This window comes from Anolis sagrei, chromosome 1 (assembly GCF_037176765.1).
Source record: "Anolis sagrei isolate rAnoSag1 chromosome 1, rAnoSag1.mat, whole genome shotgun sequence".
Lineage (NCBI taxonomy): Eukaryota > Metazoa > Chordata > Lepidosauria > Squamata > Dactyloidae > Anolis > Anolis sagrei.
The window spans coordinates 253,944,376-254,521,091 of NC_090021.1; the positions used below are offsets into that span (position 1 = coordinate 253,944,376).

General features: G+C 39.4%; 5 protein-coding genes and 2 long non-coding RNA genes across 35 annotated transcripts in view; 4 read left to right on the plus strand and 3 right to left on the minus strand.

Annotated features, from left to right (window-relative positions):
• Positions 1-35,144: 35,144 nt before the first annotated feature.
• On the minus strand, positions 35,145-44,622 carry LOC137095808 (uncharacterized). The gene is made up of 2 exons (XR_010908930.1): positions 42,490-44,622; positions 35,145-35,292 (listed from the first exon to the last, which is right to left on the minus strand). It is a non-coding gene; the product is annotated as an uncharacterized lncRNA (long non-coding RNA).
• A 949-nt stretch (positions 44,623-45,571) lies between these two features.
• On the plus strand, positions 45,572-103,781 carry USP47 (ubiquitin specific peptidase 47). 3 transcript variants are annotated; one of them, XM_060766883.2, is made up of 29 exons: positions 45,572-45,932; positions 56,874-56,933; positions 64,050-64,253; positions 66,362-66,475; positions 68,185-68,323; positions 71,554-71,650; positions 72,722-72,867; positions 74,468-74,547; positions 76,730-76,879; positions 85,487-85,582; positions 85,682-85,834; positions 86,977-87,144; positions 88,014-88,145; positions 89,205-89,281; positions 89,564-89,619; positions 90,142-90,254; positions 92,217-92,321; positions 93,670-93,877; positions 94,340-94,455; positions 94,588-94,707; positions 95,397-96,177; positions 97,522-97,697; positions 98,590-98,670; positions 99,318-99,433; positions 99,582-99,700; positions 100,180-100,310; positions 100,744-100,791; positions 101,338-101,468; positions 102,283-103,781. In XM_060766883.2, exons 1-29 carry the CDS (start codon positions 45,894-45,896, stop codon positions 102,455-102,457), a joined length of 4,131 nt encoding a protein of 1,376 aa, XP_060622866.2. In that variant the 5' UTR covers positions 45,572-45,893; the 3' UTR covers positions 102,458-103,781. The 3 variants fall into 3 exon arrangements, with proteins under 3 accessions (XP_060622866.2, XP_060622872.2, XP_060622877.2); XM_060766889.2 differs by having other exon boundaries at positions 86,980-87,144; XM_060766894.2 differs by lacking the exon at positions 56,874-56,933.
• A 1,939-nt stretch (positions 103,782-105,720) lies between these two features.
• DKK3 (dickkopf WNT signaling pathway inhibitor 3) lies at positions 105,721-147,371 on the minus strand. Of its 3 annotated transcripts, none has more exons than XM_060766900.2 (8): positions 147,206-147,371; positions 142,701-142,929; positions 132,135-132,272; positions 130,326-130,409; positions 112,984-113,076; positions 110,856-111,000; positions 109,524-109,680; positions 105,721-106,776 (listed from the first exon to the last, which is right to left on the minus strand). In XM_060766900.2, the coding sequence occupies exons 2-8, from the start codon at positions 142,911-142,913 to the stop codon at positions 106,548-106,550; spliced, it is 1,059 nt and encodes a 352-aa protein (XP_060622883.2). In that variant the 5' UTR covers positions 142,914-142,929; positions 147,206-147,371; the 3' UTR covers positions 105,721-106,547. The 3 variants fall into 3 exon arrangements, with proteins under 3 accessions (XP_060622883.2, XP_060622889.2, XP_060622895.2); XM_060766906.2 differs by lacking the exon at positions 147,206-147,371 and adding an exon at positions 147,141-147,199; XM_060766912.2 differs by lacking the exon at positions 132,135-132,272.
• Positions 147,372-156,438: 9,067 nt separating this feature from the next.
• LOC132769969 (uncharacterized) lies at positions 156,439-213,712 on the minus strand. Its single transcript, XR_009630957.2, has 4 exons — positions 213,255-213,712; positions 181,149-181,271; positions 172,923-172,968; positions 156,439-156,546 (listed from the first exon to the last, which is right to left on the minus strand). It is a non-coding gene; the product is annotated as an uncharacterized lncRNA (long non-coding RNA).
• MICAL2 (microtubule associated monooxygenase, calponin and LIM domain containing 2) lies at positions 213,692-385,594 on the plus strand. Of its 15 annotated transcripts, XM_067462654.1 has the most exons (37): positions 213,692-213,904; positions 250,092-250,449; positions 270,368-270,575; positions 271,664-271,780; positions 276,271-276,372; positions 278,315-278,470; positions 281,067-281,167; positions 282,713-282,970; positions 283,922-284,037; positions 285,950-286,076; positions 286,738-286,828; positions 286,931-287,078; positions 289,935-290,134; positions 291,232-291,344; positions 297,464-297,520; positions 298,048-298,197; positions 300,437-300,580; positions 302,862-303,059; positions 304,031-304,132; positions 304,466-304,594; positions 309,337-309,444; positions 310,076-310,168; positions 313,419-313,605; positions 314,733-314,821; positions 315,689-315,787; positions 317,277-317,370; positions 346,265-346,454; positions 349,615-349,760; positions 354,186-354,263; positions 358,843-358,940; positions 360,965-362,309; positions 370,430-370,524; positions 371,128-371,220; positions 373,684-373,777; positions 378,028-378,127; positions 379,823-379,896; positions 383,266-385,594. In XM_067462654.1, exons 2-36 carry the CDS (start codon positions 250,150-250,152, stop codon positions 379,857-379,859), a joined length of 5,763 nt encoding a protein of 1,920 aa, XP_067318755.1. In that variant the 5' UTR covers positions 213,692-213,904; positions 250,092-250,149; the 3' UTR covers positions 379,860-379,896; positions 383,266-385,594. The 15 variants fall into 15 exon arrangements, 14 of the variants coding, with proteins under 14 accessions (XP_067318755.1, XP_060622839.2, XP_067318756.1 ...); XM_060766856.2 differs by lacking the exon at positions 315,689-315,787; XM_067462655.1 differs by lacking the exon at positions 310,076-310,168.
• Positions 385,595-388,383: 2,789 nt separating this feature from the next.
• On the plus strand, positions 388,384-464,142 carry PARVA (parvin alpha). 2 transcript variants are annotated; one of them, XM_067462666.1, is made up of 13 exons: positions 388,384-388,704; positions 439,493-439,582; positions 439,692-439,762; positions 441,319-441,421; positions 442,521-442,661; positions 445,045-445,160; positions 446,942-447,000; positions 447,941-447,960; positions 451,605-451,666; positions 453,661-453,729; positions 456,697-456,798; positions 457,060-457,132; positions 463,286-464,142. In XM_067462666.1, exons 1-13 carry the CDS (start codon positions 388,569-388,571, stop codon positions 463,360-463,362), a joined length of 1,119 nt encoding a protein of 372 aa, XP_067318767.1. In that variant the 5' UTR covers positions 388,384-388,568; the 3' UTR covers positions 463,363-464,142. The 2 variants fall into 2 exon arrangements, with proteins under 2 accessions (XP_067318767.1, XP_060622830.1); XM_060766847.2 differs by lacking the exon at positions 388,384-388,704 and adding an exon at positions 434,295-434,337.
• Positions 464,143-513,688: 49,546 nt separating this feature from the next.
• Positions 513,689-576,716, plus strand: part of TEAD1 (TEA domain transcription factor 1) — a 205,348-nt gene continuing 142,320 nt past the window's right edge. For 8 of the 10 annotated variants that reach the window (XM_067462668.1, XM_067462671.1, XM_067462670.1 and 5 more), the window contains exon 1: positions 513,690-514,099. The gene's annotated coding sequence lies outside the window, so the exon portion shown is untranslated. Of the gene's footprint in view, positions 514,100-576,716 lie in introns of all 10 variants that reach the window. The other 2 variants (XM_067462667.1, XM_067462672.1) reach the window with 2 other exon arrangements.

Genomic DNA, 576,716 nt, shown 5'->3' on the forward strand with positions numbered 1-576,716 from the left:
TGATCTTTTTCTATAAGTAATATGCTTTCTAGATTTTATTATATATTTCCTACTTTTCTGTTATTATGTAGCCTCAAATTGATTATTTGCCAGAAGGTATATACAATCAGCTTCCATACACATATTGCCATGAGTTATTTAGCTAATCTTTGTATAGAGAACTTACATTTGTCCATAAAAGATTAATATGAAATCAAACATAATGCATAATGTATAACAGATTGTCCACAAAATGGTTAGATTATACCTTTCACGGTGCATATTATTCAAGCTAATGAAAGTATAGATGGCATGTGCCTTCAAAATGCAGAGTATATTAAATAATAACGTTGAAGGAATAACAGCATAATTTTCTCTGCCAAAGATCAATTAAGAGAGAGACTGACTCTCAAAATGATGGCAACTTGTTACAAATGGGATTCATTGCCTGCAACCTGTACCAATTACCTTTCTACCGTTTACTAAATAATAATGATTTTACCCAATTCCAGTTTGACCTTGTGACACACAACTGACTACTCTGTGGTCAGTCCCCTCTGCTCTCTTGTGCTAATTATAAATGTGCGTATCTCTAAATCAAATAGCCTGCATGTATCTATTTATTGCTGAATAAAAGGGTCAGTACAAAGAAAAAATGCACATGGGATACCATGTAGTGTTTCTAGTGATAGACACAGAGGAAAATAACAATCTATTCAGAGTGGCATGTATGTAAAAAGAATTTAAAAACCGGGGTTTAAAATGTAAACATATGTGATAAAGCAGCACTTGAAACTGTTTCTCTTATACAAGATTATAGTTGGAATAAAACCATTATCCCTATGAGAGGTTGTATTTATCTCTTTTTCACTCTGATGAATCAAACTAAATGGGATAGGTGGGGGGGGGGGAAGCAATAGTTACTCTTTACTTCTTGCTGCTATAGTTGCAGCACATCATATAAAAAGATTCTTTACCCCTTAGCAGATTCAGTCTTTTTCATTGCTGGCTGCTACTTCCCGACAGATGTCAGATGGTGCAATACTGGCAAAACAGTATAATTTCTCCAGTGGTGTAGGGCACAGGCATCCTGTGATAATGCAGCATGTCTCAAGAAATAGCTTCCTCAGATCTAAAGATACTCACAGGAACACCTCACTCAGCAAGCAAATGTCCAAAAGTGGCAGAACCTCAATCAGTGGCTGATACTGGATGAGAAACTCCCCCCTGGGCACACAGAAGACTGGGCAACTTGGAAGCGGTTGAAGAGACTGCGCTCTGGCACCATGAGATGCAGAGCTAACTTTAAGAAATGGGGATACAAAATGGAGTTCACAATATGTTTGTGTGGGGAAGAGCAAACCCGAGACAATTTACTACAATGCAGTCAGAGGCCTGGCACGTGCACAATGGAGGACTTTCTTACAGCAACACCAGAAGTACTCCATGTGGCCAGCTTCTGGTCAAAGGAAATTTAGTACAACACCTAGTTTTTAACTTTATTTGTGGTTTTTTAAAATACATTATAACTGTATTCTCAATTTGCTTCTGACACAATAAATAAATATATTAATAAATAGCAGATTCAGAATATAAATTCCATTTTAAAGGAGGAAAATTTGCATGGAAATATATTATACTATTCCGATGTAGTTTAAAATATGGAAGTAACATGTCTCTCGAATCAGCTTAACCAACAAAGACTGAAATGTTAAGGGTATCCCTCAGTTTGGTCCTCAGAGATAATGATTTTTACATTTCAGGATTTAATAGTCAATTTCCTGCCTTTCTCTGAAAAGAAAGAAAGACAATTTTCCTAGGCAGTTTAAACATGACTGCCCTGCTTAAAGTGTGCATAATGCATCATCTTGTCCGAGGTATTGTCAAGCAGAGAGAATCTGAAGCAATAGCAAATAAAATTTCTTCAGCTTGCAGCTAATGATTTCACCATTCTTGCTGTGAAATTAGACACCCTGAGGAAAAGGTCCTTTTTCAAGATCTTTCTGCAATTTTTTTTATGCGTGGGGAAAAACTCTACTCTGTGCATGTCAAAATACTAAGCACTTTGTACTTCAGTTTTTAATTCCAGTCCAACTTTCACACCTTTATTTTTAACTCCAGTTTTCTTGTCTGAGAAGCGGGGGGGGGGGGGGGAGCAGAGTTAACTTTCTTACACCCCTTCTACACAGCCATATAAAATCCTGATTATCTCCTTTAAACTGAATTATATGGCAGTGTAAACTCATATAATCAATATAATCTGGATTATCTGCTTTGATAATCTTGATTATATGACAGGGCTGAAGGGGTCTTCGTAATCAATCATTCCTACATTTTGATCAGGTAAAGGAAATGTGGAAGTCCTCTAAAGAGATTTTTTTCTCCACCCGCCTCTTTTCTTGTGACCTTTTTGCCTGTTGAATCATTTTCTGCACATACTTCAGTTTGAAACCTGGCCTTGACAATGGATTCAGGAGACATTTATCAATTTCTATGGCTACACAGCACTCACTCTCTGGACACAGCTATAGACCTGTTTTCTTGCCTTTCTAAACTTCAAAATCAAATAAATATGCTGAGTTCATATTAACCGGGCTGTGGCACAGCTAGTTAGTAGCCTGCTGCATTAAATCACTACTGACCAAGAGGTCATGAGTTCAAAGCCAGCCCAGGTTAGAGTAAGCTCCCAACCATTAATAGTCGAGCTTGCTGTTGATCTATGCAGCCCGAAAGACAGTTGCATCTGTCAAGTAGGAAATTTAGGTACCACTTTATGTGGGGAGGCTAATTTAACTAATTTACAATACCATAAAACCTTCCAGCAGCATGCAGAAGAATGAGGAAGTACTCCATCAAAGACTCGGTGTCACAAGTGGATGGTGAAGTGGCAGCTTCCCCTGTGGCCAGAACCAAGCATATCTCATGAAGCTGGAAAAAGCTGGAATGTTAAATTGCCTCTGTGTCTGTCTATATATGTTGTATGTATAAATTGCATTGAATGTTTGCATTGAATATGTGCACTGTAATCCACCCTGAATCCCCTGCAGGGTGAGAAGGGTGGAATATAAATACTGTAAATAAAATTAATTGATTGATTGATTGATTGATTAAAGCATATGTAGAGGAGTGTTTATGGTAGGCATATTTGCAAAAGGAATGGCCTATAAAGTATGCTCCCTCCGTGTTGCCATGATTTCTCACTATGGCACCTGCCATCCCAATACAAAACAAAATGTCAGGCATTTCATACCACTAACCAGGCCTGTAGCCAGGATTTCGATTTGGGGGGGGGGGGGGCTGAGTCTGAGTGAAAGAGGGTCTACCCTAGCAAACCTTTTGTATTTTTACCCCAATACCCCCATGCATATGGGATATATTGAGTATGGTGATCAGATCATGATATGAATAAACATAACAGTTCAAATAATGCACCAGTAAGGCCTTCTCGTGAACCACCATGAGAATTGGGGGGGGGGGGGGGCTGAAGCCCCCCCTCCCCCCCCCCCCCCCCCGTCTACATGCCTGCCACTAACATACACACATTTTGAACACTTGCAATCGATTACTTCATTTGATGTTGATGTTATGCATCTTCAAGTCATATCCAACAGATATTGACCCTAATGGCCCATCTACATTACCATATAATGTAGATGTGTAGCCGTCACATTAGCTTGGGGTGTCCAACAACATTCCAGACCAATGTGGAGTAACCTGGGGAAAACAATTTAATCCGATTTACAGCTAGGTTGAAAAATACCTGCAAAGATCCAGATCTTCCTTGAAGTTCATTTCTACCCTAGGTTCATCTTTAATACTGGTTCATGTTCAGAAGAGCCATGAAGCAAATCTACCTTTTTTTTTTTTTTTTGTGGCTGATAGTATATAACTTACCCAAGTTCACTCAGGCCCCATCTACCCTGCAATATAAAATCCATCTTCTCTGCTTTGAACTGGATTATATTGCAGTGTAGACTCATATAATCTAGTTCAATGCAGATAATCTGGATTATCTGGTTTAATAATGGCAGTGTCCATTCAACCTCACTGGGTTTCTGTTATTACCCTCGTCTCCAGAGCTGTAGTCCAATACAGCAAATCACTACACCAAACTGGCTACCTCCGTGACTTCATTGGCTCTATAAAATAATATCTTCTTACCAGGAGAATAAGACATACATTTTCCAGTATTGCCTACAGTTCAGTTAGCTCTCACAACTGAGAGTTTTATGTTCTGGATTCCTGATGTCTTTTTTCATTTATAAAACATAGCTGCAGGAGCTGTAATGGATGCCATTTCAGTTTCCCAATGATTTCATTTTCATGACAGAAGACATAAAAATAACATTTTTATGCAATATATCTATCTGAATTTGTCAAAAGTCTCATTTTCCAGATAATATTCCAAATAAAATGAACACACCCTCAATTGAAACGAAAATCTCAGCATTTCTAATATACACAGTTCTATTGTGGGGCTATAAAACTGTGCGGATATATCAAAAGCCAGAATTTCGAACATTATTTGAGCCAATAAAAAAGTATCACCTCATTTTCTCTGTAGGACTGAATGAGTGCCTGGGTTTAATTTTTTTTTCTCAATAGCATTGGTGCCATCTAGTGGTTAAGAAATTATTTAACTTAGGTATGAGAAAAGATACGCCTCAGCTATGGTCGAAGTACCTTAAAGGTATCAGAACTCATATGATCTTGGAAGATAAATAGCTCCAGTTCTGGTTAGCAGTTGGATGGGAGACCATCAATAAATGCCATAGGCTATATTTCAGTGAAAGGAACTGGCAAAACCACCTGTGAATCTTCCTTGCCCAAGAAAATCCTATGAAATTCATCTAGAGTTGCTAAGCAACTTGAAGGCACACACACACTCTCTCTCTCTCTCTCTCTCTCTCACACACACACACACACACACACATATATATATAGATATATATATCAATTAATACTACTTTAACAGGAAATTTGGTATCAGAGGTTGAACTGACATGAGGCTTATCTACGCCTACCACAAAGTGTGGGGCTAGTCTGGAGTAGCAATACTCTGGACTGACCCTAAAGGTGGTCACACATTTTGTATCTGTCCTGCAGTAGTAGCAAGACAGAACCTGGTTTGGTTCTACTGGACTGTCATGTTGTTTTTCCTGACCTGTTCCCACTACCAGATCCTCCCTTCATCCCAGTGCTCTGATGTCTCCTAGAGCTCTGTGGCTGTCTGTCATCACAACATGGGACAACATGGTACAGTTCATATATAGCATGAGGCTAGGAGACCAGTTCGCATTAGAGCCCGTCATGCTCTGCACACTCTTGCCAAAGTGCAGGGCTGCTTCGGAGTTTCACCAAACTCCAGAGCATTTGCTAAGTTTACCTAATGCACAATTAAAGTGATCTAGCCCAGTTTACTCTGCATTAAAGAGCAAATGTCCATGTCAAGAACTGAGGGATAAAACTATGAGAAAAGATTTTTATCAAGCATGTTTTAGGCAAAACTAACCATATCCACATGTGAAATGAAAAAAAATTTAAATCCTATATAAACCTGGTGCAGGGAAACAAAAACATCACTAAACTATAAATTCTAGGATTCTATATGGCAGTTAAAGATCTATCAAGCTTTTATAATAGGTAATGTTTCTACATCCTATGGACAGAAAATTTGCAAGCATATGTCAGACTACAACAGAATGCAAGCCTCTCTCTCTTTGGGGTTTTGATATTTCATCCTTGCATGCTGCGGCCAGTCTATGTGTACAAACCCTCTTCTGGCATTGCCTGTGACCCACCCCTTTTGTATATGAATAAAGTGTGAACTATTGCTGTGTTTACAGAACAGGCCAGGAATCCTTCCTTGTTTATCACTGCATGACACTTGCACCCTGCAGCGCTTGACCATTTCACAGGCTATTGACTGTGAACAAGTAACAAAAACAGATGAAAATAGGCATGGCTGGAAGTAAAAAAGCACTGAGGAAGAAATCTCAATACCTGGTCCTGTCCACACTGTGATAGTGACATTCAGTGATTCTGTAAATTGATGCTGCTGTTCCACCTTTCTGGATTTCTCTGTTGGCAAGTTCTCAAGAGCAACCATGACTGAGATTCTTCTATTGCTTCCTTTCAAGCATCATCCACCCTCCCTTGATCATTAGCATTTGGTATGATTCTTGAGTGTCCTAGGTTGCGTCTACACTATAGAATTAATGCAGCTTGACACCACTTTAACTGCTATGACTCAGTGCTATGGAATCACGCTCTTGTTACATCCCGGATAGACTACTGCAACGCGCTCTACGTAGGGTTGCCCTTGAAGACTGTTCGGAAACTCCAACTAGTCCAGCGTGCGGCAGCCAGATTGCTCACCGGAGCGACATACAGGGAGCATACCACCCCCCTGTCGTGCCAGCTCCACTGGCTGCCGGTTCAATTCCAAGCACAATTCAAGGTGCTGGTCTTAACCTACAAAACCCTATACGGTTCTGGTCCAGTGTATCTGTCCGAACGTATCTCCCTCTACGTCCCACCTCGGAGTTTGAGATCATCTGGGGAGGCCCTGCTCTCGACCCCACCACTCTCACAAGTGAGGCTGGTGGGGACGAGAAGCAGAGCCTTCTCAGTGGTGGCCCCCCACCTGTGGAATTCACTCCCGGGGGAAATCAGAACAGCACCAACCCTCCTCTCCTTCAGGAGGAGGGTGAAGACATGGCTGTGGAACCAGGCCTTTGGGCAACCGGGCAATTAGACAATGACAACCAAATAAGACAATCAGATGTGTAAGATCGGCAGGATTGTCGAAATGGAACCAAAACAGATCTTTGAGTTAATTGTACACTGATGGGTAGGAGGAAGATCCAGGTTTGTATTGTTTTTACTGATTTTATCATTTTACTGATTTTATTGGATAATGTTGAATTGTGGGAATTTGTACTGTTATTTTTTTTTTGTGATGATTGTTTGTGTAGCAGGCGTCTAAGTGCGCCTTGCAGCTGTAAGCCGCCCTGGGTCCCCTTCGGGGTGAGAAGGGTGGGGTACAAGAAGCCCAAATAAATAAATAAATAAATCATGGCACTCATCATTTGTTGAGGCACCAGCACTATTTTTCAGAAAAGGCTAGAGACCTTCTGAAACTACAACTCCCATGATTTCATAGTTTTGAGTCATGGCAATTAGTGATATCAAACTGCATTCATTCTTACTGTGCAGATACATCCTTAGTCACTCATTGCAGCAAACCCCATATTTAATTGGCAAAAGGCAATTTCCTCCTTCATCCATGGTATCTGTAATTTGAGTCCCAAAATGTTGCTGGACTACAGCCCCCATAATCCCCCTTGGTCAAGTCTTCTGGGCCAACATATGGGAAGTACTTTTCTGACTTCCTTCCAGCTGTCACTCTCAGCCCTTCATAGTATGTTGTGCTCATGCAGGTTAATTTCAACCAATTCTGTGCTGCACTTAACCCATCTGCTTCCCATTCCAGTGACAGGCTTCATCGCCTCATTTTTCACTTTTGAGGAGTACCTCATTTTACTCCTTTAATTTTTTTAATTTAACAAAAAATAGTTCCTTCATTTTGCTCCTATAGCAATTAAAACAGTATGGTTCAAATACCTTTTTTAAAAATTCACATTTATTCTTTATTGTCTGGAACAAGATCAAAATAACACAGTTCAACTGTGATCCTATACACTTCATCACATGTGTCTTCGCACGCATCTTAGGGTGCTTGCAGCACAGTTGATCCATGGAGCCCTACGCCGCCCATCACACAATGCCCACTCGCTTCCGGTGGGGCTCTGTCAATTAGTTGTGGTGCAAGCATCCTGCAACACTTCATCCAGAACACGGGATGCTTTCCATAATTCTGCAGGGAACAACGAGGCCAGCGTGTAATGGAACAGGATCGTTGTGGGTGAGGCTGGGTGCAGGGTGGTGGGATTGCCCCAGTGCTTTCTGGATTTGTCACATAGGCTGAAGAATCATCCCACCGGCCCTCATCAATGTGATGAGGTCAATTACCTAAGTGCATTTAGTGGCATTTCAGTAGATGACCACAGGGTTGCTTGGAGTCTCTCAAGTGGGATTTCCTAGTTTTTCGAGTTACTTATAGCAGCCTTCCCCAACTTGCTGCCATGGATGTGTTGTAGTGCAGTTCCATCATTCCCTATCAACATGTCCAATCATCATGTTGGGGAATGTTGACTTACAGATATACGGTAATCAAAAAGCAATTGTCTCCTAATTGTAGTTCTTTTCCCCTGAACAAATGCCAGTTAATCTATTTTTGGCTGCTGCTACATAGCCTTCCATGATATTCTTAGATCCATAGCAGAATACTTCTGTCAGTGACATGTGATTCACAAGCAAGGATCATTTACATGCAGCTCTTAAACTGCTGGTCCTGTTTGACAAGCAAGACAGGGAAAAACCCTGTATGTTTGTTCTGAAGGATTGTTACCTCGTGAAACCTGCAGACTACTTTATTAAGGTGCATGTACACTAGGATTAATACAGTTTGACACGATGTTAACTGCCATGGCTCAGTGCTATGTAGTTTTGCAAGTTATTTAGCCTTCTCTGCCAAAAAAAAAAAAAAACCAATGCCTCAACAAACTACAAATACTAGGATTCCATAGCATTGAACCATGGCAGTTAAGGTGATGTCAAACTGTATTAATTGTACAATGTAGATTCACCTTTACTGTTAACTCTCATTTACACCCCTTTCTTTGGAATACAACTAATGTCAGGTTCTTTGTGCTAATAGGGGTTGAAAATTATTTAGGAAGTCAGACCAAGGAATGCAATTTAAAATGTAGAATTATGACCTTAATTATTTTTAACCTGTATTATGTTAGTTTGTCATTTCTAGCTGCCTTGAGGAGTACAAATGCAATTCAAGAAATAAATATATAAACATTGATTTGACTACAGTGAGCATCTTGTTTGAAGCCACTATAAGCCACAATTTAAGGGAGATGTTGACAAGCTGGAATGTGTCCAGAGGAGGGTGACTAAAATGATGAAGGGTATAGAGAACAAGCCCTATGAGGATTGGATTAAAGAGCTGTACATGTTTAGCCTGCAGAAGAGAAGGCTGAGAGAACACATGATACAGGCCATGTATAAATATGTGAAGTCATAGGAAGGAGGGAGCAAGCTTGTTTTCTGCTGCCCTGGAAACTAGGATGTAGAACAAAGGTTTCAAACTACAGGAAATGAGATTCCATCTCAACATTAGGAAGAACTTCCCAACTGTGAGAGCTGTTCAGCAGTGGAACTCTCTGCCCTGAAGTGTGGTGGAGGCTCCTTCTTTGGAAGCTTTTAAACAGAGGCTGGATGGCCATCTGTTGAGGGTGCTTTGAATGTGATTTCCCTGCTTCTTGGCAGGGGTTTGGACTGTATAGCCCACAAGGTCTCTTCCAACTCTATGGTTCTATGATTCTGTAATTCTATGATTCTATAATTCTGTGATTCTTTAATTCTATTATTCTATTATTCAACGTGCAAAACTGTTTTGTTAACAAGAGAAGATGATGAAAAAAATTGTTGGGAATATTTAAGTTAATTAATTAAGCCCTTTGGTTTTTAACCCATGGCGGAAAGGTTAAAGTACACCTCAATTAATGAAGTAGGTATGTTTCTGGGCATGACCTCTTCAACAGAAATAGCATTAAAGAATATGGATAGGTTCTTATATGAGGGGAAAAAGAAGAGCAGCTCAATGTGTTCCAGCCTTTTTTGTTTGCTTGCTTTCTTCAAAATTATCAGTATGCACATGTGAAATGAAACAACCAGGTCAGCAAAATCTTGCATTAAAAACATTCCTATCTTTCTTGAAACTACTTGTAGGCTTCTTGCCAGATTTCTTTCACAAATGTTGGCTTTCCCTCTGATTTTCATTTTGTTGCCCAGATCTACAGATCTCTTTTTCTTTCAACCTCCTGGAGGTAGTTGGTGAGACAGACGTATCTGCTCTCCCAGTTTCTCTCTGTGTTACTCTTCCTGCCTGTTCAGTAGGGAATTCTAGAGGCAGCTGCTTACCATCTTAATTGACAGCATCTCAAACAGCCTAACATCCTCACCATTTTTCTCCTGAAAGATTTTAAACAGCTTTAGCTGATGAGGAAACCAATGAAGTTTCAAAAGCTTGCATAATGTATTTTATACTTTGGAGCTAGCTTGATAAGAGCACAGCTGCTTGTGGATTTTGAATTATGTGTTTCGTAAACCAGTCCAAACTATGTTTTTAGGATAAACTGGCAACTATTGTTTGTTAACTTGCATTAAAGCAACTAATGACTGCATACAATATTTTAGGGCAAGTTCCAATGCAGTATCTTGCCTGTAGATAACAGATTCTCAAGGATTCCAATTTATTTATGCCAATAAAATTCTGACATAATTCTGATAGAGGGGATCGCCCTTGAACTGTTAGTAAACTTCAGCATCCCTGTGAAAAATATTTTTCAAAATATTCACTTTCCTTAATATCTTCACCTTCAAGTCAGATAGGAATTTCTAACTGAACTATTGACTTGCTTTAATATTCTCATTTGTTTAAAGGACGCAATTATCTTGGACTCTCTTAGCTCATTCCTTCCATCATTTTCTGTTATGAATTTTAAAAAATCATTCAGCATTTACTGAGCCAACACTTTGAGATATGAATTTTGGAGATTGCCTTGCCTTGCCTTCAACATGTTGAGAATATTCTGTTTCTTCCAAGGATAATATTTACCAAAGCCCACCCTCCACCTTATTTAGAAGACCATTTTCATTCAATACACAAATAAACACTGGAGGCCTCCCATCCAGTTATGTTTTGACTAGACTTTGTAAACATATCCTTTTGATAGGTGAGAACTTGCTGACCGAAAGGTTGGTGGTTCAAATCTGAGCTATATGGTGAGCTCCCGCTGTTAGGTCCAGCTTCTGCCAACCTAGCAGTTTGAAAACATGCAAATGTGAGTAGATCAATAGGTACTGCTCCGGTGGGAAGGTAATGGCACTCCATGCAGTCATGCTGGCCACATGACCTCAGAGGTGTCTATGGACGATGCCAGCTCTTTGGCTTAGAAATGGAGATGAGCACCACCCCACAGAGTCAGCCATGACTAGACTTAATGTCAAGGGGAAACCTTTATCTTTTATGTTGAAATATAAAGGTACTAAATTGTTATAAAATCTTATTATCTTAACTAGAAATGGATAATGTGAGGCTCAGCTTAATTTCATGGAAAAGGAGAAAAGTCCAAAATGAAAAAAGGAAAGTGCAAGGCAGAAGGAGGGGTACAAAATGGACAAATGGAAGCAGTGAGGAAGAAAGCTTCTTTAAGTTAAAGTTGAGACCTCTGGTAGGAGAAATCTGTCCTTCCATCAGTGAGCTGCTGAGAAGGGAGGAAAGGGCAGAGAATATCACATGGTAAGAAGTGGTAAAGGGTTTGAAAGAATGTAAAGAAAGAGTGTGACTCTGCCCATGTTTTTTCTCCAACCTCACTCACTGACATCTCCCCCACCATGAAAATCTAACAAATTAGTCCTGGGAGAAATTTTGCACCAAATGGAAAATGATTTTCTACTTCTGTACTGTATTCTGTGTACCATGCCAGGCCATTTCCTTTCAGGACAGCCCTACCTGTGTGGACTGTGAATTAACCAGCATAATGTTTTGGGATATATTACAAGTGAAATTTCATTGTTGTTAAGGTACACATGACAGGAAATCTCCAAGAACAAGATAAGTTCTGTAGGTTTGTTCTTAAGTTCATCTTGTTTGTAAGTTGGAACGGGTACATTTTTAAAGTGTAACTCTCTCTCTTCCTTTCTCTCTCTCTCTCTCTCTCTCTCTCTAAGGTTTGGATAGCATAAGAAAGGGTTAACACCCCTGTAGTGTTTGCTGTCTGTGCCCCCATTCAGAAGATTTCATGTCACTTTCTGTCCCTGTAAGAATTGGATTTTGAAAAATTTGGCTTGTTGTGGAAACAAGGATTGGTGAGAAAGCTTTAGTGGAGACATCTTTGTCCCATGATAATTCTTTCAGGAGTGAATTTCCCTTCCTAGAGGTAGATTTCTCTCACTTCCTGTTGGTTCACCCCCATTTGAAATTATGAATCATTTGTAAGTCAGATGTTTGTAATGCAAGGACTGCCTGTATTCTGCTGACTATTTTTTTTTCGTGCCAGGAACGACTTGAGAAACTGCAAGTCACTTCTGGGGTGAGAGAATTGGCCAACGGCAACGGCATTGCTCAAAGGATGCCCAGGTGTTTTGATGTTTTACCAACCTTGTGGGAGGCTGGAACTGACTGCTGGAACTGACAAAGGAGCTCATCCAACGCTCTCCCCAGATTTGAACCTTCGACCTGTTGGTCTTCCGTCCTGCCGGCACAAGGGTTTAACCCATTGCGTCACTTGGGGCTCCTACTGACTTTATAGGCTTGACTCAACAGTTATTACTATTAAAGGAAATATATATGTATATACTGTATATACATACACGAACACATATTTGTGTACACTGCTATGGACTTCAACAGAACACTGAAAAAACCTTTATCTGTCAGGTAATTTCTGTGGAAAGTGATTATAAGCAGAACATAATCAAGCACTGAAGGAGATAACTGCTTTTTATTTCAGGTTATCACCAGAGGAAGCCACACACTGAAGCATCATATTTCTTATTGTCTCTCTACACCAAGATTTTACGCTGTCAGCAGCACAAGAAAAATATTGCAAAGGGTGAAAGGATAGAGTTCTGCTCAAAGATTAATAGATTATGTTTGGAATGTTTTCTAATAATAGGAGCCAAGGCCAGGGATATAAACTAGGCCAAACCTTTTGGCTTACATCAGACAGGGAGGGGGGAAACATAATTTTACTACAGCCAAGACTGCGAGAAGTTAATTTATGGCATGATAGGCTAAGAATTTCAGACAAATCACTTCCATTCAAGTCAAAGTGCTTAACAAAATTCTACAATCATATGAAAACATATAAGGATATTTTCATCCCAGGCAATTTGAAGTCTACCACAAAGGGGGGGAGATCACTTGGCAGTGTCACCTTTAATTCATTGCAAACATTGCTTTTCTTTAGAGAAAAAACTAAGAATGCACCCTTAATGTTTGTTTTATTGATTAGCCCATTGGCTGTATCAAGACACTTGACAAACACACTTGACACATACTCATACAGCATACAACCACATCCTGAATGTGAAGAAGTGGTTGTTGTATAATGAAGTAAATCTTTATTTATGATATAATAATAATAAAACTTTATTTTTATACCCCACCACCATCTCCCCAAGGGGACTTAGGGCAGCTTACATGGGGATAAGCCCAAATCACAGATAAAAACAACAGCATTAAAATCAATCAGAACACAGACACAAACAACAACAACATAAAAACAGTAACATGGCTGAAAACAGAATCAGAGCTGGGTCCGGGCTCAAGTAAGTGTGATAAATTCCTAAGTATTTACCCATTCCGATAATGGTCCTGTTGTACCCAAAGCATGTCTCAAGGCCTGATAGACTACATAGTGAGCAGTTACACAAGGAGGACTGCCTTGGAATGTCTTCCATTGTGTCACAAAAACTTGCACTATAAGGAATGGGAAAATGAGAGATCTCAGTGGAACAGATTCGGAAAACCTTTGGTATTGATTTAATTCTTTAATCAATGAAATTGTAATGGCACATAGCTAGTTCAAGGATGGAAGAAAAGGAACCATGATTCACAAGTAAATGGGTCAGGGGCCTTCTTGTGACAGGAGTCATGCTATGTCTCATGCAACAGAGTGATAGGATCAGGTAACATCACTTTAATAGTGTATCTGGTTTATGAAAATACCTTCTGTTAGATAGTGCAATGTGCATGAAATAAGAAGTGTTGACATAAGGTCTGAAATTTAGAGAATTAATTCAATCCTTATGTTAAACATAGCTTAGTTCATGCATATAACACCATCTGATAAATGTCATTTTCAAGAATCATGTACACTATCAATTTGGTCACATAACACTTTGCTGTCATGAGTTTCCATAATCATTACATGTAAAAAAATGTTCCTCCACAGATGTCACATCCAAAAATAGAAACAGTGTGCGAAACACCAAGGGTCTGAATGTACAAATGAATGTTCTTTGAAAAGGGGAGGATGCATTTTTCAAGACCTAGATTCCCCTTAACCAACTGTTTTCAGCATACTGCCATTTTCAAAACAGTTTTCATGTTCAGGAGTCAAAGAATGCATTCTTCAGACTTGCTTCAAATGTATTTAACATGTTAAAATAATTTGTAATAATGTCCTGTTTCTTGTTAGTTAACAACACATTCAGCACTCAATCAGTCTGATAGCCAGAAAGGAGAAAAATCCACTGAATTCTAATAATTGATTTGCTTGTGTGCTTGAAGAAATTAAATCTAAATACATTAACCAACAGGAATGAAAACATGTGGAATTCAAATGCTAATGGTATTTATTTAGTTTCTTTACACAATTTTCCATTTCAAACTCTGTAAGTCAACTAAAATCAAACTGTATTGGTCTAACATGGTCCTATAGTACATATGGGATTAGTAGAACTGGTAGATTGAAATACGGATCTTCTTTATTGAAATGTGGAGTAGCAGTTCTGTGAAAAAAAGGGCAAAAGGAGGATGTGGGAGAGGACATGTTTTCTTCATAGGTTTTTTTTTTAAAAAAATCTGAATTATTCCTTTGTGCCTCTACTGTTCTTTTAGTTGGATTCCCTTCCAGAACCAGAGCCCAGTTGGAAGAAAAGCATTATGAAGATACTTAAGGAAGGGGGAAGCAAGTAGGGATGCCTGTTCATATTTTTGCCTCTTTACTCATTTCTGCCTCTCAAATGCACAGTACTAACCTACATTTGAAAATGTAGTTTTACTGCTATCAGCATACCATGCAAATGTCCACTAAGTAAATATTGCTATTTCCTTGTAATGAGGAATTCATGTGGAACATAAATAGGAGTTCCTTAATCAACTACCTCTGTGGCTTGCATCTGTTTATAAAACAGAGTTGCTGTTGGAGTTGGGTCTGAATGCCTTATAAGAGGACAGAATATTTATTTATTTATTTATTTATTTATTTGCTGTATTTCTGCCCTGCTTTATCATGCCCCAGAGGGAACTCAGAGTGGCTTCCAGTTTTAGCAAATATTCTATGCCACATTGAACATCAAAGCATATGGGAAATAACACATTGAACTTGAAAATCAAATAAAACATCCAAATACAATTAAAAACTGTTAAAACATTGCACCTAATCCTGCAATTGATTCCGTGGACATAGTACCATGGTTGTGCTATTTCCCGGACACCTGGTTCCACAGCCAGATTTTGACTTTCCTCCTAGAGAGAGAACCTAGGAACCCATCTATGGGCCACAAATGGCAATGCTCTGGAATCTGTTGTTTAATTCCACAGAAAACTGCTTTGATTACATTCCATTTGAACTACAGTAAGATATGCTATTTGGGGCTGGCCTTAGAAACTGCTCAGTGAGAATGTAGGGGCATATCTACATGGACTACAAATGGCAATGCTGAGCCAGAGCGGGGGGGGGGGGGCACTCCAGATCAGTATCACTGTGGTCTGTAAGTCCAACCACTGAGCCGGCTAATGGGCTGAATGGCAGCTGCATGGTCCAGTATCACCAGACCCATTCTGGGCACAATAGTAGCACTAGTCACTGCTTTGAAATTGTAAAGATGACTGACAAAGCAACATGGTGGGAAGGGGGGAAGTAGCCCCATCCTTTTGCCCCTTCCTTTTCCAGTTGCCTCATCTCTCTGACTAGCATCACTCCAGGAGCCAAGCAATGAACACTTCCATGCTCATGCCCTGTGGGCGCTACAAAGCTCAGGACAATGAGTCCATGCAGATGGGTCCTAGGAGAGAGCCTTCCTAGGCCACCCCTGCCCTATAGAACCCCCTTCCACAGGAGGTGAAGCTGGCCCCTTCCCTCCCTTACTTTGCTAACAGGCCACCTTTTTGTTTAAACGGGCTTTTAATGTGTAAGCAGGGAGGCTTCTTCCTGGAATGCTATATTTATCTTTTGAGCTGCTGTTTCCTTTTTAAATTATTTTTTATTATTTTATGTGGGGATTAGATTGTTCAAAAATTGTATTGTCAATGTCTTTTTTGATTGACTATCTCTGGGAGCAGCAAGAAAGGTGGCACAAAAATGTAAAGAAATAAAATAAATGAAAATAAATAATAATAACTCCACAAACTGTGGGATCTGGAAGCAACCCAAGAGACTGGGCTATCATTAATTGGTATGTCATTGCAAGTGTTCCATGACCGGTTCCTCTATAAAAATATCCTTGTACTAACTTTGGATTCCAATACATTCCCAATATCCTTTTTGCCACCCCTCACCTAGTGTTATTTTTTCATCCTTTTTACCACCAGTTTGATTGGTAGAGTTCCACATATCACAGCATCAGTTAAGAAGTAAGATGAAGTAAGGTACCTCAGGGCATGTTTTTGTCATCTAGTTTTTGGGACTGAGAGTGCACAGTTCTGTCTTTTGTTATTAGGAAAAATAATTACACACTCCGGGATGCTTCTGGAGGATATGTGAAGACCATCTGAGTCTGGAAGGCGAGTTGAGGTCTGTGGTTGCTCAAAGCAACCTGCAATCCTCCTTTTTCCTAGTGGAAAAAAGGAACTAACTACAAAAGAACTGAAGAAATCTGTCTGCATTGCACATTTTTGAGTCTCTGGACATCACCCTCTCTTCATATTGGGAATAAAACAGCATGGAATGAATTGGTACAGTTTCTCAATTGTCTGTCTCTTAGTAGATGCCTGAGGAGACACTAGCATACCAGAGGAGATGAAGCCATTGAAGAACTTCTTAGAAACAGTCCCTTTGGTGGATGAAGAGGCAATCTGCTTTGAAAATGCAGTGGAATGAGAGACTTCTGAGTTAGCAAGAGCAATCAAAGCTTGTTACTCATCCCATATGAGAAAGACTGCTCTCATGTAGGTCTCCTCTGTGGAAAGGCTCTTCAGAATCACAAGTTTTATTCTCTAGTGCCTTTGGCCTCAATGATAAAGGGAGCTCTGTATTGTGAGCACAGCTGTTTACTTCAGTGATGCTGTCTCTATCCAGGACTGCCTTATGCAATTTCCTGTCCTGTCTCAAGGCCCTTTTGGTAATTGCCAGTAACGTACTACAGCATCCAGCACCTTTCTTCCACAATGTCTGAAGCCAAGGATCTTCCCATTAACTTAATCCCTTCTGTTATCTTTCTCATTTACACAGAGACAAAGGCATGAGGGAAAGCAGAACTGTTCATCAGTGTCCCAGCTTGTTAGGGTCAGCTTAAGCAGTATGCATTGTTTGTCTTATGTCTCAAAATATTTCCTTACTGACACGAATACATTCCAAATCCTGGGGTGCCTTTGTTTCTCTGGATTTTTTTAACCAAGGCATTCCAGGAAAAAAAAACAGTCCAGTTTTTTTTGTTCATGTCTTATAATAGTTCAAGCATTTTGATTCCTTTGCATTAATTTTACTCTTTCAGACATTTGTTATTTCTGTCAGTTGTGCTATTTTGTTTTTGTTTTTGTTTTTTCACATTAAAGCTCACTTTCTTTTTCCGGGCAGATGGGCTTCTTCTTTGCAGTTTTCAATCCCTCTAATATATTTCACGTTCATTAAATTTCAGTTTCAAAAAATATTTCTAGTTATACATTAGACACAGAGGGCTAGCATCCTCCTTAAAGTCAAAGTGAGCTAGAGAATGAAAAGAAACACACACACACGCGCACACACACACACATGTATGCATCTTTTAGTTAGCAGTGATTTATTTAATCCGTAATAACACAGGTCCACGTTTCCACCTTCAAAGTGAAAACTATCTGTTTGTATTCAATGCTAATCAAGGTGGCCAGTTGCAATATTCAGACCTGCCTCAAACAGACAAGAGTTGTAGTTTTTCAGGCTATATGGCCATGTTCTAGAAGCATTCTCTCCTGACATCTCACCTGCATCTATGGCAAGCATAGAGACCTCACAACCTCTGAGGATACTTGCCATAGATGCAGGCAAAACGTCAGGACAGAATGCTTCTAGAACACAGCCATATAGTCCGAAAAACCTACAACAACCTCACTTGCCTAGTTTCCAACAGACCTCACAATCTCAGAGGATCCCTGCCATAGATGTGGGTGAAATGCCAGGAGGGAACGCTTCTGGAACATGGCCATACAGCCCAGAAACACACAGCAACTCCGGTTTGTAGCCTGTATTTCAGCTATTGCATAGGATAATTGAATAGAAAGATCTGACCAATAATGCCCTTAATTCTCATTGTCTGGAGGTTATTTACCCTGAAACCTGGTCCTGAGATCCCGAAAAGAATTTCTACGCAGCAAAGGCATTTGAAATTGACTGCCAAAATTATCCAACTGGTTGTTTTGACCAACTTAGTTCTATCCATATTCCCTTCCAGTTTCAAGAATTCTGGAAAGAAGAAAGTGCATTATTTAAACAAACATTGCTTTTGGGACTGAGCTGAAAAGATATTAAACTAATCTTACAAATGTTCAACATTTTTTTAAAATTCAAAACTTTCCTGATCTTCAGGATCACCAATGTGCCGGTAAATGGCAAACAAGAATAGCATTCCTTTTCCCACACTGAAGTCTTTGAACCCATTTTATTTGTTTATATATTACCTTTACGTCAAACATTTAAAGAATCACTTTTTCAGAAGCTCATGCAGTACAGTAAATATATACATCGACTGGGATTACATCTCGGTGAACTCTGTGGACTTTAATTCTGAGTCATCCTAGGGAGCATTTGCCTGAGGCATAAAAGAAAGGAGTGTCAGAACACACCCTGTGGGATCTGAGTAATCTAGCAGAGAGAGGTCAGACCATAAAGGGCTTGCACAGCCACATAAGACAGTCCTTCAACCTGAAGAAGCGAGGCCAAAAACAGGGAATGTGGACTATGCTTGGATCTATACTGCTACATAATACAGTTTAAAATTGTATTATGCAGTCAGTGTAGACTCATATAATGCAGTTCAATGCAGTTAAACTGTATTATATGGGTCATAGAAAATTGTCCCAGGCTCATGTGGGAGATACATGTGGGAGAATATGATCCTTTAGTCAAGGTCTCCTCAGAAGACTTCAAAACGCAGGCAGATGCACATAAGGAGATGCAATGTTTCAGACAGAAGATTTTGATTCTTCTGTGACTGTTTTGCCCTACCAGAGCCTCACTCTCCTGACACTTGGTGTTTTTAAACACAACTAGAAGTGTGTGCCAATCAAATAATTGTGCATTCATTTCTATTGTTCTCCAATCCTGCTTCCTGACTCAACCATTGTCCCTTCATAAAAGGATAAAATGCTGCTGTTATAAAGCAGAATGCCAAAAATTTTAAAGACTATTCAGTTATGAGACTACAAGTCAAATGGAGTTCAAAGGGACTCTGGAAGTGTTTGTGGCAGTCACTGCTCATATGAACAATTCAGCTACTTTGCAGTATCAAGTACAAAAGAAAATTAATAGAACCTGTGCATGCATGAATTTCCCACAATGCTTACATGTAGTTATTGAGCCAACACTCCACAAGGTTGTTAATGGTTTCATAAAGAGGATATTAATTTCTGGCCAAGATATGCTGTTTTCAGGGAAATCCAGAACTGTGATGTGTTCAGATAAGAGCTGGAGAATGTAACCTGTCAGTTTTTGATTATGATGATCTCCAAAACAAAGAAATTGGAAGGCCATACTAAATCTGTAAATCAGATCTCAGGACTTTCTCTTTGCAAAGAGGAGAGCTAGGCAAGCCTAAGTAGAGCCAGTCAATCACAAGTCATGGAGAAAGGATACAACGCAAACTGCTTTGTCTATAAACCTGATAAAGCTAGTTACGTATGGTGAAATAAAAGAGATTAAGAATAGATGGTGATAGAAAGTGAAAGAGGACATTTTGATTTGATGGAAGCTGAGATTCTGGAAAGAGTTCAGGGAGAAGTAAACAAAATCCACAAAATGATTATACCTTTTTTGGCCAATCAAAACACACAAAACACATTATGCAAACTTTGAAAGTTCCATTGGCTTCTTCATCAGGACAAAATAAAATTGTACAGGAAAAGAAAAATGATGGTGTTGGGAGTCAAAGACCAATATTTTGCATTATGTGTTGATTTTCAGTCTTGGACAAGTGGGGACCCAAACAAAGTACAGTAAATTTAAATTATTAGCATAAGTAAAATAACTCTGTATTGGTGTCCAGGTTTTCTTTTTCATTTGTGAAGCCACCAGTCCCTTTCTTAGGCAGAGAACATTGAATTTTTCAATAAGTCTCTGTACTGCTACATCTGGAAAACCATTTAGGTGTTGTTGGATTAAACGTAGCCAATTATAGTCCTTTCTTGGAAGTAGAAACTTAGAAGTAGAAATTAAGTCCCAGTTGTTAGTTTCCTCTAGGATTTGCCTGTTGCCACTGTCTGGTATCTTAAAATCTAGAAAATAAATTCAGGGACAGCCATGCTGACAATAAAGCAAAATAAACAAAATCCGCAAAACAGTGATATCTTGATTGGCCAAACAAAAATGCACAAAACTTTGTGACTTTAATATATATATATATATATATATATATATATATATATATATATAGCCTGATGAAATGTACATGCATCGTGTGTTTTGTACATTTTGGCTGGCCAATAAACATATAACTCTTTTGTGGATTTTGGTTTATTTTGCTCTATGGCTAGCTACCCCTAAATATATTTTCAGAGATCAATAAGCTCTGATGAGTTCTGTAAGATGTACTCTCAGATAAGCAATCACCAGTTACAATCTGCACATCAAAATGGATTATTACCTTTTTTAAAATGCCAACCATGCTGTTTTCTGCCTAGAATTGCAGTATTTTCCAGGGAGATGGACATGTGCCATGTCAACCTGTTATAAATAAAACAGCAAAGTGTCTTGTGAGTCTCTGGAAACATACACATTTCTTTGGACAGGAGGATATGGTGACACTTTCTTTAGCAAATTTGCAAGTGTGAATTGCCCTCCCTCAAACTACTCCCCCAATACTTTATGTAGACCAAATCTCCCTCCTCAAAACCACCTTCAAATTTTAAAAATTCCAGGGAGTTCCTGTTTATTGCTCCTATGTGAGCCCCCCTTCCAGCTTGCCATCAAAATATGAAGTGAGAGGAAGGATACGCAGTACAAGACGTAAATGAGAGAGCCTTGGGAAGGACACTCAGCTCAAAGGGTTGGCGGCTTCCAATCAAATTCCTTGGTGCATTTGGATTGTGATTTGGGGCCTTGATTAGGCCATTCCAAGATATCTGGATTATTGTTTTGAAACCATTCCAGGTTAATTTGGTTGAGCAATTAGGGTTATTGTCCTGATACAAGGTGAACCTCTGCCTCAATCTCAGATCCATAGTAGACCATTTCCCCATCAACACTACCATATAGTGCTGTTTGAAATTGCACTATATGACAGCGTAGATAGGTCCCCAAACAGTTTTTCCTCATACTTTGTTTTATATCAGAGAAAGGAAGTGGCAAGACCAACTGTGAGTCTTTTTTTTTTTTGTCTTAAACCTATGAAATTCATGGTTACCATAAGTTGATAGGTTATTTATTTATTTGTCGTGTCAGAGCAACCAGTCCATTATATTACATTTCTAACAGAACAAAGCAAACAAACAGAAAAATACACAACTTGTGAGTTTGGTAGTTGGTTAAATGTCCTTTGACCAGTATCTGGCCACTTGGAGTGCTTCCGGTGTTGCTGCAAAAAGGTCCTCCATTGTGCATGTGGCAGGGCTCAGGTTGCATTGCAGCAGGTGGTCAGTGGTTTGCTCTTCTCCACACTCGCATGTCGAGGATTCCACTTTGTAGCCACTTTGTAGATTCCACTTTGTAGCCCCTTTGGCCACTTTGTAGCCACTTTGTTGTTGAAGGTTGGCTCTGCATCTCGTGGTGCCAGAGCGCAGTCTGTTCAGTGCCTTCCAAGTCGCCCAGTCTTCTGTGTGCCCAGGAGGGAGTCTCTCATTTGGTATCAGCCATTGGTTGAGGTGCTGGGTTTGAGCCTGCCACTTTTGGACTCTCGCTTGCTGAGGTGTTCCAGCGAGTGTCTCTGTAGATCTTAGAAAACTATGTCTAGATTTAAGTCGTTGACGTGCTGGCTGATACCCAAACAGGGGATGAGCTGGAGATGTCTCTGCCTTGGTCCTTTCACTATTGGCTGCTACTTCCTGGCGGATGTCAGGTGGTGCAATACCGGCTAAGCAGTGTAATTTCTCCAGTGGTGTAGGGCGCAGACACCCTGTGATAATGCGGTATGTCTCATTAAGAGCCACATCCACTGTTTTAGTGTGGTGAGATGTGTTCCACACTGGGCATGCATACTCAGCAGCAGAGTAGCACAGTGCAAGGGCAAATGTCTTCACTGTATCTGGTTGTGATCCCCAGGTTGTGCCAGTCAGCTTTCGTATGATATTGTTTCTGGCACCCACTTTTTGCTTGATGTTCAGGCAGTGCTTCTTGTAGGTAAGAGCACGGTCCAGAGTGACTCCCAGGTATTTGGGTGTGCTGCAATGCTCCAGTGGGATTCCTTCCCAGGTGAGTTGATAGGTACCTTGATGACACATCTGGATATTTGGCATACCTTTTCTAATGAGTCATGTAATCTCATTCTGTTTTCATATATTCTGGTCCATGACTGAAATAAATCTATTCATTAATTCATATTCAGTCCTGACTGTGGCATGTTGCCCTGAATATAGTTTACACATTATGACAAACAAATGTTGTTGTTTTTCTAGAGTGACCTTAATTTTTCATGATTTACACAAATAAAGGCATTGCTGTAATCCATAATGCACAGATTGCTTTTCCTTCATGCATTACACTTGGGAAATGTAGGTGTGGTGGCTTTTTGTTAGGACAGTACCATTGTCCACAAATCTGAAAGTCAATGGATTCTAAAGAAGTGCTTCATAGGCTATCAGATGTGAAGGAACTGTCTGCATTAGTTAGAAGTTCCCCAGAGCCGTGCTACTGAAGCTGATGGTGGTGGACCAGTGCAGGTTCCAAAGCCAGTGGCTATTTGTCCCTGGAAAGTTTCCATGAAAGAAAGGATAAACTGTGGTCAATGGGTGCCAGGAATCAACTCTAAATTTGTACCCATTGGGCACAGTTTTTGTTCTTGCAGACTAAATGATAAAAGTTAGTGGGCTGTAAATGCCTCAAATAAAGAGCCATGTCTGTTTCACCAACAGACTGGCTCTCCCTTTTCCTACTGCCTTTTACCTTACCAAGCATTACATTATTTTCTTTTCCAACGAGTCATATCTTCATATGATGTGTCCAAAGTACAACAATCTCAGTTTAGTCATCTTGGCTTTTATACGCAGATAATAAGCATACCCACAAAAATATTAAAGTGTTATAGCAAACTTATTTTGCTTATGCCTTCTTCACCAGCTTTAAATAAAACATAGACGTGCACACATTGGAAAAGATGGTTCCATCAATGCAACAATGAGAGACTTAAGGAATGAATATATTATGGGGATCAACAACAGATATATGTGGCTCAACTTATGGGGGCACGCTCAGACAGAGGGCCCCTTGTGTTACCAGTAAAGAGACACTATGAGTTAATTTCCTATTTCCCTTCTTAGTGGATTTCCGGATTTTAAAAGGGATGGGAGAAGCAATGGGAAATTAAAGGGCAGGGGTAGATTTTAACAAACAGAAAATGGTCTCTGGACCCATTATAAAATCCAGTGTTGGATACAAGCTAAATGCAAGATAACTCTGGAAGCAACCACAGTTTCCATTTATATACAAAAGCAAGATGATAGTTTTCTTGTTCTTGTCAAATAGTTCTCACATCTGCCTCATTTTATTGAGTTAGGAGTCTTACCTAACTCAATAAAATGAAGTCTTACCTCCTTTTTAACACCCTGGCAACACAGATTCCCATGGGCAGCAACTGGAAGTGGCATGTGTGGTGGAATGGCCTGTACGGGAATCCATTTTGCCAGCATGTTAAAACAGAGAGAGAAGACGGAGAGTTGACTATGTGAGATGAAGTCAAAGGATACCATATTCTAATTGTGGTATATAGCTTTTAGCAGTTTTCATCTAAATTCCAAACATGGTGAAGAGATAGGTTTCAACAAACAGCACATTAAAAAGGAACTGGAGTAAGACATTTTTTCTTCTACCACAGATGTGGTACCTATTCTAGTCTCTTTCTGAATTACCACAGAAACATAATCAATTAGGTCGAAGTCATTGGAAAGAGGAAAGACAAACCAATGTTATAAAAGCATACTTATTTCAACAGATAAGTCTTTGTCAATTGCAAGCACATATTTTCAAGTTGTCTCTTTCAACCATGAAACACCTTTGAAAGAATAAACATAATAAATCAGCATTAACGCGTCTCCTTCACTCCCACTGATGATATCTGTCCAGATGTGTCTGGCTATATAACAGATGAAGGACTAAATACAACTGAAGACAAAAGTGTGTTTTTTCAGCCCTCCAAGGATTTCAGCCTAAACGACTCACTTCAAGAATCAGGTTTATATTTTCAGTGATATATTTATTAGTATGTAGATTATTTTTGTATCCTTCAAAATTCTGTAGTAAGTTTACACATTAATTTATCAATGCGTATGTGCTTTCAAGTTCTTTTATTGGTCAGTTTCCATTGGCAAATAAAAGAATTGCAATGCTGTTCTGTGACTGGCCTCTATAACAATTGCATACATATTTAAACTATAATATAATGATCAGTATACTGAAGTATAATGCAAAATGTTATTATTGGGTTTACAAAGGAGATAGTAAATAAGTCTTCAACAAGTGCAAAGAAAGCCCAGCATATCCTCAAAGTATTTATTTAAACATCCATGATCAATAAAAGCACTGCATGTTAAAGAACAAAGCAGAAACGATGGTGCAAATGGGCAAATCAGATTGACCGCCTCATCACACTTACAGTACTCCCTCCCCATTTTACAAGCAGCCACCATAAATTTCCTGGGAATCATGGCTGCCATCAGATGACCACCGATCATCACTCCTGCCCCTCCCCCAACCCATCACAGAACTACAGAGCAATTGTGAAATTGGGCAGATCTGTAATCACAGGAAGAAATCATGAATTTAGCCAAAATAGAACTAAGGCCCCATTATTTTGGTTTAAAACAACATGTGATGGGGTCCATGACAGTCTCCATTCTGTTTCAGTGCTTGCCATGGTGAAAAGGGGTGTTCCGATGGGCAGTTCTTAGCTACCAGCTGTCCTTAGCAGTGAGCTATCATCCCTCTTTACAGAAGTGCATAGTAACTCTTTTCCTAATCAAATTGCTTTTAAAAAAATATTAATGACAGCTATAGCGGAATAGAGGCATTGTAGAACAGAGAAAAGGCAGTTTTCCTTTGCTGGTTTGTTCCAATTATAATACTGTTCTTAGCAGAGAGTTGTCATCCCTGTTTATAGAAATGCATGGTTACCTCTTCCTGTGGAAAGAAGTGGTTTAAAACAGCATCCCTGTTTCAAGGGTCCAATGGGTTTAGATGCAGAACTATTGCATTCCATTGAAAGCAATGGTTTAAAACAGCATCCCTGTCTCAAGAGTCCAGTGGGTTTAGAGTGCAGAACAACTGCATCGCATGGAAAGAGATTCAGGCAGATTTGCATGAAGAAAAGAAAGCTGAGGGTGGAAACCTATTGCTTATGTGTGATGAGGATTGCAGGCACCTACGGGGAAGCACTAAAAGCCTGATGAGAGGAGAACAAATGAAAATGAGCAAGGGAGGACTGGAAGGTACATTCAGCTCAATTCCTCTCTTTACTTCACTTAACAATGCCTATCAGTACTGATATCTGATAAGGTTTTGAGAAGAACACACAGTTAATAAAGATATTCTGACCAGTAAATTTGTATATTGTCCCCACTACCTCACTTTTCTGCTTTAATTTCCTGGTAGTACACATGAGCAATGCATTGTAATTCTCTCAGCAAACTGAAATATAATATTAATGTTGTGACAGGTCAGATGGGCCACATCCCAGGCCAACATCAGAATTCCTGCTGTTCTGTGAGTGATATTAAAAAGCAATTGCAGAAAAGAAAGACAGCCGGCAATAGCTTATGAATTTTGGATGTGAATAGGTAATCATAATTCCCCTGCAAAATTAAATGGCTGAGAAATGCTTAAGCTTGTAAATATGAAGCAAATTGTAACTGGAAATTTTAAAATCATTTACTAAAAAGTACATTCTAGGGCATGATAGTAAAAAGGTATGAGAACAGAACATTTTTGCAGAAATGTTTGCCAAATTTTTTTAACACAGACAACAATTACACCCCTCCTTTTTTTCCTTTTCCTCTAAAAAATATATTAGTAATAAAATGTAATGGTGAGCTTATGATCATTTGCTTGGAAAGTTAAAGTCCAGTACCAATCTGAAAAATTGAAATATTTTCCAGATTTGGAAAATGGCATATTGTAAAAAGTGGGTGGAATTGTTATCTCCTTTCCTCATGTGCAGAATCTCTCAAATAATGTTATAGCATTATTTGCGCTTAAGCTAGAAGGCTGTGCTCTGTGACTAGACTACAAAGTGACTTTGGCTCTCCCTAGACTCTCTCTGTCTCTCTCTCAGAGAACTCTTTTAGCTTTTTTCTTTTGTTAAGGTTGGAAGGCAAATTCCAAGAATGGAGATGGCATGATCCCTTTCATCCCCTAATGTAATCAAACAACACTCATTACAACAAGATGCAGGTCTGTATTAAGAATTAACATATCCCCCTCAAACATAAATCCATCAGACAAATCTACAATTGTCTATTCTCTTTATCTCTATAACCCTGTGTATCATATTTCCACTGCCTCACAAGGCATTTCATAAATTCAAAGAAATCTGTACATACTGATACTATAAATACTATGGGCTTCGGGACGGGGTTAAAAGTAAACTTACAATTGCTTAAGTAAATATGTGTGTTTTTACCTTTACTTTGAAGGGATTTATATTCCACAAATAACCTTCGAAGAGTTACAAAGTAGACATGCGCTTGGGAACAGCTAAAAATACCAACCCGGTTGTGATCATAGGCTACTTTATAACCCTGACTTCACCATTTCCAATGAAGTTGTATTACACACCCTCTGATTTCACTAAGTGGAAAAAAGAGCACTGCAGCATGTGGCAAACAGTCCTACCACTGTCTCCACAAATGATGCCAAATGTAAATCCAGCAAAGCACTGCTAGCAATAAGGATAGAAGACAACTAGTGTCCTTATACTAACAGAATACTTGCATCTATAAAACTGAGGGGGAGTTTACCTCCATACATGTACTCTGGGGAGATAATTGCTGCCCCAAAATTTTCCCAGTGGGTTGGGTGCCATCTAGAACAGTGGTTTTCAACCTGTGGGTCGCCATGTGTTTTGGCCTACAACTTCCAGAAATCCCAACCAGTTTACCAGCTGTTAGGATTTCTGAGAGTTGAAGGCCAAAATATCTGGGGACCCACAGGTTGCGAACCACTGATCTAGGACACATTTGGGAGATTGAGGACAGAAGTGAGTGCAAGGAAATGACAGTATCCCATCTGTTTCAGTTCTGTGTACAGAGGGCTTCTTTAAAACCTGCAGACAAGGATGTGGACACTGCTACACTTTTTGAAGGCAGCCATTCCAAACTGTGACCATGAATACAGAACACCATCAAGGCACAGCATAATTAGGAAACCTGTTTCATTACTTCTTTGGATTATATTCCCCCAGTAATAAGAGGAAAGTAAGCAGACAGCTGATCCCTATCTGTTGAAATACTTGAGATATCCTTGCAAGATATTGACAAAGCAGCCTGTCTGTGTAATTGCTAATTACTGAGACATTTGAAATTAGGTGATTCATTGGCAAGAACAGCTGAGATACTGAGCACTTCCAGGTGAGAAAGAAGTCTCTGCAAGTCCCAGCTCCCTCTTTCAAAAAATGGAATATATTTTTGAGATCCACGTAATATTTTCCTTCGCCTAAACTGTTTGCTGAGAATTCTCAACATCATCAAGGACTTTTCATTCTTCCTTCTCAAGTCAGTTTAAATTCAACTAGTATTTTCAAAATGTATATTTACTTTGCCCTGTTTGTGTTATCCCAGATCTAGATGCTGCTACCAGAAAACACAGCTGTTATTTCTAGGATTTCATGAGACCAAATGAAGAAAAGAGAAATGTTTGTACCAAAACAAAATGCTCCTAATGTTTAACTGGTGTGATACTGCAAAAGCACATTAGCACTTTGACTCCTGAATAATAATAATAATAACAACAACAACAGCAGCAGCAGCAGCAGCTCAGTAGAAAATGGTGAAAAACAATTTTTGAAATCTTGTAAGATCAGTGAGAGGGAGAGAAGGGAGCACACACATTGGAAACAGGATATTTCAAGAAGGATATTTCAGGGCCTTTTCTGTGGTGGCCCCTCGGCTTTGGAATGCCCTCCCCATAGAGGTGAGATCAGCCCCTTCGCTGATGGTATTTCGAAAAAGGTTGAAGACATGGATGTTTAAACAAGCATTCGATTAATCTGGTGCAACGAAACTGATGAACAAGGATTGGTTAATCACAGACGACGAAATTAGATTGCGACTACAATTAAGAGATGCATTGGATTATTATTGGTGGCCCAATAATATTGTGTATTGTGTATGTGTTTTTATGCTTTTTAATGGAAAATTGCTGCTTGTCGTTGTGTTGTAAACCGCGTTGAGTCGCCGATTTAGGCTGAGAAACGGCGGTATATAAGCACAGTAATAAATAAATAAATAAATAAATAAAGGATTTTGAGTGCATTCCTGGGAATATGAAGGTAAAATATAGAAACATTTTTTTTCCTTTCTGGTTTAGCCTATCATTTAGAACCATCATTTTCTACACTGATTCATTTTCATAAGTAGCAATGATATACAGTCAATCTGTAAGCATTCTCTCTTTTTTGAATAAAAAAAACAGGAGAGAGAAAAGTGAGAAGTTTTGTTGGGATAGAATCTTACACATTGGTGTAGAAAACTTCGGGTTGGTTGATTAGATGTCAACCATGGGCCCTCCCTATTTGGCCCACTCACGACTCTGCTTCTTTTAGAATAAGTCTTACTGAATTTAGAAGGATTTACTGTTGAGTAAGGATATAAATATTGCTTAGCATTTGAAGTTTGTCATTTATAATGGATGATGGTAGGATGACAGACATATTATTTGTTCAATGCAGGCCAAAATAAAGGTAGGACAAAAGTAGCCTTTATGTCATCAGTAAATTTCACATCTCAGCAGTAAAATTTGACAGCAAGGCAGAATCTCAAGTAAGCTCAATATGCCATATATTGTTGGCTTTCCCCTCCAAGGGATTTTCCAAACTCAGACAGATATAATTTGTTCAGACTGCTTACCTTCTTCAGAAGCAAACACTTGTCACCTTTCTAGCCTACAATTCTGCCACTGACCTAAAGTCAAAGCCCTGTGCTGAGTTTCTGAAGAATAGATAGGTCAATGTTGCATCTTCATAAATGAGTGAATGTATTTGTTCACACTCGCATGGTCTTCAGGTAAGACTTTTCCTTACAGAATACTGCTATTTGTTTAATTACTAAAACAGAAAAGGCACTAAGAAAGAGGTCTAGAATTGCACATGAATGTAAACAACACCCTAAAACAGGCATGGGAAAACTTTATTGGCTGTTAGCCATTGTGGGAGTTGAAGTCCAAGACACCTGTAGGGCCAAAGTTTGCCCATGCCTGCCCTAGAAGAATCCATTGTTTGCAACAGTACTACTTTTACTACTTGGACTGCTAACCCTGGATGGGTAAACCTTTCAACCAAGGGACTAGGGTTGCATACTAGTTGTGGATGGAGTTAAAGCTATCATCAGTCTGCCCCCTGTTCTTCCAGACATCCACATCAACAAGTATGGAGAATTCATTTACACATTTAATCCAACTTTGTATCCAAGATATTCTTCTACCTCTCCCTCATTCCTGTCACCACCAAATGCAGTGCATTCTCCTTCAGCCAGAACTATCTATCCCCTTTCTTCGTGGCTTGTGACAATATTCTTCCCAGCTTTCATTTAAGAAAGCTAACAAATATTTGATTTGCCCACTTTTTGCACATGAGGGATATTTTCTGTCTATCTATCTGTCTTTCTCATTTAAATGCTATCATATACTGTAGTTTCACATATTGTCAGGAGATAGATTTCCACCTTCATGAGCAAAGCTTGATATTGTATTGTCTAAGTCAAAAATGTCGTTTATGAACAAGCACTTCAATTAATTTTTTCCTGGCTTTCATCGTGTTTATTTTTTAAAGAAATCTCCCTTATTTATTTCCATGGTGAATTAAAATATAATGAAGTTTTCAAGCTAATGTTGTGTCTGGTGCCATTAGTTATTTAATTTGAAACAGTTTGCTCACATAGTATCCTTGATCTTACAGCAACTGCTATAAAACAAAAAGTCTTTGTTTAAGGTTCATAAAATAGGTGCATTGCATCACTGCTCTCAAAGTCGTGTTCAATTTATCTAATAACATTTAATAATTTTTCACTGTACTTTGGTAACTTGATGCCCTTTCCCTGTTGCCGACACACATTTTTATTATTACATAAGACTTTTCCCCATTGATTCCATGGTTCGGAAAGAATGCATTGCAAGTAACAATAATGGCTGTAACACATTACTTTGAGGGCACAGGAGATATAGTAATGGTCATGTAGCAATAATACTTGGGGGCATTTTAAACTTTCAGTGCTAATACATTTCCATTGGTTTCCTTTCAAAAAAACTAAAAAGTAACAAAAAGAAATGAGCAATAAAATAAGCAATCTTACAAGTTACATTAAAATAATATGAAAGATAACCTGAGGGATACATTATTATTAATTATAAAATAAATTACTTTTTTTTAAAAACTTCCAAACTTCTATGATTTTGCCCATGTGTCTTCAATGAACATTCATTATATTTTGAGGGTTTTTCTCCATATCACCACCCGCACCTTGGGTACTTGGCTGCTTGTAGTACAGTTTTTAGGCCGCCAGGACATTTAATTCTAACTGCAGGATTACAGGGGAATTTGGCCCCAACAACAAAGCCTGTGGGGAGGAAAAACGCAGTATGGATCATAAAGACCTTCACCTTCTTTGCACCGCTGCGTATCCCCTTGTCTGTGGGATTATGCTCACTCCTCCCTCCACTAATTACTTGAGCTTTCTTGTTGTAAGGCTCAGCAAAGAGGGCCCTTCTTTGATGTTTATGAAAGGTAGGAAGGAATGTCATACTTTGCTCTGCGTCATTCAGCTGCGAGGAAAGAATGTTACAGCTTGCTGGATGCATTACTTGGAATCAATTATTGACTTGTCTTCTTGGCACAGGATGCCTGGTAAAGCTCAGTCTCTCAGGAGCCGTCATTTACTCTGGGAAATGTGCCTCTCTTGGAGATGAATGCTAGATGGGTTTGCAGCCGAGCTAAGCTACTCACGATGAGATGGTTTCGCTGGTTATTCCCGAAACACTACATGCATGGTCTTGTTGAAATGTACTTTTCAACCGGAAGCAAATCAGGTGGCTTACAGAATTAAAAGGACAAATAAAAGCAGATATGGTTAAAAAGATATAAAAAGAGTCATACTGGAAAACCTAGAGATTCCTAGAGAGAATATTAAACATCAAATGCATGATCTGTATTAGTCAAAACAGCCAATGTAAAGAGATGGCTGTAATATTACATTACTGACAGAGTTAAAACATTATTTTTTGAAGCATAGATTAAAAACAGAAGAGCAATCAACAGAAAAACAATTGCAGGAAAATTGAAAAGTGCCCACTTGACAACAGAAAGGCAGAAGAGGAAAGCCAGCATGGCTTCCTGAGGAAAGGAGTTCCAGAATGGAGGCACAGCCACATAGAAGGGCCCCTTGCAAGCCTATGAAAATAGGCTTGCAAGAAGTATATTCCCCACATTTTTTTAAAAAAATTAAGCAGGAATAATGGCAAGGTATGGTCTTTTACAATAATCAGGACTCCAGCTGAATAGCAGTTTATGGTTTATAACTGTGTCCAGAATCAGACCTGCAGCCATGGAACTGTTGTAACAAAGGAATTGCATGCTGCTTGTAACCAGCCCCTTTTAATAATCTGGTAAAGATATTTGGACCAAGTAACGTTTCCAACCCTTTCAAAAGCAATATCATATGTATGTTACAATAATCAAAACAAAGTGTAAGTAAGGCTTATGTTCAACATGAGCACGCCAGATATTCCCCCAAATGGGATTTCTTTTGATTATGCAAATGCACACCCAGCCACTGCAACAACTGAAGTATCCAGGTTCAAGGCTGAGTCCAAGGACACCCAAACAGCAAATCCAGCACAGTCTAAAGTCTTATTCCACGATCTACCTTTGAAATAGATAGAAAGTTGACATCTTTGTCTTATCTGGATTAAGCTTCTTTGCTGTCATCCAATCCATTCCATTCCATTCAACAGACACTGGTTTAGAACTGAAACATCTTTGAATTGAGGTGAAAAACAGAAATAGAACAGGATGTCATCAGCATACCCCAGAAATCCACTCCAAGCTGTTTCATGAAAATGTTGAACAAAATGAGGACAAAACATCAACCAGTAGTACCCCATAAACAAATCACCAAGATGAAGATCTGTCACTACTTTCTTGGTTTGTCTCTCTAAAGCAGTGGTTCTCAACCTGTGGGTCCCCAGATGTTTTGGCCTTCAACTCCCAGAAATCCTAACAGCTGGTTAACTGGCTGGGATTTCTGGGACTTGTAGGGCAAAACACCTTGGGACCCACAGGCTGAGAACCACTACTAACCAAGTAACTGAACATATTGGTGCAGGGGGGTTTGTGCTATACACCTATAATATCTTACTTTTCAAAATGAAATTGCTAGTACCTTTTATTACTTAACACAATTGGAATAATTTTGTACTCTTAGTAGACCCTTAAGAGGAGACTATACTCACCAAATATTGGGTGCATGTTTCTGCAGGAGCAGATTCTCTGAAAAGGCTACAGTATCCCTGTGTATTTCTGAGTATGAAGACAACAGTCAACACAGGACTTTATCATCAATCAACTATATAAATAAAAATGTAATGTTCGTTTGTGATACCATCAGAACTCAAAAACCACTGGGGGAATTGACACCAAATTTGGACACAAGACACCTAACAACCCAATGTATGTCCTCTACTCAAAAAAATTGATTTTGTCATTTGGGAATTGTCGTTGCTGGGATTTATAGTTTACCTACAATCAAAGAGCATTCTGAACTCCACCAATGATGGAATTGGGCCAAACTTAGCACACAGGGCTCCCGTGACCAACAGAAAAAACTGGAAGGGTTTGGTGGATATTGACCTTGAGTTTGTGAGTTGTAGTTCACCCACATCCAGAGAGCACTGTGGACTCAATGATGGATCTGGACCAAACTTCTCACAAATATTCCATATGCCCAAATATGAACACAGATGGAGTTTAAGGGAAATAGACCTTGACATTTGGGAGTTGTAGTTGCTGGGATTTATAGTTCACCTACAATCAAAGAGCATTCTGAACTCCACCAATGATGGAATTGAACCAAACATGGCATACAGGACTTCCATGACAAACAGAACACACTGGAAGGGTTTGGTGGGCATTGACCTTGAGTTTGGGAGATGTAGTTCACCTACATCCAGAGAGCACTGTGGACTCAAACAATGATGGATCTGGACCAAACTTGACACAAATATTCCATATGCCTAAATATGAACACAGATAGAGTTTGGAGGAAATAGACCTTGACATTTGGGATTTGTAGTTACTGGGATTTATAGTTCACTACAATTAAAGAGCATTCTGAAACCCACAAACGACAGAAATGGGGCAAACTTCTCACACAGAACCCCCATGACCAACAGAAAATACTTAAGGCCATCCAGTCCAACTCTCTTCACCAGGGCAAGAAAATGTAATCAGAGCCCTCCTGACAAAGAGCCATCCAGTCATAAATATAGATAGATCGATATGATTCTTACACACACACACACAGATATAGTATCATAGATTTGAAAGAGACCCTTAAAGAAGGACTATGATATGTTGCATATTCCAGAGTAGGCAAACCAGACACTCTCCACATCAACACTGACAAAGAAACAACAAGAAATACTGTTTACTCACAAGCATAAAGGAATTACATATATTAGAAACCAACACTTTCTCATTACTTTATTTTCCAGATCACCAGACTGGGCCACAGCAACGCGTGGCAGGGGACAGCTAGTATGTAATAAAATCGACGTTTCTACACATTTAAGAAACTGCAACAAACAGAGCCCATCACATGACTCTTGCCATGGATTCCAGGTATTTTAAAGTTTCTAAAGTGTGGGTTTTCCCAATGATTCCTAAGTTGATTTGCAAAATGGCCAGTTTTCCCATATGATGTTAATCCTTGTTGCCCACTTGTAAATAAAACGATGACGCCATGTGGGGGAGGAGCCAAAATACCAATTTCCCCAATGATTGCCAATGCAGAGGCTTGGGGAAAGATCAGAATTAATTTAAAACCATTTCCTAGCAATCGCAATGCAGAGGCTTGAGGAAAGACCAGGGTTGATTAAAACCACTTCCTACATTTTTTTAAAAAAAAGAGAAATAACTGAAATCCTGGAGGGACAATTGGATTAGATAAATCCTAAAGAAAGCGGAGAAAAGGAGAAGGTGTGATGGGGATAGGAAAATCATTCGTTTAACTTCCAAACGGGGCATTGCATAGCTTAAAGGAAAACCAATGATCCCAAACACTTTACATATCCCATGGGATGAAGTCCATGGAGACAGTGAGAAATATTTCAGGGAATCCACAAAATGCTTTGATTTGCATAATTCACCACTTCATTGGATATTTTGAAGGGGGGGGGGGGAGCAATGGAGAGGTGTTCTCAGATTAGAAATCTCAAAATATTCAGAAAGACATGTGGGAGGACTGTAGAACTGCAGTGTTTGAAATCTAGTTGGAACTTTATTCAAATATTGAACTATGGTGTTAGAAAAGATGAAATAATAGTTCTGTTGAACAAAAAATACACAAGCATACAAGTTGTTTTTAGAAAGGAGAACTGGATTTGTGACTTAATAAAAGAATTCTACCTTCATTCCTCTACATATAGACACACACTGTTTGCATAATAGGTTAACAGAACAAATTCCTTCCCTTCTTTCCTTTTCTTTCTCTTTCCCTCCTCCTCCTCCCTTCTTTCTCCCTTTCCCCTCTCTTTTCTTTCTTTTTTCCCTTTATGTCCTCTCTTTTTGCCCTGCGTTCTTATCCACAGTCCGGTCCTTTTATAGTCCTTGCCAAGTCAGATAATGGAGAGAGAGAAAAGAGAGAAAAAGAAAAAAAAAAAAAAAGGAAGTCCTTATCTTTATGTTCGCCCTCCGTCCTCCTCTCTTTCCATCTGCTATCCTACTGACGCTGCTCCGTCTCCTTTCCCGTTACCCTCTTCTCTGCTTCTCTTCTTCCCGTGTTTGCCTGGACTCTCAGTTTGTTGGTTGGTAGCGCCTTCACTTTGCGGTCTGGCACTTTGCGGCAGTTCCTTGCCTTACTTCCCCAGGCAGCTCTGCTGCGGCAGAGCTTGCTGGTGTGTCTAACAGTCTCTTTTTGCCCTCTCCTACTCGTCCTCTCGCGAGACCTCACTCTTCCCCTCCTTCCACCTTCCACTCTCCGTTTGTTGTCTGCTTCTTCTCCTCTCCTCTCCTCCACCGCACGACCTCGCCCGTTTCTCGCCTTCTGGATCGCCGCGGCCCGGCCTTCCTCGCGGGTAGACTTTCCCGGGATGTCTTCTCGGGAGTAACTTCTCGTGAGTAGGCTTTGAGAGTCTCTTTTATGGGTCTCCGCGGGGGAAGGGGGCACGGAGAGTATCTTGGGAAGTGTCTTTATAGGTCTCCTCGGGGGGAGGGGATACGGGGGTTAGTAATCTTTGCCTCTCTGTGTTAGGCCCTATCTTCTTTGTTGCAGCTTCACGACAGCTCAGGTTTTGACTGTTCTCCCCTGGGGTTCCGTGAGAACCATGGGATGGCAGTTGGGAGTATAATCAAGTAGTCAGATAGTAGGAGAGAAGGGTACTAGTAGTAGTAGTACCTGGTTGTTTTCCGCCCCTCCATATCTGTTTCGGGTAGGCTCCTTGCGCGCTGGTATGTTGTTTAGCGTTTGGTGTTTGGAGCTAATTCACTGCTCTTTGCCGGCTCAAATGGGTGTGTCTGACCTTATCCGTTCCAGTCCTGCCGGTTTACTATTGCTGTTTGCTCTTTCTTCTTTCTTGGGTCATCCCCTACTTCTTATGCCGTGGGAGAGTAGCCTGCATTTGGAGGGTTTGCACCTCACCCATGCTTCTGTTTTAGTCCTTTAGTCCTTTCTTTCTTGGCCTATACCTAAGCCACAACGTAGGCAGAGTTTGCGTTGGTCGGCAGTTAGTACAGGGCTTTCCGTCCCGTTTCTCTGTGGTCACTCGCGCCCCGAGATACCGAGCAGCTCCCGTTTGGGGTTCTTGGGGAGCAATGCCTCGGTTATCCGCCGGGATCCAGCGTACCCCTCTGTATCAGTCCACATGAGGGAGGGGAGCTCGGCTCACCCAGTGACTCACCCTGAGTTGCCGGTAGGTTACCGGAGCTCGCCTACTAGCGTCCTGCCGCCATTAACGCAAACCGGAAGTTTTATTAAAGATATGCTTTTACTGATATGAAACTGCCAAATTGTGAGAAATCTAGGAGAGAATTATAAATATCCCTCCAAACACTGCAAACCCCAGAAAGAAGGGAAGAGGAAGAAAAAGTACTAAGGGAGAAAATATAACGACAAACAAAGAAAGACAAAGTTAGGACGGGCTTTGTAGAGGAGAAAAACAAAGACTCAGCCTAATAGGAACCTGTAAAGAATATACTGAGACTCCCCCTCTGAACGTCACAGTTCAAGACAATTTACCTCCCCCCCCCCACTGTTTAAACCATGTGTGGGTAAGGAGGGCAAGTGTGAGCAGACGCGTGTGCGCGCGCGAGTAAACAGAAGTAGCCAATTCCAAATACACCCTAACCCCCTCCCCAAACAATTGACCCAAACCTCTCCACCCCACCTTTACACTGAAGGATGTCCGCTCAAAAAGCCAAGATGGAAAAGGAAATAAAGGATCCAAAGACTTTAGCAAGGAAAGGATCAGGACAGGAAGAAAACCTTATGGAAGGAACATTTGGAAGGAACTTCAGAAAATAACAGAAAAAATTACAGAAAACCAAGAAGCAAACCAAAAGGAACTAAAGACTATAACCGAAAGACAAATCACACACCAGGCACAACTAGAATTAATTAGGAGGGAACTTAAGGAAGACATAGGACAAATAAAAAAAGAACTGACTGAGACTAATAACGAGATAAAAATAATGAAAATGGAAAATAAGACTATAGCAACTGCACAAAAAAATATACAAAGCAATATGGAAGATATATCAAGCAAGAATGAAGCTTTAGAAAAAGAGTTGGAGAAAATACAATTGAGAGAGGCGGAATCCCTTCTAAGATTCAGAAACTTGAAAGAATTCCCACAAGAGAACTTAAGATCAAGAATAATTAATATAATAGCGACGCTTCTAAACAAACAGGAGGATGCTATCGAGAAAGAGGTGGACAAAACCTATCGGATCCAGTCATTCCATGCCAAACAAAACAATCTAACGAAAGACATATTAGTGGGCTTCACGAGAAAATGCTTCAGGGACGAAGTCCTTATTCAGTCCAGCAGAAACCCAATCACAAAAGATGGAGAAAAGATTATTGTGCTAAAAGAAATACCACAATCTGTATTAAAGAGAAGGAAAAAATACTTTTTCCTTACCCAAGAACTTAAAAGGACCAAAGTTAGATTCAAATGGGACATCTCAGAGGGCCTGATGATCACATACAAAGAAAGGAAACATTGGATAAAAAACGAAGAAAGGGCTAGAGAATTTTATAATTTGATAAAGAAAGATTACCCTATGGGAAGAGGGGAGAAGCAGACAAAATCTGGCAGACAACATAAAAGAGCAAGACCTCCATCATTAGACGAAGAAGAAACCAAATTAAAACAAATCTGCCCACCAACGGAAGAGAGAGAAGAGGGGGAATCAGTGCAGGATGAGACAGATGCTATTAAAAACCCTAATGATGAATGACCAGTATTTGAAACTATATTCTCTGAATGTAAATGGGATGAACTCCCCCAATAAAAGAAAAAGAATTTTCCACCATTTGAATAAAGATAAATTTCACATTATTGCTGTCCAAGAGTCTCATATTTCGCATAAACATGTTGCTCATCTGGTTCAAAAGAAATTAGGTAAGGAATACTACTCCTCCTTTGAAAAAAAAAAAAAGAGGAGTAGTCCTCTATATCAAAGAGGAACTACAGCCAGAGCTGGTATTTAAAGACCAAGAGGGGAGAGTTGTGGCAGTCAGGATTAACACACAAGGGGAAAAGACACTTATTTGCAATATTTACGCCCCAAATGGTCCCAAATCTAAGTTCATTGATTATCTGAAGGGAAACATCCAACAAAGTGATTTTGACAATTTAATAATCATGGGCGATTTCAATGGGGTTCTAGACAAAAACACTGATAAAAACCCTCCATTTAAAAACCACGCAAAAATAGATAAAACCCTTCTACCTAAAAAATTTCTAAACCTTAAAGAAGAATACGACCTCCAGGACGCCTGGAGACACTACTACCCAGAGAAAAGAGATTACACCTACTTCTCAGCTCGCCATAAATCCTGGACAAGAATAGACATGGTTTGGTTGTCCAACTCATTAGCCTCAAGAATCGACAAAATAAAAATCCTACCTAGGGATATTTCGGATCATTGCCCGTTAAGCCTAGAATTGAACAAGAAACAAGGGACACGAAAGTGGTACCTAAACGAGAATCTATTAAAGACGGAAGAAGACCTCAGCAAAAACAAAGAACTAATCAGAGAGTTCTTCGCCATAAACGACACACAAGACGTCTCAGCACAGACTGTTTGGGACACTCTCAAGGCAGTCATGAGAGGCAATCTAATGCTCCAGAATAACATCAGAAACAAAAAGAGAAATCAGGAAAAAAAGGAAATAGAGAAACAAATAGAAGATCACGAACAGGATCTGAAAAAAACACCGAAGAATGAAACAACATTGAGAAAGCTGAGCAGACTAAAGAAGAAGAAACACCACTTGGACCTAGAATACCTAGCTAAGAAATACAAATATATGAAACAGTACGAATTCGAGAACGCAGACAAACCGGGCAGGTGGCTTGCGAGGAAGATCAGGGAAAAAAATCAATCCCACTACATAACCAAGATTAAGAAAGGCGAGACCCACTTAACAACCAACAAAGAAATCCAGGAGGAATTTAAAAATTACTACGCCAATCTTTACAAAAAAGATGCCATAGAGGAAGAAAAAATAACACAATATATCGCAAACTTAAAAATGGAGAAACTGACCGAACAACAAAGGGAAGGACTAAACAAAGAAATTACATCTCAAGAAATAGAAGACGCGATCAGAGACTCCGACCCAAGCAAGGCACCCGGACCAGATGGGTACACGGCGACATTTTATAAAACAATGAAAGACGAACTAATTCCTCACATGAAAAAAATAATGAATTCAGCATTAGAAACTGGCATCATACCAAACACCTGGAAAGAAGCGGAGATAACACTAATAGCTAAAGACAATACACCCATACCAGAAACATCCAACTTTAGACCCATCTCGTTGCTGAATACAGATTATAAAATTTATGCCAATGTAATGGCAAAGAGGCTAAAAACCCTACTCAAAGACTGGATTGGGGCAGACCAAGCGGGCTTCCTCCCCAATAGAGGAGTCAAAGACAACATGCGAACAATCATAAACTCCATAGAATTTTATGATATTAACACCCAAAAAGAGGTAGGATGGCTTTCTCTCGACGCGGAGAAAGCCTTCGACAATCTAAGCTGGTCCTTTCTCAAACGACTCCTGGAGGAATTAGATGCAGGGTTTTACTTTATAAACGCAATTAATGCCATCTATTCAGAGCAATCAGCAAAAATAATAGTAAACAATCAGAGAACAGAAACAATACCCATTACCAAAGGAACCAGACAAGGCTGCCCCCTATCCCCTTTACTGTTCATCCTGGCGCTAGAAACACTCTTAAAATCAATAAGGGAGGACGACGAGATCAAAGGTTTAAGACTGGCGAGACAGAACTATAAAATCAAAGCATATGCAGACGACATCATTTGCATAGTAGAAGACCCCATTAAAAATATAAGGAAATGGCTACAAAAAATCGAAGAATATGGAGCAGTAGCAGGCCTCAAACTAAACAAAACCAAAACAACGCTTCTGACGAAAAACATGTCTAAGGAGAAACAAGAAGAACTGAACAAGATAACAGGTTTCAAGATCTGCACCAAAATCAAATACTTGGGGATCTCGCTCACGGCAAAAAACTCGCAATTATTTAAGAACAACTACGAGGCCACCTGGACAAAAATAAAGAAAGATTTAGTTAGTTGGAGATCCATGAAATTGTCGATCTTAGGAAGAATAGCCCTAATAAAAATGAGCGTACTCCCCAAATTACTTTATCTTTTCCAGAATATTCCGATAATAAGGAATAATAAAGTAATCGATCAATGGAACAAAGAGCTGGGTAAATTTATCTGGAACGGAAAGAGACCTAGAATCAAGCAAAAAATCATGATTGATAGAAGAACCAGAGGGGGATTCGGCCTACCTAGTCTGAGATCCTACTTTGAGGCATGTGCGTTGGAATGGATAAGGGAATGGGCGCTGATTAAAAATGAACAAACCTTAACGCTGGAAGGATTTAACCTCAGAGTAGGATGGCATGCGTATATGTGGCATGGAAGAATAGGAATCGAGAAGAACTTCGGAAATCATTTTCTAAGATCAGCCTTAATTAAGGTCTGGAACAAATATAAAAGATACTTTTACTCAAGAACCCCTTTATGGATCTCCCCACTCGAGGCCAGCCAAAGAAGACTCTTGGGCTGGCGCCGATGGCCGACGTATAAGGATCTCATAAGACTGGATCCTACCAACAACACCTGGCACTTGAAGCCCATGACAGAACTGACAGACACAATAGAAAATATCACGTGGCTACAATATTTCCAGATAAAGGACATCTTCAAGATAGACCAGAAACTAGGATTCGAGAGCAAAGAGACTCCGTGGGACAAATTCTTAAAATTGGAGAAAAAGACAATTTCAAAAATTTATAGCCAACTTTTAGATTGGGAGACCGAGACGGAAGAGATAAAAAATTGTATGACCCTGTGGGCCAAGAACATAGGGAGAGCAATAAAACTCCAGGAATGGCAAGCCGTTTGGAAAAAGAAGCTAAAATATACATACTCTACATCTTTAAAGGAAAACTGGCTAAAAACATTCCATAGGTGGTACATAACCCCGCAGAAATTGAGTTTAATGTATAAAAACCTTAGGAACACTTGTTGGAAGTGCAAATCATCAGTCGGGAGTTATTTCCACCTCTGGTGGTCCTGCCCAGTCGCAAGGGAATACTGGAAAGAGATAAAGGAAGAGATACAGAAAATCTTAGGAGGAAAGAACATCCCCTCTAAACCGGAGATCTTCCTACTTGGACTCACGGAAAGGCATTTGAATCTGGAAAGAAACGAAGACGTGTTACTAACCTACATGACAACAGCGGCAAGAATTGTATACGCCAAACTCTGGAAGCAAGAACAGAGACCCTCAATCGAAGAATGGTTAGACAAACTCTACGACATAAAAGATATGGACTCATTAACATATCATATGAAAAAAAGCTCGGGAAAACCGATACGAAAAACGGACTGGACCCCCATAACAGACTACGAGAAAAGAAACAATGAAGAAAGGAAATAAGGAAACTGCTCCAGGTCCAAAAGGGGTTGATTAGACAGATATGGGAAACAAAGTTAGGGTTAGAAATAGAACAGGGAAACCCCCATCCTCAAACAAAGAGGCAAGAGTGGGGTACCCGAAAACACAACAACTCAGGAAGACCGTTGGGAGATTTAGTCGGAAGTCAAATTTTAAAACTGTGGTCTTTATGTATTGTTAGTCGGTCTGTATTATACGTTCGTACGTCCCACAACACTGTGTTTGTATCGTATGTCATTTCGACCCTAGGTACGCACCACCCGGGGGACGAAACATGTTTTTGTCTGTTCTATATATGTTTTTCCTTTTTACTATTGAAAATCGAATAAAGATATTTAAAAAAAAAATAATAATAAAAGAATTCTACCCCGTGCATTGGAACTAAACACCAGCAAAGCTAAAGGTCTGGTGAATAAATATTACTTGTATGTCCGCACCATAAGAATTGATGAAAAAAGAGAACCACTAACAAAGCAAGGGCAATAGAGTAAACACTCCATAGTACCTAACATTAAATGGATAAATATTTATCACTCTGATAGAGCAAGATGTTACCTAAGAAGAGAAAGCTTCTGGATATTTTAATTAAGTTGCATCTTCTTATTCAAAGGATAGAACCTGGGAAAATTCTGCTTAAGGATTCAGAGGTGAACCTTTTAGGTCAAATCTACACTGCCATAAAATGCAGTTTTCAAATAGCATTATATAGCATTGTAGATTAGATTGGGCCTCAGTCACTCTGCTCCTGTAGCTCCTGGTGGTGCAGTGGGTTAAACCCTTGTGCTGGCAGGACTGAAGACAGGTCACAGGTTCAAATTTGGGGAGAGCACGGATGAGCTCCCTCTATCAGCTCCAGCTCCCCACACGGGGACATGAGAGAAGCCTCTCCCACAAGGATGGTAAAACATCCCAGCATCCCCTGAGCAAGGTCCTTGCAGACAGCCAATTCTCTCACACCAAAAATGACTTGCAGTTTCTCAAGTTGCTCCTGACACGGAAAAAAACAACAACTCTACTCCTATCCTTTCTTCTAAATGGAAAATATGCAGGCATTGTTGGTATCATACTAGAGCAGGAGAGTTCAGTTGAGTCAACCTATGGGTCACTGGGAAGAAGATCTCACTTTGCCTCATAAAGAATTCACAGCAATTTGAAAGTGCTTCCTTCAGCTCAATTCGGCCATATCTGATGGACTTCCTCAATGGAAGGCCTTTCTCTTGCTGTCTGAATTCACATACAAGCTTTTTAGTGTGTGTGATGGCAGTTGTGGGCTTGGTTATAGTAATGGTTAAGGGCAGTCTATGACTCTACTCCGTGAGCTGCAAAACTGTGTAACCTGCTTCTCATATATTTTCAGTGCAGGGCAAGAGTTAAGTGAAGGAGCCTATTAGTTCAGATCCTTCAACATAAATTAAAGGCAAATTATATGCTGTCGTCACAGAAAATAACCAAGGTTGGCACCTGTAATATTGGAAGCACTTGTAGGAATGCTGCTGGTGCATTTTGGTTACTAATGGGATGTTTTGGACAGTTTGTATTGACTGAGATTAAATAACAATTAACATCATAAACACTTTGAACAACTATGTTGTGTCACACCAAAGACATATCCCATGCTTAAGTGGCAACTCATGTATTTGTGCAAATTGTTTAGAACTACCAGTGTTTTGATTTTTCCTCTTTAAACAGAAAGAAATAGACCAAATGCCATGTGTACATATTTTTTTTCTTTGTTCATCCCTTTCCCCTCTTTCTTCCCTTAAACTTCTGGCACTTTGTCAGATCAAACAGAAACAACAGTACCTGGATGGGAGACTTCCAGAAACTCTCTGAACATGACCTTAAGTTCCAAGAAAGGCAGCCAAGAAAAAAATAAACACGCCACAGATTCTGCCTGCCAGAATTTATCAGCATGGTAGTCATAGAATAGTCTTAAAGCAAATATTAAAATATAGATAAAATCTGTAGTGTGTGTGTGTGTGTGGAGGCAGAGTTTTTAAAAGCCTACTGAATGCCTTTATATTCTGAAAGAGACTTCCTATGTATTACAGAATATAAAAATATTCTATGTTCACAGGAATATTTGTGGGTGCAAAATCAAGGGCATTCCAATATAACTGAACATCCAGAACCAGAAAACTTCTTTACATAAGATAGGACATTTAAGTGTGAGTTGCTCTTTAGCCACCTTTGCTTTGCAAAATAAACAACTTGGATAAACTTTATCCCAACTGCTTTTGTTTTTAGTTTTTGTCTGTAAATATCAAATATCATGTCAGGAGCGAACCAAAACAGTTGTATTGCATTAAAAATAAACAAACAAACAAACCACAAAGTTTGCAGACGAGGTATTCTATTGAATGTCCTTTGACCAGTAGCTGGCCTCTTGGAGTGCCTCTGGTGTTGCTGCAAGAAGGTCCTCCATTGTGCATGTGGCAAGGCTCAGGTTGCATTGCAGCAGGTGGTCAGTGGTTTGCTCTTCTCCACACTCGCATGTCGTGGATTCCACTTTGTAGCCCCATTTCTGAAGGTTGGCTCTGCATCTTGTGGTACCAGAGCACAGTCTGTTCAGCGCCTTCCAAGATGCCCAGTTTTCTATGTGCCCAAGGGGGAGTCTCTCATTTGGTATCAGCCATTGATTGAGGTTCTGGGTTTGAGCCTGCCACTTCTGGACTCTCGCTTGCTGGGGTGTTCCAGCAAGTGTCTCTGTAGATCTTAGAAAACTATTTCTTGATTTAAATCATTGGTGTGCTGGCTGATACCCAAACAGGGGGTGGATTGGAGATGTCACTGCCTTGGTCCTTTCACTATTGGTTGCTACTCCCCGGTGCAATACTGGCTAAACAGTGTAATTTCTGCAGTGGTGTAGGGCGCAGACACCCTGTGATAATGCGTCATGTCTCATTAAGAGCCACATCCACTCTTTTAGCGTGGTGAGATGTGTTCCACACTGGGCATGCAGACTCAGCAGCAATTCTCCAAGTGACAAACACACAATATCTACCTTTTAAAGCCTAAAAATTTCCCACCAGCTTAGATGACAGCAAGAGAGGCATATGGAAGCTGTAAGGAATGGTGGGAGTTGAAGTCCAAAACATCTGGATGGAGGGCCCAAGTCTGTAGAATTACTGAAGTTGGACACCACTTTGCTGTGGCGTCACGGGAATTGTAGTCTTGATAAGACCTTCTCTGCCAAACAGCGCTGGTGCCTCGCCAAACTACAACTCCCAGAACGCCACAGCCTTGAGCCATGGCAGTTCAAGTGGTGTCAAAGCTCATTAACTCACACACTCATATCCGAGGCGTGTGGCGCAGAGAGAGAGAGAGAGAAAGACAGAGAGAGAGAGAGAGAGGCGCTGCTTGCCTCAGAAGGACTGAAACGGGGTGGGAGGGGGAGCGGTGGGAGTCTTCGGAAGCCTCGCGAGAATGCCGTGGTCGGCCATTTTGCCATTGATTGGCGCTGGCGGAGGGAAGGAGGGCGGGCGCTGAGGCGTTGCTGTCGTCTCCTCTCGGAGTGGCTCGGAAGCCCTGAGGGGGGCTGAGTCGGGGAAGGGAGAGGAGGAGGAGGAGGAGGAGGAGGCCGCCGCCGCCGAGAACAAGGAAAGCATGTCGCCATCGACGGGCCCTCCGCGGCCGCCTTCTCGCCTCCCGTCCGCGCCTCCTTCCTGCTCCGACGAATCCTTGGACTGTTGCTGCTGACGACGACTCCAGCGAGCTCTCCCTCCCTCTCTCCCTCGGCCTCTCCCGGCCTGCCTGCCTGCGCCACGGGCCATGGTGCCCAGCGAGGAGAACCAGCTGGTCCCCAAAGAGGTGAGCGGGCGGGCCCGAGACCCAAAGGCGCTGGAGGCGGAGGGGACAGGATCGGGAGGGCGAGCGCCGCCTTGGGTAGGGGGGAAAGAAGGCCTCGGCCGGGCAGGCGCGCTCTTGCCCTCCCTCCCTCCCTGAGGGCCGGGCCTGGCCTTTCCTCAGCGGCCTCGCGTCAAGCCCCGTCAAAGGCCTTGGGGATTTATGGGCGCTTGATGGGCCTGCCCCGAGGAGTGCATCTTGAGGCGCGTCTACGCCAGTCATGAGCCAACTTCGGCCCTCCCTCCTCGTGTTTTGGACTTCAACTCTCGCAATTCCTAACAGTAGGCTGCTAGGGATTGTGGGAATTGAAGTCCAAAACACCAGAAAGGAGGGCCGAAGTTGGACCATGACTGGTGTAGACTCACCCTTGGACGACAAGACTGGTTGGAAACATTTTACAGGACTGGGTTGTTGTGAGTTTTCCGAGCTGTATGGCCATGTTCCAGAAGCATTCTCTCCTGGCGTTTCGCCCACATCTACAGCCCGGAAAACTCACAGCAACCCAGTGATTCCGGCCATTAAAGTATTGATTTCATAAGACGCTGCCCAGAGGGTTCAGGGATCTCTGGAGGAGGATGTGTCACTCTGGGGCAAAGGAGAGGGCCCTTGAGGGTGTTTTCCACACACAAGCAGAGATCTTGTCAACAAGAGCAACGTGGGGAAAGACTGCCTGGGCAAAGACTCGTCCATGGAGAAGGTTTTATGGATCTCTGGAAGGGATCTATGTGGGAATTTCCACACTCCCCCTCCCCCCCCCCAACAAAAATAACTTGGATCCTTACTTCCTTCCCTCTGGTGGGAATCCAAGGCTTATCTGACAGAGTGGATATTCCAATGTGCCTTTGAATAACGGTTTAGCTACTGATCAAGTCTGACTAGCCCCAATTTACTAGGCAGCACTTTACTTCCGGCCCCGGCCCCACAGTTTGCCCTTGCCTTGCCCTCTCATATCTGAACATGCCCCTTTTCTTTACTAGTTGTTAATGTCACTTGATGTATTTTATAATGTTTTTACTGATCTGGTTTTAATTATTTTATTATATTGTTATTGTTATATGTATTTAATTGTGTTGCCTTGTAATGCTTGTCTGTGCTGGACTTAGTCCCCACGTAAGCTGCTCCAAGTTCCTTTGGGGAGATGGTGGCAGAATATAAGAATAAAGTTGTTATTAGTGGAAGGCATGAGTTTAGGTTGGTGCCAGAGTTTGCAAGGGCCCTGAGGAAGGGTTGGGGCAGTGACAGGTGTGTATGAAAGTTCAAAGGGTGAAAGTTCCTCTGTGGAGGAGGATTTCCCCTCTAAGTACAGCAGGGATTTTTTAATGGGGCCCATCTACACTAATCATTTCATGAAGGGCTAGACAACAACTTCCCACTAAAGTGTAGGAAAGGTAGTCCTTAAAGCACACCAGTGCTTTGTGGTTTGTGTAATCTCCATCCTGGCCCTAAACTGATTCCAGGGTTTCCTATGTAATCATCTGCACAGTGAAACCACTTTCTTAATTACAGTTTTAAACCAGATTGAATGGTCACTGTAGATGAGGCCTTGATGAGGCCTTAGAAAACATCGCTGTCAGTACAAGAACTGTTAGCAAACTTTTTGCCTCTGCACATGCACTTGCCTGCCCTGACCCTGCAGTTTGTTGCAGAGGATTGAGGGGGACCTTATGTGGCTTATGTACATCTGACCCTTGTGGAAGTGCCATAGTGGCTTTGTGCAAATAAACAATCTTACACCACAACATGTGCAAGATTATTTATTTGCTTATAAGGGAAGTTCCTGATTTTGGACCCCAGATATCTTGGAGCTCTATTTTCAGAATCCTTGGCTAGTGCAGCCAGTGTTAGGGATTCTAACAATATTTCAGGAACTGAGTTTGAATATCATTCAGGGAATTCTGAAACAACACTTGGCATTTGCAATAAGGGTTGCATAAATATCTTTGAGATTAAGACTGGCATATATAGTTTTTTTCTTCATAATTTTGGGTTTGAAGATGTGGAATAGAAGTGTGTTGTAACTTTTTGTTGAGGTAGGAAAGAAATATATCTCATCTTTCTTCTTTACACTATTGTTTTGGTTGCTAGAATGCTCCCACCAATAGATACTGTGTCTTAATCTTTAACTTGGGTTTATCTTAATATATTCTACTACAAAAATGACATTGTTAGGTATAAGAAATTATTGGTAGATTCTTTCAGTGCTATATCATTTATGCACACATTGAAAAGTCCTCTGTAAATTTTTTCTACTTCTCAGGGTAATCATGCAGCTTACAATCACACAACAGATTACACAGAGAATACAGTACCTCTTCTAGGCAAATAAAACATTTTGTTTGTAATATGTTTATTACAATAATTATTCTGATACCAACTTCTTACTATTAAAAATGTTTAAATCCAAGCAATGTGATTACCATGGCAAGATAGTGACACAACATACGATAGCAGTAAACTGCTGTATAGTAGTAAACTGCTGAATACTTTTCTTTAATCACAGTTCATTCAGTAAATTATTTCTGTCAAGATCTCTTTAGATGCAGTCGTGCAAATATACACTTTCATAGGAGCTTATTTAGGAGATGCAGCTTCTTTGAAAACAGCACTTTAATCTTCGCCATTGTGGGATTTCCAAAATCCAGTTCATCATTATTGTGTATTGATTTTACCCCAACCTTCCTTGTATGGAAGAAAAAAAGAAAAAAAGATGCTGGAATGTACCATTTTTGTTAGTATCATTAGTTCTTGATTTATGGATTGTTCTGTATATAAAGTAGAAGGACTTCATTAATTACGTGAAATGATTTTCCAGGGTTAATGTAGGATGTTATATAGCTATCTACATAGATATCTCCTGAATTATAAGAAGGTGAACAAGAATAACACAATCTCACATGCCAAGTCAAGGTGCAAAGGAAACTAATAGCATAGACCTTTGAAAGTAATTGTAGATAACTACAGGCTGAAATGATTGATGACAAAAGCTGGCTGTCATCACTATGCCTGTAATGATTAGAATACATTTAGAACCATATATTTAACAGCTTGGGCTATGAAGAGTTTTAATTTTTTTGGCTTTTTAAAGATACATATAAAGGAATTATGGGAGAACAAGAAGATAAATTTGTTTTAGTCCATGTTTTGAAAACAAAAGCCCCGCTTCCCTGAATTTATGGATGGCACACAGTCCTTTTCATAGTATTATACAATAATTCTGTATTTTTATCGCATTATTTATTTATTTATATCCTGTTTTTCTCCCGAATCAGGAGAAAAGCTGCAAACAACATAAAAAGCAAAGGCATCACATATGATGAAAATAAGCAGTCCCATCACAAGCATACTCCTATCTAATAAAATGATTAAAAACCCACATCAAATATAGTTAGTATCTAAATAAAAAAACACAGTTAATACATCCAATAAATTAAAAACCCCTTCTAATATTAGTTCATTTAGGCCGTATTCAGATCCATTGCCAGAGGTCCAATTCAGTTCAGATATTGCACACGATAGGTCTAGCATTCATTCTTCGGGGAAAGCTTGATTCACATGAAAGTTTTGACTTGGTTCCTGAACGATAACAGGGAGAGAGCTATTCTAACTTCTTTAGGAAGGAAGTTCCAGAGCCATGGGGCCACCACCGAAAAGGCCCTCTCTCTCGTTCCCACCAATCGCACCTGAGACTATGGTGGAACTGAAAGTACGGCCTCCCCTGATGATCTCAGGGTTTGTGTAAGCTCATAGGAGGAGGTGCAGTCAGTTAAGTAGGCTGGACATAAACAGAGTCATGTTCGCTAAAATATATTGGTATCGACTTTTTAGTAAGTCTACAGAATTGCAATCATAGATCTGAGCCCACTTGCTAGATCCAATAGAGAGAACCATAGATCAATACATCCTTGGTAAGTCAACACGTGTACCTTCCATTGATTCAGCACATCTCTAATTGGGATTAGTGTTTAGATTTAGGCCTAATGTTATAAAATTCTATTTTGTCACAGAAATCTAATATTGTACTGTATTCACTTTTGTTTACTTATTTATATTGCCTTATATAAAATATATAAAGGAGAATGAGAATTCAGCATCCGTTTTTTCTGTGGATTCCTCTGAAAACCCTCCAACCTTGTGAATTCTGACAACTGTGCACAGTTTATATTCCTCTGTACTGTTTTTCTATTCGAATCGGAAAGGTTAGTATTTTAAAATAAATATGTACTAAATTAGAACTGCTATGAGAGAAAAGCAACTAGGTTTTAGAAAATGAAGTCAAATATGTCTAGAATAAAAGTGTGAGGTTAGGTCCATCTGTCTCTCTGTGTTAAATTAAGATTTGCTTCCCTTGGAAGTCAGAATCTTATTTTTATTAGTGTCAGTTTTCATGGTTTTCAGACATAATTTTTGAGGGATGCTGCTACCATGAGAGTATTGTGTTGGAAAATGAATAAAATTCAAATCTTATGGAAGTCCTGTCAAATATTTATGCGATGTTTGTGGAACTACAAAGTTAAGTAGCGATTTACAGAATTTATTTCATGTAAGCCTTTTAATATTTTATAATTCACTTCATATACCCCAGGTATATAGATTTAAAAATAGGTATAAAAACTAAACATTTACTAATAATAACCCAACATTTGAATAGATTGTTAAATAGGCTGATTTCCTTTTTTATGAAGTATAGCTGAAATTTTTTTCAAGATTCACCATTGAACTAAAGGGACCCATTAGGGTCAGGACTTAAGGTTTAAGAAGCAGTGGTTTAGAGCAGAACTTCTGAAGCTTTTTGAAGTCATTACCTCTTTAGACCTAAGAAATGTTTGCATGGCTCCTAGTTTATAAAGGATGGACGGATAGAGGGAGAGAGAATGAAAGGCAGGACAGTGAGACACACCCATGCATGTGTGAGAGAAGGAAAAGCAGATATACCTATGTGATAAGAGAAAGGGGAAAGCAGAAAGATGCATATGCAAGGAAGAAGGGAAAGTGAGAGAGGCACATGGAGATGCGCATGTGTGAGGGAGAGAGAGAAAGAAGAGAGAAGGAGGTGACCCCAACACATCTATGACATCTCTTTTGGGGTCTTGACCAATAGTTTACGAAGCTCTGGTTTACAGTGAATATATTGAAAGTTTGAAGAGCTACTTCTGCACATGGTGAATTAAAATGCATTGCTGATTCTTTAAAACATTTTGACATACCAGAAATACAGCATGGGGGATGAGAGGAACAATTGATGAGGATTCAGGTTGAGAAGTGTAAGGCTGTTTAGAATAGGAACATAAAAAATAAAGATACTACAAGACAGATATGATTACTAATAGAAGAAAAAACACATGACATGTTGTAGACTAATACATTTCTGATAACATAAACTCCTTTTTTATTCCAAATCTTCTGAAGTGTTCTCAAGTGGTAAGATTATACACATGGTTGAGCCGTGGGAATTATAAACAGATATCATAATTGGAATCAATTGATTGGAAAACAGTTCCTTATGAGGTTTATGATTATGGAAGCTTCTGCAAAACCATAATATTGGGTTTTAAGATGTTACATATGGGGAAAAAATCTGCTGTGAATCTCTCTGTAAGTCTGAGTTAGACAAACAAAAGTTTGCTTTTTAAAAAGTATGTATTGAGGAGTGCCTGTTGTATGAAGTGGTTGTTAGACCGAGAGGATTTGCTGCCTGAAATGGTCACTATTAAACATAATAGTCTTCCGGCAGGCCTATCCAGAGAGTTTTTTACTAGGATAGAGACCAATAACTGAATAGTTTGTAGATATCAGAGATAAAAATTAGTACAAAGTATAAAAAAGATGAGATGAAGCTGAGGATTGTTTGGCAGGGTATTGAAAATAGAAAAACTAGAAAATTGTGGTAGGCTTAAATCTAGGTCTACAAAAACAATATAGTAGATATATAAAAATTGCTTTGGTTGAGTAAGACTATTGTTCCATCTAGTTCAGTACATTTTGATCTGCATAACTGTGTCATTGTTTCATGCTTTCAGGCAGAAGGGTTTTCAGTCCTGCTGTGTGACACTCCAGGAAATTAACTTGAACCATCTGGATACAAAACATGTTCTCCTATTGATCTATAGTTGCTTCCTTGTTTAAAATACATACCTAATACAGAAGATATTTGATTATTTGTACAGACCAGGATGTGAAGTTATTTAACAAGATTGAGGCAAATAGTAATCCAGGGATTGGCATTCAATCATGGTTTCTGAATTGTGTCTTAAGAAAAGTATTATTTTCCAGCTCCGACCACAGACTATAAATATGAATAGAGTTATGTATGTGAATTGATTTCTTGTGTGTTAACTGCCAAGGAAATAATGGAATCTCAGATATTGTAACTCACTGCCACAGATTCCCTGACTGAGTACTCTTTTAAATATGGTCTAGGAAAACTTGTTGGCTACTCTGACCTGTCACAAAACTTTATGACTAATATCAAGAAGTAAGACTGAGCGTGAATTGACAAAGTAGTGCTTTATGGGCATATATTCCCATTCAAGGTTTAGGTTCCATATTGCATAGGAGGGAGGTCTGGATGCACCTGCTATATGACCTTAGGGTCAAAATGAGGATGACTTTTAGTGGAAAATTATACTATCTTTAGCTAGATCTTGCAGTGTCAGTTGATTTTTTCAAGTGGTAGAACCAGGATTTTAAAGAGACTTCTTGCTCTGTTTCTTTATGCTCCTAATCTGTTTTAACATGGAGCAGTGTAGACAAGTAGTTGATAGTGTTGCATCAAGTAGCCAAATTCAAAGTTTTCATCTCTTTATGTTCTCCCATGTAGAATTTTTCAGATAAAATTGACAATCAATTGAATTAAAGAGGCAGGTTTCTTCACTAGACAAATTTATTATACTACATCAGTTCTACCAGTACTTGTGAACCTTTAGGCATTTTCAGGGACAGAGATGACATAAACTTTCCCTAGAGAACTCAGTTGTGTATATTGAAACTTATCTTTGATGAAGTTCTTAGGTTTTCTCTCCTTTCTTCTACATTTCAGCTCTCACTTGGTAACTGCCAACCTCGTCAAGTGTCAGAAGGAAGTACTCTTGTTTTTTTTAGTGGAGAAGTTGTTTTAAAAAGAAATATTTCATTGTGCATATTTTTTTCTTTGTGACTATCTTTGAGGTTGGAAAGGTAGTGAAATTAAATAGACTTTCATATATATGGTGTTTTGGTGTGCTATTTGATGATGAGTGAGACTTGCTGCTCCATTGCTACCCCCCCCCCCCCCCCCCGGGATGTTCACATCTAGAATCCGATGATCTGGTTGTTTTCATTTTTTAATGCTGTTAATAAGATAGGCTATTTAAATCAGGTTGAGGATCACACAGCCCTCTAGATTTGTTCTGGGAACATGTGTATATGTTATGGATATTAACCTACAGCATAGCCATATTCGTTTGAAATACAGTAGAAACTTTACAGAAGAATATCCCAACATAAGTATTTTTTTAATATATAAATCCTCACTCTGCCTAGAGTGATGTTTTGACATCTGAACCTACGGACAGTACAAAAGAGGCCCCCAAACCAGTTTTAACAGCAAAGCAGAGAGAAACAGAACCTGGACTGGATTCCTTGCTGGAGCAGCTCTGGCTCTACCTGCAAGGCAGAAACTCCACCACTATGTGATTGCTTCCCCTGAATGTTCTGGGAGGGGTCCAATCCAGAGATTCCACTCCAGAGATTACAGTCCACTCTTTGCAACAGAGTCTCTGCCTAAACAGCTAGTAATGTATGTTTCCCTTATTTATTTATCGTGTCATCAGCAACCATTGTATTACAATTCCAACAGAGCAAAACAAACACAGAGATTAAAAAGAAAAAGAAAAAAAAAAGAAAGAAAAAAAACCACACAGATTTTGCAAATTTGGTATTTGGTTAAATGTCCTTTGACCAGTATCTGGCCACTTGGAGTGCCTCTGGGGTTGCCGCAAGAAGGTCCTCCATCGTGCATGTGGCAGGGCTCAGGGTGCATTGCAGCAGGTGGTCAGTGGTTTGTTCTTCTCCGCACTCGCATGCCGAGGATTCCACCCTGTAGCCCCATTTCTTAAGATTGGCTCTGCATCTCGTGGTGCCAGAGCGCAATCTGTTCAGCGCCTTCCAAGTCGCCCAGTCTTCTGAGTGCCCAGGGGGGAGTCTCTCATCTGGTATCACCCATGAATTGAGGTGCTGGGTTTGGGCCTGCCACTTTTGGACTCTCGCTTGCTGGGGTGTTCCAGCGAGTGTCTCTGTAGTTCTAAGAAAACTATGTCTTGATTTAAGTCGTTGACGTGCTGGCTGATACCCAAACAGGGGATGAGCTGGAGATGTCTCTGCCTTGGTCCTTTCACTATTGGCTGCTACTTCCCGGCGGATGTCAGGTGGTGCAATACCGGCTAAGCAGTGTAATTTCTCCAGTGGTGTGGGTCGCAGACACCCTGTGATAATGCGGCATGTCTCATTAAGAGCCACATCCACTGTTTCCCTTCAAGAAGAGAGAGAGAGAACAAGAGAGGGAGGCTGGAATTACAGTATGAAGAAAAGGATGCTGTTTTGCCTTGCTGTACACTGTTGCCTCACATGTATTTCCTTGTCACTGTGGCTGGGTGGAACCAAGGCAGGAGGAATTGCCTGTCTCTGAACATTTTATCCATTATTTTTTATTTATAAAGTACATTTTCTTATTTAAAAATACATAACAAAAAATCAGGGTGATTTTCGGGGGGGGGAGCACAGATTACTAGCATTTCAGTGGGAAAATTTGCTTTGAGATAAGGACGTTTTGACTTAACATGGTTATGGAATGAATTAAATTCTTCAATCAAGCTATTGCTTTATCAGTATGCAGACTTAATTGAGAGAACTGGTAGCATAAGCATTCCTAGACTTGCTTCTGAAGTAGTACACTACACACTTCATGATCTCAGATCTTATCTACACCGACTATTTACCATGGTTTCACTGTGCAGATGATTTGACAGGTAATCCTGGAGCCAGTTTGAGACCCAGATGGTGATTGCACAAACTACAGAGCACAGATGCAAATTAAGGACTTACCTTTGCAAACTTTTATAGGAGTTTGTTATCTGACCTCCATAGTTTGAAGCTAGTTGCATTAAATGGTCAATTTAGATGGAATCTCAGTCTCTATGATGCTAATGGATACTAATTCTAGAAATATACAATTGTCAAAATCATGTGCTTCTGTGAATGCCGCAAGTAGAGTGATGACTGAAAAATATGAGGCATAGATACATGGTGTGTTAACTGAATTGGGGTGGGTTTGGGAGCATAATGCTTTCAATATTGTGTAGATTTATCCAGCAACTAAGAATGTTTCTGTTCACTTCTTTATAAGAAGATGCTGAGACTCAAGCTACACACACCGATGCAGATTCATCTCTTAACCAGTTATGTCTAAAATTGAGGGATGGAGTTAGTTCTGCTGAAAGCCCTAAAGGTTAAATGATGCTGATCTGTCTTCCCATTTTTCAAGTGTTTTTCTTTTAATCAGGCTCTCCTCTGGTATCAGAGCCATGTCAGACGAAAGAAGGTTTTCTGAATTAGTGACAAGAACAACAGGCAAGGGAGACAATTTAGCATCCCCACCCTGTGCTTTTCTAGAACTTCAGATCCTGTATACTTATTTGAACATTGTTTGTCTGAGGTTTAGTTAAGTGAATTAACCTGTTATTGAACAGTTCACACAAACCTGTCTTTATGATAATGATCATATTTTGGGATTCCAGGTTTCTGAAAACTACAACCTTCATTAGAATGGGTGAAAGGAGGGGTCATGTTCAAAAGTTACTTACTTGATAATTTATTATATGTTTTAACAACCTCAAAATTGTCTCAGCATTCTAATATTATATTGTTAATATGTGTTCACATTAAGGATCTACCATAACACTGCTAATTATTGGGAACACACAATGAAAACCAGAGTTATGCAAACAGAAGGCAGCTTGTACAGTGGTTGCTTCCCTATTCCTATATCTCCCTGAAAGACCTCTCCATAGGGCTTGAAGGCACTGATTGAGCTTAGTGGATCATGTTTCATGGGGCAACAGTGGGAAAAGAAAATCACTGTTTCCTGCGTAAGAAAAGGCTTATGGTGAATCTGTATTTTAAAATATGGAGGTAGAGTTTCTTTTTCTGTGAAATGTATTTTACTGCTTTGGTAGGATATGAGTGGATCTACACATTTTTCTTTGCCATTGCTAATTTATATGAAGATTTTCCTGGTCTTTAGACTCTTTGCAAAGTCAGCTTTTTTATTTGACACAAAAGCATATGAAATCTTTTTAGTGGTAAACAGTTCCATATTCCTTAAGTTGTTTATTGAGTTTTAAATTACATAGTGAGATCCCCCTTTCTTGTGAAATTTTTATACTGTTCTAACTTCATATATCCAAGTATTTCTGGAGTATTTTTCTATTTGAGAAGAAACCCCATAGATATCCCCCAAAGTTGTATAATATTCGGCAAAATCATTTGAGAAAGTGAATGATATTAGGAAGGAAAAACAGACTTCTGGTATTGTACTGAAATGGTGTATTCTATAATAAAATCATTACTTTTTGGTATTAATCTTTTTATAAAAAAGCAAAGAATATGTCCAGATTTTGCTAGACCACGATAGCCATAATTTAAAAATAATTGCTTATGTTGGCTATGGGTCCTAAGAGCTGTAAATTACGTGAAAGGTTAAAAACCACAACATCTTCAACAAAATTACTGAACTAGGATTGCAAGTATCAATTATTTTAAAAGGATTTGAAAAACTTTGATGTGTGTGAATAACTTTGAAAGCTGTAGATCTTAATGAATAACAGTATCAGGATGACTTCTTCAAGACTGTCTTGTGTTTATATATCTTAGGATATGCTTTGGAGATGCAGACAAAGTATATTTGATGAAATGAAGAAGAAATTTTCACAGGTAGTTAGCCAAAGTAAATATTTTTTAAATGATGGCTCAGCTGCAGTAACAGCATGGCTCTTGTTAACATGCACTTGCCAAAGCCCTTGTTAACATGAACTTACCAAAGCATTTTGAGTTTCAATTTTTTGTATTCTAACAATGAAAGTGGATTTGGGTATCTCAGTTTGTTTTTAAAAAGAGGCTTAACTGGATTTTTGTGTTATGTAACATCCACAAATGTTAAAATCATAGTTGTGCTACAATTTTAACAATAATTTTGTTATTGCAATAATTTAGCCAGTGTTTTAAATAAAACTGCTTTACATTTGATTCATTTTTCTTTTGATATAGTCTAGGGCTGTACCTTATGAGCTGTTTTCTCCCAAAACAAAGTAGTTGTCATATCTGCTGGGCATCTTGCAGTTTCAGTGTTTATGCAGTTGACCTGTTTGTAGATTAAATATGTATATATGTCTGTCTGTTGATTGCACTTTTCCCCATAAAAACAAATAGCACTTTAACATGGTCTTTAAAATATTGTGTGTTACTGTGAATATTATTTTCAAGGATAACTCATGTGTTTGCTTATCTGGTCTGTTGCTTCCCCTCTATCCAATTTCTTTTGAATTAGATGTTTCTGATGGCCCAACTTTAATATTTGGACATGCATTTTTCGGCATGCATTGTTTAGTCTGATACCTTATAGGTAATTCTTACAAATATAGTGAAGCTGGCTTTAAAACTGGGTTAATGGTCAAATACAGTCTGATGGCCACTTACCATCTCACCTGGCTATATATATATTCTGAGGGGATAGTACTTTTAAAATGTTATTTAAGAATCTATAGTGCAAACTCAGTATTGAGTGATTCTGAACCCAAAGGGTTCTGGAAATGTACATGTTTGCTCCTTTAGAAGTGATGAACACCCACTCAAATAGTGTTGCATGTTTCAACCAAGGTAGATGTTTCCCCAGTAATGTGCATGTTGTTTACTTTCTTTGTAAATAAAATTTGTAATAATTTGTTCTACCCATTTTTAAATATTACTGTAGCTATTTGGGAAAGATGATTCCCCCCAAAATATACTTGACTTTCACCTGAATTCAGGTTATAACCCAAAAACTGTACATCTATACCAAGATTTTTTTGTAAGCAATCAATTATAGTAGTTGTCTATCAACAGTTAAGTATTTGTTTGTTTGTTTGTTTCATGTATATTCAGTAATTGGGATTTTGTATTTATTGTATCTATTCTTGCCCACTGTGGCACAGTTGGTTATACTGCTGAACTTCGGAACTTGCTGACTGAAACGTCACCTGTTCAAATTGGGGGAGTGGGGGGAGCTCCTGCTGTTAGTCCCAGCTTCTGCCAACGTAGCAGTTTGAAAACATACAAATGTGAGTAAATCAATAGATACCTCTCTGGCAGGAAGGTAATGGCACTCCATGCAGTCATGCCGGCCACATGACCTTGGAGGTGTCTACGGACATGAATCGGACACAACGGTACTTAGTGTCAGGAGAAAACCTTTACCTTTACCTTATTCTTGCTAAAGGTATGCTTTCTTGACTTAAAACTTAATTATATTCAAATAGATTGAATTATTAATTATTTTAAAATATAATTAAATATTTAAATTATTAAATACTTTAAATACCATGAAACATTCTTGTCTTTCATTCAAAGCCTATTTCTCTGCATTTTGTCAGAGATGTCAGTTTTCCTGGAAAAAGTAGAATTAGAAATTTTTCTGGAAAATGTTCCAGTGCTGTATTGCGTGTTACCTGATTTAAAGTATATTGGTTTAAAGTATATTCAAAAATGTAGGTGTAAATTATTAATTTTTTTGAAATATTTCTAATAATATAAAAGAACAGCAAATAGTTCTTTTTATCAAAATTACTACACTCAGTTCTATTTTTAGGGTGTATACCTAAAGAGAGGTGTACCTGATACTTTATTTTTTAATAGTGATACCCTCAGCTTCACACACTTTTGCAGCACTGTTCTCAGATCCATTTGAAAAAAATCTTAATATGCAACTAGTTTAACTTTATAGTTCACTGGGTTGTTGTAGGTTTTTCGGGCTAAGACTTGGCTGTTTGAGCCAAGACATAGGAATATGGAATGATTGGATGATGATTTTGGACAACTTTTTAAATTAAGAGACACATATGATTTATGATTTTAATTGATTTTGTTATGATTTTATTTTATATGTCAATGTTTTAAAATGTTTTATGCTGTTGTTGGGCATTGAATTGTCGCCTTTGTTAACCGCCCTGAGTTGCCTGCGGACTGAGATGGGCGGTATACAAATATAGTAAATAAATAAATAAATGGCCTACAACAACCCAGTGATTCCAGCCATGGAAGCTTTCGACAATACATTATATTTCACTAGTATTTTGATTGCAGTACATCCCAAACACCTATGGAAAACAGGTTTGTGTTGTGAAAAAAAAAAATTCCACTGGAAAATATAGGATCAGAAAACTTTCCATTTTAATTATACTTTTGTGTTTTATTGCCAGGAAGTAGGCAAATTGTTTTATGGTGTTTTCCATCAAGGTTACTTTTTGTTTTCTTTTGGTTGTTTTACAAGACATCCTAGCAATAGTTCTTCTAGTAGTATATTTCATCTTTGTTATAAATCCCCCGAAAATTATCATGCTTCAAACAAATGTACTTCCCTGTTTTTAACTGGGGCCATTTCTACACTATTTCCCAGAATCTGATCCCAGGTTATCTGCTTGAACTGGATTATATGAGTCTCCACTGCCATATAATCTGGGATGGAGCCCCCGGTGGCGCAGTGGGTTAAACCCCTGTGCCGGCAGGACTGAAGACCGACAGGTCGCAGGTTCGAATCCAGGGAGAGGAGGATGAGCTCCCTCTATCAGCTCCAGCTCCTCATGCGGGACATGAGAGAAGCCTCCCACAAGGATGATAAAAACATCAAATCATCCAGGCGTCCCCTGGGCAACGTCCTTGCAGACGGCCAATTCTCCCACACCAGAAGCGACTTGCAGTTTCTCAAGTTCCTGACACTACAAAAAAAAAAAAATCTGGGATAAGCAGATAATCTGGGATCAGATCCTAGGATATAAGGACAGTGTAGAAGGGATCTCACAAAACTTAACAGGGTAACAAAGGAGACCCATAACCAATGTTATCTTTTAGACCACTGTTGGGCAAAGTAAAGAAAAACAACATTCTCTTCTGGTGAGGAAAGACTTATTCTTAAAGCACAGAGAGTGATTTGACTTACGTGCGAACGGAAGAATCTACACAGAAAAGGAGGGGATACATAAGATTTAAGAATGGACTAGGTGGGCACACACATGCACACACTGACGGTATGTCCACAATATATTTGATTGAGGCAGACATGTTAAAATATATCTTCATGTGTGAATAAAATTGACTATCAAAAAGAAAATGGTGAATATTTGCATTCCCTGAAATGTGAAATCTCTTTCTGCCGTAGTAAGGCATTTTACCTGAGAATAGTCAGATTCTTCCTGCTTTAATAAAAAAGAGACTTATAAGACAGGAGCCATAGTTTGACCAGTCTGAGTTCCTGCATTTACATTTCAAAGATGTTTAACTGCCTTCACCTATGTTGGCAGGTCCACAATAAACAAACAATTATTGTCACAGTGAAACCCCAAACAGTTCTATTTTTCTACAGGGCCTGTTCAGCATTGTTCATCATTTTCCCCTCACAGGTAACAGCTCCTTTGTTTATTCATTTTCTCACAGTTTGAGGCAGCCTAAGGCAATATTATACCTTTGCCTTAGGCACCTTCATTTTTCTACAAATTCTGTCTCCTTGTAGAGTTTTTTTTTTTGCCTGAAGATTACGACAAAAAGCCAGTAAAATTAAATTCCAGGTTTTCCTTCTTTCCTTCAAGCAGTTTCATATGTATGTCTGCATTTGAGTTTGAGTTAGCCCCTGATCAGATCAGTGTAAAGACGTTGGGAGTGGGTTGTTACAAAGCTACTGTTCTTTCCTTTGGTCCCAACCTAAAGGTGAAGAAGGTAGAATTGGAGGCAGTTTGTTTTCTTCCATGGATGTATTCACCTTAGTGAGTAGTAGAGAAGCACATAGAGGTAAACACACATTGGAGTGGACAGCGGGGCTTAGCAGGATCAGTGACTAAGCATCAGAAGTTGTTGTCACAGCCTAGTTTAATAGTGAAAAGAACAATGCCCCCGTGGATTCCTCGACATGAAACTCTTCTGTGTTGTTTGGAATTTGCAAATTCATTCATCTGACAACACCCACTCTAGTGTTTTTTTCCTGACAGTCAGATTTTAGTGGCTGTAATCAATGCAGCTTCCTGTGGGGCAGCTGTCTTAGTCACCAAGATCAAAGATCATCTTGTCTTGGTGTTTTGGCCAGTGAATATTATTAGTATAACTCTTGCTTATTTATACAACCTTCAGTGAGAGTCAGGAGGAAATGATTAGTTGGTGAATAGCGTGTTTATAGACTTTTAGTGAACATAAGCCAATATAGACTGTAATGTTTTGTAGCAGGACTTATAATGCTGATTTAAACTTAGAAATAATTGTGAATAACTGTTGGAGAAATGCAATATATTTCTTAATAGTTAAGATATTTTAATGTTCTGAGTCTCCTGTGATCCTGATTTAGACTTCCAGGCTTCTTTAGAAGGCTGCGGCCCCTTCTGCATAACAATGTCATTTAGTAGTTTCCCTATGTGTGTTCTGAAATGTTATGCCTAAAATAAAATAATATTTATGGACCTTCTCCTTTGCCTTCGGTTCTGAGAAGAAAGCGGCAGGCGAGGCAGTTTTGGAGCCACTTCACCCGCCGCTTGCCTCTTTGCTCAGGCCAGGTTTCTCCCAGCATCAGGGAAGGGCCTTGCCTCGTCCAAATACTGGGAGAAGGGAGAGGCAGGCGAGGCGGCTTTGGAGGTGCTTCACCTGACGCCTGCCTCCTCCCCTGTGCTGGTCTTCTCCTGGCATTGGGTCAGGACCTCTCGCCCTGTCCTTATGCCGGAAGGAGGACCCAAGGAAGGCATGTGGTGAATGAGAGCACTCTAGAGGATTCCCAGCCACCACATGCATTCCCCCCTCATCCTTTCGGCATAAGGATGTGGTGAGCCGCTGCATCTTTATGCCCAAAGGACAGGGGAAATTTGAGGGCTGAACATAAGGGCCCAGAGGGCTGTGTCAGACCTCCGGGCCATAGTTTGCACATACAGGCTGTAGAGTCATAAGGAGAATATTTTTAATCAGATCCATGAATAACTAAATCTGCAAAAGGCAAAACTGCAAATGTGAGGGATGACTTATATTATTCTGAAAGTCTTAAGCTTTATAAAAAGTCACTGCAATATTAGCTGACCTTTGTGCATCTTTTTCTCAATCATTTTGTCATAAAAAACAAAAGGAAAGACTGGTTTTTTTCTAATAAATAGCATTACAAATTACCTAAGCTGATTCTGCTCCTCCTCCTCCTCCTGATGCTGCTGAGCCACTCTCAGTCCCACGTCACACAACTGCTTTTCCCTTTGCCTTGAAAGGTCTCGCTAGCGCCAGCCTCGTGTGCTGTCTCGCATCCACAAATGTGCACCACGGTGCCATGTGCCAAGCACGCCTGCTCTCCCCTCCTTTCTTGGGATCTCAGAAGCAGCCCTCCCTTGGACTGAGAGTCCAGGTGAGAAGCCGGCCAATTACAGCAGGAGGAGAGCTTTTGGTGGGAGGATTTGCCATCTGTTTCCAAAAAAGGAAGAGAAAGACAAGCAGAGAGATCTTCAACCTTCTCTGCCAAAGGGGTTCTAAGACCATCTGAAATATGTGTTTTCTGATGGTTTTTGATGACCCCTCTGAAACCCCGTCGTGACCCCCTATGGGTCCCAATCCCCAGGTTGAGAAACACTGCATTAGAGTCTTTGGCGACCCCTCTGAAACCCCCTCATGACACCTCCTCCCCAGGGTCCCAACCTCCAGGTTTAGAAATACTGCATTGAGCATAAACAGTATAATCACATTCTTTAAACATGTATGCTCTGGCCTGTGATCGAAATAAAATTATTCATTCATCATTCGGTCATGACAAAAAGCAGAGAGATATTTTTGGACACTGAGACTGAAGAGACAAACACTATCTCTTGAGACACCTGTAGAAGAGAGAGTCTAGTTTTACTAACATCTTTCTGTAGTGTGCAGTAATACAGGGTTAGTCAAAATGCATAGGCCAATAAGCAATTCAATTGAATGGCTTATTGGCCTATGCATTTTGACTAACCCTGTATAATGGAGAGGGTTTCTGATGACAATTTCAAGACGGGTAGGTTTGCGCAGGATTCCTGCAGATAACCTGATTCCAAATCATTTGAGGTTTTCTAGATCAAAACCAACATTTTGAGCTACAATAAGAAACAGTGGTAGTATTTGTGGCTAGTATAGAATTGGTCTAATCTGGTTTTAACACCCAGGACCAGTGAACACCTGACCAACTGTATTCAGTACTTACTTACTTAATTAATTAATTAATAATCCTCTTTATTTCTATCATAGTACTCAGTGTGATTTACAACAAAACCTAACAATTCCATATTAGCTAAAGTCAACTAGTTATAACGTTTCAAAAGCAGTTAAATGAACTATAAATTAAAACCAAATACTGAATATAAAACAGTTAAAATACACTTTAAAACATAACAAGAAAGGGAATGGGGTACATTTAAAGTACATCCCAATAGCCCAAATGTAGTCTCCATAAAAATTGTTTGCCTATGGTGGGATAGGAACAAGCTGGTGTTCACTAGAAGAGAATTACTCAACCATAGTTTAGTATGGATGTACATTATGCATGTTTCACTGCAATTTCATAACATTACATGGGAATGCAGAGCTGATGTATAGATTGGTTATAAGAAGTTAGGAAATTTGGATATTATGGCTTTAATGTGACTGTCAAAGAAATCCAGAATGCAATTTTACTTTGTGAAAAAGCTGTTTGTATATGTTGCTTCTCTGTATTTGCAAACCAGTTAAAATGTCCTTAGCTGTTAACCCTGTTTTATTTAGTCTAAATTCTAGAATCGAATAAATTATTGACAATGTTTTGTAATGTTTTCTTTTTGATTGCAGATTGAAAGTGCTGCTGATGAACCTAGAGTGCTTTGTATAATACAAGATACTACTAATTCTAAGACAGTGAATGAGCGCATCACATTGAACTTACCAGCTTCCACTCCAATAAAAAGACTATTTGAGGATGTGGCCACCAAAGTGGGCTATATTAATGGGACATTTGATTTAATTTGGGGAAATGGCATCAATGTTGCAAATACGGTAAAAACAACTGTTTTATTTAACAAAGGCATAAAAATGTTGTGTTCCTTTCTACCTTTTAAAATCATTCTCTGAAGTATAAGAACATTATTAGGCCCTTTTTGCTTGATATTGTTTGACATTTTATCTGTGTCTACTGATTGTATTCATACCCTTTTGTATTTTAGTTTTGTTTTTTTGGTGGAGAAAGAAATTTTGTTTAAAAATCCTTTCTGGCTTGAACCTAGTGTGCCCTGTAAAATTATTTTGACGTATATTTGTAGGTGGAACATAGCAGCCATTTTCAAAAGTCTTCCATTAGTAATCAGTCCAGACATCTCTCCTCCTCGCAGAGAGTGGCAGGGGAGATAAACCAAAAGTTTGCCAGGGTCTGAGCAAAGTGAAGAAAGAGGAGGAATAAGAGTTGGAACAGAGGCGGCCTTCCACAATGGATAGTTTGCCCAAAACCTATTATAGAGATAGGCTTAGTAGCCAGTTTGCCACCTAGTAGTTCATTGTACTTGGTTGACAATAGAAGCAGAATGGCAGCAGTAGCAATCCCACCATGTTTCAAACAAGAAAAATAGGAAATCCTGGTAAACCTGAGTTATATGTCAGTAACAAAATAAAGTTCCATGTTACTCTCTGAATTTCTGAAACTTAGTTGATCTTTAAAGAGGGGTTTTCGTTTGATGTGTATTTTACTTTCTCCCACAGCTGCAAACAGAGTTCACTCATAGCAAGATTAAAGCAGTTACAATTTTAAATGATAATAGCAAATATAGTTCAAACTTAAATTATAAGTTTTAACTATATAGTAAAAACAACTAATAATACTGAATTAAAAAATCCAACCCCCCCCCCCAAAAAAACCCCAATATTAGATTGCAGCAGCAAGCCATTAAAAAGCAACTAGTTTGTTGTCTAAATTATTTCAGAACTTGTAGATGGTTATAGAATAATCTGAGACTGAACATCTCATCTTGAATTGTTCATGCGTATATGAGGCAAGTTGAAAATATTTTGTCAGCTTTTTGAAAAGAATTTCTAATTATGTCAGATTTTAAAAGTTCAGTAGTTCCATACTAGGAATTCTGTATTGTACACAAGGTGGAAAGCCTATTGCAAACTTTTAAAGTGCTGACAGAATGGAATAGAGATCAGTGACATGCTTTGTATGTATGTCCGATTCAGAACACAGTGCAAGGCCTATTTTCAAGTCCCTTTTACCCCTTCCAACACCTTAGTTCCCTAATAGGTGCCAAGATCCACAAATTTATGGCTGTAGGAGAGATGGAAGCAGGAGGTGACTGAGCTTTAAGGACTGTCCCTCATATCCATGAGAGTTCTCCTTGAGGGAGACACAAAGGAATAAGGTTGTGGTTCCTCTGCTTCTCTCCCTTTAGTGAGCTGTAGCAGAAACAAAAGGTACCGTAGTTCCTGCAATTAGTTGCTCTCCCTCAATGGCTGCCTGAGAAGGAATCACAGAGAGGTAGTTGTGTTGTGCTGCTTGAAGGCCATGCAGGATCTTGACTTTTCTGTTTACTTGTTGCTTGTTGTAGCCTGAATTCCATATATGAAAATGAAATCATGTTTCAAATATAGAACACAGTAAGTGTTAGTAAATTAATAGTGTAAATACTTTGGTTTGCTTGTACTTCTACTTTTTTTTGTATGTTACAGATGGCAAACTGTAAATAGAGTGCTTCTGGGGCTTGTAAGTTAGTGCTGTTACATGACCAATAGATCATCTTACCCCTGGCCCTATGTCCTCTGGGTAGTGAAGTCCAGAGCTGAATGCTAGCCTTCAACTCAGGAGCATTTCCAATCACAGAGCTTGCTGAGTGAAAGTCCCAATTCCCTGATGGCACCAGGCAGGGGCAGTTTAAAGTAGATCTTTTCACTAGCTATTGTGGGCAGAGTGAGAGGCAAGCATATATTGTAATACTTGGGTGATATGCATACTGCAGAATCTTGAGAAGAAGCATTTTTTACTTCAGAGCTAACTAAACAAAGACGGTGAGCAGGTTGCAGTGAGATTTCGTATGAAGTCTAGGATACTGAAATAATTGTTTACATGTTCTCTGACAAATATTATCAGGTAAACAATTTTGTTTTGATTATTATAGGAACCATTGGATCAATCCAGTGATAAATCTGTGGTTAATGCTGGTTTTGAGTCTGGGAAGAAGAATTTTTTGCATCTGACAGATAAAGATGGAGAACAACCTCAAATAGCCTTGGTAAGATAGTTGTTAAATGTTTCCTATAATCGATGTTATGCATTTGCTTTTTCTGTGTGTAAAGGAAGGCATAACATTTGGGTTTACCAAGGTACCAGTACTTGGAATTACAGACAGCCCCCAAGTTACGCTCAAGATAGGTTATGTAGATCTGTTCTTAAGTTGAATTTGCTTGTAAGTTGGAACAGGTACATTTTTGAAGTGTAACTCCAGACAAAGATATATCTTTTTAAGCTTTGGATAGCATAGGGAAGGGTTAACATTCCTGTTAACCCTTCCCTGTGCAGAAGATTTTACCTCATTTTATTTTACCTCATTTTCTGTCCCTGTGATGATTGGATTTTGAAAAAAAAATGCTTATTGTGGAAACAAGTATTGGTGAGAAAGTTTTGGTGGAGACACCTTTTCCCCATGATAAGTCCTCCTGTAGTGAATTTCCCTTCTGGGGGATAGATTTCTCTCATCTCCTAATGTCTCACCCCCATTCTTAACTATGAGTCGTTTGTGAGTCAGATGTTTCTAACTTGGGGCCTGCCTGTATTACTGAATCTCTGGCTGAAATAATGAGATAACATAAATTATGTAAATATCTACTTTATGATGCTGATGGCTTATTTGCATCAAAAGTTTGTGCATGGTGATAATTTTAACACATCAAAACCATAATTATATATTACGAAACTGAAAGGAAGTAGCATTTCCCACAGGAACAGTGTGCTATTTAGTCTTAATACATGCTGAATTTCTGGTGTGCATGGGTTTTGTGTGGGTTTTTTTTTTGTTTTTTCTTGGATTTTGTTTTATTTGGGTAGCAATAGAACAAAAATTCCACAGTATATGTTCCTCTAGTTCTTGCAAGGTCCTTTCTGCACCATAAACGACCTGGAATGCCAACTAAAGTGAAATATATGATTATGATTATTGTTATGTGAGAAAACATGCATCTTGCTTTCTCCATTTGCCTTACGATGGAGTATGTTACTGGACAAGGGTGGGAAGAAAGCTTTGTTCCTCAGCATATGCATCACCTACATATTTTACAACCAAACTATCCCCATTTTGCTCTATGTCATGAAAGCTTATCCAGCCATATAAATGATTTTATATTTAAAGTCTGTGTAGGCTTGTAAGTAAAAACTAATTGTTTTGTTATACTCTGAAAGGATGTAAGGTACAACATGACTTTATCAAACACGATTATTTCAGTTCTTCTTTCCATTTATCCCATCTCTTTAAAAATCAAAGGCCCTTTAGCTTTCAAACACTCGTTTGCATGTTTTTATTTATACATGATAAAATTTATAAAGTGAAAAGATGTTCCTCATCTTTTCCCTCTACAAGAAAAAACCTCGATCCAACCAATGCCATTTATTTGCAGATAATGGGAGCATCAAAGGCAACAGTGTAAAACACACAGTAGGAATATCCACACTGAACTTCAGGGAGAAGGTGCATAATTACATAAGAAATGTTCTAACTGTTCATTTGAGTTGTGTTGATTTCTTAGGCTGGAAAAGGGTAGCCAAACCCAGTCTAGGTTCATAACCCTATTTTGCTCCCATAAGCAATTACCTTATGGATGAGGCTGGCACACCTCTTATGTGAACATGCAATCTGACCAATGGACTTTCTTAAATAAAATACTTTTTATTAATGGGTTTACATTTACTATGCCTCTTAAAACTCATGAATTAATCTGTCTAATTTAGGAGGAGTCTGGTGGAGCAGATGGTCATAATCCAGATAGGTTTATCGGTCCTCTTCCACGAGAAGGTTCAGTTGGTTGTTCCAGTGATTATGCCAGTCAGAACTACTCTTATTCATCAATTTTGAGTAAATCAGAAACAGGTATATTTTGTTTTATCCCCTTACATTTCATATAGAAATGCTAGAATAGCTTGTGTTAAAACAAACATGTATTGCTAAAATAGGATACAGTCTGAGCAGTCCATTCTGTGTAGGGTTCTGGATTAGGGAAAGGCTGGGTGGTGATAACAAGGGCAGTGTAAGTGAGCAGAAAGGGGCAGAAGACTAGCCACTAGGGAGGGTAGGTCATTTGTTTTATTTTAGAATTTGTTAGTACTGCTTGATACCTGGACTGCATGAGTACATTTCCTTGACCATATCCACAGACATTCATTTGCAATATGGAGCTGAGCATGGATTTATAAATTACTGGCAGACTTGGTAGTCACAAGTACTTATTCTTCTTATCATAGAGAGTTGTTATTTTATACAAACTGTATGAAATGCATGTCAGAGAACAGTCTAGCAGAAATCTGTGTTCAACATCAGAATAATTGTCTAGTAATGTTCCTCTCCACATAGGAAGCCCAGCCCAGCTTAGCTACTGTAATGTCAGTTCCCTCATGCCCCCACTCACACTGCCACTAGGCACTAGGCAATATTTAACCCCAAAGAATGCATTGATTTTAAGTATGCCTACTTCTTTGTGGTATCAGGCTTCTCAGAAGATTGCCATTTGATATGTCTACATCAAAGGTGCCCCCTAAAGTTTTTTTTTAAAATCCCCTATGGGTTTTTTATTGCCCCAAGTAGCCATAACCACTGCAAAACGGCAGTTTTGTTTTCTCAATCCCAATATTCCTTAAAAATCTGCCAGAAATACCCCTCCAAATCAGGCAAAAGCCAACTGAAATTGAAACTAGAACTGATGCTAGAGGAGTACATAGAACACTTCCTAAAATGCTCAGAAGGCAGCATTGCCCTAGTTTTCATCACAGTGGACAGTCTGTTTGAGATCAGATCCTAGTACAGCTCTAAGCCTTAGGTCTGAGAGTCCAGTCTGTTAATACAATCACTTAGAAGACAATTAGAAGACATTCTGGCTGCCGGTATGTAGGGATTTCTCACTCCCAATTTCAAGTTTGGTCAATTTTTGAGTGATGGATGGGGGTATTCTGGGAGATTTTAAGGTAGGAAGAGGCTGAGGAGACAAACTACTCGGTTTTGCAGTACTTTGGACTCGTGGGTGAAAACCTAACTAGAATTTTTTAAAAAAAATGTATGGTGTCAGGAGCTTTGATATACCAATGTAGTATGTGGGATGGGGAGCTCATGGGGGCAGAAATTGGTTCCCATCCCTCCTGTAATTGCCTTCCTTTGCACTAAGTACTTGCCTGCCAGGATAGAAATGTATCTCACCATTTGGCAGACAGGTTTGCTGAAGACTACCGTATATACTCGAGTATAAGCCAACGCGAATATAAGCCAAGGCACCTAATTTTACCACAAAGAACTGGAAAAACCTATTGACTGGAGTATAAGCCGAGGGTGGGAAATGCAGCAGCTACTGGTAAATTTCCAAATACAAATAGATACCAATAAAATTACATTAATTGAGGCATCAGAAGGTTAAATGTTTTTGAATATTTACCATATTTCAAAGAAAAACAGTAAACTAGCTCTGTAAGTGAAAACGTAGGATCAACAAAATCAATATGGTATCAACAATAATTTTATAATAATAATAATACTTAATTTGTATCCCACTCTACCCAGGGCGGCTTCCAACATAGTAACAGGAAAACATTCAATGCCTATATAAACAATGTACAGCTATATAATAGGCCTGGGTAACAACGGAAAAATTTGTTTCTAATATCGTTTCGTTTTTAGGGTGCCTCAGCGTTTTGTATTTAAAAATATATCCGAAATTTTCCATAAAAAAAAGTTTGGTATTTACGAAATTTCGTTAATATTTACAAAACGTTTTGTAAAGATGGCGCCCGCGGTTGCGCATGCGCAAAGCATCAATGAATTTTTTTTCAATATTTTTTTAATTTAATTATTATTATTTTTTAATAATAATAAAAAATATTTGGCAGAAAATGCTTGCCAAAAAGAGCCACAGGGCAAACAGACTGAGCCTCCCCGCTGCTCCCAGCTCCGTCCCACCCTCCTGAGTCCTGCGGGCTCTCTCTCTCTCTCTTTCTCTCCACCAAGAGGAGGGAAAGGAGAAGAAAGAAAAGAGGAAGGGAAAGGAGGGAAGGCAGGCACTCACTTTGGCGGGCCCTTAAGCACTGCCGCCAAGTCGGGCCCGGCTCCTCCGAAGCACACCCACCGCAAAGGTGCGGAAGGAGGGACGGGGCCGCCTTCCCGCTGAGGGTCGCTCGCCCTCTCGCTCGCTTGCTCAGCCGGCGCCTTCCCCGCCCTCTCCTCCTCCTCCTCCTCCTCCTCCTCCTCCTCCTCCTCCTCCTCCTCCTCCTCCTCCTCTTTCAGGCTCTGACTGGCTAAGGAGAGGAGAGAGAGGAGAGCTCCCAGCAAGCATCTAGCCATCTTACGTATTTCCGAAATGGACAGAAATACAAAAATATTTGGTGCATGCTGTTTCGATTTTGAAAATACACTTCCGGGTTTGGAAAAAAGTTTGATATCGTTTCGTATATGGGAAATTAACGGAAAAAAACGATATACAAAATTAACGAACGAAACCGCCCAGCCCTACTATATAAATCTATAATTATATATACTAATTTCACATACGCATTACCCCTGAAACATTTGCAAATTCCGCCTGCAGTATTTGAAAGACCTATATATCTATGTTTATCTAGACATCTCTCTGTGTATACATATGTGGGTGTGGGTATGTGGGTGTGTGCATTTTCCCTGCAATATTTCCAAGCCCTATATATCTATAGTCATATCTCTTTGTGCATTTTCCCCTGTAATATTTGCAAGCCCTATATATCTATATTCATATATATAGACATCTCTCTCTATATAGATAATTACATTTATATAGGATTTGCAAAGACTTGCAGACATGTGAGGGGAAAATTCCTATATACTATACGCACACACACATATGCACACACAGATATACAGATATAAAGGTACCAATATATTTATTGATATCTATATTTATATAGGATTTGCAAAGATCTGCAATCATTGTCAACAACTGCAGTATTGATTGGTAGTGGGTTTTTCTTTCCAGTATAAAGCAGCTGTGAGTGTTTCTAGTCCACACTGTTTATTGGGAGAACTGTTGCTAACTCCTGTTGAACTTAGCATGACTCTTAATATTGTTGCAAACTTATTATTTTGTTTAGGATACGTAGGTCTAGTAAATCAAGCAATGACCTGCTATTTGAACAGCCTTCTGCAAACCCTTTTCATGACTCCCGAATTTAGGAATGCATTATACAAGTAAGTACATTAGGTCATAAATGATGTAATGTTGCTATAAGGTTTTTTTCCTAAGGTAAACATTTCTGGGATAATTTTATATGTATGTTAAAACTGTATAGTCAAGTTTTACCAAATATTTCAAGTGACAAAAAGCTTCAGAGACTGGGAATATCCTGGCCTCTTAAGACCTTGAAGGATGGTATTCCCCTGCAGCAGCACCCCTGCCCTGCTTGCAAAAATGAAAAATCAAACTATTTCCTTCTAGCAATGCCTTTGGTGGGCCTTTTTTGCCACATTTTGATGCCTGACCATATTAACAAAGGCAATCATTGTTTGCCCCCCTAATGGTCCTGGAGGTCATGGAAATGGCTCTGTGGGGCTGAATGCTATTCACAGACCAAACTTTGTCCACCTCTGTCCCATTATGATATTCCAGCTATTATTCTAATAGCTGTTTTAGATTCCAGTTCACTGTTAATCATAGAACAGAGCGCTAGAAATTGATTGCTTCTAATACATGTGAGTTCTAGAGTCTTGTCCTTGATAATAAAGTTTATGTGTGCAAATACTGGCCCATGATTATTCATACTGTGACAGTGTTCCCAAGAATTTTTGGGAGAGTTTAACTTTGCTTGACCAGTTTCAGTTTCGTGCTTTACAAATTTCTGCTTTCTGTTACTTTATTAAAGTAGTGTTTCATATTACTTTCATCTAAAAAACATAGAAATAGACTGCAGGTTTGGCAACCACGTGTACAAATGTGGCTGGGTATGTTTTAATAAATATTGTGCTAGCATTATGATCAACGTATCTGTACCTTAGCCAAATAATCCACATAATTTGTTGTTCAAGGGACCATATCTAAATGCAAGTTTGCAGATCATTTATTTTTAAACTGTGTGTTATAATTTAAATGTTTTGTATCCATGCTTACTGCTTTGTTGTTTTACTGATGTGTTGTTGGGCTTGGCCTCATGTAAGCCGCCCAGAGTCCCCTTGGGGAGATGGTGGCGGGGTATAAAGTTTTATTGTTATTATTATTATTATTATTATTATTATTATTATTAAAATTTCTTATTTTGTTAATAGATGGGAATTTGAGGAATCGGAAGAAGATCCAGTGACAAGTATCCCTTATCAGCTTCAAAGGCTGTTTGTTTTACTACAGACCAGCAAGAAAAGAGCAATTGAAACAACAGATGTAACACGGAGCTTTGGATGGGATAGTAGTGAGGGTAATTAGAACAAAATGTTTGATTAAACTGCTTGCAAAGATTAGATATTAACTATTATTGACAATCCTTACTGAGTAAAGCGGGGTATATACAAGCTACCTCTGCATTTAGCTCCTCCTTTTTGCATGAATGATAGAATCATGGATTTATAGAGTTGGAGAAGACGATAAGGGCTATCCAGTGCACCCCCATTCTACCAAGCAAGAATACACAATCAAAGCACTCCTCTGAAAAATGGGCATTCAGTTTTAAAAACTTGACTTCCTTACCTTTTACCATTTTGACCACCTTTCTCTTGAATGTTCCAGTTTGTCAATATCATTTTTTAATTATGATGCCCAGAACTGGACATGGTATTCCAGGTGAGGTCTGACCAAAGCAGAATGTGGGGAGAAACAAAGAAGCCATAGTTAATCGTAGGTTCTGCCTGAGCTGGGAAACTATTTCTAATTGCTTTCAAACAAGCCAGGAAACTATGGGTTTATGTTGGCTTCTGAATTCTACTTTTTTTGAAAGTCCTTAACCGTAATTCCCAGTTCACATATAATAGAAAGTTAACTGCAAGTTTGCTCACATGCATGACAGAGAAAGCAGCAGAGTAGTTCTGTGTGTGGATGGAAGTTGTGCATGCATTAACTGGAGTACAATCTTTGTGCAAGTACATGTATATATTATCTATAAAGCACCTTTTTATTTAAAATGGTTGAACTTTGTTAAGAAATAGATTAAGCCCTGCAAGGTGAAAGCACTGCAAGCATATGTGTTGCTTTAAAATGTCTGCTGTTTTGAATATAAAAGATCCTACCCAGAATATCTAACCCAATAGTTTACAGTGGCCATCCAGTTGCTTTGAGGAACATATGAAAGAAATTCAAAATTGACAGGTCTGGTCTTTGGATGCTGATTTTAAATCTGGTTTGTAAAACACTCCTCATTTAGTAAACGGGGAGACCTCCCCGCCCCTGTGTGCGTGTGTGTGTGTGATATATATATATATATATATATATATATATATATATATATATTCTACATGTACAGGCAGTCGCTGAGTTATGAACAAGATAGGTTTTGTAGGTTTGTTCATAAGCTGAATTTGCAAGTTGGAAGAGGTACATTTTAAGTGTAACTCCAGCCAAATAGATAGATAGAATGAATAGGGGGATAGGATAATCGGATTTTGAAAAAAAATGACTTGTTAAGGAAACAAGGATAGGTGATAAGACTTCATTGGAGACACCTTTTCCCCATGATAACTCTTTCAGGAGTCATCTTCGCTTCTGAGGAATAGATTTCTCCCACTTCCTGTTGTCTCATCTCCGTTCCTAACTATGAGTTGTTTGTAAGTTAGATGTTTGTAACTTGGGGACTGCCTGTACCTTACTGCAGGGAGCACATAAAGAAAGACGAGGAATTCTTAAATACAAATTACTTGTTACTTGGATTTTTCTTCATTATTCAGTATTGTGTTCCAATTCACTTTCTTCAGTTGTTACAATGAATTCAAAAGTAAACTCCCTTTTGTCACTTCATGGAAAATGTGCCAGAAACAGAATATGCAGTTCCTTTGCTGACTAAATTAGACTATTTTATTTTACAACAGCATGGCAGCAGCACGACGTACAAGAACTCTGTAGAGTCATGTTCGATGCTTTGGAACAGAAATGGAAACAAACAGAGCAGGTATAATTCTTTAGATTTATTTTTGTTGCAATAAAATTAAGAGACATGAGTAATAATGCTTATACTAGAAATAATGATAGAATAGTAGGGGATGTTTATTGGATCTAAGTTTAAAAGGTAAGGTGGAATGGAGAACACCATATCACATTTAGTTGAAAATTGGGATATTAAAAAAATGCAACTACTGATCTGATCCACCAAAGTAATGTGTGGATCACAATGTTATTTGGAGGTTGTCCAGATTTTGTAATGTGGTTCACTTTCACTATGAAGGAGGCATCATGGATTGTGTCATTCTATGGCTCAGGAAAGGAAGGAATTGTGTGAATCAGATTTTGATACCATGCCTGATTACTGAATTCTGGTTTTTTTTCCTCCTGTTTTTACCTTCACCCAGGATAGGGTTGCATCCTTTTAGATTTTTCTCCAGGGTATCTTTTTGCTGCTTCAACCACCGGTGTTTTCTTTTCAACATTTTCCCCTTGACACCTTTCTCCATGGAGCCATTGTGTTTCCCCTTCATCATGTAGCACCTGCATCAATTCAGCACCCACTAGAGCAGGAAGACATTCACAAACTTCCATTTCAGCTGCTTCGAAGCCTCCAACTAGTGCTAAGGCCATCACAACTCTATGGGCAAGCTCTGCACAATCTCCCAAATTGATTCAGAGCAAATCCCAGTAAAAGTAGGCCCCAGTTTCAGGCCTGCCATCAGTAACCTCCTTTGTAGAGATTTGGAGTTTATTTTATTTAAAAAAACTAGCTAATTCCTTTTCTTTTTTCTTATTCTTTTTCCTTTTTTGCTTTTAAAATACGTTTTGCTTCTTAAAAGAGTTCATTGTTAAAATGTTGCTTCTAGTGTTTTTTTAAGTAAATTGAAAGGCAAAAGTAGCAATTCCTCTCCCTCGCCTCCCCCCCCCCCAATCCAATTGTTTCGAGTACTAAATAAGGGATAGTCTTGCAGTATATATTTGCAAGAATAACGGTGTTTATCCTCCCCAAAATAACAAGTAACAGTATTTCCAAGCTCTGCTCTTTTATGACAAAGCAAGATGTTGAACCAATGCCACTGCATTACTAAATTTGGCCACCAGATGGTAATATAGGCATCATAATATGGCTCTATTCTCTCCTTTTCCTTGAGCTGTGATCCAGGCCAACACTTTTCTTAATCAGTAGCCTCTTTCCACTTTTGAAGTTTGTTCATTGGGTAGCCTTCCGGGTTATACAAGGACATTTTCTGCAGAGGATTAGCAATAATTTACCTGTGATGTTGATGATCTGTTTATGGATCAAAGTAGGGCAGATACTAGCAATGAAGTAGAGATTAACCCCCCAAACCAAGAAGCAAGAGGTCAATAGCCCAAACATTTTAACAACAGAATGAAGTCTTTCCTTTATTTGCTGTTTTGGTAAATTTGATACTGAATTTTGATCCCCAACTCCTGCTAACTGACAATCTGTGGCCTTTTAAAAATTATGTGAGTCAAACTGTACAGTAGTTTTAAGAGTGGTGAGTAGATGTCTGGAATCTCTGCCAAGTGATATTGCTCCCAAGGAGGACCTTTACTTATCCTATTAGCTGAAGAAAAAGAGCAATGCAGTGTTCAGACGCAACATGATAAGCACCTCAATTTTAGTTTGCTTAATAATGAAGAATTTATTTCCTTGCTTAAAAGCCTTGTCATCACTATATTATTATTATTATTATTATTATTATTACTCTGAAAAAACCCGTCATTTCCATCCACCCTGAAGCCAGAGGTTCCTTTTCCAGCTCTATATAGCAATTTCCAACAATTTAATTGAATTTCTTGATTTCAATGTAAACTGGGGTGGAGCCTTCAGGAACCAGGCTTAGTATCAAAATTTCTGTCACATGACCATCACTCCCAGAAATCCCAGCCAGTTTACCAGGTGTTAAGATTTCTGAGAGTAGAAGGCCAAAACATCTGGGGACTCACAGGTTGAGAACCGCTGGTATAAAAGAACTCTACAGGCGAACCAAAAGAAAGCAATAAGCAGAATTCATGCATCTCGAACTACTCTCAATCCCTGTAAATTTTGCTTGTACAATTCAAAGTGATTAAATTAGCTGTATATTAAATGTGGGAACAAATATTGAATAAGTCAAAATATGTAATGCAACCTACTGAATATTAAAATCCTTTCTTATTTGCAGGCTGATCTCATAAATCAGCTCTATCAAGGCAAGCTGAAGGATTACGTAAGGTGCTTGGAATGCGGCTATGAGAGTTGGAGAATTGATACATACCTGGATATTCCTTTGGTCATTCGACCTTATGGCTCCAGTCAGGCTTTTGCAAGTGTGGTGTGTACTGTTAAAACTGACTGCTAGTAGATCTATGCACACATTACATACATAATGCAACCGTGGTTTCACTTTCTTGCAAGGCAAGTATCACCTTAGATACTCCATTTTGGGTTGTCCGTCTTTGTGCTGTAAACCAGCTAGCAAGTTCTGGAAGGTTTTGAACCCTTCAGTGAGTCCTACTGGTGCATGTCTAAGGGGAAGGGAGTTCAGTCAAGGAATGTCATGGTTATGATATACTTGTGTTTCTTTTCATCCTACTATATGAATTTAGAATTATTGAACTTGCTTTTCAAACTAATTATCCTGAAGCTAATGGGAACTGTTGTCTACACAACAAATGGGAATTCTAATTTTAGATTGTGCAGGTTGGGTCAGGAAGATTCAAGGCGAGAACAAAATATTAGAAAATGTTGATTCTACAGAATACTTACTTATAGTGCAGTGACATTCAGACTTTAACTTTATGTATTTCACCTAAGATGTTGTAAAGCAATGATTTTGGGTTGGAAAGATTAGCTGTTTACAAGAAACGTTGCCCAGGGGATGCCCAACTCTATTTACCCAGTCTTAATGATCAAGTGATAAATGAGCAATGAATATATTTTGCATATTCATTTGATTTTGTTCTTTTTATTGTCCATTGTTGCCATAGTGATTAAAATATCTTACTACTCTTTGCCGCAATTTAAAAAGATTTAAAATGTCATTTTTGATATGTATTACTTTTTTCACAGTGTAGTTTAAATTCTAATTTATTGTTTTTTAAACTAACAAAAGGAGTTTGTGTGTTGTGCTCCTTTTTTATTAAAAATGATTACTTGAAAAAATTAAAACAAAATTAGAATTTCCATGCTTTATTCTTCACAGTTAATGTAGAATTGTCCCTAAGGTTATGTGTTTGCTTATAATTTAAGCAACTTATAGAAATGGACCAAGGCCCATATAATCTAGTAGTTTATGCAAGAATCCAGCAGCATTTAGGAATTATGTGGCTAAATAGTGATTGGGATATGGGTAGTCAGCTACATTTTAACCACTTCAGTTTGTATCAGTACTTTTGCGTATTGTTCAGCTGCCTGCAGTTTAGGAAATTATAGTTTGTGAGCTTATAAAGGAAGATATTTCTGAGCAGGTAGAACTGCTTCCCTGTTTTGTGTAGTATTCAACTCACCATTAAAGTTGTATTCTAATTGATCCTTTTAGATAATGGGAAACAGTAATGGAATACATTGTTCGCTGCTATTGATTTTTTTTTCAGAAGGTACCATAATGTTGATTGTCATGAAAACCCTTGCTCTTAGATAGGATAGAGGAACAATTCAGTTAAATATCACAGGGTGTGTATTTTTTCATATATCTTTACTAGAAACCTGGATAGATATCAGACTTCTTATCCCTTCTGTTTGTTTATCAGTTTCTATTATGAATATCAGAACGGAATCAACTATACTGTTATCTTGGAGACTGTTGATTCTCCATTAGTCTTATTTTACCCTTTATCCTACTTTGGGCTGTAAAATTAATTCTCTTGTGGTAGAAGATGTTTTAGATGTTAGCTTTCAACAGTTGGGAACTATGGAGGATACTTGCTTTTGGAGAAGAGAAAAGCCACCCGTTTCTAAATGGATTCTCTGAAGGTAGTATCCTCCATTGATCCTTCATTGATAAGAATAGTTAAGGATTTGGCTGAGATATTATACCAGTGATACAGTGCAAACAGCACATGCGCTAATAGGGCTTGTGGAAGGGATTGTGAAACTTCTTTCGATCTTGCTAGTCAGTTCCTGAGGGCGGCACGACCCAAAATAGGGAATCTAAGGAGGATACTACCTTCAAAGAACTCTAGTTAGAGGTAAGTGGTTTCCCATTTCTTCAAAACCTTACAGAATGAATATTATCAACGATATCATTGCCTCACTTTTGAATTAATGTTGTAATAATATTTTAAAAATAAAACGTATATCTTGATCATACTGTTTATTCTTCAGATACAAACAAATGTTAGATTCCTTTAGCTGTAGTATTAGGGCTTCAACTTTGTATTGCCCTGTATGAAGTATTTTATATTGCTCTTCTGATTTCCTTATTTTCTTTCACTTTGCAGTATGGCTTTAGTGTTTGAAATTATGGCTTTGTTTGTATTCCATTCAAGGCCATACAGAAAAGCCTTTTGAAAAAAAATTACTCAATAAGAAAGTTATCTGCCAAATAAAGCAACATTTGATTACAAGGGTAATCTCAAGGATGGAGTATGTCATAATGCCTCTTATTCATAGCTAAGAAACAAGTGTATTTACCTAATTGTTAATGCCAGCTAAGTGCCCACTGAATCATTCACTGCATGTTACGTCAGCCTTTATGTAATCACCTTCCTTTAATAGGTCTAATGTAGTTGGGGCTACAATTGGATCTTGGCCATTGAATCAGTGGAATTCTGCTGTTGTCAAAAGCTCTGCGTCTTTTGCACTATGAACCAGATAGGATATTACTGCTTACCTTTAAAAAATAAAGTTGAATGTATGACAGCTCTTTTAGCAGAGTCTCTATCTAAACTTGCAGGCTGTGCATTACTTAATAACTGTGTTATGGAAACCTCTGCACTCGAATCTAATGCAGTCACACTTTCCAGGATGAAATGAGACTTGCCTTCAAATGTAGGAAGTCATAATCTAAGAATTTACCCTTGCAGTAACCTCTTTCTTGACTCTGAAATAATTCAGTCATTTTTAGTAGAATGTTCTCTGCTCTAAAGTTTTCTGAGCAAGCTTGATGGATTATTATTATTTGAAAACTTCCTTTAAGATTATTTTTTTCAAAAATTAAGTAGGGGACTTGAGGTTATATAAGTTTGAATCTTGCTGAGGTTTCGTAGATTTGAATCTGGTCAAATGGAAAAATGCCTGGAAAACCTTAACATATTCTATTGCACATAAAGTGAAATTAGTAGTAAAGTGCCTATGGTTTCAGTGTGAGCAGTTCTGCACAAATAAACTGATTGACTACTTTAGTCTCTGTCTCTAATACCAGGTTTATGTATCTCTTCCACCCTATCCCTGACTAAGGATTCAAATTGTGTTTTTCTGAAGATAATCAGGTTTTATAGCAACTTGTCATAGATTTAATCATATCTTCCTTTTGCTGACAGTTACCTCACCCAATCTCTGCAGTTGAAATCTTACAAAATGTTGTTCCATACATATAAATTCTGTGACTGTTCTGAATAAATAACCACTATCCCAAACAGTAAATATGAGAATGTCCTATTCTTAGAATTTAAAAGACAAAAAAACCCAGTAATTTTTGGAATTTTATTGCAAATCTATAAAAGCATACATCTGAAGAAGTTTTGCTTTGCTGTTTATAATCAGATATTACTATTCAAAACTTCTCAGTGCTTTTGTAAAAATGTTTTTAAATGTTACAGTTCAGTGGAAGTATAATAATTTTCTGCACATTGATATCAGTAATAATAATTTGTGAAAGGTACATTGTGACTGGTAGGTTAGAATCTGGCTAATAGGACAATTCTGGTTATGTTTCCTTATACATTGGTCTTGTTGAATTTAATGGTCCTTACTGCTAGATAAAAAGGAAGACTTCATTCAAATTAGTTAGACTTTGTACTATTGACTTTTAGTGTGTTTAAGAGAATTATGCTGCAGGTTTCTACATCTCGTCCCCTTGTAATGAACCATGATATCAGAAAGTAAACACCTATCAATGAAATATAAATATTATGAAGAGAAATATTTTAGAGGGAAATAGTATTCATTCTATTGGAAAATATTTGTACAAATGAATATAAACCTTTGCAACATTATATAAATTATAGAGCAAAGAAATAACAAACTCAAAATGAAAAAGTTAATAAAAATACTTGGACGTCAAATATGTGACACTTATAAAAACTGAGCTATCAAAATATCATATTATTTTAACCATCTTCTCTTCCTCAGTAAGCAAGAAGTCATTAAACAATGCATTACCATTCATGATTTTTCATTTAGTTTTTAAAGATCAGGAACATCACTTCTGTTTGTTTATCTCTGTATATAAATATAGAATAGAATGGTTCCTTGTTGACTTGCACATCACACAGAGTCTACATAAATTTTACATGATCACTTTTGTCAGTCATTCCCATGCCATTTATTTGTTAGTGAAAGAGATGTAACATTTTCTGTTGCATAACTTTCAACATGATGGACAAGAATTGATACACAGTGTTATACCTAAGGAATGTTTGGGTATAGGCTTTCTAACAAGTCTAGCCAGCAGTTGTTCCCTAGGAAGACACCCTAGCCATATTTGCCTAAAACTACAGTTTGTTTTGGAAGTGTGCTGGCTTGCCTCAGATAGTTCTTTATATACAGTAGAGAGTGAAACTGCAGAAATTCATCCGTGTAATAGTTTCCAGTAAATGCCCTTCTGATGATACAAATGTTACTTTTCAATTATTAAAGAGATTATTTTAATTCTTATAATATTAGCCAAAAAAATCACTTTCTTGATATTTTTTTAAAAGAGCAATAAAGAAGTGAAATAGAGGAGTATGAAACTTCATTTCACTCTGTCTGAATTTCCCCCCAGTCTTTGGTGAGCAATTGTGGTATGGTGAATGATCTTTTTTATAAAGAATTTTATTTCTTTTGTCAGTCACATAATTTTTCTTGATGTGGAAAAGCCAGGGCTGTAAAACTTTTGTTCTGTTTGTTCTTAGTGCTTCTCTGAGTTCTCAGAAATGGAAGGAGAAGGGATGAATTGGAGGCTTTTTGAAGACCTTCCCATATCCTTGATCTCCTTCCCAAGTGGGATGCATCAAACAACATGCATTAGATAGTAATCTTATAAGCTGTGTGCGAGTCATTTTGCAATTGGTGAGTTAACTGGCCAACTAAACCCCTGTTATTTATTTAGAGATCAGGGAACAGCTTTGTCCATGAGAGAAAATACTTTTTTTAAATGACCTTATCTGTCTTATAAATTAGTTATGAAACAACATGGCTATGTGTATCTATGGAGGTGCTTTATGAATTTATAGAACCTCATTTTATGTTAGTTTTTAAACTAACTGAGTCAAGTGTCTTAGTGGATTTTTTCCACACACAAAAAAACCTTTATGTAAAGGTCCCAAATGACTTTTAAAAGCCTAACAAGTCCCCATCAGATTTGCCACATGATTTAACATTACTATTTCAGCTTTTACATGATTGAAAATACTGTTTGTGAAGAAGAGAGAAATAGGATTAAACACTGAGAAGCAAATGGAAATCAGTTTTCACTTTTTGTTTCATAGGTTTCCAGGAAATGTACCATAGCTGCATTTCAGTGCTTATGAAATATTAATAATAACAATAATAACAACAACAAACTTTATTTATAATAACAATATTATTTATAATAACAATAATAACAACAACAAACTTTATTTATACCCCGCCACTATCTCCCCAGGGGGACTCGGGGCAGCTAACATGAGGCCAAGCCCCAAAATTACAATACAGCAAAGTAAAATATGACAACAAATAACATCAAAGTAAAATGCAACAATAAGAGTATATAATAAGCAAACACAAACTAAAATATAAGAAATTAAAACACAGTGGGTGGGCCAAATGTAAAGGATAAAATTTATAAAACCCTGGGTGAGATAAATAAATGGAATAATATGTGTCTGAGGGGTGGCCCAGAAGGGGCAAACAATGGGGTTGACCTTCACTAAGGGACGAGTCTCATGCCAAAGACAGTGTAGTTCAGTAAATTTTTTTGTACCATCCTGTCCCAAACATCTAGTTTGGGACAGAATACAAGGAAAGGCTTAAATCCAATGTCTTGTGAACAGGTGTCTGCACAGCCAGTGGATCTTCCTCAGCCTTTCAGGCTGCTTAAACCTGGTAGTTCTTTTCTGCAGCTGGTGTGTGGCCCTCCACTCCCCATGAGATATAAAATTACTGCAAATTTTATAATGGAAGATGGAGATACACACACACATACATCTAGAAAAGAATGGAATGGGAAAGATAGAAATATGTAATGCTTACTTTTTAACACTCCTTACATGGCACTAGTATGGCACAGAGAAAGCACAGATCTTCAAAAGACTTTTGGACTGGAACCCAAGGCAGTAAATACTTTTTCTTCATTAATCTCTAGATCTAAACAGTTTAAATTTCAGAATAATCCTGTATGTATGGACTTTTCTGTTTCTTCAGCTATTTCATTTTTATGATCATCTTGGGCATTTGAAAACGGAAGACAAGCTGCTTCTATCCTTTTGCATCTTAGGTTATTTTTTTGTACTGGTGTATTTCCAGAAATGTATTAGTTTCTTTCACATCCCTCAAAGGAATTTGAAACAGGCAAGCAAGGTAGGAGGCTATGTCATGATAGGCCTTCCCACTAAGTTGAAAGTGATGTGTGCTTGGCATATTACTACCCTACAGTCCTGGACCTGTTATGTGAAAATGATCTGTATTCTGCAACTTTTTAAAGCTTCTTTCAAAGTTCAAGTCCTAAGAGTACTTAGAACTCATTTGGGAACTGGGAACAGCAGTCAGGTAGCTATATGATGATCTTGCATCATTCTGAAACAAATACTAGTAACCTAATATTTTCAGGGTTTTTTTTTTAAAGGAAGTGGAAGTTTCCAGAACTTGAATAGCTGCAGCAATTCTATCCCTATCTAGATGTCTATCTAGATATCTATACCTGCATAAAGTAGTAATAGGTGCTCCAAATTATAAAGTAATTTGAACCTTTAGTAGCAAAGTTGGACCCAGGAATGCCTGCACACTTATCACATCCATTGGAAGGGATGCTGTCCCATCCAAAGTACTGTAGATTGTATCTAATCTCCCTAAGTAGTAGAACAGTCTACTTTTGACTGAACTTTATATGTTTTAACCCTCATCCAGCCTACTGCGGATTCCTGTAATCAGTTTACCACTTGTAGTGAATCAGATGTCAAAACAGAAATATTCCTAGGTGTAATCACGATATTAATGATGCTAATTCCAAATGAGCTTCTTGCATGTATTGAAAAATTCAGCAATAGAACTTTCTTAGTGCTGTAGGACAGAATAAACATTTCAGATTACATCATTTTGGAAGCATTGCTGCAGGTGAGAAAAACACTGCAGTTCTGCTCCTCTTGCCAAATCAAGACAGTGGGATCGGAGAAATTCAGCAGAGTCATATTTTCCTGTCTCTATTGGCAAAGTTTCCCCATCTGGATGTTGAAAGAAGTACCAGTCAGCTTTGAACAGAGTTCCCAAAGTTGCAGAGCCATCACCAGCTCATGGATGTTGTCTTGTGACCATACAGTGGTGGTTGCAATCCACAATATTTTACAACAATTTATGAAGAAGTGGACACATAATCCATTAGCAATACCTATGCCTTTAAGATGACTGGACATGTTCTCTTGATTTGCTCACTGTGATCTAGTGCCTGAATGGAAAAGCTCAAGCTCTAAGGGATTATTGTAATGAGGCAGAAACTATATTTCTGTCATAGCAAACTGCCAAAAGGTGTGCATTGTTTGTAGGTTATGATACAACTATAGCATGTTCTTACTATAATTTAACTAGTGATGGCTTGAAACAATTTTTTTCAGAATTTCAGACTTTAGACATAACTGAACCAAAAAGGACTTACAAATAGAATTTTTAACAGTAGGAATTCTCTGTCTGCACAAGATACTAGCCCTAATATTGTTCACGGTTTGGCCTTTAATTGGTGAGAAGCAAGCCACAGTGACTAGCTGTGTTATTCTCTTCTTTAGATTACTCATTCTGTTGACATCACTACTTAAAGAAAGATTGAGTTATAATTGTATCTGTCATGGACAAACTGCAAAACTAGCAGCCCTCCTTCTATTAACTAGGAGAGATATGCTGGAATAGGGCAGAAATCCAGTGGGCAGCCTCATGTGTGGTTATGTTCATGCCAATGAAATTAACTTCTGATATCTTTCATAGCAAATTGCCTATATACGTGTTCTTACATGGAACATATACATATATTTTTTAAAATGTGAAGCAATGCATACAGCCATGCTCTAGGCATTTTGTACATTGAAATGTGTATGTCATTTTTAATGGGACTTATGTGCACACATAACCCATGTGGAGAACTGAAAACATAAAATTTTCAGATTGCTATGGGATATGCTTCAGGAACCATAGGACAGAACTGTATCTTTTAAACTATATCCTGTATCTAAATATTGGATTTGTTCCTGAAGGAACAAAGCCATCTCTCTTTGAAAGAGTAAGGTTGTGAAACTGATTTACCTTTGTGACTGACAGTAGCTCATGACTTAATGTGATGTGCAAGATAACAGACTGATTTTGCTTGAGGTTGTTCACAAAATCTTAACCTTGATGGAACCATCAACCACATAGTAAAATCCAATGTGTTATTATTGATCATGATTTAACTGCATACCTAAGGCAAAAAGCCAACAAAATTAATTGGTATTTTTCCGTTGCACAATACATTTGTTGTGCATTTTTAGTCTTTTCTTCAGCTATAGAATTTAAGATACTTTGATTCCAAGCTGTTCATATAATCAGTATTAAACTCTCTTTTTTATTTAATTAGGAGGAAGCGCTACATGCTTTCATACAACCTGAAATCCTTGATGGCCCTAATCAGTATTTCTGTGAACGGTGTAAGAAGAAATGTGATGCTAGAAAGGTAAATAAACAAACTTTTGAGACCACTGTGGAATGATTGTGCATTTAGCACCTGTATGAACTTCATCATTGCCTATGGGATTGCTTTTGTGTTTTCCAGGGCTTACGATTCTTACATTTTCCATATCTACTAACCTTACAGCTAAAGAGATTTGACTTTGATTATACCACCATGCATAGGATAAAACTTAACGATCGCATGACATTTCCTGAAGAGCTAGATATGGGCTCATTCATTGATATTGAAGATGAGGTAATTATGAATATACTGCTGGGTTTTTGTGGGGTTTTTTTAAAAAAAGGACAATCTTTAATAGCTCTTTAAATGTAACTTTGTTGGCAAGGGTATCATGCATAAATCAGTTTGAATTTGTTTCTATGACTTTTTTGATTTCCTGTGATTTACATTCTCTTGTATTAAATGGTAGCTCAAATTTGGTGCTCTAATTTGTGAATTTTCTGGGCAGTGGCTTTCCAAATGCAGGTAGTGCAAACAATGGAATTTTTTCTAGATTTGCAAAATATTTGGTTACATGGTTACTTTGTGGGTTTTAAAATAGAGGCAAATGCATTTTTTACTTACAGAAAACCCATTACTTAAAAAAAATGTTAACATTTGAAACAAAGGGTGGCCAAGGCCTACTAAACCAGGAATGGGCCAACCCCGGGTTGTGAACTTCAATTTGTATTGTACTGGAATGATGAGATCTTCCAGGTAGAGAATCTGGTACAAAGTAGTGGCTTAGGTATGTAGACATACACTTAGAAGTGACGAAGAGGGTGCCCCCTTTCCCATGTTCAGAAAAAAGAATGAGTTTCATTACTCACACACAGATCCATTTCTGGCTTGCATTAGAAGTGGCTGTTTGTTGGTTTCGTAAAATCATTGGAACAAATAACCATTGCAGAATTATTCCCGATAATAATAGAAAATTTTAATCTGCTTTCTTCCTACTCCTGGGTTTCTTAGTCATTCTGTGTAGTATTGCTTATTTTAATTTTAAATACTCTTTGGCCAAGCAAATTGAAATATTAAATGTTAGCATTAGACAGTAGGTTCTAACTGGTCTCTGTATGGCACTCTTTCCCAGTATCCTATATGTGAACATGTATTGCCATGGGTGCAGTTAGGGCAGAGAGCCGTTGCAGTGAATGTGATGAAGATGCAAACTTGTCTATTCTCTGAAATGCCCATTTGCTGTCTTTCTGTGTATGTGCCTCATCATAGATGAAGGTAAATGTGGGGATTCTTCCAGGAGAATCAAGCAATACTTGAACTGGATTGGGAATTACTCATGTTGGAGTTGAACTGCATTTGTACACTAGTATACAAAGTTCACTGTGTGAACAGGTCATTGCTAATTCTGCAGACTAATTCTTTTGACTTGTTTTAAGAAGTCTCCTCAAACAGAGAGTTGCACTGACAGTGGAGCAGAGAATGAAGGCAGTTGTCACAGCGATCAGATGAGCAATGATTTTTCTAATGATGATGGAGTTGATGAAGGGATATGTCTTGAAAGCAATAGTACTGTTGAAAGAATCTCTAAAGCTGCCAATGAAAAGGTACATTTTCACAATGGTTATATGGCTGCCGTGCTTAAAAACATGATTGTGATATTTGTTCCATCAGTCTTTGAAATATTTTGAGATGTACATAAGTTGTATTGATGGAATTATGTTGTGCTATCAATAAAAAAGCACATTGCCAAAATAAGAAAATTCCAAGTCTGTGTAAACTTTTACAGTGTAAGGTAAGTCTAATTAAGTCTGAGAGAAATTAAGAAAACTAACAGTTATAAAGTGGTTTTACCCTGTGTTCACTGAATACACATCTTCAGGTCAAGGGTACAGTGATTGGGAAATAGACCAAGCTAATTTTACTGATACTCTAAAAGAAACATGAACTGTGTAGTGTGTGAATATTGAAGTCATTAACAATATGATCTGTAAGAAAGCTCTTTCCTAGCCACCAGTCATTTCACATAATGCAAGGGGGAAGATTGGATGTGAACATATTGCCTTAAGATATTCTAGCCTGTTATGGAAGAGGACATAATTCCTTCATAAAACTGGTTGTTGACCTGAAAATTGCATTGTAAATTCATAATAATGGTCCACAACTGACTGGATTGCTATCTGTGAAATTTTATAAATGAGTTGTCCACTCCTTTCAGACTGCGCAAATATCTATCCTGACTTAATATCTTATGAGTTGTAAGAGGAAATAGAATTGTGCAGGTATTCCTAAAAGGGACTGTGATAAATTTAAATGACAACTTTATGGTGCACTGTTGCTATGTAAGGTGAAAAACCTCCAGTCTTTCCCCTGAATATTATTATTAAAATGCTTTGTTACAGAATTGTGGAAAATGATACATATATGTATAACCATAAGCATTTCTAACCAATACATTTTTCTCTCAATTTCACAGAATTCATTATTATATGAATTGTTTTCTGTTATGGTTCATTCGGGAAGTGCAGCTGGCGGCCATTATTATGCATGCATTAAATCGTTTAGTGATGACCAGTGGTACAGTTTCAATGATCAACATGTTAGCAAGGTAAGTTACATTGCAATTAGTACAAGCTAACTCAGTTCTGATTGGTGTTGATTTTGCGGATGGCAGGAGGGAGCATAAGCTATGAACAAGAAAGAATAGGCTACTGGCATAGTGAAAGTTATTTAACATAAATGTATTTATTTATTTATTTTAGAGCATTTGTATCCCATTCTTCTCAACCCCCAAAGGGGGACTCAGGGCGGCTTACAATTGGCAGTCATTAAATGCCAACAAAGAAACAGTTAAAGCACAAAAAATAACATAAACAGGTCAACTGCAGTAAAATACATTAAAATGCCATAAAAATACATTTAAAATATTGGCCCTTAAAATAGTAACACAACCAAGTCTGAGTCCACAAATCCAAATCATAGTCCAGAGTTCCAGTCCAAGGTCTCTTAATTGACAATTCTCATGAGTCATTACAATTGTTGCTCAGCCAGCTGTAGCCAAGCCAGAAATGTAACCAATCTTTAAGGAAAAAATAAGACTTAAGGGTTAACAGCCCTATAGTGTTTGTTTTGCTGTCTGTGCTCCTGGTCAGAAGATTTCACCTCATTTTCTGTCCTTGTGATAGTTGGATTTTGGTTTATTGGGGAAACAAGGATTTGTAATAAAGCTTCAGTTGGGACACCTTTTCCTTATGATAATAACTTCCAGGAGTGAATTTCCCTTCTGAGGGATAGATTTCTCTCACTTCCTGTTGTCCCACCCCCATTCTTAACTATGAGTCATTTGCAAGTCAAATGTTTGTAACTTGGGGACTGTCTGTATACCCACATATGTCAAAATCAATATATTTTGCAGTATATTGGTTTTGATATATGTGGGTGTACTACAAAGCTAAATCCCAAATGGAGTATGGGAGTAGCTAGATCTAGCAACTTGTTCAGTTTTGCATGTGTTGTACAGGATGTAGAATTCTCACTTTATCCCTCATGTTGCTCTATAGTTAAAGGAAGACTTCACAAATAGAAACATAGTTTTGGTCTACAGCTTGTGTGTTTTCTGATACTTCTATAAGTAAAAGGTATGTGTTTTCTTAAATCATCAAACTAGATAACTCATGAAGACATAAAGAAAACATATGGTGGGACATCTGGAAGTAGAGGATACTATTCCAGTGCTTTTGCAAGGTAAGGAAACATTAATAGTTGTAGTATATATAGTCCAGATGATGAACACCTTTATTGGATGAATGTTATAATCTGAGTGATGGATAACTGGTTTTTCAGTATCTTCTGATAAATTACACATTTCTGTGCCTATTCAGTGCTGAGCTGCAATGAACTTTTAAGTAGTGTCATTACTAAGACATAATTAATATATACATGTTTAGTTTGGATATGTTGTGCAGATATATTGAAGTATATTTAATACAGATACTGACTCTTTTTCAAAAATATTTTCTTCAATAGCTCTACAAATGCATATATGCTTATATATAGAATGAAGGATACAATGAGAAATGCAAGTAAGTACCTATTTGCAAAGTACACAATTTAACCCTGCTTTTAAAATACAATAGAGTTATTTAAAAAATCCCAAGCTCCTTAATAAGACAAAAAGTCTTCTTTGGGAGAAAGAAATAGAATGGAAGAGTAATTTAATTTATATGGTAGTGAATTAATTTTGATTGGAAGTTAAAAGGAGCCAAAACATTGTTTTTCAATGTATTTTTATGTGCACAAGTACTTCAGCATGCACACCCACTTCTACAAATTCAACCTTTCATAGTTTCTTAACAATTTTAATGAATAATACAGCAAATCCAATTTACATACTAATTATTGATAGTAAATTTCAAGAAGAGGTCTAGGCACATAATACAAACCTGCTGCTAAAGTTTTGTGCCCGAGTACCATTAGATTGAGTAATTTCAGGAAAACCATATGTAAGTACTCAGAACTCTTTTTAGTGGAATAATTGATTATAAGTCAATGGGAATAGTGAATGTTCCAAAAAGAGAAACTTTTTTTCTTCCTTCTATTCAAAGAGTTCCTAGAAGTAAATGAATATCCAGAGCATATTAAGAAACTGGTAGAAAAAGAAAAAGAATTAGAAGAACAAGAAAAGAGGCAACGGGAAATAGAGCGTAATACCTGCAAGGTTTGTTTTGGCTTGTTTTATCATAACAGACTTTCCACTCATAATAAAATGAAGAGATGTTTCTGTGTATTCAGGCTGAATATTTTTTCCTTGAAAAGCTTGGAATCAGAAATGTTTTGGATTTCTAATTTTCTTAGATTTTGGAATTAAATGTATTTGCACATTTATACATAATTAATACCTTGGAGATGGGATTGGGTCTAAACACAGAATTTATGTTTTATAAATCCTTTATACATATAGTCAGATATTAATTTTATACACCATATTTTTAATAATTTTGGGCATGAAGCAATGTTTGTATACACTGAATCAGAAAGCAAAAATGTCACAATCTCATTCATCTATATGGACGATTTTGGAGTATTTTGGATTTCAGAATTCTGAATAATGGATGTTCAACCTATAATGCAGGATATCTGTATACTAAAATATATAATTTATTCAGAGCTGATGGCTATTTCAGTTGTCTGCCTGTTTTCACTTCATTATGCTAGCAAATTATTACTAATTGTGCTTCAGTAAAAAAAAACTTTCTCAATCTGAGAAAACGCTGTATGCCCATGTGCTCTTTGTTGTCCCTTCTGTCCTCCACGCACATAACTGGCTTTGTTAAGAGAACTGCAGGTGTGTAAACCAGGGAGCTGTGTTTCTTCATTATGATAATCTGTGACTCACATACTAAAGTACATGCGCATGCACTGTGCATTTTTGGAAACTTATAGAGCCAAGTAGTCTTTTTTGTGGTAAGCTCCCTCCCCTATCCTGCACATGTTGTTGCCCAGTTGCATTCAGTGCCTTTTCATCTGCTCTAATAGCTCCATCAAAGTCAACTTGTGTCCATGGACTTTAATTGTTTTCATTATGGTTTATTTCTTAGTATCTTTCTTTCTGTTTTCTTTTTCTTGATTTCCTCTTTTTTTTCATTTCATTCTGTCATTGGTGAAGCTTTCCCCCCCACTTGATCCATGCATTTATGGTCCCATGGCACCACAGACTATTTCTTGTAGGGCAATGGGATTCCTCAAACTGATGATCACATTAATTGCTTTTTGGGTCAAAGAGAATACAAGGTTAACTCTTGCAAACTCCAGAAGCTATTATCCCACCCTCTCTCCTACCAAGTTTGTTATAATAGGGCTTTAGGGCTTCCAGGCCAAAGTACTACAAATTCTCAAGGCTATTGCTCCAGACCATTGAAATTTCTCTAGCAGTTCTCGTTGATATTAGCAGTTTATATTACCTCAAAACAATCGTTCCTAACTTCTGCTAAGGCTTTGCTAAAGACCGAACTCCAAGCACCCCTTAAACTGGACATGTCTTTAGAGTTCTAAAAAATTTTTTTTAAGTTTCCTGAGGATTCTAGTCAGGATCAAAATTGTGTAGTAAACCCAGAATGGGGGGGGGGGGGGAGCAAAAGGGAACCACACTAAAGCATACTCATGTAAGAGAAAGCCTATCACCAAAATGACCACTCAGTTCTAGAGGATTTCAAAGTATACACTGCACAAATATTCATATATATGATTTTACAAATGACCACTCAGAGCACCACCGCTATTGGAAATCAAGTTGTCATTAAAGGAGTTTCTGTAATGAAAAACCTAGGTACCAGTTTATGTATGAAGAAAGGGGAAATCAGTTATGGGATAATATAATGTAGTTATCGTTTTTCTGATTGTCCGATTGTACTCTTTGTGAATTCTAGACCTTATCTTTCAAGTAGAACCACTGTTGACATAACAATGGTGTTGGTAGGTTGTGATATATAAGAAAGGTTCTTTGACATATATAAAGCATAAGGTGTGTTTAGCTATTCTTTTGTTTTTATTTTGTTTTTCTTGGGAACTATTAGATACTTGACTAGAATGTTTGCACAGGCTGTATTCAACATAATATTTGTGCCTTCTTGGTGTTTTAAAAAAATCTTTGACTTTCCCCCTTTTATCCATGGCTGCACAGATAAAACTGTTTTGTATGCATCCTGTAAAGCAAATAATGATGGAGAACAAACTAGAAGTTCACAAGGACAAGACACTGAAAGAAGCTGTGGAGATAGCTTATAAGGTAAAGTAATCAAGTAATACATGATAAATGAGATATTGGTTAGGATCACAAGGACCACAAAACTAGTCCCTGTGGTCAGGATTATGTCTGAGAGTTAACAGTATGTAAATCTCTACCAAATTCTAGCAGTCTCTGCTGTACTTCATAACTTCTAGTTGAATGATGTAGTTAGATGGCAATATGGTGCACATCCTCCCTCCATACCAGTCAGTGGACAGTATATGTTTGTACTCATGAAAATGATACTTTCATTTTCCAGGACCTCCAGCATACTTGATAGAAGTCCAGAAAAGCAATGGGTTTTCACTGTATCTCCCTGAACAGCTGGCATCACAGGATGCCTGGGATCCACCCATTCCCTGGTCAGTTATTGGCCATATAGTTCTGCCTTGCAACTGACTAACGGTGGTTGCAGGAGTTACACAAAGAGGCACTGGATATTCTTTCCAAAAGAAGTGAAAAAGTAGACATACTGGTCTAGCACATGTCGCAAGCAAGGTTCTGGTCTACAAGTCCATCAAGTGTGATTTAGTCTACCTTTTCTTTTTTTTTTTTGGTACCTCCTGAAAATCTAAGAAGTTGAATCTTCATAGCAAAATGCTATGTAGATAGGGGGAAGGAATTTGATTAAAAGACCCATTTGGTCATGGAAGTGTTTCTCACACATTTATTGGGCTCTTTTGATCTATGCTGTGATTTTTTTCAGTTCTCAGTTGTTTGAGATAAGCAATACATGAGTGTTATCTTCAGTAAAGGTAAAGGTTTTCCTGACATTAAGTTTAGTCGTGTCCAACTCTGGGGGTGGTGCTCATCTCCATTTCTAAGCCAAAGAGCCGACATTGCCCATAGATACCTCTAAGGGCATGTGGTCAGCATGACTGCATGGAGCACCATTACCTTCCCGTAGAAGCAGAACCTATTGATCTACTCAAATTTGCATGATTTCAAACTTCTAAGTTGGAAGAAGCTAGGGCTAACAGGGGGAGCTCACCCCGCTCCCTGGATTTGAACCAGCAATGTTTCGGACAGCAAGTTTAGCTGCTCGGCAGTTTAGCCCACTGCACCATCAGGGGGGCCCAATGCCTTCAGTAAACCACAGCAAATGTTATGATGAAGATGTCTGCAAAAATGAAGACATAATCTCAGCAGTCTTCATTATTAAATCAGCTATCTTTTGACACTTTTGTAAAAATGCATTCCATTTTATTGTCTTTAATAAACAAGATAGCTAGAACTATTTGTTCAATTGTAAAGCTGGAAATAATGGCAGCATTTGTTGTTTTGATCAGTAACTTAAGAAATAATAAGCATCTTGATAAATTATTTTTCATCTTTATATTGACTTTAGATAATAGATTTAGAAGAGGCAGTTCCTCTGAACTGTTGCCGTCTGGTTAAATATGATGAGTTCCATGATTATTTGGAACGATCGTATGAAGGAGAAGAGGAGACACCAATGGGAATCTTGCTTGGAGGTGTTAAGTCAACATATATGTTTGATCTTCTTCTGGAGACAAGGCGACCAGATCAAGCTTTCCAGTGTTACAAGCCTGGTGGTATGTATGGTGTTATAAAATTGCACAACTTATGTATAGGGAACAGAAATTTCTTGTTAAAGATCTCTAAATCACACGACTCCAATTACTTTTTCAATATTCACTAAGCATATCATTGTGAGAGCCAGAGTGGTATAGCAATTTCCGCGCTGGAGACGGAGCTTTAAATCCTAGCTCAGCCATGGAGCCGTATTGGGTGACCTTGAGCAGAGCACACTCTCTCAGCCTCAGAGGAAGGCAAAGGCAAACCCATCTGAAAAAACCTTGCCAAGAAAACCCCACAATAGGTTCATCTTAGGGACGCCAGAAATTGGAAACAACTTGAGTTTACACAACACATGTGCTTATCTGAAAAGGTATAAATTAGTTAATTATTAAATAGCTGAAGCAATTGTTGAAGATTATACACTTCTTTTCAATTAATGTAACTTCACATGTAATGTTTATTTTTTATTCTGGCAGAAGTAATGGTAAAAGTTCATGTTGTTGATCTGAGGCAAGAAACTGTAGCTCCTCCTATTAGTGTTCGTGCTTATTTGAACCAGACAGTCACAGAATTCAAGCATCTAATTTCAAAGGTAAGTTGGTCATGTCATTCTATAAGATACTATGGCTGATTTGGTCTCCCGTGCTATCCTTCCCTCCTCCCCAAGGAAACACGGACATGCAGTTCTCCGAAATAAAGGGTGGCTCTTTTCCTTCTGTTCTAGGCTATACATTTGCCTGCTGAAACAATGCGAGTAGTGTTGGAACGTTGCTACAATGACTTGCGTCTTCTCAGTGTGGCCAACAAAACACTTAAAGCTGAAGGCTTTTTTAGGAGCAATAAAGTAAGATATTTTTCAATCCTGTTTGTTCTAGAAAATGCATGTGCTAATACTGTTTTTTAAAAAAAGAAAGAATCCACTCTATGTTAAGATATTTAAAGTATAATTTATTTTATTGATATTATTGCAATAATAATAGGCAATGGTTTACAGCAGGGGTCCTCAAACTAAGGCCTGGGGGCCGGATGTGGCCCTCCAAGGTCATTTACCCGGCCCTCGCTCAGGGTCAACCTAAGTCTGTAACAACTCAAAAGCGCACAACAAAACAACAAAAATCCTATCTCATCAGCCAAAATCAGGCCCACACTTTCCATTGAAATAATAAATAAATTTATATTTGTTAAATTATTCTTCATTTTAATTATTGTATTGTTTTTAAATGGTTTTTGCACTACAAATAAAATATGTGCAGTGTGCATCATTCATGTTTTTCCAAATTATAATCTGGCCCTCCAACAGTTTGAGGGACTGTGACCTGGCCCTCTGTTTAAAAAGTTTGAGGACCCCTGGTTTACAGAGTGCAACGATTTTCTGAATTTTAGCAACAGTGGAGCCCAGATCCTAAATGTGTTCTCTAGGGAAATATAACTGACAAATCTATTTAATTTTGCATGTCTGGATACTCTTTAGGCAATTTTCATAGGAAATTAAAGAGGTTTTCTTGTGTATTGATGTTTGTGTTTATATTTTAGGTATTTATTGAAAGTTCAGAGTCACAGGATCGACAGCTGGCATTTCCAGATTCCCAGTTGTGGAAACTCCTGGATCGTCATGCAAATACAATTAGACTGTATGTTTCATTACCAGAGCAGTCTCCTGGAACACAGATCAGAAGGACAGTTTTTCAGAAAGCCAGTGGAGATTCTGGCAATTTGGATGAAATTTGTAAAAGAGTGAAAGGCTCTTTAGGTAATATGAAATCAGTTGAAGCTATTCTAGAAGAGAGCACTGAAAAACTGAAAACTTTGTCTCTGCAGCAGCAACAGCAAGAAGGGGATAATGGGGACAGCAGCAAGAGTACTGAGGCAAGTGACTTTGAGCACATTGAATCACCTTCAAATGAGATCGATTCATCAACGTCAACAGAAAATCGAGAACTTGAAAACCAAATTCAGGTTTCTGATCCAGATAATTTCCAGTCAGAGGAGAGATCAGATTCTGATCTGAACAATGATAGAAGTACTAGTTCAGTGGACAGTGATATCCTCAGTTCCAGCCACAGCAGTGACACATTGTGCAATGTAGACAATGCCCCAATGCCCTTGGCGAATGGACTTGACTCACACAGCATCACAAGCAGCAGAAGATCCAAAGCCAATGAAGGAAAAAAGGAGACTTGGGATACAGCTGAAGAGGATTCTGGAACTGACAGTGAATATGATGAAAGTGGGAAGAGCAGGGGAGAAACACAGTATATGTACTTCAAGGCAGAACCCTACATTGCAGAAGAAGGTGCAGGAGAAGGGCAGAAATGTATGTATGAAGAAAAGCAATGTGTATGACTTGAATCTAGAAGTATACATACTTTATTTATATTTGTATACATTTCAGCAGAATATCTAAATTTATAAACACAGGCAAACAAGTTACAGGACAAAAAGGCACTTATTGATATGTAAAGTGTGCTAGAGCATACAAGTTTCCTGTAGATAGGGTTGCCAGGTGAAATAACAGCTGGAGCTCTTGTCTTTTTAGTAGTGTTGCAGAAGAGGGAATTTCAGGGTGTGTTCAGTATGTGACAGACAACACCGTCTGAAATCCTCTCCTCTGCTCCACTGTTGAAAGGACAGAAGTCCTGTTCTGTACTTCAAAGGCCTATCTTTGGTTGGAATTCATTCACAGAAGGAGGTGATTTTTTTTCTTGTTGTTGGAAAGTCTCAGAAATACCCTACATACTTGGGTAACCCACCTTCTGAAAATGATACATGCTGATCCATAGATGATAAAACTATCAGCAGTGTCTTTTGTGAGAAATTGTTCTGGGAAGTAATATATATGGTAGACTATTGATATATTTTTGCTTGCTTGTTTCACTGTTGTAGTTTAACTTTCTTTATCCATACGTTATTGCAATTCACAGCAGACGACAAATGATGTCATGCTCACAAGTTCTTCATCTCTGATTGACTTAAGTAATTGGAAAAAGCTCACCTTGTAGTATTTCATGTCAGTTGAACCAATAATTTTTGTCAATATAAATAAATAAATAAATATTAGTATTAAAAAGTCAGAGCAGATGCTAATTTGAATATCTTTCCGTCTAATTGTATCCAAGTTCTGAGCTGTGACTGGGAGATGGCAAGTTTAGATCATCGGTAGTCTTAAGAAATTTTATTCTCAGATCTCTGTACCTTTGTTTGATGGCAAGAGAGAAGATACACAGACTTGAATGTTCATACTGTTGGGGTCTTAATTCCTTAGTTATATCAGCCTTGCCGAGCCTTGCCGCTTAGAACCTGTATTTATCAAAGTGGTGTACATGTTAGAAACAGCAATGATAGCACTGTTTGATGAGAGCACTGTAAAGTCAACTGTAAGGTCCATTATTTCATTGAAGCCGTTCATTGAAGCCGTTCATTACATACTGTGTCAACTGTGGAAGAGCTCTTCTTTCCCAGCAACAAAGTCTCCAGAGTAGCCTTCCTTGTAACCTTACAGTCAGGAATAAAATAATTGCCCCTTCAATTGGTATCAATGCAGCAGTTACATCCACATTTCATTTTGGTAATTTTGGGCTGCTTATAAAGGATGTTTACTTAACACAGATGACTACTATAAATGTTGGTATTTCTTTCCTCCTCCCCCCCCCCCTCCCAGGGTTGTTGATTCATGTTGATAAAAGAATTACACTTTCTGCCTTCAAACAACACCTGGAGCCATTTGTTGGAGTTCCTTCCTCTCAGTTTAAGGTGTTTCGAGTTTGTGCCAGCAATCAAGAATTTGAAAGTGTTCGACTAAATGAAACACTTTCTTCCTTTTCAGATGACAACAAGGTTAGCAAATATGCTACTGAGTATTGAAAAGCGTGTTCTATGACTCCAAATATTGCAAATGAGATAGATTTTTAACATAGGGGCTCAGTATCTGTATTAAAATTATATCTTACAAATGTAACATTACAAAATTGTGACTTGTCTTGCTTGGCTATGCTGCTTTCTAAGAGAGGTAGATGAATTATACAAATCAATTTTGTATAGAAAACATTGACCAAAAGATTGGCTAGCCTTCTTTGTTACTTGTAGTATCTTGGATGGCAAAGATGTCTTTGTGTGAAGGAAAATAGCACTTCTGCATGTGAAGACAACTCTCAATTTCATAGTTGTTCTGCCGTGATTGGTACCACATCAGATAGCATTCCAGAGTTTCCTTTGACCCAGAATGGGCAACTGTGGAAGACTAGGGGGCTTCATTAGTCCTCCAGAAGACCTTGGAGGGTCACATTCCCTGCACACACACACACACACACACACACACACACACCCCAAGTGCCTTCCAAGGTATCAGTAACTGGTTTGGCATATAGAGAGGGTTTTTCTGGAGATACGATTGATGTGAGGAGCCAAGAGACAATTGGTCACACAAGTAGAATCTCACCTTTTCTGGATCCTACTGTACTACTTCATAGAAGTTTAATCTCGACTTGAAATGCTCAGTTAGTCTCAAATTTGTAAAGGAATTGATGTGTCTAGAGTTCTTGGAATGATATATGTTCTATCACAATCATGAAATCACTGTTCCTTTCTCACTTAGTGATGTTTATTTAATTTTCCAGTTTAGCCATTTCCCATGGGTCAAAAATATATGGTCTCTGTGGTTGACATTCTGATTACATACTGTGTCAACTGTGAATTTCCCTCTAATTCTTTATTATTTTCCTTCCTCAAGATAACAATTAGGCTTGGGAGAGCACTGAAAAAGGGGGAATACAGAGTCAAAGTTTATCAGCTGTTGGTAAATGATCCTGAGGTAAGTAAGGTTTGGAAGTCCACAAATGCATTTGCTTTTTGCTTTTTGCCTGTTGGAGGATACATTGGATCTTAATTAACTGAGAGCACTCCCAAGATAAATTAATAATGTGGGAAATATCTGTTTAAGATAGAAAAAAGGAACTAATCTCTTCAGGAGCAAATGCTAGTAGTGGCTGCAAATAGCACAAGTTCAGTAGAACAAATTCTTGCCATCAACTCAGAAATTATAATGCATTTTCCCTGTGTCAGTTGTCCTTATGATTACTGTTTCTTTAGAAAATGTAAGGAAGATAAAAAAAAGCCAGGGTTAAACCCGATTATAATAATAAGATTATGGTTACCTACATGTGAGGATATCAAACCAAGGTTTGAAGGTCATGAAGTATTCTGGTTCATGGGTAAGCTCACCAATGAAAGCAGATTACTGTTGATCACACTACCCTGTTTCATGACATACTGTGCCTCTCCCGTCCCATGCCTCACTATATCATTGGTGTTAGGATTGGGCAGTTTTTGAGGCACGAAGGCACATGAGAAAACTAGTGAAGGCAGTAGTTCTTTTTTATAGTTGGGTCTGATGTATGAAAGAGGAAAATAGTTGATCTTTTTCTAGCAATTGTAATGGTTCTGAATTTGTTTTCACAGCCCTGCAAGTTCCTTTTAGATTCTGTTTTTGCTAAAGGAATGACTGTCCGGCAGTCAAAAGAAGAATTACTTCCTCAGCTCAGGGAGCAATGTGGGTTAGATTTGACTATTGACAGGTAAGGAACATTAGAACATCCATCACTTAGGTCCTTATGATGAACTCAAGAGATTTGATGATCAGACATTAATATTAATGAGTAGATATGATGACTAAATTTATTATTTGTGTTTACGTATTAACATTTTCTACATTTGTTCCTATAGATTCCGGTTACGAAAGAAAACGTGGAAAAATCCAGGAACTGTGTTTTTGGATTATCATGTTTATGAAGAAGATATTAATATTTCAAGTAACTGGGAGGTTTTCCTTGAAATACTTGATGGTAATTATGCTGCTCAGTTAATGATTTAGAATTCATTAACTATAGTTATTGTGTAGTAACTAGGTAACTACTTTATCTGAAGTGAAACAGTTTTTTAAAAGCCTGACTTTTTAGATAGATGGATGGATAGATGAGTATGGATATGGATATGGGTGTATGTATTAGAAAGTGAATACATACATCAAGTTCAAGAAAGTTTGCTCCTGACTAAATGTATCTAAAATTACAGCCTTGGTGGAACAATGTGCAGTTCTTAAATATTTGAAATATAATGGTAGTTCTGAAGAACAAATGTTTCCTTCAATCATCTGTCTGTAAGAACATAGTTTAGATCACCAGATTAGTTATGACAGATTTACTTTCAAGGCAGAGGTTCAAATTGGGAATTTAAGTTTAAAATTAATTACATTTGAGGGTTACCATTGAGCTGATGAGTATACATTCTGCAGGTGTTTATAGTACCTCTACAATTTTCATAGGGGCAGAAAAAATGAAATCTATGTCGCAGCTTGCTGTTCTGTCAAGAAGATGGAGGCCATCAGAGATGAAGTTGGATCCTTTTCAGGAAGTAGTTTTGGAGAGTAGTAGTGTTGATGAATTAAAAGAAAAGGTAATTAAAATTATGTTTACAACCTTATCTGTCCTGTTCTCGCGTGACACTTAATCCTGACAAGACAAATTCTAATAGTGGGCTGTTCTCTTGAACAAAATTTTAAATGTTTTTTTTAAAATTACATTTCAAAAACATCCGAGTTTTCAACCAAAAACTGTTCCCAGAGTACTTAAGAGTCAGCTTCCAAGTGTAAAATGTAAATGACACAAGGCATAAGGGGTGGGAAATGGTTTAGTGGATTAATTTCATTGGCCACCTGAATGGGCATCTGTCTCTGGCTTGTAATATATTCTCTTGTAGGATGGCATGTTCTTTGCTGGCCTTGTTATTTTTATCTTTCTACTCTATATTTGTTTCTTCTAGTTTGTTAATATGAAACTGCATTTATCTACATCAGATAAGTTGACTCTCGGATTGTTTATTTTAACAGCTGGGTGAAATTAGTGGAATCTCTTTAGAAAACATTGAGTTTGCAAAGGTGAGATATTAATTTTGTTACTGTACTGACTGCTATCCAGTGCTCCACTAAGAGAGTCAATTTCACACTCACAAAACACTCCCTGAAAGTGGGTGGGTGGGAGGAAGGGTCCTTTACAATTCTGAAAGCTTGTTTAACTGTCAATAAAAATTTTAATGGGTATGTAGGAGTGCTCATTAAGGTTTCCTCCTTCCTTCAGTGGAGTTGTCTGATAGTTCAGAATCTATCAATTGAACAGAAAGAACCCTTCCATTCATGTCTGCCCAATTCATGGTGTTAAATCTGTGACTGGCTAAAAATTTGACCCCATGTGCTTCCAGCTAAGCCAGAGATTTGTTTCTGAATAATACAGTAATGGATAGTAGGCTGATTTATGTGTTTAGAGGAAGGGCAGAGAATAAGTGGAAGCAAAGTGAGCTCTGACACTGATGTTCTCACCTTGCTTGTTTTTGAGCTGAATAGTAGGATTGGGCCATACTGTGTGTGTTTGCATGTGCATGAACATACAGACATCCTTGTTCGCTAATGTACATCTGTTCTTTTCAGGGCAGAGGAACATTTCCTTGTGAGATATCTGTTCTAGAAATCCATCAGGATTTGGACTGGAATCCTAAGGTTTCTACACTGAATGTATGGCCTCTCTATATTTGTGATGATGGAGCAGTGATATTTTATAGGTATATAATTTTTGTGATTGTTAAAAGTCATACAGTGCACTTGAAATATGAAAAACAATTTTCAGTGATATTTAGGGCAGTCAGGAATGGGCCATTCTGCTTAAGCTTGATGTTCCAAGTGGACTTGCTAACCCTGTTTACAAGAAGCCTAAGTTTGTTCCTAATCATCTTACTTTAATAATGTTAATATTTTAGTGCTGGCATAGTTGCACCTTTTAAAAAGTATCTTAGAATATGTGCTTCACGTAGTTGGATTTGTAGCTAAAAAGAGGCTTTAAGGAAAATGAAGAAACTAAAGATTTTAGTTAATTATATAATGTATTGCTTTTTGTATGTTTATTGTTGCATTGAATTTTGCCAGTTTGTAAGCTGCTCTGAGTCCCCCTTGTAGTGAGAGAGAGTGGGATAGAAGTATGATAAATAATAAATAAACAAGCAGGGCCACTCTTTGTGGACTATAGATCCAGCAGCTTTGATTTTCCCTATTGCACTAGCTCAGAAACTATCATTGTTCTCATTAAAATGTTGTGTACACCAATTGTTTCTGTTCCCTAAACTGCAAACTCTACAGTACCTGCTTGTTCCTGGATTTATCATGGGAACTGCTACTTCCCACTTGGAAAGCAGTCTATACATATTATCCAGCTCTGTCACAATCGTGTATCCAGAGTTATATAGAAGAAACATTTGTTTAAAACTCTTGACTCGGTTCTCATTACTAGGTTGGAAAAAATATTTAAGCCTCTAAGTGAGACAGGAGAATTGGTGGGTGGTACTATTTTATAACTTAAATTCTGTTTTGTTTGATTACTAGGGATAAAACTGAGGAAGTGGTGGAACTAACAGAAGAACAAAGAAATGAGTTAATGAAAAAAGAAAGCAGCCGACTTCAGAAAACTGGACACCGTGTGACCTACTCCCCTCGTAAAGAAAAAGCACTAAAAATATATCTGGACGGAGCGCCAAATAAAGATTTGACTCAAGACTGATATTTATTTCAGCATTTTCTCTTGGAAAGTATTTTTCTTAAGTGTGAGAGAGGTACACTACTACTGTGTAGTGCCATTGCGGCAGGACATTCGGTGTAAAGCGAAGACACCAGCACTGATTGGCAAAACTGCAGCCCAATCCAGCTCAGTGCCCAGTCAGGTCACTGTTTGACTCGGAATCATGTTGTGCACTATAGTCGATGTACTGTAAAGCGAAAAGGGATGTGCAAATAAAAAGAGAAATACAAAAATGGGGTGGGGAGGGTAGAATGCAAAAAACGAGGACAGTGTGCACATAGCAGTAGCTAGATAAGCTAGCCTCAAACAGGATATTCATAGCTTGATAATAAAAGCTGTGCAAAGGCCATGAATGAATTCTTTTGTTTGTTTCACTGATACACACATTACCTCATGGAAGATTTCTGAAGTAAATGTGACTGGCTTTTTAAAAAGCATAAGTGTGGACTGAAAAGGTGAGGAAATTGGCAGAACGCAACCCCTGAAAAGTTAAAAATTTTAACAGAATCTCATTGGATTTTTCTTCCACTGAACAAGACATCGGAAGAAGAAAAAAAGTATTTTTAGCAAAAAGTTATCATACCAGCAGGTGGCATTTCATTTTGCAGAAGTGTTGTAACTGAATTCTATTTAGGTTATGGGTGCAGGTAACTTCCCTGTTCCATTCAGTGTGTAAATACAACTCTGCCCTTCTGAGTTGGCAGAACTACAACTCATCAGATTACTATGTTGTTTGTTTTCACATATCAATATTCACTGTGTACATTTAAAAGTATAGCTGCCTATTTAAATTTGTATTCATTTTATGTTTGGCAATGCTGGGTACTTAGATTTGTAATTTCTCTTTGTTAATGAGTTTTTTGGGATTTTGTTTCTGTTTGGGTCAGCTACTTACTTTTGTACATTTTTGTCTTCGAGCTCTCGCAAGTTTGCATTTTTGAGTACCATTTCAAGTCATACATTGTTTTTTCTGGAGTTGGTTCATCATTTTATATGTAGATTTTTTAAGTTAGACATCTTTGAACACCTCCCAGTAAACTCTCCAGTAGTTCAAAATGTGGTACAGACTGATGCAGTAAACATGATTTCATTGCAAAACTTAGACAAGTAAGATTTTGCTTTGCTACATTATAAGATCAATTACAAATCATTCTATAGAGTGTTTTATCTCATTTTTGTTTCCATTCTAAAAATACCATCTAATTTATATCAATTAGTTAAAGGTTTTGGTAAACGTTTTCCATGCCAGATGCTGTTTACAACAATGAACATGCCAATAAAACATTTGTTCATTCTGTTGTTTTAACCATGCCTCTGGATTTGTTTTTTCACACTGAAAATAATGTTATTTCACAAAAAGATAGCTTTCAGTAGAAATTATTTTGCACTTGTGTGTGAATATAGGTGATTTCAAACACAGCACTTCTAGCAAGTTTGTTCTGGATCCCAGAAATGCAGTTAATAACTTAAAATGTATATTTTCACAAGTATGATTAATAAGCAGTTGATATATCAACTGGTAAAACATTTTTTCTTCTGTCTTCAAAGGTATCCAAAGTGACAGTTTAGAACAGTGTATTGTTACTATACATAATTTTATTTATGTGGTGTATGAGTTCAACCTAGAGGATACTCTAGGTCAGTGGTTCTCAACCTGTGGGTCCCTAGATATTTTGGCCTTCAGCTCCCAGAAATCCTAGCAGCTGGTAGGACCCACAGGTTGAGAACCACTGGTCTACGTTGAGACCATGCTGTGCTAAGGCCTTAGGTCTATGGATCCAGCAATGTTCTCGGTGCTTGAAAGAGATGACACTTCAGTTTGAAACAAAGACAAATCAGAGAGGCTGTTGTGGTCCAAGTTAAAAATTTTATCCACGGGTTTTTCAAACTTTTTGGTCCAGACTGCAGATTTCAGGTTGTTGAAATGTGCATAAAAGTTATAAATGGAGATGAAATTGAGGACGTGACTGAATATGTATCTCTTGGACAAGTAGAGTAGAATAATTTGGAAAATGGTAAATGGGCAAGAAGATGCAAGGCAGCTTGGACAGCTTTTAATAGAAACCAAACAATGCTAACATGATAAGCTGCCAATGAAGGTCAGAGCAGGTATCTTCAACAGTACAGCTTTACTGGCAATGTTACATAATCTGAAACAAGTTAGAGGAGGAAAAACAGGTGGTGACCCAGAGAGCAATGCAAAGAAGGCTGTGTGGAATGACAAGAGATAAAGTCAGCAATAGAGTTGTGTCAAAGAACCAGGGTATGTGACATGGTCAGTGAAATCTGTGGCAAAAAGAAGATGGGGAGGGCATATAGCATGAACAAAAGATGGACATATTGATTAATGAACTGGATACCAAGAGACCACATGAGATGAAACAATGGTTAAGCTATTCAACCAGAAATGGAAAAGAAAAGCACAGGATTGTATATTTTGGCAAATGGTAGATTTGCATGCAGCACAAAGGAGTGGATCGATGACAGATTGGATAGGGTAGACCCAGTCCTTCTGACAGACAAAAGCAAGGCAATAACATTTTGAAAATATCAGAAGTAGAAAGGAATGTTAATTCCTTTAGAAAATATGAATAGTTGCTTGCAGATGCAGCCAACCTATAACCGTGTGTGTGACAGACACAAGAATAAATTATTCAACATAATTTCCATTGCCCCTAAGTACCAGCAATTTTCCACTGGTTACTCCGCATTCCTACAAAGTAGGATAAATTCAAGTATTCTGTGCTGTTCCCAAAGGTGAGCAGTCTGAACTGTGCAGCCAACACCACATACTGAAAACACTTTAACCATCTATCTGGGTAGATTAGTATATCTCAATCTTGAAGATGTTCTCTGGAATGAGCAAAGGAGGGAAATTGGAATATGCTACTTGGCTCACACTGTCTTTGGTTACATGATGGTCTGTAGTATGACATGGAATTTCAAATTGTAATTTTTTGTGAGAATGAAGGCAAACTTCCACATTTAAGTATCTCCAGCAACTAGAGCTCCTAAGTTGTATAAAGACTCTCCCATATTTTGAGGAATCCAGATCCATATTGGGATAATATCAGATTCCAGGCCATTGTAAAATAAAAGGACCCAATACTGCTTGACCAGCCTTGTCAGGGGCACCATTACATTACCGCCATTTCTCAAAGGGAAGAAACTCCCAAGTCAATCAAGTTCACCTGAACGCCTTAAGTTCTATAGATGCTATTAAAAACTACAACACAACTATGGTATTTATTGCAAGTCCACATATTATATTTTAAAAGAAAAGAATACATAATTAGAACAGAAAATCAAGGTTCCTCCTGTGATTTTTGTTAGAAAAAGAACAATCAAAATATACAGAAAATGTTGAACTCAAACCATGACCAATAATCTTAAATAAATTTAATATCTTGATTGGCAAGTTTAATGCTCAAGAATTTGGCCAGAATCCTGCATCGCCTTGTATTTAACTACTGAAGGTAAATTATCCAGGCCCACTCCTAAAAAACATGACTAGAAGAAAAATGCCACCATGTTCCGATTGTTAGGGAGATGGCCCTGTTTCTCTTCATGCAGCTGATGCCCATTAAATAGGCTGGGAGGAGGGGGGTTACAACTATTTTGTCACAATTTTGACACTATAGTCACAATCTTAGTTTGCTCACCAACTTACTTTTCAGTCATCAGCTGCATGGGAAACAGAAGAGCCATTCTACAGATAACTTGTGAATAGTTGAATTATGTCTCTGTCAGGTTTTGGAGTGCTAAACCACATGTTACTTGGTTCAGTAATTGGTTAAGCATACAATGACACATAATTCCAGTCTTTTTCTGTTAAAAAAAACCCCAAAGCAAGTGCTTGATGCTTTGGTGCATAATTTGGTTTGGATTGGTAAGAAAAAGAAACATCTGATCATGCAGGACAGAGATGATAACTATGTAAAATATATTCTCAATTATTGCACTTCTATCCAACACAGAAAAATGGTGGTATGTGTGGCTTGTTTGAAGATATAAAACAATAAATCACCTTGGCTGAAAATGTGTAAACGACAAATTAATTTACTTCATTAATTTATATTTCATCTCCAAAAAGCAGGTCACTGGCAATATCCAATTCCTTTGAGTCAACTGCTTCTTCCTCCAAGCCTTCCTGCACTTCTTTGATCAGTCTTGCTCCATAGTCACCAGGAATGTCTTCAGATATAAAATCCAGAAGTGATGTTTCATCTTCTACCAAAGGCTTCTCATCCTCAGTTTGGGTCTTGTTAAAGGATCGTTCACAAAGAGAATCACTGCTAAGACTGGGGGAAAGCACACGCTCCAATGAATAGTTTCACCAACTCAGATTTTTAAAATATCACATCAGCTGTACCAGCATGGTGACAAAGACGCATCCTAGGAGTAAGACCTCATGTTGACTGATGAGAGCACAGCCCACCTCTAAATTTAAGTGAAGTTTGAGCAGGAAAAGAAGTTATAGTTGTAAGTACTGAAGAAGTCAGCACACAAACAGAAAAGGAATACTACATAAAATCCCTGGGAGAAGGTATCCAACATTTTGGCATTCAATGTCACAAGTATACTGCGGACAGCCTGCTCTATCTCTCCTTTCCATCTAAATCCAGAGAATCTGTTTTAGTGCTAGACCACTGCAATACACTGGCAAGTTAGATAGGAAATCAGGAAATAAAGTCTGGGCTGGATAAATTCCCCTGAAATCTCAGGTTCACTGCTTATACATATTTCTAGACCCAGGTTTTAGGAGTAACCAGGACTGTGTTTGTACAGCTAACTAGTGCACCAGCGGTGCCTGTTCCTGGGTTTGTCAGATCTGGTCATGGTGACACTCACTTTAATTACATCCCCGCTGGATTATTGTAACACACACTATGTGATTTTGCCTTTGTTAACTCTGACTCTTGATTCAAATGACAGTTGCTTTCAATAGCATGTGCTGTGCTTGCAATGTTTTATGACTTTTTTATTCCTAAAATAAAATTGTTTGTTTTCAAACTTTTGTACTAATAGTTTTAGTACAATTTTAATTGTTTGTAAGTGGACTTGAGTCCTGTACTAGGAGAAAGGGGGTTATGTATTATAATGAGAGAAGAATGTATGCTTATACATTTTGTTTGGTAAATTTATAAATAAAGATTAAAAATATATATTATAATAAGATTATATTACCTGTCCAAACGCATCTCCCTCTATGTACCATCGCGGAGATTAAGATCCTCCAGGGAGGCCCTGCTTTCCGTCCCGCCATTGTCACAGGCGCGTTTAGTGGGGACGAGAGACAGGGCCTTCTCGGTGATTGTTCCCCAGCTATGGAACTCCCTTCCTTGTGAGATCAGGTCGGCCCCCTCCCTCCTGTCCTTTAGAAGGATGGTAAAAACTTCGCTGTGGGACCAAGCTTTTGGGACAGGGCAATGAAGCAACAATGGGATAGATGACAGGGTCAATTGGATTTGATGCAGATGGCTAGGACCGTTTTAAATTGTGTTATTTTAAAATGGTGTATTTTAATATTTAGATAAATGTTTTTAATGTATTGTCGAAGGCTTTCATGGCTGGGATCACTGGGTTGTTGTAGTTTTTTCCGGGCTATATGGCCATGTTCTGGAGGCAATTTTTCTCCTGACATAGATGCAGGCGAAACATCAGGAGAAATATTGCCTCCAGAACATGGCCATATAGCCCGGAAAAACCTACAACAACCCAATGTTTTTAATGTTTATGTATTGTACCCAGGCATTGAATGTTCGCCATGTATATGTTGTGCTCCGCTCTGAGTCCCCTTTGGGGTGAGAAGGGCGGAATATAAGTGTTTTAAATAAATAATAAATAATAAATATATTAAGATCTTCTGGGGAAGACCTGCTCTCGGTCCTGCCTCCTTCGCAGGTGCGGTTGGTGGGGACAAGAGACGGGGTCTTCTCCGTGGTGAACCCTCAGCTATGGAACTCTCTCCCAAGTGAAATTAGATCAGCCTCTTCCTCCTGACCTTCAGGAAAAGGCTAAAAACTTAGATGTGGGACCAATAATTCAATTAGCAATCTACTAGTGCAATAAGAGAACATGGAATCAGTAAAAACATATCAAACATTATAAACCACTTATTTAAAATAATGCAATCCGATATCATAGTCTGTGATGGTTCCAGCTTGTCATTGCATTATGGAATAATGTTTTTAATGATTGTTTTAATATATATGTTTATTTTACTGATATATGTTATGTTTATTTGGCATTGAATCGCTGCCTATATATGTAAGCCGCCCTGAGTCCCCTGCAGGATGAGAAGGGCAGGGTATACATATGGTAAATAAATAAATATTTTTGTTATATGTGGAAACGAAATTGTGACTTCCTTATCAACTCACTTCTTTTAGCAGAGATAAGGATATGGGTTTTCTGCTTTACACTAACCTTAACACTAAGGTTATTTAAGGACTTTCTTCCATATTTTCCTAGCTCATGTATCTAGATAAAACAAATCTCATCTCCCTCATTAAAGCTTTCTGGCTTTAATGCTTGCAGGATGTACCACAAGTTCAACTTTTTAAAGGATTTGTTGTCCCCACCAGTATCATATACCGTATCTGTCCAAACATCTATCAAAACAAATGAAGAGATGTTCAAATGTAAAAAAAAAAAAAGGAAACAATTATAATAGAAGTAAGTTAAAAGAAGCAAGATAATTTTGTATTCAGAAGGAATAAAGAGTTCAAGAAGAAAAGAGAAGCTGTAGCAACTATAGTAAAATTAGCCCTTGTTCATATACAAGTCTTGGGGCACAGTTGTAGTACCATGATTGCCATCTTAACAGCTATGACAACATCCTATTGGTTTAGGAAGCAATATTTAGAATTCTCAGTCAGACTGCTCTCTTGACTCATCAAACTACAAATCCCAAATTTCCACTGGATGCTGTCATGCCAGTTAAAATGTAATCATAATGCTAAAATTGCACAATGTTAAAGGATCATTTAGACCTGCAGCTCTGGTAAGGCAATTTAGGCTTGTGGCACTTATTCCTAAGTCTTACCTCTGAACCTGACAGATGAATCCATGGGAACATGGACAACGATCAAGGGCTCCATCCGGCTCTAGCTCCCAGGTAATAAGGTTAAGAAGCATGTTTGAAGGGTCATAGCAAGGCTCTCTCTCTCCAGCTAGTGGAGTGCACACAGGGAACAGAAGATCTGTGGGCAAACATGAGATAGTTCAATTATCCCTTTGATCTTGTCCACTTAAGAGTTAGTACACATGGGGATGACATTTAGACATGCAATGCTTTAACTCTTTGAGCTAAAACTATTTTTTAAGCTAATGGCTGTCCTTTTCTGTACTAAGATCTAACTACAATGTGTTGTCGAAGCCTTTCATGGCTGGACTCACTGGGTGGTTGTAGGTTTTTCAGGCTGTATGGCCATGTTCTAAAAGTATTACTTCTAGAACATAGCCATACAGCCTGAAAAACCTCTAACTACAATGTTTAGTAAGTTCTTAATATTCACTTTGGCTGCAAAAATAGAATATATCACTAATGGCACATAGATTCAAACCCATACCAGAAATCATGACACAAATGTAATTTGTCTCATGTGTACTTCCCAGTGTCCTTCACTTTGCTTTGGATTTTGATGCTACCTTCCCTTCAAGAAGTCACCGAACTGGGAGGCACCCAGAGTATAAGCAGGGCAACAACAGGAGAAGATTTCTGGGGTTCAACATTTTACAAGTTCAACATTCTTACAGTATTTCCTGCTCAAGAAGGAGGATATAAGGTCTATAAGGATTTACAAAAAATGATGAGGGGTGAGCCCCTCGATTTCAACATAGTCATCAACTATTCTGTGCCAGGTATTTCTTTACACAATAATAGTTTTTTTCCCATTTTACAAAAGGCCAAGAGAGTAAGAGACAGTGGGAGTTCCTAACTCCTTCCCATCATGTTTTACTAGTTTGTATAGGAAATCACTTTCACTGGCAAGTTTGTTTCATTTCAAGGAATGTCTGAAACAATCTAATTCTTTCCAACACTGAGCTGCCCTCTGGACACAAGACATGGTGAACCATATCTTAGCATTTCTAGCAGCACATCTTCCAGACAAAATTTTAAAAGAATTACCAAGAGGTAAAATATGCTCTTTTTCGACAATATGATGCCCAGTCATTGAGGACAATGGTTTCTCATTTCATCCCATGTGTAAACCATCTATATCCAATAGGCACTTTAATATTCATTAGTAATATTAACACAGCTTAGCTGACACAGTTAAAATAGGAGCTGATACTTTGATATAGTGACTTAGGGGAAAACCTTTCATGCTTGGAAAAGAATAAGAACAACAGAAAGTATGATAATGTGACCAACCTTTTGAGAATGCACAACACATTCCAGGATTGCAGTCATGCTGGTTTTCACAAATGGTTCCATTTTCTCCTCTAGAAGCAGTTTTCATGCACTCTCCCCAGACACAGAGTTGGTGCCCACAACACTCCACATCTCGAGAACAACGCTTAGGGATAGATGTGGGGAGAAGGGAGAAAAAGGAATATACATGTCAATAACTAAAGATTAAACGTCAGTGAACAGTGATAAATAATCAAGACAATGGTGAGAAGCCAGTTGCAGATAAGTTATGATTACAGCAAGGAACTGCATTAAACAAACCTGTTTAATCAGTTTTCAACTATAAAAACACACCCCACCACTGTTTCAGTCATTATATAAAGCCCTAAATCCCATCATAACAATCTTCCCATCAAGCTCACCAACACAAAACATGAAAATACCGTTTGATTAGAGCAGGTAAAGCAAACAGAAGGAGATGATCAGTCTTTGTGTTGCAATGCACAAATAGCAGAAATCTTCAATCAGCACATGCCAGCATGTGTGCATGCATGCAGTCTCTCTCATACATACATGAATGGAAACATGCACACACAAACCACCCATGTTCAATATGCTTTAAAAATTCAATATTGAAAAGGATCCCTAGCTATGGATCTTTCAATCTAGAACAGCACTCCTAAATTACTGGACTGCAACTCCCATCAGCCTTGGTCAAACAACAGAAGACACCAAGAGAAATGGAAAGAAGTGTAGCTACTGAAAACATAAGTGGGTACATTGACTGAACGTAAGTTTGCAGAAGAGCATGGGGGCTAGGTAGCTCTATCAAAAATTTCAAGGAAAACAGAGATTTGTGGAGAAGGATTTCAGGTAAATAAAAAAGATGACACACAAAGCCAGGCCATGTCTACAGAAAGGAAAAATATTTTTTCCTATTATATTTTAGGTTTGATACCACATTCTTGTAAGTTTTCTTGCAGAACAGTTGTCTCTAGATCAGGCATGGGCAAACTTCGGCCCTCCAAGTATTTCGGACTTCAACTCCGACAATTCCTAACAGCCTACAGATGCATCCCTCCCAGGTAATTTACCCAGCCCCACCTTAAATTTTAGACTTAGGGTCACCCTAATTCTGAATGATTTGAAGGCACACAAAAATAACAACAATCCTAGTTAACTTGACTCTCTCATCAGCCAAAAGCAGGCCCATACTTCCCATTGAAAAACTGTTAAGTTTATGTTGGTTAAAATTGTTCTTCATTTTAAATATTGTATTGTTCTTTCATATATATTTTTTGCATTACAAATAAGATATGTGTAGTGTGCATAGGAATTTGTTCATCCCCCCCCCAAAAAAAAACTATAGTCCAACCCCCCAACAGACTGTGAACCAGCCCTCAGCTTTAAAAGTTTGAGGACCCCTTGCTCGTGACAAAAACTGCAGTATGCAGGGTGGCCAGGAGAGAGAAAAAAATATGGTAGATGCACGACACCATTGTATGTATGCCAGCACAGGTGGCAGTGGTAGCAGAAAAGGGCTGAGAAAGTAATCAGGCACTAGAGAAATAAACTGCTCAGAATTCTTGAAGGTATCCTTCTTAGCCTCTTGCAATAAGTACATCTTATGACATTTCTAAGATTGTAAGTGTGTGTATGTACAAGGTTTTGTGTACTATCTGTATGAGAAGAAGGAGAGAAAAAAACATGTAATACTATGAAACAAATTAGAATGGCCAGTTATCCGAAAAGATACCTTTATAAGAACCCTGATCTTGTTCCAGTTAGTTTTAATGACTTCACAGCAACCCAGAATAAATCTGAAAGATCAATGACTCTATCTAGGAAATATAAAGTATCATGTAGTTATAAAAAGAGTTTGGGTTCATGCCAGTGGATATTAATCCCTTTAATGTCACAAGCCATAGGTTCATTTAATAAATCAAATATTGAAGGGGAATAAAGGAAACACATCATTAGCATCTCATTCTCCTTGAAGTTTATGGAATGATACATAAGATTGATTGCATATGGACCCTGAAAATAGAAAACTGCTCCAAGCATCATGCAAGAAATATAATTCAGTGTTTAATCCACTAACTAATTTCAGCTCACCTCATTAACAACATGTGAAAAATGAAAAACTCACTTTGTGCTCAATTTTGCAGTCACGACATTTGTACTCTAAACCTGAGAATTCACAGTATTTTCCAGTTACACAGTCCTCGTCAATAATGCATTCCTAGAAGAAAAAAAGAAAATATATGACTGTTATGAGACTTTTTATACAACTAAATTCAGGTTTCTTTGGAACATTCTTTACTCAAATTTCTAATAACTTTGAAGCTTTTTTTATCAGCAAAGGCAATATCAGGGTGGTATATGAAAGTTAAAAGAACAATAGAACAGGAAAAAAGTAAGCAGGTAGTGATAATCTAAAATCAATTTATATTCTGCACTTAACCTGATTTTTAAAAAATCTACTTAATCTTTCTGCACAAATATGATATGATAGCAAAAAGAATGAAGAGTTGACACATATTGCTTTATAAACCAGTGTTATGAGATCAGACTTATCCTGGAAAAGGATTTTTTTTTTGCAGTGAGTCATATATAGCAGAGCTTCTTGAACCTTTTCCACCTCATACCTTTCCACCCAAGAAATGTTGACGTGACCAGAGGTATATAAAATAGGTATAAAAATCAAACATTTACTGATAATAAATCAGCATTTTCAGTACTTAAAGCAGGCTTATTTTCCTTTGTGTGGAGTACAGCTAAAGCATTTTTTGCACACAGTCCACTGTAAACACTGCATGTTGCTGCTAACAGATCTGTGTAAATAGGTGGCATTCAGAAACCTTTTACTTTTGCCAAATATTTCTGGACCCCAACATTGACCCCATTTGTGGCTGGGACCCTCAGTTTAAGAAGGAATTTTGAAAACTGCCTTATTATATACACTACTAGCCTGATACTGTTCAACCAGTCTGGCAATGTCTCTCTAGAGTTTCAAACAACATTCCTTCCTAATCCATCTGGAGAGCATTGATATTTCCTGGTGGCATCTTATCCAAACCTGGTTTAGCTTCTGAGATCTGGTAAGATCAGGTGTGCTGAGGGTTAAAATCCCATTCTACTCACTGGGGCAGCGAACAAGACCAGACATATTAGAAACCAATGGAGTGGCTACACTCAAGAGAGCAAACCTACATATCTTGATTTTATGAAGTGTATAACAGTTTTTCCATGAGAACTGTAAACTTATTGAGGTGAAATGGGTAAAATGAGCCATTATGGCACATTTCCCCCTATTTCTTCAGGGTGGAAAACCCCCATGCCAATAAGGTCTCCTAGCTGTGTGTGGGCCTGCAGCATACTCTTTGCAACTTTATTTCTTGTCCTTGGAGATATAGAAGGTTACTATTATTGAGGCATGCTTGCATTTCTGTGGTTTTTCTGGGTCTGCTAGAAAAACAGCAAGTATGAGCAATATCAATTTGGTTCCCAAGGGAGTTTGAGGCAGCCACTGTTTTAGCTGTATTCCATATGCTCTCATTCTATAGCCAAGTTTCACGCTGTCAGTCTTTCCAGCCATCGCTTTAGCACAGAAGTGGGACTGTCAGTTTGCAGTCATAAGCCTCCTGTTGCTGGCTTTCTACACTCATCTAACTTGACTTCTATGTATCAATCAATCAAAACTTTATTTATATCCTGCCCTATCTCCCCGTGGGGACTCAGAGTGGCTCATAGACATAAAATGGCAAATATTTAATGCCTTGTACTGTAATAAATAATAGTACAACTTAAATAAAATACAATTTAAATAGTATAAAACAAATCGTTATAATAGCAATAATAACCATCCTATAAAACACATTAAAACAATATCAGTAAAGGGGAAATTTAAAAGCCATTTCCATAAACCATGCCACATTTCATAAGGAATCACTGGCTGTTTCCTGCTCTTCATTGCTAAAAATCTTTCTCTCCTTTGTTTTCTTTTTAAGTCACTCTTCTTTGGAATTATGCTTTTTCTTCACATTGGAGTCAGGAGAACTATTATGTGAGACTTTGGCACTTCACAAATCTTCCTAGCCTGGGCTCTCTTGAGAAGGCACTCACATCAGAAAGGGTAACTGCTTGGAAGATGAGAGCCAATTCCTGTGAATTCCTCTCTATAGTCCCCAGCCACTAGAGAGCACACCAAGATAACTTCCTCTTTCATCCATATCCTAGTCATTGCGGATGAGATAAGGAGGAACAAATTATTTGTGGTAGTGGAGTTTGCCTGTTTGTTGTTAAAATACTTCTTTCTTTGTGCCTTCAAGCCATTTTCAGTTTATGGCAACAGAGATAATTTTATTCTATTTTTAAAAAGTGCACCTAGTACGAAATGCTATTTTTTTCTAGGGGGAAACTGTTGCATGTAAAAAAGATATTACTTGTGGCAGATGTCAGTTCTTTCTTAGGTAAAGGCAAAGGTTTTCTCCTGACATTAAGTCCAGTTATGTCCAACTCTGGGGGTTGGTGCTCATCTCCATTTCTAAGCCGAAGAGCCAACATTGTCCATAGACACCTTCAAGGTCATGTGGCCAGCATGACTGCATGGAGCACCGTTACCTTCCCGCTGGAGTGGTACCTACTGATCTACTCACATTTGCATGTTTTCAAACAGCTAGGTTGGCAGAAGCTGGGGCTAACAGTGGGAGCTCACCTTGTGACCTTTCAAACAGCAACTTCAGCACCTCAGCTGTTTAACCCACTGTGACCTTTCAGTCAGCAAGTTCAGTACCTCAGCAGTTTAACCCATTGTGCCGTCAGGGGCTCCTCATCTAACTTATGGAGGACAAATAAATTTAGAAACAGTTTTGCTGCCCGAAAGCAGCAATGACCATGTTTCTCGATGGCTGCTTCCAGGCTACGTCATTCCCTCTTATGAGAGGGTAGGTTGACCCTCTCCTCTGTATTCCTTGTGGTATTAGGCAAAGGCATTTCAATTAACTCAGGCCTTTGAGTACTAATTGGCCATAGATCTTTAGATTTAATTTTTATCATTGTTATGTTGCTGCAACTATCTTTTCAACTGTTTTAAATTAGTGTTTCAGTGTAACTGTTTATTCAATTGCTTTTTAAGTATGGTATTATCTATCTTGTAAGTGCATTTGATTTAATCCATATGTTAGTTTATCTTGTATGCTTCTGGGGGGGGGGGGAGATATAAACAAAAAATAAAATTGAAATAAAATGAGGTATTTTTCCCACCTGTGGACATAGTAGTGGTATATTCCACATTTGCAGTCACCCTTTTGCTATGCTTTTTTACTCTTGGGAATCCTGTGGCTAACTCACTGTAACTGTATTTATGAATTACACTCAATACCCTACATACCCTGCAATTTAAGGTTTTAAAATGGATCAATCGTATAAAATTTATTTAATCACCCAGTTTCTTGAAACTCAAGCAGTTATTAATGGGGGGGGGGGGGTAACAGGAGTGAATTAATCCAAAGGTGGACAACTTGCAGTCTTTCTTTAGTTCTAGTTACAACTGTCAAGGATGAGAAATGATAGAAGCTGCTGCTAAGTACACTGAGTTGGGATGTGGGCTGTCTACATGCCAAATCCCCCAAACCACTTGGCTCAATCTCTCTCACACACACCCTGACCTGCTTCACAGGGCTGATGTGAAGATAAAGGAGGAGCAGCAGCAGAGCACAAATGTTGCCTTGAATATATAAACTCAACTAATGAACAATGTATCTAGATGGCCGTATATTTCCCACCTTCACTTTAAATCAAGGTGAAAGAAGAAAGTGCAAAAGCTGGGTTGCAGTTAAACATAAAAAAACCAAGATTCTGGCAACTGGACTGATTGATAACTGGGAAATAGAGGGAGAAAGCATAGAGGCTGTGACAGACTTTGTATTTCTAGGTGCAAAGATTACTGCAGACGCAGACTGCAGCCAGGAAATCAGAAGACGTTTACTTCTTGGGAGGAGAGCAATCACCAATCTTGATAAAATAGTGAAGAGTAGAGACATCACCCTGGCAACGAAGATCCGCATAGTTAAAGCAATAGTATTCCCCATAGTAACCTATGGATGTGACAGCTGGACCACAGGGAAGGCTGAGCGAAGGAAAATAAACGCCTTTGAACTGTGGTGTTGGAGGAAAATTATGAGAGTGCCTTGGAGAAGATCCAACCAGTCCATACTTCAGGAAATAAAATATCCTTCCCTCCAATGACTGCTCATTGGAGGGAAGGATATTAGAGGCAAAGATGAAGTATTTTGGCCGCATAAGACAGGAAAGCTTAGAGAAGACAAGGATGCTGGGGAAAATGGAAGGAAAAAGGAAGAGGGGCTGACCAAGGGCAAGATGGATGGATGGTATCCTTGAAGTGACTGGCTTGACTCTGAAGGAGCTGGGGGTGGTGAAGGCCAACAGGGAGCTCTGGCGTGGGCTGGTCCATGAGGTCAAAAAGAGCCGGAAGTGACTAAACTAATAAACTACAACAAACATTTTAAATCATGAATTTGTTAATTTTCTTAAACTCTAGCAAACATAATCTGTCTCTACTCAGATATCCATGGGCCTAAAACCTCTCTCAGTGATTGTAGTGTTTTGCTTGACATCTGCTTAGTCTGGTATTTAGCACAGATGAATGAGTTCAGTTTCAGTAACAGCCAAATATGAGACACACAAAATAAGGATGGAAACACAAAACAGCTTGTAGTACAGAAGGTCACTGAGGTGATGGAAGAGAGAAGAGGAAGAGGGAGGTAGGAAGAGAGGGAGGGAAAGAAAGGAAGAGGGGGTAGTCCCCCCCCCCTTGATATTCTAGGATCAGTCCCAGCTCTGAATTCTTAGGATTGTTTTTTACTTTCTCTTCCCCTGCTAAAAATACAGCAGTTTCCACTTTCTTTTGGAAGGAAAAGTCTTGAGGGATGAGACTAAATAACCTTCTTAGCAAGGTTCCTTTTTGCAATAGAAGAGCTTAGATCATCTTCTTGGTCCTTTGTGGAGATTGCCTATCCCAAGTGCAGAAAGATAGGTGGGTTGCTGCTAGAGCGGAAGCACTTTTGACATGGTCCTCCTTCACCTCCTCATCTGTGAACTATCCCTTCTCAAAAGACATGCTTCATCACACTAGAGAATGAATCCACTTTATTCTGCATCCTGCAGAATTCTGGGGTTTGTAGTGAGGCTGTTAAAGGCTCCTCCCTAAACTACACACCCCATAATTCTGCAGGAGGCAGCAACCGGATTTAAAGTGGATTCATTCTCTAGCATGATGAGGTAGTTATGGAACCCACAAAAAGGATTTTTCAACAACAGTTGAAAACCTTTTCAGTCTTTCAAGAACAAACTGTTTCAATTGTGTATTTCAAACAGATCCTTACAATGTTGTTGCTTTTTGTTGTTCTTCATACTTTTTTTAAAAAAAAACTATGTTTTATTACATTTTATATTTTATGAATTCAATCTTTATCTCGGGAACCAGCCAGAGCATTTCAACTATTGTAGTGTGCAGAAATGAAGTTAACAAAAAAGCTGTTGTGCGTGCAACACTAATGACACCAACAGTGAACTGCATTCTCTTGAAGAAATGTTTGGCTAGCCATGTACAGTAATTTATTGTGCATTTGAAACTGACATCTGTCTCATGCCTAGGGCTTCAGGGAAAATTCAATTTCAAACATTTCAAAAAGTTTGAAGTCAGCACACTGAAGGATTAATGTCTTAGAAATATTACAAAGAACCTCATCAGGCACATTTTAGCTAAAATACTTTCCAAGTGCTTTTGCAGACAGTTAGAATTGCTGACTGAGCCAGAAAAAAGGTTTAAGAAACCCTTCATCCTGCTGTAATTATATAGATAGTAGTGTTATATCAAGAATATTACTGCAATGCTATAAAGTTCTCTTCATATTCAGTCATGTAGAAATGATAACCTACTGACAAAGAGCACAGTGTGTTGCATAATGAGGAATTTAATTAGTTAGACTTGAAAAACTCTACATTTCAGGAAATCATTCTATTACAGCAACATCACTCATTTCCAAATTGTCCATCATTTGAGGAAACTGATCCGCTTTGCATCGGCAGATTGCTTCAATGTCCTGCAAGGCACTGGTCTATTTTCAAGAACAAAGACACAACTCATGTAATCAAATATATTGGCTAAGATTGTGCTTACACTGGTAAATGACTTTGTGTGAGAAAAAAACCTGCTCCTTTCCTGGCTGTGCAAAAGAGGCCTAATGGCTCCCAATTCATCTAGTGTGTACACACATACTTCAGTTGGCTGCAGAGATGCACATGGATAGCATTCGACACATGGCATCTGGCAAGAGAGGGGTATGATCTTGCACCTGGACACTGTCAGTTACTATTGTGAGGTCAGGGTAAAGCATTATACAAGGAGGTATATTAGCATTGTGTGTGTGTGTGTCACACCAACCTATCATCAATAAGGTTCTGGTTAATAATGTTCCCATTTTTTTAAACAAAAAATGATTTCTCCTGTCTCAGACTTTTGGTGCCTAATAGGGTTAGACACATGGTATCTCCTCCCCGCTCCCCCCCCCCCCCCAAAATGTTATATTCAGAAAATCCTGAAATTTCCAAAATTCAGGTTTCTGACTACAGGTCAAAGTTGACTAAGTGCCATGTACATGTAAGTATCTAAGTATCTTAGGAATCCATTTACAATTCCTAAATTATTTTAAAAATAAGTGATGCAAGTTTTTTTTATGAACTTGCAACTGTTTGAATACATAGACCATAAATTCAAGAACGGAGACAGTTCCCTATAAAAAAAAGTTGGACCCCAGAATCAAGAATTGAAAAGATACCAGGCAGAGTGTACAATAGCATTTTCTTACTCTACAGAAACTCAGGGAAAAAAAATACTTTGATAAAAATCACTAAGAACTATTTGCCCACCCATCAATGAAATAATGAGACCAGACAACTGTGTTGGGATAAATATGGGCAATTGTTATTAAATTGTTACTTATTTAAACTTTCTTCATGAACTGCAACCAGTTAAAAGTGGGGGTTTGAACTTGATGTTGTGTAAGCCAAGGCAGTGGCCATCCCAGATCTTCTCCTCAGCTGACTTGGGTGAGACATTTGAGTTCCCCACACAAATGACCATGAGTCGTAACCAGGGCAACTGCTTAGGAAAGCTGCATAGAGTATCTAAACCCCAAGTTGAGAAACTTCAGAGATTTGAACTCCCCCACAGCTCCAAGGCATTTCTGTTCTATGTTGCACCCCGCCTCCAGAACTTAGTCTCATTCACTGAGATGGGCAAACAGCCCTCCCCATCCAGCATGGTCGGAAGGAGAAACCCAATTATTATACAGCAGGGTTGCTCATAGTAGTGATTGCTTGATGGGTGCCAGGCCCTGGCAAGTGTCCAGGAAAGAAAAAATGATCACACCTTTAGTTCTGATCCCTGGGACATTGGAAATATAGCTGCCTGTTCCACACACAGTACCTGAGTAGCACTGGTACAAAATATCAACAAAAGTACCATTGTGGGATATGAACACCCATTTCTGTACAGGTTCCTTGGGAAACGTTTTTAGCCCACCTACCTTTCAATGTTATGGTGACAGAATGAAATAAACCCTTGTATGTTGTCCTGAAGAGAACCAAAGTAGTATAATGGTTTGAACATTGGACTATGGCTCTGGAGACTAATTCCCCACACAGTTATGGAAACCCACTGGTTGATCTTGAGCAAATCATACACTTTCAGTCCCAGAAAACCCCATGGTAGGATTGCCTCAGGGTTGCTGTAGTTCAGAAATGACTTGAGAGTACAAATCATCCTTCTTCTCCAGGCTAGTAAACTGGAGTAAATAGATTGCTTCAGTGCAGGCCGAAAGAAGGAATCACACTGAAAAGAGAGAAAGACACTAAAGATTCTCTTAACTCATATTAAGAGAAGAAAATTACCCCTAATGGCACTCAGACTCCAGCCTTGCAAGGATGTCAAAGTCTAGGAACTACCCCCAACCAGCTGCATTAATTTTTACTGTCATTGCTAACAAATGACTTCAAACAATTCACTTAGAACGAAGCAATAGGTGAATATCCACACAATAAAATCATTGAAAGATGGTGAGTACTTGCTTTGGAGGAGTCTCTAGAGCAGAGGTTCCCAACCTGTGGGTCCCCAGGTATTTTGGCCTACAACTCCCAGAAATTCCAGATAGTTTACCAACTGATTTCTGGGAGTTGAAGGCCAAAACATCTGGGGACCCACAGGTTGAGAACCAGTGCTCAAGAGGTTCTAGTCCAAGATTCAAATCATTAGATGACACTGATTTTATTGCTCTTTTTGACACAATGAATTGAGAGTCATACTCGAACTTACGGAGACCGGGATTCAAATCCTTAATTGGTGAGGAACCATGGATCCTCATCTGGTGACCTTGAGCAAGTCCCACTTTCTCACTCAGAGGAAGGCAATGGCAAACCTCCTCTGAACAAATCTTGCCAAGACAACTATACAATGGAATCACTAAGAATCAGAGTTGACTTGAAGGCATATACCACCACAACAATGGTAACACCCTCAAAGCTTCCACAGAAAAATCTTGCCCTTGACCATTTAGCTCTTTCAAGTAATCCTTTCTTACCATACCCAGCAGTAACCCTTGTCAATGTGCACAGCCAGCCAAGTTACTTTGGTCCAAGATACAGAACATCACCCAAAGCATTCCTCCCCATCTAGCAGTAAAAGTACAACTAACACATATAACAATTTTCTGTCATTTCATACAATAGAATGGGGATTATGTGTACACTGCATATTTTAAAAATGTGAACCACAGTTGAAAGAAGAGAAATGAAAGTGCTGCAAGAGCAGCTTCAAACATGCAAATTTTATACTTTCTAATATTTGGTACAAAAACCTGTGACTTGCACTGCTATAATCTCTGCAAAACCTCCTCACACCATGGCTCTAATATGGAATGACTTTAAGGTCTGGTTTACATTTTTTTCTACTGTTACAAACTGCATCAGAACTTTCCATGATTCATCTCTGAAGGAAGATTAGGAAACTTTTGTTTTAAAAAAAGAAGTCTCTCTGTGTTACTGAGCATCAGTGGAAAGACTGCACAAAAAGGTCATTTAATTCAAACCACTTTTTTGAATTAAACAACCTGTGGATAAATTATTTATAGTTACAGAAATGCAGAAAATAAAAATGAATAAAACAATGTCATTTGGGGGAATCAGTATGCTGCTCTATTAAACTTTTAAAATTGAGACAATTATGGGGTGGAAAAGAGGAAAGTCTCAAACCACAGGGCTTAGGATGCCTTTCCTAGAAATGTCAGATTGGCACCCTTTCTGTTATTCTTCCAAAACTTCCTTCATTTTGTTTTGTTTTGTTATTTTGGGGTTGTTTTTTTGTTTGGTTTAGCGTGTTTTTGGTTCAGCAGGTCTTTTGAAGACTAACTGTTCAGGGCAGGAAGGTCTTTCTAAATTGATGCTTATATTTGCTGTTTTTCTTTTGAAGGGCCATGACTTTAACAATTGTAATAGTATGGATCATTTAATCATGTTTTAAAATTTCCATCAAGTGTATCAAATCAATCAATATATTATTTAAGGTTAGTGACCAGTATAGACCATTATGTGCACTTTTTGCTGTACTTTAATTCTTGTAAGCTACCTTATGCTCACATGGGGAGAATATGTATTATAAATCATTCCCTCCTTCTCCTCCTCCTCCTCCATCTTTGTTGCCCATTAGATGCTCATCAAAATTATAACAAGAGGAAAATATTTTCATATGCCTCCAGCTTCACCCTCATATTCCATAGAAGATAGTATTTTATCTCACCTCTGAGGAAGCTTGCCATAGATGCAGGCGAAATGTCGGGAGAAATGCCTCTAGAACATGGCCATATAGCCCGAAAAAACCCACAAGAACTGAGTATTTTATCTGTTTGAAATATATCACTGATGCATTATCCCCAACCTTGGCCACATAAATCACTGTTCACAGGACCAAGCCAGCCAAGATCTACTGGTTCCACAAGTTTGTCCAGAGATGGAAGGGTGAGGTTACGGGTGCATGCTGTGAAGCTTAAGTTGCATTTTGCAAATACAGGATGGAAGGCACAGAAATTACAGGGCTAAATGAAAAGAAGCCAAACTTGGATCACTGATCATTCCAGAGCTGGATTCTTGTATTAGGTTTTTAAACCCACATTTCTCCTATATGGCACTCCAAATGTTAAAACAATTAGAGCAGTCTGAGATATAAAAAGCATTAGACACACTCCTTTAACACGTTATTTTAGAATAGTTAAAAGCACATTTAGACTCCTGTACATTAAAAACCAGCATACCTGTTGTACTACACCAAGCAGTTAAAAACTGAAGGCCTAATTAAATAAAATGGTATTTGCCTACTGGTGAAGAAAAGGCAGAGAAGGGGCCAAACAAGCTTCCTTTGGAAGAGTTTCATAACCTGGGTGTGGCCACGGAGAAAACTCTCTCCTGACTCCTCACCAGCCTTAAATGTGATGGTGGTGGGACCAAGAGAAAGGCCTTCCTCAAAGGGAGAGATGGTCTTTAGGAAATAAGCTGTATAACCCTTTATAGGTAATAACCAATACTTTGAATTATACAGACCAGGAAAGCTGTTTCAGCAAGGGAGTTATATCTATAGTTACAGTTGACCCTGCCCACATTCACAGATTTCTCTTTTGCAGATTTGATTATTCAGAAGTTTGTAGTTGCTGTTTAATTAGTTTGACCTCTTTGTCTCTCAGTCCTTCTGTTGTCCCTCTGTCTGTTCTTCTATGTCTTCTCAACAGTACCAGTGCAATGTACAATTTTCCCTGGATAGTGCTTGGCTGGGAGATCACTAATGAACACTATGTACTCTAGGCTGTATTTCAGAGGAAGAAACTGGCAAAACCACCTCTGAGTATTTATTGCCTAAGAAAACCCTATGAAATTCATAGGGATGCCATAGATCTAGATGTGACTTCAAGGCACATATATGCATCATTTGTTATTCAAAGGCAGCTTCCTGCCATCTTTTGCATGCTCTGGCATATAAAACTTCCAAAATTAACTAGGTGTTAGTAACACAGGGAGAAATTCTAAACTAAAACACAAAGTATTGTCGAAGGCTTTCATGGCTGGAATCACTAGGTTCTTGTGGGGTTTTTTCGGGCTATATGGCCATGTTCTAGAGGCATTTCTCCTGACGTTTCGCCTGCATCTATGGCAAGCATCCTCAGAGGTGAGACCTCACCTCTGAGGATGCTTGCCATAGATGCAGGCAAAACGTCAGGAGAAATGCCTCTAGAACATGGCCATATAGCCCGAAAAAACCCACAAGAACCTAGTAAAACACAAAGCCCTAAAGTACATACCATATACACAGTCCTCACAATATGGAATGCATCACATGAGCAAAATATAGAAATAAATGGGGAAGTGAAACAGAAAAAAGAAAATACCAAGGTTGTGATCCTGTACATGTTTACAAGGGAACAAACCAAATCAAAAAAATTCAACTGTGTAAAAATGCGTAGAATTACTTTGTATAATGCTACAGAGACAAAACGTATTTGTCTGTGGTGAGATCATGCTGGACTAAAACCAATATGATGTTAGCGTTAGGACTTTATCCCACTCTTCTTCCCAGTGCAGACCTCTGTAGTGTCAAAAACATTATCTGGAATATTTCCCAGTCACCTGGAACAATTTTATTTTTAAGATTACATGCAGACTTTCAGCAGCAAGGAAGCTGCTACTGAAGACAACAGCTTCCATCACTAGACATGTGAAATTAGTCAACTGGCAATTGAAACACACAGAAATAGATTGGGATTTTATATCAATATTCTTACTCTGCTCTTTATTACATTAAAATACTATTGAAAGATAGAAAAGTAGGTGCCAGGAAAGGAAGTTCTACAAGTGGCATGGCACGGCCCAAACACTCATGTCCTTTCCTTCAGTTTGGATATTAGAGAATCCAGAGGAGAGCATATTTCCCTTCTATAGGCAGACTGGAATTTCTTTTAGAAAAGATAATAATAATGTTATTTGTTACCCACATCTTCTCATGGCTCAAGGCAGGTTACAAAACAATTAAAATACATAAACACAGCAAAAACACTACAAACACACACTAAAATGTACTTCCATAAAAGTACTTACAAAAATGTATCTCTTTGAAATACATATTAAAACAGACAAAACAGAGATTGAACAAAGATCATGCATAAAAAATTCATGTTTATGTTTGAAGACTGTCTGGGTAGGCCTGCCGGAAGAGACAGGTCTTCACTTGTGTCTTAAATTCTGACAGCTGGTTTATTTGTTGGAGCTCTTCAGGCATGTCATTCAACAGTCTTGGGGCAGATGATGAAAAGGTCCTCTGGGTGGTGGTTGCCAGTGTGTGGGGCACATGGTATGGGGGAAGGTGATCTTTTAGGTAACCTGGACCTAAACCATGTAGGGCTTTAAAGGCCAAAACCACCACCTTGTACTTTGCCTGGAAACTAACTGGCACTCAATGGAGTGACTTTAGGATAGGTGTAATACCTGGGCTGACATTTGGAAAGATGGATCCGGGAGTACTCCCAAGCTGCAAACACAGTCTTTCAGGGGGAGTGTCACCCACACAGAACTGACTGACAAACCTTCATCCCCAGATTAGGACCCTTGATGGCAAGCACCTCTGTTTTGTCTGGATTCAGCTTCCATTTGTTTTTCCTCATCTAGCCCACTCATCCTCCAGGCATTCATTCAGAGGAGACATGCTATTCTTAGCCATCTATTCTTTAAAAAAGTTTTGTTTTGCTTATTTAGCAAAAGCAAGCCATTTAATCCTTTTTACTCATGAACCTTGGGAGTGATGGAACTGTGTTTGTCGTAACAATTTTGGAACCACCAAACAGACTAAAAACTTAAACAGGGGGCTTATTTCATGCTTATGTAAGACGTCCTCTGTTAAATCAGCTTTTGGAGGTGAAGGAGCTCTTGCAGGGCACAAAATAGCTAACATTTTGTGGTGAAAACCTGAAGGTCTTGTTGGAAAAAGTAAATCTAGGAAGGGGCGCAGCTGGTGGATCAGCTGAAGCTGATAGTAACTCTTGCATATATAAGAGCTCAATTTACATGTCTGAGTTCTGTATCAAAGTTCAATTTGGATTGGATTGGATTAAATACTGGCAATTTTCAGACATGCCACACAGTATGCCCGGCCTCTGTGGCATTCTGGGACATGCTGCCTCATATGCAGCATAAATGATTGGGGATTGGGGGGTGGGGGAGAGGAACCACAAACTTCACTTGTGCATCCTTACAATGGCATCCTTACAATGGTGCTAGTACTTTTTTGTCAGGATTTTCTAACAACTTCACACAAAATTCCCCCCAAATCCCTTGTTTTAGCCGTCCTCTCTACATTAATTTATTGACTGGTGGAGGCATCACAAAAGTGTCTAGATATGTTCCAATAAAGAACAGTTACATTGTCCGCCAAGACCTGAAGTGATTGAGCAGAATGTACTATCGCCAATAAGCCAAGGTTTCTACAATTCCCTGACTGATACAAACCAAGTCACAAACTTGGGAAAATAAATTCCTCAAAGAAATGTCTCCAAATGCAGCAGACACTCTTGGGGATTTGCAGCTGAGGAACAGTAGAAATACAAGGAAAAGGCTCAGAGTGCTTTCCACTATACTTCTGCAGTAAGTACAGTTTGAGTTCATTGCAGTACTGTATATTCTTTTGGATCATATTCGTGACAATAGCCAGCACTGGCTCAAAGATTCAGAAATCTCAAAGGGCCATCTGCAAAATATGTTTGCAGCTATTTAGGAGAAAAGGGTCTCAAAGATCTTATCCAGATTTACATTAAAAAGCATAATTTTCCCCCAAAGGTTCCAACTGAATCCTACCATTCTGCAGTGCTTCTTTCCTATACAAATGCTGTGATACAGCTAGAGTGAGATAATCTACATACAGCCCAATTTGCCTCTATTCAGCACCAAGTGACCTCAATATAATTGCTTATGAAACTGCACATGTATGAAGAACTTAACTGAACACACCTGGAATCAACTGAGTTGCTGTAACATAAGATCAGATGAGAAGTGAAATAGTAGACCAGAATACACACTAATGCTCCTTATTGCCTAACTACTAATTGCAGACTCCATCCTTGTGTTCCTCCCAGCCTGAACAGATTCATATATACTTTTCAGGATTAATTATTAAAATAGTAATCATAACCAAAATTTAGGCTGAACAAGGTTCTTACCTATCCAAACATGGAAAATCAAGGTACAAGCCCAATACATGATGGTAAGGACTACAAACAACCATCATCCGCACCAATCTCACCCTATAGTTTAAGGCTGGAACAATAACAGAATAAAACACAACACATGATATCAATTAAAACAATGACCACAATTAAAACGCAACATCAATGTAAAAAGCACATAAAACCAATACATACTAAAACAATCAAGCCATACTCTAACATTCATTCTTTCAAATCCATAAATCAAAAATATCTGAATAGACTAGTATTCAGTGTTATTTTAAATTCAGACAGCATATTCAGTTGTCAAAACTCTTCTAGCAGTCATTCCATAAACTGGAGACAGGTGAAAGGAAAGTCCTTATACCATGAATTCTCTAGTCTCGAATGAGAAGTTGAAGTTACCCAAGAAGTCTCAGCGACCCCAGTACCAAGATCAACTCCAAGATCACTTCTATGAGTACAACCAGATACTCTGATAGGCAACAGGATGGACAGTACACTAACAGGATCCCCTTTCTATTCCTAATCTTCAGACTCAGGTATACATAATTCAATGTGATTTGATTCCCTAACAGGTAATCTGGTCAGATTAAGGTAGTCTTTATAGATCCCAGCTACACTGTCCCTCATTTCTTTGGGTAGTCTTAACGATAGTTATTACTAATAGTATTGCCAGAGATCTTTAGCAATAATCACAGAAGAGCTTGCTTGCACAATGAGAGTGTGGATTGGAGGTTGGGGCTAAGCTTAATCAAACTTTAGCCCGACATCTGTGCAGGCCAATGTTGCTAAGTAAAACATTTCATTTAGTATAGTTTTCTGAAAAGGTACCAGAATGATCAATGGTTAGTGTCACACATTCTATCTAGAGCTGAAGTGCATATTCGAAGACAAATTGTTAAAGCAAGTCTGGGGATTCTGACCCCCTCCAGATGTTGCTGGATTACTAGTCCCATCAAAACTCAGCTAGGGCTCCTGGGGACTGGTGTTCAAAAAGGAAACTCTGAACTAATTATTAAACTACTTCTCATCTCAGCAAATTCTCTGACTTTTGGTTTCCTCTCTCAAAGCTGCATGAAGTAATTATCCCTATCAAATGCACATCTTCTAAAATTTATTTTAATATATTAGTTTTAAGGTGCTTTTGTTTTGTTTCATTCCCTCTGTTTTACAATTTTTATTGTAAAATATTTTATTCTTGCCTAGGAGGATTTTTTGTGGCAGCATTTTCAGTGGGCTCCAGCAGCTTTGTTTACACTTGCTGTCATAATTTGGAATCAGCAGTAAGCTGGTGGTTGCCCCTCCTAGCACCCCTTGCCCCCTGCACAGCTGACCACAAGAGCCTCTTCAGGAGATCAGGGAACTGCCCCAAAATGCAGTTGGCACTGTTATGCTCCCAGACTTCCTAAAAAGAGCTCTGCAAGATGAAGGAAACGTTGCATGGGAAAATTTCCTTGTCATAGCAACCTTCTATGCCCATTTTTTAACAGAAGCAAAACTTCAATTGCTTGTACTATATTGACAATTAGAGGAACAAACTAAAATGTACATATTCAAAGAACACAGGAGACAGGGTAAGCCATAATGTATTTAGATAATTAAATATAATGAATGCAATAACTATATTGACCTATTATTTTATATAATAAAATAAGTACTATTTTAATGCAAGTAAAAAAGATGTAATACAAATATTTTCACATTAAATTATGTACTCTTTCTGGCACAGGTCAGACAAGGAGACTGAGATAAAGGAATGCCTGCTGAGCTGGGCATTCACTCCAGATCTCTCAGATGACAAGCTGTTTATAAAAGCTCTTGGATGACAGCCGAACATCTATGTTAGTGCCAATGAATCCCAGTTGAAATCTGAGTAAGGAATAGTCTGAGTACGTAAACGGCACCTCTCATCAAGACAGCACCTTCCAAGCGCTGGATTCTTGAGCCATTATTGGCAGAGTCCAGTTCTTGTTCTAGGGAACAGGAGCAGATATTTTCACTTGAGGATTAGAAGGACATCAGTTGAGCAGTTGCCAAAGTTACAATGTGAAGCATACTTCTTTGTGATGTAGAGCTAGAGCTGAGGCATTGCCTCTGTTTTCTTATAATGTTAAGAGATGGGGGTAAACTTTAATCCATCACCATTTTGCATTGGTAGCATCCATCAGTTTGCAGAGCAAATTAATTGCACTAAGACGCCACTGACATTGGATGCTACTGACATACAACGGATATCTATAGTCCTAACTAGCAAGAAGTGACATGCTGCAATGGTGGATTAAGGTGTTTCTCTCATTCCTCTCCACAGCTTTGACCATAAGCCACCATTGATAGCACTTTTGAAACATTGCTCCTCCAATTAAAAACAACAACAACAACAACAACAACAACAACAAAAACAGCAAAGGACCTCCACCTAGGAAAGTCTGTTCTACTGCCAAAAGGCTCTTTTTCTTCCTCACACACTCCATAGGATCCATTCCCTAAAAGGAATTTTCCTCCTGGTTTTGTTCCTCCATTCTCATCTCCACATAGGGAACAGGAAAGAAGGGACATAACCAGTACTCATTCAAAGAGCAGAGTCAAGTTCCTGGCTAGAAATGCAATGACATCAGGAAAAGACACCCTTATATCATCCAGCTCAAAGACACTTGTATGGGGGTCTGTCTCCCATCTTCTTTCATTATCTAAGCCCCCCCCCCCCACACACACACACACACACATATCTCTATAGGAATAATTAACCAATACACATATTGTGCCAGGCACACATGTTCTAAAGACTCATTGCTTGCTTCTCTGAATTGGACTTACATAGGCCATTCCATGAATGGATTGGGTTCTCTTCCCAGAAAGCACTGGTGTCCAACACAGCCTGCCCAGTGAACCAAGAAGGCAAGGTGACGATGATCACCAATTCTCCTTCATCAGTTCTCATCTACTTCATAGGGTCTGCCACCTTTCTAGGAGCTACTGCTGTCTGCAGAGAAATCACAAAAATGGTGCCCTTCCTACAGCCTAAGCAGTAGTCTGCCAACTTGACAGAACTCTCAAGATAACTGAGAAACATGAACCATAGGAAGGGCATAATAATGTTTATTCTGGAAATTATTTGTTCCTTGTTTGTCTTTGAGAAAGGAATTACAGTACTTACATGATTCTTCTTGTTATCTCCTTCTTGTATTGATGTAATAACTGTTTCTGAATAGCTCGTAGATCCTGTTTTATCATCAGTTGCCTAATATATTACAAAGAAACATAATACAGCAAGTTAGAGACTTTAATTATATCAGTCAAACAATGTCCTGTGTTTTTTTACTTCCATGCATAGTTATTTCACTTTGTAACAACTACCATACAATTGTACATTAAATCAATTACATACAAAGATTACCAAAAAGTCATTCTGTTTCAAAATGTAGCCACCAAAGGTGTTTTAAAAAACAGCAACACTCATCCATAAATAAATAAGCAACACAAGACAAATCATCCATTCAGCATTTGATGGGAGTGTTGGAAAGGCTATGGGAACTATGAAGTGTACGCTAGATCATCCTTGAACCAGTTTACACAGATCTCAACAGAAATTGAGAAGAGAACAGCAATGTAATCTTATTGGGTAGCAAGTGGAGAATAGGATTTTTCTTGTGAATTTCCGCTTGTTTGTTCCACAATAAGTTCTTGCATATTAAATTTGCAAATATTTTTCACTTCAAAACTTTTTTTGAAAATGCTGCACTATGAACCCATACTAACATAACAGCAGCTTGTTTTCAAATTCATTGAATCAATGAATCCCACACTAATCACACACACAAGGTGTATTCACCCACCACTTGAAACTGGGGTGTGAAAAATTCAGCCCATGGGCTGCATGTGGCCCCCAACACACATTTTCTGGCTCCAAGGGCCCTCCTTCTAAGATTCCTGGCCATTAAATTGGGGTGATGGAAAAAGCATCCAAAACACACTAAATCCATGTATAAATGTGGCCATTTGCATCCTTTCCCCTCAAGATCCACCCAAAGCTTTTTAAAATCACCTGGAAACTAGCAAAATAGAAGTGAAATCACACTATTTCCTATGTAGACATGCAAAAATCACTTCCACTGTAAAAAATATCTCCCCCGTCTAAAGCTACACAGATCGGTAGCAGTTTCCTTCCCCTAAACATGCTGGTTCAAGCTTTTAAAGCAGGCCAGGGTAAACTTGGACCCTCTAAGTGTTTGGACTTCAATTCCCACAATTCCTAACACCTAACAATTCCTAAATTCCTAAGCAGCCTTCAACACATGCCCATGTCTGCTTTAAAGCCTTATTGTGCAACAGACAGCCAAACCTAAGCAATAATGAGAGAAGACTGGCAAAAGATGATGTCTTTTATTGCCCTGTAAGTGACAGCAGCAGCTGCAGCCAGCTTTGCAGACAGTGTCAGAGTTGGGCCAAGCAAGTACTGTACATCCTCTATCACTGTTGTTTCAGCTCCTGGCCCTGCTAACTTTGTCAAACCACCCTTTTCTGGCAATCAATCAATACTGAGTTGCTTCACTTCAAAAGTGGTGATTCACCTTTTAAATAATTAAATAAAAATCACAAGTTCTGTAAAAAAAAGTCAACTTTTCAAAGCCAGAATTCATCTTCAGACACTTTTGGTTTTCGGACCATATAGCCCGAAAAAAACCCCACAAGAACTTAGTGATTCCAGCCATGAAAGCCTTCGACAATACTTTTGGTTTTGTTTTGATTTTACTGCTCCACCATGAGAAAACCCCCCTCCCCTGCAGGGAGGACCCTGAAGAAAACAACCCTGGTCTTCACACTTGCCAAAGTTGCCCAAAGTTGTGCTAACCCAAACTTTCAAACTAACTTGCAGGACAATGCAAAATAAAAGAAATCACAGCAACCTGAAGTGGACAATAATGGTAATGCATACAATAAACAAGCTGATAATGCTAGCTCTTACCTTATCAATTTTTTGGTGAGTATGTATAGTTTTATTTCCAATTTTTGTATCTCTGTGGGAGTCGTTGTGGTAGTTTGCAGGCAACTTCTCAAAATCAATTTCTGCTAGCCTTTTACTGCCTTCTTCCTCTGCCTCCATCTAGTGAAATCATGTTCAAAACATGATTCAATAAATAACACCTACTGTTTAAACCAATGGAATCACATTTGTTCATTACATAGATTACAAGAAATTGGTCTCACCACCCACTCAAAGCATCAAGGTCCATACACAGGCATGTTTACTACCTGTGATGTGACTTGCAAATTTGTATGTCTTATTTATTTATTTTTATTTATTTATGGTATTTCTGTCCTGCCTTTCTCAGCCTGAAGGTAACTCAAGGTGGCTTATTGTTCATGTTACCTGTCAACTTATGGCAACCCCATGAATTCCATAGGGTTTTATTAGGTAAGGAATACTTAATGCTTGTTTTACCAATTCCTTTCTCTAAATCATAGAATCATAAAATCAGAGAGTGGGAAGAGACCACAAGGTCGATGCACTCCCAACAGATCCAATTAAAAACTTTCAGAGAAGGATATTCCACTATGCTTTGAGACAGCATTTCCCATGGTCAAACAGCTCTTACCACTAGGAAGTTCTTCCCAATGATTAGATAGAATCTTTTTTTCCTACAATTTGAATCCATTGCTTTGTTTTTCTAGTCTCTAGAGCAGCAGAAAATAATCTTGTCCCCTCCTCAATATAACATCCTTTCAAATATTTAAACATGGCTATAATGTCCCCTCTCAGCCTTCTTTCCTCCAAGCTAGACATGCTCAGCCTTTTCTCATAGGGCTTGGTTTGATCATTTCAGTCACTCTTCTTAACTTACAGCACTTGGTATTCATTGGCAGTCTCACCTCCAAGAACTAACCAGGGTTGATCCTACTTAGCTTCCAAGATCAGATGGGAATCAGATGGGATGAGAATGCAATTCACAAGCCTAAGTCTAATTGTCACCTGAACTAGAAAAAGATGTGCTAAATCAATAGGACTTACATAAGTACTGACATAAGGAGTTCTATTCATCCATCGGGTCTGCTTTAATTAGACAACACTAGAAGCCACAGTCCACTATGTGGGGAATTGTGTCTAACTGACTACTGCACCAAAACACAAGGCTTTACCCAAAGAGTCCCTAAATTACACAAATTGGGGAAATGGCTTTAGGGTTACACACCCATTTAAATCAATAAAGTACACCAAATTTCATGTATTTGGAATGTTATGATTGTGAAGATGGAACAAAAAGACACAGTGACAGACTGCTGAAAGTATATTTGTTATGTGAGTGGAAACAGGCAACAACTGCAGGAAAACCTTTGTTGGTAAATATACCATAAACACACCACAATTGTCTTAAAAAGTTGTTCCAAATGGATCCTCAGACTTTTCAGTTATGGAAGGCTCTGCTGAGAATGAAGCAGCAGTAACAGTTCTGTACAGGCAGAAACCCAAAGCATACCAATTTATTAGCCATCATCACTAGATTTTTATGACAGGGATTCGCTTGTCAAATCCCAGTTAGGTGTACTGAAAGATGAGCAGGAAGTCAAATGTTGTATAGGAGCTACACTGTGTACCAGTGTGATATCAACACCAGTGTGATATCAATATTGTCACAGTGTGTCAACAGTGTAGCCCATGAGCAACATATGGAACTTTGTGGGATCCAGTATGGCTTTTTTGATGTAATGGATTTCCACAAAACCCCTATTCTCATTTTTTTAGCCACCCCTCCCCCCCCCCCATACACAAACTTAAAACCTATAAAGGGCAATTAAATGATATTTCCCCCTTCCACCTTACATACACACACCTGAAATAACAAAACAAAACTAGAAAGGCTGGAAAGGCAACTAGGAGTAATGCTACTTCACTTACAGTAACTGGAAGTGCCAGCCACAATAGTGCACGGCTGTTGTCCATACTTAGCAGCTAAATTTTAGCCTGATGCTCAGCATAGCACTAATATGCAAAGCAAAATAAAGGAAACATTTATCTATTCTGAGCTCACGGGTGCATTATAAATAAAATCAGATATATTATCTGCCTTACTGGTGTAACATGTACGACTTTTTCCTGATGGAGTGCTAATGGAGGGAGAGACTGGAAATGCTGCCTAGGGGCCTGTTTTCCACAGCAAGAGAACTCACACATTTTATGTGGGACCATCAAACCAGATGCCCATAGCACCATGACTGATTCAAATATACATAATGGGAATTCCCGTTGCACTGAAAGCACTTGTATATATGCAAAACCTTTGCACACAAAGTGGGCACCTGAATAGAGTACAGAGTGCTATATTTAGCAGTATTGTTTTTCACCCTGTACTTCAGATTCCATAATATTATTATTTTCAGCACTCGTGACATTATACTAACATTATTGCAAGGTGCTCTCACTAACTTAGTTCTTGCTACAATGCGAGCTAGTCACTCACCAATTCCTTGCCAACTTTTGGAATGAGGTGTTTGTCGATTACGTTTTTATTCCATTCTGCTATTCATCAATTCAACTTTGCTAAAATGTGTGGAGGAAAGGTTCTTAAACTCTGTGGAAAGAACTAGACATGCATCCATTCTCTACCACATTTCAGCTTTCTCCATGCACATGGGATTATGCTTTAACACCTTGCACAAATTAGCTACAACATTACACATAAGATGTACCTGAAAGTGTCCTCTCAAGTGGAGAAGTTGTGCCCACCTATCCTTCTTGGCTTTACTCTAATCTCATCAATCAATTTTTTCTAAAAAAAAAAAAAAAACTCTTTTGTAATCTGTGGGCTCTATCAAGCACAGCTATATTTTTCATATTGCAAAGAAAAACATGGAAATGGTACAGTTCCCTGCTCCTTTTCTACAATCTTACTTTTTATGTAGCATTTCAAAATAGTGGTCTACTAGAAACTGAGGCCATTCATATTGCTTCATTTTGCCTTGGAATATAAAGTCTGCCCCAAAACAGATAGCACAGACACCTGGTCAAATAAAATAACATGCGACTGGAGGTCTTCAACCCTTTATCCCCCACTATGATCCCAATGACACAGTTATGGCTATTGGTATGAACATTTTATAGATGCAAACCATGTGCCTTTGGGATGAACTGTATTAAAGCCACAGACAGTTTGACAGCACAGATTATAAAGTGGATATTTTAAAAATATATAGCCTTCTACATAAGAAATAACTTGTACTGATAGGATTTACTCAAACCTCATTACGACTGTCTGTGGGCTCTCTCCAATGCCGCTTCTATTTCTGTATGCGTGGGGTTTTTTTTCAAGCTATAAAGAAAAACCTGGAAGAAGTGACATCTTCCAAATTCACTGGATTTGTAATTAATTGATTTAAATTAAAATAATAATTATCCACAGGTCACTAAAGTGGGAGCATCATATAAGCTACATTTCTTCCTCAGTTTTAATATATTACATGGCCATATGTCCAGAAACCATCAGAAATTATGGTTGTGACCTATAAAGTTCTGAACTGCTTAGACCCAGGCTACATTAAGGATAGCCTCCTCCAGCACTAATCATGAGATCTTCTGGAGTAGTATTGGTCTTTCTTGGGCCTTTGAAGAATATTTGGCAGTGCCACAGAGGCTCCCATTCAGAGTCCTGATCAGACTTCATTTTGACACCCTTTTGCTATCAGGAAAGATTTATATTTAGACTGTCCTTCAACACCTATCAGGACCCTCTGGTGGCACCGTGGGTTGAACCACCGAACTGCTGAACTTGCTGACCAAAAGGTCGGTGGTTCGAATCTAGGGAGCGGGGTGAGCCCCCACTTTTAGCCCCAGCTTCTGCCAACCAAACAGTTCAAAAACATCCAAATGTGGGTAGATCAATGGGTACCGCTTCTGTGGGAAGGTAACAGCACTCCGTGCAGTCATGCTAGCCACAAGACCTAGGAGGTGTCTACAGATAACTCCAGCTCTCCAGCTTAGAAATGGAGATGAGTACCACCCTCCAGAGTTGGACACAACTAGACTTCATGACAAGGGGGAAACCTTTACCTTTTTTTTTTACCCATCAAATTGACCTGATCTATTGTTCATCTTAATGTGTTTCAAAATGTCTTCTACTAGTGCCCTTGCCTTTTCAGTTCATATCTGACTTTTTAAAAAACAGTCAGACTTCAGAGTTAGTAGCTTCTCTGCACACTATATGCAGTAAGGCAGCATGCAAATTAAAATAAATCCAAATTTGTATAATTCCACTTTACCACGATCATTTTCAATACAGCTTTGTTTCACATTTCATTTTAAATACAGGCAGTATGCACTCTGAATTTACAAACCCATTTGATGGCAGTCGTTTGAACATTTTCAGTATTCACTTCAAACCCAAAATGACAAATGTTGTATGGAAAGGCCCAACCTTCCCAGTGAACAGAACAAAGAAATTGAGCATATAAATAAGCCTGCATCAGAAATTCAGTTATAACACCGAACATTAATTCAGAGTGACCATCGCCGTTCTTAACCTGAACCCTTTTCAGCTGCTAAGATGAAAGAGGGAGAAAAACCTAAGGCTGTCAAATCAGATTATGCAAATAGGACATTATAAAGTCTAGAAACTAACAGCATTTTTTTCTTAAATAATAGACTGAACATGTTCAAGGGAGAATTTTAAATCAGGCTACCATTATTTGTATTACAGTTTAAATCAAAGTGATTTAATCTACCTCATGTTAACAAGAGTCCTCTTAACTATGAAATAGGGAGAGAGCATAAAATATGAGAGAATTGATGTTCTTGTTTACCATGGGCAATACTGCAGAGTGGGAGAAGAGGAAAATAGGGTGGGACTTTGTGCTTCAAGTATCAAAGGAAACTCATTGATGCCAGTGACAGCTTGACAGTAACTGAAAGGAGGGCAACAAAGATTTGTCACCACAATGTCAGTAAAGAATGCTTTAGGAAAGCCAAAAGCAGGAGTCACACAGATACAGTTTACAGGTACAGAGAACTGCTTGTGCTTCCGGCATGGATTCAGTGCTTGAAGTCTAAAAGAAGTTGTCAAGTGTTAACCCTGCCTGGACACCATGTGTACATCTATACTGTAGAATTAATAAAGTTTGACACCACTTTAACTGCCATGGCTCAATGCTATGGAATCCTGAGAGTTGTAATTTCACAAGGCATTTAGCCTTTTCTTCCAAAGAGTACTGGTGGCTCATGAAATGAAAACTCCCAGAATTCCATAACACTGAGCTATGGCAGCTAGAGTAGTGTCAAACTGCATTAATTCTACAGTGTAGATGCACCTATATCTATCAACACAGATGTGATTTTCCCAATTGCAGATATGACGCCTTGCTGTTCCATATGCAGCAACAGAGATGGTTCTGCCTTTTTTTCTTTTTCTTTTTTTGTCGTGTCAGGAGCGACCTGAGAAACTGCAAGTCACTTCTGGTGTGAGAGAATTGGCCGTCTGCAAGGACATTGCCCAGGGGAACGCCCGGATGATTTGATGTTTTATCATCCTTGTAGGAGGCTTCTCTCATGTCTCTGCATGAGGAGCTGGAGCTGATAGAGGGAGCTCATCCGCCTCTCCCCAGATTCAAACCTGTGACCTGTCGGTCTTCAGTCCTGCTGGCACAGGGGTTTAACCCACTGCGCCACTGGGGGCTCCTATGATTCTGCCTGACTTTGTAACATTCACTGTTTCACATATTCCAGATATACACTCATAACACTGGAGATGGATTCTAGTTTGAATGTGGCTTCAAATAAGAAATATGTGTGCTTAAAACTTAAGTGATTAGAGATGTGATCCATGGATGAACTACTTCTAATCCTGAGAAGCAAATGCAAGTATGAAAGTGTGAGTTACCAGAATTCAGTACAAAGAGCAACTATATTCCTTTCAGTCTCTCAGGAAAACAAATCTAAAACAGCTGGTTTACTTTCAGCTATACAAACAAAAGCCTTGTTCACTCCCTCCCCTGCCCTAATCAAATACTGAATGTCAACTACCGAGCTCCACAAGACATACTAACAGCTTTCCCCATCTCATATAGCATTTGTGCATCTCTCAAAATAACAAACAATTGTCATGATAAAGCAAAAATCTTTGTGCACCACACAGTAGAATCTCACCCTTCTTTTCTTACCCTCGTCCCTTAACACTTTTGAAATGCCTGGAAGTATTTTCCTTCTTTGCTTCCATGACTTGTGACCAACAGAGAAAATGAAGAATAGGATAAAACGGATATGGAATCTTCTTCTAATGGCTTTAGCTCTTGGGAAATTTTGGAACATGGTTTTGGAATTTTGCTTCTTCCAAAGAACATACAATTTTTCTCAGAGACTCATTTATAAACAATTGTAATAAAAAAAAATGCTGTGAAGCATCAGGAAAGAGGGAGTGGAACAATCCAAACCTGGAAAACAAATATTGTGAGACTCCCTCAAACATAAGAATTGTTTCAACTCAACATTGTACAGAGAGAGGAAGTTTCTCATACTCAGTGTCATGACCACTTTGCAATGTGCAGAGATTAATATCTTATGTATTCAGTCAGCTCGTTTCCAGTCAGCTTTTACAAAAGTCCAGTGGTTCTCAACCTGGGGTCCCCAGATGTTTTTGGCCTTCAACTCCCAGAAATCCTAACAGCTGGTAAACTGACTGGGATTTCTGGGAGTTGTAGGCCAAAAACATCTGGGGACCCCAGGTTGAGAACCACTGATCTAGTCATTTCCTAGAGGAGGTGGAGGTTAGGAGCAGCCTGGAGGGAAATGTGGAGAACCTTTATGATTGACTGGGAGAAAGTGGGTGGAGCTTAGTTGAAGTGCAGAAAAAAATTGCCTTTAGGGGGGTGTTTTAAAATCTGACAGTTTAGTCAGGGTCTGAGTTTTGAAAAAGAAAGTTAGGTTTTGAGAGAGTTAGGAGAGGAGAAGTTAGTGAAGCCAAAGTGGTTAGTTAGAGAATACAGATAGCTATTAGAGAAGAATAGCTGGTGAAGAGATTGTAAACAAATCCAAGGGAAAGGACTAGGTATTAGTATTAGGAATTCTAGTCAGATGGAATTAGGAATTCTAGTCAGAAGGAAGTCTGCTAGTTTCCTGAGGAAGTGAAGAGTTGTTATTGGAACCAAGTACTGAACTGTTTTAAAGTAACCATAAACTTCATCTCAACCTTGCAACCATTACACTTAAGTGCCTGTGTTTTTGAAAACCACACAAATAAACAACTTTGTTCTTTGTTAATCAACAACTGTCTCAGAGTGCCTCTGTGTAAAGAAGTTCTAAAGCAAGTTAGAGAAACAGAGTTTCCAGAATGGTGGCAGCAACAATTTAGAAGAATCTCCGTGTTATTCACCTCAGTGTTCTGAGCCCTGAGTGTGAATTCAGCACATTCCAGCTTACTTAAAAGCTCTGGTCAAACACAAACTGAAAACTCTTTTTAAATTGTGCGGTAGCCAGTTTCCATATTAAAGGTTCCTCAGAATATCGTGTGTTGGTAGCAAAGTCTCTGCAGCCTCCAAAGAATTAATAGAATTTTTTAAAAAATCTGTTACAGAGGCATTACATTTTTCCATAATTATGTTGGAAACCGCTTTGAGTCCCCTGCTGGGATGAGAAAAGCAGTATACAAGGGAGGGAGGGAGGGAGGGAGGGAGGGAGGGAGGGAGGGAGGACAGAAAAACAGAAAGAAAGAAAAAAAGGAAAGAAGGAAAGAAAGAAAGAAAGAAAGAAAGAAAGAAAGAAAGAGCAAGCTAATGATGAATAGCACTGGAAGCCAAAGCTCAAAAAGCTTTATGGGAGGATCTTATTTTATGGGATGCCACTTTAATCTTCACCTGCATCTTGCTCTCTAGCAATTTCATCATCTTCAAGTTGCTTTTGCCATGCAGGGGAAACACATAGGAACATATAGCATACATGTAGGTTTCCTCTCCTAGGACAAACAACAGCTTTGGGAAGGAGTCTATATAGTGGTGAGGATAACTCAGAACTCATAAAACAGGCTATGAAGAATTCTGGGAACTCAAACCAAACTTTCCCAAAATCTAGTATCAACACCTCTCCTCCTATCCCTATGGCTCCAATACATTTTGGGACCACCGCTGCAGCTTACATTAAAATCCTCACTGGAGACCTTATTTGTGGATCTGCATATGATGTTTTGTTTGGCCCTTTCCACTAGACAGGAAACAGTTCTGGACACATCCTACTGTGTCGACAGCAGTAAAAAATAACCTTGGGAGCAATTTCTTTTCATTGCAAGCCAGAGAAAAAGCCACTTTGTAATTTCCAAAGCTGAATGCCAATGTAAAATGCATACAAAATATAATTAGGCTGTGTAATAAGCCTGCTAACATAATTTAGGAAGCAGATTGACATCTTTCCACATTTACTAATGACATACAACATAAAATTAGCACTGAGGAGCACCAAATAAAGCCTGGCCAGGAATCAAGTTCTCCACGATCTGAAACTGCATTAAAGGGCAGCAGCAAATCCTTCATATTATCCAAATGTTTAATGAGTCTAGGAAGCCCATTTAAACTATACCCCACCCTAACAGTATTGGCCAGAAGACAGACACTCAGCTTCAGCTAGAAAACTGCAAGAGCTATAGCCGTTAAAGCACTTTCTTTTGCACAAAATGAAAGCCAGGATTTGAAGAATGAGCCAACATGGTGTAGTAGTTTAAGTGTTGGACTAGGACTATGGGAGATGAGGTTCAAATCCCACTCAGTCATAGAAAAAACTGGGTGACCGTCACCAGTCACATTCTCTCATCCTCAAAGGAAGGCAAAGGCAACCCCAGCCCAAAAATCTTTTAAATAATCCTCTTGATAGGGTTGCCTTAGGATCACCATAAGTTAGAAATGACTTGAAAGCACACAACCACAAACAACAATTAGTTTTAATGTTGCTTTCATGTTACTTGTCGCTCTTCACATTTCTTTAACATGCATGTGTCCAGCAACATATACCTCACCCATTTAGTTTGTTCTAATAGGTGTAAATGCAAGAAAAGTAAGGTAAGAATAAGCCTAAAACCTGCTCTTTTCAAGGTCTGTACCTGGATTAATGTGGGCAAAAGTGAGTATCTTATTTGTTAAAGATATTCCATATCTATAGCAATCTTTGTGTGTACTGGCAGGACTGAATCTGGGGAGAGGCGGATGAGCTCCCTCTATCAGCTCCAGCTCCTCATACGGGGACATGAGAGAAACTTCCCACAAAGATGATAAAAACATCAAATCATCCAGGAGCCCCCTGGGCAATGTCCTTGCAGACAGCCAATTCTCTCACACCAGAAGCAACTTGCAGTTTCTCAAGTAGCTCCTGACACGACAAAAAAAAAATTCATCCCCATTCTTTCCTCTCACCGCAATTGCTTCTGGCACCTACTACTACTGACAAATGTCACATTGGGATATTTATTGAAGTCACAGTGCAGAACTTTTGTAAAGTTACTGAGGAAAAAAATAAATGAAAGAAATTTCACTACAGTTCACAGAAGACTAAAATAAAATGCATAGAAGTGGAATAAATGAATACTGGTGGCATTTAGGTATGGAGAGGAAACAAAATCCATGTCATTATCCCAGGAGGTTCACATCCTGCTACAAATCCAGACAACTAATTCAGAAGAACCAACCTATCAGCTCAAGCAACAGGCATACCAGAGGCACTTCTACGCTCAACACATTAGCCCTGGTCTTGACAAAAGCCTTTTAAGGAGCTCTAATCCAATTACCCACCAAGTTCTGTCACACTCCGTTCACCTTGATCAACCCAAGCCTGCCATTTCTGCAACTATGTGATATAAAATATCAACATTTTAGTAACACTGTTATAGTTTGTAATTGTATCTTAAAAGTAATAACTGAAATGAGATGGGCACGTGGGGGTAAAAAGGAACATGCCTTCTTCAAGAATATCATGGAAGAGTGGGATTCTCTCTTCCACATAACTATTAGGGATATAGTAGTCTTATCATTCATTTTTCAAAGGGCCACTTATGATACATTCAAGAAGTCGAATACAGACAGTCCCTGAGTTATAAACATCCAACTTACAAATGACTCATAGTTACAAATGGGCATGAGACAACAGGAAATGAGAGAAATCTACCTCTTGGAAGGGACATTCAATCCTGAAAGAGTTAGCATGGGGAGAAAGGGTCTCCACTGAAGCTTTAGAACCAACATTTGTTTTCACAACAAGCCACATTTTTCAAAATCCAACTATCACAGAACAGAAAGTGAGAGGAGATCTTCTGAATAGGGGCACAGACAGAAAAACAAACACCACAGGGGTGTGAACCCTTCCCTATGCTTTCCAAAGTGCACTCTCCCCCCCCCACCTCTCTATATATGGAGTTACACTTAAAAAATGTACTTGTTCTGGCTTACATACAAATTTAAATTAGGAAAAAACCCACAGAACCAATCTGGTTAATAACTTGGGGACTGCCTGCACTTTATTCCAAGCCTACTCCGACCCAATGTTGTACAAGTAAGTTTGGAGGAAGAGTCACACCTCTTTGACGGCATTGCTCAGCTTATACTGAGTATCCTCCATCAGCTCCTCTACTTCACGGAACATTTCATTCAGACTGGCTTCATCCCTGGGAAAGGTTACGACAATCTCTTCATTTGGCTGCTCTTCTCCATCACCTTCCAAAGCAGGAGCAGCATTCACCACTCCAAGAAGGATGGGCAGGAACAGGAGTCTTGAGCCAAATTGGAACATCTTCAAAATTGAGTCCCTGAAAAACAAATAAAACTAAGAAGATCAAGCAGACTTTTAAGACAGAAGGAACTCATCTCTTCCAACAAGCTTAAAAGAACTACCAATGACTCTGTATGGAGAGCTCTATCAGGCACAAGAAGAGCTCTGAACACAGGCACAAAGGACACAGTCTGTGCAATATCTTCATGCTTATATCTATACATGGCCTCTTATTCATAGTCATCCATAGTTTAATTTACCCATGCTCCAAAGAACAGTATATTCCCCCAGGAAGTGTTTGTAGGCCTCTCTGGGTCCTCCACAACTATTATATGGTATGTTTTCGGCCCAAGTTTATAGGATTCACTGTTAACCACAATTTCAGGTATCCATGGGAGGGAGGAGGTCTTGGAAGATATCTCCAGGGGATATTTAGGTTATACTGCACAGGTATGTAAACTGAGAATAATTACCAGGAATTGCAATGGCAAGGGTAGTTTACAAATCAGCCATATCCCTGAAAAAAAATAGTAGGTAAAAATCTATTGCTAGTTTGTGATCTCTATCCCATCCTCCACTCCATTCATTCGTTCCTTTCAGCCGTATTCTGTCTCACACTGCTGCCTGCCATACTCTCCTGGAAGAAAACTGCCACTAACTTACAGAATTAAACTCAGGGAAAGTTTCCATTGTTGCCAATGAATTCCTTCCCTGCTTGCTCTTGAAATTTATTTGCCATGGAAGTAGAAGGCCGGGAAAGAGATAGAGCAGGTAGAGAGGGCCTTTCCAATTGGTATCCCCCTTCATGTGGCAACTGAGAATGGAAAAGACATCATCACTCACTGGCCTCCTTAGAATTTTAAACTGTGATTTCAGAGGGGAATGGGAGGATTTGGGATGTGTGCGAGGCTTAAACCTCTCCTTGAAAACCACCAATGAAACTCAAGCTCCCAAGGAATGTATCTGAGATTTTCAACAATAGATTTGGGACTGAGGGCTTATGCGATGAGGTCTAGCCATTCCCACAAACAACTTTTGTTGTTTTAGAAATGGAGCAACAGGAATTAAAGCACCACAGAATTTACTTTCAAAATATGGGTATTTTAGGAAGCAAGCAGTCTTAACAAGGTAACAATGGAGACAATTTTGAGGGGAGGTATTGTTTCCCTCAAGCTCCATATATTGAGGTTGAATGGGCATATTTTGAGAGCAGGCCCTCCTTGCTCTCAAAGGAGCAACATTTCCACCAAGTGCTCAAAAATCCAGGTATTTCATCTATGTTCACTTGCATACATGTATATATGGGCACACACAAAGTCTCTAGCAGTTTTTATCCTCACTAGGAGAAAGGCTTTTGTAAAGCTAATGAATGTGCATATGGACAATTTCAACAGAAAGGAGGAAACCATGAAAATGAACAAAATCTGGCTACCAGTATTTAAAAACTCTAAAATTAGGACAGTAAATAAAGAGGAAAACTCTGAAAACAAGGGAATTCCAGAAAAAATAAATAAATCAGGGCCAGCTAACACCCCCCAACAAAGGATTCCCCAGGCAGGAAGCAGCCAGACTTTGAAGCTGCAGGGTTATTCAATGCTAACCAAGGTCATCAATTGCAACATTCACACGTGCCTCAAACAGCCAAGGGTTCCTTCTCCCACAGATATATAAGCCTCACTTGCCTAGTTTCCAACAGACCTCACAACCTCTGAGGATGCCTGCCATAGATGTGGGTGAAACATCAGGAGAGAATGCTTCTGGAAAATGGCCTTACAGCCCAGAAAACTTGCAGCAACCCTAATGAACATGATCCATTCAAGACCAACTAACACCATCACATTGATAGCTCATCACATACATTGTGTCCAAAGGGGTCAATTTCCCTCCCAGCTACTACGGGGATTGCAGCTAAAATGGGAGGGAAAAGGGTGGGTGGAGAGATGGAGTCCCAGTCTCTGCTAATTCGGGAGTCCTGGGGCTTTGACCCTGCCAGTTGCGACTCTGCTGCATCACTACCTCTACTGAGAGAAAAAATTGTATTGAGGTTAATTCACTTAAAAGTGAATTAAAACCAGTAGCCCCCTGATGGTGCAGCAGGCTAAACTGTTGAGCTGCTGAACTTGCTAACCAGAAGGTTGGAGGTTTAAATCCAGGGAGCGGGGTGAGCTCCCACTGTTAGCCCCAGCTTCTGCCAACCTAGCAGTTTGAAAACATGCAAATGTGTGTAGATCAATAGGTACCACTTCTGCGGGAAGGTAGAATCATAGAATCATAGAATCATAGAGTTGGAAGAGACCTCATGGGCCATCCAGTCCAACCCCCTGCCAAGAAGCAGGAATATTGCATTCAAATCACCCCTGACAGATGGCCATCCAGCCTCTGTTTAAAAGCTTCCAAAGAAGGAGCCTCCACCACACTCCGGGGCAGAGAGTTCCACTACTGAACAGCTCTCAAAGTCAGGAAGTTCTTCCTCGTGTTCAGATGGAATCTCCTTTCCTGTAGTTTGAAGCCATTGTTCCGCGTCCTAGTCTCCAAGGAAGCAGAAAACAAGCTTGCTCCCTCCTCCCTGTGGCTTCCTCTCACATATTTATACATGGCTATCATATCTCCTCTCAGCCTTCTCTTCTTCAGGCTAAACATGCCCAGCTCCTTAAGCCGCTCCTCATAGGGCTTGTTCTCCAGACCCTTGATCATTTTAGTCGCTCTCCTCTGGACACATTCCAGCTTGTCAATATCTCTCTTGAATTGTGGTGCCCAGAACTGGACACAATATTCCAGGTGTGGTCTAACCAAAGCAGAATAGAGGGGTAGCATGACTTTCCTAGATCTAGACACTATGCTCCTATTGATGCAGGCCAAAATCCCACTGGCACTCTGTACAGGTAATGGCACTCTGTACAGTCATGCTAGTCAAATGACCTAGGAGGTGTCTATGGACAATGCTGGTTCTTCAGCTTAGAAACGGAGATGAGCACCACCCCCCAGAGTTGGACCCAGGTAGACTTAATGTTAGGGGAAACCTTTACCTTTACTTCACTTAAAAGTCACCTAACAGTGGGGCAGAAGTTATGAAAGGGAGGACGCCCCACACAGGAGCCCAGCAGGGAAGCATTTCATCATGCCAGGGAAGCAGGAGTGGGTTTGGGGGAGGCTGGGCAAGCATCCCATTTGAGTGTGCCTTCAAGTCTAGAATTCTGGCTACCAACTAAATGAGCCAAAATTCTCTTCAAGTGATCTGGGAGGCTAATCAGGGCCAGCCCGAGTTGGTACTTCGACAGGAGACTGCTGTTTTCTTTTTCAAAGAAAAGAACTGGTAAAGCCATCTCTGAGTGGTTTTGCCTGAGAAGGTAAAGTAAAGGTAAAGGTTTCCCCTCGACGTTAAGTCCAGTCACATCCAACTCTGGGGGTGGTGCTCATCTCCATTTCTAAGCCAAAGAGCTGGCACTGTCCGCAGACACCTCCTAGGTCATGTGGCCAGCATGACTGCATGGAACGCCCTGACCTGCTAGGTTGGCAGAAGCTGGGCCTAACAGTGGGAGCTCACCCTACCACCTGGATTCGAACAGCCAACTCTTCAGTCAGCAAGTTCAGCAGCTCTGCAGTTTAACCCACAGCATCCTCCACACAGCCCTATATCCCAGAATATCAAGGCAGAAAATCCCACAATATCTCATTTGAACTGGGTTATCTGAGTCCATACTCATATAATGTGGCCTTTTCTGCTTTGATATTCTGGGATATGTGGAAGGGCCCCTACTCACATTTGTACGTTTTCGAACTGCTAGGTTGGCAGGAGCTAGGGCTAACAGCGGGAGCTCACCTCGCTCCCCATATTCGAATCGCCGACCTTTCGGTGAACAAGTTCAGCAGCTCAGCAGTTTAACTCGCTGCGCCACCACGGAATCGCCTTAAGCTGACAGGGGACTGCCTGGAGCAGGGATTTCCCGGAGTCTCCCTTAGCCAATAGACAGCCCCTGGGAAGCCCCGACCCGGTCCTGCCAAAAGCCTGGTTGAGGAGCTCCTTCCCCTGTCCATCGGCCCCGGTCTAACTGAGCTGCTCGGCCCCTCGGGGCTTGGAGGTCTGCAGCGCTGGCAGTCCTTCCCCTCCCTTCCCCTCCCCTCCCCTCCCTTCCGCGGGCCTCTGGTTTGCCCAGGTAGCCGCTCTTCCTTCCTGAGCCCCTCAGCCCAAGCCTCCTCGCCTCGCGCGAACTTCTCCCCAGGACCCTCCCCTTCGCCTTCCTTTGGTACCCGCGGGGATGCTCCGCCGGCTCTTTCTTTCCTTCCTTCTCCGCCTTCCTGGTGGGGCGACTCACCTTCCAAACGCGTTTGAGGGGAGTGGAGGAGAGACACCTCTTCAGTCCTCGCTCGGCCCCCCCACGCAAAGCAGGGACTTCTTCCTGAGCTGAGCGGAGAAGACCAAGCACGGGCCACGACGGAGCACCGGACAGAGACAAGGATGGGGAGGAAGGGAGCAGGAGGAGGAGGAGGAGGGGGAGGGGGAGGAGGGGGCGGGGCCAGGTGGCGAGTGACGACGGAGAGCGCGGGCGGGAGGGGGCCAATTAGGACCCAGCCTCCTCTGGTCATCATTAGCCCAAGGAGGGAGGGGGAGGAGGGCGGGAGGGAGACCTCAGGGAACCACCGCCTCTGCGCCCCAGCAGGGTAGAATGAATGCCATTTGGCCACCCCTCCAATGGCCCAGGGCTATGGAATCCTGGGCTTTGTAGTTTCCGGAGGTCCCAGCACTCTTTGGCAGGGAAGGCTAAATAAAGGGTTTGTCAAAGACACCTCCCAGGATTCCATAGCTTTGAGGGCAATGGCATTCATTCCACAGCCCAGCTTTCCAAACAGTTCATGCTGGTGACACACTTTTTCAGACATGCATCCTTTTGCCACACAGTAATTCCATTTTATCAGCAAACCAGAGGTTAAACCAGGACAGCAAGCTTGGGCCCTCTGGGTGTTTTGGACTTCAGCTCCCACAATTCCTGGCCTCAGACCCCTTCCTTTCCCCCCTCATCCACTTAAGGGAAGGGCCTGAGTGCAGGCATGTGGGGGGGGGGGGGGCTTGAGGGGCTTCAGCCTCCCCCCCCCAAATTCTCATGGTGGTTCACGAAAAGGCCTTATTGGTGCATTATTTAAACTGTTATGTTTATTCATATCATGATCTGATAACCATACTCAATATATCCCATATGCATGGGGGTATTGGGGTAATGATACAAAAGGTTTGCTAGGCTAGACCCTCTTTCACTCAGACTCAGCCCCCCCAAAACTCAGCCCCCCCAACCCCCCTGAAAAAAATTCAGCCCCCCCCCCCCAAAACAAAATCCTGGCTATGGGCCTGGCCTGAGGCCAAGAATTGTGAGAGTTGAAGTCCAAGACACTGAAAAGCCCAAGTTTGCCCAGGCCTGGGTTAAGCCAATTTTTACAAAAACCTTATATATATCAGGGAGCCCCCCCCCCCCATGGCACAGTGGGTTAAACCACTGAGCTGCTAAGCTTGTTGACCGAAAGATCGCAGGTTCGAATCCGTGGAGCGGCGTGAGCTTCCTCTGTCAGCCCCAGCTTCTGCCAACCTAGCAGTTCGAAAACATGCAAATGTGAGTAGATAAATAGGTACCGCTCCAGCAGGAAGGTAACGGCACTCCATGCAGTCATGCTGGCCACATGACCTTGGAGGTGTCTATGGACAACGGCAGCTCTTCGGCTTAGAAATGGAGATGAGCACCACATCCCAGAGTTGGACACGACTGGACAGTGTCAGGGGAAAACCTTTACCTATATATATCTTTATATTATTGCTTATCTCACATAGTTTAAGGGGTATCTCATATTCACACAAAACACCTACATGTCACAACAGACTCAAGAAAGTTTATTTATTTATTTATTTGCCCTATTTATACCCGCCTTTCTCAACTCCATAGGGGACTCAAGGCAGCTTACATACTTAGGCAATTATTCAATGCCATGCTAACATACATTTATAAAAAAAATAAATATATTAAGATAACCATTAAAAACATATCAAACCTTAAAGTTGCATCACACAGTTTGGAAAGCTCTGTTCTCGAGTGGAGATGTGGCCAAGAGATGGACCTGCTGTGACTGGGAGCACAAGGAGTGGAAGAGGGTCACAGGAGTTAGAAGCAACAACTCTTCTCAGACCTGCTTCTATTTCCGTGGAAGAATGTTCCATTGGTTTCAATGGGGTTGAACTCAGAATGCCACCCCTTTCTGGGTTTTGTTGGGGGGGGGGGTCAGTCTTATGGGCACACTGCTTTTCAAATCAGGACCAAACCTAGCCAACAGGGAGCTCTGGCGTGGGCTGGTCCATTAGGTAGCGAAGAGTCGGAAGCGACTGAACAAATAAACAACAACATCTTCAAAGTAATCTTCCTGAGTTCATCAGGGGTCTTGTGGAAAGTAATTATTTGCACATAGGTGGCTTCTGATCCAAGTAGGGACCAAAGTGGCCAGATAGGGCACCTACACACACACATTCATCATGCAGCATCCCTGCATGAACACATACCATTGGACTTCCAAGTCCATGGATTCAAGCCATGCACTGCTTGGAAATATTTTTTTCTTAAATCCCGGGCACAAACCTTGATTTTTGCCACTTGATATACGGGGCACTATTTTACTCCACTATTGTATATAATGAGACTTGAGACCCCACAGATTTTGGATCCATAGCAGGTCCTGGAACCAAACTCCAACAGATACCAAGGACCCATTGTATAAGGAAAATAGCCTTGGCTGTAGGTCCCTGTCCACTTTCACACGTGACACCTGTATGTTACATGCCTTCAGGTCAATTCCACCTTGTGCCAATCCTTTCAGAGTTTTCTCGCCACATTTTATTCAGAGGGAGTTTGCCATTGCTTCATCTAAGAGGGTGTGATGTTGCCCATGGCTGACTTAGGATTTGAACCCTGGGTCTCCCAGAGTCATGCTCCAACAATCAAACCTCAGTACACTGGGGGTTCTTCCAGCCAGGCCCTATATCCCTGGATTTGATCCCAGGTTTTCTGCTTTAAACTGGATTATATGACTCCCCACTGTCAGATAATCTGGGATAAACAGAAATCCTGGGATCAGATCCTGGGATATCAGGACTGCCTGGAAGGGCCCTGACTTTCTGTGTGTATTTACAAAAAGACACTTGAACTGGGGCCAAAAGCAGCACATCCTTTGAAGAAATTAGGTCAGACCAGGAGAAATCTCTACCATGTCTGAGCTGATGCCTAACTACTTTAAGTATTGATTCATACCTCTGAGCATGTAATGAGTAATTTCACCATGCAGGAACTAGGGACTGGATATCTTCATGCAATAAATCTTACATGTGCTATAACTATGATGACAGCACTGAGCTCTGAGCTCTCAGCTGAAGACAGGCGCTACTTCCTACAAATAGCTGCCAGATTCATAGAATGCAGGGCTGAGGAATGTGTAGCCTGAGACTACAACTCCCATCACCCCAAGCTGTCATAGCCAGCAGTGAGGAATTCAGTTGCCCAGCCACCTCCAAGGAGCACACAGCTTTAGCATATATTTTTGAGAGGAAAGAGTACTCATGCCATGTATCACATGTTCTTTCATAATATAACCTTGAGATATGGCATGGTTTTCAAGATTTACAAGTTACACTTTGGTGTATGTTGCATGTGTGTATACACACACACCTCTATGCATATGCACACACATAATTCTGAGAACTTCAAATGTAAGCCTAATAATGACTTCAGTTTATATTGTTACATTTGAATATATTTATTGGGTGCTCTCAAGCCATTTATGACTTATGGTTACCCTAAAGTGAACTTATCATGGGGGTTTTTTCTGATGCTAAGAGTGTGCAACTTAACCAAGATTACCCAGTGGGTTTTAATGGCTGAGTGAGGATTTGAACTCTATTCTTCACAGTCTTGGCCCAACTTTCAAACCATTGCACCATGCATATAGCAGATAAATTATTTGTTTGGAAAATATTAAGATCCCTGAATAGCTCCTATCTAGAATATACATCATTTTTCTTATTTTAATTTCTTGCCATGTTAGGTTGGCTCCATTACTCAAACTTAAAGCAGACCTATCACACTTGAAATAAGTTCGCCAAGAGTTATTCATGTTCCATTGTGCTCTATTATATGTCTTTGAAGCCTCAGTGAGCCCTGTGTTCAAGCTATAAAAATCCAAATATCTTCCAGGTGACTATATTGTTGGGTTTTTTTTCTTTTCAGGGGAAATTTAAACATTACTCAAGGTATGAAAGCATGTGTCACTATATTCCTGAAGTGGGAGAGGAGGGAGACATAGCCAATCCTAGTTTTCTTGTATGTATGGTTGATGAGCGCAGGTTTTTTGAGTCTTAGTAGATGTTTTATATGCATATGTGTTTTACTTTTTGTTTTACCTATTGGATTTTGTACTGTGTTTATTTTATGTTTGCTTTTAGGCACCTTGTGCCGTGTGTAAACTGCCCCAAGTCCCTTCAGGGAGATGGTGGTGGGATACAAGAATAAAGTTGTTGTTATTGTTATTGTTATTTTACTGACACAAAAACACAGTATGTCACAGCAAATGAGATATATATGCTGGATTTCACATCACAAAATCACAAGTCAAACACTTCCCAAGCATCTAGGACTGTGTGATGTATTTTCAAATGATGCACACAGATCCAAGAAAGGTGTCCTTTTGAAGTTGACAGATCGTGATTTTGTCAATGTTTATTGTTTCCAAATGCTGGCTGAGATCTTTTTGGTACGATTACCACTGGGACCACCTGTACTGTTTTATGCCAGAGCCTTTGCAGTTCATCATCATCATCATTATTATTATTATTATTATTATTATTATTATTATTATTATGTGGAGGGATGCTCCATGATTGGGGTGTGTTTAGGGTGTGCTCCATTCTGCCATGTTGGTATTAACCTCCTTCCCTTATTTATTTATTTATTTATTTATTTATTTATTTATTTCATTTACTTATACCCCACCCTTCTCACCCCGGGGGGGACTCAGGGCGGCTTACAGTGGGGGCACAATTAGATGCCCAAGGCAATTCACAAGCAATACAAATACAAACAATTCAACAATTAATTAAAAACATCAGTAGATAATAAAAGAATAAAACAGTCTCATGCTCAGGGTTCAGAGTCCATATATCCATTCCATTCCATTTGTCCTTGTCTATCATCAGATCCTTCAGTTAGGTGTCAGAATGACCAAAGGCTTGATCCCAGATCCAGGTCTTCAGTTTTTTCCTAAACGCCAAAAGGGAAGATGATGATCTAATCTCCCCGGGGAGTGAATTCCACAGGTGGGGGGCCACCACTGAGAAGGCCCTGCTCCTCGTCCCCGCCAGCCTCACTTGTGACAGTGGTGGGGTCGAGAGCAGGGCCTCCCCAGAAGATCTTAAGCTTCGAGATGGGACATAGAGGGAGATCCGTTCGGACAAATACACTGGGCCGGAACCGTATATTCAGATCATAGAGCACCAACGTCCCTACATACTGTGCCTCCATAGTGGCACATATTACAAGTGTGCACACCAGCTGCTTTGCATTTTTTCTGGCACAGTAAATGTGTCAAAGATCACTTCAAGGAAAGCTTTGATATTTGTAGGTGCATATGTTCATTTCAAATTGTTTCTGAAATACTGTGATTGGAATTTAATGTGGACTAACTTCGTCATCTTACTGCTCCCAAAATACTTGAACTTCAAGGCCAAAAAGATAAATATTTTCATCTACTACTCATTGCTTTATCTGCGCATGAACATGTGTTTTAGAGCTGCCAACACCAAGAAAAAGTCATTTTTGAAATAGAGTGAAACCCCTTATATATGGGTGATACATTCATGGACCATGTGGACATGTGAGACAGATAAGACCAAACCCTATTAAAATGAAGGAATTCTGGTATAGATTGGATAAGACATAATTTGTCTATTGTGAGCAAACAAAACCATGGGTAATAGTCCCACTTCATACTGTATATCCAACATATATTAATGTATCCTCGTATGCCTAACCCACATTCATATCCCTATGTGTTCTCCCTGCCCCTCCTTTTTCTGTTTCTATTTTCACTTCTTTTTGAAACCTTCTAAAATCCAATACAAATCTTTTTGAGAGCATATTTTTCAATATTCAACATCCATTAAGAATCTTAGGCTTTGTTATGGAAACAAGAGAGTTAGAATCAGAATGAACACATTGCCTAACAGGCAAATGTCTTTCTATTTGAAAACAGTAGGATGCCCAGTGATATAAGACGTGGGCAAAAGAAGTTCAGCAGGCAACATGGTTCAGTATGACCCAAGAATCAATTTCAGAAATATTAATGAAAACATTTTTCCCTTGGCAGATCAACAAAGAATCAAAGAGACTCTAGGGAACTATTCCATGGTTCATTATGCTTAATAATGTAAATTAATCATGCAAAAGAGGTTCAAAGTTAAACAATTTCTAGATCAATGAAATTAAGAAATACCAACTAGCTTCTTTTAAATGATCAGATTTAACTATAGCTGCGGGTGTTTTAAGATAGGCCACATTCAATTTGGTGTGCTAAAAATGTCATGAATATCAAAGATTATTTCATTGCCTGGTATCAAAGAAATGTAAAGCTCTGAATCCTGCTGTCTTGGTTCAGTGTAGTTCCATTTACTGTATACATGAGATCAAGCTATGATGTAGAGTAATCCATTGATTTCAATGGAACTTACTTTCAAGTACAGTCAGCCCTCCACATTTGCTGAGGTAAGGGGTGAAGGACCCACATGTTTCCCCTCTTTTATTGTAATTTGAAAACAGTCGATAATAAAGATGATTAATTTTTAAAAAGAAAGTGAATAAAAACTATTTTTAACCTGAGAGAACCCATCTCTAGGTCCTCCAGAATGACCCTTTGGTCAATTTCTGATGGAAGATGACCACAGATTTACAGTGGTGGACCTAGAGATTCCTACAGAGAATATACCCATCAAATCCATTAATAATCAAATCTGCAAATGTGGAGGGCCGACTGTAATTATTTTTGTGTGTTGCCATTATGACAGGAGGGCTTTTAAATAAAAAATACACAGGTATTTTACACATTTTAAAATTAATTTAAAGACCGATGAAGGAAATTGTAGAGTGGCATGCAGCTTTTCCAAATTTCTGTTAGCCATGTCCCACTATGGCTACAAACTTATTACAGGTCTTATAATTTATCTGTATACCTCTCTGTAGAGGTATAATTTATCTGTATACCTCTAGAGACATTAGAATGGAGCTCCCACTACATTTATTATGAGAAATATCAATAAAGGTTAAAAAAAATTGTAAAATCTCTCTTTCTATAGCAAAGTATAAAATGCAGAATAGATTTTTAAAAGCCTTGGCATCATCGTTCTTTGGATTTGGAGGTTTTCAGATCCTCACATGAAAAAGATGTCAGGAAATCATGCGGAACTTATATAAGCAACAGCTGTGACCTAAATCACAATTATGCATTTGTCTTTCACAGTATGCTGTAAAGACACACAACACTATTCAGATGTAATTACAGCATCCAGGAGCCTCAATACCATATCTAATGTTTCCCCAAGATTTAATTAAGAGTTATTTTATGTATTTGAAATGAGGCTCTTCTAGTTAAACCAGAAAAATTCTTTTCACTATTCCTAGAAATATAACAATTGCAAGATCTCCTTATTTCTCAATTGACATTTAAAAAAGAAATTGAAAAATAAAACCAAGGTTGGGTTGGGTTTTAGAGGGAGGGCATTGATCCTGGTAGGCATAAAAACAGAATTGGGAGACACAGTAATGAGTCACTCATTATGTACTGCAAGAGCTATGCAGCTAACAGTAAGGAAACATTAAACCTCTGAATCATTTTCTGTCTGCCAGACCATGGAAACCTGGCAGTTCAAGTATGGACATAGGAAAATGTTCCTCTCTCTATGTGATTTTTTAAATACAGAGAAATTTGACACTAGTTGGTTTTCAGCCACAAGAAACAGTTATAAAGCAGTCGTTTTTATTTGTTCTAATCAAGCGGATCATTTCAAGCATCCTATGCAAACAAAAAATTAATTAGAACATTCAGAGTTATGATTACTATCATCAGCTTTGTGCATTTTGGCCCACAAAGTAACAGTTATGATCTCTTCATTCATCTTCATGGCATCCTGTGAGACATCACATTAATAGTTTTATTTTTACAGAGGGCAAATGGGAGCTGCAACAACTGGAATAAAATGTACAGAATACACATTTCTATAATTTCTTGGAGTTGGGGGCTATTTTAGCTTACTGAAGCAAAAACAATGCAGACATTGTTGCTGTTGTTGTTTTTTTGGCACTTGGAAGTCTGAGATGTTTTCCTTGATAGATGCTTTCATGGGGTGAAGCTCTCAGATGAGTAAAATGTTGTCTTATTAAGCATCTTAGCAGTGGCCCCTCTCCCTCCCTCCCAGCCTTTTTTACAAGACATACAATCCAGTAGAACAGGTTCTCAACCTGTGGGTCCCCAGATATTTTGGCTGTCAACTCCCAGAAATCCTAACACCTGGTAAACTGGTTGGGATTTCTGGTTGTTGGCCAAAACACCTGGGGACCCACTGTGGTAGAAGGAACGAGGACAACCCCCCCTGCTGTGACATGTGGGGGAGGGGGAAGAGAGACTAGAGGGGACTGCCATTTTGTATCACTGGGCTGCCTGAACACGGGGAGCATAGGATATCTGTCGAAATACCTGCAGTTGATTCTGCAAAGGACAGTCCCTCTTTTGGGAGAGAACCTGTTTCAGGATTTAGGTTTTCCCCCAAGTTAGTTCAATCCAAGGTAAATCTGTGTTAAGCTGAGGGGCTGATCACATCACACACTGACCTAAGTGGTCAATGTAGAGATAGGGACATATTGTAATTATCCAGAAGGCTTGGCTTTTTGTGTTATATTTATGAGGAGTAAGCACAGTATCAGTATTAATATTCACAATAGCTTTCAAATATGATCATGGTCTTTGTATGCTACACACATTTTGAGTTTATGTACACTGTATAAAACCATCAGGAGGACAACCAAGGTTACTACCCTATTTTTCACTGCATGCTTAATGTCACTACTAAGAGGTAAAGAGAATAGTATGACGCTCAAACAACATCAATGCCATGAGTCTCAAATGATGACTCAAGCAGTACAGCTCAGCCAGCCACTGCTGATGACAGCCGTGTTGTTGACATCTTTCTTATTGTGGTGACAAGGGAAGTACAGCTATGCCTGGCACCCCATTCCCTATCTTTGAAGTCAAAAATAGCGGGTGAAAACCTATGAATAGATTGCCCTGCACTCTGTCACCGTAATTTTGGCCTAATAAGGGCAATTCTCATAGACTATTTCAGAGCATTGATGCAGTTGTTCGCTGAGCTATAATTCTGTGCTTAAGAAATTTCATGTTATAATTCTTCAATGCCCTATGGCTTTTTCACACTAAAAAATGAAAGCACTTTGATTCCAGTTTAACTACCTTAGTTCCATCTTATGGAATCCTGGAATACATCTACTGGAGGGCAATCTTTCTTAATATTTCTTCTATCGAGGACAGAGGGACTGTAGGTTCTCAGAGTTGTAGGACTTGTAAGTTGCTAGAGAGAGAAAGAGAGAGAGAGAGAGAGAGGAGGAGGAGGAAACATTTTTAACAAGGAGACACTATGGATTTAAGTTTTATTCATTTTGTTATAGTTTTTATTATGTGTTAATGTTTTTAATTGTATTCATGGTATTGTAGGCATTGAATTTTGCCCTGTAAACTGCCTTGAGTCACCTGCAGGCTGAGAAAGGCAGTATACAAATACAACAAATAAATAAATAGGTTACCATAAACGGGAGGACAGACAATTTGGATTGTCTCTGACAAATAGAATATATCCTGATGACATTTGACCGTCAGTGCAAGAGGGTAATGGTCTGAGTAGGCAGAAATTGGGAACTAGTAGTGGGAATAGTGCATACATAATACATGCAAGTGCCTGAGCAGACATTTGAAACATGAAAGTAGAGCTCCTTTCCTAAGCGTTCATTAAACTACGAAGACATACATGCCAAAAAAAAAAAACCATCATAGTACAAAACTGTTGAAGATGTTGTGATTTTGAACATGAGGAAGAACTTCCTGATTGTGAGAGCTGTTCAGCAGTGGAACTCTCTGTCTCAGAGTATGTTGGAGCCTCCTTCTTTGGAGGCTTTTAAACAGAGGCTGGATGGCCATCTGTTGGGGGTTCTTTGAATGCAACTTTCCTACTTCTTGGCAGGGGGTTGGACTGGATGGCCCACAAGGTCTCTTCCAACTCAATGATTCTATGAGTCTATGATTCTAAATCATGCACCAGTGTTCTTGCAATCACACTTGTTTAGAATTGCATGAATGTGTGTCCCTAGTTTCAGTGTAATTTATCTACTTATCTAGTCTGAAGCAATTTAAGGTTAATTAGTACTATGTAAAGATATCCTAGAGGTGCTTGTTCTCATCTGATCTTGGAAGCTAAGTAAGGTAAGTCCAAATTAATACTTGGATGGGAGACAACCAATGAATACCAGGTGCTTTGGGCTATATTTCAGAGGAATAAACTGGTAAAAACGCCTCTTAGTATTCTTTGCCTTAAAAAACCCTGTAAAATTCAGGGAGCCACTATAAATCGACAAGTGACTTAAAGCCACAAACACAAATACAGGATGCATATCTGGGAGTAAACCACATGGCATTTTCTGAATAGATTTGCATAGGATTGTTGAGTGATTTCAGCTATCTGCTAAGAGTGTTAGTTCAGAGTCCGGTATACTATGCTACTTACCAAATCAAAACAGAAACTGGGTTTAAAGGCAAAAGGAACAGAGGTCAAGGGCAGCAGGGCAAAGGTGAAGTGGGAGATGCTGCCCATTTAGCATCGTGAAACAGTAAAGGATCAAAATATATTATATTAATTCATATTTAATTCATATTTCATGAGGGGGGGGGGTGTTTCAGTTTTACAACCACAAGATAACACATAGGAAATCATCACTTATAGAGGATCACCGTGTAATTGGAATTTTTGGTTCAGCCATTTAAGCAACACTTCAGAAAAACAATGTATTCTAATAGCTATTTTATATTTTTAGTGTGAGTTTTGTGTGGGTATCACTTCTTAGATGCAATAATAGCATGCTATTTAAAGCCTCATATTTATGAAGTTCTGGGAGTGGAAGAATGCATTAGTATCCAGATAGGTTTTATAAGATCATAAACAGCTGGTCTTGTAAAAGTGAAACTTTGGAAACTTGAAGTGAAACTTTGAGGAGACAATACACACAATTCCATATGATTGTTGCCATTTAACTTATTTTAAAACAAAATTAACCCCAAAGTACTCCAAACTTCAGTGTATCCCAACAGAATAGAAATGGATATTCTGTTCCTATTAAAAACGCACTTTGTGTTTATGACATAATTTTAAAAACATCCTGTACTGGAATGATCAAGCCAAGTGTACGATAGGAGTGTTCTTAAAGTGTGAATCTGATGTGGAATGGAAAGATTATATGGAAAGACCAAGAAAACATCAGAATTCAGTCGGGAGTTTATGAGTAGATAAATAAACCACAAATAATCATGTAAGTGACGTGAACACCACACTGAAGATAACTAAACTGTGGGAAAAGGCAAGACCTTTGAAAGTTTCCCTGAAAAACATGGGAAACGGCTCTCCTATGTTTATCACTTGCCTTGTTGTTTCACTGGAAAGTTTAAACATAGTTTTTGACATTTGACTTTATAAACAAAACAAAATTACATAGAGATTTTAATTTTCTGAAAGAATCATGTTTCTAATCTTTGTGGTGTGAAGAGTATGGTTGTCAGGTCCAATCAAGCTCATCAATCAATCAATCAACTTAAAATTTCCCTTCAATGCTAAGACACAGATACCTTTTGAGTTTTTGTGTCTGGAAAAAAATAGGAATCCTATAGACTTCCAGATGTTGTTGGACTGCAACTCCAAACAACCATATCCAGCACAATCAGTGGTGAAGAATGCTAGAAGTTGGAGTCCAACACTATCTGGAGGGCTACGTGCTTTTCATCCGTACCCTAGAGAAAGTGGCATGGGTAGAGTTTTCATGTAGGCTAAAACTGCCATGTTTTTCTCTCCCATCCACACTTTTTTGAGTAAGTAGGCAAACATTCACCTACAGTACAAAAGCTATTGCATCGTTATTGCCTATAAATGCAGTCTCAAATAAATATACACAGAGACAGAGGGACATTTGGCAGACATACAGTATTTTTGGGATATGTTGGGATCTTCTGCAGCACATTAAATGGCTTAACAGAACGTAGACTTTCCTGTTACTTTCTTTAATCCATTGTACACCTTTTAATCCATTCTGCAGTGCACATTGGTGGCATGCATTTTGTGGCTGCCACAGTTTGAGTTGGCTTGGACCCACATTTTGGAAACTCACGTTTGGTTGTTGTGGCTGAATTAGCCTGAATATTTGTCTCTCAGCTGCCTGTCTTGAAAGCATACTTGCCTTTTAGATATTAACCCATTTTAGCATATTTTCTAAGCATTTTCATAATGTTTCTAGTATAAGTTGAGTATTCCTTATCTGTACTGCTTGGGATTTGTGTTCTGGAATACTTTTATTGCATATGTATACATAATCAAGTCTAAACACTCCCCCACACTGTCCTCCTTTCCGAAGGAGTTGAAGACTTGGGTGTTTGGACAAACCTTTGAGAATATCTAACCCCAATGGTCCACAATTAATGACAGCATTTACACTTTCGTCCCATTCCCTAGTTCATGAGCTACAACTTCCACTATCCCATTCCCCTGATCCTGGTTACAATTGGCCATGTTTTACGACAGTTCTCACCATAGATTATTGAGCACTGTTTTAAGTTTAAATAATTATTTTATATTCTGTGGTTTTATGTCTTATTGTATTGTATTTTTTTCCCTTGCATTGTTCCATGCTCATTGTGCCCTTTGGGGAGATGGAATAGAACTTTATTTTTCTACCCCATCTCCCCAAGGGGACTCAGGGCGGCTTACATGGGGCCAAGGCCAGGCAACATACAGATTAAAAGCAAAGACAACAGCAAATTACAAATTAAAACAGCACAAACAGCATAACAAAATAACAAAAATAACAAAAATAAAGTTGTTATTATTATTATTATTATTATTATTATTATTATTATTATTAAACATTACATTCATTTATATTTCATATAAAACTAAGACACATATCCCGGAGACAGTTTTATACAATATTTTAATATATATTTTTTGCATGAAACAAAGTTTCGTTGCACTGAACCATCAGAAAATAAACATGTCATTGTCTCAGCCACCCATGCGGACAATTTCAGGGTTCAGAATCTTTTGGATATCCAGGTAAGTGATGCTCAACCTGTTCATTTCTGCTTGGAGCCTGGCGATTCTATCGACGCCTTGGTAACTCTCTATAACGGGGAGATGGCCAGGGCGTTAGATATGATCGCACCCGAACGCCCCATCTCGTTGCGTCGTGACAGGCCATCTCCTTGGTTCACCGAGGAGCTGGCTGTGATGAAGCACACGAGAAGGGGGCTAGAGCGCAAATGGAGGAAATCTCGAGATGTATCTGATCGAACACGGGCTAGAGCCTCTCTTAAGGCATACTCCGTGGCCATACGGGCGGCCAGGAAGTCATTCACGACCGCTCGTATAGCATCTGCAGCAAATAGATCATCGGAGCTGTTTCGGGTCGTGGGAGAACTCCTCCACCCACCTGCGGTGGAGGGGGTCCCTGACGACCCCGCAGCTCGGTGTCGCGATTTCGCACACCATTTTGCAGATAAAGTCGCCCAGATACGCCTCGAGCTCGACTCCAATTCCTTCGCAGTGCCTGAAGAGGTGACGGAGGTACCTGCTTGTCCAATTTTGTGGGATTCTTTTAGGCTTGTTCTTCCTGAAACCGTAGAGGAGGTTCTTGGGGCTGTGAGGGCGACCACCTCACCTCTAGACCCATGCCCATCTTGGCTCATTAAATCAGCCAGGGAGGGGTTGGTTGACTGGTTTGTATTGATTGTCAATGCATCGTTGGAGCAAGGGATTTTTCCATCTGGTTTGAAACAGGCAGTGGTTCGTCCACTCCTCAAAAAAGCTTCCCTTGACTCCACGGTGCTGAATAACTACAGACCAGTCTCCAACCTCCCTTTCTTGGGTAAGGTGCTGGAGCGGGTGGTCGCCTCGCAGCTCCAGGGCTTCCTAGACGATACCAACTACCTAGATCAGGCACAGTCTGGTTTCAGGCCTGGCCATGGCACCGAGACAGCCTTGGTCGTCTTGGTGGATGACCTCCGCAGAGAGCTGGACAGGGGGAGTGTGACTCTGCTGGTTCTCTTGGACATCTCAGCGGCTTTCGATACCATCGATCATGGTATCCTTCTGGGTCGTCTCTCCGGGATGGGCCTTGGGGGCACGGTTCTGTCGTGGCTCCAGTCCTTCCTGGAGGGACGCACCCAGATGGTGAAGCTGGGAGACGCCTGCTCGGACCCCCGGCCTTTGACCTGTGGGGTCCCGCAAGGATCTATCTTGTCGCCCATGCTCTTCAACATCTACATGAAACCGCTGGGAGAGGTCATCCGGAGTTTTGGAGTTGGGTGCCATCTCTATGCGGATGACACACAACTCTACTACTCCTTTCCACCTAATTCCAAGGAGGCTTCTCGGGTGCTGGACGAGTGCCTGGCCGCTGTGTCGATCTGGATGAGGAAGAACAAGCTGAAGATCAATCCCGACAAGACAGAGGTCCTCCTGGTCGATCGTAAACCGGATCGGGGTATAGGGTGGCAACCTGTGTTGGACGGGGTTACACTCCCCCTGAAGCCACAGGTCCGCAGTTTGGGTGTCCTCTTGGATTCTTCGCTTACACTTGAGGCTCAGGTGTCGGCGGTATCCGGGAGGGCCTTTGCACAACTGAGACTTGTGCGCCAGCTGCGACCGTACCTTGTGAAGGCGGATCTGGCCGGGGTGGTCCACGCCTTGGTCACCTCTAGAATGGATTACTGCAATGCGCTCTACGTGGGGCTGCCCTTGAAGACGGCTCGGAAACTACAATTGGTCCAGCGGGCAGCAGCCAGGATGCTAACTGGAGCTCATTATCAAGAGAGGTCAACCCTCTTGTTCAAGGAGCTCCACTGGCTGCCATTTATTTTCCGAGCCCAATTCAAGGTGCAGGTGCTCACCTACAAAGCCCTGAACGGTTTGGGACCACCCTACCTGCGTGACCGCATTTCCATCTACGAACCCACACGCTCGCTCCGGTCATCTGGGGAGGCCCTGCTCGTTATCCCACCTACGTCGCAAGCGCGCTTGGTGGGGACGCGGGACAGGGCCTTCTCTGTGGCGGCCCCCCGACTCTGGAATGCCCTTCCAAAAGAGCTTCGTCAGGCCCCTACTCTGGCAGTTTTCAGAAGGAACCTAAAAACTTGGCTGTTCCGATGTGCCTTCGCAGATTAGGAATCCCCATCCCAAGTCCTAGATGCACTTTAGCACAACTAACATTGCTGCACACCACACTTTAATCCTACGTTCCTCCTGCCATCTCAGCACTTTTAACCCTGTACCCCATTGCGCTGGCCGAACCAGTTTTAATAGTGTCTTGATGTATTGTCATTGTGGTTATTTTGCTTAATTATTTGATTTGCTTTATTTATCGTTGTGTTATGTTTTCTATTGTATTGTGTTTTGTGGCTTCGGCCCGTGTAAGCCGCATCGAGTCCTTTGGGAGATGCTAGCGGGGTACAAATAAAGTTAATAATAATATTAATAATTATTATCTAACTTTAAAGTTCATTGATGACCATAACAAAGTTATGTTTTTATATGTATGCCAGTCCATCTAAATAGACTTATTATTGGTACTCGTTTATCCTTATTAACAAGATTATGGACCAATCATTGTATGTATAAATGTGATTTGTTGTTCTTGTTATAAAACTAGCAGACAGAAAAAAACAACAATAGCTTCTGAACTATGCTGGATGGGGTAAGAGAGTGTGTCTCCTTCTGCTCCTTCTACCAAGCTGAGCAGGCACATTTTCCTTGAAATACACACAGCAGGTGTTGCCTGTTCATCACTTCCATGCAATAAAGTTCTTTTAACTGCACTTATACAATTAGAGCCACATCTTTTTTTAACCTCTTTCAGTCCCAAGATGTGTGAAAGTGAGGAACATATTTTTATCCAGAAGCAAGACTAACAGTTTTGCAGTCTTATAGAGGATATCACTAACTTTTATTGCTAAACGATTCAAATGGATTTCCCTTTGTTACCTTTTGTCTCCAACAAAAGGGCAGTGGCATTTTACCTAGACTGAAATAAAAAAAAGTGTAGGTCTCTTTCTCACTCCACAAGTATAGTGCTACAACTCCACTTTTCCCTCCGTGGCTACATCCTATGGAATTCTGGAATTTGTAGGGTGATGAGACACAGAGGCGAGCTCTGACTGAGAATTCTAAATACTTCTAATTAAATTGTAAATCCTGATATTCCACTTGATGGAACTCTAGCAGTTTAAATAGAATCACAGTACTGTACTATAGTTAGTAGAGGAGGAAAGAGAATATAGTGCCAGGGTGCCTGGAGTAAGAGAACACATCAGCTATACAAATCTGCTATACAAATCTGGTGGGGTGTTTTCATCTCCCCTTTGTTTTTGAGCTACATAAAGTCCTACAACTCTGAGAACTTGTATCCCCTCTTTTCTGGATATGGGCATTTTAAGAAAGTTAACCCTTCCAAACATATAAAATAAGCTGGAAAGTTTTGCCTTTTGTGCTGCCATAACAACTCTACACTAACATCAAGGTAGTAATTTTCAGCATAATTAAAGTAAATAAAATTGCGTACTGTATCTTTAAAACATTTTTGGAATGCATTATTATTTTATTTAATTTTAGGAATGCATTCAGTGCCACCTGGTGGACTTTGCAAATACTAAAATTAAATGGATTTTGAACTTTAACATGCCCTTGAAGGTTAACACAAGTTTTCTGTTTATTAGAAACCTGTCTATTTAAAGGGAAAACATGGCAGAGGCAGTTGTTTGCTTCAATTTTCCCAGGCCATTGCACTAATATTTGGCAGATGGTCTGCCTATATGGGCTGGTCCAGGCTCTGAGATCCTCAGGAAAGACCCTTTTTTCATCACAAGCCAGGCCCGTAGCCAGGATTTCGTTTCGGGGGGGGCTAAAAGATTTTCAGGGGGGGTTTCGGGGGGGGGCTGAGTTTCGGGGGGGGGGCTGAGTCTGAGTGAAAGAGGGTCTAACCTAGCAAACCTTTTGTATCATTACCCGAATACCCCCATGCATATGGGATATATTGAGCATGGTGATCAGATCATGATATGAATAAACATAACAGTTTAAATAATGCACCAGTAAGGCCTTTTCGCGAACCACCATCAGAATTTCGGGGGGGGCTGAAGCCCCCCGAGCCCCCCCCCCTGGCTACATGCCTGTCACAAGCCCAGTTGGTGTGGTGGAGTCCCTTTAGAGACTTTTAAATAGAGGCCATCTGTCGAGGGTGCTTTGAATGCGATTTTCCAGTTACTTGGCAGGGGGATGGATAGGATCAGGCCTGTAGCGAAAGGGTGGTTTTAGGGGTTCAAACCCCTCCCTGAAATGTTTCAGATTTTTTTTAAAAAAACTTGGTTTACTCATGAATTTTAATTGGTTAACCAAATCCCCATGCTAAGTCTATGAGATGCAAAAAATTAAGAGTCCCTCCAGAACTGTAAGCACTATCTCAAGGAAGTATTGACAATTTATTCACACTGTCATTACTTACAGCAATAGCCGATGTAGTGAAACAACCAAGTTGGGTGTGTGTGTGTTGAATGCTCTCATTAAGGAGGCCAGACTTGGTGGAGGTGGTTGACAGGGGCAGAGCTGCAGGCTATTGAAGGCTGCTCTGCCCCCTGCTGTGCTCTTTGCTTCAGCGTGAGCTAGAAGGCAGGTTTCAACCCCTCCCCCAAATTTTCAAACCCCCCCCCCCCAAAAATTTTCAACCCCCCCCCCCCAAATTGTGAACCCTCCCCGAAATTTTTTTCTGGCTACGGCCCTGGATAGGATGGCTCATGAAGTCTTTTCCAACTCTTTGAATCTATGATTCTGTGGTGGGGGACATGAGAGGGGAGCTTCTCAGTGGCTGCCCCTGAGCTCTGGAACTCAAGTTTTCTGAGTCCAGTACTCAACTCAATGTACATATTGGTTAAATTGTTTTTTGTGTGTATTTTCAAGTTGATTCTGACTGATGCCTATCCTTTCATGAGGTTTGGGGAGGATTAGATCTTTTTCAGAAGAGAGTACTGTTGGGTTGCTGTGAGTTTTCCAGGCTGTATGGCCATGTTTCAGAAGCATTGTTTTCTGACATTTTGCCCACATCTATGGCACAGCAACCCAGTGATTCCGGCCATGAAAGCCTTCGACAACACAGATTTACCATTGCTTTCCTCTTAGGATCACAGTGACTTGCCCAAGGGTTACTACAGAGTTTCTATGGCTGAGTATGGACTTGAAATGTGACCCCACAACTCCCTAGTCCAAAATTCAAACCACTATATCATGCTGGCTAAGGTATGGCACTTTAACTCAGTGATGTCACTAGTACTTGTGTCACTCAGTGTGAGGAGAGGAAGCAGCCCCTTGTAGTTGGTCCATGTGGCCCTGAGCTCTAGGAAATCCATACCCCTCCCTGCTCCATGAGGTGTAAGCTTACTTCCTCCAGAAGTCTGGTTACATATCTTATTAGAAACTAGCCACACTATTGAATTTTAGCAGGTTGACACCACTTTAACTGCCACAGCTCCAGTCTATGGAATACTGGGATTTGTAGCTTGTTATGATACAGACTTCTCAGATAGAGAAGGGTAAATATCTCACAAAATTACAAATTTCAAAATTTATGGATCCAGCCTTGAGTTGCCGACTGGCTCAGAAAGGCAGTATACAAATACAGTAAATAAATAAATAATATGGTGTTGAACTGCTATAATGCTGAAATGTTGATACAACCTTAGATTGCTATCACAGGACACTGTTATGGGGCTTTTATTCCACTTTCACCGCCATGCCGAATATTCTGTAGAATTCTTGGATTGGAAATTTATTGAGGCCCAAAAACTCTCCTCCAGAGAATTCTAAATGCCCTTCCCCAAACTGTAAATCCTAGGGTTCCATACAGTACTGCTGTGGGAATTAAAGTGGAACAATACTGCTCTAACTGAATTGTAAATAGTTTTTGAAATTTGCACAAGAAAATAAAAAAATGCATAGTTGCACATCATCAGTGGAAAACTTCATATAGGTTAGGACTAAGAAACATGAAAATGTGTAAATTTTAATTCTAAGTTGTGACTTGTATATTATTATACAATGTAAATTAATTGCATAATGTTAACCGGTGATGTTGTGCTACTAAGAGTGTGCAAAACTTGTTGTGACTAAATCTTTCTTAAATTCATGCCCAAAAGTGGGTCACCTTACCATGTATTGATATTATGAACTGAATCCTCTAAGCTATGATTGTCCCATGAGCATAAAAATACAGGCAGGACTGAAAGTGGTGGTAAAAGAAAATGTGCTGATGGTTGTCCATCTGTTGCTTGTTCATTTGTTCTCATTCAAGATTTTCATGAGCAACAGGAAGAAGAACAAATGAGAACTCTCGGCCCTTCCACACAGCCATATAACCTAGAATATCCACAATATCTGCTTTGAACTGGATTATCTGAGTCCACACTGCTATATAATCCAGTTCAATGTGGATTTTATACAGCTGTGTGGAAAGGGTCTCTCTGGCCCAAAAAGAAGACATCTCCAAAGGATAATGAACTACCACTCACCCAGCGCAGGCCCTTCCTGACAGAGAAGAGCATACTCTTTCCATAGCAGTTCCACAAATAGCTCATGATCACCTCATGATCAAATAGTATAAAATACAGCCAATTGGTATAAAAATACCTACAGGATACAGTTTCTTTCTGTCAATCTTCAAGTAAAGGTGTCTGTCATACAAACCCTGTGTAATATCCAAGTCAACCTTTAAAACTTTGGCATAAACACCAAGAAGCCCTAGCCCTTGAGCTCTATAACTGGAGATAATCTGTGACCAGCAGTGCTGCAGAATTCAAAGAGGCACAAATGGAGGGCAAAATGGAGAAATGTGCCAAGAGGAGGCACATCGAGCCAACTCCGACTGGAACCACCTTCTACCCGGAATGCAATGTCCTCACTGCGGATCAAGAATAGGGCTCCACAGCCACCATTCGGATCAAGAGTAGGGTTCCACAGCCACCTACGGACCCACCAGAAAGACACTGCACTTGGAGGACCATCATCCTCAGGCTATACGGGATCGCCTAAGTACATAAGTAAGAAATATCCAAATGAAAAGCACTCAAGGAAAATCAATGTGCAGTTTTATATGCACTACAATACAGACTTAAAATGGTCCTGATGCACCAGGAATTGTGGGAGAACCATTCAATAACTTTAGCATACACAAAGTAGACATCTCAGAGAAAAAAGCAACAATTAAAGATGATTTCCTCAATAGAAGGAAGACCCACAGCTTTATGGAATTTGACAATCCATTAAGATGTGGAACCACTGATAGTCATCAACAAATATCAGCAGTATGGCATGGTCTCAACCCTTATTAATTTATAATATACTAGCCGTCCCCTGCTATGTGTTGCTGTAGCCCAGACTGTGTATAAGTGTTTTGTGTGTGTATATGTGTGTATATATATTTGTGTATATGTGTATATATGTGTGTTTGCGTGTGTGTGTGTGTGTGTGTGGTTTTGCGCATGTATTGTAATGTAATTTTTGTTTTTGGCTTTTAAAGTCTCTTCTGCTGTGTTTTTCAGTGCTTTTATAAGTGATGGCCACTTGTTGGCCTAATAGGTGTATTGTGTCCAAATTTGGTGTCAATCCGTCCATTGGTTTTTGAGTTATGTTAATCCCACAAACGAACATTACATTTTTATTTATATAGATTCCACAACAAGCTGTTCTCTGGAAAGTCCAGGGTATATTTATTTTTACAGAAGTACTACTGATCCCTAGATTCCCTTGGAAATTTATAGACAGGAATACTTTCAGTAGAAGTGTAAGATTATAGCTAGGTAGTACTATCTATCTGTAGCAATTATTCTTCCATACATTGTCAAGGAACTCATCCACTTTAACCATGGAAACCTTCCATAAACAACATCATACCATCTGCATTCCAGTAATACTTCACTAATAAAATGTGCTTGTCAACTGGAAGCTTGGATTAGGGAATACTTTTCAACAGCAGGTGCATGCTATTAGGAAGCATTCAGGCAAGGAACAGCATTTCCAAACAAGCTGGGAAAACAGAATTTGTAAAAGACCACATGGTTTATGCAACAAAATCCATCAAAGAAAACAAAAAGACAGAAAAAGAAAAGGTAAACCAACATAGAGAAGAAAGTTTACTATTTATTATGACCTGACTTTACCTTCTGCAATTCTGACCAAGTTGAGATATACAATCTGTGCTCAAGGAATAAATAAAATAATCCCTGAGTGTCACTAGATCTTAACAGTGATACCTGAGAGTCCATCTGGCACACTGAAGTTATGGATTCAGAAATACTCATAAAGCTCTCCAAGATTTCAACTGACAGTTGAATTCAGCACAATTACCAACATGCAGCCAAGTATTCTGATTTTATACAGGGCTCTGATGGTGTTTACAGTTGACACGTCAACACTAACACCATAGGATGCCAGCATATGGCTCTGTAAAACAGGAGAAGGAGTTTTTGCTATTGCATTCAAAGTTTTAAATAGTAAAAATCTAGGCTACAAGTTCTGCAAAGCATCCAGTGGGTGGTGCCAAATAACCGGAAAGCTACATTTTTGTCTCTTTAAAAACGAGTCAGAAGCAAACCTGGTGCTCTGTCTTCTCTCTGGTGACACTTGATAGCCAATTAATCCCCCCTACTATCCCATCTCTCTACCTGATTGGCAGTCATTTGCTCATATTTTTTATTTGCTTGATAAGTGTGGAAGAATGGGATTAGTACCTCTGTGGGGAGCAACTAAGATTACTGAGGATATATGATACAGTACTTTCTCATTTTTCACAGTATGGGTTGTTGTAGGTTTTTTCGAGCTTTATGGCCATGGTCTAGAGGCATTCTTTCCTGACGTTTCGCCTGCATCTATGGCAAGCATCCTCAGAGGTAGTGAGGTCTGTTGGAACTAGGAAAAAGGGTTTAAATATCTGTGGAATGACCAGGGTGAGACAAAGGACTCTTGTCTGCTGGAGCTAGGTGTGAATGTTTCAACTGACCACCTTGATTGGCATATAATGGCTTGACAGTGCTTAGAACAAAAGTTTGTTGAGAGGTGGTTAGATGTCCTTGTTTCACCTCCCAATCACCTCCAGACTACTTCAACCAGAGAAATCAGCCATAGCAGAGCACCTGATGAACTAACCTGGGCACAGCATTTTATTTGAGAACACAGAAATGCTGGGCCACTCTCACAACCACCATGTCAGACTACACAGAGAAGCCATTGAAATACACAGCATGTGGACAATTTCAACAGAATGGAGGAAACCATGAAAATGAACAAAATCTGGCTACCAGTATTAAAAAAAAACTCTAAAATTACAACAGCACAACAACAGAGAGGGGAAAAAAACAAGGACATCTAATCACCTCTCAACAAAAGTTTGTTCTAGGCACTGTCAGGCCATTATATGCTAACCAAGGTGGTCAGTTGAAACATTCACACCTAGCTCCAGCAGACAAGAATCCTTTGTCTCACCCTGGTCATTCCACAGATATATAAACCCCTTTTTCCTAGTTCCAACAGATTTCACTACCTCTGAGGATGCTTGCCATAGATGCAGGTGAAACGTCAGGAGAGAATGCCTCTAGACCATGGCCATATAGCCCCAAAAACCCTACAACAACCGATTAATTTACTTATTTGTGTCCCACTTTTCTTATACAATTTACTATAATTCTGGGAGAGAACGCATTTTATTTTTGTTTTATCCAGAAATAAGAAAGTATATTGAGCATTTTTCTTTGGGGGTTTGGAACAAATATAAATTCATGAACAGAGTATAGAGAGAACAAAGGAAAAATGCCTCCCCTTCTGTCTTGTTTACAACCCCCAAAAGCTGATAAGCCATTAAGATCATCAACCAAATAAGTATGACTAATGTGGTATTGAGGCAATATTGCAACAACTGAAGTTTTTTTTAGTAGAGAATAGCTCAGTCAAAAGTTACTTGGTAAAAGAAGGTTAGTGAGGCATTCATACTATAAAAAATGCCAGATACAGAACGTGAATATCAGGTTAAAAAAACCAATAATACTGAAACACATGTCAAGACAAAGCTGATTATGAAGAATATGTTTTGAGAGGGGAAATATTCAAAATATGGTTAAATATGCATTCAAAAATACATGTCCATTGAGAGTTTTTTAAAAAAACATTGTATTTTAATGTTGAAATGGGATATAGTGAACTTTTAAAGGAACATCGGCCAAAGTGATATCAATTCTCTTCCCAGTCTGTTCATGAGGACCTAGATGCAGCTGGCAAGATACAGTTGGAAACAAGTGAGAAGCATGACTATTTCTTACATTCTTCAAATGTTACTGTTGTTGGATACATTTTACGTGCTTTTCATTCTTGTGTACTTGTTTCGCAAGACTTTGGATTCTTGGGTATTTCTTTTGCCATTTCAGAAGCTCCATTATCAGATGCACAGCACAGGATTTTGATTGTATGTATTGTGGCTACTGGCTAGCATTATTATTATATTTTTTACAGTGAAGACACTTCTATACATTTATATTATATTGTGATTAGGAAAGGATAATTCTTTGCTGGTGACAAGGTCTGTCTGTCTGTCTGACAGTCTGTCTGACAGTCTGTCTGTCTCTGTAGATCAGTTTTGGCTCCCTAAGTACATTTTGCTTTTTTATATGGCGCCTTGAGCACAGGTGTGATAATTTTATAAAGGTCAAGTCAGTCCTATCTCCTGGCCAGTGGCCGGCTACTGACTTAATGTTTTCCAGAGTAGAATTAGATCACATTGTAGGTTGTGTAATGCTTGCCCTTTGCAGAAAAGGACAACAAGGAAGACCAAGTAAGCATTACAGTAGTGGAGGTGGTTTGATGTATTGTCGAAGGCTTTCATGGCTGGAATCACTAGGTTCTTGTGGGTTTTTTCGGGCTATAGAGCCATGTTCTAGAGGCATTTCTCCTGACGTTTCGCCTGCATCTATGGCAAGCATCCTCAGAGGTTGAGAAGGTCTGTTGGAAGTAGGAAAAATGGGTTTATATATCTGTGGAATGGCTGGGGTGGGGCAAGGAGCTCTTCCCTGCTGCAGTTAGGTGTGAATGTTTAGCTGATCACCTTCATTAGCATTTGAAGGCCCATTCCCAGACTCAGGCAGGCCTCTGAGGATGCTTGCCATAGATGCAGGCGAAACGTCAGGAGAAATGCCTCTAGAACATGGCTCTATAGCCCGAAAAAACACACAAGAACCTGGAGGTGGTTTGGTTTAGATGAGTTTAGGCAATGCTGACATTAAACAATGGGTGGGTTCCTTTCATAGTCTTTACAGATTATGCATTTCTGCAGATCTCCAGCATTCTTTAAGCAATGCATGATAGCATTTGGAAAATTACAAGTAATTACAAGTGGTAAAGACATGATGCATCATATTGCTTTGAGAGGATGGGCCAGGAGGATGGAGACTTCTACGACCTCATTAGATGAGTCTACGGCAGCATTGTAGGATGCTTTCACCCCATTTGACCCACAGAGCTCCACACCACCCATCGGACAATCCAGGCTCACTTCATGGGACTCCATGGCTCAACTAGGACACAAGTGTTTCACAACACTGCACTCAGAACATGGGAGGCTTCGCGTATTCCGTTTAAAACAATGTGGCCAGAACAAGGGGAAGCCATGTGGTAACGCTTCCCCACATGTGATGGGGAAGCATCGCTGTGGTTGAGGCAGGGTATGGGGCACCAGGATTGCTCCGCTGCCCTGCTGATTTGCCATGGAGACATGAGATCCTTATTTTTCCTCTCCACAAGACCCATAGTTCTAAGCTTTGGAAAAGCCAATTAGACACTTTTACTATAACCCTACTTATTATGGGGTCTTGAGAATCCACTGGGTCAGCCTTTTGACTTATCAACTCATACAACAGTTGAATAGGTACCAGAACATGTCTGTTCAGACATGGTCGAGCAGCACCTCGACACTGATAGCAATGGCTTTTCCCTGTATCACTGAAAGGAGGAATAAAACACAGACATTCAAAGATGCCTGGGGCAATGTTTACAACAAAGAGAGGGTTGCCTCATCCCACTGCTACAAAATGAAGTTGCTCAAACCCCAGATGACTGTTTCTCTGCTGGTTTTACATAAGAATGTAAACTTAAAAGAAGACTTATAAGCAGCCAATACAAAATCCTGTGTACCTTGTACATTCTATAGTTTTATTATTTGATATCTTTGTCTATCTATCAATCTTTTTCTAATATCCTGACTTTCTCTCAAAATGGGACCAAGCAGCTTAGGACTTAAGTTAAAAACAAAATACAACTCATACTGAATAACCAAATATACTCTGAGATGGGGAAAGTGTAGACCTGGAGAGTACCCTTCCTGGAAGATTCAAGGAGTGGCCACTTACAATACCTATTAGTAGGTTGCAGTCTCCACTGCAAATATTCATTTATCAAAACAGAAGAGGACTTCTGACCACTTCTGGGTTTTCATTTTTTGACATTCTCTGTGTCCCGTTGGTGTTTTCCCAAGAATAACAGCAGCCCATTGCATGCAAGCACAAACACCATAGGCATATTATTTTGTGAACACTCTGGCAGACTTGCTTACTTACCTCTTAGGCACTTGAGGGCAAAGGTTGGTTGCTGTAACAACAAGAACTGTGTAACAAGAAAGCAAAAAGGAACTCTTAAACAGGTTTCACAGGACATGCTAATATTTTCCTTGATAAGCTTTCGCGAACATGTCTACTCTTTCCAATTCAGGGTCTCAAGTGTTGGTACTAAACAGTGAATGTATTAAAGAAACTCTACAGCATCAAATGCCTTCCTCTATACACTTCTGGTTGGTTTCAGACAAGAAAGTTGTGTGGACAAGTGTCCTATTTTATTGTTTTATTTTTATTTTTTCACATGATCAGCATATTTAGCCCACAGAAATATTACACCATTTTTGAAAGGTATGAGGTCCAATCGTTATATAACATAACTTTAAATCCCAATTTTACATTAAATCTATACAAAATATGGTTAAACATCATGTGGTTAGGAATTAAATATTATCAACCAAAGGTGTAAGCAGTTATGCTCCCCTTTTTTTATCTCCCTGACATCTGTGGCAAATGGCTATTTGGTCTATGCCACTCTTCTTATGTATGGTAAATAATAAGGGAATTTTACTGGAATCAATATGAGAGGTCCACTTATACCTGAACAGTTAATGGTTTTCCTGTCACAGATCACTCACTGTATCTGCATACTTGGTTTGAACAAAACACTTAGCGTATCGCATAACTAGTTTATCAGTCCATGAGGCCACATTTGATATAAACTTGAACAGGTATTCTGTAACAAGAAGTGGGAGCCTGCTTGTGTAGCAGTGGTGAAATCAATATATACACATCCAGAAGACATTTTTAGATGTGAATTTGCTGCTGAAGCGACTTTCCAACAGCAGGCATGTGGTGCTGGGAAATAGTTTATGTTTCATAACCTTAGATTTACAAGCAACACAGCACTGAGACCTATAAAAAGATATTAAACAGTTATGCAACAGATATGAATTATCTTTGCAGCTTGATGGTATTCAGTAATATTTTGGGGGAGGGGGCAACAAACCAGTTTATGAAACAGCAAAATTAATTTTTGCTTCTGTTGGTTGCTTATAATTGAGTTCTATTTTTGGGTTATAGACATTATGTAACATATGTATTGTTATTTCAGTTAATGATGTACAGATGCAAACTTTAAACTTTACTGTTGACTAATATTATTTTTGCATTTGTTTTTTGAGGAACAAGTTTGTGGACCACAGAAAATGGCAGAACTAATTGTCCCCATTGGTTGAACATAGTTCAATCTTAATGCCATCTCTCACTACCTTCTAATTCTAGATGTTTTGGCCTCAAATGTCTTCCCATTCCAGTTATCTAAATGTTGATCAGAACATTGGTTCTTTATATCATTAAACTGGCAAATGTACTCAGGATATTTTAGAAATATAAAAACATAGAACTATCAGTGAACTCACTACCAAATTTCCCACATGAGCCTCCCTAAGTTGTATGATTCAAGGGGAAAGCTTTCTCTTAGTGTGTATCTACACTATAGAGTTAATGCAGTTTGACAGCACTTCAACTGCCATGGCTCAATGCTAATGAATCATTGGCAGCTGTCTTTGCCAAATAGTGCTAGTGCCTCACCAAAATACAACTCCCATGATTCCATAGCATTAAGCCATGGAAATTGAAGTTATTACATTAATCCTGCAGTGTAGACATGTCCTCAGTTGCAGAATCTCCCAGGCTTAACCGGTGATCACATAGAAAAGAACCTTCTTGGTTGCTGCTCCTAGTTACTGAAATTTCCTTCCATGGAGCATTCAATCAGGGCCCTTCCAAATGGCGGCTTAATCTAGAATAAGGAAGTGGGACTTAAAATCCCACTACCTTAAGGAGAGTCCCCATATGGAGCTATTAGTCCTGGGAAAGGTATGGAATTGTGGGAAATGGTCTCACCATAACCAGAAAGGTTTGATTAATGTGGGTTGAAGGGAACTGCAAAAGGTACAGAATATCTGCCAGAGGGTTTATTTTAATCCCCCCCCTCCCCCGTAATGACTCTCCTAGATGCACTGCACCTCATAAGCATGTTGCCAGTGCTTATGGGCATGCATGTGTGTTCAGGAACCTTTTTGCTGATCTGGCAGGTCTGTCAGAGCAATCACACTGCCTCATACAGACTTCAGTCAGCAGCTCTTATAGGTTCTCCCTTTTCTCTCTCTCTCAATGATAAACAACAAGGAAAAGTGTTTGGGATCCATGCTTAAGAATTGAATTTGACTTGATTTATATTCCATATTTTTCTCAGTAGGCACAATAGACAAGGAAAATAGGATAGCAGTGGAAAAAGGGGTTCAGTGCAGCAGATGTTGGCTGCTCTTCTATCCATTTGAGGCCACACCATTGACAGCTGGAATTGTGGGATAGCCTTACAATATAAGTGAAAAGAAAAGCACGCAAAGCAGTTTATAACACTTTCTTTTAGAAGTAAGAACCCTATTAAAATATGAATGTGCTGATGGGGTTTTATAAGAAAGGGCACACAAGCCAATTTTCTGTCATTGTCTCTCCTAGCTCTCCTAGTGCCTTTAGGTTTGCAAAGGTGAATGCACCTACAGCATAGCATGATGATAGTCCCACTCAGGTAGGAAATCATACAGTTCACTTCTTCAAAGATTCTGTAACACCATTCCTGATATATATTTTTTGAAAGTGCACTAATCTGCAATCTCTGAAAAGTAGAACTATATGAATGGCGGAGGGAGGGGAGGGTGACAGATGGACGGATAGTTGGACAGTATTTGAATCCATCCTGTATTTCCTCTCTCACTCTGCCCATCCCATGGACATGTGTGGGGGTTATAATTCATTTCCTGCTTTTTTCCCAGTTCCCCCTTGGAGCTTCCTGCCAATCTGTTTCCTCAACCTAGCACAGGCTTTTCATCTCTTATCTGCCAGGCTATTATCTTGTCCCCTTTTAAAAACCAATCAATAAAAACCCTTTGACGTCAACATATTCTTCAAAGCTTTTCCTGGACCAAACTTTTCTCTGCCAGCTAGTTCCCCCAACCTTTAGCAAATCATGTCCTCTCCCTGGAGTTAAATTCTTTTATTTATAAAATTCCTTTTATGGCAAATTTGGTTGTCTCTTCACATCTCAAAAGCTGGTAATCCTATGTGGAAGCATCATGCATGATGTCCAGGGAGAAGCTAATGGGCATGGCCTCATTCAGTTCTTCTGAAAGGGGTCCCTGAAACACAGCGAACTTACCTAACCCCTCCTCCTGCTTCAAGGCCAGATTAGGACATCATGCTGATATGCAGTGTAGTGGTTTGGCTGTTGGACTACAAACTAGGGACCTCATCATATGCAGTCTTCTCCCCATTTCTCTACACTGCTAAAACAGAATCCCAGAGAGCAATTTTTGGTGGGACTCTGTGGGGCTCAGTTTTGGCAACATGGAGAAATTGAGCCCTGAGTGCCTTTGGAGGAGTCAAGTGTTACCTGACTCCTAATGGCACAAAGTGGAGAAATTCAGAGGAAAGATGAACCTTAAGGGGGAACGGACATGGGATGGCAGCAGACAGACCTGGATGGGAGGGAACAGAGTAAGACAGTTCCCTCTGCTTCTCTCCCACCTTCCACCTTTCCATCTGTTGAGGTCCTAGGAGACCATGATCATCCCTAGAAACTCACAGAGGTTTCTTGTGTAAGTCATACTCCTTTGGACTTAGAGGAAGGCAGTGGGACATTTCTCCTGAATAAGTCCTGCCAGGAAAACTTAAGGAATAGTCAACTTGAATGAACACATCATCATCAATAACAGACATTGCAGCCATGGTGAACTATAGTTTCCCCATCAAAACATATAATGTGCAAAGAAAAGAAATCAATACACAACAATGCAAAAGATTAAGAGAAATAGCATGCATGGCTGTGAATACATGCTTTAAATTACTATTGAAGCTTGATCTGAAATCTCTTTAAGTCAGGGGAAATATTGGATAAGTCTTTATTAGTAGAGGAAGTTACTGTTTTATAAGCAACTTATATAAACTATGTCTGTCAAGTACAGAGTGTTTCTTAAGCGAATAAAGCAAGTGAGACAGCATGTGTTATTACTTATCTACCGTTTGCATAAACATAACATTGCTGGTTTAGAATGTCTCCAGTAACTACCACTGTGTTTATATATGACATATATAAAATAAAAAATACTATCTACCATTTTTGTCATGATACAATGCTACGAGATGTGGGACCTTGTAAAAAATGTCACTAGCATCTGTTCCAATGGATATTACAAGAAGCACAGGTTCTACGTTATGAAAAACAGCCATGCTAAAGTAGCACAACAACAGTCATATAAATGAGTCATTTTGTTGCATTAGCCCTGAAAACCTGGTGGTTCCAGCAGGCCTCAGACTCTATCCTTGGCCCCAGGCTCTACCCTGGCCATTAGCTAGGACCCTACTTTGTACTTTATCCACTTTCCTGGCCCTAGGCTACTTCATTGCACTAGCCCTGGCTCAGCCATCTCATAGCTGTCTAGGCCTACTTTGAAATTCTGGCCATTGGTGATACGCATAATACCACACACAATAATAATGTGTGTGGTGGTACGAATAATACCACACACAATTATAATGTGTGTGGTTGTGTTTATGTTTTATAATGGTTTATACTGTAGGATTTTGTTTTGGTAATTGAATGCTTTGCCCTATGCTGGAAACCGCCCTGAATCCCCTCAGGGAGAGCAGAATACAAATAAAGTTTTTTTAAAATTTATATTTATTTATCCCCACAAACTGGGTTCCCAGCAAAGCGGACAAGATATCATGAAATTGTTTTAAGTCCTGTATTTCAGTTGTTTTCAACTGATGGGTCATGGTTTACATTAATGAGGAGTGCAGCTCAGAATCTCACAGCCCAAACTCCAGCTATAACAGTGATGCTATACATATTTATCTTCCTTGGAAACTTTATCTAAAATGAAAGGACTACCTCTGAGAAGTAACGAAAACTTAATGTTCTAGAGATTATGACCTGATAATTAAATATGCAGATTGATGGCAATAATAAAGGAGGTTAGCTGCGGTTTGATCACATGGTACATATATATAGAGAGAGTCTCACTTATCCAACCTTCACTCATCCAAAATTCTATATTATCCAACACAGTCTGCCTCCCAAATTCACAGCTGTTTCAATACATTGCTATGTTTTGGTGCTAAATTCGTAAATACTGTAATTACTACATAATGTTGCCATGCATTGAACGGATTTTTCTGACAATTTGTTGTAAAACATGATGTTTTGGTGTTTAATTTGTAAAATCATAATGTATTTTGATGTTTAATAGACATTTCCTTAATCCCACCTTATTATCCAACATTTTCGCTTATCCAACATTTTGCCGGCCCGTTTATGTTGGATAAGTGAGACTCTACTGTATATGTTCTACTACGCCGAAGTCTCTCAATATGAATGCTCTGTAATGATAAAACTGGGGCATGTCTGTACGGCCCCATGACTTCTTCCCAGTGCCAGACAGTTCCCTCTCCATTCTCACTCAGCTCTAAGGAAAGCCAGAGCCTTCTTTGAGGGCTTTCCTATTGCTGCACAAACCCAAAATATATTAGAAGATAATATAGTATTTGAAAAGACTGAAGATAACTGCACTACAATTATCTTCCAAAAATGTAGTAGATCCAATTGGTTTCTTTTTGTGTTGTCAAAAGCTTTCATGGCCGGAATCAATGGGGCTGTGAGTTTTCCAGGCTGTATGGCCATGGTCCAGTCATTCTCTCCTGACATTTCACCCACATCTATGGCAGGCATCCTCAGAGGTTGTGAGGTTTCCTGGAAACTAGGTAAGTGGAGTTTGTATATCTGTGGAATGTCCAGGGTGGTAGAAAGAAAGAACTCTTGTCTGTTGGAGGCAAGTGTGAACGTTGCAATTGGCCACCTTGATTTTTGTTTTTACTGCTGTTGAAAGTCCCATCACAAACTGCTGATGAAAGAAGGAAAGAACATCATCTCCAAGTAGGGCACCAGCAATCTCTAGAATTAATATGACTTGGGTGATGTGCTGTGTAATCCTACACAATATTCACATCTGAAAAGTCAGACACATATGAAATCAGAGGGACTTATGCCCATGTCTATTCATATGATACTGCAGTACAATTCAAGTGAAACTGTTTGTAAATGTTATGTCACAAATCATTTAGGTCATGCTCTATGAAATTCATGGGGATGCCACAAGTCAATAGATGACTTGAAGGCACAAAAACAGTTTTTAATGTTGCTGGTCCCTTTCATTTTTTAAACATTAAAATTGCCAGAGCAAAACTATTGATACTGGCAGTGAAGTTCACACAGAAGATTTACTCATTTTGACTCTTACTGACTCAGTAGCTACACAAACTATGATTAAGTTTCCTGTCACCGACAATGCTATTACTGAAGATTGTATACCATTGGACTCTACACATTCCTTAAACATCTTGTCTATTCATATATCTTCTCTTGTTTCACATCAGTGACTGACCATGCAGTCCTCAGTGTTTTCTCAGAAATAAGTTCAATGAGGTCAGTGGAGCTTCCTCTTGGTTAAATTGGGATTTCATTTTTACCTGTTGCTACTTCAAGCCCATAATAAATAACACAGAAAAGAGTCCAGTAGTATACAATCTTCATTATGAGATGCTCCCCTCGTTTTGATGGATGAATTATTTTATTTATATATTAAAATGTTACCTCACCAGCTTGACTCAGAAAATTTAAACAGAACATATAACTTATGAACAACCAAAGGAATTATTTTATAATCTATCTTGATGGTCTCTGTGCTTTTATGCTGAAGAGACTCAGCTATTACTCACTATGGCAAAAGAAATTCTGGCAACTTTCAGGCTGCTAAATATATCTTGTTAAATTTACGGATTTGCATTTTTTTCTGTATTTGGAATAACTCTGACAGCTTCTTAGGTCCAGCAACTTTGGATCTTACTCATCTGACAAACATATTTCAAATATTTCTTAATTTTAGAAGTATTTCTATTTTACTATATGTGGAATAAAACTGCACTTTTCACCCATTTTTTTAAAAAATAAGCATTGCCTTCATTTCCAGCAAACTGATTCCCTGCAGTTCCTGTCTGATTGGCTACCATTTAGGAAATGACTTTAAATGGCATTTGTGGTTTCATCTGATTTCCTCCAGATGTGTATAACTGCCAGCTGGGGCATTATGGGAGTTGTAGTCCAAAGCACCTGGGTAGTATCAGGATGGCTATTTAATATTCCACATCATTTCTAGGACCCAGTCACAGGTTTCTGTTTTCTAAAGTGTTGATAGACAAGACTGGCCCTTAAAGCTGAAACAAAATACGTGAACTTTGGAACAGACGTACGTTTCTTTTTGTTGTTGTCCGCAATTGGCCTCCTCCCAAGCAGCCGCCTGGTTTTAGCCCTTTATGCTGAACAAAAAGGTGTATTGTTCAGCACTTTAATTACAATGTGATTAGCTCACATACCTTTCTTATTTTCTAACACTGTTAAAATAAGTGAGGGTTTGTGTAGCTCTTTCAATTATATTTCCTCATGTTTATTATTAGGGTTTCTAAAAGAAATGAAGTCTGCTCTCCCTCATTCTCATTTCTAGAACAAGACTTGAGACTATTTTACTTGGGCCACTTTCCAAACCTAATAGAAAATAATGTTTTCAGTCAAAATCTGGTGAGTCCAAGGGTGAAAATCATTATATGTTCAGTAAAATTGAGTATTGGAATGTTTGCAAAACATTTTTCCTTCCATGGAAAATTCACACAGGGACACTTATGCCCATCTTTCTCAGCTTGGTGCTTTCCAAAGGTACTGGATTAAAGCACCGTCATCACTTGCAGATTGCAACACTGAATACTCTTCAACTATTCTGAATTGGCAAGGATAATCCCAATTAATTCTCGGCTGCCCCACTTTCTTAGCTTCCTTTAAAAAGTCCCAGCTTCCTTCTCCTCCCACTTCCCTTTTTGCCTTTAAAAGGTAAATGTTTCCCCTTGACATTAAGTCTAGCCATGTCCGACTCTGAGGGGTGATGCATCTCCACTTCTAAGCCAAAGAGCTGGTGTTGTCCATAGATGCTTCCAAGGTCATTTGGCCAGCATGACTGTGCCGTTACCTTCCCACTGAAGCGGTACCTATTGATCTACTCACATTTGCATGTTTTCAAACTGCTAGGTTGGCAGAAGCTGGGGCTAACTGCAGTAGCTCACCTTGTTTCCTGGATTTGGACTGCCAACCTTTTCATCCGCAAGTTCAGCAGCTCAGCACTTTAATCCACTGTGCCACTGGGGTCTTCAATTGTTGCAAGCTGACTTCATATTGCACTCAGTTACCTTAGCAAATAAGAAGGAAGATAAGACAGGAGGGAGTAACATCCAGAGTTGACAATGGTAAAGATCAATCAATAATCTGATTCAATATAAGATAGCTTCCTATGTTGTTAACATCTGGAAGGTCATATCTTTCTCACTCTGGTCAAAGAAGTTAGATCTATTTTTTTTTCTCATTTCACACTGGTAAGTGTAATTTTTAAATCCATCAGTGAAGGAGAAAGTGTTATTTCAGCTACTTGGAAGGTATGAAGAAAAAAGCTAGAAAAGAGGTGTTCCAGCCTCAGTATGGGAGTCATAGCTGCTTGGCCGCCCTGAGTCCCCTTTGTGGGGAGGAGGGCAGGGTAGAAATGAAATTAATTAATTAATTAATTAATTAATTGAGATCTTGCTACCTTGAAGCTTTTGAAGGACCAAGCACTGTCCTCTAGGGACCTTATCACTTTGCCTAGTGGATTCTCTATGTATTGTGACAAATCCATGGGGGGGGGGGGGTGATCTGACATTTCACACTCCACATCACCTGACTTACCTGGGACCCCATCCCATGGGGGAAGTCTCTGCCGTCCAGCTTCCCCCCATTGTTCAGAAAGAAACACAGGAAGACTCACATGTTGCTGGCCTTGCAGCGTATGCCACTTGCTCTCCCATTTCAGTACGGAGCCCGACCGGAATGTACATGTGTGTTGTATTATGGGCTCTGTGCTGAAAGGGGAGAATGAGTGGCGTATGATGGGCAAAGCAGCCCATCTGATGAAATCGTAGATCAGGATCTGGCAAGCTGAGTGAAACAGTCATCAAGTATATGCAGTGCCAAATTTAAAAAAAATAGGCCTGTCTGGGAGTCTTCCCTTTTCTGACCTGGATATTCTTTCCCTTTGCATCAAATGTATGGCAATTGTTTGTGGTAACTCTGCGGTCAGAACAAGGCATCTGGAAACATGAAGTCACCTCATATGACTTTTTTCTCCTTTTATTTATTTATTTATTTATTTATTTATTTGGTATGCTTGTATACCGCTAATATCTCAGCCTGTGCGGCGACTCATTGCGGTTTACAACATGTTAAAATATACAATTCATTTTATTATCTCATATTTTCCAATATGGATGCTGAAATTTAGCTGTAGAGTTTTAAATAGTTTCTTTGTGACTATTCTCTAGAAATGGTCTGTGTAAAAGGGTTTTAATTCCCAGTGGGTAGCTTTGAAGATTTCTCCTGTACTTAAAACAGGCTGTACAAAGTATTTCCAAGCTTTGGGAGATACAGCAATGTATGCAAGAGCCACACGTTTGTACATATACGCCAATATAGTATACATACTCCAAAATCTTAAAAATCCAAAACACTTATAACCTCAAGCATTTTGGATAAGGGATACTCAAACATTCTAGACAGTGCATTTCGCATTTTCTACTGGATGTCTGGAAAGGCTAGAACAATTGGCCTGAGGCCTTGGACAGGAAATGAACTACAGAAAAACAATCCTTGCCTTTTTTAAAAGTATTTATGGAGTCTTCATAATTACAACAATGGCCGGATCTACACTGCCATATAATCCAAATAATCAAAGCAGATAATCCACATTATCTGGTTTGAACTGGATTATATGAGGCTGGATCTACACTGCCGTATATAATCCAGATTTATCTTCTTTGAAATGGATTATATGGCAGTGAAGACTCATATAATCCAATTCAAAGCAGATAATGTGGATTATCTGATTTGATAATCTGGATTTTATAACAGTGTAGATCCAGCCTGGGAAACATCTTCATCTGGCATTATAGTTATCAGAATCTTTTAAAAATAATTTATCATCAATGTAGAGTCGTGGTTTTCAAAGTGTGCTCCATGGAGCCCTTGGCACCGTGAAACATACTGAGGGGCTCAGTGGTTTCCTCCCTCTCCAAGCTTTCCCTCCTTTTTCCTGCCCCTGCCCGTCTCCTGCATCCCACCCCAAAGCCTTTCCCCCAACCTCCCTTGTCACCAAAAGCCTTTTTTCCTCACTTTCCTCACTGCCCAGAACTTTTTCCCTTCACCTTCCTTGTTTCCAAAACTCCAGGGTTTCTGCTATTGTTGTTACTATTATTATTACAAAGATTTGATAGCCATCTGTTAGGGAAGGGGGGTTGATTGTGCTTTTCCTGCATGGCAGAAGGGGGTTGGATTAGATGACCCCTGAAGTCTTCTGCTGAAATACTGTTAAGTTTATGTTGGTTAAAATTGTTGTTTTAAATATTATATTTTTCTTTGTTTCTTTTCTCTTGTTTGCACTTCAAATGAGATGCAATCTGTGCAGTATGCATAGGAATTGGTTCATTGTTTTCTAAAATTAGTTCACACAAACACTCTCCACCCACCTGTCACTGGCCCAACCTGGCCAGTCTGTCAATTTTTAAAACACTGTGTGGCAAAAAGTTTGCCCATGCCTGATATACATGCATTAGCACTTAGCACTTAGATTATCAGTTCTTCAGCTTTCGCATAGATCATAACATCTTCTCTGTTCACCTCCATTCATATATATTTTGAGCACAAGTTGACCAGTGTACCATTGTATGACCATATACATATATACATTGTATATAATAGAACATATAAACATTTATTGGGGCTCCATGAGAAACTTTTGCTTCAAAAAGGACTCTGCAGCTGAAAAAGTTTGAGAACTCCTGATGTAGATTTGCATAGGGAACCCAGACCAAGCTCTGCGACCACCATCTTCAAAATAAAATATGATCCAGAACATACAAGGGTAGAACAAGGGGTGCAATAAATACTATGAATATTTACAGTCCTCGCCTACTTCAAAAATTTCAGTTTCTTTGGCAAACTAAGAGAGGGAAAAGGCAAAAGCTAAAAGGAAAGCATTTCAGAGATACTGAGAGCTGGTGCTGCGAATGAAAAGTCCCTCCAGTGATGTTCAAAGGTAGACATTTTATCAGTCTCATCTCTCAGGCCCCGGCTGAATTTTGGAAACAGCTCAATGCCCTCGGACACACTCTGCTATCAAGAGTATTACCCTGTAATAAATAGCTCCAGAAGGAATGTGGTAATTTTGATCTAACAATCAGTTTGTCAGCCTAGAGACTGGATTCTGAGCCTTAGCAAAGAGCTAAATAAAGTGTGATGACAGCAGCAACCATATTTGTTGTTCATGTTTCTGCCCAACTGATGTCTGAAGCAAGGCACGAAGGAGCTACTTTCTGCAACAATATTCCATTCAATGTTTCACTGATGAAAACTAAGATTTATGTGACCAAGAAACATCAGAGTGTACACATATCGTATTTAATAGGGTTGTGTGGGTTGTAGTGGGTAGAATGATTGTTTTAGATTGGGTTTGTTAGTTGTCTCAGGTTTGTGTTTTATATTAAGAAATAATGTAAATTGTGAAATTTGTTTTTCTTTATATGTCTTTGTTTGATTGTAGGTTTAATTCTTTGAATAAAAATAGTTATCAAAAAGAGTATACACATATCCTCAAGTTAATTTTATACATAATATTTGTCATAATTTTATATATGAGATAAAATCTGTGTGCACTGAAGAATCGCAAAGTAAAGGTGTCACTCTCTCAGCTACTTATGTGAACAATTTCAGATTTTGTATCATTGTAGATTCTGGGATTCCAGATAAGAATACCCAACCTATGCCATAAGAAAACACTGCAAACTGGCATATTCAGCTGACCTGGTATGGTTGATGGCTTGGTAGACCTGATATTAATGTAAGCCACAAACTCAGTCCATATCAGTGCTGAAGGATCAGATCACAGAGATACAAATAACTAACTTTAAGACTGTGTCATATTTGTTATTTGAGAACAGATTTGAAGGAATAACTTACAAGTATGCAATCAGTGATCAAATGTTTTTTGTGGGCCTCATCCCACAAAGGGGGAGGAGGTTGGTGGAATTGTCTTATTTGGTCTGTGGTGTTCCATCTTTAAAGAAGATGGAGAATTTACTCACCTGCAACACACAGAATCATCTCCTCCCATATCTAGCTCAACATCATTTTCCCATCACACAGGCTGGCAATGTCTCCTCTCATTGCAAGTAGACCAGCTACTTCATCATACTAGAGAATGAATCCAATTTAAATCCGATTTCTGCCTCCTGCAGAATTCTGGGGTTTGTAGTTTAGTGAGGCTGTTAAAGGCTCCTCCCTAAACTATAAACCCCAGAATTCTGCAGGAGGTAGCAACCGGATTTAAAGTGGATTCATTCTTTAGTGTGATGAGAGCCCAGCACAATTTTAAAACACTCCTTTCGATTGATCTCCCCTCCTTTGCTTTGAATGTCTACTCTTGAGTAGACCAATGCATTTTCAATGACCCTTTCCCTACTTTGAATCCCTCCTCTCGAATAAACCAGCACACCTTTAAACACCCCTTTCAATGGATCTTTCCTCCTTCTCTTTGAATCCCTCCTCATGAGGAGGCCAACATATTTTTAGAACACACTTTTCGATGGGACCTTCCCTCCTTCTCTTTGAATCTCTCCTCAAGAGGAGATCAGCACATTTTAAAAACACTTCTTTCAATGGTACCCACACTGTCTTTAAACCACTAATAACAACAGAAGGATCACGGAGGGGCACTTCATAAAACAGTGTAAACAGAGAAATCCACCACTTGCCATCCCAATGAAAAATACCTGTATTTAGGCTCTTCTACACGCAGGCAGAGAAGTGGAATCAATTCCAGCTTTCTAATCCTCCCATTTCTACATGTTGTAGAGACAGGTGACCTCATCAGATGGCCACCAGTGGTGTTCCACTTCATAGAGAGGCTTGAGGAACCTAGTGCCCCACATCACCCCGCTCCAGCTGAGGGCGATCAGATGGAAGTGCGAGTGCGTGCAGTGCGTGCAGCTTCCCCATTCATTGCAATGGCAACATGGGAGCCCTCCTGTGTTGTCCTGATGGCGGCATGCACCGGCTCCACTCTCCTTCACCCACAGAGCCACACTGGCATCATGTGATGAGGAGCCATTCGGCTCAGTAGGTGACCAGGGCTAAATCGATGTATGCTGCTGAATTTAGCCCCATGTGAAGCAGTGGAGAGTCCCAAAAGCAACCACCAGAAGCAGTCATGTGCCATGCTCCATGGGAAACTGTCTGATGAAGTCCTGTATTTGCTAGGCCTACTCAGTTCATGGTGAAGCCCAGTTCTAGACTGATGTTCCAGGAGTGAAAAGCATTTAACATATAAATAGATGGAAGCTGATCTACATGCTACCTCACTCATATCAGTCTCTGCTGAGCAGGCTCTTACTCTGCAAATACTAAATTATTATAGGCTTAATGACTTAATCCTTCCTGTATGGATAGGAAAACACATTATCGACAAAGAAAGCAGTAATTCCAAGACAGGTTTTAACAAAATAGCTGTCGTCTCCTTGTATTAATGTGATAATGGAGTAAAGGCCTTTAAAAACAAGATAATAGAACTGGTGGGTGGAAAGTGGTCAGAAATTAGTTTTAATGGGTTTGAAATCCAGTCCACTCTCATCCAGAATTTCCCCTACACAAGTGCATTTGCAAACTATTTATGCAACCTATTTTCTCCTTGACTCCTTTTATCTCCCTCTCTCTTTTTCCAACTTCTTTCTTTCATTCTTTCTTTCTCCCTACCTCCCTCTCTACTTCCCTCTTTTTTCTACCTCTCTTTCTTTTTTCTTTCTTTCTCTCTATCATTCCTTTTTTCCTTCCTTCCTTCTTTCCTTTCTGGGGGCTGGCAGTGATAGTCGTGGGCTGTGGTGACAATGGTGGTGAGTGGGCACAAGCAGTGGTAGCAGTGGAGGGTGGGGGCAAGCAACGGTGGCAGTGGGAGGTGGGTGCAAGCTGCGTCTGCGGGGCACAGGCAGTACACCCAGTAGGCTGCATCAGTGACTTGTGTGGGCCACATGTTGTGCAATTTCACTATTATTCACAGTTTGTATAACCCATGGATACAGGAATTGTACTATAGTCCATTAAGTTCTATTTTTTTTCTCCCCTACTAATTAAAGAATATACTTGAAACCATTCAGAAAAGATTCCTGGAAATTTGTATTGTAATAGAGTGAATATGTGGAGTATTTCCCACGTCTTTCTATCAAGTCCAGGAAGGGTGTGACTTTCCCCAAAGTAGTGTCTGGTTGTGGGAAAAGGCCAAGACTAAATCCCAAGAAATTAAAAGTGCTTGTTAGACTTCTTATCCGGAGATAAAGGAGTACCGCTTGTTGCTGTAAAAAAGAGCACATACTTTCCTCCCAATTTGCTATGCAATGTTGGGCAAGCTTGTGAAAATCACAGAGATGATAGTTAAAAGGAAGAAACACAGCAGAATCTAATTCTATTGTTGCTGCGTGCCTTCGTCTCCAACCAATGGCAAGCCTAAGGTAACATTATCACAGCATTTTCTTGTAAGATGTGTTCAGAAGAGGTTTAGCTCTGCTTTCCTCTGAGGCTGGAGAGTATGACTATATTTTCCTCACTGCCTTCCAAGCTCCAAGCAATGTGCTGTCATGATTTTCTTTGAATATTTTAAAAACAGGAATGGACCACTTAAAGTGGTACCTTAATGTGCCTAACAGTAGGATGTACTTTTAATTATATGGTTCTCTTTCAGTAAAGCAGTTTGGGAGCATGTATAGGGGGAAAAACTGTTGTGTGTTCTTATCAAAATGTTTGGGAAATACAGTCATCTCTCCACTTTCATGGGATTAGTGATGAAGCCTCCTCAAGTTGAAAAGCCACAAATATCTCTGGGGAGGGGAGAATGGGATGCCTCTGCTACAATCCCTGGGGAGTGGGACTCATGGCACAATGGAAGAGGGAAAACAGCTGGATTTATGGAGTAAGCAAAGTGGAATGCAGGACAAGTTCTTTCTCCTTTTCCTGCATGCCTGGAGTATCTGTTTCAGAGAAAAGAAGGGAGATACTGAGGGAAACAGATCCACATGGCACCCAGGAAAAGGAGGAACAAGTCCCAAGGCACCTGCATTATCACTTGCCCTGCAGATCTTGGCTCCTTTTCCTGTACGCCACATGTTTTAGTTTCTTCCGGTACATCTGGCAAAATAGACACTTGTGGCACACAAAAAGAGGAAAAGAAGCCAGACCCTCAGGGTAAGTGATGTGGTGTATTGGGCTAGCTCCTCCTTTTCCTGTACACTGCAAGTGTCTATTTTTCCCAGAGAAAGGGAGGAATCTGGGGAAATGTATTTTATGTTATGTTATTATATTGTGTCGGCATCTAATAGTTGCCTGTTGGAAGCCGTCCTGAGTCCCTCTTTGGAGGTTGAGAAGGATGGGGTATAAATGTTCTAAACAACAACAACAACAACAATAGGAAAAAAGTGGCAAACAGGAAGAAGAAAGGGGGGTATTAACCTCGCAAAATTACTTATCCTGAGGATCTTGGCTCTTTTTCCTCTTCCTGTGTGCCATGTGTTTTGTTTTGTTTTGTTTTTTTGTCCTCTTGGTGCATCCCTTCCTGTGCCTAATTGAAACAGAAACATATGGCACACAGGAAGAGAAGGAACTGGCCCTTAGCATGTATGCAGTATCACTAACCCTGCAGATCCTAGCAATGTTTTCCCTGTATTCTTTATGTGAAACATATATACATACATCTTTCTATGCAGAATAATAATCTGCACACCTTTGGGACATTTGGGACCAAGGAGAAAACTGTATGAATATCTTGTTAGTCTTTTATTCTTCTCATTAAAATTTGCTGACTGTTGTGAAATCTATTTTTCAACTGAGAAAGGGATAATTGAGAACATTATACTCATCCCTATCTAATCCCCATTTGTAAAGCAAAGCTGAACAAGTATGATTAAACAGGCAACTTTCTGCTCCCCAATAGATTTGAATTTCAAACTCTTCCCATCTTTAGAACAATGACTACCAGACTTTTGTATCAGGCCATCTAACATGGAAAGTAGAGATGTGTCAAAATCCTGGAGAACAAAGATTGGCAGATGGATTCCTGATGTGAAAGAAAGATCACTGGGAACTTGAACAGGAGACATTGTTATGAGTGTTATGCTATGGGACCAACGCAGTTGGGGGGGGGGGGAGCAATTTGCCTCTTCCCCTGAAGAAGAGAATGGTTGGTTCCAGTGGAACCATCCAGAAAAGGGGGCAGGGCTGGCTGACTTTTGCAGCCAGCCTCCCTCTGCATTCTGGCTTGAGCCATCAGCCCACTGACAGTATAATTATTTGGTTGCCTTCTGGGACCAGGTAGGAATTTTTTGCCCTCCTATGTTCTAGGGGTTTTTTTCCCGCCTACCCTATACTGTTATTGGGGGCTAGCTGGGATGGTGCAGTTTTAAATAGGTCTAGCATAAATAGCATAGGAAAACACAAAGATCGCTGTACACACAAGGCACCCCTTAAGGGTGTCGGTCATTACACAACAAACACTCACCTAGAGGTCATCAAATGGGTGAGGGGACATCACATGGCCCAGGAACGGGAGAGTCTGATATCAATAATTTGAGACAGGCTTCTCCAGACATTTACCTTAGAGGTTGCCCTGGTTTGGGTTCCAGGGGACACAGATATTACACCCTGAATAGCCGAGGACGCTACCTCGGTTTTGCCCCCAAGTTCCAAGACACATAGTTTAGTTCAGTTAAAAGTTAAATAGGTAACAGTCAATAAAGTTGCCCAAATTTGAATCCAAAACTATTGTTGTCCAGTTTCGTCATTTCGGGGGTTAGAAGGTAAAAACCTATGCTATTTAAAGTGATGATCTCTAGACCTCTGACAATTTCCAACATGTTGGCTGCCAATCCCTAGAGAGTTTCCAGGAAAAGAAGAAACAATTGTTATCAGTGGATACAAATATGGGCCTGTTTCTGGCACATTGGAGAAATAAATCCTTGCAAATCCTCCCATCAGATAGCTTATGAAACATAAATTATGAGCCCTAAGCATGGCATGGCTAAACAGCTCCGTGTACTGTTCTTCCCAGCCTGCCATTGCTGTTGCCATATTGAGGAGGTCCTGTTTCTCTCTGGGTTCTCTGCATCATGTAGAATCCAGATTGGTGACAGTGAGGGAGGAATAAGATAGAAGTGATTTCCTTATTCGTATAATTTACATTTGGATAGGATGCAGAGTCGCTGAAGGGAAATTATCTTGCTATGTATACAAAACTATAGATTGTTTGGAAGACAAGTGAGGCTAATTATCATTTGTAAGATACTGGAGGGAAACGTACTAGTAAGTACTTTAAATTGGGAGTGTTAAGCTGTAGCTAGTATCAGCTCTAACTAGCATAACTAGTAACAACAACAACAATAACAGCAATTTTATTTCTTACCCACCTCTCCTTGTGGCTCGAGATGGGTTACAGAATAATTAAAAGACATAAAAATTGTAAAATTATCAGAAATACACATGTTAAAATGTATTTCTATAAAAGATACATATTAAAACATATTTCTGTAAAATGCATATCAAAATGCACAAATCAAAGATTAAACAAAGGACATGAATTTAAAATTCATGCTTAAAAACTGGCTGGGTAGGCCTGCCAAAAGAGGTAGGTCTTTAGATGGTTTTTAATAGTGAGGGATTATGGGAGTTGCAGTTTAAAAAACATTTGAAAGCCTCAATTTCTCCCTCTCTCTCTCTCTCTCTCTCTCACACACACACACGCACACACACAAATTAAGGTAAAGAAACAAGTCCGCTCTCAAGCGTCTTTTGTATTCACTCAGCTTGCAAAAAAACCCTTTCCAAAGGCTGCACTCAGGCATGTAGCTGGGGGGGGGGGGGGGGGGGGCTTGAGGGGCTTCAGCCCCCCCCCCCCAAATTCTCATGGTGGTTCGCAAAAAGACCTTACTGGTGCATTATTTAAACTGTTATGTTTATTCATATCATGATCTGATCACCATACTCAATATATCCCATATGCATGGGGGTATTGGGGTAATGATACAAAAGGTTTGCTAGGCTAGACCCTCTTTCACGCAGACTCAGCCCTCCCCCGAAACTCACCCCCCCCCCCGAAATCCCCCTGAAAAAAATGTAGCTCCCCCCACCCACCCCCCGAAATGAAATCCTGGCTACGGGCCTGGCTGCACTAAAGTACATTTTTGTCCAGAATGGCTGCCATTCAGAGTTTGTCCTTTCCAATGAGTATGTATAAACAATTCCATACCACCACCATTCCCTAAGTATTGTGTTCAATCACTTTTTTGCCTGAAGAAATCACATGGAAAGTGACTTCTATCCCTAGCCTAGGTGGAAGCAGAAGGCTTGCTCAGTCAAGCCGTTTTTGGAAGCTTTGCTGCTGGGCATCCCATCTTAGTCTGGCTGTGGTGAAAATCTCACATTGCTCCTTTGCTGTGGGCAAAGTGGAATTTAGGGCAGCACACCATTGTCACATGCTCAGTGCCTGTGGGAATCCCCATGATTTACAAGCACAATGCAACTTCTTTATAGAAAGGAATTGGTCCTGAAGGAAAATAATTAGTTTCATGAGCCAGAATACGATGATATATTTTTCTTTGGCACCAAAATATATTGGGGGGGGGGGGGGGGGAATGTAGCAACTGATCACAAGGACAGGGCCATGTGCTGTTTTTAAAAAAGATTCCCAGATCTGTAATGGAAGCATGCTTTTCTGGTTCATCTAATATCTCCTGGACCAAAGGAGGTGTCTGCAGGAGAAAGAAGTTCCAGTAGGTAATTATTAGAATGCAATAAATTGAATACAGTTCTCCTTGTCACAAAGACAAGGAAGCAACTAGCTATACCCCTTGGGACACTTTCTGATGACAAGCAGTCTGAGCAGGAAACATGTTGCAAAAAGCTTAAGGAATGGGAACCAACTATAAATAGCCCATGTTTTGATAACAGTTTTCTTTTAGGACAACACATTTTTACAGGCTTTCAGCAAGAACAGTTTCGGAAAATAGCCCATACATAGCCGGATAAAGCAATAATAGAATTAAGCTGAGAGAAGAAAAATAAAAGGAACATTTCTTTTAGGTCCTTAAGATATTTATATAAAGTTCCAGGAATAATGAATGGAATGATCTTAAGATTAATTTGTTTTGGTAACTGAGCCCACCCCCTTTGTCTTTTCTGGGTGTATGTTAAGGATTCCAGGAAGAGATTTTGAAGTCCATCCTGATTTTGTTAAACAAGATCTCATTTAGTATGGATACTGTTATAAATTGGCTCACAGATTTTTTTTACAAGACATATATGTAGACCTGTGTAATGTTGATTGGTATGAGCAAGATAACCCAGAGCACAGTGACAGCTTCAAAGGTCTGCTGCTCTTCCTCTAACTTTCCCCTTCACCCCTTTCTTGTGACCACATTGGGAGGAAATCCATTTCAACCAATTCGTGGATTTGTTGACAAAGGCTTTTATGGCCAGAATCACTGGGTTCTTGTGAGTTTTCTGGGCTGTATGGCCATGTTCCAGAAGCATTATCTCCTGATGTTTCACCCACATCAAGGGGAGGCAACTTCTCAGGATGCCTGCCATAGATGTGGATGAAACATCAGGAGAGAATGCTTTGGGAACATGGTCATACATCCGGAAAATTCACAACCACCCAATTAATGGACTGTTTACACTACACATTATGGTTCTACTTCTATTGCCTGGTTTTTATCACACAGAATTCTTGGATTTGCAGTTTAGGAAAGGGTCTTCAGAGTTCTCAACCAATGAGCTCTAGTGACTTATCAAACTATAAATCTCATGTTTTCATATAAAATAGCCACGGCAGTTAAAGTAAAATGTAGTTCTGTAAAGCACAGCATGAATATCCTCTGATCTGAATGTTCTCCCATGTTAGGGTGGGAGAGAGCTAGCAGGACTTTTGATCCTGAGCTACATCTGCGCACCCTACACTTCACTTCCAATTCTCTTTCTCTTCTACTTGGACACTAAAAGGGTGGGAGCCAAAGCTATTTTTGTGGAATTAGGTGTTGTCATCCAGGTCAGGCATCCATCTGTGAAGTTAGAGCTTTGTGCTACCTCTTTGGTATCTGGGAGGGATCAGAGGACTGGACCTTTCATTTGTGTATGTGAATGAGCACCACCAGCTAGCCATTGAGTGACCAAACCATTGAGTGACCAAACCATGGAATGAAAGAAGATAGAGATGAGGTGCCTTAAATATTTTAACAAGAAGAGGAAAACTAAGCATACATGTTTGGTCACAGTGGGATGAGAAACTCTGCACATGCCAAAATACTTCCTTCTTTCACAAGGATTAAAGGTATAAATTATTGCAAGCATGCCAAGTCAGCAGTAATCAACCGACAGGAAGCCAGGCCTTGGTTTTAATTGACAGGTTGCATTTTGTTAAGAGCCACAGGCTCTCTGCTTCCCTGCAAGTGACATTATTAATGTCCATCTGCCCTGTGGTTAGGGAGCTAGAAACAGCAAAAACAAGCTAAATAACACAGCAGGTGATCCATAGCATCTTATTATTTAGCAATGAGATTCAGAAGCCAGACAAACCATTAACCTCCTGGTATTAAAACAACTTTGGTTTGGTATTTAAAAAGCATGAAATAAGGGTCCAATAGCAGCAGAGTTTGCCACAGCCCAGGTGCCCGAAAAGGAAGGCTTTTTCCTTCGCTGCCTGCATCAACAGAACCTCTGACAGTAGGGAAACAAACTATAGACCTAAGGAACAAGAAATGTCAGTGGAAGGAGCTGGTTCATGCAGAAGGAGATGGTCCTTAAAGTAACCCCATCTCAAGATGTGCAGGGCTTAATGGTAATAAACAGCATCCCAAACTATGTGCTGAATCCACTCTCAGTGCCAAAAGGGAGCTTGCCATTTTGGGAAGGGATTTATTTGGCAGCTTAGGAGAAGACAGAAGCAAAGTAGGCCTACAAATAATTAGCATTCATTGCTTCCAAAGAATTTTAGCTGTCCCTAAATATATATGATTTTTAAAATAAAAATACGATATGTGCCAATTATTTGAATATGATCATAAAAATATGAATTTGTAAGAATAAAAATCCACTTAAGATAATTTTGGACAGGACTGGCAATTGGCCTAAATAAATCAGTAGGTGGGGTTTTTGGTTACTCTGTGACCTTGTTCCAGTATGACCAAAAAAATTAAAAATAACAATATTGGAGTGAGACGACTACTCCACCCAAAAGTGGCATGCCAAAAACCAAAGATGTTGTTTTCCAAGACACACAGAGTTTTGAAAAAAAAACTTCCATGGTGATATAACACTGCTTTCTGTAGGGAGCTGGGAAGGCCAGATAGCCCATATTGTAAAAGATTTTATGTTTTTTCCTGACACAGCAATTACATAAAAATGCAAGAGGAGATTCGCTATAGGAAGGGCAACACAGCTCCACAGGCCAGGCTCTTCCTAATTGCATCTGGCAGCTTGCATCTGGATTTCAAAGAGTGTTTTGATCCTGAATTGATATTTTTACAACAGTTAGAAAAACAATTCCAGTGAAATTTGAGTTCTCAAAGACTCACAAATTTAAGAGATTGAAAGGATTCATTTCTTGCTTGGACTGAATGTGGAATAAGGGAAATGGCGTTTAAATATACTGACAAATTCAGCACCACTCTCTTCACAGTTTAAACACAAGATTTAAGGAAGATTGTATTCCAATCATCCAGCAGGATGTAATCTGTTAAGGCATGCCAAAAAGCAAACTAACATGTGGCAGTCATATTTATTTCTCCTCTTGTGGTCCAAAATGATTGAATTGTTACTAAGGTCTCGCAATCATTCACCAAGAAAAGATGGTAGTAGTGCTCTGCCAATGGGAGGAAAGGTAGACCTCCATAAACTCCCTCAACATTTTAGCCAAATCATGTCCTAGCCATATATGCCATTCTAAAAACATTAGGTAATTCAGTCACAAACTGGGCGCAGTGGAAATATTGGTGGATAAGATAAGAAACAAATATGGGGAACCAGGTCAGAAGAGAGGAAAGAAACTGTTTTTATAGTCTATCTTTCATTTTGAAATTTAAAAAGACATTAAAAATGTAGTCTTAAGAAATTAGTGTATCCAATGTTGAGCATCTTCTGTACTTTAGCAATGTATTAGATGTATAGCTGAACAAAGGCCCCTTCCACACAGCTGAATAAAATCCCACATTTTCTGCTTTGAATTGGGATATATGGCAGTGTGGACTCAGATAACCCAGTTCAAAGCAAATCTTTTCTGCCTTGATGATCTGGGTTATATGGCTGTGTGGAAGGGCCCTAAGGCAATCCAGTCCATCTCTTCAAACAACAAAAACACATAATATGAAATTGGTTAACAAACTTAAAAAATGATTAGGAATTTGTGCTAATATAGGATCCTTGTACATTTCTCTTGGAATGGCCAGCACCGATATTATCAGAAATCTGTGTTTCACAAGTCTGCAAAAGGACCACTGTTATTTTTTATTGTTCTGCAAAATGTTTAACCTACCAAATACAAATAATTTCTTATTTATTTATTTACAGCTTTTATATTCCTCCCTTCTTACCCCGCAGGGGACTCAGGGCGGATTACAGTGTACACATATATGGCAAACATTCAATGCCAATTTTAACATACAACATATACAGACATACACAGAGGCTATTTTAACTTTTTCTGGCCACCAGGGGAGCTGTCGCTTTCATCGTCCATCTGCGACACTGATGAAGTACTTCCGCATTCCCCGCATGCTTTTTTGCTGGAGTGCTTTGCTGGAGTCTTTTTTATGGCCTCATAAATTAGTTAATTTAACCTCCCCACACTTTAAGGTGGTACCTAATTTTCCTACTTGGCAGATGCAACTGTCTTTCGGGTTGCAAAGGTCAACAACAGGCTACACAATTGGTTGGAAACCCACTCCAACCCGGGCTGGCTTCGAACTCATGACCTTTTGGGTCAGAGTGATCTTAATGCAGCTGACACTCAGCCAGCTGTGCCCGGTTCTTAGGATATGTCTGCACTGTAGAATTAATACAAATTGACAATCAATAAGAGCATAGTGTCTAGATCTAGAGATGTAGTGCTACCCCTCTATTCCGCCTTGGTTAGACCACACCTGGAATATTGTGTCCAATTCTGTCTACCACAATTGAAGAGAGATGGTGACAAGCTGGAATGTGTCCAGAGGAGGGCGACTAAAATGATCAAGGGTCTGGAGAACAAGCCCTATGAGGAGCGGCTTAAGGAGATGGGCATGTTTAGCCTGAAGAAGAGAAGGCTGAGAGGAGATATGATAGTCATGTATAAATATGTGAGAGGAAGTCACAGGGAGGAGGGAGCAAGCTTGTTTTCTGCTTCCCAGGAGACTAGGACACGGAACAATAGCTTCAAACTACAAGAAAGGAGATTCCATCTGAACATGAGGAAGAACTTCCTGACTGTGAGAGCCGGTCAGCAGTGGAACTTTCTACCCCGGAGTGTGGTGGAGGCTCCTTCTTTGAAGGTTTTTAGAGTCTAGATAGCCATCTGTCAGGGGTGATGTGAATGCAATATTTCTGCTTCTTGGCAGGGGGTTGGACTGGATGGCCCATGAGGTCTCTTCCAACTCTATGATTCAATGATTCTTTAACTGAGCAAGTGCAGTTAAAGTGGTGTCAAACTGCATTAATTCTACAGTGCAGATGCACCCTTAGTCATCTGTCATCACAGTGCCTTTGTATCTTAAAAATATTCAGGTTGGATTGAGATCTTGCTAATGTTCTGCAACAGTGGCCTCCTCCAGATGTTTGATAGTCCTGATAAATTGTAGGCTATTACACTTCTTGAATGACTGCTTCATAGCAATTGTACCTGCCCCCACATGTCATAATTATACCAGGATTTTGTCCATCTTCCTGCTTGCAATATTCTTAACTATGATGTGGTTGAGGTTTGCTTCTCTCCGTGTCCTTCCTCAATGTAACACATCATCAGTGGGAGTAAAACAGACTTCTCAAATATATAGAGAGAGAACTGAATAGAAATAAACATGGAAAATTAACCCCTGTCTGTCTCAATAACTCCAAGGACAAAAAAAGATCACCTAGGTTTGAAAACTTAAGGTTGTTGCTGGAACTTCACAGGGAATAAACTAGAAAAGAAGAACACTATTTGAGGTGTGAGTGTGATTGAGAAATCGGACCCCCACCCCAACAATATGAATTATATAAAATATTTGAACTGTGAGATGTGGCTCCATTAAAAAATATAGCCAATCACATGGTCACTTTTAATTACCCCCCAAAAAGTAACATTTCTTTGAAATTCCTTAGAAGTTCCCCAGAAAGTGAACTCACCTCACCCTTGCCTCATCCTCAGCCAGGCAAAATCACCATATTCCAATTTCATTTATCTGTCTGGTATAATATGATCTAGGGTAGCCCTTGGAATGTTATGTCATCTATAGCACTTATCCAGACCCCTTCTGTAAGTCCGCCATTATATGTAACTGCACCTGAAACACCTTTTGTCCATCAGCCAGCACCTCTGTGGTCTAGCTGGATTGGACTTTCAGGACCCACCAACCACCCATCAAACCGCATTCCAACCAGATGGATTCACAACTGACACAAAACTTCAAATCCATGAATGGCAGTTTATTAAATTTCCTGCCTGATCTCTGATTGGCTCAGAGGCAAAAGCAACTCGCACCTCCTCCAGTGAAGCTGTGGATCCTTTCCAGCACCCACCAGAACCAATTAGAAACTAGTGTAGTAATGTTAATTGCTCTGTAGTGTTTCGTTTTTCGGTTGGAGTGTAAAAAGTACTTTGGAGTACTTTTTCCATTGGCATCTGATTTGGCTACTGAGAGTAAAACCTCTGCTTTTGCCTTCTATCTTTCTGTGTCTCATTCAGGCTTCTGGAAATCTAGACACTCTAGCCCCTCAAACTCATGATTTAGTGGAGCTGAAACCACACAAACTCTGCATGTGACTATGCATGTACATATGGAGCAAGTGTGATACTGTGGTTTGAGCACTGGAGTACAATTCTAGAGAACAGGGTTCGATTTCCCATTCAACCATGAAAACACACTGGATAACTTTGAGCAAGTCACACACTCTTTAAAAAACCCAATAGGGCAGTGTTTCTCTTAGTTAGAGAAGTAGACACTGCAATTCTCATCATTCCTCACCATTGGCTAGGCTAGCTTGGGCTGCTGGAATTTACAGTCCAACAACATGGGAGGTATTTATGATTCCTACCCCAGTTTTATAAGAAAATTTATTGCTAACAAGCAGAAGCTTTCTGTGGGGATCTGAATGGCCCAAGAAGGATATAAAATGGTGCATCTACACTATAGAATCAATGTAGTTTGACATCACTTTAATTGCCATGGCTCAATGCAATGGAATCATGAGGGTTGTAGTTCTCCTTCGCCAAGGGAGTGTTGGTGCCTCACCAAAGTACAAACCCCAGGGTTCTAGAGCATTGAGCCATGGTTGTTAAAGTGGTATTAAGCTGCATTAATTCTACAACATAGATATACCCCATCTGGGGGCACAGAAGGATGGATACACTTGATTCATTTGTTGTTCAGATACTGTGATGAAGAAACTCTCCTTTTCCAACAATTCACTGACCATTATCTTGCAGTCCCATGATCTTTGGAATTGGTTTCGCTACGTTCTTAAAACCTTGGCCTTACCTTACTGCCCTTCTACCAGGATTCTTTTAACAATTCACACAGCAGTGACAAACTGGGATGTAAATTTGGTTTTGAAAAGTTATTTTTCAGACTAAAGAATCCAGAATCTTCCAGCCAGCAGTAGCCATGTTTGCTGGCAGACTCTAGCTCTTAAACTCCAAAAAATTATTTGTTCATGTTTTTGTCTGACTATAATCACCAAGTTTAATAGTATCCTTTTTATCCCCAAGGCAAGCTAGCAGCCAGCCTTAACTGTGTTTGCTTGGATTGGTTCAAACGATTTAAATTACATGTTCTCAGAAAGACAGCCTTAACATTTCGAACAATATTCTATCCACAGAAAGGTTAGAATAATTTCAGCTGTAATGTTACCATAATCTTACACAAAGACTCAAAATGATCCTGAGTGTATATGAAGGATAAAACAGAAATAAGAAAGGAATTAAGTTTAGTTAATTTGGTTATTACATTTAACAGATCTGGCTGTGAGTTATGTCTGAAAGAGCTCTGAAGTGCAATATAATAAATTTCAGGATTGTAAGTAATACCACTGATAATTCATTAAACTGATAATTTTGGTTTTCTACTTGACACACTGATATGACCATTCTTGAGAGTTCAAGGTAACCCATTTGCCCTTTTGCAGGGGAACTTTTATGGCATGAGATCCTGAAATCTGAGACAGCAACTAAGTGAGCTCAAGAATGTAAGAGAGATGCTGGTCACTCTGTTGACAAATTTACAGAGGCAGAGTGCAATCCAAGACTGGGAGAAAATACCAGTGTTCAGCTATCTTGGTGTATTAACAGGTTACATGATGTACTTGATATTGTGCTGTGGGAACAGGAGACACATTTAGGTGATCTTGAACTTTGTGTGTTTATCTATGTACCAGTCTTCCAGTCTCCTGTCAGCTTATGGTGGCCTCATTAATTTTATACGGTTTTTTTAGGCACAGAATATGCAGTGATGATTTACAATTGCCTTTCTTTGAATTACAGCCTACACCACCTGATGGTCATTAGCAGTCTCCCATTCAAATGGTAATCAGGGCTTACCCTGCTTAGCTTCCAAGATCAGATGGGATCTGGTGGCTTCAAGATATGAACTTTAAGAGCTACTTATTACAAACTCTTTGAAGAATATAGGCAAAATATAAATAAAGCAATCAATGAACCCAAACCTGAGATACAGGCATTTCCCATGAGTGGGAGAGAAGTGAGGGAAAGCATTTGGAAGAGTGAGGACTCATTTTACCTCGGCAAGGTCTGTCTTCAGGGATGACCAGCCACCCCATGTCCTTTCCCCATCTTCTTCCTACTTCTCCCCGCTTCCCCCCTTTTTCTTCAATCAGGAGTCAGGTAATACGCAACTCCTGAAAACTGAGTCTTCTCTCTGTTTTTGCACGCTGGCCAGATGGATTCCCACAGGTGGCCACTAGAAGTGGCCGTGTGTCATGGGATGGTCTTCATGGGCCGGCCAGTGTGTGAAAACAAAGAGAAAACGGGGAAATTTGCATGGGATGAGGGACCACAGTGCCTGTAAGAACCATGTGTTGTTGTTGTTGTTGTTGTTGTTGTTGTATCATCTTTCCCCTTCCTTAACAATAGAACTCAAGGATACTTACAATTTATTTAAACAGTGCAGATTAAATAATATATGAAAACTTCAGTTAAAAACATAAATATAACATTATTTTTTAGAATAAACAATCTGTAGAGTTAAACCATTTAAACTTGAAACTAAACTGAAAATGAAATAATTCATATTAAATTCTTATTAAAAGTCAATGAAACAGCACATTACTTCAATAAAAGTCCATCACAATGAGAAGGCGCACAAAGCTGCATCTTGTAACTCATAATGCCAGCTGTGCCAAAGACAACAGGATCCTGAGGTACCGGCTGCCTGGCATTGCTGCAGCTATCTGGACACACAAAGACAGTAATAATCTGGTATGGCAGTTCCCAAAGAATGAGAAAGCCATACTCTGTTTTTTTCCAACCATGACATCTCCCCTTTTCTGATGTTCCCAGTGATTGACCTTTTAATCCTTTCAGGAAGGACAATATTTTCTGCCTTGGACCTAATGGACTATAATGTTGTAGGCACTGGACCCACTCGGATTGCCATCTTTGTCACAATAAAAGTTTCCTGGGACCAATTAGGTTCCATTGTCTGTCCCCTGCTGGGACCACATAATCCCATCAAGAGCCATTTCCAGTACCCTTTGTTCAGTGAACAGCCACCCCTCTTCCTTTATTGGAAGGAAGAAACCTTCATTGAGAGCAGGGAACACTCTCCCATTGGCTGGCACGCACTATATTCCCTCTACTGCAGGAAACCTCTTTGACATCATCAAGGCTTGCCCAATCATGGCAGAGTCTGCTCTAACTGGGGCAGGAATGGGAATTTCAAAGGGTAGCATGTATAAAAATGACTGTTTTGCACGGTACTGTATCTCAGCTTACTTTAGTGGATTACCGCAGGCTGGCATCACTATCAGCTAATTGAATAAAATACCTAGGTGACTTGGTGAGATTTATTCTGGAATATTGGCTTCTTTGTCTCACCAGGCTCAGCCCACTGCAGCTTACTGGTCTGGGTCTCACTATCCACGACCTCTCTAAATTGCTCTATTTCAACAAGACATAACATAAATTTAAAAATGGCATAGCAAACCTTAACATAAGCAATAACAAGACATTACCACTGAATTAAATGAACACTAAAATTACAATTTAACTCAACTAATATAACAAGGCTAAAAAAAATAAATTAGTAATTTTTTTCAAAACAATATAATTTTAAAGGATATAAACCCAAAGTGGCAGCCATTTCCATGTTCCGAGCCAATTTATAATGCTGAATATTTCATTTGTACTTTTCACTATATTTTTAAAATTGTTTTTTAAAAGAGAGAAGGGAAGGGGCCATTTTAATTTCCTTAGGGAGGGAGTTTCAGAGGTGGTGGGGGGCAACCATGGAGAAGGCCCTTTCAGAGAAGGAATTCCAAAGTCTGGGAGTACTAAAAAGATCTTCTCCCTTGTTCCCACCAAATGAGACTGAGAAGGCAGTGAAAGAGAGAGAAAGTTGTTTCCTGGTGATCTTAGAGCTTTAATAGATTCAAGTGGCGAGATAGTAATTCAAATAGCCTGGACCTAGACTTGTTGCTTTGTTATATATATGACTTCAGTGGGCTCAGTGCTGTCTTATACATCCCCTTTATTTTTATACTAACACTGTGAGGAAGGTTAACTGAGAGTGATTGGGTAAGTGATTGGGTAAGACCGGCTTCAGCATAGCAATTTAATAACCAGCTGCAGCTGCAGTAAATCTTGCCAACCAAAAGGTTGACAGTTTGAAGCTGGGTCAGAGTGAGCTCCTGACCTTCAGTCCAGCTCCCCACCCCACCTAGCAGATCAAAAACAGCAGTGTAAGTAGATAAATAGGAACCGCATTAAGCAGAGTTATTTTAGTCATGGCATTTTGGAGGAAAGTTTACAAACAAACAAAGCTCTCCCTTTGGATGAGAAGGGTAGAATATAAGTACTGTAAATAAATAAATAAATTAGTAAGTTAGATGGCAGAGTGGAGACTAGAATCTATGGCCCATTCCACACAGTTATGTAAAATTCACATTGAACTGGATTATATGGCAGTGTTTACTCAATACAGTTCAAAGAAGATATTGTGGATTATCTGCCTTGATGTTTTGGATTATATGACTGTGTGGAAGGGCTTTAAATCTCACAAGTCCCAATCCAACACATTCAAATGCACTCTAATGGTGCCTCTACACTGGTCTGAAAATCCAGCATCAGCTGGAACAGTTTATTTCAACTCTCAAGTGGGTTTCTTTTTAATTCCAAGACATTTTAGCAACAAAAATAATTCTTGCCTCCTCCTCTGATTTGTTTTCTTCAAAAAAAAAAGGTTACACCTTATAGTCCTTCAGAGAAATAGCACCTTTACATTATAATGCTACAACGGAGAATTTAAAACTTCTTTTTATTTTAAGATTAAAACAGATAGATATGTAGGCCAAAGAAGAATACTTCTTCTGCCTACATATCTATCTGTTATAATCCTAAGTGAATGTAAGTACATACTAGGTCATTGTGGGTTTGATCTAGGACTGGGGTGAATGTAAGTAAGTACATACCAGGCCGTGGTGGGTGTGATCTAGGACAGAAGGTACTTCCAAAGGTGACTTGTACAAGGAGCAATAGGCAAATACATTTCCTATTAGGTCAGCAAATTAAGAAAGATACAGATAACTAAGATAAGTAAGAAAAATACAGTATTTAACTAATTGAAAGCCCTATGAGATTCCAAGATGTATTTTCTTTCCAGGGAAATAAAAGGTGTTTTGATCTAGGCTCTGAAATGCTTTGAAATTCTGTTAATTCTCTGTTGTTAAACCTGCTACAAAGAACTTTTTTCAAGGCAGAATTTTGCTACTGCTACCGTTTATTTTACAGCATTGGCCTATAAAAAAACCAAAAGATTACTTTATATAGCTACTCTGGGTGGCCATTACTTATCATTTAATGCAGAAGGGAGAATTATACAGCTCTCCAGATGTTGTTGGTCTGGAGCTTGAAGCATTCCTCACCTATGATTGCCAGGACAAGATTCTTGTAGTTTTAATCGTTAACAGATCCCAGATCAGTAAAAGGTGCCGTAATGTTCCATCCGTGGAGCTATGGCATGTCTCCTTCCTTATCTCCCACCCCACTCTACAAAAACCAAAACCAAAATAAAAACAAAACATTTGTAGCTATGGCACACTTTGACATGGTTATTTACTGGCTGCTGGAGGCAGGGGTAGTGGACATGTACCCAAGATCTGTATTTTGATGCACAGCACTGTAGATGATGCTACTGCAGTGTGCCCAGCTTCAGCAGCTGAGATTGACACTTCCTTTTGCCACACTCATCACACTCTACTGGGTAGTAAATAGCTGGGGGGAGGGGACATGAAGCTGGTAAAACATGCATGGGCTAACCCAGGCCTGCGGACTAGATGCAGCCCCTTGGGCTCTTTCCTCCAGCCCTGATCTGCATTGGCCCTCCTCTCAGCATGTGGATATGGTGACCTGCCACACCCCCAGTCTGAGAGAAGGGCCAAGGCAGAGACATGCAGCTGGCAAAAGCTTTCCGGAGCCGTGTGTCTCCTTCTCCTTTCAGCCTGGGGCTGCGGCAGGCTGCAGCATCCCCAGGCTGAGAGGAGAGCCTCAGGAAAGATATGCGGCAGGTGATAGTCCTCCTTCTCCTTTCAACCTGGGGGTGCAGTGGACTGCAGTGTCCCCAGGCTGAAAGGAGGTCCCTCCCTCTATGCCTACCACCCCCCGGCTTTAGCCCTTGCCAACCACCCCCACCACCCCATGCCAACCTTCCCCACACTAACCACTCCTCCGGCCTAGATAACACATGAGAACCTAGTATATAAGGAACTAAAGTGTGGCACTTTATTGGTGGCAGCAATGTCAGTGTTGAGGCCTTGGACTGCTGGCAATTTTGGATTTGTGATCTTTTGACTTACTTAGACTCTGGCATTGTGGATTTTGAACTGACCTGGATCCTAGATCCTTTTGGATTTGGACTTTTAGAATGGACTCTCAGCTTTCCTGGTGTGTCTTCCTGCTGTTGTGGTCTCTCAGATGAACTCTTTGGTTTGAACTCATACTGTTTGTTAACTCTCTGCTTGTAAATGGGGTCAAGGCTTGTGACACAATGACAGGGGATTATTGGAAAGGCAAACTAACTATATCTGGAGGCTTCTTCATTCCCATCTCTCTTCTGGGGCCACAGAACTGACTTGGGTTTGGTTACTTTTGGAAGGATATCACGAAAGTCTTATTTTACACTTTATAATGTTTAAGTTTACTTACAAATATGCAGGCAGATGTGTAAATGCAATTGCAGCCTGAACTTTCCAACAGTTACCCAAAATTTACAATTCCCACATGAGTTTTAACCAGAACCTGAAGATATTACAGAGCCCAAACTTCAGTCTCTGCTTCAAAATTGTCTCCTTTGTTTCTTCCACAAACCCCTACATTATAACATTCTTGAATAAAGGAAGATATGTTCTTTTATCAAAGCAACTCTCACCTTCCAGACCTGTTTCCTAATTAGTACATGTGGGCCAGAAGTCCATAGTAGAATGATTTCTTTTGTAAAGCCAATATTAGACAGCTTGCCAGGACCAGAAAAACAATTCACAATAGCTCTTCTGGTGCTGCTAGCCTGTTCCTATCCACATCCACTCCCATCCTCACAAGACTGTCTTCGTGTGTGGCAAGTGCATGATGCAGAGAAGGCACCTCTAGAGACTTGTTAAAGGGCATTATTGTTTCCAGACTGGAAAATATTACAGTTTAATAATCCAAGTTATTAGTTTTTTGGAGATGGAACAAAAGTCTAGACAAGAAAACAAAAAACTTCCATGAATCAGGGTCCAGACTTTTTATTTTTGTATAAATCCTTTCTTCCTCCCATATATCTCTGGGGGTGGAGAATCACAACCTTTTAATATTTTCTCTCTTAAGTTTTTCAGTTCTGAGCTATAAACTGCAGTTGGAAAACACAGCTGAAGCTGAAGATGGAAGCCAAAACCAGAGAGAAAGGTGGGATATACAATAATTTTAAGAATAAATGAGTTGTTGTTAACTGCTGCCAAGTTGCCTTTGACTTATGGTGACCCTGTGTATGAGAGACCTCTAAGTCGCCCTATCACCATCAGTTGAGGTCTTGCAAATTCAGGGATGTATCTTTTTTTATTGAGTCTATCTTTCTGGAATGCGGATTTCCTCTTTTCTTAATGCTTTTTACCTTATGACACATTATTGCCTTTTCTGGTGTGTCATGCCTTCCCATGCTATGGCCATTACAGGCTCAGTTTAGTCATCTTAGCTACTAGGAAGAGCTCAGATTTGATTTTCTCTATTACCCATTTATCTGTCTTTTTAGCAGTCCACTATGGAGCTCCCGGTGGTGCAAAGGGTTAAACTACTGAGCTGTTGAACTTGCTGACTAAAAGGTTGCCATTTCGAATCCGGGGAGTGGGGTGAGCTCCTGCTGTTAGCCCCAGCTTCTGCCAACCTAGCAGTTCAAAAACATGCAAATGTGAGTAGATTAATAGACCAGCGGGAAGGTAACAGTGCTCCATGCAGAGATTGCTGACCATATGACTTTGGAGGCATCTATGGACAATGCCAACCCTTGGGCTTAGAAACGGAGATGAGCACCACCCCCAGAGTAGGACTCAACTAGACTTAATGTCAAGGGGAAACCTTTACCTAAGCAGACCACATCTCATATTGATCAATTTTCTTCCTATCAGCTTACTTCACTGTTCAGCTTTCACAACCATACATAGAAATTAGAACTACAATAGCATGGACGATTCTAGCTTTCAATTATTTATCATGACCCTTCCAGGTGTTGTTTAATTCCTTTATAATTTGGTGTCTAGTCTTCTTTGGATTTCTTGACTGCAGTCTCCATTCCTATTGAGGCATTCCAAAGGAGAGAATCATGCAAGACAACAGCTTTGGAAGACCATACCAAGTGGAATTCACCTGGAATAGAAACTCCTCCTATAACCCTCCCTGTCTAGGAAGATGCAATGGTGGGATGGAGGACAGGGGGAGAAAGGTCAGTGCCTAAGGCTTATGTTTCAGCAGCTCCTGATAAAATTGCAGATGTGTTATTTTGCTCACAATGCCTTTGTTTATCCATTTCCAGTTCTTCTTTTGATTTCCATATTACAGTGCTTTATTTAAGCTGTTTTACTTACTCTCTGAACTGCTGGTGACTTATTTATTTATTTATTTGCCACATTTATATACCGCCTTTCTCAGTCTGAAGGCAACTCAGGACGGTTCATAATCAGCAACAATTTGATGCCTCCACAACTATAAAATACAAGTTAAAACAGATTATAAATACAATTAAAACATTAATATATAATATAAAACCATACCAAGCCATAAAAACATAATCTTCAACATCTCCTTACTAAAGTCATAATCCAAGTGCATCATCAATTTTTTTCCCTAATCCAATCACGTGTTCACTAGAGTTGTTGTGTGTTTTCCTATGAGGCTGCGATTATGTGACTTGCCCAAGTTTACTCAGTGAATTTCCATGTCTGAGTGAGGTCTCCAGAGTCATAGTCAAAGCATAGTTACAGCACACTGGTTTTGACTTCGGCTTGTTGTAGGTTTTTCGGGCTATATGGCCATGTTCTAGAAGCATTCTCTCTTAACCTTTCGCCTGCATCTATGGCAGGCATCCTCAGAGGTTGTGACCTCACAACCTTTGAGGATGCCTACAATAGATGCAGGTGAAATGTCAGGAGACCATATAGCCCGAAAGACCTACAACAACCCAGTGATTTCGGCCATGAAAGCCTTCAACAATACATGGTTTTGACTTTATATATATGGTACCTTTTCACTAAGACAGGGTCTCAAAGTGGCTCATTCAAATTAAAATCACTATAAAATCTTGTTAAAACATACAAGAAGGCAATATTAAAGTTTTTGTGTGTGTGTCAGGAGCAACTTGAGAAACTGCAAGTTGCTTTTGGTGTGAGAGAATTGTCTGCAAGGATGTTGCTCAGGGGACGCCTGGATGTTTTAATGTTTTACCATCCCTGTGGGAGGCTTCTCTCGTGTCCCCACATGGGAAGCTGGAGCTGACAGAGGGAGCTCATCCATATGCTCTCCCGATTCGAATCTCTGACCTGTCGGCTTTCAGTTCTCCCAGCACAAGGGTTTAATCCACAGTGCCATCGGGGGCTCCTATATAATATTAAAGTAAAATCACCATTTTATATAAAGGACAATATTTTACTAACAGTATAGTGTAATTTTACTTTAGTAATTTTAATAAGTGCATCATCAAGATTTGTTTTTTTGACATTTATTTTCACTATTTAGAAGCCGTGGAACGTTGAAGCCATGGATACCTAATCTGTGGATATGGAGAACCAACTGTATTAGAATCTGTTTGTTAAATGCAGCTAATCTTGGAAGCATGACCTTGCTACTTGTGTTCACAAATGGTTATTTATGTCTGAAAGTGATATTGAACACAAATGCTTCTGATCTGTTTCTAGGAAGAGATAATATGAAACATTCCATGGATAGCTGGGTAATTTTATCACCTGCTTCTCAACATTGCCTGCAATGGAAGGGAGATATAGATGATCACAAGGAACAACTTTGTTTCAGATTCCCGTTAAAATTACTAGTTGGATACAGTGGAAGTTGTGTCCTGAGATTTCATGCTATTTATTTACAAAAAGCAAAAATTTCAGAAGAAAGAAACAGACTGAAATGTTTCATAATCAGTTGACAGCATGCATAATAAACACTGTATATTTCACTGGAACTCAAGAACACCTCTGATTGTGAATAGTGTTTGTTGTGGCTATTTCCCTCTTGGTATGATTATAATATTTGGATTAATTTGTATCATGAAGCCTTTTTAAAAATGTGCTATTAAAATATTATTTCAAATTTGTGTTGACTACAACTTATTTATTTCAACTCCTCTATCCATATTTCAACTGAATATTCCTGCAGGTCAGCAACCTTAACCTGGATTATCCATGACTGTTGTTTGACAAGCAAGCTGACTTCACTGTAATTCTGGTCTAACTGCAGTTTTAAATGTGCATATATTTAAATTCAGGGTAATGTAAATACCATTCCTATGTCATTTACATAGTCCTTGTATTTTTAAAATTGCAACTTATGTTTAATCTTTGTTTTGTGTATTTTAATAAGTATTTTGTGGAAATATGTTTTAATATTTTTATTTTAAAGAATGTTTTAGATTAATGTGTGTTTTAGCAATGTTGTAACCCACCTCCAGCCATGAGGAGAAGTGGGCAAGCAATAAAAATTATTATTATTATTATTATTATTATTATTATTAATATTATTACTACTACTAGAAATGCAACAAGATTAGTACACAGCAAACAAGATCACTCTGCTGGTTGTTGTATTGAATCACACATCGGACACTCCTCAAGTGTCTAGAACTATGTGATGTATTGGTGAATAATGTGTGCAGATCCCAGTAGGGTGGCCTTTTGCAGCTTACAGATGGTAATTTTGTCAGCACCGATTGTGTTTAAGTGCAGGCCAAGGTCTTTAGGCAATGCACCTAGTGTGTCGATCATCATCATCATCATCATATAATATAAGCCCTACTCCAAAAATAAGCTCCCAGTTAAGATTGTCAGCCAGACAGATGCGTTTACCAGTAGTACATCCATTCCAATGCACAATGAATGTACTAAATTATAAAATAATAATATATAATTAAATATAAAATAAATAATATTATTGAGATTAAAACTTCACTATAATTTATATTATAATTTATTTCAAGTATTTATAAATGCCAAAGCAGGCACGTTTGGATGACAGATTAAAGCCTATGTAAACAAATTAAATGAAGACTTATTGACAAATGAACAATTGGAGTACAGACACAACACACAAATAATGTGCACACTTGATACATGAATAAACACGACATCCCCTGAAAACAAGCCCTTATGTATCTTTTGGAGCAAAAATTGATCAAAACCCAGTCTTATTTTCAGGGAAATGTGTAGTAACCTGCCCAGTCAATCCCTTCTTTCTATTCACCCTAGGCGGCCTCCTTCTTAATAATTCTATCATGGCTTGCAGCAAACTGGTACAAGCCTGGTGGTGCCTCACATTTGAAGGCTGATAACGGATTCTAATTTAAGGCTCTTATCTTGCAACATCTTTTTTCAGGAGCAAACCCACTTGATTTAGTAGGTCATCAGAGAAAAACTCCATAAGGTTGAGTTTCAGGGTTTAGTCTACCCACCTCTCCTTTACACAAGAAGGCCAGTTCCAAGGAGACACTCCTCCACATGATATTTTTATGAGATCATACAAGGGATCATTTCTACCAGTGGCATTATCTTTCTATGGTGGAAAGAATGTGTGTTCCTCTGAAGAAGAGGGTATGTCTATGGCAGCAGTGCTGCTGGTAGGGTCTCCTTTGTTAGATAGGCTTTTACTGAGGAGACAGAATAAATATGCCAAACAGATGCCAGGCATTAGTAGTAGTATGGGGCAACACTAGCAAAGGATCTCTCAGAAACAATGGCAATGCCGAATGAAGTTTATAATTGTGTGAAGCCCCAACTACACTGACCATTCAATGCAGTACGAAGCTAGCTTCAAATTATGAAACTAAGAAAACCCTTAATGCACATCAGCGGTTTGTGGCTGCGTAATCGACATCCTGGCCCCAAACTGGTTCAAGAATTTCCTATGTTATAATCTGTACAGCAGAACTACTTACTGTAAGTGGTTGGTGTAGATGGAACCTGGCACGAATGCAGCTTTCCAGATTTTATTGAACTGTAATTTCCAGAATTTCTCACCCCTGCAGCTGCTGGAAAGGCCACATGGTTCCCACCCAGCTTTGGTTCTGGCTACCTTAGAGCTTGTCTACACTGTAGGAAAAGGAATTTTTTCCAGTTTTAAGAACCTTGCTTTTTTACGCTATAGTTTTACAGACAATCCAGAATTCTTTGGCATGTTGGCAGCCCTCCAGCTTTGTTGGAGCTGGGCAGTGGAGTTAGTGACAGGCACAACTGGTTGGTAGAAGGTGATCATTCCTGACTTTCCAGAGTTGAATTTAAATTTCTTTTTTTAAAAAGGTACATGTGTGCAGAACACTTACATATCAGTATATTGGTATTATTAACACACCTCTGCTTAATAGGAAATACACATATTTGAATGCATGATGGAGAGGGAAAGTTTACAGCAGTGGTTCCCAACCTGTGGTCCATGGACCACCAGTGGTCCCCAAGTGACGGTGCGGCGTCACCGTTACTACACAATTGCAACAAGAGCGACTGGTCTTGCAAAACCCTCTTATAGTGCTGAGGCAGGCCTGTAGCCAGGATTTTGATTTGGGGGGGGGGGGGCTGAGGATCTACCCTAGCAAATCTTTTGTATTGTTATCCCAATAACCCCATGTAGAGCATGTTGCAGTAGTCTATTCGGGATGTAACCAGACCATAGACTACCATGGCCAAGTCTTACTTCCCAAGGTATGGGTGCAACTGACGAACAAGTTTTAATTGTGTGAATGCTCCCCTGGCCACCACCAAAACCTGGGGTTCCAGGCTCAGTGATGAGTCCAAGATCACTACCAAGCTGCGAACCTGTGTCTTCAGAGGGAGTGTAACCCCTTCCAACACAGGCTGTAACCCTATAACCTGTGTGGCCTTGTGAATGACCAGGAGTACCTCTGTCTTGTCGGATTCAGTTTCAATTTATTCGCCCTCATCCAGACCATCACAGCTGCCAAGCACCAGTTCAGGATCTGAACAGCCTCCTTAGAAGCAGGCGGAAAGGAGTAATAGAGTTAAACTTCATCTGCATACAGATGACATGAAACTCCAAAACTCTGGATGATCTCCCCCAGCGGCTTCATGTAGATGAACATTAAAACGTATTTCCACAAAATACATATTAAAATACACAAAACATAGATTAAACATAAGATGCAAGTTTAAAATTTGTCATTCAAACTATCTGGCGAGGCCTATGTCTTAAATTGCGACAGCTCATCTAGCTGTCGGAGCTCTTCCAGCAGGTTGTTCCACAGTCGTGGGTGTGGGGTGGCCGATGAAAAGCTCCGTTTGCCTGTCAGGTTGGAGCTGGTTGGAGTCGCTGCCCCCCAGAGGACCTCAGTGTTCAGGGTGGATTGGACAGGAGAAGGAAATCCTATAGGTAACCTGGACCCAAACCATGTAGGACTTTAAATCATATATTTTTTAATATATATAAATGAAAGCTTTTAATGAAATGTTGTGTCCCCTTTCATTATATTATAAGAATTTGTGCATGTGTCCCTATCTCTTATAGGGGGTTGGTTTAACCTTTGGTTTGCTAGTAAAACTGAATTTTAAAATTCCAGCCTGATTTAATCACAAATTTTAAATGTGCGTCTTGTGTTTAATCTTTGATTTGTATATTTTAGTATGTATTTTTGTAGAAATATGTTTCAATAGGTGTATTTTGTAGAATGTTTTTAGACTATTGTGTGTGTTTTACCGATGTCATAAATTATTATTTGAAACACAACAAGATTAGTACACAGTAAACAAGATCACTCTGCTGGTTGTTGTATTAGATCACAGGTCGGACACTTCCCAAGTGTTGAGGAATATGTGATGTATCGGCAAATAATACGTGCAGATCCCAGTAGGGTGGCTTTTTGCAGCTGGCAGATGGTAATTTTGTCGGCATCGATTATGTTTAAGTGCAGGCCAACGTCTTTAGGCACTGCACTCAGTGCGCCAATCACATTATTATTAGGTTCTTGTGGGTTTTTTCGAGCTATAGAGCCATGTTCTAGAGGCATTTCTCCTGACGTTTCGCCTGCATCTATGGCAAGCATCCTCAGAGGTTGTGAGGTCTGTTGGAAGTAGGAAAAATGGGTTTATATATCTGTGTAATGGCTGGGGTGGGGCAAGGAGCTCTTCCCTGCTGCAGTTAGGTGTGAATGTTTAGCTGATCACCTTCATTAGCATTTGAAGGCCTGCCTGAGTCTGGGAAAATCTGTTGCTGGGAGGTGTTAATCTGTGCCTGGTTTTTTCCTCTCTGTTGTTTAGCTGTTATAATTTTAGAGTTTTTTAATACTGGTAGCCAGATTTTGTTCATTTTCATGGTCTCTTCCTTTCTGTTGAAATTGTCCACATGCTTGTGGATTTCAATGGCTTCTCTGTGTAGTCTGACATGGTGGTTGTTGGTGTTATTATTATTATTATTATTATTGATGCATGCCTAAAAAATGTGTCACCAACATGAAATGTTTGTAAAGTTTGTGTTAGGGTGCATTTACACTGTAGAATGGATGTGGTTTGATGCCACTTTGACCACCATGCCATGGGATTTGTAGTTTGGTGAGGCACCAGCCCCCTTTGGCAGAGAAAGGTTGGAAAACTGCAACTCCTATAATGCCACAGTAGTGAGTTGTGGCAGTTATAATGATACCGAACTGCAGTCATTCTACAGTGTAGATTAGGCATGGGCAAGCTTTGGCCCTCCGGGTGTTTTGGACTTCAACTCCCACCATTCCTCACAGCCTCAGGACCTTTCCTTTCCCCCCTCAGCCGCTTAAGCGGGTCCTGAGGCTGTGAGGAATGGTGGGAGTTGAAGTCCAAAACACCCAGAGGACCAAAGCTTGCCCATGCCTGGTGTTGATCCATCCTCAGAAGAGGAGGGCCTCAACCAAAAGCAAATACTCCTCAGAGCAACCCACCATGTTTGGAGGCGGGGAGGGCCATTCCTCGTGGCTTGCTTGCTGCGTCAAAGGAACCACGCAGGTCTTAATCCGCCTTCGCAGCCATTCCTTCCCTCAGCAGCTGAGATCTCTTAACGTGGTCTTAATCCACGTCACGCAGCGTCAGGGGCGGCCCTGCTGGCGGCGAAACAGCACCCCGGGGTCCATGCTGCGGGGAGAGCTGTAGTTTGTTGAGGCACCAGCACTCTTTCGGCAGAAGAGGTTGGAGATCTTGTGAAAGCACAAGTGGGGCCAAGCTGCATGCGTTTCACAGCGCTGGAGATGCACCCTGTCTCTCTCCCTCTCGTTCCTTCTCTTTCCCACGTGCGTTCGGGCAATGACAGGAGGAGTCCCTGCCCCCTCCTCGGAGACCGCCTCCGGATTGGCTGAGCGCTCTCTCCCGGAGCCCCGCCCAGCGGCGCTTCTCTGCTGGTCGGGGAGAGGGAGCCGGCAGATCCTCCTCCCGCCCGCCCGCCCGCCCGCCCGCCGCCCTCTCTCCGCTCCCTTCTCGGCCTCCGGGCTCCAGCCAAGGGGCGCCTGGGGTTGCGATGACCCCGGGGAAGGGCAGCGGAGAGCCACAGCCAGAGCCCCGCCCGCAGCGCTTCCCTGGGACGGAACATGCGGAGCCGGTAAGTCGCTTCTTCAGGGCGCTTCTTGGAGACCTGTGGGCTACACGCTGGCGAATTAACGCAGTGGGAAACCACTTTAACTTCCATTCTGGGGGATCCTGCGAGGTGTAGTTTGGTGAGGCCCCAGCAGAGAAGGCGAGAGAGAGAAAATACACACCTCTTGGTTGCCTCCTTTTCCGCGGCATGCCTTTTCGGAAGGACGGAATGTACGCTGCTCCTCGAAATAGAGAGAGAGAGAGAGAGAGAGAGAGAGAGAGAGAGAGAAGGCAGGCGCCCCCAGACGCATCCTGACCGAGGCGGGAAGCGACGTGGTTTGTGGCGGAGGCGTGGGGTTCCCTGCCTCCGAGGCCGAAGGAGGAAGAAGGACTTCGCTCTCTCTGGAGGCAGGTGGACGTGGGGAGAGGCGCCGCCTCCGTCACCTGGAGCGCCTGAGACTTGACGAGGCAGGATACACCTCTAGTTCAGGCCTGGGCAAACTTCGGCCACCCCTCCAGATGTTTTGGGTTTCAGCTTCCAGCAGTTGGGACTTACAGTTTCTCAAGTTGCTCCCACCATTTCTAATAACTGGTAAACTGGGTTGTTGTGAGTTTTTCGGGCTGTCTGGCCTTGTTACAGGAGCATTCTCTCCTGACGTTTCGCCCACATCTATGGCAGGCATCCTCAGAAGTTGTGAGGTCTGTTGGAAACTAAGTAAGTGGGCTTTATATATCCGTGGAGCCCCCACGGGTTAAATCCTTGTGCCAGCTGGACTGAAGACCGACAGGTTGCAGGTTCGAATCCAGGGAGAGTGTGAATGAGCTCCCTCTGTCAGCTCCAGTTCCCCATGCAGGAACATGAGAGAAGCCTTCCACTAGAATGACAAAACATCCTGGCATTCCCTGGGCAATGTCCTTGCAGACAGCCAATTCTCTAACACCAGAAGCGACTTGCAGTTTCTCAAGTCGCTCCTGACACAAACACACACATATATCCGTGGAATGTCCAGGGTGGGGGAATGAACTTATTAGCATTGAATGGCCTTTCAACTTCAAAGCCTGACTGGTTGTTGCTTGGGGGAATCCTTTGTTGGGAGGATTACGTGTGAAATGCTATTAAATGCTAATCAAGATGGCCAATTGCAACATTCACACTTGCCTCCAACAGACCAGAATTCTTTCTCCCACCCTGGACATCCCACAGATATATAAACCTCACTTGCCTAGTTTCCAACAGTCCCTCAACCTCTGAGGAACTCTGTTATAGATGTGGGTGAAACATCAGGAGAGAATGCTTCCGGAACATGGCCATACAGCCTGGAAAACTCACAGCAACCCTGCTATGAACGCCTTTGACAAATCCAGTAAACTGGCTGGGATTTCTGAGAGCTGGAGTCCAAAACACCTGGAGGGACGAAGTTTGCCCAGGCCTGCTCTAGGTAAAGGGAGTAGGAAACATTGTGTCAGAATGCTTTGAGCATTGGAGTAGGACTCTGGAGACCTCAGAGTGCATCCACATGGTAGAATTAAGGTAGTTTGATCCCACTGTGACTCAATGCGATGATGATGATGATGATGATGATGATGATGATAATAATAATAAGAGCTGTAGTTTTACAAGGCCTTTAGCTTTCTCTACCCAGAGTGTGGGTGCCTCAGCAGACTACAGATCCCATGGCAATTAACATGTTGTCCCGTTGCATTAATTCCACAGTGTGGATGCATTTCCAAGTTTGCACTCCTCAGCTGAGTTGTTTAAAGCAAGTTAGGGGTTTTGCCCTCGTTTTTGCAAGCGTCTTCATGAGTTGTGTGGTTCTCCCGGTTAAGTGGGTTTAACATTTGCTGCCTGACATCATTGTTATTCATTATTCATAGGAGTTCAGTTCAGTACACATGATTTAATACTTATTCTTAAGCCTTGGTAGAGTCTGCTTCGTTCACAGTGTCATTCTCCATTGCTAGTGTGTATTATGAATACGCACCTTTGCCTGCTATGCTTGAATAGCAACGCAAGCCCTTCCGTCTATGGTCTGTAGCCATTCTGGTGTGTTTGGTGACTGTGGTCAGGCCTGAACTCACCAATCCTTATGTGTGAAGGTTTGCTGCAATGTGAGTGACTCACTTTTTTACTGTCCTGGAAATGACACAGTGCTTCACTTAGAAGACTACTTCCTGGAAGCATGTCTTTTTTTCTGATTGAAAGGCCAGCCCTTTTCATAGTGGGGCAGGAATAGTAAAGGTGGCGTGGCCGATAAGGAATGCAGATACAAGCTGCCTGGGTGTGGAAGGAAGTTGGAGGTTGTTTACCTGTGTTTGGCAGCACACTGTTGCTTGTTATTGGTGGCAGAGGACAGCTTTAAGTGTATACAAAGCCACAGAAGGAGCACATCCCTCTAATAAAGAGGCAAAGCAAAACAAGGTCATGGGGAGCACTGGAAGGCTAAGTATGGGCCACATACCACGCTTTCTGTATATATATATATGTACTTTATCACACTAGAGACTGAATCCACTTTAAATCTGGTTTCTGCCTCCAGCAGAATTCTGGGGTTTGTAGTTTCAGGAGACTGTAAAAGGCTCCTCCCTAAACTACAAACCCCAGAATTCTGTAGGAGGCAAAAACCGGATTTAAAGTGGATTAATTCTCTAGTGTGATGATAGAGGCCAGAATTCAGACAACCTTGTAGATTGAAAGCCATGGCATGCAGGCATGTAGCGGGGGGGGGGGGGGGGGGGAGGGGCTTCAGCCCCCCCCCCCCCCAAATTCTCATGGTGGTTCACGAAAAGGCCTTACTGATGCATTATTTAAACTGTTATGTTTATTCATATCATACTCAATATATCCCATATGCATGGGAGTACTGGGGTAACAATACAAAAGGTTTGCTAGGCTAGATCCTCTTTCACTCAGACTCAGCCCCCCCTCCCCCCGAAACCCTCCCTGAAAAAAAATCAGCCCCCCCCCCCCCCCAAACCAAATCCTGGCTACGGGCCTGATGGGATGTGAATTTTAGGAACTTGAACTTCCAAACAAACATGGAGAAGACTTCTTGTTCATACATTCTTAGTTAGACTTCCTAAGGGCATGCTGTATTAGCACATGTGTACTATGCACAGTGTGAAATGGTTGTGTCTATTTAAGGAGGTGTGGGCCTGTGCAGTTTCAAGAGAGGGCTAAATAGATTTGTGTCTGTCCTCGCTGCATTATACAATGTAAATCTGGCAGTGCAAAAAAGAACCCTTCCTAGCTAAAGGCACAAGGGACCCCTCCACACAGCCATATAATCCAAAATATCAAGGCAGAAAATCCCACATTATCTGCTTTGAACTGGAATATATGGCAGTGTAGACTCAGGGCCCCTCCACACAGGCATATAATTCAGAATATCAAGGCAGAAAATCCCACGATATTTGCTTTGAACTGGGTTATCTGAGTTATTTGCTTTAACGGTTTTTATATATGTTTTATATTGTAATGCTGATTGTTTTTAATGGCACTTTTATGAATGCCTGCCATCAAACTGTGCCAATCTGCAACCCGCCTTGAGTCGCCGTATGGCTAAGAAAGGCGGGCTTTAAATATCGTAAATAATTAAAATATATAATATAATAATAATATGGGGTTCTATTCAGCTGTGTGGAAGCACCAAGTTCTCCCATGCTGCATTACCCTGCTTTTAGGTAGTCACATTTCTCATTGCAGGGACATACTCGTCAGAATACTAATCAATCTGCGTTCATTTGTAATTTTAAAATCCCATCAAGTTAGCATTTGAAAGCATATGATTTCAAAAAGAATGAATGTGTGTATGTATGTGTGTGACTGTATACACACACTTCATACACCTCACGCATCAATCACTAGTATGCATTTATATACACATTGCAAACGGCACAAGTGCAAAATCTGGCAGGCAGCTAAACTCCAGTCCTCAGTTTATTCTGAAAGATTCTGCTGAGGTCACTTTATTCATATAGGGGTTCTTAATAAATCAAACTTCTTAACAACTCTTACTTCGAACCCTATTTCTCTCCTATGGTTTCAGAGATCTCCTTAGAATCATAGAGTTGGAAGAGACCTTGTGGGTCATGCAGTCTCAAGCCCCTGCTAAGAAGCAGGAAAATTGCATTCAAAGCACCCCCGATAGATGGCCATCCAGCCTCTGTTTGAAAGCCTCCAAAGAAGGGGCCTCTACCACGCTCCGGGGCAGAGATCTCCTTTACATATATACATTTTTAGTTTAGCTGTAGTAGTGAGTAATGAAAGGATCACTAGAAATCATGCTCAAACCTGTGAGCCTTTTGCTGTATACAGGATTTCCTGTAATGCTCTTTGTTTCGTTCCAGTGGTGCATCCATTTTAAAATCTCAAAAAATCTGCCTCACCATATACCCTGAAGAACATATATAGGTTATGATCCTGAAGAAAATGTGCAGCAGGTGGTATTTCCTTTATGCTTGCCAGTTACTTAAATAAGATCTGCTGACAGCCCTTTAAAACTCCTGAATAAGGATAACAGCAGCTGCTGGAGTAGGTGACTCTTTTTACCCACCTTCGCAGGTCTGTGGAAAAAGTCTTAGTCAGTTCTAAAAAAAGGGCCTTGTTATGAGCAATTGCATGATGATACTAGAGTATTGTTTCTTTCCCAAAGCATTACAAAAGATTTTATTATATTTCTCACTACTCCTCACCTTGAATTGTAGAGTGGTATAGTAGGTTAGATATACTGACTTGCTCAATGCCAGGCATTTTGTAAGCAACAAATATGTGATCTTATCACCCTTGATGGTGGGGAAATCCTGCAAGGATGGATTTTTACCAGCTCTTTAACATCTCAGAGTTTATTATCAACTTTGGCTTTGTTGTGACAACTTGTATTTATTGGTTTTACTACTACTATTGTGTATATTTAAAGTAAAAGTGAAGTTTTTAAAGAAATTCAAAGGTAAGGTGACAGAGCAAAGTTTGAAATTAGACTGACAAACCCAAGACGCTTCCCCACTACAGGCAGCCCCCAAGTTGCAAATTATTCATAGTTAAGAAGTGTGTGTGTGTGTGGGGGGGGGGGGGGGGAGTCAACAGGAAGTGAGAGAAATCTACCTCTAGGAAGGAAAATTCACTCCTGATACCATTATCATGAAGAAAAGGTGTCTCCACTGAAGCTTTAACACTAATCCTTGTTTCCACAAAAGCCAATTTTTCAAAATTCAGTTATCACAGAGACCAAAAGTATGGTGAAATCTTCTGAACTGGGGCACAGACAGCAAAGGAAATATCCTATGCTATCCAGCTTTTATATATATACAAGCTTGGGTACCCAGCGATCCCCAGCGATTTGAAAAAGTCTTTTTTACTTACACAATCATAAGATTGTGGGTGCACTACAACTCACATCATGCCAGGTTAACCCCCTGAAACTCCATCAGTAGTTAAAGTTTATCATGTTGGACAAGTTTGCTCTCTAGATGCATCATTGGTGGGGTCCAGCTGTAGAGTAAACTACAACTCCCACCATGGTGGGTCAGTTATTCCCCCTCCCCCATTCCCTCCAGTATGTTCAGTTGGCTAAGGGGGCTCTGTGTGCCAAGTTTGGTCCTGGTCTATTGTCGGTGGTGGTCACAGTGTCTCCGGATGTAGGTGAACTACAACTCCCAGAAATGAAGTTCTCCCCCCCCCCAAAAAAACCCCTCCAGTAGGTTCAATTGGTCATGCAAGTTCTTTGTGCCATGTTTGGTCTATTGTCGGTGGTAGTCACGATATTTCTGGATGTAGGTGAACTACAACTCCCAGAAATTAATGTCCGTTCCCCCCAAACCCCTCCAGTGGGTTCAATTATTCATACTGGTTCAGTCTTCCAAGTTTGGTCCTGGTCTATTGTTGGCGGTAGTCACAGTGTCTCCGGATGTTGGTGAACTATAACTCCTAGAAACGAAGGTTAGTTCCCTCAAACTCTTCTAGTATGTTCAGTTGGTCATGGTGGTTCTGTGTGCCAAGTTTGATTCAGGTCCATAGTCACTGAGATTCACAGATTCTCTGGTTGTAGGTGAACGACAACTCCCCAGAATCAAGGTAAATCTTCCCCCAAGTGCTCCAGCATTCAGATTTGGGCATATTGGATATGTGTGCCAAGTTTGGTCCAGGTCCATTGTTGATGAGGTTCAGAGTACTCTTTGATTGCAGGTGAACTATAAATCCCAGTACCTACAATGGCTAATAATCAAGGCTTTTTTTTTTGTCATGTCAGGAGCGACTTGAGAAACTGCAAGTCGCTTCTGGTGTGAGAGAATTGCCCGTCTGCAAGGATGTTGCCCAGGGGATGCCTGGATGATTTGATGTTTTTATCATCCTTGTGGGAGGCTTCTCTCATGTCCCCGCATGAGGAGCTGGAGCTGATAGAGGGAGCTTATCCGCCTCTCCCCGGATTCGAACCTGCGACCTGTTGGTCTTCAGTCGGCACAGGGGTTTAACCCACTGCGCCACCAGGGGCTCCACATACATCAAGGTGAATTCCCCCCAAACCTCTCCAGTATTTTTCTTTGGTCACGGGGGTTCTGTGTGCCAAATGTGTTCCAGGTCCTTTGCCAGTGGGGGTCATAATGCTGTGTCTCGATGCAGGGTGAACTACAACTTCCATCATGTGGAGTTAGTCCCCCAAACCACTCCAGTATGTTTAATTGCTGCTCAGTTCTGCTTTTTGTTATGCAGACAAATTTGAAAAGAGTAGGAAAAGGTTAAGGGAGAGGCAGTGCGTGGGCTCATGCAAATTCCACACAAATAGAGAGAGAAAGAAACACTGGGATATGGAGCTCACTATATCCTGCAATGTCACTAGAGGGAGGACTGCTGTAGTGAGGAGACATCAGTGGGGAACTCCTGCTATAGCTGTTTGTGGATGCAGGAATCTGTCTGTGGAAGTGGACATGCTGCCACATACACATATACATTTTCACTTTTATTGTGTGTGTTTGTGTGCGTGTGTGCACGTATATAAATGGAGTTACACTGAAAAATGTACCTGTTGTAACTTACAAACAAGTTCAACTTAAGAACAAACCTACAGAACCTGTCTTGTTCATAATTTGGAGACTACCTGTACACGGTTACAGTGTTAGGATTTAACATCCATGGTTCAGTTCTATGGAATGCTGGGATTTGTTGTCAAGGGAAAGTTGAATTTTCTGCCAAGAATCTCTAATGCCTCATCAAACTATGAAACCCAGAATTCCTTAGATTTCTGCCATGGCAGTTAAAGTGGAAAGATCACTTTCTAAGTATGCATTAAGAAAGGAAAACCAGAAGTCATAACAGAAGTAAGTCCCAGTTGCAGTTTCTGATTAAGCTACAACCAAACTCTGGTAGCATGTTGGCCTTCTTCCCAGATTCAGTTGTTAAGCAGTGTACCCAGCGACAGTAAAATAAACCTTAGAATTTCAATGTAAGTAGGCTGACCATAAGAATTTCTCATTTTCTTAAATACTGAAAAAATTAGAGCCATTTTGCACAGTCAAAAGGTCTGCATTGCTCAAATTAAGCATGTAAAAAAAGGCCTTTTTGTTGTTGCCTGCTCTTCCAGATAGTTTGTTTCCCCACTGTATCTGTCTAGACAAAGTTAGCTGTTTAAGATCTTAATTTAGTTATGAACTGTTTAATGTTGTCTGTCCTTAAGGGATTTTTTGGGTTGTATGGCCATGTTCCAGCAGCATTCTCTCCTGACGTTTCACCTGCCTCTGTGGCTGGCATCTTCAGAGGATCTGTTGGCAATGAAGCAAGTTGAGTGTGTGTGTGTATAATTGTTGCCCATACTGTGAACCGCCCTGAGGGTTGAGAAGGGCAGTATACAAATACCACCACCACTAATAATAATAATAATAATAATAATTATTATTATTATTATTTCTTGGAGTTGAAGGCCAAAACATCTGGGGATCTGCAGGTTGAGAACCACTGATCTAGATGGATCTTTCTCTTTACTCTCATGGTTTGTTCTTGGTCTTGCAGCTTTCCCAATGTCTGTCATAGAATACCCATTGGTCCGTTGAGCCCAGTTTAGGTGATTCTGTTCACCTTGGAGGAGGTTTGTGTGTATGTGTATTTGTGGAATGACTTGAGCAACTGCAATTATTTCAAGTCGCTTCTGATGTGAGTGAATTGGCCATTTGTAAGGACATTGCCCAGGGGATTCCCAGATGATTTACCATCCTGTTGGAGACTTCTCTTATGTCCATGCATGAGAAGCTGGAGGTGACAGATGGGAGCTCACCCTGCTCCCTAGATTCAAATTGCCAACTTCTCTGTCAGCAGTCCTGTTGGCACAAGGGTTTAACCCTGTGGGTCCACAGATGTTTTGACCTTCAACTCCCAGAAATCCTAACAGCTGGTAAACTATTTTTTAAATATATATTTAAAGGTCTTAATGTATGTATTTTATAATTCTGCTTTAAATGTTGTTTTTAGCGGCATATTGTTGAAGGCATTGAATGGCTGTCTGGTGGTAAAGCTGCCTTGAGTTGCCTCTAGGTTGGAGAAAGGCTGGGTAGAGATGTTGCAAACAAATAAATAAACCACTGGTTTAACCCATTGTGCCACCGAGTGCTCCAGGAGGAACCTTGGAGGAGGTGAGGTTTGTGATCCTGTTTGCATGGTCTACCAGGGCTTTAATTGTGCTTCTTTTTTGACCTGGATGGTGGTTGAAGTTTTTATGTATGTATCTACCAGTGTGCGTACGTTTCTGTAAACCTGTAGGTTTTTTGTAAACCACCCAGGCATCCAATTTATCATGGAAAAAGAAAATAAATGAAAACTACCATTTCTAGAGGTCATAATCATCTGCAAACCAAATCAACAATTGGGACACACAGTTTACAGAAAACCTATGCACAGTGATAAATACCTAAATAAAAAACTCCAACCATCAGTTTAAACCCTGGAGTTCTAAATCTTAAACACATTTCTGGGACAGGAAGGTGAACTTAACTGTTTGGATGTCTGTTTAGGAACATAGTCTAGTGCTTTCATCATGTAGCAGTGCTGTCTGCTTACAATGTCAGGATAACATGATGTGTTGAGTTTTGTTTGGTGCCTTCATAACACTACTGTCATAGATATTAGTATGCTCAAGATCCACATGCTAAGCATTTTAGATGCTAGTGCAGCAAATATCTACACTCTCTTCACAATTGGCATCCAAACCAATAATCACAGCCAAAAAGCAATCTGAGCATGGCATCTGAATGACATTCTCACCACTAGAGAAATCCATTCCAGGTCAGAGTTAAGAGAGTCATGGGAATAGAAGATTCTTGTTCCAATTATGATTACTCCTTGGCGGTTTGCTCCAGTGTGGACTGCGTGCAGGATTCTGAACCTGTTTGACTTGGTTCTTGTTTTGCAAATATGGAAATAAAGCTTGCAGATCTTGCTTCTTGGAGATGTTTTCCTCTAATTAACAATGCAGAATATTATCTTGATGGAGGAGGCTAAATAAGTGTTCTATTGCCCTTACGGGCTGAGCTGCTTGGTAATTGTAATAAAAATGTACCCTACGCGAAGAAACAAATTGTAAGCAATATTTATTCAAATATATTAAAGTGTAGCTACAGGGATGCATTACAAAACTCTTTCATAGAGATCTTCTTACTGAGAACTGTTCTTGCCTTTGCTCTGAAACTATAAGTTTATTGAATGACTGTTCTAGCTGGACGCTGCAAAACTTCATATAGTAATCCTGTCCCTTTAACATATGTAATTATAAGTTGCAATTCCTGATCTATGAACACAGTTGGACATGAAGAGGCTTCAATATAGGTTCCAGTGGGATCTTCTTTTAGTGCCCAGTGGTTTCCTTGCAGTAGAACAGCAAATCTACTCTCAGTTTAATCCAAAAACATTATCTAGATTGTCCCCAACTTAGATAGTTCCTTAGGTTCAGCAATTTAGACAGTTCCTTAAAAATTCATAATATAACTTGCTGTGGATTAAGCTTGGAAAGAAAAATTGGATTGCTTCTGAAATTATCAAAACTTTGTTTCTTGAGTATTGGGATACAAAAAAAACCTGGACCCACAGAAATCTTTAAAGTTCAGGAGTTATACTGCGCCCAATTTTCTAATTATGTTTTTTCATAAGAAACAGTTTTTATACCAAAAATAATATCCGCATGGAAAACACTGTTTTCTGTACAAACCCATATGTGTGAATTTTTTTGTAGCATTTACTGTCCCACTGGCATGGGTCATATCAGGTGCCGTTGGCAAAGTATGGACCAGCATTGTACCGGTCCTGGCTCAGATTAGAAGACTGGGGCACTTTCTGTTTTCTCTGCCCAGTTCTTCTAGTCCAACCCATGGGTCCAGTTGGGAATATATTTAAATTTAAGAAGCAAAATATTACCTATATTTAAACCACTGATAACTGTAGAAGCTGTTGGCACCAATATTCTTCTACATCCTACAATAGACGTAAAAGCAAAGGAAACTTATTAACACAGCAGTATGCATGTGTCCCAATTTATGGTTTGTGAATTTATGAATTTGGCGTGATGTTGACGTTTGGCAAAGATGCATTTCAGAGTCTTCTGGGTGGCAGCTGAGAAGGCTTCTGAATTTTCTGCCAAAAGGGACCTTCTGATGACAGAAACTATAAAGCATGAACTGTTCCATGGAATTTGGAGATTCCAATGCACTATGCTGTGATTTCTGCATGTTGGCTTTCTGGAAATGCAACCCAGAAGGGTCATAAATAGTTGAAAAGCTACAAATCAAGTATAAGAACAAACTTGCAAACATATTTGTTGGTACCTCTTGTAAAAGAAAAAAACAAATACCCAATACATGGCCTTTTCAACTGTTAGTAAATCTGATTATAATAAAAAATAATGTCCAAGGACTAAAGCAGAAAGCTTTATTTAAGTAGTCTGTTTACTTGATCTTGACATTTGCCCTTCTTCCCGTTTATCTCTCCAACCTCTTATTTAAGTAGCCGATAAAATGTGTTCTGTTGACCTTCCTTAAGAAGTGACAGTTAGTTCCTACAGACTGTCTGTTAATAGTGGGGTTTACCAGGTAAAGAAGTTCATTGATTAAAATGCTTCTAGTCTGCTTATATTATTTTATATCTTAACATTGTATCATAAGTTGTGGTTAACTAGTTGTGGGACTATCCTCTTTTCTGCGACTGTTGCTTCCTACTACTGGCTTGTCTGATCCATGCAGCTTCTCTTTCTCTCTGGGCTGCTGCTGCAACTCTTTAGTGCTGCCAATACCTTGCACTACTCACTGCTGCCGCTGACTGCCCTCCATTGCCACTGCCTCATATGCCTGACCCATATGGTTTCTTGCCATCTCTGGGCTCCCACAGACTGTTTTCGTCTTGCTGTTGCCAATTTCTTCCACTACTAATGGCTGCTTCTCACTTCCCCTCACTTCACCCCCCCCCACCCCCCGCTGCTCTCGGCCACCACCAGTCCTCCTGGTCATTTCTGCTGCATTGTCACTGCCTTGCTACCACTCCACCACATGTCAGGTCAGGTCTTGTGATCAAACTTGGATGTGAGATACCCACATAAAAACAAAATATGGTGTTATCTATAAAGTGCAGGATTTTTTTTTAAAAAAATCCTGATTCTTAAGATATACCCATGATTTTAAGACACACTCGGTTTTTTGAAATGTTCATATGGGAAAAAGTGTGTCTTAGAATAGAAGAAATATGATCATTTTTATTGAAATAGTTTTGTTCAGATGCACATTAAGATTTCATATTTTCTCTTTTACTAGTATAAAAACTGTCAACACAAAAAAAAGCTGGAAGCAGGAGAGGGCTTTCATCTGTGTGAATGGTGAATTACCACTCTTGCGGACTTTGATTCTGTGTGAGTTGGAAGAGACCACATGGGCCATCTAGTCCAACTGCCTGCCATACAGGAAAAGCACATTCAAAGTACCCCTGAAAGATGGGGTAGAAAAAAGTGATATAATGAATTTGGAGAAGCTGAGAGCATCCAGATCAGCCCTAGGCTAAAGGTATGGCTCCAGGGTCATAGTTTGTTTACCTCAGCTTTCACCGGCCACTTTTTCTTCATTTGCAACTTAATGTATTGATGGTAGAACCTTGATAGAGATTAAATTTACTCACAAGGAAATCTGGAAATTTCTTTAATGCTAGGTTGCTGTTCTACAGCAAAGTTGCAAATGAAGAAAACATGGCAGGTTCCCATTTGAATACCCTCCAAACCCCACCTTCTCAATTCTCAGATGTTCCTCCGTCCAGCTTCCAGGTCTTCCAATTTGAGGAAGCTCATCTTATCTGTCCCTTTCTCACGCCGGCCTCCAGATGGTTCCACTCTGTTTTCATTCCTTAATCTTGATGGCATGGAAGTATTCTGGTGCCTTCAATACACCAGATACAAGACAATGACATTATATCCATGTTCTGAATCTGGGTCAGTATTTCTATTGTGTTCACACTGTATCATTCCATAAATGGTAATAGAGAGCTTGGAAATGTAGGAGGTGCTAGGAGAAGTCACAGTGATTAGCCACATTCACTCGATGTTGCTCATTTCCCTTGTAGGAAGATTACCATTCTATCACATCATGGCTCCTGATAAATTTCTAGCTGTCGCTGATGTGAATAAAGGGTTCGCTCAGGACTTCCAAATCCAAGTCACACTTGTGCCATTCACAGCTGCTTTCTTTCTGCTGATAAAATGTCTGGGCCATTTTCAAGATGAGACATGTTTCCTTCAGGAGAAAATGTGCACAGATATATCTGCTTCACATGTAGATGGTATTAGTTACACTATAGTGAACTCTTGGTTATTTTCCTTTTCTTTCCTTACACCAAAGTGGTAATTTTGTAAGAAACATATTTTTAGGTGGGCAGTACTTGCCAATCCTCTTTGAAACATTTTATCTCTCCTTTCCATTATTAAGTTTTTCCATGCTTGCTTTTATGTTGCTGTTTGTAAAATTTTCCTTTTTCCTTTAAAAAAGATACCTTTGACTGGTACAAAAAATATACTAGTGCACATATCAGATGCAATCCCACCTGTTAAAGAAAGGGAATGGGAAATGAGCAGATGAAAATGGGACTCTTGAAACAGAGCTGTGAAGTAGATGGAATCTGGGGTGAAGCTGACTTGGAAATGAGAGGTTGGAACAATCTGTTGTTGTAAAATATGTGTGGGTGAGAGAGAGGGAGAAAAACAAGTGAATTATTTGGATCTGGTTAGCTGGAGATAAAACCTACTCAGACTCCTTAAATCTGCAGATTATTTCTTGGTTGTGCTGGGTGTGATACACATAGAAGCTTTTCTGGTTGTTCTCCAGCATTCCTCTACTGTGCAAGCAGATGAGGAGGAAAGGATGAGCTTATTTTGAGATTTTGGGTTGTGTTGAAGTGTTGCATTTAAACATTAAATGCCAATCAAAGCCTAATTTTCCTTATTGTTTGGTTAGAGCATATTAGAATATTTATTGCCTTTGGTTATATAAATTAATCTCAACAATAGTTTTGATAGATTGGATCTAAAATCACAGAATCTTAGAACTGGAAGGGACCACAAGGGCTATTTAGTTGAACTATCTGCCATGCAGAAATTTAAATAACAGCACCCCTAAAAGATGACCTTCCAACCTCTGCCTAAAGACTTCTAAAGGTGGAGAGTCCATCACCCTTTGTGGTAGTCTGTTCTACTGTTGAACTACTCTTACATAAAAAAATGTGTTTTCTAATGTCCATGTGAAATCTCTTTTCTAGCAAATTGAAGCCAATATTTCATGTTCTGCTCTCTGTAGCACTCTATGATTTGATGAAGACTGAAGAAGGAAACGTATGCATGCAATAAAGCTTTCTTGGCACATACCCTGATATTAGAGCCTACTTGTATCCCTAAAAAGACTCTCCTAGGGGTCATGGGACTCTTTGAAATAGTTAGTAGTGTGTGTGTTTTGCAGTCACCAAGTTGACACGGGGCAGGATGATGTGATTGTTGCACATGTTTACATCTCCATGATATGTGTTATCATTTCCAGTTTGGCTCATGTAAAGGTAATGGAGAGAAAAACTCTCTTGAAGATGACTCAAACTCTTTAATTCTTACATGTGGTATGTAAGAAGATCTTGATAATCCTGACTAATACCCGAGTGAGTCCATCTGTTGTGACAACAGTGTGCTCTGTTCTCTCAGCACCCTTATCTTTGTCTTGGAGGCAGGACAGGCATTATTGCAAAACAAGAGTGGGAAGAGAGGCCAATGGGTTGTATTCAGCCCTTGGCACTTGAAAAAAGTGCAGTCGCAGAAACTTTCCCAGATCCCCAGGAATCTAACTCCAATGTTGTTAAGAAAAACCCTAACAATGTATATACTATTTTCACCTGAAAACCAGTGAAGTCAGCCCCAAGCCCACCACAAATATGACCATTTATTTCCTCTACTTCCAACTCCCAGTGCAAAAAAGGCTGTAAATAAGCCCAAATGGCAATTGGAAGTGACATGATACCATTATGTCTTCACAGACCAAAGGCAAGAAAAGATGTGATAAGAAAGTGCAACATCCTGATACATCTCTTTGAAGTACCTGCTTCCTTCCTTGAAAATACTTTAGTTTGTGTTGGAGCAATAGAGTCCATACTCCTGGCTATGTAGACTGTTCAGGATCATGTATGTGCCCCTTTGCCTATATTCCAATCTTCTTCCAACTCACTTAAGCATAGTTTCACTTTATTGGCCTTGATTTGAGACTGAATTTTAAGTATCTGGATTAATGTCTGAGAATCTAATTATGTTAATTATTGTACAGATGGGTGTATCAAAAGGTACTACAGATATAAATCCTCTGAACTGAAAAAGTGTATCTACAATAAGCTGGTTCAGCAAATGTTCCAACTTTTTATTATGAAGGGTGGATATCCTTCAGGAAAGGAAGGTGAGAGCATTTTTTGTTTTTGTTCTTACCGAATTTTAATGATGTTTGTGGGTGGAGCAGCTACACAAACATGATCAGGAAGGGATAGGAAAGATTGGAAATGATGGTGGCATAGGATAAGGAAAATGGAAAAGAGAATATTTTATACTGTCACTTTTAAATTGAATGGCTGATGATCCATGGAGCTGCTGTGTATTGTGAGCCCTTGGTTTAGGATACAAGGAAATCTGTGCCATATCAAGATTCATTGTACCTCTTTTTGCTTGGCAGATTTTGGAAAGCAAAGTAAACGTTCAGAATACGTCCTTGCAGTTTTGTCTCTAGCTCTACTATTTTTCTTCTCTCTTAATTGTGGTAAAAATGGAGTGGAAGAGATTTTATGTTGGAAAATTGGATGCCTTAGTTCCTCACTGAGACTCCTGCAATGAAATGTCCCAAGATGTGTTCAGATACTGGGCTCATGTGTGTTCAGGGAAGGGCACTTGCCAGTACTTGACATGTCAACGTGGACTTAAATAAACTTGCTATCTTGTGAATTCTTTGGTTTGACCAAATCTTGAGGTCAGAGATGTGCAGGCTATCCTTGGGTTTTGAACAAAATAGATTCTGTAGGTTTGTTCTTAAGTTGGATTTGTATGTAAGTCAGAACAGGTTAATTTTTAAGTATAAATCCAGGCATTTTTTTATTTTGGATAGCATAGAGAATGGATAATACCCTGTAATATTTGTCCCTTTGACAATTCAAATTAGAGCACAGAGATTAAGATCCTCCGTGGAGGCCCTGCTTTCCGTCCCACAATTGTCACAGGAATGATTGGTGGGATGAGAGACAGGGCCCTCTCGGTGATTGCTCCCCGGCTATGGAACTCCCTTCCTGGTGAGATCAGGTCGGCCCCCTCCCTCCTGTCCTTTAGAAAGATGGTAAAAACTTGGCTGTGGGACCAAGCTTTCGGGACATGGCAATAAATCGGCAATAGGAAAGATGACCAGACCAATTAGATTTGATGCGGATGACTAGGACGGTTTTAAATGGTGTATTCTAATATTTTGATAATTTTTTTAAAATGTTGATGTATTGTATGTGAATTTGTGTCCCGGCATTGAATGTTTGCCGTGTATATGTTGGGCTCTGCCCTGAGTCCCCTTCGAGGTGAGAAGGGCAGAATATAAATGTTTTAAATAAATAAATAATAGAAAAAACCTGAGTTGTTGTGGAAACAAGGATTGGTGATAAAGTAGTGATGCCATTTCCCCCTCATAACTCTTATAAGAGTGAATTTCCCTTTCTAGGGGTAGATTTCCTCTCACTTCCTGCTGTCCCACCCCCATTTGTAACTAGGAGTCATATGTAAGTTGGATGTTTGTAACTTGGGGACTCCTTGTAATTAAAAATGTATATGCATGCCTTGAAGATGTTGTGAATTAGAGTCAGTTGCATGTCATAATAATAATAATAATAATAATAATAATAATATCATCATCATCTTTATTTTTATACCCCGCCTCCATCTCCCCAAAGGGATTCAGGGTGACTTATATGGGGCCAAGCCTAGTTGACAGTTAAAACATAGCACATGCAAAATACAATAATCAATATAAAAACAACATAAGCAACATTATAAAAACAATAATAGAGAAGGGTATGTCCTCAGTAACTAAAGAAGCCTCAAGGATATATTTATGGAGCTGCATACATTTCCTAGTTCATAGTCTATGCAAAAAAATGAGAATTTCCCTCACTCTGAAATAGTCCAAGTCTAGCTGCCCTAGTCTCAAAATACAATATGTTATTCCACATAATCCAAGTTCCTATAAAAGTGTGCTCAGGGTATTATATAATTTCCTATAAGGTGGATCCTTGGTCACCTGGGGTTTGGTTTCAAGATCTGTGGCTACCAAAATCCATGGATGCCCAAGTCCCATTATATATAATGGTGTGGCAACATGATGTCCTCTATATAAAATAGTGAAAAACTCAAACAAGTACTGGAAAAGCCTGAGAATGTATGAAATTGTGGGAGGCTACAGCATAATATGTCTCCTCATCAGCATGTAGCAAAATCAAGGTTTACTCTTTTTGTGGCTGAATCTACAGTTAAATACCTCATTCCCCCCAAAATAAGACCTACCCTGAAAATAAGCCCTAGCATGATTTTTATAGCATATGTGATGTTCTATATGCAATGTGGCTGTCATCTACATTTCTTATAGAATATTAAATACGAAGCACAGAAGCCATTTTTGCCAGTTGTAAATAGTTTTTCTTTAATTAGAGACATATTTATGGTTCATGCCACCAATTGATGAGATGACACAATTGCATTGTGGAGCGGATATGCTGCATGACTCACTGCTTTGTAAGCCTTGGCTTGATAAACTACATTAGAGAGCTCACATGAATTTCCCATTAGAAGAAATTATCCAAAGAGTATTTCTTACGAAGTGGGTTTTGCTTTGGCATTAAAGAGATTATAGGTATGTTCTTCAAAAGAACATACGGGAGCACTTTCCAGGGCCTGTTTGTTCTAAATCATAGTATTACTTTGTAATACTTAATAATTACAGGATGAAATAAGATTGTTACAATGTCTCCTCCACCCTTAACACACACACACACACACACACACACACAGTGTTGAAAAGCCTGCATTTGTCTTCATTGAGTTAATGATTTTTGGTACCTGATTTTGTTTTGTTGACATAAAATGCTCCCTAACTTGAGCAACAAGGATTGCTCATCTGTTTCAAGAACTACAGAGATATTTACTTAAAATGCATTATCAAAACAAAACTTAGTTCGAGGTGCAGTCTGGACACAGAACATACCTGAGCCCTGCCCTTCTTTTTGACAGGTCATTTTTCAGGTAAGTAATCAATGCACACTCTTAAAGTGAAATTTATAATTCTGTCAGACAAAGTTGATAAGCAGCTAGTTCTTTTTTTGTATTATCTGTGTGATGTGCTTTTTCTACATATGGCTGTATTACCTATTCTTAAATACCAGTGTGCAGTGTTGCCAATTCTAAGCAAGCCTTGGCAGGAATCACCAAACACATGTCTTGATCTCTGGTTGAAAAACACAAATTGCAGCTTTTTTGCATTTCCAAGGCAAACTTACTATCCAAAGTTGTTCCTCTAATCTGTAGAAGGTTCCTTACAGACAAATTCTAGGTCTTCAAGCACCACATAACACACATGAGATCCAAAGATTTTTTTTAAAAGTTTCATGAAGTTTAATGTGATCCATTTTCATGAAGTTATTTCTGGAGGACCAACAGTAGATAGAAACTAGATAGTCAAATCTACCCAGAAAGGAACTGCATATTGCAGAACACCCTCCTGCTTCTGAAACAAAAATCTAGCTTGTGAACATCTGAAAAGGCTTGAAACCACTACTCATTGGGACCCTAAATATCTTTCCTTCTCTTCTCCATCTCTCACTCTTTCTGTTCTTAATGAAAGTCAAGTTTTCACAGTGCGGTTAAGAGCACCTCCATGATCCCAGTCAATCTCAGTTGCAAATTGTTTAATGTTTTTCTTAATATAAGAGGTACAGGAAGGTCATATACAACAAGGAAGTGGGTGAGAACAGCATGTTGTATCTCAAAGTCTTCTTTCTCTATGTGAGCTCCAACTAATTGTGTCTTTATGGGTCCTCATCAGGAAAAAGTATAGCTCTTTGTTTTTTGAAGCAGGAAAAATTGGGTCAGAATCAACAGCATCAGGATCACAGATCTTAGGAAGCAAACTCTGCAATGCTTTATCTGGTTCCATTTCTTAAGTGACTAATACTGTAGTGTAGAGTACTGATCCTTGGACATTTTCCTCAGTATATCATGCCCTCTGGCTGTCCCAATTTGGCAGGGATAATCTCAATCCTCTTTCAACGATTTTTCAACGATTTTTCAACAATTTTTAAAATGTCCCAGTTTCTCTACTCTTTCCATTTTCCCACATTGTCCTCAGTTGACTTCAGATGATGCAAACTGAGTTCAAAGTGTAAAAATAGGTTGTGCTAAGCAGAGTGAAAAGATATAAGGAAAAACCTTGTCCTTTCTGGTAAATTCAGGCAAAAGCAAACTGCTGCTGCGTCTTGTAGCTTGACAGTTATCCCCTTTTCATAATTTTTGTCCTCTTTGACAACATCCCACTCTTATGTTGCTTGGCCACACACATCCTAGTTTTCATCTGTGAAATATTGGTCAGAGTGATATAGAATATGTCCTTGACTGATCTTTCATTCTATCTGTATTCTAGTGAAGCACAGATGAACTGAATAGACCAGGCAACTAGTTTAATGTAGCTATTAATTTCATTGCAACAGTAGTAAAATAAAATCTGAATGTTAAATGCTGCAATTAGATGTAGACTACTTCAGCATGGATGTTGACAAGCTGGAACTCACCCAGAGGAATGGGTGAGGATGGAAAAGGTTAAAAAAAATCAAGCCTTGTGGGGGATGCTTTAGAGAGCTATGTATGTTCAGCTTGAAAAAGAAGACTGAAAGGTGATGTGATAGATATCTTTAAATAATTGAATGGATTTCATGTAGAAGATGAACTTATACTCTTCTGCTCCATACACTGGAACAGAAACCAATGGATCGATTTTAAAAGAAATGAGATTCCATCTAAACATTAGGAAGAACTTCCTGAGGGTAAGAGCTCGTTGGCAGTGGAATAGGCTGCCTCAGAAGGAGGTGGACTCTTCTTCTTTGGAGGTCTGCATACAGAACTCTCTCAAGACTGCTTTAGATGTCCATTCCCGCATGCTAGGGACCAGACAAGAAAGCCCTGAGACCCTTTCCAGTTCCATCATTATATTTTTACAGGTGTTAGATGTAGGGTATACCCAGGAGAAGAAGAAAAAGGCAAACCCTTGCTCTTTTAAAAATTGGTAGTACTAGTACAATAACAAATGCAGTGTTTTTGTAGTATGCCATTGTTAAATAAATGAGAACCAGCATGATATAGTGGTTTGAGCACTGGTCTAGGGTTCAGATCCCTTCTCAGACTTTGAAACCTAGTGGGTGACCATGACCAAGTTATACTCTCCCTGACCCATGGGGGCAGCCATTGTTGAATCACATCTTGATATAGATTGCCAAGAAAACCTAAGAATTTACTTGAGGACACAACAATATTACATAAGTAATAGTTGAAAATATTTGCTTCAAAACCATTTTTCTAGCTGTAAACCTTTCCACTTAGATCTGGTTAGCTAGAGTGCTGTCTCCATCAAATATAGATATGAAATGCTTTATAAACTGATCTTTTCAATCTTTGATGGCTTGGTCATTCTGGAGAAATACTGTATCTGGAAGCTATATATTGTGAGCTGATTGCTATTCGCATGACTTCCAGAAGGGGGAGCATCCTCTTATTTATGCCATTTCCTTATACAACACACTGGCATTGTTTCTACTCTTACTATTTAGAAAACTCTTTCGGTAGCGTCATGCAAACCAAAAAATGCTCAAAGATCAGTCATTTTCTGTATCAGGTACTCTACAAGAGACATTCCTCTATTATATTTATCATTGAAGACATAAACAGGTGCAGTTTTAGCCCCAGTTTTAATATTGCTTCATCTGAACGTTCTAGATTCAGATGAAACAATATTAAATGAAAAATGAGGCCACTCATCTTATGCTAAATGTAGAACACAAAATACAAAACTACTTTTAGAAAGTTGTTAGCTATAATTCCAACTTACACAAAGGGAATTAATTATCCTTATATTACAATTTTAAGGGTAACTTTATTTTGTCTGATTCTTCATGGTGACTAAAGCAATTACTTCTTTCAAAAGGAGATCAAAATGTTTTTTTTTATTCAGAAGCATGAGACATAGCATGTGATAGTCTTCTTCCATCATTCAAGGAGGTCACACCCCATAACTATAGAGATAATATTAACTAAACTGAAGAAGTAGAATTATCCCAGTTTTTTTTCATGTCAGCAACTTAAGAAACTTAAAGTCACTTCTGGTGTGAGAGAATTGGCCATTTGCAAGGATGTTGCCCAGGGGATGCCTGGATGCTTTGATGTTTTACCATCCTTGTGAGAGGCTTCTTTCATGTCTCCACATGGGAAGCTGGAGCTGACAGAGGGGGCTCATCCATGCTCTCCCTGGATTCAAACCTGCGACCTGTCAGTCTTCAGTCCTGCTGGCACAAGGGTAACCCACTGCGCCACCAGGGGCTCCTGTTATCCCAGTTATGTTGCCATCATGATGTATTACTTCATGGGAGGGGAGGAAGAACTTGATTACAGTCTGGCCTTCTTACACAGTCTGACCTTCTTACCCATGGATTCAACAGCAATGGTTTCACTTATCCACACTCCAAAAATACTGCCCCTTGGAAGCATTTATGGGCCTCTCGAGGTCTTCCAGTTTAATTCAGTGGTATGTTTGTGGCCCAAATATAGTCAAAAGGCAGGGTTATCCATAGTTTCCGGCATCCAGGGGGTTCTTGGAATGTATCCCCAATGGATACAAGAGTTGAATTCTATTAGTAATGTACTACTTATTTATAACTAGTTACATCCAAATGTTGATTTAGAGTATGTAGCTTCATTGTAGGGCTATGCAGATTTTGAAATTAACAATCTAAATGCAAGAAGGTAAAGAATTCAAAACACGTCGTGTAGCATGTTTGTAGGGCTGGCCTGTACAGCATTTTACAAAGTGGCAGTATAATTTTAGCCCATTGAGTATACAATGTTCTTGTTTGGAAAGATTAATCAGGTGTTCCCTTTTAAAAACAAAATGCCACGGCTTTCCTCTTGCTGGTTTATATCTCTACTCTTTCCAGCTGACAGAGTTTGTCATGGTGCTACTGAATTACTCAAAACCATGGATTAGATGCTGGGCATGAAAATGATGAGCAGGAGTGTTTGTAGACACAGTTCAGTGAATCCCAGATGAGTTGAGGGATAAACAGGGATAAAAATGGAGACTGTCCCATGAAACTGTTGAAATAGTATACAATAACACCATATTCATGTGGGAAATGTTAACACAATCCATTTATTTTCCTTGCTTGCAACATTGTGCTCATATACTTGCGATATAGTTAACCAGAAAATCATTATGGTATCTTTTATAGTTTGATCCACCAAGCATTTGAGCCCAAGCAGTTAGTTTTAATTCCAAGCATTGAAAATGTTGACGTGCTGAACTTCCTTGATGGCTTGTTAGAACAACTTTTGCCAGAAAAAAAAAGGCTTAACCATTGTTCATGGCTTAATTAGATGATGGCCTGGTTTGGATGCCAGCCTTGCCTGGGAGGCATATTCATTATCAAGTTTATTAGTCCATCAAATTCAACCTTTTAACCTGACAATGACTAATATTCTGCATACCGCAGCGAGGCATTGTTCACAAAAGATAAAGGTGAACCACATTAGAGAGTACAGTTCGAGTTATCCATTGAGGATATCAAGAAGATTTGTAAAAGGCACCTGAATTATGTTACCAAGTGAAGCCCTTGTGCTCAAGATATTCTATCTCCTTGCTACTCTCCAGTGCTTCAAAAGTCACATTTTGAGCAGCTAGGTTGCATCTACACTGTAGAATCACTCTTTAGTTTTCTTTGCCAAAGAGTGCTAGTACCTCACCAGGATTCCATAGTATTCAGGCACCCAGTGGCCCAATGGGTTAAGTCCTTGTGCCGGCAGGACTACTGACCAACAAGTTGGTGGTTCGAATCCGGGGAGTGGGGTGAGCTCCTGTCTCAGCTCTAGCTTCCCATGCGGGGACATGAGAGAAGCCTCCCACAGGATGGTAAAACATCAAACATCTGGGCATCCCCTGGGCAACATCCTTGCTGAAGGCCAATTTTCTCACAACAGAAGTGACTTGCGGTTTCTCAAGTCGCTCCTGACACACACACACATACACAAAAGCCATGGGGCTTAAAGTGGTGTCAAATTGTAGTAATTCTGCAGTGTAAATACACCCATCACCTCCATGACCAGCTGTGGCAGTTGTAACCTACAACTGCATTTTCCGAATTTCTTCTTGCCACTCACTTTTCCTGTGGTCCTTTCCTCTTTGAGCACTCAGCATTTTCTGGTTAGTCTTCATGGGTGGGCAGCAATTCTGCAGATCTTGTTATCTCTATCCAAGCCTGTTGATGCTCTCCATTCCATCAGTAGTTTCTTGCAAAATTGAATGTGTTGTTTGTCTGTGTGATTTTGCATATCTGCAGAAGGGTATCCTGCTTACAAAAGGCATAGATCTGTGGGTATCTTTTGGTTTTCTTTTTGGTAAAACATAATTAGTATTGGGTTGTTGTAGTAAGTTTTTCAGGCTGTATGGCCATGTTCTAGAAGCATTCTCTACTGACGTTTCACCTGCGTCTGTAGCAGGCATCCTCAAAGGTTGTGAGGATGTCTGCCACAGATGCAGGCAAAATGTCAGGAGAGCATGGCCATACAGCCCAAAAAACCTACAACAGCCTACAGCCATGAAAGCTTTTGACAATATATAATTCGTGTTCTTTAGTTTATGCTGCCCATTAGAATTGTGGGAAGGGCAGAGGGTACTTTCTCCATCTTTTAAAACTTTTTCACATTTTGTTGGTGGTGGTAGTGGTATTTTCCGGATTGTCAGCATGGCCTATTCTCTAAACTAATATTATTTTCTCTGTTGCTGACTTTTACTTTCTACCTTTAATAGATTCTATGGTTAATGTTGCCCAGCTGGTGACTTGACACTAATTCCTTACTGGGCAACAAGGGAATGGATTGTATTGTGGAGTCATGTGATTGCAGCTTATGTCTGATTTTTCCCTCCTCGCTCTTGCTCAAAGCTTTATTACAAATACTTGGAATCCTTTACTGCAATGGCAAACACTGAACACATTGTAAACTGCTGTTAATCGTAGGAAAGCAGAAAACAACTTATTTTCATGCTGTAACAAGTTGCTTCTGTTTGGAAGCCTTGTACTGAATCTGTGCAGCAAAATAATGGAATGATGCATTGCCACATCCCGTTGTGAAAGCAAATCTAGTGAAAGATACATTCTGTGTAATATAATTTGAAATGCTGGCACATGGGAAACACATTTCTCCTGAGTAGTAATTAGACTCAAGGGCACTCTACCTTCAGGAGTAATGCCCAACTACCTTCAGGGCATTACTCCTGAAACAGCTGCCTTGTTGGAAAACTATTACAGGCTCCACAACGAAGACCCATTTAGTGAGCAAACCCTTCAGGTAGCGCAGAGCATTGTGTCCTTCATCTCTGAAGCCAAGGAAGAACAGTGAATCAAGCTGATCACAGAGGTCGACATGGGCAGGAGCAGCCAGAAGGCGTGGAGGTTGCTGAGACGGTTGAGCAACGACCCCTCACAAACTAATACCCATGCCAACATAAAGGCAGATCAGATAGCACACCAACTCTTGAAGAATGGGAAACCCAACTTTGCCACCAAAGTAGGAAAGAAACCAATAGCCAGACAACCAGAGATTGAGAACAACAACCTTCACGAACCCTTTACATCTACTGAATTGGACATGGCTCTCAATAAATGTAAAAATGGCAAAGCAGCTGGCCTGGATGATCTACGGATGGAACAAATCAAGAACTTTGGTCCCAAAGCAAGGCACTGGCTGCTGGAGCTGATGAACAACTGCACTGCATCCTGTCAGATCCCCAAAATCTGGAGGAAAGCAAGAGTCATCGCCATCTTGAAGCCAGGCAAAGACCGTAATGACCCAAAAAGCTACAGACCAATCTCCCTGTTGTGCCACCTCTACAAAGTTCTGGAGAGACTTATTTTGCATAGAATTACAGAAAAAAATAGACCCATGTCTGATCCCACAGCAAGCTGGCTTCAGAAAAGGCAAAAGCTGCACATCGCAAGTGTTGAACCTGACTCAGCACATAGAAGATGGCTTTGAAAGGCAGCAGATCACAGGAGCTGTCTTCATAGACCTGTCAGCAGCCTATGATACTGTGAACCACCGCCTCCTCCTGAGAAAAATGTATAATATCATAAAGGACTACCACCTCACCCGCCTCATAGGAAACCTGCTACAAAACAGGAGCTTTTTTGTTGAGTTCCAGGGCCAGAGAAGCAGATGGCGGAAACAGAAGAACGGCCTGCCTCAGGGGAGGGTGCTTGCTCCATCCATGTTCAACATCTACACAAATAACCAGCCACTGCCAGAAGGGACAGAGAGTTTCATCTATGCTGATGATCATGCCATTACTGCTCAAGCAGGGAGCTTTGAGACGGTAGATCAGAAGCTCTCTGAAGCTCTAGGTGCTCTTACTGCCTACTGCAGAGAAAACCAGCTGATTCCTAACCCATCTAAAACACAGACATGTGCCTTTCATCTCAAGAACAGAGAAGCATCACGAGCTCTGAAGATCACCTGAAGGAATCCCACTGGATCTTTGCAGCGCACCCAAATACCTGGGAGTCACTCTGGACCGTGCTCTGACCTACAAGAAGCACTTCCTGAACATCAAGCAAAAAGTGGGTGCCAGAAACAATATCATACGAAAGCTGACTGACACAACTTGGGGATCACAACCAGATACAGTGAAGACATCTGCCCTTGCACTGTGCTACTCTGCTGCTGAGTATGCATGCCCAGTGTGGAACACATCTCACCACACTAAAACAGTGGATGTGGCTCTTAATGAGACATGCCGCATTATCACGGGGTGTCTGTGCCCTACACCACTGGAGAAATTACACTGCTTAGCCGGTATTGCACCACCTGACATCCACCGGGAAGTAGCAGCCAATAGTGAAAGGACCAAGGCAGAGACATCTCCAGCTCATCCCCTGTTTGGGTATCAGCCAGCACGTCAACGACTTAAATCTAGAAATAGTTTTCTAAGATCTACAGAGACACTCTCAGGAACACCTCAGCAAGCGAGAGTCCAAAAGTGGCAGGCTCAAACCCAGAACCTCAACCAATGGCTGATACCAAATGAGACACTCCCTCCTGGGCACACAGAGGACTGGGCTACCTGGAAGGCACTGAACAGACTGCGCTCTGGCACCACGAGATGCAGAGCCAACCTTTAGAAATGGGGCTACAAAGTGGAATCCTCGACATGCGAGTGTGGAGAAGAGCAAACCACTGACCACCTGCTGCAATGCAACCTGAGCCCTGCTGCATGCACAATGGAGGACCTTCTTGCAGCAACACCAGAAGCACTCCAAGTGGCCAGATACTGGTCAAAGGACATTTAACCAACTACCAAACTCACAAGTTTTGTATTTTGTCTGTTTGCTTGCTTTGTTCTGTTAGAAATGTAATATAATGGACTGGTTGCTCTGACACGACAAATAAAAAGGGCACTCTTTCTTTCATCTTATTGTACACTCCGAAATTGAGGTTCTTAACACTACTCTTTTTAAGAGTTAAAAAAATGAGGTGTGAAACTTTGTCGTTCAAAATGCAACAGTTGTTGCAACACATCCTATCTACAGCTAGTTCTCAATTATATGTAATTTCTCAGCATATTAAACAAGAATGAGCACAGCAAGTGCAGAAACCTTGTACACTGCTAATGCAGAACGAGACTATTTATTTTTGCTGAGTTTGAATCTCTGTTGAATTACTATCAAGAATATGCCTTGGACATTAAAAAAAGAAATAGTAAGTGTGTGTGTGTGTTGTGCTTCTTCCTCTTTGCTCCCAGAAGAGCTGGTGTGTGTGTGTGGGGGGGGGGGGGGATCCCTTTTCATCACTGTATGTGGAGGAGAGATACACACCAGAACAGGGAGATCTATAATTCTCTGATTTTTGTGCTGTGCTGGAAGCATAAAAGGGAAAACTTTTGCTCAGGAGGACTTCCTCGGTTTCTAGAGCCATTTTTTTTAAACACTTCTCCTCACTCAAGTCACAATAAGTAGTTTTGTCACTAGTGTTAATCCAATTAGATCCTGGCTTATTCATTTATGTAAACATATTATTAAATCACCTCCCTCCCATCATATTTAATGTCATTTCCTACTTATACATTCCTAACATTATAGAACTTTTTTGGGTGAAACAACAAAAATATTAAGACTTCTTTTTGAAGTAAATCAAAACACAACTTAGTACCCTTAAGTTTAATAACAACAAAGCTTCTTAGTCTTGAAGAAAAGTGGGTATTATGTGGCATAAAACACATGTGCATGACCTAGGAGCAAATAATTCATCAATAGGTTAATATTAGAGCAAATTATCTAGCTAGGAAATGGGCGTTTTAGGTTGACTTTCCTATACTTTACGAAAGTTCATAGAATTTGATACTGATACTGGAAATAAACATGTATTAAGCATATTCATTAAAATGCTTTGGTAAACAACTAATAAATACAACTTCCTTTTACTTCAGCTAGGTACTACCCCCCTCCTTTTTTTTGGATCTCTTCCCCATCAAATATTCATATCTTCAAGCTACTTTACTTTTTGATATAAAAATATGTTTGATAATAGTTCAGAAAGATTATCCCATTTGGTTTAATGTGCTTTGATTAGTCCTACTTTGTAGGAGAGGCTAAGCAGAGTTAAACTATTTGTTTAAAATATTTCTGTCATTTTAAATTACTTACAACATTCAGTGCTGGTGGTAGGGAGGGACTTGCAATCTGTTGAGAGAAAATGCTCTTTCACACCATTGATAGTGACTTGAATGTTTGAGTGTGGGTTGTTTTTAATCTTTGACCTACTTTTGCAGTCACAAATGCCATGTGCTCACTAAGTGATGGAAAACTCTGGACAAGTCTGAATATGAATTTGAGGATTGTTCGTCACCTCCTTCCTGAACTGCCTTCACATTAGCTCAGATTAGATTCCAACCACGTCCCCAATTCTCCAAGGCTGATGTGGATATAACTGAAGACATGCAGCACCTATGTATGGTGGCATAAGTTCAATCCTGTTTTGGGGCCAAATATTGCATAAAGAACACTCAAGGCAATAAGCAGCTTAATGAAGGCCATCTGAGTCTTTGGGACCTAAGTAAGAGAAGTTGAAGATACTTCTAGATTGTCTGTATGAGGTCACTGAGACATTAACAATACTCAAATAACTGATGGTAACTAATTATATAACACACTAGTAAAATGTGTTGTGAAAAGTGTTTGGTCTTTCTTATATTCTATCTTTCCTCCTGAAGCATCTTACAATAAAACAGAAAAGTGCCACAATTAAACATACATTATGTAACAAATTTGAAATATCACAAAGTCCTATTTGAAATTATTAGAGCAGACCTGGTAGGACTGAAATATTTTAAGGCAGGGGAGGGGCACTGCAGAAAGGCTGGAGGCTATTTTCATCCCCGTACTACTCTTTTTAAAGCCATATCTTCATTCCTGATCCAACCAGAAGGGTTGTCATGTTGTAATGGCAGGACCTTAGGGAGCCCCTGAGATCTACATCATTGTGTATGACAGACATTTTAGGCCATTTTTGTTGATGGGGTGGGGAAAAAACACATGTTTTTCAGTTGGCTATGTCTGTGGGTCAGCCTGCATATGGCACATATGATTTTAAAAGTAGGTCATAGATTGAAAACTACCCAACCTCAAAGGTTACAACACCAAAATGTGGTCAGTATGGGGACAAGTGTAGTGGCTAAATCTGTCCTGGATATAACCCGTGAGACAGGCTCATCTGCTCTCTGCTTTGTTATTCATGCATATTCAGTAAGGGATTCTATAGTTGAAGTGTTGTTTTAGGAGGATACACAATTTAATAGTAGAATTGGCTAAGATAGAATCCTACTCTTTCTCAGCTTTGTTTATTGCAATGTCTTTTAATTGAAAATATGCTGCTGTAACCCAACACCAAAATTTGATTTTTTTATTTTTCCTTCATCATCCTTTTAGTGCTAATGCTGCTAAAACCTCTTTTTTAGATAGAGAATGAAGAGGAAAGGGGAATGGGTGATGTAAAAAGCTTTTATTAAAAGAAATGTCACTTATCATACTGTTAATTGAAGTATGCTTGTGTTTAATGCACTTTAAAACCTAGAGAAGAGAGGTAGAAGAATGTATATCTAATGAACTTATTTTTGTACATATAAATAATGACATAGCAGGTTACAGAGGAATATATCCACTGAACTATCCAGTAAGATATTCCAATACCTCAGGAGAGATGTGCCATTTAGTTTATTCAGATTGTCTGAATTGTTGTGCATATATCTCATATTTTCATCTTTCTGTCCCTCAAGGCTATACAATTTCAAGATTAGCCACAAAACTTTGCTCTCTCTTCCTCCTCTGGAAACATCAAGATGTCTATGACACATAGCACACCCAAATAGTTCCTCTTCATGCGACTTTAAAATGGGATGTAGTTACTTGTGGTTTTTTCTCTCTGACATCAGCCATTTGTGACATAGTGAGGGGTGCTAGGCATTCCATGTGTTGCCAGGGCTACAGGCTTTAAAAGATAGATTAAAAAAAAGCAAGGCCATCTGTGTATTTGGAAGTGTGCGCCTCTGAGTTCAATAGAATTTATTCTAAGTAAGCATCTGTTTCATAGGAAGGAAGTGGCAAAACCACTTCTGAGCTGTCCTTGCCTAAGAAAACCTATGAAATCCATGGGGCCACCATAAGTCCACAGGTAGCTGCAGCCATAGCTGAATAAGCTGCCTGCCTGTTGAAAGCAAATTTTAATTGATGGGACAGTGGGCAAAAGCACACTGCCCCATCAATTAATTGGTTCGTTATTGATATGTACAGTAGATGCATTAAATAGGACATGGGGAAAAATACCAAATTCCCTTCAAGCAATACATGATTTCTGATACCTAGAAAACAATAGGCAGTTCCCCATTTTTCTGGAAGCTGTTCTCCTGCCTTAGACTTTTGGGATTAGTCAAATCCTCTGGCAGCCTTGCTGCTTCTTAAGGCATACTGGCCCTGAGGAAATAAGGAATTATGTAGCTAGTACTTTACTGAGACTTTGAAATATATTACTTATTTATTAGAATGTTAAACCCTTCCCAAAACTTGGGATTCAGTCCAGCTAACAGCAAAATCAAATAAAAGACGTACAGTTAAAGCATAAAACAGATTAATTAAATAATAAAAGAAATTTAAAAGCTATTGAAAAATATTTTAAAATATATATTCTATATAACAATGTTCTCTTCTTTCATATTGGTATGTGAATTGATTTAGTCTGGTCGTGTATCAGAGCTGATACTAGTATGTCTTTCAAAGGGACATTTGGTAAAATGTAAATCCTCAGGACACGGGAATCTGAAAGGCTGTTTTCTTTTGGTTTTCAATTCCTCCAGGCTTCCTGGGCTGCTCTTTTTTGCCTTTTTATCCCAGAAGTAAACGGTTTATCTGGAAAGCATCCAGTATCCTGTATTTAATTCAAAAAATCTCCCCCCCCCCCCCCCCAGAATCACATTTGAACCTGTAGTCAGCTTTGGTCTGGTCTGAGTATTTCAGAGGCAGAACATTCACCCTTGGATGCTTCACCGTTGTTTACTTACTTACTTAGGCGATCCCTCACTTTCCAAGCATGATGGCCTTCCAGGTGTAGTGTCTTGGCGGTGGACTCGTAGGTGACTGTGGAGCCCTATTCTTGATCCAAATGTTCTTCCACAGTGAGGGCATTGGTTTCCAGGTGGGAAATGGTTCTGGTCAGGGTTGGCTAGATGTATCTTCCTCTTGGCACATTTCTCCCTTTTGCCTTCCATTAATGCCTCTTCGAATTCCACAGCACTGCTGGTCACAGCTGACCTCCAGTTAGAGTGCTCTTCCAAGCAGGTTCAGGCAAAAGCAAAGTGCTGCAGCCTCTCCTGTATTCTCCTTCATTAATTCATTCTGCCATTTGAGCACACTCTGATGTTGCTCAGCCACAGATATCTCTGTTTTCATCTGTAAAATCTTGGCAGGTATGTTGATTTTTATAGTATGCTCTGGTACATTTTGAAAAAAACTTCCACGTGACTCATAATGCCTATCAAGTTTTGTTCAATGTTAAAGGGAGGTTGATAGTTTTCTTGTAAACATTAAGGTTACTTTAACATTTTAAAGCTCAAATTTAGTTGGTTTTACTGTGTGTTTTGGATCAAGCTAAAAGCTAAGACAGGAAGTAAGGGCAGAGTGAGTGGTTGATTTTTGTAATAAAATGAAGTCACACCGGGACTGGTTTCATTTGAACTAACAATATCCAAAAGTACAGCATGGAAAAAGCATTATCTGTGGGAACTGAACTAAACGTTCAAACTACTGTAAATGAGCCAGCATGGTAGTAAAAATATAGAGTGACCCAGAAATACTGTTTAATAGAGAATATTGTGTGTTAACCGGTGGAAGATAATATTCTACAAGAGTGTTTTGAGGTGGTGTTTCCCACCCTTCAGGCCATAGGCAACAATGTTTTCCCCCTTAGGTTAAAATTGAAAGCATGCTTCCTAATCTACTGGAGGGTAGGGATGGGGCATCAAAACTTGCTGATGTTGTAGCTGTTGTGTGCTTTCAAGTTGTTATTTTTTTTTTACTTACAGCAAGATTTGTTCAGAAGAGGTTTGTTTTGCCTTTCTCTAGGACTATGAGAATAGGAACTACCAAATGTCACCCAATGGGTTTTATGGTTGAGTGGGGATTTAAACCCTGGGCTCAAGTCAGAGTTCAATGTTCAAAGCAATACACCACTCTGGCTCCTTATATGTCCTTACCATATGAGTCAAGATAAGGAAGAGCTAGAATCAGGAAAGACTTTGGGTAGTCATAGTGGTTCATCCTATCAGCCATGACATATTGGTATTTTAAATCCTTTAGTCAGAGTGATATCATTTGTCATAGACACATCAGATTCACATGTTGCCCTTATTAATATTGCTGTGTGTTATATCATGGTCTAAAGTGAGCCTCAGAAAATTAGACCATGAAATTTTCTGAGGTTCACTTTATACTCTATTTAAGGACATGAGTCCACCCTGGCGCACAGTGTCAGTGTTCAGATGTTTTGCTAAATGTTGATCACTGAGATGAGTTAGTTAACCTCTTCCCAGCCGGTCTAAACTTTCTTGATTTTAGTAGGGCCTTTGACAGAACCCTTTATGATATTTGTGAGGGGAAACCTGGTACAATGTGGGCTATACATTGTGATTGTTGGGTGAATTTGTAACTGATTGATGGTGAAATCCCCAAAATGCTTACTGATGGTTTCATCTGGAAGAGAAATGATTACTTGAGTACCACAATCCTGGGCCTTGATATTATTCAACATGTTTATTGGATGGAACAGATTTGGAGATGACACCAAATTAGACAGTAACAAAATTCATGCTGTTTTAGATACTGCTGGTAAGAGATCCAGTAGTCATTGATAATCTCATCTTCCATAATTTTTTGATTCCACTTTTAACTTTTAACGCCATCTATGCTGGTGGCTATTGACTGTGTTTCGCAGAAAATTGTGAATAAGACTTCAGTCTGTTTTATTGCAAATTAAATTTCACATTTAACTGGAACTTATGAAGACTTACTGTATATTCTGTTGTTTGTCCTAAATCTTACAGATTAAGTTTCACTTGAACATCCCAGAATTTCAGTTTTATGGGTGAGGAGAAAAAACTTTCCCCGTTTACATTATTTTTTAATATTTTATATAAAATGTTAATTGTCTTTGATGCTTCCCCTCCACATTCACCCTTTTTCTGATTGAAAAGGCGGCAAACATCTTAACATTTCTTTAAAAGGCAATTGTTTAAACTTCACAATCATTTTGGTTGCTTTTTCTCTGTTTTTTCCCATTTCCAAAATAACCTTTTTTGAAGCCTAAATACCAAAACTCACTACAGTATTCTGAATACAGATGCATCTTACATCTATATATGTGGAGCATGACATTGATAGAGACTCAGTGTGCTATACCGGTTTGAGTGTTGTACTAGAACTCTGGAGACCAAGATTTGAATCCTGGAAGTAGCACTATATATGTCCAGAGTACCAAGGAATCAGTGTGGTGTAGTAGTTTGAGTGCTGGAAAATGACTTTGGAGACCAGGGGTCAAATCCCTGCTCAGCCATGGAAACCCACTGGGTGACCTTGGACAAGTCTCTTCGCCTCAAAGGAAGGCCAAGGCAAACCCCTCTGATCAACTCTTGCCCAGAAAATCCTCTCATAGATTCACCTTGTGGTCACAATAAGTTGAAAACTTCTTGAAGGCACACAATGACAATGACTTTGGCAGTTTTCATTTTAATTCCTCCTAAATTTAAGAAATTCTGTATGGAAAACATGTGCCTTCATGTGTGCCTTGTGTTACCTGGAGGGTTTATGTACCAGGTTTCTGCTGGATTCTATTCAGTTGTAAAATAGCTCCCTGTTTTCATAAAAGGAACAGTAGGTGGAGATGGCCAGAAAGACATGCATTGTAAGAAATACAAAACTTCAAATTCATGAGCATTGGCTTGCAGTTTGTTGCTGTTCCAAACATCAACCAAGAGAAATTAACTATTTTTTTAAGAATGAGAAATAATAAAAGGAAGCCAAAATCCCTAATGCCTCTGGCATGACAGGGACCTTTTCCTTCCCCTTTCCCACTTTGGTGTTAATTTATCCACAAAGCGCACAGCAATTCACTGTTGTTAAGCACATAACTAGACAACAACCCTGAGAAGTTCAGCCAAGTGTAGCTCACAATCCATGTCCCTAGTGGCAGCCTATAGAGGAAAGGATGTAAGCTAGAGGCTTGTATGTCAGACAGTTGATTAGGGTTAGTCAGATATAGATTTAAGGTTGTTAGGAATTGATGAGTTTTCCATAGCGTTTGCAGATTGTGAAAGCATGAAAAGAGTTCAGAGAAAAGTATTAGTTTTGTTAAAAACTGAGATATCCTTGTGCTAGGTATGGAACTAGCCTAAGGTTAGTTGTTTTTTTTTTTTCATTTGAGGCAATAAGTCATTTTTATTTTTTATAACTCTGTTTCAGTTTGATAATTCATGAAGAAAACTGATTACATTTTAGCGCATCAGTCAAAAAAGTGACATTTATCCAATATAGTGTTCACCTTTAGTCCCAAGTACCAAATTCAGTGAGTGAAAGGAACTCATGGGCTGGAATTTTGAGGTCAACCTGTTTAGGGGATCTAACGTCCCATTGTATTAGCTTGATGTGGACTTAGGCTTCTGACATCTCCCATGTCCTTAAATGACTTCTCTTCCCCCAATTAGTAAGAGGAATCTAAGAAAGGTGGGTTGCTTTGGAATATGGAAGGTGTTCATAGGCTTCCTGTTGCTCACGACAGTGTAATAGACTGAATTATGATTAGCACCCCCTACAGAGCAAGAAAATCCTCTTGTGTACCCTAGAAATTGCCCCTCCTGTGGGAATTTGGGGTGAAAATCAGATTCAGATCATTGTCTTTTAATTAGAACAATGATTATTAAAGATGCAAAATCATGTCAAATATTATGGGTTTATGAATACATAAGGTTTTGAAATAATACTAAAAAAATAATTTTGATGTGCTAAGGAATGCCGACTTGCTTTTGTAAAATGTTGCCATTGTAATATATTTATTTATTTACTGAATTTATATCCTGCAGTTATTTTCCTGCTTTAGATTCAAAATCAATGTAAAGCTACTTGAAGATTTTATGGGATTTTGATATCAGAATTCAATAATATAATACAGCAGCTAAATGTCCAGTTACTAATATAGAACTAGGGAAGACAAAACAGGGATTGGAAGGTTATGCTTGTTGCATGAAGAACAAGGGGAACCATGGCTCTTCCATGGAAAAGAGAACAAATTCTCCATCTTTGTGAAATCTGGGTATTTTCAGCTGAGCTGGTACTGTGATAATAATAATAAATCCTAACAACCACATCCGAGTAAGGAATGTCTGGCAACAGTCGAGAGATTTAACACTTGGCTCCAACTCATTGCAAATATTTGGCAAGGCCCCTTAGTTCTGCAGAAGTTCTCTTCAAAATTGTTGGGCAGCATTGCTGAAAGAGAACATGGGCAATATTGGGTTTCTGCGATACAGTCCTAATGTGTGACATAATTGTACCCTATCCAGATGTTCACAAACAAAAAAGATTGCAACAATTTCATTCAAAATGAAAGACAGATTTGTTATGTGGCTGGGATGTGGTGCCCATGTATATTCAAACATTTTGAAAAGTCTCAAAGTGTTTCTTCAGTGAAAGAAATATATTCTGCAGAAATATACATGTCACAGGAGACTTTTAAAAAAATTCATTAACTTGACAGTGCTTGAAAGAATAAATGGTCCACATTTCCTTATAAATACTTTAAAAAACAATATTGAGGAGCTTCCCTTTCATGACCTTTCACAATTGTTTCTTACAGAAATTTTTGTGCCAGAGAATTGTTTTATTACGAAGCTAGGGGTAGCATGCTAAAGAGAATCATGCCCTGGGAAGAGGATGGATAAGGTGTTCCCCAAGGACTATATATGCCCAACCCTCTTTGGGGCTCCAAAACTTTTCCTGTCCCCTCCAGAAACTGTCAGACAGATGGCTTAGTTGCCACTAGGAACAGCAGTTTTCCACTATGACATCAGTCAATACCCAATAGGTGCAATAAAACCACAAGATATCACTTCTGGATGCAACTTCTGGCCCATCTACAGATCAAAATTGGGTTGTCTGATCTGACTTGGCGTAGAACCTGGTTTAGTTGCCCATCCCCGCCCTAGAATGAACAGCTTGCTGGAAACAAGATTGAATGTTCCCATAAAGCGTCTCTCCTAAATTGTAAAAACTGTTATATCCCACCCACCCGCCAAAAATATGAGCAGATATTTCAACAAAAGAGTATGCATCAAATAGCAACAATAAGAATATGTTTGTGTATTGTATGAAGATGTAATGTTTAATCAGAATGGATTTTGTCTGTCTAGTGTGTATTGATTACATAGAGCCATACGCTAAGTTGTGTCCATCTAACCTGCTAGATGCTATAAAATGTGGACTTTGTTCTTGACCTTTGATACACTTAGGGGAAAAATAAGCCATGAGTAAACGTTTGGCGTGGTTTGCTGGTATTGTGCCCTTATTTAGGCAATATTCTGGAAGTTGTTAAATTGTAACCTTGCTTATACTGCTTATGCTGAACAGCCTGTTTGGAGAGTTGTTACCTTTTATGTGCAGATTTCTGAATGACAGAGGTCCTTATATATGGCTGGTTCTAAAGGTAATTCCTGTGTTGGTGTTTTTTCTGTATCCAGCTGGCTTCTTACCTTGTGGTTTGTAAGGATTTGAATCTTGTCCTGAGATAGCACTAACTTGACCTATTTCTGTCTCTTCCTAGATGTTACGTGTTTGGGGAAACCTGACTACATCTCTCAGATGAACCTCAGTCTCAGAAGATGCCATTAGGATACTCCCCTCTATCTTCTCAGAACATGGAGGAAAAGGATAATGAGAAATACAACCAAGCTGGCCAAATATTTGAAAACTTTGTCCAAGCCTCAACATGCAAAGGCACAATTCAAGCCTTCAATATCCTCACCCGTTACCTTGAATTAGATCCGTTGGACAACAGGAACTTTTATCCAAAGCTGAAATCAAAGGTGACCAGTTGGAAAGCCAAAGCTTTGTGGAATAAGCTAGATAAAAGAGCAAGCCATAAGGAATATAAACGTGGGAAAGCCTGTGTGAATACTAAGGTAAGGCAATAATATATGTGTTTGCTAATGCTTTGTTCTGAAAGTTGGATCCTTGGTTATTTTCCTACTTGGTAGTTCTTACATGACTTACAATTTACAGATATCTGATATTTGTCAACTGCCCTGCACTTCTATGGGAAACAGCAGGCAATAAATTGATTAATAATTGCAGTAGTACTATTAACAATACGGATGGAGTTGTTAACTCTCAATCGGTAAGCTGTTGGTCACAATGTTTTGTTCTCTGATGATCAATATCTGTGTAACATACAATTTCCATACTTGTCATGATTATACATTTGGGTTAACCTCCATCAGTGAAAAGACTTCATTTTTTATAGTGTACTTCCCTTGTGGGTAGCTTATCAACTGTCTACTCCAGTGCTTACTAATTGTGTATCATAAGGGTAGAGTGAGCTGGTCTTCCATCAATGGAAAGTTATGCTTGATGTATATTTTTTGTCTGTTTCTACTTATTTTAATCCATACTGTGATGGAGTGTAATGTGACCACAAGATTTGAAATGTTAACAGTGCTTTAAAATCTAAGTACACATACGCCTGTTGTTATCCTATCTGTTCATTGCCTGAAAGGAAGGAAAACTACTTGTCAAAAAGCTGCATCTGCTAGTTAGAGACCTGTGAATCTTAACTTCATCTGCTAGGAGAATGTCCTGAACTCAGAATATGAACAGGATCATTTGTAGTGAAGGCCACAGAATGTATCATTAGGCTTTTGAAACTGTGGTGTCATTCAGTTATGATCCTTCCTCAAGATGTTTTCAGTATATTTGTACTTTTATCTTATTTGTATGTAGTAAATTGAGAAGCATCCTCTTTTTGTTTTATTTCCACAAAGAATGGGCTCATAGAATAGTCACAAAAATCAAAGCAGCACATAGATAAACTGTGGAATAAATGAATGAAGCACTATATTGATGAATATGTTTGGCTTATCTGACATTTCAAACACTCCACAAAGACCTAGAATTGTTTTTACTGCTATCGGGATATCAGACTGTGGGTATGAAAATGCCTAATCTGGGGAATGAGAATGAAAACATTGACGGTGGACTGCAGGCTTACCGAGGCTATCAAGCTTTCATTCCTGACTTATGATTCATAGTCTGCTTTGAAAATATATCTGTGGCACATGAGTGATAGGAAGCTCATCCAGACAAGAACAACTCCCCAGGGATTACTTTGACGCAATGTTGGTACTGCGATGCAAAACATACCAACTTGTCAACTGGCAGCTTCATAGATTCTTAAAGGTAAAAAGACCCACCAGCGTAGACGTTATTTTGGGAGAGCAAATGTTTTATTTTGGATTGGACAGGCATGAGTCTCACTTTGAATAAAAGAGGTCAGGGAACTGAGCCCAAAACAAGGGACATGACCAGAGTGTTGTGACATAGTGAAGAAAAGCCAAACACAATGCTTTGGGGTTTTTTTTATAAATAATTTTTATTGTGTGAGTTTTTCTTTTACAGACAAAAATATACATACAAAATAAAAGTTAGCGATGAGGGTATAGAGAGAAATAGAGAGAGAAGAGCGAAAAAGAGAAGGAGTGCAAATCGGAAAGAAAGAATGACGTTGGGACAGACAGTCCATTTGGATTATGTCGAATGTTTTTATGATCCAATCTTCGACTGTCGGGGTTTCCTTCTGTTTCCACATTTTGGGCAGCAGTATCCTGACCACTGTACTTATTAGAAAGAACATTTTTTCTTGATTTTTGTCAAATTTGGAGTAAGATATGCCCAATAGATACATTTCTGGAAGTTGTGGGAAGTTTGTTTTTAGAATTTTTTGGGTTGATAAATGTATTTCTCTCCAATATTTCTTGATTTTTTTACATCTCCACCATTGATGGTAGAAAGTCCCTATCTCTTTTTGGCATTTCCAGCATATATTTAAATAAACACAATGCTTTGTTTAACCTCAATGATCAGAGTTTGGGAAGGCTACTTTTTTGTACAGTGAGTAATTTTCAGTGAAGTCTGTACAAATGTGTCTTTTAATACTAATTTTGTGTATAAACATCACACAATGCATATTTATAAATATATTATATCTCAATGTATGCATTTAACATGACCACTTTAAAATATTTTTAATGCCTTTATTGATCGGGGAGCCAGCACTGCAAAGCCTAGAAAAAAGGACAGGGCATTTAAAAAAAGATGGACCTTATTTAAAAATACTGTGTCTTTGCAACCACAGAGTGTCCATGAATGAAATTTCTTCTTTAATATATGGGGCATAGAGTTTCAAAGGATTGCTGCTAGATGTCTCTCCCAGTGCACAAACAGACCCTAGCCTCAGTCATTTGCAAGATGGCAATCCAGCAACAGAAGATCTAATGAGATATTCTGTATTTTTAGATTTATTTCTGGCTCAGAATTGGTAGTAAAACTTGATAAGTCATTAAACTATTTGTAACTTTAAATGTAATTGTGATGTGTAGCCTTTATGAAATATTCTGCTTTAAAATTGGGTGCTTCAAAATAATGAACCCAATCTCAAAGCAGTATATTTCACTCCAATATGTATAATATCTAAAGCATAATTGTATTGTACTTTACACATTAATTTGAGAGAAGAGGTGATGATCAGACCAGTCTGCAGCAGAATTTGCAGTGATCAGAACTTTCAAGTGATCCTAGTTCAAAAGCAATTGCAGGTGCATTGCATTGTTTAATACAGAGGATATAATATAAGTGGGGCAATGGCTTGAAACCTCCCTTGAATTATCATTCTAGATTTTCCATTAATGCTGCACATAGACCGAAGCAAAACTAAATAACAAAGACTCATATATGAGAATAATATTTATTCTGAGGAAAAAACCCATAAGTTTTTGTTTTGTTTGTCCAAGCACTATCAGGTTCGGACTGAGTAATCTAATAGGGTACCTTTGTGGTTTCATATACAGTGTGGCCCCCATATCTTTGGGTCTGATATCTGCAGTTTCATTTATCAATTTCCAACAAAATATGTCCTCTCTAGGCATTTTATAAGTCCTCCAGTATGACTATATTATATTTTTGAGGCCAAGAATCCCTCCTTTCAACAGTTTGCTATGATCTGCAGTTTCTCAAATGATGATGATGATGATTTCTTACCTGCCTCTCCTCATGGCTCGAGGCAGCTTACAAAACAATTAAAATACATAAGCACAGCAAAAACACTAGAAATACACACACTAAAACGTACCTCCATAAAATTTACACAGCAAAACATATCTCTACAAAATACATACTAAAACACACAAAATAGAGATCAAAGGACACTTAAAATTCATATTTAAAAACTGGGTAGGCCTGCAGGAAGAGATATGAGCCAGTATGAGCACTAAGATCTGCTGGGGAGGTTCTGCTTTTGGTCCCACCTTCTTTCCAAGAGCGACTGGTGCAGATGAGAGGCAGGCCTTCTCGTTGGTGACCCCTTGGCTTGGAACCCCCCTTCCTGGTGAGATTAGACTAGCCTCCTCCCTCCTGGCATTTAGGAAGCAAGTGAAAACCTGGCTATTTAAACAGGCTTTTGATGAGTGGTGGAAAGGCAATTCAGCATCTTGCCATAACATGGTTAAAATGAAGAAGCTGAACTATGACTAAGGATTGGTGCAATATGTTATTTGTGTTTTGGATTCATACTTTAATATGTTTAATTGTTTTTATTGTGTTTTAAATTTCTGTTTAATGATTTTAATTTATGTTTATCTATGTGTACAGTTGTGGCATTGAATGTTTGCCTAAATATATGATGTACGCTGCTCTGAGTCCCCCGTAGGGGTGAGAAGAATGGGATATAAATGAAGTAAATAAATAAATAGGTATTTACATAGTTCTTAAATTTCGACAGCTCATTTTGGAGTTCTTTCTGAGGTGATTCCAGTCATGGGGCAGCCGATGAAAAGGTCCTCTGGGTGGTAGTTGCCAGTCGGATTCTGGCTGCTTGGAGCAGATCCCCCCCACCCCAAGAAGACCGGAATGTGTGAGGTGGATTGTGTGGGAGAAGACAATCCTTTTGGTAACCTGAACCCTAACTATGTGAAGAGTGGGAACATATCCATAGTACCATAATGGAGAAATTGCATTGTTATGTGAGAGTCAAACTAACAACTACATTATTTCTGTGGTTATGACTCCTTTCTAGGTTTCAAACATTAATGCTGTCCTCTCTCTGATTTTATTAAGATCATAGCACAGAGGGAGGGAAAATTGAGCTATCACTCCATTTACTGCAATTAGTGTTAGAGGAAAAGCTCCCAATAGGAATTTTGAAAAGTAAAAGTAAGTAAAACAAAATAAAATCAATGCAGACCACAGAACAGAATCTAGAGTTGTAATTTTCATTGTGGTCACAAGTAGGGAGGAAAAAGTTATACTTTCCTTCTCCATTCACTCCAATGAAAGGGTGTGTGTGTATGCAATGTTCTATATCCAGTGTTTCTTTTTTAGAAAAAAACCCCCAGACATGGTTACTGACTGTACAATTAGAGTAACATCTCTTTCTTCTTATTCAACTCTGAGTGTATTATAATGGAAATTGGAGGATGAGGGGGATCTCCTGCCTTTGCGACAGCTGAGGGGACTCCTTTGTGGACCCTTCTCGTTTCTGATCCATCCAATGTGTAGCAGGCCAGATTGGCCCCCATTTTTCATCTGTGAAAAGTTGAAGGGTGTGCATGACTTCTTGATCACTGTTGACTAACCTTGAGGTTTTCCACTCAATGCCTCCACGGGACAGGTGTAAAGGTGCTATGAGGTACAGAGATATTTTCAAGTTCCTGGTACCAGGGATGCTACTGCTAGTATCTGCCGCGTCTCTCCTTGTGATCTTCTCTGTTTTTGTAGAGACCATTTTTTTTGAGGAAATGAAACGACTACATCAAAGCCATGGCTTATCCTGCAGGAAATATAAAGGCAGCTGACTTTTAGAAAACATCTGACTATGGCTCTTTTCTGTTGGAGTCGAGGACAGTCAACTCAGCTTATCCAAAGCAAACAGAATATTTTAATGATGAAACAGAGTAAGACATTCTTAAAATTACTAGCAAATCTATTAGGGTATTTTATGCGTGTTCTTTAATTTCAGTGTAATGGTCTCCATTATACCATACTTTATGTATGTTAAAAAAAAGTGAAAGTATTTGTATTTCCTTCTAATAACAGGAATAGAAAGATGTTTACTCACAAAAAACACTAGTTGTTATATATTATGAGCAAGCTGAAGCTTCTTGAAAACACAAGTCCTCTTACTATTTATATTAAAGTTATAACTACAGAATGTGCAGTAGCGGGGAAGCATTGTCACTTAAGCATATTTTGTAATTTTAAAAAAAATCATATGAACACAGGATTATGACTGTTACTAAAACAGGATTTCAGAGAACCCTGAAACTATCCATCCAAGCCAAGGAAATCACCATCAAAATACTGATGTAAGACAAACTCCTTTTGAAGTTTAGTTATTTCCAACGTTCTTTGTATATTTCAGAAGCCATTTGTTTCAGAGGAAAAAAAATTGGTCAGTTCCACTTTACTAGCACAAGCCCTAGATGGGAGCTTTAAAGAGCTCTTGTATTCCTGGACACCATTTTTATGGAATAATTCCTTTTATATATTTTCAGAAAGGAATGTGCCACTTGTGCATAAACAGAACAAAATTTAGGGGGGAAAACTTAAGCAAAGCTGGAAAAAATGTCTGCATGCTAATTCTGTAGGGCTATGCTTATGGGCAAGGCTTTGTGGCAAAGGTTTTTTAAAAGAAATATATGAACTTTCTGAGTGGTTTAAAGAGGAATTTCAGAAGCCTGTGATAATGAAAAGTATATGTTTTGAAGTAGGGAAAAACCACAATTCCATTACGGTATACTTTTGATGTTATTTTGAAGGTGTCATTTCTGCATACATGCAGTCTCATTAGAAGTTATATTCGTTATTATCAAGAACAATTGGAAATCTTTGATTTATAGTTTTCATAATTTCTTATGGGTGTAAATATTCTGTAGATTGTAAAAAAATATTTCAGCAACTTTTAATATTTTTTTTAAAAAACTTTGCATGTTTGCTTTGAATTACTGCTATTATTTCTGCTAATAGTACAGGGATTAAGAAGTTGTGAAACCAGAAAACAATTGTAGAGTTTTCTCTCATTCCTAAGGGGTTTCTAGTATTTGATATCATATTTACTTGAGTCTAATGCTCCATTGAATCTAATGCACACCTCAAATTTCAAAACCCTGAAACCCCAAAAAGTATTTACTATATTACACAAATCTAATGTGCACCCTAATTTTGGGAAACAATTTAGTAAAAAAAAGATGAGCATTAGAATTGGGTAAATACAGTACATGTTTTCAATCCATCTTCACAGATCCACAGACTGCAGACATGAAGGGTATAGTGTCAGAACACTGCTTCAAGCATTAACTTTTGTGATAATCAAATATTTGAAAGTCCTGAACAACTGCAGTGCTGAAGATAAAGAAGTCATCTATAATATCACCATATTCTTTTAGTGGACGCTAGAAATATAAGAGCACAAAATATAAGATGTTATGTAAGGTATGAAACTGTGTGAAGCAGGTCACACAGAGAGCATGGGAAGCCATTATTGGCTGTCTTCATAAATGAGAGACTGCATAGAAACCAAAACTACCTCTGAGTATTTCTTGCCTAAGAGAACTCTATGAAACAAAAAAGTACCAGTGAGGTAAGGGAGATGTGATGTAAGTCCTCATCCTGCACTGCAAATGTACTGCGTGTCCTTGGGCATATTCCGTCAGCCCTGCCACGTTCCAAAGTTCACAATGCACATCAGTGTTATTGGGTGTCCACAATGCGAGTGACTTCTGCAGAGCCAATTTCATCTTGCAATGTGGCTTACATTACCACTGTGCTGCAGCACATTCAGGGGCTTATTTCGGACTTTCCCCCAAACTTAGCTTAAGTCAGTTTAAACTCCTGGAGCCCCCGGTGGCACAATGGATTAAACCCCTGTGCTGGCAGGACTGGAGACTGACAGGTCACAGGTTCAAATCTGGGAAGAGGCAGATGAGCTCCTTCTATCAGCTCCAGCTCCTCATATTTATTTATTTATTTGTCTTGTCAGGCCAACCAGTCAATTATATTACATTTCTAACAGAACAAAGCAAACAAACAGACAAAATACAGAATTTGTGAGTTTGGTAGTTGATTAAATGTCCTTTGACCAGTATCTGGCCACTTGGAGTGCTTCTGGTGTTGCTGCAAGAAGGTCCTCCATTGTGCATGTGGCAGGACTCAGGTTGCATTGCAGCAGGTGGTCAGCTCCTGATGCGGGGACATGAGAGAAGCCTCCCACAAGGATGATAAAACATCAAAAATCATCCGATCATCCCCTGGGCAACGTCCTTGCAGACAGCCAATTCTCTCACACCAGAAGCGACTTGCAGTTTCTCAGGTCGCTCCTGACATGACAAAAAAACCTTTAAACTCCTTAAAGCGTGCTACAGTAAAGGGAAGAATAGCAATACTTACTTATTTGCCTTTTAGCAGCTGATAGATAGGTGCTTGAGTCATTTGGATAAAAATATTTTCAGGAGAACAAAATTATACCACATTGATTTTGTAATGTTTAGATTGGCTTTTGACTTGGATTACATGTGTTTAGATGGTGGTGGTGATTTGGTGCTCATTCTTGTATTAGCAAGCACTGGTGATGAAAGGATGTATGTGAGACAAAATTTTCTATAAAGGGAGTAACATATTTATTTTAAGATATTAAATCAGGGTAAATGACATCACCCTTAGAAACTCTCCTGGCATTTGATTATTACCTAATGATGTCACTATAGATCTCACACACAGTACAGAGGCTTTGTAAGCATATTGTTCATATTACAAGAAGCATTTAGCTATGGTTTTGGATCAGTTGGGTTTTGGAGGATTAGTGGAATTGCTTTTTAAAATACTTATCATGTTGTACAGCTATTTTTGCACTAATCACATACCAGCCAGATGTTGCACAGAAAATACACAGTTTGTCTCATAGAAAGAGACACAATGAGGTTCAATACTGAATGAAAAACAAGTAATGAGGAGGAAAAGTTCAAGCTTTACAAAAGTTTCAGGTAAGAAATAGATGATAAAGACCTTGAGTGGAATGTACTAAAAGTTTAAGTGAATCAAAATGGAGTGTATGATGAAAGGGCAAAGATTCACATTTAGGACTTTCATCACTGGACAGAGGGGGCAGTAGGGCATATCTGTCACCCCGGCACCACTTCTTTGTGGCAACGCTTCCTATATCACACGTGGGAAGCATTGCCCGCCCGGCGAGGACCTGTGCTTGCTCCATTCCTCCCAGGTTATGTAGGAAGCCTGCAACAATGTTTTCATCCCAGTTGGGGTGGGGACTCTGCTGGAAGTCACATGACATTGTGTGATGTCTGGCGCAGGGCTCCCTCCTCAAGAAAGGGTGGAAGCATCCTAGGACCCTAAATTTACCTCGTCTGATGAGGTCCCTCAGTTCTTATGCGACATTCTCAGCAGGAGAAATGGTAATGAAAGTGGTAATTTTTGGTATGTTGAGCTCTGAAAAAATGGAATGAACTATGGTGCAAGTCATTGAGATAAAAGTGCGGGGAAAGCTGAGAGAGAACAGATGAAATGCAGGCAATAAGAATGACAATATTTGAAGAGGAAACTTGATAAGAAGATTGAAGATTCTGAAAATGCATTTCTGCTTGGCCTAGAGCAAACTGAAATACCCCCACCCATGACTATATGCAACTAAAAACTCCATACTATCCTGAAATATATCCATTTACCTCTACAGCCTCTCCCAAAAAGTGACAGGAAATGTAGTTATGCTGCCAATTTGAGGGGACTACAGAGGAAAAGGGAGTTATTTGGACTTGCTGGCCCAATTGGTATGTATTGGAAGTGGGGGGAGAGATATTGGCTCCTGGCTCCCATACAGTTACCCAATCTTGACTCTGAGAAAAGTATTGAATAATCCTGATTTTGGAGAAAAGGTAATTATTGTAATATCTAAACATCTATGTATGTGGCTGGTCATTTGTAAAATCAGCATTTTATTGCAATAAAATATGTGATTTGACATTTAGCAGAAAAATTTAATTGCTCCAAATGTCTTACCCACTAAGATTTGTCAAACCTCATATCAGCCATTTTGTGGTGGTGCATTGAGAAAGTCTAAAATCTTCCATTAAGCCTATGAGACTCAAGAGACTAGACACCCCTGAGCATAATCCTACAGTTGGGTTTTATTTTTTTTCTGTTGTGTACTTCATTTTACAAATGTACTATTTTTACATATTTTCACCTAAAAAATCTATCTAACATTTAGATTTGTTTTATTTGGTTTTACTTGAATAGATGGGCTGGAGAAAACCTTGCTCCAAGCATTAATATGTTGTATTAATAGCCGGTGGCGCAGTGGGTTAAGGCACTGAGCTGCTGAGCTTGTTAATCGAAAGGTTGCAGGTTCGATTCCAGGGAGTGGCGTGAGCTTCCCCTGTCAGCCCTAGCTTCTGCCAACCTAGCAGTTCAAAAACATGCAAATGTGAGTAGATCAATAGGTACCGCTCCGGCGGGAAGGTAACTGCGCTCCATGCAGTCATGCCGGCCACGTGATCTTGGCGGTGTCTACGGACAACGCTGGCTCTTCGGCTTAGAAATGGAGATGAGCACCACACCCCAGAGTCAGACATGACTGGACTTAATGTCAGGGGACTACCTTTACCTTTTATTAATATATTGCAAACCAACAACTAAAAAAAAACCCCATCCTGAATGCAAATTGCATTAAATCAAATAAGTGTACCTAGGCATTCTCCCTTGCTAGGTCTTGGTTTTTGGCTTTAATTTGTTCATGTGAAAAATAGTAAGGACAACTATCCATCTGTTTTTCATGGTGGTGTTTCTAATCATTACCAGAGAAAGACCTCCTCTGTGGAAAGTGTACATCTGCTCCATTTTTAATAGTAATATTGCTTGGCCTCAGAATCAGTAATATGCTATCCTTCTGGCACTTCACAGAGTGTAACCTCTACATGGGTGTTCCAAAATGAAGATCATGAACAAAGCTCTCCCAAATTGTAGTGTATTGCAGAGATATGGTCTTGAGTTGGTACTCAAGACTGCAGTGTGTCCCGACCTGGAGGCTAGAATGTCAAACTGTGACTTGCCCTGTTGAGACTGTCCTTCCGCACACAAACATGCCTCCAGGTCAAAGACCAGCAAAAATGTCTGGTTTGGTAAGTAGATCACTACTTTGAGCAGATTCTAATTTTGGACTTGACTGGAGAATTGGCAAAAGATAGGCTTAGGCCAGGTAAAGTCAAAAGCCGTTGTTGGAACTATGCATGCAGGTCCATCAGTTTCACCTGTTAATAAGTGATGTTGGCAGTGCTGTGTTTAATATATATGACACGGAGGGAGTCTTATAACGCAGTGTGGATTAAGTTCTAATATAACTTAGACCTAAGGATTTTGTCAGTTATTGATGTTAATTGCCATCAAATTAATTTTAAATTATAGCACTCCTATGAATGGGAGACCTCCAAGTGTCTTGTGACCGCATCAGACTGGCCACTGGAACTGCCATGTATCATGGCAAATCCGGCAGTGCCCACTGGGGGCCATGGGGAACCCATCACCCCATGCCCCACATCGCACAACTCACCGGTTGCCCCATCCTACAGGAGGAAGTGTTGACTGCCTGGCTTCCCCCCATTGTTTCAGAGGCAACACAGAAAGCTTTCTGCGTTACCACTGTGGCAGCATATGCTGGATCTTCTGTAGTTTTATGATAGAGCCTCACTGAAAGTAGTTTGACATTGTGGGATGGGAGCCGGCAAGCTCCATTATGAAACTATAGAAGATCCAGTGCATACCGCCAAAAGTAAACCCATCTGATGAGGTATTTTATCATAAGCAGCTTTACTCAAATTTGCCAATTTAGGATCATGGTTTTCTTGATGGACTCAATCCACATATTATGTGACTTTCCTCTTGTCTTGCTGCTTTCTGCTTTGCACAGTATTACTCACAGTAAAGTGACTCATGCTGTTCTGTTGTACAAAGTACGATAGCCTCCGTTTAATCATCACATTAGTCATTGCACAGAAAACAGGAAAAAATGTCAGTTAAAAATATGAATTAATCCAAGAATGTCATGTTTAATCTAAATGTAAAAAATGGTAAATCTGGAAGCCCTAGTTGAGAAGATACAAATATACAAGATAAATCGAGCATTTGCTCTCAACTTTTAATGCTTTCTTAACCCATCCTTTGAGCTTTTCTTCCTTTAGTCTGCACAAAATAGTGTAGTTGACTTTTATGTCTGCAAATATTTCTGTGAAGAATCAATAGCACAGGCTAGATTGCTTCTTTTAGAAGTGGAAGAGCAACATCCTTTAATCCTGCTTCCCAGCATTAGGAAGCAGTTGGACTTCTTAAGGGGTGTTTTTTTCGGAAGGCAAAGAATGCTGTTCAGTCCAAGGAGTGCCAGGCCTCTGTGATTAAAACCAGTCTGACCTGCCTCTGCATTTCAAATGCCACTTCATGTATTCTTCTCTCTCACTCACACACAAATACTTTACTCTGCATGCGCCTCTGATGCAAGAGTTTCATTATGTGCTTCCAAGTGTGTTGAGGTCATGTTTAAGAGATACAGGCCTACTAGTGTCACTACTATTGTTGTTTTGCAACTTATAGAAAGAAAAATGGTAGGTTACTAGAACTCATTTATATACAACAAAATGTCTAACAATAATAGAATCATAGAGTTGAAAGAAATGTCAAGGGCAACCCAATTCAATCAGTGCAAAAGTCTCTTATTTTATTGGAGGGGAATATATACTTCATATTCACTGTATTGAATAATTAGACCAGAGCTTGAAAATATTACTTTCTGGGTAATATCTCATAAACTTCAAGATGGCTGGGGGATTCTGAGAGTTGTCTAAAAAGGTAATATTAGGCCTTGAACTAAATCCTGCTTTTTTCAAACAATTGATGCATAGCTAATCTTTTCACAGACATACTCATGTCATCACCAATGCCTCAAACAAAGATTTATGGGCCCTTCCACACAGCCATATAACCCAGAATAGCAAGAAAGAAAATCTCACAATATCTGCTTTGTACTGGGTTATCTGAGTCCACACTACCATATATTCCAGTTCAAAGCAGAAAATGTGGGATTTTATTCAGCTGTGTGGAAGGGGCCTGTGACCCTGCAGTTCAATGTCTGTAAAAACTGCTAGAATAAATGTAAACCAGTAGACCCTACTGTGTCTTGTAGATAAGTAGTTACTATTAACTGCTTAATCAAAGCTTTCACTTTATATAATGATCTCTACATTCAGAACAAGTACATTGTTTATATGTAACTCCTGGCGCACACACAATGCTTTGGATAACATTGGGAAGGTGTTTATTTTACTGTCTGTGCCCTTGTGCAGAAGATTTCTCCTCACTTTCTGTCCCTGTGATAATTGAATTTTGAAAAATTGGCTTGGTGAGGAAACAAGTATTGGTGAAAAAGCTTCAGTTGAGACACCTTTTCCCCATGACAGCTCTTGCAGGGGTGAATTTCCCTTCTGAGGGATGGATTTCTCTCATTTCCTGTTATCTCACTACCGTTCTTAACTGTGAGTCTTATGTAAGTTGGATGTTTGTAACTCGGGGACTACCTGTACATCTTAAACCATCTAATGTAAGGGAGTGGCATCTTCTCCAGAGTGCCATTAGGTACAACTGTTTCTTTGGTTCCAGGAAACTCACCAGGGATTGGTAGTCAAGGAATGCTTCTTTGAGTTGCACTGATGTATAGACTGCTTTTCTTCTGCAAGTTGCTTCTGGTGTGAGAGAATTGGCCGTCTGCAAGGACATTGCCCAGGGGATGCCAGGATGTTTTGATGTTTTACTGTCCTTTGTGGGAGGCTTCTCTCATGTTCCCGCATGGGGGGCCAGAGCTGACAGAGGGAGCTCATCTGCACTCTCCCCAGATTTGAACCTGCAACCTGTCGGTCTTCAGTCCTGCTGGCACAAGGGTTCAACCCACTGCGTCAACTTGCAGTTTCTCAAGTTGCTCCTGACATGGAAAAAAAAGACTACTTTCACACAGTGCATATATGTAGTGGCTGAAAATGTGGCTGTGATGGTTGAGGAAGGCATTATTGTAATCAGTCATACATGTATGCCACTTTCCCTTCAATGAATACATGAGAGGCAAGTGGCTTTCCTCAGCTGCACTTTGTCCTCATATAAACCTATGAGGTAAATAACTGGCCTGTGATCACCCAGTGAATTGCATGGCTCCATGAGTTCTCAAAGTTGGATTTTAGAAAATCCAATATTTTAACCACTATACCATACTGAAGAGCTTTTTAAACTCTGTGTTGCAACTATAGTGTGTAGGTGTGTCATGTGAATGTAATGAGAAACTTCTGCATCTAAGTGAAATAATTTATATGAAAATGTAAATGAAAGGTTTTCATGAGATATATTGTATCTGGTTTGCTAGTAAAACTGAATTACTGTGCTGCAAAATGATGTGTTTCACCAGCATGAAATCATTGGAGAATATTGGATTTCAGGTTGTGAGAGTTTTGGATATAAACTAAATAAAATATTATATAATGAGGAAATGTATTTCTCAGTTTTTCCATGTTGAGTCAGATTTTCCTTCCTATAAAATGGATTAATTCATTTAGAGAAAAAATATGCTTCATTACATGCTCTACATGTACAGCCATCTGTAAGGTCAATTGTGGACATTAAAAGATTTAGCTATCAGTAATGTTGCTTTGTACTGTAATTTATATTAATCTCCAGCAAATCTGGAAGTCTGAGCAGGAAACACCTTCCTAAGTCCTTATCCTAGCCAACATTTTAACTGTATGGAGTAGACTCATTGTTTCCATTCCAACCCTTGCCACAGATAGGATAATGTGCTTAAATGCTTTGTTGTCTGATACCATACCAGTACTCAAACATTGTTATCTCCTGATGAAGTTTGTTAGGTGTGTTCGGCATTAAAGGTGTTGCACATTTGTTATGCAGATATGACAACTGCTAACTAATTCTTAAAAATGAAAAAAGTTCCTCCATCTTTCTCTATCCTTAAAGTAAAAAATTGTATTGGGTTTTAGTGTTGGTGAGTTGATGCTTATTTCAATGATGTACAAAAGTAGAAGCTTCAACTGAGACATATTTGCTTAGTGAAAGTGTCACAGACTTTTATCGCAGAATGTATTGCTTTTGCACCACCCTTCCTAATTCATTTGCTACAATATAGGGTTAACATACAGGGAAGTGGGATGAGTGGAGGCTAGAATTGCTTAGCTGTCTGCTTTTAGAGCCTGTAACAGCTGCTTGTCTTTGGAGACAAATTGGATTAATTCCATGGAAATAATCTCTAATTATCCCGTGAAGTAATTGCTTTTTATTATGCCTGTGCTATGTGGTTACGTTGGGAGTCTCACCAGAAAGCATTTGGCCAAATATATGCATTCTACCATAATATCTAGATTGTCACTAGCTTATTACTTGTTTGCTGACATGTGTTTTTCTAGGTTACTAACAGAAAAAAAATTGTGGGATTATCCAGAGGAAAATAAAGCAGGTTGAGCCATAGAGGTGTTAATTAGAAACATTAGAAAAAATATTCACCAATGTAGTTTCAAAATTGTCTTTATAAATTTTTCTGTTGGTGTAATAGATGAGGTTTTTTAGAAACTGATATTCTCATTGAATATTGGATTCTCATCTTCTCTCAATCACTAAAATAGATAAGTAGCAAAAGCATGGAATTCCTTAATTAAAATTAATTTGTTACTCATGATTTCTTATAAATGTTTACAATTATTTTCAAAGCTGATGTTTTAATTATTTCAACATCGATGATGGTGACACATAGCTCATGATTACTACTCTTTATTATATTAATGTATTTATTTCCTGAATAATTTGAGGTAGGGGGTGGCTCTGCGGGCCCGTCTCAATAACTTTTGGGGCTTTTAAAGTAAAAGGAATGCAACATTCACACATACAAATACTTGAGGCATTTTTATCCAATTGAATACATTTTAATTTCTATATGGTCAAAAATAGCCATGATTAAGGCACTAAATGGAAGTTGAAAGTCATAAGTAAAGAAAGGAATCACAGATTGCATCCTGCAATGAATAATGCCAATAAATTACTTTTCAAATACTTCACGGAATAACAAATTGATTATTTTACAAAGAGTGGTTCGAGTATGCACACATACTGTCTGCTGCACCTTCCAAGAAGAGGAAGTATAACTGTGGAGAAGTGGAAGTGGAATTCGAATTGAAAAAGTGGAAGTGGACATGGAAAATCAAAAGTCTCAACAGGCAGCAGGCATGCTCTGTAGAGCAAGGAACTGGGGGGGGGGTGGGGGGGGTGAGGGATTGCTAGCAATGGTTGATCACCAAACCCAGCAACTAACTGTAGAGTTCAGCAGATTGAGAAATTTTAAGTTTTGGTTCACGTTACTGGGTTCAGGCTTCCCTTGGTGATTAATAGATCCCTTGGTTCCAAAAATAGCCTGTCCTCTGAGTTTGTATGGAGGCCTTGAGGGACAGGTGCAGGGTCTCATTTCTCAGGTTTTTACCAAGGATTGACAGAAAGGAAGGAAGGGTTAATCACTGTTCTGTCTTTGAAAATTTCCACAGGAAAACCTTCTAAGTTTCACATAGCCACTCTTCTGATATAGCCTTTGATCTAGATGATAGTGACTTTTTGCTATTGGGCACTTATCTCATAATGTCCTTTGCCAGGTTTCAGCTATTGAGTTTTGCAATTCATGAAAGCAAAGAGCCATCTATGAATTTACCAAAGATAGAACAGACAAGAAGCAACTCTACACCCTAGGAACATGGCATTGGAGGAGAACCACCAAATTAGGAAGAGGGAGACAGTTTTGTATGTAACAAATGTAGCATGAGACTTTGCCTCGAAATCAACATACTTCTGTGCTGGTGCAAATAGGATTCATGCAATGAAATTCAGCTGAAACCAAGGGAGCAATTTTGCTGCCTTTTGTTTCTCTAACTTTACACCAACCAGGCATAGTTTTTATGGTCAGAGTTTTTATGGAAAGGGAAAGAAAGATTACTAGGAAACAGAACTTACTTTCAAGTGATGCCATAGAAACACAATATTTGTTCAAACAACATCTAAAATGCCAACAACTTTAAAAAGAAGTGTAGATTTCCCATATTAATATTTATTTCAGTTATTTAATGGAATCAGACTGTTAGAGTGATACGGCTAAACTTTTAGAATAGCTTGAGGTGGAATAACTTTTTATGTATATCTAGGAAGGAAAACACTATTATTAGTCATTGTTCTGTATATTTTAAAATATATCTTTCAGAGAAATGCATTTTAATGTATGTATTTTACATAATGTTGGATGATGATGGGTTTTTAACAATGTTTTGTCCCACCTCAAGCCACAAGGAGAGGATGCTAAGAAATAAAACTATTATTGTTGCTGTTTTTGAAACAGAATTAACTTTCCCCCTATTTTTTCAAAAAGGCCAGTAAAGCGGAGCAAACTAGCTATATGCCCATTGCTTTAGTTTTAATAAAACAAAAACTACAAGAAATTAATTGGAATTAAAGTACTTAGTCAGCCATTTTGAACAAGGATACCATTGGGTTGTTGTAGGTTTTTCGGGCTATATGGCCATGTTCTAGAAGCATAACCATACAGCCCGACAAACCTACAACAACCCAGTGATTCCGGCCATGAAAGCCTTCGACAATACAAAGATACCATTTCAGATTTCACTGGGAAGGTGGTGAGCAGTATTTCTCTTTTTTTTCTTGGACATACACAAAATATTGACTATGTTCACAATATATTGTGTAAGATCAGCACGGTTAACAAAAAGCAATAATGTTCTTTATTCTGGTTAAATTTCCCATACCGTCCAGCAGTCCTATTTGTCAGGGACCACCCAGATCAATCGTCTCCCATTCCACCTTTTACATAAAATGGCCTAGTTTCTCTGTGCTCTTCCCACTCTTCTCCCTTGCCTTCAGCTTAATTCAGTTTCTGCAAACTGTGATTCAAGTATATGAGTGGTTTTCACTCAATTAATATAGCAAGGAAGTCTGGAGAAAAAGATCCAGAATCCTATCCTACCCAGTAAGCTCAGGTAAAAGGAAACTTCTGCAACCTGTCCTGGCCCAAGTATTCTTCTTCATTAATAGCTTTAGCTCTGATGTTGCTTGGCCGCATGTGTCTCAGGTTCCCTCTGAAATTCTGGACAAACTACTTCATAATCAAATCCACAAAAGTTAGACCTGCAAATGTGGAGAGTCAGGTGTATTTTTCCTTCTCAGTTTTATTCTGCCTTGTTCAAGGTAGAAGCGTAAACATTACTCAATGTAGCTTTTGCTCAATTTCCTGCCACATTGTGGAACAGTTCAGTATAAGAGACTTGATGCAAGGTATAAACTGTTCTTCAGCTGAAGCCTTAACAAGCACATGAAAAAAGCAGGTCACTTGGAAGCAAAGTTGCCCATATTAGATGTTTATCTCAGAATACAGCATTAAAATATTTGCTGTCCGCGACTCTTTGGAGCAAACAGGCAGTATCTGTTTTGTTGCCTTATGATTTTGAGGGGAAAGCAATGTTTAGAGGGAATAAAAGACTTGTTCCACAGAAAGCCTAAATGAGATACTTATAACCGACATTGTTTAGATACATTGGTCTTTGTTTTCATAGCAGCCCAAAAGTAAATTAAACCATTTATGGTCAGACATTTCTCAAGATTAACAAAATGCTGCATACAATTGTACGGTTACAAATGTGTTGTTTATCAGAACTAAGATTTCTCATGCTAATCATACCAAGTATGTGCTGAAAAGCTGAACAAACCCCTGCCAGTCACCCAGTTCTTTGTAGCATCTGGACTTGGAACTTGTTCATCCATGTAATTGGGCTAGTTGATGCATTTTCATCACCAAGCAGCTGGTACCTTGCTCTGAAAATGAGTGCTTATGAAATCAAAACAGGTTCTGGAAGTGGCATTCAGTCTCACTGTTTAAAAATAATAGCAATACATCATCAGAACCAACAGTGACTTTCTTGGATGTGAACACATATGCTTAATCCAGAAGGCCCAGGTAGGCGTAAAGTGAATGGAAATTGATCACACACATCTTTGGATAGCCCAGGGAAGGGTTAACACTCCTGTGCTGCTTGTTTTGCCCCTGTTCAGAAGATTTCACCTCACTTCTGTCCCTGTGACAATTGGATTTTGAACATTTTGGGTTGTTGTGGAAACAAGAACTGGCGATAGAGCTTCAGAGGAGATACTCTTTTTCCATGATAACTATTTCAGGAGTGAATTTCTCTTCCTAGGGGTAGATTGCCTCTCACTTCCTGTTGTCTCATCCCTGTTTACAATTAGGAGTTGTATGTAAGCCAGATGTTAGTAACTTTGGGATTGCCTGAATTAGTTTACCTCTTGTCTTCTATCATAGGGCCAGAATTACTGCATGCAACAGGCATGGGCAAACCCCACCCTCAGTGTGGCCCTTTGGGATCTCACATCTGCCCCCCATCTGCCTTGGCCCTTCTCTCAGCATGTGGATGCAATGGCCCATGTCCCCAGGCTGAGAGGAAGGCCGAGGTAGAAACATGAGGCTGGTGAGAGCTCTCCTGAGAGCTCTCCTGGGAAAGTGGCAGGCCATTTATTTATTTTTATTATTTATTTGCTTCATTTTTATACCGCATTTTATACCGCATTTTTCAGCCCTTGACAGGGCTACATCAATGCGGTTTACAGTGCAATTAAAAACACAACAGTACAACACAGGATCGACAACGTCGATCCACAACAATTAACATTCAGACAGGACAAATCAACAAACAACATATATCACGCCTCAGTTGAAATCAGATCCGTTTTCATAGTCGTTGTGCCGTTCCTATGTTCCATTTACCGTCTTCCTTAATTAGTTGCATTGCTTAGCCAAACGCTTGTTCGTAAAGCCAGGTCTTGACCATTCTCCGAAACGTCAGCAACGAAGGTGCCTGTCTGATGTCTGCCGGCAAGGCATTCCATAGCCAAGGGGCCACCACTGAGAAGGCCCTGTCTCTCGTCCCCGCCAAGCGCGCCTGTGACGCAGGCGGGATCGAGAGCAGGGCCTCCCCAGACGATCTTAATGTTCTAGTCGGTTCATAGGTGGAGATGCGTTCGGAGAGGTAAGCGGGGCCAGAACCGTTTAGGGCTTTATAGGCTAAAGCCAGCACCTTGAATTGTGCCCGGTAGCGGATTGGCAGCCAGTAGAGCTGGCTCAGCAGAGGAGTGGTGTGCTCCCTGAGTGCCGCTCCTATTAGCAACCTGGCTGCCGAGCGCTGGACCATCTGAAGCTTCCGGGCAGTCTTCAAGGGCAACCCCACGTAGAGCGCGTTGCAGTAATCAATCCGGGATGTAACCAGAGCGTGGACCACCGTGGCCAAATCAGACTTCCCAAGGTACGGGCGCAGCTGGCGCACAAGTTTGAGTTGTGCAAATGCTCCCCTGGACACCGCCGAAACCTGGGGTTCCAAGCTTAGCGAAGAGTCCAGGATCACACCCAAGCTGCGATCTCTCTCACACCCAAGCTGCCATCATCTCTCCAGGTGGAGAAGAATGTGGAGGGGAAGGCAAGCAGCTGCCAGAGAGATTTTCAGCAATGGCCTGTCTCCCCCTGTTCCTTTCATGCGTTCCCAAGCTGGAAAGAGGGCATGGTTCAGCAGATCTTCTCTCCACTCCCATTTAGTGACTATGAAATGTCAAATTTCAAATATTTTACCACAGATCTTAACCATAAAATTATCTCTCCTTTGTTTCTTTCTCCAGTGTTTAATAGTTGGAGGTGGTCCCTGTGGTTTGCGGACTGCCATAGAACTTGCCTTTCTTGGAGCCAAAGTTGTTGTGGTGGAAAAGCGAGACACTTTTTCAAGAAACAATGTTCTTCACCTCTGGCCTTTTACTATTCATGACCTTCGCAGCCTGGGAGCAAAAAAATTTTATGGGAAGTTCTGTGCAGGATCCATTGATCATATTAGTAAGTATGTCTGACTGGGAGAAATGACTGAAGTTCTAATTTTCTACTTAGAAAGAGGCACAGAACACAAAGGTTCATGATTCATATTTTTGTAATTAATAAGGTAGAAATATTGGCTGCAGTTCATTACACAACTACGTGCAGACAAGTCTTGTTGAACTTAGTTGAGCTTTTGCAGGGATGCAGCTCTTGCCCTGATATGGTATGCCAGTGCTTGACAATAGATTCAGATGTTGAAGCCAAAATCCATTGCTGAAAACTGTCGGTGCCAGGTATTTTTGGAAGAAGATAAAAGAAATGCTTCAGCTAATAGTTAATAGTACACTGTACCTCATTCCCTCTGTCTCCTATCAATATTTTTTTTCTGTATCCTGGATGCCAAAATATTTCTTCACATTTTCATCAAGTTTAAACCACAGAGTTCACATTTACTATTAGGCACATTCATGAATAAGATTGCAGTGCTGAACATTTAAATTAAAATAAAAGAATTTTCATCTTAAGGATTTTTTTCTCTTTCCAAACCTACTTCTGCTCTGTTGATATGGTTGATTTGTACATAAATACTAAGCAATGTATCAAAGGTACCATTTGTTTTAATGGTGTTTTGTAAATCCAGACTGCAGTGTGGTAGATTCTATAAAAACAATAATATCAATAGAGCATTTAGTGCTGATTTGACATGATTGGTACCATCAAGCCCAGTTGTTGTTCCACAAGTGAGTAGCAATTTCATCATATACCCACCAAATTCACTTTTAAAATACATATCATGTGTATGTGTTAATTTGCATGTATTGAAAGCCATTGTGGCATAGTGGGTAGAGTGTTGCAGAAAATGAGGAGGAGTGTTCAAGTCTCCATTGCATGACAATGAAACTCATAGTTGATGGTAGCATAAAATGAGGAGGAAAAGAAATCCCATGTGTGCTATCTATCTTGAGTTCATTGGAAGAAAGGTTGTTTATAAAAGTAATAAATAAATATTTCCATTCTGTAGAATTGAAATATAGTGAAAGCAAGTTTAAATGCTAAATAAATTATCCTAAAAGAATAACTGCTGCAATTATGTCATTTTTGTTTCTTAGGTATTAGGCAGCTCCAGCTTATCCTCTTCAAGATTGCACTGATGTTGGGAGTCGAAATTCATGTGAATTTAGAATTCACGAAAGTTATAGAACCTCCTGAAGATCAAGAAAATCAAAGTATGGCATAACTTTTATTAAAAACGACTACTACTCTAAAAAGGCCAGTGTGTTGAAAGATGTGAGAATGCACACTTGACAAGAATTGATACATGTTTTTCCCATGTGTATGTTTCTAGGCATTTGAGGTTAAATTTAGCTAAATGCCTACATTCCAGTTCAGTTCACCCTGATTTTCCCCAAAGGACTTTTAGAAGGCATGCAAGCTTATAAGCAAAATAGTCCTCGGGAAATCCTCTTGTTTGGGCATAAAGACAGGAATTTGGTCATAGAAATTAACCTGAATTGCAGTACAGCATGAAATCATCCAATGGTGGATGTTCATCTGCCAATACTGAATGTGAGAAATGTGTTGAGTTGCCAGGAGCCCTTTAGACCCATTAACAATATACATTGTTGGTTTTATGTATAATAACAAATGGTGCTAAAGCAATTGTGTAATTTTAGGATGATAAAAATAAGAATAATAACAATAAGTGCCAGTATATTATTCTTATTGTTATTATTCTTATTATCATGCTACAATTACATAATAAGAATAATCACAATTTTAAAAAAATAGATATTAGTGCTGATAACATAGATTTTCAGAGACTTCATGGCCCAGAATTGTTGTTGAATCATATAAGTGCTCAGTGTTGGCTTCCATCTCAGTGGGACAAGTGAGCCCACCCCAGTTTATAGTATGATCGCCATGTTCAGAGTGAATTAATTGCTTTCTTGACACAAAAGCTACCACTGCAATGAGAAGTGAACAGTGATGAATGGACAGATCGAACTGTTTCATGTCTGGGTCAACTTTGTTATTATGTCCTTAGTGTGTTCTTTGTTGTTGTTCATTCGTTCAGTCGTCTCCGACTCTTCGTGACCTCATGGACCAGCCTACGCCAGAGCTCCCTGTCGGCCGTTACCACCCCCAGCTCCCTCAAGGTCAGTCCAGTCACTTCAAGGATGCCATCCATCCATCTTGCCCTTGGTCGGCCCCTCTTCCTTTTGCCTTCCACTTTCCCCAGCATAATTGTCTTCTCTAGGCTTTCCTGTCTCCTCATGATGTGGCCAAAGTACTTCAACTTTGTCTCTAGTATCTTTCCCTCCAGTGAGCAGTCGGGCTTTATTTCCTGGAGGATGGACTGGTTGGATCTTCTCGCAGTCCAAGGCACTCTCAGCACTTTCCTCCAGCACCACAGCTCAAAAGCATCGATCTTCCTTCGCTCAGCCTTCCCTAAGGTCCAGCTCTCACATCCGTAGGTGACTACAGGGAATACCATGGCTTTGACTAGGCGGATCTTTGTTGCCAGTCTGATGTCTCTACTCTTCACTATTTTATCGAGACTGGACATTGCTCTCCTCCCAAGAAGTAAGCGTCTTCTGATTTCCTGGCTACAGTCTGCATCTGCAGTAATCTTTGCACCTAGAAATACAAAGTCTGTCACGGCCTCCACGGTTTCTCCCTCTATTTTCCAGTTGTCAATCATTCTTGTTGCCATAATCTTGGTTTTTTTTACGTTTAGCTGCAACCCGGCTTTTGCGCTTTCTTCTTTCACCTTGATTAGAAGGCTCCTCAGCTCCTCCTTGCTTTCGGCCATCAGAGTGGTGTCATCTGCATATCTGAGGTTGTTAATGTTTCTTCCAGCAATTTTCACCCCAGATTTGCATTCATCCAGCCCCGCACATCGCATGATGTGTTCTGCATACAAGTTAAAAAGGTTGGGTGAGAGGATGCAGCCTTGCCGTACGCCTTTCCCAATCTTGAACCAGTCTGTTGTTCCGTGGTCAGTTCTGACTGTTGCTACTTGGTCCTTGTACAGATTCCTCAGGAGAGAGACAAGGTGGCTTGGTATGCCCATCCCACCAAGAACTTGCCACAATTTATTATGATCCACACAGTCAAAGGCTTTAGAGTAGTCAATGAAGCAGAAGTAGATGTTTTTCTGAAACTCCCTGCCTTTCTCCATTATCCAGCGGATATTGGCAATCTGGTCTCTCGTTCCTCTGCCTTTTCTAAACCCAGCCTGAACATCTGGCAACTCTCGCTCCATGTATTGCTGGAGTCTTCCTTGCAGGATCTTGAGCATTACCTTACTGGCATGAGAAATAAGGGCCACTGTACGGAAGTTTGAGCAGTCTTTCGCATTTCCCTTTTTTGGTATGGGGATATAAGTTGATTTTTTCCAGTCTGATGGCCATTCTTGTGTTTTCCATATTTGCTGGCAAATGGCATGCATCACCTTGACACCATCATCTTTTAAGATTTTAAACAGTTCAGCTGGGATCCCGTCGTCTCCTGCTGCCTTGTTGTTAGCAATGCTTCTTAAGGCCCATTCAACCTCACTCCTCAGGATGTCTGGTTCTAATTCATTCACCACACCGTCAAAGCTATCCTCGATATTGTTATCCTTCCTATACAGATCTTCTGTATAGTCTCGCCACCTTCTCTTGATCTCTTCAGCTTCTGTTAGGTCCCTGCCATCTTTGTTTCTTATCATACCAATTTTTGCCTGAAATTTACCTCCAATGTTTCTAATTTTCTGGAAGAGGTCTCTTGTCCTTCCTATTCTGTTGTCTTCTTCCACTTCCATGCATTGCTTATTTAAAAATAGTTCCTTATCTCTTCTGGCTAACCTCTGGAATTGCGCATTTAACTGGGCATATCTCCCCTTATTATCCCTGTTTCCTTTTGCTTTCCTCCTTTCTTGGGCTACTTCCAGTGTCTCAGCAGACAACCATTTTGCCTTCTTGGTTTTCTTTTTCTTTGGAACGTACTTTGTTGCCGCCTCCTGAACAATGTCGCGGACTTCTGTCCATAGTTCTTCTGGGACTCTGTTTACTAAATCTAGTCCTTCAAATCTGTTCTTCACTTCCACTGTATATTCGCTAGGAATGTTAGTGAGATCATATCTGACTGCTCTGTGTATTTTCCCTGATCTCTTTAGTTTTATTCTAAATTGGGCAATAAGAAGTTCGTGATCTGAGCTACAGTCAGCCCCAGGTCTTGTTTTCACCGACTGGATGGATGTCCGCCACCTTTGGCTGCAAAGGATGTAGTCAATCTGATTTCGGTGCTGACCATCTGGTGAGGTCCATGTATAAAGCCGTCTTTTAGGTTGTTGGAAGAGAGTGTTTGTAATACACAGCGAGTTTTCCTGGCAGAATTCTATCAGCCTGCGTCCCGCTTCATTTTGTTCTCCCAGACCATGCTTGCCTGTGATCCCTGTTGTCATTTGACTTCCCACCTTGGCATTCCAGTCTCCTGTAATGAAAATAATGTCTCTTTTTGGTGTATTATCCAGTAGGTCCTGCAGATCCTCATAGAACTGATCTACTTCTGCTTCTTCAGCAGCTGTGGTTGGGGCGTATATTTGGATCACTGTGATGTTGAAAGGCTTTCCTTGCACTCGAATTGAGATCATTCTGTCATTTTTTGGGTTGTATCCAAGCACCGCTTTAGCGAATTTCTTATTAATTATGAAGGCTACTCCATTTCTTCGATGTTCCTCTTGTCCACAGTAGTAGATCTGGTGGTCATCTGATGTGAAGTGGCCCATTCCAGTCCATTTCAGTTCGCTGACCCCCAGAATGTCTATCTTTAGTCTTGACATCTCACCAATAACAACATCCAATTTGCCCTGGCTCATAGATCTTACATTCCAGGTTCCTATGGTGTGTTGATCTTTAGAGCATCGGATTCGTCGTTCGCCTCCAGTACCGTCGGCCGCTAGCCTTCCTTTCGGCTTTGAGCTAGCTGCGTCATCACATCTGGGGCTAGTTGAACTTATCCTCTGCTCCTCCCCAGTAGCATTTTGGCCATCTTCCGACCTGGGAGTCCCATCTTCCAATGGCATACCGACATATCTCTGGTTGTACTGGTCCATTTAGTTTTCTTGGCAAGGATACTGGAGTGGTTTGCCATTGCCTTCCCCAGGGATCACGCTTGGTCTGACCTCTCTGCCACAACCGTCCCGTCTTGGGTGGCCCTTCACGGTTTCGCTCATGACATCATTGAGGTGCTCAAGCTCCAGCGCCCCGACAAGGCGGCGATCCTTTGCTGGAGTAGTGTGTTCTGCTTTCTACAATTCAAGGGGGGAGGGAAATCATATTATAAAATTGTCCTTGTTCTTTTCCCCAAGCACAATTTTTCCTATGGATTTTACCATCAAAGATGTGCTTAGAGTCCAGGAACAAATTACAACACTTCTTAGAGCAATTATTAGTATGACGAATAACTGAATTCTGTTCTCCCTGTTGATCCTGGAATTCCATATTAGATTAATTTCAGTGGGTTGTTGTGAGTTTTCTGGGCTGTATGGCCATGTTCCAGAAGTATTCTTTCACTTTCAAAATTTCAAACTTTCAAAATTTCACTTTGAAAGTTTAGGAGAACTGAAATTCTTCCTCGTTGCTTATGTCATTTTCCAAATAGTATTGGCTTGATGATTTAGGCTTTCCATAGTTTGCTGCTAGCATATTGCTGATTGGTTTATTGCTTTCAGAAATAGGTTGGCGTGCTGAATTTCTCCCAATGGATCATCCTTTATCAGAATACGAATTTGATGTTATTATTGGTGCTGATGGCCGCAGGAACACTTTGGAAGGTATGTTGTATGTGATGCTATTACTTATCTCAGTCACAATCTTAATAGTACAAAGTCTGCATATTTCTTGAAAGATGGATAATTGCTGAGTCTTAAATTATAACTTTTTGTCTTGGAAAAAATATCTCAAGTTGCATTTTTTTAAATTAAAAAAAGCTTAGTAATTTTATTGCTGCCTCAAAAGGTGCCCCATGTTTTTGGATTTTGCTTTACTGTACAGTAATATCTGGTACAAAGCTCTGTGACTACTATAATGAATTAGGTCATGACAAAATATAGCTTTTTGGTCATTGAGTCATAATTTCTCCATATCTCTTTCACCCTCTGCTCAAAATGAACACATATGTCACCTGTCAGTTTTATGAAGATATCTAAAGGGTTATTATAAAAATGCATAGGTGTTTTAAAAACTGGTCATTTTGATTAAGGGATTTGAGAGAATCAAAACAATGGTAGAAAGGAAGGAAGGATCATTTTGCAATAACTGTAAAACAATAATTATGCAATATCCACATCCCCTGAGTTGGCCTTTTTGAGTGAGACATTAGCTAAGCGTATCACGTGAATCGGCTGAATTATGTATGTATGCACATACTGGCTTTAATTAGCAGCATTTTAATTTTGTTGCTCAAGTAGTACTATACTGCATGCTAGCAGTTTGCCGAGTGATACGCCTATAAAGAGCTTAACCCACTTTAGCACAGTGCAGGTACTTGAGTGGTTATTATGTGCACATAGTTGCACAGATGGTGCCGTCTTTGCCAAGCAGAAAATAGACACTTACATTTCCAGCAGTGTCATGGACCAAAGTAAGTTCAAGAGTAAGGAGGAAGGAGACCATTTTGCAATGAAAAGAGAAACACCTAAGGCAGAGGGTGAAGGTATGTGTCTTTACACAAGGATCATATACCTTCAAGGGATCCATTTAGAACTCTACTTGCACATGACATGTCTGTCTTATGTCCACTGGACCAGAGCTCCTTAAACTTTTCCTCTTGGTACCTCTTTTGAATCAAGAAGTTTTTACATGACCCTAGCTACATGTTGTTGTTGTTCATTCGTTCAGTCGTCTCCGACTCTTCATGACCTCATGGACCAGCGCACGCCAGAGCTCCCTGTCGGCCGTCACCACCCCCAGCTCCTTCAAGGTCAGTCCAGTCACTTCAAGGATGCCATCCATCCATCTTGCCCTTGGTCAGCCCCTCTTCCCTTTGCCTTCCACTTTCCCCAGCATAATTGTCTTCTCCAGGCTTTGCTGTCTCCTCATGATGTGGCCAAAGTACTTCAACTTTGTCTCTAGTATCCTTCCCTCCAATGAGCAGTTGGGCTTTATTTCCTGGAGGATGGACTAGCTACATACATGTAATAAAACAGACATTTAAAAAACTCAGACATTTACTGATAACAAGTCAGCATTTGCAAGATTTCCTAAATATTCTGATTTTCCTGTTTATGAAGTGTAGCTGAAACGTCTTATTCAGAGTCCATTATAAACAACAGATTCATGTCAATGTCTCAAACAGAAAAGAATCCAGGAGAGAAAAGGAACTGAAATGTGATATGGTTTCACTAACTGGTATGGTTTCAAATAATAGTTGGTGTAATGGATAGAGGCAAGAAAAGAAGGAAGTTCAAATAATTAAAGGAGATGGTCAACATTATGCAAAGATTTTTTTCTAGGAAAAAAATGAACACTTTACTAATAGCTGAGAACTGATGCTATTTTATGAGACCCAAAATAATATTTGGTGAAAACAGCTTTGAACTTGGGATTTTTTTTGTTATATATTCTTTAAGGTTTATCTATCATCAACTAACTGTTGAACAAATCCTTTATGACAATGTTGCATTGTGAAGAATGGCCTCATTTTTAGTCATAAAAATCTTTCCACAAATCCTTTATTTAGACTGGTGGACAATGTTGGTTTGTTTCCTTTGTAAGGCTTCAGAAGGAAGGAATTTCGTGGAAAGCTGGCCATTGCTATCACTGCCAACTTTATAAACAGAAACACGACTGCAGAAGCAAAGGTGGAGGAGATCAGTGGGGTTGCTTTCATTTTCAATCAAAAATTCTTCCAAGATCTGAAAGAAGAAACAGGTGGGTCATATTTTGCCTTTTAAGCTTGGTAAAATAAAATAAGATGATTTAACTAACTCTATAGCAAGTACTGTATGTACCATTTATTTAAATGTGTGGGGAAATTGCTGATTTTCCTTTGCTGAGTGGAAGCAGACAGTTTTCTTCACAAACAGTTATGTCCTAGATGACAAAGTATCAATTATTGTATTTGCAACACAGAAAATGTGTTGTAGCGAGAGTTAGGCAAAGTGTAGCCCAAGGGTCATGTTGCTCCTGGAGCCCACTGTTGTGGCCTGAGAAGTCCTCCAACCCAATCAACCCACACTCAATATTTTGAAAAGTGACAAATTTTCAGACATTTTTGTTCCAAACTATTCAGAAAGCCCCAGCACACATGAATGTGTTAAAATACAGTGACAAGTACCACAAAATTCCATAGTAGAGGGTCATTGGGGGAAGGGCCTCTGGACCCCTTGTAGTTGTTTTAAATTGATGATGCCACTGCTTTAGTCCTATGCAGCATCTCAAAGTTTATTTTGTGTGAAAATGTGTTTTGGACCTCTGAGAAGAGAAAAGGCTGAGATAGCATATTTGATGCTTGTGGTGAATACGCCTTCACATATTTAATAGGCTTGTGCAATTTGGCTGGAGGGTGATCCGTTTTTGGTTTTTGAATTTTGATGGTTACCCAGATCCATTTTCGGGAGCTCCCCAAAAATCAGCTAATAGAAAAATCTGTTTTTGGCTAGGCAACTGAAAGATCCGGGAAAATCCAGCCCATTAGTGGGAATGGGGAATTTATGAGGCTCCCCTTTCAATTTCTGGGATCGTATCCTTTCCTTTCTTCCTTTAAAGGGAGTCTGGGTTTGAGCAATGGGGTTAAGAAAGCACTGTGTTAGACATGTCAGTGCATTCTTCTATTCTGATTGGCCCAACAGCCAGGGCTCATAGGGAAACCTCCTGCGAGCAGTACGCAGCAGCCTTTCTGCACACTGCATGGTGCCAAATAGGGGGGGAGGAGCCATGAATGGCTGCCACATGGCCCCATTATGGGTGAACAACATGACTAGCCCTTACCATTACAGCCATCCAACCAAGCTGAAAAAGTTGGATTGGCTGAAGAGAATCCACCAAACCAAATTGTGCAGAAGCCTAATTTTTAATACTTCCATTTGAGAACCTTACAAGGCCATGGTCAGCATCCCAACATCTCAGATACTATGAATCTCTTTTTGTTATCCTACATTTGTTTATCATATCATTCATAAAACCATAATAAAAGGAACTAACATGCACGAGCATTGTGTTACCCTGAAACCTACGATTGATTTTGATTGTGTGCCTCAGCCATGAGCATACCTGTTGCTTAACAGTGGATCAGATCCTCCCCCACAAATTCAAATGTGATTGCAGAGTGATTTATTGCACTAAGGAGCACATTTATGCCATCACTGCTTGCACAACAATTGCTGTGCTAATATAGTGCCCCAGCAAAATTCTGGTCTATGAATGTTGGCTGACGCTGTGTGGATAGATTACCACTCATGTGTTGGAACTTGCCGCTCATCTACTTGCCCCTTTAACTGCCAATGTCAGGTTCTACTTTAAACAGGAACAGAAGGCCCCCGGCCTGTTGGTTCATACACTTAGTTCATGGAACAGAGGAGGAGGAGAATCAGCTCTACCAATAAATGCTGCTGTAAAAGTGGAAGAAAGTGTCCATATTTCATCCTAACAAATACACAATGGCATAAACCTGTGGAGATGTGGGCTGAAACTTGTGAGAATTAAAGCATATTTTGCAATCAGTTTGTTGGACTCAAAAGTGTCACAAGATCTGTATTTGTTATTGTTCATCATTCTTTCTAGAGGGTGTGAACAAACAGAAATAAATGAAAATGTTGTTGAAGTATATGCCATAATTTTGATTGTCTACTATCACAATATGACTGGAGCATCATTTTAATTCATAGCATACTTTGAATTATGAGATCATGAAATTATGCTGCACACCTTTACAATAGAACTCATTTGTGTCATATTTATTTAATGTTAATCAAGTTAATAGTAACTGACAGAGCTGCCTTGTATGATGTCAGACCTTTCATTAATCTAGGTCAGCATATTCAATACTGTCTGATAGTAGTGATTCTCTTGGTTTTTAGCCAGGGTTGTTTCCTAGCCCTGTATGAAGATTTCCAACATTATCCTAGGGTCCTTTCACAAAACTGTTATAGTGTGGTTCTACTTTTAACTTCCATAGTTCCATTCTGTAGCATCCTGATTTGCAGTTTAAGGAGAGATATTTAGAATTCCAAATCAGAGGGCTCCAGTATGTCAGTAGACTGCAAACCCCAGAATGCCATAGGACACAACCATAGTGTGTAAAGGTACCTGCAGTGGGCTCACATCCAAGTATTAACTAGGTCTGGCCTTGCTTACCTTCTGAAATCAGACAAGTTTGGGAATGTTCAGATTGGCAGAATGGTTAGGGAATAGATAAGTGGGGAGGGGGATCTGATTTAATTTCCTTTTTCTCTTTCTACTCCCATATAATTGCTTGTTTGTCTTTTTTACAAAATCCTATTTGTTTGTGTGTATTTTTGCTCCTTAGGAATTGACCTGGAGAATATTGTTTACTATAAAGATAGCACCCACTATTTTGTGATGACTGCAAAAAAGCAGAGTCTTCTGGAAAAGGGAGTCATTATTAATGTATGTATTTACATGTGGGTTAATGTCTTCCATTTGTATACTTTTGCTAGGCTTGTGCTCCTGAAGAAATCTGAGCCATGATTTTGTATGTTGTATGAGATGGTGGTTTCTGGGTCCCAACTATGCAGAGTGTACAATGTGCAACATGCAGGCTGAAATCATTGATTTCTGTGTGGTAGCATGGCTGCAACTAGGGAAGGGTTTCTGTGCACAGGTGTGTGTGCCTCAGGGCTGAATCTTCTTCACCAGAGATTTGGCTGTGAGTCGGGGGCAGTGGGCAACAAGGGCATTGGCTCCCAAAAAAGAATGTTACCCTCACATTACAATTCAGTTGAGCATTTAGAAATATGAGAGCCAGCATGGTGTCATGATTTGAGAGTTGGACTATGACTCCGGGGACCAGGGTTCAACCCCCACTCAGCTATGAAAAAATCTCTTGGGTGACCCTGCGGAAATCACACACACTCAATCCTAGAAAACACTCTGATAGGTTCACCTTAGAGCAATGGTTCTCAATTTGTGGATCCCCAGGTGTTTTGGGCTACAACTTCCAGAAATCCCAGCCAGTTTACCAGCTGTTAGGATTTCTGGGAGTTGAAGGCCAAAACATCTGGGGACCCACAGGTTGGGAACTACTGCCTTAGGGGCACCATAACTTTGAGATGACTTGATAGCACACAGCAATTCAAAGAAAAGTGGCAAGCAAATTTATCAAGAAACACAGCATAGGTCAGAGCTCCAGATGTGAGCAGTTTTCAGTCTCTCTGCAATGCTAGAAATTTTGGGATTGAAAGAAAATTTCATTTGGGTGATGCCAAGTTCTCATTTGTAGGGAATAAGGCCTTCCTTTTGCCTCCTGCCTAACTATATATCTGCTTAAAATGACACTTTCTTTAAGCACATACATTATATGCATATTGGCCCTAAAGGCTGAAGTGTAACATATACCTCTATGTTCTGGTCTGGACTTGTATGATTTTGCCCTAAAGTAAGGAAATGAATGGTTAACATGTAATGAAGAATTATTAGACTGATACAAAGTGAATTGCTGGTATACTGGCATGGTTCAGCTTAATTTCTATTCATTTTTTAAAGAAGCGAGTTATCTTCTTCTCTGTCATAAGCTCAAGAATGTGAAGATTATTTTTGAAGAAAAGTGAAACTAATATAGTAGCCACATCTTTATTAATTTTTTTGTTTAACATATTGAAACCTTTCCCCTTTGTTACAAAAAAAATTACGAGTTATCTTTCTTTGTGCATGTGTGTTTTGGGTTGGAGGGTGGGGTGGGGGTAGGTCCCAACTATAGAGAAAGGTTAATTAATTTACTATTTAGGTGTTGAATGGCTCTCAGATATACAAAGTAGCATAAAATATGTAGCCTTGTTGACACATTTAAAAAAAATCAAAAGATTAATATAATATGTATCATATTCTAACCTCAAGCTCTTCCTCCTCCCATGTGGAATGCAGTGGTCTATTTTATGTCATAGTCATGGAAAGTTCTAAACAGCTCTAATGATACAGTGTTGTCTTTCCACCTAGGATTATATCGACACAGAAATGCTACTCTGTGCAGAAAATGTAGACCAAGACAATCTATTGTCCTATGCAAGGGAAGCTGCTGACTTTGCAACTGATTACCAATTGCCTGCTTTGGATTTTGCAATTAATCATTATGGGCAGCCAGATGTGGCTATGTTTGATTTCACATCCATGTATGCCTCGGAAAATGCGGCGTTGGTACGAGAGAGGCACAGACATCAACTCCTGGTTGCTCTTGTTGGAGACAGTCTAGTGGAGGTAGAGTAAAACTATGGCTGTGTGAGATGTGTTGTGTATTTGAAAAGGTCATTTTGTGCTAAGAAATACTTTGAAAATTGCTATCATTTACAGATGTGCCATGATGAGAATTAGAAACATGGTATTTCACTTAAAAGTTTGAGCACCAGGAGCATTCCATGGTTGATTGAAAAGAGCAATCTGAGGTTTATATGTTTGAGCTTAGCCTGCAGGAAAGTTCCTTAGACCCCTCCCCTCATCTGACTGGTGCGAATGCCGGCCAGAATCAACTGGTCTTTCATGGGGGGGGGGGGATTCAGACTCTCCCCTCTGGCCATCCAGTTGCCTCCTTCTGTCCAGAGGTGTGTGTTAACTTAAAAGTCTGAGTATCAGAAGCATTTCATGGTTGAAAAGAGCAGTCTGGAGTTTATATGTTTGAGCTTAGCCTGTTGACTGCAAACTGTCACCCTAAATTGAAGTAAATATTTGGTATCTAAAGCACTTTTAAGGAATGAATATTCAGTCTTTGGATTTCAATTTTATCCATAGCAGCCAGCCTGAAATAAACAAAGAGAACATCTGTGGGTTTATCAGTGATCCTACTCTTTAGTTTAATGGTGAGCAGCTTCTTCAGAAAACATACACTCTGCCAACAACAGGAGCAAGTAGTGCCCATCGACTAACTCTACAATTTTCTGTGGGACCGTGCCTCTTCTCCACAATTTTCTGTGGGACCGTGCCTCTTCTCCTCGGCATTATGCCACTCTGTGTTGTTAGGCAAATACTTCCCCATTCACAGCATAAAGGAGTGCTAATGATAGAATGATTTGTGCCTGCATTGAAGGAGATGTTGATTTGTAGTATACCATCAAGGCACCTGCTGTCCCCCCACCCCAAAAAGAACAGTCAGAGCTTTATGATAACTTAAGAATGCAGAAGAGTCAGAAGTCTAAAATGTAACTTATTTCACAGCCCTTCTGGCCGATGGGTACGGGTTGTGCAAGAGGATTTCTGGCTGCATTTGACACAGCATGGATGGTGAAAAGTTGGGCCCTAGGAAAGCACCCATTTGATATCCTTGCAGAAAGGTAAGACATTGGTTGTTGTTCTCTCTTCCATATTATTAAGTGAAATTTGACCAACTGTCAGGAATTCTAGGAGCTGAAGTCCAAAGCACTTGGATGAGCAAAGGTTGGGAACCACTGCTCTATATGATCAAAAAGTTGTTGTTTTGTAGCAAATATAGAACCTTATAGAATGATTACTAAAGGTCTGCTACAATGATGTGATATTCCTGAACATTGCCCCTCTGAACATAGCCTCCTCACTCTCCTTCCAACATGTACCAAAGAGTCATCCCACAGTTCTAAAGAAACTTTGGATCTGTTCTGCTTCCTGCTCCTAAAATCATATATGTCCCCCAGGTTTCCATGCTCATTGGTTAAGCATGGACAGCTTGCATGCAGAGACCTCGATTAATTCCTAAGAATCATAGATCATCCAGTCCAACCCCCTGCCAAAAGCAGGAAAATTGCATTCAAAGCACCCCTGACAGATGGCCATCCAGCCTCTCTTTAAAAACCTCCAAAGAAGGAGCCTCCACCACACTCCAGGGTAGAGAGTTCCACTGCTGAACAGCTCTCACAGTCAGGAAGTTCTTCCTAATGTTCAGGTGGAATTTCCTTTCCTGTAGTTTGAAGCCATTGCTCCTTGCCCTAGTCTCCAGGGCAGCAGAAAACAAACTTGCTCCCTCCTCCCTATGACTTCCTCTCACACATTTATACATGGCCATCATGTCTCCTCTCACCCTTCCCTTCTTCAGGCTAAACATGCCCAGCTCTTTAAGCTGCTCCTCATAGGGCTTGTTCTCCAAACCCATAGGGTTTGTTCTCCAGACCAGACCTTCATACATTTTTCCTGCACTGGTGATTGGGACCGAAGGATATTGAACATGCACAAAAATGTTTCCTGCTACTGTTGTGTGTATTTGAAAGCCACTGAACAATGCATGTTGTAGTTTTTAGTGGAATGAAGACAGAGGCTATGTGCTTACTGTTTATTGTAAGGACAAAGGTGAAATCTAGTTAGCAGCTGATGAAAAAGCTGCTTTCAAAACCAAGTGGGGAGAAAGAGAAAATTTTGTTTTGTGTTTGCTCATGTAATCTGTGAATACACCACTACATTTTGCTAAAGAGCACTACAGCATTAATTTTCCCATTTAAAGATGCGTGTAGACTTTAATAATTTCATATAGAGTAATTTTGGGATCACAGGCAACAGCAGCTTGAAGACATGCACACATAATTTACAGGGAAACTGTTATTGTAACTTTTTCACTTACCCAAAGATACAGGATTCCTTGTAGCCATTCAGTAGCCCTCTTTCTCTGAACCTTTAGATCTCAGCCTGCTTTACTCATACAATTTCTCCATCCTCAGTACTTCATCTGTATTTGTGATACTATCACATTCTCTGCTTCTATAGCCTTCACAATTTTATTTGCAAATCTTTGTCCCTTCCCTAGAGTGGCTGAAAGGGTTATTGAGGATTTGGTTGGGGATAGCATTGTTTGAACAAGGGATGAAGTCAAGAGTCTAGACTTGAAATAAAGGTCACATAAGGGCTGAGAAAGCATATTTGTGGATGCCAAAAACACGGTGCAGTTGCAAATTGAAGCCTGGCTGACTAATAATGGTTGGGTGACTCTATATGCAGTGCAGTTCTGTGGTTAAAGGAGGAGTTCTTTTGAGAGTGAAGGGGGAAAAAATCAAAGCCAGATCATTTGGGATGATGTCATTTTATTTCTTACTAGTTATTTTCCTGCCTCAGGAAGGCATGCTTATGTCTGTCTCTGTTGTTCCCACCCCACATAGTTATAATGCTTAGACAATGTATTACAAGATGCCAGAGTTCTAAAAATAGACAGGAGGACATAAGGTAAAGAAAATATTGTGTACCTTATAATAACGCACAGTCCTTTGGTGTTTTTTTACCTTCCAGGGAAAGCATATATAGACTCCTACCCCAAACTACACCTGAAAATATCACAAAAAACTTTGACCTATATACCATTGACCCCGCAACACGATATCCAAACTTGAATTCAAGCTGTGTTCGTCCACATCAGGTAGGCGGAGGTGCAAATGGTAAAGAATTTGATGCATGCAAAATTGCTGTAGAAATTACTAATGTTTATGAAAACCAAATCCAAACCAAAACCCTGGTGTTTCTGTGTTTCGTTCATTTAAACATGTAGCTAGTAAACAAAATACTTAGAGATAACAGTCAAAATGCAAGTTTTCCTCATTTCTGCGATTATCTTGTAGTATTTTTTGGAATCTGAAATTTGAATAAATATTATGCTCAAGCTTGTTACCTTGGTTGGAGAATTGACATGGCTTCTTTGAATCTAAATCATAGAATCATAGAGTTGGAGGAGACCTCGTGGGCCATCCAGTCCAACCCCCTGCCAAGATCAGGAAAATCACATTCAAATAATTAGGTTGATTCTGGTCAGTGACCAAAAAAAATCCTATGGTATATACAAATAATTGGGAAACCAAGAATGTAAACCTTTTAGATTCAGCCAGTGGTTACTGTACAGGGAAAGTAGTAAGTAAACAAGAAAACCACATTACAGATGGATTGATTTAATCAAGGAAATCACAGTCACGGGTTTGCAACACTTAAGCAGGCAGTTAATGACCAAAGCTTTTGGGGATTCAAAGGGTTACCATAGGTCAAAGCTGACTCTTGACAACAAATGTTACCAACTCTTCTTCCTTTAGGTGAAGCATTTATACATTACGAATGAGCTGCAGTCTTGCCCTCTAGAAAGATCAACTTCCATTAGAAGATCAATTGGTATTTCAAGACAAGGTGGGAAATAACGTTCTGTTAGTATAGTTTTTACAACTTGTAACAGAAGAGATTGTAACTTAGAACAACTGATTATAACTTTTACACTATCTGTTATTTCAGAATCAGATGTAAGGCCAAACAAGCTTTTGACCTGGTGTCAGAAACAGACAGAAGGCTACAGGAACGTTAATATTACGGATCTCACTAGTTCATGGAGCAGTGGACTTGCCTTATGTGCAATTATACATCACTTCAGACCCGACCTCATGTAAGTGTTTATTCTATGTGTAATGCTTGGTAATCACAGTTTCCTTATAAAAGTAGAGGCTAGAGAATTTGTTTGCCTTTTTAATATGTTTTCTATACTTCAATGTATGTATGTTTTTGCTGTTTTCTTCCACCTTCTTGGACTGTAAAGGATATCATTTCAAAAACTTCCTTGAGATTTTTAACTGTATCATTTTTGCTACAGTGCAAGGTGTTGTTTGTAAAGGAAGAAACTTCTATCAAGATAGCACATCTATCTGTCTGTCTGTCTGTCTGTCTATCTATCTATCTATCTATCTGATGTTTGAACAGTAGAGGGAAGACTATATAGTATTCCTGTTTGAGTCCTTTTTTCCTGTTCAATTGCCAGTAGAAAAATATTTGAATATTATAGTTTGCTACCAGGAATTATGTGTGCTGTTTTTGCTAATTAACCCAGTTTGGACTTGGACGTGTACAGACATAATCTTGTAACAAATGCATAAACTTGTCTTTGTGATTTGTTTACTAAATATCTTGGTTGGAGCAGTTCCAAACTGGGAGTTGCAAAGAGCTCATGCAGTTAATAGCACCTTCAATCTTTTGTATGGCCTACATCATTCAATGGGATGGACAGCACACATCACCCATTGAATTTGTGTGATGTGTGTGCAATGCCCATTGTGAAGAGAGCACTAGGCAGACTTGGATTTAAAACAGGCAGTCATGGCTCAGAGAGCCGTTAATGGGGGCTCTAGGAGAACAGAATATCTCAAAAGACTGAGGCATGCCTCTGAGGGAATTCAGAAAGTGTTTGAAGCTATTAGGGTGTTGTGCTGACACAGGCAGATTTTGAGCTAATGGAAACAGAATTTGGGATTTGGGAAAAAAAGGAGAGCGGCCTTTTTCTCCCAAATGTTGGGGAGCCTAAATAATAGATCAAAGTTTAATATATTTTTCTAGTGTGTTCAATAAATCTATTCTTGTTGTTGCTTTACACCTGTCTGGTAGCTTGGAGTTAAACCAAACATACCAAACAAAAGAATCCACACAATAGTGCAGTCACAACTTCTCATTTAAGGGATCACCCTGAGGCCCAGCAATCCACTCCAGCAAGAGAGTAATTGGAGAAACAAGGGCAGGCTGAGTGACAGCATTTCCAGGGTGAGAGTTTTGAAGCCAGCCTAGGTAGAAGGATTGGTCACACCCACCCCTCCACCACCTTGACTCTGCCATAAACTTGAATACTTCAGTCAAAATAAGTTTGGGCTGAAATCAAACCAGCACTTTCTGCAGTGGCTAGTAGACATAGTTTTGCCATCTTGGTGCCTTGGCTCTAAAAGTCTAAAAGACCCAATAAGAGTGGGCTTTTTCTCAACCACAAAACACCTGGAAATCATGGTCAGTTTGGAACATGCCTAAAAAAGCCATGTCAGCATATTTTTTGAAATTATCCCGCACAGGACCCAGAGGGCTCCTGAAAACATTTTCAGACACACATTAATTTACAAAGTATTATTGGAGGGTGGAGTCTGGTTAGTTAGGATGTGCCAGGGCCCGTGGGGGGACTTCAGCAAACCAAGAAGCCACATTTTGGCCACTCCTGTCTTAAGTGCATGACTTGAAGTCTGTATATTAAGTCTTGTGTTCTTAGTATCAAAACCGAAAAGAGCACTACTAGTCACTTTACCTAAATCATTTTGTTACATCCTTGTTCATACATAGCACCCGTTCTTCATGGATTTGTTTTGGGGTGTTCACACTCTGCCATAAGTTCCAGGTAGTAACAGTATATTTTTAAAGCATTGGATAACATTTCATGACTATGAAAAAGCTTCTTGGTGGTAAAACAGCTTCAGTGATCAAACCCTGAGGTTCAGGGAAGAATTTGGATGTTTTTGTCTCTCATCTACTTATGTGCCCCAGAATAAGACTAATCCCCCTTGGATCTGACAATCCCTGTTCCATTGCATGCTGTTCAACAGATGAAACAAATCCTTTATGACTTGCGGTTCTTATGTTTTCCATGTAATTCAAGTATGAATTAGAAGGTGATAGTGACTCAAAATGGGAGTCAGTAGTGATTTGTGGAACATAATAAACTGCAGATGGATCCAGCCAAGATAGTAGTGCTTAGAATTTACAACATGACATACTATTGTGATATTGTCACATTTCCTCAACAATCTAGCAGTTGCCATTGATTTGGGATACCTTGAATTACATCAAAGTGTTATTATGTGCCCTGTGGTTAGAGTTTATACCTTTTGTTTGGTACATGTTTTGTGACATATATTTGTGTATGTGTTTTTAAATGAAATGTTATAAAACACAGTGTAAGTTAGCATATTGGATAAACTGTAACTAAGATAACTTCCAAGGCCATCCAATAAGTTCAAAGTTGAAGGGCAGTTTGTGTCATGATTCCAGCTGATTCTTGGATGACACATATGCATTTTTCCACAGACAAATTGAATAGTTTATTCTAGTTTATAGGTTATGTTTCTGAGGAAGGCAGTGGCAAACCACCTCGGAGTATTCCTTATCTAAGAAAAGCCTATTAACTTCATAGGTTTGCCATAAATTGACAGGTGGCTTGAAGACACACAAACACACACACATTTTAATTTGTGGCAGTGCTTTTGATATATATTGCAAAGCAATCTGATTGTGCCTGTGTAAGGTGGGGAATTTGCTTTCTTTTTTGGCATTTCCTAAGCAGTACCTTTCCAAGGAATCAAAGCAGACTTTTTCAAGGGTTTCTTTAAAAATATTTCAGTAAGAAAGATCATGATTCAAGAGGGAAATGTTCTCAAAATACCTGACATAATCTCTGTTTCACTGGTATGTCCTTTTCTTTACACCCCCCCCCCCCCAGTGATTTCGATTCTCTGAATGAAGAAGATGCTGTCAGAAACAACCAGCTGGCATTTGACATTGCTGAACGAGAGTTTGGAATTCCTCCCATCACTACTGGGAAAGAGATGGTGTCTGCCGGGGAGCCTGATAAACTCAGTATGGTCATGTACCTCTCCAAATTCTATGAGCTATTTAGAGGAACACCTCTCAGAGCAGTGGGTAAGCCAATCTCCATTGTGCTTGTGCTGAAGAGGAATCAGGACATTCGTGGTTTTACAGCCTGTGTTATTGACCCTGAAACTGTTCCAAAGTTTGTCTTACAGCTTCAGTTTTAACTGCCCTGGAATGCTTAACTGTATTTAGCTGTATGCTGTAGCTATCCCAGTCTTTAAAAGGAAACAGGGAATGCTCAGTGTCATTCACTTGCTCTGTTTCTTCCAAAATCATTTTTGGGAGATCACAATGACACAATTATCATCATTCACCTTGACTTAATAGGTCATTGTAATATTTCAGCTGTTGGCCCTGGACTTGTTGATTTGCAGCCCCCTCCCTTTTTGGACTCCATATATAATTTTGTTCTATGAAACAAAGACTGTGCCAGATTTGTTGAGATGTGCTCTTTCCCCAGTGCTACCAGCATTAGGCACAAAACTACAGGTCTTGGTTCACTTTGTTGCTTTGTATGTGGTCCTCAGAATAATTGAACCCTTCCTCTGTTTCACCATGGCAAGAACTGAAAGCTAGTTTAGTGCATGATGGATGAGTTTAGATCCAATCACATCAAAATATGAACCAGCAAAGAACTTTCAAGTCCATAGTGCAATGAAGTAACTGTTAAAAAATGCTAAAATGCCAGGAAGGTACAGTTCGGGGGCAGCAGTAGTCAGAATACTATGAGATATTTTCAGATCATATTCTGGGTAACATTTAGAGAATAATAACAACCATCTGGACTGCAAGCTTTTCTGCATTAATCTAAAATAAGCTCCATTGAGCATTGATAATACTTTGGACATGGATGTATAGTGTAACTCATAATAGGCTTGGTCCAACGTTTCCCAGAGATGTCTGTTTGTGCCAAGCTTTTGTAGTTGGCCAATGTCACTCCAGGATTATCCAAGTTGTGACTCAGCGCAGGTCCAGAATTAAGTCTTGCAATGACATATTGCTGTTTTTAGATATGTTGCTGTACTGTAGGCCTTTCTTCATATCATTGAGAATTGCAAAATTTTCTTTTTAAGAGGCGTATTCCTATAGCCTATTATGATGGTGGTTGGTGTCCTTAATTTTTTTCCCCTTTTGTCTTTCAACAGGTACTGTGGGCAAGCAAAATGGAGAAAGAAATGATATTTGCTCAACAAAATCAACCAACTTTATCTTTAATAATTACATCAACCTAACATTTCCAAGGAAAAGAGTTCCTAAAGTAAAAACAAATGCTTTTCCTTAATTTGTTTCCTTATTTTTTTTAATCTTTTAAAATGTTTCATTTATAATTACTATGTGGAACTCCTTTGCAAGTAACTCATGCTGGTGACCAGCAAGTTATAAAATAATCAATGGTGTCTTTTGATTAGCAGTAAAAGTCAAACATGCCTTCATATCCAGAGACTTAGGTCACTATCCTGGCCTTTTTCACACTACTCTAGCACTATAGTTCTGTCATATGAGATCCTGGAATTGGCAATGCAGGAAGAGGCCTTTGGAATTCTTAGAGCACTTTAGTGGCTCTGGTCAACTACAAATCCCAGGATTCCATAGAGTGGACCTATAGTACCTTTCATAGTACCATATAATCCTAGAAGAGGCCCTGTGAGCCATCAAGTCCAAGACACTTCATGCACGATCTCCAGCTAGAGCATCCTCAGCAGATAGTTTCAGATTTTTCTTGAAGATATCGAGAGAAGGAGACCGACCATCTCTGTAGGCATTGCTAAAGCATAAATAATAGAATCATAGAATCACAGAATCAAAGAGTTGGAAGAGACCTCATGGGCCATCCAGTCCAACCCCCTGCCAAGAAGCAGGAATATTGCATTCAAATCACCCCTGACAAATGGCCATCCAGCCTCTGCTTAAAAGCTTCCAAAGAAGGAGCCTCCACCACACTCCGGGGCAGAGAGTTCCACTGCTGAACGGCTCTCACAGTCAGGAAGTTCTTCCTAATGTTCAGATGGAATCTCTAATTACATTCAGAAGGGGATTTTACACTATATAATTGTAGTAGTTGTGCAGGAATTGTGCTTTTTCAGGTTGCTTAAAGCTGCTAGACAGCCATCCCATAAGCATACACAAATGCACACACAGACCACTCTTCTTCAGACTTGGAGCTACTGGGCCATTATGCAGTGACCATAAGGCCATGGTGTCTCCTCTGCAATTAGTTGCGCAACTCTGTAGTTCAGTGTAAATATGCTAGCATATATTCATATTCACCAAAGTGCTTGAAATTTTGACTAAAATGTCTCTCTTTTTGTCAGATCAAAAGGAATCAGGGCTGCGTGCATTCCACTTTCTCTACTTCTGTGAAGTGACTAAGAATATTTTAATCAGCCATGTTGATTTAAAATTGGATCAGGACTAAGTTTCGAGTCAAGATTGTGTGTTTCAATGAATAAAACCAGTGTTCATTTAATGTGGCCCTATTTTGTTCTTTAATGTATCTTTCCCCCACTGGTTCAAAATAACTCAGGTTAGAGAAGGAAGCCTTTGAATTTCATGCTGGAAAAATAACTAGTATTCTAACCTATGGCTCATTTTACACTCAACATGCACTACCCCCTCTCCCCATTTGATTATTTTCTGCATAAAAGATATACTTCGGTGATGATTCAGATATAACAATCATGTTTTTAGTCATCTACAAACAGAGACTGTAGAGAACTACAGACAAAATATTGGTAAACCTAAAGGTAAAAGGCAGGCCATGCACTGGGCTAAGCTAGGTTAATTTTGTAGCAACAAAATGCTACAATAAAGTTATTGAGATGCTCATTTGTGGGGAAAATACCCCCTGTTCACCAAATCCACTCTTAGGTTTGCAGACGTTTTACTAGCACAGAAGGAGTTTCTTCCACTCCTGTCCCTTCTACAGTTACCTATGCTGTCTGAAAAAAAATCTGTCTGAGGCTGCATTTGCACTGTAGAATTAATAGTTTGACGCCGCTTTAATTGCTATGACTCAGTGTTATGGAATTGCAGGAGCTGTAGTTTTGCAAAGCTTTAACTTTATCTGCTGAAGAGTGCTAGTGTCACCAAACTACAACTCCAGGATTCTAGGTGCATTAGATTTACAATGTTGATGCACCCTAATATTATTTCCAGTCCTCTGGAACAGTTTCTGAAGGTCCAGTGGGAGCCGTGAAGGGGATGAACAGCGATAGCCCAACTCTGTTCTCCTGATGGGGATAGAACCACTTAAGGAATAGCATGACTGGATCAGCCCTAGAAAAATTATTTGCAGAAAATCATTTCACAGTGTTGTCAGTTTTCATTTCTATTGTTAGTGTCAGTGTTTTATTGCTGTCTGTATTCCTGGCAGTCTCAAAATGCAGCTTTTGGTACTGAGTCACTGAAAATAGAATAGGCAAAGGGTATTAATTTTGTACCATTTCAAAGGGATTCCTGGATCAAGCAGGAAATGAAATAATTATGTGTTACTAAGATTCTGTCAAGTGCATCTCTTGAACGCCACTAAATAAAGTTTAGAGTCAACCTTTCCAAACACAAAGTGTAAGATCATTCTTGTGTTGCCTATTCTATAAATAACACCCTCAAATCATGTGAATGTTCAGCTACCAGCCAGTCACCTCATGCCCTTTTTAGGAAACAACATTTCTTCACTCAGCCTTGCAAACAAAACAGACTGCCACATTGCTCACCAAATGTCCAACTGACAAAAACCAAATTTGCCAATAATTGTTCCATGTAAACAATTTAAAGATTGATTTCCAAAAAAACTTGAGATGTTTCAAGATGTCAGGTGTAACATCACATCAATGATGTAAGTGTCATCTGTTACAATGCTGTGAATATTCATAAACATAAATTATTTGTGATACAGTATGACCCCAGGGCCTCCTGGTGGTGCAGTGGGTTAAACTGCTTAGCTGCTGAACTTGCTGTTTGAAAGGTCAGCGGTTCAAATCTGGGGAGCAGAGTGAGCTCCTGCTGTTATCCCCAGCTTCTGCCAACCTAGCAGTTCAAAAAGATGCAAATGTGATTAGATCAATAGGTACCCTTTCAGCAGGAAGGTAACCATGCTCCATGGAGTAATGCTGGCCACATGACCTTGGAGGTGTCTACGAACAACGCTGGCTCTTCGGCTTAGAAATAGAGAGGAGCACCACCCTCCAGAGTTGGGCACAACTAGACTTAATGTCAAGGGAAACCTTTACCTTTACCTATGACCCCAGTATCTGAGGGACTGGAATCCATGGTTTCATTTGTCCATCTCTGATCAAATATATCCTCTCTCAGCATTTTCTAGTATGTCCTGTACACCCCTTTCATTTCAAGAAGGTTCACTCTTATCTGTAACTTCATGTATCCATGCAAAGTCCAGGAATGTATAGATATTAGTTAGGAATGCTTCTCAAATTTGCTAATTTTGTGCAGTTTCCCTTCCCCAGTTGGGCAAATAAAATGCTAGTGACATAGCATAAACTTGCAAGTGTCAGAATCAATACTTATCATATTAAGATTTGGATCCAAAGGTCTGAAGAACAGAACTCTGTTCACAGCACTGTTCTACTAATGCAATGATTCTGAACCTTTGGGTCCACAGGTGTTTTGGCCTTTAACTCCCAGAAATCCCAGCCAGTTTATCAGCTGTTAGGATTTCTGGGAGTTGAAGGCTAAAACATCTGGGGACCCACAGGTTGAGAACCACTGTACTAATGGAAGGAAGAAGACATATTTTGCCATTTCCTCTCCTCTATTTCCCTTCTGCTCCAGAGTGTTGGAATACCCCTCAAAAGTCCATAAGAAGGCGGGATGAGGCATTGCAGACATTTTTTCTCTTCCTCCCAATAGTTGGAGCCCACCTGTTCAGTGAAAATTCATCTTACTATCAACAATACTTCTGATGTAGACAAAATCTGGCATTGTCCACAAAGAATGAAATCATTACATTTTAATATGTACTTTTTTGCATCTCAATATTTATTGGTAGGATTGTTCAGGCATTAGAAGTACTGGCACTGAAAGCTTAGTTCTTAAACATAAGTTTGTAAAATGCATTTTCTCAAGTGAAATACTATGAAATATTAAATATAGCTGGTGCTGAATTTTGTCGATATCACTTGATTTCCAGTGCACCACTATTTCTGAAATAACAATACTGGATAACTAGTTATCACTTGTTAAAACATTGATTATTTAGCAAGTGTCACAACTGAACAATATTAATTGGGGAAAAGGAAAAAAATGTTTCCTTCTATTTTAAATGTGACTTATCTTTTATCAACAAGTGGGTGTTGGATTCCAAAAAGGCTACATTTTGTTTTCTGTGTATTACACTCATTTAAAAATTAGTTTTTCCATGCTGCAGATGATAAAGTGGGTTAGGAAGGGTGTGGTGAGTTTAAGAGAAAAGGCATTTTAAGCAGAAGGTAATGCAACTGGTGTGTCTATCTGGGAAAGAAAACACATTCAAGATTAGCACTGTTATAAGATCTTGGAAATCAGTCTTCTATTGTCCTTTGAGAGAGAATGTACAATCCCAGTGGAACAAATTGTGCCACTTTAATGTTTAGTCTTGTCGGGCAGACTAATGCTTACGTAGGATATGCTGCTATGTTTGTATGACTTGCTTCTTGGAAGATCTACAATTTAACATACTGTCATCTGTTTCCTTTGGGTGCGGCCCAAAAGTTAGGGGTGGGATAATTCTTGTTCCCTTTTTGACAATTTATTATAAGTACTGAAAATATAAAAAGGAAGCCTGTGTTTCTTTGATCTTTTTCTCCATTTGTAAAACTGGATTGCAAATTACAAGGCTGCTACGTTGATTGATTTGAGAGTTTACAGTGACATGGAAAGGCTGTCTAAGCATGTCAGTTATACACTGTCTAAGCATGTCAGTTATTTTTATAATCTGATCAAGAGCCCATGATTTAGTTAATGAAGGTTGCAGCATTGAAACCACTAATCCACAAGGGGTAGCTTTTAACAACCCATGTTTTATGAACTGAACCTGATGGATTATGTTGGCACTGGATTTTCGTGTTGTGTAGTTTTAACCTCTGGAACTAAGTTAACTACAGCTGAAATTAGAACAGTAGGGATGCTTATTAGACTTAGATCTTGGGAACTTTATGATGTGTGAGAAGGTGCCTGAATCTTCCAAGTTTCAAGTGTAATGAGCATCCTTTCATGTTATGATTTCACTTTAATCACCATAGCAACACCATATGGGGGATGTTGGGGGACACCTGGCTTGAGAGCAGTACGTGTGAAAAAGATCTTGGAGTTCTCATGGACAGCAAGTTAAACATGAGCCAACAGTGTCATGTGGCAGCAAAAAAAGCCAATGGGATTTTGGCCTGTATCAATAGGAGCATAGTGTCTAGATGTAGGGAAGTAATGCTACCCCTCTATTCTGCCTTGGTTAGACAACACCTGGAATGTGTCCAGAGGAGGGCGACTAAAATGATCACAGGTCTGGAGAACAAGCCCTATGAGGAGCGGCTTAAAGAGCTGGACATGTTTAGCCTGAAGAAGAGAAGGCTGAGAGGACATATGATAGCTATGTATAAATATGTGAGATGAAGTCACAGGGATGAGGGAGCAAGCTTGTTTTCTGCTTCCCTGGAGACTAGGACATGGAACAATGGCTTCAAACTACAAGAAAGGAGATTCCATCTGTACATTAGGAAGAACTTCCAGACTGTGAGAGCTGTTCAGCAGTGGAACTCTCTGCCCCGGAGTGTGGTGGAGGCTCCTTCTTTGGAGGCTTTTAAACAGAGGCTGGATGGCCATCTGTCAGGGGTGCTTTGAATGCAGTAATACTTCTTGTCAGGGGGTTGTACTGGATGGCCCATGAGGTCTCTTCCAACTCTATGATTCTAATTATATGCAATCCTGGGGTTTGTAATTTGATGAAGCATTGGCGTTCTCTTGGTGTTAATTCTAAAAACCTCTTCCTAAACCACAAAACCCAAGTTTTCATAGGCTGCAGCCATTTAATCAAAGTGAGGAAATGGTGTTAGAATTGTGTGGTATGAAAGGGTTTCAAATTCTGGGCAGCAAGGAACTATCAAACTGACTGGGTAATCTGGAACCAAACACACTATCTCATAAGGTTGTCCCTAGATAAAAGAGGGTCGAAGGCCATGTTCATGTGCTTCAACTCACTGGATGAGAGGTAGAAAATAATGTAAATAATAGCTGAATACTTTTTTTTAGTATTCAGAGCCTAAGGCAAGATTTTAGATATTGTGTCTCTTCAGCATCTCATTCAATGGTTTTAGCCGATGTTTGTATAATAAATGAATAGATTTTGGATGTTCATACAATGTTATCTCATTTTTTGTATTTTTTTAGGCAGAAGAAAATGAAACCAATAAAAGGCGGCGTAAAAGTCTCATTAATTTTGAAGAGGTTGGTAGAAATTATCATTTGCAAATTTGTTTGCAAGAGATAGAAAGCAAAGATAGGGAAAATTGTCCACATTTAGTTTATTTAACCTCTCAATTTGTCTAAAACAAGCAATCTTTTTATGCATTATATATTTCATTACAAAGTAAATAGCCGTAATGTAGCACTTACTTTAGGTATGCCCTTTGCTGCAGACCTGAGGCATACACTTGAGTAAAATGTATTTTAAAATCCTGCTTACATTTTTAATTTGGTCTTAGTATCATACATTAGCAAGTATATAGAACAGATACTTAAGAAGGGGAAAACATCCCTAAGCATTGGGATTAAAAGGTGATTACTTAGCAACATTGGCAGGTTTTTATTTTATTTTTACCAAAAAAGAGTCATTTTTTGCTATTTTTCAAGCACAGTAAGAGAAGTAACTGGCACTGAATGGCAGTCAGTGTGCCCATGGCAGGATGCCCCTGTCCCTAACTTTCCTAGAGTATAAATATTAGATATGTTTCTGTTCTTTTATTTGATTACAGTCCTCAAGTTCTTTGAATCATGGAACAAACTCTAATAACCAACTAGCAGATGTTAAAGAAGCACTAAATGGAAACAAAGTGAAGTCTATGGCAACTCAGCTTTTAGCCAAATTTGAAGAAAATGCTCCCAGCGTTTCAATACGGAGGCAGGTGAGTAAGAACTGGTGGTGAAATCCACCTTTGGAATTGGAAGAAAGTTTCTGAGGGATAACTTGCCAAGTTTTTGCAAGTAAAAACTGCTTGTCAGCTTTCTCTGAATTGATGGCAAGAAACATATTTTCTCCCACATTCGTATTTGTTCCTAGTCAGTAATTTTAAGGATTTATTTCACCTATCTTTACTTTTACAGCAGAAGTCTTCTGGGCAGTGCTGTTCCATGCCAACTTTAGAGTTCATATGTACACAAGGAGTATTTTACATTACTATAGATTGTGCAGTGAGAAGAAACGGGACCTTTCTGATCTTAGTGTCATGCCCAAAGTATATACTGATATTTCTTCTGTGAGGAAGCATAAGTACATCCACTACACAGTATTATATGCTACCTATTTTTCCTCTATTATTGGCAAAATTTGAAATGTTATTGCCTTGGTTCATGTTAGCCTGACTCTGAATCTAAATAAAATAAAATACAGGAATTACACTGCAGTTTGTTGTTATAACGCTCAATAACTAGCTTCTGGCTGATCAATTTATGGCAACTTGAGGAAAGCTTTGTAGCCCTTGCTCAGGTCAAGTTCTTCTCATTTATAAATTGGAATTTCTAGTGACTAATGTCTTTAATAGGAGTACGTAGATGGCTCAAGTCTAGGTTTTAGAATGACCTGTAAAGGATATGTTCAAGGTGTTGCACCTATTTTGGAGATGGGGTTGACCATATTGGATAGTTGTTATAAAATCCAAAACATATTTACCAGATTCACCCTGACATGACAGCTATCAGCTGCAACTGCCCTGTTTCTTCACTAGAACCATGCACCTAGGTTAGGGAAAAGAATATCAGAGGACTTTTTACCCAATATAGATTTTGTTTCTAAACTGACATTTTCTAAGAGAGTGATAAGGAGCATGTGGTTTTCCAGTGTTACAATTTCCATTAGCATTAGCTAATCTGGCCAAGGTTGAGTGATGCTACCCAGCAACATAGAAGGCGTCACATTCTCTTATCTCACATCACATGGGTTGAGGATGTACTAATGAAGTTGTCATTCCTTTACTCCAGAACTGTTGTTTGCTTTTGGTGATTTGCATTTGTAATAAGAAATCTAGAATGATTCAAGAGCCTGGATATTATAGTTAGATTACTTTAAAAGCTATTCACCTCATTATGAGTTATAATTTAGGTTTTGAGTTAATAAGGATTTATGGGTGTTATGCTTAAATAAAAATATAGTCTTGGGTTATATGGAAAGGTTGTAGCTTGTTTTTATTTATGGAATTGTCTTTCAAATGATGCTTCTTCATATTAGCCTTCTAATAAGGTTCACAGAGGCTACTAATCCATGAAAATGTTTTTTAGCCCAACAGCTAATACATGTTACAGAAGGAACTTGTGGATGCCTTAAAACAGTGGTTCTCAACCCGTGGGTCCCCAGATGTTTTGGCCTTCAACTTCCAGAAATCCTAATAGGTGGTAAACTGGCTGGGATTTCTGGGGTTGTAGACCAAAAGTATGATGCTGGGGAAAATGGAAGGAAAAAGGAAGAGGGGCCGACCAAGGGCAAGATGGATGGATGGTATCCTTGAAGTAACTGGATTGACCTTGAAGGAGATGGGGGTGGTGACAACTGACAGGGAGCTCTGGTGTGGACTGGTCCATGAAGTCACGAAGAGTCGAAAACGACTGAACAAATGAAGAACAACAACAAGACCAAAACACCTGGGGACCCACAGGTTGACAAACAATGCCTTAAAAATTAGGACATCTTTCTGTCAGCAAAGTTGTCCTGCCTAATCATTGGGTTCATTGCTTCCTTCCTAATATAAATTTCATTGTGGGAGCAGAAGTGATTCTAAAGTAGAAAAGTTAAATGTTACAAAGGACAATTCTTTTCACATCTCACTATCCAATTCTGCTCAGATGTCTCCAGCACTGCTGCTTATATAACCAACCAATTTGCATGTCACCTCCTGTTGGGCCCTAATTGCAGAAACTACCAATTTATGTATTTCAGATATTGCTGAATTTCTATCTTTTGAGGTACAAACTATAATATCTTTATAAATCCCAACTCAATCTTACTGAAACTCAGACAAAACTCTGCTGCTTCTCTCCAAAAGTGGTGTCCCCCCCTCCTTCTTTCTTCCTCATGGTGTATTTAGTCATATCCCTTGACTTCTTAACAATTCTTTTTCTTTCCTTGGGTATTCTACTTTCTTTATATTTAAGGAACTTGTAGATCAACCTGCTTTGCACCTTTCTCCTGAATCTCCTATAAATCCTCGCTTTGCTAAACCCAAGGAACCTATAAATCCTCGCTTTGCTAAACCCAAGGAACCAACCTGCAACCCACCACCTCCTTCAAAAAGCCAGGTAGGCATCCACAGGAGAGTGATCTCTTTATTTGGAAGTACTTTCCAATATTGTTGCTGCAGAGTGTGGTGGGTGATGCCTGACTGCCTTCTTTTAAAAGAAATTATGAACATTTTAAAAGTGAAACCCAAAGATAAGATGAAGTACCAGGTCATGTTTAGCTGTCCTCTGAAGACTGTATGTGATCCTTTGTTTTTGTTGTTGTGTACTTTCAAGTCTTTTTTAATTTAAAGCAACTGTAAGGCTAATGTATCATCAGATCTTCAGGGCAAGATATATGCAAATAAGGTTTGTTATTTCCTTTGAGGAAGTTTCCTCTGCCAAGTGGGTACCCCGGTTTCCCAAAGTCTTAGCCAGCATTCAAGCCACTTGCTGAATTTCTCATTGTTCCTTACCACAGAAATAGTTAAAGGAGTACACAAAGAAAGAAGAGAGCCAACAGAATTATGTGATCTTTTGCTGCTGTCTTTAGATTTTTAATCAAGATCATAGTATAAGGGTTCACATGCCTATTTGAGTAGTTAACAAGTCAGTTGACATCTCTGTAATAAAATAGGTGCCAAAGTCTTGCACTACACATAGAAATTTGCCTTCCCTTTTAAATCTGGGAGGTGAGGGACCTGTGGTCCTCTGGATCTTGTTGGGACTATAATCCCAACACTTCCGTCTGTACAACTGATAGTCAGACTTGTTGTAATTGATCATCTTTTGAGTTGCCACAGTTTTTCTGACCTGTTTTAAGCCTACCCATGCTAAAAGGGTCATGGAGTTCAGCTCTTGGATGAGGACAGAAGATGGAGCGCCCTCATTATTGAAACAATCTAGAGATGGGACAGGAAAAAAATCATGGCCTCTGATAAATCAGAATCAATATAAGGGGGGAAATCATCATAATTACCTGGATAACACAGTGCTTGTTCTAGTGTATGCTGCCTGTTGGAACACTTGAGAAATGAGTGGTTTGGCTCAAATTGATGACTTTCATATAGTTAGTTGGCAGAGAAACCAGTGAAAGATCAAGAGCACACTTCTAAGAAAACTCTACTAATAAACCCAGTGTTTTTTCAGATCTTCTCCCTGTAGTGTTTTGTGGTTAAAAAGGTCTGAATAGTTTCTCATGTGTTTCAGCATACTCTTAAGCTTCCCATTTCTGAATTATTCCCTTGGCTTGGCATCAGATACAAACTATGGTGGCTTGCTAGAAAATCCAGTCTTAGTTTTTGTTGAAACAATATGCCTATTTCGATTTAAGAATCAGCTGTGACTACTGGAAACTCCACACCTTCTCTATTAGGCAGGGACAAACTTCATCACTCCAAGTATTTTGGACTTCTACTCCCAGAAATCTCAGCCAGATTACCGACTGTTAGGAATTGTGGGAGCTGAAGTCCTAAATACCTGGAGGGAAGTTTGCCCATGCCTGTTATCGATTGCATTCAGGCAGATGTATTGATAGGTGTGTTCCTATCAACACTATTTATCTTCTTTATTTGATGACTCATAAATTAAATTTGGTAGAAATGATGTAGCTCTCCAGCTGTTGCCAACTGCAGCTCCCAGCATTCTTTACCACTGTCCTGCTGGATAGGATTGTTGGGACTTCTGTCCAACAATATTTGGAAAATTGCATGTTTCCTAACCTTGGGCTAATTAGAGAAGATCTTATGTTACTAGTCAAGGAATATATTTTTACTGTTAATAGTGGAGTTTTATTCTCTAGAATCTACTGCATGTTTACTGTAATAGTAATTATATAGTATGGCCCATATTCATGTGGTCTTCCATTAAGACCTCTGTTAATCATAATACTTGACCTTCAGTACTCTGTATTCTCAAGCCAATCCACAACCATGAACCCTCGCCACTCCCCTGTGAAAGAGCTAGGATTGATACTTAAGGACAGGCTAAGGTTAAGAGAGCTTGCTTCAGACCATGCAATACATTGATGGTTGAGGTGAGATCTTAATCAGGGAGAGTGATTTTAAACTTATTCTTTGGGCTAAAAAGCTGAGCCATATGTCAGACTCAAATGGTCACTAAACTTATTAGGTTTTGAAGATAGGCAAATAGTTTGTGAACTTTGTAAGCTGCAGTTCAGTTGTTATATGCATCCATGTCTAGTAAGTTTAGAATTGTATAAATCATGAAGAAGGCATATTTCTGTGCATGAGGTGCCATTTTGTGTAGATGTATTCTGACTGCAGCACATTCTGGGCAATATAAGTAAAGACTGTCCTTCGATGGAAGGGAAATCCTTTTCTTCACTTCAAGTGTTTCACAGTTTCAGGCCACAGCTAGGCCTGACCGTGTGGTCAGGGATCCTATGCAGTCTTTGCCAGCGGCCAGGCCCATGAGCTGTGTAGAACAATCTGAGCTGAACTCCAGTCTTTCTGAAACCCTTGCCTCTTCCTGTCCTGCTGCATTTGCACTGTCTGGTGTGCTTCAACGCCTTCAACATGTGGAGGAAAAAATTAATCAGGTGAAATTGATCTTTATTTCTCTCCTCATCCGACTCCCTCTTCCTTTCCCTGCATGCTTCTTTCTACTGCTTTACTAGACCTGGGTCGGCTTCTGACCAATGTGAAGCCATTATTATTGCCTCCTCACTATGTTTAATATAATGTGTGAGATTCTTGGTGATGAAGGTGAATAGTGGGGAGCTTTGCATGTTTCCGGTTCATTTTTCCTGGCTTTCCCCTACTCCAACCATTGAATCACACTGTTTTGTCTGCTTACCTTCAAAGCATTTCACAACACCAATCTATGGAAAGTACTGATTAATCCTTCATATCGCCAAGGCACTTTCCTGAAATTCTCAGAATAGTTTTGCATGTGTGTATAAGCAAAGGATGTTGATATATAAACAAATGATTGGTCTTTGAAGTATTTTGCAAATGGATGGAAGGGTGTACAACTTACCTTGTGTACACAGTTATTATGCTATCATTCCACTTTAAGTACCATTGCTCCATCTTATGGCATCCTGGGGTTTGTAGTTTTGTGAGGCCCCAGAGGAGTTAAGAATCCTAAATACCCCTCCAGGGATTCCATAGGATGTTGCCATGGATGGGGAAGAAGTGTCACAGATCTCCAATTATTTATTATAAAAAGGCCTCAGGTGACGTATGAGAACAAAATTGGCAGGCAACCCACTGTACAACCTGCAAACCTCTGTTGTGTGTATTGTATAGATGGAAAGAAATCAGGCTCACCGCTCAGCTTAAGAACCTGCTGTGATGTCTCTTTAAATGGCAATTCAAGGTTCACCTCCACACATAATATGGAAGCATAGAATCTGTTTTTGCTTTTACTTTTTCACCAACACTGTTTCGCTTTCTGGTTTCTTTCTGTTCATCTAACGTAACCAACTTTCTTTCCAACTACTGTTTTTCTGCCTTTTCTCTATAATTCAACCTTTCCTATCTCCTTTTCTTTTCCCCACTGTTGCAGAAGAGAGCTCAGTCCATTGCAAATAGAGAATTTCATAAAAAGAGCATTAAAGAGAAAGCAGCTCATCTTGCATCAATGTTTGGCTGTGTCGACATCCCAAAGGTGAATATTGTGCTTGCTTTGCAGATACATAGGAGTAACTAGGGGATGGGAGCTCCTGGCCCTTCCCTCTCAAATAGGAAAAATGCTAAGCAGTGACTAATGAATCTTTGTTCTGGTGTGGAACAAATGGGTAGAATCAAACTGAAAGTTAGTCCTCAGTCTAATGCAAAAATGGTTTGATCTTACTCCTGTTGAAAGCAGTTTGAGCTGCATTCGGTTATGGCTGCAGTCTCATACTCAGTTGCTGAGTGCGTGGTGTTGCCGTGCCATTATTCTAACACGCATTAATGCAAACATCATCCAGGATAATTTTCCTCTTTCTGCTCTGTACAGAATAAACTTCCTACTAAAGGTCTGTCCTATTCTCAGCACCTATCTCCCTCTTGCCTTTCATCTCATGGTTCAGCTGCTTCCTCTTCATCCATTGACTACTCCGCTTCCCCTGCCATTCATTCTAAAAAGGTATTCCTTAACAGGTTTCCATGTCAGATTCATATTGTTACTAATAAAGCGCAACTCGGCAAAACTGGCTTTGACTCTGAAGGCTTCACCTTGCACAGAGGATGTGTGTGTTAATGCTGCATTTCACTCAAATGAAGGCTAAGCTTGTTAATCCGCATGCTAGCAAAAATAAAAATCCCCAAGCGGCAGGGACTTAGACCTTTCATTTCTGTCATTAGAAAACCTGCCAGCCCAGAGACTATATTTTCAACATTTCAAAAAGAAATTAAAATGGCAATCAGCACTTCTCCAACAATATTAAATATTTAGAGAAAGAGGAATGGTTGGGGGTCAGCTGGAAAGCTGGGTGGTGAGCTACTTGGTCTTGTTATTTTGGCATTTCATTTTCATTTTAGTTATGTTGCTGGTATAGCATGTACCATTTTGAATTGCCTGCCTTCAGAAACAGGCAGGCAGAATGAAACAACATTAAATTGCTGCTTCTATTACCCTAAATGAAAAAGGGAAACTATTGGAGAGTATTCCCCAAATAGTTTTGGTTAATATATATTATTTGTGCATGTGTGTGTGTGTGTATTAATACACAATCATATATACTAATGGATTCCCAGTAGTGCAGTGGGTTAAACCCTTGTGCCAGCAGGACTGCTGACCAAAAGGTTGGCGGTTTGAATCTGGGGTGAGCTCCCATCTGTTAGCTCCAATTTCCCATGCAGGAGCATGAGAGAAGCCTCCCACATGGTGGAAAAACTTCCGGGCATCTCCTGGGCAACATCCTTGCAGACAGCCAATTTTCTCACACCAGAAGTGATTTGCAGTTTCTCAAGTTGCTCCTGACATGAAAAAAATTACCCTAAATCCAAGTCATCTACTGGTCACTGCCCCAGAGTCGATGAATGAGCAGAACGTATACTTTGGGAAGGTTAAGAAAAAGACCACCACTGAGTACTGTGTCTGCCCACCCTCTGCCACTTGAACTTCAGAATACTATATTAATTCTTCACAGAAGCAAATTATTTCCAGTGTCTTCTGGCCAGTCAGATTTTCTTCTGGATGATATCTGATACAAAAGTTGTGGTGCTTTATTGGGGGGGGGGGGGACTGTTTGGCACAAATTGTATTTTCAGTTGTCATGTTATCTTTCTTCAGCTTTTTGATTCTTTAGGATCCTGGTAATTGACAATTAGCTTCCTTGGTGCTATTTTTCAATTGCCGGTTCTTTATCACCTCTCTTTCAACCCAGTGTCCACATATCAATACATTTTGCTGGAATTATGCCTGTTTTTAACAGATAAGGAATATTACTATTTTATGTATTAAACTAAAATATGTTGCCCTGAATTTTGAATTCTGGGTCTGTTTTAAACAGCTCAACCTATTAGGTTTTCTACTATACTCATTGTGCTAATAACCTGTCCAAGCAGTAATTCTTTTAAGTGGATGTATGGAGTTAGGTGTTTATGGTTTTCGTCCTCTGTTTTTCCTTTTTGAAATAGGAAACTTAGAAAAGTGAAGAAACTCAGGTTTCAGTGCATTGCTGAAACATAAATTTACAATTGTGTATTGGTGTAATAGGTTATCAATGTATTGTCCTTTAATTGCCTGGATTTTCATTGTGTGTAAAGACTTCCTTTTTTCTTTAAAGAGACACCTGAAATTAAGGCCTGGTTTTCATACAAAGCAAATGGCAAGATAAATTTCTCTCTGAAATTTAGTGGTTCAGATGGCAGGCAAACTGAGTATTATTCCAGTATCATCGAAGGCTGCTTCAAATTATTTCTTTTTAAAAAATCCAAATTGGATTTTGCTTTGTGCAGTGAGTTCCCTGCCTCATTCTGTGACTCTTGGTCACTATATTTAGAATATGGACTTAGCCTCTTTAGTGGGGGGGGGGGGGGAAAGAAAGATACAGGCACATACATATTGCTGTTAAAACACATGGGTCATAATATAGTTGTGTCCTTGTGTCTTTGATCCGATCTTGGAGGGACACTCCGTCCTTCGCTGCCAGTCCTCCAGATTACTCAGACTCAGTTGTGGAGGGTTTCTCAGCCTTCTGGTGCAGATGTTGAGGGACTGTGTTGGCTTGGAGGGCAATACACCGTCTCAGAGGTTTGCTTGGGGACTTTGGCTATCAGTTCAGGAATCTGGTTGGCTACTAGTTATGTCTCTTGAACAAGACCTGGCTAAGACACACATTGTGAAATGTACATATTATGTTAAAATCTCCCTAAAAATGGATGTAGAAGTAAAGCCTTTATCACAATTGTGAAACATTATTTTATCAGAATATAGTACATTGTCAGTCTATGTCAGCTTTGGCTATCATCCTGCAGTCTTCATCTTGATCTTCACACTGATTTTGCCCACTATTTTAATAAGCATAGGTATGTTGCTCTGCAAACTGCCATCATGATTAATGAAAAGCTGACATTGATTGTTTGGGTGGGGTAGGCAGTTGACATCAAAGAAATCAGCTTGCATAAGTCCGTCCTTAGTTTAGTCATGCATGTCTTCAGAACAGTTGCCTAACCATATTTAGCTGGAAAATCTTGCTACAGATTTAATTTCATGCAGCCTCATACACTGTGATAATGTGAACTTTCATTTAAAATTTTAAAGTATGGAAGTGTGTGATACATCATTAATACCCTATGTATATGTTCCTTCAGGTTGCATGTCAAGTTATGGCAACCCCATGAATTGCAAGGAATACTCAGATAAAAGTCAATTCCTCTGGAAGCTTAACTTTTTTAAAAAAATCAGTTGGAGACAATGATATTGTGACTAAAATTATTGTTATATCTTAGCTTAATGTACAAGAGGTAAAATTTAAAATTAAGCTTTGATCTTGCAGAACATAATTCTGGAATTAAACCTAAGACCTGAAGTAAGTTGATTAGGAATTCTATGCAGTGATGGCTTACTGAGGCAGACTTCTGTTTGAGGAATGACGCATATGCACATGAGTGTGCAAATAGTTAAATATGGCAACTAAAAACAGTGTGTTCCCAATCTGTATTACTGAACATATAGTCCCAAACTGACAAAAGTTACAGAGCCTGACTATATAATATCTATCAATCCTTCTATTTATACTCTGCCTTTTTCCTGAGAGTAGAGCTCAAGGCAGCTTACGTAAGATTGTAATAATATTAGACCCTCTGTAGAATTAAAACAGTAATGTAAAAGCATGGATTAAAACAGTACAGTATTAAATCAGAAAACCCATTATAGAAAACTATTGGTTCTCAAGTGCCTAATTGAATAGAAAGATCTTCAGTTGCTGATGAAAATACAGCAAGGATGGAGCTAATGGGGTCTCCCAAGTAAGGGAGTTCAGGTGTGTAGCAGCAGCCACACAGCAGGCCTTCTCCCACATTTCCCATGTTCTCAACCAACACTGTGAAGGTGAAATAACGGGACTGTGCCACATCTGGCTGGGAGTCAGCTGCATTAAGATCACTACTGATTGAAAGGTCATGGGTTCGAAGCCAGCCAGGGTTGGAGTGAGCTTCCAACCAATTTGTGTAGCTTGCTGTCAGCCTTCACAGCCCAAAAGACAGTTGCATCTGTCAAGAAGGAAATTTAGGTACCACATATGCAGGGAGGCTAAGTTAACTAATTTACGACACCATAAAAATTTCCAGCAAGCATGCAAAGAATGAGGAAGTACTTCATCAGTGTCACAAATGGACGGTGAAGCGACAGCTCCCCTGGGTGGCCAGGATACCCTCATGAAGCTGGAATGTTAAATAGCCTTTGTGTGTTTGTCTATATGTGTTGTGTGTCTATGGCATTGAATGTTTGCCATGTGTATGTACATTGTAATCCACCCTGAGTCCCCTGCGGGGTGAGAAGGGTGTGGAATATAAATACTGTAAATAAAATAAAATAAATTAATATGCATACCCCCTCAAGTAATAATATTACTTTGTGTGGTTCTGTCCTGTACTGGTGGTCTGCCTAAACAAATTCTCCAGTAGCAGCCTTCACAAAACTACAATTCCTCCAAATAAATCAGGATTTTTTTTAAAAAAAAACTTAAACTTTTATATTATCTAATAAATAGAACATCTAAAATCTAGTTAAACAGAAGAGCAACAAACAGCATAGAGTTTATTGCTATTCATAAACATCAAAAGCCTGGCATGCTGTAGAGGGCTACAACTGTTGTCATTTCTAGCCAACATAGCAATTGGTTTGCTGAATAGGGTGACGTGAGTAATGGACAAACAGTGAAAAACAAGTTCCAGAGCTGGAAAGTCTGCTGTAGACTGAAGGCCTTTGTGAGTCAGTAGAAACCAATTGGGATGGACAAAGAGGTGAGAGCCCAGGCCACCCTACTTCTATGCAGAACTGTTGTTGCTAGAGGAAGACTTACAATTTTTAAGCAGGCCCCTCTCCTTTTTTGGTGCGGGAACATACAGGCCCTCCTACCTCTGCTATTTGTCAACATTTTTTAAACAAAATTTCTACATAACTCAGTACTTTGACTTTTCAAACAATAAAGGAAGAGTAGTAGGGGTGAAGTTTGTGCTTGATGGTGCATGAAATAGCCTACAGCTCATCTCGATGCTTTTGTGTCTTTCTGACTTCACGCTTGTTTGTCACTGCTTTGGTACATGGCATGCTTTAACCCACTGTCTCCTCTTGCTTTATTTTTCTTAACTCAGACTCTCAAAATATCTCTCCTTTCTCCATCTTTTCTCTCCCATTTTCTTCCTATTGCTGGACACTAGATGACAGTAGGGAAGGTGTCACGTGGAATAGGTGCAGTAGCACAAGTTCTTGTCAATCTGTACATGAATGATCACAGGCCCAGTCCATTGTCTACTTCCTTGGAACTGGTAAGGTTTAACCCTGCACATTTTGATTTGGGATTGTTGCATTTAAAAGGCAACATTTCTAGGACTTTTCCTGTAATCTTTTCAGTTTTTCTATGCTCTCTGCCAGATTGAAAGCACATAAAGGTAAAGGTGCACATCAGTTTCTGCATTTTTCTTGTTTCTAGTATAAATTCCAGATGAGCTTCTATATCAGATGCAGTTGTAATGTGCAAATAATCCAGAGTGGCTTGCAATTCAATGATGATTTGAGAAATGTGTTTTTAAAATCATCTCGCAAGCAGAGGTGACAAATGATTCCCATGTCATTGGTGAACTATCCAAGGTGCTGAATTTATTTGGAAGATACAGTTCACCTCCTAAAGTAGGAACTAAACCCTGGAATGGATGCACTGTTGCATTGAAATGGAGTGTCCTGCTACCACCACTGGTGGCAGTAGTTGGAGAGAGTATTGCTGGTTAGTTTGAAAAGGAAACTTTCATTTTAAGATCATGTGTGAATATCAGGAGCATTTTTGATACTAGCTATAGCAGTTTTACAGTTAAGAATATTATAAAAATATACTTCTATAAAATAAGACACTTTGCTGGACAAAATTCATTCTCAGTTCTGTTAATGTTGTGTTAACTGCAGAATGAATCAGCAGATGGAGTTGCTGCTGCTACTACTTTCTCTACTTCTTCATCTGCCTCTCCAACTTTTCCTTCGACTACTCAGAGCTGTCAGGTATCAAACATATGTGTACTCAGAAGTGGCCAACAAATTTTGTGTATGTTTATTATGTTTTGAAAATAGGTGTTGACACATCCTCAGTAAACAGCAAGCCATGTATCATGACACAAAATGTGAATGTGAGTTGTCATGTTCTAAAAATACACATTGATCACAGTGTACTACAGAAATTATATCTCCAAAATGTGCATATTCTGGACAAAGCTTTCTCAAGCTGTTAGTAAGCTGGATTCTGAGTTCAACTATATTTTGTGCTTCATTTTCTACATCTTACTAGTCTTCAGCCTATTTTAATCTTCACTGTAGTTATGAAGTTCAGTTGAAGATTATCTATTGCCCCCAAACAGTTTTTGATCCATCATCAATGGACGTAATGTTTTAATTCCTGAGCTTTCACACTATAATTATAGCTCTATGTTTCCACTTTAACTTCCATGGTTACATCCTGCTCGAATTCAGAGTTTATAGTTTGGTGAGGTGCTTGATCTTTCTGGCTGAAAATTCTAAACAGTCCTCCCTAAACTGCAAATCCCAGATTTTGGTAGGGTGGGATCATGACAGTTAAAGTGTAATCATAGTACTATGATTGCGTCGTGTGAATGGGCTGATAATACTGCATTGAGAAGAAAAAAGCCCTGCAGCCATGAAGGAAAGATAGCACTGGAAAAATAAACTGGCCAGAGCTAGAGGATTGTCTCTGCCATCCCTCATCACTGTTGTGTGCTCTTCAAAAATGTGCAGCTGCTAGTGCAATGCATCTTGAGCCATTGGGAGCCATAAGCCAGACCTATTCAAAGTTTCAAGTTTCAGGAAGGAAAGAATCAATTTTGGCTATTGAGAACAAATCTAGCCCTAGTGCAGTGGTTCCCAACCTGTGGGTCCCCAGATGTTTTGGCCTTCAACTTCCAGAAATCCTAACAGCTGGTAAACTGGCTGGGAGTTCTGGGAGTTGTAGGATAAAACCCCTAGGGACCACTGATCTAGTGTATCTGGAGGGCTGATACCTGAAAATGGAAAGGGCAGATTCAAAATTATTGTTTGGGTAAAAACTGGCATTTATAAAAGTCCTGTTTATATTGGTTCTATAGTAGGCCCTCCATTTCCATGGGGGTTGGGACACCGAGCCCTCACAAAAGTGGAAAGAAATGAATTATAAATCTGGAGAGAACACCTGTCAAGGAATCTCTCTGCCCTCCAGACAATCTGGTCAGATCAGGCAGTCACATTGGAGAACCTAGAGATTCCTAGAGAGAGTATAATAATCAAATCCATAATCCAGTGAATCATCAAATCTGCAAAAGTTAAATCTGCAAATGAGAAGGGCTGACTGCTATAGTATTCTGTGGGTAAATAGCTCCTTTAAAATCTAGACATTACTTTCTGACTGTCTTTGCCTTGGGAGTTCCCTTTCTCTTCCATATTTATTCTGAAACATAGATGCATTTCATTATACAAAATATTAACAAATAAGAATGAAAGGAAGGACCCAGATATTATGTAAATATTTACAGAGGTGTAAATATATGTATGATTGTATGTTGAAGATTTTTCATTTTTATGTGAATTTTGATTATGTTATGATCTAATTTTATTAAAACCATTGGAAAGATTTGCTCTTGGGCTTCACCATAGAAATGAGTGTAATCCTATTTCTATTAAAGATACTGAAGTATCCCTGTGAGTCACTCTCATATCTATAAAGTGTAGGGTGAATGAGTTAGAATAGCTCTGCTGTGATCCATGATTATCCTTGTTATATGCCTTCAGGCTAAGTCTGACTTATGGCAGCTATATCATAGAGCTCCCACCCCCCAAAATGTATCCAAACAAGGTTTGCTCTTATATTCCTCTATGACTGAGAGAAAATGACTTGTCCAAGGGTTCCCTGGCTGGACAGGGGTTCAAACCTCAATATCCCAGAGATCTAATATAACATGTAAATCAGTTAGAGTCACCACTGTGGTTCATATTGTGCAGCTTTAATAAATCAAGCAAATATATCCTAAATTATTTGCTGTTTTTGTACTTGTTCCACCAAGGGTTGGGCACCATTCTCTTAGAGTTTGTCTTGCCTTAATCTCTTCTGTCAGCGAACATGTTGCTAGACTGCAGTACCCAGAAACCCTCATCACTAGCTATCAAAGAGGCTGATGGGAACTGTAATTTAACAGCATCTTAGTCACACATTGCCTACCCCGTTTTGTCCTGTGTAGTGCAAAGATCTGTACAGCCAGTATTTAGTCCTACACTTGTTGCAGAAGCATTCACTGTTGATAGCATGTTGATAGCATGCACTGAAAATAAAACAAAAAATCACTCCCCTACCAAGCTTCTTTCAGCTTGGTTTTGATGGCCTTGCATTTATAAGTCATATACAACCTCACCAGACAAGGTTATTCCCTGTCATAGCATGCTGCCGGCACGCTTCCAGAATGGAGTCCACCAGAGCCCATCATATGATGCAGGGCTACTTCTAGCAGGGCTCTACTGGGATCTATCTCAGCAGCATCCTGACAGCACACTAGTGACACACTAACAGGGAGACCTGAGGATATGAGTGACTGTCCATATCCTCATTGAAGAGGCCCAGCACAGCACAGGAGGAATCCTGTCCCCGGAAACGTTGTGGGATGACAGCCCATAACCAACCATGGTAATGGAGTGAAGCTGGTTTCTCCCACTGTCCCCTGGCTTGTGGACTTCCTTCTGATACATCCATAGTGTGAGATGGATTATTCAGATGATCCCTTGATTTTGCCTGGTGTTAGTCATTGTGAGGTGCCCTCAAGTGTGAAGCACTGCAAACAGCAAATTTGCTGCTTTTCTGGCCCACCTTCTTATGGGTGTCACTGCTGCCACCTCGTTTTTACTTGTTCCTTTGCCACCTCTTGTAGAAAATGGGTATGTGTGTGTGCATTTTGTTTCTAGCCTCAAGAGACAGGAAAGCTTGGTCCAGTCCTATACAGTCATCCCTCAATATCTATTGATTCTACATCCATGGATTCTACCACCCACATCACACACACACACACACATATACATACATACATATATAAATCCTGAAAGCAAACACTGATTCTGCCACAATTTTGCTTCACCACTGTGTATAATGGAATTTGAACATCCACAGATTTTTATATCCATGGGTGGTCCCAAATGAAATCCAAAGAGGTCTCCTTAATATTTTTTTCATTAAACACTCTCTAGTCAAAAAATTATAACTATGTCATAATTTTATTAACAGGGTTCTCTGAGGAAAGAATTTCCTCAGTCAATAGGTGGGAGCGATGTTTGCTGTTTCTGCAAGAAAAGGGTGTACGTCATGGAGCGCTTGAGTGCCGAAGGCCACTTCTTCCACCGAGAATGCTTCAAATGTGCCATATGTGCTACAACGCTCCGCCTAGCAATGTATGCCTTTGATGCAGAGGAAGGTAGGTAACACAATTTACTTAGGCAGTCCCTCGTTGTATGAGTAGGATAGTCTTCCAGGATCAGTGTACTAGCGGTGGGTCCGTAGGTGACTGTGGAGCCCTATTCTTGACCTGCATCTTCTCCCGCAGTGAGGGCATTGGTTTCCAGGTGGAAGGCAGTCCCCGTCAGGGTTGGCTTGATGCACCTTCCTCTTGGCACATTTCTCTCTTTCGCCCTCCATTCGTGCCTCTTCAAATTCTACAGCACTGCTGGTCACAGCTGACCTCCAGCTGGAGTGCAACATTGGAACACAACATTGGAATGCCATCACTGGGGATATGGTTCTCCTCCTCCATCAACAATCCACTTAATATGTTGGTGTTAATTGCAGTAAAGTCAAATTTGCGTTATGGTGTCTCTATGAAGGAAAGACCTTCAGAAGCCAACAGTCCTCTCAAGACTTGCAGACTCAAGACCAGGGCATCCTTGACTAAATACTTAATATGGGTCTAGACTGTTTAGGTGCTTCACTTCTCTACATCCAGGGCCAGCCACATCATTAGGAAAAGTAAGGGCACTGCCTCAGGGGATATCATGGTGTGGAGCAACAGAAAATGGGAGGAAAGTGGTGTTGGATATGTCAGGTGACCTATCCAAGCTAGCCTCCTATCTTCAAGTGCAGTTGGGAGTGCTGACCTATTACCAGTGATGAAGTAAGATACAAGAGTTGGTGCATCTGGGTTTTATGCATAGAATGGATAAGGCATCCTTTTGTTCTTTATTCCTAATACCCAAAGTATTTTGATCTATTCCTGATCCCAGTTCTCACCTAAAATTGAATGAGGACTAAAACAACTCCACCATCCAAAAATGTTTTACAAATTATTTTAGCTGCTTTTGACAAGACCTTTATACCCTAGCACAGTTCCATCCCAGTTAGGTGGTATTCATCTGAAATAAACAGAAAACAGGCTGTCAGGAAATACATGCTGAAATTCTTTCAGATGAGTTCTTTTTAGGAAAGAGTCATTAGCTGCATTTATTAAAGACACATGAATAGATCCCTTTTACATAGACATCATACCATTGTTCGTTGACTCCATTTGATTAAGAAAAGCCAAAACATCTTATTGTTTCTGTCTTTCAGATAAATTTTATTGCAAGCTCCATTTTGCACAGTGTAAAACAAAGAATACACATAGAAAAAGAAGAACCATGCTAAAGAGTCATGAAAAGGTGTGTATATTTCTAATTGTGTGCAAGCCCTCCCTCTCCCCCGCCCCAAGGGGAAAAAAACCTTTGCAGTGGGTGAAAGACCATAGTTAAATATTCATTCCAGTTCATTGAAAGAGGTGTGCACTTCATGTTGATTCATGTGCCCCTTGGCAACTCAAGTGATATCCCTGCCATATTGATCCATCCGAAAGGAAATCTTTTAGCACTTTAAGGAGTGGAAAAGATTGCTGATTACCCATTGTCATCACACATAATGGATATTTCCTTATAACCTAAGATTTCAATGGTAAGCTCAACCACATATCTTTAATAGACTTTAAGGAAATTTTAAATGTGTATTGTGACGTTGGTGAATGTTTAAGCCTAGTGATTAGAACCTAGAAATGCAGTTGCCATTGACAAGTTGACAAAGTACAGAGAAAACAACAAAGGGCTTTGCGATGCCTTTAAGACTATCAAAACAAAGACCTAAGTAAGATTTTGGACCCTGTCCCAAACACACTCTATTTCTCTATCTATCTATAAAACACTATCTATCTATCTATCTATCTATCTATCTATCTATCTATACGAGGTCCGTTTGAACATAAGTACACAACAAAAGTTTATTTCAAAAAAGTAAATTTATTTTCAGAAAGTACATACTTCACTATATTTTTCGACATAGTTGCCAAGTTTGTTCAAACACTTATCATACCTCTGAACCAATTTTAAAATACCCTCTTCATAAAAACTTGCTGCCTGCTCCGATAACCAAATCGTCTGTAATCAAAGAAGGGCGACCGGAGCGGTCCTCATCATGGACGTTGTCACGGCCATCTTTGAATTGTCATACCCACTTACGCACTTTGCTTTCACTCATAACAGTATCACCGTACACTTCACAAATCTGTCGATGAATTTCTGCAGCAGGCAGGTTCCTTGCTGACAAAAACCGTATCACTGAACGAACCTCACATGCAGCGGGTGAGTTGATAGTCTTAAACATTTTTAAAGCACAGAACAGAACCATACAGGTTAGCTACAGAGTGGAAACTGAGCACAGTTGTTCCCGAGGCATGCCGGTACACGACGCACCCGCTCGTTGCAGTATGCGCACGAACTACTAGTGTCTACAACAAAATGGACCTTACTTTAAAAATACCCCTCTTATATATCAATTTGCTGTGAGATGCACATTCATGAATCAGTCTTGGCCAAATATAATTTCAGAAATTTTCAGAAAATTGCTATAATCTAAATAATAAGGAAAATCATCAGCATCAACCAGTGCAATTGGAGGAAAAATTCCTACTACTGTTAGAGTTAACCCAACATCTTTTGTTTTGTTACCTGTAATACACCAACATGGATACTCATTTGGAAGGGATTACAGATTATATTTGTCATGGATTTACTGTTTTTAATAGAGAGGTCAGTGCCATAATTTTTTAGTATATTTTTAATTATATGCAACTTTCTTAACTGAAAATGTGGTTGTTTCAGTGTGCCTTCCCAGAATAAGGAAACTCCCAGCAATATGTCCCTAAACGCACTTTATTAATGATTTAAGATTGTCTGCACATTTCTTCCCTCTCCAAAACTTCTATCCCAATTACATGTCACCTTGTCATGCCCAGCATTATTTTTTAAAAAAATTAATTATTACATTTGGCCCAGCCATAGGTTTTTAAACGCGTCGTGTTATTGTTAATGTTTATTGCTTATTTTTTGCTTATGAGTTTATTTATTGTTTTGTATCATTGTTGTTATTGTTTATTGTTGTATTGTGGGCTCGACCTCATGTAAGCCGCACCGAGTCCCTTGGGGAGATTGTAGCGGGGAACAAATAAATTATTATTATTATTATTATTATTATTATTATTATTACCCCCCCCCCAATGTTTTTAAAATGACAAAGATGTCATCTGTATCACAAGGTCTTGATCATGCAGTATTTATTAATCCAAATAAAAGAGTACAATGTATTTGTTGCACATTTGTTGACAGAAGGAGGAAGGGAAGGCAAAACCCCACACATGGTAGCATTCTGAAATGTGTGGCGGAAGAACAAATATGCATTGATGTAATCAAACATAATGTGCATATGCCACTTTGCTCCTTTTCTTGCATCATCCAGGGTTGTTGTGTTTTATTCATATTGTTTTTAAAGAGCATTGGGGGGGGGGGAATGGCAGCTGGACTTTTTGTCTGTTTTCATTGTGTCACCATTTGTTTAAACCTTAGTGAATTTCTGAAAACTATGCACACTCCCAAATATTATTAGTGAATGTTCTTGCTTTGGTGCATGTCCAGGAGACATCCAAGCTAAAATATGACCATTTAGGATTGGAACGGTGATATAAACTAACAGCAATCTAGAATCCTTCTTGTTTTCCAGCTAGTCTTAGGGAGAAATGTTCTTAGATTTCAAATGATGGCAATGAATGCAATGTTAAGCTGTTTCTCTTTAAAGGATGAATTGTGGAAGCAAGAAGAACCTATGTCATCTGAAACCACCTCAGAATGTGCTTTTGCTGCCAGTAGCAGCTCAGAAGACCGGTCCCCAGGTATCCTGCCTTCATTCTTTAAGAAAACTCTAAGCTGGCCTCTTAAGGTGACAAGGGATCTGCTTCACCTTCCAAGACAGCTCTCTAACTGGATGCATGGTGTCCTGCACGCTACCAGACTTCATTTCAGGGACAATGCATACAACTATACGTACTTGTATGAACTCTTAAGCTTCAGTATGCCATTCCTTTTTGCGCTTCAAGAGTTACTTGCCCATATTTACCGGGAAGTGGAGCTGTCGTGTGAGAATGTGCTTGACTTGGTGAAGAAGTTCTTCAGGGTATAAGTTCTTCTTAATTTTGGTTGTGCCTTTCAGATTTCCAAAACAAACAGCCTTTTGGTTACATGTATACGCACAAAGGTAGACATTTCAATTCAGTAAGTGCTTTAAAATGAGCCAAAGTTCCATTTGATAATCATGGTGCAATCCTGAGATCATTTCATTTTATTGGCTCATGAAGGTCAGTGTCCAGATTCATTTTCAGACCAAGGAGATTATATGAAGGATGTTTTTGTTATAGTTTATTGCTTTTTTAAAAACATGGATCTATTTCCAGTTATGACCACATATTTCTTTAGGTTTACATTTTATTTTCCTTATTTTAAAGACTGTGAAAGAAAGTCCTTTCAGACATTTCTCAAGCAACATAAAAATGTTGACTATGTGGAGGTTTTTTTTGAAAACTGAATATGGCACATACTTTTCCCCTCCCCCCTCCCTTCCCTTTTGCTTTATCTTTGCTTTGGGGCTACAAAGGATGTTTACTTGCATAGATTTTGTTTAAGTTTTAAAAAAATGTATACCACTAGCCCATTTCTTCTTATTGACTTCTCTTTGATATATCCTTTGTAAACACTGGGCATTTTGTGTAATATTTATGAATAAATTCAAAGAGCAAATTTTAGACTCCTTAGTTAATTAAAATTAAAGCACAGCATTAGCTTATATTTATTTCCCCTAATTTGTGGGGTAATTTTATCCATGAGGTATGCTATATAGCTGATACTGAAGAGGAATGTCTGTTGTTGTTTTTTTTAAAAAACAAACAAACAAGTAAAAGCTTGTGTTTACAACTTCCCTTAAAGAATTCCTTTGGTAATTTTAAGTTATTGGAATAATTAATTGAACTGTTATGTTGGAATAATTAATATATAAAATTAATTCAAAGAGGGAGATATTGAGAGATTCTGGAATTCACTTGAAAATTCACTTAAAGAGCCTGATAGAAATAAAAAATATATTATCTAAGAGATAATAAGCACTCGCAATCATCCTCGAAGGCTGAAGCATTAGACATGTAGATTTCAACATTTAGTTGACTAAAACAGAAACCTAAAGCACAGGAATTTCAAATTATTTGGGCACTATGCAAGTGTGCTGAAGGTGTACAAGGTAACATTTCTAAGCATAAACCTATCTGGTACTGATAATAGCAATACAATTAATTTAAATTGTTTTTCTATGGGTTGCCGTTCATAGAGAGAATGGTACTTGAGCTCTTTTTGATCCAGTATTTTACCATATGCTTTATCTTTAACTGCGACATCAAAAATATTTCAATGTACTGTAGAGAGCAGCTATTTTAAAAATGGTTTCCACAGCATGCTTATACGACCTAACACACACTCAGAAGGGTTTTGTGGATCACCAACGTTCAGTTTCCGAAATAGAAACCATTGTGCCTTTGGCTGATAAAAAGATAATATCCTTGATACCAGTTTTATCTGTGTGGTCTTTTCTGTGGGTTTTCACTTGCTTGAATGGTATTTTATTGGACAAATGTTTATTTGCCACAAAAGATGATCCATATACCTTCCAAAACCTTCAGACTTGCATACAAGCAGATATTATTACTAGTATATTGACTATGTTACATGGATTTTAAACAGGGATTTCTTTTTAAAAAACTGATAGATTGAATGGGTCTGTTCTTAAATCTCTGCCATAAGCACCTTTCTTTGGAAGAGATTCCAATTTTTTTCAGCAAGACTTTAAAGATTTCTTGCTAAGTCAATTTCCTCGAAAATTTGCTCTATTTAAATTTACCGAGATACAAATGCACGGACTCCTGTTGAAGTTAAGTCCTTTATCCTCAACAAATCCAAAACAAAGTTTTGTTTGTACTTAAGAATAAGACCTGATCTACTAAGAGGTGAAATATTTTATTTAAGCAAATTTCCCCCTTTCAGATATAAGTAAAACTTCAACATGGGCTTATAGCACAGAATAACTTTACAAAAACTGTTGTAAAAGTACACATGTTGACCCAATGCATCTGGCCCACCATTTCTGTGTCTCTAATGCCATTGTTCTATGCAGTGCATAGTTCATCAGAGCACACACTCAGGGAAAGAGACCTCCAAGTGGGAACGATGCCATGCTGTAGCTTTCTGATGCAGAAGGAACAGGAAGTAGAAGTGCTTTTAAATTCTTATTTTCACTGTATTACTAATGTTTCACATGCAACCAAGTCAATTATAGTATTTATGTAATGCTTTCAATTTATCACTGGATTTATATTTGATTTATCTAAAAGTCATGTTGCATGTGTCTTTTCATCTACTGATGTCAAAAACATTGAGTTGACATCACATCACAAGCAAAGCTTTTAAAGGAAGGTAGTCTGTCTTGTGGGTCACTGGGATAGATCATGTTGGTGAATATATAATTAGCCCTTAAGAACTCTTTCCAACTATAGTCATCTCTCCGCATTTGTAGTCTTTATTTTTGTGCATTTGCTTATTCACGGATCTGATAAAAATATTATCTCTATGAACCTCTAATTCCTCCAGGAATGAGCAACTTCCCCTAGTCATGCTGAAGAACCTAGAGATTTCTAGAGACAGCAGATTTTGAGGAATCTGTGGGTCCTCTAATGTGATTCTATGGCCCACTTCCAGTGAAAGTCGACCATAGAGTTATACTGGAGGACCTTGAAATTCCCAGTGAAGGGCTGACTATAAAGATAACAGGCAATTCATACACGTTAGTGAGAGCCACCATGTTGTTGTGGTTTGAGTGTCAAACTAGGATTCCTGAGAATAGGAATTGAATCCCCACTTGGCTATAGAAACCACTGGGTGACTTTAGGTTAGTCACAGTCTCTCAGCCTCAAATGAAGGCAGAGTCAACCCCCTATGACCAAATCTTGCCAATACAACCCTATGAAGGTTTCATCTTAGGGGCACCATGGGACAAAAACTACTTGAAGACATACAACAATAACAACAAGATAACTTAAAGCATGTTTGTGATAAATATATAGATATGCTGTGAGCCCCAGGGGAGTGGCGGCATTATCATGAAAAGCTCAGAAATGAATTCAAGTGAACCATAAAACAACCACACATTACAATGAAAACGTTTTTAAACAAATGTGCTGTTAGATTACTAAACTGTAAATTGTATGTTTTAAGACAATAAGTGTATTTTGAAGGTGTCTCACAAAATGATAGACAATCCAACTGCATTTATCCAGTTCTGGGAGAAAAGGGCAAAGTGTCCAGAAATCACAGTTTTGTTAGAATTTTAGGGTCATTCAGCATTTACATGTAACAGTTTGTGAAAACCAAAGTTTACTTTGTACAGTGTTTGACATTATATGTACAATTACATGTCCACCCAAGACCTATGTCATGTTCAATATTTTGGGTGCCTCTTTGTTATTTGCACATTAAATCTGGGTTTGATAAAAACACAGCTTTGGGTTGTGGAAACAAAAGAGGAGTAATCAATATGTGGCCAACGCATGTCCAAAACCATTCTCTGATAAATTGAGGATTGTTTACTTTGACAAGCATATGTCTAGATGGTTGTTTCAATTCACATTCCTTTTCAATAGCCGAATGTCTTTTGTAACTGTAATATTTTATCCTTGAAAGTTAGCCGATCATGTTGATATCTTGATTTATCAGAATGAAGGGAGGAAATTTCATTGCATCATACCTTCCTTTACCTTGTGATGTTGGATTTTGTCAAGTAATCTTTCTTTCTATATAATCAAAGGCTTCTTGTTAGCTTGTTTTGACTGTCTTTTCTTTTCTGCTCTTTTACATTGTCATTAGTTCATTTCAACATTCCAGTGCTACACCCACTCATTGGCTGATCCGTTCTTGCTGTAAGATGCTTGTTCTGGTTGCTATCATTTCCTGAGTGTTGTGACTAATCCTTAATACTTCCTGCTGGTGTTGAAAAGACCACTTGGAGTTCTGTGCAGTAACTTAAAGATAAGATTCTGCATGATCATTTTTTTTGTTCACCATTCAAAAGCACATGACTTCTTTCCAAATCTCTCCCAGGGATTTCTCTTATCCCTCTGCATGCCTTTCAGACTTTAAAAGAAAAATGGAATTATGAATAGATGTTAGCTAAAACTTTTCTTGGTGGTTTAAAAGGTTAGGGTTTGTGTTTGTTCATTGGGATCTCACTGAAATGAGGTTGTGGCTGAAATGAACATTAGAAGTCAAATAAATTTGTTTCCTAGCTGTACAGATCTTTCAGTGGCAAGTTGTTTAGAACTGCTGAGAGATGTGCAGCGTATATTAAGCCACTTGAATCTGGTACAAGCATAAATTCAGAATATAAACTAAATAAATAAATATTGGCCTGGCAAATAAGATCTGAGAACTCACTATTTCAGAACTCTATCTTGAAATGTGACCACATTAAACTACCAGTCGTAGGAAATTTTTAGATAAAGATTACCACTCTGTGTTTTGTAGTAAAGATTGTTCTAGTAGTGTATAGGCCTCAGATTAGTTGTATCTTGTTGTGACATCAGCATATGGCAAATTTTGTATTTTTTTCCTGTTGAATGGTATGCATTTTATTGAGGGCTGATAGTTCCATTGACATTGATGGATTGGATGATCTGGTCAGACTTTTTAATTAGCTGACTTTGCATGTAGCAAGAACATATCAACCCAACCTCAACTATGCTAGAGACTTAACCTGGTATGTCAGCTTTTACACTTCCTGGAAGTTTAAAGCACCCTGAGGGTGATATTCACAAGGATAGAACTTACCTCTTCCATAATATCACCAGTTAGCTTGAAGTAGGTATCATACTGCCAAATGATGTCCAAATGTAAAAATGTGCAAATTCACAGACAGTTCTGATCCTACTAATATAAAAAGGTAACTGAATCTGCAGAAATGTTACATCAAAATTCTGATATTCAAAACACACCTTCTAGGGAAGTATAATTCACTTCCAGACCAGTTGACACATTTTCAGATATTAGACCCCTTTGAAAAGACTTTAGAATAGAAAAACATCCAATAGCCCTGTTGCCTACCCAGCATGAAATGCTGTGGTCTGCTGTCCACTACATGTATAGAAGCATCTGTGTCTTCCTCCTATACCTAATGAGATATCTTGGAGATGGAACTCAAACCTCAATACAAAGTTCACTTATATTTCATATACACCTTATGCACATAAGTCTGAAGATAATTTCGTAAATATTTTCAGTAATGTTGTGCATGAAACAAATTTTGTGTATGTTGAACCATCAGAAAGCAAAGTATTGCTATCTCAGCCACTCATGTCTACAGCTTTGGAATTTGGAGTATACTGGAATTCTGGGTATTCCAACTGTATCACATATTTAATAATAATAATAATAATAATAATAATAATAATAATAATAATAGCAACAACAACAAAACAACAACAACCCCATCTTGGTAATACCATTGCTACTGGAGGATCAGATTCTGGGTATTCCAAGTGTATCACATAATGATAACAACAACAACAACAACAACAACCACCACCACCACCACCACCACCCCATCTTGGTAATACCATTGCTATTGGAGGGTCAGGGCTAGCTTGACAGTCAGATTAAGAAAGAAGCTATTTCTGTTCAGAAAAATTGGTTTAATTTTTGCATGTTATACTTTCAGTGCCTGCATACTGATTATTGAATTTAAGTCAGTAAGACGCAGTAATTCCACATTACTCATCCTCATCTCCCCTGCCACTGAAAAAGCAAGAGCAGGAAAGAGAAGAGGTGTTTCCTAACTGAGTGGTTCTTATTTGCTGTGATTAACTTCAGCTCTCTGCATGTTTCTATAATTTGAAGCTTATGAAGGAAAAGTCTTTCTCTCTCTTTCCACTGCTAGACTTTATCCATTTCTGTTGCAGATCCTTCATCTCTTAAGCAATGCCAGGGAGTGTTCTGTCCCTCTTCTCCTAAACCTTTTCGAAAACAAAAACGAAAAATGCCTCTGGAACGTAATTGAACATTTTTACTAGGTGTTTTTTAAAAATATATACATATTTAAAAAACCAATCTGTGTTTAAAACCATCACATGGAAACTTGTATTTTGCACACTGAGAATGTTAAAACTTTTTAGTTTGGCTGTAAAATAATAAATGTAGTTCTGTATAAACAGTATTGTATATTCTCTTCCTTTTAAAACAAAATGTGTTCCATACAGGAGAAAATATCAGAGGTTGTAACTGCTGAGATTCTCATGGGTTAGGAATTGTTCTTCTGTATTAGTTTATGCTGTGGCTCAAAGAATATTTAAATGGCTTTAAATGGTAATGTTTTGAATGTTTTTCATTGCCTGCCACAAGGAGTCAGCCTCTGGGCCACAGGGCCATTTTGGGGCCCATGAGAAAACCAGGGCTCAAATAAATTGGCAAATTTTTGCTCAAAATGCCTCCAAATGCCTCCAAGTTTTACCCCCCCCCCCCCCCCAACACATGCACAAACAAAATATACAAGAAAAATATATGAGAGGTATAGACAGGATATTTTACACAGTGCAACTCTTAAACTTGATTTGATTTCATTCCAGCCACCCATCTTTGCCCCAAAAATCTAAAGTAATGGCCATCCACTGCCATTGTTCCTGAGAACTCAATAGCAGTTCCCTACCTTTGCCAAATATCCAATCACATTGAGGTTGTGCATTGTCTTTGTGGTACTGGTAATATGTTTAGCAGAGGGGAGTGTGTTTGTGTGTGTGAGAGAGAGCATGAGAGAGAAAAGGGTAGGTGCTCTTGCTGACTGGGGCAATGGGAAGGCAGCCTAGATCTATCTGTGACCTTTTATGCCAGAGAGGTTTCAGGCCTCACCAAACTACAAATCCCAGGATTACATTGGATTTTGCCATGGAGGGTTGTGGTTATTGGGCAGGCAAAATGAGAGCACCCCCCTCTCTCAACAGCAAGATAGAGAATTTTCCTTCCGTCCCCAGATTCCTAGCATTGCAGTAATTTAATGTCAAAATCATTGCTTGGAAGGACAATGGCATGTTTCCCTACCCACCACTCCCACTGCACCCCAGTCCCCAATGATAATTATATTGGACTCATAGTACTATAATTGTGTAGTATGAAAATCTATCCACCAGAAATCTGTGAGCTGCTCTGCCTGAGCTCATTCTCCTTTTTTCCTACCACTTATGGAGAAGGAGATATATATTACCCCTTGTCTTGGAGTCTTTAGTGGCACAATGGGTTCAACCCTTGTGCCAGCAGGACTGCTGACTGAGAGGCCAGCATTTTGAATCCGGGGGAGAGCAGGTTGATCTCCCTCTGTCAGCTCCAGCTCCCCATGCAGGGAAATGAGAGAAGTCTCCCATGAGGATGTAAAACATCAAACATTCTGACATCCCCTGGGCAATGTCCTTGCAGACGGCCAACTCTCTCACACCAGAAGTGACTTGCAGTTTCTCAAGTCGCTTCTGACATGGAAAAAAACCCCTTTGTCTTCAAAATAGTAATGTGGGTGGGGGGAGGGGGAGGTAGGAGGAAGGAATTTCAACAAAAGAGACTGCACTATTAGGTTATTCTATTTTCCCCATTACTGATTCATTGCAAGAGGAGGAAAGATAGAAGAAGAAAGGAACACTCCTTTCCCTAATTACTCTTTCTGGGTTCCTCTTTGCTAGATTACGATACAGTTTAAAGGAATGGTTAGCAGGTGTTTGCTAGGAAGGGCCCCAGCAAGAAATTATATTCTTTCCCCTCTTAGTTGGTTCCAATTTCAGTCCAGCAAATACTCCCCCGCCTTGAGGCCTTTTGTCCCTGCTGACAAATCATAAGTCTTCCCATATATTCAGTCCCAACCCACTCATTGGCATCAGCCGTGCCTACAGCAAGCTGTTCAACATCTGGATGACTTTATCAAAGTGTCATTCTTAGTCCTCTCTCATAGCTGTTGCTTCCGATGTGACTAGACCACACAGCAGAAAACCCTTGTGCTGTATATGTTGGATTCTTTTCCACAACTGTTTTCTCCTGTCTGCATAAAATTATTTGAATCTCCACCCGAAACCTTTGGTTATATAAACATACAGCTATGGCTTTTGCTTTTCTCTAGGCTAGATAGGAACGAACTTTACATTTCTGACCTATTTTTTACCTTTTAGAATAATCTGCTAGTGCTTTCAATAAAGAGCCCCTGCAATATCATTAAATGTTCCAATTTCTTGTTTTTATTAGAATATTTCTGTCATGTCTTTTGAAATAAAAGAATTGACAAGGTGATTTTAATACTTCAAAAAGAACAATAACATCAATAATATCAAAACCACCACTTCACCCCACACACAATAATAAGCTATGTCTTCATTCTGAAGTTATACTTTCAAATATTTTGTTTCACATATGCATTTTCTCCTAGGGACCACACTCAGTTGTAGTAGAAAATGTGCCAAGTTGTACTCTTTCTTCTCAACAAGGCAGTTTTGGAAGAGTGCTTTGAACATCAAAGATTTTAAAGTTTGGCTCTTATATTCTATTACATATTAGTTTTTGTCTAAAACTTATTTTAACTCCAGCAGCAATTGTATAGAGCTAGTTTTAAAACCTTTACCCTTATTTTGACTGTCTACACATTTTTCTCATTGTAGAAGTATCTGAAGGGCATATTGTTGTTTTCATTGTCATTATTGTCATATTATCATCATGCCACCACTACCCCACTTTCACAGTCTACCTATTCAAGGGCATAACTCTTAGTCTGAAATGTCAATATGCAAAGAAACCTTGTAGCATCTTAAGAGTAACAGAGAAAACAAAGTTGGTAGCATAATCTTCCATAGATTAAGAGTGCATTTCCACTGCAAAATTAAGGCAGTTTAACACACTTTAACTGCCACGACTCAATACTATGGGAGTTGTGGGAGCTGTAGTTTTACAAGATCTTTAGCTTTCTCTGCAAGATCATACTGGAGCCTCACCAAACTACAACCCCCAAGATTCCATAACATTGAGCCATTGCCGTAAAAGTAGTGTCTAACTGCATTCAATTTACAGTATAGATCCACCACTAGTTTTCTTTCCTCTGAGCACCATCAAAGGGGCTATAACTATAGAATGGAGAGGAATGTTTTTCTTTATTGTTAATTTTGTTTCAATTGTCATTTGAGGGGAAGGAATGGAAATCTCCATAACCTTTTGGAAAATGGCATTCATTACAATTTGGGAAAACCAGGAATCTCCCTGAAAAGAGTTAAAAACTCACTTGAGTCAACCTCCTCCTTAGTGGTAAATATCCACTAGCATTCATGCTAGGCAAGTAGGTTTCTCAGCTGTTAAACTGATATACCAGTTATCTCTTTGTTCTGTTAGGAACAAAGATATGCCAATGCACAAAAAACATATAGCAGAGTTTCGGAAGTGTTATTTTCAGTTGCCCAAAAACATCTACTCTCCCTTAAAACATCTTGATTTAAATCATGCTCTCAAGAGACCAAAAATAAGTAGTCTTTGTTAAAAGTAACATAGTTGGTTTACTCACAACTTCATGTATTCAGCATACAGGTATATTTCTTATCAATCCAGTTACAGATAGGATTTGATGATAAATAATAATAATAATAATAATAATAATAATAATAATAACAACAACAACTTTATTTTTATACCCCAACTCCATCTCCCCAAAGGGACTCGGGGCGACTTCCATGGGGAAAAGTCCAATTAACATAGTTAAAATAAACACATTAAAATACATAAGAAGCAGTATAAAACAAAATCGCACATCATCATTATAACAAAATATAAAAACAACCATTGAACCAACAGCCTATGGACCTGAAAAAATAACACAGGGCATCTTTCTCATAATCATCAGTCCATAGTCTGAAGCATCTCTCTGGTCTGAGAGTCTAATAGAGTCTCTGTTCTCTAAAGCATTCTGTTTCAACTGACTTCTAACAGCATACTGTTTCTAAAATGAAGTCTGAATCCTGAATAGTCCCAGATCTGGTCACATGTTCTGCAGCCCCTCCCACAACATAGAATTAAGGAAAACTGCATACCAATACACACATGCAATACAGTAAGCAATCTGAATTATATACAAGCAAATTACTAGTATAAGAGGCTTGTAGAAGGTTGCTATTTCCAACAAATTTGGGTAGTAACTTAAAAAATGTCCTTTCTCTGATATTGGGCCACAATTTTAAGAACAATATTTCTACTGTTTATTAAAGCTTCTAATACTGCTTGTTGGAGAAAAATGTCTTATGGAAGGGCTAAAATGCATTTTCAGGACCACTGCAGATATAACTAGTTAGAGATGTGCAAGCATTTGCCCCATCTGTGAGAGTGTTACATGAGTTTTGATTTTGCTATAGCTATTCATGTTCTATCTTGGCTGAATTGGCATTTCTTACCTTAGCAATGATTGATTTTCATTTTCTTCTTATTACACCTGAATGTAATGGCTTTGAACATGCCATTTCTATAGTGGTTAGAGAGGACAAAAGCCTATGATTGTACCAAATGAACACAGATTTCTCTAATATCTCTGTGTAATGGCTATCAAATGAAGGCCATATCTTGAGGATGTGATTCTTATCCTTTTCATCCTAACCCCTAATAACAATTTGATGTCGTTTTGTCACTGTTGAAATGTTAATGCTTGACTCCTGGCTCTGCCTTTAACATAAAGTGGGACTGCTTGGGACGGTGTGTTAAATCAAGCACCAGTTGCAGCAGGAAAAAAAAATTGTGCAAGAGAATTTGTGGCTTTCTCCTTCCCAATACAGTCTCTTGCACCTGTTGTAAAGCCTTTTCTTTCTTTTTAAAAAAATCCTTTTATTACTATTATTTAAAAAGAACATACCACAAATACATACAAACATGCACTAAATAAGGACTTCTACTAAAAATAAACACCTACACAAACAAATAAAACAATACTATTATACTGACTCCTAGACTTTATAAATGATAAAATATCCCTATTTAAAAACAACTACCATCACATACAAATACCAAGCCTAATCTTTTGCCCTCTTCTGTGGATGTGGGAGTCTCAATAAAGAAGTTGAGTGAAGGAACAGGCATTTTAATATTTCAGACATTATAATTGTATGCCAAATCAATGCATATATAATGCATCCTACAGGAACAATATAACTTTCTATCTCAAAAGCAGTTTCCCAACATGACAGATAACTTTGGATGCTATTGCTAATCCTAACTTCAGTCATCAGTGTTGGCCTGCAGATTTTCCATTGATACAGTGTGGTGACTGCGATTGGGACAAGCCTCTAGATTTAGGCCAAGGGTGGAAATCTGGCAACTCACAGAATTTCTCACCACTAGTTATGTTTGCTATGAGCTGTAGCTCAACAATGCCTTCAGAGTTGCACAATTTCCACCCCAATCTAGGCCAACATCATAACTTGCTACACATTATTTCCAATGCTTGTGCTACCATTGGATAGAATCATTCATTTTTTGACTGAAACTGGTTTTTTGTCTGTGCTGCATTAGATGAAGGTGCTATGGGAGAGTTACTTTGAATATATGTTTTGGATGTATGTGATTTGATTTGGAATGGCTGCAGCAAATGTTTCAAATAGTATTAAGAATTATTTTTCATAGTACAGTTTGACTCCCATATCTAGGGGATATCTACCGACATCTGAAAAAACATGCCATCTCTAAAAAATTTCTGGGGCCTTCAGGAAATTCTATGGTGACTTCTGGTTCATTTCAATAGGGCTTTCTACCCATGGTTTGCTTTTCCACAGTAGATTCAAGAGCATATCCCCATGGATAAATGGGTTGTACTGTATCAGCAAATCTTGTATATATATATACGTTTTCTTTATGTTGGAATCAAAGATATGCCCTTTATACTTTTCAAATGAAAGAACTGTTGAAATAGTTATATTCTGTTGGAAAAACTGACAAACTTCTCAGATGAAATATAAACAACTCTGGAATATGGAATTATAAGGTTGTTCAATCTAATGCATAGCTTCAATTTGTTCAGCATTCCAGTTGTTGGGGTTATTATGAATACCAATTAAAAATAATGTAGTTGTGTCATTCTAATGAAAGAAAACTGAATTTTGACTGGAACATGAAAATGTACATCGTCAGGTACTCAGTCCATATTGGGTTTTCATCTGACACAGCCTCCCTGTACTTAAATGAGATGGAGAAAAGATCATCAATTTTAACTGTGTCTTCATAATAAGGGTAAGGATTTTGCAGTGTTCCAAGTGATATTGAAAAACAAATCCCAACATTGTCTACTACTGGCTTTGCCAACTGCTAGGACTTGCAATACAACCACATCTGGACAGCTTTACAGTAAATGGTTTGAATCTGAGAGAGCGCTCACTTCTCTGGGTTGGAGTCTGTTGTGTTGTTAATTGCTGTCAAGTCAGCTTCAATCTAAGGGAACTCTATGAATTAGAGACCTTCACATTCTGTTATCAAAAGCCCTGCTCAGGTCTTGCAGACTCAGGTCCTTGGCTTTCTTGACTGGGTTAAGAAATTCTTCCTTACTACAGGTGGAATACTCAAGATTATTTGAAACAGGACCCTAAGGGGCCATTCCAAGTTGAATTTAATTGCAAGAGGATACTGCCCTATATTTTTACTCCAAATAGGTTTATGGAGCCACATTTCAGCTTTACGATAAAATTTACAGCCTGCAAACCATGCCATTCTGTGTCATCCCATTCCCCTTGGCTCTTTTAATAGGTTTGGACTTTGAATGAACTAATGGTACAGTTGTGCTGGATTTTAAAATATCCTCTTACTGCTAATTCTCCACATACTCACCTGCATAAACATCTCTAAAGTTACAAACCACAAGCACTCCCTTCTGAATAGAAATAAGTTAAGCAGATGCATTTTCTCACATTAGAACTAGCTGCAGTCCAGTTCATATGTGGTTGAAGACGCCAATAGGCATGGTGCCAACACAACACGTAGGGTTGCCAGATGTCCTTTATTGAGAGGGGTGTCCTTTATTTAAGTGTTGAAAAGCTTATCCCATCTAATCATTAAACAGGGTCCTAAAGGTTCTGTATTTTGTTGTATCAAACCAACACATGGTCCTAAAAATACACTTCAAAATGGGCGATCTGTTGTGAGCATATGGCACCCACTGTTCCTCCAATAATGGCTGCTGATCTGCAAATAGTATTTCCAGAGTTTGGGAGGTTTCTGACAAATTTGCAATCTCACGGAAGCCAGGACTTTCATGAGAAGCCATCCTCTTGTGAAATTGGAGAAAGGTCTTATTTAGTACCCTGGACAGTCCTGCATTTTGCTGGTAAAGGTAGCGTATCACTTATCCAAGACACTTGGGATCAAAGAGTTTTGGATTTTGAATTATGATTAGCAGTAGTAGCAATAGTAGTGGATTTTAGAATGCCTCTACTTGCACATATGCATGTTGTGAGATTTCTTGGAAATGGGACCCAAGCCATGACATTCATTTCAGTTTTATATGCACCTTATACACATAGCCTGAAAGTAATTTTATGCACAATATTTTAAATAATTTTATATATGGGACAAATTCTGTGTACATTGAACCATCAGAAAGCAAAAGTGTTAATCTCTTAGCTGCCCATGTGGATAATGTTGGAGGATTCCAGATAAAAGATGGTCAATCCTCCCAAATCTGCTGAAATTGTTTTCCCCAACCCTTGCTTTGGCCTGTCACCAAGTTGCTAATTGCTAGGCAAAGTTCTTAAAAAGGGGGAAATCCACATTGTAAAACCGGATAACTTTATTTATTTCTTATTTATTTATTTATTCATTTTATTTCAGGCATTTGCATCCCGTCCTTCTCACAGCCACTGGATGCAAAACAAAACAAAACAAAAAATAATACACTAAAACACACAGTTACCATTAACACAATTAAAATAATTATAAGCATTCAATTAAAAAACTTTGCAAGTTATTAGGAAACTTGATTCTAAGTGGTAGCACTCAGGGCCAGAGAAGGAAGAATTCAGTAGATGGGCTGGTAGTTTAAAGCAGGAATCCTGTGGCTCTTCAAAGACGAACCAGTCACATTATTGCCAGTTCCTAAATGTCAATCCTGCATGTCATGAATTTTGAATGTCTGTTATTACTACGCTATTTTGAAAACCTTGCAACCCTGTACTCCAGGATACTCCAGACTCGGTTCTGTCAATTATAAAGTGGGAGAAGGAATAATTTATTAAGGACTGGAAGGAAAAGTGAACTGGCTCCCTTCACTTTATTTCCCAAGTAATTTTTGAACCATTCCTTCCCATTCATGTGGGAGACGTGAAGCTGGCAGGAGGCAAACAGATCTGAAAAAGCAGCTTTGTGATTGCCCACCTATGTGGTGTCCTCTTTCTCTCTCTCTTTTCCTAACCCAATCTTGATGCTTGAAAAGGATATTTGGCAGTAGGCTTGTTTCTATACCTGGCTCTGTTTTCACTTCAGTTAGTTAAGTCCTTTTAAAAGGAAGTTGAGTCGACAGGCCTACTATGTCACCTTTTTTGTGGTGGTGCAATGGCATGTTGCTGTGAGTGTGAGGCAGGAGGCTATGCTGATGGCAGCAGAGTTACTAATAGGGTTTCCCATGCCAGGCAACTTTTTGTTTAAAAGCCAGATTAAATGCGCCAAGCACCACTGGGCAGCAGCAGTGATAGTATACGACAAGGCTCTTGTCATTTAGATAATATGTAGGAGAGGGATTTCAGCAGTTGTTGCTTGCCCAACCTGTTACTAATATGCTGAAATGCCTCTTCTATATAGCTATTACAGGTACTAGAGCAGTGTTTCTCAACCTGGGGGTAGTGGGGGAGTGTTAGAGGGGTTGCTAAAGACCATCAGAAAACACAGTATTTTCTGTTGATCCTGGGGGTTCTGTGTGGGAATTTTGGCCCAATTCTATTGTTGGTGGGATTCAGAATGCTCTTTGATTGTAGGTGAACTATAAATCCCAGCAACTACAACTCCCAGATGTCAAGGTCTATTTTCCCCAAACTCCACCAGTGTTCACATTTGGGCATATTGAGTATCTGTGCCAAGGTTGGTCCAGATCTATCATTGTTTTAATTCACAGTGCTCTCTGGAGATAGGTGAACTACAACTCCAAAACCCAAGGTCAATGCCCACCAAACCCTTCCAGTATTTTCTGTTGGCCATTGGAATTCTGTGTGCCAGGTTTGGTTCAATTCCATCCTTGGTGGAGTTCAGAATGCTGTTTGATTGTAGGTGAACTATAAATCTCAGCCACTGCAACTCCCAAATGACAAAATCAATACTCCCCCCCCCCCCCCCCCACCACCACCACCAGTATTCAAATTTAAGCGTATTGGGTATTTATGTGAAATTTGGTCCCGTGAATGAACATCCTTACATTACAATTCACAAGAGTAGCAAAGTCATAGTTATGAAGTAGCAACGAAAATAATGTTATGGTTGGGGGTCACCACAACATGAGGGACTGGATTAAGGGGTCATGACACTAGGAAGGTTGGGAAACACTGTACTAGAGTCCTGTCCGATACTTCATGTGGCAGCCCTGGCTGGACAAAAAAAGATTCCCCAGGCATGCTGGGTTATAGCTCTCATCAGACCAAACTAGCCTAGGCAATTATAAGCTCGATGTTAAAAACACAGCTGTATCAAAATTTTGCAATGTCATTCATTCATTCATTAATTTATTCATTCATATCTGCTTATACGCCTATATGTTTGTTATTGCTCATCTTTCTATTAGACAGCTAAATAATAATAATAATAATAATAATAATAATAATAATAATATCTATAGACACAATTTATTGGACACCTTATAGCCAAAATCAGTTTTTATTGTACCTATATATTGTGGAGTGAAGCAAGCTATGAATGCAACAAGTAATCTTGTATACCTTAGTTTTGAATGGCTGCTTTCCATAGAAAAGATTGCCAACTGGCAGATGCTCTGACCATGATTAAGGGACAGCTTTGGCTTGTAAAGTTCCACTCGAGGATTAACACCTTCTAGCTTCACAAGATGCCTGCACCCTCCAGGGTAAATTAACAACTCCTGGGAAAGATAGGAAAGAACGCCTATTCATCCTGCGGCCTTGTTGTGTTCCTCAGACTGAAAAAATAACAAACTAAAGAATTGCCTAAAATAGTTTTTAACTTTGATTTTTAAAAGCTGCTGCTCTTAATTAGGATGGCAATGTGCCCTATAGTAGAGAAGCCAGCCCTCAGTTTGAATGGCTGCCAGGGGATCGTCTTCTGTTTGAATCTACAATCCATTTAAAGGGATAAGAGACTGGCTGTGCACAGGTCACTATGCCCATTTCCTTCTTTATGAGGCCCATTGCAGCATTTTTTAAATTACAGCAATAATTTCAATAGTGTTTCTATGCATGTGTGATTTTATACAAATTCATGCCTCATAATTGCTGTCATCAAAGTCAAACCAGAGGAGATGGTGATGATAATAAGTCCCAGTTTGGGACTCATAGCAGATTACAATAGTTAAACATAAATGAAAATTCACACATACAGTAGTTAAAAAGGTATTAAGCCATCATTAAAATTTATGATGTTATGTGCCTTCAAATCGGTTCTGGCTTATGACTACCCGAAGGTGAACCTATTACAGGGGTTTCTTGGCAAGAGTCATTCAAAGGTGGTTTATTTTTGTCTTCATTTGAGGCTGAGAGAATCTGACAATAGGTTTCTGTGGCTTTAAACCACTACATGACACTGGCTCTCATAATAAATTTAAAATCAGTTAAAACATCCACGGCGCTCCATGCAGTCATGCCGGCCACATGACCTTGGAGGTGTCTACGGACAACACTGGCTCTTCGGCTTAGAAATGGAGATGAGCACCACACCCCAGAGTCAGACATGACTTGACTTAATGTCAGAGGACTACCTTAAAACATCCACCATTTAATGACAACGTATTACATAGATTGAGTCCCCTCGGGGAGAGAGAGAGCAGAATATAAATAAAGATTATTATTATTATATTATTATTATTATTATTATTATTATTATTATTATTATTATTTGAAATACAACAAGATCATTATGCTGGCTGTTGTATTGGATCACACAGCAGACACTTCCAAAGTGTCTAAGCGTGTGTGATGTATTGATGAATAATGCATGCAGATCTGAGTAGGGTGGCCTTTTGCAGCTGACAGATGGTAATTTTGTCAGTACCGATTGTTTTTAAGTGCAGGCCAGGGTCTTTAGGCACTGCACCCAGTGTGCCAATCACCACTGGAACCACCTTTACTGACTTGTGCCAGAGTCTTTGCAGTTCGGTCTTTAAATCATTGTATCGTGTCAGCTTTTCCAGTTGTTTCTCTTCAATCCTGCTGCTGTTGTTATTATTATTCCCTAAATTATCAAAGTCCTGCTGGAATTTCCCACTTGCAGCAAAATGGTAAGGATGATGCCAGCCTAGCTACTCTGAGAAGGGAGTTTGAGTTCCTGGGTCAACCACTGACAACTCCGCCCCCCCATGCTCCCAAAGATATACCTATGAGGGTGATGGGATGGGTTGAAGGCTCTCCTTAGAAGATATCATAACACAGGGTAGTTTGCATGGGAAAACACAATCCTTCAAATAACCTGTACCTGAGCCTTATAGCAGCTGCACATTTACAAGTATGCTTCCTATACTGATTTTAAAATGTTTTGTTATTCTAGCATAAGATTTTCTCCCTTCTGCAGTTTGCAAACTATACAGAAGACTATACAGAAGATCTGTATAGGAAGGATAATAATATTGAGGATAGTTTTGATGGTGTGGTGAATGAATTAGAACCAGACATCCTGAGGAGTGAGGTTGAATGGGCCTTAAGAAGCATTGCTAACAACAAGGCAGCAGGAGACGACGGGATCCCAGCTGAACTGTTTAAAATCTTAAAAGAGGATGCTATCAAGGTGATGCATGCCATATGCCAGCAAATATGGAAAACACAAGAATGGCCATCAGACTGGAAAAAATCAACGTATATCCCCATACCAAAAAAGGGAAATGCGAAAGACTGCTCAAACTTCTGTACAGTGGCCCTTATTTCTCATGCCAGTAAGGTAATGCTCAAGATCCTGCAAGGAAGACTCCAGCAATACATGGAGCGAGAGTTGCCAGACGTTCAAGCTGGGTTTAGAAAAGGCAGAGGAACGAGAGACCAGATTGCCAATATCCGCTGGATAATGGAGAAAGGCAGGGAGTTTCAGAAAAACATCTACTTCTGCTTCATTGACTATTCTAAAGCCTTTGACTGTGTGGATCATAATAAATTGTGGCAAGTTCTTGGTGGGATGGGCATACCAAGCCACCTTGTCTCTCTCCTGAGGAATCTGTACAAGGACCAAGTAGCAACAGTAAGAACTGACCACGGAACAACAGACTGGTTCAAGATTGGGAAAGGCGTACGGCAAGGCTGCATACTCTCATCCAACCTTTTTAACCTGTATGCAGAACACATCATGCGATGTGCGGGGCTTGATGAATGCAAAGCTGGGGTGAAAATTGCTGGAAGAAACATTAACAGCCTCAGATATGCAGATGACACCACTCTGATGGCCGAAAGCGAGGAGGAGCTGAGGAGCCTTCTAATCAAGGTGAGAGAAGAAAGTGCAAAAGCTGGGTTGCAGCTAAACGTAAAAAAAACCCAAGATTATGGCAACAAGAATGATTGACAACTGGAAAATAGAGGGAGAAAATGTGGAGGCCGTGACAGACTTTGTATTTCTAGGTGCAAAGATTACTGCAGAGGCAGACTGTGGCCAGGAAATCAGAAGACGCTTACTTCTTGGGAGGAGAGCAATGTCCAGTCTCGATAAAATAGTGAAGAGTAGAGACATCACACTGGCAACAAAGATCCGCCTAGTCAAAGCCATGGTATTCCCTGTAGTAACCTACGGATGTGAGAGCTGGACCTTAGGGAAGGCTGAGCGAAGGAAGATAGATGCTTTTGAGCTGTGGTGTTGGAGGAAAGTTCTGAGAGTGCCTTGGACTGCGAGAAGATCCAACCAGTCCATCCTCCAGGAAATAAAGCCCAACTGCTCATTGGAGGGAAGGATACTAGAGATAAAGTTGAAGTACTTTGGCCACAACATGAGGAGACAGGAAAGCCTGGAGAAGACAATTATGCTGGGGAAGGTGGAAGGTAAAAGGAAGAGGGGCCGACCAAGGGCAAGATGGATGGATGGCATCCTTGAAGTGACTGGACTGATCTTGAAGGAGCCGGGGGTGGTGACGGCCGACAGGGAGCTCTGGCGTGGGCTGGTCCATGAGGTCACGAAGAGTCGGAGACGACTGAATGAATGAACAACAACAAGCAGTATGCAAATGTCTTGCTTTATTTAGTGTTCACTCACCAGGAGGCTTCACAACATATCTAATTGCTGAGGTACAAAGATATTAAAGAATTACATTGCTGGAGGGAAACCAAGCTATGGCCTGGTAATTGTGAGTTCAGCATCCTGCCTTATATTAGTTAGTTCTTTTAGGGCTGAGAAGAAAATATAGGTAATTCTGCTTTGATGGCAGAGTGGCATAACATCTTCAATGTGGAATGAGGCCTCTGTTGTGCTGGCCTTCTTTCTAGCATCGAGTGTGTGGGCCACTGTGGGAGGCCGTGGGATACTTAATTTGAACCTCTCACTGCATGTATATCTTTCTGCGCAGTTATGCAGAAAAGAAAAACATCCCTGAAGCTATTTTGAAAAATTTACCTCAGATTTTTTTAAAAAGAGAAACAATGTTTTTCTTTTAAATATGCCTTTCTTTCAACAGTTGGACCTTAGGAGGATGGCTATTGTCCAGATTAATAACTAATTTGATTTATTTTTGTTGCTGTGAAAGGGTAGATAGCGATATAGCACGAGGATTCAAAATGTTTGCAGGATTCAGTCTTTTGTTTGAGTTGGCCAAGATGCAATGTTTACAGGAACCCAGCAACTGCTTGTCACTGTACAACTGAAACTGTGCATGCCGTTTCAACGCCATGAGAACTGAACATTTCCAGGACTTGCTATGGTACTCAGATGTCCAACTTTGAATATCTGACTCTCTGAGAGCAATAATAATGGGTGTGGGTGTGTACGTGCGTGCATAAATGTGCAGTTTTTCAAATGTAATGTATTTTTAAAATAATCAATATGCACATTTTTAAAACTTATCATCAACATGCACATTTTGGTGCATATTTCTCTGTTCTACACATTTGGCCTAGAAAACTTCCTTTCAAGTTCAGAGATTGAATTTGGAATAACTGAGTTTAAGTTCATGCATCTGTTTAAAGTGTGAAATTAGGTATGTCTGTATCAACATGGGTCTGTGGTGGCACAGTGAGTTAAACCTCTAAGCTGCAGAACTTGCTGACCAAAAGGTCAGCAGTTCGAATCCACAGAAGGGGTGAGCTTCCATTGTTAGCCCCAGTTTCTGCCAACCTAGTAGTTCAAAAACATGCAAATGTGAGTAGATCAATAGGTACTGCTTTGGTGGGAAGGTAATGGCACTCCAAACAGTCATGCTGGCCACATAACCCAGGAGATGTCTATGGACAATGCCGACTCTTCAGATTAGAAATGCAAATGAGCACCACCCTCCAGAGTCAGACACGACTGGGTTAATGTCAAGGGGAAACCTTTGCCTTTTCCATTACTTGTATCAACATGCAAAGTGAAGGACTCAGCTAAACATTTAAGAGAATACCTATGAGTGTATGTGCCTTTAAGTTGCGGTCAACATATGGCAACCCCATGGACTTCATAGGCAGGAAATACTCAGAGATGATTTTGCCAATTCCTTCCTCTAAAATGAAGTATCTGATATTAGTTGATGTTTTTCCAATGCTAAATGCAGATGCCCCTGTATAGCTTCCAAGGTCACCCAGGACCTGGTACCTTTGGGGTATTTAGGTCTGAAAAGCTAACCTCTCTTAAAACCTGATTGCATAAAAACAGCTCAGTTGCAAGTACCTTGTGCCTTAAAGACAACGGATTTCCACAGATCAGCATTATCCTCCTAATACAGCATTAATACAGACTGATCCCAGAAGTAGTGCTTGTTAAAATGCATCTCTCTTAGCTCTACCTGAGTTCCTTCCTTTTGTTTTTGCCTGTGATGGAAAGAATATTAAGGAGGACTGTTTTTTTTCTCTACTATCTGAAGTTAATGGATAAGAAATGTGCCTAACGAATGATACATAAGAAGCAGGAAGGAAATCTTTTCCCCATAAAGCCTAGAAAGGCAGACAAACACAAATAAGGCAGGAAGAGTAATACATCTGCAATACAGGCCTTCTCTGCATCACTATTCCTTCAATTACTTCCTTCCCATTTTTAGATTCCTCAGTCTTCTATCAGACTTCCACCGCTTGGATATGGAATTTTATTCATCTTCCTTTCCCACACATCGCGTTCTTAGTCATGTCCTGCCATGTAATTGTGTTTTCCATATTGGTGGATATTTGAAAGATTAGCCTTTCTAGATTGTTATTGCTTCAAAGAGTGTTTGTATATTTTGTTAATCATATAGTTATTGTTTTGATTTATATACTTTAACACTGTGCGGATCCATATCATTGTGGCCTCCACTCTTTGACTGTTAGGGATGGGGAAGGCATTGATCTGGAGAACTCACTGAACTTCATTCAAATTGTCAAATTGATTTTTGAACTGAAACACAGCTACCTCTTGAAATTTGCAATTTTCCAAGTCTTGCAGAAGAGATGGATCCAAAGGGAGCACAGAAAGGCCTATGTTAAAGCATATGCAAAAGTTTTTGCATATGCACAAATATGATTTGTGAAAATTATGTTTTAAAATGCATTGTACTAGAAAATAACTTGCAAAAAGGCAGATATTTCAAAAGAAACTGGGACAAAATTGCATGCATATTTTCATGCAAACTTTTTAAAAAAAGGACCTCTTGGGACAAACTGAACTTTAGGGTACAACAACGAGAAATCAAAAGAAAACAGAAACAATATATTAATCTGTCTATTGTGTGTGTGTGTGTGTGTGTAAGAGAGAAGGGGGAGGGAGAGAAAAGAAATAATCTCAGTCCTTCTGTGATTTAATGGCATCTTCTTCCAAGGAGTATTCCATGTACTTTGTTCAGCTCTTGGTAATCACCTTGTCCTTTGTAAAGTAATTAACAATATCTCCTTAGTATCCCTGCTTCTGTCCTGCTGTGACCAAGGTGTTTGTGGCTTTGTGGATTGTCTCTCTGCAGGGAGATGTCATCTCTAATTTATTTAGCAAGGTTCTGAAAGCCTTTAACAGCAGGAGGAAACCAAGACCCAATTTCAAGTTTCTAATGTAGCAGTTGTCAAAAGGAGCATTGTGGTAACAATAAGCACGAGACAAACTTGAAAGTCTTTGCCTCTGGCTTTCCATGTTCATAGAAATTCAGCCATGTCATATGATGTATAAGAAGGTGTGAGAGGTATGGGTTATCCTAGGTTAAACACACAGGGACCATGCTGCTGAAATGATAGGCACTAGTTTTGGCTCCAGTGTGTGTCAGTTTACAGGAGATTTGTGCAAATGGATGCTTGCTGTGTTTGACTATGCTCTTAGTGAACTTTATTGGGACAGTATTAAGCCCCAGGGCCAGTGGTTACAATGCAAGGGTCACCCACAATCTGCTTGGCTGACTGCCCTCATTGAGTCTCACAATATGCTACTACCTTGTTTTTTATCAGCTGTCTAAGCAAATGTCTGGTTTTCCGTGCAAAGAGAACTGGTCAAGACCCAGCGTGGTGTCACAGTTTAAATGTCAGACTGCAGCTCTGAAGACAACGGTCAGCCACAGAAACCCACATGGCGACCTTGGGCAGGTCATACTCTCTTAGCCTTGGAGGGAGACAAAAGCACCATCACAAAGATTCTTGCAAAGAAAATCTCAAGACAGCGTTGCCATTAAGTTGGGATTGACTCTTTTTTATTTTAATGTGTTGAAAAAAATCCTATGAACAGCTCTGTCCTTTTAAGTAATATTTCATAATCATAGTTCTGGGTGGTAGTAGGTAAAGGTAAATGTTTTCCCCTGACATTAAGTCTAGTTGTGTCTGACACTGGGTGTTGGTGCTCATCTCAATTTCAAAGCCAAAGAATTAGTGTTGTCCATAGACACCTCCAACGTCATGTGGCTAACATGACTGCATAGAGTGCCGTTACCTTCCCACAGAAGTGGTACCTATTGATCTACTCACATTTGCATGTACTCACATTTGCATTTTTGAACTGCTAGGATGACAGAAGCTGGGGCTAACAGTGGGAGCTCACCCTGCTCCCCGGATTCGAACCACTGACCTTGTGGTCAGCAAGTTCAGCAGCTCAGCTGTTTAACCCCCTGCATCACCTGGGGCTCTTGGGGTGGGCAGATGTATTTAGAGGCCAGTCCACTTTGGTCCATACACTCTTTTGGTGTGTTAGCCCTAATTTTATGGAGTTAATATATCAGTAAAAACACTGGTATGATTCTGTAAGAGCTGGGTAACTCTTCAAGCCAGCAAAACTGAAATGTCATTGGAATCATCAAATGCAGTGGTGCTGCAGAGTGTAGGTCAATCTTACATCCCATTGCTTAACTGTTTCTGGTCTAAACCACTGCCTCCTTTTTCTCAGCATCTGTGAATAAGGGCGCTTAATTGGTTGGTAATAAAAGGTTATCATTTTTCTTGGAAAATTGCTTCTGTTGCTGTGCATTGATTTTTATTTTCCCCCCATTTCTGACCCTTTTTTGCCGAGTGAAGAAAATAAACCCTTTTCTGTGTTTCTTTTTGGGGAGGGAGTGTGGAAAGCATCAAAATAATTGGACATGAGTCATCCCCCCCCCCCAATCCACGCACACGCACTTTTGTTGGTGACCTGCTGTGTTGTTCTGTACTTGCAACAAGGATGCCGTGTGAGGTTATTGAAAACAAGGGCAGGGTAACTATACCACAGCTGCTTGTGATCATAACCTGTTGTTCAATAAAAAGACTGGTCACAAGAGGAGGGAAGAACAAATTGAAGGACAAACCATTGTCCCAGATCCAGTTTAGACCTGGATGATGGCTGTGCTTAGACATAGAAGGCCCTACAATCTGTTCCCATTGCCAGTTGGAAAGCTTTCTCGGAGCCTGCCTTTTGTGTCCAGCCCAAAAGATATGTAGGATGGTAGTTTCAGAATGTAAGGGAGAGCTGTGATAATTATAGCCATGGAACAGCTGCTCAAAACTGTCCCCCAAGGTAACATTTGAGTGGCGTCATAATCTCTGATGTACAACCGTTTCTCTTGTTATACTTTTATGCTTGGTACTCTATAGCTCTAGTTTCGCCACTATCTACAAATCACCAGTCTATTTAGTTAACACTGTGTGCTCAAATGTGAAGTTATCACACTTTGGGAATTACTTACCTTACTGTGTTGCTGAAGCCATATTCTTTGGTTACCCTGGAATTTTTTAATTTACTATCTTGGGGACCTAACATTGCCCAGGGGCCCATCCTCCCCCTAACTGCACCATGATGTAAAGTGGGTCATGAGGGCTCTGTGTGACAAGTTTGGTCATGATCCTTCATTGATGGGGCTCACAATGGTCTGTGGGAGTTGAAGCAATTGAAAGTACTGCAAATCCCATCATCTGTGGCCCATCCTCCCCTAAACTGCGCCAGGACATAAAGTGGGTCATGGGGGTTCTGTGTGTCAAGTTTGGTCCAGACCCATCATTCATGGGGGCTTGCAGTGGCCAGTGTAAATGGGAACCAATCAGAAAGCTGCTACATACAAACATACACACGTACAAATATTTTATTATATATATAGATTTATTTATTTCCCATACTTGTATGCCACCCTTTTCACCTCAAAGGGGACTCAAGGCAGCCTCATAACTGGCAGCAATTTGAATAATCAAATAATAACAGAATCATAGAGTTGGAACAGATCACAAGGCATCCAGTTCAATCCTCTGCTTTCCAGGTACACACAGTCAAAGCAATCCAAAGTACACACAGTCAAAGCAATCCATCAAGCCTCTGTTTAAAAACCTCCAGAGAAGGAGACTCCACCACACTCAAAGGCAGTGTATTCAAACAACTCTAACCATTAGGAAGCTCTTCCTCATGTTTAGGTTAGCTTATTAGCAAACAGACATTTCCCAGGCCAGTGTGGAGGTAAGTATTTTGTGCGCAATGAAAAACAAAGATTCATGTGTTGGATAACATGCCATAACTTTATTGGTTACAGTTGAATTGGTTGGCACACCTTATGGGTCAAGGATCTAATTTTAAAAACCCTGTGACTGGTTTGCTGTCTTGAACTTGACAACTGTTGGACCTGTCCCATGGTCACTGAATTATAATTGTGGATGCAACATCTGGACAGGCCATAAACCACTGCCTACTAGAATATCCCCCTCCAAATGCCAGGGCCTAGCTACCTGGCATAAATATAAGGATCCAAGACCATGCCACCAATTCCAAAGTTGTGACAAGTGTAACCGGTAGGTAGAAGATTGAAAAAAATAGCTGTCTTCTTCTGTCTGGAGCCATCTTTTAAGGCATTTGCCAATCCCCCAATTCAACCAATGAGAGTCTGGGATGCTCCAGCTCCCATTGACTATGATACCCACATGACTCCCCATTCAATCTCCTCCCAGCCACAAAGACCATTTAAGGAGCTGTGTCTTTGTTCTAGGCATAGTAAATATATTCCCACAATTTGAACCACCAAGTGCTCTGCATGGTCCTCCCTGACCTCCCGGGAACAAAGGTGCCCATTGAAATTGCCACTGTCTTTCCAATGGACTCTGATTTCATTCAATTAGCCTTTGCATAGCTGTCACTATTTGTTCAGCTTTTTCACTGTTACATAGTACCCCTCCATTTTCTACAAATTCTTTAGAGTTTAGGTAAATCTCAAACTAGAAAGGCATCATAGTGTTCCCAAGACCAATTTGATAGAGCAGTGGCAACTTCAATTGAAGCAAGTATTTCTTCAAGGGATAATGGTTTTTTGAGGTGTGCTTCAACACTGCCAGTTCAGGAGGGTGTGGTTGTCAGGTGCACTTTTGTAGTTTGGAGACACAATGTGTTTTCTAAGTGACGAGGGCTCAAACAAGTACATAGTAATTCCTGTCTTGATTACTACCCTGAGAAGTTTTGCTTTGCTCTCAGTCTTGCCAAAAAGAATGAGATCCAAAACAGACATGAGTTAAGTCCAAAAGCTACAAAATAGTAAGCAGAAAGTTTGATCTAAGAGAGAGGTTGGTGCACAGCATTCAGGACAGGCAGGCAAAGATCCAAAGGAAAAGGGTGGGTGGGCATGGCTGAAAATAAATAGCTGTGGGAGGCAACAAAGTATTAGTCTAACAACAAGGGAGAAAACTTTAGTTGGCTCCTACAATTTATGGAACAGATCTTTTGATGATCAAAAGAACTCATATTTTCTTTGTAAGTCACTTGAATCCTCAAGGCTGGCCTATTGCCACTTCTCTCATTATCATCAGTGATTCCATGAGGCAGAAATCCCAGAATAATGTAATCACTCTTTCCCATACTTTTAAGTTATCCTGGGTCAGCAGGAGGAGCCAGTGTGGTGTAGTGGTTTAAGCATTGGACTACATCTCTAGAGACCAAGATTTGAATCCCCATTCATAAAACTACTGGGTGATCTTGGGCAAGTCACACTCTCTCAGTCGTAGAGGAAGGCAAAGGCAAATGCTCTCTGAACAAATCTTCCCAGAAACCTTTTAATAGGTGATCTTAGGGTCGCCATAAGTCAGAAACAACTTGAATGCATATAATAATATGTATCCATCTTTCTCTTGCCTCAGAGGAGGGCAATGGCAAATCTGTTTTTTACCCTGTGATATGGTCTCAATCAGATCATCCTCTTGCTGTTATTGCTTTTAAGTTTCAAAGAAAGATACTGTGGAGTCACAAATCTTAAGCACTGTGTACAATTTGAGCCTTGATATATCCTAGCCTACCAGGAAACTAGGCAGGGGTTGCTTAGAATATCATTGTTTACACAGTAGAAGAGTCACTCTCATGCTGGGCTCTTTGACTCTGGCTATTATGAAGAAACTTGAAAATGTTCTCAAATAGGAATGTTGCCTGGATGAAGGCAAAAAAACAAAATACTCACACTGTGTAGTCAGTGTTGCTTTATTCTGGTTTTTCATGGACAAAATGCATGAGTGAACTGACATTTCTCACTTTTGGTCTCTGGATTTTTAAAAAGTTAGCAGGTGTTCAAGTTATATGATACCAGGGCATGTAAAGTGGAAGATAGCTGATAGGATTTAAGCAGCAAGAACAAGACTTAGTGAGACTTATGCTCATACACTCTGCTCTCCACTTCATGCCCCTCATGTTTTTCTTTATTTTAGATTAAAGCCATTAAGGTATTGAAATACTATGATGGTGTCGTTCAGCTTAATTATGAAGCTGGGTTGTTTCAATCAGTTACAATCAACCACAGTTTAGGATATGACATGCTGAACTATGTTTAAATCTATGATGCATTCAATTATGATTGAGCAGTCTAAATTAGTCTAAGTGGAAAAAGACAAAGAAGCGTGGAGGCCTAAATTCCATTGTTTAGGACATTAACATCATGGTGACTTTGTGGGGATGGTCATTATATTAGAGTGGGCAACTGCACAGGGGATAGCAGATAATTTTTGCCTCCAACAAACACACATTGGCATTATAACAGCAGTGGGCTGAAGTCACCATTTTCAGCCAAACCAAATACTAGTTTTGGGACAGTTGTAATCAGAATATTTGGACATTTGGGGTAAGAAATTGCTCCCAAATTGACCTTGATGTTCTTATATGTGTGTGTATAAGTGTTCTTATATGTTCTTATATGTGTGTGTATAAGTGTGTGTGGGGGGGGGGGGGGAATGTCTTCAGATTTTGTTTACATTAAATGAGATGCTTATCTTTTATCCACAACTGTTCTTAGGCCCAGTGCTGAAACACAGAGTGTTATTCTTAATTAATACTTCACATAATTAGCTACAGTGGTAACTCTAGTTGTCGGATTCAGTCAATATTATATGCTCAGACATTCAAACTAATAAATTGTGGGAATATATTTACTATGCCTAGAACAAATACACAGTTCCTGGAAGGGTCTTTGTTGATGTCCTCTCAATGTTTAATTCACAGAGAAGTTATTCTAGGGTCAGAGCCCATGTGACAACTGTCTCTACAAACAACATATGATGTATTGCTGCAGTAGCCATTGTGGGCAAGTGCAGGCATTCAAGCAATGTTTCCACTGACTGTTCCCAAAGTGTATGCTTGAATAGAGAATGTAATTACGAATTTGGGCAATCCATAAAATTCAGTTTCAGTTTCTGAGGGAGACTATTTCTTCTTTCAAGGCAGCACACTTCACTATTAACTAAGACATAGTACTTTGCTTCCGGTTCATATTTCATACAATCTAGGCAGTGTGGCAATGTCATGATACCTTTTGGCAGAGAAGATACACAAGTTTTTATCAGGTATAATGAGAAGTTCACAAGAAGTGTCAATTGTTCATGCTTCTTCCATTTCAAAGTTGTACCATTGAAGGCACCTCTGAATAGGTGATGTCACACCAAGAAACTAAGACATATCATTCATTTTCTCTAGATTGCTACACCTGCTCAATGGATGAGCCGGTCTTTCCAAAGAAATCTGGAAATGTCCCTGGTTTTGACTTGAAAGGGAGGCATCCCTCTGTGTCTTCTGAGTGGGCCTTGGTAAGAGTTACTCCAGAAGAAAAGAGAACGGAGCACAACCTTTCGGCTGTTCGTGTGACAGTTAACAGTGATGGAAGCAGGTATTTGGAAATGACTTTATATCATCATAACTGAAAGAAGGAAAGCAGGACAGAAGGAAGGAAGGAAAGAAGGAAAGAAGGAAGGCATACCTTACAACTTATTAGTTAAACTAGACACAGTAGGTGCTATGGATTATGGAAGAAAAGAAAATTGCTAGAGGTAGAAACAGTAATTTTTACAGCTGTCTTGAACTTCTTGTAGACACATGATTCACTTACAGGAAATCTCTACATCCCACACAGTGGTCTGAGTCACATGGAGGAGGGTGTAATTGAATCAAGATTGGCTCTGAAAAAAAATTACAGTCCTTCATGGGTTAGTGGAGGTTTCTGCAGAGAAAACAGATTGTAGGTTAAAGTTCACTACTCTGATAAATTCATAGGATACAGGACTTATTTGAACCTATGTTTTCCAGCATTACTTGTGAATGTTATGCAATATGTTTAAATATCCATAAATTATGATGTCACAGAAAAAATATAGCAGGTGCTTGTGATCAGAGTTTGGAAATCCAGACTCACTCAGCCAACCTTGCTGCAAAAAAACAGTAACATTTCCAAGCTCTGATTCTGACAATTAACAGATTGGATATTGATTAGTACAGGCAAAATGTGACCAAGAATGTGTTTTTAAAAGATATATCATGGTTTATATGTCATGGATCCCCCCAGTGGCGTAGTGGGTTAAATCACTGAACTGCTAAACTTGTTGACCAAAAGGTCACAGGTTTGAATCCAGGGAGCGGCATGAACTTCTGCTACAGCAGAAGGTAATGGCACTCCATGCAATCATGCTGGCCACATGACCTTAGAGGTATCTACGGACAATGCCGGTTCTTCAGCTTAGAAATGGAGATGAGCACCAATCCCCAGAGTTGGACATGACTGGACTTAATGTAGGGGAAAACCTTTACCTTACTACAGTTAATAGATAGCCCTGAGAACAGAACAAAAATATTAAGGTGCAGTATTCAAAGCTGCCGTTGAGTGCTAGAATGATTTAGTGTGCCTACTTGCCTTAGGGTTGGCACAAAATTGAAGGCACATAGTAACAAACAACAAATCACATGTAGTACAGAAGTAAGGGGAAAATGCTGTATAATGAAACATCAGTTTGAAAAGTGGATTTGTTTCTAAATGCATCCACGTTCATTTTTAAAATGAAACAAATGCACCCTTGTTAGTTTCTAATTCTCTTCTGTGAGAAACTATAGAAAATAGAAACAAATAAGAGAAGCAAATTCTGTTGTTTTCTTTCTCCCCTTCATTTCCCATAGAAAGACTGACAAGAAAGCATTGCATTTCATTGCTTAGGACTACAAATTGATACAATTAGGGACATTCTGTAAAATGGAGGTGGGTGGGGATGGATCTTGGAATGCTCTGAAAATGGCAAGCCACACAAAAAAATCCCAACTGAAGGCTAAAGCAAAGGTTAGCTTAGAGCAGGAGAAGATAAGCATCCGGGTATTTTTTTTAATCCTCTGAATCCCCAAGATGCACCAACATGAGGATGGAACCAAAACAAACACCTAGGCCAAAATCACATGACTACAGAAGGTCCATGGAATCAATGGATTTACCCTAGTTGAACTTACTGATTCCATGGATTTATGGATTCTATACGTGTTAACATACCACATTACCACTGATTTAATGGATCCACATTAGCTGGGACTAAAATTGTTTTTAGGCCTTGGAAGTGAAGAATTCTGAACCCTTATATTTGGTGTAAGTGCTCAAACTGGACAAAGTGCACAGCTACACTGGATTACTCTCAAAAAAATTTTTAAGCAGGAAGGTTTAGTTCTGAAAAGGGGAGTTGTTCTGGGAAACTATAGTTAAATATAAATAACAGGTTGGGAAATACTGGCTCAAACTGCAAGTCAATCAGAGAGCCAGCAGAATGATCTTGATCTACCTTTTGTTTACTCTTGGCTTAATGGATGTCATTTTGTATTTAATTGCTTTGTTCAACCTTCCTGTAACATGGTGTGTTTGTACTAGCTTTATAGAACTATTACAGTAGTCACTCTATGCCAAGTTGAATGGAAAAACCCAACGCCATGTGGGTCAGAAGACATGCTGTTTCTCTACTGTAATTAGCAAATCAATCCAAAAGAGACAGATTTTTTTGTGGGGGGGGGGGGGAGAGAAACTCAAACATTAAAAAATAGAAATTAAATAAATATAAGTGTGGAATGCTTGCAAGGAAGAAAGTGACAAATGGAGCTTCCAAGAACATGGAAGGGGGTGTGGAATGTGAAGCACACATCCTTAATAATTGTCGCAAAGTCTAGTCAGACAATGTGCATTTTTTCGAATTAGTGACCTCAAATAGGAAGGTCTAAGAAGAACTGATGTGAAATATTTCTCTGACTTTTTATATCTTGAATAAAATTGCACCAAAACTTTAGAAAAGTCTGGTAGCTCTAATGAAGATAGCCTAGGGTTCACATTAAGTTTCATAAAAGAGTGCAAGGTATTAAGCAGACATAAGGGTAAAAATGAGACAACCTCAGATTTTTTGAAACAACTAAAGACCTCATCAGATGGAGGTCTACAAGTCAGGGGACAGTGGGGGAATCTGTGGGGCATCAGAGGAAACTGTTGGGCAGCACCTCACATCGCCCCCTTACCATCACGTGGCATTTCCTGTCTGCCCCCAGCATCATCCCACACTGTCCCAAGCTTCTTGAATGAGAACATGGAGTCACCCATGTTCTCAGAGCAGCCCTGAACACGTAGCCAAGATGGAGCCAGCATGGAGCCCTGCTGGAAGTAGCCCTACATCATGTGATGGGCTCCACCGGGCTCCCTCCTGGCAGCATCCTAGGATGGGAAAAACCCTCTTGTGATGAGGTCATATGTGTAATTGATATAGCTTGGGTATTTGCAATCAGTAGAGTCACCAGTGTGTCTCATCAAAAAAATAATAACAACCAATGTATTGATGTATTTAATTTATTTCCTACATTTCTCCAAACATGGGACCCGAGGCAGCTTAGTTTTTAAGGTGACACTTGGCTATTGTTTTAGGCCAGTATTGTTAATTACTGGAACAGCATGAAAGTTGAAAAGCCAATGTACTATTGCTTTGTAAAACTTTCTTCTAGTGCTTAATCCCAATAGCAGGTCTTTCTTTTCTTCTTCTTCTTAGCTCAGAATTAGAACCTGATTTCTATGGTGATTCCTCCACCTCTGGATTTAATGAAGGACTATTGCCTGCGCCAAGGAGGCCCCTGTTAACAAACACAGATTTGATGAAGGAGAAAGAAGGCCCTGGAAAATCCAAAGCTGCACATGGTAAATTGATTTAAGCAGTAAATATTTATTTATTTATTTATTTATTTACAGTTCTTATATTCCGCCCTTCTCACCCCGCAGGGGACTCAGGGCGGATTACAGTAAACACATATATGGCAAACATTCAATGCCAGTTTGACAGACAACAAATACAGACAACAAATACACCAAGGCTATTTAACTTTTTTTCTGGCCGCCAGGGGAGCTGCTGCTTTTCATCGTCCATCAACGACACTGATGAAGTTCTTCCGCATTCCACATTCCCCGGAGTCTTCTTTCTTTATGGCCTCATAAATTAGTTAAATTCAGCCTCCCACACTTTAAGGTGGTACCTTATTTTCCTACTTGACAGATGCAACTGTCTTTCGGGTTGCAAAGGTCGACAATGGGCTACACAATGGCTGGACACCCACTCCAGCCCGGGCTGGCCTCGAACTCATGACCTTTTGGTCAGAGTGATCTTAATACAGCTGACACTCAGCCAGCTGAGCCACAATCCCGGTGCAAATATTTGTGTTATGAATTCATGTTTCCAGAATGGTGCAACTAATATACATTAATAAAGTGGCCTTTAAAAGCTGATGTGACCAGAGAGCGAATGTGCAACTTAAGTGTTTTGAATGGTACTTTAATGGTTTTGAGTTTCTATGTTCTTACATGTCTTCTTCTTGAGCCTTTGAGATAACAAGTTGACTAAGTTTCTGTCAATCAAAACAGAAATGAGAAATGAGGAAGTCTGACAGCTTTGCAGTGGAATTTTTAAAACCTTAAGTTGTTTTCATCACATGGGACTGTCAGTGACCTTCTTCCTTCATTCTTGTGTATACCATTACCTCCTGTCCCAATTATATATTTTTTCACTGCACACACCCCCCCTCCCCCATGTATAGTTCTTCAGAAGGAACAGCAACACGGCCACCAATAATGCATCAGCCTTGAGCTCAATAACTCCCCTGGGAAAAAACTGATTATGAAGGAATTAGTAAATCTTGGAACAGAATTATTCCCCACCAATGGTTTTAGCTATTCCCAACATGGAATTGCTGTTGTACACACCTGCCATATAGACCTTGAAGATTAACCTATTGGAGAAGAAAAGAGGAAACTTTCTACTAACATGACTGAATAAAATTAGATTCCCATCCAGGCTTAAATCATATAATCACTTTTAACTGGAGATAATCAATTGAATCAATGAGATCTCCCCATGTGTCTACTCTAGCTGGGATGAATCAACAACAGCCCTGTCCCAGGCATGTCAATATTAAGCATTCAAAGTTATTTTAAAAGCATGCATTTAAACAAATAGACAAGTTATTTTTTAATGAAAAAAATTGCAAATTTTAATAAATTCATTATCAAAATTGAACTCAGTTAAAATTCTCATCCATTTCCAGGAAGCAGAGTACTGTGATTGAGAAGCCCACCAAAGAGTACATTTCAGTTGTTGCTGTTGCTATTGCTGTGTGACCTTAAGTAATTTCTGACTTCTGTTGACTCTAAGATGAATCTGTCCTGTTGCTCTTTCTTTATAAGATAATTTCAAAGGAGGTTTGCTATTGTCTTCCTATGAAGCTGAGAGAGTGCACTTTGCTGAAGATCACCAAGTGGGTTTCCATGGCTGAGCTGAAATTTGATTTCTGGTCCTCAGAGTCCAACACTCAAACCACAACATCGCACTGACTCTTCTTTAATAACAAAATACAAATGCATAAAATGATATGTTATCAAACGTGCACATTTAATGACATTAAATATTGGCAGGCTTCTAAAGAGAATTTTTAAAATTATAACTGAGCATTGTTTTCTTTCAAAATGCCTGGATATTCCAGTTGACCTGTCCTTGCTCTATAACTACAGGCTTGCAGATTGTATTACTTTGTATAGAGAAACAGCAGGTGACGGTTCAGTTGAATGTTCTGACAGTGTGTTGCAAAGATACACTTTCAGAACAATTACTTGATAAAAATGTAATATTTTAATCTAAACACCCCAGGCAAAAAAGTCTTACATGAATAGACTGCTCTTTTAGTAAATATTAGCTTTTCAAATGCATCAAAGAACCCAGCTGAGATGTTTAGCTAAAGGCACCTATGTGAAACAGCATAGATTTCTCTTTTCCCACACTTTTGTCCAAATATAGTGAAATTTATTTTCAAGGATCAGATGTATTCAGAAAGTTGTTCTTATCGCTTTCTAGTTCTCTTTGTCAACAATGATCTCTATTGTCACCAATGACTTCACACAGTACATCATGTCCTTTTCTCTAGCTTGTCCTCACTTTCCCTCCTTGGCAGACTTATATCTTTGTTTCCTTCACGTATCTTTTCTCAAGCTCAATGTTGCACCGAGGAGTATGAACAGCTTTTTTCCCTGACCAATAAGTGGTATTCATTGTTTTAACCCTATTCCCATGAGAATGTTCTTGGTGATGAATAACTTGTATCAAGAAAGGCAAATGTTACATGTTCTCCCTTATTTACTTTTCCCACTGTGAAAGCCCCCATGCAAGAGAAACAATAAGAGCAATAGAAATGACTTGCACAAATTAACTCTTGTGGTGTTAATAACACTATGTAACATGACGTTTGTTCCTGGGTTATACATGTAATTTCCTAATTGGTTCTATCATAAAAAACATGGAAAAGGTTTATTAAACTGCATAGCTTTGTTTTTGCAGAACATCCCGCAACATATTTTGCTATACTTTTTCAATGAATATCTCATCGACTCTCAACCAATTCAAATAGAAATAACACTTTCAAGCCAGGAACAGAAAAGTTTTAGAATTCTGTTACATAGTGTAATCTAAAATGAAACAGCCATGGAAAAGAGATGAGCTAGGACACACAACCGGGAAGCACTGCTTGGTAAATATTGCCCTCTAGTGGTTAATGAATCTTTAAACGTCAACTCACTTGCCCACTGAATGTCTTGAAAGCTGTCTGTCTTTACTGTGATGCTTTAAAAAAAAAAGTACAGTGGACCTTCCACAGTCTTGGATTCAAACATCTATGACTTAAAAATATTCTCCAAATAAATTCTAAAACCAAGCTTTGATTTTGCCATTTTATATAAAGGACACAATTTTACTACACTAGTGGAATGTACAATGGGACTTGAGTATTTATGGATTTGGGTATCCATAGGGGATCCTGGATCCAAAGCTCAATGGATATGAAGGGCCTACTCTATGTTACTTTGTTTGGTTTTTTAAAAAATGTATCGATATAACACTTAATACTACTACTAATAATAATAATAATAGTACAAATACCATCTGACTGTGACCAAAAAAAACCTGGTGGGATTACAGGCCTGAAAAAGCTATACAAAATGAACACATCAAACTACTCTAGGACTTCCAAATTCAGACTGACAGTTTTGGAGCACAATACTCCTGACCTCATGATCATGGGGGGGGGGGGGGACAATGTGTGGATCATCACTGTTGCAATCCCAAGTGACAGCAGAATTGAGGAGAAGCAACTGGAAAAGCTTGCATGATATGAGGATTTAAAGATCAAATTGCAAAGACTCTGACACAAGCTCGTAAAGGCAGTCCCAGTGGTGATTGGCACACTGGGTGCAGTGCCTAAAGACCCTGGCCTGCACTTAAAAACAATTGGCACTGACAAAATGACCATCTGTCAGCTGCAAGAGGCCACCCTACTTGGACCTGCATGCATTATTCGCCAATACATCACACAGTCCTAGACACTTTGGAAGTGTTCGACATGTGCTCAAATACAAACGCCAGAATAGTGATCTTGTTTGCTGTGTACTAATCTTGTTGTGTATCAGATAATAATACTTTATTTATAACCCACCCCATCTCTCCAGGGAGACTCAGGGCGGTTTCCAACAAAACTGACAAAGTGGCAAAAATTCAATCCTGAAACAAGCAAATGACAAATCAAATCACAGACAGTAGATCAAACAATTGCAACATAAAATTATAAAACTAATTGAAAAATAGCTCAGCATTAAACTTATATAAACATAATATAACACATCACACACTTAAATTATGAAAAACAATAGGCAGACAATATATAAAACAACCTATCAAAAAAGAAAAAATAAAGACACTCTGATTCTTAAAACAAAGCTTTTATGGGATTATGATATTCACATATAATTCTAAATATCTCCAACTCTTTTTTGTATCTTTGTATAAAGGAGATTTTCTTAATGGAGGCTATCTTTATCCAAAGTAGATTTATATCACCATTATAAATACAAAAGGAAAGGGAGGAAAGTGTTGGGTGAAAATACTCTGAATTGCAACATTTTCCAGCCTTGGGGCCATATAAACAAATGAGGTGTTTGATCTTAGAGAAAGGCTTGGGGCCTCTGTTATTTTAGTACAAGTCTTTTGTAAAGGATTTTTAAAGGTCTCTTTCTCTTTCATTTTTTTACAAGCTCTGCAACGAGCGTATAGTCTTCGGGACTCTTCAACCTCCAAGAAATATCAGAACTGGAAGAAGAAAATTCAGTCAAGTAAGATTTAGCCACAATGTTTCTTGACCATCTATTTCATTTTGCTACTTTTTAGGTCAAATTCCAGTTAGCTGTCAGGCTGAAGTAGTGTCACACAAATATGCATTTTATTGCTCAGGCCAACTACACAGAGGACCTTTGTAGTGTGCCTGCCATATCCATGGGGATTTGCTTCAAGGAACTCATGCAGATTTGAAAAGAAAATAGGGATGATCATGCCCCATATTACTAAATTGTGGTGATGTGAGCATGCATGCTTCAGCATATCTGCATCCACATCCCCACCAGTCTTGTTGAAATTGCTGACTAGGAGTGCACAAACCTTCAAGTCCCACTATATCCAACTGTATTTGTCTGGCTCTCTCCGCATCATGGAAAAGATGGTTCTGAGCCACAGAGAACTTAATATATCATCCACTGTGTGTGTGTGTGTGTGTTCAAAAACATGCAAATGTGAATATATCAATAGGTATGCTTCTGTGGGAAGGTAACTGTGCTCTATGCAGTCATGCCGGCCACATGACCTTGGAAGCGTTGTCTATGGACAAGGGCAACTCATGGGCTTAGAAACTGAGTTGAGCACCACCCCTCAGAGTCAGACACAAGAAGACTTAATGTCAGAGGAAACCTTTAAACACACACACAGAGTGGAATCTAGAGCATGAATAATGGCACATCTCTGATGTTTCTTTTGCTGACATTTGCTGTCATTACTGCAGCATCCATTTTTCCCTTTTATTTTTGTAGCTGAAGGCCATAAAAAACTTGTTTTATATAGCTGCACTTTTAGTTAACTAGCTAAAGAGCAAACAATTGGCAAAACCTTGATCTTTCCTTAAAGGGAGAGACGTGCAGGTGGCTGACCTACTGCCAACTCACTTTTCAGCTTGTTCTTCATAATTAAATGTTTGTTTAGGCATTTTGCCTATAACATTCCCCCTTTAATTTTGTATTTAAAATCCCATGTGTGTCTTACAAAGAATCTCCAGAGGGTGCTAAAAGCCTACCGGAAGGACACAGTGAGTTGAAGACCATGTCACAACCAAGTTCATTGGCTAAACACTAATTTTAATTAGTTTGATTCCTTTTGCTGTTGAACGAAATATTATATGCTTTAAATATCTGTGAAAAATCCAGAGCATCTTGGTTATAAATAAAATTCACAAAACAGTTACTTTTCATAGTTACATTTCAATTTAATTTCAATTTCTTTATTTAAATGTATGCATTTCATGTAAAAATAAAAGGATTCTTCCTGAATCTGTTTCAAAGACAGTCACATTAGTGTCAGATTGCCCTTTAAATCAGATTAGCAGATCATTCACACATCTTTCTATCAGTATACACTTATCATTTGATAAGAAAAGGTTCAGACTTTCTTATCAAATGAATGTATTGGCTTCTCCTGAAATGCAAGTGCCTGTTCACACAGAATTCATACTGGTGAACTGGATGGCCGGATGGCCATCTGTCGGGGGTGCTTTGAATGCAATTTTCCTGCTTCTTGGCAGGGGGTTGGACTGGATGGCCCATGAGGTCTCTTCCAACTCTATGATTCTATCAGCTCTTGTCATTTCTATTCTGTTTTTTGGTTTTAGCATTTATCTGGATAGCATGGTATAAGGAGGAAGCACAGAAGTGTCAGAGAAAAGATAGAGATAGTCATAAATTTCTAGAATAATGAGATGGACAGGCCTGACAGTGTTGCAGCTGCCTGAGGCAGTAGATTTGGGAATTTTCTACCAAACTTTATTTTTTCAATGTGTTGTCAAAGGCTTTCATGGCCAGAATCACTGGGTAGCTGTACGTTTTTTCGGGCTGTATGGCCATGTTCCAGAAGCATTCAATGTTTTTATTAAGTTTTGGTAAAAACATTCATCTTTAGATATGCACCTTGACTTGGATTGGTGCGTGGATTGGGCAGACCCTTCTCTCACTCCCACCTCTGTCTCAAGCGCGGTTGGTGGGGATGAGGGAGATGGCCTTCTCAGTGGTGTCTCCCCTCAGTTCTGGAACTCTCTGCCCAGGGAGATTAGACTGGCACCCACCCTGTCCACTTTTCCTAAGGACCTAAAAACGTGGATGTTCAACTGTTCCTATGATTAAACAGTTTGTCAGATAACACCCCCCTCCCCCCCCGCAACTATAATTTACTATCAGCCCCTGCACTCTATCACTATCCCCTATCCTATAGATCTGGCGTTTAAAATGATATTGCCCTTGCAGTCCTAATTTATTATCGACTCTTGCACTTCCTCCACCAGTCCCTGTCTGAAAACTATATTTCACAAGCTCCTACCCTCTGAGTTTAGTATATATTACTGATTAGGCTATTGGTTGTTTTATGATGTTGTCTTATGTTATTATGATGTTGTTTATTTTATTGTATTGTGCTTTTAATCTATGTCTGTTCATGCTTGTCCACATGGAAGCCACCCTGAGTCCCTTCGGGGAGATGGAGGCGGGATACAAAAATAAAGTTGTTGTTGTTGTTGTTGTTGTTGTTGTGGTTGTTATGGTGCCATGCTATTCTACCCTCAGTCCATAAAATGTTTTTTCATTGACTTTATGCTGTTTGCTAGGAGATGAATTTGGTACCAGATTGTATGGCTGAGGAGAAATGCTGGATTCAAGCTGCACTTTGTGTATTTAACTCTGCAATATCAACTAAAATAATTACTCTTGTTTTTCAGGGTGCTGGACTTGCAATAGCATATATGTTTATTAATGTGTTGTATTATTCAAAGCTTTACCAATATTTTCTCTATTATTACAGACAAAAATGCATCTACACATTTGATATTAAGTTAGAATCCCGATTGCAGGGGAAAGCATCCTTTCCCATGTTGTGAAGAAGAAGAAAAACATTGCCTCTGTTAAGTTTGTTTTTTCCAAAGCCTTTGACAGCTTCTGCTTTTGTCCCCTGCTGAGCGTAATTGGCCCCACCAGGAGCAAAGCACAACCATTCAGTCAATGAAGGGAAGAGCCGGTCTTGAATTCCATTGTGGAAAGGGCTGAGCTTTGATGGGAAATAACAGAACAGTCAAAATGCTGCCACACCATTCTTAAGATGCAATTAGAAGAGCAGATACAACTTCTTAGTTGGCAGGGTGATGGTGATTTCTCAGGTAATAAGGTTGCTTTTGTTGAGACATAATGATAAGACTGATTCCATTAGCAATCAGGAGGTCTAAAAGCTGGGGTAAAAGTCAATAATTGGATAGTGAATTTGAAGGGGAGAAAAAAACCCATAGTTTGAGGAAGCAACATCTTACATACTTCTCACTTCTATAGTTTGCCATAGAAACATGCTGGTCTAATTGTTACAGTTCGGGACTAGGATTTGTGAGATTGAGGAACTGGTCTCTCTTGAGCCATGAAACTCACTAGGTGACTTTGAACCACTTGTATTTGCAGATGACTGTATAACATTGTGGTGAATACAGCAGTGCCTAGGTGAGAGGGGAATGGGGAACCCATCGCCCCATGTACCCTTTACCACATCACGCGGGAGAAGTGTTTATTGAATGGCTTCCCCCATTGATCCCTATGCAACACAAGAAGCTTCCCATGTTGTGGCTGCCACAGCATACGGCAATTACTCTCCATTTGTGCCACAGACCCCGCCAGAAATAGTTCTACATCATGGGATGGGAGCTGCCAGGCTCCATGGGGCAAATGGAGAGGAACTATATATGCTGCCGATTTTAGCCCATTTGATGAAGTTGTAAGTCTAGACCTATCTCACAGTGTCTACTCCCTTGAGGTTATTGTAGGAAAGATCAGACACAAAAGTAACCAATCTATAAGAATGTAAGGATCCATTTTTAAATTTATAATTTGGCGAGGCACCAGCACTCTTTTGCAAAGAGGGCTAAAGATCTTGCAAAACTAAAACTCCCAGGTTTCCATTGCATTGAGCCATGGCAGTTAAAGTGGTTTCAAACTCCATTCATTCTACAGTGTCTATTTATTTATTTATTTGCCACATTTGTAACTTGCCCTTCTCATCCTGAAAGGCGGCCTTACAATGGCAACAATTTGATGCCGCATATACACATACATCAATAAATAAACCATTAAAACCCTGACCAATTAAATCATAACATCAAAACACTCCTAAGTCCTCCCTGCTCACCGGGGAACCACAGAGACATGGAGAGATGGCTGAGCCATGGTGCGCAGTGTCTTTTTTCTCAGAGATTGCAGACTCAAGGAAAGTCAAGCTGGATAATCAGGTGGCTTGGCCAGTTTCAGGGTTGGCTCCTGGGAGGTTAATACCAGTAGGCAAAGTTTTCACTCTGGTCTGCTCCCACAGGCATGGTTTGGGTCTATTTTTCATGAATATGGTATGAGACAAAATTTTAAAAATCATATATACTGCCATCCAACCTTTAGTTTCATTCAAATCAAATATGAAATCATCAACCGCAACCCAAGCAATGACAAGTACATTTCCTAATATGAGACAATATGTACACATGAGCAGCATGATAAATATTATCAGTTCTGTTGGAAGGGGAAGAATTGAAAAGGTTTCATTGCAGTTTTAAAAGAACATCCACTTTCTATTTTGTAGCATTTCCTCTACTGCATGGCAAGAAAAATGGATCATCTTCCAAAGACCTCTCTATCATCTTCCAAAACAATGATCAAGATGATCTCGTTGACATGGAGGTAGGATGCCAATAATTGGTAGTAACAATGGGGATTTTTGTTATTATGTTACTTTTAAAAAAACTTGTTAATTTCAAACACTGTAACTTTAGTAGATTTTCTTTATCTTATCCAAGGACTCTACAACTGCCTTATTTTACTGTGTTGTTTGGGAGGAGTATCACAGTGCATGGAAAACCACCAGGGCTGCTTCTCACATCTAGTTATTTTATTTGTTTTTCAGTAATAATATTATGTGAATAGCTCAAGATGGTAGAAATTTTTGATTTCAGAAATATCAATTCTCCAACATTTCACCAATGAAAACTGGGACACAAGTGTGAGCAAGTCACATCACAGATACCAAAGGCTAATGAAGAAGAATACAAGCTAGGAGATACAGTTTGTTTTTTGCCTGAGTGTCTCCTGAGCTAAAGGGGTGTAAATTACTTTACATTTGGAGCAACTGAAGTAAATTGAAGACAACCCGGGGGGGGGGGGGGTGGAGAGAAAAGGAGAAACTATGTTATCTTAAAAGCAGTTGAAAAAGTGGGATGATAGAGGATTCATCTGGATTAATCTCCAAATCAGTTGGAGAGGACTCAAATGCAGAGTAAGCCATAAAATAAGCATTTAGGAGCAATTTAAAAAGAAATGACAAGAACATAATAATGACAAGAACATAATAATAATGACAAGAACATAAAATGACAAGAACATAATAATGATATCCTTTATTTATATTCCGCCCTATCTCCCCAAGGGACTCAGAGCAGATTACAGTACACATACGCAGCAAACATTCAATCAACAAAGACAGTACAAAAACAGAGGTTAAGACTTCCCATCTTTTTCCATCTCCAGCATCTGGAGCTGTGCTAGACTCTGGCCACAGGGGGATGCTGTTGTTCCATCTTCCATGCCACGGAGCTTTGTTGTCCTTTAGATGCTCTCCGAATCAAATTGCCAGCATGTCTACATGGGTGCCTTTTGTTATCTCCCCACCAAAGTGGTACCTTTTTATCTACTCACATTGCTGTTTTCGAACTGCTAGGCGAGCAGAAGCTGGGCTGACGGTTGAGAGCTCACCCCAACCTGGGCTTGAACTGTCAACCTTTTGGTTGGCAAGATTTTCTGCAGCTCGTGATTTAACCCACTATGCTAAACATAAACAGGTTAATTCCAACACATTTGAGAACAACCAAAACATGTTTATAGGCAGCCCCTGCCCTTAAAAAATCATATTCAGCTTTTCTGCCCAAGTCCTATGGGAATAAAAAAAAAAAAGTCTTTGCATGCTGAGGGAAGGAGACCAGGAAAGGGCCAAAGTCCCTTCTCTGTTATACAATTTTGTTTCTAGGCCATGAAAATATGAGTCTAGGATGAGCCAGAACAACATTTTCCTAATTTTATTTCCAGTGGTAGCTCCTCCAGACCCAGTTTTGATGGCAGCTACTATTTTATTTCCGTTCAGATTTAAAGGATATTTTATCAGATTATAACATTACTTGAGAATATTCTTTTTCCTTTTTAAAAAAGTGCAAGCTGGTTACAGTTCAAATGGAAATCAAGGAGATGTTGGTAATTATTACCCTACACTCTCAAACTCACACTGCCCCATGATTCTTCCTCAATTAGGCTGGTAGTTTTCATTTCAGAACAACCAGTCACATCCAAGCACAATGTGGTAAAATGCCACAACTCAAGTATTTCAATGCAGAATACATTTTCCCCTAACCTAGCTGCATGTCTGCTATAGCCGTTTAATTCTTTGCAAGGGGAACTCCCACAAATATTTGAATCCTGAAATATCTTGAATGGCTTCCAGGAGCATTTAAAATAATGATAATACAATAACACTCAGTTGTTACACTGTGTCCTTTTTCTGCTTTTACTGGAATGTTTTCCAAAGTCTACCTCATCTTGATACTTATATGGGGATAGTGGACTTTTTCATGTATTTATTTGAAAATGTTCCTTAAATAGAAGTGTGGGTGATAGCAACATTTTCTTCCAAAAATAATCATTTGATGCATTCCTTTCAGCTGACATCTCCCAGCAAGATTCCAGAAACTGCCAAAGGACATTTCAAGCCGCATGACCCAGCATTTCCTATTAAAAAGGATGCCACAGATAACTTTGGAGAAATCCCTTTCTATGTACCTCATTATTCCCTTTACAACTGCACTGAAGGATATTCCTTAGCACAGAGCAAATCCTTTTCTCAGGTTGATCAGACTTCAACTCCAAGTTTGTCTCCTAAACTTGGAGTGAAAGACCAATCGTCAGGAAACCAGACTGTGAATACTGAACAACTGACCTCAGGACTGTTTACAAAGAATTGGGATACATCCTCTGTAAACCCTGATGAGGGAGATAAAACATCACAGTCTGGCAATGAACAGCAAGACAAACATTTAAACAAAGCTAAAAACAAGATAATGAGGAGGTTAACTCTTTCAATGGAGCACCAAGCCAAATTGTTTGCTAGCAATGATGCCGGGACAAGCATACAACAGCATATTGAAGGGATTCCAGATGAGAAGAATATTGATTTGCATAGAGATGAGAATATATCAACACAATCCAGTTATGGTACATCTCCTAAACTTTCAGGTAATCATGTGCCAGCTTTCCCTCTTGAAAACAGACTTCCAAAGAATGTGGATCATTCTTCCAAAGAACATATGTCAACTGAGCCTAAATCACCACTGAGACTACTTGCCAATGCTATAAAGAAATCCATCTTGGAACCCCGTATTTCTTCTCCAGAAAGTCTAAAAAAGGACCAGGACACACATGGCAAAGTTCCTTCAGAAAACACATTTTTCAATTTCCCTCATCCCCTATGTGATTCTGTAAGTCTAAGAAATGGCAAGAATCAGGGAGACCCTGATGTTTCAGAGCCAGAACTCAGTGTGTTGAATCCTGAAGGAAAGGGATTTGGAATTGGAAGTTCAAAAGTATCTGATGGTCCCTGCACACCAACAGAGGCATATTCATGTGGTGCTTCTCCTGTTTACAGCACACAAACCAATCCACTTAAGAGTCCTCACAAAAATAAACCTCTTTCCTATTCCAATGTGGAAGATGTGCCAACTCTCCTAGAAAGGTTTACCCTTAAAGAGAACCTCTGGACATCTGCCAAGGATGATTGGAATGCTCATAATCAAAAGAACACAATGTGTCCATCTGTGAAGCAAAGAAGCAAAAGTGCGGCTGCCTTTTCAGATAATCCTGTTCAGAGGAATAATATGTGGAACTTGTTTAGCAACTTCAGAAATAAATTAGAGGAAAGAGTTAAAGCCCCTTCTTCAATGACAGCTGTGTCACCCTGTGCCATCTTTGATGTTGATGAAGTATTAAATCACACTTCCAAAGGAGAAGAAGGTAAGCAGAATGCGTCTTCTTTAAAGTGTGCCATTTCAAAAACATATCCAAAGTATAATCTGCAACTATGTTCTCAAGAGCCCTCAGTTGTTACAGCTGTGATCAGAAATTGTTTGGTAAAAGTTAGCTATGGTCTGATGACATCTAAATTTACTACCTTGTATGTGCTTCTGAAATGGCAATTAATTGAGAATACAACTGTCCTGAAATGCTTTGCAGGCTGATCACTGAATATATTTTGTCCATACTACCATGGGCCACTGTCTCTCTGTGAACACAGTTCTACTATATACTGGGCTTTACACTGTAAAGTTTTCAAAAGACAGCACTATAGTGGGAGGTGGTTGCTGAATAGGGAAAGAGCTGGAGGTAGGTACTTCTGGAGAAATAAAAGGTACAGGTTGTGCTTTAAAGCTATATTTGGATATTTGAGAGACTGTAGGTTACTTTTTCAGAAATAGTACAGCATGGCTAGACTAGGGTGTTTTACTGTGTTCAGAGCCACTACATAATGGTAGCACATATGTAAAGATCTTTTCATGGTAGCCAAAATCTGTTTCCTGGTGCAACTGCTTCACTCTGAGTAATGTCAGAGTTAACCTAGTGTCTTAGTGCCTTAGAGCACATGATAGCCTTGTGAAATGTCTGCACACTCAAATAAAACACAGTGCTTTTTACACTAAAAGCATGAAAAGTAAAGCCAATGTTGTAGCTATAATACTACTACTACTACTTTATTTGTATCCCTCCATCATCTCCCAAAAGGAACTTGGGGCAGCTTACTATGTAGCTATGGGGGCAAGAGGTTGGGTTGTTGTAGGTTTTTCGGGCTATATGGCCATGTTCTAGAACATGGCCATATAGCCCGAAAAAACCTACAACAACCCAGTGATTCTTGCCATGAAAGCAATACAAAATAAGGTTATTATCCCTCCTAAATACAAAAAAAAAAAAAACACTTTCATGCATGAAATTGTCCTACAGTTTATACATCCAAAGGAAAGGGTCAGACATTGCTCAAAGAGAATATGAACATGGCAAAGGTTAGACTAATAGGTGTGAACTACTTTCAATGTATCACACTCTGCAATGCTAGAAATTTGGAGACTGAAGGAAAATTCATTGGTGAGCAGAACTTTTATTTAGAGAGGCAATGCCTTCTCCACTCTACCCCACCCTGTTACTATACCCATGCATATAGGATATCATAATTAAACAGACTCATGGCATGAATTTAACCATGTTTTTATAAAATACATGCTCTCACTTTGGTTTGTGAATGCATTGTTTAATGCAATTGTGAACAAGAAGTACTCTTGTTAACATGCTTTTTTTCATAATTCATAATGTTACAGTTCAATGACTTGTACAGCCCCCTGGCCTTAGACATTTCAGTAGGTAGTGAATCATGGCATTAAGCTGCACAGTTGGCCTCATACCAGCCAAATTGGCTCTCCAACACTGAGAGCATATGGGATTTTCAGCAGTACAATTAGCAGAACATCAGAGCATATCATGCCCTTATTGGGGCAGCTCCACTGGCTGCTGACAAGTTTCCGGTCCTAATTCAAAATTCAGGTCATTACCTACAAAGCCCTGCATGGTTTGGGTCCAACCTGTCTTTGAGACTGCATTTCCCCCTATGAACTGGTGCAGGTTCTAAGATCTGCCGGGGAGGCTCTCCTCTTGGTCCCACCTTCATCTCAAGCACAGTTAGTGGGGACAAGGGATAGGGTCTTCTTGGTGGTGGCTCCTCAGCTTTGGAATGCCCTCCCCAGAGAAATTAGGCTAGCCCCCACACTCCAGTGTTTTCAGAAAAAATGAAAATATGGTTCTTCAAGCAGGCCTTCATACATAATTAAAGCAACAGTAAACACTTACTCCTGCACTTTATGTGATTGACACTGATATGGCTGTATTTTAACCCACAATTATTGCTGCATTTTATTGAGTATTTCTATCTAAACTAGAAAGGGTTTTATGCTGCTAAACGTATATGGTTTTATGTAAATTGACAGTGTTATGTGTTATATGTATTTTATTGTATTTGTGTATTATTTCTGCATTACTGCATACCTTGTAAGCCGCCCTGAGTCCCTTTCAGGAGATGGTGGTGATAAATAAATCAATAAATCAATATCTTAGCCCATATCACAGCTAGAAGAGATCCACTGAACCAATAATTGAGTGACTAGTTAACACTTATATGAACTCTATTAATTCTATAAAGTGTGATGCCTCATTTTTTATTTAAACAAATTAATACAAAACCTACATGAAAATGTACAAACAAGCAAACTAACAAACAAAAATAAAGTTAAAAATACTTTTTTCTAAAATAAAAGAAAACATATTACTACTAAATACAATCTAAAGGAATTAAATTCCTTGTGTATAAAGCCTGACACTCGGGCGTCAGCAGTGTTTCTCAGGAAACGTTACCATGGATTAAGCAATCCTAGGATGTGGTCTAATATAATAAATTGGGAAGGAGACTAGATTTGGAGTTGTGTGTGTGTACATATATGTAAGAGAGATATTTATAAAAGACTATCTGGTCCTAAAACATTGTTGATTGGTTGACAGGATCCTTCTCATGTTGATTTTATTGGAACCATTGTGCTGAGTGTAATAATAATGAGGCAAGATCATTTAGTGTGACAGCGGCTACTTCCTACACCCCAAGTATGACTAGTGGAGACAAGTGGCACCAATGTCTTTGGGGTGTTCAATCTAGTTTGGGGTTTATTTCAAACTTTAAAGAATTTTCCAAGGTATTCACCTATTATAGCAGTGGATCTCACCTGTGGGTCCCTAGGTGTTTTGGCCTATGGCTCCCAGAAATCCCAGCCAGTTTACCAGCTTTTAGGATTTCTGGGAGTTGAAAGCCAAAACATCTTGGGACCCACAGGTTGAGAACCACTGTATTATAGCAATGAGGTTCAGCACCTCGGAGAGACATTTCACAGTTCAAGTTAAAGGCCTAAAGGAATTCGTTGTTTTGCTGGAGCTAAAACCACAGGCCTCCAGTTCTCTCAGCTCAGTAGGCTTGCAAGGATTTTGCTCCACTTATTGGAGGTTATGATAATTATACTTTTCAAATAAAATAATTGCCACCCTAATTATCCTAATTAAAATTGCCTGGTTGCTTCTCAAATTTCCTTCTCTTGCATTGCCAGGAACATGGAATTGCAGCAAATGTCTTCTGCTATAGGTTCCTTTGGCATGATGTATCTTGATTTATTCTTTTAATATTCACTGTAGCAGTTTTTAGTATTCTGAAAGCCAGTAAAATGAACAGGTAATGAGGATGGAAGTGTGTTAACCCTACCTTGTTGTGTTTCAGTTGCCCTCTACACAAAAAAGATTACTTTCTTATTTTTCTAGCATTTCAAATAGCCTGAGGACAACATTAAAAAAATCAAAATGTTTTGCATTCAGCAACATGAGACACAGCAAATGCCATCATTTGAGCCATGTAGTATCACCTCCCCCATCTTTAAGTGAGTCCACAACCAAGTAACTATAGAAGGATGTTTAAATAATATAGCTACAGTTATAGTTTTATTGGGACAGATGTATAAAGGAATCCTGTATTTTCTGAGAAAAGGATTGGGAAAAAATTCTAGCAGAAGATTACATAGATACATGCAAGAAGTGAAGCCACTTTGGACACGCATACATATAAATAGGAAGGGGAGTGTGAATTGCAATAGAAACACTAAACAGACGCATAGAGGCATAGTGATGGGAAGACAAGTTCAACCCTAATGATGATCACAATTCTTTGAGACTGGATTTGTCACTTCATCACCGTACCCATATGTTTGGTATGTCTATTATGAGTCACACTCTTCTTCCCACCCCCCATTAGTATACAGGAGTTTCACTCCATATATCTAATGAAGCAGATTGGGGTCCATGAAAAATAATGCTAGAACTCTTTTACACAGTCTCAAAGGTGCTACAGCAGAGCTTTACAAACATTTCATGTTGGTGACACATTTTAGACATGTATCACTTTGCAACACAGTAATTCAGTTTAACTAGCAAACAGGAGTTTAAACCAACTCTTATGAGAGATACAGACACATACATAAATTGTAATAATCTTTCATTTATATATTTTTTCAAAAATATAAGATGTATTGCTTATTTCACATAGACTCAGAGGAGTGGCTTAAAGAGCTGAGCATATTTAGCCTGCAGAAGAGAAGGCTGAGATGAGACATGATGGCCGTGTATAAATATGTGAAAGGAAGTCATAGGGAGGGTGAGAAAACTTATATTCTGCTGCCCTATAGACTAGGTCCTGGAACAATGGCTTCAAACTACAAGAAAGGAGATTCCAGCTGAACATTAGAAAGAACTTCCTGACTGTGAGAGTTGTTCAACAGTGGAACTCTCTGCCCTGGAGTGTTGTAGAGGATCCTTCTTTGAAGGCTTTTTAATAGAGGCTGGATGGGTGCTTTGAATGCAATTTTCCTGCTTCTTGGCAGAGGGTTGGACTGGATGGCCCATAAGGTCACTTCCAACTCTTTGATTGTATGATTTGCATGACACACCTACACAATGCAGTTGACACATTAATGACACAGAAAAGCTCTGTACTACAGGGTTCCTTAGTAGCTTTCCATGCTAAAACAGTCTAACATGGCTATGTCTTTAAAGATTTACTACAGCTGTATCAGAAGTGAGTTATGTTTTTATTGCTGGAAAAGGGCATGCATTTTCTGCATTGGCAGAAAAGAATGGGCTCATTATTTTTAACTATCACTTCCACAGTATGGTGTTCTGCCAGCATTAGGATGAGGGGGCACTTCATCTGCATCTTTCTTTGCCTAAACTGTAACACTAGTTTTAAAACTCTGATTGGTTTAAAATGTAGGCTAATAACATTTACACAGTCTAAAGATGGAAAAGCATTGTGTGTCAGTATGCATGCACACAGACAGTATTTTGAACCCACAGAGAGAAAAATGAGTGCATATTGTTGTTGTGTTTGAATTATTTCTGACTTATGATAACCCTATGGTTATCCTATTAAACGTTTTTGGGGGGATTTGTTCAGAGAGCATTTGCCTTTTGTTTTCCACAGAGATGGAGAGAGTATGACTTGCAGCAAGATCCACAGCCATGAAAACTCCAGCAAGTTTTCATGGCTGTGCAGGGATTGAAACCCTGGTATCTGCACTGGTAGTCCAAACCATTACCCCATGGTAACTCTCAGATGTATAAGCATTTCTCTAATAAATGTAATAATTGTTTAGATAGCCTTTCTCAATGTTTTTACCCTAGAAGAGCCATTTCAACTATTTCAAACTTGTGGGACCCTGCATAGAAAATATTACAGTACAACCCTGTATCCAAGGGCGATATGCCCCAAGACCCCTGTGGATACCTGAAATAATGGATAATAGTGAACCTTAGGTAAAAGTAAAGATTTTCCCCTGGCATTAAGTCCAGTCATGTCTGACTTTGGGGTTGGTGCTCATTTCCATTTCTAAGTCGAAGAGCCAGCATTGTCCGTAAACACCTCCAAGGTCATGTGGCTGGCATGACTGCATGGAGTGCTGTTACCTTCCCGCCGGAGCGGTACCTATTAATCTACTCACATTTGCATGTTTTTGAACTGCTAGACTGGCAGAAGCTGGGGTAACAGTAGGAGCTCACCCTGCTTCCTGGATTCGAACATGCAGCCTTTTGATCAGCAAGTTCAGCAGCTTACCAGGACTGTGGCACAGCTGGCTGGGAGTCAGCTGCATTAGATTACTACTGACTGAATTTTTATTTTTACTGGGGATAACAGATGAAGAGATGGAACTTGACCAGAATGATGATATTTTGTTTAATTATTGCATCACCGCAGCAAGAATAGTTTTGGCAAAAAAAGTGAAAACAGAGCCACTAAGGAAGAATGGATAAACAAAATCATGGAAATTAAAGATATGGATAAACTGACATTTGCACTAAAGGACTCATATGGAAGACCAATGAAAAAAACAGAATGGAAGTTATTTGAGGAATATTTCTTAGTATACGAAGCTAGACAAGACACAAAAGAAGAGGAAGAAACAATTTCAGGAGAAAGAATGATGTAAAAAAAGATGGAACCAGAGAGAAGAAGATTGAGGAAGTCAAAAACCCTTTTCACAATCTTCACCTCCCTCCTTTTCCTTCTTCCCCAGATTCCCTTTTTCTTTCCCTAACCCAAGCAACCCCTGTCACACCCAATCACTAGTCCTGGACCGGACCCCTTTTATCCCCTCTCCCCTACCCCCTCCTCTCCTATTTTACCTTACCTTCAATCCTAAACCCCCTTCTTTTAACTATATGATTACTACTGACTGAAAGTTCATGAGTTCAAAGCCAGCCGGGTTCGGAGTGAGCTTCCGACCATTGTGTGGCTCACTGTTGACCTTTGCAGTCCGAAAGACAGTTGCATCTGTCAAGTAGGAAATTTAGGTACTGCTTACATGGGGAGACTAATTTAACTAATTTACAATGCCATAAAAATCTCCAGCAAGCATGCAAAGAATGAGAAAGTACTCCATCAGTGTCACAAATGGATGGTGAGGCAACAGCTCCCCTGGTGGCCAGAATACCCTCATGAAGCTGGAATGTTAAATTGCCTCTGTGCGTCTGTCTATATATGTTGTGTGTTTATGGCACTGAATGTTTGCCATGTATATGTACATTGTAATCCGCCCTGAGTCCCCTGCAGGGTGAGAAGAGTGGAATATAAATAAATAAATAAATAAATAAACCCACTGTGCCACAGGGGTCTTGTATATTAGCTATATTATGTTATGCATTCCATAACATAGAATCTCACTGGAGGACCTAAAAAGAACCACAAACACTCCTAGAGCTTCTTTAAAAATTGTAAATAAGTGAAACTATGGATATTGAATCCATGGATAAGGGGAGTATATTGTATATTGTATATTTACAGCTAAAATATGTAAATATTTTTTGCGATCACAATTTTTCCTAGAATCCCTGGCAACCTCCCACAAGACCCTCACAAAACCACTCACAACCTGAACAGAGGTTCAACCAGGTGTTAATGATTAATCCTGGAGCAAGCTAAGCATATCAGAGGATGCTCCTCGTACCTGTTCTGTTTTCTCAGAAAGGAGAAGGATGTGAATTAGACATATGAATGGAAATGTTTCATGGCCATTCAAACATTACTTCAAACAAGGCAAAATCAGAATTTTAGGCGCAGAAATGCAAATGAGTTGAAATCTTCAAAGACAGGTTTCTCAGAGATCTACCTTAAATGCCCTTCCGGGGGAATTTTGTAGAAGAATGGGTTGTTTGTTAATATATCTTTATATACGGCTTTTATTTTCAACAGCACGAGAGAAAGAAAATATAAGTGACATTTGTTTAGAGGCTAATTAATGAAATATTTATGTTGCATGAGGCTGTACGATAAAACTGCCTTCGTAAAGCCCATTTGCTTCTGATTATATTTGTGACTTTTTTTATATGACCAGACATTCTGACGCCAGCTTTTTTACACTGAGCAGATGTCACAGAGTAAAAATGGGTGCCAGATGCTGCAAGCCACATAAGGGTAATTTGTTTAAGAGCTGGCGCAGACTTTGGGCATTCAATTACACTGCATGGTGACTCTGAGACCATCATTTAGATAACGTGGCTAACTACAGATATGCATTTTAATAGCAGACTGAATGGGAGGCTGAGCTTTCATGCAAGGAAATGGGAAATAATGACTTGGTCACATAAAACTTGGTATCTTTTGTGGAGAATGGGATGGCCAAAGAGTTGCCAAGTACTGAAACCCTTGAATAGTAGCCAAAAACATAATGAATAAAATCTGTCCAGTTTTCCAAATTGCCATTAGATATAGTCTTTCCAAGCTATGAGCAGGTGCAGGCATACACAGTGGTTGTGATTATTTATTTATTTATTTATTTCCTACTTTTCTCTCAAATCAGGACTCAAAGCAACGAACAACATGTAAACAAAACATACCATACATAGAAATAAACATAAACAACAGATCTGATAAAATTATAAACCCACAAACATCTATACAAAGACTAGGAAGAGAATAATTTATCTTGATCTTTTTGCTTCTTTTTTAGGTCCTAAATATCCACCCTCCAGAAAACAAATGCCTAATTACACTTCTTCATCTTCTGATGGTGAATTAGAACACAAGTCTTCATTATCACGCAAGGTAACTTTTCCAACACTATCCTGCCCTGGCTCTTCTGATTTCCACTATATTTTATTTGTGTGTTTGTTTGAATTCTCAGCTTTCTTGCAATATGGGACCCAAGGCAGCTTACAATTTGAGTTAAAATAACATGCAGTTTAAACAATAGTTAAAACTAAAGTTAAAAAGCAATTAATCCAAATATCATCTTGAAAATATTAATTTATAAGAATTTAAGTCTATTAAACCACAGTAATAATGATAAAAACACAAATTCAGTGCATTCAAATCTGTAGATGTAATAAGGAGAAAGAAGTCATGAATGGCAACTCTGTACTCCCCAAATGTTTACTTTTTAGTCATCAAGGTAATTTGTCTAAGGTTTATAAATGTGCAGATTCATCATCACTGATGGAGCATTACCATTGCCTTTATCGACTGAAATTGCTAATGCCTGACTAAAATTACAGCAAGGTCCCTATTGATGAGGACAAATGGCTTGGAATGTGCCTAGCCTACACAGTGAAAAACTACTTAAACATTCACATTAAAGGAAAAGTCTATGAAAAGCTGTGGCTAAGTACAAAGCATTGATTTTGTGTGTGTGTGTGTTTTTCTCTCTAGACAAAAAGATCTCGCAGAAAAAACAGAAAGTTGGAAAAGGAAACGAAGCAACTAGTTAAGCAAGAGGAATTAAAAAGACTTCATAAAGCACAAGTAATGTTATGTTCCTCTTCTAAATCAAATGGCTTAGTACTGATTGAGTGTCAGATGTTTGCTAAAGCTGATGCCTTGTCGCTCGATAGGTGAGAGGAATCAAAACATGATTGATGAGAAGTCATTAAAAGCTTTGTGTATTCCTTCTTTACAGGTGTTTAATTCAAGATCATTCCAGACATGAATTCCTTTATCTGGATGAAATTTTATGTTTTTCTAACCCTCTAGGGACATAGAAAACCATCTTATATTGTATCTAATCAGTGGGCTGTCTAGTCCCATATTGTCAGTGGCTCTCTTGGGTTTCTGGTAGTATTATTTCTTAGCCTAACAGGAGATCACTGATATTATCTGATAGTCCTTGAAAAATATTAATGAAACCCGGTTCTGTATAGCTATTGAAATCAGATCAAGTCAATGTGTTCACCACACTGTACTTTCTTTTATGCCATTGTTGTTCTTTGACCCTAGGCTGTTAGGAACTGTGGGAGTTGGAAGTCCAAAACACCCGGAGGGCTGAAGTTTGCCCATGCTTGCTCAACAAGATCTAAATAATTATCACAGCCATACAAACAAACAACCAATGCTTCTCCAGATTTATTTAGTGCAATGCATAGCCTAAAGGCACCAGATCTGATATTGGAAGCTAAGCAGGTTCAGCTGTGGTTAATACTTGGACTGGAGACCAACAACAAATACCAGGTGCTATAGGCTGTATTTCAGAGGAAGGTACTCAAAAAAAGCACCGCTGAGTATCCCCTTTTTAAGAAAACCCTAAGAAATCCAGGCAGCTTGAAGGTACACATGCACGTACAAACATACAAAACCATTTATAACTCACCATATAATTTCTTGCTGTTCCTTTTCTTCTCAGAATCATGTTCTGATATACCAGATAGAGCTATTTAGAAAAAATGAATTTGTCTATATTTAAGTGCACACATGTTCATTAGATGATTATGGACCTCATCAGATAGGGATTGGGAAGTGTCCTAAGACATTTTCCCCCAGTCCAGCAATGGATGGGCATGCTGCCCATCCCATGATGTCACTGGACTGGCAAGGAAGTAATGTTCCTGATTACAATTGGAGTGGAAGCATTGTATGATGCTTCCCTCCTAATGTGGGAGCTTGCCCATGTCTAATGGAGCCAGCACTGATCCTCCTCGCTTGGAATACGCTTCCCACATGTGATGGAGGAAGCGTCACCTCGAGGGAGCGATGAACTGGGTGATGCATTTACCTTGATTCCCCTCTGTTTCTTAGGTGAAACTGGATGCTTCCCTGGTTCATGTGATAAGGTCATATGTGGGGAGAATGTGAAGGACCCATTGCTCAGTGCTTGAGGATGTACTGCGTATGCCCAAATATCCTCAAATATCTTCATTTTGAAGTTCCCTGGGTACTTTTTATGCTACACAATTATAGGGGTATAACACCAACAACAACAACAACAACTTTATTCTTATACCCCACCACCATCTCCCCTAAGGTTTGGCTTCCATGGGACCAAATGTCCGTAAGACCATAAAAAAAAACAATCAATCAAACAAAACACAAATTAAAGTAAGAACATAATTAATGAAACATTAGTCCAGTTAAAAACAAACTAAATAGACATAAAAGTGTAACACAGTAGCATTAAAACTCCATCCAATTGATACTCAAATCCAAATTTAGGAACCAGGGCTACTAAAATGGGCATATCCTGGCTATCAAAATGGCTGGGCATGGGAAAGTGAAAAAGCAGAACTATAGGGCCGTGGAATTGGGTGGGGTAAAGAGAGCAACATCTTGTCTGGTTAGTTAAGGACTGGACATTTATAAATGGACTAAGCATTCCCAAATGCTTACTGAAACATCCAAGTTTTCAGTTCCCTGCAAAAAGTGAACAGTGTGAGGGCCTGCCTAATCTCCCTGGGGAGGGAGTTCCAAAGTTGAGGGGCCACCACCAAGAAGGCCCTCTCCCTCATCCCCACCAACCATGCTTGTTATAATTCCACTATAATTGCTATTATTTCATCTTATGGAACCTTAGGATCTCCATTTTACGGACCTTAAGAATTCTTAGCCAGAGAACTCCAATACCTCAAAAGACTCCAAACTCAGGAAATCCACAGAATGTTGCTAGGAATAGAATTATATAGCAGCATAGTTGTGTAGGATGAAAGAACCCCTGGCAGGCTCCCTCATCAGAATCACTTTTTGAAAATGCAAGGACTCTGTCCTGGTACTTTGGGGGAGTCACTGTTCCTCTGAGAAGATAGTGCTCCACAAGTTGGACTAATTTGGCCGCTTTGTAAATTCACAAAGTTTGGAAAAGTGTTTTGTTTAGGCAGTAGTTCACACAACAGCTTTGGTAGGGAATTGGGGGATTATACTCCTCAAAGAGGAATATTTCAGATCTTTGGGCATTATTCTGGCAAATGTATTTGTTTAATAAATTAATATTAATCTTTCTAGGCTATCCAGAGGCTGCTGGAAGAAGTGGATGAGAAGCAAAGAGCTCTGGAGATACATGGTGTTAAAATAGAGAAGGAACTACGGGGAGAAACAGGTAAGGAGTGTAAAATCTGTGAATCTTTGAAGAGTAAGTTTGTTTTCTGAAGTTGTTAAACTGGTTTCTGGAAATTTTACTGAATAAACTTTCTGTTGAGAACACAAAGTCTGGCATGCTATCCCCAGCCTTTTTCATACTCTCCAACATTTCACAGACTGGGACCCAGCAACATCAGAATATGGTCAAAGTCCTAAAAGTTGTTAAAGAATGTACACTTTACTCACTTTGCTTTAATTGCTGCAAAGTGAATTCAAAGTGTGAAAGTAGTTTGCTCTCAATGAATTCAGTGTACTAAGGAAGAGGAGGGAGTATAACCTTGAATATCCTTATAGATTCAGGCAAAAGCCTATCCTCGTTTTTGTGTTTTCGCCCATCAATAACATTTGCCATCTTGGCCTCAGTCTGATGTTGCTTAGTTCCATTTGTCCTGGCTCTTATCTGTGAAACCTTGGAGAGTATGCAAAACAGTTTGACAGCCCCAAGTTGTGACCAAAGTAATTTTCAGCTTGTGTGACTCTCCTGCGTGAAAAATGAACTCAAAATGGGAAGGACTCCATGGCAAAGGCTGAAGACATTCTTGCATGGAAATATCATATATAAAACCATTATATATTGGAATGCTTTGGGGTTTAAAAGTACTATATATACTCAAGTATAAGCCTAGCTTTTAGCACATTTTTATGCTGAAAAAGGCTCCCTCGGTTTATACTCGAGTGAGGGGTCCTGGCAGGAAGGCATTTTGACACAACAACCCAACTGGATCTCTGTGCAGAGATAGAGGAGGAGATGAAGGCACACAGCCTTTCCTGTTTCGGCACAGCAACCCTGGGGTGCTTTGCCAAGAGGAGATGAGAAGCTGTATGACTCAATTACTGTAATTTTATTGGTTTCTATTTTTATTTTGAAATTTACCAGTAGCTGCTGCATTTCCCACCCTAGGCTTATACTTGAGTCAGTAAGTTTTCACAGTTTTTTTGTGGTAAAATTAGGTGCCTCGGCTTATATTCAGGTTGGCTTATACTCAAGTATATATGGTATATGTTCTATTTTTTTTGGCAAAGGTTTATTAAGATATGTCCTTACTGAGTTGGCTGTGTTTGCAAAGTTTGAAGCTCCTTGTTCCTTTCCTTATCATTGGTCATGCAATTCTTCATATTAAGGATAGCTATTCTCCCTGTTTATTGATTGGTAAACAGATGCTGGTGTTCTAGAGGGAAGATGATTACTACTCTTCTTGTAAGTCTCATGTGCAGATTTTTCAGAGATCCTGCAAATCATCCCTAAAATATTTAATGTGGGAAGCTTGCTTAAAACAATATTTATGCTGCTAATGTATAAATCCAGCTGTTCCATTCACCCACACCCTTTAAAAAAAGTAATGTGCATTATTGTTTAATGAATGCCCAGGTCTTATTAGGTTAAGCTGTACTTAAGCAGGGCTGTGCTTATGGAGTTCAAGTGATTTAATAGGTATTATTACGGTAATTAGAAAATCATCACAGTTAACCAATATTATTGAGCTGCAAAGGGTCTGAATAACCAAATTTAGAGACAGGCCTGCAAGTAGTAGCTGTCCCTGACATTAATGTAACTCCCCTCTAATAATTGTGCGAGTTCAGAATGAAAGGCGCTTTTGTTAGTGGGACTTATTCATTAGCAATGTGGATGAATAAGGAAAGGGAGCACAGAAGGGGTGGTGAAACAAAGCACTCCAAAGGCAATGAGCAAAATGTGGTTCTGAGGATTTCAGAGCTGGATCAAGACCTATATATACATTCTAGGAACAAGGGATCATATCAGGGCTGTGAAGGGACTACAAACTTGAATAATATTACATTTATTTTCTGTTATGTCCCTCTTTAAAAAATTCAGAACAGTTTACATTGTATCTCTGCTTGGACATACCATTTAAGTCCACACTTCAATAGTGCTTTACCATGCACAGATTCTGTGTGTGTGTGTGTGTGTGTGTCGACTCTGGGTGGTGGTGTTCATCTCTATTTCTATGCCAAAGAGCCAGCACTGTCCACAGACACCTCCAAGTTCATGTGGCCAGCATAACTGCATGGAGCGCTGTTACCTTCCTGCCAGACCGGTACCTATTAGGGCTGGGCAACCACGGAAAAATTTGTTTCTAAAATCGTTTCGTTTTTTGGGGGGTTTTGCGTTTCGATTTTTAAAAGAATTCCGAAATTTTTCTTTTAAAAAGTTCGATATTTACGAAATTTCGTAAATTACAAAACAATACGAAAAAATTACGAAACAATTACGAATCAATTCATTAATGGCGGACGCGACCGCGCAATATGCTAAAAAACCTCCAAATGGGACAGGGGGAACTTCTGAAGCTTCCCTCTCCCTCTGTTATTGACTGTTGGTGTGATATTTATAATTTTTTTTCACTGATTAAACAAACAACAACTATAAAACTTGCCCCAGACATGCGGAAATAATAACGAAATGATTTCAAAACGATAACGAAACAAATACAAAACGAATTCGAAACAATTACGAAACGAATTTAAAAATTCGTTTCGTTTTTTAGTTGCTCCTGAATGGTTCGTTATCGCTTCGTTATAAAAAAAAAATAACGAATTTTTAACGAATCACAAAATTACGAAACGAAACCGCCCAGCCCTAGTACCTATTGATCTACTCACAATTGCATGTTTTCAAACTGCTAGGTTGGCAGAAGCTGGGGCTGACAGCGGAAACTCATGCTGCTCCCTGGATTTGAACCTCCAATCTTTCAGTCCACAAAGTTTAGCAGCTCAGTGGTTTAACCCATGGTGTCACCGGGGGCTCCCTATCAGATACACTGTTTAATTATATACAAATGTCTTCTTCTGCAGTAATAGTAGAATAAATACATAGAATGACAATGACTACTTCTGTTGCTATTTGCACACTGTTCAATTGTAGCAGTTTGACAACATTTTAACTGTCATGGCTCAGTCATGAGGAATTCTGGGATAAGTCATTTGGGGAGGTATATTTAGACTTCTTTGTCAAAGAGTTCTGGTGTACACTACCCTAAAGTACAACACTAAAGTTTTCTACCAAATAATTCCAAGTACCCTGCCAAAGTACATATCTCTGGATTTCAAAGGCTGTGCCCATGGCAGATAAAGTGGAATCAAACCACTGTAAGTGTGCAGTGTGGATATGCACCAGAGAAACATCCACAACATCTCATAGCAAACATAGCACAGCAGATCCATAAAAGGAACTATATGATCCAGTTTCTCTGGTTTTCTTTTGGCTTTAAAGCAAAGTTAGGGAAGCTACAACAAGCAGAACCAATACAATGATGCAAGTTTTCCAGTACATCAACCAGAGGGTCGAGCATTCAGTTTATCTTCTTTAAAGCAACATAGTTCTTGGTTATATGTAAAAGGCCTCTTGCTCATTTTCAGCCACTCTAGTTAAGGGATATCAAGTCATAAGACTGAGAAATATCTCTGTTTGTTATTTTCTAAGAGGACGGGGGAGTGAAGTAGAAACACCTCCAAAACCTGATTAATTGTGGTTAGATGGAACATTACTCTGATACTTTATATCTTACATTAGAACAAATCTATTATTTGGTTTGGGCCTGGTTTACCTACAGGATTACATCTCCCATACAATCTGCCCCAAAAAGCAAGGTCCTCTGGGGAACCCTTACTCCAACCAGCCAGAACCCAACTGGCAACCGTCATCAAGAGGACTTTTTAATCAACCACCCCAAGACTGTGGAATGACCTGCCCGAAAATCTATATCTTCTGGCAGGCCCACCCAACCAATTTTACCCACAAATTTTAAACTTGTGTCTTGTGTTTAAGCTTTGCTGTGTGTATTTTAATATGCATTTTGTAGAAATATGTTTTAATATGGGTATTTTATAGAATGTTTTAGAAGATTATGTGTTTTAGTGATGTTGTAACCCATTTCGAGCTGTGAGGAGAGATGGGTAAGAAATTATTATTACCAAAATGGAGAATAATTATTGGTGTATCTTAATATCAGACGCATCCAAACTGTGAAACACATTTTTAATCTATTTTATAACCTAGATTTCTACCTGATGTTTGGCTACTGCAAAATATTTAACAGATTACAAGTGCATTCTTAACTCATTTGGGACTTTTTAGAGGAAGAAACTTTAGCAAACATTACTTTGGCCTCAGCATGGTGTAATTTTTATGCTTGTGGGGAAGATAACTCGATCTTGCAAATACATATATATATTTAATATCTTAAACAGATTCAAGCACACAAGATGAAACTCAGCTGCTACATGAATGGTTTGAGCTGGTATTGGAGAAGAATAAATTGATGTGCTATGAATCAGAACTGTTGCTCATGTAAGTAGGACCTCACAGCTAGCCATTAGTGACAAAAATGTCAGAAATGGGGGAATATGTTCATGTTCTAGGCAGAGAATTGGTGCATGCAGATGTCCATTACTGAACTAAATGTTTGTGTTACGCCTTGCATAGCATATCACCATTAGGGAAGAAGAGACACAGGGTGTTGTTTCTTCTTATGCTGTTGTCTTTTGCAACTGAATGTGTTTTATTGCAAATGCATCCAAATCCTACAATCTGTTTTGAATATATATTATCAGAGGATCCCAATGTACTATTAGTAACAGAAAATACATTCACCTGTGATGAATCCTGATGAATCCTTAGGCACTTAATCTGCTAGAAGAGAAAAATGTGGCAATGCTGGACAAGCATCTGAAATAGATACGCGCACAGCCCTCATTTGCAAATTGTTGCAAAATGTTGAAAAACAAAGGGGTGCGCAAATGTTAACATTTTTGAGGGGGTAGAAATGGTTTCGGTCCTATATAATACAGTTTCAGATTTAGTATACTTCAAAATAATATGAATCATGTTTATAATAAATCCTTAAAAAGCTCTGCAGATTTGAGCTGAAAGTTATATCTAAGGGTGAATTGTGAATTGGAGAAACATTATTGGAGAGTACTGTACTATTCTGAACTACCTGCGTGAAAGACCACCGAGGACTATCTGTATCCCCTCTGCCGAAGAAACAGGCTATAGATATAACAAAAGTTAAAAGTAACAATGTCCTTTGCAGTTTATGGCACTCATAGTTGATCTTGGTCAATAATTCCCTTGTTGAAAGAGAAGCCACCAAGAGAATGGACCAGAAGAACTTAACACTACAGTGCTATTTTTCAGAAAAATAAAATAAAATAAAAGGGAAGGGAATAGCGGAGAGATTAAATGTGAAAAACTAGAAGTAGAAGTATTGGCCTGTACACATAGATATTTGCTTACTAATTTTGTTACCAGGTGGTCTCCAAATCAGCAGAGCAGGGATGATGTAAAAAGTCTCTTAAAACCCAAAGCAAACATTTGGATGTCAAAACTAATTTCACTTGTCAACGGCCTGTTCACTGTAGATTAATTGTATTGTTCTTTTTTTGGAAGGAACAAAGTAGATAGCCTAGAAACCTTGAGGCAGCATTTGTTAGCTCTACGGTCCATTTTGCATGCTGTGGTTTAAGAAGTATATATAAGTGTGTATATCTTCTTCATTGTTGTCAGGCATGCACACACAAAGATACTCAATATATTAATAACCCATGCATGTTGATAATAGTCATGATTACGGGGTAATAAATACACCAATGGGATTCTAGACGTCTAAGTACATTCAGCAGACAACACGTTCTCTTTCATTTATTTTACATCTGTGTTCCAGCCTTTCTCCAATGTGCAATATTAATAGACATTTTCTCTCTTTAAGTTCACAAGAATCCTGCAATTGTTCTTCATGTATGTAACCTCTTTTGGCACATCAGTTCATGCCAAAAGAGCATATTACTTCGTGGTGTACATTTTTTTGGTGAAAGGTGGTATAAATGGTAATGGGGTTGATTTGAGCTTATGGATCTAATTTGCCTGGACATTAATCTTGTTGAAAAAGATAGCACTCTTGACATCACCATTTATCTCATACAAATGGGAATGCTGAGGACTGATCAGTTGTCACAACCAAGTTTTTGTTATTCTTTTGCTCAGGGCCAAAGAGCTGGAATTAGAAGATCATCAAAACTGACTGGGCAAGAGCTGAAACAGAAAAATGGACACTAGTGGTAAGCAATGCACTGATTGTTTATGCCACAAGACAGTTGAACATTAAATTGTTTAGACTTTGATAACATTAAATTGATTGTCCCTTGATAACATTTGAGCCCATTAGAGAGAAATGCACTGTACAATGAGTAATTTGGTGAAGTTCTCACCAGTGAGACCCTGCAAGTTGGCTTGCTTTTGTTTTAAAAGTCCACTTAGTTTAAAAATAAGTTTGATGTTTTGTTGTATTATCTGAGAGAATTTAAACAGACCAGAACATAATGCTAGGAGCATGAGAAACATTACTATTGAATTACACCACACTGCAGGCAATTGCATAAGATGTTGTGGAAATGCTTTCACAACTTCATAGTAATTGTTTGAGCAATTGCTTACGCAACAGAAATGTACTGATGGAAACAATCCTTGCATAGACTCTGGAAATATACAGACACTAATTCAGGAGAATGATGTAGACTTCTAGATTATGTTACACTGTAACTTTCAGAATTCCTCGCAGTTAACTATGCTGGTTTGTGCTGTTGGGAGTTGCAGTCTAGCAACGTATGGATGACTGGATGATTCCCACCTCCAGATCCATTTCAATAGGCTCTGCACTGGTAAAATGTCATCATTTTACCCATGTTTTAGTTCTATGTCTTAGTGGATTATTCCTGTTTTCATTTTTATTTCAATACTCAATTCTTTCGTTGTAAGTTTATTGTTATTATCCATTACCTTGTATTATTTTGATGTGTTTGTACCCATTTTGAGGCAATGAATGTTTGCCATTTTTGTGTGTAAATCACCCTGCATGCCTCCGGGGAGAGAGGGAGGTCAAGAAATAATGTTTATTATTGGATTCTGGCTAATGTGTGCACAGCTACTGAATTAATGGATCATTTTTAAAACGTCTGAATTTAGAAGCAGTTTGTCATTATTTAGAAAGCAGTCCCATCTCATAATTCCCTTTGCTGAATTCACACCTTGGTTGCAGATAGCGACTATGTTTGGAAATCAGAGTTAGCCAGAGGATTGCTGGTGTATCAAAAACCTGGTTTAATTGAGCATGAATGCTAGCTAGTGCACTCTGCCTGATTCTTACCGTTTGCAATGAGAGCTGCTAGATTTTATTTATTTATTTATTTAAAATATATCTCCCTTTACTCCCAGTGTGGAATTGAAAGTTGCTTATGATAAATGTTAAATACCTGTTGCAAAAAAGGGAGCAGAAAGGGGCCAACCTAGTCTCATGTGGGAAGGAATTCCATGAAGCCTCTCTCTCTTGTCCTCTTCAGACATGTCAGTTTTGGTGATGGGGATTTTGGTCTGTGGTTTATTCATTGTGATAAGGATTCTGCTTTGATTCCTCCTTGATGAAATTGAGAAGCCAAAGAAGAAACTCTAGACTCTCTAGCTTATTGGAAAACAAAACACTGAATGTAGCTGAGTTCAGATGTTATAATAATGCACCAACATCCTCATTCTTTCCTGACATCTATCAGGATATAGAGATCTGGTCACAGCTTTGAACTACTGGGATAGGCTTTAAAATGAATAATCACAAATGTTTGAGGGTGGGTGCATACGTGCATTTGCACGCACAAGCACACATTTCAATATGTGTTCTTGACTGATTAAGCAAAACATGTAGCTTTGGGGATGGTCTAAAAGAGATGGAATGGAAATAAATTAATATATCTGAAATTTCCATTCTGTATGACTCCCCCTACAGTGCACAGATCAATGGGTATTAAGACATAAATACAGACAGCTTTATTGTGCTCACATTATGCATGGGCTTTTTATGTAAATATTAATAAATACATGGTAACGGTGATATTTACTTCACAGTATGAAGTTGAACCTTCTAGTGAATAATATGGGAGTGATTTACGAGACACTGGCTGTAATTAACAATAGCTATACATTCCTAATAGCCTGACATGCATTCTAGCCAACTCAAAACAACTTTTCAAACAGCTAGATGCACATCATGCTTTCCCTTGATTACACGCATTAAAAATATTATTGAAAAAATGGCAGTCCATTTTCCTAAGAAAAAAGAAGTTTTATAAATTGTTTAAGTGTTTCAGATTCTGCCATCCCATACTGATTTATTCATTTTTTTCTAGTATACAACTAGTGATATCGAAAGTTTAAATGTGAGGAGGGATCCAGATTGTGTAGCAGCTCTCCTTCCCAGTGGAAATGCTCTTATCTGTACATCCAAGTAAAGGAGACTTTCCCCCCCTTTCAGATGTGTTTTAAATGACTGAGCAAATGGGTTGTTATGAACCCCTCTTTTAGCACACTAAAATATAAAGCAATATAACATTTATCGCAGGGATGTGGAAAATCATAATAATCATCGTCACTTATAGCCCACCTTTCCCCCAATATTGGGATTCAATGTGGCTTACAAAATATTAAAAGACTTAAAAGAATACAAACATATAAGCTCTGTGTGTATGTGTATAAAAATTAACCCCCCCCCTTCAAAGTCAAAACCATTGCAATTAATTAAAAGACATAAGAGAAAGCAACAAACAAAAACAAATAATGCAACCATTAACTGTCCCTTGCAGTCAATTACAATAAGTATGCTAAAATAGGAACATTTCTATTCCTTCCTCTGTTGTACTGCTCGATGTGTCCCCTAACTTCTCAAATTCAAGGTAGACTCATAGATGGAGAAACAGTCCTTCTGATATCATGGGCTGGAGCTTTATATTACTTTATATTGAAAAAAAGTCTCAAAAATTCATGGAGACTTGTTAAATTGACAGGTGATTTGAAGGCATGTGCACACACTAGCCATTTTTCCCACAAGAAGTTCAAGCAAAGGTAGAATATGTGACCCTCTAAATATTATTAAACTGCAGCTTCCAGCATCTCTTGCTTTAGGCCAGGGGTCCTCAAACTAAGGCCCGGGGGCCAGATACGTCATTTACCCGGCCCTCGCTCAGGGTCAACCTAAGTCTGAAATGACTTGAAAGCACACAACAACAACAACAACAACAACAACAACAATCCAAAATCATCATCCAAAAGCAGGCCCACACTTCCCATTGAAATGCTAATAAGTTAATATTTGTTAAAATTGTTCAATTTAATTATTGTATTGTTTTAAAGTGTTTTTTGCACTACAAATAAGATATGTGCAGTGTGCATAGGAATTCATTCATGCTTTTTTCAAATTATAATCCGGCTTCCAACAGTTTGAGGACTGTGACCTGGCCCTCTGTTTAAAAAGTTTGTGGACCCCTGCTTTAGGCCCTGGTGGCTGGAGGTAATGGGAATTCCAGTCAAATAACATTTGGAAGCCTGTATTTTTCCCACCCCAAATTTGCTATAATTAAAAATTATTTTAACCATTTTGCCTTTAGATTTATGAAAAGAAGCTACCAATGAATATGCAGTGTTGGCTGGGATTATAAATGGAGCAGAAGAAAGTCAAATTTGCACCTACTTTGGAGGAACACAAGCAGCAAAAGAGATAAAGAACAGCATTTTGAAAAATGTCAGAAATCATCTTCTGAAGGTTCTACTCTATCTGCCAGGCGACTTTTTGTCCTTTCAGAATGATATACATTATAAATGCAAGATATTAATTAAAGTTGTAGATGAAATAACTTGGTACTGAAACTGCAAAGGGGCAGAAGGATGTTCCTATTAAGGTAAATAAAAATAGCTCCTAATATTGATGTATATAAAGAAACAGTGGATAGATTCTATGTGTTGCCTTATCCAGTATGCTTTCACTGTGGAAATGCGAGTGGGATATTCATCATTTTCCATTTCCTAGATTTTTAATTCTGCATATATTTGAAAGTCAGAGAACTAGGGGATTTCTTTGGATCTCTCCTTCCTTGAGATTATAACCTTTCAGAATGGGACTTGCATATGTTAATTTCATATATGGGGATTTTTTTTTTTAAAAAGGAGCATTGCCAGTATATCAATGCATCCACATTCAGTATTAATTGTTGTAGTGACAGAACATACAACAATTAATATATGCATTTTATAAATGCATAACTGTAAACATGTCAGTTCAGTGTTTAACAGATGTAATTTACAAGCTAGAAAGCACTGTGATGTTAGTGAAGCTTTAATGCAGTGGTAAAGATTTGCAATTTGTACCACTGTATTAATATCAAAGGGATTATTCTTTGCAAAATGTAGAAAGATCACATGATCCTTGTGCTGCTGTAACCAAAGACGACAGCATAATATGCTGACAGAAATATATATGATAATTATAGTTTTTACAATATGTTTTTGCTTCATAAATAGTACCAGTATATGATCCTTATGTGTATATAAAATTCTGAATTGTGATATTTGGTGTTAATGGGAAAAATCCTGACCACATTGCTTTGTATGATACCAACAGTATTCATTAGAAGGGCTGTGCAAACATATATGCCATATTTACACTGCAGCTGAAGATAAAAGGCCAGATAATAAAATTAAGAGCAAGAAGTTGGCACTGGGCTCGTACCTTGACTACAATTCACAGGCACTGATATACTGTTGCCATCACTCAATGTTCTGTAGGTTAAACTGTTTGCAGGATTTCAACCCAATGGGGAAAGGTCGATCCTTCAATTTTGGTTCATCACCTTGTGTTCAAGAAACTGAAATCATCTGGTAATGTCTTTACTTAATTTATAAAATATTTTTTGAGGGACCTGTTTTGATTTCACACTCTAACTAGTAAGATTAACTATTACATAACTATATCTAAGCTGCTTAAAATGTCCTGTCTCTGGTTAAGCAAAAGCAAAATAAATAAACATCTTGAGCCAAATTACAAGTCCTAGTTGAAGCATGAAGAATAAACTAGAAGCTTGTACAACTAATGAACAATCTAATTCTGTAAAATGCGGAGTTTGGGAATTTTCTTTCTGAATTATGACTCCAGGAATTGCAACAAGTATGGCCGCTGAGCATACCGACTGGAGATTTGGGGAGCTGACACACAAAAAGAAGAACTAAATTCCAAAAAGGCCCAGTTCAGTTCATTAGTTTAGTTGAAATGTGTATGAGTTGCAAGATATCTGGTCTTTTTTTAACCTTCAGACATTAGATGAGAACAAAAGCTTGTTTCTATGGGTGAAAAGCTTAATGTTTCCCTTTAAGGGTGGATTTGGAGAACTGTGGTTTGTTATAACCAACTTTTGTCACAACAACTGCTGTTTCTTGAGTTCTTAAGCAGAGCTGAATTGTTCTTCATGTGAAAGCAGTAGTTTTTAATCTCCTTTTGTAAAATGGAAGACAAAGAAGAGAGGAATCTACATGACACTGTGTCTCATTTCCTAAAACAAACTGAAAATCCAATTGGGAAAATATATAAATGTTCCTGCAAACAACACTGGGGGGAAGGTTCTCTTTGCTGTTTATGTATTTATTTTGTGTGGTGTTTACATACAGTGGTAATTTATTAGCATATTTATTCTTGGGGTTCACTTTTCTATTTTGGTCAGTAAGTGGAATACCTACAGTAACCAAAGTTTAGGCGAAGTTGCACCACTGGGTAATTATAGTGTAATAATTCAAGCCAAACTTTACAATATCTGTGTTTTCCATTTGTACTGAACAGATGCACTTTCGTCATAATGTATGTGTATTGTGAGTCACTACATCATTGCAATGTAAGCTATCTCTTTGGTAATATTAAAAATGTATTAAAATTGAACAAAATGTTGATAATATCTTGCTGAAAACACTGTGGCCATACTGAATTTTTAGTTACTTGACCAAGAATTCTGGAATGTTTAATGGAAATGCAGGTGTGTATTCATCATGATAAAACTGCAGCTAAACTGGCAGTTCATTGCTTATGTTAATGAAATGGCCTTCTTCAGTGGAAGAAAGAGGGAGGACAACTACATGAACTGCATGACAAAACAAACACCTTACCAAAACAGGATAGAGATATCAGGTCAAAACAAAAATGAGGAATACTACTTGAATAGACTACTGCAATAGACTACTGCAATGCACTCTACATGGGGCTGACTTTGAAGACTGTTTGGAAGCTCCAGGTGATCTAACAAGTGACAGCCAAGCTGCTCACTGGAGCGATGTACAGAGAGCATACAACCCTCCTGTTACATCAACTCCACTGGCTGCGGGTCTGCTGCCAAGCCCAATTCAAAGGGCTGGCTTTAGCCTATAAAACTCTAAACAGCTCTTGTCCAACTTACCTGTCTGAATGTATCTTTCTCTATGAACCAGTTAGAAAGTTAAGATCTGCAGGGGAGGCCTTGCTCTCAGTCCCACCCCCATTACAAGCACAAGTGGTGGGGATGAGAGACAGGTCCTTCTCAGTGGTGGCCACTTAGCTATGGAACTCCCTACCTGGTCTATAATAATTGAAGACAGGATTATTTTCCCCTGAATTCTACAAGTGAGACAAATGAAAAACTATATATTAGGGCAATGCCTTTACCAGACCATCTCTCCCCAAAGCACAAAACAACATGCAAGTTTTTGGAATAGAGAAATCACTTCACCAAGAAAGAGATTAATTGCTAAAGGTGTGATTGGGTCAGACAGAGAAAGAGAACTAAAAAAAATGAAAACTGTCCTAAAATCTGTATGACCCTGTCCTATCTTGAATTGTGATGGGGCCATCAAACCTCTCCTCCTCACGGCCTCCCATATGCTTTTTCAGGAGGCATCTGATCTTTCATCCAAAATCAACTTCCACCATGCATTGCAGCCCTCATGCCCAACATTAAAGGCAGTGGGAATATATCCAAGGAAATACAGGTTAAGCACTCCTTACCCAGAAATACAAAATCCTCACACATGCAAAATTGTCCATATGGGTTTTTTTTTTAATTGTGTCAGAAGCAAATTGGAGTTACTTCTGGTGTGAGAGGATGAGCCATCTGCAAGGACATTGACCAGGGGATGCCAAGATGTGTCACCATCCTGTGGGAAGCTTATCTCATGGGAAGCTGGAGATGACAGATAGGAGCTCACCCTGCCTCGCAGATTCAAACCGACAACCTTCAGATCAGCAGTTTAGCCGGCACAAGGGTTTGACTCATTGCACCACTGCAGCTCCATCCATATGGGTTGCTGCAATGGCAACACTTTTGCGTTCTGGAGGTTCAAAGACAAATTTTATTTCATGCACAAAATTATTAAAATAATTGTGTATAAATGATTTTCAGACTATGCCTTTAGGGTGTATGCATGAACACTTTGGAGCACATCACCAAAAGATGTCATTATGTATAAGCAAACATTCCAAAATCTGGAAAAAAAATCTAAATTGCTTCTGGTCTTAAGCATTTCAGGTAAGGGATACTCAGTATGTGTTGTCGAAGGCTTTCATCCCAGAATCACTGGGTTGCTGTGAGTTTTCCAAGTTGTATGGCCGTGAAGCATTCTCTCCTGCCGTTTTGCCCACATCTATGGCAGGCATCTTCAGAAGTTGTGAGGTCTGGGTTGCTGTGAGTTTTCCAAGCTGTATGGCCATGTTCCAGAAGCATTATCTCCTGACGTTTTGCCCACATCTATGGTAGGCATCTTCAGAGGTTGTGAGGTCTGGGTTGCTGTGAGTTTTCTGGGCTGTATGGCCATGTTCCAGAAGCATTCTCTCCTGTTGTTTCACCTGCATCTATGACAGGCACCCTTAAGAGGAAAACTCACAACAACCCAGTGATTCTAGCCATGAGAGCCTTCAACAATATGTTGTGAGGTCTGTTTATGGCTGTAAATTGAAACCTGTGTGTGTATGTGTGTTTGTGTTTCCCCAGTAACCCCCCTCCCCAAAAAGTGCTGCGATCATTCCAGATCCCTTTGTAGTAAGATACAGACTGAACATTCCTTCCCTGGATTTCTGAAATACTCCAAAACTGTCAAAATGGGTGGCTGAGATAAGGACAATTTACTCTTCTGCTGGTTTAGTGGGCACAAAATGTGTTTCATGGGAAAATTACTAAAAATATTGCCTAAAATTCCCTTCAGACTAAGTGTTTAGATGGGGGTCCCATTTCCAAGATGTATATATATTACAAAAGAACTTCCTGACTGTGAGAGCTGTTCAGCAGTGGAACTCTCTGCCCCAGAGTGTGGTGGAGGCTCCTTCTTTGGAGGCTTTTAAGCTGAGGCTGGATGGCCGTCGGGGGTGCTTTGAATGCGATTTTCCTGCTTCTTGGCAGGGGGTTGGACTGGATGGCCCACAAGATCTCTTCCAACTCTAGGATTCTATGAAAACCTGGAAAAATCTGAAACGCCTGGCCCCAAGCACTTGGGAGAAAGGGTTTCCAACCTGTAGGGACTTGTCCTTCTGGGGCGAAAGAATGGGAGGTGATGGTTGGGAGGGGGGGGAATCAGCTGCTGGGGGGCGGGCTTTTCCAAACTCCATCGTGGCTCCTGGGAGTCCCCTCCAGGCAGCGAGGAAGGCGAGGCAGCGACTCCTTCTTTGGGTGGAGAAAGAGAGAGAGAGAGAGAGAGAGAAGGAGGGAGAGAGGAAGAAGGGAGGCGGGAGGGAGGAAGGGAGGGAAAGAGAGCAAGAGCAGCCTCAAACGTTTCGAATAATTCCGCTTCCGTCGGGAATCGGGACCGGGAGGCTGCGAGGGAGGGAAGCCCGGGTGCCTCCTCTCTTTCTCTTTCCCGCTCGGGGCGCCTCCGCCGCCGCCGCCCCCTCCCTCCCTCCCTCCCCGCCATGGCCACCTCCCCGCAGAAGTCGCCCTCGTCCCCGAAATCCCCCACCCCCAAGTCGCCCCCCTCCCGGAAGAAAGACGACTCCTTCTTGGGGAAACTCGGGGGCACGCTGGCCAGGAGGAAGAAAGCCAAGGAAGGTGAGCAAAGGGGGTGGAAAGGACGGAGGGAGGGAGGGGGAGGAGAAGCCAATCGGTCTTGCCCCGGGGTTGCCACGCAAGCTGCTGTGCCAGGGCGCCTTGAAGGGAGCAGAGGCGGGGAGGTGGAAGCAGGCAGGCAGGGAGGGAGGGAGGGAGGGAGGAAGGGCCCTGTTGCTCCGCGCTGCCCTCCAGGCTGGGGATCCGGGAAGGAGGGGGGGGGGGGCGCGCGAAGGGAGGCCGCCTGGGTGCGCCGCTTTGCCCGCGTCACTCGCGAAAAATGTAGCCTGGAGCGGGCGAGGGAGGGGCCAGGGCTGCCGCGAGGCGCGCTTCCCTCCCTCCTCTGCTGCTGCTGCTGCTGCTGCTGCTTTGGCCTGCGGAGCGCAGGAAGCGGCCGCTCCTCCCCGGCCCCAGAGGCAGCCTCCCCGCCCCTGCTCCACCCCCTCTCCTCCCCCGCCAGACTGTGAGGCTTGGGTTGGCCCATCTCCCGCCGGCGCCTTGGTCCTTCCTGCCCTGGCCTTCTTGGGGACCAGCTGGGAGGCCCACGGAGAGGGGGGCCAATAGTATGATAGCTGGGTCTGGAAACGGTGAGAGCATGATAGCTGGGTCCGGAAGCTCCAAGCATTACGCACATTCCGCAAGGGCGGTTGTGAATAAGGGCGGGAATGTACTTCAATTTGGTGGAAGGACAGAAAGGAAGGGAGGGTTAGGATAAAGTTTAGGGTAAGGTTTAGGGTTCGGGTAGGGTAAGGGTTAGGGTTAGGATTAAAATTAGGTTTAGGGGTTAGGTTTAGGGTTTGGGTTAATATTAGGATTATGGTTTGGGTTAGGAGTAGTGTTAGGTTTAGGGTTCGGGTAAGGAGTGGTTCTCAACCTGGGGTCCCCAGATGTTTTTGGCTTTCAACTCCCAGGATTTCTGGGAGTTGTAGACCCAAAACATCTGGGGACCCCAGGTTGAGAACCACTGGCTTAGGTTTTTACCGTTAAAGAATTCTTACATTCCTTCTATAATATCTGTGTTCCGTTCTGCGTTACGCAAACAGCGCTCCCATAGGAGCAAAGTGGAAAGAGCATAAGGCTCAGAGCTTCCGGACCCAGCTTTCATACTATTACCCTAGAAACTCCGGGCATTACTGAGATCCCACATTGCTTCTTTGGGAGCACTGTTTGCACAAGAGAGACTGGCACTTTAGTTGTGAAGCCAGGCCGGAGACAGATAATATAGAAGGAATGTAAGAGTTCTTTTAAGGTGAAACCCTTACCCTACCCCTAATCCTTACCCTGAACCCTGCCGTAAGCCTAAACCTAACCCCTTACCCTAACCCAAACCCTAAACCTTACCCTAACCCTTACCCTTACCTTTACGTCAACTCAAACCCAACCCTAAACCTTACCCTAACCCTAACTAACCCCTAATCCTTACCATAACCCAAACCCTAAACCAGGAGTCCACAAACTTTTTAAACAGAGAGCCAGGTTTGAGGGCCAGGTCACAGTCCCTCAAAGGGCAGGTTATATTTTTTTTTTAAAAAAAAAACAAGAATGGATTCCTATGCACACTGCACATATCTGTAGTGCAAAAAGCCACTCAAAACCAATACAATAATTAAAATGAAGAACAATTTTAGCAAAGATAAACTTATTAGTATTTCAATGGGAAGTATGGGCCTGCTTTTGGCTAATGAGATAGGGTTGTTGTTGTTGTTTTGTGCTTTCATGTTGTTTCAGACTTAGGTTGACCCTGAGCGAGGGCTGGGTAAGTCACATTGGAGTGCCATATCTGGCCCCCAGGCCTTAGTTTGAGGACCCCTGCCCTAAACCTTGCCCTAACACTTACCCAAACCCTAAACCTTACCCTAAACCTTACCCTAACCCTAAACCGCACCCTAACCGTAACCCCTAACTGTAACCCAAACCCTAAACCTTGCCCCAAACCCTACCCTAAGCGTCCCCTCCTTTCTATCCTCCCTTCGCTCTTCCTGCTCTCACTCCGCCCCCTCTCTACCCTTATTCACAGCCTCCTTTGCGGCATCTCTGTACCGCTCAGAGCTTCCAGACTCAGCTATCATACTATCACCCCCCTCCCTCAATGTTGGAGGGCAATCCTGGTTGAATCCTGGGTCACCACCAAGAAGGCCCTCTCCCTTGTTCCCACCAACCGTGCTTGAGAAAAGGTCTTCATTTGGGGTCAGTGGTGTCACTAAAGCTGGTGCATATCTCTTCTGCTCCTGGCCCAGATTCTTCATCCTCTGCCACACCACTGATATCCTGTTAATTTTATCATAGCTGGAATACTATGCAGCTCATTGCCCTCTGAGCCTCGGGTGGGACAGTGAGTTAAGTCACTAAGCTGCTGAACTTGATGACCGAAAGGTCGCTGTTCGAATTCGGGGAGCGGGGTGAGCTCCTGCTGTTAGTACCAGCTTCTGTCAACCTAGTAGTTCGAAAACATGCAAATATGTAGATCAAGTATGTCAATGGGTACTGCTCTGGCGGGAAGGTAACTGTTCTCCATGCAATCATGCCAGCCACATAACCTTGGAGGTGTCTATGGACAACGCAGACACTTTGGCTTAGAAATGGAGATGAGCACCACCCCCAAGAATCGGACAGGATTGGAGGGGCTCATTTAATTCTTGCTTCTTATAGACTTAGCATGGGGATTTGGTTAACCAGTTAAAATTCATGAGTAAACTAGTGTTTATTAACCTGAAAAAATTCAGGAGGGAGGTGTTAAATCCCCTCCCCCCTTGGCTACAACCCTGCTTGTAGCCAATCATCATCATCATCTTTATTTATATCCTACCACCATCTCCCAAAAGGGACTCGAGGTGGCCTACAAGGGACTCCAAGTGCAATATAACATAAATGGTACATAAGTATAAAACAATATAAAGTTACGAAACAACTGCTATCAACATATAAAATAAAATAACACAATTTAAAAATGCAGACCATCTAGTTAAAACTAGCTGCCATCAATTCACAACTAAAGTGCCAGTGTATCAACCTCATATGGGTCCATTTCAGTCTACTCTAGGCCAAAAGCCTGTTTAAAAATCCATGCTTTTTGGTTGGATTGGAAGGAGTCAAGGGTGGGGGCTAATCTAATCTCTTTTGAGAGGGTATTCCAGAGCTGGGGAGCCACTACAGAGAAGGCCATCTCTTTCATCCCCACCAACCACGCTTGAGAAGGTGGTGGGACCGAGAGTTGGGTTCATGGCATCTCTATGAACATCTTCCTGTACCAGACTGTATCACATATCTATTCAGCAACAGCCCCCAGGTTCTCATCCCATCCCATTCCAGTTATATCCCCGCAGAGACACAGGAATTTTAGCATAGCTGGGATAGTGTGGGATTGGTTTCCCCCTGACATTAAGTCCAGTCATGTCTGATTCTGGGGGATGGTGTTGTCTGCAGACACCTTCAAGGTTATGTGGCTGGCATGACTGCATGGAGTGCCTTACCTTCCTGCCAGATAGGTACCTATTGATCTACTCACCCTGCATATTAGTGATACCCCTATGGTTGGGTTCACCTAGTGAGGTAATCATGATGTTACTTCCTCCCCTACCAGACCATGCTGCCTACCTGTTCTTCTCTCTCATCCCACTGCTATATCTGCAGAAACCCGCTGATTTTAGCCTAGCTGAAATAGTATTAAACCAATCTGTACATTGTATTTCATGCTAGCATCCTTAGGATTGGTTTCACCTAATGCAATAACTCATGGTATCATCTCCATGGACTTGCTCCCATAGCATACTATGTTGTGCTCCTGTCCCCAATTTCCCATCCCACTGATATCCCTGCAGAAACTGACACATTTTAGCATAGCTGGAATATTGTGCAAGTCATCTGTACATCACATTGCATGCTAGTGACATCAATTGATTTTACCCAGTGCTGTATCTCATGGTGTCATCTCCATGGGCCTCCTCCCCTATAAGGCCTTGTTGCGTATGTGTTCTCCTATCCTTGATTTTCCATCCCATCCCATCCCATCCCACTGATATAACTGCAGAGATTCACAGATTTTAGCATAGCTGGAATAGTATGCAACTCATCTGAATATCACCTTGCATGCTAGTGGCATCCCTAGGGTTGATTTCACCCACTGTGGCAAGTCATAGTGTCATCTCCATGCACATCCTTCCATACCATACCTTGCTGCATATCTATTCTGCTCCTGTGCCTGATTTCCCATCCCATTCCACTGATATCCCTGCAGAGAATCATGAATCATAACATAGCTGGAATAGTCTGTAAATCATCTGCACTATGCCTTGCATGCCAGTGGCATCCCGAGGATTAGTATCACCTACATCAACCTTCTGCCATACCAGACTATAACACAATATTGAAACTAATTTTTTAAAATCAGCAACTATGAAAAACAAGCGGCAACAAAAACAATGGTGCCTACCTGTTGAGTGTGTGTGTGTGAAACAACATAGTTCAAAGTGCCACTGTCATTGAGTAGCAGTGATGAAAGCTCTGGTTAGATTGCATGTATATTAGAAGGTTTAAGAAGTAAATTAGTATAGAGTTTTGTTGTTGTGTGTGCGTGTGTGTGCGCGTGTGTGTGTACACACACACACACACACATACATATATATATATATATATATATATATATATATATATGCACAGACAGTATATGTAAGCTGGCCTAAGAAAAATGTTTTTTGTGGTTATTTTTAACTGTGGGGATGTTTTTTTAAAATAAAATCTGAAAGGCTGCATCAAAATGTTTTGGTGTTGACATCTCTGGTACAGCTTGCATCTGGTACAGCTTGCATCTTCCAGTGACACCACTATTTAGTACATTCCCTGAAATGAACCTGTGGTGAGATAGAGAGATGATCTTGTGGCAACAGCACAATACTTGTACCTTCTCTGTATTTCTGTGTTTAACTGCTGGTGAATACAGAATACAGGCAATTTCGTATCCAAATTGCTTGGGACCAGAATCGTTTTGGATTTCATATTTTTTCAGATTTTGGAATGTCTGTATTTGCATATATGTACACAGATGGGACTCAAATCTAAGCACAATATTCATTTATATTTCCTATGCACCTTATATACACAGCCTGAAACTAATTTTATATACACAGATTTTCATAATTTTGAGCATGAAAAAAGTTTGTGTACATTGAACCACCCGAAGGCTTCCTATATAAACAATTTTGGATTGGAAAGGATTTTTGGATTTCTGGATAAGTGGTTCTTAACCTGCATTAGTTAAGTTTTTTTTAGGTTTTTGTTTAGTCTTTCAGTTGTCTCTGCACAGTTCTGTGATGCAATTTTGTTTTAATTCTATACAAAGCAAATCACACATGAATGCCCTTGTATTTTTTCATTTATATGGCAAGATTTAAGAAATTTAAGAAGGATGTTTCAGCTGAACTGAGTGATGCCTTTATTCATTTCGTACATTTGTACCCCACCCTTCTCACCCTGGGGCGGAGGGTTGGGGGGGACAGGACTCAGGGCGGCTTTACAACAAGTTTCCTGACGACTTTCATTTCAACTTCCCAAGTATGTCCCAAGCCGCACATTATCCCATATAGTAGAGTGTACTGGGCAACTTACTTCTTCTAGAGTTTGGGAATTTTTGGTTTATTCAACTACAGTTGCTAGAGTCTTCCAGCCATGGCTGCATGAATACAGAGGCAGCTAGGAGGTTCCAAAAGTTGTTTTTAAAAGATTCTAAGTTTTGCTGCTGTAGTTGTTGTACTTCAACTCCTATTAATGCTGGCCAGGAATGACAAGAGCTCCAATACTGAGAGTTGCAGGTGCTCTACCACTGCTGTAAGGCATGCTTTGAATGATTACCAAGTGTGTTCCAAGGTGTTTGTGTCTTCAAGTTGACTCAAGACATCAAAAGAATGTCATAGGTTTTATTTGACAAGGAATACCTGGAGGTGGTTTGCAATCGACTTGCTATGATATATAGCCCACAGCGCCTAGTATTCCTTTATGGTTTTCCATCCAAATACTAACCAGGGCTGACTTTGCTTAGTTTCCAAAATATCAAATGTGGTCTGGTGCCTTGAACAACCTCCAGGCTTTTCCTCTTCCTCTGTGTCTTGTACTGTCTTGGAGTGGAAAGTGCATTCTTCTTTATGATGTATTCTTTGATACGTGCTGTGAAATAGCTGAAGCCTCTTTTCACCCTGTGTTGCATTCCTTTCTCATTTTGGGTTGAGCAACATACATATACAAGCTGCAAAATGATTCACTTCCTTCTATCAGTCCAACAAAATTCAACAGAATAAAATAAAATTTACAGACTGCCAGCTTTCTTTAATAAAATGTATAATAAATTTACGTTGTGTGTGTGTACACACACACACATGATCCCCATATCCATGGAGAGGTACATTCCAAGACCCCCATGGATACCTGAAACTGCGAATAATAGTGAACCATATAGAATAGCAATGGAGGACCTAGAGGTCCACAAATAATTTAGGGTGTGGGTATGAGAAACCGTTCAGAGACTGTCGAAGGCTTTCATGGCCGGAATCACTGAGACTGTTGACAAGGGGGGTGGCGAGGTGGCACAGGTTTGTACTGTACACATGATGATGATGATGATGATGATGATGACAATGCGATGACAATGATGATGATTGTTCCCTTTATTTCTGTCCCACCTTCATCCCATAGGGACTCAAGGTGGCTAACAAATAAATACACCCAATAAAAAATTAAAATAAGACAGGTTGATGAAATTCTCTTCTTGGTTTCTTCCTGACACTGAGTAAATGAGGGCCAAAAGGTCTGCTACTGTCCTGCATTAAGTATGTGCACACCCTAGGTATACATTATGACCCCCCCCCCCCATATCCACAGGGGATATATTACAAAATCCCCTGTGGATACCTGAAGTCATGGATAACAGTGAACCCTATATTTTGACTATTTTCAGGTTTGACTTTTGCAAATTTTGATTGTTCACAGATTTTATTTTAAATGTTATCTTTAGGAACCTATAGGCCCTCCAATGTAACTTGATAATCAGCTGTTTCCAGTTATGCTGAAGGACCTAGAGATTTCCAGAAAGATCTCCCCTCTAGAAATATGCAGGTCCTCTAATATGATTCTTCAGTCCATTTCCATTTCTAGGTCATACTGGAAAACCTAGAAATTCTCAAATATGTATTCTCTCAAGTTAAAAACAGTAATTTCTATATTTATGGTTTTTCACTTTCATGGTGGTCCTGTGCCCATAACCCCAGCAAATAACAATTTTTAGTCCTTGAAAATAGCTTAATTGTGTGTTAAAATCAGGGCACTTTGGAAATATGCTCTACTTGTTTTCTCTCATGCTTATTAGCCTCCCTCATTTTGCAGATTCTGGGCAAACCTTTCTTAAACTGTCTGGTAATAACACAGTATGGCATAGGCCAGGACTTAACGTAAAAATAGTTTTTCTGGCTGGCAGGGCATTTATTCAACTTGCATACAAAGCGGTCAAGAGTGTTTGTCAGCAGAAAGAATTTGTGGCTTTAATTGGTATGTTTTTCAAAGAACTCAGTTGAAAATGGCATGGGATACCAACCATTCATTTACCGAAAGCAGGGGTGCAGAACATAAATGTTGTATTGAAGCTCCCATCAGCAATAACTAGCATAGGCAGTGATTTGGGTTTCTATCCAGTAATGGAAGGACACACATTTCCTATTCCTAACCTCAAAAATGGCAGTGCAATGAATCTAAACTTTGTTTCTGATCTGTGTTCCTCTCTGAATCAATCCTTTAGTAGAGATATATTATGCATTTACAATTGAAGGGGCTCTTCTTTTATTTTTAAAGCAGTGGAATCCATTAAAGAGTATCACACTAAAGTCTGACTGGTTCCTGACCAAACATTTTTGCATACTGAAATATTTCTGTTGCGGTTATTAACAAATTGTGTAGCTTGTAAAATACTGAATGAATATATTCCTGTTCTTGTTTTTTTTCTTTTTTCTTTCTTGGTAAATGGAGGTTAGATAATGGAGCGGCTGTGTGAACAGAGTATCAGGTCTGAAAAGATTCACTAATGCATTTGTGACATTACTTGTACAGGTTCAACCCTTGTAACAAGAGGACATGAATCTATAAAATCCATGATATTAACAGTGATGATTTCTGACAGTTAGAAAAGCTGTGTTTTAAAAACCTTTTTATGGTGTTAGAACCATTAGCAGAGAAGTGCTCAAGGTAATGGTGAAAGAGAATAATCTCCCCTGCTCCTTTACTTCTTCCGAAGTATTTCATTATTATCCTATATTATGGGTTTCCAAGGTGAGTAAAGCCACATTGATTGTGCTCCTTCAGTGTTTCCGGGCTTGACTGGCGGACATCAAAAATCCACACCTTGTAATAACCTGCCCTGGAGAATCTGAACAATTGGACCCTGACATTCTAATAAATCTGTGATACATTCACCAAGGGAGAGCAAAGTTCAAAATTGCTTAAATTGGTGTAGGAGCAGATGGAAAACAGACAGTTTGGGCCCATGAATTTGATGGAAGGCAATTATGGTGCAGTGTATGGTCTCAGTCAGCTTCCCAATTGATATGACTTCAATTTAAGTAATTTGCCCACTCTTCTCCTTGGCTTATTTGGTCTTGATGGTGCAAAAAAAGGAATCTGGCTCCAGCTTTTGTAACTCTTTCTTTCTCTCCCTCTACTGCTGGTCTTGCAGCTGAAGTCTGCCACTGGGACTAGCCCAGAAGTGAACCAGGTGTTGCTATTATCTTGTGTGTGTGTGTGTGTGTGTGTGTGTGTGTATGATAATAAAAAGACTTGAATAAATTGAATTTCTGATATAGACAGTAGTCTAATATTTGGGGAAAAACATCCCAAAGAAGTAGTACATTTGCAAACCAGAGTTTTTTAGGCAAAAGAAAATTTAGATTACAATCAGTCAGTGGGTCCTGCATACACAGATTATAATAGTAAAACTCACGTTTGTTTTGTACTCTTTTGGTGTGATACTGACAAGAATCCCATGGATTTGTTTTGATGACTAATATGCTCTTCTGCAGAGCCATAAGGCAATGCATGTCTACTTTTAATATTTTTAATATCTTTTAGCGTGATTAACAGGATTTTGCTATATTATGATGCTTTTAATTGTTATTTTGTTCATTAAATTAGGTTGTGTTATATTGTTGAATGTGTTTATTTTGATGTAATTTGTCTTTCTGGCAATTGAATGTTTGCCTTCTATGTTGGAAACTGCCCTGAGTCCCTTCGGGGAGATAGGTAGGTATACAAATAAATAAATAATAATAATAATAATAATAATAATAATAATAATAATTTGAAACACAACAAGATGAGTCCATAGCAGACAAGATCACTCTGCTGGCTGTTGAAGTGAATCAACCGTCGGACACTTCCCAAGTGTCTTGGACTGTGTGATGTATCGGCGAATAATGCATGCAGATCCCACTAAAGTGGCCTTCTGCAGCTGGCAGATGGTAATTTTGTCAGCACCGATTGTGTTTAAGTGCAGTCCAAGATCTTTAGGCACTGCACCCAGTGTGCCAATCACCACCGGGACCTCCTTGACTGGCTTGTGCCAGAGTCTTTGCAGTTCGATCTTTAAATCCTCATATTGTATCAGCTTTTTCAGTTGTTTCTCTTCAATCTTGCTGTCACCTGGGATTGTAACATCAGCAATCCATACTTTGTTTTTTAACATGATTGTGAAGTCAGGAGTATTGTGCTCCAAAACTCTGACTGTCTGAATTCGGAAGTCCCAGAGTAGCTTGGCAGGTTCATTCTCTGTAACTTTTTCCGGCTTGTGATCCCACCAGTTCTTTGTTGCAGGCAGATGGTGTTTGTGGCACAAATTATTATTATTATTATTATTATTATTATTATTATTGAAAATATTTAGAAAAAAATCTAAAGGACAAGTCCTAATTTTGCAGTGCACTGAGCACTATGCTGATGTCTTGGCCTGTCCTGCTTTATCTTCGCATTGCAGAGATTCTCAGGCTCTCTCTGACACTTGTATGAGTTGTTGCCATTTTTCTATACTATTGTATGTAATAGGACTTGGGCATCTATGCATGTTAATGTTGATTGAGCGGGGAAAGCTGGAAGAAAACCTTACTGCATACAGAGAGCCCTCTATATTTTACTGTTATTCAGTATAAATTAAAGATATATTGTCTACTTTATTTGACAGAAATTAGGTTTCGCCAATGCTGCTTTTTGTCATTGGAGGCAGTCATGAAAAATTTAAATAGTTATTCTTCCTAATGCTAATTGGAAAGCACTTTAAATTCATTGGATTTCCTGTTAAATATAATATCCAATTCATATACAAGATGATAACTTGCCGGATATTTATGTAACAAATCTTGTTTAATGAAAGAACCTTCAATGATAAATTATGAATAAAATGCCTGCAAGTTGTATTTTCTTCACATTCGAAGCCAGTCTATGTACAATGATCCCCAGTAGTCCTTCACTACCATATACATGTTAAAATATGTAAATGGTTTGGTCAAATTCAATCCACCATCTTTCATGCTGTTAGTCAGATGTTCCATTTTGTACGGGACATCTGATATTTGAACTCCCGAAGTTGGGTCCTGTTTAGGGGCGATATGGAATAATGTAAATTCCATATTTGAGATTCAGCACCAGATATATTTACAGCAGACTGCCCCAAACCAATTGCTATGTATACAACAAGTACATATTAATTGCTCGTGGTCCATATGTTGGGACTGAATGCTCCACTTTTCTTTTCTGTCCTCTTATTGTGATGGCTGGCATGTGTTTGGGGATTCCAGTGGGATTTTAAATCTTGTGGGATGCCTGAACTCTTACAAGAAGACTTCCTCTCATGAGACCTGATGTGGCTTTATGACTACTTGCCTGCACTGTTCAGCTAAAAAATGGAAAAGTAGTAGATAATAACTTGTAACCAATCCAACTCAACCACATTGGGAAGCTGAAAACAAATCTTAACCAAACCTCACATTACTAGGGTGCACAGATTACTAATTCCCTATGCATAGGGTGAATGAAGTTTCTTTGCTCTGAATGAGATGTTTGGAGAGAGTGCACTGAAGATGGATTTTGCCTCATTGGTGGTCTGGTAACTGTGGAATGAAATTTGTGTTCAGGATATAGTTGGCTTCTCAGCCTCCATTTACACAATTATCTAGATGCACTTTAGATCTCTCAGGTCTGGTACCACATCACTCTCCATAGATGGTTGAACAAAATGACCTTTTCTATGTTGCAAAAGTGTTGAGTAATTGCACATGCTACTTTGGTTGCACTAAATGACACCCCTAGAAATTTCTCTCTTTGTCCTCTGTGTCTTTCTTGACATCTTTAGTTGCTGAGTGATAGTTGCAGAGCAGGTATAGGTTAACTCTGAAGGACAGATTTATTGAATTTGACAGATATAGATAGAACGGTCTCATGATGAAAATGCCTATAGATGTATGAGCTGCCATTTCAAACAAATCATTTTTTTAAAATCCTATGTGTATTTCTTGTCCACAATTGAATTGTAGACTTTTACACAGCTTGGCCCATTTCTAATGCAAACTTATTTAATGTCTATTGAAGTGTCCGTATAGATTTGGTAGAAGACAGTTAACTGAGAAATTCAGATTATGTTTTCATACATTTGTACGTATAACACATTCCTTAGAGCTGAGCTTCCTAGATCAGTTGTGAATTAAATTTGCAACTGTTTCATTCAACAGTGACCTTTTAAAACAATACAGAAATCATTTTGTCATCTTAAAATATATTTGTTTATTTAAAAATGATAGATGACTATAGAACACACTAAAGGAGTTTCAGATACATTGTTCAGAAACAGTAGATTTTGGAATGCTTAGGTAGATACAAAATTATTATTGCTGAAATTACATAGTGTATGTCTGGAGTCCATTTTAGAAACACCCAGAGAAATCTAGGTTGTTCTCACTTGCTTGTGTTACTTGTTTTTATTGATAGAATCATTGGCCAGAATCCAATAAGGTACTTCTATTGGATCCTACTTGCTTCGACCAGAATTGCATATAGCCCCTCTTTTATATTTCTCTAATGTTGTTGCTGCATGCCTTCAAATTGTTTCCAATGTATGATGAATCTAAGGCAAACTTGTCATAGGGTTTTCTTGGCAAGGTGTGTTTAGAAGGGTTTGCCATTGTCTTCCTGTCCTACTGAGAGAGTATTGCTGACCCAAAGTCATCCAGTGAGATTCCAGGGCCAAGCTGGGGTTTGAACCCTGATCTCCATTGTCTTAGCTGAACAGGCAAACCACTCTACCATAAGGCTTGTTCACAGATTTGGAGTGGTCAGTTCATTTCTGCCAATCTGGCTTGTTCAGCTTGGTCAGATGGCCGTAACAGTAACTCTCTTGAAGGCAAGAAAGGAAAGGGTCCCAGAGAGGATGCTTCTTGAACATCGTTGCTGAAACCCAGACTTCCTTGAAGGCAACAAGGAAAAGGGTCCCAGGAAGGGTGCCCCTCCTTAACCCCGTTGCTCAAACCCACACTCCCTTGAGAGAAAGAAAGGAAAGGAGCCCAGGAATGGAAAGGGGACCTTGTAAGTTCCCCATTGCTGCCAGTTTGCCGGATCTTCGCAGATCTTTCAGCTGCCTAGCCAAAAACAGATATTTCCATTAGCGGATTTTTGAGGGCTCCCAGGTCACTTTCCAGCCGAATTGCACAACCTATCCACCATGTTAGCTCTCATTCATCCAACATAGCCATAACATTTACTCTTGAAGGCTGGGAAACCCAATTGAGAAGAGACAATTTTGCTGTTGTTGTACAGCTAATCAAATGCTAATCAAGGTGGCCAATTGAAACATTCACACCTAGCTCCAACAGACAGGAGTTCTTTCTCCCACCCTTAAGTGGGAGAGTTAAGTTAAGTGCTGTTGACCATGGAATGACCAGGTTGAAAGGTCTTTTGGTATCTCTTGATCAGGTGCTTTTATTGGTGCAGCCACTGTAGTTAGAATTGATTAAGCCTCTGATTAGATATCAGGTGATGGTCCAATGCAAAAGTCCCTTCTAGTTACATTTTCTGTCTGGTTTACTAGATCTCTGTTGATATATGAGACAGAGCCGCACACTGGAAAGAATTTATCAACAACCTAGTACCCTTTAGTTATTTTGGATTAAACCTGTCACCAAAGCCATCTAGCATTATTAATGGACAGGAATTATGGGGTTGTAGCCCAAAACATCTGTAGAATGCTAGATGCCGGCCACTGGATCATAATGTGAAATTTGCTTTGTCTGTATCAAGATATGATACTTAAGGTATTTGTATTCCTAAAAATACACTGTCCCCTATCCATATTAGGATGCATTTCTGTACCCAGGTTCATACTGTTTGACTCACATTGAAATTAATGGTATGCATATGCTCAAAAGCATGTTTAGGATTGCATCAACCGATTTCAGCAGCAAGGTCTGCTTATCGTCAAGTTTGACATCTGTAACTATTGCTGGAAGGGGTTCTACTTCTAATGATAACCTGAAGGCTGGACTACCATAATGCTCTTTATGTGGAATCGTTGCTTAGGATGAGAAGATGTAGCAAGGGCAAAATACAGTGGCTAGATTATGTCATAGAGCTTCTTACTATGCAAACAGGATTCCTGTGCTGAAAACTCATGCACTGACTTTGGGTAGCTATCAAGCCATGCTGTAGTTGGCTTGAAATGCATAAAATGCTAAGAGTCATTCTTAAAAAAAGAAAGAAAAAGAAACCCCCATCTTCTGGATTGGCATCCAGTCTTTACATTTTGAAATGAAAGTCTCATTTACCATTTCATGGTTTATTAATGTTCACTTGATTGTGTTGTGCAGGAAGGCCTTATCCATTATGATACCCACCATGTAGCATTATCTCCCTTTTGAAATTAGACAGCTTGCTACAGGTTGAATATTTCTTATCCAAAATGCTTAGGATCAGAAGTGTTTTTGGATTTCTGATTATTATTATTTTTTTATTTTGGAATACCTGTGTTTTCACATATGTACATAATGAGATATGGAGATGGGATCCACATTTAAACATGAAATTAATTTATGCTTCTTATACCCCTTATACTTACTTACTTATTTTTACTTACTTACTTGGGCGATCCCTCGTTGTCTGAGTATGATGGCCTTCCAAGTGTAGTGTGTTGGTGGTGGATATGTAAGTGATTGTGGAGCCTATTCTTGACCCGCATGTTCTTCCACAGTGAGGACATCAGTTTCCAGGTGGAAGGTTGTTCCGGCAAGAGTTGGCTTGACACACCTTCCTCTTCGCACATTTCTTCATTTAGCCCTTGTGCCTTTTCAAATTCCACAGCACTGCTGGTCACGGCTGACCTCCAGCTAGAGTGCTCAAGGGCCAGGGGTTCGCATTTCTCGGTGTCTATGCTACAGTTTTTAAGGTGAGCTTTAAGCCCATCTTTAAATCTCTTTTCCTGTCCACCAACATTCCGTTTTCCATTCTTGAGTTGGGAGTATAGTAACTGCTTTGGGAGATGGTGATCGGGCATTCAGACAGTGTGACCAGTCCAGCGAAGTTGATGGCATAGGAGCATTGCTTTAGTGCTGCTGGTCTTTGCTTCTTCCAGAATGCTGACATTTGTCCGCCTATCTTCTCAAGAGATTTGCAGGACTTTTTGGAGACAACACTGATGGAATCGTTCCAGGAGTTAAGTGTGACATCTATAGACAGTCCTTGTTCTGCAGGCATATAACAGGATTGGGAGGACAATAACTTTATAAACAAGCACTTTGTTTATGGATATTCTGATCCTCAAACACTCTCTGCTTCATTTGGAAAAATGCTGCACTCGCAGAGCTCAGGCAGTATTGTATTTCAGTGTCAATGTTGACTTTTGTGGAATGGTGGCTTATACCCCTTATACACATAGCTTGAAGATACTTGTATACAATATTTCAATAAGTTTGTGCAATGAACAAAGCTTGTATACATTAAGCCATCAGGAAGCCAAGTTATCAGTATCTTAGGCATATGAAAAAATTGCATTTTGGAGTATTTTGAATTTCAGATAAGGTTCAACTTGTATTATGGAGAATACTGAAACCACTTCTTTCTTTGCCAGTTTCAATCTGACCTAAGTGGCCAGTGTACATGTGCTTCAAGATTTCATTATCTGCTTCTCTCATTAGCAACATGTGAGATACTTGTTTACCTGGGCATAGTCAAGACTGCTGTTACTGCAAACTATTTATTGTTGTGTTCCTTTAAGTAATTTCCTTCTTTGGTAGCCCTAAGGCAAACCTATTAAAGATTTGTCTGGAGATGAAAGTGTACAACCTGCTACGGTCACACCATTGGTTTCCTTGGATTTGCAAAGAATCAAATCCTGGGGCACATCTAGGTCGGTTTTAATAGAAGGAAGTGTTTTCAGTGTGCAGATGATCATACTGGAAAGCGTGGAACCAGTTTGAAGTCTGGATGGTTATTACACAAACTGCACACACTGGTCTCAAATGGTTCCAGGATTCATAGTATCTACAACTTGGCAACCCCCCCCCCATGTGCACATCAATAAATCCCTTTGATGCCCCCACAGTTATTTGCATTCAGAGGCATTACTTTCACTGTGTAATGTGAGTTATACTACAGTGTGTTGATGAGCAAGAAAGGTTCTATCTCAGAGTTTCCATCAATTTTGCAGATTCCAGTTTAAAGGGCTTAAAATGCGCTGCAGTGTGTATTATGTAATCACTGCACTTACAAGCTGCTTTTGAACTGCATTAAATGGTCAGTGTAGATGTGCCTCTGGTCTCCTGGGTCCTGATCCAGTGCTCAGATCACCATATGATGCTACTATCGGCTATACTCTCCCATAGTGACAATGAGATATTTGATTGTTTTGTTATGCTAACCATCATCTTTATCCTATTTGTTAATTATTTCATTTTGTGAACTGCTTTATATTTTTTAAAGGTAAAATTTCAGTACTGTTCCATTTTTGGGGCGGAGGCCACTAGGGTGTGCTAGAGAGAGGATAGTCCATTTTATGGGGGGGGGGTAGAAGGAGGAAAACTCCCCCACTTTTCCTGGTTATTCCCCCTCCCCCTCCTCTTCACATATCATAAACGAGGGTTGTTTCCATGATGGAGACATGGATAGGGGGGATAACAGAAAAACAGGGTGAAATGGTTTTACTCCTTCAACCCCCCTTCCCTCATAAAATAAAGTATATTTCTCTCTCTATCTCCCCCTAGTGGCTTCTGCCTGGATAATTGAACAGTACCAAATTTTCTAAAACATTTTATTAAACTGACTATGAAAATGACAATTCTATCAATTATAGAATCATAGAGTTGGAAGAGACCATGTGGACCATCCAGTCCTACCCCTGTAAAAGCACAGACAAAGCACCCCTGACAGATGGCCAGCTAGACTCTAGTTAAAAACCTCCACCAAATTAAAATAAAAAACAAAAAACAATATAGTGGTTTTTTTTTACAATTCCACTTTTTTCTTGTTTGTTTAGAATATATTTGTTGAAAAGTGCCACACTATATTACATTTTATCTTGCACAAAGCAGGTAATGTGTGCAATACAATTGTGGGGATTTTTTTTTTTACAAAAGTTAAAAAAATAGAAAAGTGCTACACTATTGTTAGTCAAAGAAGGTTAATGCAAGGAAAAATATTGAGTACTATGAAGAAAATTCATATTTGTGAGTCATAAAGTTTCCTGTCAAGCTTTGTTTAAAGTAAATGCTTGTAATGCTATGTTGGAGGCAATGTGGTTTTAGGTTTAGTTCATGATAAGTGGAATTAAGGGAATATTGAGAATGGTTTAATTGGAACTGTAAATGATGAGTGATGAAAAGGTATAATGGGACTTCAAGACTATAGTTGTCTTTTCTTCTGTCAGTAATATGCAAGAAATTGTCTTTGGAAAAAGCTATCCAAGCTTCCTTATTGAATTGGAGGTATTGTAGTCATAAGGTAGAGTACTTATTTATTTTAAGGAAGTTTTTAAAAAAGGAATACATTTGCATATTTGTTTCTGTAAACAGTAGGAAGCTTACATAAAGCAAAATGTTGCTTGTTTTAATGTAACAAATAAGAGCAGTAAAATATTTATACCAAAATGCTCTAATGCTACAATTAGAAAAACACTAAATAATTCAGATTGTTCATAATCAAAATAATATTACAGCTATTGTCATAGCTGCTAGGCAAAGGTATAATTGAGTTCCACAAGACCTGGAAATAAAACATATTTGAAAAACTGGATTTAAACGGTAATGGTCTTGTTTATATAGTTACATAGGTTACATACGCTTAGATTAGATTGAGATTGTCATACTGCCAGTGTCATGCTGTGCATGCCTTAGATCCTATTGCATCCGTATAAGATTCCATTCTGTGCCTGGATTTTTAAGAAAATAGATTTAATCAGATGCCTTGTTTGTTGGTTTAACATTAACTGTTGCATTTAATATTGCTATAGATTAAATGTATATAACTGAATTCACCCAGTTTTCACCACTGGTTAAATATTCATATTAATTAAAGTTTGCAGAGTATAACTACCTACTTGCTCAAACTTGCTTCCTGACGTTTCCTGTCCTGGGATGTTTTTTCTATTTCATGATTCATAAGCTGCAGGTGCTTCTCAGGGCACCAGGTGGCTCTAGTAACCAGAGCATAAGGATTGTTTTGATGGATCTCAGTAGTAGAGGGAAGAGATTTCATAGGAACATATAAATCATGTCTCATCATAGAGGGCTTTTTTAAAAAAAAGCTTTAATTTGGGATTATTTGAAAACACTATAAACTCGAGCTTAATAGAAATTGGAGTATGTTTACTTGACTCTGTTGTTCAGTTCTCGCTACATAAAAGTTCTTGATTTTTCTGTTTACATTTTAGACTATTGTTTTTAATAGGTTTTCTATGGCATTGAGTGAGTTTTCCATGATTTGTTAGCAACCCTAATAGAACCAATGTCCTGAAATAGTATGTTTTACATTGAAATTCCTGTGCTCAGTTTTTAATTGTCAATTGTGCATAAGTACAATTCATAATATAGCTGTATTGTATATTTGTACATATGCAAAATTGATAATTCAAGATAGAGCACAGGAATTTTAACAGAATAGTAGCAGTAGTAGTAGTAGTAGTAGTAATAGTAATTCCTTTGGGGGTACCAGATTCCATCTCATCTTGAAAGCTAATCAGGGTCAGCTCTGGTTAGTACTTGAATGAGAGACTGTTACAGAATACAAGGTGGTATATGGTTTATTTCAGAGGAAGGAACTGGCAGAACCACCCCTGAGTATTCCTTGTCTAAGAACACCCTATGAAATTCACGAGGTTGCCAAGATCAACAGACAACTTGAACACACATACGCACAAAAATATATTACTGTCATACAAACTTCTTGTTAAATAATTTACAGTACAAGCTTGTTTATATTTACTTAGAAGGACTCTGTAATATGTGGCAGTGGGTATTTAGGCCAGGTCTCTATTAAGGATGCATTCCTACCTGAAATTAAATCCCTTTGAAATCAGTGGGAAGATATGTTTTGGAGTCTCCTAAACTAGTTATTTGTCATGTATATAATTCAGATTGATTGCCATATCATATATGTGTATATTGGTATGCAGTTTTACTTAACTGTGTTGTGGGAGTGGCTGCACACCATATGACCAGATCTAGGATTGTTCAGACTCAGACTCTATTTTAGAAGTCAGTGTGTTTTCATCAGTACAGTTTAGAAGTCCGTTGAAGCATTGTAAATGCTTTTTGGGCAACTGAAAAGAACACTCCTGAACACACCTGTTTTTTGTGCATTGGCATATCTTTGTTCCTAATAGTTCAAATAGATATCTAGGTATATCAGTTTAGCAGCTGAGAAACCTAAGTAAGTGTCTTGCATGAATACTAGTAGATATTTACTACTGAAGAGAAGGTTGACTCTGGCACTTTTTAAACTCTTTACAGGAAGATAATACTTTTTAAAAGGTTACAATCTTAAACAAGGTCATGCTTTTCCAAAAGATTCCTGGTTTTCCAAAAGGTTATGAATGCCATTTTCCAAAATGTTATGGTTTTTCAAAAAATGCACAGAATCGTGTTCTCAATAAGTATATTACACTTCTGTTACATAGTTGGGCTATGTATTGTAGAAGAAAAAATAGTTCAAAAGAAGTTCCTTCCCTGCACTCATACCTTTCCTTTCCTTTCCTTCCTTCCTTCCTCTTTCTCCCTTCTCCAGTCTACTTCACAATGTCTTCACAGCAACATGGCTCTCTTCCTGGCTCTTTCTTTCCTTTCTCCCTCCCTTCCCCTCATACACATGTCATCATATTTCCCAGTGACATCCCAGAGGTCCACCCAGAAAGAGCCAATCCAATGACATCACAATGGGCCACTTCACCCATCAACAGTCTTTGTGGAATAAACAGACAGACAGCCATACTTTGACTTTTCAGTCACTCCTGAAAGAGTTGTCATGGGGAAAAGGGGTCTCCACTGAAGCTTGTTTCCACAATAAGCCACATATTTTAAAATCCAATTATTACCGGAGTTACACTTAAAAATGTATTTGTTCTGACTTACATACAAATTCAACTTAAGAACAATTCTATGGAACCAATCTTGTTCATAACATGTCTGTATTGCAATTTCCCTGTTAAAATGCTTGTATAGTTGTCCTAAAAAGCAGAAGGAGGATGGTATTGAATGGTCTAATTTTGAGACCTTAACATTTGGCCTGTGTCACAGATTAGGAAGGTACTAAAGGTCCCTTGAGAAGGGGATGTGCATCTGAGAGTGCTTCCATACAGTCATATAACCCAGAATATCAAGGCGGAAAATCCCACAATATCTGCTTTCAACTGTTATCTGAGTCAACACTGCCATATATTCCAGTTCAAAGCAGAAAATGTGGGATTTTATTCAGCTGTGTGGAAGGAATCTAAAATGCAGTGCCTAAACTATAGCATGATATATCAAGTGTAGTCCTTCTGTTAGCAGAATTTAGCTTCAAATAAAAAAGTAGTGCTTGCTGGCACATCCTTAAGATTATGCCATCAATGGGTTTTAGATGCTTGACCAGCACACACTGTTTCAGTTTACTGTTGCCACGTTTGCAACAGTTGTCATCATTACATACAATGCAGAGTACAGCTGAAATAGGTCTGGAAATGAAGTGTAATGTGTCAGTCTTCTTGAATGACATAGAGAAAACCTACACTGTCACATCTGTTACCATCATTCTGTTATCAAGTTTTGCTGTTTTATTCTTCATTAATAAGTATAAAAGCCTAGACAGTTATTTGGTGGTACATTTTTAAAACTACATGTGAAGGTGACTTTGCATTACATTTCTTATGGAGAGGATGATTATTGTGTCATTGCAGCTTATATATCTTTGGTTGGATGCATTTCTGTCTTCTTCCTCCACAGAGGCACACTAGTTACGATCATGCCATCATATGGAACATTGACAAATTTGCAAAGAATCTGGCATTTTTAGAACTGACTTCTCAGTATTTATTAGCATGTTGTGACAGAGAAATGAAAATGTGAGAATATGTCTTCATAATATTTTGCTGTTTTCCTGAACTAATGAAGAAAATACAAGTAATAAACTGTCCTGGCATTTGGTTAAATAATGTACCTGGAAATATAACATACAAAATCTGTTAGTTGGAGGTGGTTTTTAATAATAATTTAATCTTTATTAAGGAGCTGCAGTGGAACAGCGGGTTAAACTGCTAAGCTGCAGAACTTGCTGATTGGAAGGTCAGCGGTTCAAATCTACAAAGTGGGGTGAGCTCCTGTTGTTAGCCCCAGCTTCTGCCAACCTAGCAGTTTGAAAACATGCAGATGTGAGTAGATCAATAAGTACTGCTTTGACGGAAAGGTAACGGCGTTCTATGCAGTCATGCTGGCCACATGATCATGGAGGCATCTATGGACAATGCTGACTCTTTGGCTTAGAAATGGAGATAAGTACCAGCCCCCAGAGTCAGACTCGAATAGACTTAATGTCAAGGAAAAACCTTTACTTTTTAATCTTAATTAGTTGGCTTCCATCTGAATGTATTAAGCTTTTTGTGAAACCCTGATGGAGGGAAATTGAAATATAAATTTCTGGTATTGCCAGAACTAATACTGCAAATGAATTATTTTTTGACAGTGTCGATACATATTATGCGAGAATGAACACACAGTGGGTTGTCAAATAGGCCTAAATCCCTTTTCACTAGAATGTAAGTTAAACTTCAGATAATTGATAAAAATTTGAAGCAAGAAAATTGATCTGTAGATGCAACTGAGTATAATATGTTCACAAGTATACAAGTTCTTGTATGCATACAAGCATACAAAAATGATAGGACAATGAGCTTACATGTTAAATACATTTAAATTAGAATTATTTTTTCCTCTTCAGCAGAAATGTACCTTTTTATTACCTTGTATACTGATAATTAATAAATAGTGTAGAATTTTATTAAGGAACTGCATGTAGAATTACAGAATTCATAGGGAAAAACAGTGTAGTGTGTTTTATATTAGGTTTTTTTGATGAAAGTAAATTGCAGATTGCCTTTTGACTTAATCTATGTAGTTTGGATTATTTTCACCTTGTCTTGCCACAGACAAGAAAAGTTACAGGTCTATATGTGCCATCCCATAACCTGTTGATTTATGGCTACTATGTGAATTTCCTAAGGTTTTCTTAAGCAAGGAAAACTCAGAGGTAATTTTTGCCAGTTCCTTCTGAGAAACAGTCTACAACACCTGATAGTTGTTGCCAGTCTCCCATCCAAGTGCTACCCAGGGCTGACCCTGATTAAGTTCCAAGATCAAATGAGGCCTGGTGCCTTTAGGGAAGGATTATACAGGACTGGGCCAACAACAATTACCATTTCTCCTGAAAAAGAAGGGAAGACACTATAATAAAAAAGATTAGATCCATCCAATCAGATCAAAATTCTGTCTGTAAGATGTTTCTGGGAAGCTCACAAGCAGCACATGACTTCAGTTACTCTCTCCTATTGATACACCCCAACTATTGATGCTCAAAGAGCATGTTAGCACTAAGTTTAGACATTCCATATAACTATTTGCACTATGGACATGGTGCAAGTTGACTTGTACCATGTCAGCTAATTGTTACCTGTCTTGTAATGACTGATTCCATAAATAACTTATACACTTTAGGGAGATGTCATGCACAAACATTCTATTGGGGCCAGAAAAATGTCTTTGGAGTCTGGAGGAGTCAAGAGCCACATTACAAGCCTGCAGCCTCATACTGGTCCAGGTCTGCACTTTGTCCATTTTTAGGACCCATAAACCCACAATGAGAACAAGATTAGGATTAGGATTCTGATTCATCAGCAAAACCTACATAGGCAGAATGGGGTCCTGTCTGCTGATATGAGTTCCTAATTGATACAGTAGCCAATGGGATTGTGATTCCCTTCCATGTGAACATGTTGGCTGCATGGAAGTTAAATGACTGGAAGAGACCAGTATTTGTCCTTAACTAGAGTGTAATGAGCAACTGTAATAGGGGTTGTGTAGAAGTTTCCGAGAACATAAAGTTTAGCCTTCAATTTTATATTTACTTGCCTAGAGTAAGAAGAATTGGATTCAAAGCAATTCTGTACAAGTAGATTTGTATAGGATTGCACTGCAAATTTCTCTGTCCATGCATACACTTCTGGTTAATGTTGGGTCACAGAAAAAACATCAAAATCAAGTTGAAGTATTGCCCTTTTGGTGTAGTATTGTGTAACCTGAATTGTGCCAAAAACCTAATGGATCCTTTTTCCGGAAACTGGAAATTAAAGAGGATGAGTCAGTAGAACACTTCGAGGTTTTATAATATGCATTCAGCTTAAATAATGAATGCCAGAATCTAGAGGCAGCCAGTGAGCTGCAACACTTCCTCTGCTATTATCTTCACCACACACACTTTCTAATTAGGGATTTCTTCCTTCCTTTTTATTTTACCAGGTAATAGGTGAGTGAAAATGCAGATTAGGATATGCTTTGAAAAATGGGTAAGAATAATTCAGTGTATTCGTACAACTTATCAACAAGAAAAGGATTAAAATGTATAATTTTCATTTTAGGGAAAGAGTCATTCTCTTCTCCTTTGCTAAAAATCTGCTTTCAGAAAAGAATGGGATTAATACACAGTTTGATGGCAGAATGATTATTAACAAAATTTTCAAACTTCCTGAGTCTGAATGAGTATTAATGCAGGGTTGGGTAACACATTGTGTACATGCTTCATATAGCTCACCATCTCATTTTCCACACACATCTTTGGGTTCCTCCTACCAAACTGCCTCAGCAGCAAAAACTAATTTCTCACTGCCTGATATGCTATCTTCTTTCTGAGGCAAGTGTTTGTATGTATGTCCCTTCAAGTTGCCTGTAAACCTATGGTGACCTCATGAATTTTATAGGGTTTTCTTAGACAAGAAATACTTAGAAGTGGTTTCGCCAATTTCTTCCTGTGAATTACAGCCTACAGTACCTGGTCCTTATTGGTGATCTTCCATCCAAATACTATCCAGGGTTGACCCTGCTTTGCTTCCAAGATAAGACAAGCTCTGATTGATTTTAGGGTATTTAGGACCCAACTCAGATGCTAGTAGTTTTGCGAAGGCTCCCCTGAATATCTTTCATCCAGCACAATAACACTCCAGTTTTTTTTTTTTGTTGTGTCAGGAGTGACCTGAGAAACTGCAAGTCGCTTCTGGTGTGAGAGAATTGGCCATCTGCAAGGACGTTGCCCAGGGTACGCCAGGATGATTTTGATGTTTTATCATCCTTGTGGGAGGCTTCTCTCATGTCCCTGCATGAGGAGCTGGAGCTGATAGAGAGAGCTCATCCGCTCCAGTGAGGCTTCTACAAACACTATTGCCTTTTTTTTTTTTTTTTGCAAAACCAATCTGATGTAAAGTTTAGAGAGTTTATATCCCCATATATCACAGGATGTCTACACCCAACACTGCTTAGTTGGTATTGCACCTCTGGCATCCACAGGGATGTAGCAGCCAGCAATGAAGGGACCAAGGCACTGACATCTCTGGCCCATCCTCTGTTTGGATATCAGCCAGCATGCCAACAACTTAAATCAAGAAACAGCTTCTAAGATCTACAGAGATACTCACAGGAACACATCAGCAAGCAAGAGTCCAAAAGTGGCAGGCTAAAATCCGGAACCTCAATCAGTGACTGATACTGAATGAGAAACTTCCTCCTGGGCACACAGAATACTGGGCAACATGGAAGGCACTGAACAGACTGTGCTCTGGGACCATGAGATGCAGAGCCAATCTTAAGAAATGGGGCTGCAACGTGGAGTCCACAACATGCGAGTGTGGAGAAGAGCAAACCACAGACCACTTACTGCAATGCAGTCTGAGCCCTGCCACATGCACAATGGAGGACCGTCTTACAGCAACATCAGAGGCAGCTTCTGGCCAAAGGACATTTAGCATAATGCCAAGTTCTTAATTTTGTGGCTTTTAAAAATACATTATAATTGTATTCTCAATTTGTTGCTGACATCTATCTGTATATATAATAAAGAAGAGTGTTTGTTTGTATCGGACAGAGGAAGGGCGGAAGGCGGAAGGGCGGAGGGCGGAAGGTGTATGTGGCAGCGTTCTGATTGGCTGCCGCTGTGGTGCTATTTGCATATGGTCTCTGATTGGCCAGCTTCAATAGGAGCCCCTGGTGGAGAAGAGGGTTCATGGCAGAAACGGGGCATGACAGAAGGAAATTTGCATATGCTCTCTGATTGGCCAGCCTCAAATCCAACATTCCGAGATGACAAAGAGAGGAAAGGAAAGGCCAAAGGGGGCTGGGTCAGAACACTCCCAATACAGACCGAAATAGGCACACAGAGCCCCCAACACTCACTCTACATCCTACTGCAGTTTGGAGGAGGATGAACCATGTATGATTGTACTTGCAGTACCACCACTCACATTCTGAGACCGCTGTTAACCTCATCCAATGACTGATCAGGACCAAACTTCACACAGAGACCTCTCATGACCCACTTTACGTCCTGGTGTGGTTTGGCCGGGGATGGACCGTGGATTATGGGACTTGCAGTACCATCGCTCAATTCTTCATACCACTGCAACCCTCATCCAATTACCAATAAATACCAAACTTGGCACACTGAGTCTCCATGACACATTCTACATCCAGGTGCAGTTTGAAGGAGGATGCACCATGGACGATGGGACTTGCAAAACCTGCACTCCCTTCCTAAGACCATTATAACTGCCAACAACGATGGATCAGGACCACAATTTACACAGAGAGCCCACTCACTCTACATCCTGGTGCGGTTTGGAAGAATTTGACAATGGATGATGGGACTTGCAGTCACTTCACTCACTTCCTGAGACCACTGAGACCCTCGCCAATGACTCATCAAGACTAAACTTGGCACATGGAGCTTCAATGACCCACTCTACATCCTGGAGCAGTTTGGAGGACGACAGACCATGGATGATGGGACTTCAAGTACCTCCACTACCCAAGACTGCTGCAAAACTCATCTAATGACCAATCAAGACCAAAGTTGCCACACAGAGCCCCCATGATCCACGCTACATCCTGCTGCAGTTTTGGAGAAGGGTGGACCGTGGATGATGGAACTTCCAGTACCTTCACTCACATTCTGAGACCTCTGCAAACCTCATCCAATGACGGATCAAGACCAAACTTGGCACATAGACCTCTCATGACCCACGTTACGTCCTGGTGTTGTTTGGAAAACTTTGGAGATGGATGATGGGACTTGCAGTACCTTTGCTCACTTCCTGAGACCACGGAGACCCTCACCAATGACTAATCAAGACTAAACTTGCCACATGGAGCTCCAATGACCCACTCTACATCCTGCTGCAGTTTGGAGGAGGACAGACCATGGATGATGGGACTTCAAGTACCTCCACTCCCTTTCAAAGATTGCTGCAACCCTCTTCTAATGACCAATCAAGACCACACTTGGCACACAGAGCCCCCATGATCCACTCTACATCCTGCTGCAGTTTGAAAGGGGATGGACTTTGGATGATGGGACTTGCAGTACCTTCACTCACTTACTGACACCACTGCCACCCTCATCTAATGACTGATAAAGACCAAACTTGGCACACAGAGCCCCCATGACCCACTCTATATCCTGCTGCTGTTTGTAGGAAGATGGCCCATGGATAATGGGACTTCAAGTACCTTCACTCACTTCCTGAAAATAATGCTGCCATTATCCAAAGACCAATAAAGACCAAACTTGGCATACAGAACCGCCATTACCCACTTTCTCTAATAAACCGGGCAACGCCGGGTCCCCAAGCTAGTATATATAATAAAGAAGAGTGTTTGTTTGTATAGGACAGAGGAATTGTGGAGGGCGGAAGTGTATGTGGCAGCGTTCTGATTGGCTGCCTATGTGGTGCTATTTGCATATGGTCTCTGATTGGCCAGCTTCAATAGGAGCCCCTGGTGGAGAAGGGGGTTCATGGCAGAAACGGGGCATGACAGAAGGAAATTTGCATATGGTCTCTGATTGGCCAGCCTCAAATCCAACATTCCGAGATGACAAAGAGAGGAAAGGAAAGGCCAAAGGGGGCTGGGTCAGAACACTCCCAATACAGACCGAAATAGGCACACAGAGCCCCCATCACCCACTCTACATCCTACTGCAGTTTGGAGGAGGATGAACCATGGATGATGGGACTTGCAGTACCACCATTCACATTCTGAGACTGCTGTTAACCTTATCCAATGACTGATCAGGACCAAACCGCACATAGACCTCTCATGACCCACTGTACGTCCTGGTGTGGTTTGGCCGGGGATGGACCGTGGATTATGGGACTTGCAGTACAATTGCTCAATTCTTCAGACCACTGCAACCCTCATCCAATTACCAATAAATACCAAACTTGGCACACTGAGTCTCCATGACGCACTCTACATCCAGGTGCAGTTTGAAGGAGGATGCACCATGGACGATGGGACTTGCAAAACCTGCACTCCCCTCCTAAGACCATTACAACTGCCAACGATGATGGATCAGGACCACAATTTACACAGAGAGCCTGCATAACTCACTCTACATCCTGGTGTGGTTTGGAAGAATTTGACAATGGATGATGGGACTTGCAGTCACTTCACTCACTTCCTGAGACCACTGAGACCCTCGCCAATGACTCATCAAGACTAAACTTGGCACATGGAGCTTCAATGACTCACTCTACATCCTGGAGCAGTTTGGAGGACGACAGACCATGGATGATGGGACTTCAAGTACCTCCACTACCCAAGACTGCTGCAAAACTCATCTAATGACCAATCAAGACCAACGTTGGCACACAGAGCCACCATGACCCACTCTACATCCTGCTGCAGTTTTGGAGAAGGGTGGACCATGGATGATGGAACTTCCAATACCTTCACTCACATTCTGAGACCTCTGCAAACCTCATCCAATGACGGATCAAGACCAAACTTGGCACATAGACCTCTCATGACCCACTTTATGACCTGGTGTTGTTTGGAAAAATTTGGAGATGGATGATGGGACTTGCAGTACCTTTGCTCACTTCCTGAGACCACGGAGACCCTCGCCAATGACTAATCAAGACTAAACTTGCCACATGGAGCTCCAAGGACCCACTCTACATCCTGCTGCAGTTTGGAGGAGGACAGACCATGGATGATGGGATTTCAAGTACCTCCACTCCCTTCCAAAGATTGCTGCAACCCTCTTCTAATGACCAATCAAGACCACACTTGGCACACAGAGCCCCCATGATCCACTCTACATCCTGCTGCAGTTTGAAAGGGGATGGACTTTGGATGATGGGACTTGCAGTACCTTCACTCACTTACTGACACCACTGCCACCCTCATCTAATAACTGATAAAGACCAAACTTGGCACACAGAGCCCCCATGACCCACTCTATATCCTGCTGCTGTTTGTAGGAGGATGGCCCATGGATGATGGGACTTTGAAGTACCTTCACTCACTTCCTGAAAATAATGCTGCCATTATCCAAAGACCAATAAAGACCAAACTTGGCATACAGAACCGCCATTACCCACTTTCTCTAATAACCCAGGCAACGCCGGGTCCCCAAGCTAGTGATAAATAAAATAAACTTCATATTCTATTTTATGTAATCGTCCTTTTTATGTTGCTACTAATCATTATTTCCTATTTATGACTGCCAAACATATGCTGAGGAGGGAATGATGCTTATAGAGATGCTGGTCAGCTGCAGCGAAAGAAACCGAAGAATTCTGTATGTTTCCCATTGCATCTATTAGAGTTAATTTAGTAAATAAAATCCAGTTATGAAAACCTTTTAATATGAGGGCAACAGAGAGGAGCTAGAACCACAATAATCAGGAAGTTGGTGAAAAAATGTGGTGGAGCTGAACAAGAGTTTGCAGCATGCACTCTGCATCTAGAAATCAGATATGGCAGCCTTTCTGTTTAATGTGGCAAAACAAAACTAAAGCCAGAAACCCAGTGGATATGAAATTCTGCCTTTGTGGTGTTGCTTATTTTCACAGAGAATGGGTAAGCTCCAATTCAACCTTTCTTTTGTTTTCTCCAAAGCAAAATCACTTTGGAGAAGAATACAAAAGAGAAGTTATAAAATTGTGAAAGTGTGCTTCATAATTTTCTCTAACAAAGTAATTAGGATGGGGTGTAGGGTGGGGAGGCATCTTTGGAGCCAAATGCCTCTGTTTTGTTCAGCTAGGCTGCCAGAGTTTGTACAGCTGCGTCTCTCAAGACAGTTTTAACTCTTCTATTGCAACTGTAACCTTAAGTATGTTCTTTACAAGAATGTGTTAAGGATAATGTTGGCCAAGCCACACATTCTCAGCTTCAGAGAAAAGCAGTAACAAACCGCCTCTGAGCAAATCTTGCCAGGAGAACCCACTGATAGGGTTGCCTTAGGCTCACTGTACATTGGAAACAACTTGAAGGCACACTACAATAACCTTCTTTACAGAAAACACATATCACTTTTCAGATTTCAACTGTGCTTTTTTCTTATAGGAGCTGCAGCCATACTTTTTGATAAGAATATATGAGTTATCTCATATATAATACTCAGTCGCAGTTTGGTGTCATGTCAAAAGATTCTGTGAGTCCCTCCTTCCTTCATGCATGACAATTTCCATTTTCTTACACAAGAGGATATAACTTGTTCTTTCATACAAACTGTCTAAAGATAGTTGTGGGCCATGGCATCTGAGCCTCCTATGTTAGTGGGCAGTGAATTTGATCTGCATTTTATTGAAAATGCTTATACTCAAATACATTAAAATGTAGATTAAACCCAAAGAATATGGCATAGAAGCCACCAGCTTCACTTGCTGGTAGTAGATCAAGCATAGTGTTTTTGGACAAAATAACATGGTTTGGTTTGCTTCATATGCAGGAGGGAAAGAAACATTGCTTGCATGTGGTACTGAGCCTCTTCCTGGGCTCATTCTCAGTTTACTGTTCCATCTGAATCATCCCATGATAGTTGCCTTGCTTCTTTTGCAGCGCTCTGCAATGGCTGGCCTTCAAATTGCCTTGATACTAAAATGCTAACTATATAACATGGTAATTCTGTTCACCCTTAATACCAAATTCTGATAGATGCTTCAAACTAATCATCCACTGAAAGTTAAGCTATGTAGCAAGATGACATCTATGCACTCTATACATTCAGATTCACTCTTTTGGTTCTCATTCCATCAATGATCTGAGAGCCTTTTGCTTTTGAATCAAGATACTGTATATACTTGAGTATAAGCCGATCCGAATATAAGCTGAGGGACCTAATTTTAACACAAAAAACTGGAAAAATGTATTGACTAGAGTATAAGCCGAGGGTGAGAAATGTAGCTGCTACTGGTAATCGTCAGTAGGTTAAATGTTTTTGAGTATTTACACAAAACTGTAATTTAAGATAAGACTGCCCAACTCTGACTTAACCATTATTCTAACCTCCTTCTATAATGAGGTTAGAATAACTTCTATTATTACCTATAATGATAGAATAAAATAATAAATGTAATAACATGTAATAAAAATATAATAGAGTAAATAATGGAAATTTAATAACAATAGTAATAATAATAATGTAATAAATGTAATAATAACAATAAGAGTAAAATAATAAATGCAATAAATATAATAATGCAGTAAAATAATGTAAATGTAATAATAATAGAGTACAATAATAAATGTAATAAAAGTAATAATAGAGTAAAATAATGTAAATGTAATAATAATAATAATAATAATAATAGAGTAAAATAATAAATGTAATAAAAATAATACTAATAGCAGAGTAAAATAATAAATAACCTTGACTCAAGTATAAGCTGAGGGGATTTTTTTCAGCCTAAAAAGGGGACTGAAAAACTAGGCTTATACTCGAGTATATACAGTAACTTTAACCTGTGACTCACTTGGAAGTCCTTTTTTTGGAAAGCTATCATTATATTCTTGAAACCAAAATACCATTTGGCATCTTGTGCTTGTACAATAGACCTTCCTGCGCTTTAAAGCCCTACATGGATTACTCAAAGGTTACTTAAATGATCGCCTTCTCCCATACAGTCTGCCCCACACACTTCAGTCTTCTGGCTCCAACCAACCAGAACCCAACTGGCAACCGCCACCCAGAGGAATGACCTGCCGATAGAACTACAATAGTTAAATCAGCTGTTGATATTTAAGACAGAAGTGAAGACCTGTCTCTTTCAGCAGGCTTACCCAGACATAAACATGCATGAACTTTGTTTAATCTACGTTTTGTCTGTTTTAATATGTATTCCATAGAGATACATTTTGGTGTGTAACTTTTAGGGTGGTATGTTTTAGTGTGTTTATTTGTAGTGTTTTTGCTGTGTTTATGTATTTAAATTGTTTTGTAACCCACCTCGAGCTATGAGGAGAGGTGGGTAAGAAATAAAATTGTTGTTGTTGTTGCCAGAGATGGGGGAATACAACAGAGTGGCTTGAAGCTTGGAGCAGGTGGATACGCAAGCAAATATACCAAAGAGTTTGCCTATGGGGAAATGAGTGAACTTTCCCCAGTGTGTAAACATGCAAGGGTTGTAATAGTGAAAACAATTATTCATTGCACTTCTCATTGGAACAGAAATGGGAGGAATCAAAACTACCACATAATGGCTTTAATTGTAGGAAATCACAACAATAGGAATTTCCTATGAAAGAGCCCAGAGGCCATTTTCAGCAAATGCTCTGATAATATTTTCCATTCCTTCTGCTTATAGTGAGCTCAAGATACTAACAGTAGCAATACAGAAGAAGGATACAGAAAGTCTCTGGTGTGCTGTGAAATTCTAAGTTTTAAAGTAAATTTCAGGTAGCTGAATGCCGGCTGGCTCACTTTCTTATTGTACCTCAAGGAGTTAAAAAAAATCAAAACTGTTCTGGATGAGCCAGATGGTCCTTAACAGTAACATTGTTCATGTTGTTTAGATTATCCTGTTGCAGAGTACAGTGACTCGTTTACCTTTTATGGAAGAAAGTGTGGAAAATTGACCACAGATGTATGCCGCTAGGAGCGATGGCTGAGGCAATGCTTACCAGGCCTCCTCTCAAACGCACTTGATCCCACAGATAAAACATACACAGGGAAATGTGAGGAGACAGCATGAGCATTCTGTAGCATTACCTATTTAAGTATTTACTTTAGATCTCATGAGTTCCTATCGCTCTCATTTCCTTAAATCAAATGTCATTTGTTTCACTTTTACGTTTCATTACATTCAAGCAGCTTCAGCACATAATTTAGCCAAGTACTAAATTGAATGTGATTTGTAAATATTCCTCTGCACACACACACATACTTTAAAAACATGTAGAAAGAGAAGCCAAATGTACCGACTTCAAACATAGTTTGTAATTAAAAAGAAAGATGATAGTTATTTCATTGGTCCTGTGTAACAGAGATCATACACTCCCTATTAATATGGCATTGATTGTTATCAAAAGCTCAGCATGTGCCAAATTAATTATCTAGATTGTTGCTTATTTTTAGTCATGTGTTTGTGAATTTCCCCTGCAACTTCAAAGGCAAATCAGAATAAAAATGTGTTTCTTCTTGGATTGGGTCAGATCTTGATTTTAAATATGGAGCATTTAGAACAGCATAAATGAGATTTACAAGTGAAAAGCGAGCTACTCTGTTCTGTAAAGTCCTTTTGTTTCTTATCGCTTTCCTTTCTACCCCTCATTTCCTTCCTCTTACTGATGGCTGATGTCAAGCTGCATTTATTCCTGGCAAGTGGGCTCCCTTTTGGAGTTCCTTTGCGGAGACGATGGGATTTGCATGCAGGTGCACCAGCCACACGGAGCACAGCTGCTCAAACTGACTTGCATAACCCTGGGGAGGAGCAGAGGCCAAACACACAGGCCCCTTCAGCGCCTGAAGCGAACAAAGGTGAAAACCTAACCGAGTTTGATGAATGGAAAGGGTATGCTAGAAATGTCTGCGGGAAGTTGCTCCTCCATATTTGGCCAGTAAGTGGACCACAAATGAAAAACAAGACAAGCCAGAGATAGCTGAAAGGAGTGAGACAGTCCACAAGACTACATAGAGAGTTGGAGCGCATGCTTTGGGAAAGGAAAAGGATCTTTGAAAATGATCAAAAACATGGTTTTGAAGAGTTGAGATACTTGTATGAGAAGTATCCTGGACTATTTATTTATTTACTTACTTCATTTCTATCCCGACTTTCTCTACCTCAGAGGGGACTCAAAGCAGCTTACAAATCTGGCAAAATTCAATGCCACACAGGTAAACAATAAATACAGCTCATCAAAATATAAACAATCTAAACATATAAGCAATTAAAACACAAATCAATCAATTAAACAGATTAAAACCATATAAAATGCCAAGTAATAATCTCATGTCCAAATCATTTTCCAAAATCCATAGTTCGTTATTCAAGCTGTTAAAGTCTCATTCTCTAGTTTCCTATTCACAAAATGCCTGCAAGAAGAGCCAAGTCTTAAGGGTTTTTTTCTAAAACCCAGGAGGGATGGGGACTGCCTGATGACACTGGGGAGGGAATTCCACAGCCAAGGGGCCACCGCTGAGAAGGCCCTGTCTCTCATCCCAACCAATTGCACTTGCAAAGAGGTTGGGACAGAGAGCAGGGTCTGCCCAGCCAATCTTATAGGCTCATACAGGGAGATGCGTTTGGATGGGGCTAAAAAGAACCTTCACAGATTGGGTCCTTCACATGATTGTTCGGTGCAGCAAACAAACAAAACTATTTTGGCAGGAAATTGCTTTTCTTTTAACAGAGAAAATTTTATTTTCTGAGCAGAAAATTGTGTTTTCTCAACCAATCAGATGTGAATATTGTGCAGAATAAGGGTACACCTACACTATAGATTGAATGCAGTTTGACACCACTTTAACTGCCATGCTGTGGTATCATAAGAAACGTAGTTTTACAACTTCTTTAGCCTTCTCTGCCAAAAAGTATAGGTGCTTCACCAAACTACAAATCCTACAATTCCATAGCATTGAGCCATAGAAATGCAGCTCATGGTGCCAAGGTGCATTCATTCATTCAAATTGTGAATAGGTTTCAAAAACTGCATGATTTTCAAAGACTTTTTTGCATAGGAAATAAAATTGCTAAATTGACCGATTGCACCTTTCAAGAAGAAAATCAGTAAAGAATTATGTTCCTACTCATCTTCCCTGTTCTGGCAGATAAAGATTTTTTTATTTGGGCAAGCCTATGACAACTCATTGGTTACTGAGTATGGGGCTTTTACTGGGTGGGAGTTGTATTTTCTGATCAATATGTTTTTAAGATGTCACTTTCTTTTTGTTTTGCTATCATTTTATTTTTGTTTTGATACAATTGATTTCATTGTGTTTTACTATCATAACTCATATTTCTGGTTTAGGTATTTATATTTTTTTACTCTTTCTGAGCTCTTTGGAATTTCAGCTTCGAAGAAAGGTTGGAAATAAATAAGTAAAGTATAGATGAAGTTACATATAGTATGCATATATGACTGTATTCTGTGATCAAGATCATTGGTGTGATCATAAAGAGCTGGGCATGTTTAGCCTGCAGAAGAGAAAGCTGAGGGGAGCCATGATGGCCATGTATAAATATGTGAGGGGAAGTCATAGAGAGAGGGAGCAAGCTGGTTTTCTGCTGCCGTGGAGACTAGGACACGGAACAGTGGCTTCAAACAACAGGAAAAAAGAACCCACCTGAACATTAGGAAGAACTTCCTAATAGTGAGAGCTATTCAGCCATGGAACTCTCTGCTTCAGAATGTCACGGAGGCTCCTTTTTTGGAGGCTTTTAAACAGAAGCTGGATGGCCATCTGCCAGGGGTGCTTTGAAGGTGATTTTCCTGCATCTTGACAGGGGCTGGACTGGACAGCCCACAAGGCTCTTCCAAGTCTATGATTCTATTATTCTATTATTTCACCTGGTAATAAAGCCTGATGTGAATATCTGCAATTTATTTATATATGCTCTGTTTCTTAATATCCTGTAATGAGATAAAAACTCCATTGGCCATTTCTTTCTTCCTCTGCCCTTTTATTCTCCCCCCCCCCCAAAAAAAACCCCATTCTGACAATTGTAATTATGGAGCATTACAAAACTTGTACATTTTTTCCTGACTTTTAGTCGGACTAATAATTATATTGCCTAATATGGTTCTGGATGTTATCCAGATAAATGAATTTTGGAATTTCTCTTTTGACTAACACAGCCATTGTTCCTTTCAGCAGATAGAAAACATCTACCCACTTTTTTAAAAATGGGAACTTAACAGCAAGGCCTGAACAATGACCATAAACAACATTCTTTCTCTCTTTGTATCATTTGTGTATAAACAGTGTCATAACAATCACACATAATGCATTTATTTAAACATTTCTTTCCTTCTCCTCACTTCACCATATTTCTAAAATGAACTCAGGGTGGCTGTTAAAAAACAAGAACATTATATAATGTTTAAAAGGGTATCACGCAAACACCATTTTCAATAGCAAACATCCATTGTTGGCATCATAAACAGTTTTTGAGTATACAAATTTAAAAATCAATGATTTTTTAAACAAAAGAACAACAGCAATCGCCTACAAGCTTTTAAAAAAGTTGAGTGGATACTAGTTGCCAAAAACCAGAGTATAGAAATGACCCTTGTCTCCAGAGAATAATGTTCCGAGTATAAAAATGGAGGGAATGCTGTTCCCTTGTGTGTTGTTTATAGGTTTCAAAAAGTATTGTGCTGGCTCCTGGCTCCTATTGTAAGTGGAGTGCTGGGGCTAGAGTAGGTGTTGCAGCTGTGGTTCTCCAAATATGTTCGGTCTATAATTCCAGTCATAGCCATGCATTTCAGTCCAAAAACATCTAGAGGGCACCAGTTGCCAAACCTTGGACTATATAGAGACAAGAGTCATAAATGGTGATGAACTTTAAAATGATGGTGAAACCATTGTTCTGACCTCCTGTTTGTTGGTGCAAAACCTTTTCTTTTCACAGAAGTCAACACCAGCTATTTTTTCACAGGCTCTGTTACCTTGTCTTTCATTAAAAACCAGATCACTGACCTCCAGGCTTTTCCCCTTTCACTTCACCCCTACAACACTCATGTATTTATTTATTTATTTACTATATTTCTATCCTTCTCTATCTCACCCCGAAGGGGACTCATTCTCTGCTTCCTCTCCATTAAAGAAAGGAAGATGACCCCATCACTGTCCTTGATCCCATTGCATGGGATCAAAGGTAGCACAGATTAAAACAAAGTACAACTATAAAATGAGATTATAATTAAAGTAATAATTTAACATGCATACATATACACAAACTATTCTATTTAAAACAAAGTCTTTGAAAGGCATTTAAAACAGGGGTGGGCCCTCCATGCCTCCTCTGGGCCATCCTATTCCCAACAATAAGACTGCAAAAGAGAATAGATATCTAGGGGTTCTGGAGGCAGGGTGAAGGTAGTTTCACATGTTTCTATGTGCTTGGGCAGCTTTCTGCATGCTTTGGGGGGAAGAATTTAAAAAAACATTGGGGAAGTGGGGGCTTTCCCCACTTTGGGGGCTGCAAAAGTGGACTGCATGCGGCCTGTGAGCCATATTTTGTCCTCTTTCCATTTTTAAAGAGTACATCAATACATCGCTCTTCTACAATAACCAGTTAATCTCTCAAAACCTTCCTGCAAGAGCAGTGGTTCTCAACCTATGGGTCCCCAGATGTTTTGGCCTTCAACTCCCAGAAATCCTAACAGCTAGTAAACTGGCTGGGATTTCTGGGAGTTGTAGACCGAAACACCTGTTGAGAATCACTATGCTAGAGGAAGGAAAGCACAGGGGCTTATGGGAGATAGTTCCACATTCTGGGAGTAGTCGAGATAATGCAATGTCGCATGACCTCACCACATGAGTCTGTAATAGTGGTGGATCAGAGAAAGCTATTTCCCAAGGATCTTGAAATTTGGTCAAGAGATACGGTCTTCTGGATTGTGAGATCTGCATTGCTCCTTGCAACCTGCTCTGAGAGATAGGTGTGCTGGCTAACATTTGGTTACTCCTTTCCCACTATTTTGTGACTATTGAGGTGCTTGTTCAGCTCTCTGCCTTCCTCTCCAGGTAGTACTACCCTGCAATCAATTCAAATTAGTGTAAAAACAAATAGTTGCTGGATGTGAAAGAGTGATGTGAAACTCTCCCCACCCCCTTTCCAGTGCTGACCCTGTATGACCCAAAAGAATGTTTTATTCTTGAGACACCATGCACTTGTATTTTGGACTTCAATCTGAAGTTAGCAACAAGAGTTCAAATGCTTTGTAACATGTTTTTATGTGGGCTCTCCTTTAAATACACAATGCCGTAAGTTAGTCTGTAATCATTAACCCAGTTATGTCAGATAATATTTGATTCTGTATTTGTGGAGATAAAATAATAATGTAGAATACACACGGATTTCATGGGTCATATTATTTCAGTCTGAATGCCACTCTGTAGTAGACCAAATAGAAGAAAAACTTCAGAAGGCTGTTTCATTTAAAAAGATGAAGTGTTTCCACTCACTATTCGTAAATTGACTACTAGTTCAACTTTCCCCTCTTTAGATTTCTAGGAGTCCCATCCATGACTTTAAGCTGTTTCCTGCAAATGTTTGAAATTTAAAGAATGTGTATTTTATATCAATTCCCTTCTTCCCAGCACAGGATTATCAGACCACACTTTGTTAAAGTATACAGTCAGACTTCCACATTTGTTTTCCTTGAGGGCACAGGACTCCTGTGAAAACCTGTTACGTTTTTTTTAAATGTGAGGACTCCCCTCTAAGAGTTTCTAAATGCCCTTCCAGATAAACCCTATATCCCAGGATCTGATCCCAGGTTTTCTGCTTTAAACTGGATTATATGAGTCTGCATTGCCAGATAATCTGGGATAAACAGAAAACTTGAGATCAGATCATGGGATATTGGGCCTGTCTAGAAGGGTCCAAAGTTCCTCCAAAACAACCCTAGGATGAACTTCTGGTAGAAGCTAACCATAGAGTTGCACAAGAGGATGTAGAGATTCCTGGAGAGATCATATTAATCAAATCTGCAAAAGTTAAAATTGCAAACATAGAGGGCCAACTGTTCTTACAGGACACAAACCTGATGACTACGGGCCCTTCCACACAGCCCTATATCCCACAATATCAAGGCAGAAAATCCCACAATATCTACTTTGAACTGGGTTATCTGAGTCCACACTCAGATAATGTGGGATTTTCTGCCTTCTTAAATAATGAAAGTCTTTGCCTGGAGTCACATGCTTCCTGTATGTAGGCCGTGTTAACAATTGGGCTGTTGTGTTCTGGACCAACTTCAGCTTCTGTATGCTCTACATAGGAGAAGCAGTGTAATACTCCGCATGGGATGTAAGAGAGGACCCTTCCACACAGCACTATATCCCAGAATATCAAAGCAGAAAATCCCACAATATCTGCTTTGAAGTGGATTATCTGAGTCCACACTCAGATAATGTGGGATTTTCTGCCTTGATATTCTGGGATATAGGGCTGTGTGGAAGGGCTCCAAATTTCCTAGCAAGTTTATTAGATGTGACACATATTCTTCTGTAATCAGCCTAAGTCTTATAAGATAAAAGTTGTTAGACAATGTAAATAGTAGAACTGACTTCATTTTCAGTGTTGAAATACTTTCAACATGAGTAAGGTATATATGTGTGTGTAGGGTGTGTACATTCACAAAAATATTATGTTACTAATATAACTCATAAAATGGATGAAAGTTCTATGTTTCTTAATAGGGCAGTAAAATAATTCCAATGCAATTCTACCATTTTTTCCTTGTTGCTATTATTCTTGTTACAATGAAGCTATGGTCACTCTGACACAGAAATAATGGTATCTGTTTCACAAATTCCATAGAAACCATGGAGTGTCATCAAATAATTTGCAGTCATATGGAACTTAATCTCTAGGGAACCACTGCAAACTCAATAAAGTTGTGTAAAACTAAAAAGAGAGAAATAATAGTAATAATAATACCCCGCTTTTCTCTCTAAATAAGGAGACTCAAAGAAGTTTACAGTTAAATCAGTACAATGCAATTTAAAATGTAAAAGTATACAAACATTCAAATAGAATTATATATACATTTAATTTGCCTTAATATACATCAATTTGTTCTTGCATACACTGAATCTCAGTTGCCATCTCAATGCTGATTTGAAGATTTTTGTTCTTGTTCTGAACATCCCAAATAAGTTGCCATCATCAACAAAATAAGACACTTCAGTATTTACCTTAATCTTAAGGTTGATAGACACAATGTTTATTTTGGTATAGATCAATTGAAAGGGAGCCAGGGTTGTATAGTGGTTTGAATGTTGGGCCATGAATCTTGAGAGCAGGGAAATCCACTGAGCATGTGACACTCTCTTAGCCTCAGAGAAGGACAAGGGCATTCACATTTATCACATTTTTTCCAAGAAAGCCCCATGATAGCTTTCCCTTAAGGAAATGGCTTCAAGGAACACAACAGCAATATCATTGAAAATGTCATATAAATTTCTAATTTTCTATAAATAGCACCATGCTTTCAGTTGTAAAGGATATTTTGAGAGGGAAATATAATGTGTTATATTGTCTTTGTTGACTATAAGCAGATGATTCGGAGAATGTTACCAGCAGAAAAAGGAGGATCTTCTTGCCGCAACACTAGAGGCACTCCAAGTGGCCAGATACTGGTCAAAGGACATTTAATCAACTACCAAGCTTGCAAACTTTGTGTTTTGTCTGTTTGTTTTGTTTTGATAAAAATGTAATACAAATGTCTGGTTGCTCCTGACACGATAAATAAACCAGCAGAAGAAGTGCCTCCTGTAACTCTTGACCAGGCATGGGCAAACTTAGTCCCTCCAGATGTTTTGGACTTCAGCTCCCACAATTCCTAACACCTGGTGGACTGTTATGAATTGTGTGAGTTGAAGTCCGAAAGACCTGGAGGGCTGAAGTTTGCCCATGCCTGATCTTCACCATTCTCTCTGTATTAAACGTTTTGTTGTCTAATAAATCTTAATCCAAACACTCTTTAAGCAATGCCAGGGAATAAAAGATTCACTTGAGTTATGATAGTACCAGTTAAATTGTAATTCCTGGTTGACTTGCTTGTCTTGCCTCCTTTGGTAACAGTACCACCATATTGTAAATCCATTCTGTGTTTCTTGGAGATGTCTCACCAGTAGTGCTCCATCTGAGCAGAAAAGAAAAAGGAAGTGGCTCTGATGGTGATAAATTCATACTAAGTATAGTTGAGTATATTATCAAAGACTGTGAACAAAAATGGTTCTGGTGGTTTCCATTAAAATAAAAGCTTACTTATTTGCAAAGCAAAAAAGCTGTGATGCTAAATACGTGGCATTAGTTTGTGCATATAAATTGGGAGTCAGGCTAGTTCTAATGTAATCAGCACTTTGAAGAAGATCTATTAGTAATTAAAGTGGGCAGCATATGATGTTAGGTAAAAATCATTTTCTCCACGCTGCTATCTGGATTTTCTCATAACCAAGATAATTTATCCTATTAACATCAAACATGCAGGTAACTTTAGAATCTTGCATCTGTATTATTTCTAGGAAGGCATGATATAATTAGAACTGACAGTAATTGACATTACATGGCTTAATTAAATTTCCTCTTCTGTGAACAAAACCTTTTAACCAACCATTCCAGTGCTATTTCTGTATTTTTTTGGTTATGTGTCTAAATATGTTATGTGGTAGATATGATATTTATCCATTTTCACAAATTAAGCTATTAGTATTATGTTGCCACTAAATTGTTTCTTCAGATGATGGGCAGAACCACCTGAGAGAGACAAAGTTCCCACCCTTCTTGCTAAATTTCCTGTTTTTGCTAAGCTGAAAATTATAGGGTTGAGAAAATCTGTGAAGGGTGATATGAATATAGTTTAAGTAATGCTGTGAATCTTTTTGCTTGAAAAATACTAGTCTAGATAAAATGTTATAGTAAGTGAAAAGGATGAACAAAAAATTTAATAGTCTTAATTCATTTGAGAGTGACAGAAATATTTTAAATAAATAAAATTTGCAACAATGCTTTGACATTTGCAACAATGCTTTGTCTACATGGAAACTAGCTCTAGGGGGTTTTTCAGGGTGCAAGGGCTATAGTGAGTAGAGGAGTCATTCCCCTTCAGTTCCACTGGATCCTGCAGTTTTGGCTACTACTTCATATAAATAATTATCCGAGAAGCACAATTTGGATTTTATATGTTTGAAAATACTGACAGAAATTCTTCAAATTCTGACGAGTTTGAAGTGCTGTTACCTGACCGTCGTAATTAAGCGCAGCTAATCTTTACTATACATTGCAGTACTATTTCACTGTACTTCCATGTTGGACTTGTATGTTTGGCTTGTTTAATCTGCTAAAGAGGTCATCACAACTGGACCGAGTATAAAGATATCTAGAAAAGTTAGGTAATACAAATAGAATTTTCCAACACTACTTCTGACCTTGGATTCTTCATGCAGAAAGAGTATGGCTCTCATATTGAGATGTGATGTTTGCTCATTATGGACTTGCATCAAACACTGACCATATCATTCTTGTGGCCCTTCAAGTCGACTCCAGCTTATGGCTTATCATACAGTTTTTGTGGCAAGAGTCAATCAGAGGAAGTTGTCATTGCCTTCCTACTAGACTGAGAGAGTGTGACTTGCCCAAATCCACTCAGGGTCCTTCTACACAGCCCTATATCCCAGAATATAAAGGCAGAAAATCCCACAATATCTGCTTTGAACTGGGTTATCTGAGTACACATTGCCATATAAACCAGTTCAAAGCAGATATTGTGGGATTTTCTGCCTTTATATTCTGGGATATAGGGCTGTGTGGAAGGGCCCTCAATAAAACCGGTGCTGGATTGCAACACAGAGGCCCATGTTCACATCTCTGCTTGATCATGGAATTTGTCTTGTGCCTTGACTGTCTCTCTTTTTCTTCTCTCCTGTCCTCTCTCTTGTCTCACTTCATGCCTCCCTCTTTCACTCTACATCTGTCCCTCTCTTCTTTCTTTGCCTCTCTTTTTACCTTTGTCCTGTTCCTTTCCTTTGTTTCTTCCTTGTCTCATCTTATACCATTGCTCCTCCCTCTCTCAAACCTTCCAGCACCTTATGCTTACCTCTCTTGGTACTTGCTCCCTTCCACAGCACCTCTTAACTCACTTGTCTTTGTTCCCCACATCTTTCTTCTCTTGTGTTATGCCTGTGAAGATCCCTTACCTTATCAGCCTGGGTGGCAGGGCCTAGGAGAGACAGGCCAGTTAGTTGCAGCTTTGGAGGGCCTGGCAGAGAGCAGCAGGAGCCATTTTAGTTTAGGGAAAGCTCCATTACAGAGAGGGGGAGTGGCCTAGGCCTGAGCCAGCCTTGGAACAGCCAGGATTGGTTTATGAAAGGGGGGCGGAGTTAGACTGTTTGGAGGGAAAGAAAGAGGCTTTTTCAGCCAGTCTGTTGATGTTAGAGTTTAGAGCAGGATTACAGAAGTTTTTTAGGAGTTCATGTTAAGCAGAGGCAGTTTGCCTGAAGTTTGCCAGCAAAGTAAGCTGTAGCAAACTGGGTACAGCTATTTAGGGAAAAAATAGCTGGGTTTTGTAGTTAGCTAGGCTACAGTTGTATCTTGGCAGGGATTTCAGATCCTGTCAAGAGTACTTGTGTTTAAAGAGAAGTAAATCATTATATTTGTAACAAGGAAAGAACCATTCTCATGCAACCGTCACGCTTTCAAGAACCAGAACATTTTATCTGTAACAGCCAAGCTTATTAAACAGCATTTACACTTTCTTTCTGTACTATATTAAATAAACTTTCCTTGATTATTTTGAAACTTAAAAGCCTGGGTCAAGTGTACATTTGTGGATTTAGTCCCTTTTCCTTTTCAACCTCACCGGCTTCCCTTTAAAGAAGAAAATAAGAAAACACAATACTTGGTGGTCTAAAAACATTTTTAATATTTTCAAAACCAGCTAGAGTGTTCCTGTATAATTGTTTATGGCGGCAGCGGAAGTTAATTAGTGAGACAATCCCCTCAAACGTTCTATTGGTGCCAAAGTGGTGTAAATTCTTTATATTGGAGGGACAGTTGGTGGGATTGTTTGACCCCCCTGCCCAGACAGCCATAAAGGAGTTTTTATAATGCCATCCCCTCCTTTCCTTGCATGCCTAACCTTCTTTTGCTTCCTTCCCCTCCCTTTACTCTCATTTCACATTTTCATACATCTTGCATCTTTCGCTTACACACTGTCCCTTCTTCTGTCCCAGCTTGCTTCACTTTGGCTCTGTGCCATTCTTCTTTTTCATGCTGCTGCTTTCTCTTGGTTTCACTCATGGTCCCCTTTGGTTCAGGCAGGACAAGAAGCAGGAGAAAATGAGAAAGAACAAGACAGAAGAAAGCAGTGGTGAAGAGAGGAGGCAAGATGGGGTGACAGAAATAAGCAATAACGATTATTGTTCTTTCATTCCTTATCAGGCAGTGGGTTTCATACTGAGACTGTGGATGCCCAAGTCTCAGTATGAAATGCCATATTAAATGTGTGCCCCTTATATAAAGTAGCAAAATTTATTTTTATTTTTTGGATTTAAAAAGGGTGTTTTCAAATCATGGTTGAAAAATGGTTGATTCTTTGGATATAGAATCCATGGATGGGGGGGGGGGGGGCACTGTAATGTGCTTTGTGTGTGGCTGCCTTTGAAAAATGCCAAGAAACTTTAGTTGACCCAAAGTTTGCAACCAGGTTGTTAACTGCGGACCTCATCACATTTAAAGTTTAAAATGCCGAATTAGTATGCAGCCCACCTTTTATTACAATAGGATCCTGACTGCATGCATACTCCCCCATCACATGAATTTCTTATTTTATTTAAAGTAATCCGGTTTGACTCATTACACCACAGAAGCTTTGCTCCTCCCAATCAATCATGACACTGCTAGGGAGAAGTCTCACAGGTGTGGTATCGCAACATTTGCAATTCTTGCGCATGCACTGTGGAAAGCAGTAGAGAGCTGCTATAGCTGTCATTTGGCATGAACCAGCAAATAGTGATTACTATTGTGTTGTACAAAGTTATTCTGAGGTATTTTCCTGACAAATTCTTTTGAAAACACATTTTAAAAAGGACTGAAGTCTTCAAAGTAGCTGTTATGGAGGTCTTTTCTTATCATGTAGCTAGAGACAAATGGTGTTGGCTCCCTTCCTGAAAAATCCCAGGGTGCGCAGGGACCACCTGCAAACATGCCCCCAAAGGAGACATCACAGCACAGGGGACAGGATGCTTACTGAGTCACTGATCACACATTAAAGCAGCAAATTTCATGCAATTTTTATTTTAACACATAATGAAACCTGTGTCCAAATACCCTTCACACACTGTTTTTAATGGGATGACGATGACAGGGGACAAATATAAAAAATAATAATAACTTTATTTTTATTCCCCGCCTCCATCTCCCTGAAGGGACTCGGGATGGCTTACAGAGGGACAAGCTCAAGGATTACAAATAAAGCAGACACAGTAAAACAATAGCAACAAATAAAAAAAACATTAAAATCAATTAACATCATAAAAACAATCCCCTGGCTGACCAATTTGAAACTGGGTTCGAGCTCAGAGTAAGTGCAATGATTCCTTGGGAGAGCTGAGAAAAAGTGCAATCATTTGATAGGACCTGTTAAAATTTGTTTGCAAATGAGGTCAGAAACAGTATCATTTAATGTGATCACATCACTCTCATGTTGCAATAGCTCCATTTAGTGCCAGTTTGTTTCTGGGCACAGCTCAAAGTGCAGATTTTGACCTATAAAGCCCTATAGGACCCCATCATGTGCCCAGATTATTTGAAGGATCATATCTCCCTGTATGAATCCATTAGAGCTCTGAGATCACCTGTCTCTGTTCAACCACCTTTTCAGGCTTGTCTGGTAGGAATGAAGGAGAGGGCCTTCTGATAATTGTAACCAGACGAGAGAGGCTGGTTACAATGATCAAGGTCAAAACACATTTATCCCTGCAGGCCTTTACAAACCAATGAGAGATGCTGTGTGCTGTTGTCTTTATGAATTGTAAAGAGTTTGTACAGTGGTATCTGCTGGAATTTTAGTGCCATAGATACTGAAGTCGTTCCCCTTTTGGGGGACCTGGTTGAATCCCTGGATACAAAGAGCTGACTGTATATTGTTATTGAATGCATTTTCATATTGTTAATGTGTAGTACAATGTTTTAATTGGTATACTGTTTAATTCTTTATTAAATCTTATATTTATACTTTGATTTTGGCTTCTGTGTTGCTTTTAACTTGTATCGTTTTAAATATGTTCCCTGCCTAGAGTCCCATTACTGGGAGAAAGGTGGGATATAAATAAATATACCAACAACAATAATATTAACAATGATAACAACAATGATAAGACTTCATTAGAAGTGAACATGGGGTTGAAGGAAGTAGCCATTTCCCTAGAATCTCTAACTGATTTCTTAATATCTATTTTATGAACTATGGGGCATATGCACAGCTCCTGCTGCTGCTTAAATTATGTTGGACTTCATAAAACTTAATAGCCCCAGAATTATATAAGCCAGTTGGATAAAAGAGGTTGTACTGTATGTCAAACATTCAGCTTTCTAGAATGAAATTTGCCAAGATGGGAATGGCAAACTTAGTTTGTTTTGCAGATGGTGTATGAGTCTCATGTGGCATCATATTAAATTATATAGGCAGGGAGGAAAGCAGGCAGGCAGGCAGTTGTTCTACGATGCATTGAGCTGAGAGTTGCAATGTGCATTGAGTATTCTGTTGAGAAACAGACTTGAAAGCTACGTAGGGCAGCAAAAAGGAAAGCTTTAAATTAGTAGGCTTTTTAGTTCGCTGATAAAATGAGGGCTTGGATAGTGTACAATGGGATGTGGAGCCTTTTGCCCTAAAGGTAAGGGATGCTACAGCCCTCCCGAATGTTCCCCCACCCCCATCCCTGTGCTGATTACTATGATGCTCGCTGATTTCGCTGCTTTAAACATTGAGGCATTTCAAAGGGGATGTTGGTTTTTCTTTGTTGTATTTTAATTTTTTTTTCAGTTGAGTTATTGTTTTATATTATCTTGCGTAGCTGCCACATTCTGGTAGTGTAGTTGCCAGTATATTTATAAATATATATATTTGCTAAGAAATTGATTCTTTTCCCATTTGAGGTTTGTGACACTGATTTTCATATGCTCAGATCCGCAATGCCTGGACTGCAAAAAATACAATATAATTTTTTTTTGTCACATTCAACTGGAAAACACTTCAGTCAGAATTGTTTTGTCATTTGGTATAGCAACACCTATCTTAGTGCTTTTCAATTTAGGATTTTTCCATCTGGGAAGAATTATTCACAATTTATATTCCTGTGTGCTTTCCATTTCCTTGTATTCTAAGCATGTTTGATCATATTTCTCAAAATGACTGTCAAGGAACATAGGTAGTTATGTTCAGGAAAATTTACTGTGAGTTTCTGTATGTGGTCTTCATATTTTAACAAAAGACAAACTGAAGTGGCATTTGCATATTTATTTTTATGGTATTCAGAGCAGATACTTCTTAAAATAGAACTTCCTGGTTGAGTATGCTTCACTTGAAGTTTTCTTCAACTAAATGGATAGCAATTCACAATTTATATGGATAGCAATTCACAACAAAAGTCCACCTCTGGGTTGTTCTTACCTGAGAAAGTGTGTTGATTTCTCTTTTTTTCTTAAAGCTTCCATGTGCCCTAGAAAGTTATTCTGGTGAGTTGGGTGATTCTTTGGAAACTGCACTTGGAATTGCAGAGGGAGTGAAAAATGTAGATACACTCATTTCTTTGAACAGAGCTTCTGCTGAACTTCAGTTACCATATTTAGAGAGTTTTGGCACTTGTGAATGAACAACTATTCTTTGTATTATTTACTTAATTTATATGATGCCTTTCTCCCAGAGAAGAACTTTGTGAGTCCAGCTGAGATTTTTTGGATACTGAAAAGTCATCTGTAAGAGAAGTTAAATATATATGCTTCAAATCTGTAGCCAGTAACATATTATAAAATGCCAGTGAGGACAGTAGACTAGTGTGTGCAAGACTTTAAGTTGCAGGTAACTGAAATTCTGCATTTGCTTGGATGGAGCGTTTGTGCAGGGTTGTACCTTTCTCACTGACTCGTGGCCAGATCCTGTAAACATTCCTTTTCCACTCACTTGAAACAAGTAGAAGTTTGGATGACTTTTCGTCCCACTCCTTTTATCTCAGGGTTCAAATTATTGACACGCTGTCACACAAGTATTCAAATTTGACATTCTTCAATAGAATGAATTGGGCTTTAAATTGAATACGTTTCATATGGAAAAGGGAAAATATGAGAGGATGCTGCATAAAATGTGGCATGTTGAAGCATCCTTCCTGTAGGAGAGCTTCTGCTGAATCTCAGAGTCAACTATAAATGCAAGGAGCACTTTTAACCATTTAAGAGGAACTCTGGATCCAAGTGTGAACTGGGCTAAGGATATTCTTAGGGCTTAATTGCAGGGATCTGTTCCCAATGAGCCCATGAGTGCATGTGGTTGAAATGGTTTTTAGGATTTTATAGAACTGGCCTGAATGTTCTGATACTGATGCAACTGCCTTGACTGTGGTTCCCTGTTGCATTTTCCCCAAACCCAGGCATCGCAATTAGCAATTTATTTGCTAATTAGGCAAATCATTCTCTTTCTACTAGTTACTTACCAGTTGCTTTGTGTCTGTTCTGGCAACAACCTCAAGAAGTTAAGGAAGGATCAAAGAAGCTATCTTTCATCATGATTGCTTATTTGCTCATGCTTTCATATCAGAAAATGGAAAAGCTAGTTTGAGAGAAGTGCAGCCAGCTGCTCTGTCCTACAGTCTCTGATTCTGTTGTTCTGTCAGTTCATGGCGCCGCATCTGCTTAGTTAATATGCAGCTAGATGTTGTGAATATGGAGGGTCCTTGTTTTTTTCTGGCAAGTCTTGAACCCCTGACAGCTGGGTAGTTAAAAACAACAATTCTCTTTCTCGTAATGTACAATGTTTAGGATGCATTAGGAGAAAAAATGGAAGCCATTGGCAGTAAGACTTATTTAGACTCTTCTCTTTAGGTTCATTCCCACTGGCTTCAATGAAACTTGTTTTATGTGAAATGAATTGAATACTTTAAATAACTGTATTCATAATGTAAGGATGGGATCAGATAGGATTGTATCTGTACAATTAAGTCCTAATTTATTCCAGAAGTAAGGCTGTGTGCATCAACAATTGGCGCCTGATAGCATAACGATTTCTAATGTATCAGTTCATAAATTGTCTGCACACTAGACCACATTGTTCCAAAACTCTTGCCAAAAATAGATCGCACCACCTCCCTGTTTCCCTCTGGTTTCAATACCCAAGGATGCTATTTTGCTGGGAGTGGGGTTCAGACAGACAAAGAGGAAAAAGGATAAAAGCAAGAAATAGAAAGGGGGAAGCACATAGTTTTGAGCATTTTTTGCCCTATTCTGTTCTATTCCCCCCTCCCAATTTACATCTGAAAATTCAACCATTCCATAATATAGTTTTGTTCTATAACAATTCAGCCAGCTGAATTGGGGCAATTCAGCCAGCTGAATTGGGATAATTCAGCCAACTGGATGATGCAACTCTAACCACTACTTGCCTATGCTGATCAATTAAGTTGAAGTGACTGGCTTGACTCTGAAGGAGCTGGGGGAGATGACAGCCAACAGGGAAATTTGGCATGAGCTGGTCCATGAGGTCATGAAGAGTCGAAAACGACTGAATGAATGAACAACAACAACGAGCCCCCTTCTAAAAGCTTTTATCCCAGAAGAGCAGCTTGTGATTCTGATATCCGTGAGGCAGTAAAGCCATTCTAGGTTTTAATGTGAACTTTAAAGATGCTCTCCAAAGTGACTAACCTTGGAATGGATTCATCATCTTTTATGGTGATGAGTTTCTGTAGGTTGGTGATCTTTCAGACACATCCAGTTACCATTTCCAACCTCTGAAATCTCAATTTTTAAAAGCCTTAGAAATTATTATTATTGTTTATTCTGGTTGTTATGTTTATTTACAAAGGAAACTCAAAACGGCTAACATTAAAAGCATTACAATAGATATACACATTTTAAAACACTATTAAACATCATTAGTATAAAAAACAATTGAGATTAAATCCATAAAAACATATAAAACCACAGCCGCCCCTGACATGATCTTAAAAACCTTCTTCTTAAAAAACCTGTATGAATAAGAAGGTTTTAGCCTACTGCTGGAAGGACAGCAAGGAGGGGGCCATTCTGGCTTCCTTGGGGAAAAGGGAGTTCCAGAGTCACGGGGCAGCCACCGAGAAAGAAGTCCCGCCCTCTCGTTCCCACCAACTGAGCTTGAGATGGAGGTGGAGGTGGGACTGAGAGAAGTACACCTGCGCTTCATTAAGTACATTCTGAAGAATATGGTGTTAACCCTGTTAGAAGTCAAATCAGGACAAATTCATTCTTACTATTTCAATGCTGTGTGAAGAAGGGATGTTTGTTGAGGGAGACTGGGATAAATTACAGGTATAATGCCGCCTGGATCTCAGAGCTGAGAACTGAAATGAGCCAGTTTGTCTCTGAAATCTAACCACAAAAATCATTAGATAGAGAACATCCTTTGGTTATGGTCTTTCGATCAACAACCTTGTAATATTTATCTGTTCTCTGTAACAGAACAGCAGGAAAAGGTAATAGTTTAGGCAGATGGCAGTAAATACTGCTCGATGGAACAAATTTGAACAATTGGGAAAAGTTCAAGGCATTAGGCTTTTAATTTATATTATGCAGAAAGCAATTAGCTTGTGTAGTTTTGTCTTCTTTCCCCTTTGTTATGTTTTATTTAAGAGAAAAACGAGACAGTCATAGAAAATGTGTACTTTTTGGAAGGTGTACTAATGCATCACCATCAGACTGATACATGTTGTTTGCATATTCACTTTTACAAGTGGTTGGCTTGGAGTCAGCAGTTAATGGATTAGAGACAGTGCTTCGCCACAGATGGTTTGCTGAAAAACATTTTCAGTTGTAAACATATCTGTGCTCGGGTTGGGTTCCTCCTCTACCTAATTTATTACATCTTTTGAGAATGAATTAGTACTTATTGCCTAACAATGTGAGGTTTACATTCTGAGGACACTGTTTTGAATGAGCACCTCATAAAAGGCCACCTGCATGGCTGCAAATATATGTTTATGGATTTTTTGAAGTCAATATTTAATTTCCAATTACACATTTAAAAATTTAACTGTTAGTTCCATAATTTCATTACTTTTCTCAGAACAAAGTCTCATATGCATGTGATACAACTTGTATGTTTCCAAACCATGTGTTTGAATGAACTATTTAATCAATATAATATATCTGTAATAAATGAAGCTCAGTTAGTTAAATTGAATGTTTATGCTGTTTGAATATGGGTATTGTTAAATGGCAGCATTCATTTTTATACAGTTAACACCTGAAATTCAAATAATTGCTATTCTCGTGGCTGTGTATCTGTATCAGAACCAGGATGAAGAGAATGCAAAAGAACGGTCTATTTCTATTTTAGGAATTTGTAGCCCTCCAGATGTTGCTGACTAGCAACTCCCAGCATTGATCACCAGGTCTGCTGGAAGTTGCAGTTCAACAATATCTGGACACCCACACAATTCTCAGCACATTCAACTTGAACAGTGTGATCCCCATATTCATGGGAGATACGTTTTAATTCATATGCAAGCCTGAAATGAATTTCTGGCCCAAGAATGTACATATTTCTAAATAGTTCCCCATTTCTTTACTTTTATAATACAAGGAATTTTTGCATTTCTGATGTCTGAGTATGTATACATATTCTTTAGATCAGACTGTAAGAGTTCTTAAAAATAACAAAACAAAAGCCAAAAAAAAAATCCATCTGGAAAAGTACAGACTAATACATATCCAATTCTAGAAAAAGTGGAAATAAGGCTTTGAGGTCGCTACTGCTGAAAAAATAAATCAAATTTCATTAAATTGTTTTTTTCCCTCCCTCAGTGTCTGAACTACAAGAAGAAGGAATCAATGCCATTAATCTACCACTCAGCCCAATTCCTTTTGAACTAGATCCTGAAGATACTATGCTAGGTAATGTTAAATAATGCTTAGCTTTATGTTAGATGGTTGATATAAACCAAATCTCATTAGTATTTTTGTTTCTAATGAGTGCCCCGTCTCTCCCTACATTTTCTCAAAGAGGAGAATGAAGTCCGGACAATGATAGATCCCAATTCAAGAAGTGATCCAAAATTACAGGAGCTGATGAAGGTAATGATATCAAGATTTGACTGTTCTATTAATACAAAACAAGTCAGTTTCATATAACTAATTCTACATTCAATTTCCTGATGGTATTTAAATCCAGTGGATCAGATTCATCTCATGTAATTAACTTCCCCTTTTCCTTGAAAAGTCCTTTCACAGTCTTCTGGAACATCTAACCTGCAGACCATAGATTCCTTAAAGCAAAATGCTTCAAAGATGACAAGCTTGATATGGAACAAACCCTACTGAGTTTTTCTTTTCTTTTATTATTTCACATTGGATTATGCTATTTCCTTATTTATTTAAAATATTACATATCCTGCTGTTTTTCTCTGTCAGAATCTCTGGAAAGTGCATCCACCAGAGCAAATAAAATACTGACAACAATGGAATAATTCAGACTTCCATCAGAAATGCTTCTGATAACAAAACAACAAATTGTATTTTTCAGAATTTAATCAGTGTTTACTGAAAGCTTGGTGATTTTTGTCCTGCTGGATTGGATTTTATTTTCTCCATTTTTTATTGTTGTTTATCTCACATGGCCAAGAAGAGGAGGGGCCTTTGCCTGATGTGATAGTCCTCTAGGTCTTTTTCACTGACAACAGAAGTAACATCTGAGACAAAATGTAGACCTGTGACTCTTAACATAATCGCTGTTATTATCCTATATGATTTCTCAAACATCTTTTCCTGATGAAAAAAACACTGAAGCTTCAAAAGCTTGCAGGACATATTTTGTGAATTTTTATTGGCCCACAGAAAGTGGATTTTGCTGCATGGCCAACATGGCTATCCTTGAATATGCACCAAAGGCTGGGATAATTCTTATTCTTCAGATTGGGGCATGAGTAGGAGTGGAGAGAAGATAGGGATGGAGAACACATTTCTCTCTTACTTGTTGTTAATATTCTGCTAATGGTACAATTTTAAAATTAAGTTAATTGCCCATGTTACCGTGATTGTGTTTATTGTAATTTTATATTGCTATGTTGTTTTTTGTTTTATGTAATTGCGTTATTTTTATTATTTGTGTTTTCGGTTTTGTTTTTATTTCATGTAATTGTTGTTTTGGGCTTGGCCTCATGTAAGCCACACCGAGTCCCCATTGGGGAGATGGAGCGGGGTACAAATAAAGATTATTATTATTATTATTATTATTATTATTATTATTATTATTACTAATCCTAAACACTTGCTACTAAGATGCCTGAGGTATTTTCTGGGGTTCATATTCCACAAAATGGAAATTATATATTTTTTTCATATAAACCTTACAGGTGTAATTGCACAGTATATTTGATATAGAGGGATGTAAGTTTCTGCTTCTATGATATGTCAACTCTATACAGAGCCAAAAGACTGGGTCCTAGCCATAATATCCATTTCAGGGATCTACCCTGGACCTAATTTTAAAAATCATGTTTTTAAATTAAACTTCACTGTAACTTATTTTACACCTGTGATGAATTGCTCTGAATATTTACAATTCTCTCTGATATCATTCAGGATTTTGAATATACATGTGTGTAATATTGCTAAATCTGTCTCTTGCCCAGGTGCTAATTGACTGGATTAATGATGTACTAGTGGGAGAAAGAATCATTGTAAAAGACCTTGCTGAAGACATGTATGATGGACAAGTGCTGCAGAAACTCTTTGGTAAGAAGGACACTCTTTTTCCCTTATGAGGGCATGTCATTTGGAGTTAGGCATGACAATTCCCTGGTTTCTAATCCTCTGCACTTTGTTTAGACAGGATTAGAAATTACACCCAGCTAAATCTTTGTACTGTTTCTGATGCTAACATTGTCTTTGCTTAACATATTCCTCAGTTTATCTTTAAGGAGCCACAGTGGTGCAATGGGTTAAACCCTTGTGCCAGCTGAACTGCTGACCTGAAGACCAGCAGTTCAAATCTGTGAGATGGCGTGAGCTCCTGTCTGTCAGCTCCAGCTTCCCATGCATGGACATGAGAAAAGCCTCCCACAGGATGGTAAAACATCTGGGCCTCCCCTAGGCAATGTCCTTGCAGACTGCCAATTCTCGCACACCAGAAGTGACTTGCAGTTTCTCAAGTTACTTCTGACACAAAAAAAAGTTTATCTCTTCTTCCAGGATGGAATTTAGGATCCCATCTACACTGAGCATTAAATGCACTTTAAAACCGTTCTTAAAGAAAATAGTTTCACTGTGCAGGTGATTACATAGGAAATCCTGGAACCAGTATGAGATCCGGAAAGTGGTTACTCAAACCACAGAGCACTGATTCACATTAAGGGTTTTCCTTCATGCACTTTTGTGGGAATTTATTGACTGGCTGCCACAGTTTGAAACTAGCTTCAAACTGCATTAAATGGTCAGTCTAGATGGGACCTTGAACAACATATTTGTTAAATTTCCCAGTAACTCCACTTTTTACAATGATAAATCCACAAGCTGTATAATCACCTCTAACTCCAATTTAATACTGTCTGCTAACAATATCTATACTTAGCACTCTAGAATATCTACATTTAGCAAGAAGTCATTTGCCCTATACATTCATGTGTAAGTCTAAATATTTTAGTAAACAATCTAAAAATCTGTGCCAAGCATTGTTCATAACTATTTAGAATTCAGAAATTTTTAAAGGTGAGTTCTAAAACATAAAACTAGTTATTGATAGAAACTCCGTGTGGAACACATTGTCTTTACACTGCACTTGGGTACATGGAGCTGTGGTATAGATTTGCTGCTTTTTCTTTCATTATCACTTTAGAGAAGCTGGAGAGTGAGAAACTCAATGTTGCCGAAGTCACACAGTCTGAAATAGCTCAGAAACAGAAGTTGCAGACAGTCCTTGAAAAGATCAATGAAACCCTTAAGCTTCCTCCGAGGAGCATCAAGTGGAATGTTGACTGTGAGTTACACATTTTACAGTGAAATCCTTCCTTACTGATTATATTAAATGTTACATTTTTCTATCGCATTGCGTAAAATCAGTTAAATTAGATAAAAACTAGAATTAATTAGCAGGAGATTTTATATCCAGAATTTTGAATTCAGTTTAAGTCTAGAATTTAAATATATACATAAGTAGAAATAATTATGTGTATGTGTATGTGTATCAAGTTATTGACATAGCTCTATTAACAACCATGCACAAAAAAGTGCAAAGTTTTTCAGTCCTGATGTACCCACAGTACTACATAACGATCCACTATGCACATGGCAAGACATACGTTATTTCCCTCACATTTAGGCATTGGGAACTTTTCCTCGCACATTATAAAACTCTTTAATGTAAGAGAGTAGTAGCAGCAGCTAGATCATTGGTGGTAGCTCCTAAAACTGTGATGGTGAACCTATGACATGTGTATCAGCACTGACACACCTAGCCATTTTTAATGGCACATGGCCACATGCGGCTGCATACAGAGAAGTGTGGGGCCATATGCCGAGATGGATATTTCATCCTTAGTTCCTGCACGGCCAGGTGCAGTAGCTGGGGATGAAACATTTGCTGTAGTGTAGTGTAGACGCTCTATGTCAGAGGTCTGTAGGCCAAAACAACAGAACTCTGGCACAGAGCATCTGAGATAAGTGAAGGGGGAGGTTGGGAGAGGTGAGGGCCTGTGCTATGGTGCCGTTTCCCGCCACTAATAGGCAGATTAGTTAAATAATTCCCCCTCCCCCTTGCTTATCTTAGTTCATGGCACCCCATGAACTAAGTAATAATATCAAGACCAACAAAAGAAACTGACTGACAGATGAACAAAGAAATCAAGAAGCAGATAAGTTAAATAATTAGTTTTTTGGTTTATGAAATACAGTTATATGTTACAATTATACATCTTAAACTATAAATATCGTGAGATTATGGGGTTTTTTTTCTTGAAGTGACACCCCACCTGAGTTATGCTCTTTTTTTGCTGAATTTTGACACACCAAGTTCACCAAGTGAAGTGTCCTAGAAGGACCTTCCAATCACCAGTGCCAGTCCAATATAATTTTTTACCTAGTTACGCTGAGTACCATAGTGTGGCAGCATGGTGTAGTTGTTTGAATGTTGGTGTAGGACTCCAGCAAACCAGGATTTAATGTAGCAATAGTAGCCCATGACCTGGTAATTTCCCAGTTAGGCTACTGCAGTGTGCTACATATAAGGCTGCTATTGAAGATAACTAGTCTTAATCTGTTTAAATCATTGTTTGCTAAATTGAATGTTGTCTTGTTATTTGAAATGTTTTATTGAGTGCACCCACTGTTCTGCAAATTAGGCATAGTATATCCCCCCATGCCACTCCAAAGAAGCTTTCAACTTTTCCTTATTTGGATAAATTGTGTTGGAGATTTGAACAGGAACTTCTGCACAAAAATATGTACGATCTTGAGGACATTGACAGTGGGTACAAGGGGAGCTCTCATTGGTTTGTCTCTCATTTTGGGTGTTCAACAATAAGTAGACAACCTAGCAATTGAAAGTGTTAGCAGCAACAACAACTACAGAAGTGATTGTTGAAATGTTTTCCATAAAATGTTTTCCCTAACATCTGTAAGACAATGTGTTAAAAGCATCATAATATAGTTTACAGAAAAACAGTAATAAGAAAGCTACTGCTACAATATCATTTTAAATTATTTCTTTTGATGCTAAGAGTTTGGCCAAAGATTTAAAATTTCCTACCGTAAGTCTTGTTAATATATACCTTGTAGTCTTATTGGTGTTAACTACACATAAAAAACCTGCTGTGAATAAGCTGCAATAATAAGAGCTCTTAACAAGTTCATGAGGAATGTTTGAGTCATTCAGTTTAGTAAGTTATTGCTCAAGGGTACGGGCTAAATAGGCTCATTCATCTTCCTGCAGACATTGTGACACTTAAAAATGAATTAAGTGCATGTTATGAATACTGAAATACCCTTCTCATCGTTTATAAATCTGCACTGGAATAGTGAGGATAAAGGAATAACACAAGGAGTGCATAGATAGCACTTAATACAGCAGCATAATAAAATCTGCCTTTTGAATCAAGCTTAGATTTCTATCTTTCCATCAAATGGAATCTAAACATACAACAAAATCTAACCTTCAGAATATTGTTGATTCAGTTGTTTTCATAAGACCAGTTGATTTATGACAGGAAAAAGAAACAGAGGAAAATACCCTTTCAGCAATCTCTAGTGGGCAAAGATGCCAAAGGATAAAATATCCCACATAGCTAGGGAAGGGGGCACTTCATGTGAAAATAAATATTTATTTTAGTTTGTTTTACATAATGTGAGTTCTTAATCTATTTCAGCTGTCCACGCAAAAAGCCTAGTTGCAATACTACACCTTTTGGTTGCATTGTCACAGTACTTTCGGGCCCCAATCAGACTGCCAGATCACGTGTCTATTCAAGTTGTGGTTGTCCAGGTAGGAATAATAGAACTTTATATTTTCTGTGCATTTTTAGGAATTTGAACACTATGTAAAAGCAATTAATTTAACACGTATACTTTGAATCTGATCACCATTTCCTCCCTGTGGAAAAGAGACAAGAACCATATTTTCTTTCAACAGAAAGCTTATACCATTGTAATGTTTAAATGGCATAGCAACTTAATTGTAACATTAATACGTTTGCAACCAAATTGGAATTTTCTTTTACAGTACAGATCATAGTTAACAAGAAATCGTTTCTGGAATTAATATATTTCATTTCTTCTAGTCATCTTTCTGTAAGGCATGAAGTATTGAGTTGAATACTCTGTAATCAGTGTTTGCTCACTGAACAGAGGTTTAATAAATAGGAAATCTGATTACAAATGTAGATGTTTCATAAGCTTGCTGAATGCCTGTCAGTCATGTTCTGCAATCTTCAGTCTTATGCTTTACTTAGTTCTTTCTGGTTCTTGCTGCAGTTTTCTTCAGTTTATGATGGCAGTTTTGATCATGATCAGTCTATGTTTCTCCCAACAGTGCATGTACACAATTCTGTGATATCGCATCTCTCCTCTTCCTCCTTCCTTTTCTTCTGTTACTGAGCTAGTCCTGTGTTGAAGTATCTGGGGCAAAAACTTAGCTTGGTTGAACTATAAACAGGAGAAATCCTGTTATACAAAACATGAAACTTCTCTCCCTGACTTGATGTCTGTCATACCTCTTTTTGTATTTGGTGATTTGTTAATTAAGGTTTCTGGGATGTTTGTACAAGTGTCGTGCAGAATTCCAGTATTTCACTTCCAGGCTCTTTAGATTCCATTAGGAACCTTAACAGACTGGAAAAGGAATTTCATGACAACTCTAAACTGATTTTCTTGACAGATATGCTTAACTCAAACAGTTTTTTCCTCCCTATGAAACATAAGTACAAGTTTATATTTAAATATGAATAACAGGAAAAAAGCAAAGGATGTAACAGTCTGGTTACTGAGAAAACAGTCCAGTTGTACCTGCTTGGAATCAGATTTATGTGTGTTTGGTTCAGACAACATTTCTAGGAAATATATTCTGATTCTTTTTAGTAGTCACAAAATATGGGAACAGGCTACATGTTGAGCCATAATTTGCTGCATTTTTGAAGAACAATACCAGAAATGTCATTAAGGACTGATAGCCATAATTACACAGCCCAGCAAAAAAATATTGATGTCTTTATTTTTAGGCCTTTTCCTAGAGTCATCTGAGCTACTATTTCAGACAATTGTATTAGATAGACTGCACCAGCTCTAATTCCTTAAATATGGTTAACATGGTTTTTCTATGGTAACAGGTAGATGACATATGTTCTATATCTCAAAAACTAGAGCTGATGGGGGAAACTGGTGACATTTTTTGGAATCAGCAAGTCCAATATACCCAGAAACACATCTCACATTTGATGTGTCAAAATATGTGTTGGCTGGTGTTATCTATGAATTGGTAACCTCATTGGCGGTGTTTTATAGCAAAACCATTCCACTCAGTTTGTCAAATGACTATGTGTGTTTATGAACTCTGCAATACTGTTTTTCTTCTAAGTTTAGGAAACCAACAGTTACTCCACCTGCAGCTATGCTCCCCAAAAATGTAATCAAGAAGGTTTGGAGATCATCTGGAACAGATTTAGATGCATGGTGTGGAAGATAAAGGAAAATTTCATAGAGCACAGCATTGGATATGACACATTCACTCTGAATAGCATACAGTGCTAAATACTTTTCTTTTTTTTACAGAAACGTGAAGGGATCCTCCAGTCCCGACAAATCCAAGAGGAAATAACTGGCAACACAGAGTATGTTTAAATCTCTATAGACTGATGAAAATTCAAGGGCTGAACATTTAATTCTCATTATTCAGGGTTTTAATAGAAGGTTTGCTTTTGACAGAGAGTGAAATCCAGCAAATGTCTCCATGAACAGAACTGCTTCTCTCTGTGCAACCAGGAAGGGTGATTTTCTCTTCCTTTTTACAGATTTTGTCCTCCAAAATCTGTTCTAGTGGCACTGTAGGAGTTACATTTTAATGAATTGCATTGCAGACAATTAAGTCCCCAAACTGAAACCTAAGGAACTGGTCCCCTTTCTTCCTTTATAGCTTTTGAAAAATAAATGTTAAATTAGCACTTTCCCCCTTGAAATATCTTTAAAATGTATGCTTAATTGACATGGTTCACATTTGAGTAATGCAGACTTTTGTGATCTTACATAATTTTGCCTGCAGATCATCAACAGAGACAGGCAGTATTCACCTTATGGCTCTTTTGAGTTGTTTACAATTTAATTCACTCTCCTAGTGTTCTACTCCATATTTCACAGCTCTAAAGCCTTATCAGGAGGATGGTTGTGTTGAAGATATGAGCCTTTGTTAGACCAGATGTTTGTGAAGAGTCAAAACACTGCAGTTTCTCCCCAAAGCTGCCTAGCCTTATCTTGTACTCCTTCTCCACTATTGACCTAGATTCCATTGTCCATCTGCAGGATCTGTCCTATTTTTCTTAAATAGAATTTAAATAGGGAAACAGAAATTGCAAAAGCAATTGAACTCAGTGGAGATTATGGTATGTTATTGAAAAGCCTCTGGGGGACCTTTCAGTTAGTATAAATGCACAGCCATATATATGACCAGGCACATATTTACTCCATATATATAGTTTGCTTTCTGCACTGAAAGAACTTTATTAAATTACTGCAAGTGTGTGTACACATATAATTGCATTATTTCTTTTTCTACAGGGCATTGTCAGGACGGCATGGTAGGTCTCATTTATTTCTAGCGTTTTCCATAGGCTTCTAAAGTGTTTTTCCTTTCTGTTGAGATTAAATTCAGAACCAGCTAAATCTGGATTCATAGTTGTTTTGAGCCTGTTCAGGAGTTAGCAATATAAGTTCAGAGAATATTCAGAAAGAAATAATATGGTCTCCATAGGTATCAGGTAGCTTTCTGCATATGATAATTTCCATTATTTGTGAAGGCCCTCAATGCAATGTGGAACTTGGAGTGGTTAGGAGGGAATGCTATGGGACATAACTGAATCCTGTAGTTACTGTATATACTTGAGTATAAGCCTAGTTTTTCAGCCCCTTTTTTAGGCTGAAAAATCTCCCCTCGGCTTATACTTGAGTCAATGTGATTTACTATTTTACTTTGTTATTAGTATTATTTTTATTGCATTTATTATTTTACTCTATTTATTATTATTACATTTATTATTTTACTCTTTATTGTTATTATAACATTTATTATTTTACTCCATTTATTATTGTTATTATTACATTTATTATTTTACACTCTTATTGTTATTACATTTCCTTTATTTTACTCTATTACTATTTTTATTACATTTATTATTTTACTCCCTTTATTGTTATTGGAAGGATAGGTAAGCACATTTACATTGAAGAAGGTTAGAATAATGGTTTAATCAGAGTTCAGCAGCTTTATCTTAAATTACAATTTTATGTAAATATTTTTGAATATTTACTCTACTGATGCCTCAATTAATGTAATTTTATTGGTATTTGTTTCTATTTTGAAACTTACTAGTAGCTGCTGCATTTCTCACCCTCGGCTTATACTCGAGTCAATACATTTCCCCAGTTTTTTGTGGTAAAATTAGGTGCCTCGGCTTATATTCGGGTCGGCTTATACTCGAGTATATATGGTACTAGCTGTGCCCTGCCACGCGTTGCTGTGGCCTATAGTAAAACTTATCAAAGTTGAGGTAGATATCTGGACTATAATGAAAGAGAGGTACCTACCTATTCCTTCCCCCTTTCTCTCCTTTCTTCCTTCTCTACCTCTTTCTTTCTTTCCTTCTTTCACTACTTGGTTTCATCCTTCTCTCTTTCCTTCATTCCCTCCCCCTTTCTTCCTTTGCCTTTCTTCCCTCCCTGTTTGCTTCCTTCTTTCGCTTTTTATTTCCTTTTATTTCACCACCATCATAACAATAACAATAATGCAATGCATTGCCTCCGGGACCTGACACCTCTCCCATTCCCCCTAAAAGGGTCTCATAGGAATAATAGCATCATAATAATCATAGAAATAACAACCTTTACCCGCCACGCATTGCTGTGACCAACCTTCCCTCTTTCTCTCCTTCTTTCCCTCCTTCCTTCCTTCCCTCCCATCTTTCCTTCTCCTCTTCCTTCTCTATCTCCTTCCTTTCCCCTTTTTCTTTCTCTTCTGGCCTCTTTCCTTCCTTCTCTCTTTCCTTCTTTCCTTCCCTCCCTCTTTCTCTACATCTTCCCCCTTCCTTCACTCCCTCTTTCCTTCCTTCATTCCCCTTTTTCTTTCCTTCTCTCCTTCCTTCCTTCCCCCTTTTTCCTTCCCTCCCTCTGTCTCTCATTTCTTCCTTCTCTACCTCTTTCCTTCCTTCCCCCTTTTTCTTTCTCTTCTGCTGTCTCTCTTTTCTTTCCTTCCATCTTTCCTTTTCTTTCCTTTTCTTCTTCCTTCTTTCTCTAACTTTCCTTCCTTCCCCCTTTTCTTTATCTCCCTTTCTCTTTCTTCCTTCTTTCCTTCCTTCCTGTCTTTCCTGGATTTTGACAGGGCGGGAAGGGGTGCGGTGGGGTTTGGAGGTGGCGTGAAGTAAAAGGAGGTAAGATTGGGGCAGGCGAGTGATGGAGCATGAGGTTGTGTGTGTGTGTGCGGCAGCGGGGGGAGTGATGGAGCGTGGGGTTGCGTGTGTGTGTGCGGCAGCGGGGGGGAGTGGGGTTGCGCGTGTGTGTGTGGCGGTGGGGGAGTGATGGAGCGTGGGGTTGCGTGTGTGTGTGCAGCGGGGGGAGTGATGGAGCGTGGGGTTGTGTGTGTGCGTGCGGCGGGGGGTGTGTGTGTGCGGGAAGCGGCGCGGCGGGGCTTGGAGTGGGCATGGCTTCCGCAGAGGGAACTGTGCGCGCACCAGGGAACTTGCGGCTGGGCACCAATGCGCATGCTCAGTTGTTTTGCCGTTTTGTGAGTGTGTTGTTGTGTTGTTTTTCATTTTGAGTAGATATGTTTGTACCTTATGGGTTGTGTTATGGGCATGGGAATTTTGGTTAAGTTTCGTTGGGGGGTTTGTGAGTTTTGTTGATTTGCCGTTTTGTGAGTGTGTTGTTGTGTTGTTTTTCATTTTGAGTAGATATGTTTGTACCTTGTGGGTTGTGTTATGGGCATGGCAATTTTGGTTAAGTTTCGTTGGTTTTTTTTAGTTTTGTTGTTTTGCCGTTTTGTGATTGTGATGTTGTGTTGTTTTTCATTTTGAGTAGATATGTTTGTACCTTGTGGGTTGTGTTATAGGCATGGCAATTTTGGTTAAGTTTTGTTGGGTTTTTTTGAGTTTTGTTGTTTTGCCGTTTTGTGAGTGTGTTGTTGTGTTGTTTTTCATTTTGAGTAGATATGTTTGTACCTTGTGGGTTGTGTTATGGGCATGGCAATTTTGGTACAGTTTCGTTGGGGGGTTTTTGAGTTTTGTTTCCTCGTTGGATGCCCCTAACAAATTTATATATATAGATATATCAGATGAACAGTTGATATTTGTAAAATTACAGGACTTGTTTCACCTCTGTTGGTGGAGTTTTTTAAAGATTAAACAATTGGATGTCCTATAGCACTGGTTCCCAACCCGTGGTCTGTGGACCACCAGTGGTCCTCAAGAACGAAAATATGGTCCACGGTCTCACCATTACTCACCGTTGCCTCGAAACCACGTGGCAATGAGAACGACTGGTCTCCTGAAACCCTCTTATAGTGCCAAGGCAACAGGGATGTCAGGAGGAGACAGGCTGATACCCACGAAAGATCACTACTACCATATCAGCTCTAGATTATTATATAGTTATCTGTGGACAAGCAGATAGTAACTACTGGACTGCATGTGTTCAGTATCAGAAGCTAGAGCTGATGTGGTCTATCCAATGCAATTTTCTGAATTAGCACCCCCAATAATGAAACTGAATCTAAAGTTGACAAATGATTTGTAACCCTTTTAGTATTAATGTTGGAGAGTGGTCCCTGATCAAAGTGGTCCCTGGTCAGAAAGGTTGGAAACCACAGTCCTATAGTTATTAGAACTAAGGAATGTCATGTGGCTTTCAACTGTTCTGTGAATATCCATTGTTTGCCTCAGACCTAATTGATTTTTCAAATCATTGTAAATACTGCACAGCAATAGTTTAAGGGCATTTAACAAAACATGCCAATCTGCTTTATGATAATCTTTATGCATACTATAGTCTGAGAGAAAGCAATTTTAGAATATGTGGGCTTGAAAGATGAATTTGGGAAACAAAGATCAAAGATGATTTGGGTATGTAGAATCTAGTCTCAGTAAACTATAAATGACAAGGCTGTTCCAGAGTGAAATAATCATCTTTCAATTTTCCATTATCTAATAGTTTGTTGTCATCACCTGTGTTTCAGAACGAGATGCATTTGATACACTGTTTGATCATGCTCCAGATAAACTCAATGTTGTGAAAAAGGTTAGAATTTTGTTTTGTTTTGTTTCTGATATGATGCATTTAAAGGATGAAAAAAGTGCAGAACTTAGATACAACTATTTTAAATTGAAAATGTTGAAGTTGGCAAAGAAGTTCACATTGTTTAGTTCTTTTCCCTTTGGTATAGCCTACCACATGCCAAAAATGTTAGAAATAATGCCTGTCAACCTTGTTTGTTACACAGTAAATTGTGTGCTAGCTAAGGCTGCATGAATAGTAACAACACAAAAATGTGAAAAGTATTACATAAAATCCACAGTCAATATTGTACTCAGTTCATTTCTTTATGAACGTCTCTGTTGTTTGACAATGTAAATATTGTATTGTTTTCTGTTAGATCTTGGTAAATGGACTTACATCTGACCAAATTACAACTGGACAGTTTCTTAACATCCATATCCAGGCAGGGGCTGCTGCTATGCTACTACATAAGAGAGCCAGCAAAGTGACCGATGCGCCACAGGACTAATGCACATTGATCCCAATGCACAACCAACCTGCTGTGCATTGGGACATCAGTTAGGAAGTGTTGATGCATGTTGTTAGCCCAATGAGCATCACGGCACTATTGCCAGCATCCTGTCACACATCTTCACTGTTTACTAAGATTCCTTAGTGCATCTGCTATACAGCTAAACATAAGTCACATAACACAGTGGCATCACTTGGGAGATGTGGGGAGTGCAGGCCATACTGAATAACACATCAGAGAGGGTGACACTAAAAATCATTGTCTCACCCAGAGTGGCACCCTCTCTAGCCCTCCACTTGCAATAGTAGGGGAGCTTTTTCTTCCTCTCCCCTTCTATTTGTTCCCCCTAACAAGCTTAGTTGCCCTCAGCTACAGTCTCCTTTCCCCCTAACAACAAACCAGTTCCTTACCACTGCCTCTGTTTTTTCAAAAGAAAGCTGCCAGAGGAGAAGTGCCTGTTGCTGTAACTGTGGGAAGGGGATTTCCATCCGGGAAGGGTGACTCAACTTTCCTCTTGCTCACATGGCACTGGAAGTACCTGGCCAAGCCATGGCAGGGCTGTTCTGAGGGAAAGAAAGCCGCCAGCTGGGTTGTCTGGGGTGGCAAGGGTGACTGGCTTTCTGGAGCTGTGTGAGCTTCCAGCTGCCAAGGGCTGCCTCCCTTCCCCACACTGGGTGACACTAATTCTATAAAAGGTAAAGGGTTCTCCTTGACATTAAGTCTAGTCATGTCCAACTCTGAGGGGTGGTGCACTGCTCATCTATATTTCTAAACCAAAAATCTGGCATTGTCTGTAGACACCTCCAAAGTCATGTGACTGGCATGACTGCATGGAGCGTTGTTACCTTCCCACCAGATCAGTACCTACCTATTGATCAACACACATTTGCACGTTTTCACACTGCTAGGTTTGAAGAAGCTGGGGCTAACCGTGAGAGCTCACCCCTCTCCCCAGATTTGAACCACCAACCTTTTGGTCAGCAAGTTCAGCAGCTCAGCAGTTTAACCCACTGCACCACCAGGGGTTCCAATCCTAGTGATACCAGTGACATAACTTAGAACATGATAGAGAATTCCAGTCATAGTTCTTATGTGACTTAGCACTTGAGGAGTAACTGGAATATTCATTTTATAGAACTTTGCCATATGATTTCCAGATAATACAGATCAGCACAGCTTCCTTAAAGGGAATAGTTCTATTTAACATTCAACTACATCTTGGCACTAATACTTTTTTTTTCAACAGTAGTCTTCATTATATAACTCCCACAGTTACTATACAGATCTTTAATTATAAACATCAGACCACTGTATGAATTCTTTGTGTATTTTGTTTTTATAATCTTTCACATGGTTTTCCCTTCTCTCATCAGCTGACAGAATATAAATGTGTTAATATTTTGAATTTTCGAGCAGTGTTTCCTTTTTTCATTGCCATATTTTTTTTTAAAAAAAGTTAAATTTTGCTGATATGAACGTTGCTGAGCATGTTCTTAATTTTCAGACGCTCATCACTTTTGTGAATAAACACCTGAATAAGCTGAATTTGGAAGTTACAGAACTGGAAACCCAGGTAGGATTATATGGATTTGTTTAGTAGATAGGAATACTGCCATGTGCTATTTTCTTGGTTTTTTAAGTCTAGAGGCTTCTTTTGACTCTTTTTTAAAATGAACGTATTGAAACCATTTTCCTATGACATCAGCAGCTAAATTTATACTCTATGGATTGGTTTGCCAATCCACTTCAGATGATGGCATAGTTGCCAGATTTTGATATTATGACAAACCATAAAGAGAGAAGGCCTAAAACAGGGAAGAAAGTATGTGCAAGAGAAACATGGGAGGTAGAAAGCCTTATGCTGGAGTCAGGGGGAGTCAGAGCCCATGGCACATTCCCAACATTAATATTGAAGATCAAGTAACTGTTCCAATTATGTAGATTTGGATTGTGGTCTAGACCCACAAAAATGCCATTACTGATAGTTCCTTTAAATATTCAGGTTAAGCATTTATCTGTATTATGACCAATAGGGCATAACCATCACTTGTCCCATTCAACAGAATTAGCCTTATTTTCTGGATCCAGACTCAAAGGAATTGTTTCTTACTTGTAACTGTGGTTGTTTGAATGGCCATCTATGAACTCACACAATATTGGCCATTCTCCCCTCATGTCCTGCCTTTCTTTAAGTCCTTGGCTGCTGCTTCAGCCTGTAGAGAGGCCCTGGTGGCACAGTGTGTTAAATCTTTGTGCTAGCAGGACTGAAGACTGACAGGTCAGAGGTTTGAATCCTGGGAGAGTGCGGATGAGCTTCCTCTGTCAGCTCCTGCTCCCAATGTTGGGACATGAGAGAAGCCTCCCACAAGAACGGTAAAACATCAAAACATCTGGGTGTCCCCTGGGCAACGTCCTTGCAGGCGACCAATTCTCTTACACCAGAAGCAACTTGCAGTTTTTCAAGTGGCTACTGACACACACAAAAGCCTATAGGGAATTGAGGGCAAATGCAGAAAGTGTGCTAACATGGCATGTGGGAAGAGGTCAGGGCTAGTGCCCCAATACTTACGTAACAGTTCTACGGGGCTCCAAATGATGCTCTGCATAGACGCTGACAACTCATTTGTGTGAGTTCATAGATGACCATTGCAGAACCACAGTTATAGGTAAGCAACCTGTTCTTCCTTCTCTTCATAAAAAATATGAAATAGCTTTTCTCCCCAGCAAAATGTAATTAGCACACAGATGGTGAGTGAACCACCCAGCTTTATGAACTGCAAATGGAAAAGGAAAGGGTGCCACTGTACTATCTCCATAGCTACTGCTAGGGATGGAAAAGAAATCCATTGGTTTCAAATTCCCTATGAAATTACCTGTTTTGTACCTCCTGAAACTGCCAACAGGATGGAGTGCATCTTATCTCAGAAACCATACATTTATGAACCTTGAAATGCATTTCAATTAAGAAAAAAATGGTGCCAGAAGTAGAATTAAAATGGAAAGAGCAGGGGTAAGTTCCTACACCATAAAAAAAGAAAACAATTCAACATGTTTCAGAAACATTTTATTTAAAATTAACAGTATACATGTGAAAAATGAAACAACCAAGTCAGGAAACTTTTTGTATGTGAACATAAATATTTTGAACTTCCTTTAGACCAAATGAAGATTTCTTCCACTTGCACTACATAAAGGGGAGGCCTTGTATGAAGTATTACATAGGAAATAGGGATGCCTCCTACATGTGCATTTCTATGAACCTGTCAGGCTTCTGTGATCAGCTGGGGAAGGCCTTGTCTCTGTCTCATCACTTCTCAGGCATTTTTGGTGGGAACACGGGAGAGGGCCTTTTTGGTGGCTGCTCCCAGACTGTGGAACTCTCTCCCAAGAGGGACCAGGATGGCCCCATCCCTGTTTGCTTTCTACAAACAGTTCAAGACATTTCTGTGCCAATGGGCATTTGAGAAAGGATATGGAGCATGCTGCTGAGGAGGTTTTGGTTGGGATTCTGGGGGGATTGTGAGTTATAAACATAATTTTGATTGTATGTATTATATTTCGACTGTATTGTAACTTTAAATCCACCAAGCGCTATTTAATTGAGGTTTATTTGTATTTGCTTTATTTTAAATAGTGACCAGATTGTGTGGTTATTATCCTCCTTGAGAAAGGTGGGGTATAAATGAAGTAAATAAATAAAAAAAATAAATTGATGGCTGCAACATCAGGCAAAATAATAAGTGATAGCTTTGAATCCTGGTAACTTTTCAGTTGGTTATAAAATAGACTTTTATAACTATGGCAGTGAATATCACATAATTCATATGTTGATGTATGCTGGACATTGTACTCTGTTGGAGGTACTGAGTCTAGAATGAGTTTGATAGCAATACAGTGTGTTTGTAGTAACACAAGACTTCATCTTGGAGCATGAATATTTAATGATATTTGTATTAAAAGGCTTTTATTCTTTTTTTAGAAATGGAAAAGCAAAGGATAGGTTTTACAAAACTAATTTTCATGGAAATTACTATGGAGAACACTATAATCAATTACTTTTATGAAAAGTAATTTTGCAAGTTCTTTCATATAGGATATATATGCCTAGGATAATGGGCAGATGAGAGTAGAATGGGGGAGAGGAGGAAGGCAGAATGGTAGTGGTGACATAAAGTTACTTCAAGGGCAGTGGGAAAGAACTGTGGCAGCTTTTCTTATAGTGACAGCACTTCCTGCATTTACCCCAGAGTTCTGTGCACCACCTACCCTCTCTCCTCCCACTTCCTGTCCCATCCCCTTACCCCCCCCCCCCCCCCAAAAAAAACAACAACAAATGAGTGTGCAAGGAAATGCACATGCCTCAATGCCCAACTACCTAGACAGGGCAGATACTTCTGTGTGTATGCGTTAAATACATTTTGAGGAGCCTAGTGATATTCACACTTTCCCCAGCCTGTGAAAGTCGAGGGCCAACTATAAAAGTGATAATCAAGATTATTCATTGTGAAAGATCTGTGTTTACAAACTTTTCATATTAAAGTTTGCAGATGGTGTATATCTGGTGCTCCTGATGGGTCTTCTTGAAGGCTATTTTGTGCCTCTTCACAGCTTTTTCTTGACTCCTGATAGTTTTGAACAAAAGGTAATGTTGCTAGAATTTGTATTTGCATTACAGGATGGACTAACTTCTCTGTGTATGCAATAGATAAAGGTAAAGAATAGTAAATACATGAATAATTAATTGAGCATTATATTTGGCAGTTATTTCAGTGAGTAATGTACATGCATAGATCTTCTACACTTCTAACTTTTTGAAGTGTTCCTGCAAAATAATTACTTGCTATAGATAAGATTTTTGTACTATTATTTGTGACTGATTGCTCTCTGTTAATTGAATATCCAGGTGCTCAATGTGTCCTTTGCGTTTGAACTAATGCAAGATGGAGGGCTGGAAAAACCAAAGCCAAGGCCAGAAGGTACATTCTTGACCTTTTTGAAGTACATCTTGTAATTGGTACAAGTCACTGAAAAATTATAGGGAAGCTTTAAATTAGGTTATGGAGTGAAGGTTAAGTACTATAGGTCACAGAAAATGAATGGAGTTTAATAAAATTCTGAGGATTACTTCCATTTTCCATTGCTTTTTAGGCTTTTAGAAATATATAAAGTGACATGTCAACACTTAATTTTTCAAGTGGGCATGTAAATCTTCCTGATTTTTCTCAGTAGTTGCTGGGCTTAGTCCAGAGGAAGTTAAGTGATCCTAAGTTCAGTTTTAAGCAATGAGATTTGAAGCAATAGGATTACAATCAAATGTTTTGGACCATTCTTTTGGTCATTCTGATTTGGAAGAAGAAGAACTTTATGGAGATTGTGGGATTGGTAAAGGGGAAAAATTCTTGTCTCAACGAGCAAAGGGTTTCTATTATCCCTCACAGTTCCACAAGAATTCCAAAGTAATAGCAAGGAAAAATTGAAGACTTTCTATCAATAAAATGTGCTGGCAACAGATGGCAACACACTGATATGCCCCTTGGTTTCTAACATTAAACGTTAGAGTAGCCTGATTCCTTTCAATACAGAATGAATCCCATGAAGGTCTCTACCTGTTGGGACTATATACCTGATAGGTGTTAAAATTCCATGAGTTCAGCAATATGAAAAAGTAACAGCAGGCAGTTAGGTATGAGGAACAAAGAAGAGAGTCAACTTCAAGAGCTAATTTTACAGATTATATTTCGAACAAATTGGACGGCATCCATGTCCTGCAAGTAAATATCCAAGATCTAGCACTACTTGAGCAGTAATCTCATCTTTGACACTTTCCTAAGGGGCCCCATTCATCTCTCCCCACAGCTTTGGGAGAGATAGAAGTCTGAAAATATTTGATGTGACTTTCTCTTCCTTGCATAAAAAATACAGCACTCAACACATAATGGGTTGCCGCCCATTTGATCATTGCAAGGGCTAAGAGCTCCTTCGGCTTAGTGAACATGGAATGATTTTCTAAGAAAAGTCCCCTTGATCACATTCAAGCTGAAGGGAATAGACACAAGCTTCCTTTACATACTTTGTCCCTGAAACTATTGTGGAGGCTGGGCACGGACCCTATAGCTTGACAAGAATAATGCATTTTGTTTCTACCCATCCATTTCTTGTATTCCTCTGGTGAGTTGGATGTTGTAATTCATGTTGAACACACTTGAGGAACTTGAGAAGAGATTTCTGAGACAAAAATACTTCTTCCAAGATTCTTTAGCTAATCAATCTAAAGCTACAGGTTTTGTGCTAAACATGTGAGCTGAATGGGAGGAAGTCTTTCTTTTTTCTGTTTTCTGTCCTACCCTAAAGGAGTAAAGCATAGCATAGTAGAGAGCTTTATAATAGCATTTGTTCCTTCCAGCAACTTGAGAAGGTTTTCAGAGTTCAGTAAACAAGCTCTGAAAAGGCATGTTTTATTTTTTGCCAAGGCAGAGAAAACATGGCTGAGTCAGCCCACATGTGCCTAAATCTTAAAATCACAATGGGATTGTTATTTTCTCAGGGCCTAGTGCTCAGGACTGGAAATAAAAATGGTTCATTTAGAATGAGTCTATTTGTGACATCAGAAAGAGAGAAGTACTTTGAAAGGTGCAGGAACACCAATGAGTACCCACACAAACTTAGTTTTCAGGTGCCCCCTATGCTAGAATATATAGAGAGAAAATACATACATACATACATAAATAAATAATAAACTTTATTTATAGACTGCCCTTCTGTAACGAAATTTAAGGATATTTGAGGCAGGGGGGAAACAAAGAATCCCACCGCTGCCACCAATATAACGAAATTTAGAGGCTGACCATAAGTTGAATAGATCAATGACCGATGTTGCTTGGTAGGTATGACTGCCACCACCTCAGCTTCTATTGGCCTGAGGAACCAAAGGTGTGAATGTGTTGTAGGTAAGGTGTGTTTGAGCTCTTGGTTCACCTATTGCTTCTTCACTGGATGACTGGACTTTAAAATGGGTTTGACAGACTTGGTTCTGAGGAGATTGATAGACTGAGGCATACACCAGTTAAAAGTGAACTAGAAAGGGTTTATTGAACTTTAAACAAACAGCTACTCATATAATGAGCGGTACAGAAGCGTAATTCAGATGTAGAGACTTAGTTACTTAAACAAGTAGTTCCACTGACAGTAAAGCTTTTATCAACTGTGAGATTCCTTAAACACACTGCTCTATCTTTAGGAACAGTAACACTTGGAGAACAGGTCCCTATCTGTCTCTCCCACAGGGCAAATAAGCACTCTTATACTTTTCCTCAGTATAAACAGACAAGTCTTTCTGTTACTGATCCTACTAATACAGTAACCCTAGCCCTTGTCTGTCTGCTTATTCCCTATTCTAAAGGCTCACTTAAAACTTGCTTTCCCTGTCAGATTCCTACTGTAACTTCCTATCTTAACATTTCATCCTTCTGTGTCTGATGTCAAGACACTTCTCCCCCTCTGTCAAGAGCTGACAGCTTATTTCCCTCTCTCAACCGACTCCTCCCCCAATTGCTATACCCAATCAGGAGTTGGCCTGACTCCTCCTCCTGTCTCTGCCTGCCTTCCAAGATGACAGCTACTGTCATGCAGGCTTCGGCCTTGTCGTCTTAAAGGTAGATTCCACTACACCTTCCAACAAATATGGCAAACATTCAGTGTCCAAAGAAAAACCATACAAACAGTTTACATCAGGAAAAAAACCAAATTAGACAATAGAAAACAACATAATGATAACTTGATAATCAAAATAGAAAAAAATAAAAATAAGAAATAAAATTAACATAAAGTAAAAACATAATAAAATACAAAAAACCTGATAAAACACACTAAAATGCGACATAAAATTGAATACACTGAAGCTCGATCAAGTGAGGTTCAACAATAGCAGTGGCCAGGAGTGTTAAAAATGGACCTAATCAATTTAAAAGGGCTGGGCAAGGGATAGTGCAAACAGCAGAACAGATGACTATCTGATGATCTAAGAACTGGACTTAGGGACTAGTCATTCTCAAAAACCTGCTGGAACATCCAGGTTTTCAGTTCCCTACAAAAGGAGGACAGTGTGTGGGCTTGCCTAATCTCCCTGGGGAGGGTGTTCCAAAGTCGAGGGGCCATCACCGAGAAGGCCCTCTCCCTTGTCCCCACCTACTGCGCTTGTGATGGTGGTGGAAGTGAGAGGGCTTTCCCAGCAGATCTTAGAGCCTGCACTGGTTCATAAGGAGAGATGTGAATCCACTCCATTCTTTTACCAGCCCTTTAAGCAATACTTTGGCTGAGTGGAAGTAACGTCTTCATAAGGATGGGATCACTGTTGGTGGATGTTGAGCTTTTTACCCCTGGTTCTTCAGATGCAGCCAGATTTGCTGTCTCCCCTCTGCCGCATCAGTCAGAATAGTGATCTTAGTTACGTTGTGATTCTTGTGGGTAAATTAAAACCTCAACTCTCCAATTGATCTTGGCAAAGACGTCCAATGACAGCCTAGGACATCTGTCATTTCTCCATCACCTGGCTGATGACTGGGTAAATATGAAAAGATGCAAGGGCACCCTATGGCTCAGCAGCAGAAAGCCAAGGGCTGTGTGTGGGCTTGTGGGCCTTGAGTCACCCAGCTTTGATCCAAAATATTCTGTTGTAATGCTCCCACATATACTTATATCTCATTATGCACTTCAGCTGCCTTGGATTTTGTTGTGTTTAAATAAAAAACACTGGAAACATTGTGAATGCAATCATGCAATATTAGCCAAAACAGAGGGAGGTTTTTAAAATGTTGGTAGAAACTGTTCTTTGCAATTTGTTTATATGGAATAATTGTTGACTTCTAACATATGGCCTCACTCAGAGTGACTGGAGATAGAATGGGAATTTTAGAGCCAGAATGAAAGCGGAGAATTACCATGATTCCCTGTTCCTTGGGGACAGTTAATGTCATTATAGTATTTGAAGTTTTCCAGGTATTTATTGCTTGAAGAGATGGCTGGGCTTTTTTCCAGGGTAAATCAAACGATATGGACATTCCAGCATTCATTTGCATGTTTGTGTGTGTGTGTTGAACATTTCTTGGGCAATTACTGAAAAGCTTAATATGAAACTTCCTGCTCGATGTGAATGGAAAAACACATCTGTTTTATATGTGGTTATGCTGGGCAGAATGCCATGATTAAAATTTCCAGCAAACATGAGGGTATTGAAAATGAACTTAATAATTTAAATGTGAATACAAAATAGCTTTTAAATACTATAATTGCTTGGATGAATGATTGTTTTTCCCTCCAAAAGTAATGATATAAAAATAACTAGGATTCTCCACTTCCCCAGCTAAACAACTGCATTTAGCTGCTGCGAAAATAGTAATATGGTGTCTTTATCAACCTTCATTTTGTTGAATTGCAAGCAATGCCTGTTTTTAAATCCAGAAAAAAATTTCTAGGGTTCTTAGCCCTAGAAGTTGCATGGAAGAATTTCTTCTATTGGCTGCCATTAATAATTAAGACTAGAATATCAGCATTTACTCACATTCTTGACCCAATTGGAAGTTTGAAATATTTGGAATGCAGATTGTCAGGATGTCCTGAAAAGACCAAAAAATCCCAAATTGCAAGAAAATAATAATAATAATAATAAATTTTATTTGTATCCCGCCACCATCACCATGAAGGGACTTGGGGTGGCTCACAGAATGCACTCCATAGTGCAACAAAATAATAATAATAATAATAACAATAAAATAACCCAATTACACATAAAAGAGCAATAAATCCCCTATCAATTAAGAATACTTTTTTAAAACCCTGACAAGATATAAAATAGTGAGTGCACTTTATTATGACAGATATTGTATTTAACCATCAAATATAATGATCATAATTCATAAACATGGTCAAAAGCTTGTGTAAATAACCATGTTTTTAGGCATTTCCAAAAAACCCAGAGGGTGGGGACAACCCTAATCTCTTTAGGGAGGGCATTCCAAATCTGGGGTGCCATCACTGAGAAGGCCCTCTCTCTCATCCTCACCAACTGCATTTGAGATGGAGGGACCGAGAGAAGGGCCCGCACCATAAAATGTCAGTATTCATTCTACATGCGGCCTTAGTGCTTGTTGGTAGCCTAAGTCAAATGAATTGTTACATTGTATAGTGTATAATTAAATTTGGTAAACCATAAAATGTTTTTCAGTCATAAAAACCTACATGATGATGGCCTTGGGATATTACTGATTTCACTAACGAATTATCACCATTCTTTTTCCTGGTTGCTGGACAGCATTTTTTATGAATATGTCACCCTGTGGTATAACTAGAATTTACCCTATAGATGTTGATGTGGTGTTTGAAATGTTCATGTTATATGATGTTTCGTGTCATTTTCAGAGATTAAACACATGTAATAAGTACCATATTATTACTGATATTATTATTATTAATTCTGATTATTATTAGTTTAGTTCTGATTATTATTAGATTTGAAATGTATTTATCTCTAGTAATAATGAGCATCAGCTTAATCATTTTTATAATGAGGACAGAAAACCTTGGGCCATGGAGCCAAGTTTGGCATTCCAACAGTTCTAATAAGGCATCCCAGGCAGCTCTAGGAGGCCATCCCCTTTTTTGCATAGTAGCATCACTTGGGGTTTCCCTTTTACAAAAAGTTGAAATTCCTCTTGTTGGTCAGTGGCTATAAAAGAAAATATGCCGATATGTTTGGTGATATCGTTTTAGAAACTTCACACTTTTCAGCTGCTGTAATAGCAGGCTCCCATAACGAAGTCAAAAAGAGCATACCAACCCATTAGGGTTTATTATGTCAAGACAGATTTACATTGGAATGGTGTGCTGCATTGAGGTATTGGGTGGGTAGCATTTGGCTTGATGGATCAGAGATTGTGCAAGCCTGGAGCTAGTTTTACATCTACTTACAGAGACAGGTGCTAAAATCCTGTTGGAAATGATATATTTACAATGAAGCTTTTTACCTTTTGGATACAAAAATAGTTCTACTCCAAATCTGAACTTTTTCATTTTATACACTGTTGTGTCATTCAGAGAGCTCATCCTGCTTCTCCTTTTTTCTCTTCTCCTTTTAGACATTGTGAATTGTGACTTGAAGTCCACTCTGAGAGTGTTATACAATCTCTTCACCAAATACAGAAATGTAGAATGAAGACATCCGTTGGGTTGCCAGTAGTGGCTATTAATTAATCAACCGAAAGATGACTTTTCTTTTACAGTTAACCTTTCTCAGCTACCACCCTGCCACACACACTTTGTTTTTTAATGGCGTACTTCTCAGAATATTCTTGTATAATTTCTTTTGCATAGAATATTTTAGTCCCAACTCTTTGAAATTTTGTAAAGTAAACACTTGAAAAGAGATACAGAGATTGCTACTGAGGGACTCATCCTTGCTAGATTTTTTTTTAACCTTTGCTTGTACTTTGGAGAGCAACCAACACAGATACAAGCATCAATACACAAACAGGCTAAGAAAACAAATAGTATTCAATACAGACAACAGCCTGTTGCTATCAGCTTTGCTGAGGCAGTGATTGGGACTGTGCTGAGATTCATGGATCCAAGATTGAGTTTCATGGGAACAGCTTGTGTGGGACTGACTATCACTCAAACTGTTGTTACTCCTGCCATCTTTGGTGCTGCTGCTTTAATGTTCCCTCCCGTTCTACATGTAACCTGTCCACACAAAAGACAATCAGGTTGTGAGGCAACAGCCTATTTCCAGTGTAACAGACTCATCATAAGCAATGGAGCAGGAAAAATTGGACACTTCTGTATTATTTCCCCCATATATTCAGATAGTGCAGGAAAACAGCTGGAAGTGACTTTCCCCATGATTTGCTATCAACAGAGTCTGTAGCTGTTCAGCCAGTCCATAGAATCAATTATATTACACTGCATCAGAATAATTAAACTTAATTCACAATGAGATATTGGAAAGCTATGGCAAAGGTCATGGACGGAGAAGAGAGGGAGGAATGAGAGCGCAACCATGGACATGATATACTTTCAAGCTTGAAAACAGATTTAGAAATATATTTTCGAAGGCTTTCATCGCCAGAATCACTGGATTGTTTTAGGCTTTTTGGGCTATATGGCCATACTCTATACAGCATTCTCTCCTGACGTTTTGCCAGCATCTATGGCAGGCATCCTTAAAGGTTGTGAGGTTTGTGACCTCACAACCTCTGAGGATGCCTGCCATAGATGCAGACAAAATATCAGGAGAGAATGCTTCTAGAACATGGCCATATAGCCCGAAAAACCTACAACAACCCAGCTTTAGAAATACATTATAAGGAGCTAATTCCTTGTGCTTACATTCCTTAATTTTTCATTCCTTGAAAGTTTTCAAATCATAGCCTTTTCTGTTCTATATAAATTACAATGTATTTAAAGCAAAACACATTATATAGTTTTCCGCAATAGGATACTCTTGCTTAATTGCAAAGGCAATGGTACGAATTGTTTGTATAATTTCAAAACCGCAAGTCTCTTAGAGAAAAGCACATATAAATTCAGTATCATAGCATAAATTCCAGAATAAAGGAGAGATTCAGTCCTTGGAGGGAATTTTAAATGAGTGTTGCTTACTGAATTGAAATGAAATGACAGTCAAAAATGTAATTGGTACCAGAAATTTTAGCTGTAGAAACAGAAGTATATAATTTTAAATGATTGGGTATTACTGTATTATTACAATTATTATTGTATTACATGGTTTCTGAAAATCTAAAATAAGTGAGAAATGTGGATTACTAACTTAATAGTGAATCTATGTTTTATTGGTGATATATAGCAACAGGATTTATATCATAATTTATGATAAGAAATGAAAGTTAGCATAGTGATTCCATTTGTTCTACATTTTGTACTTTTTTAAAGAAATATTCCCTACTGGAAATGATCAAACTTAAATGTTAACAACACTTGATATGCACCTTTACCTAGTTTATATTTTGAGAAGATGATTTTAAATATTTTCTTGTCTTTAGTGAGGAATAATTTGACTCCTGTATTTCACATCGTTTTATTTTTGTAATGCAAGTAGAAGTTTTCATATTTTATAAGAGCATCGCCATTGTCTCCAGTGCCTATTACATTGCCCTTAGGTGTTCAGTAACCCAGGGCCAGTTTTAATCTTCATTGTAGTCTATTCCCAGGAGATGATCGTGGTTCCATCCATTTTTTATATGTTAATAATTTTTCTAGGGATTAACATAATGCAGATAAAATTACTATTGATGCTGCCATTATATTTAATTCTGTCCTGAAGCCACTATTAAAGGCAGAGGTGAGAGTGAATGCAAATGTGGCACTTAGGCTTGAGTGTAAGCCAACAAAATTAGTTGAGCTGCTGTGGAATCTCAGTCTTCCAATTCAGATGTACCAGACTGGGGAAGTTTTAACATCATGATTCCACCTTCAGGTTGTGAAACAACCAGGACACAACCATGTTAGGCATTACTGACTCTTAAGTGGACACAGTTCATTTTGAGGCCCAAATATTCTTTCTATGTTGAATGTCTTTTTCTACAGTAACACTTCTTAAATTTTGTAACTGTAAAAGAGAAATATCCCTTTGCAACACCCTCAACTATTTTTTTAAATATTCTGATTATTGAGCTATTTATGAGTTTTTGTTTTAAGGGGTTTCTTTTCGTGCCAGAAGTGACTTGAGAAACTACAAGGAGCCCTCGGTGGTGCAATGGGTTAAACCCTAGTGCTGGCAGGACTGAAGACCGACAGTTTGGAGGTTTTAATCTGGTGAGATGAGCTCCCTCTGTCAGCTCCAGCTCCCCATGCAGGGACATGAGGGAAGCCTCCCACAAGGATGGTAAAACATCCAGGCATCCCCTGGGCAACGTCCTTGCAGATAGCCAATTTTCTCACACCTAAAGCGACTTGTAGTTTCAAGGGTTAAGATTGGGTTCTAAGATTTTAGGGTTTGGTTCCATTTCACCTTACTCAAAGATACTTCCCTGAATCAGTTTGTGGGTTTGGATTCAAGGTTGGAGTCAGTTTCCTTGAATAGCAGTACATTTTAACAAGTGCATAGTGCATGTGCTGGGTGGTTTCATTACTGAAGCAAAGTCAATATAGAGAGGAAGTCCATAGAAGATAAAAGATGCCAAGGAAAACAAGAGATTCTTTATTGCTTATAGATTGAATAGTAAGTGCTTTACAGTTATCCCGAGCAGAGGAGGAAAATTACATCTCTATATGGCTTTCTTTTCAAAGTAGCAGAACACCATCATATTTGGAGCTCTGATGCAATTTTTTATCAGGTAAACTTGCTTTTTAAAAATGAATTCTACAGATTAAAAGTATGGGATGTATCTAAATAATAAGGAAAAGTGAGCAAATGATGTCATTTTTGGAGTTCACATAATTTTAATTAGTACATTGACTTCCTCATCAAGCCAGAGAGAGGAGTCATAATTGGATAAGAATGATTGACTGGCTGTCTAGCTCTGTCCCCTGACAAATGGATCTGTGTGATACCCAGGCATCATAGCTTACAACAGGAGAGTGTCACCTGAACACCCATTCCTTTATCAATCCTTTCCAGTGATTAGTTCCTGCTAATGCTTCCGTTCTGCAACAAAGTGAATTTAAAAATAACACAAATAAATTATGTTTTGGATGTATATTGTGACCATATTCCAAAGTACTCATGCAAAAATCGATTCAAAATATGCATGTGGGTCTATCAGAGGTGAATCTACCTTCAGTATTTCAAATGGTCCACATTTGAGATAATTTCTTTCTGTTGTCGAAGGCTTTAGTGGCTGGAATCACTGGGATGTTGTGGGTTCCAGGCAGTATGGCCATGTTATAGCAGCATTTTATCCTGACATTTTGCCTGCTTCTGTGGCTGAGCCTCTGAAGATGCCAGCCACAGAAGCAGATGAAGTGTCAGGAGAAAATGCTGCTAGAGCATGGCCAAATAGCCTGGAAACCACACAACATCCCACAAGTCATTTGATTTGCAAAAGAAACTATATTGAAGTACAGAGCTATCTTTTGTAGCCAGGTTTTGTTTCTACAGTATATATTACAAAGGCATTTATTACAAACATGGAATGGTTTAATGATTTTCATAACCAAGCTTATATAAATGGATCCCGGCTTATATTTCTAATAGAGATTTTATCACCTATATGAAATTAATATGGAACAGAGTCTATAGATTATATCTAATATTTATTGCATCTGAAAGAATAGAATATATAGATATATATTAGTATACTAGTCTGTTTATTTCTATATCAAATATATAGTTGTTTTATAATATTAAAACTAGTGTTAACCTAATTGGATAAAATTGTATTATACCATAATGTCTTGATTTACTTTGAATTGTCTTCTCTGTTGTTGAAGCATTTTGAAACGAACACTGTCTTGTTTATACTAGCAAATAATCTAACTTTCCCGAACTATGATAGAAATATAAAAATAGCATTGCTATTACATTATCCCTGTATAAGACTATGATGTCTCTCCAGATTCTAAAAAGCACAGGCCAGAGAATAGATAGAAAAAACCAAAGCAAAAAGTGCTGCTGCAGAGTGCCACAAGAAGTCTTTTATCTGTTTTAGCTCCCCCCTCAGCATTTGGCAGGCCCCGTATATGTGCATGTGAGGACTCACAAAGAGAGCCAGATTCACATGAGCACAGTTTTTAGGAAACATCGGCCCATCTGATAATCGAAACTAAGCAGAGCCAGTCCTTGTTAATCTTTGGATGGGAGTCTGCCAACAAATACCAGATGTTGTCAGCTATATTTGAGAGGAAAGAACAGGCAAAAACAACTCTGAGTAGTCCTTACCTAAGAAAACCCTATGGAATACGTGGGTTTGCCATAAATTGACAGAGGGCATGAAGGCACATACACAGTTCCCTGTGAGAAATAGACACAACAGTAACTGCAATTTGGGTGATTGTGACAGCTTTTTTGCTTCCTAGTATGGTATTAACTCTGTGCACTAAGTTATAAGTGATGCCTAAATGCTGTAAGTAGTACTAACTAGAGTTGTGCGCAGAATTTGTTCCTACCATTTCTACTGTTTCTTTCGTGTCTTCTGTTTCTTCAAAAGCATGAAATGGGAAGCCCCCTCCCCATATAAAACTCTCAACATGAAAGCCTACATTCGTTCACATCCAAACTTGCCTCCTTGCCTTTTAAAGAGAGTGTGTGTCTGGTGGTGTATGCAGGCAGGCCTGGAGCTCAGGAGTGTACCTGCAGGAGTGTACCTGCAGCTAAGCTCCAGGCCTGCCTGCCCTGCCACACATGCACTCTTAGAGAGTGTGGTGGAGCATGTGTGGCAGGGCATGCAGGCAGGCCCAGAGTGCACCTGCAGCTGAGCACCTCTTACTCTAGAGTAAGAGATGACCGGCTGAGGCATTGACAGGCGCATACTCTTTCTGGGTCTGGCTGCACACCCTGCTACACATGCCCTCTTTCCAAGGAGAGTGCATGTGTAGTGGGCCGTGCGAGCATGCCAGTACCTACAGCCGAGTACCTCTTATTCTATTCTGATATTATTCTGATATTAATTTGATATATACACTTTAGTTGAGACTAACCATTGGATTTAGGTCTGTCTGAAGAATTAAAATTCTATGGATCTCCTCTTTCAAGCAGATTGAAATAGTTTTTAATGTTTGAAGTTTTGAGAAAATAGACAGATTCTATGAGAAAACTCTTCCAAAACCAGCAAAGTAGCTTATTCAAGCACAACAGTGTTCATCCCAAACTTTCTAGCCTTTTTGCCTGCCTTTTACCTAAATATTTTCTAATTCCCACATTTTGACTAGGGAAAGAAAAATAGCACCAGAGAGGGGGATTTATAGTAGGCTTATTTATTAAAATAAATGACACTTGATGAGTTTAAATGGCCTGTGCTTCTTTTAAATTTTGTTTTATAATTATAAATTAAAGTTTCTATTTCTTTTCATGTATGCTTTAGTCCAAGATATTAGGGGAGGGATTTATTACTAGGTAATGAGCTATTTTTTACCATTTCAAATAAAATTTGTTTTTGTTTTTTTGCTGACAGCAAAAAATTATATCCTTCAGTATTCAAAGCAGTATAGAATACAATAATATTTTAAAACAATGTCCTTGTAATTGAATGTTATTACCAGTTAACATGAGTACATCATAAAAGCAGATGAGCTTGCATACAGAAACACTTTTATCCTTTCACTGGCATTATAATGAATGAGAACTCGCAGTCTTAAGAATTTGCAAGAAGGGCTTGCACCTCCTTCTGTGCACTAGATGGGGTATAATCAATAAGTATTTAACCCACTGAACTGAACAAGCAACTGCTGCTGTGTGTATGCATGGTTGTTAAATTAATAGACATTTAAAATCCATTGTAAATCAGCAAAAAGAAAATCCAGTTACTCAAATACATTGGAATACACATTTGAAACTTATTTGATAAAAAAAAAAATAAACTATCCATTAGAGAACTGTGTGTTGGAAATTCCTCAATAGCTTGAGAACTCCAGTCAAGTCTGCCTCAGAGTGTGATGGAAGCGCCTTCCTTGGAGGCTTTAAAACAGAGGCTGGATGGAAATATGTCAGAGGTACTTTGATTGTGCTTTTCCTGCATGGCAGGAAAGATGGCCTATGTGGTCTTTCCCAGCTCTATTGTTTTATGGCAAGCTTATCATTACTTCATGTTCTGTTTTGTACACTAAATCTGAATACATTATTTGTCATCTATATATTCTGCTACACACCAAAAAGCTTGCCTTTTGTTGGCTAATAAATCTTCAACTGCAAATTCAATAGGACTTGCAAAAATATATATATATGTACCGCAGAGACTATATGCAGTTTTACTCTTATGTGTTCAGTTTTTATTTAAATGTGATTCATCATTGACCACAAAGTTTATGTACTTCTTGGAATTGCTGGTTCTATAAGTTCAATAATTTGTAACACAAATTATCTGGTTATAGGTTTCTATTTCAATAAAAAAAAATGTACCACCAAATATGTGTCTTTCTTATTTAATAGAATGTATGTGAAATACCTTTCTTGGTGTCTGGGGACATCTGTTATTGAGAAGCTAATACCAACTACCGATGAACTTGAAAGAGAAATACCTGATAGCATGTATATGTGCTAAAAGTGTTGCCGAAGGCCAAAGTTGGCCACATTGCAGATAGACCGAGAGTGAAAGAGGAGGTTTTCCTAAGACTTCTTTGTAAGGTCACAGCAAAGGCAAGAGATTAATATTCCTGATTCATGCTGATGGGAGTTTCTGGTATTTAGCTCTACTTTTTAATTACCGTAAAAACCGGCATACTAGACGACTTTCTAAGCCAAGAAAGTCATCTTAAAAGTGGGGGGGGGGTCGTCTTGTGTGCCGGCTATAAGTTCCACCACTTGAGGATGCCGAGAGCGAGGGAGCGAGCAGCCATGAGAGGCCAAAGGGAGCCTGCTGGTATCTCAGCTCAGCTGGCCAGCACTCCTCCTCCTCCCCCCTCCTTGCACAAGCCCAGCTGGCCATCACCCCCAGCAGCACAGCCACTCCTCCTCCTCCCCCCTCCTTGCACAAGCCCAGCTGGCCATCACCCCCCCGCAGCACAGCCACTCCTCCTCCTCCCCGTCCTCCTCCTGAAGGAAAAAGGGGCAGAAGAGGCTGCCCCCAAGCCTCCCATTCCCGGCCTCCTTCTCCCTCTCCTCTCCTTCCTCAAACAGTGCTACTCAAGGAGAGTCCAAACAAAGGCACCTCGGAGAGAGTCCTGCTGGAGAAACTTCTTCTTTCTCCCTCCCCTCTTTGGGGTTTCTTTCCTGTCTCTGTGTTCAGCTCCCTCTGAAAGAACAGCCGCTCTTAAGTTTTAAAAGTTTTCAATAGCCTGCAGAGGGAGGAAGAAAAAGGTCTCTTTCCCCCGTTTTGTTTTGTTTCTGCAGCCAAGAACAAGGCAGCCTTAAAGGGGAAGTCCCAGTGCAAGGGCCATCTACTCTTAAAGGGGAATCCCCCCCCCCAAAAAAACTGCCACAGATTCAGTGCCATGGAATCACAGGAGTTGTAGTTTTACAAGGTCCTTAGCCTTCCCTGTTTAAGAGAGCCAGTACCATACTAAACTACAAGTCCCAGTTTTCTATCAGATTGTTTTGAATTTCAACTCTCACAATTCCTAACAGCTACTGGCTGGGTTGCTGTGAGTTTTCCAGACTGTATAGCCATGTTCCAGAAGTGTCCTCTCCTGATGTTTTGCCCAGATCTATGCCAGGCATCCTTGGAGGTTGTGAGGTCTGTTGGAAACATGGCAAGTGGGGTTTATATATCTGTGGAAAGTCCAGGGTGGGAGAAAGAACTCTTGTCTGCTTGAGGCAAGTGGGAATGTTGCCATTGGCTACCTTGATTAGCATTGAATGGCCTTGCAGCTTCAAAGCCTGGCTGCTTCCTGCCTGGGGGAATCCTTTGTTGGGAGGTGTTAGTTGGTCCTGATTTTTTATTGTCTGGATTTCCTCTGCTTTTGAGTGTTGTTTTTTATTTACTGTCCTGATTTTAGAGGAGTTTTTTTAAATACTGGTAGCCAGATTTTGTTCATTTTCATGGTTTCCTCCTTTCTGTTGAAATTGTCCACATGCTTCTTGTGGATTGCAATGGCTTCTCTGTGGAGTCTGACATGGTGGTTGTGAGAGTGGTCCAGCATTTCTGTGTTCTCAAATACTGACTGTTAGGAATTGTGGGAGTTGAAGTCCAAAACACCTGGAGGGCTACAGTTTGCCCATGCCTGATTTAGATCTATCTCAAAAAGGGTATATTCATCAAACCCTTTGGGCATGACCTTGGAAATATCTGGCTGCAGTGCAAAATGTTCTCACGTGTTGGGTTTTGGAAGCTGCACAAGATGGCTTTATGACAACTTCTGTCCCCTCAGCTTACCACTAGCTGCTGCATTTCCCTCCCCTGGCTTATACTCGAGTCAATAAATTTTCCCAGTTTTTGGTCGTAAAATTAGGTGCCTCAGCTTATATTCGGGTCAGCTTATACTCAAGTATATATGGTAACTAGAACTCGATGGCCACCTGTTGGGGAGGCTTGCATTGTGTCTTCCTGCCTGGCAGGAGTGAGTGGGTTGGAATGGATGGCCATTGGAGTCCCAACTCTAGCGTTTTGTTGTTGTTATTGTTAAGCAGAGTTGTATGGCTACCTGTTGGGAAGGCTTGCATTGTGTCTTTCTGCCTGGCAGGAATGGGGTTGGACTGAATGGTCATTGAGGTCCCTTCTATTATTGTTGTTGTTGTTATTGCTATTATTAAGTAGAACAGGATGGCCATCTGTCAGGAGGGCTTGGACATGTGTTCCTGTCTGGCAGAATTAGGGTTAGACTGGATGGCCATTGGAGTCCCTTCCAATTCTAGATTTCCATTATTGTTGTTGTTATTGGGGAAAAGACATTGGACCCGGCCCTGGTCTCACTCTAGGTAAGGTATGGTAAAAATTTATAGAACTTTATTACACTCCATGGACCCACAACTGTTAAATAAATAATAAACATACAGGAGTTTACAGGTGAGGTAAAGGTTTTCTCCTGACGTTAAGTCCAGTCGTGTCCGGCTTTGGGGGTTGGCGCTCATCTCCATTTCTATGCCGAAGAGCTGGATACTGCTTTGATAATCTTGGATTTGAAATCAAATCTGATGTTTTTATTTTTTATTTTTATTTGGTGTGCGATGGATGAGGGGTGGTCTTATACGGCAAGTATATACCAAACTCTATATTTTAACTGGAAAAGTTGGGGGTCGTCTTATACGCCCAGTCGTCTTATATGCCGGAATATACGGTACTATGGTTATGGTTAGGATTTGGATGAAAGACTGTAAACAAATATCAGGTACTGTTGGGTATATGGAAGAGAAAGGTAAAACTGGCTACTCTTTGCCCAAAATAACCCCCTGAAATTCATGGGGTCACCATAAATAGACAGATGACTTGGAAGTTCTCATATATGTGTTACAGTTAGGAGGTCAGTGGTTCCCTTTATGAACCACTAACCATTTAAAACTACCAGAGAGAAAGGCACTTAAATCACACGATAACCTCATCACACTGGAGAATGAATCCACTTTAAATCCGGTTGCTGCCTCTTGCAGAATTCTGGAGTTTGTAGTTTAGGAAGCAGCCTTTAACAGTCTCACTGAACTACAAACCCCAGAATTCTGCTGGAGACAGAAACCAGATTTAAAGTGGATTCGTTCTTTAGTGTGATGAAGTAGTCAATCTTGTAATCTATATGAAAGAGTACTTTCTCCAAAATTTGACCAAGCTAATTTTTTTAAAGAATTTTTAATTTGCTGCTGTGATAACATGCTTGTATTTGACATTGAGACAATCCTTTGACTAAACCCAGATTCTTTCATATCCTTGTGGTATACACAATTCAAATTAAAAAGTTATTATTCTCCTGGACCTTGTACCAACCAAAGCTTGTGAATTTTCAGTTGTGGCTAAGTACATTATTTATTATTTAAATGGAAACAATTATGATCAACAGATATCTCATAGTTAACAGTCAATTAAGCCCCACATGAAGTAAAGGCTACAGTGCTGGTACATTACATAATCTGATTTAACAACATTCATAGTAAACACTCCACTTCCAAGTATCTTTGTATCTAGTACCACATATGCTTTTCATGCATAGCTATATATCCAGCAATAACTGAATGAAGTATATATTGCATCCAGGTCTTCTAGTTTAATAGCATTTCATGTTACAAGTTAAAGTGATTAGAGATATCTTACTCTTCTCATAGGAAATAAGATTCCCATTTTTTAAATAGAAGACAATGAACCAAAGGGGATTTTCTTTACATTATGGTAATGATGGAGAAAATGTAGAGAGTCTCCTTCTCTGGAGACTTTTAAGTGGAGGCTGGATGGTCATCTTTCAGAAATACTTTCTGCATGACATGAGGTTGAATTGGATGGGTTTCTTCCAATTCTATGATTCCAAGGGCCATTGGGCATATGAGGGGATAATTGTGTGGTTTTTAAAAATATAGAACCACCACTTTCAGGATGGTTTAGGAGAGGTTCTTTTTACCTCTTTGACCTGAAATGGCCCAGAAACGGCCAACAACCTTGTGAAGATGCACCAACTGATTTAACAGTAATTACAGGGAAGAAAGATTAGAGAGATGGGCCAAAACTAACAAAATGAAGTTCAACAGTGACAAATGTAAGATACTCCACTATGGCAGAAAAAATGAAATGCAAAGATACAGAATAGGTGACACCTGGCTCGAGAGCAGTACGTGTGAAAAAGATCTTGGAGTCCTTGTGGACAACAAGTTAAACATGAGCCAACAATGTGATGTGGCAGCAAAAAAAGCCAATGGGATTTTGGCCTGCATCAATAGGAGCATAGTGTCTAGATCTAAGGAAGTAATGCTACCCCTCTATTCTGCTTTGGTTAGACCACATCTGGAATATTGTGTCCAATTCTGGGCACCACAATTCAAGAGAGATATTGACAAGCTGGAATGTGTCCAGAGGAGGGCGACTAAAATGATCAAGGGTCTGGAGAACAAGCCCTATGAGGAGCGGCTTAGGGAACTGGGCATGTTTAGCCTGAAGAAGAGAAGGCTGAGAGGAGATATGATAGCCATGTACAAATATGTGAGAGGAAGCCACAGGGAGGAGGGAGCAAGCTTGTTTTCTGCTTCCTTGGAGACTAGGACGCGGAACAATGGCTTCAAACTACAAGAGAGGAGATTCCATCTGAACATTAGGAAGAACTTCCTGACTGTGAGAGCCGTTCAGCAGTGGAACTCTCTGCCCCGGAGTGTGGTGGAGGCTCCTTCTTTGGAAGCTTTTAAGCAGAGGCTGGATGGCCATTTGTCAGGGGTGATTTGAATGCAATATTCCTGCTTCTTGGCAGGGGGTTGGACTGGATGGCCCATGAGGTCTCTTCCAACTCTTTGATTCTATGATTCTATGAAAGGAGAAATAGGGGCATGTTTAAAACAAACTGTCATAAAGATTTACACAAACGAAACAAAGGATGATGCAGTGTCCCATTAGAGAATTTCCACAATCCATGGTTGGCCATAATTTTATTAGGATCAACACAAATGTTTTACTATGGAGATATCAATATTGCTAAATGTGGAAAGAGTAACAAGAAATGGATTCAAAGTTGAGTCCAAGAGTCATCTGAATGGGAGGTAGAATGCCAAATTGAACCCTTCCCTTATCACTTGCTATCTCAATACCTCTAGCATTCATTAGACACACAACAATTGATACATGGCAAGAGGATCCCACATTGCGCCCATTGGGTGATCCCTCCCATGCAAAGTTAATGCACAGGAGAGCAATGTTTCCCAAGAGGTCAACTGAGGAAAGAAAATGTTTACATTGCTCAGTTCCATCCTGATCATGCCAGGGTTTGTTCGTTTTTATGCACAACTCAATGGCTAATCACCTTTTAACGGTAGTAGTTAGGCCCTTAAAAATCTAAAAGGAGAAAACGAATGAAAAAATATTAACCAATAATGAATATAGGAGACAGCGAGATACTCAATAAACATTCTTCCTCTCTTATGCTCTATTAAATATTTCTGCTTTGCATGTAGTAGTTATCCTTTCCAAATCCATCCACATGCTCACATGTATAATGCAGTTGAGAACCTACCACACAGCAATAAAGTTTTAATTAACTTGGCCAACAAACTAACATTTTTCACAAGCAAGAGATAGTAAATCAGCTATGGCTTAGTATACATTTGTACATGGTCATGCTTCAAAACACATTCTAAGGCAGAATTTAGAAGCCAGAAAAGCTTCAATAATTAGTTTCTAGCTGAAGGCCTTAAATAAACACTAAGGTAAGCCAATTGAAATAATTATCCATTGTACTTCTAAATCTACAAAACAACAACAGGTGGAGGAAAAAGCATGGCTCTTGAGGACCTAGAAGTTGGGAAAGTGGAATACATGATCCTGCTTTTTCAATAGTTTTTATATAGAGATTAAACTTTTCTTTGAGCCGAAATTCAAGGTATCAGGGCAGCCATATTAAACAGAGAGCGGGAGGTCTTAAACATATGTGTGCATGTACACATCATGAAATGGCATCTTTTGCTGGAATTACCTCCCCCCCCCCCACCCCCTCTCACCCCCCCACCCCCCCACCCCCAATCAAGCTTCTTCTCACCAACCTGCCTAAACTTATATATCAAAATGCCTGGTAATTAAGCTTTTAAAAGAATAGATGTGGGGAAAATGGTTTGGCCTCCTTTACTCATGCACAACTTTAAGCCTTTCCCTTGTTTTATATGTGACTAAAAATGGTTGCCCATTATCAAGATATCCTCTACTCTGCAGTAGGTACACTTCCATCATGTATACAAGCACCAACCCTCTTTTCTTTAATTATTTTATCCTACATAGGCAGATAGAGAGTCATCCCTAAAAGGATCTTTTGTTGGTCCTTTTCCTGCTCTAATGTACTAGGATGAATAATTGGCATTTTCCCTGCCCTGAAAGTCATTCACTGGGATGTATAGTGCTGGAAAGAAATGGCTGAGTGTTCCCAAAACAAATATTCACCTCATCCTGATTTTAAAAATATTTTTAAAGTGTTTCAAGGTGGAACACAATGCTCTCTCCCTCTTTTTCTTTTTTTCCATCTCAGTCTCTATTCTTTCACAGCCTTGTGTTCTTGACTGAAGGGGGGAGAGCAGCACTTATATAAATCTAACTGCTGTGCTCATTAATCATGGGTTAAATCTGGCATGTTCAAAATTCTTTACTATGTCCTTTTGAAAGACAAATGACCCATTCAGATGTAGAAGAATATCACTTGTCCTAATTTCTGGTTGATTTCCAACCAGGAGTGCAGGCTAATTCCACTGAAAATCACTGGGAATGAGTTGATAAAGAATTTGATTAGATTAAAACATTTTTATTTCAATTAGACATTTTAGTTTCCAGTTCTAGAACACAGTTGAAGTTTCAGTATTTAACATAACACAATTACAATAAACATAGAAATGATGGCAAGATGTCTCCTCCACATGTTCAAGTCATTGGTTGAGCTTGAGAAGGCTGTAAAGATTTCCGTAGTTTTAACTTGTTAAGAATTGTGACTCTTTGCAATCAGAGGAAACCAAAGAGAATGAGTTTTCTTTGATTCTGTGCACTTGGCTTTATTGGACATGATCGTTGTTATACTTTCTGTTAAATACGATCGAATGGCCTTTTGCGCGCCAAGATTATGTAGGTAACTGATTATGAAGTCAGGAGCAAGTTTTCTGTTTGCCATTTAAAGAAAATTAAAGCAGCTGCTAGCTAAGACAAATTAACTTTCTTTTGATGTACCTGTAATTATGTTTTCCATTTTAGCATTTCTTGGTTCAGTTCCTAGCATTATGTTCAAAGCTTTTCAGTAGGAGGTGTCATTCTGTCATTCACTTGTATCTGGAAGTAGTACAAGCATGGGCAGGTTTTACCTGGTGTGTGGCTTAACCCTGAATGCCAATGTCTAAAACAGTCTTGTTCCATATGTGAGCATGATGTGGCATGGAGTGCCTTACATTGGCAGAGCTACAATGGCACCTTATGCTTGGGCAAATCCTTTGGGCAAGGCTCCCTATTGTTTGCTCTCCTGTTATTAATATTGGGCATGGGAAAAGAATAGGTTTGTTTCCTATATGATTAAACCTAACATTGTGTAATGTAAAAAGTAATTCACCAAGTTATCTAGCTATTTTTTTAAATTTTATTTTAGTTTATTTTATATCCTGGCTTTCTCCCAGCACAGGATCCAAGATAGCAGCACATAATGCAAGTCTTTCTCCTCCTATCATAATCCTTTTATCACTCTGCCTGACAAGTACTATGTAGCATATAGTAATGACAATGGTTGCTACCATATAGCAATTCTACAGGGATCAAACACAACAATCCTATCCACTCTTACTGAGATCAGTTTTCCTAGAATTCATTGGGACTTATTACTGAGTGGACTCTAGAGTCTCTTGCAAAGTCCTATTTAGGGCTCACTTTACAGTTTCAAAGACCACAATGTTGCAGTGCCCATTAAGAGTTTTCTAGCTTTCTGAAACACATTTCAAGGCTACACGGGGAAAGGGGGGGGGGAATTAATACTCCCACTTTAATTGATGAACATTTCATCAGCAGAAGCATTCAGTTCAAGTTGTTTTAAGAACCAAGATATGTAAATGAAGTTAATATGCAAAGTAGCACAATGCATACAGGCAGAGCTTGAGAGATGTACAGTTCACTATTATGTTACCAGAGAGGGAACCAAATCACGATCAGCAATCACTTATTTCCAAGTATGATTGCCTTCCAAGTGTAGGGTCTTGGCGGTGGGTCTATAGAGGACTGTCGAGACCTATTCTTGACCTGCATGTTCTTCCACGATGAGGATATCAGTTTCCAGATAGAAGGCGGCCTCAGTCAGGGTTGGCTTGACACGCCTTCGTCTTGACACATTTCTCCCTTTCTCCCTTCATTCACGCCTGTTCAAATTCCACAGCACTGCTGGTCACAACTGACCTCCAGTTAGAGTGCTCAAGGGCCAGTGCTTCCCAGTTCTCAGTGTCTATTTCACAGTTTCAAGGTTGGCTTTAAGCCCATCTTTAAATCTCTAGAACAATAATTGAAAAGCTGAAAGTATTAATTTTTCTCAGATGGTTATTTTAAATACATAAACATTAGAAAACAAAAATGTTAAGGGTGACATTACTCATTTTAATTTAACAATCCCATTGTGTTGCATGCTTTTATAGCTATATTTGTGTCACTGATATTTAAGCAGATCTCCCAATTTAAATCAATGATTAAATGGCACAGCGTGACTCAAAGGAGAAGAGTATTGACTTAACCAGTTTTTGTTCAACCCACATCAGATTCAAAAGATGTTATTTATACTTGCCAAAAATTGAAAACTGGCTCTTCCAGTTGCTCAGGTTGAGAGAATGTAGAGGCAAAACAGATAACTAAAAGAAAGATCTAGTTCAGATTATCAGCACAGTTTCTGTGTCCTGTTCAGAATATTTTGTTATTCAAAATTAACAGCACAATACTGTGTAGTTGACCCTCTATATTCATATATTCTGCATCCACAGATTCAACTGTACATGGCTTGAAATTTTTAAAACATTGCTAAAAGCAAACCTTGCTTTTGCCATTTCATTTATGGGACACCATTTTACTGCTTAAGCACAATTTTGAAATAATTATAATTGTTGTCACAATTCCCCCCCCCCCCCCGACACACACACACACACACACACAGAGCCTTTTTTCCCTAAGGCACCAACTGCATGGGGAAAGGAAGTCCATTCTGCTGATAGTTGGAACAAGGGTCAATGATGCTTTCCTTTGGTTTGAGAAGGAGGCAGGCAAACTGGTATTGCAGCTGGTCCATCACAATGGTTTATACATCCCACTACTGGTTTGCCTCCCCCATCTCATGATTCTCCCATCAATAGCTCCCAATCCCACAATGTTCCTATCATTTACTTTAGTATAACAGATCCCCTCTGCTTCTATGCTAGAATGCCAGCAGTAATGTGATGTCATGTGGCAGGATTTGCCTCTTCTTACCCTTTACCTCCTTTCGCTATTCTCAAACTATCTGTTTTCCTTTTATGTTATACACAACTTTATTTTGTTATTTTGTTTTCTTTTTAATGCTGAAATTATGTAATTTTGGTGGTGATGACTATGATTGTGACAACAATGATGATAATACAGACCACAGTACTGCAATTTGACACAATTGCACTATTGAAGAGAGGTGTGATATCAAATGTGCTCAATCTGGTATGTATCAATTATGAAGGATAATGTGATTGTAATATAATAGTAGCTTGGTGTGATAACATTCTTAGTTATCTAAGTAGTTGATAGAGAAAACTGGCTGACATTGCACTGCAAAATATTCTGACTGAACACCGTAAGACTTAACAGAACTTCTGAATAAACATGCATAGGACTATACTGTTCATTTCTGAAACAATGACAAAGAACTAAGTGGCTTTACAGGCGTGTTTAAGTAATAAAACTCAAGTAAAAATACAATTAAACAGCTAAAACAATTAAAATGTATCTTTTTTAAAATAAGGAATTTCAGCACCTGCAATTCAAAAGCTATCAACAGCCACCTACCGTAAATGCCAAAGGACTGGGAATGAAATGCTATGGGACCACTGCTCTGGCAAAAATATACACACCGCACTGTAGCAGAAGAAATTCCTTAAGTTTTTTTTGTTTAAGACAACTGAAAGAAACTGAAATATTTGCATATTTCTGAGGCAAACATTGCTGGCAAGTAATGTTTCATGTTTGTACTAGAGCCAAGGAGCTTAATGAAACGTTCATGAGAATGTCTGGCAGTTGGCCACATTCCTATGGGAACTTTGCTGCAGTGAGGTTTAACAGACCATGAGGGACATCAGGAACCAAACATGGGGGCATTTTAGGGTGAACTGCAAATGATCAAAACACACTGTCTGTTTTGTCTCTGATGTGCTTTCATGTAGCTTTAAGTACAATAAAACCATCAGACTGGCTTCTCTCTTGATCTTTCTCCCTACTAGAGCTTCTTTCTTTCAAAACTGTAACAGATGGTCTATGCAGAGACTTATGGTGCTGCAACCTCATCAAAAACTCCCTTTCTTGTGTGATAAGATTCCATATTTAATGCTTTATGAAGTTTTAAAACAGGATTGGACCTACAGTTATTGGGCAGGCAACAATCTCCCTTCAGTTCTGTGCCCTATCAGTTTATATCTCTAGTTATTTATTTATTTCTTTGTTTGCTTCTCTCTCTTATCAGTTGCTTTCCAAGAATTTCATCACATTCTTTGTTCATAGCATTTCTAAACAACACACATCCCATGGAACCTATCAGATGACACAAGATAGTTCCATGAGTTCAAAGTTTGTCCCTATTTTTGAAGTGTTTAGAAACACTTCAAATCTGTCACTCCTTCACACCTGTCACCAAGGAGGCTGTCCAGACCTTGAACCGGTGTTTAGCCGCTGTATCAGACTGGATGAGAGCTAACAAATTGAAACTGAATCCAGACAAGACAGAGGTCCTACTGGTCAGTCGGAAGGCCGAACAGGGTATAGGGTTACAGCCTGTGTTAGACGGGGTTACACTCCCCCTGAAGACGCAGGTTCGCAGCTTGGGAGTGATCCTGGACTCACCGCTGAGCCTGGAACCTCAGGTCTCAGCGGTGGCCGGGAGAGCTTTCGCACAATTAAAACTTGTGCGCCAGCTGCGCCCGTACCTTGGGAAGTCGGATCTGGCCACGGTGGTCCACGCTCTTGTCACATCCCGGCTGGATTACTGCAACGCACTCTACGTGGGGTTGCCATTGAAGACTGCTCGGAAACTACAACTAGTCCAGCGAGAAGCAGCCAGATTGCTCACCGGAGCGACGTTCAGGGAGCATACCACCCCCCTGTTGCGTCAGCTCCACTGGCTGCCGATCCAATTCCGAGCAGAATTTAAAGTGCTGGTTTTGACCTATAAAACCCTATACGGTTCCGGCCCAGTGTATTTGTCCGAACGGATCTCCCTCTACATCCCACCTCGAAGCTTAAGATCTTCTGGGGAGGCCCTGCTCTCGACCCCGCCAGTCTCACAAGTGAGGCTGGCGGGGACGAGGAGCAGGGCCTTCTCAGTGGCGGCCCCCCGCCTGTGGAATTCACTCCCCGGGGAGATTAGATCGGCTTCTTCCCTCCTAGCATTTAGGAAAAAACTAAAGACCTGGATGTGGGACCAAGCTTTTGGTCACTCTGACAATTAACTCAAGGACCTGGCGATAGACAAAGATAAGTGGAATAGAACGGATGTACGGCTCTGATATATGGACTCTGACATGAGAAGGTTTTAGGTTTTATGTTTTTTATGATGTACTGATGTTTTAATCTGATTGTTGAATTGTGATATTGTTTGGATTATTTGTTGTGTGTTTGGGCATCTAATTATGCCCTCCCTGTAAGCCGCCCTGAGTCCCCCTAGGGGTGAGAAGGGCGGGGTATAAGTGAATGAAATAAATAAATAAATAAATAAATAAAGTCAGGCAGTAAGTGACTTCTTCAATATCTCTGCACATAGAAATGGGTTAAAGCAGTAAATATCAAGTGGGGTGGCAATTGTCCTATTTTTCTGTGTTCAATAATTTCAGTGATGTGCAGGCAAAATGTCAGGAGATAATGCTACTGGAACATGGCCATACAGCCCAAAAAACTCACAGCAATCCAAAATAACCTCAGTTCAGTGGTGATGGGTCATCTGAGAACAATTCTAAACAGACAGACCAAACTTATGAATAGAACATGCCATATTATGTCACTACCTGCGGGATCTAGCTAGCAATGTAGACCACTCGTAAAAGTCCTTTGGAATTGGTTTTATAACTCGGAGCTCTACGGCTCAAGAAAAAAATATACTAATGGAGGTTTCGGCCAACACCCCTGCTTACCTTCCGATTTCATCCCCTGCCCACATTCACCTTATCAATCTTTTCCCATAAGAAAGGTTAGTCCATCCAGCTGCACTCAAGTCACTCCACCAACACCTTCTGCTGGCCCTGAGATGTCACAGAGAAGATTTATGGTTACTTCTTGAACAGCAGAAATCAGCTCCTGACATTATTCCTCCCTGAAAAAGAAACACAAATCACAAGCAGTGCCAATCTACTGTACCCTTAACAATGTTTCACAGGGTATTTCACATGAAAACATTTTACCAACTTTTGGTGTCCTCATTCAGAGGCATTAAAATGTCACCATTTCACTAAGTTCTGCAAGGTCCCATGATGCCTTTGAGAGTCTAAAATGTCTGAAACCTCAAAATGATGTTCCCCATCTATCATGTTGGAATCCGTGACCTTGACAAGCAGATTTTAACAGACTGCAGAGAAACACTGGATGCACTCTCCTCAGATGGTGTGGCAAATCCTATTTGGTTGTCAAGGGTTGATTTTCTTTACAATTTCAAAAGGCCCCAATAATTTTGGGCCCAGTTTCTTGGATGATTGGGTTGTCTTGAGGAATTTGGTAGACAAATCAACCTTCTCTCCAACTTGCTCAGTTCCCAGCATGCATAAAAATACTTTCCAGTACTTTATGATGACCTGTGGGCCCCAATCTGAAAAAAATCTCTCAGGGCACCCATGAAGGCGATAGACGTGTTGTATTAACAGCTTCACCAATTGCTATGCACTTGGAAATTTTTTCAGCAGCACAAAGTGTGCCTGTTTAGAAAACAAGTCTATGATAGTCCAGATGGTAGTGAAACCTTTGCTATCAGGCAAATTCACAATAAAGTCCATTGTAATTTGTTTCCATGATCTAGCAGAGTTAGCAACTAGCTGTAATAATTCCATTGGTTTCCCATTCAACTGTTTAGTCCTGGCACACGTGGTACATAGCTTTTCACATCCTTCCTGATTCTTGGTTACCAAAACTGTTGAGACACTAATTGTAATGTTTAAACATAGTCGGAATGGCCTGCGGTTTTATGATCATGTGACCACTCCAACAACTTCTGGTGTAGCAACTCCAGGACATATGTCTTTTCTCTGTGTCACCACAGCCCACTTTTCAGCTCCAGTTCATCCTTGTGATCTGGTAGCCACAGATCAGTATGATACCCATCCTAGAACTACTTCAGCCACACATGTTCCAAAGTCTTATTTCTAGTCTTGTCTGGGCCTCAGGGTTCTGATTGAGAATGGGTCTAGACCACCAGCACCAATTGTTCAGGAGTGAACACCATTCCAACCACTTCTGGGACTTTACTGTCATGCTGTGGCATTCTAGATATTATATCTACCATGCAATTACTCTTGCTTGGGAAGTAATTTAAGGTAAAGTCAAATCTACTGAAGAACTCAGCCCACCTGACTTGTTTTGGGTTCACTCTCTGGTTTCTCAGGCCTTCGGATTCTTATGATCAGTCCACACCTCAAAAGGGTGCTGGGCCCCTTCCAGCAAATGTTGCCAAGCCAGAAGCACCCCTTTTATGGCAAATGCCTCTTTCTCCCAGACTGGCCATTTTCTCTCCAGATAATTTTTGGACAAGTGGGCACACAATACTAGTCCCTTTTCTGAAGGACTCTGGAAGAGCTCGGCCCCATAGGCTGTGTCTGAGGCATCACAATGAACCATGAAAGACAGTTCAGGGTTGGGATGTGCTAAGATAGGTTGCTGGGTGAACAAAGTTTTTAATGGATCAAAAGATAATTGGCACTCTCTAGTCCATTGCAACTTGACTCCTGGGGATTTCACTTTAGCTGACTCTCCTTTCCTTTTTGTTTTCAATAGTTCTGTTAGGGGGGTGTTATTTTGACAAAGTCTTTAATGAATTGCCTGTAGAAATTGGCAAACCCCCAAGAAACTTTGCAATTGTTTTCTGGTATAGGGCACCTCCCAGTTCAGAACATCCTGCACTTTATTAGGGTCCATTTTCACTCCCTCGTGGGAGATATGATATCCCAGGTAGTAAAATCCCTCTTTGTGGAACTCACACTTTAAAAGTTTAGCATATAACTGCACCTTTCTTAGTCTTTGTAACACTTGCTTCACTAGTGTATATGTTCTTCTAGTGCTCATGAACAAAGTAATATGTCATCTGGAAAAATTAGAACTCCCTTGTAGAGCAAAGGGTCCAGATTTCATTTATCCTTCACATGAAACACAAGGAGCTCCAACCAGGGCCGTAGCCAGAAAAAAAAATTCAGGAGGGGTTGAAATTTTCGGGGGGGGGGGTTGAAAATTTCACAGGAGTGGGGGTTGAAACCTGCCTCCTAGCTCATGCTGAAACAAAGAACACAGCAAGGGGGAGAGCAGCCTTCAATAGCCTGCAGCTCCGCCCCTGTCAACCACCTCCACCAAGTCTGGCCTCCTTAATGAGAGCATTCAACACCCCCCCCCACCCAACTTGGTTGCTTCACTACATTGGCTATTGCTGCAAGTAATGGCCCCTGGTGACCCTCTCCATGGCCCCTGGCCAACTGCCACTACAGAGTCACCAGGGGCCCTGACCAGTAATCCACAGTATACCCCCTGCAAGGGCCTCTGCTCCCCAGGGCCTCCTTCGACACTGCCACTTGGGTTGCACCATGGGGGGGGGGGGGCTCTGTGGTTACTGGCTCTCTCCCTCCTCCTATTTGGAAAGAGAAATCCTGAAGCATGGTCTCCATTGCTGACACTTTAGCTTCCATCAGCTGCCACTTTTGAGGAGTTTTCTCACCTTCCTTTGGGGGCCCTGGGTCTTTTGCTTCTTCTTTACTGCCACTCCCAGCATCTCTTGGATTTTACTGGGGTCCAAAGATATCCTGATATCTCACTGCAGTGGTTCAGGACAAGCAGAGAAATAAAGGGAGATTGGTGTCTTTATGTCATTACCTGCAGAATCCAACTAACAATGTAGACCACTCACAAAAGTTCTTTGGAATTGGTTTTATTATTCAGACCTCCAAAGCTCAAGAAAAAAGACACTAATGGTGGTTTCAGCCAACCTCCCTACTTCCCCGCCCACATTGCCCTTAACAGTCTTTTCCCACAAGAAAGGTTAGTCTAACCAGCTGCACTGAAATCACTCCCCCAATGCCCCCTGCCGGCCCCAAGATATCACAGAGAAGATTTATGGTAACTTCTCAAACAGCAGAAATCAGCTCCTGACATATTATCTAGTGATACATCATCTATTCTCAAATTCATGAAGGTTTGCATCATTGATGGGTCCAAACTCGGGTCAGTAATATCATGTGGGATATATCAGTATATAAACAACAATCATAACAGGAGAGATGGAGATTCTGATGACTTAACAATAATAAAAGCTCTAAGAGTTATTCCAAAAAAATTGGCAGCTGTAGAACCTGAATGATATTGCTTTAGACAGAATAGCACAATAACAAAAAGTGACACTACTTGGTAGAAGCCACACTATCCAGTAATATTTCACTGATTTATAAAATCTGGGCTAGAATCCAGAACTCTGATAATCCAAAAACTTCAGGCAATAACTTCTGTTAGACTGTGGAACTGAGAAGATTAATAAATTTTAAAACCTCCAAGCCTATTCCCATATACACATGAATCTTTTCTGCAATTCTCTATGTGCCCCTTTAAGGCAGGTGGCAAAGATGGACTCTATTACTGTAGTGATTTTGAAGGGACTTCTAAGGGCTGTTCACCTTGGATTATTTCACACTACAGTCTTACAGCACTATAATTCCACTTTAACAGCTTTGGCAACAGCCATTGCAAGAAGGAAGGATATAGTTGCCATCACTTTCCCTAATGCCAAGAGAGCACTGCAGACCCTGCATCTCAATCTGCAACTTTGGTAATCCTTTTTTTTAGCATGCTAACATGCTGAAAAGAGAAGTTTGTGGGATAAAATTTGGTTGTTAACTGTCACTAAACTTTTCGAGATGCTAAATTGTTCATACAATCTCAGAACTACTGAAGACGATGCCAGACAATATTTAAAATTGAAGAAATACAGCACTTACCTGCAATATTCCCTTTTCTTTACAGCCAAGAAGTTTCCAATTGAATGAGAAGGTCTTCCTAGACCAATGGTTCCCAACCTCTGGGCCTCCAGGTGTTTTGGACTTCAGCTCCCACAGTTCTTAACAGCTGGTAAGCTGGCTGGGATTTCTGGGAGTTGAAGTCCATTATCCTAGACTAACAAAAGAACATCACCAAAGAGAGGGTTATTTTAAACTGCCACAATTTGGAAACAGCATGAAATATGTGAAGTGCAAATAGGTCCGGCAGATCAACCTAGCTTTGTAAATGCATGCCTATAGTAATTTTATAATTAGACTTTGCTTTCAAACTTTATGGCACTTGCCATTTCAGATTTTGTTGTGCCTCTGGCAAATTACCTCACCACATTGCATCCACATTTCAAAGAGCCCTGAGAAGCTGCATTTCTTCTGCCAAGTAGGAGTGATCTGGGAGTTTGCCAGTCAGCATTTGGAGAAACAAAGCAGCCATTTCCCATGAACTAAGCTGGACCTGGATGTAAGGAAGTACTAGGTTTGTATGTGTAAGATTCTTCTAAAATTATGTTATAACTCTTAACAGCCAGGAATGTAGCTTAATAGATTCAAATGAAACTCTTGCATTCTTAACTTACCTTCCCACTAGATGGCAACAGTACATGTTTAGAAAGGTTTCAGCAAAGCAAATTATAAGGAGGGATGTTTCCTCCTAAATTAACACATCACCAGAATGACTGAAAATTATCTCCTCCACAGTCTTTGGCAGAGAGCATTATTTTTTTCTGTCCAGAAGATAAATAGTATTCATGGAGTTGATTTTAATTTTCTTGAATAGCATCCTAGGGTGCTTCAGAACAGAGGATTTCCACTAATAGTTAGCACTCCTTAAGAGATAGTTTTCTAGTGAAAGGAAATAGGAAAAATATGGAAAATATTATGGGACAAGTTGTAAGGACACAATGACAAATGATATTTGGAGAAAGAAAAGCACATGTATAAAATCTAGTGAATGAGACAGTGTTATTATACAGTTAAAACTTTGTCTGGATGTAGCTGAAAATGTGAGATGTACTTACTGCTCTCATATATTTCTACAGAGCTTTTCAAATGGAGATGACAACATAGGTATTACAGGCAAAGCTTAGCTTCTTGAAGGATTAATTCATTCACTGAAATCAACAGGACCTACAAGTACTCAAGTAAGTTTTGTAGAAAGTATATTTGCTTGCTATCCGCCACAAAATCAGACATTTCAGGGCTAGAGGAATGGGTAGCCAGGGATCCTGTTTTAAAAGTGTCTGAAAGCTAACATCTGTTCCTCAAAGACTGGATCAAAAAAGACTGGATTAAAAGTGAAACAAGAAGAATATGCTATGGAATGAGAAAAGGAAAGCAGAAGTTTCCACATGGAGTAGATTAGTTAAAGCAAAGCAAAATGGGATTACTATTAATTAAATAGGCTTAACATTTATTCTGAACCATATCTTAGAAATAAATATCATTAAGTATTCACATCACTGAGGTGAGCTCAGATGAACAAATTCTTCCTCAATTGCACAGTGATCTTGCTGTCAGTCTGTGATTATCCACCCCCACATACAAGTAGAGGGTGAATGTTTACACATGAGAAATTTAACAAAGTGATTTTACTTTCAGGGAATAAGTGAAAGGCCCACTGAAAACTAAAATACTGGGGAGATAGGAGAATGGGCATATTCATCCTTTCCCCAGGTGGTGGCTTCCAGAGATTTGGACTGAAACTCCAATAATCCCTGGGATGGGAACTGCTGGATGGGAACTATACCCCCAAAACCTTGGTTGCCACAACCGACCCCCAGTCAATGTAAGGGCTGGTTCAGGCCTCTGAAAATAATAATTAGATCCTGTCCCGGCACTTCATGGGGTTTGGATTTGCTTCCTTCATCACAGGCTTCAATGCAATGCAATGCAATGCAGGCATGTAGTTGTCATGAGATTACTCTTGATGGAATACATTTGGCAATAACAAAAGAAGGCCTCCTATTCTCTGCTATATTTTGAAACTTAGGCTGTCATGCCAAGTTAATCAACTTCCTGCCAAAAAGATGAAAAGAGTATCCATTAGAAAGATATAGCCCATAGGCTCTTGGAGTTGAGAAGAAGACATTCTAGTACTGTACAGCCTTTTATAGACTGTGATCCAGAGGTAAGGTGATACATCTGATGAAGTGGAATGGAGTCCAAGAAAACTTACATTAGAAATTTATTTTCTTCAATAAGTCTCAAAGGTATTTTTGCATAGCTTTTTAAGCTGAAATAGATTAACACAGTTTTATCTTTGAATATCTGTTTACTAATTATTGAATTTATTGATTAAATTAAATTAAAAGATGCATGTTTAAAAGTGTGTCACCAACATGAAAAGCTTTGTACTAGATATTATACCTCCCACCTGTAAGATGTTGCATATTGCTCCATTACATGACAGTTACCATATTACAAATCTGGTCTTAGTATACATTCGCCACAAACAATCTCCACAGCATTGCAAATTCCCAAAGGGAAGGGGGTTGACACAAAAGAAGTGTTTGATCTACGATGGAAGTGATTCTACTTATATTTACCATATTTTCTGGCATATAAGACAACTGGGCATATAAGATGACCCCCAACTTTTCCAGTTAAAATATAGAGTTTGGCATATACTCGTCGTATAAGACTACCCCTCTTCCAATGCACGCCAAATAAAAATGTTAAAAAAACAGATTTGATTTCATTATGGTAATTTCCTTTTACAGTACTTCCATCTCTGCCTCTCAGATCTCGCACATGCGTGCCTGCACCACTTCACTACATTCTTCAGGAGCGAGATCTGGGAGGCAGAGAAGGAGGTACGGTAATAGGATACAAGGGTGGACCAGACGCAGCTCTATCTGGGCACAGCAGAGCTCTACCTCTTTTTTCCATACCCCGGTGTCCCGGATGCCTGCAGCTTGCTCCACCCTTCACTTACACCTTCCCAGTGAGGCACCCCCTCTCCATGTCATTGGGACCATGTTAAGTCACTTCTTTCCACGCATCCTGGTGAGTGGATTTTCTTGTACAGCACCGCCTTTGCTGCGCTGCATATGTTGGGAATGCGGCCATGGTCGTTTTTGAGTTCCCCCCACCATATTTGGCAACCACAGATTCTCCAGTTGGCTCGGAAGTTTCAGCACCCACCCTATAAAATGACACCCAATGTATTAGATGACCTCCAACTTTTGAGAAGATTTTCCTGGGTTAAAACATAGTCTTATATGCCAGAAAACACAGTACCTATTGGATGAATGATTTAAAGGAATCTTTTTTACTGTGTGATGAAAAGATAGATCACCAACTTACTTACTTACTTATGTAATTTTTATCCTGCCTTTCTCCCAATATAGGGGTTCAAGGTGGCTAATGATAGAAAGAGTTCAACTATCTGAAACTGCATCAGGTGTCTGTACATGTTTATTGTATGACAAGATATAAAAATGGCAGCAAATTACTTTTTGATCTTTCAAATTCTCGCAATAATATTTCCATAAGGTTTGAACTTAACATGAACTTAACATCTTTCTTTCTTTTTCCTGCCCATGGTAGTGGATATTTGATTTAGTCATCTGTTTTTGGATAAAATTACATAGCCTGGCATCATTCTTTAAAAGCCTCACATCTCATGCTGTGTTTCAATTGAGTAAAATTTGCCAGCGTTATTATTTTCTTATTTATTCATTTATTTATTTTTGTAAATGTTTAATCGTCTAGGTAACGTTCTGACAAATAGGCCCTTGGTCTCAGTATCACATTCACTGCTCCTAAAGATGATTTAGCTGATAATTTCCTTCTTGGAGATGTTTGGCAAAGATAATATTAATAATACAGCAAGAAGAATATAAACAAAACATTCTTAGACAGTGAATCATGATTTTCGACGTTTGTTACTCCTATGTAGGTTGTACTGCTTCCTTTTCAAGATTCAAGTTTGAGAAGGAAAATCCTTTTGGAACTTTAATTAGTGACATGTAATGGTAAATATAACATTGAGAGTCAGATTAGTGTAATGCTTTGAGCATTGGACTATGTCTCTGATACCAGGCTTTGATTCATCACCTGATCACGGAAAGCCACTGAGGTGACCTTGGGCAAGATATATACCTTCAGCCCTACAAAATCATGTGATAAGTTTACCTTAACTTATGACAATGACTTGAAGACACACAATAACAGCAATGGGGTTTGACCTTACTAAAATCTAGCCTAATATTTTGGTCTCAGTAGTGGCCAGATGCCTTTTCGAGCTCATTGGCAGATCAGAAAGGTACTAGCTGATCTCATGCTGTTTTTTCTCTCCAGCATTGGATAACCAATAACTTTGAACCTGAACAATTCATTGATTTATTATTTAGCATTCATCTGTTGCCATTCTCAGCTTCAGAGCTTAACAGATGTATCTGACTGGAATTCTGGTCCATCAAGTATTTGGATTTAGTACAAGAATCTACAATTCAATTCAATGTCATACAATAATGTGGTATCTTCCTAGTGATGTCACTTTCTGTGTTTGCGTCACTTTGATCTTATTATCTATACTAATTTCATTCAGATGTTTTATCCGTTTGTTTGGTTTTGCTCCCAGACGAAACCACAGCTGGTTTCTTTTCCTAGAGATGATGAATATCCATTTGTTAATCTTGATAATTCACAATCTTTCCCCTCTCTTTCAGCTTGCTGTCTACAATGATTGTCAATCTCATTCAAGCTTTCTTTCAACCATAGATACATTGTAACTCACGAGCTGTTTGACTCTTAAGGCATTACCACATGACATTCTTAAAGTGGGTACTGCTGTTGCAAACCCATCTTGTTTGAGACATGCCCCTTGTTACTGCACCAAGCCTTCATAAAAGCACTTTGAGAAAACTCAAATCTCTTTAGCTCACTGCAGCTATAAACATGTAAAATATTAGTTAAACACTAAATAAGCATTGATTTTGCAATAAAAAGCCCTTCCCTAATTTTATTTTAATGTTTTTAATTTTCTACAAGGGGAGGTGTAGTTTTTCATGACCTTCATCTCTTCCAGAGATTTCACAATCCTCAACTGTTTTTACCTGCTTAAGAGCTTTTAAAATTGAAATTGTAGAACGTTCCATGTCATGTTATTTTAATTCTACTTTTAACATTTTAAATTCAGATAGCTTTTTAAAAGTATCATAGAACCTTCCTAAATATATGTATATTGAGCTTACTTGTGAGGGCATGGTCATTTTAATTTTCTTTGGGATGGACAGGGCTTGTAAAACTGCTCTTGGTTAAGCTGAAAATGGATAGGAAGTTATCTTTCTTGCTATTCCAGCTATATATATGTTTCACCAAATTGTTTTTGTTCCTAACTAATATTTTTCTTTAAATTTAATTTTAATTTCTTCCTTAGGAATCATGTCATTGTTACTACTTAATTGGTACTCTTCTCACAAATTATTATTATTATTATTATTATTATTATTATTATTATTATTATAGCATTTTGGAATATTTGCATAAACATACTAACATATCATGGAGAAGAAGTCAAAGCCAAAAACACAAAGTTCAGTTATTTTTCATAAACACCTTATATATTTAGCGTAGAGGTAATGTGATACACAATATTTTAAATACCTTGTGCATTAAACAAACTTTCTTGAAGTTGCACAATCAGAAAGCAAAGGTGTCACACTCCTAGCCACCCTTGTGGACAATTTGAGACTTCAAAGCATTTTGGATTTCTGGATAACAGATGCTCAGCCTGAATTATTTTGTAGAGCTTTCTACATTGATAGGGTAGCTTGTTCTATGAAATCAAAACATATGCTAAAAATAAATGAATGTTGGGCAAACTGCATATAATGGATTTAATTGATACTTGACCACTTATGAGAATGACCAATAGTTTATCTCTTTGTTTGCTTTCTTATTTTACCTGAGTTCCCAGAATGGAAAGGTGAAAGAGTTATTTCTAAGAAGAATTAGATGCTTAGATCCTTCAAACATGAGAAGTGGTAAAAATATGCTCTAGATTCCAGAGCACCATCTTGCTCTTGCTCAGTGATTGAGGACTTCAGCAAACAATTAAATTCCTTTTTCTTAAAGGTAACTTTTCAGTGCTGGTGGTGATGGAGGAAGAAGGCAAGATATGTAGTAGCTGGAGAGAAAAAAATAAGACAAGAGGGGAAAATAGACTGCCTTGGAGCTAGTAGATGTTTTCTCCCTTCCTTTGTTACTGTTTTGCCATCCTGTAAAAAGTGCAACCACTAGCTTAGTGTGTAACAGGATTCTGCTCTATGTGTTAACTTACCACTCAATAACTGTACTGTAACTTGAAAACTATTTTATACAGTTACAGATTGATCATTCAGGGGCATTGAACGTTTGTAAATCAAGCAGGGTGAGGTACATAACTCACCATCACATGATCAGATATTCTCCCAATTGTGTCCACAAGCAGCAACTACCTGGGATATGCATCTTGGAGTTATATAGTGGGATGGTAAGGCTCTTGGACATCCAAGAATAAAGACAGATGGACTTGGGATTTCCAGATGCAAATGTTTATTAATACATTTATTTATTGTGCTTACAAATGTTACTAAATTAATTAATGTAACACATTATTCATTATTAACATATTGAATATTGCTGGCCTTTATTCTGCCTTCTAGAGCAGTGCTTCTTAAACTATCCAAGGGGACTGTCTAGAGTTTCATTCTCTTTTTTTGTATATATATTTATTATTTTTCAACTTATTTACATAAAAAGAGTGGGAACAATAACTCTCATAAAGGAAAGTAGGAAGATAGGCTAGTGAAGATGGACTTGGAAAAAAAGAAGAAGAAAAAAGAGGGGCGTGTGAAGTACTTCCAGGATCCTCCAGGATGTCAGGGAAAAAAATCATTTACTTTTTGTCTTTATTTGTTTTGTCGTTGGTTTCGTGTTGGTACTTCCTTTGAGTTTCATTTACAAGATTCTGATATATATTTCTTTATTTTCTTTTTTTACATATTCCAGAAATTTTTTCCAGTCTGTTTTTTGAGGTTTGATTGTATTGTTTGAAATTTTTTGGGTTAATATGTCTATGTTTATTATGTCCATTACTTTTATTATCCAGTGTTCCACTCTGGGTGTTTCCTTGGATCTCCATACTTTGGCCAGGATTATTCTCGCCGCCATTGGTAGGTGGAAAAGTATCTTATCTGTATTTTTATGCATTTTGAAGTCCACGATCCCTAGCAATAATGTTTCTGGTTTTGGATCAAATTTTAAATGTAAGATCTGCTCTATCTTCTTATATATTTGGTACCAATAATCCTTTATTTTCTTACACTTCCACCACATGTGGATAAAGTTGCCTTTCTCTTTTCACACTTCCAGCTTTCATCTTTTGTTTTGCCTTTGCTGATTTTTGAAAGTATTTCTGGTGTTAGGTACCATCTGTAGAAAATTTTATACCAGTTCTCCTTGAGATCTCTTGCATAGGAATATCTTAATTTCTTTGACCAGATCTCTTCCCATTCTGCCATCAGTATGGAGCGCCCTATATCTCTTGACCAATATATCATGTTGTCCTTAACTTGATCGGTTTCGGTAGACCAAATTAGTAATTGTTGATATATATTTTTATTAGTTTTGTATCTGTTCTTAGGATTTTATCCCAGAATGTGTCCTTTGTTTCAAAGCCTATCTTGTTATCTATATTAAAGTTTTCTTTGATTTGGTGATACTGAAACCATGACATGGTTGGTTCTATCAATGTTATTTCTTCTTGTGTTTTAAGTGATACCCCTTGCATATTTATCTTTTGTAACTGATTGTATGTTAGCCATTTCTCCCTAGGGAGCTCTCTTATATGATAAGCTTCATTTGGAGAGAACCATAGTGGTTTTTTGGTATAGTCTTTCTTTGAACTTATTCCATGTCTGTATAAGGACAGCAAGTATCGGATGATTTTTGAATCCCCCCCCCTTTTTTTTTTTTTGCTTCTCCCCTCCAGACGTAGGCATGCCACCCCTGGGTGATATCGAAGCCTTTCAAGGCTAATATTTTCTCCTTTTTTTTCAGAGTTGCACAATCTTTTAGCCAACTCAGAGCGGCTGCATCATAGTATAGTTGAAGCCTAGACCTCCTCTTTTTTTTGTCGTCAGTTAGGTTCCTGAAACTTATTCTATGTTTTTTTACCTTTCCAAATAAACTTAGCTATTTCTTTGTGCCAATTTTGTATAATTGTTTTTGATCTTAATATTGGGTGCGTCTGGAATGTAAATAAGATATCCGGTAAAATATTCATTTTACAGTTTTATTCTCCAGTGTGCGAGGAACAGCGTCATATCTTTGCTCATTAACTATAATTGTTTCTTTCCTGGAAAATGGCAACCAATGACTCATGGTTCACAGACCACAACCTTGTGTGGTACTAGTCTAGAGTAAGAATTCTTAGTAAGTACTACTATATTATGCAGATTCTCAGCAAATATCTTGACAGTTCCTATAAAATTGTCTAGGTGTGCATCTATATTGTAGAATTATACCAGTTTAACTGTCATGGTTCAATGCTATTAAATCGTGGCAGTTGTAGTTTTACAGGGTATTTAGCCTTTTCTGCCAAAGAGACCTGGTGTTTCACCAAACTACAAAATTACATCGTATTGAGCCATGGCAGTTAAAGTGATGTCAAAAGGCACTCAATGTATCATGTAGATGCACCCTAGACCACCCCTTTTAAACCTTTTTTGTTTATGTATGCATAAATAAATAAATAAATAAATAAACAAAGCAACATAAATTATTTTAGCCAGGATAATTGGTTTATTTGGTTCATTTTACAGTTCCTCACCTGCTGTTTCATACAAAGCCTCTCAATATTTCTGGCTCTTGGTGATCTTTGTCGTTATGCTCTTCATATGTATGGCATCCTGAAACAATGCAGGGATTGTAACAAATTTCAGTCAATCCTTTTTGGAGAGAGCAACAAGAAAGGAAGAAGATGCAGTCATTTCTCATTAGGGAAATTCTGAGATATCTCTGTTCAGAGCAACAGTACTGGAAATACATCTCCAAAAATAGGAACTAATTTCTGTTCCAAGGCATTCTGAGCAGAGCTGTGCCAAAAATTCACTTGCAAACATTGTCAGCACAAATTTAGCACTTTTGGAAAGGTCACAATATATTCCCTCAGATGGCAATGATTTTTAAGAGATGGAAAGGGAGTGCAATTGCCCCAGGTCCTCACATATGGGAGGACTGATACATGGGAAGCCCTTTGCCCACTATGGCATTACTGCAGCATTGTTGCCAACTGTTTCATTTCAGAACCCCATTGACTTGAGCTCTATGAAACTAATGGAGGACAAAAATAACAAAAACTCTGTTGGTGGTTAACTTGTCCTAACAGCATGAACAAGGTAGGTTCAGACTCAGGCAGTGTCAGTAGCTGCAACCCTTCCCAAGGCAATCAGAAGTAAACCATGAAGTCCCCAACATGGTGCTTGCAGGTATGACTGTAGTGACAAAGACCGACCACAATGTCCTGTAACATTTCTCCCCCTTCATTGCACAGCTGTCACAGCTACCAACATTGCTTTTCTTTTATTCTAGTAGCTTTCTCTTACCATTTTCATGATCTGAGTAGAATCAGATTACAGGGCAGGAAAACAGGAATTCTGTCACACACCAGCAGCAGAGAAGAGAGATCTGCACACTTTTCCCCAATGAAAATACTGATGGAACTGGAGATAACCAGTTTATTTGGATGATATCAACAGAGTGATGAGGGAAAACACTTCTTTTTGGACATGTTCAGTAGAAGGGCATGTGGTCTAAGGAGGGAAAACACGAGTATGCAGAAAAGAAGGAACTAGACCAGGAGCTGGAGGAAGAAGAAATGTAAAGTCATTGCTTTTTAAAGTACAGATGAGTGTTGGTCTACAACTCTGGAGACCAGGTTTAGAATTCCTCATCAGCCATAGAAACCCATCACATAACCATAATGCCATATTCTTTCAGCAATCCCCCGCCCCCCAACCAATTCTGCCAATAAAACTCCATGATCTTAGGACTGCCCTAGGTGAGAAATGACTTAAAGGTAACAACTACAACAATTTTATACTGGAAAGATCTTTGAAATCTAGATTGTCTTTCCTCATGGTTTGAAGCCAAAGTCGACATAGTTAAAACAAACAAAAAAGATCTCAAAGGTTTCTTTCTTTCCCTGATGGCATTGTTTCTATATTTTAGTGTGCACTTTTCATTTTTAAATTCCTTGAATAATTGCTGGAGGAGAATATCCCACCTTCAAATATTTCTCCTCCAAATGCCTCTGCAAGCTGATATTTGGTGACCTATTGCGCCACTAGTACCATCTGTCAGAGAATGACATTTTCATATATTTTGGCATGCAGCTATCTAGAGCATAGACCTTGTTCTATCACTACAACTGCTTAGTGACAGCAGGAACAGAGGCTGCTCTCGTGATGAAGTGTAGGAACATCTAAACAACTTGGCAGTTCCTCCCAAAGTAGTCTCCCACCTCATGCTTAGTCCTCCATGAATTTGCTTTATGCCCAGCTTTGCAAATGCAGTTTCAACTGACTTTTCTGAAGGATAGAGCGTAGGATTCTTATGACATTATCCATATGCTCAGCTGTCTCCAGTTTGCCAGTGACAGTCCCCTTTTCTGGCAACTCTGGTGAATTCCTATATTTTGGTTTTAAAGTTTGTCTTGTTGATTTTTTTGGAGGGAAAGGGATATCAATTGCTACTCATGTCACCATTTTACAAGGTGTCTGAGGTATTGTCAATGTTGATTGAGTATTAGAAGAAACATAGTCAGAATCAGAGCAGTTTGGCATTTGAACCAATTACCTAGAGTAGTAAATGTCTGCCGACATTTTCAGAGACTGGACATCTACCTGTTAGGGATGCTTTAGCTGGATATTCTGAACTGAGCAGAGAGCTGATGGTTCACGAAGCTTCTTTCAACTATAATTCTATCAGCATCACACCTGATTCAATAGCTCACTGTTTTAATGTCAGTGAGATGGTGAATTTTCTCTGTTTTAGCATGACTTTTGAAATTTCCCCAGTGGGGTTCAACACTGGAGAGCTCCTTTAAAGTCTGAACTACAACCCATGGCAGATTCAACTCCTCACTGATATAGAAGCCATGACCTGCCATCACTAGGACCCAGACACAGAGCTAGAGGAAAAATCTGGATACATGATAGTTTGAATCTGCCTGCACAGTTAAACCTGATCCCATTAGATGTCTCTGTACCTAAGACTCACTCACTGGCACAGGGAAACAGCAAGTGGATGGATCACAGGAAACTCAGGGAAGACTGAGTTTGGTATTGAACAATGACTTCCTGCCCCTGAGAGGAACATTCCACACTGCAACAAATTGCATCTAATGTCTCTAATGGGTTAGTATAACGTTCAGACTGAAAATCAGAGTGTATGGACCATTCCATGAATATCAGAGCCACCACTGATGAAAACTAAAGATTTTATCTATATATTTATCTATCACTTTCATCTGTGGTGGCTGGTGGCTTTGATAATAGTGGGATGGTCCATGCATTCTGTGTTTTAGCCTTAACTTTAAGGGAGTTGCATCTGGAGTAGATTCACTGCCCCACTAATATCATAGACACCGGCTGTCATTCACCTTCACCTGTAGCTTAAGAAATATAAGTGTGGGAGTGAAGTGTAATGTGTTATTGAACTAACACGAGGCAGAAATGCCCAGGTTCCCTACAGCAACACTGCTTTTTGACTTATAGTAAATGGAACAGATTCTTCTCCTTTCCAATGAAACTAGGAAAAGTAGGGAATAATGATAGGAAGCACAGCCATCTAATTCAAGCCTTGCTCTGCTTTAAGTACTTGGGCTGATTGTTCTGAGCAGTAAATGTGATCTTCACTTAACACTTGCACGGGATTGAAGAATTCAGAATCAGAGCTAATGTGGTGCAGTGAATGGGTTTCATATCACCACTCAGGTCTTTAATGTTCCCTGGCTGATCTCGCTCCCTAGCATGGCTTCAAGGCCAAAATGACATTGTTCCTTGCAACGCTTACCCCTGTAAACTCTTGGAAGAAAGGACTAGATAGAAATACAGTTGATACATTGTCTTATTTTTCCCAAACTCATGACCTTGTATGAAGAGTTGAATGTAACTGAGAAGTAATCTTACAATTACAGAAAAGAGTGCAGGCATTTCCAGATAAGCGGCACAAAGTGGTAAATGCCAATGGGGATTCTGAAATGGCTCTCTTCCACTGGACATTTCATTAAATTAAAATGCTCCCATCCAAAGCTCATTTAGCACCTGATTTTCAGCCGTGACCTCTCATAAACTGAGCTCGTAATTCTGTAACCACAATGAATTGAGCAGTCATTTGTGGAGTGAATTAACAAGCTGTTAGACATCAGAAAACACTAGCAGTACCTGTGGTTTATTGTGAATGAAATGGTTTATAGGTACAACCAGGCCTGTAGCTGGGAGGAGGGGGGTTAGGGGTTCAACCCCCCCCCCAATTTTTCAGGTTAAAAAAAACCCTGGTTTACTAGTGAATTTTAACTGGTTAACCAAATCCGCATGCTAAGTCTATGAGATGCAAAAAATTAAGAGTCCCTCCAGAACTGCAAGCACTATCTCAAGCAAATATTGACAATTTATTCACACTGTCATTACTTGCAGCAATAGCCAATAGAGAAGCAACATGTAGAGAAGCGGGGGGGGGGGGGTGTTGAATGCTCTCATTAAGGAGGCCAGACTTGGTGGAGATGGTTGACAGGGGTGGAGCTGCAGGCTATTGAAGGCTGTTCTGCCCCCTGCTGTGCTCTTTGCTTCAGCGTGAGCTAGGAGGCAGGTTTCAACCCCCCCCCCCCAGAAATTTTCAAACCCCCCTCCCCCTGAAATTTTTTTCTGGCTATGGCCCTGAGTACAACAATGTCACCTGCAACACTAAGATAATTTGGAGAGAATTCCTATACACAAAATCAGAGTTAGAGTTTAAAAATACACAACCACACATATGTATTTTAAAAGCCTGCAACAGAAGTCAAGTCTAGATTTTAAGGAAACATTATTACCCATTGATTTTCATGGTTCTTTAAGTTTTACTGACTGAAGCTGCCAAAATGCTTCTTAGTAATAGTTCCATGTGGCACTACAACATTTATAAGCTGCTTACAATGAAGAGAACAGCAATAAATATCTGTGCTCTGCTATGGAGAGCCTCCACACATTGGGATGGGAGTGGCAAGCTATTTACAAACTTGGATGATTCCTTTTGAAATCAGTAAAGTAAAGGTAAAGGTTTTCCTTTGACATTAAGTCTAGTCAAGTCTGACTCTGGGGGGTGGTGCTCATCTCAATTTCTAAAGTGAAGAACTGGCGTTGTCCGTAGATATCTCCTAGGTCATGTGGCTAGCATGACTTCATGGAGCACCGTTGCCTTCCTGCTGAAGCAGCCCCTATTGATCTACTCAAATTTGCATGTTTTTGTACTGCTAGGTTGGCCGAAGCTGGGACTAACTACATGAGCTCACCCTGCTCCGTGGATTTGAACTACAGAAGCTGGAACTAACAGTGGGAGCTCAAATCAGTAGTACCTGAAAATCATTTGGGTCCTTTGAATGGTTCCTTACAAATTTCAGTAGAAGCTTCACACCTTTGCCCATTACTAGGGAATGTGTTTCACTGCCAGTGCTGTACCATATTTATATGTGCATTAAAGCTCTCACACTCCCATCGTGCCTGACGGGCAGCATGAGCCTGCCAAGGGAGGAGCAGCCCCGCGCGGCCTACTCGCGCATAAAGCATCTCATGAGGTGCTTTATGTGTGAGTAGGCCACGTGGAGCAGCTGCCCTTGGCTGGCTCATGCTGCCCATCAGGCCTGACGGATAGCGTGAGCCAGCCAAGGGAGGGGCACAGTGTGTGGGGGGGGGCGCTCCTCCTCTGCGGGCCGGATAAGTGCCCTTGGCGGGCCAGAAGTGGCCCGCAGGCTGTAGTTTGGGGACCCCTGTTCTAGACTAACACAGCTATGTATCTGAATTCTGCTATTCACTTGTGCTTCCTTATAAAGATCATTTAAATTATGTTTTATTAAGTTTTTATTCTATAGTCAGGGAAAAACAGTCTATAGATATTTTAACATATAAATAACCCACTGTATGGCTCAGTAGGTTAAACCACTGAGCTGCTACACTTGTTGACCGAAAGGTCGCAGGTTCGAATCCGGGAAGTGGTGTGAGCTTCCACTGTCAGCCTCAGCTTCTGCCAACCTAGCAGTTCAAAAACATGCAAATGTGAGTAGATCAATAGGTACCACTCTGGCAGGAAGGTAATGGCGCTCCATGCAGTCATCCTGGCCACATGACCTTGGAGGTGTCTAAGGACAATGCCAGCTCTTCAGCTTAGAAATTGAGATGAGCACCAATCCCCAGAGTCAGACATGACTGGACTTAATGTCAGGGGGAAACCTTTACCTTTACTATAGCTATCAGACCCCTCCTAGTAGACTCAAATTACTCCTCTTAATGTTCCCCCAGCAGCAGCAAGAATATCTCTATAGGCAGCAAAATCAGGCAATTCCAACTGAATGGCTCTCCACGAGGGTCTTCTTCCATGAGCAAACCAAGAATGGGCAACTTGGAAATTTCTGAACACAATGAAGTCGCTGTTGCCCATTTTTGGTCTAAAACTATGTAGCTGCTTGGGATCTCTTTATTGTATCAGTTTTAAACTTATTTATTTATGCAATTCTTTTTACACAAAATAAATAAATAATTAAACATGTAAATATATTATCAAATATAAGTAAATAAAAACATTTGCATACAACAAACACATGAAATGAGGAAAAATATTTTTATCTATTTATTTTTAAAAACTGAAATGTAATCATTAGAAGTTTCTTAACAGTAGAGGAATCCTTCCTTCCCTCCTCCTTTCTAACATGTATATGTCTCTCAGTAACAAAGGTTCCCATCAGATAAGAGATTTTTTAAAATTAAGTGCACCCTGAAGCATAGTAAAATTCAGTCTCTCACTGTCGAGCAACATTTAATTTAAAAAAAATTGGATAGTGGTCATGTACTTTTACTAGTTTGGCCCTTACCAAGCAAATGTCATGCAGAGATGGATGTGGGCAAAAGAATGGTCGTTCTAACCATATATTCCTAGGAAGAATTACTATCTGTGCCCATTATTTATAGAGGACAGCATATGCTGGGATAAGCAAAAGAGACTGTACCAAACAATACTGGATGATGGTGGTTAGGCAAGCTTTGCCAACTGCCACTTCCAATTTCATCCTTAGTGATGAGCAACAATAGCTCCGCACCAATTGCCAGAAATCTCTGACAGGGCATCATTCAAAGCCTTATGTGATTACAAATAGCTTAAGACATCATTAGAGACCTCTTTATTACAGATATTTAAGGAGGGGATGGAATGAGATTCCAAACAAATCTGTTACATAGTATTTTACAGATGAAAACTGGGGCACTTCTCGCCAAGCAACATCAAAGGGTGGTCAAGATGGCAAAGATTATGAATAAGAACAGACAAACTAGAATAAGAACAGACAAACTAGAAGGATGCAGCAATTTGCTTTTGCCTGAGACTATTGGGAAAGACAAATTTCCATCTTTCCTCTCCTTGCCATTGATTTAGCTGAATATAAACTACTGCTGCACTTTGAACTCCATTTACAGCAACTGGAGTAAGATGAAGACAAAGGGCTAACACAGGAGGAAGACAGACAAAAGCAGCTGAAAACGTGGGGCAGATGATTAATCAGGATTAATAAATTGGGACAGTTGGAAAGTATGCTATACTTCCATTATGATCAATATGGCTCCCTTCTCAGCAAATTTATCTCAGAAAGTGTCTGCATTTATAATCTCTACAAGTTACACATCAGGTTTGACAGATATGCATGTCACAGCTAGACACAACTTCATCATGTCCTGGCTCAGCAGCTGGAGTGAGCCTCTCCCACTGCCTTCACCTGCCATTCTTCTGGCCCAAGTGGGAGATGGACAGCTAGACACACCTTCTTCATGCCTTGGCCCAGCAGCTGGTGATATCTATTCAGCAAACAATCTTTGTGCGACAAAATAGCCATGTCTTTCCATCCAGTGTTGCTGCTGGTTGCTTTGCCTGCTGGTTTCTACCAGTGGAACTGAAGCAAAAGACCCAATGGCTTGCCTCTTCATGAACTCAAGCCTACCACCAGTAGCTTGTGACTCAGTAAATTCTTCCGGCACATTCCACCTACCAGCTGAAGAGACAGCAGATAAAAACCAGAGCCCACTGGAGCTTGAGAGAGTAAGCAAGCATCTTCTGTCAGGAGAGGAACTTAGAACTCACGACAACCAGCAAATTCTGCTATTACTGCTGTTCTATTGGATGGGCTTTATCTTGCTGACTGGGAGGGGAAATTGCCTTAAATTTTAATTGCTTTGTATGTTGTATACTGTTATGTGTCTGAAAATGTCTTTCAGTTTTTTTGGATGGATGCCAAATGCTCTGGGACTGATGCACCTGCTGGCAGTAAGAGTCCCAGCTGAAAGACTGGGGAGTGGTGAAAGGGCTACCCCAAACCACCTAGCTGGCTACAAGGCAGCACCTAGTGTGAATAGGGCTTTGCTGGACTAGCCAATTAATCAGCCTTGAAAGATTGGGAACACATCCATTGACCAATATGGTATTTTTCTTTTATTGACCTTTGCCTGTTTATTTTCTTTTTGTTTGTTGTTTTAATAGAGTGCATAAAGAAATTGGAGTGACAGTACAAGTTGTACAGGATATAGCAATGGCAGAGTCATATGTTCTTACGGAGGAAAGAGATAAAGGTTTTTGTTACCTTTCTCACCTTCTAGTCACCCTGCCAGCCTTGGGAAGTTGGAGAGTGAGTCAGGCCATCCACAAAACCTCATCTTGCTCTTAAGCAATGCCAGGTTGATGCTATCATTAGACACTATGATTGGAAAGGAAGTTGGGATGCCAAGCAACACAGTGATTAGGATTACACTGGATCAATTTTAATTGCTAAATACTGCTGATATGGACAATCTGCTGGGACAAGTAAGAAGGACAACCTGCTTTCTTGATCCCTACCCCACTGGCTGGTCATCCAAGGAGTAGATGCAATTTGATCTCAAATACAACACATTATTAATGCATCTCTCAAGGAAGGGAGCTACCTATCTTGTTTAAAAGAAGCAGTAAACTGCTGCTAAAAAGCCCATCCTGAACCCTTTGGACATTAACAGTTACAGACCAGTGCCTAATCTTTATTTTTGGGCAAGGGAATAAAAAAGGTAGTTGCCCTCCAACTCCAGGTAGTCTTGGATGACACACATCCTTAGCCCATTTTAAACCAACTTCAGTGGAATATGGAGTTGGGAGTGGTTCTTGGGGATACCTGCTCTTCAAAAAAGGAACTGTTACATGGCACCCCACAAGAGGCTATACTATTCCCAATGTTTTTTTAAAAAAAACATTTACATGAAACCGCCGGGAAAGATAATCTGGAGACATGAATCTAGGCACTATCGATATGCTGATGACACCCAAATATATTTCTCCTTGCCTTCAAAATAGCATTAACCAAGGATAGCATGTCTCCTCTAAATTAATGCCTGGAATAAATAATGGGCTGGATGAAGAAAAGCAAACTGAAACTGAATTAAGATAACATAAGGATGCTTACCATTAATGATTCTAATATAGGGATATAGTGTGTCAGCCAGTTCTGAATGGGGTTCACTTTCCCTGAAAGACTGTGCTCACATCTTGGGAGTGCTCTGGGATCCATCTAACCAAATGTCAGCCCAGGTAGATGCCATGATCAGGAGTGATTAATACCAGCTTTGGCTGATATTCCAGTTGCACCTCTTCCTAGAAGATCTAAAGATAGTGCTGCACCACTGGTAGCATCAAAGGTGGAATTCTGTAATGTGCTACATATTGGGCTACCTTTGTACCAAGTTTAGAAACTCCAGCTAATTCAAAACATGGCAACAAGATTGGTCATGGGAACACCTAGGAGTAACCATATTACACCTATACTAAAAACACTCCACCAGCTGCCAATTAGTTTCTTGACCAAGTATAGTGTTGGTTCTGATCTTTAAAACCCTACATGGTTTGAATCCAGGTTACCTACAGGATCACATTCTCCCATACAATCTGCCCCATACATGGAGGTCTTCTGTGGGATGCTTACTTAAACCAGCCAGAACCCGACTGGCAACCACCACCCAGAGGACTTTATCATCAGCCACCCCAAAACCGTGGAATGACTTGCCAGAAAAGATACAAAAACTAAATAAGCCGACAAAATTTAATGCACAAGTAAAGACCTATCACTTCCAGCAGGACTGCCCAGTCAATGTTGACCTATGAATTTTAAATTTGCATTTTATCGGTATCATGTTTTAATCTTTGTACTATATATTTTGGTATGTGTTGTACCCTACCTCAAGACATGAGGAGAGGCAGGTAACAAATAAATTATCTTCATCATCATCATCATCATTATAAAACAAGACTAGATACCATATTTTCCTTTTCAGAAAATTTATTTTAGGAGGGGGCTATTGAAAACCATGAAAGTTTGCATAAAGGAAGTGCCCAATCCTTTGTGGTCTACTGTTTTCTCACCCCCTAAGCAGCTTCCACCACTTTTCCAGTATGCCAAACATGTAAAAACATGTAGTTCAAACCTGGGGCTGGTTGCAAAAAATAACCTCAAAACCCCAATATACAGAGGCAAGTTGGAGCAAAAAAAAAAGTCAACAAAAGGATTCAAGGTCCTTTCCCCATTCAATCTTTATTCTGAATAACCCCCTACTGAAATAGCTATGTTAAAAATAAAGATGGTTGTGTATTGTCTCCTAAACAGGGAGCATTTTTTCCATTGAAGGCTAGATTTCTCCAGAAGTAATCTATCAGAAATCACATGCCATTGAGAGGCAGAGCTGAAACCAACAGTTGAAGAGGCCATCCCCTTTCCAGTTTTCTGCCACTCTGTCCCTCCTTCTGCTCCACACAGCAGGCTGCTTGAGACCAAACAGAGAAATCTGTTTGCTAGAGATCCAACTGATTACTTGCAGAAAGAGAGGTCTTTTAAAATCAGGCCAGAGGTCACAAGTTACTTGTCCCTAAAGGATAGACAGGAAGAAGATAACTTTGTATCTTGAAAATAGTTGGCCATGAAAAGAGATACCAGGAATACGGGCAAGAGATCACACTATCTCTATTTGGTAAACAATAACAAGCACCTGGGAGTATTGCTCTGAATATGCAAAACGTGGAATTTACTAACTGTATCTCTGGCATGTTACAGGAAGGGCTAGACTGATTTAGGAGCTGTAAATACCAAATCAATACAGTTAAACTTGGCAGACTGAAAAGAGAAAGAAGCCTTCACTTTTAGCTTTTAATCTTAAGCGTATTTTGATGAATGAGTTCCAGACTGCAGTTTAAAAATTGTATTATTTTGATGGTGTTTTAGTCTACTTTTTGCCAATTAATTATTTCTACTTTCTAGCTTATGCACCACTTTCTCAGACTAGACTCTTTTGTTTGTCTTTTGCTTTCCTCCAAAACTCAAGCATTGTACTTAACTACTTAGCTTTGTATTTGTTTTGTTTCCTTATCCTGTCTAGATTTTACTGGCAGCTGCATTTGTAATGTAAAGAAAGCTGTTCACTATCTTACCACAATGTATTCAGCATCATGCCGTTTTACTGGCTTACAATTGGACCTTATTATGATTGTGATGTGCCTCTTATTGTTTACAAGGGATTTGTCTATACCAAAGACACAGTCCAGTCAACTGTGAAAATAAGAGCTGTGCTGGATCAGTCATCACTACTAGGAGCCATTGACAGCTTTGTGTTGGATAAATTTTACCTCCAAAGTCTAAATCTCAGTGCCCTGAAATAACTAGGAAATTGGTTATCCAAGAACTGAAAATACAAATATCTTTTAGAAATTGCCCCTCACATAGATAAAGGAATATTTTATGTATTTAGATTATGATATATCTTGGAGAAATTCTAGATGCTGATACTAATGTGAATAATTCAAGAATTAAAGAGATGCTTTCATCTCACTGCACAAGTTAAAACATCAAAATAACAGCAGTAATCATAATGTAAAAGCAATTAAAATATTTAAAATGTTAAAAAAGAAATACTATAACCAGCAAATTGAAATTACAAATTGAATGCTATCCTAAAAGGGAAGGTCATCCTCAGCTTCTGGAAAGTCATCTATGAGGACACAATTAAAGGAGTTCCAGGACTTAAGCTTAGCTGTTGAAAAGCCTCCTTATTCTCTAACCAGGTGTAACACAAAGACCAGCTCAAAGGCAGGCTTGTATAGGATCAGGTAGTACTTTGGAACATAGTCGGCCATCTGTATCCATGGATTCTACATCCATCGATTCAACTATCCATCATATTTTTTTTATAAAAAATCCCAAAAGCAACATTGATTTTGCCGTTATATATAAAGCCACCATTTCACTGCATCATAGTATATAATGGCACTTGAGTATCCATAGATTTTGGTATCTGAAGAGGGCATGGAACAAAACTCCAGTGCATACTGAGGACCCGCTACATTCTCATTTTAAATCCTTCAGGTTATCTTGCTGCTCTTCTAATTACTTATTTCTTTATTATATTTTCATTCAATGCTTTTGTCTCCAAATGGAATTCAGATGGCTAGTGGCCTATTTTTAAATGACTCATTAATTTAAAATATGAAATCAATTGGGTTGGAGTTCCAATACAGCTCCCAGTTGTGCCACTGGGTAGATATTTTCAAAGAATGTATGTGTAGAAGCCTACAACATCTGTAAGGAAACAATTATTTAATTGCTGTTTGGGTGCACCTGTGCTCCCACCATGGTTGTCTGACACCCCACTACATGCCTGAGTATTTATGCCCATGGAGTATTACATTCTATAAGTTCCCAATAGCTTGCAGCTATTGAAGGCACAATTCAAAACGCATAAAAAGAAATAACTGCATCTAGCCAATTAAAACCTATTCAACAGCAGCTTAGCTTAAATGCCAAAGGCCTTCTTAAATAAGGAAAGTCTTTGCCTGGAGTCACATGCTCTCTGTATGTAGGCCCTGTTAACAATTGGGCTGTTGTGTTCTGGACCAACTTCAGTTTCTGTATACTCTACATAGGGGCAGGCATGTAATATTCCCATGGAATGTAACTGAGTTGTCTGAGACTGTGACCTAAATCTAGTTTCTCCAGGAATGGGTGTAATTGGAGCACCAATCTGAAGTAGCAAAGGAATTCCTAGCCCCCATCAAAACCCAAGTACCTATACATGAGAACCTGTAATTTATGCTTGTCTCTTAAGCTGTCTCTTCACATTGTACCCAAATTCCTCGGTTCTTTCTACTGGTGAAAAGGACCTCTTTCTTGAGTGGATTGACTTTTAATTTGATAAGTTAGATACAGTCAATTATTATATGAGACAATGGAATTCCCTCCATCAACCAAATGTTCCATGCTTGGGACCAAATGCTATGTAGCCCTTATGCCCTCTGACCATTCTATTAGGACATGTAAATCATTATTAATGGGATGAATGATTTATTACATGAATATGGAATATTTTCCCTTCTTATCCAGTAGTTTTGTCTTGTAAGCTATTACAACATATAAGCTAATTGAGTGCTTTTGCAGAAGGGTAGTGCACAAGTGTAGGAAAACAATGACTGATCACATATCTCACTGAAATTCAGCTAGTTAGTCAGAACTGAAAACAGTGGCAGATATTTCCAAGTAAACAGTCAATTGGACTGGATATCTACTGATCACTAACTTTAACTGAACTGTAGCATATACAGAATACAGCTCCCATATCCATATTCCTGACCTTGGAAATAGAAAACCATCAGTAATAGCAACTTTTGCAGGAAATTACCATAGAGTCACCCAGAAGGATCTATTTATTTTATTTATTTTGAACATTTTTACCCTGCCCTTCTCAACCCCTAGGGGGACTCAGGGCGGCTTCCAATTGGCAATAATTCAATGCCACATCATAAAATACAAAATAGCAAATATAACAATTAAAAACATGAACATTAATAAATAAAGATTTAAAAGTATACTTTTGATCCATTTAGTTATTGCCAGTCTGGTAGCTATTTATCTAGCCATATACTAATGATTACTCCGCTTAACTTATCCAAATCCACTTCCAGCCATAGTCAAACATTATCAATTGTCCTTTAACCTAATTGCTCAAAGCCCTGGTCCCACAACAATATTTTTACTTTCTTTCTAAAGGTGAGGAGGGATGACGATGACCTAATTTCCCTGGGAAGTGAATTCCACAGGCGGGGGGCTACCACCGAGAAGGCCCTGACACTTGTCCCCGCCAAATGTGTTTGAGACAAAGGCGGGGCCGAGAGCAGGGCCTCCCTAGAGCTTAAGCTCCGAGGTGGGATGTAGAAGGAGATACGTTTGGACAGGTACGCTGGAGCGGAGCCGTATAGGGTTTTATATGTCAAGACCAGCACTTTGAATTGTGCTCGGAATTGGATCAGCAGCCAGTGGAGCTGACACAACAGGGGGGTGGTATGCTCCTGTATGATGCTCAGGTGAGTAATCTAGCTGCCGCCCGTTGGACTGTTTCCAAACAGTCTTCAAAGGAAACCCCATGTAGAGTGCGTCACAGTAATCTATTCGGGATGTGACAATAGCGTGGACCACCATGGCCAGATCCGATTTCCCAAGGTACGGGCGCAGCTGGCACACAAGTTTTAACTGTGCAAAAGCTCTCCCAGTCACTGCCAAAACCTGGGGTTCCAGGCTCAGCGGTGAGTCCAGGATCACTCCCAAGCTTCAAACCTACGTCTAGAAAATTGTAAGAGAATTATTGTCTCTAGGAATTTGTTCATTCCTCCGGGGCAACTCTAGACAACTTCTAGCAGAAGCATGCCACAGAATCACCTAGAGCACTGGTTCTCAACCTTGTTAATGCTGTGACCCCTTAATACAGTTCCTCATGTTGTGGTGACCCCCAACCATTATTTTCTTTGCTTTTTTATAACTGTAATTTTGCTACTGTTATGAATTGTAATGTAAATATCAGATATGCAGGATGTTTTTTCATTCACTGGACCAAATTAGGTACAAATACCCAATACACTGGTGGGGTGAGGGGGATTGATTTTGTCATTTGGGAATTGTGGTTGCTGGGATTTATAGTTCACCTACAATCAAAGAGCATTCTGAACTCCACCAATGATGGAACTGAACCAAACTTGGCACACAAAACTCCCATGATCCACAGAAAATATTGCAAGGGTTTGGTGGGCATTGACCTTGAGTTTGGGAATTGTAGTTCACCTACATCCAGAGAGCACTGTGGACTCAAACAATAATGGATCTGGACCAAACTTGGCACAAATACTCAACATGCCCAAATGTCAACACTGGTCAAGTTTGGGGGAAACAGACTTTGACATTTTGGAGTTGTGGTTGCTGTGATTTAGAGTTCACCTACAATCAAACAGAATACAGAACCCCACCAATTATAGAATTGGGCCAAACTTTCCACACAGAACCCCTATAACCAACTGAAAATACTGTGTTTTCTGATGGTCATTGGTGACCCCTCTGACACCCCCTTGTGACACCCCCAGGGGTCCCGACCCCTAGGTTGAGAAACACTGACCTAGAGGATGTAGAAAAATCCTATTTTGTTCATTGTGTGTAGGTGAAACCATGGGTATTAGTCCTACGGGCATAGGAGTTTATCTCTCTTTCATGCTCTGTGTGTGTGTGTGTGTGTATTACCCAGAGACACACAAACACATTTTTAGAATTGGCTGTCTGCCAGGACATTGCTCAGGGGATGCCCGGATGTTTTACCATCTTGTGGGAGACTTCTCTCATGTCCCCGCATGAGAAGCTGGAGCTGACAGATGGGAGCTCACCCTGCTCCCTGGATATCAACTGCCGATCGGTCGGCATAAGGGTTTAACCCATTGCGCTACCAGGGGCTCCTACAGATACAGAAGAAATTAGCAAGAAGAGTTTTAATACATTGATAAAATATTTTTCAGTTGTTGAAAACAAAACTAAGATGCATCCAAGCCCTTCAGGGTGTTCTTAATCAGATGTTTGTTATATATGGTGGACTAGGTTGAAACCATGACATGTTAAGATCTTAAGTTCACCTCCAAATGAGAACAGACAAATAAGAACAGAAATGTATAGCCACTGGTTGCTCTCAGGATGCCAGATGATTCCTAAAGTTTGTACACAAATTTGTACCTGTTTTTTTTCCATGTACTGAAGGTATCACTTTCCCAAGGTGACCCAGCGGGTTTTCAACTTGCAAAACTACAACTCCCAGATTCCATACCACCAGTTAGTGTCAAACTGCATTATGTCTACATTGTAGTAGACACATCCTCAGAGGTTTTTTCCCCAAACCAGCCATACCATCCTGTGGGACAATCCAGCATCTATGCCACTCAGAGCCTTGTGCCTAGATAGTCACAATGCAACCAAGTTAACTGATTGAGGAAGAAGCAAAAAACAGAGACTGAAAGATTGTATGTAAACTGCAGATTGATGTAGCTAGAAAAGATACTTTGGGTTTGTAAACAGTTTCTACTGTTTTTGTAATGTGAAGGCTACATTCTTTCACAGTTGGCCACAAAATGCAAAGCTCTTCTTTGAGGACACAAGTAAAAGTGGAGCTGTAAAAAAAATAAATCTAATTAGGGGCAGAATGGAGAGTTAGAGGCAACATCAGGCAATCTGTAAACGGAAAGCAGAGCAGATGGGCAACAGAAGGGAGGTTCAAAGGGAAGCCTGGAACAACAGACAACAGGCCCCAAGATTGGAATGAGTTCGGAGCCAGGACACAGAGAAGGAGATCTCTAGAGTTAAGAAACCAGAGACTTTGACTGGAACCTGGTGGGCCACCTTTAAATCTGGTTGCTGCCTCCTGCAACATTCTGGGGTGTGTAGTTTAGTGAGGCACAGGACTTGCCTGGTTACGCATTTTAAAGGCCCTTCCCTAAACTACAAGTCCCAGAATGCTACAGGAGGCAGCAACCAGATATAAAGTTGATCCATGTTCTAATGTGATGAGGTCCCTGGTGATTCAGTGTACAAATACTCTGTTACATTGACATGAAATGACCTTCCAGCTATGTGTATAAGATGCATATGAAACATAAATGCATTTCATGTGTAGACTTGGATCCCATCTCCAGTTACTGACATTTGGTACATATATGCAAATACAGACATTTCAAAATTGGAAACTCTTTTGGTCCCCAGTATTTTGGAGAAGCAGCTCTCAGCTTAGACCAGGCATGAGCAAACTTGTGCCCTCCAGGTGTTTTGGACTTCAAGTCCCACAATTTCTGCCTCAGGCCCTTTCCTCTTCTTCCTCAGCTGCTTAAACTTGGACCCTCCAGGTGTTGTGGGAGTTGAAGTCCAAAACACCTGGAAGGGCTAAGCTTAAGTAGCTGAAGGGGGAAGGGAAAGGGCCTGAGGCCAGGAATTGTGGGAGTTGAAGTCTAAACCTGGAGGGCCCAAGTTGGCCCATGCCTGCCTTAGACCCTCATCAGGTAAGGGCGCCATTGGGAGAAGCTTTTAAGGGAGCAGGCAGGTTTAGTGTGAGGAGGGAGTGTCACGGTCACACCAAAAGCCGACAGTCCTGGCCATGAGCCTCGAGCCTCTTCAGCGCCTCCTCAAAGTCACGAAGCCACTAAAGAAACAAGTGGCAAACCCTCCTCCAGCTGCGCTTCCCACTCTGCCACCGCCTTCCCCGTCTCCAGGAGGATTCCTAGGAAGGTCGCCTCGGGAGGCAGGGACAGGCCTTCTTCTTGGTGCTCGAAAGGCAAGCGGGCGGACTCCCGCTATCAAAAGCGGCGCAGAAATCATGAGCGCTCCAAGTTTCCCCGCTTGCTGAGTTGCTTCCTCAAGCAGGAGGTGTGCAAGGCCGGCTCTGGGGCGTGCGTCACGCCAGAGGATGCCCCACTTTCTTCTTCTCCCCCAGTGGGGCCTCTGCTTCTCTGCATTTGTTCCTTTCGCCTTTTGTCTTGCAGAGGCCACCCCTCCTTGGCCAGGCTCCCACTCTTTGGCTCTGCCTCGCTTTCCTCCCGCGACCATTTCCTGAGGGAAGGAGAGCTGCCAAGAAAGCCAGTCCCAGCAAAGTTTGCATCGGTCTTTTCCCTCCAACCCCCTTCCTCCAACCCCAGGAGCCCTTGCAATCCCGACCCCCCCCCCAAACCCTAGGAGCCCTTGCTCTTAGGAAAGGAGAGCCCCCCTCCTTTGGCTCTGCCTCGCTTTCCTCCCGCGACCATTCCCTGAGGGAAGGAGAGCTGCCAAGAAAGCCAGTCCCAGCAAAGTTTGCATCAGCCTTTTCCCTCCGGGCCCCTTCCCCAAACCCCAGGAGCCCTTGCAATCCCGACCCCCCCCCCCAAACCCTAGGAGCCCTTGCTCCCAGGAAAGGAGAGCCCCCTCCCTTTCCTTTCCTCTGAAGAGAGCCACAGTTAGACCTGGAAAGTGTGGATGAAAAGAAGGCGCCAAGCTCCGCCTTTCCAAGCCACTCAGGCGCTGACCTCTCTTCCCTTCTCCCTCCCTCGGCCCCCTCCCCGTGTGATTTGCTCTTCCCTCCAAAAGCTCCTCCCTCGTTGCCTTCCTCCCCCTTCCCCCTCCCTCCCTCGGACTTTCCTATGAGGTCACCAGCTGCTCTCCGGCCCCGCCCCCTGCCTGGCTGTGGCGGCCCGTGGCCCCGCCCCCTCTTGCCCCCTCCCTCCCTCCCTCCCTCCCTCCCTCCTCCGTGTCGCGAGTCCGCTCCTCGCGTTCATTTCATTCCTCTCCTCATTCCGAACATTCTTCGCATCGCTCGCGCCGCTCAAGCCCAGCCCGTCATCCTCCTCCTCCTCCTCCCTTGAAGGGCTTCCATAATCCCGCCGGCCAACAAGCGGTAGACTCCACACACACATACATACATATATATACATACACATATATATATATACACACACACACACAAGATAATTTATGTTTTGGAAAATATACATAGAGGTATATTGATCCAACGACCATCAGGACAACCGCAAAACCAATCCACAACCACCTCTTAAGCGAGCCATACACAAACACACAAAAAAGATTCTCCCCAACAGGGGGAAAAAAAGCGGGAAGAAGTTTGCCACCGAATTCGCGGTTGCAAAAGTGGGGAGTGGAGTGGAGGTAAGTTTGGCGTGTTTTGTCAAATCTGTGTGGCTCTGAGGGAGGGAGGGCGCGCGCGCGAGGGAGAGGTGGCGGGAAGGAGCCGCTTCTGCCCTGGCCTTCCGGGCTTTGTGTGGCGAGGAAGCCGCGGGGAAATGGGGAGTGGGCGGAGAGGGCCGGCAAGGCGCTGGTTCAGGACTTGGGGGAGAATCCCGCCGAGGCCCCGCTCCTTTCTTCCCTCCTTTTGCCCCTCTCCCCCCACCTCCCTCCCCCAGGTGTTTAGGGAAGGTGAGTTGGAGAGCTCCGTGGTCAGAGGTGGGGGAGGGGGGAGTTGCTTCCCGCGGAGTTTGGGCCGCTTTGAGGGGCTTTTCCCCCTTCCTCCTCCTCCTGGGCTGCAACAGGCGTCCGCTGCTGCTGCTGCTGCTTCTCTGCTCTCGCCTTGCGCCTGAGTCACTGCTTGGCGGCCCGGAGGCGCGCGCGCGCTCCCGTCCTCCCTCGCGCACGCGCCCTCTCTCCCTCCCTCCCTCTCTCTCACACACAAATCTTTGGGATTTTTCACATTTTTCGCCCCGAAGGACGAAGTTAGGAGCCGAGCGGGCCTCGCAAACCCCTTCCTTCCCCTTTGGAGTTTCCTCTCCCAAAGCTCGGCCTTTCCGGATCTCAACCGACAAGGATTTCAGAGTTTGGCTTCCCCGCCTCTTTTTTAATTTAAATCCGACCCCCCCCCCCCCGCTCCACCTCGCCAAAAAAAATAAACAATCAAAACTCCAAGATGAAGGGAGGAATGTTCTCTTTCGTTGCTTGCTTCCTTGCCTTCTCCAGAGCTGCTGCTGCTGCTGTTCCAACTGCTGGGGAAATTGCACATCCAAGTGGAAAATTTCCCAGAGTCAGCAGAAACATTGTGTCCAAAAAAGAGAGACAAAAGTCACAGTTCCAAAACAAGGAGAGGAAAGGGAGTGAGGAAGAGAGAGGGAGCTGCCTTTCCATAGGAACCCTGGGATTATTTGTTTCCCCTTTGAGAAGGCAAACTCCTGCGAACTCCTTCCCTTCCGTGTGCCTGGTGCTCAAAAGGGAGTTGTAGTTGCCCTCTTTGTTCACTGAATTTACACTCCCAAAGAAAGGAAGTCGACTTGCAGGGAGGAGGGAGGGAAGGAGGCGAGCTGATCCAAATCCAAAGGAAAGTTCAAGAAGCAATCCTGCCTTCAGCCAAACTCGCTCTCTGATCTTTGCGAGCACATAATCCTGGCTGGGCTTGGTTTATTTCATGTCGACTGATGTCACCGTGCAAAAAAATATATTGAGGGAACAAAAGAAATGCCAGCCCACCTGTGTTTCTCAAGAGAGTTGTTCAGGCGTTAGAAGCAAGCCTCTGCTTTGAGTTGGGGAAATGAATAGTGGCCTCTGTAAAAGTCTCAGAAACTTAGTAAGCAGGCATGTTCCATATTTTCTGGTGCTTGGCGAGTGTGCCTGTGTGTGTGTGTGTTTGGGGACGGGAGTGCTTTGAAATCTCTTCCTTGTCTAACATTTCCTAGCTTTAAAAAGAAAACATAGCTGATCTGACTAACTCTGGCCCCTTCCACACAGCTGAAAAGAATCCCACATTATCCGCTTTGAACTGGGATATATGGTAGTGTGGACTCAGATATTCCACCTCAAAGAAGATATTCTTAGTTATCTTTCTCTTTCTCGGGGGCTCCTACCATTTCCTCCCATATGTTGATAAGTCACCATTATCAGTATATGGGAGAAAAGGTTAGGAGCCCCTGAGAAAGAGTTTTGGCTTATCTACTTTGCTTTTCTAAAGAATAAAGGGGCTCAGGATCTGTATATGCATATCAAATCTGAAATACTGTAACAGAGGGTCCTTCCACACAGCCATATAACCCAGAATATCAAGGCAGAATAACCCAGAATATCTGCTTTGAGTTGAAATATCTGAGTCCACACTACCATATATCTGAGTCCACACTACCAGTTCAAAGCAGATAATGTGGGATTCTATTCAGCAGTGTAGAAGGGGTCAGATAATGGCAAGTATTACATTATTTGCTGGAGTTTTCAAAATAAGTATCAGGGTAGATGGATGGTAGTTTTTTTAGAAAAATAACATTCATATTTAGCTGAGTCTAGTGTGTGTTTTGCCTTGGTATGTACACCTCTTGGTGGCTGGAATGCATGAAAGCGAAAGAGGATTATTTACAGAGCAGCAGCAGCAACACAAATAGTAAAAGTGGAGACACAATCTTCTATCATGCAAGGCTTAAAAAAGAAAGAAAGAAAAGAAAAGAAATGTCTTCCTAAATTTGGAATGGTTGCCCTTGGGTACATCGTGTATTGCCATCTCTATAAATAGCTGGGGAATACCAGTGCAAGGACATTACACTATATTGATAGTACACACTAGAGAGATTCCAGATAATTCAGAGGGCAACGTTACATTGCCTCATTTATTGTCCCTGTAATGCGAACACTGCACTGCACGTCTATTTTTTGAAAGGAATGTTGAGAATTCATAACTCGCTCCAGAAGGCAAAGAGGAAGATGCGGAGGCCTGTTTGACTTTTAGAACTGATTTTCAACTTGGTTGCATTTGAAAGCAAAGATACTGGCATTTGCAAAACTTTTCACAGTTCATGTTAGATCATTTTTGAGTGCATGTTTGTTATGTACTCATTGATTGATGAACACTGATGAACACTTACACATTGAGGATTCGCATTACTTTGCCCTTTAATGCAGGGCATAACCAGTACATTGTTTAATAACAGATTTCGATCTCTTGTCATGTTTTTCAACATCCCTCACTTTTTCTCTTTGGAATGTTACTGAGTTTAATAAGATAGTTATCTCATTGTTAGGGTTCCCCAATATTAATAATAATTTTAGATGCCTGGTTATGCAGAAAATATGTAAACATGTGAAAAACAGCAGCTTCACGTGATAGGTAACATGTCTTCTAAATCAGAGCCAAAACCTGTGAGTTCTCTGTTAAACTTATTACAGTGATTAGACTGGAGTGAAATGTTAGATTTTTATGGAGTTTTGTGAAGAACAGAATCTGCTTTAAGGAAATTCAGTAAACAGTAGGGAAAATGAGGCTTAGCACAAGTGAGAACTGGGCTCTTGGTGAATTTGAGTTGGAGGATTTTTGGTATTTGAGGAACGTTTGTATCTACATGTGATTTGAACCTTTTAGTAATATGAACTGGGTCTGGGAAGGGATTGTTATAATTGTGATAGTTTACTTCTATAAAGAAAGTTAAACTCCACTTCTTAGAGGCAGGAAAACATTGTAAAAAAGATTTAGTCCCACAATTAAAGTTTTGCAACTCAGCAATAACCAAAAAACCCTGTTTATTTTAAAAGCTGCTTTTAAAATGCTTTAGAGCAACAGGGACCCAATCAGTTTTCTAGTTATGCAAGACCAGGAAATTATTGAATAGAGCTCCTGAAGAGTATACTAAGGCTACTATGCAGTGGCAGAAAGTTGGTAAATAAATTTGTATTGTTTGGTGAAAAATGAAACTGGTAAACATAATCCTGAACATTGTTACCCGAATACTTGTGTAGCATGTATTTGGGGATGACAATAAGAAATATACAGCTCAAGATGGGTGCTATTTTTTAAAAACTTAAGATATAGTATGTATCCCAGATGTCTTTCTGTGATACATACTTTGTGCCTTTGACTATCTCTTCAGGTTGAGATTGAAAAATTTCTTGCATCAGGGCTTTTATGTAAAACTGATTTGTCTGTGTGCATGTGTGTGTACATGCATGTGTGGGTCTCTGTGTGTTTAGGTTCACATGATTAGAACCTTTAAGATGTACAGGTACATGAAATTAGAAAAGAAGAATGTAGGCGATAATAGAACAGTGTCCAGAGATGGTTTTTAAGCAACTGATTTTAAAGTGGATATAAGTGATTTTAATGTTTGTATATATTTATGGTTTTATGTTCCGACATTTAATGTTTGCCATATATATGTTGTGCTTTGCCCTGAGTCCCCTGCAGGGTGAGAAGGGCGGAATATAGATGTTTTAAATAAATAAATACAATGTGGATCTGAATTGTGAGTGATACTTATGTTATCACCTAGTTGTGTAACCTGTATAATTTAATTCCTTCCCTCAAGTACTGTTTTCTCTACAAGCATAGTTTCTAAAAGAAATTAGATTCTAGATTGTGTGTACCTCCATGGACTTCTACAGGAATTTAAGTGACTATAACTGGAAGCAGCAAAGAGGAAAAGATTTTTTTTAAGACTTAAATACATGTACATAAATTACAACTTGCCATGATTGCATAAGAATGTATCCTAAAGCTTTAATTTGGAGACACATCTTCTATCAAAATTATAATCCACTACAATAAGTTTTTTAGTTCTTAGTTTGTCTAATTATTATCTTAGTGATGATTCTGGTTGTTAATTTATCTTACCTTGGTTAAATTATTGCTTTCCCTCAAATTGGACCTTTTACTTGTGAGACACATTGCTGCAATTATTATAGGGCTTTGATGGCTGTTAGTGTGAACAATAAGTGGGAGTAAATCAGGAACTACATAAGGGTATATATCTAGATGCTAGTTTGTATATGAAAATCTCATGTCTTCTTTTAACGTATGGCCATGTATCATATATTCTGGAGAAACATGGTCACTCTCTAACAGCTACTCTAGTTCTTTACTACCCTACTCTCCTAGTGGGACTTGCAGTGTTGGATAGGTCCAAATTTTGGCATGCCTTCACCTGGCCATAATTTCCTGATGCTGGAGGACTGGGAGATCTAGCTATCAAAAACTCACCCCATAATGTTGTTTGGAATTGAGATGATTAATTTGGATTTATTTAAAAAAGGCATCTCACACAAGTTGATATCACTAAATTCTCAATTAATTTTAGGGGTGGAAAAGGAGAGTATTCAAGATTACAGATCATGCTTAGTGCTTATCAGGGCTGCTTATGAGAGAACTCACAAATATTTGCTTCTTAATAATAATAATAATAATAATAATAATAATAATTCTTAGGTCATAGGCATAATATATAGCATTTATTAGTACTGTTTCTCACCTAGGAGTTATCCCAAGGTACCTTGTGTTAAAAAAAACCTGTTTATTCAAAACTGAGTACTTGTTAATGAATTGCTTATAATAATTGAACTGAGTAATTAATTATTCCTATAATATATGTGACAACAAAAGAACAAAATATGTATCTGTTTCAAGGATGTTGCAATCTACATTTCAGCACTGAGGGAGTTTTCTTTTGACCAAAAGTTAAGCATAGTTAACAAATGCGAATGACAATGTGAATGTTTCTACAAATCAAAATGGGCTTCTTACACTTCTAACCTGTGTGTCAATTTGATTTTCACAAGTCATACACATAAAACAGTCTATGTTTTGTTTTTGTTTTTTTTGCAAACTGATATCTCATGTTTTGAGAGGAAATATGTGGAAGCCCAAAATATTTTTAGAGCCAGAGTTATGTCTAGTTACCAAAGTCATTAAAATGATATTGTTGGAGACTCTGAAGCATTGGTGAATATTATTGTTTTATCGGTACATAAACTGTAAACTGCTACTAATGATGGGGAATGTTAATTATGTGAGAACATATTGAACATATATTATTTGGAGAATTTTCTTTTAAAAAACAATACATCAGTGCACTGCCTTTTATACACACAATTTTCTAATTACTATAATTCAGTACAGTGCTGGTTTTTGGAAAGAGTTCAAGGCACAATCTCAACATAACTTGAAAGGGTTCCCAAAAGATAACCAAAAGTGTCTATATGCTTGGGTCTGAGAAACGTGGAGTTTTAAGAAATGTTCTTTACATGTCACATTATAGCAGACTCTTAACTCCATCTTCTATGTGTTGTGTAAATAAAGTCTTGTTACTAAAATAAGATGTAATGCATTGGCATTCTGGATATTTGTTTTGACAAAGTTTTTGAGATACTGCATTCATATTACTGCCATTCAAACATTTTTAGGAACAGTACAGAGGCAGCACAAACAATTACAGATCTTTATGATTCTGCAGTGTAAACTAGATGAGAATCTGTCCCATATACAAAAGCCGAACTGTAAATCAGTCATTCTTATCTATAAGTGTTCACACCTTGCCTTTGTGGCATTAGGTAAGGTTGTAAATTTCAATCTGCTTTAGTTCAAAAAGTTCTTGCACAAGGGGATAATAACTTCCATTTGGTTTCAACTGCTCACAGGATTTGCCAGTGTTGTACAAAATCAAAGCATTAAGTTGGTTTATGTATTGGATTTCATGCTTGAAAATGAAAAGTCTTTTTTAAAAAATAATAATAATGTGCCCTATTCTTTGCTACGCTACACAACTCATTGCAAAAAATGCAAAGAAACCCCCAGTGAAACAAAATGACTTCATTTGAGCTGGTACTTAAGAGCAGAATTCACTTCCACAGTAATGAAATAAAAGAAGCCAAGTGTTTTAAATAGCCACTCCCCTAGGCCCTAGTGTTTTGAGAGAAGCTCATTGTCTCGCTTTGAGCTCTAATAGTTTGTCTGCCTCAGTTAACTCTCCCAATCCAGGCAGCTCGCTTTCTGAAGTTGACATCTGGTTTACTCTTTGTTCACCTGCTTTAAAAAAATGCAAATAGACATGCACAACTTTGCCCCATAAGTCTTTTGGGGAAGGGGGAGGAATTCTGTTGACAGTTTTGTCAAGTAGTGCGTCCAATAGAAGTTTGCACTAGCCTATTGTTATGCTAGCAAGAGGCAACTGAAGTTGTTGCACCATATGGCTACTATATGTTTCAAATAAGCCCTCAGTGAATTTAGCTTATCAATAGCATTCTGATATGCTTCATATGTGAATGGGCAGTATTACTTTAATACTACAGAAACTATAGTTGTCCTTACAGTAGAACATCTGGTGATATTTATCACTGCCTATGTATAGCAACATTACGTTTTGGATTTTTCTCTCTCTCCTTAACTCTTTGCAGGCTGCCTAACCATTGCAGGTTCTTCCTCTGATGGCAGGTGGTCTTTTTAATCTGCAGATATATGGGTGTTAAAAACAAGAGACAGAAACTGTGATGAGTTACATTGCTCAGATAATATAGGACACTGTCCGTTGTGGTGTGGAATATTGGGGAATTCTGACTTCCACGTGATACAATGTGCTTCAAATCTTCTACCATAGAAGGTTATCTGTTGATCTTGTTCTTCAGAAGCAATTCTGGAATAAGTGAAAGTTGCACCACAACCTGACAACTAGGTCACCCTTTGCATTTGATAGCTCATTTTTCAGTCCAGCAAGACATTTCAGTCTCATCTAGGAGTGGTTTGAATAGAAGATGGATTCTAAGAGTGGTTTGAATAGAAGATGTATTTTTAAAAGAGTAACAAAAGAAGCTGCCCATTTATTTGTCTGAACTTTCCATTTATCCAGTTAAAATAGTAAATTAGATCCCCAAAGAATTCAAAAAATTATTTGGAGCAAAAGGTTCAATGTATAATCTAATTACGTATCCAGTGTTGAATTATTTTAAGAACCATAGAATGAAATATATGGTCAAACAATTACATCTAATTTTATAGAGTTGTGGGAGTTCAGAAAAATACAGTAGCTATAGAATGCATTAGGTATCACTTCATTGTCTGTTCTTTATTTGTTGCAGAAAATATCAGTTATCACAGTCTTCCATGCGCATTCATTGAGTGGCCTTGGAATAGGATCTTTCTGTGTTGCCCTTTGACCCTGCCAAACATTCATTGCCTCAGGGGGCCTCTTTTTCAGCTTCTCCAACCCCATTGCTATTCTTGTTTAAAGTTGTATACTATACTCCCGTCTGTCTTCCTTCCTTGTCTTGTCTTACATTACATCCGCTTAGATTTCTCTTTCTCTCTCTTAGCCATTTTCTTTTCTTTGCTTTGCTTTTTTGAAGCGTCACCATTCCGCCTTTTCTTCTCAGGTCATTTTTCACTTCCCCCATGCTGGTCAGGCACCAATCACCCCCCATTTTCTTTCTCCTTCAGGCTTTGCTTTCTTCTGCAGTTATCACCTGCTGCCAATTCTGCAGCTTTTCTTTACTGCTTATACTGTTTTCTTGGAGCAGTTGCTGCTTTCTGATCCAAAAATTACTTCATCATACAAACTGCTGTTGTCGATGTCCAGAGAAAGGAGAATCCAGTGCTTTTTGTTTTAGGCTAAGCAGTAGAGCTCTTTGGTTATTCAGCTCCCTCTGGCTTGCTGAGTCCCATAGCCACATTTTCTAAATAGTTTAGCAAATCTGAATGCTTGTTGAATTGAAGAAAACTGGGTCAGCTGTTGGCTTGATGTGTATATGAGTGAGCAAGTGAATGTCTGGCTGCAAAGGAGCCAGTGTCCCATTTGCAGGAAAAGAAAAAAGTATTTTTGAAACTTATTTCAGGATAGCTAAAACTGAACCACCTTGGATCTCATATTGAACTAAAGACAAAAATATAAAATGAATGAATATAGTCTAAGGAAAGGGCAATAATAGTGTTGGCTAGGTTGAGGCGCCATTTTAAAAGTTTGATAGGATTCTGATTCTTTATTCAACATGCTCCCCATTTATATCAGGGAAGTGACAGTTATGACTTTTCTGGATTTTTAGATCCCACAAATATCTGCTTTGAAGTGGGTTATCTGAGTCCACACTGCCAGGCCCGTAGCCAGGATTTTGATTCGGGGGGGGGGGGGGGTGTCTGAGTCTGAGTGAAAGAGGGTCTACCCTAGCAAACCTTTTGTATCGTTACCCCAATACCCCCATGCATATGGGATATATTGAGCATGGTGATCAGATCATGATATGAATAAACATAACAGTTTAAATAATGTACCAGTAAGGCCTTCTCACGGACCACCATGAGAATTTCAGGGGGGGGGGCTGAAGCCCCTCAACCCCCCCCCCCCCCCGCTACATGCCTGCACACTGCCATATATCCCAGTTCAAAGCAGAAAATTCAGCTGTGTTGAAGGGGCCTTAGTTGTATCAGTTTGTCTTGGGAAACTTTAATTATAGGGCTAGGTTAAAATAATTGCACAAAGTAGTTCTGTCTGTCCAAAGAAACATTGTGGATGGATTTCTTAAGCCAAACTCTTATGCATTACATCATTTCAACCCCTTCTGAAACTGAGCAGACGTTCAAAATAGGCAAGTCAGTATGGGATGGGGATACACATACATTCATATTTGGGGAGGGGAATAATAGTAGATATTCTGCTGAGTTTGCTCAGTGCTTTGAGCATATTTGAGGCAAAATTCAGGATTGGTGATGGGTGGGGATGATTAATCAGGCCATTTGGGTGCATTTGCTGTTCAGATATGATACTCCTGTCATGTTGGTATAATTTAATGTTATTTCACTTTGAAAACATTTTGATTATGTACAAGGTATGGTTTTGAGAGTAAGTCCTCCCCTCCCAAACACACAGACCATGTGCTCATTTGAATATAAGAAAATAATCCTACATTTGTAACAGTAGACAAGAAGAACCTTTTGGGAGTTCTGAAAAAGCTATGCGTAGGGAAGATTTCTCCTTTCCTGTAGTAGTGCAGAGTATTTCTGGATCACATGTAGGCCAGATCTAGTGCAGACTTCAAAACTGGCAGAATGCAGTGAAAAGCAGGGATTACTGCTCCTCACCACAAACCTGGAAAAACAAGTTATTAGCATAATGCAGCGGTTCCCAACCTGTGGGTCCCCAGATGTTTTCTCCTTCAACTCTCAGAAATCCTAACAGCTAGTAAACTGGCTGGGATTTCTGGGGGTCCCCAAAACACCTGGGGACCTCCAGGTTGAGAACCACTGGCATAGTGGATCTTGAGGAGGAAGAGAATGGAAGAAAATATAGGACATTCTTTCAGAAGTACATTGGATTTTAACATCAAGGAATATACATAGGATGGGCAAAGTCTTTAGTTACAGTATATACCCATTCCCATTCATTATTTTTGTACAGGAAGACCCCTGTAACCATGGAACACACACACCCACACACAGTAATTTACTTACCCTTGCTTTGAGGAAAAAATAGTATCTCTCTAGTAAATTGATGTGTCTTCCATAGGGTTCTATGGTTTGCATCCCTAGAAGTTACCTTAGAGTTACATTGGATATTTCTCTAGTAATCTCAAGGTCTTCTAACCAAACTCTGTGGTATTCTCAGACCAGAAGTGATATAATTCAATGGCATTCAGTCATATCTGCAGTTTCGGATAACTTCAGTCCAGCTAGGAACATATCCCCTGTGGATATGAGGTCTTACTGTATTAAGTGTTTTAGTCTTGCATCCTTAAATGACATGCCTTCATTTTATATGTCAGGAAATGAGGTCTAAGATCGAAATAAATTTCTCATGCCCCCTATATCTATATGCTGATACTATTTAGGGTGTCTTACAGTTCTAATTTCCTATTCTCCTGAAAAAGAGATTTGAATCTATAAGTGTAACAGTTGGGGGAAATGTCCTAAGGGGGAAGCAGTAAAAGAAATCAACTTATGTGTTGATGAGCTTTTCAGGTATCATTAAATCTTCAAACTTGAGCATATTTTTCGAGAATACAAAATGACATCTGCTGATTAACATGGTCAAGTGTGGGCTAACCAGGGCATCCATCAGACAAAAAATTTGATAGGGAGAAATTTAAATTTATTTATGTATTTACTTCATTTATACCCCACCTTTCTCCCTCTTAGGAAACTCAAGGCAGATTACAACGCAGGTACAATTAAAAACAGATTAAAACATATAAAGTGCATAGTTCCATTTGTCCAAGCTCCTTGTTCATAATCCATATTCAAACTGTGTTGAAGCCCATAGTCACTTATTCTTTAACACTTGTGTGCAAAGTCATGTCTTTAACTTTTTTCTAAAAACTAGAAAGGATGAGGCCTGTCTGATGTCACTGTGGAGGGAGTTCCACAGCTGAGGGGCCACCACTGAGAAGGCTCTGTTTCTCGTCCCCACCAACTGCGCTTGCAAAGAGAGTGGGAGTCAGAGCAGAGTCTCCCCAGACAATCTTAAAGTTCTAGTAGGCTCAAACGAGGAAATATGTTTGGACAGCAAGTTGGACTGGAACTGTTTAAGGCTATTGTTTTGTTACAAAAGGTTATTTCCATCTGTAGACTAGATAAATAAACATTTCTGTTTACACACTACATCATTGTGGGCCCAGCCAAGAGGGCCGGGCCTGGCCCGCAGGGAGGGCAGCCAGGCAAGTGCTGAGTGGGATGGGCCTGGGAGGGGCAGGGCCTGGAAGAGGGTGGGGCCAGGAGGGCATGGTGCAGGGTCCGGCTCATCCTCAGGTTGTCCTCCTGGCACAAGGACGTGGCTGCTTGCCCCATTCTTATATCAGAAGTAAAATGAGACATGCGGTAACTGCCCCAATCCTCCCCCCCCCCCTGATGTCTGGACTGTCCTTGGCATTATGCCAAGAGGAGAGCAAGACAGGTGATGGTCAAGAGCACTCCAGAAGGCTCTTAGCTGTTACGTACTTTCCTCAGGACGTCCTCTCAGCATAAGGATGGGGCTGCTCACACTGTCCTCATGCCAGAAGGAGGGCAAGACATGCAGTGGCTGAGAGAGCTCCAGAGGGCTCTCAGCTGCTGCATGCCTTCCTACCCCATTCTTTCTGTATAAGAATACAGCAGGCTACCACATCTTTATGCCAAGAGGACAGGGCAAAAGAGGAGGGCCTGAGGTAAGCACCCAAGGGGCCACATCTGGCCCCCAGGCCTTGGTTTGCCCATGCCTGCACTGCATACATACACTACTATATATATGGAGAGATAGAGGAGAAAAAGAGGCTTTCCTATTATAGTTTTCATTTTCATAGCAGTTGTCCAAAAGGAAAACGGAGACTGAGCACAGTGTTTTCTTAAGACAAGACTGATCTTTTACAAAATCTCTCCATCTATTAATTTGAAAGAAGGCACCCTAGATACAAAGGGGATACAAATTAAGAACCTTCTTGGCAGTTCATTAAACAAAAACAAAAAAAACTACAGGTTCATTGCAAAACGCTTCTGCAATGTGTATTGCAAGATTTCTTTCTGTGAATAAGGTTTCAGATGTTTATTAATTTCATCCAGTTCTGATTAAAGAGGAGAAATATTCCATCCTTTTTATAATATTCTGTAACCATGTTTGGTGAAGATATTTAGATATTTAAATTTTTACTCAGGTTTCATATTTATATAAGCAGAAGATGTTCCAAAGTGATAAACCATGGCCCCAACCAGTTTAGTTAAAACAGTATGAAAGGTGAAGAGGGAGTTAGCAGAAAAGCTGAGTAAATGCTTTGTCTCCATTCCTGAAAATGTAAAAAGAGGTGCATCTACTTGAACTTTCACATGGGTATGTGTGTGTGTTTTACAAGAGGGAGACTGAGATTGAGGGAAATGTTGATTAAATTATTCGTGTTCTCTCACTCACATATATAGGTGTTTTGCTTGCGTATACCATGTCCTAGGGCCACAATAGTTTTTGGTGGAAACCTTGCCTGTTCTCTGTCCAGCATGCATATTGCTATATGCCTAAATTACTCTGCCTTAGCTCCTTTCCAGCATTTGGAATATTCTCTTCTTTTTTACTGTTCTATGTTATTGACTAGTCTGTTTTGTTTCATAGCACTTCTTCTTCCTTTGTTTATTTCACAGACAATATAACAAATTATTTCTCCTTCCATCCAGCCCTTCTTTCTTTGCGATCACTGTCTTTGTTAGAGCACTGAAAATTAGCCAATATAACACTATTTTTAAAAAGGGATCCTGGATGATTCAGGTTAGAATGATGTCTGTTCAGTTTAAATATGCAGAGAGCATTATTAAGATCATTTGTCAAGCATATATAATGAATGTGAAAATGAATTCACATAGCTTCTAAAAGGAGAGTTCTCTTAACCTTTTGGAGTTAATTGGAAATATCAACAAGTATGTGGATAGGTGTATGAGGGAAATATTATTTCTTTCCCATACCGGTGTTGTTAGGAAATCCTAATAATTACAGGTATATAAAAAGTTGCCATACTTGTTTACTTCAAGTTTAATACATTTAAATGAAAATTGATCCTCTCTAACCATTCATGAATGAAATCATTCTTTCTTCCAGACTTCTTTAGATTCATATATTTCTCAATTTGAAGGCGAGCAGCTGCATCTTTTGACTGTGAGCAGATTGAAAATGTGTTGGCAAATTTCAATGAGAGCGTTAGAGATTCAGTAGCTTAAATAGATGCATGAAAATAGCCAACACTTTTCTAAGATTATCCAATGAGAAGCTAAGAAGGAATTATAACACATACATTGTAAGAATTCTTGTTTGCTTTGACATTTATGCCAATCTGAAAAGTTGGAGAGTTCAAGACTTGAAAATGGGACATTTAAGAAATATTTGTGATATTATTCTTTGTGATCCTTATTAAAGTCATCCATTGTTAATGATTTTAGCTAATGTTACTTGCTAATTTTGGGTTGCTTTTCATTTTTTGACTTGGGTGGAGGAGATATCCACTTAAAAAGTAAAAAAAAAGTCTGTTCATAATGTTTTAAAACCAAAGAGCCAAAACCTTTGAGCCAAAGAGAGTGATGAGAAAAAGTAGTGAGTAATTTATGCATTAAAAGCAATGTTTGAGATTTAATAGAAACAATAATGGTGTTACTAATTGAAAAGCAGGTGGTTATATTGTTACTAACACCCCACAAATAATGTGTTTATAATATGTTCATTATGGATCTCATCACACTGGAGAATGAATCCACTTTAAATCCGATTTCTGCTTCCTGCGGAGTTTAGTGAGGCTGTTAAAGGCTGGAGGAGCATTTAACAGCCTCACTAAACTACAAACCCCAGAATTCTGCAGGAGGCAGCAAACCGGATTTAAAGTGGATTCAGTCTCTAGTGTGTATGGCTAGACAATGGCATTGAATGTTTGCCATGTATGTGTACATTGTGATCCACCCTGAGTCCCCTTTGGGGTGAGAAGGGTGGATTATAAATACTGTAAATAAATAGTGTGATAAAGTAGTATGTTGATTTCAAACTCTGTGGAGTAAGATTAGCACAAGATTTTCCCCTATAACCTAAGTTTAGTGGTTCCCACCAATCTCTCAAATGACAAGAAAGGAACTTTTTCAGTCCTCTGTATGTGATACAGTACCTTTCTATAAAATCAGATTTCTAAATCATGCAGGGAGCCTACATGATAGGAAGGTATCCCCACTTCAGAGAGACATCCATTTCCAAAGGTTCGTGAACAAAGAGCTGTGGGATAAGAGGAAGGATCTGCAGACATAGTGCAAAAGAAAACACAGGAAGCAGCAAGGAAAAGTGAATGGGCTGTTCCTGCAATAGAGTAGGAGTGTGCAGCTTGAACTGGGCAGGGACCTTTTTTTCCTGCAGCCACGTGGCCACTCTTAAGGTCCCAGCAACCCCTCAAGCCTGCCAGATCTCCTCATTTTTTCTAGTTTATGTCCTTGGGTCATAAGGATCTTTTCAAATTAGATGCCCTAACTCTGCCTACTAGTATTTTTTCTGCTTTGAAACGAAAGAAACACGCAACTCTTGACAGCCTATAGTTATTGGTCTTTATTCAGAAGTTGATAGTTGTGAGCCCATGTTCTTAATAAGTCCACTTTGGTTGTAGGATGGTTGCAGAGAGCATGCAAGCAGATTCACAATATCTTTTCCCCTTCATGTTTAGTGAATGAGAACCCCTATTTTTTTACTAGTATGAACCATTTTACGGTTAACAGAATCCCATTTTCTGGATCACTAGGTTACAGAGAATCTGAAACCTTGATCAGGGGAAACACAAGAGCATTAATCACAGTTAGTACAGATGCAAATATGTCTGTCTGTCTATAATCTGCCTTTTTTCAGAAAAGGAAAGCCAGGTGTTGTTGAGTAATACATACCAGAGAAAGAGTGTCTTGAAGACCATTTCCAATTTGCAAATCTTGGTTTGCAGAATTCAGTAATCTTTTGCAAGGCTTATTTATTTTGGGTTGGCATTTTTTTTAGCTGTGACATGGCCTAGCCCATATTACGTACCTGCTGTTGCAGTTGCAGTGCTCCAGGACTCCTAAGAGTGCTTTGGGGCACCCCTTTTTTTTAGAACTGTACATCTGCAAACTTTCCAGAATGGCTTAAGCATTTGCAGCTGTAAAGAAGGCACTGACTAGCATATTATAATTATTGTAATGATGTGTGATGGGCTTGGAATATTAAGTAACATTCTGGCATGTGAACTTTTTTGAGAAAAAAACACCCTTCAAAAAGGTAGTAGTCTGCTTTTAATGGTTCCTCTATTCTGCGGAAAGTACAGTATTGAAGGCTATTTATTTCTAGGCATGAAGTGCAGGGTGAAGGGCCTTCCATTCAGCTGGCTAGGCCTGTGTGCCCTGAGGTAAACTCTATTTCACAAAGGGAATTTTGATTATGGTCTGCTGCTCTGTAGCACAGTGGAGGCTTCAAGAGGCAAGTGGTAAATGCTACCAAAGAAAAAGCTGGGTTGGAGCCACTGACGTCACCTGAGTAAATCTGCTTTAGGACTGAAGCCATAAAATGACTGCCAGCCACAGAGTGCACTTTGGCCTTTTCTTGTCAACTGTTGCTTTAAAAAAAAGCATTCTACTCCCCCTTTTGTTCCTTTTCAAACCTGCTTGTAATGTGCATCCTGAAATTCAGAGGAGTAAAAGACCCTCCCACAATATTTTCCCCTTTCACCTTTTCAGCATTGCTTGAGCTATTTCATATTAGTGCCTGAGTCCTTCGTTTTAGAATTGGGAGGGGAGAGCCAGTACTTTTCCATTTGAGAGAAATCACTTTTCCTTCTCAAACCTTGCTTTAAGTAGCCAGATTGCAGTTCAGGTAGGAACATGCATTCTACCTTCACCACTAAAATGTTCCTACAAAGTGGTAGCAAGTTAGGAATATTGTATTTATATTTAACTGTGCCTCGGCTTTTTAGAGCCCAAGTTCCATCATTTGAACAGGTATTTGCCAGTTTCTGCTTTTGAGCTGATCATCACTCAGCCTTGGAAATGAAACTTTTCCCCAGCTGGTTGCTGCCAGCTGGTCCTTGATTCGGCTTGGTTACATAAATCTTGTAAATCAACAATAGCAACAGTGGATTTTGTTGATTAGAAATATGCCCCTGGATATTTTTATTTCTGGGGATTCATATATAGAAAAACATCTGATATCCCACCTGTCGTTTGTTTCTTGGAAGTCTGCATGCACCAAAACTGCAATGAAGAGGTGTTAGATTTTGATGTGTTGCTGTATTATATTATTTAGATTATTCTTGGAAGCTGTTGGCATGTTTGCATTTCCTTTTAAATGGAAAGATAGTAAATATTGAACTATAGAAAAAGAAAATGCAAATGTAACCTAAAATGTTTTATATATTCCTACCTCCATACCCTCCTCTCCCCCCACAGAACATAGATTTGGGCAACTTTAAGTTAGAAATTAAGCTTCATCTAGGCAAGATGTCAAGTTTTTGAGTGTAGTGATTAGGAGCATATTAAAACCAGAATCGTATCCATGAATCATGACATGACTCAGTTCCTGAAACCACTACAAGCCTCTTAGTTCTTGGCTACAACCAAAAGCAGGAAATCCAGGCTTGAATAACTTCCTTTCCTGGTGCTGGCTATAGCAGAGTTCGTGGTTAGTATATGCTGCTTTTGTAAGCAATAGGAAGATGTGTGCCTGAGGAACAAAGGAACTCAACTCAATTTGCAGAAGCTGTTTATAATCTGTGGTCTTGATTTTGAATGTCATACAGTGAATCAGAAAGGTTATCTGGATTTTTCAAGACTAAACATTTAGGATGTAAACATCAGTGACACACTGAATTTCTACTTCTAGTTTTTTCTCCAAATTGTGAAGACAATTTAAATATATATATATATATATAAGGAAGAAGAATGGCTGAATACAGGTCAGTAGACTGAAAAGAAGCAATTCAATCATATTTTATCCAGACTACCACCTTCTTGCTTGTCCATTTGCTCTGAAAGCTGTTTGGCACTATGTAGTCAAATCCAGCCTCATTGGCTACAAATTTATTTCTAAATGTGAATTGCATCTTATTCTTGTGTTTAGTGAATGCCATTTTATTTTACTAAAGAGAAGACTTTCAGCTATTAGGGTTACTATGTCCATTATATCAGGGCAAAAATAGCTTTAATGTTTCTTCCCCACATAATCTGCCATGTGTATTACAGGTACACAACATCTTATGATGTATGTCTGTTCTTGGACATTAATTCTTTAAACAGAAACTTAGCTACCAGAGGCAAAAATGACATAGAAAGAATAAGGCTACATGACAGAGAAGTTTGACCATGTTTCAGCAACTTTGTATTCATAACCCAAGATATGCACATGTGAAATTAAGCAACCAGGTCATGTCAGCATTGCAAGAGAACACAAAAACATTTGGAATCTTTGAAAGACTGCTTCTAAGATTCTTCCAAAATGCACTGAGGGATGAAGTGTTCTTTCACCAGCTTTCATTTTTTGAGTAATATCCATTTTGGTGTCCAAACTTCTAGTTCTGTGCTTTTAAAACGTTCTGCAAGGAATGCCTAATGTTCTCCTTTTGCCTCTCTGTTTTGTTGTTTAGCCATGGATTCCATTAATAGTCCTAATGAACTTGTAGCTAGTCAGAGGTCCAGCAGTTGAGAAGGGCAGGCAGGTATAATAAGACTTTGTAATAAAAAGCTCCTTTCTCAGGGGCTTTTTAACTGACGTGTTCCTGTAATAAACAAAATCCCAAAACATTCTAAGCATACACTTTCATTTCAGTGCTACTTTGAAATAACTGGCATATTTCTAACCAAAAAGAAGTATGCTGTTAAATATTTCTGATGTCAAACTATGCTTTGGCACTGTTTTTTTTGCTGATAGTTGCATGACTAGCCTAGAAGTATAATAATGATTTGGAGAGAAAACTGCTATGCTACAACTACAGATCTACAATACAAATACGGTATTTTTAAAAGGGGCAAGCTGTATATAATTAGATGATTTATGCCCATCTTCCAGATTGTGAAGGGGAAGCCCTCAGAGTGGAATTATATATGTTGTTAGGTGAGAGGATAAGTGGCAAATATTAGAACGTATCTCACACCTGGAATTCTTTAACATGTTCTTACCCTTTTGTTGTTGGACCTATGTATTCTGTTCCCATCTGTTTTGAACTACAGAGTAGCAGAATTTCCAACTTTAGAAAGTTGCTGGTGGTTTTTCTTTTACTCACAGATATTGATTTGAGGACACCCCCCCCCCTGCCCCCATCTATATATATAAAAATGCTCTGTGCATAATGAGTACCTTAAAAATAAAAGAACCAATGAATGAAATTGCACCACATTTGGCAACAAAATGTCTCACAACACAAGGAGTGACCCTCACTCAAAAAATTATGATTTTGTCATTTTGGAGTTGTAGCTGCTGGGATTTATAGTTCACCTACAATCAAAGATCATTTTGAACTCCATCAATGATGGAATTGAACCAAACTTGGCACACAGAACTCCCATGACCAACAGAAAATACTGGAAGGGTTTGGTGGGCATTGACCTTGAGTTTGGGAGTTGTAGTTCACCTACATCCAGAGAGCACTGTGGACTCAAACAATGATGGATCTAGACCAAACTTGGCACAAGCATTCAATATACCCAAATATGAACACAGATGGAGTTTCGGGGAAATAGCCTTGATATTACCTTCAAGGTGCTGGTATTAACCTTTAAGGCCTTATATGGTTTGGGGCCAGTATACCTGAGGGCCCGCTTATCCCCCTACCAACCCCAGAGATTACTTTGGTCCAAAGAACAAAATTTGCTTGAAATCCCCAACATCCGGACTTATCATCTGTCCTCTACTAGGCAGATGGCCTTCTCGATTGTAGCCCCTTATTTATGGAATGCTTTGCCAGTTGAAACCCGATCTATACGAGACCTACTTGCCCTTTGGAAAGCCTGTAAAACCTTTCTCTTTCGACAAGCTTTTGATGGGTGAATAAGTCAGGACTATGTCTGTTCTTGTGTTTATTGCATTTTAAAGTTAATTGTATTGTTTTAATCTTCTGCTGTAAACTGCTCTGAGCCAAATTGGGAGTAGTGGTATACAAGTCAAATAAATAAATAAATATTTGGGAGTTGTAGTTATTGGGATTTATAGTTCACCTACAATCAAAGAGCATTCTGTACCCACCAATGACAGAATTAGGGCTCACTTCCCACAGAGAACCCCCAGGACCAACAGAAAATACTTAAGACCATCCAGTTCAACTCCTTTCACTAGGGCAAGAAAATGTAATCAAAGTCCTCCTGATGAAGAGCCATCCAGCCATAGATGTAGATAGATATATATGATTCACACACAGAGAGATATAGTATCCTAGATTTGAAAGGAACCCCTAAAGAAGGACAATGATATGTGGCATGTTCCAGGGTGGGCAAACCAGACAATCTTCACATCAACAATGACAAAGAAACAGCAAGAAATACTGTTTACCCACAAGCATAAAGATATTACATATATTAGAAACCAACACTTTCTCGTTACTTTATTTTCCAGATCAACAGACTGGGCCACAGCAATGCGTGGCAGGGGACAGCTAGTGTTTATATAATGCAAGTTTTTCTTCTATTTTAGGGATTTGTGCACACTTCTTGGTATTGACCCTTTGCTGGTTTGCATCTTTAAAGAAGAATTTGCTTAGATACTATAAGTGTGATGTTTTTTTTTTAAAGTATCACATACAGCTTATATCTATTGGTGATTTTGTATTACCACAAGTTTTTTCATCTTACATAAATTAGGGTGCCAACTTTGTCCCAATTCTTCTCCTTGAACGAAACATCATAACTTCTTTCAGGGGATCCCCTCAATCTGATGAGCTCTTTTTTAGGAAGGATGTGGGACTTGGATGGTGTGGTAACGTGGTGAAAAATGGGTGCCATTCTATGTATCAGTGGTAGTTAGCAAGGCACACTTTAGTTATTACCAGAACTTGGAAACAATTTATTTCAAGTAACAGCATTACCTATTAATACTTTAAGTTTGGAGATATAATAATGTTACTTTTGCAAAATAACATAATGACTGGCAGTGTTATTTGTTTTGTTAGTAAGAAGTGTTTGCTCCCTCTTGTTTCTTGCTGTTTTCTTGTGGGCTGGTTGTATAAGAGAAATAAGTACTTTGGAGACTATTTGAAAACTTTTTTTTTCCAAATCTTAGGCCATTTTGTAACTTTTAAAGATGTTTATTTAAAATGAGGACAAAATCTGGAATGAGCAATGCCAACATGAAACAATGTTTCAAGATCTGGATCCAATTCTCCATTTATATCTTGCTTTTCTTTGGGGTTTTTAGTAGCCTGTGTAGTCATAGTAGTCTCCTATGTTGATAAGGTAGGTACCTGCCAAGCTTTGGCAGTGATATCAAATCTGGTATATGAGGACCCTAAGAGATAAATTACAGAATAGTTTATTTTCAGCATCACTCCAAAATACATTTATTTCTTTGGTTGTGGTTTTAAATTCAGGGGTGTTGTGGGTGGGAATGGGGGGGGGGATATGAGTTGTAAAGGCCATTTTAGTGTCTTTACTGTACATTTTAAATTTGTTTTACCACACTGTTGCTATTTAATTGCTTTTTAACTTTTTTTGCATCTTTTAAACTTGTCCAGTATAGAGTGTTAGCTGCCTTGAGTTCCCATGGAGAGAAAGATGGGGTTCATATAAAGACAACAACAACAACAACAATCTTTATTTGTACAAATAACCATCACCCCAAGGGAACTTGGGACAGCTTACAGAAGCACTCCAAGTGCCACATGCAGACAACATACATAAGTATAAATACAATGACATAAGTATAATCAACAGCACATAAAAATCTCATTAATAAAATTATACAAAACTTGAAAATTGTGCTCTAAAGCAGGCTTGCACAACTTGTAGCCCTCCTAGCCAGCTTAGTGGTCAGGAAATCTGGGAGCTGAAGTCCAAGAACACCTGGAGGATTACAAGTTGTGCAGGCCTACCCTAAAAACATCAGATCCTGTTTGATCTTGGAAACTAAGCAGAATCCACCATGGCTAATACTTGGATGGGTGATTGTCAATGAATACCAGGGGTTAGAGCACGCATGGGCAAACTTGGACACTCTGGGTGTTTTGGAATTCAACTCCCGCCATTCCTAACAGCCCCAGGCCCTGGAGGGTTGAAGTTTGCCCATGCCCAGGCTAGAGGCTATATTTCAGAAGAAGACACAGGCAAAAACCATCTCTTGAGTATCCCTTGCTGAAGAAAACCCTTTGAAAAACTCAGAGTCATCATAAGTTGACAGATTGGAAGGCACATACACACACACTTTTTTTGGGTGGGTCACTATAATTTTACTTTAAAAAATATACAAATCTGATCCATGTCCATCTGGGTATTAAGAAAGCCCTGCTCCTTTGTATTTTTTTAAATTAAAAATACTATGAAATGTAACATTTCATAGAATCATAGAATAATAGAGTTGGAAGAGACCACATGAGCCATCTGGTCCAACCCCCATTTCCTTTGAAAGATCTTTTATTTTATAATTTGAAAGGAAATTAGGCAACTTTATGTATAGCATCTGATCACAGTCCCCAGAGTGCTGAAAAGAATGCCTGAGTAGTGTAAAAAGAGGCATGTTGTGCTGTTTAACTCTCAGATGAAAAAAAAGTGAAGTTAGAAATGGGTATGTAAAGTGAAATGTTATAAAAAATGTGCAAATTCAACAGTGACATAAGTACAGGACAAAAAGTTATGAGTAGAATTGAACCAAAATGGCAACCATGGCTTTTATGATGTTGTACTGAACAGTGAAAATTACAACCAGAGTATATGCACACAATCCTGCATTTCAGACAGCATAAAGGGCAATTTCATCTGAAAGATATCTGAGTTTAAATATTTCAATAAAGTATTGCCCTTATTAAAATTTGCCTAGATTATTGCTCCCAACAATTTGATCTCTCAACAGTTTTCAATTTTGAATTTTTTTGGAACATCTGTTTCCTAGTGCAGGGAAAACATTCTTAACCTGGTGTAGAAGCAGCACAGTTCAGTGTTGGATCAAGGAGCAACTTATCACTATAATGTGGATTCCAGGTGGGCAATTAGATGCCTGAGGCGTCAAGTTGCTCATTGTGCACAAACCCAGTTGTCAGTGGCTAGTGATTGATTCATTAATTAAAATCAATTTAAATGGATTTGTAGCCCTCTTGAAACAGCTTATCTTATTAGCAACATCAAGGCAACATGGTCTTTAAAAATGTTACTTTAGACAAAACATAGCCAAGTCATAAAGGATTTTTCTCACATTTGCATGAACGGATGCTTCTTTCTGTACGTACATTCTTCTTTTAGTGACTATCTTTCCCAAACCTCTTTCACCTGTGCACCTGTGTGTCATAACTTATTCTATAATTTTAGGTTAAGTGGTTTTATCAAGTTTTTTTTCAAATAAATATATGGATAAATAAATGGGTGTCTTGGCCTGGATTTGAGTCTGTGTTTAGAGAAACGTGAAGGGGGGGGGGGGGGGAGAGAACAGAAAACATTTGACAACCCCTTCCGATTGTCTCCTCCCATTTTTAATTATGGAATAATTTTCTAGAATGATTATTAAAAAGACCAAGACATAATTATTCCCCCAAAATTATTTCTAAAAAATAGTGGAACAGGAAGACTTTCATTTATGAGAGTAAGCCTGCTCTTGGATTATTCTCCCTGGTTCTTTTCATGGAAAAAGGTGCTTTATATCTTCTTAACAAGGTGCAATGGGCTAAATCCTTGTGCTGGCAGGACTGAAGACTGACAGGTCAGAGGTTCGAATCTAGGAAGAGCAAGGATAAGCTCCCTCTGTTAGCTCCAGCTCCCCATGCAGTACATGAGAGAAACCACAAGGATGGTAAAACATTAAACATCCAGGTGTCCCCTGGACAACATCCTTGTAGAAGGCCTATTCTCTCACACCAGAAGTGACTTGGAGTTTCTCAATGAAAAAAAAAAAGCTGCTTAATACTATGAAGAACCACAGGCGAAAGAATAATTTTCTCTGCTTTACTAATGTTGGTTGTTTCTGTTATTTATTTATTTTGCCTGATCTGAAAAAAACCCACTTAGATTTCTTGCAGTTCAGTTGTTCCTTACAGCTCAGGATCTTATAGCGCCATTTGTTACAAAAACATTAAAAAATCATGAAGGAAATTGCCTGAGTAAACTCTGCTGTCAGTATATGAGACACGATAATGCTTTTCCAAACAAAATTGTACTTTAATATATGAAACATGATAATTTTATGCCAAATAAAATTAAATGTAATACATTTGTTCTCTTAAAGGAACAAAATAACTTTTAATCTTTAAAGAAAACTAATCTCAGGAAATATTTGTCCCCCCTCACAAAAATGTTTTTCCTTTTTAAACATGTCTTCAAGCTACTTTAAAAAAATTACATCTGTGGGTACTTACTCTGATGAGAAAAGCCTGGCAGATCAAGAATGAGGTTATTTCCCCTTTATTGCAGTGCCTGCAAAAGACTTCCTCTTTTTCTCTCTCTCATTCTCCAAACCTCTACACATCCCCAGACTCTGCAGTGTAGGGTTTCTCAGACCCTTAGAACAAATATTGAAGATGTATAGGACTTCATATGTCTGGGGAAGCATTGTCTCCTTTAAAGTCCATATTGCATTGGAATAAATGCCCCACGGAGTCATGGCAATGCTGCCATAGGGGGCCATCCAGAAAGATGGTGCTTTAATGATGATGGTTCTTGAAAGCTCTTCACCTCAGAGTTGAACTGACCTGTAGGTTGACCACTGTTGTAGTTGATTGTACCTTACAGAAGTGGTGTCTCTATTCTGAATGAGACCCCATGACTTCCTGTGCATAAAAGGTTGCAAACCGAAGACATGAGTTCTGTATTTTAATTTCTGCTATAACATGCTAGTTTTCTATATTTAGATTTTTAATATATGTGCAAAGCATTCCTAATAGGTATGTTTTCCCACATAAGCTACTGCACTCTGGTATATTATGCTCCTAAGAGGGATGGAATGTTCTAAATGTGTAGATCAACAAAAAGCAGAAGAAAGTTAACTACAGGCAGTCCCCAAGTTACAAACAAGATAGCTTCTGTAGGTGTGTTCTTAAGTTGAATTTGTGTGTAAGTCAGGACAGGTACATTTTTGAAGTGTAACTCCATGTGTGTGTGTGTGTGTGTATGCATGCATGCATGCACAAACTTTGGATAGCATAAAGAAGGGTTAACACCTGTGGTGTTTTTTTTGCTGCCTGTGTCCCTGTTCAGAAGATTTCAACTCACTTTCTGTCCCTGCGATAATTGGATTTAGAAAAAATTGACTTGTGGAAATAAGGATAACTCTTTCAGGAGTTAATTTCTTTTCCGAGGGGTAAAGTTCTCTCACTTCCTGTTGTCTCACCCCCATTTTTAACTATGAGTCATTTGTAAGTAACCCGAGGACTGCCTGTATTTGTAACTTATTTATTTCCAACATTTCTACCCTGTCTTTCTAAACCCCTGAAGTGAGACTCAGGGCAGCTTACAATGGCAGTAATTCAATGCTGACAACATATAAAACACATTGCATACAACATTATACAAAAGATAAAACATTAGATTAAAATACATTTAAAACATTATCATTCATCATATAGCTGAATGCAAGTCTGATTTAGTGACCTATGACCCAGTCCAAAACCTGTCCTAGTCAAAATTCCAACATTATGATTATTGCCAAACCTACTGTCCAAAAGTAGGTTTGTATGAAGGGAGAAGGAAATCTAGTAGGGGGTGTAACTTTATGTAAAAATCATTTTGTAAATTATTATTTTACACATTGCAAATCAGTAGGGAGTACTGTCTGCCAGGACTGTACTTTCTTATTCCATCATTACTTTGATAATGTTTCCAAACTTTCCCGTTATTGATGTCAGTGGGAGTGTTGCTGTTGAGTTTTGTAACAGAAAGATAGTGCTCAAAATGCATCTTAAATTTCTTTGAGACATATATATTAAGTCTTTAAAAAAAGGTCCTTGAAAATATTTCTTGGTTTTTTTTTAATTTTCAAGAGAGAAAGAAAACAACCTTGATGGGTCCACAATCCATCACACATCTTTTTCCTTCAAGACCTAAGCCTGTGTTAGATTATCACTGTTAAGTTCAGTTGCCCAAAAGAACAACAGGGATAAAGTGAGAGAAAGGATTAATAACAAATTTGTTGGTTGAAAGGAATAGATTAATGATGACATGATTTCATAAACAGGGTTTTTTTTAAATCAGGAATTGAAATACAACCCGATCCAAAATTCAAAAGTGATAATGCCTTTGTTTGGTCAATTCCAAAGCATAAAATATATTACATAAGCTTTCAAAGTTTCTCTAGCTCCTTCATCAAGCAAAGATATTAAAAATCATGCAGGAGAAAATGGTGATGGCTATAATCATATTAGCAATCAATGGACTTTCACTGCAACCCAATATGTGAGCCATGTTTTAGGTCTGTCCCATTGTCCCAGCTAATAGTTCCAGTGTATGATGGAGGAACAAGCAGACATTTCTTCTTCCACCATATTGAGGATGAAACCTGAGAAGCGAGAATTCCACATAGAAACCTATGCACCTGAATTATTAAATTCCTTGTCCTTCACCTTTCTCTGGATAGAAATAAATGCACTATTTAGATTTCTACACATGAGTGTGATGAAGAGGGTACACATAATCACATAGAAACAAGAATAGCAGCCAAGGTAAGCATCTGAACTGGCCTTTGTTGTTGTTTCCCTCGGGATGGAACAGATTAGAAATCTGAATAAACTGAATAATTAAATAAAACTGAAGCTCATTCAAGTCAGTTTGGAAATGCTTACTTTGACTGGGAATCATATTGGAAAAGTATGCTCCATGCCTACTCTACTCTTAATGTAACTTCATGCATAGAGGTCCACTTGAGCAACCACAAAAAGTACCCCATTTACCCCTCCTCCCTTGGGGTAAAAGGAAAATAGAAGATATCTCCCTCCCCCCTCATTCTTGATATATTCACTTGGGATTCTGTGATTCCAAACAGTTTCAGAAGTATTGCTTGTCATATATCAGTTTGCATATCACTTTCATGAACCTATCTTCCCTGTTGTTTTTTGTGTTGCATAGACCAAAATCATTCAGTGTTACTTAATATTATTAATGTGGCATCCTGTGACATTCCAAGAATCATACTGATTTCCACAGTACGTCTTCATTTAACACTGATTCATGAACACAATGAAAGTAAATTAGTATGCATGAAATAATGGCAGTTGACTGTCTGAATAGAGTAGAAATGATTATTTGGTTTGAGGAACATTTTTGGGCACTTGTGAACTGCTTGTTTACTGTTCTCACAGCAAAGATAACTGTGGGAGACCAATGCAACAAAATCCCAAAAGATTGATATCAGTACAACAAAATCCAAGATCCACAAAGCCCCCCCCCCCCCGACACACCGAGCAATATTTTTTCTTGCTTGCTTTCTCTATTTGCTTTGCAGTAACCTGTGTTGATGGACCTCAGAAGTTGCATGGGTAAACTGATTTTAATACCTCAGTACTTGAAGGAGGGTCACTCGCTACAAATCCTTATCTGAAAATTGAGCTGCGCAAAAGGCCCTCATTAGTGAAGTCAATATCAACTAAGAGAACATGGGAAAGGTCCTTTTTGGATATAGCCACAAACAGTGGACTCTCCTCTCCTTGGAGCTTTAACTGGTGCCAGTGGTGGCACCAAGTCGAACATGCCTTTTTCACAGATCATTGCATCTCTCTCCACCCTTGCATCTTTTTCAGTTTGTCTTGTTGTTGTTTCATGAATGAGACATATGAGGCTCAAGAGGGACTGAGGATCCGAGAAGCTGAATATATAAGGAGGTTAATACTGCACAGGAAATCTCTGGGGAGTCCACCAGGCACACACATCATTCATTTTTGTGAATGAACAATCAGGTGTACTGGCATCAAACTCCCCTTGAAGGTGGAAGTGGGCAGCTGGTGACAGGTGGCATAGGGTTTCAGATCACTGAGCATTTTGGATTCTTGGATAAGGGATAGTTAACCTGCATTTTAATAAAAAATACTTACACCAGAAGTAATCAAAGGGAACTTTCTTTATCAACCCCAAAAAAGGTTTCTCCCAGGTGACAAAAGAAGCAGCTACTTGCACTTTCTCACCCTGGTGACTAATGAGTAATGTTTTCAATGATTTTTTTTTAAATGTCAACTAGTTCCTGAATTTATTAATGCAGTTTTGGAGGAAAACGTGCATAAGTGGAAGAAAATTCTTAGTAGTTCCATACACATAATCCAAGCCACTGAAACAGTAAGCATACCTAATGAGTCATATTTAGACATAGGGAAGCTGGCAATGGTGAAGAACTGCAGCTGCTAGAATCAAGCAGGTGCAGTTGGGGGAATTATAGGGAAATCTGAGACAGGGATTGCTTGCTTTTTAACATGGGTCTTGTGGTGGGGAGGAGGCCTTGGAGCTGGCTTTTAAATTTAGATTCTCCTTTTCTTTCTGTTTGTCCTTTTACATAAACTTAACATGCCCTCCTGTCTCCTACAGTCTGGACAATAGAAATAATTTCATACTTTTAATTGCTATGTATACAAATCCACACAATGTGAAAATTTTAATTACATAGAAATTGTTTTTATTGAGATATCTACAACACCAAAAAAAAAAAAACCCAAACAAATCAAAGCTTTATTGTTGTTCAAATATTGAACATTTCCCACCCAGTTAGCAAAAAAACAGGGTTAATCTATGATACTGCTGAAAATAGTTTTCAATAAGAAGACTATCCCTAAGCACATGAAATATTAAAGTTCCCCCTAAGCAATTGCACAAAGCAGTTACGTATGTGCTGAGAAATCAGTCTGCCTGTATCCATATAGGGTAAAGGAATATACTTCTGGGTCAATGGTTGTGGTTTCTAAACAGATAAATGGTTCTTGGTTCTCCATACTGTTTGGCAGATTCAACATTGTTGCTGCCTGCCATTAGGACCATTCCTTGGTTTCATTGTGATTCATATTCAGCCTCTGAGTCCTGTAATCATAAGGAAGATAGAACCATATTACCAAATACTTGATCTGACATGCTGATATGATGAAATGGCTGAAGAAATTATTTTATGTAAATCTTGCATTTGGAACTAAGATCTTAAATCTTGGTTAAATCACATTGAACCACTGAGCCCTAGAAGAAACATAAAGAGCAAGGTCACACTAACCTTTTCACACAGTTTCAATGATCAAACCGAAACCATGGCTGTCCACGTATATTCGAATCACTGTATAGAATGCAACATAGTACCCATGCGAACACTGCAGTTACTCTGAAGAATATCAGTATGTTAACATTAGGCTTGTAGTAACACAATAGAGTGAAAAAGTACAGGACCAAGAACCGTAAAAGAGAAGTACTCCGCTCTGAAGAACAGTGCATTTTATGTTGTTGCTGTTTACATAAAGAACATTAATAGTAATAATAATACTTTTCTTACCCACCTCTCCTCACGGCTCAAGGCAGATTATAGCATTGCTAAAACATAAACACACCATCATTTTAAAACACTCTGTAAAATACACATATTAAAACATACCTCCATAAAATACATATCAAAATACACATTGGAACTTGATTCTGTTCTGCTGAAGCATCCAAATATATTTTATTTTCAGTTAAAGGCAGATCCAAGGAGAAGTCTGCTGTATCCCAAACTTTACTGAGTGTGATGTCCATGAGAGCTGAAAGGAGAAAAGCAGTACATATTTCTTTTAAAAATATTCTGTTAACATGACTGAATGTAAATCCTCACTTTTCTGAATTGCACCTCCATCTCTCTCTAAATAATAATAATAATAATAATAATAATAATAATAATAATAATATATTTATTTATCGTGTCAGGGGCAACCAGACCATTGTATTACATTTCTAACAGAACAAAACAAACAGATTAAAAACACAAAGTCATAATAATAATGTGACTAATAATGGATAATTAATAATTGGCCACAGCTCACATCACATTAACTTTTTTAGAAAGAGAGGGAGATGTGTTCCTGGGCACAATTTTGGCTGGTGTTATTCAGGAAGGTGAGAATTTGTAGTCAGTGCCAGTGTATTGGTTTGAACATTGGACAGTGACTCTGGAAATTAGGGTTTGAATGCCCACTCCATGGAAACCTACTGGGGGACCTTGGCTAATTCATGGTGTGACGGAAGCTCCTTCTTTGGAGGCCATTGAACACAGACAGGATAGCCATCTGTCAGGGATACTTTGATTGTGCTTTTCCTCCATGGCAGGGAGTTGGACTAGATGACCCACGTGTCTCTTCCAACTCTATGATTCTATGATACTTTCCCAGCCAGAAAGACAAAGATAGATCCCCTGTGAACAAACTATGCCAATAATAATAATAATAATAGGTTCACTTTGTATGTACACTTGTGCCTTCATGTTACCTGTCGACTTAGGACACCCTCATGACTTTTAGAAAAGGAATACTCGGAGGCTGTTTGGCTAAATATAGCCTATGGTATCTGGTACTTTTTAGTAGTTTCCCATCGAGGTACTGACCAGGGATGCTCCCTCAGGGTCTGCTGCCTTTATAATATTTGGGGTTGGTGTATGTTGGAAATGACAGACAATAATAAAAACGAACCAATAGTTTGAATCACTGAAATAGTAAATTCACTATGCATCAATGACTTCTCACTTTCTTCTTTGCTGCAGTTTTTTGTGATTTTACTGGTATGTGTTGCTTACATGCTGGTCTCTGAGAGGCAGGAGGTTCTAATCACATTTGTGTTGTCTTTGTGTTGCATTTGTTTGTTTAATTTAGAGACACTTCTCACAAAGCTGGGCATCAAGAACAGCCTCATTCTGGAGAGATAACATGCAGTATTTTATAGTATGCACACAATGGTGGTGACCCATTTGTTAGAATACAGGTTACATCAAACTCTTTTAATCCGGCAGGTGGAGGGAGTGAGGGGAGAGAGATAGATAGTATCGATACAGAATTGGTAGACAGTACTAAGTCTGTTCTGTTTGTCTTCCAACAGCTGCTTCCCTGAAGTTCCTTTTTCCATCAGCTGGTAGTTGTCACCCAATCATGAATGCAGAAAAGCTTTATATCAACAAACTGTTTCAGAGGAAAAAGTTATCTGTGTAGTTCAATATCTCTGTCCCGCAATCCATTAAGTCAGTGTTCCTTGAGCTATATGATGTGGGGAACTGGCAGTGCTTTCCCCTCAATATGTCAGGTACTGTCACCATATTTTTGCCCATTGAGTATAATTGTTTCTTTCTTTCTTCGGAGCTTGCCAAGGACCAGCAGCCATTGGCACCAAGCCATGGACAATCAGTTCAAGCATTGCTGCTTTAAGTAACCACTTTCTTACTTGGTTGGAATCTGGTTACAAGCGGCACACACATCAAAGCATAAAGGTCTGCTGCCTTTGGGAATCATCTGTTTCATTGTGTCTTGCAGTGTCATCCTTTTTGCTACTCCTTCTACACAGTACTGTTGCTTAGAATATTTACTCTCAGAACCATTGTCACTTTGTTAAGAAATGAGAGAGTTTAATGTTTCGCTGGATAAATCAGCCTATATAGGTGTACTTTGGTTTTATTTGTGGAAAATCTATCAGGTAGCTTACATTGCCCTCTCCTCCGATAACTCCCTGTGCTTGAACCTGAAGCGATTTGTAAGCATGTGATTCTTATAATTGGGACCTCAAGAAATCCTGCATACTGCAAGTGCCCAGAATGTGGGACCCTTGCATTGTTTCTCACAATTCAAAAACACATTTATATGCACATAAATTCTTAAGAGTCCACATATCATGGTGGTGAGATTAGGGGTGGAATCATGCTTGATGGTCTTACTTGGTAAAAGCAGCCAAATTTCTTAACCTGGAAGTAAAATTTTCCTATATTTATCAGGGTAGATGAGGTGGCTTTTGCACAAATAATGTCAGGTAGTAGTGTAATGGTTGGTGTGTTGGTCTAGGACATTGGGAAATGAGGGTTCAGTTTCCACCTCATGCATGGAAACCTACTGGGTGACCTTGGGCAAGTCACACACTCTCAGCCTCAGAAAGAGACAAGAAGAAATCTCCAGTGAACAAATCCTGCCAAGAAAACCCTGTGATAGGTTTGCTGTTGGAAACAATGTGAAGGCACATAACAGCAACTCATGGTTAAACAAGGAGCAGTCTGTCCTATGTTATAAAACAAACACAAAGTTAGAGGCATTTATAAGTCCTATTGGCATGAATAAAAGGAGGGTGGCTTCACTCTTCCCCTTAAAAATCAACCTTCTCTCTCTCTCCCCCCCCCCCCCCATGATTGATTCATTCAATTCTCCTCCCACCCCTTTTGCTGGCTGTCTTCACTGCAGCCTTCTGGATGTTCTATTGCAGTTATGAGATGTCCCCCTATGGCTCGGGACTGGGCTGGCAGATTCTTGGGCTCTGTGCCCTGTTTCTGTCTAGGAGTGCCTGCGGGTGGATGCTTTATGTCAGGAACACTTTTTTTGCACCTTTAAAAATAGCATGCGTGCATGACAGCTGGAGGACTTTGTCGCTCAACTTGAAATAGTAATCTTAAAGAGAGAGATTACTAAGACCTCAATGAAAGCAATTGGCTGAGACTATTATTATCCAAGGGTCACTCCCTTGTAGGGTGTAAGTGCTTCGCAGCCTTAATTGCATTGGGTTTGTACCTGTCATTTGAGTGCAAACCCTTGTTACCTATAACTTTGTAGCATTTGTAAGTATGTAGTATTTTGTGAGTTGTGGTTTTACAATTCTTTGATTAAAGAATCATAGAGTTGGAAAATACTACAAGGTCTATCCAGTCCAACCCCTTGCCATGCAACAAACACATAGTCAAAGCACTCCTGACAGATGGCCATCCAGCCTTTCCTTAAAAACCTCCAGAGAAGGAAACTCCACTGCATTCCAGCATATTCCACTGTAGAACAGTTCTGACCATCAAGATGTTCTTCCTCATGTTTAGGTAGAATCTCTTTTCCTTCAATTTGAACCCATTGCTTCATATCCTAGTTTCCAGAGCCAAGAGTAAAACAGTTGAGTGGGGCCTGATAGTTGTTTGTTTGGGACAGCAGAAGACCTTGTGGCTGGAGTAGAATTTGAATCTAGTGCTTCTCAATAAAATCTTGGCATAGTTCCATTTCACCTGTGCTGTGGTAAAGTTAAAAAAAAAGATGGAATTAAGAAAAATGATTGCTCCAGGCCATACAACAAATGCAGAGTTGGGTTTTTCACACAGGTTTAGGGCCCCTTCTACACAGCTGAATAAAATCCCAAATTTTCTGATTTGAACTGGAATATATGGCAGCGTGGACTCAGATAACCCAGTTCAAAGCAGATATTATGGGATTTTCTGCCTTGATATTCTGGGTTATATGGCTGTGTAGGAGGCATGGGCATTCTAGCCACTGGATCCATGCCTGTCACTCAAAATACCTAACAACGGTTACCCTGCTGTAATTATGACTAGTAAATAGCACACAATTCCCCCCCTCCCCATGTTAGCTGCTTCATTTTATGTTTCCAATTCTAGTCTTCCGACATACACAATTTCAATTAATTGACTTTTTCCTTTACTTGAATTTATACAGTAGGAATCTGGCTAAAAGGAAAAGGACATTGTTGGTGAATAGCTTTTAAATGACATCCTGCATAACCCAGCCATTATGACTTCAGGGAATATTTTCAATTCTCCATCTGTCTGTGTATATATTGTGAGCCATACTTTTGTGCTAAGATGGGAGAAACTTTATATTTGCTGCAAACATGATTGAAATGGTTCCAAGATTTGGAAAATTATTGATAGTGCAATTAGTTCAGCTCCTCCCTTGGATAAACACACATCTTTTGAAAAAGAAAGAAACAACAGTCCCAGATTGCTGTAGCTATAGTGCAGTGTTTGTATGAAAGGCAATTTGGTTTTCTAGTAACATTTCCATGATGCTTTTATATAAAGGTCAGTGGTATGTAATTATGTGGTGGACTGGTGGCAGGTGTTGCGTTGAAGCAATTGCCACCCTACATGTTAAATGTAATAATTATGCTAAGGAGCAACTTTGAAAAGTGTAGGAGAATATAATACTTGTACAAAAAAATTAATGTTACACTTGTCATAACATCTAATTTAATAATATACATTAAGAGTAAACCAATATTTTAAATTTTGCATGGAAATGTTTATGCCGTGGCTATTCAAAGGAAGTGCACTTTGTTGCAATGCTTTTATGTTTATGAAGGCTACTTTTTGTGACAATGTTTTGGCTTGCATTTAATTGAAAGTCACTGCTTTTGCATTGCTTTTGCCTGGCCTAAATTGAAAGGTAGCCAGTGCTTGCTTCGAGGATAAAGAATCATTTAACTGTTAACAATAAAAATCAAATAAATAAAACCAAGGGGTATTTGAGCCTTTGAATAAAAAATGGTATCTTCTTTTTAAAGAAAACATGAGATTTGAAAACACTTGAGATTTTTTTTCTCTATCAGGTTTTATAAAGACATTCCTAGTTTACATTATAGTGAAAACCTGACATTGTCGTAAAAACCTTATTTTTCAAATAAACAAAAATGAAGTAAAATATCTAAAAACAAGATCACAGCCACCTATCACACATAACAATATAAGATGGTAATAAAACAGGCTTGCATTCATTATTTTCATGCTTGTTGAGAATGCAACCCTCTCCCCAAATAATCTCAAGTAGTCTATGTAGCCTGTATAATACAGATATAGGAATGTAAGCATTTGTGTGCGCCTCTGTAACTTTCTCTTGAATTGTAATCATATGTACAGTATATTTATTTGAGAACAAGTTATAACTAGGCGCTTTTTTCCCCTTGAGTAAACACAAAAGAGATTGTGCTGTCAGGATTGTGAAAAAGACACTTTGTGGCATTTCTTGATTTAAGGCATGGCCTGCCATGCACATGGTTGCAACATTTGAAAGGGAGATAACATGCATCTACATGGGCTTTGTTTAAAGCAGTGGTTCTCAACCTGTGGGTCCCCAGATGTTTTGGCCATCAACTCCCAGAAATCCTAACAGCTGGTAAACTGGCTGGGATTTCTGGAAGTGGTAGGCTGAAACACCTGGGAGACCCACAGGTTGAGAACCACTGGTTTAAAGGAAAGGAAATGTTGTAGCCCAATTATTTTGGCTGAGGAACCTTCAGCAACTGCATGTCTCTGACACCTCAGCATTCACGAAACAATCTGAGATCATCATTGCGAGAAAATCGACATCTCTCACTGTAACTTCAGATTTTCTGAGAGTGGACAGCAATACCAGTGAGAAACTTGAAGGCAGTGGCATTACATTGTTGGGACTAGATGGTTCTTTGCCTGTCCTAAGAATTCAAATGCTAAAGAGGAGGATGCAAAAGTGGAAGTGAAGGAGTAGACACAACATGTCAAGGTAAAAAACAGATGTTAGGGCTGGAGAAAAGAGTTAGAAAAATGGTTGGTAGGCAGAGATGCAGATAACTCAATCACATACAGGAATTCCTTTCTCTTATATTTAAAGAGAAAAAAGGAGTAGCTTCATTGTAATTCCACCATTCTGCCATGTTTCTCCTCTTTTGTGTGTGTATATGCCATCAAATTGCTTGTCAATTTATGGCAACCCTATGAATTTCATACGGTCTTCTTATGCAAGTGACATATAGCGATGCCCTTGCCATTTCCTTTAGCTGAAATACATTTTTTGTTTGGTGGGTGTAAAGGGGTTTCCTGTGTCATTTTGTACATCTTTGGATGTTACATTGGAGGTAGTTATTGATATTTTTGATTTTACACTGGAATTTGGATTATTCCAAAATGGGAATTTGAACATCCCTTTTGTAAAAAAAAAAGTTTCTGAATCTCACTAAATGTAGCACAAGGAGGCAGTGTATGTCACCTCATTGGGTTTCCATGACTGAGCAGGGTTTGAATCTTGGTCTCTGGAGTTATAGACCAGTACAAAAACAGCTACATCGCACTGGCTTATTTCCTTGGGTCTTATTGTTCTTCTGTGCCTTAAATCATTTCCAATTCATGGGAACTCAAAGGTGAACCTATCTTGGGGTTTTCTGGGACTGAGAATGTCTGGCTCATTGAAGGCCACTCAGTGGATTTCCACTGCTGAGTGCAGAATTGATCTCTGATCTCCAGAGTCATAGCATAATGTTCAAACCATTATACCATATTGGCCATCTTGGATGTTATATAGAAAGGTGAAAGAAAATAGGATGTGTAAGTAGTTTCTCCTCCTCCACTTGAATGCAATGTCTGGAACTTCTCAAACACAGCATCTTGTTCATGAGATCTGGAGAGAGGGCTTGGAAGGCCTGAGGACAAGTGAATCAATATTTCAACTTAAACATGGTGTTCATTATATTTCAGTTAATAAAATAGGCTACCACTTGAGCATGATACCAATGAACAATTAATTAAGGAAGATATATGTAATATAAGATTTCTTTGGTTATAACTATCTACATAGGTCTGTCTGAAAATGTCCTGTGTTAAGCACACAGACCTGCTTATTCAGTCATCTGAATATTGTGCAAATATTTACACAACACAGACTAGTAATAAAATTGTGATTTTTGGCTATCCCAGTATGGTTGAATTAGGACATTTACCTCAAATTCAAGATGTTTCCAAGTAATGCAGGAGCATGAAGAAGCAAATGGGGGATGGGAAGAAAATAGAAGGCTTACTTTAGTGAAACCTTATAATTATTTACGTATGCAAACTGGCTGTTTGATAGATGATGAAAGTGTAAAATATAGAATTTTAATGTAGTAATATTGAATTAGATAAATTGTATATGGGAATATATTCTGTAGAGGGTCACCCTAAGTCAGAAAGACTCAAAGGGACACAAGAATAACAAAAATGCAATGTTACTCCTAAATAACTATTGAAATAGATTGTTAGATTGCTCTTGATAATATATATCAGTCATTAATTTGGATAATTAAATTGAAACTTAAATGGCTTACAGATTTGATTATTCTTTGCATGTTGGTTGTAAAAATCATTGACATTGGAAGATTCAGTATGTGTTGGATTAATTAGAGAAAATTAACCTTGTTGAATTGAGATGAAGTGTAAGCTCAGTTTGACTGTAGAGTGAATAATCAAGAAAAATAAACAAGTGTCTAAAACTGTAGCCAAAGGAGAGAGAAGTAAGAAAGAAGGATGAGGCAACATGAGCATTACTCACCTTGGTTAATAGTAACCAGGCCTGTTTTTACTGACAAGCTGGAAGTATTTGAATTTTTGTTAAGTGAAGGTGAAGCAACAGTTTGAGGAAAGTGTGGATGAAACAGCAATATCCTCCTTTAATAAGCTACTGTGGTTTGGAAGTAGCACAAAAAAGAGAATAAAATCTGAAATAGCCACTACTAATCAGAGATATAGTATCCAAAATGAGAATTGATGAACTGGAGGGTAACATTAGAAGAAGCAAGATGTAGAGCTATATAAAATTGTTGAACAATAAGAGGGGTGGTTTTTTAAAAGTAAAAAAATCACAGCCTGGTTTGCACATCGCAATGTTGGTTTTTAATCAAGAAGTGTGCATGTGCATACTGCCCAGTTATTTCTGTTGCATGTTTGGGCCCATTCTGGCACCCAGACACAGCACACTGGCTTGTTTTTCTTTAGCAAGACAGAATCATAAGTCATAAGCTGAGACTCTACAGCAGGGGTCCTCAAACTTTCTAAAAACAGAGGGCCAGGTCACAGTCCCTCAAACTGTTGGAGGGCCAGATTATAATTTGAAAAAAAAACAACCCCATGAATTAATTCCTATGAACACTGCACATATTTTATTTGTAGTGCAAAAACACTTTAAAACAATACAATGATTTAAATGAAGAACAATTTTAACAAATATAAGCTTATTAGTATTTCAGTGGGAAGTGTGGGCCTGTTTTTGGCTGATGAGATAGGATTGTTGTTATTGTTGTGCTTTCAAGTCATTTCAGACTTAGATTGACCCTGAGCGAGGGCTGGGTAAATGACCTTGGAGGGCTGTATCCAGCCCTCGGGCCATAGTTTGAGAACCCCTGCTCTACAGTAAACATATTTAGAATGGAAGGTCCATGTGCCCCCTCGCAATCCTTCCTTGCAGCAAGAGTGATTGGGCAGCTACAGAAATTCATTAGACATTTGACTTATTGAAGTATCTCAAATATGGGATACCAGTCGATCTGCAGCAATAATGGGGATCAGCAGTATTTTGTCTTTTTCAAAGGTTGCTAAAGAGAAATCAGTGGCAAGTTTTGTTCTTTCTTTTCTGAAACAGTGACATTTTCCCATTATTTATTTTGGTGATGAGAAGATTGAGATAGATCTTGTAGCAGTCTTAAAGCATCAGTGCAAAATGTTTTGGACAGGCCCTTCCTTTAAGAAAAGTTGGGTTCTTAGATTCCAAAAAGCTGGCGCTGAAAAGAAAACTGATAACTAGGAACATCTGGCTAATGTTAAGTGTAATAATATTAAAAGCTTATACTGCTAAGATGCCTAGTACAAACAGAAAGGGGAAAAAGTCCTCTAACTAGCCTTCATTTAATAAATAATAAAGTCATTGCAACTGACTTGGAGGAGGAGGAGAAGAAGCTGGGCTTACTCTCCTACCCCATAGCCATCTCTTTCGTTTTTGTGTCATGTCTTAATTAAATTTTAAGGTTGAGGGCAGTGTATTGTTTTGTTGTTCTTTTATTTGTAATGTATAAAGATTGCACTGTAAATGATTGATAGATAGAAATACAGTCAGTATAAATGCTTATGCAAACCACAGTGATATAATTTAAGACCAGTTTTGACAACTAATCTATAAACTAATTCATTATTGTGTTCAAACTGTTTCCTGGTGATTTCTAAATCTAACATTTTTCTTTTGCTTTTCTGTTTACGTGTTCATGCCACATGGCCGTTTGCTTGCTACATTGGTAGAGGAGAACTATTCCCAATGAAACTGTCTTGCTGTCAGAGGCATCCAGATATGTGTTGCTATCCTCCTGGGAGAGCAACAGTAGACAATCATGAAACAGCACTTCAGTGCAATTGGCAGTTCTTGCATTCAAGTATCTTTTGTTCTCACCGAAGGATAAGAAAACCTGAAGTTACCAAATATTTAGGTTACTGAAATGTTATTAGTGCAGAATTAATGTGAAGCTCTTTATTGAAGTGTGCTTATAATTGTGCTTTATTTTGCCACTGTCTTATCTTCAGAAAAAGAATAAATGTTCCTCCTTTTTACCTTTAAGAAAATGAAAAATTACTATCATGTTTTTAATAAAGTTATACAATAACTGCAATATTGCCTTTCTTTCTAAAGGCCCTTCCACACAGCCATATAACCCAGAATATCTAGGCAGAAAATGTAGGATTTTATTCAGCTGTGTAGAAGGGGCCTAAGAGAAACATAATGGGAAAATCCATGGCCTAAATTCAGTTGTTCATCCCAGCTAGATTTATTACATCACTACATCATATATTGGGATTTATTTACCAAATAGGCATTTACATTTGGATTCAGCTCAGTATTTCAATATGTGCTCAGTTCAATCCTGCATGGTATAAAATGAGGCAATACTTTACACCAGTTGACACACAAAGAGGCATTCCACATAAGTTAATAATTTGAGAACCTATCTCTCATCTTACTTGCAAGAGACTTACTAAAATTCCTATATTGTCTGCTCCAAAAAGTGCTGAAAAGATCATAGTACAGTACAGGCAGTTGTATAATTGTGTGGATTTTGCTGTACTGAATCAGATGAGAGGGAAGGTGTGTGCATTAATCTGTGCTAGCAGTCCACAGCTTTGATGGTATATTGACACTGGAGGTAAGCGAAGGCTTTTCATGCACAGATGGCTTGACAAAACAAAACATTCCCATTTTACTGTGTAGGCTGGTGAACTCGCCCTTCCACAGAAGCAAAGTGTTTGCACTGTTACACATTTTGTTATCTGCTTATCAGAATTTTTCTTCATTTCCCCTGAAGAGAATGTAGTAAACTGCCATGCTTTGATTTCATCTGTGAGAGTACAGGCTAATTATTCAAGTCAATGTATTTGTTCAAGTCAAGAAAGTAATAGAACATTGCATGCTAGCTTTATCATTTAAGCCATCATACCCTATAGGCACTAGATCCTGTCTGATCATGGCAGGGTCAACTCTGGTTAGTGCTTGGGTGGACTCCTGCCAACAAATACTGTAGGTGGTATTTCAGAGGAAGAAACTGGCAGAACCACCTCTGAGTATTCTTTGCCTAAGGAAAACATGAAATTCATGGGGCTCCTATAAGTTGGCAGGGATTTGAAAATACACACACACACACACACATTTTTAACAGCAAGAAAAGTTTTCAAAACCTCACACTTGTTTTATCATTTAAACCATCCTAAAAGATGGATAATAAACAGTGTATTCAGCTTTCAGCATTGTTTTTTTTTTGAGAATTAGTTAATCTCTAATTGAACTAAAGGTCTTTCAACTGTACTTAAAGGAGGTGGTAGTGGTGAGGAGGAGATTATTTGTAAAATTATTTGGCTAGTTTATTTTTAATACAAAACCATTGCCTCATTTCAGTAATAATTCAGCTTGAGGACATTATATACATTGAGCAGAGTTCAGACACATAACTTCCAAGAAAGTCTGCTTTTTGGCACTTGGCAGGGTGATTTCACTGCTTTGTTATCAGAAGGCAGTCCTTTTTTCCTTCTGAAATACAACTTTAAAATTTGATTGCCTTGGTTGTAGACTATAGTCATGGAAGATACATCCTTCCAGATGATTCAGTAAGATTATTATTACATTTTGCACAGTAATCTAAAAAGTGTTTCACCAACATGAAATGTTTGGAAAGCTCTGGTTTAGTGGAACATGAATAAGCAGGAACAGGTAACAGTGAGCTTTTATCTTGTACATCTCCCTGCTCCTCAGCTCAGTGCTCCCATAGTCCAGAAGAAAAGTTTGCATTGACTGAAATTACAATTGCACCCAGTTTGGTGACTTGTTCAGATTCTTTTCAACTTTTCCCTACTGCACCCACCCAATGTATCTTTCTGTGGAAGCTTCCCCAAATCTTCAAAATAGATTTGAAGTCAAGCAGTGGCCAGCAGTAGAGTACGGAAGCTATTCCTCAACAAGGTCTGTTCTGTTGGGGGGTGGGGGGTGGGGGGGTCTTCTGTCAGTGCTTCCAAGATCAGCAGTTTTTGGTGCAGAGGTTTCATTCTGCTTCAGTTCTGGTTTTTTGGTCAGCTCTGGTAGTTTCGAATTAGTGGGAGTGATTTCTCCTCTTCTTCCCCTACTTATCCTTAAACAGGGTGAAGTCACCTTGCTTTCCTCCAAGTTTTATTTTTTTAAATTTGTTTTGCCATTGTTACATAATTATTCTGCTTTGGGGGGTCATTAGCATTCTGCAGGCTTACAATAATGCTATTATGGTGCAAGTCAAAAGTGCACAATTGTGGCATTAAAAGGAAGGGTAATTATATGTGCTTTGTAGGGCAAACAGGTAGAGAGTCAGGGTTAAGAGAGGCAGTGTGGAAGACTATGCATCAGTGAAATAGCATCACAACACTATTGGAGATAACGTGCAAAAGTGATTGTTTCAATACATGCATGTTTTTGTTTGTTTAAACTACCTAATTTCTGCAAGGCAACTGGCTAGTGTGATAAAGCCTTGAGCTCTTAAAATAAATGGGACAAATCAAGAATTAACTCAATTCATTTCACAGTACGAGATCACTCTGAGGTTAAAGCTGATGGGTCTGGTGTAAACCCCTTCTTGGTAATATTGTATAATCTGTAACAACCCCATGTTTGCTTTACACAATGTGTGAAACAGCCATATGTTTCAATTCTAAGGGAGTGAACTGAGAAAATAATAGACTGACCTGATAGTTGCGTGGGATTCATTCAGAGTGAAAGCTCTTATTTGTTCAGCACAAGTAACTGGTTTGTTTCCTCTATCATTTATTAATGGAATCTGATTATGACACTCACATTTTCTTTTCTTTCTTGAGAGAGAAAAGGTCCCTCTCTGCTCACTTGTCACACTCCTTTGAGTGTCCGCATGCCATAGAGCAGGATGATTATTTTACTCCAGAATTCATGAACTTTGCTAAACCTCTTCAGGGAGCAGGTGGGGAAATGTCAAACCGTTTTGGATGGTGTGGGGAACCCAATATGGAGACCTTTCTGCTGCCCTGCCCAGTACATACCTAACATTTTTGTATCATATAGATTAGCACTGGACATGTTGAAAGTTGCTGTTAAATATTTTAATCTACAGAAATGCAATGGTGCAGCATGGTTTGAAAAGTATTATGAAATCTGAAGAGTTCCAGGGGAATTCATCCAAAAATTCATCTTTTTTGTTCTTTTACCAGATTGGCACCTTTTCCTTAGGATTTTGAACTTCCACTTATAAACCCAAGGAGCCCCTGGGGGCCAGAAAACTGAATAAATATGAAATTTAAAAAATGAGTAATTTTTCCGTTGACTTCTGACACACATAGAATTATAGAATCATAGATTTGGATTGCTCTTTATATAATTTTTTAGAAATGTCAATTTCAGTAAACTTCGTGTTCATTTTAAACTAGTTTTTCTTCCTTATAAAGTGATTTGTGATTAAAGGTTATTTTCTCTGGGGCATATACCGCTGCATTGATTCTAAAGTAGTTGTCACTGTTATAATACCCATTTCTCTGTTCATGAAAAAACACAAGAATTCAAAAAAGGTTTAGGAAGGTGTATGATGCTGTTTGGCCGTATAACTCTATATGTTGATTTGTATAAAATACACTTCTTAAATTCCTAAAACCTTCCTAAATTGAGAAAATGAAGGGTTTGTGATTAATTCCTAGGCAGGCAAGCAGTGGATGTGAATAAACACTTTCCTATGCCAGATGGCATACAATATCCAGTCTGAACAGGCACTTTTTTGAGGGGGGTGGAATATAACCACAGAAAAAATCAGATTAGCTTTTGACTTTGTCTCCAGATGGTGTACAGTAAGGATCAGTATTAAGGATTAGGTGACATAACTTTCACTCCTAGGTAACCTGGCAGACAGAGGCCATGCATTTTTATGGCGACGAAGCTCTCTGGGATTCACATTTCACATAATAAGAAATTGTTTTATTAGCAAAGCAAATGGAGTTATGGCCAGTGACCTCTTGGATGGGAAGCCTGAGATTGAAACAAGCAGATCAAATTTCATCATGTGAAAGAATAAATAGGTTTAAGGGTTTTTTTTAACAAAATGTTTTGAAGGATGTCTTGCTATAGGAGCAAAGTGATTCCATTTTGTTTATCTATGTAATATTAGCAACATTGTTTGGAAACTGCAAATAACTGAAAAGGTATGTACCTGTGATTTTTTCCAACTTGCATTTGACAAAATATGTCATCTAGGAATTTTCTAAGCCCTCCTGGTGATTCTGTGGTGATTCATGGAATGGCCTTGGAGGACCTAGGTAATTTTGGGTAAAGGTAAAGTTTTTCCCCTGACATTAAGTCCAGTAGTATCCGACTCTGGGGGTTGGTGCTCATCTCAATTTCTAAGCCAAAGAGCCGCCGTTGTCCGTAGACACCTCCAAGGTCATGCATGACTGCATGGCATGGCGTTACCTTCCCAATGGGATGGTACTTATTAATCTACTCACATTTGTATATTTTTGAACTGCTAGGTTGGCAGAAGCTGGGGCTGACAGCAGAAGCTCACGCTGCTTCCCGGATTCGAACCTCCAGCCTTTCGGTCAACAATTTTAGCAGCTCAGCAGTTTAACCCACTGCACCACCAGGTTTTGTGGGGGGGGGGGGATTCTAGAGAGCATATCTGCAGAAATTTTCTAAGTCCTCCAGGATGGCTCTATGGTAATTTTCAGTAAAAGTTATCCATTTCAGTAGGGTTCACTATTGACCACAGTTTCCGCTGTAAGTTCAGAAACTTCTCCCCACCAATATGGGGGCTGTACAGTATAGTCATGGTGACATTAATGTATTAACATTAGATCTAAATCTAAATGTCATCTTTGGTTCCTTTAAGTCAAAGGTGTTGACAGGTGTTATCATAGAATCATAGAATCATAGAATCAAAGAGTTGGAAGAGACCTCATGGGCCATCCAGTCCAACCCCCTGCCAAGAAGCAGGAATATTGCATTCAAATCACCCCTGACAAATGGCCATCCAGCCTCTGCTTAAAAGCTTCCAAAGAAGGAGCCTCCACCACACTCCGGGGCAGAGAGTTCCACTGCTGAACGGCTCTCACAGTCAGGAAGTTCTTCCTAATGTTCAGATGGAATCTCCTCTCTTGTAGTTTGAAGCCATTGTTCCACATCCTAGTCTCCAAGGAAGCAGAAAACAAGCTTGCTCCCTCCTCCCTGTGGCTTCCTCTCACATATTTATACATGGCTATCATATCTCCTCTCAGCCTTCTCTTCTTCAGGCTAAACATGCTCAGTTCCCTAAGCCGCTCCTCATAGGGCTTGTTCTCCAGACCCTTGATCATTTTAGTCGCCCTCCTCTGGACACATTCCAGCTTGTCAATATCTCTCTTGAATTGTGGTGCCCAGAATTGGACACAATATTCCAGATGTGGTCTAACCAAAGCAGAATAGAGGGGTAGCATTACTTCCTTAGATCTAGACACTATGCTCCTATTGATGCAGGCCAAAATCCCATTGGCTTTTTTTGCCGCCACAACACATTGTTGGCTCATGTTTAACTTGTTGTCCACGAGGACTCCAAGATCTTTTTCACACGTACTGCTCTTGAGACAGGCGTCACCCATTCTGTATCTTTGCATTTCATTTTTTCTGCCAAAGTGGAGTATCTTACATTTGTCACTGTTGAACTTCATTTTGTTAGTTTTGGCCCATCTCTCTAATCTGTCAAGATCGTTTTGAATTCTGCTCCTGTCCTCTGGACTATTGGCTATCCCTCCCAATTTGGTGTCGTCTGCAAACTTGATGATCATGCCTTCTAGCCCTTCATCTAAGTCATTAATAAAGATGTTGAACAGGACCGGGCCGAGGACGGAACCCTGCGGCACTCCACTTGTCACTTCTTTCCAAGATGAAGAGGAAGCATTAGTGAGCACTCTCTGTGTTCGTCCACTTAACCAATTACAGATCCACCTCACCGTAGTTTTGCCTAGCCCACATTGGACTAGTTTCCTTGCCAGAAGGCCATGGGGGACCTTGTCGAAGGCCTTACTGAAATCCAGGTACGCTACATCCACGGCATTCCCCGCATCTACCCAGCTTGTAGCTCTATCGAAGAAAGAGATCAGATTAGTCTGGCATGACTTGTTTTTGATAAATCCATGTTGACTATTAGCGATGACTGCATTTGTTTCTAAGTGTTTACAGACCGCTTCCTTAACAATCTTTTCCAGAATCTTGCCCGGTATCGACGTGAGGCTGACCGGACGGTAGTTGTTTGGGTCGTCCTTTTTTCCCTTCTTGAAGATTGGGACCACATTGGCACGGTTTGCAATTGCGCCTTGAGTATTTCACTCTTGAGAAATTCCCATCCATCCGTAGCTCCCTTGTCTTTTAGTATCTGTGTCCACGGAATGCTGCTCAGCGTTTCCTTCATTTTTTGGAAATCAGCTCTCCTAAAGTCCAAAATGCGGGTTTGACTTGTCTTAGTTTCGGCCTTCCTTTGTACCTCAAATTGCAGGAGCACATGGTCACTTGCCCCTAAGGATCCTACCACTTCGACCGCATCGATCAGGTCCTCCGCATTTGTTAGGATGAGATCAAGAGTAGTTATCAACTGTAATGTTTCATGCTGTTCTTCAATATATAAATATTTTATTTATTTATTCCATGCTGTTCTTCAATATACAGATAACCTATAAAATGGTTACCATCCCATAGTTCCCCATTATGTGTAAGCCATAAACCTATGTTAGTACAGGTTTTTAATGGATGAATAAAGAAATGGGAAGATGAAGGGATGGAGCATTTAGGCTTGAACATCTGTCATACCATGAAAGAGCATTTAGCTGTAGTGAAGTGTTTTTATGCATATGTTGGTATTTTATTCCATTTATGCATATGCTGGATTTACTAATTTGCAAATCATCAGTGCTCCAGTGATCATTTCCTTGGGATCTTGAGGTGGTTTAGGATCACAGAAATATCCTGTGTTAAAGCTTTTTTTTGCCTGCAGAGGAATCTGGATAGGCTTTGTACATTAAAATATGTGAGATTGAAGATGCAATGGTTTTCATCATTGAACTAGTGCAGTGATGTTATGGAATACACATTTATGTGATGCAAATGGATACATTATCAGAGGCATGTGCGGTTTTAACTGGTGTGTCTCGTTGCTTTTAACAGTAATCATGGAATGAAAGTTTTGCACAGACACTCCTGGGGCAAGTGTTAACCCCATGAAAGAAAGGAAATCTTACTCATCTCATCTTAATGGGTTGTGGTTTGGTCATGTTAAGATACAGTCTTATTATGAGATGCTGGTGTTGTTTCTCCTAGGAATGGTGCTCAATGCCATTTTGTGATTGATTGCATGCTGTAGTTCACCTACCTACTTCAATGTGAAATGAAAAAATAAGTTTCACTAGTAAAATACTGATACAGAGTTATAAAAATGCTGAGTAATTCTTTATGCTTGTCCCTATTTGAATTGCCTATTTGAAAGGGAAATTGGAATATTTTGAAGAACCCCACTGACCCTTCATCTACTACCTAAACCTCTTAATGCTTTGTTGATTACCAAGTTGAAAGATATAGTAGTCTTGAAATATTGAAGAGTATATATGCAAAAACAGCACAATATTTTAGTAACTTTATTAGTCTGTTATTGCAAAAACAAGAGATAGATTTGTGGCTGCTTAAAGACTGACAAGTTTTATTTGGCATAAGCTTTTTGAACTGTAGCCTACTTATCTTTAGATAGGATCAAAAGAGTCTTTGTGGTTTTGATAGGTGTTAATGTTTCCCTAGATGGGTAGGATTTATCCAGTTTTTCATAGTAGCATCTAATGCTGTGTTCCAAAACAGAAACAAAAATATACACTTCTGCACACACAATAAAGATGAAAACAAGAGAAATTTTGAACTTATTCTGACCCATTGAGGCTTCCCTCCACAGCAGTTGGAAACAATGGTGCACAAAGTATCATCATCATCATCATCATCATCATCATCATCATCATCTATAATTACTTATTAATCGCCCTCCATCCGAGATGCTCCAGGCGATTTACATAGCAGAAATTATACAGGATAAAACACATACATACAAATATTAAAATTAACATGGGTCAAATGCTCTAGTAAAAAGCCAGGTCTTAAGTGCTAGGATAAAATGCTCTAAGTCACGCATGGCTCTCAAATAGGGAGGCAAGGAATTCCATAAGGCAGGGGCAGAAATCGAGAAGGCCCTGCGTCTGGTGCTTTCCAAGTGCACTTCCCTAGGACCCTGTATATAGAACAAACCGTGTTGGGATGGTCGTGGCAACCTCTGATGATGGTAGAAGGAGAGACGGTCTCTAAGATACAATGGACCCTGGCCATATAAAGTTTTAAAGGTCAGGACCAACATCTTATACAAATCACGATACTCAATTGGGAGCCAGTGTAGATGCCGCAGCACTGGTGTTATATGGCATTTCATGGGTGTTTTTGTGAGTAACCTGGCTGCAGCATTCTGGACAATACGGAGCTTTTGGGTCATAGAAAAAGTAAAGCAAAGCCTTTAACAATGCAATGTATGCAGGATGTTGATGTCTGATGATGATGCTCAAATTGCTCTGTATACAAATTGATTTTGCTTTTTAATGCTAGTCTGTGGGCAATTGAAGATGGAAGTGCTACAGTAATGTAAATGCTTGGGGAAGCTAATAAAAGTGTACACTGGAAACTTTACAGAACTTTTTTTTATATAAAATCAATGTCCTTTATTTTAAAAGAGGTAAATTTGTAAAATGGGTATATGGAGAAGATTCCTCATTTTGTAAATCATTGCCTGGAATGCGATTGCACAAGTTGTCTGTTCAAAAGAAATCTTAGAAAGGTGTGTTAGAGGGTGTAATATTAGCTCGTGGGCAAGTAGAGTTAAACTTGTTTTTCAAGTTGGACCTGCATAGCTTTTTTTTTTGTACTAAAGACTATGATCATTCCATGAGATCCAGAACTGGTTACTGTATTTTGACATGCTAAAATATAATAACACAAATCCCTAGTTTTAGAAGCACCAATATAGATTTCAAGTCTAGTTTTCTGTGAGATGTGAATTTTTTTATTTAAAAAAATGTTAGTTGAGGTTAGCATTGGAAACATTTGTAAAATTGTTCCATATTCTTTTTGAGCATTGGGGAAATTGTTCCAGTTAATGTAATATAAGAAACAAGGACAGAGATTTCATATTAAGGGATTCACAGCTAATACTCATCAAATGGTGATTATGTACATAGCAGGAGTGTAGATCTTCTCTTACAGTTTAATTTGTTAATGAAACAAGATGAGGTCTTTACTACACTTTGACTGTTGAGGCCAGGTGCAATTCATTTATTTGTACTCCCTGGCCAGGCATATTCTTGCTAATGTGATGTAAAAGCTTTTATCTTTATGTTCCTAATGAAGAAGGACAGGTTTTCACCAAGTATACAAGGATTTATTGATGAGCCATTTTCTCAGGGATGCACAGTAGTTTCTTGTAGGTCAGATCAAATAAGAGTCTAGTTAGTGGCCAAAGTACAGTATTGTGAAATCTGAGCTTTTCTGTTCACCAGGATCCAAACTTTTTTGGAAAAATATAATGGACTGATAAAAAAATTATGTGTCTTGACCAACAACGAAGCTTGATTTTCTTTTGAAATGAACCTTTATTTTGTTTTTTCCCTGTATGTCTTATAATATAAAATGAAGCAATTTGTACAGTTTTCCCCCAGTGTTTTTTAATATTGACATGTTGTCAGGGCCTGCCCTTAAATCTCTTGATTTAAGGGAATAAATAAATACCTAAATGCAAATAAATATTTAGAATAGAGCAACTGATTATACAGACTTATTCCTGTATATATGCAAGGCAAACTTGGGTGTTAATTTCGGAGGGGGGTTGTGCCTTTACTTACTAAAGAAAATAGTTTTAGTAAATTCTCAAATTTGCCATTTATAATTGAAAACAATTAATTGTGAGAGAAGAAGTGAATAAGGGGTAAAACTAAGAGAAGACGATATGTTGGAAATGTTGGAAAGTTCTAGCTGCCTGTCCAATTCATGCTATGCTCATCTTTTGCTCTTTGTTTCTAGGGCACCTGTCCTGCATGCACCATCATTGGTCAGGTAGAAGAGTTCAGCATGAATTTACTGGATAGCCGGAGCTGTCCAGAGTTCCCCAAACCTACAGCAGCCATCTGTATTTGGACTTTTCCCTCCCTTGATGTCTGATTATTTTTCAAGGGCTTTGTGTAAGTCCGGCTGCAGACCCAGAGTCCTTTCCTCTCCCCTTTCCTCTTTCAAAATTTTGGCTCAGTGAGAACTCCTTGAGAAAATCTCAGCAGTTCCTGGATGTATAACTAGCCTTCTTTCCCCAAAGGTTCAAATAGCAAAAGGTTGTGGTTTTTGAGGTCTTTTAGATTTCTGGAAGAGGGAGAATCAAGTTTATTTATTTTATTTATTTACAGTTTTTATATTCCGCCCTTCTCACCCCGCAGGGGACTCAGGGCGGATTACAGTATACACATATATGGCAAACATTCAATGCCAGTTTGACAGACAACGAATACAGACAATGCACGCCAGGGGAGCTGCTGCTTGTATCGTTCATCAGCGACACCAATGAAGTTCTTCCGCATTCCACATTCCCCGGAGTTTTCTTTATGGCCTCATAAATTAGTTAATTTAGCCTCCCACACAAGGTGGTACCTTATTTTCCTTCTTGACAGATGCAACTGTCTTTCGGGTTGCAAAGGTTGACAACAGGCTACACAATGGCTGGACACCCACTCTAGCCCGGGCTGGCTTCGAACTCATGACCTTTTGGTCAGAGTGATCTTAATGCAGCTGACACTCAGCCAGCTGCACCACAATCCTGGTGCTTTTGTTTTTGTTGTATTTGTTTTTGTTACTGTTCACATCTCAGTAATTCTTACCAACAAAAGTTAACTTCCTTTTCATTTCATAAAATAATTTATACTAATTGCATACATTAACTTATATAAAAGCATGTTTTAAATAAGTGTATCTAGAAGACTAGACCTGGAAAATATTAGTGCTATTTTTCTTAAATGATGCTTGTGCCTACATGGGAAGTTAAATGAGGTGGATTGTGCTCTATCATAAAATCATAATAGATAAACAAAATAGCAGTTATTTGCAGTGGAGAGAAAAATCCTGCCTAACAGGTATATCCTGTCTTGTCTTCTGCTTTTGTTGAAGAACAGACAGTCTGTTCCTAAACCCTTGTAAAGCTATAATGTCATTGTATTATAGTTTGATGTTATCCAAGATCTATACTAAGGAGAAGTTAGTGGTTGAAACAAAGCTTTGTCATGTGCTGGCTAGGTTTGTATCTGCTTAAATTGTTAAAAGACCAAGGAGAATTTTGTGTTTTTAGTCTTTAAGGGCTTGATATCAGGCATAGACAGATTCCTTCACTATCCTTTTAATAAGAGAATCCACACAGAGCTGTACTGATACAACATGTACCAAAGGGCATGTGGCTTGGATTTTTTTTTTCAGGTAGAAAGGAGACCCAAAGTGATCACAAAACTGTTGCTCCAAGGGAAAGCAGAAGCCAAAGCCAGCCTAGTCATCCAAATTGGGAAGACCCTATGGCTTTTGCACAGGTTGAACACAATCAGTGAGGAAAGCTCGCCTTATAAAACAGGCATGGGCAAACTTCACCCCTCCAACAATTCAACAATTCCTAACAGCCGGTGGGAGCTGTTAGAAAGTGTAAAGGAGCATTGAAGGTAGACTTGAAATATGACAGTAATTTCTACTCTCTGAGTACAAAGTCTCTCACTTTAGATCCATGGTTCCCAATCTTTGGTCATCCAGCTGTTTTGGATTTCAGCTCTCACAATTCCTAACAGCTGGTAAACTGACTGAGATTTCTGGGAGTTGAAGTCCAAAACCCGTGGAAGACCAAAGGTTGCTTTAGATCCTACACTGAAGGGAATATCATTGCAATTTTTCTAGCTCTTTGTATGCTCATGGCATAATTCACAATTGTACAAAAACTCTTAGAAACATAAAATTGTTTATTAATAATCCTTCCAGTATGATTTGGAGAGACCACTTTTAAGACCATAAGTGTTTGTTGTGTAACTTACTATTGACACATTTTTTTCAAGGGGTCTTTTCTGGCCTCTTTTTCCCCCCAGAATAAAATGTTTCTTGACAATAGTTCCCAATATATACAGTAGATCTTCTGATCTGATCCAAAGAAGACTAGACAATAAGAGCTGTTGAACCAATTGGACTTTAGTCCCAAGGAACCTGTTCTCTTCATTTCAACAAGTGTACAGTCTAAATTATTTTCAGTGGACAACCCCTTTATTAGGATAAACTACAATTCCACAATAGTGTATAATTTTTGCATTCTCCAGAACCCTTATGTCAGGCTAGGTGCTCAAAAAGTGGGGAGGAGAGAGAGAATGTTGAAAGTCCAAAACTGTGTTTGTCTTTAAAAAGACAAGGCAAAAGGCAGTGCATATGTTCAGAAATGGAGGCCCATTACTTTGTATTTAGTCCAGTGAGCATTGCTAGATGACATGTCATTCCTCTATGCCTACCACATGCTAGTAGGTAGTGTATTTTACTTTCTTCTTATGGAAATGGCTATTTCCCTTTTTAGATTTGGAAAAGGTGTTGCGTTTATCTGATTAAGAGGACTCTAGTTCTTCTAGAATAGTGCTGTAATAAAGTGGTAGGTCCTGAAGAAGAAGAACTTTATTTTTCTACCCTGCCTCCATCTCCCCGAGTTAAAAGCAGAACAATAACAAATTACAATTTAAAATAGCACAACACAGCATAACAACAGACTAATTTTGGAGGGCGAGAAGGATGATATGCAAGCTAATTAAAGGGTAAGTGGTTCAATAAAATGGATAGAAATGTATGATAGTATAGGAAATATCATGAAAACAGAGCAATTTGAGAGGATCAGAATAAATTCAGTTTAATTTATAAAATATGAATAGTAATATAATATAGGAATTCAGATTAAATGATGACTCAGGTCACGATAGGTTGTTTGTCATAGGAGTCGTCAGTCGAAAGCACGACGAAACATCCACGTTTTTAATTCCTTGTGGAATGTGGCTAGGGAGGGTGCCAGCCTAATTTCCCTGGGGAGGGAGTTCCAGAGATGAGGGGTCACCACCAAGAATGCCCTCTCTCTCATCCCCACCAGCCACACCTGAGGTGGGGAAGGGAGTGAGAGAAGAGAATCGCCGGAAGATCTTAAGGATCGTGTGGACTCATAAGGGAGGAGGTGGTCGCGCAGATAGGCAGGTCCTGAACTGTTTAAGGTGCCACAAAGATGATCATTGTATTTTTGAATAAGATTACTGTGACTGTCTGTGAAAGGATTGGCTATATTTAAAGTATTCATTTTTTATGGGCACGAGACTGTTAATATATGAATAGAGCCAGCAGAATCCAGAAGTATAATTTCAAATAACTATTGAAGCTTTTTTAATGATCATGCTAATAAACAGCTGTGTTGGAAAAAGAGATACTATCTAGTTGTATGCATGTACCCATTGAAACAGTGTGGAGTTGAGGTTAAATCAGTGGTTCCCAAACTTTGGTGATTCAGTTGTTTTGGACTTTAACTCCCAGAAACTTCAGCCAATGTATCCAGAGGTCAGGAATTTGGAAGGTCAGAGGACCAAAGTTTGGGATTCAATGGGTTGCATTAGGGTATTGAACAAGCACTCCTATAGACCAGGGTTCATATCCCAATTCAGCCATTGAAACCTGCTTATGTTCTTTCAGCCTAAAATGAATGTAAAAGTAAACCTCCTAAATATTGCTATGAAATATGATTGCCATTAGTCAGAGTATATTGTGTAGTATTGTGTTTTTAAAAACGGGGACCTCTCCATTGGGAGGATTTTACCCTTAAAGATAGCCTAAAAATAACTTTAAATAAATAAAATAGTGAGCAAATATTTACTGGTGATATGTGTTTGCGGGTTTTGACAAGACCCAGTATCCAATAACTAATAGTGTTGACAATGTTGACTGAGGCATTCTGGGGAAAAACTTCCAAAATAGTAACTTTTTAGAATCATAGAATTAAAGAGTTGGAAGAGATCTCATGAGCCATCCAGTCCAACCCCCTGCCAAGAAGCAGGAATATTGCATTCAAATCACCCCTGACAGATGGCCATTCAGCCTCTGTTTAAAAGCTTCCAAAGAAGGAGCCTCCACCACACTCCGGGGCAGAGAGTTCCACTGCTATTTATTTATTGTGTCATCAGCAACCATTGTATTACAATTCTAACAGAGCAAAACAAACACAAAGATTAAAAAGAAAAAGAAAAAAGAAGGAAAAAAAAGAAAGAAAAAAACCACACAGATTTTGTAAATTTGGTATTTGGTTAAATGTCCTTTGACCAGTATCTGGCCACTTGGAGTGCCTCTGGGGTTGCCGCAAGAAGGTCCTCCATCGTGCATGTGGCAGGGCTCAGGGTGCATTGCAGCAGGTGGTCAGTGGTTTGTTCTTCTCCGCACTCGCATGCTGAGGATTCCACCCTGTAGCCCCATTTCTTAAGATTGGCTCTGCATCTCGTGGTGCCAGAGCGCAATCTGTTCAGCGCCTTCCAAGTCACCCAGTCTTCTGAGTGCCCAGGGGGGAGTCTCTCATCTGGTGTCACCCATGAATTGAGGTGCTGGGTTTGGGCCTGCCACTTTTGGACTCTCGCTTGCTGGGGTGTTCCAGCGAGTGTCTCTGTAGATCTAAGAAAACTATGTCTTGATTTAAGTCGTTGACGTGCTGGCTGATACCCAAACAGGGGATGAGCTGGAGATGTCTCTGCCTTGGTCCTTTCACTATTGGCTGCTACTTCCCGGCGGATGTCAGGTGGTGCAATACCAGCTAAGCAGTGTAATTTCTCCAGTGGTGTGGGGCGCAGACACCCTGTGATAATGCGGCATGTCTCATTAAGAGCCACATCCACTGTTTTAGTGTGATGAGATGTGTTCCACACTGGGCATGCATACTCAGCAGCAGAGTAGCATAGCGCAAGGGCAGATGTCTTCACTGTGTCTGGTTGTGATCCCCAGGTTGTGCCAGTCAACCTGATGTTGTTTCTAGCGCCCACTTTTTGTTTGATGTTCAGGCAGTGCTTCTTGTAGGTCAGAGCACGGTCCAAAGTGACTCCCAGGTATTTGGGTGCGCTGCAATGCTCCAGTGGGATTCCTTCCCAGGTAATCCTCAGAGCTCGGGATGCTTGTCTGTTCTTAAGGTGAAAGGCACATGTCTGTGTTTTAGATGGATTAGGGATCAGCTGGTTTTCCCTGTAATAGGCAGTAAGAGCACCTAGAGCTTCGGAGAGCTTCTGTTCTACCATCTCAAAGCTCCCTGCTTGAGCAGTAATGGCACGATCATCAGCATAGATGAAACTCTGTCCCTTCTGGCAGTGGCTGGTCATTTGTGTAGATGTTGAACATGGACGGGTGAGGTGGTAGTCCTTTGTGATATTATACATTTTTCTCAGGAGGAGGCGGTGGTTCACAGTATCATAGGCTGCTGACAAGTCTATGAAGACAGCTCCTGTGATCTGCTGCCTTTCAAAGCCATCTTCTATGTGCTGGGTCAGGTTCAGCACTTGCGATGTGCAGCTTTTGCCTTTTCTGAAGCCAGCTTGCTGTAGGATCAGACAGGGGTCTATATTTTCCATAATTCTATGCAAAATAAGTCTCTCCAGAACTTTGTAGAGGTGGCACAACAGGGAGATTGGTCTATAGCTTTTTGGGTCATTACGGTCTTTGCCTGGCTCCAAGATGGCGATAACTCTTGCTTTCCTCCAGATTTTGGGGATCTGACAGGATGCAGTGCAGTTGTTCATCAGCTCCAGCAGCCAGCGCCTTGCTTTTGGACCAAAGTTCTTGATTTGTTCCATCCGTAGATCATCCAAGCCAGCTGCTTTGCCATTCTTACATTTGTTGAGAGCCATGTCCAATTCAGTAGATGTAAAGGGTTCATGGAGGTTGTTGTTCTCAATCTCTGGTTGTCTGGCTATTGGTTTCTTTCCTACTTTGGTGGCAAGGTTGGGTTTCCCATTCTTCAAGAGTTGGTGTGCTATCTGATCTGCCTTTATGTTGGCATGGGTATTAGTTTGTGAGGGATCGTTGTTCAGAAGCAACCAGAGAGTTCCACTGCTGAACGGCTCTCACAGTTAGGAAATTCTTCCTAATGTTCAGATGGAATCTCCTTGTAGTTTGAAGCCATTATTCCGTGTCCTAGTCTCCAGGGAAGTAGAAAACAAGCTTGCTCCCTCATCCCTGTGGCTTCCTCCCACATATTTATACATGGCTATCATATCTCCTCTCAGCCTTTTCAAGCTGTATTTTTTCATTTTTGTTTTTTCCCTGTAGTATTGACATTATTAATTTCTTCATAAATATGCAGGCTTTGTTTCTTTCAGGCTACTCCCTTCCTCTATAGAGTTAGCAAAATCAAAGGTCATATATTCCTCAACCCTTTGTTGTTGTACTGTTTACACTATCCAATATCCAGAATAAGGAAATAGTGTTGTTGCCTATTTCAGAGCAAATAAATATGAAAGGGGGGAGGTCCTTGGAAAGTTATAACAAAAAACCCCCAATATTATGCATAAAATACTGATGTAGTGTTGAACAGGTAATTTATATCCTGCTGGTTGCCATTTTGCAGTGTGCTTCAAAATGGTCAACAGCAATGGGAGGGAAAAGCCAACTGTGATTGATAATCACATTTAGACTTCCTCAACTGTGGATCTGGGATTAATCTTGTTGAAAATAGAAGGTCAGCAGTAAAGTCTGTGCAGCGAGTGCTTCAAAGGGAGCATTCAAGTGCTGTCTGCTGTTATTATTCTTAAGAAGAATTTAAAAGTCTCCAGTTCAGGATACAAACAGGGGGATTACATTTACAAGAACACATGGCCAAGGGAGCAGCTTGTTTATGTTAAACAAAACCTATTTTAATTGGGCTGTCCATTAAGGAGAATCATTAAAAGAATCATTAAAAGTTGAACCGTGCTATGTATGCTATGTTTGATTTCTCACATAGATTTAATTATACAATGTTTGCCAGCAGCAAGGATGAGACATAAAGTCAGAAAGGAAGTCTTTTTTGACCCAAGTCATTAAACATGGTGGGTTTCTCCTCTTTTGTTTATTGGAAGGAAGAGGAAGAAAAACAGAACTTTGTTGCAGCCTAAGGAAAGATTTCCTCATGTGGACACTGTACTTGCAGATAACAATCTGTAGCAAGTTTGTAACCCCTGTGTCCTCAGTCATTTTGTCTAGGAGTTCAAGATATAGTGTATGTCCACTGAGATGAGTTGGATTTGTATCTCAGTTTCCTGTTTTCAGCACCATCATTGTAACAATTCAATAACTCTGTGGGAGTGGGGAGGAGAAGGAGGGTGATAATGGTGGAAGTGGGGATGTTGAGATAAATGCAATAATATAGAACATATTAGACTAGAAGCGAAGTTACTGGATGTATATATTAGTTTTCCCTCACACACTTTGTCCTTTTAATTGGGAAGTACTCCCATAAAAAGAGTAAACACAAAAGTGGACCGTGCTGCATAGTTCTTCAACTTGTTCTGCATGCAGACTTCATTATACTGAGAGCAGATAATTGAAATCCCTTGGACAAGTTAGGATTTCAGTGGTTGAACTGTCAGAATGAAATAGATACATCCCAGTGCTCAAGACAATACTACTAGTGACAGCAATGTAATTTCACCAAAGGTTTGAGAGCTTGTATAATAGTGCTTGTTTTTTCATCATGGATATTTTAAGAATTGTGAGTTAGAAGATAATGTTATGGATTATGTTAAACGATGTAACAGTTAGCTATTTCATATTGTTAACTGTTGGAATAATGGGTTTTTGGTATCCAAAATCTCATTTTTAGAATTGGCATCAATATAAGTGGTTAGCAATACTAGGCTTTTAACAATTTGATTACAGGTATCCTCTCAGAAATCATGTATTCCCTGTGTAGAGATTAATGTGGAAGCAACAAACCAACAGACTTGTGATTCTTAGTTAATTATAAAGCATTTTATTTCATTTTGATGTGAATTAGAAGTGAAAACGCACACTTGGAATAATTATACATGACACAGCTTGAAAAGGCAAGGAACAATCTCTCATTCAATTTTCTATGGGTAGTGGAATAAACCAAGTTTCCTTGGTAGGTTTTCAGGAGAATTTACATTTTCTTTGTTGAAAAAATTGCATGAGGAATAGTTTGCAGAAGAGCAACATTCCATCCATGTTTTATGAGTAGAGAAAGAATTTCTGGAATTCACCTCTTGCATACAATTTCCAATAAACGTGCACCAAACCAGCCTTTTAAAAAGTACTAGGGAGTGTTTTTCCTAAAATGTTAACAGTGACACCTGCTAATCAGTTTTAAGATGTGGCTGAGCACCAAATATTCTGCTGTATGAGAATACACAGTACTTAGACGCTTTCATCAGATGACAAAGTATATCATTGCTTATTTTTAATTGCACTGAATTATGGGAAACTGCTACTTTTTAAGCAGTTTGCACATCACTAGACTTTTGCACTGATTCATTTTGGCCGTTTGTCTTCAGCTTCTTTGGCTTATTTGGACGCCTGTAACAGCAAAGGCTCTGCCATGTTTTTTTACAGAGCTGGACCGCGTGGCTGCCGGTCATGGGTCCTTCTGTCCTATTCAGGATCACATGATGCACGGAGAGACTGTCATGTGCTTGCACGGGGTTTCCCTGTGAGCTCTGCTTGTTGGGCCAATCATAATAGAAGAATCAGCCATGATGTGTCTTATGCAAACTGCATCTGTTTAATGGGGCAAGCGCATTTGTGGGTGTGCGTTTCTTTTAGGGCGGCTCTGAGCTTTGAGTCACTCTTTAGCCTCTACTAAATACTTTAGCTTCTTCTCTTATCTGTACTCTCTTCTTTATTTAATCAAAGCAGTACTTTTAAAAGATTATTGTTATGAATAATTATAGGAATTCCAGCAAATAGAAAATCCTAATTCTCAGAAAAACTACATACTTACCTACCTACCCACCTACCTAAACTTGCCACCGATACCTAATAATTTCTTTCCTTTGCAATCTAATCTCTAATTCTCTGTTTATATTTCTCTCTGTGCTCTCTTCTGCCTTCTTAATTTCATTTAACAATAATAATTTGGCTGTTGCTGACTAAAAAAAAAAAGAATTGGACTTCTGTGGAAGCTTTGCCAAGCCATAGCCAACGCAAGCAATCATCTCTCTCTAACTCCCAACTTCCATCAGCAGCACATCAAAGATTATGGTTATTATTGTTTGTTCTGGTATTCATAAGAAAACAACAACCCAAGTCCCACCAGCCTTCCTCTAACAATGATCCTAACCTTTGCAATCTGTCTTCTTAATTTAATTTAATAATAATAATAATTTGGCTGATGCAGCATAATAATAATAATAATAATAATAATAATAATAATAATAATAATGGAATCAGGCTTCTGTGGAAGCTTTGCCAAGAAGCTAACAGAACCCATCATCTCTCTCTAACTCCAACCCCCATCAGCACATCTAAAAATTGCTATTATTATTTGTACTAATACTCATAAGAATTGTATCAGCAAAACACCCCCACCAACCCGTCCCACCAGCCTTACTCTAACAACAATCCTATCCTTTGCAATCTGTCTGACTTCTTCTTAATTTAATGTAATAATAATAATAATAATAATTTGGTTGTTGCCGCCTAATAATAATAATAATAATAATAATAATAATAAAGACTTTGCCAAGCCAAGGCCAACAGAACCCCATCGTCTCTCTCTAACTCCAACCTCCATCTAAAAGATTATGGTTGTTATTTTGTTAATACTAGTATTTGTATTCATAAGAATTGTACCTTCAGAAGTAATGGTTAATTAAAAAATCATAAAAAGTCTGCCTGTTCCTGTTGTGTTGTCCCTCACCACCAGGATTGTGTGTTTGTGGCTAAATCTTCTGCTGGCTGCAGCTTCCTCCCCCAAAACATTAACAACTGATTGTGTTGTTCTTTTGACTTTAGTAGTAATCTTTTCCTTGTGCATGTGTGCGCATGCACATCCTTTTGTACTCTCTCACAAGAAGCCTGAACCTATTCCTCCACTCAAATTACAAAAAAGCAGTACAACTCCTCCTCCTCCTCCTCCTCCTCCTCCTCCTCCTCCTCCTCCTCATTTTACAATACATAGCATATATTATATATTAATAAACATATAAAAACAACAGATATAATAAGAAATCTTGAGATCTGGAGGCTGTTGTGCAGCTGGTGCTGGTTTGGGGTCAAGTGCCAATGGCCAGGCTTCCTGGGGAGCCAAAGGGAGAGGAGGTATTACAACAACTGCATTGTCTCATTTTCCAGAATCTCAATCACTGCAATCAGATCCTCCCATGACACCACCAAAAGTACAAAGAACAACAATGACATGTCATTTGGGGGCTGCTGCTGATGCACAGCCTCAGGCTGTTGAGGAAGCCTCCAAGATCCCACTGCCACTGTTATTTCAAATTCTCACCAGTAGTTCCAGTGGGACGAGTCAGTGGAACTTGTGCAGAAAGAGGAGAAGGAGGTAGCATCTGTGTCTGGGGTGGATTCAAAGATGCACCTCCCCCCCCCCCCCCGGTGTTAATGCCATCTCCAGCTGCACTCTCCCCCCCCCCCCCCAAGCACCTGGAAGGCCTTGTTCCTCCATGTGGAATCACTTCCGTCTCAATCCAGCCCAATCCCAAGCAGGCAGTGTGCATGCACTGTAATGCTAAAAATAAGTCAAGCATCTCTCAACCAGTGAGTTGTGGAATCATGTAACTAATGAATGAGACACCACCCCACATGGATTGGGGATGAGTCAGACTGGGGGTGGCAGTACCAGCAGCTGTATTAGTTCACCCACTTTTGGGAGTGTGGGGAATAAGTGGCAGTCTACCCTTGATAAATGGGGTACGTCCAGGGACAGGGACAGAATGGGTATGAAGCCATCCACTGTGAGTGCGATCACCCAGTGGAAAGTAGAATTTAATGGGTCTAGACAACAAGGCCTTCCACATGCTGAAGAGGACAAGGTTTCGTCGGTTCCTCGGGCACCTAGCTCCCCACTACAAGATTCCCTCCCAGCCCACATTCTCCTGCACAGTGATATTATTCCATCCATGTCCCGCCGCTGTAGAGACCTGTTGGAGAAATTGATGGATAGTTCCGGCCAAACCATCATTTACTTCACCACAGACCTTTGGACTTGTCCCAGCGCAGCTCACTCTTACCTCTCTCTGACTGCACATTGGTGGGAGGGAGAGGGGAACATGGAGACAGGGCATTACTGCTAGGCCATGCTCCATGTCGAAGTCACGGAAGCCACACTACTGTGCAGCTCATTGAGACCATAGAACACATGACTGAAATGTGGCTTGTTTTGTTGTGGCTTTTGGAAAATTGCATTCATAACCTTTTTGTAAAACACCTTTTGGAGATCATACTTTTAAAGAAAAGCATTACCTTTCAGAGAAGAGCCAGTGAAGAATCAAAAACCTTTTAGAGTAGAATCTTCTCTTGTGTTATATAACCAGATATAATTATGCTAGGCAATGGTTTCACTTATTAGGTTTGAAACCATTACCCTCTGGACTGAATCTGATCAGTTAGAAAAACAGAGATTTTGTCAGTGTTTAACAAAACAGCAGAGTTTCAGAAGTGTTTTTCAGTGCCCATAAATAAATACTTTCCTTAAAACAACTTGTTTTATATCTTGCACTCAAGAGATAAAATGAAGTAGACTGATAAAAATAACATATTTGGTTTACTCACAACCTTCATGTGTTCAGCATACACAGGTACAAAACTTAGCAGTCCAGATTTTGTTTGTTTCTGTCTCCCTTCTCCAGTACAGCTTGATTGCCAAGCTTCATAGGAGATGCAAAAAAAATGTATAAAGAGACGGACATTTTTCTCCTAGAGAAACAGAGATGACAGTATTGGAACAAAACTGTTGCTGGGTATCTCAATATTGGCAGAAGTTCAGAGTTAATGACAACCTGCTTCACATGTTATCCCAATGGTGATGTTTTTGTGAGGAATCCAGACAATGTGGCTGCCTCTCCACCAGATTAGAAGCTAATGTTCTTTGCTTTTAACTGTTACCTGGAAAAATCCAAACAAAATAAAGTTAGGTTGGTCCACAGACTGCAATATGTGGGGTACAGCATCCACTCCTTCAAGCTATAGTTTTATTCACTCCACAATGTAATCTTCTATGGTAAAATATGCAGTTATTTTCCTGGCAATACTTTTGGGATTTTTTAAAGAGCACTCTTCATGTTTCTCTTAAACAAGTTGAAGTTGACTTTATAAGGACATGCGTTTATACCCCTGCTCTCGCTGATGGTACAGTCAGATGGATTGTATAAACACAGAATATTTGCTTTCTTTTTATCCTCTCATAGGAGTTCAGAACTGCAATGGAAAAATTCATAATTTTCACCTCCTTTTTCTGGAAGCCTTATGCTCAAATAGGAAGAATAATTGATGTTATAAGAGAAGGATGATACGCTTTAGAATATATGAATGCCTCAGTTAACAAGGCCACTGACAAAGAAGTTCCATTTTATAACATCTCTTTACAGGAGAACACCATAGTAGCCCCCTCCCCTCCCACCCACACACATGTCTTTTGTCTGACTGGAAGGAGTTGTTGTTGTTGTTTTACAATATTAGCATTGGAAGGATGGTGGAGGAGAGCTGGTGAAAGATGAACACTCAGTTTTGAGTCTCATGGGTAGTAAACTATGTAGGGAGGTTTGACCTGGGAAAAAATTGGATTCTTGTCTAGGTTATCCTACTGTAGCGGTGTTTGCTTTGGTATAGCAGGCCAAGTAAATCGCTGCCTCTAGAATCACATACTGAGCATGAGTGAAAATATAAACAGAAAGAAAAGGGAAAGCAGATTAGACTGCTTAAACAACTGTCTAGATATTTTGAAGAAGCAATAAATCTAAACATTTTGTTACCAAAATAGAGATTGTAAGAAAAGTGGAGGTGTTGAAAGAAGACAATCATCCCAAGATATATTTTGGAAGTAGCTTTTAGATGGTTTCTAAAAGATTCAAAATGATGTTGTTCACTTTTGCAGGTGACAGTGCAGGCAGGCAACAGTGCGCATGCCAAGAGAGAGGGCTCTGTGTGCTCTTTGTAGCATGGTTCACCACTAGTTCTATAGTAGATCTACATGGAAAACCTATGGACTTCGAAAAGCATCACTTAACTTAACTATTTTTTCTCATTGGTACTCAGGGCAAATTTCCTTAGGGGACAAAATCTTATCAATAGGATGTTGTGCATTTTCCTGTTTTATGTTTGAGGTTTCTGATAGTGGAAAGAGTGTTGTTTCAAAACAGAAATGTAAAAAATCCTACTTCCATCTGCAAATGTAGTTACTGAAAGTATAAAATGCATTTTATAATAATCAAATCCAACAATGTAGCATTCCCCATTCCCATTGAGACTGAGGCCAGAGGAATATTTTCTAAGGTGAAAGAGAAGTGGACCTTGGAGTTCAATCCAGGATGCCTTGCTCTCTTCCTAAAATGTGGGCTGGTAGTTGTGAAGTACTGGCATTATGTTAATAGTGGTGATGCTCTCAGAATCAGAAAGGCAATATTTAGAGCAGGGATCCTCAAACTTTTTAAACAGAGGGCCTGGTCACAGTCTTTCAAACTGTTGGAGGGCCAGATTATAATTTGACAAAAACATGAATGAATTCCTATGCACACCGCATATCTTATTTGTTGTGCAAAAAGGCACTTTAAACAATACAATAATTAAAATTAAGAACAATTTTAACAAATATAAAGTTATTAGTATTTCAGTGGGAAGTGTAGACCTGCTTTTGGCTGATGAGATAGGGTTGTTGTGTGTTTTCAAGTCGTTTCAGACTTAGGTTGACCCTGTGCGAGGGCCGGGTAAATGACCTTGGGGGGCTGCATCCAGCCCCCGGGCCTTAGTTGAGGACCCCTGATTTAGAGGGTGATCAATACAGGAGACACAATGTATCTTCAGTCTATGATCTAGAAGGGTTGCAGACAGGTTTACCAGGGGCTAAAATGTAAAAAGAGAAAGGTTTTGTTCCCATTGAAACAATGTCCCTACATCGGATGTTATATTTATAACAAACGTAGAAGATTAAAGC

Coding starts and splice junctions, on each gene's coding strand:
- USP47 (XM_060766883.2), top strand. CDS start 45,894: ATGGTGCCCAGCGAGGAGAACCAGCTGGTCCCCAAAGAG. Junction 64,254..66,361: donor GCATCAATGTTGCAAATACG/GTAAAAACAACT, acceptor TGATTATTATAG/GAACCATTGGATCAATCCAG. Junction 89,620..90,141: donor GGATACAATGAGAAATGCAA/GTAAGTACCTAT, acceptor TTCTATTCAAAG/AGTTCCTAGAAGTAAATGAA.
- DKK3 (XM_060766900.2), bottom strand. CDS start 142,913: ATGTTCCAATTTGGCTCAAGACTCCTGTTCCTGCCCATCCTTCTTGGA. Junction 130,410..132,134: donor CTCACCAAAAAATTGATAAG/GTAAGAGCTAGC, acceptor GTAATATATTAG/GCAACTGATGATAAAACAGG. Junction 106,777..109,523: donor TTCATCTGTCAGGTTCAGAG/GTAAGACTTAGG, acceptor GCTTTCCCCCAG/TCTTAGCAGTGATTCTCTTT.
- MICAL2 (XM_067462654.1), top strand. CDS start 250,150: ATGCCATTAGGATACTCCCCTCTATCTTCTCAGAACATGGAGGAAAAG. Junction 303,060..304,030: donor TGGAGGAAAAAATTAATCAG/GTGAAATTGATC, acceptor CCACTGTTGCAG/AAGAGAGCTCAGTCCATTGC. Junction 349,761..354,185: donor AAAATCCAAAGCTGCACATG/GTAAATTGATTT, acceptor TTTTTTTACAAG/CTCTGCAACGAGCGTATAGT.
- PARVA (XM_067462666.1), top strand. CDS start 388,569: ATGGCCACCTCCCCGCAGAAGTCGCCCTCGTCCCCGAAATCCCCCACC. Junction 441,422..442,520: donor AGTGCTGCAGAAACTCTTTG/GTAAGAAGGACA, acceptor TTATCACTTTAG/AGAAGCTGGAGAGTGAGAAA. Junction 442,662..445,044: donor CATCAAGTGGAATGTTGACT/GTGAGTTACACA, acceptor AATCTATTTCAG/CTGTCCACGCAAAAAGCCTA.